Source organism: Mustela erminea, chromosome 1 (assembly GCF_009829155.1).
Source record: "Mustela erminea isolate mMusErm1 chromosome 1, mMusErm1.Pri, whole genome shotgun sequence".
Lineage (NCBI taxonomy): Eukaryota > Metazoa > Chordata > Mammalia > Carnivora > Mustelidae > Mustela > Mustela erminea.
In genome coordinates this window covers 34,231,956-34,808,671 of record NC_045614.1, presented here as the reverse complement: position 1 = coordinate 34,808,671, position 576,716 = coordinate 34,231,956, and the positions used below count along the sequence as shown (strand labels likewise).

The window sequence follows — 576,716 nt, the reverse complement described above, 5'->3', positions numbered from 1 at the left end:
CTGCTGAAAGAAAGTGAAAATATAAACTAAAGAATGAATCTGTTTTCAAATTATATATCTGTTTAGAGACTTATATCAAGAATATATAATAAAACTTTTTAAAATAAATAACTCATAACTCAAAAAATAAAAGACCCAATCAAACAGCAGGCAAAGGACTAAAATAGACATTTATTTTCAAAGACAGGCAAATGGCCAAGAAGCACGTGAAAAGATATTCAACCCCATTAGTTATTAAGGAAATGCAAAGCAATAGCAGAATAAGAAACCGCTTCTTACCAACTAGGATGGCTAAAATATATATATGAATACTAACAAGTGTCGGCAAGGATGTGGAGATACTAGGAACCCTCCTTCCTTGTGGAGTGGAAAGTGGTGCAGCCACTTTGGAGAACAGTTTGGCACTCCCTCAAAACCTAGAACCCACCAATTCTACTTTTTAGGTATACACCCAAGACAGATAAAAACATACGTCCACATGAAAACGTATACGTGAATGTTCATAGTGAGCAGCGTTATTATTTATAGTATCCCCAAAGTGGAAACAATGCTGATGTCCACCAGCTGAGGAGTAGGCAGAGAGGGTATGATGTATCTGGGCGGTAGAATCTTATTCAGCCACAAAAAGCATGAAATACTATTGCATGCTATCTCCTGAACCTCAAAACCATGCTGACTGAAACACAGCAGTCCCAAAAGATCACATATTGTAGGACTTCATTTATATGAAATGTCTAGAGTGGGCAAATCTGCAGAGACAGAAAGTATAATAGCCATTGGCTAGGTCTGAGGTGGAGGAGGAAGAGGAAGAAAAAGAAGAGAGAGATGGGTGATGGGTACGGGCTTTTGGGGGGCGGTGGAAAAAAATGTTTTTAAATGATGCTGATGGTTGTACAGTCTGCAAATCTATGGAAAAACATTGAATGGGGAAAACATCCCTAAGGAAGGATTCTGAAGGCTTCAGAAGGGCTACGTATCTTTGAATCTGTCTGCTTCCAATAGTGTTTGGATGGAAGGATGCGGAAGGAGGAGGGAAAAGGCAGTTTTCAGAAAGTTCGTGCGCTGCTGGATGGAGAAAACAACGGGTGAGTCATAACTAAATGTTCCTTCACAAAGAGCCCACTGGTAGATAAATACGATGGATGTGAATACCTTTTATTTTTTTTTTTTAAGATTTTATTTATTTTATTTGACAGATGGAGATCACAAGCAGGCAGAAGAGGCAGGCAGAGAGAGAGGAGAAAGCAGGCTCCCCGCTGAGCAGAGAGCCCCATGCGGGGCTCGATCCCAGGACTCTGAGATCATGACCTGAGCCGAAGGCAGTGACTTAACCCACTGAGCCACCCAGGCACCCCGTGAATACCTTTTATTAAGCTTATCTCTCTTGCTTTGAGTTGCCATTTGGAAGGTAGCTAGAGCTTGGTTTTCAAAAACATTATTGGATATAATAAGCAATACCTTGACTTCCAGACGAGTTTGACTCAATATTATTTTTCCTTTCTGAAGAGCTATTTTAAGCAAAGACTGTTAGTAAAGAGGCAACTGATGTTTGCTTTATTTGCCTGTCTTCTCAAAACGCAAGTACTCCCATGTGAAATGCCACCTGGAGACAGTGGCCATGGCCCATAAATTTAATTACTAACCTTTAATTCATAGCTGACAAAATCAGTTCTTGAAGCATCTAAGCTAATCAGCCTTCTCTAACAATGCCAATCAATTGTGCAGCAGTCTACCTTTGGCTTAATCATTCTTGCACTACATTACATTTTCAAAATGTCAAGAATCCTCTTCTGGAAAAGCAATAAATCATTCCTACATGGTTTAGTAGAAAGCCTGTTGTTCCCTCGCACCTGACCTTGGCTGCATGAAGTTGAAATTGATCATTTACTACAGTGGTACAACATTACCGGGAAAGGAGATTCCACAAGAACCACAGCCCACAGAAAAGAAGGAGGCTTTGCAGCACACTGTTTCTTCAGCTAAAATGAACCAGGTACTGTCAGATGCTGTTGTTAAGGGTTTGCATGTCCGCAACAGCGTTTTCTGAAGCAGATGAGCTCCCAGGCTTCTTATGCTTCTGAATTTCTGCGATCTCGGCAGCGTAAAACCACCATAGCATCAGAAATTCAACTAATCGCTTGCTGTAGATTCGGATCAAAAACAACAGTTTCTTCTCTTGATATTTTCTCCAAACTAAAAAAGATACTTTCAATTAATTCTCAGAAAAATTAGAAGAAAAGAGTAAAACAGAAGAAGGCAGCTCAATGTTAAGATTAAATAGCAGGTTAAGGGTTGGATCTGGGTTCAAATCCTGCTTGCTCCATTCACTACCTGCATGAGGCTGGGCAAGTTCATTTAACATCGGTAACCCTCGTTTTGTGCTTTGATGCCCAGGGCTTAATTACAGGTCGGTGCTTCTAGACCAGTGGTTCTAAATGTCTCAATTTTGCCCACCTACTCCTAGAGTGGGAGTTGGGAGCATTGTGTAATATCAGGAGACACTTTTTGATTGTCCCAGCCAGGGGTGAAGTGTATTAAATAGGTTGTGGTCAGGGATGATGCTGACCATTTTATAATGCTCAAGACAACCCTCTTTAAGGAATCATCTAGCCCAAAATGTCAAAAATGTAGTAGTTGAGATGCTCTGCCCTAGAGTAATTGGCACACCGCTTGATACATAGGATATATTCAGTAACTTTATATTACTGTAAAGCCGTTCTCACCACGAATACAAATTTGCTCTCCTCTCTCCTTAGCCAGTTACTACAAAATCATTAAATGCAAGAAATATTTTAACAGTAGCTAATATGGGAATTATTCTCTTAGTAAATCTAACCAAACTTTTTCTTTCTACTAGGATTAATTTCTTTAAGTGATCTCTTCTCAAAATAGTGATTACTTCTCATTTTAAAATTGTTCACCATGAATGCACATATGAATTAGATCTTAAAATCTCCCATAGAAGGGACATCTGGGTGGCTCGGTCAATTAAATGTCTGCCTTTGGCTCAGTTCTTGATCCCAGGGTCCTGGGATTAAGTCCCACATTGGGCTCCTTGCTCAGCGGAGAGAGTGCTTCTCCCGCTCCTCCCTACCTGTGCTCTCTCTCTCTCAAATAAATAAATAAAATCTATTTTTATTTAAAATAAATAAAATCTTTAAAATCAAAATCAAAATCTCCTTTAGTCTTTGCTGGTACATTTTTCTTCAACCCAGAAACTTGGAGCTAAATCACAGAATGATAAAAATCTTAGATGTCTTTGAGTTTACTCTGACACATAGAGCAGAACTCAGTTAGCTTTAAAATAATTATTCCATCATTCTAATAGACCATTAGCTCTATTCATTGACTTCTTAGCTTAGCTTAGCTTAGGTTCCAAGCTAGAGAGGCTAGGGTTTCCCTGGGTTCCCCTGTACAGTAGGCCTTACCTTGTCACTGCCAGTAACCTGGGTTACCATGCAGGTCCACATTTACCATGCTTCTTTTGCTCTGCTTTGTATTGTAGGGGCCTGTCTCTGCAAATTACATTCTTCAGGCTCTCTTGCCTACTGACCTCTGGCTCTATTAGCCCATGTCAGGCAGTGACAAGAAAGAATATAGGAGAAAGGGAGATACCAGAGTGTCTCTCTCTCTCTCTCTCTCCTTCAGAAATCACCTCCACCATGATCTAGGTTGGTCTCTGGATCCTGGAAACAAGCATCCCCTTACTTTGTCCATTATTCTTAGGGTGGCAGATGCTTCCATTCTCTAATCCCTAATCCAGGTTGTCCCCCCATCCCATTTTCAGATGTAACCTCATTTATTTTCTTGCCATTGCCTTTGTTTTGAAATAATTTGTCCATGTTAAATGTCCTTCATGGTGCTTGTATCTTTTAAGTCCATTCAACCCTACTATGGGAAAGAAAGGAAAAAAGCAAGTTAAAAAGATAGCTGAAATCAAGATCAGAAATGAATATCATATGACCTGCATCAGATATAGAAAATGCAAGTCCAGCACCGAGGTGTTGAACATAGATGGAAAGGGGTGGAAGGACCCACAACATTAAATATCCTCGAAGCACCAGTCCCACTCCATAAACATGAGCCTCTGGAAGCTCTCAGCTGCCATGATATCTTTAACTGGCCAGCCACCGGTGGCACCAGTTTTGGCAGCTTCTACCCAAAAAGCTGAAAAAGTGTTGGTTAAATTTTTAAAACCCAATCTGTGTGATCCCAAGTCAGCACCTTGTTTCAGCTAATTCTAGAACACTCTAGACTGGCTTCTCAAAACATGGCTTGCCAAGGCCTTCAGTGGGTTTCCTGGAAAGAGAGCCTAAGATGGGATTGTTTGAGGCAGTGCTCTGTAAAGAAAACATTTAAGGAAGAAAAGGAAGCAGGATAGGATAGGATGTGGTTTCAGGTGAAGTCTAGCTTCAGCCTCACCCTGCTCTGCTGAAGAGCTCTGAGGCCGAAATGATACCCAGGGTTTGTCCCACTTCTGTTTCTCCATACCTGTGAGTCACTGGGTACCAGTTGCTGAGAATGGGGATAGGTAGACAGAAGCAGTAGCCCAGGAGCTATCCTTCAGAGACCTTAACAGCAGAAGACATAACCAGTGGGGAATGGACACACGGAACCTGGTAAAAGGAATCCCAGGTGATCCCCGGGAGGGATCCTTAGTGTTGACATCATCTTTGAGCCTGTTGGAAAGACAGCTACAGGACCCATTCCAGACTTTCTAGATCAGAATCTGCATTTAACCAAGATTCCCAGTTGTTTGTACATTGAGGATTGAAAAGCTCCAGTCTAAAGAAGTTGAGAGAGAGAGTGTGTGTGTGTGTGTGTGCGCGTGTGTGAAAAAGTCTTCAATATCACAATGAACTCAAAAAACATTTGTATCAGAGAGGTTGGGTTCCTATTATTCTAGTATTTGGTAAACCAAACCTATGGTGTTTCCTTTGGTGGAAGGCAACACATGTTGCCTTAAAAACTACAAATAGGAAACCAAGAAGCAGATGACTCATTTTAATAGACCATGGCCAACCTCTGCAGTTTTCTAGAGTTGGAAAATCTCCGGGTGCTTCCTGGACCATGTCAGTAGGACCCGCCAATGCCAGCAAAGCCCAGGCTCTCTGGGGCCTGGCTCTGGCCTGGCTTTGGAGCAGCCGTGGATCAGCTTCACAAATATTTGCTCCCTGTGATATGGGGCCAACTGGAATCTACAAAATGTTCTGGAAAGAGAGATGCAATTTAGAGTAGTGGTCTGTAAAATGTTATGGACAAAGCAGGTGGCCAATATTTGGGGTCATAATATTTGTGAAGTCACGCTTGGGGATTTAGAATGCCTATACTAAAAGAAATGAATTCATAAGCCCTCAGTATTTCTTGCCAGGCCTTCATACTTTAGTAAGAGTTTAGTGGGAGGAGTAATTGGGTTATTCGTATCTCCCAGTCACCCAGGAAATCTCCATACTTCGCTTAGTAATAGTGCTTTATTTTCTGTTTCTTGAAAACCAGATATGCATGTGTGAAAGGGATTAAAAGTATTCACCCAATTCTCGTCTCCTTCCTGGGCACATGGGGGGATTGTACTTTCCAAAATCATTTGATTTAGATGAAGCTCTATAGTTAGTTCCAGCCAATGAAATGTGAGTAATACATAAATCTTCCAGGCTGAGGCATTTAAGAATTTGGGTGATAATCCAAATTCTTTTTTCACTAATGTAGTGACCTACATTAATGTGATATGGAGGTGGTTCAAGTTGAAGAGAGTCTGGTCCTCTGATTCCCTGGACTGGGGAAGTCCCCACTAAACTGCACTTGACTTCACATAAATTTTGGTTGCTGACCCCCCGAGATTTCAGAGTTGGTCTATTGTAGAATCTTGCAGTTACTTAGCCCAATTAATAGAATATAAGCAGTCAATATCATATAAGTTTGGGAGCTAAAATATTAAGATACTCCAAGAGCGCTGGATTTGGAATCAGAAGACCCAGATTCAAATCTTGGCTCCGACACTTATTAGACATGTGACATTAGGAAAATAAACATTTCTGGTCTTAAGTAATATTAGATTGTTTTACATAAACTCTAACACCCCTTTTCCCCAACATCAGCATTCTCTAATTCTTTGAAGCCTCGTATCATATTTTCTCCTTTTAGTCTAACGTTCCTCCCTGCCCCTTACCCTGCTTGCTTATAGGAAATGATAGTCATGAGAATGAAGTATATGTACTATGTAAATTCTACAAAGATAATCTTTATAAAGAGTCATGGAATTAGTTCATGCCTATAAAAATACAGTGTTTTATGAAGAAGGTTCTGTCAGTACATAAGCTCTATTTACAAGGCCATTCCTTATGCTTGCCTGATTTATTCATCGGCCTAATTCACAACAGTGTCTTTCAAAAAAGCCATCATTGTCACATTCAGTGGTCTGCCCCCAAAGAATCAGTCATATGAAACAGAACTGTTTGTGTTACCACGAAATTAATGAGTTTCCATCTGGATTTAACCACAGTCCAGTCTCCAACTAGAATACTGGAGACCAATACAGATTGTAGCTGAGAAATTTATTCTTTCTGGAATGGTGGGAGTCCCAGTGAGTTCTTTGGGTGCAGATCGCTACTTAGTAAATCATTTGCATGCTGATTTGTTTGGGGGCCTTCAGGTTTCTCCAAATCCTCCTTTTGTGTCCAAGGCATAATGCTGTTGCTGTGACATCCAGACCCCTCCCTCCATATGTGCATTCACTGCCTCTTCTTTCTTCTCTTGCCTTTGACATGTCAGATTGTATGCTACAGGCTTCGATTGCAGTAGACAACACTAGTGCTTTCTACTTTAAATCAAAAAGACACGAACTCTTCATTTGAAGGTGGAAAAACCCAGTTTCTTAGAAGTTTTTAAAACACTGAGATCGAAGATTGATCCGAGGGAAAATATCAGGAGACTCTGGGGGGGCAGAAGGGAGAAAATTGGGGTGAGAAAGGAATTACGGACATAGGAATATATACATTAATGATTTCAGGCAGTGCCTTGTTCCTGAAATAAATATATCCTCCCAACTTGAGTCGTCTTTTCAGATCTCTTCTGAAAACAGGAGGCATTTTCTGTCTCACTGCCTGTGTGTTCATGGTTGGTCCTCTCTGGGGCTGTTCCAGCAGCTGCCTCCACCCCCGCTGCTCCTAGATGTCGGCCCTACTGTGTGTTAGCTGCCATTTCAGAGGGAAAGTCCCTTTGTCGCTACTTTCTGAGACTTCACAGCTCTGATGCTTTTCAGGAGCACCAGAAAACAAAACACTTCCATCTACAAGAAAATGCAGGTGCCACCACTCTGTTGCTACAGGACAGAGAGAAAGTAGATTTTTTTCTCATTTTTTCACAGTGGGTGAAAGTCTCTGAGGACAGACTTTAAAGGGAACCTGCACAAAATATGGGTGGAGTATTTGGGTGTGTGTGTTGGGGGGGAGTTGTTGTTTGTTTGCATTTGGTCCTTTCATTTCTGTATTTCAAAGTGGGATCGGAAGCCTAGGTTCTTCTGTGTTGTTCGTTCTCAAGTGTAGATACGTAATAATTACAAGGGCTCCTGTAAAATCAAACCTCTTTCCTACTCGGACACAATGAAAGGAACATCGTTCAAGTTATTAGTTGTATGTTTTGCAGTAATTTATTCTCCCCTACCCTCTGAATTCCTAATGAAGAATTCTGAATTCTATTGAAATCTTCAGAACCAAACTTTCATCTTATTTTTGTTCTTTGGCTTCAAGCACACATTCGCCCTGATTTCTTCTTTTCCCACACTCAGCTGACTTTGACATTATTTTTCCATCTCTACTGCTTCCTTCTAGTGTTTTTCCTCTACTAGGAGTTAGCTGCCTTCCTCCTCTTTCTGTAACGACAATTCAGTTCCTCTTTCCTTTGAAATAAATGGCTTCATTCTATCCTCCTTCTTGTGTAACTTTTTACCCAATTCTTTTTTCCTTTATCTTTTTCTTCCCAATTTCTATCAGAATCCAGATTAATTCTACTTTGTTTCTGCCCCCCTGGCATTCGTCAAGAATGACAGTAGAGCATGGAATAACGAAATATTTGGCTTACTTGTTGGTTAAGAAATTAAAATGTATGTTTCCTGTGAAGATGGCATTTCTTCCCATGCCTTGGTAGCATTGGGGAAGTTTGGTGTCATTCCATGAAATAGTACTTACTGGGATTTTATTTTTGATAACATTTTGCTGATTTCACTTGATGGAAAATCAAAGATCGCCAAAAATGTTTGATAATTCTTCTGTCTAGAGGGGAGAATCTTCCTCTCCCTTGAGCTTGACTGGGCTCTGTGACTGCGTGGGCCATGAGAATTTGATGAAAGTTTGGCTCTCCCTGTCTCAGAGCCCAGTCCTGAAGAGACTGGTCGTTCTACATCCTCCCTCTTACAATACTCACCCTTGAAGCCTGAAGTCACCATGAAATAATGAGCCTTGTGGAGGAGCCATGTGGAGGAGGTCTTTGCAACAGTCCTAGCTAAGTTTAGCCTCCGAGTCGGGGCTCCAGGCACACAGAATAAGGCCATCATGAACCAACCTCCAGCCCAGCAGACATCAGCCGATGTACAACTTACCCCTTATTGCATTCGGAAGTTTCCTTTGGGTCTTGGCTGTTCTCCCCATTGTTGCTACAATCATTTTGCTACTCCTGCTCCACATATGGGAGACTCTCTGGGTACCATTCCAAGCCCTCTGCCCCTTCAATCCTTCTTGGGCTCACAGGTATTTACAGAAACTCCATGCAGTGACATCAAACACTCCCAACCTAGACACTGCATTTCTTCTCTAGGATATGTTGCTAATACAATGTCTTGGCTGGGAGAAGACATACACCTGTTCATACATCCCCCAAGCCTACCTGCCTGTCCTGCTTTCCCTCCCTAGGGCACACCCCGGACAAGAAAGTGAAGAAGTTCAGGAGACGGTCATTATTTCTTGAGATTTTATCAAACGGCACGCACTGTGCTAGGCTCTTCAGATACACAAGTGAACAAAACAAAAATCCCTTCTATCATTCTAAAAGGGCAGGCAGACAATAAATAATAGCAAAAAAAAAAGACTTAGTAAATTATATACTAAAAACATATAGTAAAATATATACTGAAAGTGCAATCAAAGAGGAACAAAACAACAGTAAGAGCAATAGGTTGGGAATGGAGGGTCTCAAGGCAAACCTACTGAGGATGTGATATTTGAGTAAGAACTTGAAGGAGGTGAGCCTCGTGGTTGTCAGGGAGAAGACTATGACCATGTACTGAAGACAGTAGTATGCCTGACATATTCAAGCAACAAGAGGAGGGCTAGTGTAAATGGAAAGAAATGTCATCAGAAGGGGACTAAGATATGTGTACAGAGTCTTGTAATCCTTGCAGAGGTCTTTCTGGCTTTGACTGGGAATAGCATGGGGAGATTTTGCAGGGCTGTGAGCTGAGAAATTGGCCTGATCAGGCATAGGTTACAATAGGAAACCCTTTGTTTGGCTGAAAGCAGATTGGCCTGGGGGAGATGAGGAGGGCAAGAGAAGCAGGTACCCCTGTTGGGAGAAGCTATCACAGTAATCTGAGCAAGACATTATGATTGCTCAGACTTAAGGTGGTAACAGTGGAGGCGATAGGACATGCCAAGACCTGCCCTTTCCAAGATTTCATTTTTTTCCCCTTCAAAGTCTTTTTCACTTTAGCACAAAATTATTTTATAGACTGCAGTTTCAAAAGTCTTGCACTTAAATGATCATGTGGTCTCCCAAATCTGCAAACTGGGCCCTGAATTCTTTCCCTTTCCCTCAAGATCCAGGTGTTTAAATCTCAAAACATGAAAGGAACCACTTTTTTTTCTCCGCCTTCCAGAGAACATGTCCTTTCCCTGCATCAGTGAGCCCCAAGTGGCCTCACTACAACTTGATAGATGAAAGAAAGCAAGGACAAAAGCAGAGCAGGAAAGGCTGGGGGGGACCATCAATTATTGTTTCAGAAATATCATCACTCCGCTCTTGTTTTGCTACATCACAAAGAGTCATTGCAAGTCATGGTTGGTGCGAGAGAACATACGTTATGAAATAAGGTCACTTTCATGGAGCCACTTGCCCCTGAGGATCTTCAGCTGACCACCGGGTAACTTATGCCAATTTCAGCAAGAGAGAGCCTACCAGTACCTGGTCAGTAAATATATGCTGGATTAGTCTTTGGATCCAGAGTTAGCAGAAAATGTAGGTTAAACCAATCTCTCCTGAATTTCTACCTTTTTTTTTTTTTTTAACCCCAAAGTCCCATTCTCTCTTCCACATCCTTCTAATGATTATTTTTTTCTAATTGAATTATAATTAACATACAGTGTTACATTAGCTTCAGATCTGCAATATAATGATTCAACAATTCTGTACGTTACTCAGTGCTCATCATGATAAGTGTATTCTTAACCCCCTTCATATGTTTCCACATGCCCCATCCACCTCCCTTCTGGAAACCTCCAGTTTGTTCTCTTGTCTTTAAGAGTCTGAGTTTTGGGGTTTTGTTTTGTGGTTGGTTTTTTGTTTGTTTGTTTGTGTTAAATTTCACAATTGAGTGAAAGGGTATGTTATTTACCATTCTCTGTTTGAATTATTTCACTTAGTGTTATACTCTCTAGTCCAACCATGTTGTTGGAGATGGCAAGATTTCATTCCTCTTTATAACTAATATTCCTGTGTGCATGCATATGTGTGTGTGTGTGTGTGTGTGTGTGTGTGTGTCTGTGTGTTTAAGTAGATGTCAAATCTTTTTTATCCATTCTTCTATGGGTAAACACTTGGCTTGCTTCCATATTGTGGCTCTTGCAAATAATGCTATGGTAAACACAGGGATGCATATATAGCTTTTTGGATTGTTGTTTTCATTTACTTTGGGTCAAATACCCAGTCGTGGAATTACTGGGTCCTCTGGTAATTCTATTTTTCATTTTTTGAGGAAACTTCATACTGTTTTCCACAGCGGCTGTACCACTTTGCCACTTTCCTACCAGCAGTGCAGTGGATTCTTAACTTCTTAAGTACTCTGTGAGCCAAAAATCCGCTCAGTACTTTTAGAGTCACCTGCCCAAGGTCACATGGACGTCAACCAGCAGATTCAGGCTTCTGGGCAGGCCTCTCTGACTCAGAGTCCGTACTTTCAGGCACTAGCAATGCTGTCTCCCATTATAACTAGCAGTTTGACTATGGAGGGCCTAAGTGTGGTTGGCTTATATTTATGTTCCTTGACATACATTCACGAAAAATGTATGTCTTTCACCAAATTTGCAAAGTGTTAGGCCATTATTTCCTCAGATTTTTTTTTTTCCTGCTTTATTCTCTTATTCCTCTCTTTCTGGGATCCCAAGTATAAACATGTTATTTCTTGAGCTATTGTCCTACAGATCCCTGAGAGTCTGCTCACTTTTTAACGTTCTTAGGTTGGATACTGTGTGTCTTCACATTGGCTGACTATTCTGTCATCTTCAGTCTGCTATTAAGACCATCCAATGGATTTTCTATTTTTTATCATTTATTTTTTTAAAGATTTTATTTATTTATTTGAGATAGAAAGAGAGAGAGAGAGAGAGAGAGGCTGATGTAGGGCTCAATCCGAGGACTCCAAGATCAGGTCCTGAGCCAAAGTCAGACGTTTAACCTACTGAGCCACCCAGGCACCCTTATTTTTAAGATAACATATTGTTTAGTTCTAGAATTTCCATTGGGTCTTTTTTTTTTTTAATGGTGTTTTGTTTTTTTTTTAATTATTTTGCTGCTGTGATTCTTACCTTTTTTCATCTTAGCGGGTTTTCCTTTATGTCCTCAAACACAGTTATAAGAGATGCTTTAAAATACTCATCCTGCTGTTCCCAGTACCTCATTCATCTCAAGTTTGGTCTTGATACTCTCTTTTCTTGAATATATGTTACATCTGCCTATTTCTTCATGTTACAAGAAAAATCTGGATTGTATCCTAGGGACTGAGGGTAATACATTAAAGCATCTCTGGATTCTGTCAGGTTCCTTTGAGAAATACTGATGATTATATTTATTTATTTATTTATTTATTTGACCGAGAGAAATCACAAGTAGATGGAGAGGCAGGCAGAGAGAGAGAGAGGGAAGCAGGCTCCCTGCTGAGCAGAGAGCCCAATGCGGGACTCGATCCCAGGACCCCGAGATCATGACCTGAGCTGAAGGCAGCGGCTTAACCCACTGAGCCACCCAGGCGCCCCCTGATTATTTTTATAAACAGGAAGTTAACGTTGCGGAACTCAAACTGCAACCTTTTTCTCCCCTCCCATCGGGAGCAGCCGCAGTCCTTGCCGCTCTCTTAGCCTTAGCTGGGCTGCTGGGAGGCTTCCTTCTTCCTGGGTGACTTGGGGGTTGACCACAGACTGGAACAGAGTTTACCTACCAAATCTGGGACACCCTCTCTGTATCTCTCTCCTTCCTTCATCTTCCTTCCCCTTTCCTCCTTCGCTCTATCTTCCCGCACTTTCCAGCTGCTGTACTAACCTGAACTCTGACATCTGATTTTTAAGCCAATCCATTGCAGGATTTTCTCTCTGAGTTGGAGTCCACCCCCACAGGGGAGATCAGACCACCCTCGGGCTAAAGCCGTCAAAAAAAATGGGCAACACCACTAGTCACTCCTTTTTTCTTTGGTCCCATTATCTCCCCGACAGTATCTGTTTTCCTCTGGTGGTTCTCCTATGCTTTTCCATGTCAGTTTTCTTTGGTTTGCTTCAAGTTGATAATATCTCTGTAACCTAGAGAGGAACCTTCCCACTCTTCTTTACTCGTCAGTTAGCCAGCTCTCCTCCATTTGTTGAAGAGCCCACGGCTGGGCTTTATTGTGTTCATTTCTATTTCGACCCCAAGGGTTTTGCTACAGAGTGTGTGATTCCTAGGCCACCAGCACTGGCTTCACCTGGAAATTTTTAGAAATGGAGAGTCTCCAAGATCCATAGAACCAGAATCTGCATGTGTTGGGTCCCCCAGTAATGGGTCCGTGATTAAAGGAGCGAGACTGATACAAAGTGAAGGTCAAGCAAAGCTTTATTTCATGCCAAGCATCAAGAATCAAACCGAGGGCGCCTGGGTGGCTCAGTGGGTTAAGCCGCTGCCTTCCGCTCAGGTCACGATCTCAGGGTCCTGGGATCAAGTCCCATATCGGGCTCTCTGCTCAGCAGGGAGCCTACTTCCCTCTCTCTCTCTCTGCCTGCCTCTCTCTCCATCTACTTGTGATCTCTCTCTGTCAAATAAATAAATAAAATCTTTAAAAAAAAAAAAAAAGAATCAAACCAACCGGCTGGGGCCATGGCTCTTACAGAGAGGGAGACCCCTCCCTGCCTCACAGACTAACTTTTATAGAGCAAAGGCCATGTGGTTGAGCCTGGCCACACACAGGTGGCCATTGAGTTGCAATACACAGAGAAAGCTGCACAGTCATGCTAGGTCACACACGGGTGGCCAATTGAACTACAATTCAGTCCATAGTAGCTATTTGCACTAGCCTATCACCTTGGTGAGAATTGGCGCCCAAAAGGCGGAGCCCACACTCCTTGGTAGCTAGGGGGACAGCATGCGCACTCTACTGATTGGATGTCTGCACCTGATGGGACTCATCCCTGCATTCGGGCTGTTATCTCCACCTGACCTGACCCACCCTTGTATTTGGGCTTTGTTACCTGGGCCTGGTTTCCCGGACTTGCTTTTAAGTAAGTTCCACTGGGGCGGGGGAGGCAGGGTCAATTTAAGTTTTACTGCATAAACAACAAAATGGCTATTCAACCGAGGTGGCACTGCTCGGGCTAAATAGGCCCTTACACATGAGAACAGAGTCCCACGTGATTCAGATGCACATTAAATCTGATAAGCGTGGCCATAGAGCACACTGAGGACCACATCATGGGCACTTGGCAAATGCTAATTAACAGAGCAGATAAATTCTTCAGCCCAACATTTACTACTAAGGGAGGGTATATTTGCACTGAGAAATCGTTTTCCCACCAGATTTTAATATTAACATCTGTTCTGTATTGTCCTCCTTAAAAAAAAAAAAAAATGCTACCTAAACTGGTGGGAGATTTGGTTGGCAAATATGAGTCTAGATGGTAAAGCAAAACACTCATCAAAAAAAAAAAAAAAAAAGGAATTATCACCAATATCAGTCACTTCATTTGTGAGAGAACGAGCATCATGTTGGTTGTAATTGAAATGTGGGATTTTATGAATCAAATTCTCTGTCTACTTCTGTAAAAAGCTTTTCCCCTGCCTCTAGGCTAGAGATGAAATCTCCTGCAAAAAAAAAACAAGAATTTACCATCCACATCCTATGCATAAATTCATCCAGATGAAAGCATTCTTCTTGATTCTTCTTTATTGGCAAGCAAAGCTGATGATAATTATGTGCTCTGGCAAAGCAAATCCTGTCCTAAAAATGTTTCTGATAAATGTTTATAGTTTAGGAAACTACAAAATAATTTCAAATGTAGAATATAGAAAAAGGTTGACACCAACCACATGAATATATCCCCTTCACATTTAAAAGTAATTCTACCTGATTAAAATTTTTTTCACTCTTCTTCAGCTAATGGTAACTCTTGATATAATTTTATATGTTGAATTCTTTAAAGAGAAGTTATAATTTAAAAGCATGCAAATGGGAAACAATGCTAGTGGAAAAAGGACCATCAGAGAGTACAAAGTTACATATAAAGCAGGAAAAAGAAAATTGTCAAGAAGAGTTTGTAATGCATACACAGAAACAACAAAAACACGTTTGTGCACCTAGTACATAATTATGTTGCCTAGAGACATGAAAATAATATCAGAAGTCTTACCCATAATGAAATTAATTAGTCTAACACCCCCCTCTTTCTGAGGGATCGGTGATTTCTCTTACCATGTAATAGACAAAAGCTGAAGTGTTTTTCTTTTGTCCATTCTGGGCCTACATTGTTATTAAATTAGTGCAGTCTGTGAAAATGACACTTCTTAATAAGAATGGAACAACACACTTAAAAATAAACCCCCTTAAAAAGAAAGAAATGTCATTTCATTTGAATGTCAAGATAAATTTCTTCTCAATGGATCCATGGAGTAGCTCAATATTTAAAATCAGCTTATAATGGGCAGCTATGAATTCTCAGTCAAGGAAAAGAAGCAACAATATAACTGCCACAGAAATGAAATAAAATAAGGGGACCTGGGAGGCCCAGTCAGTTGGGCATCAGACTCTCGATACTGGATCAAGTCATAATCTTGTGATCTTGTGATCTCTTGATCTCTGGCCTGTGTGGGTCTCTGTGCTCAGCAGGGAGCCTGCTTGGGATTCTCTCTTTCCTTCTCTCTTTACCCATCCCCGCTCATGCTCTCTCTCTAAAAATAAAATAAAAACAAATGGATGGAACTGTAGGGTATTACACTAAGTGGAGTAAGTCAGAGAAAAACAATTAATTATCATGCTTTCACTCATACGTGGAATATAAGGAATAGTGCAGAGGACAATAGGGGAAGGGAGTAAAAACTGAATGGGAGGAAATCAGAGAGGGCGACCAATCATGAAAAACTCTTGACTCTGAGAAACAAACTGAGGGTTGCGGGTAAGGAGGTCAGTCGGGGGATGGGGTAACTGGCTCATGGGATTAAGGAGGGCATGTAAATGATGAGCACTGGGTGATTCAGGCAACTAATGAATCATTGAACATTACATCAAATACTAATGATGTTAGATAGTGGAATTTGAATTTTAAAAAATTTAATTTAAAATTTAAAAAAAGAGAAATAAAAAAAAATCATCATTGTGAAAATAGACAATGTACTGTTTTTCACTGAAATGGCCCTTACGGTTGGCCAAGAATATGTTATCTAACTGTATAATTTTGGTGCGATCTTCAGGCAGATCCCAATGGACCAAGGATACCATATCCTTCCCCTCTCCGGCTTTCCAGTGGGCTCACTGCTTAATGGGGCTGTGGATTCATTTCTACAGACTCTGCTTTATTGAATGATCATGAGGAGCCTGAGTTCTAGGACCAAACAGACCTTGATTTAGATCCTAGACTACCATACATTAATGATGGGAGCTTCAGCAATTTAATTAACTGTTAAGCCTGTGTTTCTTCATCTTTAGATAAGGAGGAGTTATCTCCCTTATCTCATAGGACTGTGTAAGCAATTAATTTAGCTAATTTGTGGAATGTTCTTATTCTAGTGCTTGACAGAGAGTAAGCACCCAACAAATGATTCTTCCTCCTCCTCTTTCTTCTTCTCCCCCTTCTGCTCTTGCTATAATAGGATTTTCAGGGTAAAACCCATGGGGGTGGGGGGGTTAGTGGGCCAGCCACAACTCCGAAATAGGTGATGTCTACAGCAGCTCTGCCCAAGAGACTCCATTTAGTAATGGAAACATTGTGATCTATCTCACCCAATATGGCAGTCACTAACCTCTGGCTGAGATGCACTTGAAGTATGGTTAATGCAACTGAGAAGCCAAATTTTAAATCTTATTAATGTTAATTTAAATATAAACTTTTTATTCTTATGTGGTTAGTGGCTACTGTACTGGCCAGTGCAGATCCAGAGAAGGGTCACTAGCTTCATGCAGGGAACAGACAGGTGACCTAAATGAATGAAGTGAGTTGAGTTAATGATAGACTCAAATGGCAGTTGTCATTTCATGCCTTGCCAAAAGGAGTCAGGCAAGACGAGTCAGCCAGTGATGCTGGACTGGTGTAGAGCTAGCTTTTCTACTGATTGAGGAGAAGCCAAAAATCCAGGTTTTTTACAAAGTCTTCTTATTCTTTAAAATATCACTTAAAAATTTTTGGAACCACTACAGGCCAAACCAAATGCATATACTGATCAGACATGGGCCATAGAACATTAACATGCAAACTCTAGCTTGAAGCCCATTCTTAAAATCATGGAAAAGTCTCCAAATTAGACTATCCCAGGAAGAGCGGGGAGCAGGGAGCATCACCCTCATTACATATCAGGTCAGTTTCAAAGGCAGTGGGACTTGGGAGCCCCATTAATGATGGCCTCAGTGTCTACGTTAGACCTTGAGAATCCACCTCAGTCCTGGGTCCTCCATTTTCCATGGCTTACAAGCTAAGATAGACTAAATCTTAGAAGAATCTTGGGGCACCTGAGCGGCTCAGTCAGTTAAGCACCCAACTCTTGATTTCGCCCCAGGTCATGATCTCAGGGTCCTGAGATCAACGCCCAGAGTGACATCGGCTTCTCTCTCCCTTTGCCCCTCCCCTTACCGGCACTCTAAATAAATAAATAAAATCCTTACATTCGTGTTTCATGGTACAGCTCATCCACAAACACTTGGTATCCATTAGTGTAAGCATCTTCCCCAAAAGGGGAATAACCGGGACAGGGACCAGCTCAGTCTTCAATGTTCTCAATTCTTAAGACTGGCAAGCCCCAATGGCTGGAAAAATTAAAAAAAAAAAAAAAAAAAAAAAAAAAAAATGTCCTGCTTGAACCCAAAGCTCTCTGGAGTCTGGTAATGCTAAGACAGCACCAGTTTTCACTCAATGTATTCCCTCATTCATCCACTCAGTTATTATTAAGCAGCTCATCTCGCAATCACTGGTGACCTCCCACCCTGCCCGCCACTTCAGTGTGCCCATTAGGGAAGCGGCTTTCAGACTTGTCCTTATGTAGGAGCAAAGGCAACAGCGCACCAGGGCTGAGATGCCCTATCCTTGGCCTGGGATTCAGATTGTCAGCTTACTGTCTGTGTGGCCTTAAACAAGAGACTTGACTTCTCAATACCTTATCTGCAAAAGGGCTAGAGTAAGTGTCTTCCTTACAAATTGGTGAGAACATTAAATAAGAAAAGTATAGAAAGGGCTCAACTTCAGCACAGCAATTCTCAATAAAAAAGGACATTCACAGGTCATGGATTACCTTCCGCTCCATTACAGGGGCACACTCCAAAGTCGGAAGTGTCGCAGGCGGGTAATTTGCCCCTGCCAGGAGGAGACTTTTTTTTTTTTTTTAAGATTTTATTTATTTATTTGAGAGAGAAAGAGAGATCACAAGTAGGCAGAGAGGCAGGCGGGGGCGGGGGGCCCAGGGAAGCAGGCTCCCTGCCAAGCAGAGAGGGCTCCATCCCAGGACCCTGACTGAGACCATGACTGGAGCTGAAGGCAGAGGCTTAACCCACTGAGCCACCCAGGCGCCCCCACGAGGAGCCTTTTATCACTGACTTCATTTAGAATGGCTGGTGCAGGCTGATAATGAAAAGCACACTGACTTCTAATCAGTTTTATCATTGCTTTAAAATTTCTCTACAGAGGGTGTACTCTGTTACCGTCTGTTTCTGGAGGATCCCCAGCTATTGCCTCCAACCCTGCACTACCACTGGCTTCCTATTTATCCCTCCTGTGGTCTTGCTTTGCAAGTAGCCTCAATACTGATTTTGAGCCTCCTTGGAATCATATATCCCGGTGGATGTCAGATAGACGCCTTGTGAACCAATACGGAGCACTTAGGACAGAGGGTGACCCACTCGTCCCAGTTTATCCAGGATTTTCCCAGTTTGAGCACTACAAGTGCCGTGCCCTCTCAGTCCTGTGCAATGGGGACAGCCAGTTAACCCTGAACTGGCCACACATTGAATAAAGATGGTAGCAAAGGCAAGAAGCCAGAGTTTCCACACTAAGAATTTGAATATCATTTGAGGTCGCATCAGCAGAGAAAGAACTACCCACAAAATACAAGCACACACACACACACACACACACACACACACACACACACACACACACACTCTTCATATTTCAGAGCTGGGATAACACTGGTATGCCCAGCCCCTGCCTTTCTCATTACACAAACATCTGCCTCTACCCACTGATCATCTCCATATGCCCAGACTCATTTAACTGGAAGTAGAGCTAGCAACTACCTCTTCATGCCCTTTCTTGTTTCATGGGTTTTGATGTGCCTGCTAAGGGAATGTACAACGTGCTCTAAAGCAGGCCACACAGACGTGTAGTCGGAGCCAAACTGATCATTGCATAATTGATAATAGGCCTTTTGTATTCACATTCTATTTAGATTATTGTATGAAGCAGGTGACAGGTGTTCAGAGAGCATTACCCAAGCTGCCTGTTGCCCAGAACATCCTGAGACCAGCTGGGGCAAGGAGCCCAGAGGAAATCCCCATAGTAATTTAATAGTTCACAGGGCTTTGGGTTTGTGTGGATTACAATGAAGAATTAAAGTGATATTGACCACCCACTTAAGAAGAGCCTTTGTGCTTTTCCCTTGATATTTCTGCACTTATTTCATTCCCAAGGATATTGCTGCAGGGTGACCAAGAGGAAAACTTTTTTTTTTTTTTCTCAGAAGGGTGTATGCTACCATTTAACATGAGAAACAATTAAATAGAATACAATTAGTAGGAGAGAAGCCTGCTTTGAAACACCCAATTTCGGGTATGCCAACTTAGGGGTGGATGGGGGTTCCTAACTTCTCTTTTCGAAAGATTTACAACAGGGCACCTGGGTAGCTCATTCAGTTAAGCGTCTGCCTTTGGCTCAGGTCCTTATCCCAGGGTCCTGGGATCTAGTCCCTAATCAGTCTCCCTGCTCCACAGGGAGCCAGCTTCTCCTCCCCTTTTGCCTCTCTTTCTCTTTGTCTCTCATGAATAAATAAATAAAATCTTAAAAAAAAAAAAAAAAAAAGATTTGCACCAGTGCCAGAGGTGGGAGAAAAAACTTAGCATGCAACTTTCAGGATGACAAGTTGGTGCTGAAACAGAACTGGGGGCAGGACATGCCACTTGGTTTCCAGAACTCCTACTTCAGGCTCACAGCTACACTTTCCAAAGTTAATGAGCCACTACCTTGTTCTTTGTTATCAAATTCATTTGAAATTGCCCTAACTTTTTAAGTATTTCTCCTCTGTTTTCTCAGGTACAAATCTGGGTCAGAATTCAGAACAAAATTGGGTCAGAATTCATTTACTGGCTCATTTACTAAGTGTGCCTCCTATTTCCAACACACCATGTGGGAATTCATCCATTATTTGTCCCACAGATACCTTGAGAGTATCCTACTCAGGCACAAGCTCTACGCAAGGCAATGGAGACACATCCTGCACATGAAGCCCATGTCCCAGTGCAGCACACAGACCCATTTGGTGATCCTTGCTTTGGAAAAAAAAAAAAAAAGTACAGTTATAGGTAGGGTAAAAAGAGCTAGAGCTAGAGTAAGGAAGTGAAAGATAATATTTGAGCAAGAACTTGAAAACAGTGAGTGAATTAGAAAGACATTTGGGGGAAGAATGTTCCTGACAGGGAAAGCAAGCTGTGCAAAGGCCCTGAGGTAGAGGATGCCTGGATGGCTTGAGGCCCTTGTAAACACTTCAGCTGCACTCTAAATGAAATGGCAAGTCTTTATAGGGTTTTGAATAAAGGAGTGATGTGAGCCAAGTCAGGTTTTAACAGGATTCCTCTGACTGCTCCCTGAGAAATAGCAAAGGTCAAGAACAGACTCAGGGAGTCAGAAGACTGTTGGAATAATCCGGGGAGGAGAAGTCAATACACAGAGAGGAAGGCATAATTCTAACCCTCAACAAATACATAGCTAAATGTTTTCTGGGGGGAAACAGATCTTTGCAGCATTTTAGCAGAATGGAATAATATAAAGCAAGCTGAGGAAAGGGTAATTAATTCCAACTATTAGGGAAGGCTTCTTGGAGGAGGTGACTGCAAGAAGGACATTTTCTGTTCATTCTTAAGCCCCCCTTCATTCCTTCATTTTTCTCTTCCTTGTCCCTCTCTCCATTTTGCTGTCTGCTTCTCTCGCTTTACAGTTGTCTTTCTTTTGATGACTTTTTTTTTTTTTTTTTGCTTGAGTAATAGTTAATCGTGACCTAAAGGCTAATTTTCATAGCACTTTTATAGCACCTTACGTTTACTGCCCTCAAATCTGCTATAACTTCATTTTTCTTCCTTCAGGCAAATAGAGTTCAGAATATCAGATAGTGTTTCATAGAAGGTTTTTAAGCACTGAAAAAACAGATTTTGATGCACAAAATATGGCAGTTAATAAAACTGATTAAAATGTCACTGGATATGAAGGGGTTTGGAGTGGAAGAGGGAAGTGCTGTTGAGATTTGATTGGTAGAATCTCCTTAATGGCTGAGCTGATCCATGGGCACACAGAGGTCTAGTGTGCTATTCTCCTTCTGTGAATGCTCACAATTTTCTCTAATAAAAGGTAGAAAAATTGCATTAGATCATTCTCATGAAAAACTGCCATCTATATCCTAAGTGTTTGGTATCTTTTACAACTTATAGCTTTGAAGCTCTTTTTGTTGGGAACCAATCTCTGAACAGAATGGTTTGCAAGAATAAACATTTGAGGATTTAACTATTTTAAATATGTGAACAAGATGGGGCCGGTTTTCCTTTCTTTCTTCATTTTATGTAGTGAGATATCAACCCTTGTTTTACATTCTGAGTTCTATAATATGCTCATCCTGTCCGATAATGTATCTCTAACAGAAGCTGTTTGAAATAACTGGAGATGTTTGAAGGAGTTCTAGAATAAGACGGGGCTTCGTCAGCAGGGATCAGCCCATGGTAGGTGTGTAACGGATATTTGCGGAATTCACCTCAGAAGGGGTTTGTCTGTAAATCTCTACTTGCTCCCAGATAGCCCTCACAACCAGACTACATTTATTAATTCTTAAAGGAAGAACACTAGAGGTCAGTCTTCACATTGAGAAAGAATGGGAAGGTAGCAAGAGACCTTGTTCCTGGAAAACAGACTGACAGTCTTCTTCCAAATAGCCTTTTACATAGTGAGGAAATTATACTAGACCAACGTCAGTGTAAATTCCTTCTATTATTAATTATATTCTTCTATTACTAATACAGCTCAGGAGTATGAAAAGCATCCAGATATGCAGTATGTAAGTGTGTATGTGCTTACCTTTCCATAGAGTAGATGGTAAGGATCATATAACAAATGTGATTTTTTTTTCAGCCCTTAATCTAATAAGATATCCTTTAGCAATCTTTTTTTTTTTTTTAAGATTTTATTTATTTATTTGACAGAGAGAGACACAGGGAGAGAGGGAACACAAGCAGCGGGGGTGGGAGAGGGAGAAGCTGGCTTCCCACTGAGCAGGGAGCCCAATGTGGGGCTCCATCCCAGGATGCTGGGATTGTGACCTGAGCCAAAGACAGACGCTCAATGACTGAGCCACCCAGGTGCCCTAGCAATTTTTTTTTTTAAGATTTTATTGATTTATTCGTCAGAGAGAGAGCATAAGCAATGGGGGTGGCAAGCAGAGAGAGAAGCAGGCTCCCCACTGAGCAGGGAGCCCAATAGGAGACTGGATCCCAGGAATCTGGGATCAGGACCTGAGCCAAAGGCAGATGTTTAACCAACCGAGCCACCCAGCAGTCCCATCCTTTAGTAATCTTGAACCTAAATTAAGAAACTGGAAATTAAAATCTAAACTCAAATAGGTTAACTACACTCTCTGCAAGTCCCAAACCCACAACAGCAGTTTGGTGACTACCTTCTTTTCCTGCTTCATTAAAATCCGTTTCCCTTCCCAAGTAATGGCCATGATGAATCTGAGGACTTGGGTTGCTCAGCTTCCAGATAACCTTTCTCAGTGTTTTACCCACTATCAGATTTTTTCTCTCCCCAACCCGTGCCCAGTTTGAACATGTGCTATTCCCATGATGCATGTTCGTCTCTTTATACAACATCTACCAGTATCCCAAGTCTTGGACAGTAGCATGTTTTCCCCTGCTGATACTATCTCCATTTTGGTTGTACTAGAAGTACATTCCTTGTTGACTCTGCTAAAGCATACTAAATTCATTGAAAATAATGTCTCATTCTGTTCTAAAATTATCACCCTAATGATGGCCATTGAAGAAGAAAAAAGTTCTTTCTCTTCTATTGTTATGGATTAGAAAGTAAAGCAAAGAGCACCTTAAACAACAATAAATGTTAACACAAGAAAAAAATTAACTATAAAAGTTACTTAAAAGTTGCCTTTAAAATATAGGGCAAGTACAGATCCTTTTTCTCTTTGGTTAGGTCTATTCCTAGATATCTTATGATTAGGGGTGTAATTGTAAATGGGATCAGCTCCTTAATTTCTCTTATTATTAGTGTATAGAAATGCAACTGATTTCTGTGCATTGATTTTATATCCTGACACTTTGCTGAATTCCTGTACAAGTTCTAGCAGATTTGGGGTGGAGTCTTTTGGGTTTTCCACAGAAAGTATCGTGTCATCTGCAAAGAGCAAGGGTCTAACTTCTTCTTTGCCGATTCAGATGCCTTTTCTTTCTTTTTTTTTTTTTTTTTTTTTTTTTTTTTTGGTCTGATTGCTGAGGCTAGGACTTCTAGTACTATGTTGAATAATGGTGGTGATAGTGGACATCCCTGATATGTCCCTGACCTTTGGGGAAAAGGTCTCAGGTTTCCCCGATTGAGAATGATATTCACTGTGGGCTTTTTGTGTATGGCTTTTAAGACATGGAATATTGTTAAAATATCTATGCTACCTAGAGAAATCTACATATTCAGTGCAATCCTTATCAAAATACCATCAGCTATTTTCACAGAGCTGGAACAAATAATCCTAAAATTTGTGTGGAACCAGAAAAGACCCCGAATAGCCAAAGGACTGTTGAAAGAGAAAGCCAAACCTGGTGGCATCACAATCCTGGACTTTAAGCTCTATTACAAAGCTATAATCATCGAGGCAGTATGGTACTGGCATAAAAACAGACACATCCAATGGTCAATGGAACAGAATAGAAAACCCTTAACTCTGTGGGCAACTATCCTTCAACTGCAGAAAAGAATGTCCAATGGAAAAAAGACAGCCAAATAGACTCCAAATGGATGAAAGACCTCAATGTGAGGTAGGAATCCATCAAAATCCTAGAGAAGAACACAGGCAGCAACCTCTGTGACATTGGCCACAGCAAGCTCTTGCTAGACACATCTCCAAAGGCAAGGGAAACAAAACAAAGATTTTTTTTTTTAAATGAACTATTGGGACTTTATCAAGATAAAAGGCTTTGGCACAGCAAAAGAAATGGTCGACAAAACCAAAAGACAACCAAGAGAATGGGAGAAGTTATTTGCAAATGACATCAGATAAAGGGCTATTGTCCAAAATCTATAAATAACTTACAAAACTCAACACTCAAAGAATAATCCAAACAAGAAATGGGCAGAAGACATGAACAGACATTTCTCCAAAGAAGACATACAAACGGCCAACAGACACATGAAAAAGTGCTTGTAACACTCAGCATCAGGAAAATACAAATCAAAACCACAACGTGATACCACCTCACACCAGTTAGAATGGCTAAAAGTAACAAGTCAGGAGCCGACAAGTGTTGGCAAGGATATGGAGAAAGGGGAACCCTCCTACACTCTTGGTGGGAATGCAAGCTGGTACAGCCACTCTGGAAAACAGTATTGAGTTCCCTCAAAAAGTTGAAGATAGAGCTGCCTTACAACCCAGCTATTGTGCTACTAGGGATTTATTCCAAAGATACAAATGTGATCCAAAGGGGCATGTGCACCCCAATGTTTATAGCAGCAATGTCCACAAAAGTCAAACTCAGGAAAGAGCCCAGATGTCCATCTACAGATGAATGGATAGAGAAGGTGGGCTGTGTGTATCTATATACCACATACACACATTGGAATACTACTCAGCCATCAAAAAAATGAAATCTTGCCATTTGCAACAACATGGCTGGACCTAGAGGGTATTATGCTAACCAAAATAACTCAATGAGAGGATCTTATCTTATCATATGATCTCACTCATTATGTGGAATTTAAGAAACAAAACAGAGGATAGTAGGGGAAAGCCATAAAAAATAAAACAAGAAAAAATCAGAGAAGGAGACAAATCATAAGAGACTCTTTTTTTTTAATATTTTATTTATTTATTTGACAGACAGAGATCACAAGTAGGCAGAGAGGCAGGCAGAGAGAGAGGAAGGGAAGCAGGCTCCCTGCTGAGCAGAGAGCTCGATGTGGGGCTCGATCCCAGGACGCTGAGATAATGACCTGAGCCGAAGACGGCTTAACCCACTGAGCCACCCAGGCGCCCCAATCATAAGAGACTCTTAATCAAAGGAAATAAACTGAGGGTTGCTGGAGGGGAGAGGGTTTGGGGGATCGGGTAACTGTGTGATGGGCATTAAGGAGGGCCTGTGATAGAAGGAGCAGTGGGTATTACATAACACTGATGACTTATCTTTTATCAAGATATCTTTTATCACTGACCTCTATCTCTGAAACCAATAATAAATTATATGTTAATTAATTGAATTTTAACTTAAAAATGGTGTAAGCAAAACAAACAAACAAACAAATAAATAAATAAATATATAAGGCAAACCTTTAAAATACAAGGCAAAACCCATGGAAGGCAGGGAAAAAGACAAGGTATGGGACTGGGATGCATCTAACAAAGAACTTACATCTAGAGCACAAGAAGATATCTCAAAACTCAATGGCAAAAAATATAAAAAGCCAAAGAGAAAATGGTTAAAGACATGAACAGGCATTTTATTGAAGAGGAGATAGAGGTAGAACACAAAAAGGTGTTCAATTTACCAGCCATTGGAAACGTCCAAATTACAATCACAGTGAGAGGCAGCTACACACCTGTTGGCTAAAATGGTACAGCTGAGAATAGTATAACCATACATTAACTAACTAGAACCAAAATAAACACCTAAAAAGGACAGGATGGTATTAGTGAAAGAATAGATATACAGGTCAGTATGACAGAAGAGATTCCTCCAAAATAGGCCACACAGTAGTCAACTGATGTTTGACAAAGAGCAAATGCAGCTTAATGGAGAATGGATAGTCATGTCAACAAACGATGTTGTAGTGATTGGAGATAGTTGGATACTGAAATTCAGCTAGACACAGACTTTACACGTTACACAGAAACTTTCAATGGATCACCAACGTAAAAATAAAATGTGAAACTATAAAACTTCTTGATGAAAAACATAGCAGAAAATCTTCATGAACTTGGGTTTGCTGGTGAATTCAAAAATACAACAGTAATAACAAAAACATTGAAAAGCACAGATATTTGAAAGAAAAATTGCTAAGTTTATTTAAATTAAAAACTTTTTTTATAAAGATTTTTATTTATTTATTTGACAGAGAGAGATCACAAGTAGGCAGAGAGGCAGGCAGAGAGAGCGGAAGGGAAGCAGGCTCCCCGCTGAGCAGAGAGCCCAAGGAGGGGCTCGATCCCAGGCCCCCGGGATCATGACCTGAGCCGAAGGCAGAGGCTTAACCCACTGAGCCACCCAGGTGTCCCTAAATTAAAAACTTTTGATCTGTGAAAGACAAGCCCCCATCAGGGAATAATATTTGCCAAACACATATCTGAGAAAAGACTTATATCCAAAGTATACAAGCCCCTCTTAAAACTCAACAATAAGAAGCAAACAAGCTGGTTAAGAAATAGGCAAAAGATCTGAATGGACGCCTCGCCAAGGAAAGGATATACACGGCAAGTAAGTGTACAAAAAGATGCTTGACATCATCTGTCATTAGGAAATTGCACACTGAAACAATGAAATACCACTTCGCCCCTGTCAGAATAGCTACAACCCAAAACTGACAGTAACTTCCATCGAGGATGTGGAGCCACAGGAGCTCTTATTCATTGCTGGAGAGAATGCAAAATGGAATATCCATTTTGGAAGACATTTTGGCAATTTGTTTACAAAACTAAACATGGCCTTACCATACAATCAATCACGTTCCTAGGCATATATCCCACTGATTTAGGAACTTGGCCCACATAAAAAACCTGTATGTGAATATTTACCCAGATTTATTCATAATTACCAAAAGTTGGAAGCAACCAATAATAGGTAAATGAATAAACAATTTGTACCACCTCTACAGAATGGAATATTATACAGCAACAATAAAAATGAGCTACCAAGCCACATGGAGATATAGATGAATCTGGAGGTTCCATGGGTGGCTCGGAGTCTAGGGATTGAGCCCTGCATCCACTCAGTGGGGAACCTGCTTGTCCCTCTCCCTCTGCCCCTCCCCCAACTCATGCCCTCAAGCACTCTCTCTCAAATAAATAAAATCTTTATTTTTTTAAAAAAAGAAAGATATGGATGAATCTTAAGTGCATATTGTTAAATGAAAGAAGCCAATTTGGAAAAGCTGTGGGCTGTGTAATTCCACTCATATGAAATTCTGGAAAAAGCAAAATTATAGAGACAGTGAACAGATGAGTGATTACCAAGGGTTCAGGAGTAAAGAGAGGGGAACACTTGAAGGTATATTTAGGATGGTGAAACTTCTATTTCTTTGTTTAAACTTAAAGGGAAAAATAGTGGCTAATATAAAAAATTACAGTAACACCAAAAGCCAGTGTAGCAAAGGATCATGCATACATTGCTAGTGGAAACACACTACTCACTCTGATAAACAATTTGGCAGTTCCCTATATAACTGAACAGGCAGTTACCATGTGGCGCAGAAATTGAACTGTTAGGCATTAATCCCAGAGAAATGAAAATTTATTGTGGACTGAATGTGTGCCCCCAAAAGCCATATGTTGAAACTCTGCTCCCTAATGTGAAGGTATTAAGGGGCAGAGTCTTTGGAAAGTAATTAGGACTAGAGCCCTGGATGGGTGAGGGGGGATTAGCCTTTGCCTCTCCCTTCTTCCCATCCTATGAGGACTCATAGAGAAGACAGCACTCTGCAACCCAAGAGAGGGCCCTTCGTAAAACGTGAATACTCAGAACTCTGACTTTCAGACTCCAAAACCTTGAGATAGCTTTCTCTTGTTTGCAAACCACGCAGAGTATGATTCTTTGTAAGAGCAGCCCAACCAGACTAAGACACTTACCTTCACACACACACACGCACGCACACACACACCCCTGTACGTGCAAGTTCATGGCTGTATTCATGATAGCTCCAAACTGGAAACAGCCCAGTGTCCTTCAGCAGATGGATGGGGAAACAACCTGTAGTCCATCCATACCAGGGAATACTACTCAGGAGTGAAAAGGAACCAATTGCTGATACAGCAACAGCTTGGGTGAATCTGCAAGGAGTTACGCAAAGTGGGGGAAAAAATTCCCAAAGATTATACACAGATGTTTCCATATATGTAAAATTGCTGAAATGACGAAACTTTAAGAACTGAGAATGTGTTCATGGTGGTTGTGGAAGGAGGAGGGATTATAACCACCCAAGCAAGGTGAGTGTAGTTACAAGGGAGCAACTTCATGGTTGCTTGTGGTGCTGTACCTGTTCAGTGTCTTGATTGCCCTGGAGTCATAAACAGGTGACAAAACTGTATAGAACGAAATACATACACAGAGACACAATGAAGCCAGGTGAAACCACAGAAATCTACATATAATTGGTGGATTGTATCTATGTCGCTGTCCTGGTTGTCATATTGCACTAGATTCTTATAAAATGTTAACATTGGAGAAAATTGGATCAAGTGCACACAGAACTGGTATTTTTGTATTTCTTACAACCACATGAGAATCTTCAACTATTTCCCAATAGTTTCAATTAAGAGAATACATAAACAGTGGCTAAAGAATTCAAACAATGTAGCTAGTCAGTTCACAGAAATTTAAATATGTCTTCAGATGCTTAACCACATTTTTCTACTTGTTCAGACTTAAATTTCCTATCAGAGTATGTGCAAAGTGGTTGTTTCCGCGTCTTGAGACTGTGGCTGGTGGAAGAGTTGATCAAAATAATCTGAGATAACAGTTCCCTAAGGCAAAAACGGGAGTGGGGGGGTGGGGGGGAAGTAATTTCCAAAGTAGATTGGTATTCTGAACGATCACCACAAAAATTACAGTATCGGAGAAGGAAAATGGTAATGCTGGGAAAATACAAATCTTCCCTCGGTTATCCGGCTTTCAAAATACGTTGCCGGCTATCAACAGCAGTTGCAAACCCGACACGTGAAACGAAGTCCCTACTTGGCATGTGTGGGCATTCGTGTGGGGAGCACCAGCAACAAAGTCCTAGTTTTCCACTTCTCTCTGCTAAGCTCTTCTCTGCTTCTGCTCCCACCTTCCTTCTCACATTATCATCAGACGCAAAGAAAAGCAAAGATGTTTAACTGGGGAGAACGAAGCTGCTTCTATCACCTTTTTTTTTTTTAATTGAGGGAAGCTAGGATTCACTCTGGAGGGTGAAAAACCTCAGAGGTTCTTGCAAGGATGTCCTTTCTTGGTTGATGGTGTTGATGCCTTCCTACAAGGCAGCAGCAACCATTCTTATTCTGGGGGGGAAGGGACTGCTCTTTCCTTGTCCTGGCACAGCAGAGTAACTGCTGTTGATAGCTGGTAAGGCGCCAGCGACTCGTCAACTTTCTCATGGCTGCCGGCAGGGTCGGAGCTAATCCCAGAAACTTTTATTAGGATGATATTTTTAAAACTGTGCCCCTTGTGCTCTTGCTGGCTTTCATCAAAGGCTAAGACAAAAACCTGCCTAATCTGTCTGAAGGGCCAATCTAATATGCCCTATTAACTGTGTTTATGGAGGAAAATGCTTTGTAACATTATATATCATAAAACTCAGCACATGAAGCAGATGCAAAATGTTCCAGAAACTGCCAATATTGACCCATCTCTTTTGCTCCCAAGCAGATGAACTTGGGACCCAAGAAACACATCAACTGTCACCGAAGGAAGAATAATAGAGAAACACAGGGTCCAACTGTTTCTCCCACCCTATCTGCTTATTCTGTAATGCCCTTCAGAATACCCAAGCTGCCTAGAAACATTTTATAAATGAAGAATATTTCATTTTTTTTTTCCCCCGAGGGGCACCTGGGTGGCCCAATTGGTTAAGCTTCTGCCTTCAGCTCAGGTCAAGATCTCAGGGTTCTGGGATGGAGCCCTGCCTCAGGCTCTGTGCTCAGCAGGGAGTCTGCTTCTCGCTTCTCCCTCTCCCTCTGCAACTCCCCCCAGCTCATGATCACTCACTCTCTCTCTCTCTTTCTCATAAATAAATAAAATCTTGGGGCACCTCGGTGGCTCAGTGGGTTAAAGCCTCTGCCTTTGGTCATGGTCCCGGGGTCCTGGGATGGAGCCCCGCATCGGGCTCTCTGCTCGGCGGGGAGCCTGCTTTCCCCCCGTCTCTCTGTCTTCCTCTCTGCCTACTTATGATCTCTGTCTGTCAAATAAATAAATAAAATCTTTTTTAAATAAAAAAATTAAATCTTTAATAAATAAATACAAATAAAAAATTTTTTCCCAAAATTATATTGGTCACTTAAAATGTGCAGGTAGTCAAGTCATCATATCGGAAGGCTCAGCAACCTATATTGTTTCTTACCCTCCAACCTATTTCTGTCCTAGTAATGCCCAGACACCTGAACTATGGGGGGGGAAGGGGGACTTGTTAAAGGTGCAGGTTTGCAAGCCTTTCCCCAGACCCACTGAATCAGATCTCTGGGGCTCGGGGGCCCAGGAAATGATAGCTTTAACCAGCCATCCAGGTGGTTTTAAAACTGATGCAGTCTTACCAAATCTTTAATAATAGATTTAAAAAATTATGTTTAAAGATCATAAAACCATCTTTATATTTTAAATAGATTGATTTGTCTGCACATTTCTTTTTAAAGTGTCTTTTGGGGATTTTTTTGTCTTGTGAATTTTAGTACATAAACATGATTGAAACACAAAGAGGACTGCATAGTTATAACTATAGACGGACATAGAGATCTTCATATCTAGCTAACTTGAAAAAAATTCCCCACGATAGAAATGGTAAATATTTTTTAAATGCTAATAACAAAAACAAAATTCAGGTTTTGTGTAATCCCGATTAAGCCTAATAGGAGCATGGATTTCTGCAATATAAGGGACTGAGGGGAAAATTATTCATTTTATTTCATTTTTTAAAATTTTCATCGTGCTTGACTTAGATCACTTCTCTAATGGGTTGTGTGGCAGTTTCAAAAATATGAAATGCTGACGAGGATCAGTTTCTTCAAAATAAAATGCAAGCCACGGTGAAAGGAGAAAAAAGGCAAAAATCACCCCAAATTTTGCTCGAAATGATAGCTGGGGCCTGATGACAGCGTACTGCGCAGCCAGTGTTTTCCAGAGCGTTTTCCAAGAACACTGGCCCCATGTGATGTGCCTCTAGGGAAGGGTTCCATTTTCCCAAATATGTTTGCAAATCGCTCAAGGCTCCCTTGCCTGCACCCCGCCCCCCCATGCTTCAGAGAGCACACGTCATTCACATTAAAGGCTCTGAGGAGTCCTGTGGGAAAGAAACTCAGTTGACTTTGATCAGCAAAGCATTTTTCAAGCTTATATGTCCCCAGAGCCTTCTGTTCTCCTTCCCCTCAATCCCTTATATCACTTCTCGAGGCTTTCTTCGAAGCAGGCACACTTGGAGGTTGCTGGGAGCAATCCTGAATGTGTCTACGGAGTCAGTGCGGTGGGGTTAAATCTCTTCTCTGAACCTGTCCGTTGGATCAATCTACCCTTCACCTTTATCTTCTAAAGCCAGGCTATGGGTCATCCGTGGCAGGAAACTCTAGGACACCCCCATTCCATGGCCATAAGAAGCGCAGAGCCCCTACCCTGCTCTTCAGCAGCACAGCCTGATGCAAGCAGAGCAAGGTGTCAGAAGCGCGATTCCTGCCTGACACTACTCTTCCCTTGAGGATCCCCATGGAAGGTGGTTTCCCAGGCTCCTTCCCTAAAAGATGGCATCTCATCTGCCTCCTACCCTAGAGATTTCTGTCTGATGTGCTTGCTGTTCGATGGGATCGCCCAGGGCGATGCTTTCCAAAGCCCCCTATTTATGGGGGCTGGAATGACTGGAAAATACCACCTATTGGTAATCTTTCAACATTTCGGTGTAAAATCCTGTTCCTCCTTAAGTGATGGAAGTGCTCTGAAGTCCAACAGCAAGATCTTCCCCCACCCATGGACCTCACTGGCTGTTAGCATATCTTATTCATCACCATCGCTGATGCCTAGAACAATAGTGCAGTCCATAAGGGGACAGTGGGCACTTGGCAAACACTTGTTGGAGGGGAGACTTGGGCAGAAAGCTCAGTAAGGATCCCATGGGAAGTCTCCTCAGAGCAGAGCATCTCTGTGGCTGACACTTCAAAATCCTCTCAGTTCCCCCTCCCTTAGGCTCTCCTTCCAGGACGGGCAAGCCTCCTGAAGCATGAGGCCGTATTCCAGACACTCACTCCTGTTGCTCTAGGACAGCAGCAATGTTAAGATCTTCTCCTAAGATCCACGGAATATCTCATGAGGGCACCCAGCAGGGGCCTGTGGCCAAACGAATAAAATGAGTTCTTGGTCCATCAGTCACTGAAGGGAAGTCACTCTGAGGATTAGGGGATTTTTTTTTTAATTTTTTTTAGATTTTAATTATTTATTTGACAGAGAGAGAGCACAAGCAGGAGGTGCAGCAGGCAGAGGGATAGGGAGAAGCAGGCTCCTCGCTGAGCAGAGAGCCCTGTGTGGGACTCGATCCCAGGACTTGGGGATCATGACCTGAGCCGAAGGCAGAGGCTTAACTGACTGAGCCACCCAGGCACGTAGGAATAGGGGGTTTATCAGAAAACCAGGATAAAGCAATACAAATCCAGAGTAGAAAAGACCATGAAGCTATGAGGAGTTCCAGAGTCTTTACACAATCAGGCTCTTTCTCGAGGGTTGGTCACACTCTTGTCCATTCTTGGCATCCAAATAAGATGGGGCCTGACTGTCAAACTCACTAGGAAGCTCCCGCATTTTCTTTGAATGGGCTTTTTAGCTTCCTCCAAAAGGACTCAAAATAAAAAGGAAAGTAGCATAACAAAGGAAATAACCCAGTCATCAGAGTGGCAGGAAGACTCTGGGTCAAGCATGTGACCGTTCCTGCAGTGACATCCAAGGGGGGCCTTCTGACTGCACTTCCAAGCCTGAGGGGGCGGGGCTGGGAGTAAATATGGGAAGAGCCCGTTCCTTAAATTTGGGGTCAAATTGAGAATCCCTGCTTGGGATCTCCCCTAGATTAACAGCATCACAAACAAGAAAACGTCATTTTTCTCTCCTTACATCAGACTTTAGCACAACTTTGGTGCACAGACGGCTCAGTGCAGCTCTCGGCAGGAAATTCTGTGGCACAGGCCCCTGGGTGACTCAATTGCTTAAGCATCTGTCTTTGGTTCAAGTCATAATCTCAGGGTCCTGGGACAGAGCCCCTCCTTCTCCCTCTCCTGCTCCCCCTGCTTGTGCGCACTCTCTCTCTCTCTCTCTCTGTCAAATAAATAAATAAAATATTTTTTAAAAAATTCTGTGGCAAAACAGGGTGAGAACCTGGTTCCCTGAGGAGCGGGGCAGACTCTTCATAGGGTCTGGAGGGAAGACAAGAGCTCCCTGCTCAGCAGAGCAAAGACTAGGGCTTGGGGACAGGGACGTCTACCCTTGCATACTTGTGGGGAAGGCTTTGGGGGAAGCTGAACATACCTTATGCACAGGTGAGGGCCAGAGGTTGAGTCGTTTGTGTCAGTAAAATAGGAAGTTGACTCTAAGATGACAAGACCCCAGTAGCCCTTTAGTTTGGGCTTTTCAGGATCCTCTCGCCTGGGACATCTTGGTGTGTCCACACAGGTTGGGAAACGAGCATTTTAGAGAAAATATTCTGAGAGACGAACCAGGGGCTCTGATGATAAAATCTAAGAATTTTAGAAGATGGATTTTGAAGGTGATTTCACTCAAGCCTGTCCTTTTAGGGATGAGGAAACTGATGCCCTAAGTGATATGTGGGAAGTCACTTGGGGAGGAACAATTGTGTTTTTTTCTAAAACAATAGTTCTAAGTTGCAGTCCTCTTTCAGCAGCTCCTGTCACAGGCCTGGCACTTCCATCCCTCTGGGCTGTGAGAGAACCATCATGGAGTATGGCTTAGCCACTGCTAAAGAGTCTACCACGCGGACAAGAGTTTTATTCCTCTGGAGACATCAAAGCCCCAATTCATTGATCTCTAAAGCAAGACACCTGCTCCAGGAGCAGAAAATACACAGCCTCCAACCCCAAAGCCAGAATTCTGCCAGAAAAACTGCTTGAGACGATATTGTTGTCCAGCTGGTCCCAAGAGGCAAACCCTAAAAGTCTGGGCTTCTGCTCAGACTCAGCTACCCATCCTTGGAACTCCTTGGAACTCCATGGTTATGTGAACACCAGAATATCTTTCTCTTTCCTTTCCTGGGTGAGCTGCATCACGGTAGTGAGCTGGAACAAGCACCTATACTTGGCAGTCATCCATGGGGATTTCTTAAAAAGTAGGCATCAGCCATGCACACCTGCGGGTGAAAGCCCCCCACTCTCACCTGTGCCCAGGGAAGCCTCTGGGAATGTCCCCCACCCCCCGCCCAGCTCTCTCCTGGGAGGACTTCTCCAGCAAATCCAGAAAGAAATGGCTCATGGGGTCCTCTAAGCCTTTTCCTTCCTAAATTCCTCAAGGCTCCATTGTAAGCCACTTTAGAAATTCCAAATCCTTAGAATTTGAAGAGCAAACATGTCAACGTTCAAAGAATAGTCCCAGAAGAAGGCTTTGCTGGGGTCTAGGCTTCACATACCTTTTTCCTTTTCTACAAGTTCTCCACCTGTCCAGACTGGACCTCCATCTATCACTAGCTTTTTTCCTTCTGCCCTCACTTGGTTAAGAGTGAACACTTATGTGCTCATTTATTTATCCATTCACAATACAGTTAGGGAGTACCAGGTCCTGTGCTACTCGACATCAGGGAATGCAACCGTGGCATGGTGGAGGTCCCTGTCCTCACGGAGCCACCAATATGCTGGGGATCTTAAGTGATTACACAGGATAGTGAGAAATGGTGGAATTGCCGTCAAGACAGAACAGTAGGAGAATACAGATAGAAAGGGTACCTAACTCAGTCTCAGAGGATCAGAAAGGGCATCCTAGAGGAAGTGATGGGTTTTTTTTAATCTTAGGAATCAATCAGTTGCTTGTCAGAGCAGAAGGTCCAAGTGTAGTATAAGGAGAGGGTGAAATTCCAGATAGAAGAGTTTTTCTGCAAAAGCTCAGAGGTGAAGACACAGTTCATGCAGAAATCTTAAAGATGAGGATGATTTAGACCAATGGAAAGGACAGGAAAAAATGGGAGGCCCAGGACTGGGGCTGCACTGGTGGCACAGAGCTATATTAGCAGTGGAACCTGGTCCACCCTTCCCCAGCTATAGTACAAGCAGATTGGGCTAGAGGACAGTGGAGCTTTATGACAATAGATGGTCATAAGGCTCCTGCCCGTAACATGCCAGCACAAGGGCCATCCAAGGACTTCTGTTGGAAGGGCAAAGATGGTCACCTTGGTCTTGGTCTGTGGCTCTCCTCCAAGTTCCTGCTGTGGAACTGGGGGAGGGCACTAGGGAAGAAATGGAAACTTTCCCAGGACTTGGAGCCACTCAAGTCGCCACTGAGTCCTGGTATCAGAGGGAGACATTTGTATAGTCCTTGTTCTTTGATAGTCTGTGTCTGAAACATTTTGTAAAACCCAGTGAAGGACAAATACTAAGGTGTGATTGCATGGCATGCTGAAAGAACTTTCCATGTTTAATGAACGGAAAACAAATATTGATTGGAACTTGTTCGAGTTGTGCTACGTAGAATAAGAAACAATGTTGGCCAAGGTTTTTAGATTTCTCCTACACACAGTAGGCACTTAGTAATGATTTGGATTCAATTGAAATGAATGTATAGATATAAATAGAGATATAGGTATTTGTCCTGCTATTATATGTTGGTTACCTGGGACTTGTTACTACATGAATCCCCAAAAAACCCCTAGTTATAATGAGGTTCCCAAAGTGTTGACTTAATCTCATGGGGTATTTTCCCCCAGGTAAATTATTTTCTTCTGATTTGAAACAACATCTGTGGCAGTGGTCAAACAAATGTCAGTCGGGGTCTATCCATATCATCACATCAAAACAGGTTGTAGTCAAGGTCGTAGACCAAACACATGCTTTCTCTTTCATCTAGTATGGTCTTAGTCTTACTTAGAACAACTGTTAGGAGTACTGGCCAGCACAGCTTAAGGTCAAACAGGATGAGGACTTGCAGGAACTGATCCATAAATGGTAGATTTGATCACTGATTCCACTTTCAAAGGAAGCTGCTTCTATGATGAAATACATGTGAGATGCGTGCCCTTCACATTGATATAATCCATGGTCTTAAGCTACACACAGGAACCATCTAAAATACATTGGGAAGTAAGACTGCACTAGAAAAAACAAAGAAGTTAAGTCTGGGGACATTGTAGCTTGTTTTCAGGAGACACATGTCCAGCTGTTCAGCTAGCCTAAGGCCTGGTGCAAACCTCACCCCATCATCAGTCAGGCTGGGCTCACCCCAAACAAGAGAAGTAACCAGCAAAAGGTATTTGTGATGTGGGGAGAATTCAGGTTAAGAAAGCCAGAGAATTTTAAATAGCCAGGGTAAGAGTTGTCTCTCAAAACTCAAAGTGAAAGTACTAGGCCATATGGACTCTTTGGAACAGGCGTGTAACTGGACTGTCACCAGCTGGTTCTTCAGTTTGGGAGGGACCCATATATATCTCCAGGTGGTGTGTTCTTAACCCCTCCCTCCCACTCCCCGCGTCCTGTCTGGGAGAACACGCCCCAAATGACCACAAGGGGGAGCATTGACCTGAGGAGTCAAGCCCCCCCAATAGGTGATACCAGGTGGATGGTAGTGCACGTTAAAGGGACATGTCAGAAAGCTGACCATTTACAGCTAAACCTCCACCATTCACGTGCTCAGGCATTATCCACGCTGGGAGGTAGTCCTCCAGCACTGGCTCAGTGTGGACACAAACATCTACCAATTTTGAAACCCAAACAACCTCTCAGCCCACAAGTCAGTTCTAGGGGTCTGAAAACTTCCCAGACAAAATGTTTTCTCATACCCCCTTTCTGAACACTGGAGTGCTCTCCTAGCTTCATAAGGAAGACAGCCTTAAGTGCCTGCAAACCATCCTAGAAAGGGGAGGATCTGCCTTTCACACCTTGGAGGCAATTTCCCTTCCTAATACTGAGCAAGGGGGGCTCCCCAAGGTCTTTTCTGCTAGAGTAAGGACACTGAACAATTATTTAAACCTTTCCCAGCCATCTTCCATAATTCACTGTAGAAATCCCAAATAGAAAACTTCCTCCTTTCCCATCAATGGTGCCCCATGAGGGTAGTGCCTTGCTGCCAGAAATAAGTTCAGGGTCCAGTGTATTATTTCTGCTTGATTCTTGAAGAGGACTGGCCAAAGAAAGAGAAGGAGAAAAGAAAACAATTCTTGAAGAGCTTCTAAATAATGAATGGTTAGCATCTTCTCCACCTTGGTGCCCATTCTTACGCCCCACCCCGGAAGCTCTACGAGTGCGAATCCATACAACAGGCATGAAACGTGCTCCCACGTTGAATGCGCCAATTTTTTTGGGGGGGGGGGGCTTGCTGTATAACTGGCCACGTGTATCCTGGCATCTAAAGAGAAACTACAGCTTCTAAACGTCAATGTGGCATTTTTCTTCCAGCTTTAGAAATGTAATTGTGGGGCACCTGGGTGGCTCAGTGGGTTAGGCCACTGCCTTCGGCTCAGGTCATGATCTCAGGGTCCTGGGATCGAGTCCCGCATCGAGCTCTCTGCTCAGCGGGGGGCCTGCTTCCTTTCCTCTCTCTCTGCCTGCCTCTCTGCCTACTTGTGACCTTCTCTGTCAAATAAATAAATAAAATCTTTAAAAAAAAAAAAAAGAAAGAAAGAAATGTAATTGTGCAATGGAGTCGTGAGGTCCTTGGCGTGAAGGCCCGTGCATTTCCTGCATGTGCAGAAAGTCACACTTGAACTTCACAATGCGCTTTGACTCAGTCAGCCCAAGATGAAGGAAAAAAGAAAGCATATCAGTGTGTGTCATACCAGCTTTGGAAAATGAGGTTCCCCCCACCCCCAGCCCGATTCACCAAATTTATTCACTAGATTTATTCTATTAACTGCAATCAACTTCAGAACATGTAATTTAACCAAATAACCCAGAAGCTGAAGACATTCAACAGCCTAAGAAGGGGCTTCGTCAAAGGCAAAAGGCCCTCACTTACCTGTTGAAACCTTTCTCCCCGAAATCATCTTCTAAGGGACAGAATTGTCCCTATAGGAGTATTAGGTAATAATGATCATTTCTGTTTCTGAAACTCTTCCTAATAAATTACCTTTGCCCACATCATTGCCTTTGTTTTTCACAGCAACCCTGAAATGGGCTCAGGGACAGCTGTCATTCCTGATAGGTGAGGAACACTTACTGGTTACGCTTCAGGATACCCAGACAACGGGCAGAATCGGTATCCAAATCCAGACCTTTCCATCTGGGAGTTCAAGCCTGTTCCTCCATCTCCCTGCCATGGCTTCCCAAGTAGCAGAAAACGAGCTCATTAAATCATTAGGGCTTTCAGGAATAACCATACTTGCAAGCAAATGGCATTTTTTAAAAGAAGGCCGCCTCCTTGATTGCAAGAGGGCTTATAAAGCAGGCTTTTTCTACTCACTGTTCCTGTCATCTGTGAGACATACAACTTGAAAATGCCTTAAAGGAGTAAGTTAAAATTCTGGTGCTGGGAGTCTTTTAAATACCCCATTGTCTCTGAGGAGGAGGACAATCCCGCCTTTGTACAACTGGGACACTTTTCATCAAGCCCTGCTCCCTGGAAGGTCTCCATCCTTAGAAGGCTTGTTGTCTTTTTCCTGCCACAACATCAGTGTGACACATCTCCCACTTAAGACGGCAGCCTCCTCAGACCCCATTCATGGATTCCTCTGGAAATTAATGTCTGCTCACCACCCCCTCAACAAAACAAAACAAAAATCTCTGGCTTTGTCAAAAGAGTGATTGGAAATGGAATTTGTGAAAAAACCCTTTCTAGGCAGTGTGAACCCAGACAATATTGTGTTGTAACAGTCCCGTCTGATGTGTGCTGACGGGAATTCATCATTTTTGTTAACAGAATTGCTCTTTGTTATGTAAACTTTGTAAGGTCTGCCTCATATGACCTTTTGCAGGCAGGAATCCTGTGTTCAAAACTGTCCTCTTTCTGTGGGCAGTGGTATTCCTATGGCAACGTCGGGAACCAAATTACCACTTGACCTTAACGTTCATACCGCTGCCGGGTTGGGTGCCAAGCCAAGCAAAGACGAAAATACTGCAAAATGTGTACATACACAGGTCCCATTCCCCAAGAATTGATTAAGTGGAATAAGTATTTGTTTTCCCATTTCTCCTTTTCATTTGCGGGTAGGTGAGATAGCCAGCCTCTATCAAGAATGACCACAACCCTAAAAATACATCATTTCTAGATTAATTCACTTCTGTTCACCTTAGATATCCAGCTCTGGTCTATGTACCATTTAATCCCTGGGGGAGATAGTGGGATCTGAAATGTGTGCTTTTAGATTGGAGATTTGGCAAGCAAATAAAGCAGACCCCCACCCCCACACCAGCACTGCCTCCCTAACACCATAAGAAACAGAATTCCGTCCCCATATGGTATCCCAAGCATGACTGACATGGCTCGAGCCAGCTCGTCCAAGCTCAGCCAATAGATCTGTGGTCTATGAAATCACCCTGCTACCATTACCGCGAAGAACGGCAACCTCAGTCGTGTGAGAACCTCTTCTTCTCACTCTGCCCATGAGCATCTGAATTGGCACAACCATCACGAAGACCCGGCAGGGTTCCTTGAACTAGTTCAAAGATTTCGTCTCCTACACTGATGTCCTCCTGGAGCTGGCTATGAAGCGGTTAATTTCTGTGTTTCCCACACGTATGTACCTCATAAGCCAACAGGTAGCCAAAGGTTGTTTAGCTACAAATATTCCAAGTGACAAGGACAATGACAGTGTATTAGTACAGTGCATGAAGAAAGCAGGCAGGCACTCAACAAAAAGAAAAAATCTGAGGGCAGATCCTGCCTCACCCACTTTCATGCCACCTGCGTGAGACAGGCGGGTCATCACATGTCTCTGGGCTTACTTCCTCTCCTCCTTGGTAAGGATGATATGTAGTGGAAATTAAATACTCTAATGTGGGGTGTCTGACTCTTGATTTGGGCTCAGGGCTCAGGATCTCAGCATCGTGAGATTGAGCCCCATGTTGGGCTCCACACTGGGCATGGAGCCTGCTTCAGACTCTCTCTCTCCCTCTCCTTCTGACCCTCCCCCCCTAGCATGCATGGTCTGTTTCTTTAAAAAAATTAAACATAATCTCACAAAACAAACTGAGGGTTGCTGGGGGGAGGGGGATTTGTAGAAGGGGGGTGGGGTTATGGACATTGGGGAGGGTATGTGCTTTGGTGAGTGCTGTGAAGTGTGTAAACCTGGTGATTCACAGACCTGTACCCCTGGGGATAAAAATATATGTTTATGAAAAACAAAAAATTAAAAAAAAATTAAACATAAAAAAATGAATTTCTAACGCATACACAACGGTATGTCACGTGTAGGTATCTGACAAATAACAGCTCCCTAATGACCCCGTTAGAATTACTACACCTAATCTTAACTGTTATTGAAATAAAATCCATTTTCCACATAGTTTGTGAGTGAAAAATTAGGATATCATGGCAGGAAATAGATCTTTTTTTTTTTATTCTAGATTTTTTTTTCCAATTCTGCCCCAGATTTTCAGATAAGTAAAATCTATAATCCACTTTGGAATACCCATTGCCAGCAATAAGAACATGTTAGAATTTAATCAGATGGTTTTCCATGAAAATAGCGGTAGAAACTTCCAAAAGTAAAGCATCTAGCCCCTAATACTGCTTTTTTGGGGGGAGTGGGGAGGGGATTTAGAAAAAGCCCTTAGAATTTCACACAAACTTTATCAGCCATGTGAGTGGAGCAAGATGAAAGCACTGACCTGTATATTTAGCACCAGTAATAATACTATGAATGCAAAAGAAAAAAAAAATGGGTGGGAGGTTGACAGTGTGGAGTTTATCATGTAGGTGGTTCCCTGGTAACTTTACCTGGGTCTTCAGCGCAGTTCAGCCTTATCAGAGGCTGATAGGAAGCACACCACGCTCAGCCAGCTGCAAGGGTATACTGTGGCTCTTCCAAATAAAGGGCATGACAGGCATAGCTGTTTGAAAACTTACCTGCCAGGATATCTGCAAGCACATCAGATGATCACTGGTAAACAGGTAACCTGAACTGATGGGTTCTTACAGACAGGGGCGATTGCAGGGGGAGAGAGAGGTGTTGGTCTGATTTGGAGTGTGGATACTGGACCCGCCGGCCACTGAACACAAACGCAGAAGCTTTTATGTTGGTTATTAAAAAACTGGGCATGCGGGCAGATGGCCCCACCACGTGTCCCTGCCAGGACTTCCAAGACCACACTAAACCTGCAAGGCTTTCTCTCCCAGACTTTCCCAGAAGAGCTCCTACCTGTGAGAAGCAAACTTTCAGCAGAGATGATACTGAGTTATTTCTAACTCTGTTGACCGCAACAATGTGGCGACAGGTATATTTGAAACACACATTTGGAAAGAAAATGTATCAAAATTGATTTACTTTCACTGACTTGTATAACATTCATTCCTTTGTTTTAATACAGGGAAATGAAAAAAAAAAAAATGGTCTAAAATCTTACTACCCACCAATTCATACCTGATATATTTTTGCAACTTTTATTCTAACTGAGAACACAGGGAGAATGTACATAGGTGAGAAATTTACAGCTTGACTGGTTTTAATAGCCAACATACCTTTGTTACTGATACCAGCTCCCAGATCAAGAGAAACATTACCAGCCTCCCAAAAGTCCCCTCAGCCCCTTCCAGGCACTACTCTTCTCAAAGAGCAAGCAACATCTGGACTTTTCCCAGCACTGAGTAGCTGCTTTCTCTTTAATTAACAAAAATAATTAGGTACATAATCAGAAAAATTTGAAAGCACGGAAGCATGAACTGGAAAGCAAAATTATCCTTCCCAACCCTCTTGACCCTAAAGGTACCTTTGATGCCTAGGTTTTCATTTTGATCATTTTGGTTTTTTTTATTTCAGGGAAATGGTTGTGCCATTTGCCAGAATTATTTCTTCATTTCTTCTCCTTCTCCTCTTCCCTTTGCTCCTCCTCCTCTTCTTCCTCTTCATCCTCTTCCTCTTCTTCAGAATTTTTTAAAGATTTATTTATTTATCTATTGGGGGGAGGGGCAGAAGGAGAGGGATAGAGAGAATCTCAAGTAGACTTCCTGCTGAGCATGGAGCCCCACTCAGGGCTCGATCTCACCACCCTGAGATTGCAACCCGAGCCAAAACCAAGAGTTGGACACTTGACCGACTGAGCCACCCAGGCACCCCTTCTTCTTCAAAGTGACACACAATAGATCATACATAAACTTGTCCTATTTGCTGCTTATCTTCTTTGTACTATTTTTGCCCTGCAGGATGTTTGTACCAATTTCATACTGCTGTGTTAAAAGTATTTTGGTGGGACAGGGCAGTAGGGAGAACAGTAAAAAGGAACAGTTTATAATTTGTGACCACATAAATTGTGCTCTTGATGGCAACAAGAGAAGAGGGGGACAAAAATGCTTCTTCCTTTCTGTAACAAGGTAGATATGGTCATTCCTGCTGCTTCTCCAGGTATCTGGGTCCTTCCATAACAGAGCTCAAAAAAGAGAGCCCCTCTAGCCCAGGGGAAGGGCTCTCCATGCCTATCCCAGAGAACTCAGTCAGACCCCATTGGAAGTGCCCATGAGACATCTGGCAGAAAAGCGCATTCTTGAACTATGGTTTTGTTGGCTTCCTAGTTCATTATTATTAATATTTTCTTTGCTATCAGGTTGAAAAATGAAACCCTCCCCCCCCCCCAACAAAATGCCTAGAGCTCACGTAAATTGCCTTCAGCGAGCTGGCTTAACTTTGTTTTCCTTTGACGGGAAATTGCCATCCAGGGAGACATTTTTCCAATATTGCAGACTTTAAGCCTGCAACTTTATTTTTATTAAAATATGTTTTTCCAATAGGTGGCAGTAGCGTGTTTAGCTAGAGCTAATACAGTCGCAATGGGGAGAAATTGTACAGTTGAAAATAATCGTACTTACCACTTATCAACAAGTTTCTCTTATACTCTGAGAGGTTGTCTTGACTTCTCCGAACCTCAGACACGGTTGCAAGATATCCTATCTAGCCTCTTAGAAACCGGCCCTAGCCCCTTGATAAGGAGAAAAAGATTAGAGAAAGAGAGCGAATAGATCTGCAATGAAGATTATTCCTTCTGTCCTTTAGTTCACTTACGGCAATGTTAAAATTGGAAATTTAAAGTTTAAGGTTGAAATTTTCCTTCTTTATACAATTAAACATCCAGAAAGCTGCGAAGGTCTAATTGGTCTGCAGGTCACCTACTTGAAAGGCCATCTTGATGTCCAGAGAAAGCCACGCGCTCTGCCTGTTTCATGTTTTACATTCGTGAGTTATAAGTAATAGTGGCTTCCTTCCAGGGAATCACTGTATTTGATGCTATCTCAAGAGAAGAGGTTGCTCTCCATTCAAGGTCAATTTATAGTATGCCCTTAGGAGGACTTGAATTTTCACCACTTTTTAGCAATACTGTAACTGGAATATTAGAGCTACTCTGTGTGTATCACAGGGTCTGGGAGAGGACAGGATAATACAGTCTGGGTTCTGCAATTAAGCTGAACATGATCCCAGTTGCTTCCTTTTCCAACTCTACCCCCACGAAGACTCATCTACACTCTCTTGGTTTATGAATCCATCTGTAAAATGGAACTGAATATAACTTCTGCTCCTTTATTGCAGAAGAATAAAACCCAAACCAGGCATTTTAAAAGGACCAGGCTTGAAGGGTGGATGCAATTTTATTTTCACTCTTTTTTTTTATGCCTGAAATATTTTGTAATTAAACATCATATAATATTTTAATGACATCATCGTGTTTGGAAGGAAAAGCAATATATAACTTCAAGATGACTTTGTAGAACTTTTACTCATCATAGGAGTAAAACATGACCATTATAGAAAAATTGGAAAATTATCAGAAGTGGAAGACAGAGGGAGAAAAAAAAAATCACTGGCCACAGGGGAGATATCCACAGTTGCATGAGCCTAACATATTCGGGGGGTTGTGATCAGCATTCTTCACCCAAGGTTCCTGTAAGAGTTCAACAATTAAATAAAATTGGGCTGCATTAGATTGCTGAACCCAAGGGACAAGCCCAGCACCTTATAAATCCCAAAATTATTGAGAATGTTGCTTTAAACAGAAGATTGAATTAATTAAATTTCTAAGGTCCTTTCCAAACCTAAGATACTGTAATGTCATACATTCATTCAGCAAGTACTTATAGAATACCTGCAGCTTGGAGGACACTTGTGCTGGGTACTAAGATATATGTGGGTGAGTAGAAGCAGCAGGAAGACAGGCATTAAACAATGAAACAGATAATTCATTCCTTGATTATGAATGTATAAATGTACTCTGAGGTCGGTGTGAAAGAGCAGTTTAGAGAGCCAGGAAATAACTGTGAACACAGAAAGAGTTTTGACCTAGACAAATGGAAGAAAGCGGAAGGAAGAGGAGGAGCCTGTCCATGCAAAAGCCCTGTGGCAAGAGAGTGTTATCTCATCTGAGAAGAGAGCAAAGTACATGGTATGAGAAAGGTACAGGGATGCCACAGATGCGTTGAGAGAGGTTTCCAGGGCCTCTGGATCATGAGCGGACTCTTTAGACTAACAGCTTCATTTGTACTCAAAATAAGGTAGTATTCCATCGAGTTTTAAGCAGAGCGTAACTGTTCTTAGATTGAGCTTCCATGTTGAGGCTGAATTGGATGGAAATGGGGGTGGATATATATGGACACGAAGCATCTGCTAGAATCATTCAGATTAGAAATGATAGGCGTGACAGTGGATGTGAAGAAAGTGATTTAAAAATCATCAATGGGACTTGATGCCATAGAGTATGGTCAGAGGGGAAGGCAATAGAAAGGCTGCCTCCCACAGCAAATGCACTGAGTTAGGCTGTTGTTGACATATATATTATGTTTCAGGGAACATGACTTCCTCCAGTCAGCAAACATTCCCAAAGTACCTATGAAACTGTATTATGAAAAAATTTACTCCCACCACTCAGCAGGGAATCTGCTTCTCCTCTGACCCAGCCCACTCTCATGCTTTCCAACTCTCTCTCCTAAATAAATAAACAAAAATCTTAAAAAAAAAAAAATTTTAGACAGCAAACTGTAACCATGATCCCATCCAGCCTGCTGCCTGTTTTTATGAATAAAGTTTTATTGACACACAGCCCATCCAAACCCATCTGTTTGGAATGTCTGTGGTTGCTCTCACCCAGCAACAACAGAGTGAAGCAGTTGCAACAGAAACAGAATAACCTACAAAGCTGAAAATATTTGCAGTCTAGTGCTTGACAGGAAGTTTGCCAACCCCTAACTTAGATGATTTTTTTGTTGATCTTACCTTTCTGATTTTCTCTTACCTTGAGGAAACTAATTAACTTCTCTCAGCGTTCCCAGACACAGAGCAGCTATACTACCCATGAGGACAAATGGAGAAAACAGCAATGAGTGTTCAGATTATACAGAGTATGGGGCTGGTATAAGGTATCAAAATATATCATGGGAGTCTGCAATATTGATTTTACTCTTCCTTTGCCTGGTCCTCAATCTCCTCTTCCAACCTGACCTTGCTGCAAATTCTAAACTTTTTTTTTTTTTTTTAAAGATTTTATTTATTTATTTGACAGAGAGAGATCACAAGTAGGCAGAGAGGCAGGCAGAGAGAGAGAGGAGGAAGCAGGCTCCTTGCTGAGCAGAGACCCTGATGCGGGACTCGATCCCGGGACCCTGAGATCATGACCTGAGCCGAAGGCAGCGGCTTAACCCACTGAGCCACCCAGGTGCCCGCAAATTCTAGAACCATTTCCCACTTCAGCCAAACTGAAAACTTTCTCAAGTCCGTGACCTCATCTATACTGCTCCCCACCTTTTTTTAACTCTAAGTTTACTGAAATACTGTCTGTTCACAGTCTTTCAAGATGACATCTCCTTTATGAAATTATTCCAAATTGACTCAAGCAGGTGCCTCTCTTTTGTTCAAGTATACTTCATGCTGTGTCTGTTCCTCTCTTCATGGCTTACCCCCAATCTGTCCTGGTCTTCTACTCACTTATCTTGCTAGGATTTGTGGGATGGGAGTGAAATTACTCTTATCTACAGCCCTGTAGGACTTAGCACAATACCTAGCCCTAGCAGAATCTCAGTAACTAACTGTTGGTTTCAGTTAAATATACATCTAATAATGATGGCAAGTTTTATGGTATAATCCTAAAACTAGTTCCTCCAAGGGGAGAAGGCAATATAGAGGGTGAGTTTCCAGCAACCTAATCTAACAACAGGCTGGGAAGACTCTTCCTCTGAGTGCAGACATCACACCCAGTGACCCAGAGCTTGATTTCAGCCTATAGACCTGTTCTGTGTGGCTTGGCCTATGTGGACTCATGCAACATTATAATCACTCTAATTCAGTTGCCAGCATCTTAACATAGGAGAACATCACCAAACAACAACAACAAAATCTAGATTTCTGGCTTATTTTAGGGAAGCCTGGATGCCCACATGGCAGCAATCTACAACACTCAATAGAAACTGCTCTTTTTAGAGGAAGAATATGTATAGTCTCAAATTTGTCATAGTCCCCACTACTCCCTGTTGTGTGACTGATCTTGTAGTTCCGACACATTGGCCACTTGTCCTCTTACTTACTCCACTTATATACTCCTCTGAACAGATTTCAGAGGAATATGAAATACTACTTTTACCCAGGTTTTTAAGAAGAGTATAAAACTTTTTTTCTGGGCCCAAATTCTGATAGGCCCTCCTTACTTAAAGTTAGCTAGATTAAAAAAAAAAAAGTAACAAAGCCAATTACATCTGTATTTTACATAAACATTGAATGATTTTTAGTGTAAGTATGTCCCATGTATTTTTATTTACTTAATATACCAACTCTACTTCCACTTGGCACATGACCTTTGGCAAGTTGCCTAGCTTCTCTGTGCCTCAGTTTTCTCTTCTGTAAACTGGGGATAATAAAGAGACATTGTGATGACAACATAAATATTAGCCACTAACACTATTAGTTTTTTTTAACTTTTCCAATTAGATATACTTTACATGTAACATTTGTAAGTTGAAGGTTATGGTGTGCTGAGTTGATACATTTATATATTCCAGTATAGTTACAAATATAGCATTAGATAACACCTCTATCATGTCACATAGTTACCATTTCTTTTTTGTGGTGACAGTAATTAAGATCTAGTCTCTTAACCAGTTTGAGGTTTATAATACAATATTGTCGACTACAGTCACTATACTGTGAGTTAGAACTCCAGGACTTACTTATCTACTGGTTCCCTTCTGTACCCTTAACATCCCCCAGGTCCCCACCTACCCCCCCAAACCCTTGGTCACCACCATTCCACGCTCTATCTTTGTGAGCCGGGCTGTTTTAGATTCTACATATAGGTGATAGCATACAGAGTTTCTATCTGTCTCTGCCTGACTAATCTCACTTAGCACAATGACCTCAAGGTGTGTCCATATTACAGCAAACCTCAGGATTTGCTTCTTTCCTGAGGCTGAATAATATTTCATTGTATATATACACACACACACACACACACATATACACACACACACACACACACATATATATATACACACACACATATATATACACACACATATATATATTTTATATATATATAAAATACTCATTTTATTTTTTATATTTTTATATGTTAAATATATTTTATATATTATATATATTAAATATAAATTAAATATATTTATATATATATATATTTATCTATTGTCTTTGTCCATTTATCTGTTGACATTTAGGTTGTTTACATATCCTGGCTATTGCGAATAGTACTGTACTAAAAATGGGGGTCCAGCTATCTCTTCAATAACCTGTTTTCATTTTCTTTTTTTTTTTTTTTTAAGATTTCATTTATTTATTTGACAGAGATCACAAGTGGGTGGAGAGGCAGGCAGAGAGAGAGAGAGAGAGGAGGAAGCAGGCTCCCCAGTGAGCAGAGAGTCCAATGCGGGGCTCAATCCCAGGACCCTGGGATCATGACATGAGCTGAAGGCAGAAGCTTTAACCCACTGAGCCACCCAGGCACCCATGTTTTCATTTTCTTTGGAAATATATACCCAGAGGTGGAATGCTGGATCATACAATAGTTCTGTTTTTAATATTTTGAGGAACCTCCATACTCGTTTCCATAGTGCTGCACCAATTTGCATTGCTACTAACAGTGCACGAGGCTTCCCTTTTCTCCTAGCTGACCAACAGTTGTTATCTCTTGTCTTCTTAATGATAGACATTCTAACAAGTGTGAGGTGTTATCGCAGTGTGGTTTTGACTTGCATTTCCCTGGTGATAAGTGATGTTGAGCATCTTTCTGTATACCATCTGGAGGTGTCCTTTGGAAAAATGTCTATTTAGTTCCTCCACCATTTTTTTTTAAGATTTTATTTATTTATTTGACAGAGAAAGAGAGATCGTAAGTACGCAGAGAGGCAGGCAGTGAGAAAGGAGGAAGCAGGCCCTCCGCTGAGCAGAGAGCCTGATGTGGGTCTCGATCCCAGGACCCTGGGATCACGACCTGAGCTGAAGGCAGATGCTTAACGACTGAGCCACCCAGGCACCCCCTTCTCACCATTTTTTAATAGAATTTGATATTGTTGTTATTTTATATGAGTTATTTTTTTTTAAGATTTTATTTATTTATTTTAGAGAGCTAGAGCACGAGTAGGGGGAGGGGCAGAGGGAGAGGAAGAATCTTAAGCAGGCTCCATGCCCAGTGAGGACCCCAACTCAGGACTCAATCTCACAACTCTGAGATCATGACCTGAGCCAAAATCAGGAGTTGGTTGCTTAACCAACTGAGCCAACCACATACCCCAATTTATAGGAGTTCTTTATGTATTTTGGATATGGAACCCATATGTAATGTGTAGTTTGCAAGTATGAGATTTTTTAAGAAAAATAGGAGACAACATATTTCATTGGGAATGTTTGATAAACAAAGCGTATATGTGTTCAAATATACAATTTAAGATGCCACATTTGCGCAATAATCTGGACAACCCCTGAAAAATCTCAGTGGCTTAACAATAAAGATTTATTTCTACCTTGCATACTGCAGAATGTAGATCAGGGACTATATCCCCCTTACGATGGAAGACTTGAAACCCAAAGTCACAACAGCCAAGGAAGAGAGAAAAAGAGTTGGTGCACTAACTGTTAACAGCCCAGACCTAGAAGTGATACAGTTGCTTCCATTGTTCAGAAAGAGTCACACGTGGGGCACCTGGGTGGCTCAGTAGGTTAAGCCTCTGCCTTCGGCTCAGGTCATGGTCTCAGGGTCCTGGGATCAAGCCCCGCATCAGGATCTCTGCTCAGCGGGGAGCCTGCTTCCCCCTGTCTCTCTGCCTGCCTCTCTGCCTACTTGTGATCTCTGTCAAATAAATAAAATCTTAAAAAAAAAAAAAACACTTAAAAAAATAACAAAAAAAGAAAGAAAGAAAGAAAGAAAGAAAGAAAGAAAGAAAGAAAGAAAGAGTGAGTCACATGGTACTAAGCTAACTGTCAGGGAACACACAGACTACCTGGTGAGCAGTACCCATCATGGCCATGGGTGCCATTATACGACAAATATGACCTGCTTCACTTTTTATATTACCCATCTGACTACTGTGGATTTGGATTTGCAAGTCCAGTGTGTGTAACAGATGCAAAGTCAGAAGACCTATGTCCTAGTTATGATCTTTCTCAAGTCAGAAAGTATAGCTGGAGGATTTTCTTCTTTTCCAGGGAGATTCATCTCCTCCTACCACTGGAGAAGCAAAGGGACTTTTTTCTCTTCCTATCAGGAGCAGGAAGCTGTTCCAAGTTGAGTTGGCTATACTTTCACCTGGGAAACTTGGAAGGAGAGTATGAAGTCATCAAGCAAAAGGAAAATGAAAGGAGGAAACTATTATTCTGATTCAGGGCCCACAGGTATGAGAGGTAACAGGCCTTTTCTATTTGTATCATGGAAAGCAGGTCTCATTTTTCATTTTGGATTTGGAGATACATAAACCTTGATGTCTTCCAGCATTGGAAGAATAGTTCTCAGAAGATAGACAAATGTCTGCACAGGTTCAATCAGTGGCATGTATCCAGGTGTTTTCCTGGAATGGAATTTTACCAAAAGCAATTTGGGCTGCAGCTCTGTTTTCAGAAGAACATCATGTCGATCAGTATAGCCAGGCTTTGGAGCTCACTGACTGGTCTCAGAACCAAAGGCCAGTGCTGCCTGCCCAGCTGATAAGGTTGATGAGGCTATGTTATAATCTAATCTTATATGGGGTTTCTGAGCCATGCACAGGGAGAGAGGGAGAGAGAAGCGAGCTGGAGACAACTAGTCTGTGATGAGTGATGAGGCTTTGTCAGTGACACCTAACCTGCACAGTTCATAAATCAGAGACTATTTCCTGATCTGAAAATCTGGATTTGCAGCTTTGGTGATTATTTTTAGATAAGTTCTGTGAGGTTACAAGTAGGGACTTGAAAACACAATTAAAACCCTAGAACAGATAAGCCATCTGTGTGCACTCAAGGAAAGAAAAGTGAATTTAATCTTTATACTCTTCGAAAACGGAGGAAGGTGCTGTTGGCAGGTCCATAAAATGTGTATGATGGCCAGGGTGGCAGAGACTCAAAGTCAAGGAGAGAATCATTTACCCGATGTCATCATTGTGCCTGGATCATCTGTTAAAGTTTCCTGAGCCTCAGTCATCCTGGTGCCATAATGATCTCTGAAAAGAAAAAAAATGCTTGTCTCAAAAAGATCACAGATTTGATCCACGACTTATCATTATAAATATTGGGAGACTTTTTTTAGGTGTTTACTAAAGTCTTGGAGACTTACTGAGGTGCTAAAATCCTTGAAGGGAGGAGCCATGTTGGTCCATTTCACGTTTGCTTTTTTTTGCTTCTTCCCCAAATCCAGAAAACTCTCACAGCTCCACGAAGCTAATAAGACATTCCAAATATAACCTCTTAACACCCTCGTATGAAAATCAACCAGACCCTTACAATTCCCTTTTATTCTCCATTATACAAACAGGTAAAAAAAACACTTGGAAATCATCCTCAGTGAAGTTAACACTAGATACTCTGTGTTTAATAAACTAAGAAAGACTAATCCTTATGTTTTCAACTTTTTTCTTCTTTCAGTATTAAACATAGTTATATCCACTGAAGGAAGATTCGTTGATGAGTATCTTGCTTTCAGGTGGTCTCACTTAGCTCTAATAGTAGTTATCAGTCTTTTAAGTGATTCTGTGATGTTATCAACAACCTTATAGTAAACTTCCTTTACTGCATAAATCAGGCAGTCAGTTTCTATTGCTTGCTACCAGAATTCCTCCTTGGTGCATGATCTATCTATTCTGCCTGGTATTGGAGCTGCTTACGTCTGTGGATCTCACCAACAAGAAGCAGCATCTTTCAGGATAGGTTAGCTTAATATCTCATGTGCAACATAATGCCCAGTGTAGAGTCTCACATCCAAATAGTTAAAAACGTGGATTCTGGAGTCACATCACACTGATTAAATCCCAACTTCAGGATCCCTGGGTGGCTCAGTCGGTTAAGTGTCTGCCTTCAGCTCAGGTCATGATCCCTGGGATTGAGTCTCACATCGGGCTCCTTGCTCAGCGGGAGCCTGCTTCTTCTTCTGCCTGAAGCTCCCCCTGCTTGTGTTCTCTCTCTCTCTGACAAATAAATAAATAAAATCTTAAAAAAACATCCCAGCTTCTTCCTTTACTAAGTGCATGACCTTGGGCAAGATAGCAACCTTTCTCAGTCTTGGCTTCTTTGTGTAAACTTAAGAACACATCCCTGTTTTAATGCTTAAGGGCCCAGAGCATAGAAAGCATTTCATAAGTATTGGGTACTATAAGAAAAATAAATAATAAATATTGGGCTTTTTTAGTATAATGAGATGAATTTATATTATTTTGTTTTTTATTACTTCATGTTATATTCACATTATAAATCATATATATTATGTCTAAAATTATCATATATGTTACAATAAATTATATGTTCATATTACATATATCATGTTACGGTTATTATTTTAAGTCAATAAATGTATAGTTGAATTTAGTTTTTTCTCAAACTGTAAGCTCAGTTTTAATTGACCTTATGAGGTGGCTTGCTCATTTTTAAGAAAAGTCGTCTAACCCTTGGTTTTTAAAAAATCTATGTTAAAAGTTTTCCCTTTGAAGGAAGTAATCATTTTTAATACAAAAATTATTAAAATGCCAGCAAGGAGTTTTTCTCCATAATATGCTAAATTTTTCAACCTCTATGCAAGTAGTCTTCAGCTGGTTGAAATGTTTTTGAGTCTTTTTTTTTTTTTAAGATTTTATTTATTTATTTGACAGAGAGAGAGATTGCAAGTAGGCAGAGAGTCAGGGGGAAGCAGGCTCCCTGCTGAGCAGAGAGCCCGATGCGGGACTCGATCCCAAGACCCTGAGATCATGACCTGAGCCGAAGGCAGCGGCTTAATCCACTGAGCCACCCAGGTGCCCCTGTTGAGTCTTTTTCTTAATGTCATGAATGTTTTTCAAGAAAAATCTGTGCATTTCATCTGCCTGAACACAGAGCTTTCCAGAGCAACTCCATTTTCCACAGAGTTGTGGGCTGTAAAGTCATCTCTTTCTCCAGAACTCTTTCACTTGATCTCCGTATGGTGCCGAACTCTGAGATGCTTCTTTTCTTGCATTTCTGAAAGACTCTGTCTGCTTTCAGACCCACTGGTCAGTTTCATCCCTCCATCTGACCTCTCTAACAAATATCGGACATTTCTTCCTCCTTGGCATTGCAAATGATGCGGCTGAATTTCACTCCCTTTCTTTAGTGCTGATGTCAGAAATTTTCTTTTGTTTCGTTGAAGCATTTTCATCCCTAGATTGAAGTGCTAACGCCTGAGTTCTCAATCATGTCATCAACATGGCAATCAGGGATGGGTTTGGCTTTTATTTTCTTTGGAAACCCCTGGTCCCCAGAAGAGTGTCATCACGGAACTGCTGCAATGAACACAAAATTGATTTATCTGTTCAACCATTACTAATTGGGGATTGACAATGGGTCCGATTTGCTCAGAATGTTGGCCTGACTCCGAGATGAATGGGACACATCCGCCTGTGTTATACAAGCAAACAGTCTCAGAGGATAGAATTCTCTACTGAAGATCAATGCTTCTCTTTATTTCAAGCTCATGGCACCAGTCCTTATTTGGAATATAAATACAATAAACTCCCCCATAGACCTCCAAGGACAGAAGAATGCCAGGGCAAGACAGAGAAGGGAGAAGAAGGTCATGAGGGGAAGAGGTTGCTGCCTCCTCAGTATGCGAGAACTTTCTCATCCAGTTTCACAGTTAAGGAAACAAGAGCTCAGAGAGGTCTGATACCACTTCCGCGGTAACATAGCTGGAATGTGGCAAAGCCATCTGGTCGCCTGTGGGACCCGTGCTCTCCCCCTCCTCTCCCGCACTGCCCCACAGACGGGGAATGGTGGGGAATGGGTAACAAAACAGGGCAACACACGGTTGGGACCAGCTGAAGGGCCTCTAACCGCTCCTGAGAATCTGAGAAGATAAGCAAAGTCAAAGAAAGAACATTTGAATGATTTTGACTCTTATTAATTGTCACTAATTAGAAGGCATTTGATGTAGTCTGCTAAATTTCTAAATGTCTCCCTATCTACCCATGTGCATCTTGATGTCTGCGCTAGAGAAATGCTTGCCCATTGGTAGGAAAAAAAAAAAAAAGCATGTACGTTAACTGTAGAATTTTATGTAATGTGCAGAAACTGGAAACCACACAAAGCTTCATTAATTTTGGAATAATTAAATACATTCTGATGAATCTGTACTATTAAATACTATGCTGTTAAGCTGGATCTATATATGTAGAACTAGGAAGATCTTCTAAACACATTAAGTGGGAGAGGCAGGCTTCCAGCAATGAAATGACTATATCAGGGGGATAAAAGTACAGCATAGGCAATATGGTCAACACTATTGTGTTAGCATTGTATGGTGACAGATGTAAGCACAGCATTACATATAGACTTGTCAAATCACTGTGTTGTATACCTGAAGCCATTGGAACATTGTGTGTCAACTATACTTAATTTAAAAAAAACCACATTAAGTAAAAAGCATCAGGTAGCAGAAACATGTTTGTAAAATGATCACACATCTGTAAAAATTAACTTAAAGTTTAGTATTTCAGGGGCACCTGGGTGGTTCAGTCAGTTAAGCATCTGCCTTTGAAGGGCTCAGGTCATGATCTCAGGGTCCTGGGATCGAGCCCCACATTGGGCTCTCTGCTCAGTGGGGAATCTGCTTCTTTCTCTCCTTCTGCCCACCCCCCTGCTTGTGTACTCTCTCTCTCTCTCTCTTTCTCTCTCTCATATACGTAAACAAAATCTTTTTTTTTAATCAGTATTTCATAAAAGGGAACAATGCGTGAAGAAGAGGAAACTAATATTTCCAAATTGGGGACGCTAAGGAAGCAAGATCACAGACTGCTTCAGGTAGACGGCGGTATTTAAATGGGAATTTGGAGCGCGGTGAAATGTAAATATAGAAGAATTTACCCAGAGCCCCCTAGCTAACAGGGAGCTGAGCCAAGGCAGGTACCCAGGGCCATCTGAATCCAGAGTGGGGGCTTTTAAATAAGATCCCTTTGACTTTAAATCCCAAACAGCAAATGTAAGCTGTAGACATCACCTTACATCCGCGTAAGGTAGAGGTAGAAGATATGCATGTATCTTTATTAAGTATTTACTGTGTGTTTGGTGCTCTGCTGGAGGTGGTGTGGGGTACCCAGGTGAATTAGAGTTCCTGGCCTTAATAACTGGAGGCTGGTCGGGAGAGAAGATGCATTTATAAACCTTTTTCATTTATGAAAGTTGAATCAACTTTAAGACCCAATTATAGGGAAATTCAGAAGAAGGATGCATGAGCCAAAAGGAAAGATGCTTCCAGCTGGGGGATTAGAAGATGTATCAGGTAAAATGTGTTAAAATACAAGAAACAGTGGGTGCCTGGGTGGCTCAGTCAGTTGAGTGTCTTCCATAGGCTCAGGTCATGATCCCAGAGTCCTGGGATCGAGCCCCATGTCAGGCTCCTTGCTCAGCAGGAGTCACCGTGCTTTCTCTCACTATCTCTGTGTCTGTGTCTCTCTCAAATAAATAAATAAAATCTTATTTAAAAAATACAAGAAACAGAAAACTAACAGTGACCTAAACCATAAGTCTTACTTTCTGAACAGGAAATCTTGAAACTAGCTATTCCTAAACTATTCAGCATCTCAGCAGTGTCTTTAAGGACATAGGTTTTTCCTGTCCTCCTCAGTAAGCCTTCATCTTTGGGCTGGTCACATCAGCATCCATTGCGGCAGCCACAAGCACAAGCATGTCAACCACGTTCGAGAGCAGGGAACAGGAGGTAGCCAGGGCAGCAAAGAGAAGGGAGTGTGGCTTTTAATGAGGGACAGTCTGTTAGCATCTCTCTGAATAAACTTTTCCCCAGATGCCTCCTACATCCATTTCTTCTTATAGTTCTTTGGCCAGAATGGGTCATAACTCCTCCACCCCCAAGAAATACCATGAGAGCCCAATCCTGCCTTTTCCATTCTATCCTGGAATCCTGGCTGGGAATAAGGAGCCCTGCGGCCCCAAGGAGCACTCGAGGGTATCTGCCCCAGCAGCTTCTGTGGAGAAGGAGTTCTTGGGTTGGATCTGAAACAATGGTGAAAAGAACATTTATTGGATTGTCTCTCCGACATCCCTTTTCTAAGAATTGACCCTGCCCAGCTCCAAGTGGGAGTAGCCAAGATCATACACTATGTTCCTGCCTTCTGGGAATCGTTATAATAGATTTAAATAGATACTGCCAAATCAGTCTTCGTTTTGTCTGGTCCTCTCCAGGGGCATTTCTGACTTTCTTCTTTTTATTGAAGCTAATTGTGTAAGCGTCGTACGGCTGCTTGGCTGTCAGTCAACGTGGTTGTTAATTCTCTGTGCTCGGTTTCTGGCATCAGTCAAGATCTCAAGCATTTCATCAGGAAGAATTTAACAGAAAGGATTATTAACCAGGCATGAGGAAATCAAAAAGGCACAAGGGTATCACAGAGGTACTGAGTGCAGAAAGCTCGCTTTCTCCCTCCCCAGTGTTAAGGGAACAAAGAGGTTAGGTTATTAAAGCTTCATAGAAACCCTTAGGAGAAACGGGGGAGAAGAAGGAATGGGAAGAAGCAAAGATAAGAGGCTTGAGGGAGCTAAGCCCGGAGCTAAGTCTGTTGAGGTCCGGGTGCTTGCTGGTACGGATGTCTCTAGAAGAGTTCGATGCACCTAGTTCTGGGAATGGAAAGACCTGCAACTAGAACCAATGGGCGCCACCATGTTTACAACACAATGCTGGAGAGAGACTGCCAGAGCCATGGGCGAAAGCGGCGGGAGCCAGTCTCTCCCTCCCCCTTGCTCCCTTTCCCTAGCCTTCCCGATGCACGAACCTAACGGGAGGCTGCTGGCAAAACAGAAGTGGGGCTCACGGAGCACGGCCCCGGCATCACTAGCAGAGTATAGATTTGGAGCTTAAATGGTAGGCCTCTGTGATCATTCTTGAGTGGACGTCGTAATAGAACCTACCTCGTAGCATTATTTTGTAATATGGAAGAAGTTACTTAGGACTTGGTGGCTAGCAGCCAAGAAAGTGAACACGTAGGCCACATTTGGGGACAGTATTTGGGACACACTTAGGCTAAAAAAACTACTGTTTTCCTGAAGTTCACAGTCAGCCGGAAGTCCTGTTTTTTATCCGGCAACTCTTCACCTAGGACAGAGTAAGAAGGTTACGTTTTCTTTTGTCTGCACTGAGAAACCAATGGTAGGGTTTTCAGAGGCATGGTGGGGTAATCTATGTTTTACTAAGATCGTTCTGATTACTTTGGAGAGCAGATGGTAAAGAAGTAAGAGCATGGCCACTGCAGGGGTCCAGGGAGAGAGGATGGTGGCATTAGACCAGGTAGCAGTGGAGCCTGAGAAAAGTAGATAGTTTGAGGAGATAGAGTTTGGAGATAAAGATCTAAGGACTTATTTACAGATTATTTTCTGGGGGTGGGGGAGAGATAGACAAGAGAAAGAGGAAAATGAAGGATGCTCTTAGGATTTTGGCCTCAACAACAGGGCAGATTCTCTCCGATCTAATGATAAGAAAGACTTAAATAGTGCTTACAATGGGCCATGTTCACTTCTAAGCATTTCACATGTATGAACTCATTTAGTATTGACTCATTATGAATTAGGCACTTGAGAGTGATAGGGAGACTTAGTCCCATTTTACAGATGAGAAAATTAGGACACTAAAAGGTGAAATAATGTGTCCAGGGTCGTGCAGATGATATGCTGCAGACCCGGGTTTCTAACCCAATCAGCCTGGCTTCAAGTCCATACTCTTGAATGCCGGGCTCTGCTGTCTCTCGGGGGATTGGGCCCATGATGGGCACTTGGTAAAGAGTAGTTGAATCACTGAATGAGTGAGCGAATGAGGGGACGGGTCTGTGAATGGGGTCCTCACACTGGTCTCGTGTTTATTTTTACACAGGATGGCCCCTACATCCTTAGGCATGACAGGAAGAGGTTATCAGTGTGCTTTTCTCCATTTTCTACAAGAATTTCCATTTTCCCTTCGTCCTTCTGGACATCATCTCATATGTTGACGTTGGAAGTCATTAAAAGAATACCTGTGAGGCGTTTTTAAGGTGTCAACTATTACTAGGTGGAGTTAAGAAATACTCTTTTGCAGTGCTCCAAGCGAACTGGCACAGGTAGTCAAGTCTGAGCTCCAAACAAGCCACATAGGATCAAATTCACATTGACTCTGTCATCAGCCAAATCTGTGGTCCAGGTATCTTCCAACCTGGAGGGCATGATGTGCAGATGAGCCATCTCACTCAGAGGGACTCTACTTGCCGCAGGAGACGATCTAGTGTGGCCTTAAAGGCTGCTGCCCCGGTAGGCAAAGAGTCTTGGATTCAAACAATGGCTCTGCTCTGTGGCTTAAAATAGTTTCTCTGTGTTTAGCTTCCTTGTTTGTAAATTAGGAATAATAACAGCGCCTTTTCACTGGATGATTGTTAGCACTGAGAAGATAATGCTTTTAACTAGTATCTGACCGATTAAAATGCAGAATAAAAGTTGGCATCTGTTATTTCTATATCTAATTCGGACCTAGCAGCAAGCTAGTCCCATCAGGCCCACTAGAAGCACCCACAGCTACATACTAGGTTCTTGCCTGGAATGTGCCCCGGTTCTCACGCCCAGCTGGGAGCATAGGAAAAAGCAATGATTTTGTTCTTAGAACCATCCCTTACCACACTCCCTCTTCCCTTGGGTCCAGGAGCCCTGTCCCGGAATCCCTCCACGCTCTAACACTCTAACGGCAAGATCTCGCCCAGACCTTACAGGTCTGTTGAGGCCCCCACCTTACATCCCATCTTGGCTTCAGAGGAAGCGCACACCCAAGAACTTGGAAGCTGACTGCGACTTCCATGTTTTCCGTTCATGTCACCACATTTGTGAGTGAGTTAAAACGATAGAATATTCAGATATTAAATGTCAACCTAGGACAGGGAGTGGAGTTTATAGGGTTTTTCATCTTTTTACTGACAGATCCTTGCCTCTGAGTGGTGAAAGCCCCAAAGAAAACAACTCTGCCAGGAGACATGTCTCAGTATCTGTTTGCACCATTAGTAGGACATAAATTCATCTTTATGGCAACATCATTGAGGAAGATAACCTTGAAGAGCTTGTTACATTGGACCTACTGAGTGGCTCAGTTGGTTTAACGTCCAACTCTTGATTTCGGCTCGGTCATGATTTCAGGGTCCTGGGATGGAGCCCTGTCCATGATCACTGGGGAATCAGCTCTGGGATTCTCTCCCTCTTCCTCCGCCCCTACCCTCAGCTCACATGCACAGGCTCTTTCTCTCTAAAATAAACAAATCTTAAAAAACAAAAAAACTTTTTTTAAAAAAAGTACACATTACACCCAATAAAAAATAATTTTAGAAATAGATGAACCTACTCTTAAGAAAGCCCTGTATGCCTAAATATGAGCGCATAAAACAGATAGAAATTGGGGATGTTTATTCACTTAACAAAAAGGTTTTTATTTTTAGCTTCAATGCACACTTTTTCCTGGAATTGGTTGACGTATGAGCTATGAAACACATTTAAAATGTGATCTGATTCACATGAAATTTTCCCCTTTTACACTAACTAGCTCAATCACTTTGTCTCTCTAAACATCAAGACCTGGTTTACAAAATAAGAGGCTTAGGTTAAATAATTTCAGAGTCCCATCCAGAAGCAAAATCCTACTTTTGTGGGACTGGAGAGCAGCTTGACATATTAATTTATTTTTTTCCTCTATATATACATTTTTCCTTCACTCTTTCCCTCATTTAAGCAGATAGCAGATTCTGGGCTTCTGAGCCCCAGCACAATTTTGTGGCAAGGCAGAAAGCAGAGAGAACCTATCTTTTCCAGGCAAGAGGCAAATAGGGTAGCGTTGAGAGTGAGTTAGGAGAAACCTAAAGGCAAAAGTGCTGTGGGGCCAGAATCCCAGAGAAAATTGGCTTATTGGAGCATCGACGCATCAGTGGAGGTGAGTCCTACATCCCAAGCTTCCTGCTGAAGCAGTCACGAGCTTCAGAACTAGCCTCTGTGGATGGTTAACAGTGGTATTCCCAAGACCACCTCTGTGGTCTGACAGCCAGAAGACACCCCCCCCCCCACCCCACAGCTTGGAGTTAGGCTCTAAGAATCAAGAGAAAAGAATGCCAAAAATGACTAAGACTAAGATTTCCACCAGTATGGCAGGATAGGGGCTCAAAATGAAAATTGGATGCGCTCAGTGATAGGAACAGACCCGATGCTCCAGGAATGCTAGATCTAGGGACTGGGTCCATACTCACTGTAGGGCCACATCACAATATTGGCAGTCCTTCATTCTTTCCAAATTTTCACTGTTAAATCCACCCCCCCTCTCCATTTTTGTCCAATCCTTTCATTTCTCCTCTTTTCAAAACTATATGACTTGCATGAAAGAATGTTTCAGGGCCCGTTTTTTTTTCTCTTCTTCCAAGAACTCAAGGATTTACAGAAAAGTCTGGGACCTACAGCTGCTGTAGTATGAGGGGCACTTGGCAACTGCTGCCCCTTGGTTGGGTTCAAGGGGGCACTGCAGGAGGGGTTAGGGCTCCACTCACCACGAAGAGCCCTGTGATTGGCTGTGTGAGTAGGGCAGGAGTCCGTTTATATCTCTGAGCTTCCGTTTTTTAGAATTAAGCGGGGAGCCCGGCGGGAGTGGGCGCTATATCCAGAGCGCCCACGAATGGCGGAGCAGATTGAGCCTTCCTCAAGGATGTCCCAGCCGCGGTGGGGGTGGGGGGGGGAGGGCGAAGATAAGGGCAGCCCCACCATCCACTGCGCAGCCCTTACCCCAGGGGACAGGCTCCAAGCCTCTCAAAGATATCTGCAAACTAAGGTTGTTCCTTTCCACCACCCCACCCCGGAGGGTTAATTGAGTTCATTGATACAATTGAAATGCGACCTGAACTGAGACGTTTGCCCCAGCAAGTATGAAAAACAAGCTTTGTTCAGGTCTCTGGTCAGCAGGCCTTCAGAGAAACCGAGAGATGGCTGGAGCATTGGAGGTCCAGCCATCCTTTCTTCCGGAGCGTGTGCCCGTAGTGTGTTTCCGAAAACAGCCGCCCAGGGGCTGGGACCGTGCGGGGGCTGGGACCGGGCGTGAGCTGGGAGGAGGTACTACCGTCCCGGCCTTTTCAAGAGGCCTGGGCCCTCGCTGTGGGAAACCGTCCCGAAGTTGCAGCAACTGGGCCCAGCTGGCGTTTCTCAGAAGTCCCGCGGTCACCCATGACCGAATTGGGGCCGAGCTCTGGGTGGGGACCGCAGGCCTCGAACACCTCCTGGGGAGACCGGGCTTCAATGGTGTCTTTGTTGTCCCATCCCGTGGGCGAGTCCGTTTGCCATTGGAATGCAAATAGCACACCTGCGCGGCTGCAGACCTCCCCCCTCCCAAGCTGCGCGCCCCCTCCCAAGCTGCGCGCCCCTTCCCCGGGCGCTCTGAGGGCGCAGCGGGCCACCCGCGGACCCGAGAGGCAGGGACCGGATGAGGGAGGGCACACCGGGATTGAGAGGGGACACACGACCCTCCCCCTCCGCAGTTCGCGGGTCCCCAGCCCCAGCGCCCTGCCGGGTCCTCCCTCTTCCAGCTGCAGGAGCTCGGTGGTGCTTTTTTCCTGTTTTCCGGTTGCAGCTACAGGAGGCAGTTGAATGAGAGTCATGGTTGTAATTTAATTTCTCCGAACTCAAAGCTGTTTTCTCTCCAAATGTATAAGAGGCCAGGAAACGTTTCAAAGAACTGGGGAAACCGGTCTAAACTCAGAAAGGTTAGAGAAGAAGAGAAGTCACAGGGTGAATGTTACTACTAATATAAATAGTTCTTAATAGTCAATCAAATAAACAATACCATGTATTATAGACCTTCATATAGCACGAAATATGTATCCTTATATATAGTAACATAGATCTATTATTGTTATGATAATGTTATAGATGTTATGAAACACAATATTCATAATGTTCAAAAATAATTTTAATAATGTTTAAAAAATTCGAGGACCACTCCAAAATCAAAGTTTTAAGAGGAAGAGGAGATAGAGTGAAAATAATAATTTTACAATTAATTTAATTTAATTTACATTTAATGTTTAGTTACATATAATTTTCTGTATCATAATGAATGCTTATGTGATACTCTATGTTATAAACATAACCTCATTAATTATTCTTATCAAAGATAATATTTACTGATGGCTTAGTGGGCATTGTGCTAAACACTTTATAGGCTAATTGAACAGTAATTTGAACAATATCCTATGATGGAGATTTATGGGCTTTTTTCTCCTTTTTTAAAATCACTGTTTTATTGAGATATAATTCCCATACCACATAATTCACCCATCTAAAGTGTATAACTTAGTGGTTTTTATTATATTCAGAGTTTGCAACCAGAACCACAGTCGACTTTAGGACATTTCATGACCCCATAAGAAAACTCCATACCCATCAGCAATAATTCTTCATTACCCTCTCCCACCAACCCTAAGCAACTACTAACTACTTTCAATCTCTATGGATTTGCCTATTCTAAACATTTCATATAAATGGAATCATGCTGTATGTGGTCTTTTGTAACTGGCTTCTTAAACTGAGCCTAATGCTATTCAAGTTTAACCTATCTTGGAGTGTGTACAGATACTTCATTCCTTTCTCTGTTTAACACTGCATTTGTTTATCCAGAATAGGTCTTTGGGTTATTTCTACTTTGGAGTTATTATATGCATCACTCTGGGTATTAATGTGTAAGATTTTGTATGGTTGTGTGCTTTCTTTTCTCTTGACAGTACTGTGTTTCTACCCCATTATATAGAAGAAACTGAGGTACAGAAAGGTTAAGTAACTTGCCTAAGGTCACACAGCCTGTTAATGCTCTGAGACTCAAACCCCATTCTGTCTCATGCCTTTAGCTACTCCCTCTGTCGCTCTCAAGTTTATCAAAGGTTAACATGTGGAGGGTGGGGACTCCTGTCCCTCAGGGCCTCTGGAGAAAATCTGAGAAGAAACACAGCAGGAAGAGTTTCTCTGCAAGCTGAAGATGAACTCTTGCCTGTTAAAGCTGGTTAGTTAAGCCTGGGAATGATTGCCAAGGGAGGGGTGAATTCCCCTTTTGAGGTGAAGAAGCCTCTCTGGGGATCTTTAAGACATAGCAGGGATGGATACCTCACTCCTGGGAATGGGGTTTGGCTCAAGGCTATCCAAATGGCAGTCCTCATTCTGCATCTGGTGTCCAAATGGTGTTCACAGGGGCCAGGCTATAATTCAGGCCTCCCTCACCCCTCCTCGGCCCTGACTGCACCCCAGCCAGCCCAGCCTGCTTCCAAACCTCCGCCCTATGGAGCAGGACCTCCCAGACCTCCCTGTTCATCCCAGGCCCTGACCTACCGCTCCCTCTGGCTCCCACTTGGGTGTCCGCAGAGGGAACCGGGAAAGGCCTGCTGAATCAGGCCCTTCCTTGGGTGGAGAAGAAGGTGATGAGGTTAGGGGAGGGTGGAAATGAGGAGGGCCAGAGGAGCGGTTCTAGAATGCCCAGGGCAGGGCAGGTCTAGGTGGAAGAGGAGAGGAGCCACAAAACCTCCCCAGGGGAGGTGATGTTAAGACACCGAGACCCCTGCCCTCATGCCGCTTATAGAACCAGGGTCATTGATATATTGTTGGAGGATGTGGGTTTTCTTCTCGAAAGAGTCTACCAAAGAACAGATCCTGAATCTTGAAATAGCTACTGTGCCAATTGTAGAGAAAACAAGGCTTTTTCTGGGTAGAGAGGAATTCGAGCTATGAAATATAGTGGAAACCATTTTAGCTTTAAAGTCTGACCCGGAGTCTGTCCTTCACTAGCAATATGACCCTGAACAATTTTCTTAGCCTTTCATAGACTCCATTGTTTTTGTGTGTAAAATGAGAGTTAAGAGTAGCAAGACCTGCCTAGCTCAGTTATGGCCTAGGGTATGTTCTTAGCAACTCTACCTCTGCAGGTTATTGTAATGTGGGAACAAGAAGGGTCCACAAGCTGATGTTTTGGGGGAACTGTGGTTTACAGGCTGATGATTTGGGGGAACTATGGTTTTAAAAAAAAGCTAAGCAGGGGATGCCTGGGTGGCTCAGTTGGTTAAGCATCTGCCTTCGGCTCAGGTCATGATCCCAGCGTCTTGGGATCGAGTCCCACATCAGGCTCCTTGCTTGGCAGGGAGCCTGCTTCTCCCTCTGCCTCTGCCTGCCATTCTGTCTGCCTGTGCTCGCTCTCTCTCCCTCTCTCTCTCTGATAAATAAATAAAATCTTTAAAAAAAAAATGCTAAGCAGTTTTCACATTTGCATGACTTCTGAGAACATTTAATATACCAACCTGCATTAAGAATATCTAAGAAGGACCCCATTCTGTTGCATTTTGCAAGTTTATTTAACCACGGACATTTGGAGGTATAACATTCAGGGTAGAGGTTGCAACCTGAAGGGCCAGATCTGGCCAACAGATGTAGTTCTTTGACCAGCACAGGGCTGCTTAGAGTCTCCAAAATTTAAGTCTGGTGAGATTTCACACATACATCATGAATTTTTACATAAAAACGAGCATTTGAAATTTTCAGCTTCTCTTGAAAAAGAGTCTTCGTTTCCACACCATGATGGTGGGCCAGGAAATGGGTGATGGGAGCAGCAGCTGCTCTGTCTAGGTGGGGCGTGTGTCTCCAGTCAGTCACTGGGATCCGGGGCATTCCAGTCTGTGACCCCTGAGAGTCCAGTGCTAATCAAAGGCTGAGGTAAGAAATGCAAGATGGTGAATTTTGTCCACACACCCATTGGTTAAAAAATTGTTGAGCACATTCATCATCCTTTCATGCAAAGCTGAATGACATAAAAAATGTACATTATAAAGTGTATACAGAGAATAGTGTAACAGGATGAGATTTAAAAGAAATATAAATGTAAAGTTTCCCTCTTCATCCTACGCTCTGTGGAGGCCAGGGTGTAGCTTCTCCTCCGGAAGGTTACTCGTGGTTGTTCTCACATGGAATGGGTGGTTGATGGGATTGTGAAGATGTCCAGCTTGCTTGTTAAAGCAAAGTAGAGCATGGAACCATCAAACCTGGAGCTGACACTGAGCTCCGTGTCTTATGTACCTGAGCTCCTCAATCCTTACAAGGAGATTATGAATTACATGTCATTTTGCTTTGACTTTGTCCTTGAGGGTTATTTCTTCTTTCTTTGAACTATGCCCAATAGCATAAACCACCATCTTTGGAAGGCAGGCTGTGCCTGAAATGCTAATTTAGGTCAATGCCAATCTAAACGAAGTGAGAAATTGGTACACAACATTTTCCCCCTAAATATTGGTGAAGTGCTTGTGTTAGCCAGAAAGGACTGGCAAAAATATTACACAACTTAAAGGGACTCTTCAAGTCTTGAAGCAGCCACACTCCATTACGGTCCCCAAGGGAGCCATAGAAGAGTAAATAGTAACTACTCGTGAAGTTGTCAGAGATTTTAGATGAAAGTCTCACACAGAAACCTTTTTTAAAAATGTCCTTTATTAGGAAGATTTGGACTTAAATTTTCCATGTTTCAACCTCATCCCCTAACAAATTTTCAAAACAGCAAATAGCCATGCAACCGATAATACTGGGCTTCTCCCTAGTGAGGCAGAGGGAAGCAATTTCAACAAGCAGCCATGGACCGTATGTAAGTCAATGGGTGTGGCTGTGCGCCAACAAAATTTTGCTTACAAAAATAGGCAAAAATGGGATTTGGTCCACAGGTCACAGCTTCCTGCCCCCTGATTAAGGCTCTATTTCTCCCCAAAATGTGCAAACAACAGGCAAGAGTCCCCTTGGGAGACCCAGGTGTTTAGCACATGTTCTTCAGAAGGAATAAGGGAAAAGAGCTTGGCTTATGTGGGTAGAAGGGAAATGAGAGAAATGGAACCTCCCTCCCATTAAAAAGTCACCTAGACTCTGCAGAACAGGACAGTCTCACAGGAGAAGGGAAGAGTGCTGGTGGTATAGCGAGAGGGGAGTAGATCCAGTATTTGGTGGAGCCAAGGAGAGTGTTGTGCTCACATGGCTCCAGGATCCTGCTGTATGTTGCTATGTTTCCCAGTGCTCAAAATCCCTGAGAGCTGGAGGAGAAGCCTGCAAATGTGTATGCCAGCAATAGCCCTAAAATGCTTCCACAACCATCCCTTCAAAGTACTCTTGCTTGTGCCATATGGAAAGGGCACCAGATATTCCCAGAAGTTTGCTGAAATCCTCAAGCAAGGGACATTTGAGAAAAATACCTTCCAGCATTTTTGTGTGTCGCTCAGCACCAACCACGACATTTGATTTCTCCCACATCTCCTATCTAATGAAAGTGGCTTCTCGAATCGTCAGTTCCTCCTGATGGAGAGTGTTACTGATGGTTTTCTCTGTCTTTATATCTTTTGGGGAGGACAAAATCTCTTCTTCATCCCCCATCAAGCTCTTGACTAGAGAAAGAAACAGAACAAGCCAGGCAGTTCTTCTCTAGGGATCTCACTACCTTCAGTGTTCTTCTTTTCTACTCCATCTGCCCTGCCTCAGAGACCAGGAAAGCATCAAGAAGCCCTGGGTACCCAGTGAGTAAGAGTCCCTGGATTGGGCTCTTTTTGTCTAGAAAAGGGTAACCAAAATGAAATAAGGCTTCTCATGGTAGGGTCTCCCTCCCTCCACCCTTGGTCTTCTTTACTTTCCCCCAGGTGACCAACATCTGGCATATCTCAGGCTTGGGGCATCTCCTCATGCTCCAAAATATATTTCCATGCTAAAACACTGGGCACAGGCTGTTGGTGATTTGCTTACCTATGTAGGAGGGCTTTTATTTTCACCCTTTGACTCTTTATAAGGGTCCCTGCATTGCCCAGCTGTCAGTGGAACTGGGCTTCACCTTGAGCGAAGATGTTTATTTTCCAGCCATCAGAATTGGGAGATTTGAGGAAAAGATTCCAGGATACCACTGGAGCATGGATTCTAGTTTATTTGAGGTTGGCTCAAGCAGTAATCAAGCTGAAAATTTTCTAGACCATCATCTGCCCATCCTCTATCCAGAAAATAGCTTTGGTTCTCCAAGCAAGAATGATAATAATAGATGTAATTTCCCTTAATCAAGAGGTTCTCAAACTTGGGGGTGCATTGAATCATCCAGAATACATGAAGGAGAAGAAGGAGGAGGAGTAGAAGAAGAAGAAGAAAGGGAGAGAGAGAAAGAGGAAGAAAGGAAGAAAGAAAGTAAAGAAAGAAAGAAAGGGAGGCAGGGAAAGGGAAAAAAGAATGAAAGGGAAAGAAAAAAGAAAAGGAAGGTCTCCTGGCCCTACTTATGATTCACTAGGACTGGCACAGAACCTGAAAAGCTCTGTCTATAAAATGTACACTGCCTATCCTCTCTCCCACCTAGGTCATTCTAATGTAGAGGGGTTAGAGACCACAGCTAGACACACACTTGCTTAACCTGAGGATAAGTACTGATTCTCATACATGATGCCTCAGTCTACAGGTGGGTATTAGTGACCCATGCTGTAAAGATCATTCTCCCCAACCAACCGCTAAAAAATTCTTGAAGGAAACCAACACAGAAGAAATACAAAGACTCAGGGAAACTTGGACCTGATGCCATTTGGGGGGAAGGGGAGGCACAGGGGGTGTCTTTCTCCATCTTTCACATGCATCAAGTCCCACAGCTGACATACATTATCACAGTTATTTTTATCAGAATGTCTTGACTTAAAGTCCATGTCCCCTCAAGAATATGTGGATATATTTCAGAGCTCTGTGAACTTGAATGAGAAAAAAACTTTTTTTATTAAACTCTAACTAGAACTTATCATTTCCATCAGTTATGAGTGCAGGCAACAAACCACAGCCCCAAAGGTACCTGTGACTTTATCATGAAATGAAGTCACAGATATTTTCATATCATATCACTGCTGTGGTAGATACCTGAACATATATCATTTAGGCTCCCTATTATAGACCAACTGCTAAATCTTGTTATTTAAGGCATTACTAGAGACATTTATTTTTATATCAGTTGATCTTAATAATTCAATAATTATATTTTCATATGTTCTGTTTTGTTTGCAACCCTATGTATGTTAAGCATTTTTTTTTAAAGATTTTATTTATTTATTTGACAGACAGAGATCACAAGTAAGCAGAGAGGCAAGTAGAGAGATGGGGGGGAAGAAGGCCTCCCGTCAAGCAGAGAACCCAGTGCGGGGCTCGATCCCAGGACCCTGGGATCATGACCTGAGCTGAAGGCAGAGGCTTTAACCCACTGAGCTACCTGGGTGCCCCATGTTAGGCATTTTAAAACACAGTTCTAAAAAGGGATCTGTTGCTTCCCAGACTGCCAAAAAGATCTTTTACAAAACAAGAAAAAGGGTTAAGAATCACCCCGATCAGATTATCACAATGACTCCTTGAAGATATCAAAGTAGTTACTATTATCCTCTTTCCAAGGATGAGGAAGCTCAGGGAAGTCCAGGGAAAAGTCCGAGGTGCCAAAGCTAACAGGTAACACAGCCTGAACTCAAACGGGATGGTCAAGCTTCCTTACTGAACATAGTCAGTGAAAGAGGAGGAGGCCATGGCCGCAGTAGCCAGCCCATGAGTTAGAGCAGTGGGGAAGAAAAAACATTGAGAAATGTTTGCAACTGGGGAAGGCTTTGGAGTAATCACCAGAACAGCCCGAGGATGAGCCGCAGCAGAGAGCGGAGCCTGTCAGGCTGAGGTCCGGTGATTAATCGGTACAGGGAACACAGCCAAAAGCAGAGAAGCCACACCAGGCCTCCATCCATTTGTCCATGCCCTGGGGTCAGAGATGGAGCAAATGGAATCTTTTATAAAAGAGGAAAGGGTGGAATGTGGCCATCGGGGGAGTTCTGCAAGGAATTCACAGGTGTTTTCTTATTGTACTCAGCCCTCCCCAAGGACTTCTGGGTGTGCTGTTAGCTATAGAGGGGAGGGGCGGGGTGCAGCTTGGCTGTGTTCTGCAATCTTTCATACGTCCCACCCCCACCTCTGTATTTTTTTATGGTCTACAGTTGTTTCTATTGAAATCACAGAAGCCATGCTCAAGTCCCAGGGAGCTGGGTCACTTGGGAAATTCACTGCGTTCTTCAGCAAATGTCAACAGGTAAAAAGGGAGGGGCGTGGGGTCTCTGAAGGGGTCAGGCACTAGGGTCTTAGGGTCACCCCACCCGGACGATGAGAGTGATCTCTTTACCGTTCTGTAAATCACTGCATCTTGGTGATTCTGCAGAACCGGGTTCAAAAGAAACTTGTCAAATTCTTCTCTCTCTCTTAAGAAAAGGAAGCTCAAAAAAAAAAAAAAAAAAAAAAAGGAAAGAAAAGAAAAGGAAGCTTCAGAGGATGGGTGACCCATTTCTTCCCCTTGAAATGCTGGTGTCAGTATGTTAGTAATTGGTACTCAGAGGCACTAGTGATATGCAAGCACAGCTGCTGTGTATCAGGAGGACATTTTTCCCCTAATATTTATTTGACTTATGAAATAGTAGAAGATTTGGAAAAGATTTCTTTTTTTTTTTTTTTTTTAAATAAAACCCAGTCTCATTAGTAGGGTATTATGAACATAGAGTCCTACTGTGTTCCCTTTTGAGACATATAAAATCAGGTTCAGAAACGGAAGAATTCCTCCTTCTTTCTTTTTTCCCTCCTTTCATCTTCCTACTCATGGGAACTCAGTTGCCTCTTTTATCCTGCAAGCTTCTACCATCATACCCGTAGTAACTGGCAGAGCATGGCCATCTAACTTGGGAACCTTTGTCTGTAGTAGATTGCATTTTTCCTGCAGCGAGCAGTTTCCTGTAGGCCTCCAAGAACTAAGCTAAGGGTTTCAGATTCTTTAAGAAAAGAAAATGTAGTGGACTAACAGCCCCCTCCTCTCTGTGCCACTATCAGCCATCCCTCATGGTGTAATTTAACTTGTTTTGTGCTGAAAGACCCGCCCTTCCACCTAGAGAATAGGAAGATGGAAATAAATGACAAGGATAGAGCACATTATTTGATAAGACCTAACATATTTTTTAGCACTTAATGTGTGCCAAGTACTATTCTCATTGCTTATCATATAACTCATTGAATCTTCACATCCACCCTTTGACGGAACTACAATACAGAGAAGTCAACTGATATACAAGCCCCAGATCATACAGTTAGGAAGTAGCACAGCATGAATTCTGACCCAGGCCATCTCACCTGACAGTCCCCATCACGGCAGGTTACATTTTCCAAAGATGGCAGCACCAAGAGATATCTCATCTCACATGGCTTCTTATAGCATATGGTAATTCTCCTCCATCAAACTGTGGGGATCTATGTTGCGCTCTTTGAACCTGAGTGAATCCTTGTAACTGTCTTGACCAATGCAGTGTGCTGGAAGTGGCCCTTTGTGATTTTCAAAGCCAGATTATAAAAGGCAATACAATGTTTGCATAGCTCTTTCGCTCATGGAACATTTCCCCTTAGGAATTCAGCCACCATGTGGTAGGGAAGCCCATGGCACATGGGAAGGCCCAGTGTGATGCTCTGCCTGACAATTCCAGTGAGGACCCAGTCCAAGAGGCAGCACCATCAGCCAGAAAAGTGAGTGAATAGGCCCTTAGAAGATTCCAGCCCCAGGCTTCCAGTCTTCCCGCCGAGGTTCTAAAAACTCATGGAGCAGAGCCAAGTTGCGCTCATGGTGCCTTGTCTGAACTCCTGACTTACAAAAATTGTGAGAGACACACACACACACAAAAAAGTGATTTGCTTTGTTTGAAACCACTAACTTGAGCAGTAATTTGTGATAGAGTAACTGGTATAGTAGGGCAAAGATAAGCTCTCAGCGACTCTCCCTCCCTCCTTTGTCCTGGCCCACTCTGGTACACCAGCAGCTTGAGCTTGCCATGAAGGAAATCTTGCCTGGATTTTTCTTGGTCCAACTCCATTGGGACAATTATTTCCATTAGGCTTTCTATTATTGTTTAAGTTTTTGTGTTTTTCTCAGTTTTCATAGGTCTTTCGTTGGGGAATAAGAGCCTGAAAGCCAAATATCATTTTAAGCCAGATGTAGAGTTGGCCTCTTTTAGGAAAGATGTAGCCAGTCCTTCAACAATTGTTGATTAAAGAGTTACTCAGACCAGTCCTGGGCTTTGTCCAAGCAAGGTCATTCAGTTAAGAGATAATGTACAGTAATTTCAAAAATAAATAAATAAATAAAAATAAATAGAAAAGAAAGAAGGAAAGAAAAAGTAGAAATGCACCATGTGTGGTCACCTGGGTGGCTCAGTGGGTTAAGCCACTGCCTTCGGCTCAGGTCATGATCTCAGGGTCCTGGGATCGAGCCCCGCATCGGGCTCTCTGCTCAGCGGGGAGCCTGCTTCCTCCTCTCTCCCTGCCTGCCTCTCTGCCTACTTGTGATCTCTCTCTGTCAAATAAATAAATAAAATCTTAAAAAAGAAAGAAAGAAAGAAATGTACCATGTGTTTGAAACATTCACTATTTGATTCTCTGTGTAATGCTCTTCTCTGGAAAAAGTGAAAGAAAGAGGAGAGGGAGATCATCAAACAAACAATAAGAGAGAAATATGAAGGCCTCAGGACTAAGTCAGATAATGTACTAATGTTAAGTTTGATTGTAAGAGTCAGGATGTTTAGGGTTTATGAAGCTCTGGCGTCCAAAGTCCATACCTCAGAGCTTTCATACATGTTTTTAGAGCTTTTTCCTCAGATGGAAGCATGGCTCACTTCTTTTAGCCCTCTACTGAATATCCTGGTAAAAGGTCCGTATGTGACAATATAAAATGTTTAGTTGGGGGGAGGGAAGAATAGAGGAGGTAGCAGGTAAGAAGTCACCAGCCTCCATTACATAAGGAAAATACATGTGCCAGTTTCACATGGATTTTGATGTCCAAACACCTGTAAGTGTATATATATTTGCTTATATTACATCCATGTTTGAAGAGTTGTACTCCTCGATAAATTGCTTCTTCAAATTCTGAGTATGTCTGTATACTTATCCCTCCACTCCCTTAGTTATAGGGCGGGGAGGGGAAAATTTTAAAAAAAGGAAATGACAAAAAGAGAGGAGGGTGATAAATCAAAATTCAATATATAAGTGCCCTAACTTGAATTTTTAGAACTTAAGAATTGCTATACCATCTCAGGGTCCCCAAAAGTACAGATGGCACATGCAAAATAAGATTATTGGAAAAGATCTTATTTGCAAAGGGTCTACTTACAGTGGTGTGGTTATAGAGAACCAAAGGGAGAATGCATAAATGGAGGACTAGTAGGAGTGAAGTCCACCACCTTGGCCTTAAAGGGAGAAAGAGAATTTACCAGGAGTAAAGAAAGAGTCTCATAGAACAGCTACTTTAAGTGAAGCTATGACCTTCTGTCAACATATAGCTGAGGTAGCTCTCAAAATGGATTGCAAGGATTAATACCCTGATCTCACTCTCCTTCCTCCCTTTTTCCTCCTAGAACTTTCCATTGGCTATACCCACCCTGAAGCCAGAGGTCCAAGAGATATGGAGGTCAGCTCCTGAGCCAGACAACAGAGTAGAGAGGGTAATGGATCTAGAGGACAAATAAGAGATAACCAGCACACTTGCCACCCCACACCTATAGAAGTTTTCAAAATCAGAAAATGTTTGCTTGTAGAGGGTGCTAAATTTTATTGGTAATGCCTAAAAAGTACAAATTCAACTTTAAACCAAATACAGATTTTAGAAAGACATTTACAAGAGACCAAGATTTATCACTTACCTTCTTAGCTCAAATATAATTGAGTTCTCTGGGTTGTAGCAATAAACCTCATTCCTACTTATCTCATTGTAGCTCATCTTCACAGTGATAACAAATACACCGTAAGCTCATGAGCACTGCATCTCAATAAGTGATCCTTTTGAAGCCTAAGGCCAATAATGTCTACCCTCTGTTAACCTACCCCTTCCTCATGGCTTGGAGTAAAAGCTAAAGTCTTTGCAAGACCCTAAATAATAAGCCCCTGGTTACTTCTCTGAACTTAAATTAACACTATTCTTTTTTTGGCGCACCTGATCTCAGCCAAACTGGTTCAAATACATCAATCATAATCTGCCCCCAGGGTGTTTGCACTTGTTTTCACAGCTCTTTCCCAAGCATAAACATGACTCCCTGACTTTCATGGACATGTGTTCAAATGTCACCTTGAGAGAAGCCTGCCTGACAATTCTATATAAAATAGTAACTAAAGCAAAAGGTGTTTTCCCAAAAAGGCCACACCGGTACTTCCCATATGATCTCCCAGAAATTTGCCACTGCTCATCAACAGGGAGTCTGTTTTTTTCTCTCCTGGGATGGAACTTGTGACTGCCTCAGCAAGTAGAATGCAGGAGAAATAATGCTGGGAATTTTCAGAACTAGATCTTCAAAGGTCGTACAGCTTTCTTCTGATGCGCTCCCTTTCTTAGGATATTTGCCCTTGGAACTCAGCTACCATTTTGTAAGGAAGCAAAGGCCACTCAAATAGACGACATATAGGTATTTCATTCAACAGCTCAAGCTGAGGTCTCAGCCAACAGCCAGCATCAGTCACCAGATATGGGAGTGACTGAGCTATGAGGTGGTTTCAGCCCACAGCCTTCAAGATGCTCCAGCTGTTATCACGTAGAGTAGACAAGAGCGATTTTTGCCAAGACCTACCTGCATCACAGATTCATCAGCAAAACGGATGGTTACGTATGCCACTATTTTTTGGAGTAATTTGTTCTATAGCCTTCACCTTTTTGGTGTCAGAAATGAGATGCAGTGCAACAAAAAATCTAAAATAATGGGAATGGCTTTGGGACAAGGTAGGAGGCAGAAACTGTAAAAACCTCAAGGAGTGTATTAGTGAAACCCTAAAGGATCTTGAAGAGACCATAAAAGAATGCCTGCTCATCCTCGATGAAGCTCTCCATGAGGGTGTAAAGGAAGGTGAGAAAAATGTTTTCGGAAGCTGGGGGAAAATCCTTGTTATGTCAAGAGACAAAGTTTAGGAATCCCATTCCTGAAGTAATGTGGAGAACTGGCGATGTACTTAACTAAAGTGTCTTCTGGCTTCTTCCCATCGTCTGTGGTAAAATGGGAAAGTGAAAAGATGACCTTAAAAAAAAAAAAAAAGGAATTATTCACATTTCAAGTAATATTTGGAAGAAATATAAAGGAGCCAGGACTTGATGTGTTAAAAAAAAAAAAAAAAAGATTCCTAATTCCCAGACTCCTCAGTAGTCTCAAATTTTGAGATAGCCTCAGAGCAAATATTAAGCCCAGGATGAGATCCTAAAAGCTTTTGTTAGAACCTTAGAAATACCCAAGCCAGTGCCTCAAGAACTGCTTTGCTCAGAAAGGAGGCCCTCTGGTGATCTTACAAGAATGCTCCCTACATCCTGTTAACTAACAGAACAAAGGACCTGACGAATACTGTTCATTAGAAGTTTTACCGCAAGCCCAAGGTGCAGAAGGGCTTATTTGGCAAGATTGGTGGGTATAGTTTTGTCTAATGGAATATATTCAAAATGCATTGATTCATAAGAAACCCATGAGGTTTTTAAAATAACTATATCAGCTTAGATGGAAAGGAGGGTTTAGCCAACATTTTACATGCAGAAAGCTGACTGAGAAAACCATTCAGCTGTCACATGGACCATTTTTTGTCAAAAAAAAAAAAAAAAAAGGAAAGAAGACTTGGAGGGCACAACCAAGAGTCATGGTGCACCCTTGCCAAGTGGTAATACTGCAGTCTACTCAAATAAATGGCTACATGTACCCTACTGGATTTCAAAACTGGTATGGATTCCTTCATGCTTCTCATCTTCCCCCTTTTGGAAGAGAAGGGTCTATAGCAGTTAACTGTATACTGTCCCATCAGTATGTGTTCCTATATATGTCACAGCCCAATTCTTTCTCGAGTTCACAAGTCTCAAGATCAATGAGAATTATCCCTAGAAGCACTACATGAAGAACCAAACCCAAAGAGTCCCAGTTGCATATGAGAATGATCTAGATAGCAAAGTCTGGGACTGTGAGCCCGAAATGGAAGTCATAATGCAAGTAGTCCTTTGGGGAGAGGGTAAGCAGCTTCAAATATGAGAGGCATATAAATTACAGTAGCCAGAGGGCAGGTTGTGGCAAAGTGAATTTTTCCAAAATGGCCACAACAATGTTTCTGGTCTCACATATTCTTCCATAGCCTTGCTACTGCCTATCAAGAGGTGGGATCTATTTATCTTCCCTTTGGGAGTAACCTGAGAAATGTAACATTCATATAAAAGTAATTACAAAATGTCATTGAGATGCCTTTAAAAAAATTAAATGGGGATATGTTATGGATAGGAAGACTTGATGTCACAAAAATATTAATTATTCATAAATTAATCCACAAATGTGAAAAATCTAATTGCCATTTTAATAGGCAGGATTGTTCATGGAACTGGCCAAGCTGGTCCTGAGATTCATTTGGAAGAGGAAATAGCTATAAAAAACCAAGGCAGGGGCACCTGGGTGGCTCAGTTGGTTAAGCCACTCCCTTCAGCTCAGGTCATGGTCCCGGAGTGCTGGGATCGAGTCCCACATCAGGCTCCAGCTCCACGGGGAGTCTGCTTCTCCTTCTGACCTTCTCCCCTCTCATGTTCTCTCTCTCAAGTAAATAAATAAAATCCTTAAATTTAAAAAAAAAAAACAAAAGCCAAGGCAATCATGATTAAGAGTAAAGTAGAATGCAGAGGAAAATATCTGCACAGGAGCATGTCAACATTATAAATCTATAGCAAGGAAAGAAAAAGTTAAGGAACTGGTACACAGATGGGTAGACCAGCAAAATGACCTCGAGAATCAAGAGCTCTCTTCATGCACTTCTGAATACTTGACTTACGATAATAGTGCTTATACAGAGCAGCCGGAAAGCCATGGTCTCTTCAACAACTGGAGCTGGGACATGTGAGTATCTGTAAGGAAAAACATCAAATCAGAGCTCCTCTCTATTCTAATTCCAAGTGGATTCTAGACTTAATTGTGTAGGTAAAACTATAAAACTTTCAGAATAAATGTAGGACGATGTCTGAATGACCTCAGAGCAGGGAAAGTAATATAGATAAGATATAAATAGCACCTTAGATAATATATAAAAAGCACCAAGTGTAAAGAAAAAGATTGATAAAATTGACTACATTAAAATCCGAACCTTCCATTCAAAAACAAAGTGCAAGGAAATTCAGCCACTTGGGAGAAAGTACTCGTGATGCATATAGAACCACAAAAGATTAGCATCCAACATACATAAATAACCCTTTCCCATCATTAGTAATTTAGAAGATGCAAATTAAAACCAGAATGAAATACTTTTCACAGACCTCAGGTTGGCAAAAAAATTTTAGTCTGTCAATATTAAATGGGGGTTGGGAATGTGGGGGAAAGAAAAAATTTCACACATGCTGATGGGATTATAAATTAGTCTTTACGGAGTGATATGGCAGTCTTTTATAAAGTTGAGGCCACACATCATATATAACCCAGCATTTCCGCCTCTAGGTATATATCTTACAGGAGACTTCTGCCCATATGCACAAAGCACCATGTCCAGGAATATTTGTAAAGCCATTATGTGTTATATTAAAACACTGGAGACAACCTAAATGTTTATCAGCTAGAAAATGGAAAATCAAATTGTGCTTTATTTATACAATGGAATGTTTTAAAGCAGTTAAAAGGAGTGAACTAAATTATATATATAAACATGGATAAATCCCTAAAATACAACACTGAATTTTTTAAAAATAAGGTTGTAAAATGATGCAAGCAGAATGATCCACTTACAGAAAGTTTTAAAAACATGAGGAACAATACTCTATCGTTTATGATACTGCACGTGTGGTAAAAATATTAAAACATCCTTGGGGATGAAAACAACAAAATCCAAGAAAAAAAACAAAATCCATCTGTGATGGAGGGTAATAGGAGTAGAGATACTGGAGAGTTTCAGACACATTTGTGTTGCATTATCTCTTTGAAAGGAAAAGGGCATTGTGGCAAATTATTAAGATTTCATAAAGTTATGCTGTAAGTTGCATTTAATGGATCATTCTCTATCCTTTCCTGATGACACACTTTTTTTTGGTTTAAAGCTCTATGGGAGGGACGCCTGGGTGGCTCAGTTGGTTAAGCGGCTGCCTTCGGCTCGGGTCATGATCCCGGCGTCCTGGGATCGAGTCCCACATCGGGCTCCTTGCTCGGCAGGGAGACTGCTTCTCCCTCTGCCTCTAGCCTGCCACTCTGTCTGCCTGTGCTTGTGCTCTGTATCTGTCTCTCTCTCTATAACAAATAAATAAAAATAAAATAAAATAAAATAAAGCTCTATGGGAATCATAAGACTCAGTGAGTTCATATGGTTTGTTATTTTATTTGCAGATCTCTTGAGACATTTGGTACACAGTTTCTACAGAGAATGTTCTGACAGCAAACAAATTCTGTTTATATTGTGCTCTGAAGTCAAGTCTATACATACTCAGCAAACCTCTTCAGTTTTAAGTAAACTGATCAATCAGGTACTTCCGCCTTTCCTGGCAAAGCGTCTTCTTCACGTTTATCATCAGAAAATCCATTTCCAATGAGTCTAATCTACCAAAGAAAGTTAAGGTGTAATCAAATTATCTCCCAAGTTATCTAAAGACCAGAAAGAAAAGAAAAACTCAGCACACCCACTGCCATTTCTGAGGCTGTGCTAAACATCACATTTCAATTTTCTGGAATGAGAACGGAGAGAGATTCATCAAAGAAGATGATCAAGGTTTGAGTTAGAAACTCTTTGCTCTTTAAGTTTCTAGGAGATCATTCCATCTCCATGCCTATGTCTACGTCTGCATTTACTCCACTCTTCTAAGAAAAAGTAATGTAGGATTTGGGTTGGTTATCCAGAAATGGCAAGTAGATAGTTTGTTTTGTGTTATTTCTTAACTTACTCATTTTTTAGATGGCAAACCATATATAAACTGTTTGGTTGAATTCTCTAAAAGCAGACCCTAAGAAGAGGATTTAGGTGAAAGTTAATTTAGGAAGGAAGCCCCGGGCAGCACAGTGAGGCAGCAGAGGAATGAGACAGAGAAGAGAGGAATGGTATTAGGGCACGTGAATAAAAAGGTTGCTGTCCTGGGTAACTAGGGCTCAGTTTTCCTGGAGACTGTTTCAGGCACTGTGTAAAACCCTTGAAATCAGCCTTACAAATCATAAAAAAGCAAGAGTATCTACCACCTCCTCATTCCTAGGGAAACGAACTATTTGCACTCAGGCCCGTACCTCCTGCAAGCTAGTCTCAGATCTCCTTGGGCCACATGAAGCCCTCAGCCCAGGTTCAGAAGCCAGCTGTGCACAACAGAACTCCACAACCATTTCAGGTGTCATCCAGCTTGAGCCAGGGGGATCTGCCCACAGCATCTAACAAAGATCCCTACAACAGAACACTCTGTATCATGTTTTCCAACACATGGGATAAGTACCACCTGTGGTCCAGGAGATGATTTTAGATGATTCTGGGTCATGATATTAATGCCGAATCATGTACTGAGAAAGTTGTTTTCCCTATTGTTTCAGTCCTTCTCATGATCCAAGGAAAATATCTCATTTTGGTCCTAATTGTTATGAGCTGTATAGTGTCCCTCAAAAACTCACCATTTGAGTCCCTACCCCCACCAGTTCCTCAGTATGTGACTGAATATGAGAATAGGGTCTTTAAAGAGGAAATTAAGTTAAAATGAAGTCGTTAGAGTGGGCCCTAATCCAGTATGACTGAGGTCCTTATCACAAGATGAGGTTTGGATACACCTAGTACAGAGGGAAGACCTTGTAAGAACACAGGGAGAAGATGGCCATCAAGAAGTCGAGATAAGCCTCAGAAGGAATCATCCCCACCAACATCTTCCTTTTGGACTTCTTGCGTCCAGAATTGTGAGAAATTAATTTCTGTTATTTCAGCCACCCAGGCTTTGATACTGTATATGGCAGCCTCAGCAAACTAATATGTTAATTATGTCTTATTATGGCTTATCTCCAGCACTAGTTGGCTCCCTGATTAGCAGAGTCAGCTTCAGGCTTAGAACTTTTTAGTGACAACTCAGGGCCCCTGGCTGGCTTAGTCGGAGGAGCATGGGACTCTTGATCTCGGCGTCATGAGGTCGAGCCCCACATAGGGTGTAGAGATTATTTAAAGAAAACTTTAATAAATTTTATTTAAATAAATAAATTTTTAATAAATTTATAAAATTTTATTTATAAATTTAATAAATTTAAAATTTAAATAAAATTACTTAAATAAAAACTTTTTTAAAATTTAAACTTTAAAAAAAAAAGAACTTCTACTGACAACTATCACTGGCTAAAATGTGCTAACACTGTCCTCTTTTCGTTGTATTTATTTTTGCAGTTACCCTCAACCTTCATGGGTGGTACTATTTATTGACTTCCAGCAACAATGCAAAGTTTCTCTTTTAAATATATGTATATAATATTTTAAGCCAGCCAATTTAAATAACAACCCTAAACAAATAATATAATCCAATGAAGATGGTGTGAAATGGGAAATCTGGGAACTTCTGTGAGCCCTAGATGAGCACATTATGATGGAAAGAGTGTGACCTTGTCAAATACCCAACCCCCTTGAGCTTCAGTACCCCTAATACTGACTTCTTAGGGTAGGTTGGGAAATTCAGATGGGATGTTTGTCTAGTAACAAGCACTCTGCCTTGAAGTAAAAAACAAAAACAAAAACAAAAACAGTAAATGTTGTTCTCTCTCCTTGAAATATTTATGAGAAAATACACATCTTTTAATGGACCTTAGGAAACCTATTAATTAGGTATCAGAACACTACTAATCAGATATGATCATTTAATGTAATTCTTTCTTTTTTGTCCCATCATAAGAAACTGAGGTTCCACAATAACTGGGTTAATTTCCAATTTAACTTACCCTTTCTTATTCTAGAAAGACATAGGAAAGCATTAATTTTCATTCTCCTTCTCTACATAAAATCAATAAAGAAATAAAGTTTAGTTTTACTTTTAAAAGTGGCATTAAATACTTTTTAAAAATTATTTAATTTTTTAGTACTTTTTAACACTTTCTATTTTAACTCCAGTATAATTAACATACAGTGTTATATTAGTTTCACGTGTACAATAGAGTGATTCAGCACTTCCATACAACACCTGGTGCTTATCCTGATAAGTGTATTCTTTATGCCCTTCATCTATTTCACCCATCATCCTACCCACCTCCCCTCTGGCAGCCACCAGTTTGTTCTCTTGTATTTAAGAGTCTGTTTTGTCATTAGTCTTACTTAGACTTTTCTTTTTTCTTACTTAGTTTTCTTCCTTAAATTCCACATATGAGTGAGATCATAATGTATTTTTCTTTCTCTGACTTATTTCACTTAGCATTGTACCCTCTAGATTCTGCCATGTTATTGCAAATGGCAAGATTTCATTCTTTTTTATTGCTAAGTAATAGTCCATTGTGTGTGTCTGTGTGAGTGTGCATCCATATCTTCTTTATCCATTCATCTATCATTGGACAGTTGGGCTGCTTCCATAGTTCGATTATTGTAAATAATGCTGCAATAAACATAAGAGTGCATGTATCTTTTTGAATTACTGTTCTTTAGGGAGATACCCCAATAGTAGAGTTACTGGATTATATGGTTGTTCTTTTCTCCACATCCTGGCCAACACTTGTTGCTTCTTGTGTTTTTGATTTTAGCCATTCTGACAGGTGTGAGGTGATACCCCATTGTGGTTTTTTTTTTAATTAATATATAATGTATCATTAGCCCCAGTGGTACAGGTCAGTGAATAGTCAGGCTTACACACTTCACAGCACTCACCGTTAGCTCATACCCTCCCCAATGTCCATAACCCAATCATCTTCTCCCTACTCCCCTCCCCTGGAAATCCTCAGTTTGTTTTGTGAGATTAAGAGTCTCACATCCTTGTGAGACTGATCCCATCTTGTTTCATTTTTTCCTTCCCTACCCCCCAAACCCCCAACTTTGCCTCTCAAATTCCTCATATCAGGGAGATCACATGATAGTTGTCTTTCTCTGATTGACTTATTTCACTCAGCATAATACCCTCTGGTTCCATCCACATCATTGCAAATGGCAAGATTTCATTTCTTTTGATGGCTGCATAGCGTTCCATTATATATATATATACCACATCTTCATTATCCATTCATCTGTTGATGGACATCTAGGTTCTTTCCATAGTTTGGCTATTGTGGACATTGCTGCTATAAACATTTAGGTGAACATACCCCTTTGGATCACTACATTTGTTTCTTTAGGGTAAACACCCAGTAGTGCAATTGCTGGGTTGTAGGGTAGCTGTATTTTCAAGTTTTAAGGAACATCCATGCTGTTTTCCAGAGTGGCTGCACCAGCTTGCATTCCCACCAACAGTGTAGGAGAGTTCTCCTTTCTCTGAATCCTCACCAACACCTGACTGGTTAATTTTAGCCATTCTGACTGGTGTGAGGTGGTATCTCATTGTGGTTTGATTTGTATTTCCCTGATGCTGAGTGATGTGGGGCACTTTTTCATGTGTCTGTTGGCCATCTGGATGTCTTCTTTGCAGAAATGTCTGTTCATGTCCTCTTCCCATTTCTTGATTGGATTATTTGTTCTTTGGGTGTTGAGTTGGATAAGTTCTTTATAGATTTTGGATACTAGTCCTTTATCTGATATGTCGTTTGCAAATATTTTCTTTCATTCTGTCAGCAGTCTTTTTGTTTTGTTGACTGTTTCCTTTGCTGTGCAAAAGCTTTTGATCTTGATGAAGTCCCAATAGTTCATTTTTGCTCTTGCTTTCCTTCCTTGCCTTTGGTGTTGTTTCTAGGAAGAAGTTGCTGAGGCTGAAGTTGAAGAGGTTGTTGCCTGTGTTCTCCTCAAGGATTTTGATGGATTCCTTTCTCACATTGAGGTCTTTCATCTGTTTTGAGTCTATTTTTGTGTGTGGTGTAAGGAAATGGTCCAGTTTCATTCTACTGCATGTGGCTGTCCAATTTTCCCAACACCATTTGTTGAAGAGACTGGTTTTTTTCCATTGGACATTCTTTACTTCTTTGTCAAAGGTTAGTTGACCATAGAATTGAGTGTCTATTTCTGGGCTCTCTATTCTGTTCCATTGATCTATGTGTCTGTTTTTGTGCCAGTTGCATACTGTCTTGATGATGACAGCTTTGTAATAGAGCTTGAAATCTGGAATTGTGATGACAACAACTTTGGCTTTCTTTTTCAACATTCCTCTGGCTATTCAAGGTCTTTTCTGGTTCCATATAAATTTTAGGATTATTTGTTCCATTTCTTTGAAAAAAATTGATGGCATTTTGATAGCAATTGCATTAAACGTGTAGATTGCTTGAGGTAGCATAGACATTTTCACAATATTTATTCTTCCAATCCATGGGCACGGAGCATTTTTCCATTTCTTTGTGTCTTCCTCAATTTCTTTCATGAGTACTTTATAGTTTTTCTGAGTATAGATTCTTTGCCTCTTTGGTTAGGATTATTCCTAGGTATCTTCTGGTTTTGGGTGCAATTGTAAATGGGATTGACTCCTTAATTTCTCTTTCTTCTTTCTTCTTTTTAGTGTATAGAAATGCAACTGGTTTCTGTGCATCGATTTTACATCCTGACACTTTACTGAATTCCTGTACAAGTTCTAGCAGACTTGGAGTGGAGTCTTTTGGGTTTTCCGCATAATGTATCATATCATCTGCAAACAGTGATAGTTTGACTTCTTTTTTGCCAATTTGGATGCTTTTAACTTCTTTTTGTTGTCTGATTGCTGAGGCTAGGACTTCTAGTACTATGTTGAATAGCAGTAGTGATAATGGACATCCTTACTGTGGTCCTGACCTTAGCAGAAAAGCTCTCAGTTTTTCTTCATTGAGAATGGTATTCGCTATTGGGTTTTTCATAGATGGCTTTGATAATATTGAGGTATGTACCCTCTAGCCCTACACTTTGAAGAGAAAGGGTGCTGTACTTGGTCAAATGCTTTTTCAGCATCTATTGAGAGTTTCATATGGTTTTTGTTCTTTCTTTTATTAATGTATTGTATCACATTGATTGATTTGCGGATGTTGAACCAACCCTGCAGCCCTGGAATAAATCCCACTTGGTTGTGGTAAATAATCCTTTTAATGTACTGTTGCATCCTATTGGCTAGTATTTTTGTGAGAATTTTCGCATCTGTGTTCTTCAAGGATATTGGTCTGTAATTCTCTTTTTTGATATGGTCTTTGCTTTTGGGATCAAGATAGTGCTGGCCTCATAAAATGAGTTTGGAAGTTTTCCTTCCATTTCTATTTTTTGGAACACTTTCAAGAGAACAGGTATTAATTCTTCTTTAAATGTTTGGTAGAATTCCCCTTGGAAGCCGTCTGGCCCTGGGCTCTTGATGGTTGGGAGTTTTTTGATGACTGCTTCAATCTCCTTACTGGTTATGGGTCTGTTCAGGTTTTCTGTTTCTTAACCTGTTTCAGTTTTGGTAGTTTATACATCTCTAGGAATGCATCCATTTCTTCCAGATTGTCAAATTTGCTGGCATATAGTTGCTCATAATATGTTCTTATAATTGTTTGTATTTCTTTGGTGTTGGTTGTGATCTCTCCTGTTTCATTAATGATTATATTAATTTGCATCCTTTCTCTTTTCTTTTTGATAAGTCTGGCCAGGGGTTTATCAATCTTATTAATTATTTCAAAGAACCAGCTCCTAGTTTTGTTGATTTGTTCTACTGGTTTGTTTTTGTTTTTGTTTTTGTTTTTTTAGTTTCTATTTCATTGATTTCTGCTCTGATCTTTATTATTTCTCTTCTCCTTCTGGATTTAGGCTTTATTTGATGTTCTTTATCCAGCTCCTTTAGGTGTAGGGGTAGGTTGTATATTTGAGAACTTTCTTGTTTCTTGAGAAACTCTTGTATTGCTATATATTTTCCTCTTAGGACTGTCTTTGCTGTGTCCCAAAGATTTTGAACAGTTGTGTTTTCACTATCATTTGTTTCCATGAATTATTTCAATTCTTCTCTAATTTCCTGGTTGACCCATTCATTCTTCAGTAGGATGCTCTTTAGCCTCCATGTATTTGAGTTCTTTCCAACTTTTCTCTTCTGATTGAGTTCTAGCTTCAGAGATTTGGGGTCTGAAAATATGCAGGGAATGATCCCAATCTTTTGGTACTGGTTGAGACCTGATTTGTAAGCCAGGATGTGATCTATTCTGGAGAATGCTTTATGTGCACCAGAGAAGAATGTTTATTCTGTTGCTTTGGGATAGAATGTTCTGTATATATATGTGATGTCCATCTGGTCCAGTGTGTCATTTAATGCCTTTATTTCCTTGTTGATCATTTGCTTGGATGATCTGTCCATTTCAGTGAGGGGGGTGTTAAAGTCCCCTACTATTAGTGTATTAATGTCAATGTGTTTCTTTGATTTTGTTATTAATTGGTTTATATGGTTGGCTCCTCCCATGTTAGAGGCACAGATATTTAAAATTATTAGATCTTCTTGTTGGACAGACCATTTCAGTATGATATAGTGTCCTTCTCGTCTCTTATTATAGACTTTAGCTTAAAATCTGATTTATCTGATATAAGGATTGCCACCCCAGCTTTTTTAATGGACATAAAAATGTCCATTATTATGGTAAATTGTTTTCCACCCCCTCAGTTTAAATCTGGAGGTGTCTTTGGGTCTAAAATGAGTTTCTTGTAGACAGCATATGGATGGGTCTTTTTTTTTTTTAATCCATTCTGATACCTTCTGTCTTTTAATTTGGGCATTTAGACCCTTTACATTCAGGGTAACTATTGAAAGATATGAGTTTAGTGCCATTATATTGCCTGTAAAGTGACTGTAACTGTATATCGTGTCTGTTCCTTTCTGGTATACTTGTTTTAGGCTCTCTCTTTGTTTAAAGGACCCCTTCCAATATTTCCTGTAGGGCTGGTTTGGTGTTTACAAATTCTTTTAGTTTTTGTTTGTCCTGGAAGCTTTTTATCTCTCCTTCTATCTTCAATGATAGCCTAGCTGGATATAGTATTTTTGGCTGCATGTTTTTCTTATTTAGTGTTCTGAATGTATCATGCAGTTCTTTCTGGCCTGCCAGGTCTCTGTGGATAAGTCTGCTGCCAATCTAATATTTTTACCATTGTATGTTACAGACTTCTTGTCCCAGGCTGCTTTCAGGATTTTCTCTTTGTCAGTAGGACTTGTATGTTTTACTATTAGATGATGGGGTGTGGACCTATTTTTATTGATTTTTGAAGGGGTTCTCTGTGCTTCCTGGATTTTGATGCTTGTTCCCTTTGCCATATTAGGGAAATCTTCTGCAATAATTCACTCCAATATATCTTCCTTTCCCCTCTTTCTCTTTTCTTCTTCTGGAATCCCAATTATTCTAATATGGTTTCGTCTTATGGTATCACTTATCTCTCAAATTCTCCCCTCGTGGTCCAGTAATTGTCTCTCTTTTGCTCAGCTTCTTTATTCTCCATCATTTGGTCTTCTATATCACTAATTCTCTCTTCTGCCTCATTTATCCTAGCAATAAGAGCCTCCATTTTAATTTTACCTCATTAATAGCTTTTTTTATTTCAGCTTGGTCAGATTTTAGTTCTTTTACTTCTCCAGAAAGGGCATTTATTTCTCCAGACAGGGTTTCTCTAATATATTCCATGTCTTTTTGAGCCTAGCTAACACCTTGAGAATCATCATTCTGAACTCTAGATCTGACATATTACCAATGTCCACATTGATTAGGTCCCTAGCCTTCGGTACTCCCTCTTGTTCTTTTTTTGTGTGTGTGTGGTGAGTTTTTCTGCCTTGTCATTTTATCAAGATAAGAATATATGAATGAGAGAATAAAATACTAAAAGGGTGGCAAAGACCCTATAAAAATGTATGCTAACTAAGTCAGAGAGACCCCAAATCAGGGGGGGAGAAGAAAGGGACTAAAAAGAAGTTTAAAAAAATTATATATACATATATAATATATATATATATATATATAAAATATATGTGTGTGTATATATTAGACTGGCGAATAGAACAGAGCCACCCCCTTGATTTTGGGTGTATTTTGGTCTCTTAGAAGAAACTACCTCCCAAAATTTTAAAGAAAGAAAAACTTATATATATACAAAAATAAGGCTAAACACGATGAAGAGATGGAATATTACTGTAAAGGTGAAAATTTTATAAAATCTAAGAAAGTAATTGGTAAGTTGGTTGGAAAAAAAAAGAAAAAGAAAGTGGAGAGAATTTTCTTAGACTGGAGAATAGAACAAAGCCCTGTGCTAGATTTAGGGTATATTTTGATCTATTAGAAGAAATTATATCCCAGAATTGTTTGGAAGAAAAAACCCTATATGTATACAAAAAAATAAAGTTAGATACAATGAAGGATAAAATATTACTATAATAATGAAGGTTTAAAAAGATTTCCTTTTAGAAAGTTATTGTTAAGATAAACTAGTCAAAAAATGTTAAAAGAGGAGAGAGGAAAAGTTAAAAAAAAATAGAATAAGAAAAATATAAAATTTAAAAAATTTAATTAACTTCGCAAGACTACAGAATCATGGGGAGAAAGCCATGAATTCCATGCTTTGCTTTCCCCTCCTCTGTAATTCCGCTGTTCTCCTTGATCATTGAGCTTGGTCTTGGCTGAATGTTCTTGCTGATCTTCTGGGGGGAGGGGCCTGTTGTAGTGATTCTCAAATGTCTTTGCCTGAGGTGGAACTGCACTGCCCTTGCCGGGGGCCAGAATAAGTAATCTCCTCGGTTCTCTCTCAGAAGTTTTTGTTCCCTGAACACTTTCCATAGAGCTCCTGAGGACAGGAATGAAAATGGCGGCCTCCCAATATCTGACCCAGAGGAGCCAAGAGCTTGGGGCCCCACTCCTCAGTGTGCCCTCGGAAAAAAGCACTCAATCACTCCCGTCTCCCTGATTTTTGACTGTGCTCTGAGCACACATGGCTTGTGACCAACTGTTTCTGTCTCTGGTGCACAGCCCTGTTTGGAGTCTCCAAACCCAGCAGATTCCTGCTGCTTTGCTCTTCTGGTCGATGAAGGTAGGTCTCCCCAGATCTGCCACTTCTGGGGTTCCTGCTCAAAGAGAGTGGCCTGACTATGCCACAGATCACAGTTTAAGGTAACCCTGAGCTGAGAGCTCACTCCTCCGCTCCATCTCTGTAGTTGGCTTCCTTGCTCTGACACCTGCAAGTGCTGCTACATTCAGAAACCCCTGATCCTTCTGTGACCCCGTGGGACCTGAGACCACACTGTCCCCGCAAGGGTTCCACCCTCACTTAGCCTCTGGAGCAATGTCCCTCAGTGGAGCAGACTTTTAAAAGTTCAAGTTTTGTGCTCCATTGCTCCACCACTTGCTGGGAGCCAGCCCCTCCCCCCACAGTCTATCTTCCCGTTGCTTCAGATTCATTTCTCCGCACGTCCTACCTTTCATAAAGTGGCCAATTTCCTCTTTCTAGAATTGCTGCTCTCCTTCTCTTCCATCTCCTGTTGGGTTTATAGGTGTTCAGAATGGTTTGATAACTATCTAGCTAAACTCCTGCGACCTAATGTCATCTCAGTCGGCTATTCCTCTGCCATCTTGACTCCCCCACCTCATTTTGGTTTTAATTTGCATTTCAGGGATGACGAGTGATGCTGAGCATCTTTGCATGTGTCTGTTGGCCATCCACATGTCTTCTTTGAAGAAATGTTGTTCATTTCTTTTGCCCATTGTTAATCAGATGATTTGCTTTTTTGGTGTTCAGTGATATAAGTTCTTTATATATTTTGGATACTAACCCTTTATCAGATATGTCATTTGCTAATATCTTTCCCATTCAAGATATTATCTTTTAGTTTTGTTGATTGTTTTCTTTGCAGTACAGGAGCTTTTTATTTTGACATAGTCCCAATGGTTAGTTTTGCTTTTTGTTTCCCTTGTCTCAGGAGACATATTTAGAAAAATGTTGCTATGGCTAATGTCAGAGAAACTACTGCCTTTGCTCTTTTCTTGGACTTTTTAGGGTTTCAGTTCTCACATTTAGGTTCCTCATCCATTTTGAGTTTATTCTTGTATATAGTATAAGAAAGTGGTCCATATCTGTGTTCTTCTGAGCTGTTTGGAACTGCTCAGTCTATATCTTTTGGATTTGAGGAAGTCAAATGAGGGAACAGGTTTGGAAGTGCCTTAGAAAGTCTGCACACAAACAGAGTGGTGATGGAGTTACCATTTATGCCATGGTGTAGTTGTGGTATTTGATTTGCATTCATTAAAATGAACCACAGTGCTAAAAACTGCATTACCCCCCACCCAGGGTTTTTTCTCTTTATATGAGAAGTGTTCACAAGTTTCTTATCCAAATGCTATGGCATGAGGGGCCCTGAGAGCCCCCCTTCTGGTGCCACAGGTCTTCAGCAGAGAAAAAACTGTCATCTAGAAATTTTTGAGACCTGTATGACAGAAGGTAGTTTGATTCAATGTTCTTAAAACAGTGAAAATGCCAATTTAGAGTACAGTGGTGTGTCTCTTTCATGGGGGTAAAAGAGCAACATGGAAATCCCCAAAGTATAGGTTACTACTCGGTTTCTTTCTTGTTGTTACGGTATTTTGTTAAGGTTGTTTCCCCCCCACACACACACCAGGGTTATCCTGAAGGTCTGGCATTGTGTCCTGAAAAGCCCTTACCTGTTGGCAGGATCTTTAGGAATGTTGTTACTAGCGACTTCCAAAGCATGCAATTCCTTTTGTTAACATGCCACCAATAGAGAATAAAGGGAAGCGCAGTCCCCAGGAAAAGCAAGGGGGTAGACATCAAGGTGTGGAGAGAATATTAAGAACAGTGTTCTATCTGGCCTTTGGTTATTCTTGAAATTAATCAAGTCTGACCAAGGGGTAGACATCTGAGCAAAACAAATGAACAGTTACAATGTACAAAATAGAGAAAGTCTATACCTTCTTGCAGTTTACATTCTACTGTAGGATTTTAACCTCTTCTTGTGCCAGGGACCCCATGGCAATTTCAAAAAGTCTATGGATCTCATCTCAAAAGAGTATTTTCAACCATATAGAATAAAATACATAAAATTCAAAGAAAAAACAATTATATTGAATTTCAGTAACTTGCAACACTGTGCTTGACCCCACATTACTGCATGGTCTATCAGCAAAAAATTACTTTAAGTAACACAATTTAATAATTACCTCCACCATCCACTGTATTTAAACTTATCTGGTCTTTATTCCGAGACAGTATGCTTAGTCTTGTTACAAAAGGCCATACAGCCTTATAAAGAATTAAGAATTATCATTTGAATTGTTAAAAAGCAAAATTCAACAAATTAAAGTTTAAAGAACTTATTGGCTTTATTTAGTGATTCATGAAGCAGGCAGCATTTCATTTAGCAGATAGAAAGGAGCTCTAATGAGCCTTACAAAATGAAAAGACTTTGGGGCCCCTGGGTGGCTCAGTTGGTTGAGTGTCTGCCTTTGGCTCAGGTCATGATCCCAGAGCCCTGGGATGGAGCCCTGCATGAGGCTCCTTGCTCAGCAGGGAGTCTGCTTCTCCCTCTGCCCTTCACGCTGTTGTGTGCTCTCTCTCTCTCTCTCTCTCTCTCTCTCTCTCTCTCTCTCACTTTCTCTCTCTCTCAAGTGAATAAAGTCTTGAAAAAGAAAGAAAGAAAGACTTTAATAGGTGGAAGGGAGCAGGAACGAGGAAGTTATAGGAGGCAAAAAAGCAGGTTGATATTGCAAGGTCACTTCCTTTAGGGGATGGCAGGAGTCTCTTAGACAGGTTACCTAACTATGCTGATCAGATGGTTCTTAATGGACTGGTTTAAGATTCCATTTTTGGGAGAGGAGAAACTGCAATTCAGTTAACTCTTAGGTTGGTGGCCTGGGACTCAGCATAGAGTCCATTTGGACTCTATTATCATGTTTTTTTTAACACAACTGTCAAGTCTTATAAAATTTTAACAAACAATAGAAACAACTCCTTCTATGGATTGGTTAACATTTTAAGTAGGAAATACTAGAAAACAATGAGATGTCTGAGTTGCCAATATGAGAGGCCGTGATTTCACTATTTGGTGACTGAATGACAACCAGGAACAGTGTGTCTTTATAATTGACTGGCTACATCTTATGAGCATCTCTGGATGGAAAGTCTTCACTCACATGTCATCTCACTGTGACCCTAATAACTACCATAATTTCAAAGTGATGAACATATATGATATTTAAGATATTGTTAACAACTATAATATGATAAAGCATTTCTGGGACTTTTGTTGATAAGAAGTCACAGGCCCTGCTAAACCAAGGGATTTACTGCCTATACTCATAGTTGAAGGAAATGCAAAATTTCAGTTAGAGGGTAATAAAGATGTGAGTATTTTTATATCCAAGGATCTCCTAGACACCTAGGTTGACCCTTGGTATCAATTGCTTGTGGGAAGGCAAAGAGTCAATAAATAAATAACATGCAAAGTGATGAGAGATATTACAAAGGCTAATAACACAAAGGGAAATAAAGCCATGGAGGTAGAAGAGGAAGAGTTCTTATTTTATATCAGGAATCACACTCTAGGCTTACATTTGAACAGTGATCTGAAGGAAGTAAGAAAGTGAGCCCTATTTAAAAAAAAAGAAAGGAAGAAAGTGAGCCCTATGACTATCTGCAGAAAGAACATTGTAGGCAGAAGAAGCACCAATTTTGGTCCCACATCTTTGGACTTTTTAGATTACATCAGTCAAGGTTCAGTCAGGGAAGCAGAACCACTGTAAGGATTTTGTAACAGGGATTTTTATAGGAATTAGACTTCATACAACTGTGTGATGAGCTGGGGACGTAACAGCGTGGAAGAGGTTATTGGATGTTGGAGAAGAGTCACTAACCAGATGCGGTAAAGGTGAATAAGCTTGCAAAGGGGGATCTAGCAGCCAGGCACATCCAGCTATTGGGATGGGTCTATGAAGAGCAGGCAGAGGAGTCTATGGAAAGCTGTGGACTGTGCAGAGCCACCACCTCTGTGGGTCCATAGACAAGCATCAAAGATGGGCTTCAGAGGGTTGTTGGTGAGTAGCCAGAATGAGCTAGACATGGAGCAGAGAGAGAAAGAAACACCTAGGAGCTGCTAGGCACACCTATGTTTGTCGTTTACCATATTTGACTATAAAGACCTTCCAACAGTAATGACCACTCTTGCACTCCTGCCTTCCAAATCTCAAACAAATTCCTCTTTGGCCTATCTGACCCAGAACCATTCAGGGAAGAGGATTCTGGGGAAAGTAGTTCCAGCCTCACCAAACTGACAAAATGCGAACCAGCACATATGTCAGTATAACAGCTTTGACTTTTAATGGGGAGACAGAAAGCCACTGGATTGTTCTGAGCAGAGGAACATATGATCTACGTTGTAAGAATGACTCTAGCCCCACTATTTAGCACAGTACAAAGAACCATATTTACTCTGATTTTGCAAACTGTCCCTATTTACTTGACACATAGAGAAAGTTTCTCTTTCCTCCCTCCCTTCCTTCCTTCCTTCCTTCCTTCTTCTAACCAGGATAGCCCCAACCTGAACCGATTAACTGTGTCTACACAAAATCTCTGGAGTTCTGATTTTTCCTGTCACTGGAAGATCAGGGAGGGTTGCTTTCAGGTAAAAGACCTAGAGCTTGGGGGGGAGGGGGATTCTGTAAAAATAAATAAATAAACAATGGCGAGTCACTTTGGAGAATAATGTGGAGGTTCCTCAAAAATTTAAAAATAGTGGGCGCCTGGGTGGCTCAGTGGATTAAGCCACTGCCTTTGGCTCAGGTCATGATCCCAGCGTCCTGGGATCGAGTCCCATATCAGGCTCTCTGCTCCGTGGGGAGCCTGCTTCCCCCTCTCTCTCTACGCCTGCCTCTCTGCCTGCTTGTCATCTCTCTTTGTCAAATAAATAAATAAATTCTTTAAAAAAAAAATTTAAAAATAGAACTACCATATCAACCAGCCATATAAACTCACTATGTTGAAGAGATACCTGCACACCCATGTTCACTGCAGCTTTTTAATAGTCAAGGAATAACCTAAGTGTCCATTAATGAGTGAATGAATAGACAAATGAATAAACAAACTATGAGATATATATAGAGAGAGATAGATATAGATATATGTACGTATATATGTATTTATATAATATATACACACAGATACCTACATATAAACAGTGGAATACTATTTATCCATAAAAAAGGAAATTCTACCATTTGTGACAGTATCAATGGATCTTGAGAGCATTTATGCTAAGTGAAATAAGTCAGAAAGGGAAAGACAAGTACCATAGATCTCACTTACCTATAGAATCTTTAAGAAATAAGTAAAAAATTAAAATATTTATTTGTTTATTTAGCAGCTTTTATGTACCAGTACAAGGCCACTCTTCTAGAAATGTGGTATTTATTTTGAACAAAGCAGACAAAAATTGCTACCCTTGTGGATCTTACATTCTAGTGGGTGAGATAACATAAAAATTAGGTTACATCGTATTTTTAAATGCTTTGGGAGAATAATAGGGTACTCAGAAGTCTCAAGGAGGGTTAGGGAGACCAATCACAGGATGAAATAGGGTAGTCAGAGAGGGTCTCCTTGAGAAAATAAAATGTTAGCAGACCCTTGGAGAAGAGAAGGAGTGAGTCATGTGGGTGGGTATCCGGGGGCAGAAGGGATATCTATAGTACAGGCCCTATAGCAGGCACATGCCTGCATGCTAAGGAAACAGCAAGGAGGGAACGGAAGGAAAGTCATAGAAGATGAGATCAGAAAGCACAATGGGTCCAGAAGCTTTGAGCCTTGAAGCCCCTCTAAGGGCTATGGCTTGTACCCTGAGTGAAGTAAGGAGCCATTTCAAAATTAGAGCAGAGAACTAACAATGCATCAAACTGCTGACATGTTTTAGGAACATGTAACTTCATTATCATATATTGCATTTTAGAACTAAAATGCGGAGGTTGCCTGGTCTCACCATTGTTTCCAAAACCAGATAAGAAGACTTAAGTCTCTCCTTAAAGAATAATAAGAAAAGAAAAGAAAGAAGGGACCATGAGCTACATCTACACCATCAACTTTGATGACTGCAGAGGGCTCAGAAAATGGAGACTGGACTCATCTGAGAACATTCTACATGTTCTCCAGGAAGGATTTCAAATGGAGGAAGCAGCCTTGCTCCAAGATCCCCTGGGGTTTGGAATTAGCCCAGACTTCGTTTCTGTAGGCCCAGAAATACTAACTGGGACTTCCCAAAGTACATTTGAAGTTGATTCATGATAAAAAGGCCTCCCTGTTCTGTTCCTTTGAGTAATAGGAAAACCACCATCTCTAGGTGCTCTGATCTCCCGGTTGGAAGAATTGTCCTTTATCAAACTGGAAAAGCTCAAGGGGGAAGAGATCCAAGCTTTTGTGAGTACCTGGGTTAGATGGGTGTAAGAGCCAGCCTGGGATACTCATGCCACCAAATCTGTTCTAAGTCTAGTCACTAAATTACAGTGGATCCTTTTCCAACTGGACACAACTCTACATTCTAAATGATGGAACCAAACCAAAGGATGTCCTGAAGAAAAAAATAAACCACCCCAGAAAGTCACTCTCCAGCCCTCCAACTACACCATTCTCAACTTAGAGCTTAAAAAAATACATTTCCAACACCAACTTCTTTTATATCCAGGTGAAGCAAAACCTGCCATTGAAAGTAATTAAAAAAAAAAAAATGGCCTGGAAGTACCATTTTGGAAGGAGGTTGAAGAGAGATTGCCCAATACTTGGATTACACTTTGAGACTGAGTCCCATCCTATATACAGAAAATTGTATTCAGTCCATTCCCTGAGGCACAGTGATGAAATCCCCTGTGGAGTAAACAGAAAAGAGAATAAGCATCAAGACCCAACAGGACTGACTCGACCGGAATCAGAAGAGGACTGGCAAGCTCACAGCAAAATCATAATACTGGTCACAAAATCCTCCCTAAGGCTGCCAGTTTCCAAAAGTGTAGCCAGAGAAAATCAGCATGTTGAAAGACAACTATGAGAGACTCAAACAATGAGACTTTTTTTTTTTTTTTTGAAGGCATGGTTCATAATACAGTTCACCTACAGAAGGTGCCACAGATGGTGAGAAAAATGAACATCTTCTCCCAGGAGAGCAGGAAATCAAGAAGGTTGCAAACCCCAGGGTAATTTAAAGTAACACTCATTATCTTTCCAATTTTTAAAAGAAGCATTGAATTGGGCCCCTGTTAGCTAAAGATTTACAAAGCCGGGCCAAATTCCAACAGCCTCAACTCCTTCCAGCTCCAGGAAGCTGCTGTACAAATTTTTGGGAAAGGGGCCTAAAGAGTTGGAACCACCTGGTTTCAGGGTTACTTGGGGTCATAGAGTTTGCTTGACCTGGTTCTTTAAGGGCCATAAAATCAGAACCGGAATTTACTAACCTGGGCCTTATTGCTAGGTTATAAATTGCCTACTTTATTCCTGCCCTGGGTTAGAAAAGCTCCATTTTGCTTGTTAATTCCTGCAATGAGAATTGCCTCCTTAGTGATTTAGTCTAGAGACTGATAGAAGCACGATCTAGGCAGACGATAAGCTTTGTTCTGCTGGCAAGACTGTTTTAGGGAACTCCCCAGACCACAGTGAGGATGTGAGAACCAGGGCTCTGGACATCAGCTAAGCGGTAACACATCCAGGGTCCTGAATATCAAGCATCTCCTACACGTTACCTCCTTCATTCAAGTTGGTGGGAGAGTATCAGGGCCAAGGGAAGTCATTACTGGCAAAGTCATTGCCCTGCACTGAAGAAGAGCCCTGCAATCATCTTCAGCAGAGAAATAGTGATGGCATCTCTCTTCTTGGATTGGGTAGTCATTTGTTGGAACCTCCCTATAACTTCAGTTGAGTTGGAGAACTGAGTCTTTCCAGAAAAAATCTTGCAGATGGAAAAAGCCTACGAACAGAAGTTGCTGGTTTTGATTTGAGGCCCATGCCCAGCACACACACCCTCACAAACCAATGGAATCAACCCGGCCAAGAGTGCCTAATACAAACACACAAGAGAAAATAAAGGTTCTAGACAGAACCTGAGTATATCTCCATGCATAACTGAAATCTCTACCCCTGTTGGGAAGAGCAAGGTTCCATTCAGAGGGGCTTCACCTATCTTTCTAGTTATAACAACGGCATTGCATGGTACCCTCAATGCAATTTTAATAGGTCTCACTTGTAACAGAGCAACCTTGACCATGAGCAGAGCAAATAACACCTCTGGTATTATTGTATGAACTCTCAGCTTTTGTCTTCATATATTTTGGTTGGTTTGAAATCTGAGCACTTGACCTAAACATAAAAGTCCATGCAACCTAGTGTCAGTCTGTTTTTTTATAGAGACAAGTGGCATCCTGTTCATTTTATCAAAAACATTGTCCTTAAAACCAAGCCGAAGAGACAGAGAAAGAGCAAGAGAAGAAAGAGAAAGGATCATCCTGAACACTTCTTACTCACAATAAGCATAACTTATTCTGTCAACATATGAGTCATAGAATTTCATAAATCGTCTAATCCACCCTTCTTATTTTACATACAAGATTAAGAGCCAAAGAAGGGAAATAACTTGTCCAAGTTCACATGTTTATGAATGTAAACATAATGTCAAAATCTATGCCCAGCTACTGATTTGCTTATTGTTATTTAACATCCTGTTCATTCCTTCTAGAAGAGTTAAAAGCATCCCAATATTTGTGTTAAAGAAAAAGCTGGGTGTGTCACCGTCAAAAAGAAGGGAAAGGTAGTTGAACCAGCCGCATATCTGTCCTGGCCTGAAAAAGCTATTTCCCCCAGCCCTGGCAAACAAGGCCACCCTTGGGTAACTAGGTTGGTCTGTGAGGGGGAAGAGGGGGTGACGGTTGAAGGCCCAAGATGGTAACTTCACTTTCACCCTTCCCTCTTTGCTGGGAAAAGAAAACTCTAGAATCAGTGATCCCGCCATCTTACTAAGACATCATTTTTACCTACAGTGATTCCTTCCATCGTTTTTACCTACCTAAGATTCCTCACTTCTGTAGAAATCAGACTTTTAAAATAAAAATTTGGTTCCTGGGCTATGCATTAACAGTGTTCCAATTTCATGGGGAGAGTGGGCCCTTAGTTATCTGAAGGTGTGGTTCTCATTTTCCTTATGATTGGATTATTGGGAAATTCAGAGATGCAATAGCATGGAAGCAGTCTTCACATGTAGCATGTGGCTGCGGTTAGAGTTTATCAATATTGGGCGTAGCTAGACGAGTCCTCCCTCCCTTTTATTGAATTAGTATTTTATTTTTTGACATTTTTCTTTGGCAGAAATCCCTTCAAGTTTCTGTTCCAATTCACCAAATTTTCTGCCTGATAGAATCTCCATCACATGTATCTGGGACTTATTTAAGATAAATTTTAAGTTCTATTCTTTACATCTATCTTGAAGATAATAATTGATCTATGCCAAGGTTTCTCAATGACAGCACTATTGACATTTGGGGTTGGGTAATTCTTTGTTGAAGAGGCTGTCGCATGGATTGCAGGAGATTTAATAACATCCCTGGCCTCTACCTACTAGGTGCCAGTAACATTTCCCCTTTTTGGTTATGACAACCAAAATATCTCCACACATCCCTGGGGGACCTCAATTAACCCTGTTTGGAAACCGCTTATGCAACTTGTTTCAGAAAGATACCCCAGTGCTCGCTTCGGCAGCACATATACTAAAATTGGAAAGATACCCCAGGGGGCGCCTGGGTGGCTCAGTCGGTTAAGCATCTACCTTCAGCTCCAGTCATGATCCAGGGGTCCTGGGGGCTCCATACTCAGCAGGGAATCTTCTTATCCCTCTCCTTCTGCTCATCTCCCCAACTTGCCCTCTCTCTCTCTCTCTCTCTCTCAAATAAAGTCTTTAATTTAAAAAAAAAAAATAAGAAAGAGAGATACCTATAGAATTTAAGTTTCATAAGACCAAGAACTGTGTGGGGTTTTTTTTTATCACCGTATTATACACATAACAGGTGTTCTAAAAAAATTGTGCAGACTGAATGAAGGACGCAATTGGTGTTAAAGGGAAAGCCTTGCATATAGGCTATTCCAACATCAATTGGCTACTCCCTAGCTATGCCTTTTATCTAAATCACTTTATCTCTTTCAGTCTTCCGGGCATAATATGTATTGCAGGAAATAGTCTTCACCTTGACTCCACTCTTGTGAATTTCAAATAGACATTTGTGCAAGATGCCTGTAACCTGCAAAATGACCTTTAGATCTGAAAGATAATGGAGGACAAATGTCTGAAAGTAGACACTCAACTCCAGAGTAAAACCCAGATTGACCTAAAATAATGGTCCCTGCATATCCTATCCCCAAGAGTTCTAAGCCAGGCTCTGGCCTTGAGTGAGGCAAGGACAGAGGAAGGAAACAGAGCTGAATCAAACCGCTCCAGAAAACCAGAGGGAGGTGTCAGGCTAAGGAAGTGGGACAGGGCCTACTTGTAGTTTCTTTACACAACATAAATTGTTCTATAACAATCCAGGTACTAAAGGAAGTTAGTATGTTCCTAAAACAGAAGATTCAGGAGCAGTTAGGAAGGAAGACCTTAGATGCCTTTACACTGAAAGACTACGATTCCCCATTCTCCCTATTATGTAAGCAAATCAGTTGAAAATGATATATGTGTACGTACATGCACAAAACAAAAATTTGTCTGTATTCTCACTCTCTTCCCTAAGCTGCTAGCTTTTCTAGACACCTAAGGGCATGACCGGTCAGCATGTTGGAGAGTCCAGTACCATGTGGTAGATATTGAGGGAAGAACCACCAGGAGTCAGGTTCTATGCAGATGGAGCAAAGGTAGGGCAAAGGGAGGGGCGTCCCACCTGGATATCCTGGGTAAAAAGATCTCAGTAGTGTGTGTTCAGGAGCCTTTTGTGTCAGGTCCATTTCATGATACATCCAGTGATTCCAGAGCTATCTGCCGTTAGCTATCAATGAGCAGAAGGGTGAGGTGTCCGTGACAGCACATCATCGTTACAAAGCTCTGCAGGAACAAGAAAAGGCTGCAGAAGGAGTGTTGCCCCTCTGTGTTATGAATAACCTCTTTGTCAGGGCAGGGGGCCATTGGGCTTTTGTATGTCACAGCTTCCTCGCTCGGGAAAAAGAATAATGTTCCTTACCCTGCTTAACTTGGAGTGCCATTTTGGGGGCAAATGCAGTAAGGAACTTTAGCATTCGTTTGTTTGTTTGTTTTACACAGATTAACTAGTTGTTGTGTTATTCAGGATTCTCCAGAGAAATGGAAGCAAAAAGATGTGTGTGTGTGTCTAGTATTTATACACATACATACTTACTCTAATTTTTCTTTATTATTCAACTTAAAAAATTTTTCTGTTTAGACATGTCATGCATGTCATTGTAAAAATTCAAACATTAAGAACTGAATGTCTCACTAATTCCTACCCATAAGAGTTCACTCCTGGGAATCTGCATACATGTGCAGATTTATTTGTATGCTTGTATTACCATAAATACAAAGAACATGAATCACCATCCAGTTGCGGGTTAACAATTGTAGGATCCAGGGTCAGATTGCCCAAGAGCAGTGGCAAAGACAAGGTCGTGCAGTGGTGTCTACAGACCAGCCCTAGTCAGCAGCAGTGGCCATGCCCATATGCCTAGAGCCTGCTAGTTGGCTTCTGGCTCAGTGCGTTTCCATGTTGTCCCCTACCCTTGTAGCCAAGACCTGTCACGTTAATTACTATTCAGGCTTTCTAAATGAAACATAACACTCCTACCTAAGTCTAACACTTTCCAACTTCAAATGTTCCACAGTCTCTCTCTCTCTCCCCCACCCCTTGTCCTTGTGATTGGTATACTGAGAGTGATACCCTTGTGTGAGCAGCTGAAAGAGTCAGCCCTGGGTGGGAATAACCGGGTTAAAAAGAAAGACACAAAAAGATGCCTGTTATGAGGGCATTTTTCTTTCTTTGTGTTGCTGAGTATTTCCCAAGCTTGAGCTACTCATCTACCACCGTCACTATATTTTAGCTTTGTTTTCTCACCAATGGTAGTATTATTTCCTTCATGTTTTTTAGTCAACTTCACTTTTTTTTTTTAACTTACTTTTTAACTTAAAGTTGTCTTAGCACTTCTATCATTGGCATAAATGGAAGGCAGCATCACTTGCTATACATGGAAGGTAACCATAAAATAAATACATAACTCTTAATCGTTTAAGTCTATTCATAAAACATCTTTTCGCTAGTTTGGGAAATATTGCTTGAATTGTCCAGTTAGAGAATCTACTGTGTTAGATTATGAGTGGGATCTGGGGATTCTGGAGAGATCTGCAAGAAAAACTTTAAAGAAAACTCAGAAGTACAGGCTTTGCAAGACTCCTTGAACATTTGGAGTCACGGAGTCTTAGAACTGGGAGCAGAACTTAATCTGACCTCAGCCACGGAACCCAAGGGCCTGGAGAGGAAGCACCAGCTGTTCCCCTCCTGGGCAAAGGTAATAGAATCCAGTCAGTTCTCCTGACCTCTACCCTCTACTCTTCCCATAAACTACCTGGTGCTGTAGGTCAGCCAACCCCGTGTTTTACTTGTCCATAGTTGGTTGCATAACCAACAGCCCCAGAATTTAGCAGCTTAAAACAGCAGCCAACTTATTTCCTCACAATTTTGTGTGTGAGGAATGTGGGCAGCATTTGGCAGGATGAAGCTATTGCTCTGCACGGCATCAGGTGAGGTCATTCACTGAACTCTAAACCAGGTCAGGCTGGAAGGTCCAAGAAGTCTTCATTCACATCTGGTATGTTCTGCTTCTCCTCATGGCCTTGCCTTATATTGGTGAGCTTGGGCTTCCTCACAGTATGGAAGCCTTAGAATAATCAAACTGCTTACATGGAATCTTGCTGCGTAAGTGTGAGGGAAGAGTCCAAGACAAACACAAGGGGAGACCACAGATCTCTCTTTTAATTTTTTCTTAAAGATTTTATTTATTTACTTATTTATGTGACACAGAGAGAGAGGGAACACAAGCAGGGGGAGTGGGAGAGGGAGAAGCAGGCTCTCCACCAAGCCGGGAGCCCAACATGGGGCTTCATTCCAGGACCCCGGGATCTGGACCTGAGCTGAAGTCAGATGCTTAACGAATGTGCCACCCAGACACCCAAGACCGCAGATCTCTTAAGAACTGCCCAGTCTTGTTGATCAAAACTAGCCATAGAGCAAGTCAAGGTTGAAAGTCAAGAGAAATCAACCAAGGAATAGAGTGGCAAAGAATCTGCCGCTTTCTCGAATCTATCACATTTCGGATGACCACCTGCCAGCTATTTTGCCTTAAACAAATTGTTTAACCTCCATACCCTCATAAGAACAAATGCACATAATAATATTTACCCAAAAGATTGCTATGAGGATTCAAGAAAGAAAGCATATAGAATGATTAACAGTGTCAGGAAGATAGTAAATGTTTAACAAATTTTAGCTCTTTCTTTCCCTTTCTACCAAAGGTTGATTTTCCTCCAATGTTAGGATGTTCAGGAACCTTGGTGTTGAAAACCATGATCCTGGGATGGAATACTGAAGCATAATAGAAACACTATCTACCAAAAAGTTAAGCAAAAGGGAAATGTCCTCAGATACCAGCCTCGCAGTCCTCCCAGACTAAACCCATGTCCAAGCCAAAACAGAGGCTATGAATTGGAAGGTTTATCTTCAGAAGCTGACCTTTAAACATTCCAAAGCCCTATGTAAGAAAACAGAACCGCAGAACCCAGCCATAGCTGTTTGGAGTCTGATCTCCAAATGATAATTTCATGGATTGTTTTGTTTCTTCCAGTTCCTAAATCTGCTTTGTGTCTGAAACCCAGTGAATACTGAAGATATTCCCTCTGCTTCCATTCAAATCCCAATAATTTTATTAAGCTAGGCTGTTTATTAATAAAGCACTGGAAATTTTTGCTTGGTAAAGAAATGCCTCCTATACTATAGGACAAGAATTCTCACCTGGGCATGATTTTGCCCCACCCATCCAGGGGACTTGTGGCCCTGTCTAGAGACAATTATGGTTGTCACACCTGGGGAGGGAGGGTCATATTATTGACATCTAGAGGCTAGAGGCCAGAGCGGCTGGGAAACATCCAACAGTGTCTATGACAGCACCCCACAACAGAGGATTTAATGGCCCAAAATGTCTATAAGGCTGAGATTGAAAAGTGCTGGTCTAGGACATCACTGCATTGCAACTTGCTCTAGGAACTCACATAAGGTTTATGTAGATTTATGTGGATTTATGTGGAAAAGGCTAACTTGGAATCTACTCTAGCTTTTAGTGACTGATCTCTATTACATCGCCGGTGAAGTGGCATCCACTGCAGGGGTGCAGAAACACATGGCAGGGGGTAGAAGTCATATTGTGGGAAGCGGTTGCTTCCCCCGAAGCACATATTCCCAAGTGTTGGCTTTTCAGCACTTTTCAGGTGGTTTCTGTGATCATGATGAACAGATGTCGGAAGAAACAGTATGAACACAAATCCAGACGACAGACGGAGAAGGTAACAAAGGCTGGCATACTTTTTGCATATTTGCTGCCCCCCACCCAGCTTCCCTCTACTTCCAAAGGGACCCCACCTCAACCCCCGACTCTAAACCTTGAGTATGTTTTTGCTGGTCCCCAAGCAAAGTACCAGAATGTAACTTCCTTCTCTATCTCTATCTCCCCATCCTCCAACACCTACAAGAGCCTGGCAGGAAATGGCTGCTTTTCGGTTATTGAATAAAGGAAAAGGCAAAAGAATGAATGAACCAGCCATTTGTCTGAAAACATGAGTGAGCAACATATTAATTCCTGTCACAATAAACCAGCAGTGAGTACAGTTTGTTAAGGTGTCGAAAGCAAAGTCGTAGAACTAAGATTTAAAATTTTGAAAAAGACCTGTGTATTTTGAAAAATATCTTCAAGTCAAAATCTGAAGTTAAAAAAAAAAAAAAACAAAAAACCGGGTGCCTGGGTGGCTCAGTGGGTTAAGCCGCTGCCTTCGGCTCAGGTCATGATCTCAGGGTCCTGGGATTGAGGCCCGCATCGGGCTCTCTGCTCAGCAGGGAGCCTGCTTCTCTCTCTCTCTCTCTCTGCCTGCCTCTCCATCTACTTGTGATTTCTCTCTGTCAAATAAATAAATAAAATCTTTAAAAAAAAAAAAAAACCTACTTTCTAAAAAGTGAGGGAAGGAATGCCTTGCAGCAATGAGAATGAGTGCAGAACTGATCCAAGAAACTATGGGGATGAGTTTCACAGAAATCGCAATGAATGAGAGAAGCCAGACACAAAGGAAAACATCCCAAATGATGCTATTTGTGAAGCGGAGTTTCTTGGTTTTGGCATTATTAGTGACTTTTGAGACCAGATAACTCTATGTTAAGGGCCGTGCTGGACATTGTAGGGCTTCACCTAGGCTTCATCAGGCTCACTAGATGCCAGTGGTACCCACTCCCCCACTGTGACAACCAGCGATGTCTCCAGGCACCACCAAATGCCCTAGTAGATGAGGATCACCCCCCACAGAGCCTCTGCTACAAAGCAACCTGTGGTCAGTAGAGTGGTCTATGCCCAGGAGGGGGTCCAACAGGTTTTTTCATGGGCGCTAGTAATATTTTTTCATCTTGGTTCTGGCTAATTTTATGTTCTGGCTTTGCTAAAAATTCATCGAGCCCAACACATATGTTTTGTGCCCTTCTGTCTGTATACTCTTTGCTTGGAAAAACATCAACAAGGCTATAAGAAGAGAGAAACAAATTTTCAACAGCTGAGAGGGCAAAGGGTTTGGGCCGCTGGAAGAACCCATACAGAGGTCAACATTTTCCAACAATACAGGTTTATTTCCAACAATACAGGTTTATTTCCAACATGCGTTACTATTGCTGATGTGTAAGTAAGGTTTTCAAAATGGTAATTTGGAAAGAAAGCCATTTCCCAGCTCATCTTTAGAGGCAGAAAGCTGGTGGAAAAACAAGTATCTGACCTCCAGATATTCTGAGGCCAGCATGTCCTCTGGGCAGTCCTTGGCCCGCAGCCTCTGAGGTGGAGTTGCACACCCACTTACAGATTACATTGTTGAGATTATCAAGAAAGGGTTCCGTTTGTCAAATGTCCCTTCCTTGCTCTGATAATTGTCAGGTTCTTGGGCGGCTATTGTCCTTCTTGTTCTCACAGTGAGTCATGGCTGTAACTAAAATAAAATTCTTCTTTGAAATGTCTCTGTTGATACTCTCTGGGAACCTTTACACTTGCCAGGGCCCAGCAATCCTATTGAAATGACCTCTGAGGGCCTTGTCAGATCCTTTTCTTATGTAGGAATTTTGCTTTATCTATTACTGTTTTAAATCAATAGACCAGTGGCTAGAGCTTGGAAACATTTTTACTCTTTAGGGATTATCTTTGCCACGTGGTGATTTTAACATAACCTATCTGACGTCCAAGTCATTCTATTTTAACATCTGTACTAAGGGGAAAAGTAAAGACTGGAGAGTTGATGCTTGGATGGTTTGGAATATGCTCAGGACACTATTTTTCTATAATTCCCTAAGGAGAAATTCTCTCAACTTTCCCACTCTTTATTTTCCCCCTTGGCAAAGTGGGTTGTCGGTGCCTGACCCACAATTTCACTGAGCTCAAGGACATAAACAGGCACAGAAGTACAAAGCAAGTATTCTTGGAAGGTTAAGATTTCTAGCAAGATCGTCAAAAGCTACACAGTATGAGCTATTCCTACAGGTACAAAAACTTGATCATGCATCTTCTGAGCAAATTGTATCTGATTTTCCTCAGGTTCTTAGCTGTCTTTCTGGAGAAGGACCACATGGTCCCAGGATCCTTGTTCTGAGCCTCCAAGAAGATGGCACCAAAATCTACAGATCTCTTGTTCTCTTGTGGCACAAAGCTACCTACCTCTAAAAACACACAAGATCCAAATTAGTGGAAAAAGTGAGAAGTTGGGGGAAAGAATCATGCCCCAGAGTGTCCCATCTCAAAGACAAAACATGAAGTTTCCTGACTTAACACAAAATGATGGCCTATTAACATTGGGCAAATGATGGGAATGTGTCTTAAGACAACATTTCTTCTTTTGAATCAAAAGATGTATTGAGGGGGCAACTGGGTGGCTTAGTTGGTTAAGTGTCCAACTCTTGATTTCAGCTCAGGTGGTGAGTTCAAGGTTGTGAGATCGAGTCCTATGTTGGGAATAGTTGCTTGAGATTCTCCCCTTTCAGCCCCTTCCCCTACTCATGTGCTTTCTCTTTGTCTGTCTCAGTCTGTCTCTCACTCTCTCAAATAAGCAAACAAAATCTTCAAAAGATGTATTGAAAGCAGTTACTACTACTGGATGCCTCAATCCAACCATACTCATTCATTTATGCATTGTTTGTGGCTGCTTTTGAGATGTGACCTCACAGTTGAGTAGTTGTGGCAAAGATCAGGGGACCACAGACCCTCGAATATTTGCTATCTGCCCCTTACAGGAAAAAAAAAGTGGCTACTCTGCTATGATTAGAAAGTTTCATTTTATCTATGAATTGTATCTTTAATTGTCATAATAATATAATCATTGTCTTCATTTTTAGGTTTATTCTTAAAGAGTTAACAGTCTCCTCCCCTGTCCCTGAGATCTATCTACTTTTAAGTTTCTCCTGGAACACATCTGTGCAATTTGGTACTTTTCTCCTTGACCACTACTTCCAATCTCATTCTTGCTCCCTCACGCACTCTTGCTTCCTCTGCCTCCCCACTCATTTTGCCTTTCCTTTTCTTTCCAGCTGTCCCTCTCTATTCTACCCACCTCTCTACAGCCCTGGTAAAGAGAAAGGACGTTTGATAAGACAGAGACACAAAACAAAGACATGGGACCTTCATAATACATCAGTATATTTCTGTGAAAGATGATCCTTACTGCTCAAGGATTTATTTGTCCTGAGAGATGCTTCCATGTAAAGACGCTTAAGGACACAAATCAGAACCTCTCGGGGGCCACGGGAATCTGCAATTTTATAAACCCATGGAGTTGGAGACCACCCCAAGGTTAGACAAGGCTCCAGACCTCTTCTGGCTATGGATCACTTTCTATCTCCTCTCTCCCCTTGTGAGTTTGTGTTTGGAGGTAAAGACAATACATTCTTCCTGCCAACTGTCTTGAGTGTCCTCTGCCCTGACCATCAGGTTCTTGATGAATATAGATCTTTGACAAAGCCTGGAGCACCTTCAAATGGTTAGAACAAACCAATGGCTGTCCAGAATGTGTGGAAATGGAATACTAAGCTTAGATGCGCTTTCTGCCAAACTACGCAAGGAATAGGAAGTTCAGGCACATGGTTATCATACAGAAAGAAATTTCGGGATTGGAACCATGTGTGCAAAGGCCTCGTACCTGGAGTAAATTAAGACTATGGTGGTGCTAGAAGAATGCCGTTAAAATCCTGCAAACCACCCACCCAGTTTCATGAGGGAAAGCTCAATGCAAACAAGCTATTTCCCTAAGACCTATCATATAATTGATAGCTGTTTAAAGAGTTTATAGCCCAATGGCCTCTACTCTCACACCTGACTGTTCTCCTAGAATCCATGCTTGCTACAAACCAAATGGCCCCAGTGAACCAGAGTCCCTCATCTTATCAACTCACCAGGGAGGTTTAATAGAATTATTCTTCTCTTGTCAGTATTGATAATTATTTGGACATATTTTTCTATGGGGACTTAATAAAACTGTGTTCTAACCACATGTTTACAATCCCTGTCACTCACAAGATTGGGAGCTCCTTCAAGACAACCACTTCTTCAACCTCCTGTGTCACCTCACACCATAGCTGATATTGAATGAAGGCCGCAAGTCGTTGCTTAACCAGGGAAGAAAAGCTATGCTTTGTTTCGTGGACTGGGGATAGGGCTTATGATGAGGTGGATAAGAATAGCCAGCTAACTCGGAGAATTTTCTTGCAGTCCGGCAGTAGAGATGAAGGCCAATCTCTCAGTGGGGGGCAGTGGGGGGGACACCACACACAGCTGCTCAGAATTTTGCTTGTGTGGCATTGGTTTAGGGCCAAATTATTGCACTTTTTGCAGACTCAGCCCCATAAACGGACATTTTCTGGACCAGAGTTCTCTGCTCAGATGCCTCCCGCCACTCTGACTACATTTGTCCCAATCACGTCACTCTGTGGGTTGAAGAAATGTGAGGCCTTGGGGAAGATGAAAGGACATCTTTAGGCAAGATGGCTCATATGTTAGCCTCACAGCTGCCATGAGGGGCACAGGAAGATTGTTTTCAGTGCTTTTTCGACTCTTCCTTTCCTGCTGGGAGTACCAAAAACTCACTTCAAGTTATGTTGGTATGGTGGCAGTGATCTTGAAAGAGAATTTTATTTTCAAACGAACACGTGGGAGAGAACATTCTTTTCCTTTTGAGCCTGGCCCCTTTTCCCCAATCCAGTGGCAGCGTGACTGAGCCACACTCGTTCCCATCTGTTTTGCAGCTGCTCAAAGCAGGAGACTGGGATACTTTCTAGCACTGGGGCTGCACCAGGCCCGAGTTGCTTATACATTGCTTTTGGCACTCATTTCTCAAAGCACTCAGCGTATTTTCAAATAAACCCCTGAGATGCCTTTTTTTTTCCCCCAAAGAAAAACATTCTCGACATTCCCATCTTCTTTTGGGCACAAGGATGGGAGCATTTCCTTTGTCTCTAGCTTAATGTTTTTGTTCAATTTAACAGAAGTCTCTCAAGCACCTACACATGGCCAGACTCAGCCCTGTGTGTTGTAGGAAGTCTGACGCTGAATACAACATAATCCTTCCCTTCCAGAACCTCGTGACCTCTCAAAGTGGACACCAGTGAATAATTCATTGTAATATAATATAATAAGTGCTTATGTAAGTACCAAAGTGCTGTAGAAGATAGAATAATTAGATTCTCTCTCTCCCTCTGCTTCTCACCACCCAGCCCTGCTCTTGCATTGTCTCTCGGAGAAGAAGAAGAAGAAGAAGAAGAAGAAGAAGAAGAAGAAGAAGAAGAAGAAGAAAAAGAAGGAGGAGGAGGAGGAGGAAGAGGGGGAGGGGGGGGGAGAGGGAGGAGGGGGAGGGGAAGGAGGGGGAGGGGGGAGGGGGGAAGAGGGGGAGGGGGAGGAGGGGGAGGGGGAGGAGGGGGAGGGGGAGGGGGAGAAGAATGATATGGAGGAGAATGAGGAGGAGGAGAAGAAGAAGGAAAAGAGGAAGAAGAAAACAAGGACAACAGAATAATTAGTTCTGTTTGGGAATGACAGAGAAGACTGAACTCAAGTTGGAGTTTTAGGGGGATAAACAGAAGTTCAACAAGCAAAAACAATAATATAATAAAAGTAAATATCTATACCTTTTATTATGTGATTTATAAGAATGTATATCCCTAGCTTCTACCATTTATTGAGCACATGTGATATGGCAGACGTTCTGCTGAAGGATTTATATATATAATCTCATTTATTTCTCACAGTAATTGTTATCATAATAGCAAACATATTTCTAATACTTGCTGTGACAGACACTTTATATATAGACATAAAAGAAATGCAGTGGAATCTTTGGACTTTTTTTTCACAATTCTGTGGATTACTACTCTGAGGCTCATCAAGAAGAAAATATTAAACATATTTTCAGTGCTTCTAAACTTCTACTATGTCAAAACCATGCTTAATCTATAGAAGAGGATAAAGGAAAGAAGCATGGAAGGAAAGTTGGAGGGAGGAACAAAGAGGGAAAAAGAACAGGATGTCCTCTTCCCTGTCCTGGTAAAGATCTATAATGAACTTTCTCATCATCTTTTCCCAAGCTACATAGAATCCTGCTGGCAAGAGTCTGCTAACATCGGGTGCCTGGGTGGCTCAGTGGGTTAAAGCCTCTGCCTTTGGCTCAGGTCATGATCTCAGGGTCCTGGGATGGAGCCCTACATCGGGCTCTCTGCTCAGCAGGGAGCCTGCTTCCTCCTCTCTCTCTCTGCCTGCCTCTATGCCTACTTGTGATCTCTGTCCGTCAAATAAATAAATAAAATCTTTAAAAAAAAAAAAAAAAGAAGAAGAAGAAGAAGAAGAGTCTGCTAACATCAAGCCAAATCAGTCAACCGTCTTGGTTCCCATCTGGAATGGAGCTTTGGAGCCAGCATTGTTCTCCAGCTGATGTCCAAGATAGTCTGTAACTTGACTTTGGACTTAGTTGTCCTTGGTATATTCGTAACTTTCACCATTAATTCTAAAAGTCTGTGTTTGTATTTGTATTGACACAAATGGGGAGGATTTGTTGGAATGATGAAACGATGAGGAGTATTTTTCACACGGTTGACAGTGACTTATTTTCCATACGAAAACGATTCTTTCTAGTTTTCTCTCTTCTTCTTCTAACTCCAGAGTGTAAAATGAAGTGAAAATAGATTACCCTCTTGCTACAAAAACAGGACAATTTCATGGGATACAACAGTCATTCAGCTGACAGTTTAATGTCGTATATTTTTCACTTCATTTGTCTCAATGTGGGAAAAACCAAGTTAAAATATTCCCATGTCCAATGATCAACCCAAGACCAAATCCTGCCTACAGGACACCCTTCCAGAGAAACCCTTCATGGCATCTTCAGAAAAGACCTTCAAAATTCAGTAAACTCCTCACGGTGTGACTCAGTGAACAAATTCCTCTTCCAACCAAGGATTATTTGCTTCTAGAGCTTTCCACCCAGGCTCTTCAGAGAAGCTGCACACTATAGAATGGAAAGCTCCTAACTAATTTTCAAAAGCCTGCACAATGACATCATAAATTTCCATAGTTTCATTAGCCATAAAAATGGGCTTTGCACAGAGAGTCCAGGGTCCAGATAACCTTAACAGAGATCAAGTCAATCACAGAACTAAATCAAAATATTTAGCTGGATTGATTAAGAAATATCAATACACAGATATGCCCTCTTCTCTTTTCTTCAAAGAATCTTCCCATATCTCTACATGGGAAGTGTGCAGGCAGGATATGTTTTTCAAAAGGCAAAGCAAACATTATTTTTAAAACTTGTTTTACTTGCTTTTGGTTATCTTCCAGGCAATAACACTGTTTCTTGGCTTTGCTTCCTTCTCTTCATTTTGGTTTTCAATATTGTCCTTTATTTGCTACCATTTCCTCCCTATTTTATGGGAGTATTACATACGTCATTTAAAATCTCAGATTAATTTAGCAATCTCAAGAATTTTGAGGACGCTCAGTGCCCACAAAGCACAGTGTTGGTGAATCTGTGGCCTCACGACCGTGGTACAAACAGTCCTGTGATTCCCCAGGAAGTAAAGAGCATTGCTGAGAGAGAAGGGAGGTAGCCTTGAGAGCTAATCTAAGCATTCATTGAGGTTCTTAAATGTGAGCTCTCATTGCAGGCTCCAGATTCCCCCCGGAATGAAATTACATTGAACATTAAACATTTTTCAAAGTTCACCTTCCACTTTAGAGAAGAAGAAGAAAATTGCTTTGGCAATGCAGATGTCTATTAGTATACACATCAAGAATAATAGGGGCACGTCTTAAAGAGAGAGAGAGGGAGTTTTTTTAAAAAGTATGTAGAAAACAGGTCCCAGAGAAGTAATTTTTCAATTTCCTTGATTTGTTTAGTGGGAAATTGCTCTCCAATTTATTATAATTTGAAAAGACAATGAATTCTTCATTTGGAATTAATATAAAAATGACTGAAAGGCATCTTGCTTGTCTCACAATTTACAACCTGTTTGGATAAAGCATTTTGAGTCATGGATCACTGTTAAAACCCAAGACTTAGTGAAGGCTGGTAATGCTTTCCATATGGTTTTCCCTAAATGATAATTATAGCTCATTCTGAGCTACAAATTATATACACTAAAAATGTTAATTTAATTTAGGGTTACTGACTAGATTTTTTTTTTTCTAAAAGCAGGTGTAACAGGAATTACATTGTCTCAATATGGGCAGTAATGCTAGACATGATGAATTGATGTAACCAGATTATTCCTGAATTTGACTTGATTTTGTGGAATCTGCTTGCAAATATCCAGCCTGGTGTGCATTCTCCATGATTTGTCCTGAATGGATTAAACACTAATGAGGAGAATCAAAACAAATGCTTCTCCTGGACTCTCCAGCAAGGCCGTTAGACACGACCTATCAAAGACAGAAGAGAAGAGGATGCAGTGGAAAAGCCATCTCCATGTGACTCCTTGGTATTTCATCATCAATCAGCAGGAAGTCCAAAACATCACTAAGTATTGAAGTTGAAATTAACTGCAACCTCTGACGGAAAAGTACTTACTTAGAATCTTTCAGTTAGTTTCTGTAATGAAATATGGCAATGAATTAGCCATGATGGTCTGGAGAAAGGTGCTTAATAAGAAAAACTGATCATACTTAGAAGCCACGTTCTTCTCATGTTTATTTGAGTGACTCCTCCTCTTCCTTTCCCCCTCTGCCCCCTAAAGCTGTCTTTTCGTGAAGCCATCATGGCAGACAGCAGAGACAAATCGTCTGGAAGAGCTTTAATTAGACTTAAAATTTGCAAGGTGTCAGGAGACTTTGTAATCGTTAAAGTCCACAGGCTCTCACAAATTAGTATTCAGGGGCACCTGGGTGGCTCAGTGGGTTAAGGGTCTGCCTTTGGCTCAGGTCATGATCCTGGAGTCCCAGGATTGAGCCCCACGTTGGGATTCCTGCTCCTTCTCTCTCTACCCCTACCCTGCTCCTTCTCTGTCTCTTTCTCTCTCTCTCTCTCTTTCACTCTCTTTCTCAAATAAATAAATAAAATATTTTTTTAATCAATATTGAGAAGGGCGGCAGAGTGTACAAGGGTTAGGGACTGAGGTTCTGCAGCCACACTACTTGGGTTGAGAACTGGCTCCCCACACTTACTCCTGAGACCTTGAGGAAGTCACTTGGTATGAGCCTCAGTTTCTTCATCTGTCAAATGGGTATAATACTAATAAAACTTATGTCATGGGTAGGTATTATGACACCAAAAAAAGCTAGATTAGAATAGATTCTGATACCTAGAAATAATCTCTAAATGTTCACTGCCTTAGGGTAGGAAAAAAATAGAATGTGTTTTTAAAATGTAGGTCTCTGGATCTCCACCTTGAGGGATTCCAACTCATTAAATGCTATTCAGAGCCCGGATATCTGCATTTTGACCCCCCATCCCAGGTTGTCCTGGACCACACTTCAAGTGGCACTGTCTTGACCCAACCCCGTTATTTGGAAGATAAGAAAAATGAGTTCTAGAAGGTGAAATGCTAGTGTCAAGGTCACACAGCTAGACGGTGATCCACCCAGTAGAGATCTCAAGCCCCTCATCTTCCATTCTTACAAGGTCTCCATCAGAGCTGCCTCCATTTACTGAGCCTTTAGTAGGAAGTTCTTAACCAGAAGGCCGCATCAAACACCTAAAGAGCCTTTCCAGATACTCAACTCGAAGGCCCAGCCGAGACCTGCAGAAACTGATGACAAGTGGCAGATCTCAGACCTGAACCCAGTGCTGCCTGATAGTTTCACAGTACCAGGTGGTAACCTTGGATTAACTTTTCATACTCATTTTAGTCTAGAGCTGAGGGCACATACTTTAACTCAGATTTGAGTCATTTTTCTTTCCTAACCATACTGCTGGATCTTGGTACTATAATAGACACAAATTATTAACTGTAAATATATTTTCCCTTTCTTTTCCCTTCACTCAGTGGGAAACTGGCATTGGCCACTGCCCAGGCAAAACATTTTGCCTCTTCTCTGTCTCCTACGGCCTTTAACAGATAGACTGGGATCATCCAGTGGTTCTCAGCTGGGGATGTTTTGGCCACCCAGGGGACAGTTTGCAATGTCTGAAGACATTTTGGACTGTAACATGTGGAGGGAAATGTTTCTGGCATCTAGTAGGTGGAGGCCAGGAATGGGGCTAAATATCCTGTAATACACAGGACATCCCCTATAACAAAAAATTATATGGACCAAATGCCATTGATAACTCAAGCTAGTCAGAAGAAAGAAGGACTCAGAAAAGGCATTTGTGTCAGAAAGCCTTGAAAGCCACTTCTTTTTTTTTTTTAATATTTGTTGTGTTATGTTATTCACCATACAATACATCATTAGTTTTTGATGTGGTGTTCCAAGATTCATTGTTTACTTATAACACCCAGTGCTCCATGCAATACCTGCCCTCCTTAATACCCACCACCAGGCTTATCCATCCCCACACCCTGCCCCGTCTCTAAAACCCTCAGTTTGTTTCTCAGAGTCTTTCATATTTCATCTCCCACTCAAATTCCCCCATTCACTTTTCCTTTCCTTCTCCTAATGTCTTCCATGTTATTCCTTATGTTCCACAAGTAAGTGAGAGCATATTATTATTAACTTTCTCTGCTTGACTTACTTCACTCGGCATAATCTCCTCCAGTCCCATCCATGTTGATGCAAAAGTTGGGTATTCACCCTTTCTGATGGCTGAGTAATATTCCATTGTATATATGGACCACATCTTCTTTATCCATTCATCTGTTGAAAGACATCTCAGCTCTTTCCACAATATGGTTATTGTGGATGTTGCTGCTGTGATCATTGGGGTACAGGTGGCCCTTCTTTTCACTACATCTGTATCCTTGGGGTAAATACCCAGTAGTAAAATTAGCGGGTCATAGGGTAGCTCTATTTTTAATTTTCTGAGGAATCTCCACACTATTCTCCAAAGTGGCTGCACCAACTTGCATTCCCAAGAGCATAAGAAAGTTCCCCTTTCTCCACATCCTCTCCAATATTTGTTGTTTCCCGTCTCGTTAATCTTTGCCATTCTAACTGGTGTGAGGTAGTAACTGAGAGCCACTTCTAGAGGGAATAAGAAGTGGAAAAAGAAGGAATAAGAGAAGAGTGGGGCCTACCATTCGGAAACATTGAAGAGTGTCTAAAGAGAATACGGAGTGGCAAGGGGAAAGAGACTTCGGGTGGCTTCAAGGTGTGAGAGAGTTAGAAACTGAGAGGAAATGGTGCTTTGGGTTAAGAATTAAATCTTTTCTAATGTCCCTCAAGAGAAGCAAGTTAAGATTAGAATGTCTTTCACATTTGATATCCTTAAATTTGAGGCTGCTCCAAGATTGGGCCCACGGATGGCTACCTTATATTATGATTATAGAAGAGTCCTTAGAATTAGAACCCCTTCCTAAAGTTGATAAAACCAATCTTAAAGCATCAAAATAATTCTGTTTTTTCCTTATTGAAGACTTAGGTCAATATCCTATACAAATACATATACCATAAACAGTCCAAATGCTTTCCGGGAGGAGAAAGAGCAGGAAGGTGGCAGAAGTCAATCCAAAGACCCAGAAAACCCTAGTAACAACTTTATGCTTTGGCTTTTCCCATTGTTTGGTCATTAACTAACCACACTGACTAAAGGCCATTAACTATCTTGTTGACTCCAGAAAACCAACTAGCCATATAGTTTATCGGTAAAACCCTTAGGCTGACGGGGACAGAATTTTCTGTAAATAAAGCCTGTGGGAAAGAATACCCCCTCCATAGATGGTTATGATAATGGCCCCAAGTGAATCATGCCTCCTTGTCCATCATCTCTGAAATAGGATATTGTGATTCCTCCCTACCCCTTACAATCTGTGCTAGTCTGGGGACTTCTACGGACCAATCAAATGTGGCCGACGTGATGTACAAACTCTGAGTCTCGGCCATAAGAGACTTTGTGGATTCAGTTCCTACCATCTGAGAACCTTGAGACCTCCATGCTGTGGAGAAGCCCTATCCAGCCTGTTGGAGCATGGCGGGGGCAGTAGGGGTGGGGGCTGTAGTGAAGAGTTGAGACACCTTGCCCATAGCAGCGGCCACCAACCACCCACCATGTACACGAAGTTCTCTAGACCTTTCAGCCCCAGTCAGTCTGTCACATATCTACTGCGGCTACATGAGCAACCTCAGGCAAGACCAGTGAAAGAGCTACCTCAGTTGCCACTCCTCCCAGTTGGAAGAAATAGTCATTGCTGTTTGGGGATGATTTGTTGCTCAGAAATAAGTACCTGAAGATTCCCCCAAAGACCCCAGGATCAAACTTGCTTTAGGCAAAGGTGGCTTGCTCTAGAAGCGGAAGTAACTGTGTCCGCTGCCCTCCATTGTGTTTCTGCTTCTTCCGGGCCCACAACAGCTCAGTGTGGATCCCAGTCTCGCCCTAAGCACTTTTCACTTTCTTGTTATGTATATTCTTCCCTCTTGTAGCACCTTCTGTCCTCCCACAGACACCTCCAAGATGCCAGGGCCCCTAACAGGGTAGCTTATCCCCACCAGCCTTCTATCAGGTGGGGCTCCTCCTTTTTCCTGCCCACAGAGACGTTTCTTCCCTAAATATCCTGCTCCTGCCTCACCATTACAGGGAAAATGGTCCAGATCTATCGAGCTACTAAGGTGTGAATGACTGATGGAATGTTCTCACAATCATTACTATTAGAATGCTATATACCTCAGACATACGCCACCTCTAACTTCCCACTGACTGGATAAGGGGGATGCATGAGGAAAAAGAATGACTTTCCCAAGGTCATGGAGCTAGTAACGATAGAGCTTAATATTTTCCGATTCTAAGGACAGCGCTTCTCTAGTATTTAACATTGCTGGGTCTATAGCTGTGACCTTGGATACTTAATTTCGGAAACTGGGTCAGGAAGGAAATAGTTTGGAAAATGCCAGGCATTCGCTAGGTGTCCAGTGGGCACTCATTGTCCGTAAAACACTTTCCAAGCCATTGTGGGAGCTACATGTAAGAACCACCCAAGATTTATGAGCAAGTGGCTGCATGTTACTTGTTTTTCCCTGAAAGGTCCCTTTCCCAGTAGCACTGAAGAATAAACTAGGAGATAGAGTGAGCTGCTAGGGGGCTGTTTCTGTGTACCAGGTAAAAATAGGCAGACCTGAACTAAGGCAGGTTCGGAAGTCTAGATGTTGTATAGAGGTAAAATTCACAGAGCTGTAATGACATTATGAGGTCTGGGATTTAAAACCTCTTCTCTCCGGTGACATATAATAATAAGCCTTTGCTGTGGATTAGTGAAGTGGGGCCAGGCTTTGGAATCAGACAGAAGTAGATTTAGATTCTAGTTCTATCCTTTTTAATAGCTGTATCTGTTTGGGCAGAACACTTGACCTTCTAAATCTCAATTTCCTCATATGTAAAGTGGAGCTGTGATAACGATACCAGTTCAGAGGCTGTTGTAAGTACTGAACATGACGATGTAGGCAGAGCGCTAAGCATCATGCCTTGACTATCATAAATACCCAGTGAGTGATAGTTATTATTGTTGTTCTGCTTATATTTGAGTATTTGAATGTTTTTGCCACTTACAAGCTTTTCTTTTTTTTAAGATTTTATTTATTTATTTGAGAGAAAGAGAGAGAGAGAGCATGTGGTGGAGGAAAGGCAGAGGGAGAAGCAGACTCCCTGCTGAGCAGGGAGAACAATGTGGATCTCCTGGGATCATGACCTGAACTGAAGACAGATGCGTAACCCGCTGAGCTACCCAGGTGCCTTAAGCATTTTTTTTTTTAAAGTAAACTCTATCCTCCAAAGTGGAGCATGAATTGACACCCCAATCTCAAGAGTCACATGCTCTGGGGTGCCTGAGTGGCTCAGTTGGTTAAGCATTCCACTGTTGATTTTGGCTCAGGTCATGATCTCATGGTCATGAGATCAAGCCTGATGTTGGGTTCCATGCTGAGTGTAGAGTCTGCTTGGTGTTCTCTCCCTCTTCCTCTGCCTCTTCCCCCCACTCATCTCATGCTCTAAGGAAAAAAAAAAAAAAATAGTGGCCTGCTTTACTGACCAGGCCGGCCAGGCACCCCCCCACACTCCTTGGTAAATTTCTAGGTGTCTGTGGTCCTCTTTGTTTTGCCTCCATTTGTGTGGTGACATTGGGGTATGTTTAAATGATTGGTCAAGCCCTGTGGGGGTCTTTGGAAAAACTATAAATACCATCACGGATGTCCCTAACTTGTACCCCTTTTGTATATTAATTTGACTATTTTAAGATGTCTCATTGAGTATACAGTGGTACCCTAGTGTACAACACATATTGTGATTTAAAGAACTCAATTATCTGAGAAACTTGGAAATCGGATTCCGGATTTCATTCTGGAAATCTGCCTCGAGAAATAGCCAGTGTAACAAGGAAGGTAGCAAGCATATTCCCTCCAGCAGCAAACGTCTCTGAAATATCAAAGTTTTGCCCTGTGTTTGAATTGAGTCATATGTCAGGAAAAACACATTGCATTCCTTTGCCATAAGACAAACGCCATATGTTAAGTTTATTTTTAAGTGGTGGATAAAAACAGGGAGACCATGTTCCAGTCTGAGAAAATATTGATGGCATGGTGTCAGCAAGGCAGGTTATGGTAGAATTCATACCTGCAGATTACCAAATGAAAAATGAACCCACAGCCCCAGCCTGACATCTGTGTAAATGGGGCACAGGGACGGAGGGCTGTCTACCTTCCTTAATGTTCTTGGGATAAAGTAAATACTGAAGGGCTTGACGTCTTTCCTAAGCCTAACAAAGCTGGCACAGCTGGTGCCCAGATGCACTGCTGGGTGGGTGGAGGGTCCTAGCAGAATCGAGAAGATGTTTTAGAGTTAGGGGACTTAGGGGAAATAGTGGAAAATGCCTGCTTTTACCCAGGATTGTTCTTGAATGCAGTTGAGAAGTGGATGAGCAGTTGGAGTTTGGGGTGTCCCTTTGCAATCCCCTTTCTGGCCACCTTGCCTGCCCTTCCTTACTCCATAGCCCATCCTCTTCCATCTTGGTGGTCACAGTGTCACTTGATAAGGTCATCGAGGCAGTTTGAAAGTGTCTCCTAAACCTAAAAATGCACACACGTCACGCTCAGCTCTTCGCCTTTTCCTGCCCGTGCCGACACTTACACACATCCTCATACCAACACCTGGACAAGGGGTTTGGTAGCATGTTTGTCGTGGCAAGCAGCTAGAAGCACCTTCAGTGGCCAGGAGGAGATGACATAAAGCGTGGTGTTCTTATATTGGTTCTGAGATTTCTCCTTTGTCACATGGGACCAATATCGGCAGCTTACATCATGGAGTTCCATGAGGATTCAGTAAGAACACTTCCTGGCAAATAACCAACAGACCATAAATCGTTGCTATGATTTTGACTCCTACGTGGAAGAGTAGTCAGCTGTTAAAAAGAGGGACCTATGCTCTTCTGTAACAACTGATAGTCAAGGGAGGGAATAGCAAGTACCAAATGATGGGTCCTGTATATGCCATTTGTATTTCTATTTTTATATTCATAACACCACCAACAGCCTTCCACAAGCACGCATGGCCAACTTTCAGCCCTTGTTTGGGCAAGCACATCAGCCAGGCAGTGGAACTAGAAAAAAAAATGTGCAGAAATTGCATGTATATGTTTTTAAAAACCTCACAAAATGATGTCAACCGTTTCTTTGGCTACATATATGTGTAGAAAACAGAAAACTGGGGCGCCTGGGTGGCTCAGTTAGTTGGGCATCTGACTCTTGGTTTCAGCTCAGGTCGTGATCTCATGGGTCATGGGCTCGAGGCCCGTGTCAGGCTCCACACTCAGCAGGGAGTCTGCTTAAAGGTGAAAATTCTCTCCCTCTGCCCCTCCTCTCACTCACACTCTGTCTCCCTCTCTCTAAAATAAATAAATAAATCTTGAAAAAGAAAATAAAAACAGAAAACTGTCAGGAAATGCACAGGTCAAACTCCTAAAGGAGTAAAGTACATAAAGTCTGGAGGGTTTTGTGTTTCTTTGATCTTGAAAACAAGGAGGCAGTGTGGGTTGGGCTGGGTAGAAAGAACAATCTTGAGTCTTATCTACAAGAGCTTTCATTTTGCGTAGGAATAAATACTCACAGGTTACCCGTGCCATTAAAAATACTTCAAAGTAGAACGAGTAACGATGCCCAGGTGCTCACTTTTAACCAAGTTATGTGTACTTTTCTTGAGCAGACATGACCTGAATCTGACAACTATAGAGTAGGAGTGTGCTCAGAGACCTTCTGGAACATGACTTGTCTCCAGCTAAGGGAACCAAGGGTTTGGGGTGGGCGTGACTAGCTCAGGGTCACGTAGCAGAGGCAGGTGGGAGAGAGGAAGGGACAAGTGGCCCACATCGGGGTGGGGCTAAGTCTTTGGGAAGAAACTGGCAAAGTTGTAGATCAGGTAAGATTAAAAGGGCATGGGGCTCTGAAGAGGAAGGGATGAGTTGCAAAGGTGTTAGAAGTTTTGTAGCAGAGGTCCACAGAAATTAAAAATTGAGGGTGCAAGTTGCTTATGTTTCCCCCTTCCCATTTCTTCCCAGGAAGCTTCTGGGTGTGTCTGCTCACCCTCCAGGGCCTTCAGGTGTGTTAGTGCTGGTGATAGCAAAAGGAGAATTGAAAGATACTGTGAAAATCTAGAAATCTTTACCTGGGGGCGGTTTGGAAAGAGTGGGAGGCACAGCAAGCAGTGACAACACTCCAGAGATAAGGGCAAAGGGGGAAGAGGACTTCACAAGGTCAGCAAAGGCTGAGAATGGAATTCACTTTGCACCGTATTTCCAGAGACTTCAGTAAAATTTTAAATTGCTCTCAGTATTTTCTGGATGTCAGACTTGGTATTATGTTGAATGGCCAGTAGCCCATAGTCCAAGATCCTCAAGTTTGCACCCAAAAAATCACCATTGCTGCTGAAGACGGAGGCAGACAGCCAGCCCTCTGAAAAGTTAAGTCAATATTAGGAAGGGGACCCAGAGTCCTCAACCATCTTTAGTCCAAATCGTGCCCTTCAACCACCTGTAGGCTTTGCTCTCATCCCTTTGTTTTTCTGGCAAAGGTGACAAGGAAGTGATGGTTTTACAGAGCCCACAGATAAAACCGCTTTCTCTCCCGGTGGAATGGAAAAGGGATTTCATAATGGTACCAGCTGCCAGCTTGCCCGGCCTTCGACTCCCATCTCAATGAGCTTCTAAGACTTTCAGCAGGATTAAAAATAAAAATGTACAGAAATAACATACATGTCATATCATGACCTGAAAAATAAAATGCATGGGCACACATGTGCACAGACACATACATACAGGGGCAGGGACAAGACACACATCCTTGGTTGGTGCTGGCAAAGTACCAGGTGGGGAGTTAAGGAATTTCCTACATTTGGTGCCCTGTTAAAAGTAAGCTGAAGGTTTCCCTGTCTCATTATAAGCATCGACCATAGAATCTTGGTCTACCTGCCCTTGGTTACCTCAGCCCCAATAAATGGGCTTTATATGCGGCATTTTCCAGACCAGATGAGAATAAGCCTTGACATTCATTTGCCAGAGATTACCTGGGTGGCACCTTCTTAGAAGAATGGAAATGCTTTCCCTGAATCCCGCACACGTTGAACGAAGAATAAACAACCTTGTTGAAATCGTCCACATGACCTGGAATGCTAAAAGCCTTTGGTTTGCTTGCTGTAGCACAAAAATATGAGAAATATTTAATCTTTAAAAATACACAATGGTATCATAATTTTGCTGCAGGTTCAAAGAGAGCACAGTATAACTCAGTGTATTTAAAATGTAATGTCATTGTATATTTTCAAAATGCAAACAGCAGAGAGTTTGATGAATAGCTAAAGAGCACTAGACCGTATCTTATCCTTATAAAAGTGTCTCCCGTGAATGTTAACTGTATCTCTTAGAACATTCTTAATATGCTCCATAACTGAATGTATAGACAACAACCCTATAGAAATGTCTATCCCTACCTGGTGTGTGGTCTATGTCAATTTCATAGTGGAGGTTATATAAATTCTGGGTCCCCAGCCTTTTTCTTTTGAACAAGGAGACAAATCTGAAGGTTTACAATTTTTCAGATATCTTATATACCTTAAGCTTTTCAAAAATCTGTTTTTGACACAATATTCCTCTATCATTTTATTACCAGATTTTGTATAGTGTATCTTTACCTGTTTGAATTCGTGTCTAATGTCCAGTCGTGCATTTAAAACTCTATTAGTTTTATAATATAACATTGATAGGTGTTCTTGTAAAAAATAATTTGTACAGTGTGCATTTAATTGAGCTCCAAGTAACGAAGACATAAATATATGGGGATCTAGTCTCTCTTGCAGAGTCTAGAAGCAAGCCGTAAAGCAGCACTATGCAACCAAACTTTCTGTAATGATGGGATGTTCTGTTATCCTTGTTATCTAGCTCAGTAGCCACTAGCCTCCACATGGAGCTGTCAAACACTTGAGATAGAGCTAGTGGGGCTGAAGAACTGAAGTTTTTATTTTATGTCATTTTAATTAAATTAAAATATCCACATATGGCTCATGGCTCCCAAAGTAGTCAGCAGAGCCCTAGTAGCTTGGTATGGAGAAGACTTATGCTCTTACTGCCTATATTCTCCTGTTCATGGTCCAACATGGCTGCTGAAGCTGCACCATGAATCCATATCCCAGGCAGCAGAAAGGAACACGGGCAGAAAGGCTAGTCCCTTTCCTTTTTAGGAGCCTTGCTACCTGTCCTACATAATAACACTTTTAACTTCCAATTTGCCCAGAACATAGTCACGTGGCTACGCTGAGCCAAAAGGAGTCTAGGAAATGTTCTGCCTTGTTTTTTGACTGAGAAAGGGATTTGAGGGAAGACAATGGTCAGTCCTTGCCACAAAAATATATAAAGTCCATTATTCTCACCCATTGCTCCATCCCCAACCCAAATTCATTCGTAGTCCTTGAAGATAACTGCCTTTTTTTTTTTTAAGATTTTATTTATTTATCAGAGAGAGAGAGGGGGAGAGAGCGAGCACAGGCAGACAGAGTGGCAGGCAGAGGCAGAGGGAGAAGCAGGCTCCCTGCCGAGCAAGGAGCCCGATGTGGGACTCGATCCCAGGACGCTGGGATCATGACCTGAGCCGAAGGCAGCTGCTTAACCAACTGAGCCACCCAGGCATCCCGATAACTGCCTTTAATAACATTTTGTACAACCATCTGGCAAATTTATATATGCAAACACATAGACTTTTTTCCTAAACATTTTTCTCTTTTCATATACTCCTCTGCGAATTGGATTTTGCGTTTTTACAACATGTCTTGGATGACTTTCGTTGATAGACTCTATACAGCTACATTGTTCTACTTCATCTAATATATAGTAAATTCTATGAAAACAAGAATTAGGCCTGCTGGTTCATCTTTGTGACTTACATATAGTAGACATTGAAAAAAATTCAGCAGCATAGTGTCTCATTTTATGAGTGTATCATAATATACATAACCCATTCTTTCCTCTAGCCCCCCAAAGTAACAAACACCACCCCCCAAGAAAAAAACAACTTTGTTTTGTTTCCTGAGAAGTTTAGATCACTAATTAAAGTAGCTGCAGCCCTACCCATCCCATTTCGTAATTGTCTCCCCCAGTCAACTGCAAAAATTGATTGTCTCCACTCTTGTGATTTGAGTCAGTTGTTGTAACAACTCAGAAATATGTGTCCATGTGTCTTTTCCTCCAGCCGTGAAGCTATGTGGGAACTCAGAGCACCAGCTAAGGGAAAAGCCAGATCAGTTAAAAAGTCCCTCAGGAAGAGAATTGTGTGAGTATAGACAGACTCTACAGCTGGAGAAAAGTGGTTATGGATGCTGCTTAGAATAGAAGTGTCGTGAATGGATGGCGTGGAAGGTTCTAACCATCCCCAGCTGCTCCCATCCCTGGGGGATCTTGGTGCAGAAAGTGTAGCTGAGGAAAAAGAGACAAACAAGAAGAAAGCAACAGCTTTAGAATCAGAGAAACCAGGGTCGACCCCTTTCTAACTGTGTGACTCCAAGTAAGTTATGAAATGTCTCTGAGGCCCAGTTTCCTTGTCATTAGAAGGCCGGTCGTGTCCGTTGCTTCCTAGCATTGTAAAAATTAAATGAAGTATCACACATTGCCTGGCACTTAGCAGTACTTGCACAATCAGAGCAGTACTTTGCACATATGGAAAATAACCCTGTGTTGCCAGAAGATTGGAATGGGTCCTATAAGCCACTAGGTCAATGGACGGAGGGAGACTTCTACAAGCAGAATTGCCCATCCGTATTGAGTCACTCAGACTGTAAGGGCCTAAAATTGAGCACGTATTCATTTCTCTAAAAAGAGAACAATAGGAGCACGTGGGTGGCTCAGTGGGTTACGCGTGTGCATTCAGCTCCAGTCATGATCTCAGGGTCCTGGGATCGAGTCCCACATGGGGCTCTCTGCTCAGCGGGGAGTCTGCTTCTTCCTCTTCCCCTCCTCCTGCTCGTGCTCCCTCTCTCTCTCAAATAAATAAACGTAATAAAAAGAGAACAATAGTCCTTACTGAAATATAGTCCAGACATACTTGGGCAGCTCCCTCACTAACAGATTTGGTCATTTTTGGTATCTGGATGACATAGGGACGGGTCTAAGAAGAAGGACAAGAGCAGCCCACTCGACCAGAAGCTCAAAATCCCAGATTCTAATTTAGAAATATCTCGAAGCAAGAGTTTTACATTGACTAAATGCAGTAGAAATACTTAGGGCTGTGACTTAAAAATGCAAGTTCCTGTGGTGCCTGGCTGGCTCAGGTGGAGGAGCATGCAACCCTTGATCTCAGGGTAATACGTGTGAACCCCACGTTGGGTGTAGAGATTACTTAAAAATGAAATCTTTTAATTACAAAAATAAGTAAATAATAAAATTTTTTTAAATGCAAGTTTCTGAGACCCAACTAAACATGCAGAATCAGAATGTGTGGGTGTGGGGTCTCCCATTTTAGCAAGCTTACCAGGTGATTTCTGTGCACAAGAAAATTTTAAAATGATTGTCCAAGGGGGGCTAATTTTAAATAACAATAACTAAAATAAATAACCATATGCTTTTCAGAACCTACCATGTGGAAGTGACATCGTTGACTGACACTAGAATACAGAGATACCCCTCTTCTCAAGGGGAGGTAAACAACCACAGTGTGATGAGCCCAGAATAGAGATCAGTAGGAGGTCCAGAGAAATAGGGCTTAGGGGATGGGTCACTCTACCAGACATTGCTAGAGAAGGCTTTAAAAAAGAAGTGATAGCCACTTATGTTTATTGAGGCATGATTTGTAGTAGCGAAACTGTAAAAGCAGCCCAAGTGTCCGTTGATAGAGGAATGGATAAAGAAGCAGTGATATAGATGGATATAGATACAGATATAGATATAGATTAGGGATATATACATATATATATAATATTGGAATATAAAAAGATATTACAATACATATAATGGAATATTACTTAACCATTAAAAAGAACTCTTGCCCCTTGCAACAACATACATGGATCTAGAGTTTATAATGCTAAGTGAAATAAGTCAGTCAGAGAAAGACAAATACCCTATGATTTCACTCATATGCAGAATTTAAGAAACAAAACAAATGATCATGGAGGAAAGAGAGAGGAAGACCAAGAAACAGACAATTAACTATGGAGAATGAACTGATGGTTATCAACGGGGAGGTGAGTGGGAGATGTGTGAAGTGAATGATGAGAATTAAGGAGAATCCTTGTAGTGATGAGCACCAGGTGATGTACGGAAGTGTTAATCATTGTGTTATACACCTGAAAGTAATATAATGCTGTGTGTTAACTATACTGGAATTTTGAAAAGAGAGATGATATCCAAGCTGGGCTTTGAAGGATGATTAGAAGTTCACCAAGTTGCCAAGATAGCATAATGCAAATTCTAAAGCAGTATCTCTCAGGCTTTATTGCATATAGGGATCACTTGAGGATCCTGTTAAACTGCAAGTTCTGTTTCAGTGAGTCTAGGGTGATGCTCCCAGGTGATGCTGATGATTCACAGATCATGCTTTGTGTAGCAAAGCTCTGGAGGCATTGGGTATTACTGGGCATTAGACCAGGTTTCTGTTCTGTCTATATGGAGGAATGAACTACCTATTAGGCTGATGTTTATTGACTTCTCTTTGATGGAGAACCAGCTGACCCCCTGCTTTCTGCTCAGAAATGTATTAACCACCATTAAAAAAACAGATCCCTTAAGCATCCCACAGCACAGCCCATGTAAGAAGCAAATCAACTCAAAACACAGCACCGGCAATTCTAAGCATTTGGAAACTGATCAGTAAATTTTAGTAGTTACTGCTTTTTTTGTTTTCCTATATTTTTTATCCTTCTTTCTTTCACCTTAGCCACAGATTTACATTTTTTTTTCTTTTATTCTATCCCCAAACGAAGGAACAAGAAAACATAATCTTTCCCATACAAAGCCTTGGTACTCTTCAGGTCTTTCCTTTATGATATACCTTAGTGCAACTGCCAGAGGTTGACTCTTGTTCTCTTGTTATCTCCTAAGAAATATCTTTCTGTCATTGTAGTTGTAACCTCTTCTTTGGGACTCAAACTGTCCTTTCAACAGAAAGCAGAGTGTTGAACAGGGATCGCCAGCCCAAACTTTGGGAGTGAACAATCCGAGATTAAAACTGGGGCTCTGGCACTAACTGTGTCACTTTATACAAATGACTTAACCTCTGTGAGCCTCTCTGTCTTCACATGTAAACTGGAGATAACGAGCACCCATTTCATAGTGTTTGAAAGGCTTCAATAAGCAATCCGAAGTAAAGAACATAGTACCTGGTTCATGATATGTATTACCTCCAAAAGGTAGCTACAAAATCATCATACGCACCCACCCTACTCTAATAACCTCCGCCCCCCCCCTTCCATTTCAGTTTCAATCCCTGTGCTACCCTACACCCACCCTCGCCATTGTTTACCCTGTTTTTTGCCTGAAGCCAACTCCTGCTTGTGTATTTCTTCTAAAGGACCCAATCTTGTTTGCACAGAAAAACAAATACACCCACACAAACCACATGTTTGCTATCTCACCATGTTTCATTATAAGCCTCCAGGACAATCACAGCAGGCAAGAGGAAAGGCAGCCTAGGGAGAAAATGTACTTGGGCACACTTGCCAAGGGAAGGTGTGGCCATGACAACCCAGGTACACACAGGGTATAACTGAGATTTTTCTGTTTGGGGTTTGGCTTTCTTAATGACTGATCATATCTAATCTGCCTCCTATGTTTGAAGTAATAACTACTGTTCTCTGTCCTGTAGTACAATAGTAAAATTATGTGATACCACCTTAACCGCAGCCATTCCAACCTTCAGAAAGGCTCACCGCTTATTCCAAGATGGACAGAGGCTGCTGGAGTTCTGTCTGGAAACACTGAAGTAATTAACCAACTTGTTCTGGTATCAGTGAACTCTTTCGCCACATACCTCTGCCAGCATCCAGGATCATATCAAAAGACTTTATAGAGTGCACATATCAGAAAGAAGGGTTGTTCTTTGTCCTGTCTTATTGTCCTTTGTCCTGAAACAGACTAGGAAGGGAGGTAGTGGATGGTGAAGAGGGGAGGGACCACTGACCTCCAACTACTTCTCTTGCTCATATTGATCTAGGGGAGCTGAACTTTATTCCCAAGGCTGCTGCTTCTCAAACTTACAAAGATTTATTGATTCATTTAAAAAAAGTATTTCCTCAGTGCCTCCTATTCATGTGAATGGGATCCACTGAGGATACACTGATCCCAGGACAGCTCCCAGATTTCCCTGTGGCGAAGGTCCAGGGGCGGCATCTGGCTGGAAAGGCGGGCAGGAGAGGGAGGAGGGGCTGTGGTACCTTCCGTGGAGCTACGTTATGTACAGCAGGGGTGTGGCTTCCTCTTTAGCGACTTAGTGATTTGGGGTGGATTGGGGTGAAGGTCCTACCCCAGGGACCTCAGGAAGGCCTGAAGCTACCCTTTTGCTCTGCCGCTGAATGTTCAACGAAATAAACACGATGCCTCCCCGCAAGAGAATTATAATCTGGGGGTGGGAGAAACAAATACTAAATGAGGAAGCAAACAGAACATTTGACAAAGGGAATGGCCAGGAGTGCCATGGAGGAGATGAGTAAAATAATGTGATGGAGAATAATGAGGAACACCAGGGAAGGTGACGTTTAAGGAGATACTTGAAAATAAGGAGTCACGGGGCGCCTGGGTGGCTCAGTGGGTTGAGCCTCTGCCTTCGGCTCAGGTCATGATCTCAGGGTCCTGGGATCGAGCCCCGCATTGGGCTCTCTGCTCAGCGGCCAGCCTGCTTCCCTCTGCCTCTCTACCTACTTATGATCTTTGTCAAGTAGATAAATACAATCTTTAAAAAAAAAAAAAAAGAAAGAAAATGAGGAGTCAGACCTAGAACAAGGAAGCAGGGGTGTCAGCGGGTATGCGGGACAGCACACAGAGCTAGAGGTGGGAGCTGAAAGGCAGTGGAGGACAGCGTTCCCACCAGAGGGAGTAACCCACGATGAGATCAGGGAGGAGACAGTGGCGGGTCCCACAGACTCCGTGCTGAGGGGTTGTATTCTATATCAAATGCCGTGGAAAGCTACCAAAGGGTTTTAACAACGGAAACTCGTCCCCCCACACCCTTACTGATGGGTTGATTGATTGGTTGTAATCTTATTTGGCTTTTGTTTAAGATTTTATTTATTTATTCATCAGAGAGAGAGAGAGAGAGAGCGCGTGCACAAGCAGAGAGAGCAGCAGACTCTCCCATGAGTGGGGAGCATGATACGGGACTCAATCCCAGGACCCTAAGATCATGACCTGAGCCAAAATCAGACGCTTATCGGACAGAGCCACCCAGGCGCCCACGTTGTAATCTTATTTGGAAGATCAATATTTAAAATGATTAAAGAGGGTCTTCTTTGACTGGAGGGAGCATAACGCCCCAGAACCGGCCTGAGAAGGGTTCTCTTCTTGAGTTCCTCCTGAAGCACTGCCCTCCACCCCCCACCCCTAGCCCGGAACCTTAGCTCTGCAGGACACCGTTACCTCACCATTCTAGACCAAGAGGAGCCATGGCCCATTGATGTTGAAGGCTGGGAATGATTTCAGCTAGGAGTGAGTGAAAAGACTGGTGTTAGAGCCTGGAGCCTCGCTGCTCTGGAGAAAGTGGATATGCCACGATGCCAGTCAGGACTGTTTTGTGGATTCTATGAGCTTTCTTCGGCATCCTAGGCCAGGATTCAAGAGAACGGATGATCAGAGTTAGGCAAGATGGGTGTGATCAAAATGCTAACATATTGGCTATGGGTCCAGAGTGCTTAAGAAAATAGAAAATAACTCAGGAGAGGGCTGGAAAAATAAACTGGGTCAAGGAAATTGAGCTCACCAGGAGATCAAAGTGCACATTAGCTAGGCAAGAACATGGAAGAAATAGGAGAAGAGAGTTAGGGGGATGTTGAGTGGACATGTTCTGGGCGACAAGATCCAAAAGGCAGCCTGTTGAGTTCCTTAGGGCAAGTGATGTTCAAATTTGCTGACGCATAGAAGGACCAGGACCGGTGGGGTCAGTGACTGTTTGAGAACATGTGGGGTCATGACTGTTTGAGAACAGGGCTGCGGAAATCAGGGCTGCAGGTGATGATAGGAAGCATGGAGAGGAAAACCGAAGTCTGGGTATGGTAAGAGTTCATCAGTTATGGCATGAGAGGGCGCTCTGCCTGAGTTACGAGGTCTTAAAGAGAAAAGCTCATTTGTCTTAAAGTAATCAGTATTCAGACTCCAATACAATATGAAGAAAATATAATAAATAGCTTTGTATCTATTGCTCAGCTTAGGAAACACAGCTCTGCACTGTCACTATTGCAGGCCCCTCTGTAAACCCTCATAGATCCGTGCCCCTTCTTACTTCCACCAAAATGACGTCTGTCCTAAATATGATGCTTATCATCACCAAGAATTGCTTTGTTTTTACTACATATGTGTATATCCTTGCACAAAGCCTTGTTTTCCACGTTTTTAAATTTACATAAGTGGTATAGTTGATCTTCTGTTTTCCTACAATTTCTTTTTATGAAATGAACATTACATGGTGAAATTTATCCAAGTTGAGATATATGAGTATAAATATCAACACACACGCATGTACCTACTTCTGTTTCATTCGTGTATCACCGCTACAGAGTTTTTCACTGGAAGCCTGTACAATGTAGCCTTCTTCTTGGTGAACTTGAAGTTGTTTACAACTTTTGTCATCTCAGACATGGCTCCAGTGAACATTTTGTACATAGTTCTTGTGCATCTGGCTAACAGTTGTTCGGGACTCGCCCAGCAATGACACTGTCGGGTCACAGGGTAAGAGCTCTTCTGCTTAACTAGATACACCAACTGCTCTCCAGTGTGGTCCTCAACACGGATGCTCCATCCAGAAGTCCACGTTTCCAATACCCAATATCATTGCTTGATGTTGTCCAGCTTCTTAATTGGGTGTGAAGTGATATTTACTAAGGTCTTGGCATGTGTTTCCCTAAGTAGCAACCTAGTTCAGCATCTTCTCATTTTTGGGTGTGATATGCATGCTTCCTGATCTGTGGATTGCTTCAGATGTTTTTCCCATTTTCTTTAAATTGAATTATTTTTGTATTCATATCTAGGATTTCATTACATATTCTGGATACAATCCTGAATTGTATATGCATTTAAAGATTCTGTTCTTCCTTTTGGCTTCTGCTGTCTTTTGTTGAACCAAAGTTCTTAATTTTAATATACATAAGTTTATCAAGCTTTTCTATGCTGTATTTTTGTTTATTTATTTATTTATTTATTTATTTATTTATTTTGACAGACCGATATCACAAGCAGGCAGAGAGGCAGGCAGTGAGAGAAGGGGAAGCAGACTCCCTGCTGAGCAGAGAGCCCCATGGGGTGCTCAATGACCCCAGGACCCTGAGATCATGACCTGAGCCAAAGGCAGAGGCCCAACCCACTGAGCCACCCAGGTGCCCGTTTTAAATGCTGTATTTAAAAATCCTCAAAGAAACAGTTCTAGAGTGAATGTGACCTTGGAAGCAACCAAGAGGAGGGAGGGAAAATTTAACTCTTATTTTTTGTCCTGAGTTATACAAAGTAAGAAAGAGTGAGTGGCTTCTACTTGAAAAAAGAACTTCTATGAAGGCATGAGATTTTTCTAGAAAATAGATCAGAATAGATAGCACTATTTCGTGTCAAACAAAGAGGATCTTGCAGAGTTAAGTAGAAGGGTTTTAGTGGTGGACAGGCAGGCGAAGGAAACTGAAAGAAGAGGGAAGGATGAGCCTGGCAGCAGTGGAGAAGAAAAAGACAGGGTTGGAAAGACCTTACCGACTTAGCCATGAGCAAGGGAGGCCGAGTTGAAGAATAACCCATGTGGATCTCTCCGACCTCCAAGGCTCTTCTTAAACTTTAAGGTGCATATGAATCACCTGAGGATATTTGTTCAAAGTGATGCTGATGTTGCTGGTATGTGGAACTGCAAAATAGCACAGTATGCCTTGCAATTAAGACCTTAACAGCATTTTTCAAGATAATCTAAGTGGTCTCAGAAAGAATATTCACAAGCCGACAGATAGACGGAAATTTTATTTGACCCAGGACATATCTATGGCTCCTTCCAGAGATTGAGCCTTACCCCACTACCGCCACCATGAGCAGTTTCCCAGACCATGAGACTCAAGCCTTTGAATAAGAAGGCTCTGATGTTCAAGTGCTTAGTTGACTTCCCAGCTTACGCAATACCTTGGCCAGGAATTGAGAAGTGGGCTGATGTGTCCAGGGCCTTGGTCACCGAGGAAGCTGAGCCACTTGAGGCTGATGGAACACAGTCTCTTAAAAGGAAATATGCCCCAACTGCCTAAAAAATAACACTAGCCTCTACCAGGGAGGCTGGAAGAGCTAACCTGTCTTGCTAAGGAAGGTGGGCAAACCACAAAGCTGTGCGGGGAGTTGTCCTAGAACAGACAGTCAGACAAATAGGACCTTGCAGGTATCAGATTGAATTTGTGACTTCAGCGAATTCAAGCACCTGAATTCGTATTACATGTTGTCATGAATGGCACCATGGCGGGGAGAGAGGGCGGGGTTGGCGGGGGGGAACACATGAGAATTAATCTTTCACAGTTGATTTCCCCCAGACATACAATTATTGAACCCCTAGTTTGTTTCGAAACAATCACAGGCTCTAAAATAGGTTGTATCTGTAGAATATAATAATGTCTGAATTTAGCTGACTTTTAAGCCCTGGGTTTTAAAGAAATGAAGGAAATTCAAGTCCTCCCTGACAGTTTGTCCTTCACCCCTTTTACAACTGGGGGCAAAGCCACTTCCCTTCTCTGGATCCCAGTGTCTTCATCTATAAAATAAGGGAAATGATGTTCATACCATCGAAAGATACAGTCCATGACTTTCCTTTCATTTGGTTATTTTTAGCTCGTTTGGATGGAAATTTCTATAGAGGCACTAGGAGTCGGAGCTTCCAGATGCTCAGCAAATGCCTGGGCCCTTTAGTCTGACAATCTGGGAAACCAGAGAAAAAGGAACCATCATCTCTGGAACAAGCAGTGGAAATATTCTGGCTTCAACTAGCCTGTTGTGGATCTGCTGGTTTGTAGATACTCTGTCGCAGCCATTTTAGCTTATCTGGAGAAACACTGTAACTGACCCAGGGACTTCTAGAACCCTGGGACAGCTCCAGTGACATAGTTTTAAGACGATTTTGTTCTCCTCCGTGGAATTCATTAATTAGCCCTCTGAATGGACTCAGCCGACTGAAATGTTTTCTCGCTGTGCTGACTGAAGTGACGACTTTCATTGGTAGGATGTTTACTGGACTGTAGGCACAGCCCCCCTCTCTCAGTCCCAGCAAGATTCCAAACTTTGTCCTTGCCCAGGGGGAGAAAAAAAGAAAAATTCCCTCAACAATGACCACCGGTGGCAAGAGACTGAACTGCCATTACAGCTCAAGGAGATGTCCAGCTGGAAATATTTGAAAGGATTTTGATACCCCGTGGAGAACTCCTGAAGGGGTCCCAGGGTTAGAGGTCATGTGTGTAGCCTCGAAGGCTACGTGTGACAGAGTTGTTTTTCTATCGGCCCTTGACAGGTGAGTGGTGGACATCACATCTGACTCCTCCGGGGAGCTGACAAAATGTCAGGGCTCTACGCCCTGCTTAGTTCAGCCGTCAGTCACTTCAGGGCCTTGTACAAACAGTTACCAGTCTCCAGGCCCTTCCTTGCCATTCAGCCTTTTTAAAAGTTAAACAAAGTCACTGACCATCACAAAGAAAATATTCAAAGCATTGTATGGGAAGAAAAGGGGGTGCAAAGTGGGACTATTTACTCGGCTGTGTTTGGATTATAAACAAATATTCACACCTGTGCTGATGAAGAACCCAGCCAACTATCTGAAACAAACACATTTTCATACTTTTCATAATTCCAATTTTTTCACCACAGATTGCCAAGACTGAAAATTAAAGCACAAAAAAGACAACAAACCAAGTATTCTGCAGGAGATTAACTGAGGGGGAACATCGCTAAATTAGCTAATCCTCATAACCATATTTCATTTCTGTATTCAACAATCTTGCTGGAAATGGAATATCTTTAAAGTAGCATTTAAAGAGCTGATGGTGCTGAGAGATTGTTCTAACATGTAAAGTGAAAAAGTAGTGAATGCATTTCACTGCAGTGTTCATGTCAAGTGTTAAAATGGGAACAAAAATCAAAGTCGGGAAAACTAACATGATCAATTTAGTAAAAACTGTGGTCAGGTCAGCCTCACCAAGGGCAGCTTCTTGTTTTTGACGATGGTCAGCCCAGTAGCATAATAACTCTGTAGTACCCAAATATTGATGGGGTTTCCAACACGCCAGAGTCTACTGACAACATAGAGACAGCGCCTATCAACAAACAAAGGAGTCCTTTGCTGGTGTACTCTATGCCGTTAAGTGCGTCTTCTTAAAAGTTCTTCAGAGGTAATTACCTGCTATTTTTAGAGGCATTGAGGGCACTGTTTTCTTGCTCAATGTCCTCAGACATCTGTGTACAACTATTTGTTGAATTTTTATTTCCTGGAATTCAGGGTTGGCTTAGGGACTCAGTGAGTTTGCTCAAAGACGCCAACTGGTAGCCAGTTTCTAGAGTAGACACAGCCAATGAGGTTCCCCTGGCAATGATGGAGCTGCTTGAATGGTCCATGGCTGACTCGCTCTTAGACACCCCAGGCTGGTCCAGAAGTAACTGTAATACTTAGCGAATGTTAAAATAAGGAAGGAAGGAAGGAAGAAAGGAAGGATAGATAATTATCCATTTTCTTAGATAAAGCCTGGAGGGTTTGTGTTAAACTTCCAGACTGAAAATTCGATCCCTGGGTTTTCCTTCTCCCTTGTAGACACTAGTTATGGTTACCAGTCACAAAGCCATTTTGTGGTTCATCCCAAAGAGCATTTTAAATGAACTGTGTTTGGGCGCCTGGGTGGCTCAGTGGGTTAAGCCACTGCCTTCGGCTCAGGTCATGATCTCAGGGTCCTGGGATCGAGTCCCGCATCGGGCTCTCTGCTCAGCAGGGAGCCTGCTTCCTCCTTTCTCTCTCTCTGCCTGCCTCTCTGCCTACTTGTGATCTCTCTCTGTCAAATAAATAAATAAAATCTTTAAAAATAAATAAATAAATGAACTGTGTTTGAAATGGCTGAACATTCACGGCACAAGGACTGTATACTAGAGGAGAAATGAGTCCAGACTCAAAAATGAATGACGCAAGGATCCTGGCCTAAAATGAGTTTCCTGGCATCAGGGAGATGAAGCACGTACATGAAGATGAGTGTTAATGTGGAAAAAGCTATGAACGTTCTAAAGAGGGTGATGTCTTTTTTCTTTGAGGCCAGCAGAGAAGGAATTTGATTTAGAAGAGATGTCAGGGTAAGGCAGGGTTTCTCAGCCCTGGCATTACTGATATTTTGGACCAGATAACTTTGTTGCAGGTCCTGCCCTCTGCTTTGTAAGATGCTGAGCAGAATCCACAGTATCTACTTGCTAAATCCCTACAGCGCGCACACACACATGCACATCAGTTGTGATCATCTAAAATGTCTCCAGACATTGCCAAATGTGCCCAGAAGTGGGGGGCGGGGAATGACTCCTTGTTAAAAGTTCTAGTCTAGTCTAATCTAGTCTAGTTCTTGTCCAAAGTTGGACAAAGGGCAAATTACATCAGAATCACCTAAGTACATGTTAAAAATAGTCTCTCCAGGCCTCTTTTTGGCCCTGCTGAATCAAGGACTACCTAGTGGGACCCTAGAGTCTGCATTTTAGCAAGCTCCCCCAAGGAATTCTTGTGTCTATAAAGACAACTGCAGGCATATGTTCTCCTTATTTGATAAAGTTGTCTTTCTGATCCAAGGACAGAAAACGACTAATGCTTAAGGATGGCTCTTGAGAACTTGAAATTATGTATTTGTATAGATGACATTCAGGGCTGGCTTCCCTATCTTGAATTTTGCCTTATGTCAAGTTATGCTGGAGAAAGTTCAACTCCATCTTGACTGCACATCAGGATCACACCAAGAGCTTTAAAAATGACAGATGTGTGAGTTTCACTATCCAGAGAATCTAATTTGATGGGACTGGGATGTGGCCTGTGCGACAATATTTTAAAATCTCACTGGGTGACTCTAATCCATTTCCAAGGCTGAGAGTCACTGTCCTAAACCAGAGATTCTCAAACTTGAATAGGTTTATACAAACATATGCATGATACAGAAACTAATGAAACAAGTCCCTGCTCTAAGGAGTTGTCTACATTTATCATAAATCCCTGATCCCAGGCTTGCAGAAAATAAAAGGAGAGCACCCTTCCCCCCAAGAAAGATAGAGATGGTGGAAATATGTGAGACTTTGAACCTAATGAGATTTTTTTCTCTCATATTTTCCTCTTTGGGACAGTAAGCTAATGAGCTAAAGAAAACAGTTCATGAAACTCTCTAAAAGGCAGTGAATCTCCTTAAGGATCATTCCTCTTAGAGAGATTAATGTTAAGTGTGAGGGTCAGGAGCCCAAAATAGTTATGTCCAGTGATGCAAATGGACAGTGCCAAACCCACAGAGCAGCAAGTTCAAACACTGGCCCCTTGGGTGCTGGCTTGGCCCTGCGTGGACTCCAGCCATCCCCTGTTCTACAACTGGACAAGCCCTTCTCATGCTCACCAGAAGGTCAGTTTACTTTCTCTTTGCAAATATATTTCCCTCAGGCTGGTTACACCTGCAGTAGTAAACTCTGAGATTCCATGTCCCCAAGCACCTGCCTTCTAGTTCCCTCCCACCGTGTGGCAGCCATTGAGATCTCTCATCTCTTGTCTCAAGAAACATCTGTGACCAGACCACACCATCATGATTCCCAAGATGGCGGGGCTTAGTGGACATGGGAACAGTATTTGAATCCCAGCCCTACTGCGAAGAACTTACCTAGCCTCTCTGATCTTCTGCCTCTTACCCCCAACGAGACAGATCTTCTTTTCATTAAAGTTTCAAAATGCCAAGTTAAAGTTCAAAATGCCCTCATCAGAGAGGCTTTGCTTGAAAACCCAATCATTCCCTATTATACTATATCTTAATTTTCTGCATAGCATTGACCGTTTATGAACTTGTCGGTTATCTCCTCTTACTGGAAAGGAAGTTTTAAGCAGGGACGCAGGGTAACTCGCTTATCGCAGTATCTTCAGCAATTACAGTAATGCCTGGTACATAGTAAGCTTTTAATAAATATTAGTGGATTCCTGTAAGGTGCTCAGTAGGTGCTTAATAAATAGTAGCCATAATTATTACTTCTAGTTAAATTTCTTTGAGATGAGACAAGATTTCAATTCAGAAAGTGTCACTCTGTTCATGATGGAGATGATAAAGACTTCATGTGGGGGAAGCCATGACTGATGAGACTAGTTACTGAACAGGGTCCAAAGAGGCAACAGGGCAAAGCTTTGTTGCCATTATGTCTAATCCTACTATCAAAGTTAATGCTACCTACTCTGTTTTCTCTAGTGCTCATAAAACATGATTACTTTAAAAAAATTTTTAAATGAATTCCATCACAGACACAAGGGCAGACACAGATGCACTCTCAATTTCTCTCTCTTCATTTTTTTTTTTCCTGCTTTCACTGATCTTAGGTCACTGAATATTGGCACATGTTTCTTGCTTCTTACAGCCCTAAACTAACCTCATTACCACCATCTTGCTTCGGGACAGAGAACAGAGCCACAAATCAGAGCCTGGACCAAAAGCAAGAATGGTTTTGGGGTTTTGTTTGTTTGTTTGTTTTCCTAAAGTCAGTGTTTAAAATCATAGCATGAACAGGAGCCTCGTGTGGTCTCATAGGAAGTATGGCAGATTTGGGCAGAACTGGTTGGGTGTTAGGTGTTTTGTTTCAGGTTTGGTTTTGTTTACTGTTTGTTTGTTTGGTGTTTGGTCTGGTTTTTTATTTTTTACAACTGTGTCATAACTGGAGAAGATAAAGCAGGTAGTACGAGAGGCTTTCGTTAAAGACTGTTGCTGACCCGACTGGTTAATTTTAGCCATTCTGACTGGTGCGATAACTTTGTTGCAGGTCCTGCCCTCTGCTTTGTAAGATGCTGAGCAGAATCCACAGTATCTATTCCATGGTATGTCATTGAGGTTTTGATTTGTATTTCCCTGATGCTGAGTGATGTTGAGCATTTTTTCATGTGTCTTTTGGGCATTTGGATGTCTTCTTTGGAGAAATGTCTGTTCATGTCTTCAGCCCATTTCTTGATTGGATTATTTGTCCTTTGGGTGGTGAGTTTGATAAGTTCTTTATAGATTTTAAGATGTGGAGAAAGGGGAACCCTCCTACACCATTGGTGGGAATGAAAGCTGGTGCAACCACTTTGGAAAACAATATGGAGTTTCCTCAAAAAGTTGAAAATAGAGTTATCCTATGACCCAGCAATTGCACTATTGGATATTTACCCCAAAGATACAAATGTAGTGATCTGAAGGGGCACGTGCACCCCAATGTTTATAGTAGCAATGTCCACAATAACCAAACTATAGAAAAAGACTAGATGTCCACCAACAGACGAATGGATAAAGAAGATGTGGTACATATATACAATGCAATACTATGCAACCATCAAAAAATGAAATCTTGCCATTTGCAATGATGTAGCTAGAACTAGAGGGTATTATGCTAAGTGAAATTAGTCAAGCAGAGAAAGACAATTATCATATGATCTCACTAATATGAGTAATTTGAGTGGCAGGGCAGGGTGTCATGAGACAAGATGGGACCAATGAGGGAGACGAACTATAAGAGATTCTTTTTTTTTTTTTTTAAGATTTTATTTATTTATTTGACAGACAGAGATCACAAGTAAGCAGAGACACAGGCAGAGAGGAGGAAGCAGGCCCCCTGCCGAGCAGAGAGCCCGATGTGGGGCTCGATCCCAGGACCCTGAGATCATGACCTGACGCCGAAGGCAGAGGCTTAACCCACTGAGCCACCCAGGCGCCCCGAACTATAAGAGATTCTTAATCTCAGGAAACAAACTGAGGGTTGCTGTAGGGAATGGGGGGTAGAAGGGATGAGGTGGCTGGGTGATGGACACTGAGGAGGTTATGTGCTATTGTGAGTGCTGTGAATTATGTAAAACTGATGATTCACAGACCTGTATCCCGGAAACAAATAATACATTATACGTTATTTTTAAAAAGCCTGGTGTTGGCCTTCTAAGACAGAATCATGGCTCTCAGACTCTGACAGGCCGTAATATTTATGGAAGTCCAACAAAGAAGATCCATCTGCCCATTAACATGGTGGCTGCTGTCTCTGTGGTCTACGTGTTGTATTATAGCCATTTCACTGTGTGTCTCAAGAGGATGGTGGAGTGAACTGCATTCTAGAGTCCACCCTTTGTTTCTAAAACTCACCACTATTTACAGCCGGAGCCAGACACTTTGAAAGAAAGGAAATGTGATTCTCTTTGCATCTTCTGTGGTCCAGGCCACCCTGCTTCATACTGAGATCTTTCTCAGCAAAGAGACATGGACCAAAACAAAAGAAGCAACAAAAATCCTGTTAGCAGCTATTATTTACCCGAGCTTAATGGTCTGAGCTACAGGTGTTACATATGTGACCTCACAATCATACCTGCTCCCCCATTTCTCTAATAGAAATGTTGGGCCTAGGATTATTCAAGTTTCCGTGCCTAGAAGTATACATTGTGTATATGAATTCATACAGTGTCTATTAAGTATGCCTAACTCATATCTCCCCCAAGATGTGGTGTGAGCTGGAAAGATACACAGATTCAAAGAATACTATAAGAGGTTAAAGCTCACTGCTACATTATTTATATTAAAAAAAAAATCCTAAATGATCATCAAATAAGCAACTGGCTGGGTAAACTAGGGCATATTCATATCTGTAATACCATGCAGTTATTAAAAATCATGTACATGAATAGTGACATGAAAACACATTGAATTAAACATGAGTACACACATATGTGCACACATACACACACATACGCACACACATCCAACCCTATTTGCTATGGAAATTTGTATACCTATAGATATGGTCAGAGAAATGCATTGAAGGGTAGTCACCAAATCATCAACCCTACTCATCTCACATTGAAGAAGGATGCTAGGTGATTTTTAGCTTCTGCTTCGTGCTTTTCTATGGTTTCAAAAAGTTTTTCCAATGAGCCTATGAATGTGTATGATTTTTTAAATAAACTTTATTTTTTAGAGCAGTTTGAGGTCCACAGCAAATTAAGCTGAGGGTTCCTATATAGCACTTACTCCCACCCCCCCTCATCCCCCCACACACACACATACACATACACATACACATACACATACACATACACATACACATGCATGCTTAGTTTCCCCCGCTGGGGACATCCTGCTCCAGAGAAATACATTTGTTACAGTCAATGAACCTACAGTGACACAATATCATCGCCCAAAGTTCATAGTTTACATTGAGTTCACTCTTGGTGTTGTACATTCTATGGACATGTGCAACTTTTCAAAGCAGGAAAAGTATTTAAAGGGTGTTTTTTTTTTAATAGATTGATGAACTATTCTGAGTTATTAAAGGGAACTAGGATGTTTATAGTATCATCTCCTATCAACTTACCAATCTTTTGGGGATCTTGAAATGAGGATGAATCATAGAATGGAGAGTGTGGATTTAACCCACTATAGCATCATGTTATTTGTACATTTTCTCCCTGCCTTTGGGTTGCTTGGGAAACTGAAATAAACCAGCTACTCCCCACCTCTCCCTTTGCCCACACTCCCATGGCTCAAAAGAATGGAGTTGTGGTTCTAGGGACTGGATAAACAAGAAAGCAGTGAAGAGACACAAAAAGAGGTCCGGGTAGGCGATTCCTAGAACAAAATTTCATGTCGTAAAGGTAAATTTCTTGGTGTATGCCATGATGTTTCCAACCCTGGAAACACCTTGGGTTGTATTTCAGCCATGCTCCCCTCACTCTGCATCCCCAAAAGTGGGGAAATGGAGAGAATGGGTTCAACATGAAAGCTCACCAGATCCTAGAGAGCAAGATAAATGTCAGATTGTTCTTGTATCCCCAAGATTTCACTTAAAGCCCCGTTTGTGGTTATCATTCAACAAATCTGTGAATGAAGGAGAGAAGAAAGCAGGAGAATAAAGGGGAAAGACGAGGGGGCCAATGAACAGAAGAGACTATATCATAGACCAATTATCACCGAGTTTTTAGTGAGAGCCATTACACTTTACTAAACTCTCCATGACTTAGTATTTGTGTTCCTTTTAAAAAAAAAATTTTATTTATTTGACAGAGAGAGGGAAAGGACACACAAGCAGGGGAAGCAGCAAAGGGAGGAGGAAGAATCAGTCTTTCTGCTGAGCAGGGAGCCTGATGCGGGACATGACCTGAACCAAAAGCAGATGCTTAACCGACTGAGCCACCCAGGTGCTCCAATATTTGTGTTCTTAAAGCCGACTTTGACCACACCTCCCTGGTCATCTAGATTTGGCTTCTTGCTTTACAGTGGTTCTCCAATGAAAATCAAGTTTAATTTATTCTTTCCTCCTTTTCCACCACCACCTTCCAAATGCTTACCATTTCCATTTGAAGTAACAACAAAAATAATCACTCATTGTACATTGGTTAAAGTTGCATAGGCCAACTTGCACTTCTAGTAGGATTCTCTTAACTTCTGACTAAAGAACATCAACCCTTTCTCTAGGTATTGATCCCAGACAAGTCTTTAGTCCTCATTCTCACGCTTTCATGGGGCAGAAGAACAGCAGAATGGAAAGAACGTGGATTTCATTCTTGCGTTTGCGTCTCGAAAGCCATGTGCCTCTGCGTAAGTTCCTGGAACTGAGTGTCAGTTCCTCATTTGTAGAAGAGTGAAGAGAACTCAGTTGGATTGTGAAGTTCATATTAAATGTGTACCTGGAAATATCTGTTTAAATGATTCTCTTTCTCACAAGGCTTTATCACCAAAACAGTGAAGGAAGTTCTCATTTTTCAGTTTCTGCATTGTGTTAAGAGAAGAGCGAATGGCCAAAAGCTTCAGCCCTTCTTGGGTAGTATTTATTTTCAATTCTCAAAGATTAGGTCTGGTTTAAAAGGAAGGCCTAGGAGGTCTGGACGCTGGGGTCTGATGAACTCAGTGGGAGACACCTGGCTCCAAATTCTTATGCAGGGAGGTAACTTTCAAAACAAAGAGGCATACCACCTGCTGATTTCTTTATTGGGAAACCAAGAATTACATAACTCAGAATCATAAACAATCCACATACAAAATGAGAAGATATAGAAGGGACAAGTTTAGTCAAGTTTATGGGCACTTTGAGACCAGTAAGCACAAAGCAAGCCCAGGTGAAGAAATCGTCAGTTATCAGGCTGCTGTATGCCAAGTCAAGCCTCAGGATAAACATGAGGTGATATGAAGGTTTTATCCAGCTCTGGCATGAGTGAGCAAAAGGGCAATGCAATAGGAAGCCTAGAGTGAAAATACTTTGATCGTTCAACAATTTCGCTTGTGGAAAATTCTCTCAGATCATTAACTTAGTGGCCGTATTGCAGAAAGAGTTACAGGGAACAATAACATATTGGGGGCTGATGATGTAATGATATGAACAGTTGGCTGCCTTTCACTGATAGGGAAAGCAGGTGTATAAACATAAATGTACTAAACTGAATGTGAGGAGTGTTTTCTTTTTTTAAAGGATCTCCTTTGGCATCAGAACATCTTTCCTGTAGACCAGGGGTCAGCAGACTTTTTCTGTCCAGCCAGATCATAGGTGGTTTTGGCTCTGCAGGCCATATGGTCTCTGTCACAAGAACTCAACGCTGCTATTGCAGTATGAACACGAACAGAGGCAATTCGTGAAAACACGAAATTTATCACTGCCTTCCTATGAAACTTATTTATAAAAGCAGGGAGTGAGCCACTCTTGGTCTGTGGGCCATAATTTGCTAACCCTTCTTCAGACCAATCTACTCTAGGTTGGGTACCCTGGGCTCCCCAAATTCTTAACTATTACCTACCGACATCGTATTCTTCATGTTCAAGAAGCATTTCGTTTGGTTTTTCAATAGAATGGATTTGTGTTGTGTATTCTGAACCTGTGATTTAGTCCAGGAAATATCCCTGCCATAAAAATATCACAGTAAGATGATATCTTCCCTTCTTAACATTATCCCCCCTCCCTTGGGTGATTTTCAGGACATGGCTGTAAACTGCCTCGTTCAACTTGTATCTCTAGTTTCAATCCCATCTTTCAACAGATTCTTCAAGCACCAATAAACCTCATCCAACACACAGTAGAGAGGCCCCTGTTTCTTTCAAACACACTGGATGAGCAAAGACACGTGTTTTTAAGACTGTGTCTTATCAGTGGACACTCCCGAGTGCCTTGCTGCTCATGTGTTCAGTGACTATTAGATGAATGAAAAAGCAAGCAAGGAAGGACCAGAAGGAAGAAGGGAGAGGGGGAGACGAGCAAAGAAAAGAAAAGAAAGGGGAGAGGCAAGGGAAGGCAGGAAGGAAGGGAGTTATCGAGCATCATTGAATCAATGAATTAGTGTGTTTCCCACATCAATATTTCTGGTTCTTTCACTGGCAGATTTGTAGTAAAGGGCCTTCAGGATACATGTTTTGTGTGAAAGATTCAACAATCAGGAAAGAACCCTTCATTCCTTCACTCGACACATATTTATTAAGGAGTGTCAATGAGCCGTGATTTGGGGATACACTCAGGAACATACTAGACAAAATTCCTGCCCCCTCAGTGCTTACCTTCTGTTGGCGGGGGCAGACAATAAAAAACCAAGTCAATAAATAAGATCCATGGGTTTGGCTTCCAATTCTCTCTCTGTACCCATCAGCACTTCCCAGTTCCTGGCCCTCAGCAACTGTTTGTTAAAAGAGTATTCATGGGACGCCTGGGTGGCTCAGTTGGTTGGACAACTGCCTTCAGCTCAGGTCATGATCTCCAAGTCCCGGGATCGAGTCCCGCATAGGGCTCCCAGCTCCACGGGGAGTCTGCTTCTCTCTCTGCCCTTCTCCTCACTCATGCTCTCTCTCCCTGTCTCTCTCTCAAATAAGTAAATAAAATCTTTAAAAAATAAAAAAATTAAAAAAAAAAAAGTATTCAAAGTCTGTGAGCCAGTCCCCTCTCTTCCTCTGGGTCCATCCAGCAGGACAGATCTGCAACATGGTCGCAGGGGGATGTTGGGACCATAGACCAAAGAGAGCTGGGATGTATTCCCAGGCACTGTGAATAGATCATTTGCTCCAGCATCAGGCTCAGGGGCAAGGGGGTGGGGGGGGGGCGCGGGTGTTGTGGGAAGGCGCTTCTTTCCAGTGACTTGAACTTCCCCAGGCTAGTGGCTGGCAGAAAACTGTAAACTGTTGGTGGCAGCTTCAGGAACGAGTGCCAGAGGGCTGTCCCTGACAACAGGGAGCTCGTGCCATCGTGGGGCCATATCAATAACACCGCAAAAACACTGCGGGTGCTGTGGCAATGACATCGGGGGAAGGTCTGCTTTTTCTCTTTCAAAGCCCGGTGGTACACACCTACAGCCGAGGCTCCTGCAGGGATAAACAGAAAAGGGGATTAGCAGCCAGCACTGAGAGAAACAATCAAGGATGTTTGCTGCTAAGGCAGCCAGACGGGCCTCAGCTTGTCCAGACAAAGCCCATCTCCACCTCGAAGTCTCCAAGGAAAAGTAACCACCATCAGAAGACAAGCACAAGAGACCTAGGGAGCAGACCTCAGGAGAAGCCCCACCGCAGGGCAGGGCTGGTGCGCTGCTCACCCCAGAAAAGCCAGCCAGTTTCACAAGCTGAGAAATGTTTCAGGGATGCATCTGGAGCCTCAGATGTAATATATAACCACAAAAGAGGGCTGTCAAAGAGAAAGAGGCTAACAGAGCCATGTCCTCTCCAGAGAGCACATAGCTCAGGGGAGCGATCATGGACCACGTCTCTACCTACTAATAATCCTATCTGTGCTTTTCAGAACACTCTCAATTAAAAAAAAAAAAAGTTACTATTTGTCGAGGGTTTACTAACCTGCCAAGTGACATGCTAAGGAGTTTTTATCTGTCATCTTGCTTAATCCAGCGGACCACTCTATGAGAGAGTTATTGTGAAACCCATTCTTCAGATGAAGAAACTGAGGCTCAGGGAAGCTAAGTCAACATACTACAGGTCACAGCGATGACAGGGGATGAAGCTGGGGTTTCAGACAAGCCATCTGACTTCATCCCACGATGCTGTCTTTTATTTCTATCGCTTCATTTATTCCTCACCACGACCCTCTAAGATAAACAGATTGCAAATTATTTTCCTGATTTTGCAACCCAGAAATGTGCTGTCTAATACATAGCCACCAGCCATATGTGGCTACTTAAATTGAAATTAATTCAAATTAAATAAAATGTAAAAGTCGGTTGCTTAGTCACGCTAGCCAACTTTCAAATGTCCAGGAGCCACCTGTGAGAGCACAATACGGAACATCCCGTCTCTGCAGGATGTTCTGAGGGACAGCACTGGACCAAAACTCCGAGGTTCAGTTCAAGTTTCAGAGCTCTCTGCCAGACACTGTGCTAGAAAGTAGAGTGATGAAAAAGGCATCGTTGGGGAGGTTACAAATTCCCATAGGAAGGTTACAAACCCTAGAAGCCATACTGGATTAAACAACTTGTTGTGGATACAGACAAGGGCCAGAACTCCAGAACCCTGCTCATACCTGTGTTCTCCACCACATTGACATTTTGGCCCCTTAACCAGCAGGAAAACAGAATGACTTCCACTATCCCAGCACTGGGTCTTTCTAGGTGTGTTTGCGTTAGGCTTGTGATAAACCAGGGTGCTCTTTGAGAAAGGGTGTGTAAGAGACAGAAGTAAAAAGGAGAGAGTTTGTGTTGGGAAACGCTCGTCAGGGTGGACATGCACGGATGTCACGCCACACCTGCTGGGAAGCGTTCTCTTGCACACGTAGCAGGCATGAGAAGATACAAACCCACATCTTCTTGCATGAAGCCTTGTCTTTGTTTGGGGCAAATGCTCTGGAAACATCCATCACAAGCACCTAACCCTCCCCCAGGAAAACCCTAACAAAACCAAGGCCACCCCACAGCAATGGGAGTGTGGAAGGAGCACTGAAGAGCACAGATCCTAGTTCAAGTCCCACTGGCCCTCTCTGCAGGTGCAGCCTTAGGCAGGACACTCTCGCTTGGCGATGCCGCATATCCTGTCTCCGTAAAATGGAGATGATAATGGTTCCAGGATCTTAGATTTCTTGTGTGAATTAAATACAGCACTATGGGGGCAGCTGGGTGGCTCAGAGGGTTAAATACAGCCCTATGAGCATTCCACAGCTCCCACGTAGGTCAGGAGCATAGGAAGCAGTCTGAAAACGGAAGGTTTGGGTCACTGAAAACTTGCTTACCCCTGTGCAGCAACAGATTCAATTTTTCCAGACCACTAAGTATTAAACTGGTTTTATATTTCTATTTGACACATCACTGTCACTGTCGCACTGAGTTTGATACAAATACAGTGAGTTGTAGTCATTTGATTATTTTACTCATGTAGTTTGTTTAGGTAGCCATATAGTAAAATTTTGGCCATAGGGAGAATAAGAAATCACATAGCAGATCATGGTCCTTTGAGCAGTTCAGGGAGGCTTGGCCAGGAGAGCAAATCTATTCGCTTGTCAAACATTTACTGGGCATTCTTCCATGTGCCAGGCAAAGATGAGTAGGGCATAGCCCCAGCCTGCAAAAGTTCGAGGTCCAGGAAGAGAAAAGGCAAGAACACTCACACACAAGTCATCCAGGTACCACCAAAAAGATATAAAAATCCTGTGAGGACCTCAAAGGAAAGCCAAGTCATATTCAGTTATTAGACACAAAAAAGGTTTCAGGAAAGAGGTAAGTGACACAATGGGCTACGGCAGAGCCTCGAAATCCTGACCAAAAGCAGAGAGAGCTTTGCAGGAGGCAGAAACTGTCAGAATAAAGTCTTTGCAAGGGGAATGAGAGGAGATGCCTGGGAGGTGAGGGGAAGGAAACGAGCTGATGAGTTAGGAAGGGATGGGGAGGTTTGGACCCAAGCCGCGGGAGCTTGGACTTCATGGGAAAAGATAGGGGTAGATAGTATTTTAGGAAGATTAACTTTTAACCGTGGAGGAACTAAGGGCAAGGAGATTATGTTAAGGAACTTTTGCGGTCTTACGGCTAAGAGGTGGTGAAATGTCATGAGGAAACGAAGTGTGGTTGGAGTGGAAACCAGTTGGAAATAGTCACAATAGACCTTGATAGGATACCACTTCTGTTTGAGGCACTGATGGTACCAGTTATGAGTCTGGGCCATAACGGGGTGGGGGAGCCCTTCTGAGGAGGGAGACTGTGAGTTCAGATTGGCCCGGGGCTGGTTCCGTTACTAACAGAAAGGCCACCCACGCGTGGATGCCATGGTACTCGTCTTCCACTTCCTGCCATTCCTTAAGTTACTGTATTAGCTGTTGCTGCATCACGAATTACCCCCAAATTTAAGCAGCATCAGAAAACAACCGTTTATGTCTCCCACAAGTTCTGAGGTCCGGGCATGCAATTGTGACCTGGCAGAGAGGCTCTGTCGGAGGCAGCCCTCAAGCTGTCCCCCGGGGATACGGGCCCTTCAGGGCTCAGTTGGAACGGGAGGATCCGCTTCCCAGCTCACTCCTTCTGCTGGCGGGCCTCGGGTCCTCGCCAGCTGTTGGCTGGAGGCTTAAGTCCCCTGCCACGTGGGCCTCTCCACTGGTTGTCCCAACAGCGAGGAATCCAAGAGGAAGAGCCCAAATGCAAGGCACAGTGTTTGGCAACCCCATCTCGAGAGGGACCTACCACCGTTTCCACAGTCTGCTGTTGGTCACTGTGACCTGCCTTTGGCAGAGGGCAAGAGGAGCTGCAAAAGAGCCTGATGCACAAGAGCAGCCTCACCAGGGCCCACCTCCAAGACTGCCACGGCAGCTCCAAGCCCTGCCAGGCAGCCTCCATGTTTCTCAAAGCTTGCCCCTGTTCTCCATGTCACTTCCACGGCTCCTGGCCGGGTAGTTGGCTGCTATTTAGTCTCTAACACGCTACTTTCAGCTTCTCTGCTCACAGCTTCATCCTTGTTACCACTCACTGCAAGAATGAGGTCTCAAATCAAGATCTGCCTCTCTCCCTACACATACCTCCTACGCCCTCAGCTTGAAACCCATTGCTCAGATGAAGCAAATCAAGCTCCTTAGCATGGGAATGGGTCTTCTGTGCCTGGGCTCAGGGAGGCTCCAGCCTCATCCCCTGACACCCTCTGCCTGGGACCTTATGCTCTAGCAGGTCAGGACTCTGTGTCTCCTTCACTCTCTGCACCATTTCAGCCATCCACACCTTTGCTACACACTTCCCTCTACCCGCACACCCTTCCTCATCTCTCCCTGCCATTGCAGGATAGAGCTGTGATTCAGAGCACAGACACAGGACTCTCACCATGTCGCTCAAACCTGAGCTCTACCACTCAGAGTACAACTTGGCCCATTATAAAAATTGTATGGGCTGGACATTGGTCAAAGTGATTGTGTGCATATGTTAACTTTTCTATCCCCACATTGACCTAAAGGTAGATGATTATTACTATCACCATTGCACAAATGAGGAAACTAAGGCTCTTAGAGGAAGAGCTGTAAACCTATGTGCAATTCAGGACTAACTTCTGACACAGTCTCTACCACTAAACCTCATCCTTCTAAAAACAGGCTCTCCCCTGGATGCCTCCCATCATACCCTGGGAATAACTCTGACATGGTAGCTACCATATTGGTTTGAAATGATCTGTCTTTGAGTCTGCCCTTTTAAAACTCAGCTCTGAGGGGAGGGACTGTGTCTCTGCCAGTTAACCACCCAATGGAGTCTTGGTCAATAGGTTCCTGGAGAACATACCTAAGTTAGCAGTGCCTGCGGAATATCGGGCAGACGCCATGGCAGTTGCCCAATAAAGGAGAAGATAAAAACTGAAGAGAAGACCTTAAATAATAATAAGAAGATGAGGTAGTGAAAACACTGCTTTATTTTTAGAACATTTAACCTTTTCCTTAGTAATACTAAAGCAATGACTCTAAACCACTAGCCTGAAAAACCAGCTATGCATAGTCCAATCTAGCAGATGGAATCAGATCAAGAAGTAGCCAGAGTGGATTTCTCCCATGTTCTGTTCTCAGGGAAGACGGATTGTGCATATCTACGGGCTCAGGCACAGTGTCCCGAACAATCGTGTCTACCGTGCTCATTCCCTGAACACACCTATTTCCATATTCTCAGAAGCCACGAGTCTGTCTCATGGTGTCATGGAGGCAGGTTGGTCTGCAGAACCAGGAAAATCATCACAAACTAAGCAAATGGAGAAAATTTTTTAATTAAAAAATTTTTAAATAAGCTTTAAAGGAATTTTATGAAAGTCACAAGATTTTATTACGATATTTTTGAAGGGTTTCCTTTATGAGGGAAGGTATCAAAAAGTCTTCAGACTACTGTGAACTTTATGAAAATATCTTTGGGTTTTTTGCAAATGGTGGCTTGTGACCCAAAAGTCCTATTCAAACCTTATTCGGAAATAATAGGGGAATTACGGTAATTTGTCTTCGGCGATCTAATCTCTGACCAGGCTTGCCTCTCAGACACACCTTGTAGTTTGTTGTGTGTTGAATTAGTGTGAAAAAAGAAATTAATCCCCCAAATTAGTCCTTCCAGGTGTTTCTAAAAAAGAAAAAAAAAATCGTTTCCATATGACAGCAGCTCTTGTCAATATCCTGCTAAAGAATGAGACTAATTTTTTTTTTTTTTTTTAAGTTTATACAGTCCTGACTTTGGCTAGGAACCCCTTCAGTTTTCCCATCTTCAGTAATACCATTTTAAACATTTCCTTTCTCCAAATGACTTCTGCCTTCTGTATGACTCTACTTGTGATGCACCTTGGTCTGTTACTGTGAAAATATGAAATCATTCCACATGTGCATGTGTTTGCCTCTCCAGGTATATTTCAGAATTTACTTGAGAACTGGGATTGTAGCTTCTCATGCTCCTCTGCCCGCTCTTTCTCTCTCCCTCACCCTCTCTATCCTGCAAGCCCCTCCATAGTGTTCCCTAAGCAAGTACTCCTTCACCCTTGACGGGCTGATTTCCTCATGAAGAAATAGAAACGACTATTTATTGACCAGTATGTGCCCGGCAGGAATGAAGTGCTGTGCCTGTGTCCTTTCTTTAGTCCTCACAACAAACCTGTGAGTATTGTTACCCTCCCTTCCAACTCTGGAAACTGAGGCATAGGAAGAAAAGGCAACTTGCCTGAGTCAGACCTGAGTTGTCTGGTTCTAGAGCCCATGGCTTCCTGGGATCCCACTCATTTTCCATCCTTTTAACTAGCAACTTCTTGGAAGGCATTGCTTTGCAGATTTGAAAAGGAAAGGGCATACTTCGGGCTAGTAAATCTGACATCTCTGATAAGACACGATGGATAGACTGCTTGTTGTACAGTCTTCGTTTCTGGAAGGATCTTGTTTCCATGCCTTTAGGACAGTGCGTAATAGGCATCTGGGAGCACCCGGGCTGGCTAGCATTGACAGCCATCTGTTAACGAGTCCACCATCTTCTACCTGCTTGCTCCTGAAAGTGAGCTTCTTGGACCAGAAGAATCAGCATCACCTGAGATATTAGCAGACTTGCAGTTTGCCTCAGCCTACTGAGTCAGAATCTACATCCGAATAGTATCCCTAGTATCCCTCGGTGGGCACATTGCAGTTTGAGAACAGCCCTATTTATCAGTAGTCACATGAAGTGGGACTTTTGTCTCCTGTGGCTATTGGTAACGAAGTCAAAATGGGTCAGCACTGATTGCAGTGAATCAGAGCCACATCGACTCAGGGGATAGTGGTGGTTTTCTCCCACGTTCACACAGTCATTGGCCCTGGCTATTCTAGTCTATGTATCCATAACAGTATTTCAAGTTAGCCGAAAATTCTCTGGATGTAGAGTCATGTTAGGATTAAAATACAAAACCTTGTCTAAGGATAGCTTGAAAATTCCCTGTGCTTTCTAGAGTATGTCCCTAATGCCCATCTTTAGGATATCCAAAGTTCAGCTGCTAAACCCACGTGACATTTTAATCTAGCCCAATGTCAAAACACTATAACTTTGTTAAAGAAGAGGTGAGTTTAGGGTTACAGCCCCTTTGTAAGATCTGCCACCAGTCTCCAGCATGTGCCAGGTTGTGTTGTTGCTGTGGGCGTGGGATAGAACAGCCTCCTCATTTTTCTCTCTAACCTGCTTAGAGCCTAAGTAAGCATTTCCCTTGCACTGGTTTGAATGCACTGTTATGTTTAACATAGGACTAGTGATTATTCTGCAGGAACTTAACCGTGTTTTGCTTCACCATGGAGATCCTGCTTCTTTTCAAAGAACACACTTCAATTCATTCTGTTTTGCCACGCTCACCTTCAAGTATTTATCAAGTGATGTGGCCAGTACAGAGCAGGTCAGACATGAATGATTGTCCCCGAGGAGAGTATATTCTATAATAATGGGACCCTGTGGCGGTTGAAAGCAAGAGGTTCAGGCAGAGTGAAGACCTCGCAGGGGGTCTAGGGGAGGGAACCCATTCCCTGCAGAGGACCAGGGGGTATAGAGGGGGAAGTGTGCAGGGCCCACAGATCTGAGGGGTGGCTCTTGCTGATCCCGTGACACCTCTCCGGGGTCCAGCAGTGGGGGTTGTGCAAGGAGCACATGCCCATCCCCCACCCAACATGCAGGTGTCATGGGAACACTGCTCCCTCTTTCTGGGTTTGTTTGGCACATTGAAGCTCAAAAAGTTAATCCCTTCTTTCAACAGACTGAGGTCTTTGTGGCTGTGTGTTAGACGCTAGCATCTCAGCAATGAAGAGGAAGACAGTCTCTGTCCCCCAGACAGTTTCTTCTAGTGTATAAGCCAATGAATGAGCTAAATAAAGTTAGATAAAACAAAAATTTTAACAGGAGAGTATCTATTGGAAAAGTATACTCACAGGAAAAAGATAGGAAAGAGTGTAAACTAATCTGTACAATGAATCCACAAGGTAGTGTGGCAGGGAAACGAGAGTATGGCCATGGTCTGGGAAGGTCTTACAGCAGAGGAAGGACTTGAAGCCTGCATAGGCAAAAAGTGAAGAAGAGACTATTCCAGAAGGCACATAATCTGAGCAAAGGGGATAGGGCTAATATGAGCATGGAAACTTGGTCATTGCATTTTTGCCTGGACCTGACATATGTTGACTAATTTACTCAGGGTTCCTGTGTGTTTCTTCCTCTAAAACATTAGGTTAAAAAATGCATTTAGTTAACACTAAATGCTAGTGTTATTAACTAAGCTTCTCTAGAGCTTAAGTGATAATCTATAACTACATAATTACATATAATTGTATAGCTCATCTTATATAATTATATAATTAATAATATGTTAATTTTATAGCATAGTTCATAATTAATGGTTATACTACATAATTAACATAGTAGTGATATAATTCATAATATTAATGTATTGGTTAATATTAATATGTAATTAAGTGATATTATATATAAATATGTTATTATATGGTTATGGTTATGGTTATATATATGTAATAATCTATAATTAGCATTGTTAGGCCTCTTTATATGCATGGTTGAGTACATTTAATACTCACAGCAACCTCATGGGGGTATTTTGATCTCCATTTTATTAATAAGGAGCAAAGTCACATAGCAGACAGTAATGTTGTACATGGACGCAAATTTGGACAACGAAGCCCATACTCTTAACACTATGCCAAGCTATTCAGATATTCTACACACTGTAGAACCTTGAATATTGTATACTCAGGTACAACACAACATTAAGATATTAGAACAATAAAAAAGAATCCCTTTGAACAATTTCCGTTCTAGATGGGAAGAGAAGGTATGATGTATAAAGCTGAAACTATTGAAGCAAGATCGTGCGAGGCAATCATCTCTTCCTTAAGTCTAAAAAGTACATAAAAAGGCTTGGAGGTGTGGTTATTTGGGTAAGACTTCTTAGAATTGGTCATTGTGAGGGATCTACTATGCGAGGCCAAAGTAATGGGCCAATTAGTTTATTTAGAGGGCCTTGTGACTATATAGTGTCCAAATGTCCCTTCCCAAGATGGCTAAAAATGCCTACTCCCCAACTGAGAAGGATTTGGGTCATTTGGGAAATTATATCCATTGAATTTTTGACAAGATTTCTAGAGTGTGTGTTTGCTTACTCATTCTTTTTCTAGTTCATGGGAAGCAGATTATCAACAATGATTAAAAGAATGGACAGAGTCACACACACAAACCCGGGTTTGAGAAGTGACCCTGCCGCAGTGGCCATGAGTCTAGGTTGCTCACCTAAATGCTCAACCATTATACTTACGCTGTGGCCCAGGCCCGTCATCTCCACCAGGAACTCAGTAGAAACATAGAATCTTGGGCCCCACCCTGGACTGGCTAAATGGGAAGTTCTAGGGGCAAGGGTCCAGGAATCTGTGTTTTAACAAGCTCTCCAAGTTTGGGAATCCCTGTGCTGGGCCTTACCTTCCTCATCAACACAAGGGAGATAGTATAGTAATAGTAGCCCGTTCACAGTATCATGGTGAAGATCAACAGAAATAATGTCCATAAAGTACTTCACGTAATATCTTAAGTAAGAGTATTTGATAATTATTATCTTTAATAATTTTGTTGGTTTTTTTTTTTTTCTTATTTTTGGTTTATAGGGATAAGCAGATAACTCTGCCTTAGGGTTCAGCAGAAATCCACTCTTAGAGTTAGCGATGAAGACTTGTCTGATGTCCGCGGTATGGTACTAAGAAAATCCGAATTGTATAAACAGGTTTCTGTTGTGGTCATTCTTCAGCTCTTGTTTGAAAATGAAGGAGGTCTGTGGCCGAGTGTTTTTACGGCGGGTCCGGAGGCTATGTGGAGCAGCTCTGATGGATGTGTGAGTCAGACGGCAAGACACTCTGGACTGGAGCAGCTCAACAGGGCCGTTTAGAGAACCACCTCCGGGTTTCACATTTGGGAACACAAACACTTAGGAAGTGGAGTGCTTCTCCCCAGGGAGAAAAGGCACTGTGTCAGCTCCCTGTGAAGTGCCCATACATATCAGGGGCTGAATAAAGTCCTGTTCAGGCATGGCTTGACCCACTGTGACCTGTTCCAAACCATCTGAATCCTTTCTAACTTCTCTGCAACTTTGTTTAGTATTTATTTATATGAGTTTGGACATCAGTCTTGCTTATAGCTTCCTGGCTTCTCACTTGCTCTTTCCCTCTCAGACAAAGGTCTGTAAACTCCTCTGTAAAGGGCCAGATGGTAAATATTTCAAGCTTTGTGGGCCCTGGGTTCTCTGTGCCAGCCACTCAAGTCCTCCATTGTAACTCAGAAGCAGCCATAGACCAGGTGCAACCCATTGAGTGTGGTTGTATCCCAATAAAACTTTATTTACAAAAACTGGTGGCAGGCTAGATTTGGCCCACAAGCTTTAGCTTGTTGACCTGTGACTCAGAATCTCAAAACATCCCATACAGAGGACCCAGATGATCAGGCAGAAGAATTATTCAGTGTGTACAGGTAAAGTTCTGGCTTAGAAGGACTTCCTGGCCCCCACCAAGCCATGCCTTGGGTCATGAAAGGTAAACAGCACTAATTGTCCCTGCGGACCAGCTGAACCAAACCCACTCTAAAACTGTTTTTCTCCCCCCTGGCGGGAAAACACCTTCTCTCAGTTTAACAACTTTTAATGAAGGTATTGCCTCACAGGTTGGGACCAACCACCTCAAGTTCCACATCTGGAACAAGGAAGTTTTCCTGTAGGTGATGAGATCTAAATGTTTAGATACCAATGATGTAGGCGGCCAGGGCCCAGACTTAAACCATAATAGAGAGTGAATGCCAGTATCTAAATTTTCTGGAATAGTTCGGGGTCTACAACTCCTAGTGTTGAGGGGTAACTACACTGGCCCTCTGCAAAGAAGTAAGCCAGAAGATGTGAATGTAATGAATTACCTTCTCCTTGCCAAAGTAATAATACCAACCTCTGTATGATACCACATCAGAAGAAACCAGTTGACAAACGTTGTGACCTAGACTGTTCTTTCATTCGAAGAGTTTTTTTGTAGTGTCAGGTGTGGTTTGAGACTCAGCCTGGTATGACTTATTCATTCCAAAGCTGGAATTTGCTTGGTTCCAAGGGAGCCATTTGTAACAAATGTCGCTGGTGGCTTGTCCAACAACCACTCCAACTCCTGCTTTCTTTTTCCTTGAAGATGAGCCACTGATTTTGTTGGCGTTCTTCGTGTAACAAAGATAAATCTCACTTGGTTTAATTCAGTGAGGATCATCCCATTAACCATAGCAGTGAGTTCACGGATGTGTATGTAATCCTGTATCACCCCATGACAAATCAGGAAAAATCTGTGGGGAGGCTGCAGGAAAAGTACCTCCTTCCTTAAAAAGAAGCAGAGGGGAAAATGTGTTCTTGGGTGGGCACTATGGATACAGAGCTTGGAGCTGTGGTTTCCATCTTTGAACCCCGTAAGGGTAACAAAGCATGATAAACCTCCAGCTGCCTTGTCATGAGACCTTCTGTTATTGAGAAAGTAAGTGTTCCTCATTATGTAAACTAACTTGAATTTTCTGTCTCTCACAGCCAAAAGAATCCCAAATGATACCCATGCCTGCTTGGTCTCCCCCAGGTCAGTTCAGGTCCTGCTGCTCTGTCAGCTCTCAAGCTCTCTGCTTTCACTATCCACACCTCATCTTACCACCCAGGAGAGATTTGGGGATTGTTCTTTGTCTTATTTTGTCTTAATAGCCCTTGAGGTTGCGATCTTACCTCTTAGGATTTCACCAGGGAGCCACTGGTCAGTAAAGAGTTATAAACACAGCTACTCAACAGACCGAAGTGATCTTAGTTTGCGCTTTAGTTGTTGGTAAATACTAAGGCTGTGTTTATTTTTCATTTATTCAGTGCAATTGTCCTTCCCCAACAAAGATTGTAGGCTAGTGGATACAATCAAGTAAGCCACTACCTACAATGTAATGAGAGACCAGAGAGGGAACTGGGGGCTGTGGAAGTCCAGAGGGAGAATCCATCGTTGGCTCATCCAACAGTCAAAACCTTCCCATTTCTTCCATGCTTGCAGAGACTCCTCCCCTGTAAATGCCAGACACTCACTCCCCAGCTCCTGCGGCAGCTTAGGCATCCACATATATGAGCTCCTTCTGGCCAGCGAGACATGACAGAAAGCCTTCAAATGACTTCTAAGAAGGACTTTCCTTGAAGATTAAGGTCATCACAGAGAAGTGTTTTCTTCCCTTTCTGCTCTTGGTGGCTTCCTGGGAGGGCATAATCAGAGCTACAGCAGCCGTCTCGTGACCATGAACTAAAAGCCAAGGGCATTGCAGAAAATGATTCTAAGTATTGACATTATCACATCATAGAACCAATCCTATATCTGTGTATCTCCAGATTTCTTATTATGTGATGTTACCACTACATTTTCCTATCTGTTATATTTTGGCCATAGCATGCTAAATAGTACAAAGTGTATCTAACCTGGACTGGGGAATCTAGGAAGGCTTCCTGGAGGAAGTTAACTCATAAGCTAAAGCATGAAAGATATATACACATGATGTAATAGGAGGAGAAATAAAGGAGTGCTCAGAGACTTGGAGGAGAGAGTATGGCAAGTTTAAAAATGCAAAATCAGTGGCTATGGCTGAAGCATAAAATATTTTCTATAGAATGGCAAGAGATAAGGTCAAATAAGTAAAAGGAGGGAGGACAAATCATAAATAACCTTGTAGGTCATGTTAATAAATTTTGTTTTTTCCTTAAAAACATTACAAGCACTATTGAAATCTTTCTCATTCTCAGATCAGAGTTAATCACTTCTTTTACACACCCTGATGACACTACTGATGGTTCACTGTCATTTGCTCCTCTTAGAGCTTATAATTTGTTATTCAAGTATTTGTTTCCTCCAGTTTAATTCAGTAATGCTTATCCCATCAACCAAACCAGTTATTGGTTTACGGATGAGTATGTAACCCAGTTCTGCCTAACGGAAAATAAGGAAAAATCTGCGGGGAAGCATCTGGAAAAGTTTTCTCCCTTGAAAAGAAGCATGGGGAGAATGCATCTCCTGGAGGGCAGGCTATGTCTTATCTCATCTGTATCAACCCCCTCTAACAAATCCCCATCGAGGTTTGTTGAATCAAATTGCTTATCTCATTAGAATTTACAGAACCTGGATCTATTTTAAAGTACTTTGCCTCCCTTGATCCTTTCAATACTGCAATGAAACCTAAGGGAAGTCCAGGCTTCTCACAGCTGGTTAGAGCAGAACCATAAGGGCTGGAACAAGGTTGTATCTCTCTTCATCCGGAAATGCTTTTCACTGTATCATACAGTTTTGCCCCATAGCACGTGCTTCCATCACTAAGAGTTTGTACGTTCATTCATTTGCAATGAGGTTGCAGTTTGTTGAAACTGACAAAATTTTTTTTTTCCATGTAGTCATTGCCAGAAGCTTTGTCGTAGTAGAAACATCCAGTCACACTTTCTTTTCTTGGGGAGAATTGAGAGTGGTCCTTTGTTGTGGTTTGAGAAAGGCTAGCATTCCCCCCATATCTCCTGGTCCTTAAAGTTCACAGAATACTTCAGGCTGGAGGACACACTTGTGTAGGAACTCTCTTAGTTAGCATGACTAACTACCTACCATAACAGATGAACTTGGACATCTCAGTGGCTCAACTCAATGTTTTATGTCTCTCTCACATAGAGGTTCATTTTTAGGGGGACCACATTAGAGAGCAAGGCTATTTCTCTTTTGTGAGTCCATTCTCCCCTGTGGTCCCTGTGATCTTCTGAGTCTAGTAGACAGACAGAGGAAGAGAGAGAGGAGCTTTTCATGGACCTCCCTTCTCCCACCTTACATTGGACAGAACTCAGTCATATGGCTACACTTACAGGCATGTAAGAATGGGAAAAGTAGTCCACCTCTATGACCAAAAAGATAACCAAATTATTTTGAAAGACAAGTTGTCATCTCTGACTTACAGATCAAGGGGTATCTTGAGAAGAAAGTGGTGATAACCCTCCACCTACTGAGGTTCAACTTTATAGTACTTGTTCTTTTTCCTTAGAGAGATTGTGTGAGTTGGGGTAGAGGGTGGGAAGGGGGTGGGAGGAGCAGAGAGAGAGAAAAAAAGAGAGAATCCATCCCCAACATGGGGCTCAGTCTCACAACCCTGACATTATTTCACCCTGATTGGAGTGAAATCAAGAGTCAGATGCATAACTGACTGAGCTACCCAGGTGCCCCCAAACTTACGGTATTTCTGAAGAACTAGGATAGAGCAGGGGAGGTTGGGCTATGTGGAGGGGACTTTGCCATAAGAGAGAAGATAGACTTGCCTGTTGATTCACCTCAAAGCCAAGATCATGTTTTTCATGAGGGAAGATTAGTTCCAAACATGACATATGGATGAAGTTAGAAATCCCTCCTTATCCAAAAGGATATTTTTATCCATTTGGTGTTTACATATTGTTTATATATTAAATTATAATATTTTAATTTAAAAGATTTAAATATAAGTGTTTAATATATTGTTTACATATTAAAAAGAGCTGTGTACTGAAGAATTGCATGTATTTACTGGAGCCCATGCCCCAATATAATACCATTTAATACCATGAAATAACCCATCCATTCATTCATTTTTTTCAACAAAGCTTATTGAGTACCTACCGTGTGCTTAGCAAATTCCAGGTGGTGGGATACTGTTGTCCCTGCCCTCATACCTTCAATAATAAATAAATATGATTTCAATTATTGAAATAAACACAATGAAGAAAACAGAGTTTGGTTGCAAGGTAAAGGGATAGAACGTGACTAGGGGGGAAGGGTCTGGCACTCTTCTGAATTGGCTAAAGCAGGATATGGAGAATGTTTCCAAGGGAGAGAAAGGCTTCCTTTCCCCATTTCTAAGACCCAGTGAGACTTCGGCTGGGCCAGAAAAATATTGATAACCAAACAATTTTCTGTGTTTGGTCCAAGACTACTCCGTGTTTCTGGACCTCTTGCTTTCAAGAACCACACTAGGCAGCCATGGTGATGAAAACAATAGCATAATATGAGCTTTGGGTGTAGACTCATATTTTCCAGGATTTCTCAGTAGAGAACAGTAATTAAGAATGACCCCTTGTGCCAGTGAACACCGCTGGGATTCTCAGACTTACCTCAGGAGGTATACCTCCTTAGAAATACACCGATGAGGGATCAGGCATCAGGATTGCGCGATTTGAGCGGGATCAGGAATGGGGCCTCACAGGTGGAGGAAGGCATATCAATTCCGCCCTCATCCCACAATTATTTCTTTAACACTTTCTATGTATCAGATACCATGTTAAGGCCTCGAGATACAGGGAACAAACATGGCACAACCCTCACTTAGAGAGGACTTAGCCTCAAGGAAAAGAGAGAGCTTGACAGAAAAATCGAAGCCGTCCATGAACACATGCGTATGCTCCCACTGTGTGCGAAGCCCTTTGCCCAGTTCCCTAAATAGCAGTGTGTAGCCTCTGGGGCTGCTGCATGTGCCCCTTCATGAATAGTGAGCACATTTTTTCCTCCCTGAGGCGCTTCTCCCTGAAAGGGCACTGACTTCCTGCTCTTACTAACTCTTCTGCAGGTGCTTCCCTCCTGAGGGAATTCAGCCTCGTTCCGCTTCATGACCAGGCAGCTGTAGGGATCCCGCAGGGCAGTACTCTTACCTTATCCTGGGATCCAGCCCCAACATGTGTGTTCTCATTCTGACCCTCCCAGGTCACCCCGTGGCTGCCAGAAACCACGAGTCCCCGTTGTGCATCGGTCCTCCAAAGTCAACCTTGTCATTATGCAGATGCTCTCAGACCACGTCTGAACACTGTGCCAAAACAACTAGTCCAGAAGGAACATTCGGTCAATCTGGTTTGTCAGAAAGCCAAAAAAATAAGACATTTGTTCGATTGAATTCATGTAAGAGTTGGTTTGTTTTATTTTTAGCTGAATTTAGTCTTGTTGGCTGGCGTATCTAGGCAGAATTCTTGTCTCCTAGGGTTACAAGACCTCACGTAGTCAACAGCCACCACAACAAAAATGTGTCCGCTTTCCCCGCCAAGATCTTGGTCTTATCTCCATAACACTGTGAAAAGCAGTTGAGGGCAAGAACTGTGTCATCTTCTCCATCACTCAGGGTAGGTCTGTCTTAATATTTGTGTCAGTCAGGGTCCTGCCAGAAAAGAGATGGCCCACACAATTGGAATCACTTGGGGAAAGTGTAGCAGAAGGACAGTTTGCAAAGGTGTAGGCAGCTGGAGAGAAATGCCAGGGAATAGGGCAGTGACTCAGGCTAGTAACAGAACTCTGGCTAGGCCTGAAGGGACATGAGGGGCAGCCATCTTTGTCCAAGGAGTGCATCCATTTTATGTCTCATCCATAGCAGGAGAGCTGGGAGGAACTGAACCCCAGCCTCACTCTCCTCCCTCGCTTAGATCACCTCTCTGGGATCCCTTATAGCCAGACTCACCTGGCATGAGGGCACAGAGCCTGTGGATATAACTCATATCTGTCAGCCTCCCGGAAGACAGAAGACTCCAGAAGGGTGGAAAGTAGAGCCAGAGGAACAGACAGAAGCTGTCCAGCCCAGTGCTGTGTCAACTAATTTCCACAAGAATTTGATTCCACACCCTCCCCAGACCAGCATCTTACTTTTCAAGTTAAGCAGTCTTGTGGATTCACAGACTCTTGAGCATAGGGGGATTTGAAAGCACCAACTCCTCTGGGATGCAGAAAACTTCTCTCAAGTCCATCCTCTTTTTGAATGCCTCTGTTGATAGGAAGATCACGACATGTCAAGGCATTTGAGGGACCATTTAATGAGAAGCCTCTGCAACCCAGCCCCTTTTTCTCTGGTTTCTAATGTTCTACGTCACCAGAACAAGTCTAAATCTCTAACTCTCTTTCACAAGGAAGAATGTTAGAGCCTTAAAACTCCACATCTGGGCATGGGGTGAGGAGGAGAAGCTGCAAAGCTTGGGCTGATCTCCCACGCCAAGGCAGAATGGATCTCATCTTGTGGAGAGGGTGGGGAAACCACTTCTCTTTTTGCATCCCACCACAAACTCCTCTAAAATTCAGAGCATCCTAAAAATGAAGACACGAACTGTGAAATCCCTGAGAACCAGAGCTGGGACCCTTCCGACAGATTTAATTATATTTCAAAGCCACACACTCCCCTCTGCAAGACAGAGGAATCCAACAGCGATGGCCAATGGCAGCCAGTGTCCTTAATGAAAACCTAGCACTAAAAATACCCTCGGCCAGCTCCGAGGACCGCCCTGCTGCCAGTCTGTTCTATTTCTTCTTCTCAAAAATCCCAGCCTGCCGAAAGCACTCCACACAAGAAGGGCTGGGTTGTTTGCAGGAATCAGTGTAAAACGTAGACAGTAGTTTATTTGTTAGACTGGTAACACATGAGAAATGGAGGAGAGATTTGTTTTCTGTAGCAGGAGGCAAATCAAGCCAGCTGGCAACATGCCTGAAACAAATGACCAAGAAACAACCAGATCTGTGTGAAACTTGGTGAGAAAGTTTAGAGTCCGTCGGGCAGAGAAGGGGCCGCCAGTGGAAGATCAAATGGGCAAGCGGAGAGGACAAAGAAGATTGTCGAGTCCTCTTAGGGGTAAACTCACTGCCCTATTTCTTTTGCACCCATTTTAAGAGCTGAAATTAAATTGGGTTGGTTCCCTTTTTTGGATTTCTCTTCAACAGCTGTAAGCTTTAAATGATCAAGTGAGGACTAGCAAAAAGTCATTTGGGTTGTCATCCCACTGTTTGCTGTGGAAACTCAGATGCCACGACAACCTTGAGAGACACGTGTTGTAAGCCCATTTTTTTAACCGTACAAATATTTTTAAATTTACATTCCGTAAAATTCACTTTTTTTTTTCCCTGTACAGTTAGTTCTATATGAGTTTCGTGAAGGCATCTGGTTGTGTAATCTCCACAGTGAAGATACAAAGCAGTTCTGTCCCCTCAAAACGCCCCCTCGCGCTAGACTTTTCTCCTCACAACCTTCCCCGACTCAGCACTAACCCCTGGAAACTACTGTTCCTCTGTCCCTAGAGTTCTGTCTTTTCTAAAATGTCATATACATGAAATCACATAGCATAGAGCCTTTTGAGTCTGTCCTGGCCACATTTTACAAATAAATCAAAGGACGCTCAGAGAAGTTCAGTAACCTGCCCAGGGTCACACAGCTAGAAAAGCAGAAAATTGAATGCAAGCACACTGACTGCAGATCTTATCCTTTCTCCCCAGTGCTGAGCTGGAGCTCTGTTTCCTCATCTCCCTCATCAAGACTGTGGGGGAGGAGAGAGCGGGAAGGGGTGGGGGAGGGAGGGTAGCACAATGAAATCATGGACGCAGAAGGACTTTGGAAAATGTAAAGCCCTTTGTCCAAGGCAGCATTGCTTCTTGTTTGTAGCAGCCTTTGTCCCAGACCAAGCATTTGCAGGAGGGCACTGAGCTCTCCAGATGACCCTACTGAACTTAGTGGCATACCTTTGAACCTAGCCCTATCAGTCTGTTTAAAGAAACTCTCTCTCCCTCTCTCTGTCTCTCCCTCCTTCTGCTAATGTAAGAAGCACCTCAGGAAGCCAGAGGACCTATCTTGACTAGAAAAAAGAATCACTGCTTTCCACAAACACAGATTTATTTATGGGCTTGGGGTCGTGCAGGGGTGCTTTGGTCATCTGAAGGAATTTTTCTATTCTCAGGACATAAAAGTAACTGCTATGAAATAGAATTTGACTTGACTATTATGTCACAAGAAGTAAACATCATCTGCTGGCCTGATGGCTTGGGTGCCTCTCTCTAAACTTCTTCTGCCAAAGGCTTTGAAATGTTTGCTTTCGGGCTGGATTCAACCATCAGAATATTTAGAGAAGCACATGCCGGAGCCCCACAAAGCAGATCCTTCTCTTGGAAAAGATAAACCTGCAAAGCTGTGGTTTTCTTGAAGCCACAGAAGTATGAGTGTTGTTCCTTCCTCCACCCCTGCCCCCTCTAAATGTTATTGAAAGCAAAGGTCTTCTTCTTTGTTACTGCTGCAGATGGGGCAGTTTTAACAACAGACTCAACCAAGGTTCGTGAGACACCTGGAGGGTTCCTCGGCTCCGACTCTGCCCAGTGGAGAGATGATGCCGGCCACACGTGCAATTTCTAATTCTGTAGGACCCCATCTTCAAAAGCAGAAAGAACTAATTGAAATTCATTTTAATAATGTGTTTTAAACTCATATATCCAAAATCCATAATCAACATGCAATTATTCATGAGGTGGGTTTTTTCTCATCCGAGAAAACGACAATGATGTCTACTCACAGAGTAGGCTCAAGGATTAAAGGACTGTCCGACTGAAGAGCATGACATGTGGTAAGTGGCAGATGAATGTGAGTTGTTACTAGAAGCATCATCGGTATGACTGTTCTGACTGGTATCATGACTCTTATCATTGCTATTCAGAAGCCAAACCTCAGGGGCACCCGGGTGGCTCAGTCAGTTAAGCATCTGACTCTTGATTTCATCTGTGGTCAGGATCTCGGGGTCGTGTCCAGCTCTACACCCAGCAGGGAGTCTACTGGAGATTCTCTCCCTCCCTCTCCCTCGGCCACTCCCTCTACTCATGCTCTGTCTCTATCTCTCTCTCGCTCTAAAATAAATACAACTTGAAAAAAAAAAAAAAAGAAGAAGAAGAAGGAGAAAGAGGGGATAAGGAAGAGGAAGTGGAAGAAGACGTCGTCAAACCTCGACAGTCTGTCTTCGGATTTTGTATGGAAGTGGAAACCAGAATCAGATTCACCACCTCTGAGGTGGAGGGGATCTAGGAAAAAGGCAACCAAAAGAATGAATCATGTTTTACAGCCCTTAAGAGTTAAAAAAAAAAAAAAAAGAATTGGGGGGCACCTGAGTGGCTCAGTTGGTTAAATGTCTGCCTTTAGCTCAGGTCATGATCTCGGGGTCCTGGGATCTAGCCCTGCATCGGGCTCCCTGCTCATCAGGGAGTCTGCTTCTCCCTTATACTTCCCCTGCTTGTGCTCTCTCTCCCGCGCGCTCTCTCTCAAATAAATAAAGCCTTTATAAAAAAAGGGAGAGTTAAAAAATTCTTTCCTCCATGCTATTTCTTTGATAGTCACACTTAACCTGTAATGTAGAAACTATTCTATCCTCTTTATAGATGAGGAAAGGGAGGCTCAGAAAAGTTAGGTGAGGCACTCAGAGTCACCCAACCAGAGCAGGAGAGACAAGACTTAACTACAGGGCTTTTATCCCCAAAGGTATTTCTTTAATAAAACTCACAAAACCGGCAGAACCCTGGGCCTCTCTCTGAAGGCTGGTTCTGCTGCTCATGGTTATGCTGGGCAAGTTGCCTGAGCTTTCTGAGCTTGTCTCTCATCTGTAACACAGTTTATCTCTTCGACACAGGAGTCGGGAAGGATTGTAGACTGAGTAATAGAATACTCCACAGAAAGTCAATGTACACTCTGTTTCTTAAATCAGAACTTTTCTTAAATCAGAACTTTTCTTAAAGTCTGTTAAATCAGAACTCCTACTGGACCCTCAAGCTGGATGTTGCGTTAATTGGATGTCAGTGTACACTTTCGGTAGAAACGATCAATGTCCAGTAGTCTTAAAGTTACACTTCTTTCCATGAGAAAGCTCACTGAGGCTTAGGGCTGAGCGCGGGCACCATGCCTTTTATGTATGTCCATTGACTTCAGTGTCCCCATCTGGCTTCACGAGGTTTTGTTCCACTGTGAAGCATTCCTCATCCCCCAAGATCCCGTGAAGAGGCCTCATCTTGAAGCCATCACTGCCATCCGGCAAGCAGACACCGTGCTGAGCTCTTCAGTGAAGGCATAACGGGGGAAAAAAATTACCCCACATCAAGAGAAGTGTGGCTCGACGTCTTAGCAGGACACATATGGCTGCCTCCCATGGGACAGTTGTGGAGAATTTAATAAAAGTAAAAAGTTGCTCATAAAAGTATGGGCAGGGTTAAGAGAAACCAGCAAGGGATGGTATAGAGCCTCGTGCTTAACTGCAGAGAGGCTGTGTTGGGCCAAACTTGAATGGGCAAGACAGAAACAGACCCAGAACTTCTCCAGAGCGTCAGCTGAGCTTGAGGGCTGCCTGACAGGAAGCATGACCTTCAGGAGAAAGTCACAGCTAATCTGTAGAGGAAGGAAGAATGGAGGAACAAGGAAGAGGGACAATAAGCATGATGACCTCACTCTCAGATCTCATGCCAATGCTCCTGATTGGCTACATTCAACAGAAAGTCAGAGGGAGAAGGAGCCCATTGAGGAGTCCATGATGATCAGCCCCTCTCCCCCGCCCCGCCCCCGGATCACAGCACTTGGTCAAGAAGGGAGTGGAACTGAAGGGACAAATGGGAAATACACAGCACAAAATTATCATTTGATTTGGATCTTGGAACATTTCCTAAATGACCAATAATTCTCTGGCCTCTGGATTTGGGAGGCATTTTGGAAAAGAGCATGACCAACCTGTTACTCTTCAAGTTCTACCCTTATTGATGGACAAAGTCCTCTTCCTGCTTCCTTTCCAAATACCTTTCTTTCTGAATGGCATTCTTCCAACCTGCATACTAGACCAGCTCTATAAAAGTGTGTTCAGTATGCAACTTAAGAAACCAGTACAAGAGAGACGCCTGAGTGGCTCAGTTGGTTAAGCAGCTGCCTTCAGCTCAGGTCATGATCCCAGCATCCTGGGATCGAGTCCGACATCAGGCTCCTTGCTCAGCAGGGAGCCTGCTTCTCCCTCTGCCTCTGCTGCCACTCTGCCTGCCTGTGAGCTCTCTCTCTCTCTCTCTGGCAAATAAATAAATAAAATATTTTTAAAAAGAAAGAAAGAAAGAAAGAAAGAAAGAAAGAAAGAAAGAAAGAAAGAAAGAAAGAAAGAAAGAAAGAAAGAAAACAGTGCAAGAGAACCAAGATTGATTGAGCCCTATGATAAATCAGGCACTGCGCTAGGTAGTTAAAACAGGTTAACCCTCAGGCTGGTTCTATCATCTAATTAGAAAGGGGGAAAATATGTTTGAAGTTTACCACTTTAAAATGTAAACGTAAATGTTATAAAGATACGTTATAATGGAAAACTCAGTTGGGTTTTGCAATAGGTCAGGAAATGATTAGCACTCTTCAGAAAGAAGTGATTTACACCAAGAAAAATGATTTGACATGGTGGAAATCTGATGGAGGTGGACATGGTATTTTATGGCAAGCAAGAGGAGAGACTGTATTTCACACAAACCAAAGTATTGGCCAAAATGTCTTAGTCCCTGAACCTGATTTTTATTAAGACTCTGTCTGATTTATTTCAAGTACTTAAGGTTAGGAAGAGGTTAAATCAAAATAAGGAAGCCAGTCCCACAGAAGCAGCCCTAAGGACCTATGCATCCCTGACTGTACAGATTATGAGACTAAACCCAAAATAGCCCATACATTCAGTGGTCATAATGAGTAGGGCAGAGAAGAAACAGGAAAAGAGAGAGAATTGGTCATTTGTCATCTTATAGCCCCAACAAAGGTAGAGATGTTTTTTCACTTCTCAACTGACTCTGGACACAGAACACATTTGGCTGCCATGACAAGGATCAGTGTAGTAGAAGTTGGGGTTTGGGTAATTTCAAGTTTTAAAATGGGAACTCTCGGGACGCCTGGGTGGCTCAGTGGGTTAAAGCCTCTGCCTTCGGGTCAGGTCATGGTCCCAGGGTCCTGGGATCGAGCCCCGCATCGGGCTCTCTGCTCAGCGGGGAGCCTGCTTCCTCCTCTCTCTCTGCCTGCCTCTCTGCCTCCTTGTGATCTCTGTCTATCAAATACATAAATAAAATCTTAAAAAAAAAATGGGAACTCTCTCACCTTCGTAATTAGTGAACTGAGTCACTTACTAACTTCCATAAATTTTTTATTGGTTGTACATCTAATAGTCATGTGGGAAATTTGAAGTAATGCACACAAAGAATAAATTATGAACTGTCAGTCATCTTTTATCCCATCTCACAAAGATTTCTGCCACTAGCTTTTCAGTAAATCTTCATGTACATTTGGGTTTGGGGCCCATTTTCTTTTTCCTTTGGCACATTTGGGATTATACTATAATTACTATTTCCTCTCAGTCCCTAATTTAAAGACTAACTACAATCTTGGGGCACCCAGGTGGCTCAGTCTGTTAAGTGTCCGGCTGTTGATGTCAGTCCAGGTCATAATTTCAGGGTCATGAGATCAAGCCCTGCATCAGGCTCTGTGCTCAGTGCAGAGTCAGCTTGAAATTCTCTTCCCCCTTCTGCCCCTCCCTGCAGCTTGGCTATAGATAGATAGGTAGGTAGATAGATAGATAGATAGATAGATAGATAGGTAGATAGATAAGACTACCTATAATCTAAAACAATGCTTCTTTCTCAGAGACTTGCATTAAAATCAACTATAGATTTAATTTTTTGAATAATTTTAAAATAAAATAAAAACAAGTTTTCCCTGGAAATTAGGATTCAGTATACGTGAGGCACATGGGCCTTGGGTATCTTTAGGTTATGATTTTATCATTTTTGATTCATATCACCAGTTGTGAATTCGTGCACAGCATAGGAGTAGCGTCCCTATAATGTGAATACAAACATCCTCATTTTCAACATAGCATCATTTTTTATTGTATCTTCATTATTTATTGTATTCATTGTATTTTCCTACATCACAAAATATTTCTTTTTTTATTGTGGTGAAATATACATAACATGAAATTTACCATCTTAACCATTTTTAAGTGTACCACTAACAGCATTAAGTATGTTCACAATGTTGTCTAATCTTCACCACTATCTCTTTCCAAATCCTTTTCAACATGCCAAACCGATACTCTACACCCATTTCTCCCATACCCACAGCCCCTGGAGAAAAATAATATTTTCTAAACATCATTTCATATTGATGAAATGAAATATTTTGTAGTCATATAAAATGTTTCTTATATGGGTATGCTATAGTCTACTGAACCATCATCATAAATTTGGACAATTTTGTTGTTTCCAGTTTTTTTTCTAAGGCAGCAACAAATGCCCATATGTGTGTGTATGTTTCTATTTGGCTCTTCTTTGTATCTTCTGTTTCTCTGCAGCAATATTTTATTTTCTCATTTGTGTCAAGTGTGTTTGAAATTGCTTGTCAGAGCATTTGCACAATAGATAGTATATAATCTTTATCACATAATTTTACACATATATTTGCAAATAATTCATGTGCATAATATATGAATATATAATATATAATCCATATACATATTATTATATCCTTGAAATAAACACCTGGAAGTGAATTTACTGGATGAAATGTGCAGTATTTTAAAGCTTTAAAGTTCCTGACAAAATAGCTTCATTAAATCTTTATCGTTATTATTAAAAAAGACTTTCACCATATTCTCTCTAAAACTGTTTATCACATTTAATAGACAAATAAATAATTTCTAATAGTTCTGATTTCTCTTTAATAGCTTATTAGTGAAGAATATACTTCTTTTATGTGTTTGCTACCTATTTCTTATTTTGTAAATTATCAAGATATTTGTTCATCTGCTTGAGTTCTACTATTCATTTTATTCATTTATCTATTTTAATGTTGACAGAGAATATTTCCCTTTTGCCAGTAATATTTGTGACAAATATTATTGCCAGTTTTTTGTTGGATTATTATTGTGGTTTTTAGAGCAAAATACAAAGTGTGAAATCTCTATGTGATAACAATCTTTTTAGCCTTTGGGATTGCTGTCTTTGTTTTTACCAAAGTTCTTCCCCAAATGAAGAGTCAGTAATCACATATTTTTTACATATTTATGGTTTGTTTTTCCCCTTAATTCTTAGGTATGCCTAAAATTGATTTAGAAATTGTGTATCCAGGGCGCCTGGGTGGCTCAGTGGGTTGGGCCTCTGCCTTCAGGTCAGGTCATGATCCCAGAGTCCTGGGATCAAGCCCGGAGTCAGGCTCCCTGCTGGGTGGAGAGCCTGCTTCCTCCTCTCTCTCTCTCTACCTGCCTCTCTGCCTACTTGTGATCTCTGTCTGTCAAATAAATAAAATCTTTAGAAATTGTGTATCCAGGGTCTCCTAGGTGGCTCAGTGGGTTAAGGCCTCTGCCTTCGGCTCAGGTCACGATCCCAGGGTCAGGGGATGGAACCCATCGGGCTCTCTGCTCAGCAGGGAGCCTGCTTCCCCCATCCCTCTCTGCCTGCCTCTCTGCCTACTTGTGATCTCCGTCTCTCAAATAAATAAATAAAATCTTGTTAAAAAGAGAAAAAAAGAAAGAGAAATTTTGTATCCACTAAAAAGTCAAACTTTTTCCCCCCACAAATAAGTAACTCACTGCCATCAGATTATCTCTTTGTTAAAAAAAAAAAAAGCTTCCCCACTGATTTATGATAGCGTCTTTAACATGTTTGTCAGAATTCAATGTGCTGGCTCTTTCTCAGGCTACCTAGTCTATTTCGGTGATTACCTTTTTATTCCTATAGCAGTGCCACACTGTTAAAATCATTTCATTTTTTTTAACTTTTAACTTTTTACTAGGTAGAATTTCAGGAATATACAAAATAGATAAAATTAAATTGTGAAATGCTATGTACTCATCACCCAGGTTCAACCCTACAGTTTTTTGTTGTTGTTTGTTTGTTTTGTTTTGTTTTGTTTTTATTTATTTGATAGAGATCACAAGTAGGCAGAGAGGCATGCAGAGAGAGAAGGAGAAGCAGGCTCCCCACTGAGCAGAAAGGCAGACTCTGGGATCACGACCCTAGCCGAAGGCAGAGGCTTTAACCCACTGAGCCACACAGGTGCCCCAACATTACAGTTTTTTAAAAGGCCACGATAACAAAGCACAAGAGAAATGGCAAAGAGAAAGGAGAGAGGAGATTAATAATGTTCCCATTTCATCTTACCCAGTTATGACTTAGTCTCTACCAATAAAATAAGTATAATAGTAAGACGATGGGGGAAAACAGTTGTTCCAAGAAACTTAGCTAAGTAGAGTCAGTGTAGTTGAACAAAGGATATAGGAGGTTCTAATAATATTCCTAAAAGGCAGGACAAAGAGAAAACCTAAGTAATATAAGAAGCATGTGAGTTCATAAGAAGCGATGAACCTTTTCTTTACATGAAGTTCAAAGAGGAATGTTTTATTTAAACATTGTTGAACAAAATGGACAATGTCTTCCAAAGTAGAATTGCAAAAGATAACAAAGCAAATTTTTGATTACTTTTTCTTTTCTCAACCTTGGATAAAAACCAAAGTCTGTTTTTAATCACTGTCTTGAACACATTTCCAGCAAGAGCTAAAGTCATAGCATCCAGGTAAATAGTTTTTCAAAGACGCTTAGAGAATCTAAGACCATAAGTCACACATGTTTAATTAATGGTATCTGTGTCATGATGAAAAGACTGATAGATATTTGTTTGTTCTTTTCTTAGAAAAAAATAGGAGATTGAGCCACCTTGCTTTTGACTGGTGATTATCAAAATATGGCAAAATGCTTTTTGTGACAAGTGTTAGTGAATTTTATTTTTTAAATATTTTATTTATTTATTCAACCAAGAGCATAAGAAGGGGGAGCGGCAGAGGGAGAGGGAAAAGAAGGCTCCCCGCTAAACAGAGAGCCTGACATGGGGCTCGATCCCAGCTTGGGTGAAGGCAGATGCTTAACAGACTGAACCACCCAGGTGCCCCATTTTGTAAGACTGATTTTATTTATTTATTTTTTATGTATGTATGTATGTATATATGTATTTATTTGACAGAGAGAGAAAATTTTAAAAATGTATGTTTTTGATGCTGAATGCTCAGGGCTGGTAGACTATTCTAATTCTCTAGTCAAAAAAAAAAAAAAAAAAAAAAGTATATTTTAAGGTTTTTGTTCCAAGCAAGATGGAATAAGCATGTTCTTCACTGTGTCTCCTGTCGAACGTAATTACAAAATCTTGACAAGATGCACAGAGCAGTTATTTGAGGACTCAGAAACATAATTAGTAGCAGGTGAATTGGGGAAGATTAGAATCTGAAGTTACAACATGGTTGTGAGTTTATCATTTTTCCTCTTCCTGCATGCCCTGGCCTGAACACACAGCAGCCCAAAACCCCCAAGAGAGCACAGTGGTGCACACAATGCTCCAGGAGAAACCTTCTAGTCCTGTCTTGAAAAGAAGGGACCAGAAATTTCTAAGCCTCAGAAACTGGGGAAATCCTCTATTTGCCTTCTTATTTCCTTCTCTTGCTTCGCTCCCACTCTGTCCCTTAAGCCGTCCCACAGTGGCAGAGACAAAGGTTGTCAAGGAGCTGGCAAGACCCTTCTGGGGGTCTGGAGGGAGCGACCCCTCCATCGCACTTGATTCCTTCTCTATCCTCTTGCCTCTTGGGCTTAGGCACGGGTGCAGTCACAGATATGCATGACGGAAAATGCAACTAAAGCCCCAGCTATCAGCCACAGGGCCAAAAAGAGGAGCCCAAGGGAAATAAAAAGTATCAAGGACATCATAGAAGAGGAACTTGAGAAAGCAACTCTCCAAGTTATTTATGAATACATGGTTTCACCCTAAATGTGTATGCAGGAGTCTGATCCTAATCGGCCAACCAGAGACTGTGAGAATTGAAATAACAGATAGACTGTGGCCAGGCTCCCAAACTAACCCCTACATGACACACAAGTAGGACAGATCTTAATAACACTTGAAGACTTTGAAAATTGAAATAGCTTAGGAAACAAGGCCCATAGGTTGGAATTTGTGATCTTAACCTCACCAGTTTGATTGCCTGTCAAAATTAAAATATGAACAATTTTCATCAGGTTTAAATAAGACACAGACTTTTATACTATAATATTCAAAATGTTCAGAATACAATCCAAATTACTAAGTGTACAAAGAATGAGAAAAACCTCAAACTGCGTGGAAAAGGCAATCAGCAGACATCAACATGACAATGACATAGATATGGGAATTGTCTGACAAAAATCTAACAGCAGCTCTTATATAAATGTTCCAACAAGTAATCACAAACACACTTGAAATAAATGAAAAACAGAATGTCTCAGCAAAGAAATAGAAAATATTAAGATGAACCAAACAGAAATTTCAGAACAACAACAAAAAAAATCAGTAACCAAAATTTAAAACTCCTTGTGTGGGATCAATCGCACGTAGAAAATAATGGCAAAGAAGCCATGTGCTTGAAGATAATCAATAGAAATTGTCTCATTTGAACAACACAGAGAAAAATATTATTTAAAAAGTTTAAGCCTCAAGGACATGTGAGCCACTAACTGAAAGTCTAACATTCGTGACATTAGAGTCCAAGAAGAAGAAAAGAAGAAGGAATAAAGTGCTGAAAAAGCACTTGAAGCATCAATGGCTGAAAACTTCCCAAGTTTGGCAAAAGACATTTATCTACATATTTAAGAAGTATGGCCAGCCACAAGCTGGGTGACTCCAAAGAAATCCAAGACCAAACATAACCTAAGTTGTATATCAAAGAGAATAAATTTTCAATGAAAATTTCCTGAAAGCTGCCAGAGGAAAACATTACATTTCCTAAAGGGAAACAATGAGTCAAGCAACTACACATTTCTCACCCAAATACCAGGGATGCCTGAAGAATGTGACACAACATTCTTGAAGCACTGAAAGTAAAGAACCACTAACTCAGAATTCTATATCCAGTGGAAAAAATCCTTCAGTGATGAGGTTAAAATAAAGATATTCTCAGTAAAGACCAACTAAAAGAATCCATTGTCAGCAGAGCTGCTCTTAAAAAAAATCCCCAAAGGAAATACTTCAACAGAAGGGAGATGACACCAGAAAGACAAAATTGGAACATGGGGAATGGAGGGAAAGCAAGAGAAATGGTAAATATCTGGGTAAATATAAAGAACTCTCAGTTGAAGATTTATTTATTTATTTAACAGAGATCACAAGTAGGCAGAGAGGCAGGCAGAGAAAGAGAGGAGGAAGCAGGCTCCCTGCTGAGCAGAGAGCCCAACGCAGGGCTGATCCCAGGTGGGATCACGACCTGAGCTGAAGGCAGAGGCTTTAACCCACCCAGCCACCCAGGCGCCGCAGAACTCTCAGTTGAATTCTTAAAAATATTTGATGACTGAAAGCTAAAATTTTAACACTGTATAGGAAATTTTTAATGTATACAGATATGATGTATAAGAACTATAACATAAAGAGAGGAATGTAATGAGACCTACCTAGTAATGAGCTTTCTACATTGTATTTGAAGTGGTAAAATATTATTTTTAAATAGATTATGTGACATTAAATATGTATAAACTTTAATCATTAGGCCAATCACTTAAAATCTATGTAAAGAGGTATAGACTAAATTACAATACATAAATTAAGTGATACTTACCCTAGGGCAGGGGTCAGCAAACCATGAGCCAAATCCAGCCCAAAACCTGTTTTGTTTTGCCTGTGAAGCAAAAGTTTAACGTATTTAAAGATTCTAGGAAAAAATGAATATGAAACAGAGGGCAGAAAAAAAATCTTATTGTATATAGCCCACAAAGCCTAAAATATTTATCATCAGGCCATTTGTAGGCAATATTTGCTAACTCCTACCCAAGAAAAATGAAAACATATTCACACAAAAATCTGAATATGAATGTTTATACCTGCTCTTCTCATTATCAACAATATCTTAAAGCAACCTAGATGTCCTTCAACAGTGAATAAACTGTGACATATACATATGATGAAATATTAGTCCATAATTTTTAAAAAACTAATGAACTTTTGTTACACCCAATAACATGGATGAATCTCAAAGACTTGTGTCAGAGGAGAAGGGGGTGCTGTAGTTTCAGAAAAAGTCAGCTAAAATAGAAAGTCTAAATAAGTCCCAGAGTCTCATAACATCCACTTTTCCAGCTTTAATCAAAATATTCATCAGACCAAGAACCAGAAAAACTTCAACAATGAAAAAAGACAGTATGTCCGAAAATCAAGATAGCAGCAAGTTTAAAATTATTTGATAAAGAGTTTAAAGCAAACAAATAATCCAATTTAAAAATGGGCAGATGACATGAACAGACATTTCTCTAAAAAAAGTACGGAAGGCCAACAGACACATGAAAAGATACTTAACATCACCCATCATCAGGGAAATACAAATCAAAACTACAGTGAGATATCACCTCACACTAGTCAGAATGGCTAAAACCAAAAATGCAAGAAACAACAAGTGTTGGCAAGGATGTGGAGAAAAAGGAACACTTGTGACTGTTGGTGGATATGCAAATTGGAGCAGACACTAGTATGCAGTTTCCTCAAAAAGTTTAAAATAGGATTATCCTATGATCCAGCAATCACACTACTGGGTATTTACAAAAAAAATATGAAAACACTAATTCAAAAGGATACATACACCCCTATGCTTAATGCAGCACTATTTATAATAGCTAAATTATGGAAGCAGCTGAAGGGTTCATTATAAATGAATGGATAAAGAAGATGTGGTAGCTATATACAATGGAATATTATTCAACCATAAAAGAGAATGAAATCTTGCCATTTGTAACAATATGGATAGAGCTAGAGAATACCTCACTAAATGAAATAAGTCAGAGAAAGAAAAATACCATATGATTTCACTCATATGTGGAATTTAAGAATCAAAACAAACAAGCAAAGGGGAAAAAGAGAGACAAACCAAGAAATAGACTATTTAACTATAGAGAACAAACTGAGTGGAGGGGAGTGGGGAATGAGTGAAATTGGTGAATAGGATTAAAGAGTATACTCTTCATGAATGTATAGAATTGTTGAATCACTGTATTGTATGCCTTAAACATTATAACACTATATGTTAAACTATACTGGAATTAAAATTAAAAATTTAAAGAACAAGAATCTAAAGCCTTATCCATGAGCATTCATGAGCAGAATCAAAATAAATTAAAAATAGAAAATCTCAATAAATACATAAAAGATATAGAGAAAAACAAAATGAAAGTTTTGGAACTGAAAAATACAATAATCAAAATTTTAAAATTCAGTGAATGAGTTCAATAGCAGAATAGAGTGGACAGAGGAAAGAATCATTGAACTGAATGACAGGATAATAGTAATTACCCAATCTAAACAACAAAGAAAAAAAATGGACTGAAAAAAACATGAACAGAACCTCAGGAATCTGTGTTACTATTACATTAGTACCCTTGAAATCCTAAAAGGGAGAAAAGGGGCAAAACTAAAAAGTACCTGAATAAACCTACAGACTCAAGAACCTAAGCAAACTCCAAACAAGATAAATGCCAATCTTCAAGACACATTGTGGTCAAACTTCTGAAAACTAAACATAAAGAAATAATCATAGTACAAGCAAGAGAGAAATGACACCTCTGGGAGAAAACCCATTCGGATGACAGTGCATTTCTCATCAGGAACCTTGGAGGCAAGAAGGAAGTAGAATAACATTTTTCAAGTACTGAAAGAAAAAACTGTCAACCCAGAATTTTTTTTTTCTTTTTTAGGGAGACAGAGCACATACATGAGCAGGGGTCGGGGGAAAGAGAGGAAGAGGGAGGGAGAGAATCTTAAACAGGTTCGACACTCAACACAGAGCCCGACAACACACTCAATCTCACAACCCTGAGATCATGACCTGAGCCAAATCAAGAGTCAGACACTTAACTCACTCAGCCACCCAGGAGCCCCAACCCAGAATTTTATGGCTATTCAGTAATAAAGGGGACATGAAGACAATTCTCTAAGGAAAACAAGGAGAATTTTTCACTAAAAGAACAGCTAAAGAAAGTTTTCCAACAGAAAGAAATTGATAAATAAATAAAAACTCAAGAGTATCAGGAAAGAAGAAAAACTATAAACAAAAATATGGGTAAGTACAATAGACTTTCCTTCCCCTTTTGAGATTCCTAAGTTATGTTTGATGATGGAACCAAAAAATTACAGTGCTGTCTACTGTAATTCTCAGTGTATAAAGAGATACTTTTTTAAGATGATTATAAACAGGGAAGGCTAATTAACATAAAGGGAGATAAGGCTTCCATACTTTCCTTAAACTAATACAATGATGGCACCAGTAGACCAATGAGTATGTGTGTATATAATGTAATATCTAGAGCAACAGTTAAAATAGTTATTAAAATAAAAGTGAAATTCTAAAAAAAAATGTTAGAGTAACCTATGAAAGTAAGAAAAAGAAGACAGAGCAATGAAAAAGAGAAAAAGAAGAAAACAAATTTTAAATGGCAGACTTAAGCCCTAATATATAAATAATTATTTAAATGCAAATTATATCTATACCAATTGGAAAAATTATATTAGATATAGTATATTGTATGCAATTATATAAAAAAAAATACACATCCACATTAAAAGGCTGAGATTGGCAGAGATAAAAAAGACATGAATAATGTAGACTTCAGAGCAAAGAAAATCACCAGTCCAAGAGGAACATTATATGATGATAAAAGGGTCAAACTACCATGAAGACAGAGTAATATCAAGTTTGTATGCAGCAAACAGAGCTGCAAAATATGGAAAGCAGACACTGATAGAACTAGGGGCGCCTGGATGGCTCAGTGGGTTAAGCCTCTGCCTTTGGCTCAGGTCATGGTCTCAGGGTCCTGGGATCAAACCCCATATTGGGCTCTCTGCTCAGCAGGGAGCCTGCTTCCCTCTCTCTCTCTCTCTCTCTGCGTCTCTGCCTACTTGTGATTTCTCTCTGTCAAATGAATAAATAAGATCTTTAAAAGAAAAACTGATAGAACTAAAGGAGAAATAGACAAATAAAAATTATATTTCAAGACTTCAGCATCCCTCTCTCAATAATTTAATGGGACAAATGGAAGCCATTTGTCCATCAACCAGCAGCATCAAATCAACATTTATAAAAGACTCAACCCAATAAAAGCAGAATACACATTCTGTTCAAGCACCTACACAATTTATACCAAGAAGTGGTACATCTTGTACCATACAATGAACACCAGGAAATTTAAAAGAACTGAAATCATACAAAGCATGTCCTATGACCACAATGAAATCAAACTAGAAATCAATAAAAGAAAGTTAGCAGGAAAATCACCAAAATTTGGAAACTAAAGAACATACTTTTAAATAATCCGTAGATCAAGCAGGAATTTTAAAGAGAAATTAGAGAATACATAGGACTGAGTGAAAATGAGAGCACAACATATCAAAATTTGTTAGAAATAGCTAAGGCAGTGCTGAGAGGCAAATTTATAGTGCTAACTGTATATAAGGAGGGAAAAGCTCATATAAAGAATCTAAGTTCCCACCTCAAGAGCCTAGAAAAAGAACAAAATAAATCCAAAGGGAAAAGAAGGAAAGAAATAATAAAGACAGGAGCAGGAATCAGTAAAATTGAAAACCAGAAAACAACTTTTAGAGAAAAATCTATGAAAAAAAGAGCTGTGTTTTTGAAAGAACCAATAAAATTGACAAACCTTGAGCAATAGCAACAAAGTAAAAAGGGAGAAGACTTGGATTACCAATATCTGGAATGAAACAAGGCCAACACTACAGACTCTGCAGACCTCAAAAGAATAACAAGTAAATAGCATAAACAACTCTACACACACAAATACAGCAACTTAGATGAAGTGGACCAGTTCTTCAAAAGACAGAAACTACAAACTCACTCAGTATAAAAAGGATCATTTGAGTGGCTGTAAAAAAATTATAATTAAAATTAAAATATAAATTTAAAAAATTAAATACAATGCAAATAAAATAAAAACAAAAATACAAATTAAAAATTTGTAAAAATTGAAATTATTAAAATTAAAAAATTTTAAATTATTAATCAGATTTATTTAAAAAAACTTCCAAAAACATGACCAAGTGGGGATTATTCCCAGGATGCAAGATTGGTTCAGTTTTTAAAAATCACTCCTTGAAAAAAAAAAAAAAAAAACGAAAGCCACTCCTTATAATCCAAAATATTAAAGACTAAAGAAGAAATTTATGATCACATTAATTGATACAGAAGAAACGTTGACAAAATTCATTACCTATCATGTGAAAAACTCTCAGAGAAATAGACATGAAACTTCTTCAACTCGTTCCAAACATCTTCAAAAAGCCTACATCTGGCATTATACTTGATAGTGAAAAACTGAATACTTTCTCCCTAAAAACAGGAACAAGGGAAGGATGCTCATTCTCACCAACTTTATTTAACATTGCACTGTAAGTTCCAACAAGTACAATAAAGAAAGAAAAGAAATACAGATCAGAAAAGGAGGAAACACAACAGTCTCTCTTTGCAGATGACAAGATTGTCTCATAGAAAATCTCAACGAATCTACCAAAAAACTAGTAGAACTAGTAAATGAGTTCAACAAGGTCACAGGGTACAAAATAATTTTTTTGAAATTAATTGTATTTCTATGTACTTAACAATGAACACATGGATGCTGAATTTTAAAAGGCCATTTAAAATCCCTCGAAAAACAAAAATGTTGTATAAGATATGTACAGAATTCTGTGCACACAATGCTGATGGAAGAAATAAAAGAAGATCTGAATCAATGGAAAGACGTAGTGTGCTCATGGATTGGAGGACCAAACACAGTCAAGTTGTCATTTCTTTCTCCAATTTTGTACAGGTTTCATTCAATTTCTATAAAAATCTCAGAACATTGTTTGTAGAAACAGACAAGATTATTCTAAAATTTATATGGGAAGATAAAGCAAGTAGAATGACCAAAATGATTTTGAAAAAGAATAGGTGGGAGAAATCAGTCTATTCATTTTCAAAATATGTTATACACCTACAGTAATCAAGACGGTGTGGTATTGGCAGAAGGTCAGACACATAAATGAATCGAATCAAACATAGAGCCCAGAAATAGATCCATAAAAATATGCCCTACTGATTTTGACAAAGGTATAAAAACAATTCAGTGGAGAAGATGGTTTTTTCAACAAATGGTGCTGAAGGAAGTGGACATCCATAGCTGGAAAAAACTAAACTTCACACCTTAAACAAGAACAAACAAAAAATGCACCACAGAATTAAATGTAAAGTGTAAAACCATAAAACCATTTCAAATATAGCAGAAGATCTTTGGTACAAAGGAGTAGACAAAGAGTCCTTAGACTTAACATCAAAAGTAGGACCCATAAAAGGGGGAAAATGGTAAGTCGGACTTCGTCCAAATTAAAAACTTGTGCTCAGCAAAATATTCTGCAAGGGGATGAAAAGACAAGCAATAAACTGAAAAAAAAAATCTGCAAAGCATGTATCCAACAAAGGACTAGTATCTAGACTACAAAAGAATTCTCAGGCTCGCCAGGGAAAAAAATAAGCCAACTAGAAAATGGGCAAAAGACATAAAAAGACATTTCCCTAAAGAGGATATACTGATGGCAAGTAAACACATAACATACTCAACATCATCAACCATTAGGGAAATGCATATTGAAGCCTCACACTGATCAGAATGGCTAAAATTTAAAAAAACAAATAGGGACCACACCAAATGTTGGAGGTGATGTGAAAAAAAACTGGACCACTCATGCATTTCTGGTGAGAAAATAAAATGTTAGTCATTCTGGAAAGCAATTTGGCAGTTTTCCAAAAGGTTACATACTGAATCATTCCATTGATATAACGTTCTTGAAACGAGAAAATTAGAGAAATGGATACCAGATTACGGTTGCCTGGGGTTAAAAAGAGGGTGTGGATGGGAAATAAGTGGATATACCTATAGAAAGATAACATGGAAATCTTCTGTATCGTGATTGTGTCACAATGTGGTTGTGCTATTGCACTGTTATTACCATTGGGGGGAACTGGGTAAAGAGTACACTGGATCTCTCTTATAATTTCTTATAACTGCATGTAAATCTACAATTATCCCAAAAAGTCAGAATTTTTTTTTTTAATGTATGGTTTTTTTTCTTCTGGGGCTTCTGGGTGAATGATTTCTAATTCCGTAGATGCTTGCTTTATGCATGATTAAAGGCTACTTCCTAGTAACCTAATAAGCGAATTATTCAGAGTGTTTTAAACCTGATATTCACTCATTTGGGCTAGAAGACTCTAGCTTTCAGTTCTGAATTCTGCTAACAAAACTGTCTGTCATGGTTTCAGAGAACTATGAAGCTCTTCCTGTGTGTAGCCAACATCTGATCATTGGAATCTCTGAGCCTTGGGGGTAGACTATGTTGTAGCATGTTATCTAACTCGACCATAACCTTTAATTTTTCTTGAGAGTTTTGGGGGTTTTTAAATCCTTTTTTTTTTAAAGATTTTATTTATTTATTTGACAGACAGAGATCAAAAGTAGGCAGAGAGGCAGCCAGAGAGAGAGGGAAAAGCAGGATCCCCACTGAGCAGAGAGCCTGATGCCCAACTCAATCCCAGGACCCTGGGACCATGACCTGAGCCGAAGACAGAGGCTTTAACCCACAAAACCACCCAGGCACCCCCTAGGGTTTTTTAAATCTTAAATTATTCTTGGTTTAGCCGCCTAGTTGATGGAGTTCGTGGACTTGTTTGCTTAACTAGACAACGTGTAAAATTCCTATTTGTATAAGCAAGATGTCTAGCATATAACTTTCCACTAACTTGACTCTCACATATCTTGGTGTTGTGGTTAAGAATGAGTCATCCTCCCCTGTATTGCTAAAGCCTATATATATATAAAATCCCAACATAATTTGCTTAGAAACTGACCCTACATATTATCACTGAATTCTCTTTCCACTGGAAAGTGGAAGAGCTTGGTTGGGTGGGCCGGGAAGACTTTGGCACCACTAACGGCCTATGACCAGAGAAGTATGAAGGCCCTCATCTTAGACTATCTGGCTTAACAACTCATTTTCCTAGCTCAGTCAAATAGCAAACAGTCCAGATTGGGGTTGCCCGCAAAGGCAGATACTGTGATACTTGAACGAAACAAGACAGAGATACGTCGACCACAACGTGCATAAAAAGCAGTGATGGCCGTCGTCATGAGTGGTAATGATGCTGACTTGCATTAGGGCCCAGGTGCAGGCTCTTCCTCTTGCAGACCAAGGATGCACTGCTAAAAATACATTTTTATTTTCCACAGAACAAAGTGGGCTTTGTACACTTGCTGGTGTCATTCGTGGCAGAGAAGAATTTTCTCGAATTGCTTTGGAATGATGAAGAGTGCATCTCTCATCCAAGAACTGAAATGATACGTTCAGGTGAGTCTGGAGTCCAAATCCTCAAAGGAGGGATTTAGGAGAGATTTAGCATTTGGGAGGATCAGGTTTAAACCAAACAATCCCTTTGCGAAGAAATTCCGTTCAAGTTCTTTCTTTAAAACAGGAAATTAAACAGAGTCATTCGAAGGCAAACTCAGGAGAGTGGTGGCATGGTTTCTCCGTACTGTTGGTGGCATGAATTTCATTTGGGGTCATCTGTGAATTGAAAACTCCATTTAAATTTGATCCTGGTAACCACAGCTCCTGGAAAGTGCAACAATCAGAATTCAAGGCAAAATGTGTCATTTTAGAAACGTATGATATACCTGACGTACAACTCCTTGCATAATCATCAAGATTTAAGTCCTCCTAGAGTATTGTTTTAAGTATTTCATTAAATTCATGGGCCTATTTCCAAAAATCCTATAGCAGTGGAGAGGGCCAGATCACAGAACATGAATTCCTTCAAGACCCTGGTAGAGTTAACATACTTTATGAAAATTACTTGAGGCAAGCCAGAAAGCTGAACTGGTAAAGCAGGCATCGGTTGGCACATTTTCCAGATGTTTTTATTTTTAAGTTTCATTAAGTGAGTATCGGCAGAATAGCCAATACTGGGTAAACGCAGCAAGATCACACCCCACCCAGTAAATAACTCTTTCAATTGCTTTCAACAAAGCCTTCTCTCCGAAACTGAATTGCACATTGTTCTTTATGAACACAAGAAAGACTTCCTACACATCCTCTTAAATTCTTAGCAGGGCAGAATGTTGGTGAAAATTCCTCTTGAAACATTTAATGGTGAATGCTTAAAATTGATCTGATTTTACTGGTGTATTTTTTTCTTTGAGCAAAATTGAGGGCTTTGGGGAACAACTACTAAACTCAGTCAAGGTCTTCACCTATCTTATTGGGTGAGATGTTCACCAGCAGATCAGAGTGTTAAAGAGGGTCCGAGGGTGGGAACATGACCGCCATATTTAAGAAAGAGCAAGGGAGGCAGTGATGAGCAGAGAAGGGCAGCGAGCTCTCTCTAGGAGATGAGGTTGGGGTAACGGCCACTGTCTATACAGCCTCGTGGCCGCATGGAAACACTTTGGCTTTTTTACTCTGAACAAGAAAGGGGGACATCTGTGTCTTTCCAGCAAAGCAGTGACAAGACATGGAGCTGGGCGTGGAGTCAACATCCCTGGGACCCCAGTTCCCCAAAAGGAAATCAGGGGCTGTTGGGAAGAGCAGAGGGGAGCAGATGCTGGGGAGAGAGCCAACAATGTGTACTGCACCCTGGGTTTTCCCACAGTAAATGATAGAAAGAAAATAAAACAAAGTATGCTTTTGAAACCCGGGATCCTCACACATGTGTAACACATACACATACACAGAGAGAGGGAGAAATAGAACTTTTCTATCCCACATACCTTCGTAGCCATGAAAAAAAGTGAACAAAGTATAGAAACAAAAGAATTGAAATGACTGAAGTGCTTTGATCAAAACTAATTTTTTTTTTTTTAATTAGGGTCACTTTGAGGAGTTCAGACTTCTCAGGAGTACATCTTCTTGGTTCCATCTGTCCAATGTTTCAGGAAACAGTCTGTTTTGGCAGTTAACTGTGTCTACCATTCTTACATAAAATATGTTAAACATCTGTCCCTGATCAACTTAAATATCACTGCCTTTATTGTGTCTAATGCTGGCCCATCAAAAATATAACTTACAAGAGAGGATTTTTTTTTCCCCCAGCCCATCTTCAGAAGAAGCATAATCATATTCTCAGGGATAAAGAGGAAAATTACAATATAACAATCTCAGTATAACATTTTCTTTGTAAACAGGTATCATTAATTTGGGGACCACATGGGATGAATTTGACCCAGCCCCAATTTAAATATGGCCATCCTTGTTTGCAGCTTGTAGCTTAAAGGTATCTCTTTTTGTTAGCCAGGACAACACCAAACCCATCATCCAGGAAAGAATGAACTTTCAACCATGCGAACCTGCCAGCCGAAGTGGAATTTCTACTTTCTGATTCTGGTACTCCCAAGGGGAGTACCTTGGGAAACTTAGGTGTCCCTTAGGAAAGGTTCTCTCTACACATAACACCATGAATACTGTTTCTTGTTGAGACTCTGCTGTGTAGCAGGTACTGCGTGGAGCTCTTCACATACAATAGTCCAGCTTCACCCCTTAGAGCGTGCAGCCTTGAGTCATGAACTTAATAGCTCTGAGCTTTAGTTTCCCCATCTGTAAAATGGGGAGAACTTCACAGAGTTCTTGTGAGGATCAAGTGAGTTAATGTATGTAAATTGCTTAGAATAGTACCAGGCACTTCATAGTACCAGGTTACACACTTCATGTGTAACCTATTAGAATCTCATAATCCTCACGGCAGTTAAAAAATCACACCATTATGTTTCCCACCTTACTGATCAAAGGTAAGAGAAGATAAATAACAATAACCATGATCGCGATAGATTACTAATAGCTGGACTAAGCAAGTTATATACATTATTACTAATGTTTACCATACCCTTATTCCCATTGGGATGTCAAGAGGTTAACGTCATATGGCTGGACTGATGGAACCAGGATTCAAATCCAAGTCTTCCAACAGAAATATCTGTGCTCTCTCTGTTACACCAGGCTCCCTCTTTGGGAGTTTGGGCTGCATGGTAGGAATCAATCTAAATCTAAGTCTTCATAAATCAGCCAGTTGGTCTTGAATACCCTCTTTTCTTCCACTGACCAAATGAATAAGTTTGGCATCTTAAGGTCATGATTTAAAAAAAAAAAAAAAAAAATTTTTTTTTTAACTGTATCCTTTTTCTCCAATGCTATGCTTTTGTCTATTTCTCTCTTTGGTTGAAAAGTGAAAGTGGTTGTTAAAATGGACTTTAGAAGTGCTTCTTGATATTAAAGCCTATCTCAGGAAATGACTTGGCCATAGGAGGATGGGTGGTGCACTCATATGGATTGAACGCAGGAAGTCCCTGCGTGCCAGAGCCAATATTTTCTTACTCAAGCAACAAGTTTCAAAGCAACAGAATATTAATGTGAGCATGGGTTAGAACTATTTCCACACTGCGCGGTCCAGGGATGATCCTGTCTGGAATCATCTGGGCCGGTGCTAAGTAAGGGGCAGATTGCTGGACTGAACTGGCTGAGTCCAGAGGTTGGAGGTAAGAGCCAGCCGTCTGTATTTTCACAAGTTGCCCTTGGGATCCGTGTGCACTAGATGGGCCGGACTGCTGCTTCACACATAGGACTCTTCCTCACCCTCATCATCTTTAGCACAGGCTCCCAGAATCAGAGTGGAGAACTTACACACCAACACTCAGCTCCCAGGAAAGCTCCTATCAGCAGTCAAGGAGAAGTAGAGAGCAGAGCAGGTGGGAAATTACAACGAGGAGAGAGCACGTCACGCTGTAATCCCTGGAAGCTTCTCTTAACGTGAGAAGTCCAGCCATGAACTCAGTGGCCCAGGAAATCCTGGATGCAGTGTTTCTCCTCCCCCATTGTGCCTGCCTTCTTGGCCGCAAGCTGGACAGGCTGCTGCAGAGGACAAAGGCTGGGCCTCCTTTCAGCCTGCCTGATGCTGTTAATACACATTCACAGCTCGATGAATTAGAGGTGAGGTTCGTATATCCCGTTCCTGATTTGAGCCAAGCTCCACAATGAGATGATGGGGAGGGCGGGGGAGGTAGAAATCATACGTGGCCCAATAACTGAGGACTTGGGATGGACTCTCTCTAGCTAAACATTTTGTGTGCAATATTTCATCTGATGCTCACAACCCGAGAGATAGGTCCTCTTTTCTCCGCCTTTCGTTAGATGCCTCAGTTAGGTTTGGCCTCCAAGATCCCATACACTACTTGTCCACTGATTCATTCACTTAGATAAGTATGTGTAGAAAACAACAGAACAGGGAGTGTGTTTTTACTCACATGTCTTTGGAGTTTGAATATAGGTATAACTCTGGGTCTAAGTTGAAACTGACCAGCAGCAAGCATCTGAAGACCAAACAGATAAGAATCTGGTGAACAGGGGAGCTTGGGTGGCTCAGGGGATTAAAGCCTCTGCCTTCAGCTCAGGTCATGATCTCAGGGGTCCTGGGATCAAGCCCTGTATCAGGCTCCCTGCTTGGCAGGAGGCCTGCTTCCCCCCCTCTCTCTACCTGTCTCTCTCCTTACTTGTGATCTCTCTCTCTCTGTGTCAAATGGATAAAATTTAAAAAAAGAAAAAGAAAGAAAGAATCGGGTGAACACTGACCACATTGCAGTTTATAGGGATTCTAGACTTTTCTTTTTCCCCTAATATCAAGACAACCCCGCAAAACCACAGCCCACTCTATGTGGTGTTAAATGTAGGCGATGCTTTGGGTAACCACCATGTGCCAAACACTGGGTAGGAGCCTCCTACGTATTTCTTCATTTAACCATCAAAACAATCCCAGCAGAGAAGTGACCAAAGTGATCCCATTCTCCTGATGAGGCAAATGAGGTCTAGAGTGAATCCTTCCAAGTGAGGTCTGTATGACCCCAGAGCTGAGCTACTCTGCTGTACTGGTCAGGGTTCTCCATAGAAACAGAACCAATAAGATTATATAGATATACATGGAAGAGGAGATTTACTACAGGAATTGGGTCACATAATTATGGAGGCTGAAAAGTCCCACAATTTGCTATCTACTAGCATCTACATGAAAACCAGTATTCTCAATCAGTCGGAATGAGAACCAGAAAAGCCAGTAATGTAAGTTCCTGTCTGAGTCTCAAGGCCCAAGAACTAGGAGCATCCATGTCCAAGGGCAGCAGATGGATGTCCCAGCTGAAGGAAAAAGACAATTCATTCTTCCTCTGCTTTTGGTTCTATTCAGGCCCTCAACACTCTGATGGTGCTCGCCCACATTGGTGAGGGCAATCTTCTTTACTCCATCTATAGATTTAAATACTGATCTCATCCTGAGTTAACCATACAGACACATCCAGAAATGATGTTTGACCAGCTATCTGGGCATCACTTAGCTCACTCAAGTTGACACAGAAAAGTAACTATCACACCTCCCTTTACAGCTACATGGAGGTAGAGGTCAGTAGGAAGAAGCAGGAGATTAGAATTCTAGTCTGACTTTGTCATTTCCACACCTGACCATTCTGTGACAGTCCCATGTCCCCTATGGACTTCAGTCTCTCCCATTCATGAATTGCAGATATCGCCCTAATTATCTTACAAACCACCAATCATTCTTTCAAAACCCTAGAACTAACCATGATAGAAACCAAAAGCCTACTTTTCTTTTTTTTTTTTCCCAGAGAAACCCAATTTAGCAGGCATTCAATTGTCATAGTGGCCACATATGAACAGTTTCAAGGAACAAAACTGTAGTAGATTTACGGAAACACATTAGATGGCAACATTCAGTTTTGTCTTGTAACTGGAATAAAATACCCACAACCCATCAAGAACTCTTCTCCCCACTCCTGGGGTGAAAAATGTTCACTTAAATAATATTTATAATCTCATTGCTTCTGACACTAAAATGTGACCAACCTATGACCGTGTTTCACCGTGAAAGAGCAAAGGGGAGGCGTGGAGCTTCTATAATTTGCACGTCATGTTGCATTTACCTGTTGCAAACAAAATCTTAGCTGGTATGGACACCAAAAAGATAGCGAAAACATTGTAAGATGTTTCAAATATGCTGAGAAACAAGTGCCCTGGTGATACTTAAGGACACATATCATCAAATAAAACAGGTAATTAGCCATGATAATGGAAATATAAACATGACCTAATTAGCAGAGCTTTTCAATACTGTCTCTTGGTGTGGACAGTAAACATTTGGTCTATTGCTATCACACCCGTGTGCATAATTTCTTAGTTTGATTTTGGCGCCACTGACTCGGTAGTAGTCAAGATGTCCAAAACAGTGGAGGGTAGTCATGATGTTTTATATTCGTACAGTTGCCAGTGCAGCAAAGATAACATATGTATGCACTGGAGGTGTTCCATGTTACCAAATCAAGCCTCTTAGAAGAATTACCTTCATCTGATGTCTATGCTCCAGCACATTCTGTAATAGCATAGAAAGGGCACTTGACCCCATGCCTTCCATGACTCTAGGTCGGAGGAGAGGCTTAGCTCATCAGTCAGCTGCCAACTGCCTGCCATTATCCATCAGTCTACCAGATCTGCTCAGCATAGACTTCCCAATGACCACGCTATTGCCAAGACCAATAGATTACATTCTCCCCCATCCTTTTTGATCTCTTTAGAACTTTTTACTCTGTTTACCACCCTCTCTTTAAAAAAAAACACACTCTGTTCTGTGATGTACATCTCTTGTGGTCTTTCTCCTACCTTGGGGGTTATGTCTTCTCCAGTTACTTTGCTGCCTCTCACTCTTCTGCCCACTTTAAGTGGAACTTTACTGGTCATATGCCACTCTTCTTCTTTCATGAATAATCAATATGAAATCTCCTGCCCATAATAATTAGAACTAAGCTTTAAGCTTTCCTTTAGTTCTTACTGGCAGTGCCTTACCTCCATCTCTTGTTACTCGTCTCTTGGATCCTCTCAATACACTCCCAATTTTTCTCCTTGCTCCTGTTTTGACATCCATTCTGGACCCAGTATTTCCAAATCGTCTGTTTGATCCTGTTGTTCTGTGTTCTCTGCCCTCTGGACTTCTTTTCACAAAGTCATCTTGAGTATGAGGCAGTTAGGGTAGTTTGTGACTCCCCAGTGCTGGGTGACCTGAGGGGCTGAGGTGAAAAATGTGATGACTCCTGTGACAAACAGATTTTCCTCAGGGACAGCTACCAGACTGAGGGGAGGGTGACTTTCCCACAATCTTCCAGAAGCAGGCATTTTTGTCCCCGGAAATATGATTACCAGAATGGATTCTGATCATCAATAAACTGTTGTCAAGTTTCACTCTGGCATAAGGACAGTATGTGGACAAACACTGCAAGTAGGGAGGATCAGTAACCACCTGACTCAAGGATACCAGGAAAGCCATTGGAAGTCTTTTCGTTTCTCTGCCAGCCTGTCATAGCGCCTACTTCATTAAGATTAAGTTAAGTTGCTATAAAACCCAAGGAAATAGAAAGCTAGACTGAAGTTTAATGCTCTCTTACATAAGCAAAGGTCCAAAGGTAAGCTGCCCAGGTGTGCTGGGGTGCTCCCTGGTCACAAGATACAAGCTTCTTCCAGCTTCTTTCTCCATTATCATCCACACACTACTTTAACCTCAGGATCCAACATGACTGCTTAAGCCCCAGCTTTCAGGTCTGTGTTCCAGCCAGTAGGAATTAGCATAAAAGATCAGACCACCTCCCACCAAGGATGCTTCCTGGGAGCTGCACAGACCACTGTCTTTGCATACCATTGGCCAAAAATCAATGACCTGGTCACTGCACTTGCAAAGGAGATTGAAAAATGTAAACATGGACAGGACTGGAAGAGATTATGCTGAGTGAAATAAGTCAAGCAGAGAGAGCCAATTATCATATGGTTTCACTTATTTGTGGAGCATAACAAATAACATGGAGGACAAGGGGTGTTAGAGAGGAGAAGGTGGTTGGGGTAAATTGTAAGGGGAGGTGAATCATGAGAGACTATGGACTCTGAAAAACAATCTGAGGGGTTTGAAGTGGCGGGGGGTGGGAGGTTGGGGTACCAGGTGGTGGGTGTTATAGAGGGCACAGATTGCATGGAGCACTGGGTGTGGTGAAAAAATAATGAATACGGTTTTTCTGAAAATAAATAAATTGAAAAAAATTTAAAAAAAAGAAAAATGTAATATTTCTTTTGGGTAGTTATGGTCTCAGCTGAAGAATGGGCATCCCATTATTAAGGAAGAAGGGGCAAGTTCAGCTATGGGAAGACCATCAACTCTTGCTGCAGCACCTGCAAATCCTTTGTTGGAGACACAGACCTTTAGTCTGAAAGATTTTCAGTGATGCCCAACTCTTTATTAGGTACCCTTGTGATTCCTCAACAAGCAATGATTCATCAGTTCCCTTCCAGTATGACATCCACGATAAAGGGGATGTCAGGCCAGGAGGGAAGGTTACCACCAAGAGGCAGAGGGGTTCTAAAGCCAGAAGGAAGGAAATGTCAAATACACACAATCCACTTAATAACTTCATGGGGAAGAACAATAAAATAGAGGACTTAGAACCAATCCTCGTCCACTGTATGAACTTGGAGTAAATCTCCCTCCTATAAAACAGCAATAACTGGGTTATTGTGATGTTGAAAGAACGAGAATGTTTTAAAGCCACCAATGCCCTTCCCTGATGGGTCATGGACATTCATCAATGTTCCTATGACTAACTACAAATATTATGTTGAACAAAAGCTGCCAGAAAGAAGCCAGATTCGAAATGTAGATCTGATGTTGTCTGTTAGCCCAGCTGACGGCAATTTGCTTGTTGTTGGCTTCATGAAGGCGGGAATAGAACCAATCTTGTTCCCCAGCCCCTGGATCCTCGGTGCCCAGCACAACACTTGGCACGCGATGGGGACTCAAGAAACATTCCTTGAATTAAATGAGCGAGTGACCCAAAGGGGTCAGAAAAACTATGCCAAAAATGGTTACGGACATCGTAGTAGAGAGTGCAGGCATATTCCAAATCCAATGAAGGGGAAACGAGTGTAGGAAACAGAGATGATTTTGAGAGCAGCTGGAAGACAAGAAGAGCTGACTTGCACACTGGATGCCAGGCAGATATCCAACAGAACGGCGCTGCTTTTTTCCACAACTTTGGGACGTGGACCTTTTTGGTTGTTCTTGAATTTGGGGGTTTTAAGTCCTTATTTGATACTTTATAAATTTGGATGGGAGAAAAATGTAAACCAGAGTTGATGTAATTCATTGGGCAAATGAACACAAGCAGAGAAACCCGTTACGTGAAACGACACCCATGAAGAAGTAAAAGCCCTGGGAGCCATTGGCAGCTTCCTGGGGTCTAGATTGTTCTTCCCTTGAATTAAACAAATCTCAACGTTTGTAAAATTCTTGAGAAAATATGGTGACCACATGAATTAAGTCAGTAAGCACTTTCTCTTTATAAATTGTGACACTCTGTTAACGGGGTATTTATGGTGTCAGTATGATCATTCCAGGTTTGTCACAGGACATTTGATATCCACCTGGATGCTGTATCATGTCACAACTGGAATGTGTAAATATTTCTCACCAGCACCACCAATAGCTCCTACTGGACTAATGCTGTTTAAGTCTTCTTTTGTCTTTATAAGAAAGTCATATGTATTGGTCACCAGATGTACTTTTTCTCTCGCATACACCCTGTCCCACCTCAGTATTAGCTTGCTGTGCCTTAGTCATCTTTCAACAAACAGAGAGTCTCAGTTCAGGACTCAGGTGTGCAAGGAATATCATTTTTTCCACGCTTTGCCTTAATTACTGTCTCGAGTCCCTTTCCGACAAAGATGGAAGAAACTTAATCCCCACCAATTTAGGATCTTTACTTTACAAGGGGGCTGCTAAGTTCTAGAGATGAGTCTCATCTTCGGTCAAAGCAACGAAAAGAAGCCCATCTGCTCTGCTGTTGACTGACACCTGTCTATGTAGCAGGTGCTGCGGGTGCACCCTCCGTAACTATCTGGGCATCTCGGGGAGGGGTGTGTCCAGTCAGTGAAGGGTGGTCCCTCTAAGAAGGGTGCAAGTTCTGAGGTGTCACCAGTAAACACCTCAGCAGCCGTGAGACTAGAGCATCGGCCAGGTAAAGCCCAGCAGGCTAACCATCTGTCCAGGCTGCTGCTACATCAGCCCCGTTCCTACCATGAAGCCGCTTCAGATCTAGCGCCTGTTCTGCTCTCCCGGCGGGCACACTCCAGGATGTATGGAAATTCTTATCCTGGACCGGGATAAATGAAATAAGGTCGGTAAGACCCTGTTGGCTGAGACAATGTATGGTCATCTCTTTTTCTAGAATCCTGCTGCCGCGTAAGAACTCTTGGCTGGCAAAGAGTTCTTGATCCCAAAACCTTATCTGCAGAGAGTGCCATCCCCTCTCCAGGTCTTGGGCTGGAGAGCTACAGCTCATGCAGGGCGAATGAAAGAACCTGCACCTTAGCCCTCATGGCAAGCCTTTGAGCCTCCTCACCCAGGCCAGAGATTCTTTTCTAATTCTAGGGGCAAAAAAAAAAAAAAAACCTTGCTCTGACTGAATACATTTTCTCCCAAATCTGTTGACTACACCCATGACTCTTTTCTAGTCCTCCATTGTCTCGGTGGATGCTATTTAATAGAAATAAAATGTGCCACAATGGTGAGCCATGTACATTCATCACTTTCTAGTAACTCCATTGATTCTTTAAAAAGGAAACAAGTGAAATTAATTTTAACCATATGTTTTACTTAGCCAAATAAAATACTATCATTTCAATATACAATCCATCCTTTAAAACAAGGAATGAAGTATTTTACATGCTTTTTCTGTACTAAGTCTTTGAAATCCAGTTTGTCTTGTAAGCTGACAGCCAGAGCAATCACATTTCAGGCAGGCGGTAGCCACGTGGCTAGTGGCTACCCTATTGGTCAGCCCTGGTGTAGGACATGAGTCTCCCTTTCTATTCCTTTGTTGTCAATTTTTAAAAATGCAAATCCAGAAGAGTCTCCTTCTTATCTGCTTTTCTGCTGCTCTGTTTCCTGAGGCAATAAACCCAGAATGGACAACTTCCCAAATGAGGAACATGGTCCTGGGATAAAAACAAATTCAGGAAGAGGGATGGAGTAACAAAGATTAGTGATTCACAGATGTTACCCCACCATTGTTTATGAATAAATTATTTATGGTTTATTATAAATTTATCATTTATTATCTTCTACTATGGCCTATTTTATAATGTTAATATGAAATATTATTATATTAGTAAATATTATGTATCATATAATGCTATCCTACTATTATATATTGAGTGCCTATTCTGTGTGCATTATAAAACTTATTTCCAAGACTTACAATAATCCAACATAGAAGTTATATGTCAATTTATCAACGGAAGGCACAAGCTCATAGAGGTTAAGTAACTCACTCATGATCAGGGATTTAAACCCATATCTTTCTGGTGGCCCCCAAGTCCTTTCCCCCTTATACGGAGCCATACCAATTTCTTTCTTTTCCTGCTTAAATTACTTTTGTTTGTTTGTTCTCCCTCCATATAGTGGCTTTCGCAGAGCATATAGAAAAGACGGCCTGCTGCCCCATGTGACCTCGGTTGAATTAGCTCTCAGAGTCAACCAGCAGGGGAACCCAGCAAGGCTGTGGAGCAGCTGTTGGAATGGCTGGTTCAACCAGAGATTGCCCTGGCCTTTGCTGCCATTCAGAGTGGGGCCATCACTGCGGCCCATGGCAGGAGAAACTTCGTTTCTGATAAATGATGGCAGCTGGGATTGGAAAACTCATGCCCAGCTTTTGGCAGCGAGCTATGGGCTCGTTCCCTCAAAATGACTGCCCACACGTTCATAGGCACAATTGGATGTGAGTACTGGGATCTCAACCATCATTCGGGATGCAATAGAGCGTGACTTGGGGTTTTAATCCAGGCTTAATCTTTTCTATAATAATTTTCATTCTTTATCTGAAGACAGCTATTTCTTTCTATTCTGCTCTGTGCCACACAGATCTGATTTTCTTTTTCCTTTTTGAGAGAGGACAGTCCACCAAGTTCAAAGGGCTGCTTAAATTACCTACTTCAGTTCTGCTTAACTCTTAGGTTGGTCTTCAGTATATGGATTTTATTTTCTCCTTCTTATTAGCAATCCTAGGTTAGACCGCATTTCATTTACCTATTACTATATAAATAATTATTTACACATCTGTCTGACTCGTTTTTAGCAACTTGAGGGAAGAGATCTTGTCTTATCAATGTTGTTTTCCCATTGGTCAATGCATTCATTCCACATATATTCGTCAAGTACCTATAAGTATGCCAAGAACAGGCCTGCAAAAAAAGATACAAAGAAGGGCTCTATTTGGTCCTTACCCCCAAGGAGTATAGAGCAGTGTTTCTGATAATGGAATGTGCATCAATTCTATAGGAAAGAGATTCCTTGAAAAATGTCATGTTAAATTAAACTCAACCTCCACCCATCAACACTGCAGGACTTCTCCATGTCATTAAAATACTGATATGCACCATGAATCTCCAAGAAGAAAAATAAGATAATATAGCATTTCCTGAAGTGGTTTTTTTTTGTTGTTGTTGTTTTTAAAGATTTTATTTATTTATTTATTTGACAGACAGAGATCACAAGCAAGCAGAGAGGCAGGCAGAGAGAGAGGAGGAAACAGGCTCCCCACTGAGCAGAGAGCCCGATGTGGGGCTCGATCCCAAGACCCTGAGATCATGACCCGAGCCGAAAACAGAGGCTTTAACCCACTGAACCACCCAGGTGCCCCTCCTGAAGTGTTTTAACCAGAGAACTCTTTTATGTCATACAATCACTTGTGACAAGTGTTTTGTGGAACATGTTTTAGGGAATGGCAGATTTGAGGCTAGTAGAGGAGAGATGCATGGAGAAATAATTACAGTAATGTTGGCTAACAGTTATGGAGTTCTTACTCCATTCCAGGCTCTGTGTAGATGCTGAGAAAAGGAAAGCCTCCTAAAACCAGTAGAAAAGACATCGTCAAGGAAGGGACTCAAGCTGGCAGTTGAAGGATTAGGTAAAGACTTACATGTAGATCTTGAAGAATATTTGACAAAATGAGTAAAAAAGATATATCTGTACTTGATTTTGTAGGTACTGCCATTATACATTTTAATAGTTTTGTTTTGGTTCGATGTTGAGGATCCAATCTGTAAATATCTCAAAATTGGAATTATGGGAGGCTAATTAATGGCACCCAAGATGTCCCTGTCCTAATTCCCAAAACCTGTGAATATGTTAGATGGCAAAAAGGACTTTGTAGGTGTGATTATGTTAAGGATTTTGACATGGGGAGATTGTCCTGGATTATTGAGGTGAGCCAAGTATAACCATAAGGTTTGTTATAAGAGGGAGGTGGGAGATCAGAGAGACAACAGACAATGTAACCACAAAAGCAGTGGAAGATTTGAAGAGGCTCTACAGCCCACTTTGAAGATGGAGGGAGGATGTCAAAAGCCAAGGGCTGTAGGTAGTCTTAGGAGCTAGAAAGGAGGGGCGCCTGGGTGGCTCAGGGGGTTAAAGCCTCTGCCTTCGGCTCAGGTCGTGATCTCAGGGTCCTGGGATCGAGCCCCGCATCGGGCTCTCTGCTCAGCGGGGAGCCTGTTTCCTCCCCTCTCTCTGCCTGCCTTTCTGCCTACTTGTGATCTCTGTCCGTCAAATAAATAAAATAAAATGATGAAAAAAAAAAAAGGAGCTAGAAAAGACATAGAAACAGATTCTCCCTGAAGCCTCCAGGAGGAACCTATTTTTGACTTCTGGCCTCCAGCACATTCCATTAGTAAATCTGTGTTGTGTTGAGGCCATTAACTTTGTGGCATATTGGTACAAGAACTATGCAGCAATAGGATACTAATGCAGAATGTATTTTTTCTTTATTTTTAAAACCACACTTTTAAAAATTACTGGCAATTCCAAAGAGCTCGTATTTATATGAGTTAGGGCTACTGTTGCATGCCATATTAGAAATCCAAACGAAGAACATGGTAAGCAATTCATGTATTTAAAATGACAATAATATTTTCTATTTTCTAAAACAACAACAACAAAAGAGAGTAGCCTTATTCCATATTTTTGCTCACTTTTTTAATGGTTAGCCTAATAGAAGACAGCTGAATTCTAATAACTGCTCCTGCATTCCATCTGTCATGATATCACACATCAGGTAGCCTCTGGAAAACTCCAGTGAGTGAAAGGGCAAATACTATCTTAATATTAGCATGAAACCCATTTTGACCTCACTGACCCCCTTACAGACTTCTCAGAGTCTCCAGACCACAAGGTGAGGATTCTTAATACAGAAAAAGGACTGTAGTCCCTGGCACCCTTTGTCAGACAGGCGGTCTGACTCAATCCTCACAACAATTCGATATGGCAGACACTAATATTAACCCATTGTACAGATGAGGATGTCGAGATTTGGACAAGGTAAATAACTGCTACCAGGCTACCTACTGGCAGAGCCAAAATTCAAACCCAGTGGCATGACTCCACGTCCCATGATGTTTCTCCCACCGCTCTACTGTCCCCAGTTATCCTGATGGATTATTAGTGGGCATCATTAACCCACGTGCATAGGACTCCCTCTTTTCTGCCTTTTTTTCTTCTAGATCAGACCACCTGCCAAACACTTCAGGCCACCCATCACATTTTGTCTAGTTATCTGCTTTGCAACTTTTAAGGAGCTGTAGAATCACAAAGCTGAAAGACAATTCAAAAATCCCTTCCCCCTCTTCGGACCTTTGGAGAAACTGAGGCCCCAGGAAGAGAAGTCACTAGAACATGATAACCCAGCTAGTTATTAGCAGAGCCAGAAAAAGAGCTCAACTCTCCTGCGTGTTGAATTGTGAGTCCCCCGGATACCGTGTTACACTGAATCCCATAATTCAAATGAAGATTTTTAAATATAATAGGAAAGGGACGCCTGGGTGGCTCAGTGGGTTAAAGCCTCTGCCTTCAGCTCAGGTCATGATCCCAGGGTCCTGGGATCGAGCCCCACATCGGGCTCTCTGCTCAGTGGGGAGCCTGCTTCCTCCTCTCTCTCTGCCTGCCTCTCTGCCTCCTTGTGATTTCTGTCTGTCAAATAAATAAATAAATCTTTTTTTAAATCTGTTTAAATATAATAGGAAAATAGCAACCGTCCTCACAAAGCATTTCCTCTTTAACAGCTACCCATTGTGTCTGTTCTCCAGAAGGGGTAAGGAATAGCTGAAATTTTCCAAGGTTTGGGGTCAGCTCATGAGGAAAACATCTTGGCTTGATCCCTTGCAGGCATGATATCCAACTGCACGCTGACAGTAACCTCGGTCCCCAATACCAAGGGTTCTTAATAAATATTGACAGTTTGATGGGATGCCTGGGTGGCTCAGTGGGTTAAAGCCTCTGCCTCCGGATCAGGTCATGATCCCAGGCCCCACACTGGACTCTCTGCTCAGCAGGGAGCCTGCTTCCCTTTCTCTCTCTCTGCCTGCCTCTCTGCTTACTTGTGATCTCTGTCTGTCAAATAAATAAATAAAATCTTAAAAAAAAAAAATCACCTAAAAAAAAAATTTAGCTAACTAACTAAATAAATAAATATTGACAGGATGAAAGGGGAAGCTGGGTGGCTCAGTCGATTAGTCATCTGACCACCATGATTTTGGCTTAGATCATGATCTCACTAGTCATGAGATCAAGCCCCACGGGGGACTCTGCACTCGGCATGGAGTCTGAGATGTTCTCTCCCTCTCTCTCTGCCCCTCCCCAACCTCTCTCTCAAATAACCAATCTTCAAAAAAATTAAAAATTAATAAATAATAAAAATTAATAAAATACCTACATTAATATTGATGGGATGCATAAGTAAATGAACCGCTCCTTCCCCTCATCCCACCTCTGCGTGGTTTCTGAAAGCCTTGCTGGCAGGAACGTGGTCAGTTTTGCACTTCTACCTATGGAAGCCAGCTGGGAGTTTCTCCTAAGCAAAAAGAACCATTGAGATTCCAGACAGTAAAACAGCTTCACATTTTGCCTTTTATTTCCCTTTCAAATTCCTGCTCCTGATCAAGGCCTCCACCCTCCCTGCCAGTCAAGAAGGAGAGAAACTTGAAGAAGGAGGAGGAGGAGAAAATGAAGATAAAGTTCTTTTCTAACAGCTCCAACTTTATCTACAGCTTCCTCTTGAAGCTACCCAGCCCTTCCCTTTAGATTAGAATAACTGGACCCTTTTCTTTTCGTTTTTCTTATCAAGGGGAAAATAAGGAAAAAAAAAAAAAGGTGCCTTTTCACAGGCTCTCAGAAGTCATCAGACTGCATCTCTGGAAGGGGTGAAATGTTCAGATATTCAGGGAATCAGGCCCAAGGAAGGTCTCCCCCCGGTTAAGGCACACCTGCTTCCCAAGAAGGTTCTGGCTCCTGTGTCTGGGGACAGAAGGGGTTTACCCAGCCCGGGGGTGCAGCTGTTTGCTTTAGGAAAATAGCTTACGCTGTAAATACTCCAAGGTATTGTGCCTCGTGTACAAAAATCTTGGTTCCAGAGCAAATCCATAAATCTGAGCCTGACGGGGGAGCTTAGTGGGCCCCGTGTTCGGAAACATTCGGAGTTCTCTTTAATGAAAGCAGATTGCCTTGCCCCGTGGACTTAGGGGATCCTATTTTCTTTTTTCATTTCAAATCCACAGGCTCTCAGAAGAATTGAAAGCAAGTAGGTTACACCAGGTGCTTTGAGGACAATGAAAAACTGCCGCCGGACCTAAAAGCATTAGTCATTTGGGGAATTTCTCTTTTTCAAACAAGACCTTGTGGAATTGGATGCTCGGAGAAGTTATTACAATTTAGCTGCGCCAGGTGGTTTCTTGGGCACTGTCTGCAATGGACCCAGTTCAGTCGGTGTTGTCAAAAATCTGGTTTGTTTCATGCAAAAGGAGATAGCCAAGCAGATACCAGAGTTCTCCCCTAAAAAAAGAAAAAAAAAATCAGTTAAGTTGTTGAATTATAATAAAACCTCTCTTACAAGCTTCTCCACACTTGCACTCAAAATCTTAACGAGAGACGTGGATGAAACTAAGGATCGTTTGTCCCGAGAAATACTCCAAACCGAAAATTAGTGCTAAAATCATTCAACCCTAAACCCGGGACCCAACAAATTACTCAAACATTGGCTATTTTGACAGTTCAGTTCTTTATAGTCACCTCCCTTTGTTACTTTAATTTCTTCCCCTCAAAAAAGAATGGTTAAAATTTATGGCAAGGAGAAATAACTGATTACTGCTGGCAAGTTAACTGAAGGGGCCAATTGTTCCATACGGCAAGAATCAGAAGGCTAGGAAGCCATTCACCAGGGAAGACTGATGTGCGAAAGGGCAGAGCCATGTTCCCTCCATTGTGTGATAAAGAGTTTCGTGTTTGGTTCCAAATTCCCAAAGGCAGCCTGGTGTGCAACCAACCGGGCCATAGGGAGAGCATGCGAAAGTTGAAAGTATACGCTTCACACACAAGATGGGGTCAACTTCCAGGAGACAAAGGTTTCCTGTTCACTTTCGTTAGAGTGGTCTGCACACTCTATGCCTCTGTCAAGACAGGAGAAGCAAAATGGCCACTTGGCTGGTTTCCCATGGAAGCCGAATGGCCCCCGGCCTCATCAGACTCTAGGAATGAGGTCATTGAGACCCCTTGGGACACCCACACACACGTACAGCAGCAGAGTGTTTCTAGGCACCCCCGGGGAGGCTCACAAGCCCTTAAGCCAGCTGTAAGGGGCCGATGCTGCTCCGGGCAACCTCGCATATTGCCAAAACTTCTCTGCCATCTCCTACCAGAATCTCAGAATCTCAGCTGGCTCTCTCCCACCGTCCCAGGGGACGTGGCCATCCACGTGTGAGGACTCCCATGAGCCCAAGACAGAGCTGGGTTCCACCAGAAGTGGGAGAAGGCTCTGCCCTACATTTTGTCACACAACCCTAAGCAACACTCTATGTGCCCATAGTTCCAGAACACACCCCGCCCTTTGAAAACAGTTGTAGCTTTTCCATGGAACTCCCCTCAAGACTTACAAAGCATCCATGGGATTGGGGAACAAATCCTGCTTCGCATTGGTTATTTCCCTCTCATCCCCAGGTGCCTGCTCACAAAACTTCCTTCTCGGCAAACCATTTTTCTGTCAGACTCTAGCAGTTCATACAAATAAGACGCCAAGTAGACCCCAAAGTCCAGCCAGGCCCTGAACGCCCATGAAGATCATGTTCCACACAGTGGGTCCACGCAAAACCTCAACTGAAAAGGGTCCAATTTGTGTGGGTGGCTCTCTGTCTGACACACTTCCTTATTACCTCACCAATCATTTGACGCGTTTATTGTATGTGTTGCTAAGAATGAGAAAGTCATAGAATAAGAAAATGTTGTAAGTAAGAGCAAGCTACAAGATGATCTAGTCCAGCCAACTGCAGGAAGGAGAAACCTCAAACCTTATGTCCTCTGCATGGTCGTAATCACCACAATAGCAACCGTAATGACTAACAGGCATGGATCGCTTTAGAATTTATGAAGCATTTTACATACATTATTTCATTTAAATAATGAACTGAACCCACCCATTTGGACCCCTAGTTGTTAAATAGCAATGAAATGGAACTTTCTGTTTCTAAGTAGAGAAGCTTAAAAAAAAACTTATTAAAAATAGCTCCAAAGGCAATTTGAACATCAAAGAGCTTTTTATGAAACAGCATTTTGATGAGTTAAGTGTAAATGAATCAGAAACATATGGATTAAATTTTATTTAAAATAAACAAGGGTTTAAAAATTAAGAGGCAAAGTAGTTTGAAAACACATCCGATTTAATCCAAAGTGTCTGAGCCCAAAGGGCCGCGGGCTTTGTAAACCAGGGAGGTAAAAATTGACAGTCTTTTACCTGGAGTTCTTGTCCTGGGTTCTACACCAAATAAAACCCTACAGACGTTAACTCCTACACAAAAGGAGACCTAAAAGTCATTTTGAAATTTCCCTTTAAGTTATAAAACTATTGTATTAATACCAGATGGCTAAAATTATGAATTAAGCTAGCCACAGACTGATAATGTCATTGAGCTTCTGTTTTTCTAACATTTTAACTCTTCTGTGCGATGCTCGGTTTTCAAAGATGTTTTTGAGATTTGTATCTCTTCCTCTCTGTTTCTTTTTTTAACATCCAGATTTTTTTTTGAGCTATCTCTGTTATTTTTTTCCTTCCAACATGTAATTGGCGGCCCACGGACTATGAAATTTTTATTTCCATTTTATTCCTCAAAATTGTTGGTTGTTCCCCGAGCCAGATTTTTTAAGATGCGCAACTTTAAAATCCACCTGCCTTGGGGCGCCATAGTTGTTTTCCAGTTACAATAAGAACCCTTGGTTCTAGCCAGTTACCAAAACTGGCTAAGTTTGGGTTTGCACCAGATGAGGTCCTCTTGTCGTGAGAAATGCCTACCTTACTGACAATCTTTTATTTGCCTTTACTGAACATCACAGCTTGGCATATTCTGTACACATTCCTTATGTAAAAAGATCAATGTTCCTACCCCACTGCAAACCTGAGTTTTCACATGAGAAGATTCTCTTCTCCTGCCTTGGTGATGAAATCCCCAAAGCAGCTGTTGCTCTTCATCCAGCCCCAACAGCTATTAAATAAGTACCACTTGGTAGAGTCATTATACTTAAGAGATTTCTAGGAGACGTTTTAGACAGTGTCTGGATGTCTGCAGTAAAATTGGAGGGAGACACAGATTCGTAGTACCAATTTTCCTCTGCCCATCCGTGTCATCCCGTCCTTAACTGGGTTCCAGAAACCAGAGCAGCCTGGGGCAAATTGTCAAATTGTCCAAATTTGTCCTCGGCAAACTTCCAGCTTCTCGTATTAGTTCCACTACTTCTGTGCCCATACGCAGACCCAGCGTTCTCATTCCAAAAGTCATCCAGACCCAAGTTCAAGACCCACATCTACCACTTCCTGGTAGAGTCAGTAAGAATTTAACCCCCACCCCCAACATGGCATTTCTTTATTTTCCAAGTCACTTCCTTTCCATTTTATGTTTGAGTGTCCTGGGCATAAAGCAAGATGGGTTGTCACATTACCTCCCTTTGATGCCGTCGGGGGGGCTGTACATTCGAATGTGACATTTGTTGCATTCAGAAGATGCCGCATTCTTGGCTGACGACCTAACAAACTCCATCCCTACTTTAGTCTTTGCCCACATGCTTCCTCTGCCTGGAATTTGCTCCCCATAGCTGACTGCCTTTCTTTGTCAAGAACCTGTCCATCCTGCAGGCCTGCCTTTCCTGAGTCTCCTCCATGAAGGGCCTGGCCAGAAGTGATACCTTCGTCCTCTCAATTCCTGTGCTCCAGTGGTGCACCACCCCCCACAACACACACACACACACACACACTGAATCAACATTAACATTTGGTCTGTGACAGTCTCACTTCCCTTCCTAACCCGGCTCTGTCCAGAGTAGGTCCTACTTGCCATGGGTAGCATCTTCGTTTTAAGTACTCAAAATTAAGTAACATTTAGAATTCAGTTCCCTGGTTGCAGTAGCACCATTTCAGAAGCTTGTTAGCCACATGGGGCTAGTTACTGTCATCGGACAACACAGACTTGGCACATTTTCATCATTGCGGCAAGTCCTCTTAGACAACACAGCTCTAGACGCTATGGGACTTAGGATTGTACCTCTGTGTGCTTTCTCTTCTGCAAACTCTCCCCACCACCTACTACTCAGACAATAGTGCCTGGCAGGTTCTATCTGCTTCTGTCAATTTCCTGCCTTTCATGGGGCCAACTCAGTACCTTTTGCAGAGTGATGATGGTAAAATCTTATTGTTCCAAGTGCTTTATACCATAGTACACACTTTAAGAGGCAGGTGTTAGTAGCTTCCTTGTACAAATGAAAGAAGTAAGTGATCTGCCTGGGTGGGACACACGCGTTAGGTGAAGAAGTCAGGATTTGAACACTGCCATTTCTGACTCCGGTGCCATGGAATTATGCACCGTGTCCTGAATTAGGACTTCTCAACTCAGCCTTAGTGATGCTCCTGTTTGAGGCCAGAGAATTCCTTATGGGGGGGGGGGGGGGGGGGCTGCCCTGTGCACTCGTTTTGCAGCATTGCTGGCCTCTACCTGCTAGATGTCAGTAGTGTTACCTGCCCACACCCCCCACCCCAGTCCACACCAGAAATGTCTCCAAATATGGCCAAGTGTCCCCTTGTGGTGATGGGCGGGGGGTGGGGGGGGAGGCAGCAACCTCATCCCTGGTTGGGACCCACTGCTGTAGATGGTCCGTTCAAGTAGGTCACACGGATGAAGAAATGCTCCTCAAAATACTGGCTTCTTGCTTTTAGCAAGTGAGAAGCATGTTTACTCCTACTCTTCAGGGAAACCAAATGAGAATTCTCTTAATCTGCTGTGCAATCCACCCGGCCAACTCCCCATCTGGGAAATGTTCTGCGGCTGCTCCCTTTCATGTTCTGCAGAGATAGTGCCTGGGGTTGCTGACAGCCCAGATGTTTCTGCCTCCCCACGTGACTTACGTTAACACCCACATGCCCTGTCTCACAGGGCCCGCCGGCCAGCTCTGCCTTGAGACCACCTGGTTTAGGCAAACAGTCTCAGCAAACAGCACCTCTGGGCGGGGTGGGGCGGTGGGGCAGAGGGGGAACTCAAGACACGTGGGAAGGAAGAAGGAAGAGCTAAGATCTGGCCCCTCACTGCAGCCGGCCTGAGCTGTTTGAGAGGACCCAGAGCTTAGCGAACGGATCCCAAACCTGTGCAACACGCCTGGGAATGATGTTTCAGTCTTTTTAACAATCACAAGATGAATAAGACAAATAAATGGTCTTTTAAAAGGCCATGGGATCTTTCCAAAGCAACTCTGTCCCCACCGTAGATTCAGCCCTCCCCCACCGCCCCCCCCAACTTTCTCTGTTTTTCCTTTGTCTTGCAAGTGTGGTGATGTTTTTTTCTTTCTTTTTTAAAGCGTATCCCAAAAGCAGCATTTGCCCCCACCGGCCCTATGAGAAATGCTACAGATGAAACATGGGTCACACAAGTTGGAGAAATGCTAATAGTTCCTTCCCCTTCCTGGGGTTCCCAGGGCACACTCACATGTAGAAGCTCTGAGAGGTCTTGCAGCAAAGAAAGGCAGATCGCAAGCAAAATTACCCTTAACTGGCTAACTCACGCAAAAGGTGCCTCTACCTGCCCAAAAACTCTTTAGCAAGAAGCAAGGTCACAAAACAGCAGATATGAAAATATTCTTCAATGTTGAGAGTATAAATGCAAACATCTGGTAGACCCCAGAAAGGCTGCTTTTTGCAAGGAAGCAGGAAAACTCTAAATTATGGGACCATTGGGTTCAAAACAAACTTCACGGGCTCAGAACTTTAAAAAAAGGATTTTTCCCCAATGAGTATATAAATCTTTATTCTTATAAAAATAATCTGTTTGAAGAGTTTTATTTTAGGTTCCGAATTTCAGCTGTTCTCCATGTCTCTTTCTTGGGCGTCCAACTCCTGACTCTAATTAAGAACGTTACACTCAGCTCTTAACGAGCAATAAAACCCAGAGAATGAGGCATTATGGTCGAGGAATAATGACTGTCGTTAGGCTGAAGCACTAACTGGCAGAACCTGTCCGTGGCAGAAGCTGTTTCTTTCTCCGCCTCCCTCTTCACTCCCAAAGCCCTCCCGTCAAGGTTTCCAGGAGAGGCGCTATGGCGGGTTCGAGGCTCAGGGAGGCCCAGGTTACAGGGCTGGTATGTGGCAGAGCTGTCTGCCTGGTGTGATAGAAAATACTCACTATTACCCATACCACCTCTCAAAGTAGTGGCATGGCCACCACAACAACACCTACACTCACTTTGTGCCTGGTGTTAGTGGAAGTACTTTTTCGAGAACAGTGGTGCTGTTTGGATGTTTGGGTCCCCTCTAGAATTCGTGTGTTGAAACCTAATCCCCAGTGCGATGGTATTTGGAGGTGAAGCCTTTAGGAGAGGATGAGGTCGTGAGGTTAGAACCTTCGTGAATGGGATTAGTGTCCTTAGAGAAAAGACCCCAGAGAGATCCTACACCCTTTCCTCCACGTGTGAACGTTGCAAAGAGAGCCTTCTATGATCCAGGAACCAGGTCCTCACCAGACACCAATGTGTCGGCGCCTTTATCCCAGGATCCACGGATGTCCAAAGGCTTAGTGCTTAGAAGTCTCGGTCTACTTCGATTAATTAGATTGAATTTTTAAACTATCTGCTTAAATATTTTGATAACAACATTTCGGTATATTTGGTTTCCTTTGGAATCCTATGTTTTTTATTTTATGCTTTTAACAGTATTTTTTTTCTGAGAAGGGGTCCACACCCTACACCAGACCACCAAGGGGTTCAAAGCATGGGAAAGATTAAGAAGACCTAGGGGCACCTGGCTGGCTCCGTCAGTGGAGCACGTGACTCCAGATCCCGGGGTTGGGCATTCGCGTCCCACATTGGGTGTGGAGATAACTTGTAAAAGAAGAAGAGGTTGAAGAAGAAAGAGGAGAGGGAGGAGGAGGAAAAGGAGAAGACCTAAGGAGCACTCGTTTTACCCATTTTCACAGATTGGGAGACTGAGGCACAGAAAAACCTAAGTCATTTACCCAAGGTCAAAGGCGTATGAGGAGCAGAGCTAGGATAGGAAGCCAGGTAATCTGGCTCCAGAGTGTATGCCCTTCACCAACACCCCGTGGCTGCCTCTCTGATGCTCCGTGTCAGATTGTCTATGAGATTCCAGAAACCCCACATTCTTCCCACAAGTAAGGTAGACCCTTATCCGAGCTTCCCACAGCAGCCAGGTGTGGTCAGTGAAAGCTTTATTGGCTTCCCCTTATAACGTCCTGCTTGCTCTGGCTTTGCCTCCCTCTCCCTGGGCCCTCTCCTTTCCTTCCCTCCTCCGCTTCCCAGCCTGACCAGTCTGCTTCCTCCACCTCCCAGCCTGTGAACGGAGCCTCTCCTTTGCTGGAAGGCTCCTTCTCCCTTAACCACGTCCTTCTCATCCTATGATCTCTTTCCTGTCACCACCACAAGGAGGGCTTCCGTGATTAACATCTCAAAGTAAGTTATCTGGGTTCTCTTTTTGTAGTTTACAGGGTGATTCTTTCTCCATTCTGGGTATGGCAAATAACCTTCTTCCCATTGGGGCTATCTTTTCACCTTCTTTATAGAATCATTGAGTGAGCAAAATGCTTGGTTTTAAAGAGTCAAATGGATCTAATCCCTGAGAGTTTGTGCACTTTGGTTCTTGCTTAATAAATCATTCTCCACGTCCAAGGGCAGAGATAGAAACTTTTGTGTTTCTTCCTAAAAGTTTTAAAGCTTTGCGTCTTACATTTAAGCCCTCAGTGCATCTGGAATTGACTTTGAAGGCTGTGAAAAAGGGATTCCGAGCACAAGGTGGGGTGGGGGTATGAAATTGGAGAAGCAGGCTTCTGGCTGAGGGAGCCCGATGTGGGACTCGATCCCAGGACCCTGGGGATCATGACCCAAGCCGAAGGCAGATGCTTAACTGACTGAGCCACCGAGGCACCCTAATTTTTTTTTTTTTTTTCTGTATGGATAACAAGGTGTTCTAACATTAATTATTGAGTTGTCCGGTTTTCTCCCACTGGTCCCATGGGGACCTTTAGTTTCTACCGTCTGTTAGCCAATCCTGGGGCCCACTACCCTCACTTAATTTCATATAGTCTTAACATGTGTTGTGGCAAGTTGCCTTTACCAATTTTTTTCTTAAGGGGTCGCCAATTTTTGATTTTCTATGTAAATTTTTAAAAAACAGCCTGTCAAATTCAATTTTAAAAGCAAATAAAAAATCTGTTTGGAGATTTTCACTGGAATTATTTTATGCCTTCAACATTAATTTGAGAAGAATTTACATTTTAAACTCAAGTCTGTCCATAAATGGGAATTAACTCCGCAATTATGTAAGTCATTCAGTGATTTTTATTTGGGTTGGTCAATGAAATGCTTTTGATTTCTAATTATCTCTATTAAACCTTATGCATATTTCACTACATTTCTTTCTAAGCTAGATAATTTTGCTGTTATAAGTAGAATTTTAGTTATATTTCCTGTTTATTCCAAGTGCAGAGAAATGTCATTAATTATACTTAGCTGTATTCCACAAATTTATAAAGTCAAGTTACTCGTGGATTATTTTATGTGTCTTCTTACTATATAGACCTATATATCATCCGCAGATGGTGGGAGTTTCATTTCTTCCTTTCTAATATTTTTGCATTTATTTACCTTTCTTATTTTATTGCATAAGCTAGAACCTCCAAAACAACAGTGAATAAAATTTCTTTTCTTGATTTTGGTTTTGAAAGACATGTTTCTAACATTTCAACATTGAGTCTGATGTTCAGTTAAAGGTTTATGTGAATACTGTGGGATTTTATGTTGTTGTTGTTGTTGTTGTCTTTTAATATTTAAGTAATTTCTACCCCCAATGTGGGGCTCAAACTCATGACCCTCGAGATCAAGAGTCCCATGCTTTTCCAGCTGAGCCAGCCAGGCCCCCCATGTGTATTTTTTTAATTAAGAAAGTTGCCTTCTGGTCTTAAAATTTACCATGAGTTTTACCATCCATGTTTGCTGAAATTTGGTGCTTTTTGTTCATTTAACAGAGTTAATTGATTTCCTATGTTTGTTGATGTAGTGATTTAGTACACTTTCCAAGGTTGAACCAACCTTGCTCTCCTTCCTGGTTGTGATGCATTATCTCTCTTTATTCATTGATGGATTTCATGTCCTTAGATTTTGCTTAGAATTGTGTGTTGATGATCCTCGTGCATTTGGGCTATCACTTTTCCTCTCACACTGTTTTTGTCAAATTTGGGTGTCTGGGTTTTACAAGCCTCATAAAAATGCACTGCGGTGTAGTCTCTCTTCTGCTATTTTTTAAGATGTGCTGTATGATTGGATTTGTCCGTTCCTTGAATGTTTTAGTAGAACCTGCCAGTAAAAGCATCTGGGTCTAGTACTTTCTTCAGGAAAATATTTTTTTAACAGAATCAACACCTTTGATGTTAGCATATGATAGATTACAACAATGGCCACAATCCTTCATTCTTCTGTTGATCTACAGCCCCTCACCGAAGAGATATCGACGTCCTCACTTTCGGAATCTGGGCTAGCCATTGTGAATATTTCTCAGCCAACAGAATACAGTTCTTCCCCTGTACTGATTTCAGCCACAGGTCTGTAGAGGCTTTTCACACTTCTGATCACTCTCCCACAACCCTGCCTACCACTCGAGCAAGCCTAGCCTAACCTGTCAGAGGATAAGGGACCATGCGGAGGTCAGTCAAGGTGTCTCAACGGAGGCCACACCACACCATCCTCTAGCCAGCTGCCCTTAAGAGAGAGTTCAACCTCTATTAATGAGATGTCTAGCCAACCTGCATCCAGCCAAAGACCTATGAGTAAGCCTAGCCAAACTACAGGAACCATCCAGCTGACCCATTGACTTCTACACCGTAAGTGTCTGTTTAAATCACAGAGTGGTGGGGTAGTTTGTGGATAACTAGTGAATGGCACCATTCATACTTTTTGTTTCTTGAATCCATTTGGGTAATTTATACTCTTCTAAGAATATATGCTTCACTTGAAGTTTTAAAGTTTATTGACCTGAAATTCAGACAAATCTCATATTTTCATTTTTTTTTTCTTGCATCTATCCTCTTTTCCCCTTATCATTGTTTTGTTTGGGTTTTCTGTTTGATTCATCTTGTAAAAGGTTGTCAGTGATATCACTTTCATAAATCAACCAATATCTGCATGTGGAGATCATCTCTCTATTGTCCATTTGTGTCCTCATTCATTAGTGTTGGTCTTTTTATTTTTATGTTATTATGTTACTCCGCTTTCTCTGGTTTTTTTCTGTTTTTCATTTGTGTTGTTTGATTTAAGGTGTATGTTAACTCACTTATTTTCCACCTTTCCTATTTTGAAATATAATCATCGAAGGCTATAAAGGCATCATGTGAAGTTGTAAAGAACACTTTAGCTGCATTGCACAAGTTTCACAGATAGTATTTTCAATATCCCTACGTTTGAATGCCCGTTATAATTTCTTCTTTGACACATACACCATTGAGCAGTATGTTTTTAGTATCTAAATGAAGGAGAAGTTACACTTTCCTTATTAATAGCTAACTTTACTTCTTCTTTTTTTTTTATTTTATTTATTTATTTGACAGACAGAGATCACAAGTAGGCAGAGAGAGTGGGGAGGCAGGCTCCCTGCCAAGCAGAGAGCCCGATGCAGGGCTTGATCCCAGCACCCCGGGATCATGACCTGAGCTGAAGGCAGAGTCTCAACCCACTGAGCCACCCAGGTGCCCCAAGCTAACTTTACTTCTTATAGACAGTGCTGCTGCCAACTCTTATGGACGCACAAGGTGTGATTGTTGGAGATTCAAAAATTTTGCAGACCTATTGTTGATAAATCAATAATCTGAAATCAGCTGTGGTGGGACTATTTACAACACAGAAATCTGGAAACACTACAAAGCAGGCCTTTTTTTTCCTCAACAGAGGTAGTCTACCAGCATGCCGTTGCCTATATGATACCAACAGCCTGGAATGTATTGATACTTGCTTTATGACCCATACATGGCCAAATGTCACATATGTTGCATGCATGCACACAAAGAAAGGTTTCTTCCAGTTATTAGGAATAATACTCTGCATCTGCTCACTAGATTTGTTTTGCTAGTTAAGTCTTCTATGTACTTCTTTTTTATTTCCTTTATCTATTTTTTATTTCCTTTATCTTTATCAATTATTTTTTAAAGACTTCATTTGTTTTCCTTATTTAGAGAGAGAGAGAGCATGAATGGGGAGAGGATAAAGGGAGAGGGCGACAGAGACAATCCCAAGCAGACCTCACACAGAGTGTGTAGCCTGACAGCCGGTTCGCTCTCACAAGCCCGAGATCACAAACTGAGCCAAATCAAACTCAGGCACTTAACCAACTGAGCCGCCCAGATGTCCCTATCAATTATTGATTAAGAAGTTTTTAGTCCTGGGGCACCAGGGTGGCTTAGTTGGTTGGGCATCCAACTCTTGATTTTGGCTAAGGTCATGATATCAGGGTCATGGGATCAAGCCCCACATCAGGCCCCATACTCAGCAGGAAGTCTGCTTGAGATTCTTCCTCCCTCTGCCCCTCCCCCCACTCATGTTTTCTCTCTCTCTCTCCCTCCCCCCCAAATACATAAATAAGTCTTTAAGAAAAAAAAGACATTTTTACTTAGTATTATAGAGGACCTGTTCATTTTTTGTGCGTGTGTGGTCTCAAAGCTCTTGCTTTAAGATATTTTGAAGTTACATTATTGGAAACATAAGTTTAGAATTGTTCTTTCTCATGAATCAAAACTTTTGTCAAAATACTGTGACCCTTTCATCCCTGGAAGCACTGTTTCCACAAGTACAGGTACCCATATTTCTTCAGGTTGGTAAATACCTATTCTGTTTTGTCCATCTTTTTATTTCCAATCTTTTTGTATTGCTGGACTTTTTAAACATCACCTAATCTCTGATTTCGTTCAGAAATGTCTGGTTTATTTTCGTCTATTTGATTGTAACTACTGATGTATTTGGATTTATTTCCACAATCTCATTTTAAGCTCTCTTTGGACTGCCTTCCAAGTCAGACTCGAGGAGACTTTCCTAACTCCATTTTGTCCTCTCCACCAGCCTGGGAATTTTATGTTGTTTCTCCTCATGTTCTTGGTTAAATTGTTTCCTAATGTCTGTAGTGGTTTTGTCTGTGAATGTCTAGATATTTTCTGAGACTTGGATTGAAACCTGGTTGTGTTTCTGCATGCAGGATTAGAGGTTTTCCTTCTGCCAGCCACCTTGCAACCCCCTCTAGTTACATTTTTGGTGCAAGGTCCTCTGTTTGTTGATGCCATAGATCCAACACCAAACCTGCAACTGCCTTTACCATAGGTTTACGATAAGGAATTCTGTTATCTTTCTTTCTTTACCCAAGGTTGGAGCAGGTACTGTACACCCAGTGTCCCCTCATTAGGCTTTTATTCAGTGCACTCGCTAGGACTGTTTCCCTGTTGTCTCCTGGATTTGTGTAGAGGTTCATCCATCCAATCTTACACCCTGCTTCTTGTTCCTAACACATGGCTGAATAAAACCCAGGATTTAGGGGCGCCTGGGTGGCTCAGTCGGTTAAGCCTCTGTCTTCAGCTCAGGTTATGATCCCAGCATCCTGGGATCGAGCCCCACATCGGGCTCCCCGCTGAGCTTCTCCCTCTTCCTGCCACAATCCCTGCTTGTGTGCATGCGTGCTCTCTCTCAATCTGGGTCAAATAGATCAACAAAATCTTTAAAAAATAAAAATTAAAAAAAAAAAACAGATAAGATCTACCCCAGGGCAAGTACCAACTCCAGAATTACCTCTCCTCTGATGGTTCTTGCTTTCTGGTTGTTTCAAGCCTCTGCAGAATTCCCCTCTTCCCCTACCCAAGCAACTATGTTTCCTTTGCCTATTGTTTGTGTTTTAATGTCTTACTGTTTTTTAGCCAAAATGAGAAATCCTTCCCTGCTCTTCTTTTTCTCAGCCCCTTACCGTTATTTTTTTCATTTGTTTATTTTCTTTCTCACCGTAGCGTATCATCCATGAGGGAGGCACCCTTGTTCTCTTCCTCATCATCCTAACATCAGCACCTAGCGAGCATGACGAGGTTCTCAGTACATTTTTTATTAAATGCGAATGAATGATTGGATGAATGAATGAATAAATGAATGAATGAAAGCTCAGCACACTGGGGGACTAGTATGCAAAGGGGAGGCAGGTCCTCGGAGGACGACTTTATATTTAGTGGAAGGAGAAAGTGACCACGACACTGTGTATCCGGGGGGACACCATGCAGGAAATGACATTCAGGCAGTCTGTGGAGCTGCCCAGCAGAAGGGACCTATGGTCCTGCTCTCAGGGTGTCAGGCACCTCTGATCTCACACTGACTGAGAAGAAAGGGTTTTACAAGCTGTTGTCTAACAATATTCACTGTCTGGGGTGTCTGGGTGGCTCAATTGGTTAAGCGTCTGCCTTCAGCTCAGGTCATGATCCTGGAGACCTGGGATTGAGTCCCACATCTGGCTCCCTGCTCAGCGGGGAGTCTGCTTCTCCCTCTGCCCCTGATAGCACTCATGCTCTCTCTCTTGCTTGCTCACTCTCTCTCTCAAATAAATAAATAAAATCTCTTTAAAAAACAAAAATAAGGGACACCCGGGTGGCTCAGTTGATTAAGCCTCTCCCTTCGGCTCAGGTCATGATGCCAGGGTCCTGGGTTCAAGTCCCACATCAGGCTCCTTGATAGGTGGGGAGCTTGCTTCTCTCTCTGCCTCTGCCCGCCACTCTGCCTGCTTGTGCTCTCGCTCTCTGACAGATAAATAAATAAAATCTTTTTTTTTAATTAAATAAATAAATAAAAAATAAAAATATTCACTGTCTTTATGCCATCTACATATTACAAGTTTGATGACCCTGTTGTAAAGTGTTTTCAGCTCCTTTTGTCTTAATATACATTTTTTTTTTAAAGGCTTGGTGCACCAGTGTAGGTAAGCAAAGGGCTAGATGCCCCAAGGACATCCTGTGCACTGTGAGAACAAAGTACTAGCAATGCTGTTCACCCTTTGACCACCCTATTCCCAGTTTCTGCTCCAACAGGTTTTATTTATCTTAAGATTAAAGCAAATCAGCAGTGGACATACAGTTATTGCTTTATGGTGAAGTACAGACACATAAGCCAGAGGCATCAGTGGATTCTGTCACCTTTGAAAAATGATTTATTTATTTATTTTTTTATGGGCTTTGTTTTTCACTCATGGGTAACCTGATAACATTTCAGAGCGTGAAATCCTTCCCTAAGCTAAAATAACCTGTTGAAAGTAAGCGAGTGTAAACCAAGCCTAGGCTGGAAGAGCAGGGTTTTGTTTTGTTTTGTTTTGTTTTGTTTCTAAAAGTTCTGTGGATCTGCAAACATGTCTGGTCATACAACTGCAATATGGAAAATAAACAGTAATTAGATTTCATTGAGTCACAAATGACCCTGAAATTGACTAACTATATTTCATCAGAAAAATCTAAGGCTCATCTATACACTGATTAATCTGTCTACTGTAGGCTCTGTGCCATCCTTAGTCAATTATGGTCTTTCTCCACTCACTGGGCCTCAGAATCCTTCTTAACACAGAAAAACAGGAGAAGAAGCCCAATAGTCATTTTTGGTTCTCGCCAAATTAAAGCCTCCACACCATTTGTCATTTTGTCAGCTAAGCAAATGCTAAATTCATCTCTTTAGTTTAAGTTGTGGGTTTTATGCTGGTTAGCTTAACGCTTGGCAGTTCAAGGGTTGATTTTGGAAGTTTGCTGGTACTTGCTTTCTAGGTTTCTTTTTCACATAAATAACCTATTTTCATTTATTCTGCCTCTATTCTACCACAATTTATTTCCTTCTCTCTTTATAAGAGTTCAAAACAAAAATAATATTGTTTACAAGTGAAGGAAACTCCCAACAACAGAGAAATGTGCAATCAGATAAATGAAACTGTCTTATTTTCCATAAAATGAACTTAGTGGCTCTGGTCCCTCCTGAGCATGCTGGAAGGAGATAAGCTTTATAGGGCAGCAGTGAAAGTTCTGATAACAATCAGCAAGTGATTTCCCCCCCCCCCCAGTGAAGAGATTTTCCATCCGATTTCATTTGACCTTGAGCACTGTGTTAGCAATGAATAATTTATGGTACTTATTACAGTAATGCCCCCACTTAACTGACATTATCAGGGAATTAGATGCCCTAAATGAGTGAATTGGCCAGATAGGAAGACTTGACCCCTTTTTGCACACACATATCTTTATTGTAACCATTTCTGGTGCTTTTATTTTATTTTTTTTAATGTGTGGCAAAATTTTGTGACTTATTGACATGCTCAGAAACATAAACATTTATTCATTCAATAAAAATATCTTCCTGAAGCCTAATATGTACCAGGCAATATGCCAGGTGTGGGCAATATAACAGCAAATAAGAGACCCAGTTCCTGTCCTCTGAAACCTGTTTTGGTGGAGAAGAGAGATAAGCAAGGAATCGTGCTAGAGGGCTAGGACAGGAGCAGGAAAGACTTATGAACTACATTGAACTGAACAGCAGAACACTTGAACTCAAACTTGGCTGAGTTCTCTAGGACTGTTGGCTGCTAAATGGTGTCCAGTGGCTGTGTCTTGAGTTCTTGTGATTGCTCTTGGTAATTTATCATCTTTCTTTTTTTTTTAAATTTATTTGACAGATCACAAGTAGACAGAGAGACAGGGAGAGACAGAGGAGGAAGCAGGCTCCCACTGAGCAGAGAGCCTGATGTGGGGCTTGATCCCAAGACCCTGGGATCATGACCTGAGACAAAGGCAGAGGCTTAACCCACTGAGCCACCCAGGCGCCCCTATCATCTTTCAATTCAGCTGTGTTTCTTGCTGTTTGCTAAGTGTGTGGTGCTGCTCCTACTCTTTTTTTTTTTTTTTTTGTACTACAGTAATATACATAAAATGGTTAAAGGATGGGAAATATGTGGTTATATTATCTGTTGTTGCATAACAAATTACTCCAAAACTTACCAGCAGAAAAGAGCACCCATTTATTGTCCTTCAGTTTGTGTGGGTCAGGAATCAAGCCTGCTTAGCTGGGTCCTCTGCTTCGGGCTCTTTGACATGGCTGGGTACCCCCAAGGTGTCAGCCAGGCTGTGGTTTCATCTGAAAGCAGGGCTCCATTCTTCAAGGAATGCCGGACGGAGAGCAAGAGTTTTTTGCCAGCTATAGTCCGGAGGCCACTCTCAGTTCCTGGTTATGTGAGCCTCTTCAAAAAGGCATCTTGCTTCATGAAGCCATTGAGAGAGAGAGAGAGACTATGTTAGCAAGGTGGAAGTCATAATCTTTCAAAACCTAATCACAGAAGCGACATCCTTTCACTCTTACTGTATTTTCTTGATTCCAAGCAACTCATTAGGTCCAGCTTGCACCCAAAGGAAAGAATACCAGGAAGGGGTTTAATGGGGGCCACCACAGAGGCTACTCACCCCCATATAGTCAGAATTTTATCATCATTCTTCCCAGGGCCATAGCAAACCTCACTCGTCAATCATGGCAGCCTCAGCCACTGAGCGCTGAAATGGCATCAAAAGCATACTTAATGGAGGACACCAAGAGGCCCATTACCAATCCATCAGTCATTGAGATAAGGCCAATCTTCCTTCTCTTACTTAAAATATAACCATTCTAAGTAATTGTTGTGGGGAAAATATGTAGGTCAAGAATCTGGACAGAGATGAGGGCGCTGGTTAGAAGCAGATCTACAGCTTAACACAACAATAACCACCATTTGTCAAGTCAATGGGAAGGAAGCAAAGCCTGTGGCAAAAATTGACTGGTAGAGACTTAAATATTTCACAGTAAGGACCTTGAATTGAGAAATATGTATCATAGCAGGCAATAGTCCAAATGAGATCAGATCATATTATGGTTGGACGCATACAAGAAGCATCTGGTCCTGACCAGGACAGAGGTTATCCCCTTGGCTACACTGAATTAGATTCATCATCATTTTTCTCAATGAAAAATACCAAAGATACACATCAGACGCCATGGCCTAGCCTCCTGTCTCTTTCTTATGTCTGTCTCAGATTTGGGGGTTTCCCACTATATCTATGATAGTTACTCAACCTTCCTTCACACACCCTCTCTTTGCATAAACATAAAAATCTCATTATCCATCTGCAAAGGAATGTCTCTGCTCTCTTCTTGGGCAATCCCTCACATACATCTCCATTACAAAGTGAGGACCTCCTCAGTCTTCAAGAATCTTTTTGTTGGTCCACACCAGCTCTGGGCTCCTTAAGCTTCATCTCTGTCTATGGAGCTTCCAAAAAGAATTAGTAATTTTTCAAACAAGGGGATCACAGCTTCCCAGGAGCATAAAAAATATTTTCTTTAAGATATGAGAGAGAGAGAGCATAAGCAGGGGGAATGGCAGGCTGAGGGAGAAGCAGTCTCCCTGCTGAGCAGGGAACCTGATGTGGGGCTCCAACTAGGACCCTGGAATCATGACCTGAGCCAAAGGCAGATGCCTAACTGACTGAGCCACCCAGGTGTCCCTAAAATTTTTTTTTTTTTTTTACAGTTTCAAATATTCAGAAAATCTTCAGTAATAGTATAATGAGTAGGCAGGCATACTCTTCATTTAAACTTTTAAAATTTCTCTTATTTCCCTCTTAATATATATACTTATAATTGTTTTCCTGAACCATTTAAAAGTAACTGGCAGAGGGGCACCTGGGTGGCTCAACCGGTTAAGTGTCTGACTTTTGATTTCGGCTCAGGTCATGATCTCGGAACTGTGGAATTGAGCCCCACAATGGGGTCAAAGCTCAGTGCCAGGTCTGCCTGAAATTCTGTGTCTCCCTCTGCCCCTCCCCTAGTTCACTCTCTCTTCTCTCTCAAATAAAAATCTTTTTAAGATTTTTATTTTAATTAAAGTAACTTGCAGAGATGATATCCCATTACCCCTTAATATTCCATTGTATGTTTCCTAAAACTAAGGGTCCTTACCTATATAACCACAATGCAGCCATGAGACAATAGCTTCTAATTTGCACACTTCCCTAGCATTTCCCTGATGATCCCAGTAAGGTACTTCATAGGTCAGATCCAATCCCAGTCACGTGTGGCATTTAACTGTCAAGTCTCTTCAGGTCTCTTCCTTGCAGAATATGCATCAATTTGGGTTTATCTAAATGTTTCCCCACGATTAGATTCAGGTTTCGCTTCTGAGGCAGAACTAGCCAAGAAACGATGGTATGTTTTCCTCCGTGCCTGCTCTCAGTGGGCACCCAGATACTGTGTCTGTCCTCACATAGTGTCTGCCAGTTTCTCCACCATACAATTACTCTGTAAGTATTTTGTACTTGGGATTTAAGGAGTCATTCATTCATGCTTTGCGGGCAGACCCCTTGAGGCCCTGTAACTGCCACGTCTCACCTCCATTGATGATTCTTGTCTGAATCTATTATTACCCTAATAGCTTTGCCACAAAGAATTTCTAAGGGTGACTCTGGCACGAACGGTTTTAAAGGAACCATTTCCAGATTGTCCGCTTCTCTCTAGATGCCGCTCTCCCAGGACCGGCCTGTGGCAGGCTGCTTCTCCTTCTAGGGCCTCCAACTGCTTAACTTCAGGCCACACTTCCTGCAGGCTGCCAGGGACACAAAGGGAAGGCTGCCCCTGGGGTAGTGCCTCAGGCCCCAGCTGGTCGCTCTCTGAACTTCCCTTTCACAGCTGCGCCTTCCCCTTTTACAAAAGAAAGGCCCACCTCTTACCCATCCAGAAGCTTACTGCAGAGCAATCCCCCAGGCTAAAAACAATCCAGGACTCCAAACAAAGGAGTGATTCAGAATCTAGCTGTTAGTGTTGAGAAAGTGAAGGATTCTAATGATTGGGTTACAAATCCTTTTCAACTCTTTGCTTTCAACAAAATTGAAGAAGGATCTGATAGAGTTGTCAGTTAGTAGATCATTAAAAATAATTTTTGATGATAGATCACCCTACAATTTTTGGCAAATACCCCAGAAGAGTTTGAAGAATTGAGTGATGTTGCTATAAGAAATCTCTTTCCTTTCCCACTACTTATGTGAACAAAGTTTTGCAGTACTTACAAGTATGATTAAAAGAAAAAAAAAGAGAATAAAACGGATGCTGAACTGATACTATCTCATTTGGACAATCAGAAATATTCAGGAGTTAGTAGGAGGGAAAAGTCCCGTTCATCTCATTCAAGATACATAGTTTCAATAAAGTTTTACTTCCCATGTTTCATAACTATCTAAACGTATAATATATTGTTGTTTTGAGCAATTAAGTACAAATACAAATGATCACAATGGCAGCATAGAAGAAATTGTTTAATATTAGAGCATCAAATTCACTGAAAATACTAAAGATTTCCAAGGTCAACTTTGTACAGAAAGTTGATCCAGAAAATTGTGACAAGGGTGATCAATAAAAAGCCTTTCAAGCGTTAAAAGACATTACATTGTAGTAAATTCTGTGCAGGAACTGAAATGGAAACAGCGAAAGGAGCAAGGTGTCCAATCTTTTTACTGTTAACCTTCTCCCGTAGGAATGGAAGAGCGAATAAAACTAGAAGTTGCACAACTCTGAAACGTTATGATGAAATAGCGGAGCCCTCCATTTGAAAATGTCAGGAATAAGTAATCTTTCAAAAACATTCTGGGAGCCACATGAGCGACAGGGATGGAAAAACACTAGGGAAAGGAAGACCCTTTCCTCTGCATGTATTACCCAAGGTAGTTCTCTTGGCTTTGCCTCTTGTTCTCTGAGGCAAGCATTCTCCTTCCCATCCAGGGTCCGTCTCCACCTTGCTCAGGGAGCCCCACCCCCCCATCACACTTGCCCAACACCAGCCCCGCTGTTGCCTCACCCCCAAGTCAAAGATCAGCTCGCCCCTTGGTGTAAAAGGCTCTGGATCATCCCCATAGCTCCTCAAGTTAAAGACTGTCCTCTGAATATTGCGTTTATTTTACCTACATCCCTAGAATGCATGGCCTCCATCTGAGCATAGTCAGGCTCTCATAACCAAAGAGGGAAAACTGGTCTTTGGGGCGGAGGCCCGATGGTCACAGTTCTGAGGGAGGGGCGCCTCACTCCGGGCATGCGCCCTGTATCAGGCGGGCTGCCTTGTGAGTAAAGCGCCCTGGGCGTCCTCGGAATTCCTAAACTGCAGGGTATCCTGGGTAACCTGCAAATTCCTGGGCCTTGCTAAGAGGATAATCTAATTTGGTAAGTGTGGGAGAGGGCCCAACACACCCAGTACAAGCCCCTCCAGCTGACTTTGTTGAGTTTTGTCCTTGTACCGTACCTCGAGCATCACTGCCTCAGAGTGTGATCTTTCATCCTGATTATAGCTTCTCAAATCCGTTCTTTCACTTCCATTCAGGTACCTGAAATTCCAGAGGGTTCCAATGGAATCATAAATCTGCTGAAGGGTCAGTGAGCTGTCAATGTACGACATTTTTTTTTTTTTTTTTTTGGTAGTTTAGTCCAGCCTGATTATTTCCATCTAAGACTCTATATATTGTACTTCAAATATTCCTTTTAATTGGAAGTCTAATCAAGCACAAAGACAATATTAATAATTACATAAGTTTAATTGAATTTTTAAGTATTTAAGTGCCAGAAAAGATAGATGAATGGGGGGAAATGAATTTCCAGAAGAAGAGATATAAATGAGAAACATATTTAATTGATCCTTTCTCATTGAATATAAAAGTATTACAGGATGACCGTGTACTAATATCAGCGATGGTAAAAAGAGTATGAATGAGATTAGGACCACAATTAATTTGGCTGTACTTGTAAACAATATTTTTTTTTTGTCCTCGTGGAGCCCGTAATGCCACTTTTATAAATCTAGTGAAAGGAAATGCAAAGTTCAAGTTGAATCTATTCACTGTTGAATTGTATACTAGTTAATTATAGAATGATAGTAGCAATAAGGAGAAAACAACTGAGCTAAAGGATTGGGGGAAATCACCAGAAGAATAATGTATAGTTCTTTCCAATATAATTGTCAAAACACATTTAATGTTGACAGATAATGTTCAGGACAGAATATAAAGCAATCAAAGCGTGTTAAAGAGAAGGAAGGTAGGAGGGAGGAAGCAGGGGAAGGGAGAGAATGAATCTAAAACACATAGAAGTAAAAAAAAAAATAGACCACCACGATGGTGAGATATTCTTATTTACATTTTCTTTAGCTTTGAAATTCTTTGCAATGCATGCGTCAGTTTTAAATTCCAAAACAGGGGCGCCTGGGTGGCTCAGTGGGTTAAGTCTCTACCTTCTGCTCAGGTCATGATCTCAGGGTCCTGGGATCAAGCTCCAAATTGGGCTCTCTGCTCAGCAGGGAGCCTGCCTCCCCCACACTCTTTCTCTGTGCCTGCCTCTCTGCCTACTTTTGATCTGTCAAATAAATAAATAAAATCTTAAAAAAAAAAAAAGGAAACTCCCCCCCCAAAAAATAAATAAAATCCAAAACAGTATTGCTTTAAAACCCATATTAAGTAAGTATCCCAATTTCTAAATTGCTGGTTTTGAGGAAAACCAGATTACATGCACAGCATATTTGCACAGAGAACCATAGAACTAGTTCAGTCCCCTGTCACCAACCCCCTCACCCCCAAGTCTATGGACAGCTGCTTTACCAAGAGTTAGACCTGCAGGCTGACACCTCTCTCTCTCTCTCTCTCTCATACACACACACCCATGCACACGCGCGCGCACAATCAGACAAGGATATTCTAGCTTGTCCCTCGAGAGCCTACTTCCTTTCCTTTATTCTGAATAATTTAAATGGAATTGAAGGAAGCTATTCTTTTCCATGAGCTGATATTAAGGGGCTGAGAGAACCATGTAATGAGTTACTTACATTTATCAGTATGATCATGATTAAATGTCCTCTCTTACATTATTCATTCATTCAACAAATAGTTTTGAGAGCCTGTTAGACACTCAAACAGTCACTCTGATGGAGATCACGTGGTGTTCTTTCATTCGTCTGTTTAGTCAGTCAGTAAATCCCTTTTCCTACAGTATTTACCCAGTAGGCGACAGACGTTGCTCAAGACATTACAAAAAATAGTAAAAACTGGGTAGGCACAGTCCCTGCCCTCAAGGAGCTCACGGTCCAGGAGGAGAAAGAGACAATTCAGCACGTAAAAATCATGACAGGGCAGTGCAGTCAGTTAAGCATCCAACTCTTGCTTTCGGCTCAGGTCATGATCTCGAGGTCCTGGGATTGAGTCCCAAGTAGGGCTCTACGCACCGCTTTGGAGTCTGCTTGAGACTCTCTCTCTCTCTCTCTCCCTCTCCCTCTACCCCTCCTGCTTGTGCTATCTCTCTCTCTCTAAAATAAATAAACAAAATCTTAAAAAAAAAAAAATCATGACAGTTTGCAGTATGTGCCATGCAGGAATGCACGGTATCACAGCAGAGACCAGCAGTGGTGCTTGACCAGATTAGGTGGTCAGGGAATGGCTCTCTGAGGAGGGATCTGGAGAACGAGGAGCTGAGCCAGTCTCACTGAGGAGTGCGGAGGAACTGTAGCTTTTTAGTCCTCAGATATTCTGAGGGCCTGTGAAGTAGCCGGCATGGTGCTGGACTGTGCGGGAGAGGATGAGCCTGAATAAGGGATGATACCTGATCTCTATGACTTCAGACACTAGAGGTTGATGGATACATATATAAATCCTCACACAATCTCCTCAGTATGTGAGAGTCAGAAAAGGCTTCTCAGCAAAGGTGAGTCCAAAAATGAACATTTTTCCTTCATTATAATTGGTTCATTTAGTGTTTGAAGAGATAAGCATATTCATATGCCCCAAAATTACAAAAGTAAAAAAGGGTTTACAGGGAAAATTCTCTCTCCCAACCTCCCCCCGCTCATGCCCACCCAATGCCACTTTCCCAGAGTCAACCAATGTCACTGGTTTCTTCTGGATCCTTCCAGAGATGGTGTCTGTTGATCCAAATACACGAGTGTGTTTTTAGTTCTTTGTTTTTCCTTTTTGTTATGTGAGGATCTGAGCTGAATCTTCAAGTATAAATCTTCCAGAGAAGGGGATTTGGACAATGGAAGAAAGAATGTAGCCATGGAGGGCAAGAGAAAGCCCGTGGGCCAAAGACACAGATTAGGTGCATGGGACAAGCTCTTTTGTGTTGCGGAAATTTTAAGTGTGAGGCAGGAAGGCGGGGTACTCAGATCATGGCAAAATCTGACTGCCATGCTGCGGGGCACAGATTTAATCTGGTTGGTAGCAGGACTCCAACAAAGACTTTTAAGTACAAGAGTAACATGTGCTAATTTGTGTTCTAGTGGCTGGTAGACGATAGATGTCCAAGTGAGCCTTGTTCACCAAATGGAAAAGTTGAGCTTCTTTCCATCAGCCAGTGTGAGCCAGGAAATGTTTTTAAATAGGTGTCTGGTGGAATCAGAGGTTGTAGTAGGCAGACTGATCTATCAGCCATGTGCTGTCCTGAAATATAGCACAGCGTTAGAATAAGAAGAACTGAGAAAAAAAAAATCAAGTGAAAAAAAAATCAAGTAAGTGAGAATCTAATTAAACACCAACCCTCAGCAGAAATGCAGGCCTTTCCTCTACTTTTTAACTCTAAGGAAGAAATCTGCATTAGTTATCTATAGCTGCATAACAAATTGCCCCAAAACTTGGTGGCTTAAAACAACCCATATTCATTATCCCAGAGCATGTGCAGGTCAGGAATCTCAGCTGGGTTCTCCGTTTCAAGGTCACTCACCAGCTAGAATCAAGATGTCAGTCAGGACTAGAGGTTCATCTGAAATCTTGACTGGGGAAGGATCTGCTTCCATGTCGTTGGCAGGTTCACTGAGGACTGTTGGGTTTTAGTTCCTTAGGTCTCTCCCAATGTCAGGTACCTTGTTTCATGAAAACAAACAAGTCGGGATGGCAATAGAGAATCTGCTAGCAAGGTAGACATTAGACATGTTTGCAACCTGACCTCAGAAGTGATATCCCATCACCTTCCCATTTTTTGTTGGTTAGCAGAAAGTCACTAGCTCTAGTCCATACTCAGTAGAGGGCAGAGAATTTATATGTGGCATGAATCCAAAGAGGCAGGATTGTTGGGGCCGATTTGGGGACTGCCTACCAGGGGAGCTTAATGAGAACTGTTTCTGTGAGTATTAGGAGCGAGGACAGGGTCTGGGGGGATAAAGCCAGTATTGTTCCTCACCCATGATCTAGTCAGGAAATCATCTTGCTTCTCCCCTGGGCTGCTGATTACCACCGTCACTGCAATCACCACCATGCCACGTTCATGTTTGCCCACTGCCCCTGGTGACAATGCACCGCCCCTCTGGAAATCAGAGCATCTGGGAACATTTTACGTGTGCTGGCCTGGGCTGCGTCTCCCTGCTGGTGTCGGACACTTAGGAAAGTTTCCTTAATGCTGCTTGTTGCACATATGTATGACATCAGTCCACTAAAAGAAACACCTTTAATGGTGAAGGTCAACGCTTAATTCATCCCTGACTTTTCAAACAGAGCAGGCTGGTTAGTTTGGTAAAGTAGGGCTTTATCAACCATAAGTGGTAGACAACAGCCTTAGAGCAAGCAACTCAGGGAATGCCCAGTGGAACTTAGAGCCTGGAATGCAGTCTGTGTAAGCTGCCACTCCAAACCAAACAGACTTCAGGGAACTAGAAATTAGAACAGCCAGCACTGTTATGGTATATATGGTGTATATACATATGGTGTATATGTGCACCAGTGACTGGGCTAAGAACCTGACCCTCGTTTTCTTGTTTTAGTTCACCAACTGGGTAAGCTCAATGCTGTTATCCCCATTGGACAGAGGAGGAACCTGAGGCCCAGAGAGGCCAACTAGTTTTGCCTGCACTCTAGCTAAGAAGTAGCAATACCAGGATTCAAACAGTTAGTGTGGTCCCTGCATTCTTTTTTTTTAAACATTTTTTTTTAAGATTTTTTTATTTGTTTACTTGAGAGAGAGACAGTGAGAGAGAGCATGAGCGAGGAGAAGGTCAGAGAAAGAAGCAGACTCCCTGTGGAGCTGGGAGCCCGATGCGGGACTCGATCCCGGGACTCCGGGATCATGACCTGAGCCGAAGGCAGTCGTCCAACCAACTGAGCCACCCAGGCATCCCTGGTCCCTGCGTTCTTAAATTGGGATCCAGCAATGGTTCGTCGTCATGCTTTGTCCTGAATACAGGGTTGCCTCATCAGCTAAGGATGATTTGGGGAGGAGGAAAGGGGTAGGCATCACCTAGAATAAATCAACTTTAAATGGAAATCAAAATATAAGTATAAATAATGGAGGAAAAACTTTTATTAGAACTAGATCTTTAGGGGTGCCTGTATGGCGCAGATGGTTAAGCATCAGACTCTTGGTTTTGGCTCAGATCACGATCTCAACATCATGAGATCAAGCTCCACATCAGGCTCCGTGCTCAGTGCAGAGTCTGCTTGAGACTCTTTCTCCCTTTCCCTCTGCCCCTCCCCCCTTGAATAAATAAATCAATCTTAAAGACAAAAAGAACTAGGTCTTTAAAAAATTTTTTTTGATGAAGAAAAAAAGTTTATTTTTTTAAAGTTAGGTCAGGAATCAGCAAACTTTTTCTGTAAAGAGCCAGATAGTAAATATTTTTGGCTTTGTGGTCAATAAAATCTCTGCTGTGACTACGGAAGTCTCCAAGTGTGGTGTAGAAGCTGCCATGGACAGGAAGTACATGAATGAGCATAGGTGGTTCCAGTAGAGATTTATTTACAAAATCCATGGCTGGCTAGACGGTGGCCATTGAGCTGTAGATGGCCACCCTTAATTGGGTCAAAATTGTAAGCAATACTAATTCTTAGAAAAAGTAAGACTCATGCGGGATTTTAACATAATATTTCTGACAAAATGTGTGCTAACCCAATACAATGTCATCCCTCCCTATTTGGCGTCAGCAGTTTTATCAAAAAGAGTCAACTGTGCAAAACTAGGCTTTAAAATTTTTCTCAGGGTGTGCCACTATCCTTTGAGAGCCAAATAATTTTCTTTGGAAACTATTAGAACATCATCCTTCTAGATTTTCTCTTCTTCAGGTGTAAATTTATCCAACCCTGCTAGATCCCTGTTTCCCTGTAATTGAAATAGTTCTCCAATGTCTTTTCATCAACCCTGGGAAATCCTGTGCCATTTGTAAGATTTGCTGTTCACGTTCAAGTTGGTTTTCATGGGGATTGCTTGTTTGCAGGGTGGGTACCCGGTGGACGGCAAGACTGGGAACCAACTAAGGCTGTGACATGCTGAGCAAAACATGCTAAACAAGGAAGGATTTCAGTAAGAACTTTGAAACAGTCATGTCATTGATGGATATTTCCCACATTACCACAGTCCCGGCTTCCCTTCACAGCTGTTACCTACAAGTTCTCAAATAATGAATATGCAAGTAAAGAAAATCTTTCCCATATGATTTATCCACCATTTTTATGCTTACGCTGTTCACTTGCATTGTTTTTCTAGTACACCATCATTTCCTGAGCATCTACTTAGTAACAAGTCACTTTACTTGTACAAATGTCCATTTCTACTCAAACTCTTACTAGCTAAGCTCAGTGACATTGACACAAATTTTCCTATAAAATCTTTGTTCTAATTTAGGTGTGGAAGAGTTTCAGAAAACACTATATTCCTTACTACAGAAATTCACTCCTTCGGTCTCATAAACCAATTCATCTTTGACTAGGAAGGACTACCTTTTCTTTCGTACTGTTTCCGCTAGCAACTGTGAAAAGTGTCTTACTGTCCTCATCTTCCAGATCCTGAGATCCTAAGAGAGCAAATAATTTGCCCCAGTTTTCCTTGCCAGTCAGCAGTGAAGTGAAATTCAGAGTCAAGTGTCACTGGCTCCAGAGCCCATGATTTTTCTTTCATGTGCCTTTCAAATACAAAATTTATATTGATGAAAGCCCTATCTATTTTTCTCCCACAAAACCAAAGCTATAGATTCCTAAGTTTCTCAAATTACACTTTAATTAATAATGCTGATTTTACATCATAAGCAGTAACACTGCCATTTTTTTTTTAATCCCCCCCATAGAGGCGCTTGGGTGGTGGCTCAGTCGGTTGGGCATCAGGCTCTTGATTTCTGCTCAGGTCATGATCTCTGGGTGGTGAGATGGAGCCCTGCATCTGGCTTCACACTCAGCAGGAGGTCTGCTCCCCTTCTCCCTTTTCCTCTGTCCCTCCTCCCCGTACTCGCTCACTCTCCCTTTCTCTCTCTCTCTCTTTGTCTCTCTCAAATACATAAATCTTCAAATCCTCCCGTAAATCTGAGTGTTAAAAGAAACGCACTTATAATGCAATCCTTCTGTTTATTATCACACCGGTTCTTAAACTGGGGTCCCAGCACAGCAACATCATCATCCCCTGGAAATGGGGTAGGAATGCGGATCTCAAGCCCTACCCACAATAAACTGAATCAGAAACTACATGAATAGGGCCCATCGATCTCTATTTCAGCAAATCCTCTGGGTGATTCTAATGCACTCTCAAACTTGAGAATTACTGGTTTGTAGGATTGATGACAGTGGTCTCTGGTGATTGTTGCAATAAGAATCAGAACATACACAGGTGCCAAAAGTCACAAAAGGCTTTGTGACTGTCGTAAAACTCTGGTTAATTCTCTTGTTTCCCTTCTCATTCACTCATCTAACAAATACGTACTTGGCCCCTCTCCTGGGTTGTCAGATTCTAAGCCAGATGCTGTGACAAGGTAGGGAAGAAAACGAACAGGGCTGTAGCCTCTCTTGGGCTTACCATCTGGTGTGGGTGACAGTCCAGAGAACAGTCAATTCCAACAGGGTGTAGTCAAGGCCAGGAGAGGTCAGCTCAGCGTGCTGGGGGCAGGGGTTCACCTAATCCAGCCCTGCAAGTCAGTGAGGCTTTCCAGAACAAATGGTTAAAGGGGTAGGAGTCCTGAACTTTCCAAGAAGGTCTAGTGTCCTGGGAGGATGTTTGGTCTCTCCCCTGGGTCCAAGCCTGCTTGCAACAGCTTCAGATGAAATGGGGGAGGGGGGAGGAAACGCTCAACCTGTTGCTTCCAGCTTGTTGGAACACTTATCTCTGACATGCATTAAAAACATATGGAAGGTCACAGCTCCATGTGTTCCCTTGGTAGGGGAGCGGAAAATTGGGAAAGCAAATAAGCCTGCCTCCCAATCCCAACGATTGGACTCCTACTGGCAATTTACGTAATTTCCTCTGCTTATTTCAAAATAGCAGGGCGGGAGGCACGGAACACCATCACTAGCCCATTTAGACTAGTAGCTCTTCTGTGATTTAAAAAAAAAAAAAAAAACTAGTGGAATTTGAGCAGAAAGCATCTTTGGGGGAAAGGAATGAATAGTTTCTTAAGAGGAATCAGTGTAGATTTAACAAGCTGCCCGCAGAACAGATTCCCACTTACTCATTTCACAAAGGCGCTCTGCGTGCCTCCTGTGTGCAGACACGGAGCTGGGTGCTGGCGATAGGCCAAGTACCAGAAGGCACCTGACCTCTAGGAGATGAGAAGACAGACCTTGAACAGGACATTGAAAAGGTGATACGTAGTAAGAACATACCAGCTCAAATAAAGATGGTTAAAATGTTAAAATATTTCTGTCCTAGTTAGCAAATGGTGTAAGTTTTTTTCTGTCACCCAGAAGTGGGCAGTCCCTGAACAGGAGGACTCAGAGGGGCTTGGCAGCACACACTTGGCTCCCAAGTGGCTTGTGTCTCTGGGGCTGGGGAGCAAATGGCAAGGCAAGGGGCTTTGGCGGTGTCCCTGTTGTCAGCACCTGAGATGGGGCATCTCCAGACCCCTTAAGACACTCCGGCATCCTCCCCTGAATGTGCAGGTAGCGCTCCTAGCCCCACAGAGAGCCTTCAAGGTCCTTTACGACCACTGATATCATGGGGAAGTTGTTGGGAAAACATCAGTACAGTTTATGTCAGATCATGACCCAGAAGGGACACATATGGCTGGTGGCAGCCACATCAAAGAAGCCCCACATGAACAATCTTTAAAAATCAGGCTACGGGGGCGCCTGGGTGGCTCAGTGGGTTAAGCGTCTGCCTTCGGCTCAGGTCATGGTCTCAGGGTCCTGGGATGGAGTCCCGAGTCAGGCTCCCTTCTCACTGAGGAGCCTACTTCTCCTTCTTCCCCTGCTTATGCTCTCTCTCCCTCTGTAAAATAAGTAAAATCTTTTAAAATAAATTAATAGAATTCAGGCTACATACCATGTGATTTTATAAAACACACTACATGCTGTATGTTTCTGCCAAAACTGCTTTCTAGAAATGACAAAATTACAGAAATGGAGAACAAATCAGTGCTCACAGGGGTTGGGGACAAGACGGCGGTGGCCATGAGATGGATTGAGTCTTACTATAAAAAGGTAGCACATCGAGTCCTTTGGTGATGGAGCAATCCTGTGTCTTGATCGCAGTAGTGGTTATATGCATCTACACATGTGATGTAATTGTGTGGAGCTACACACACACACACACACACCACAGGTATAAAGTATATGTAAAACTGATGACATCTGAGTAAGGATGTTGAGTTATACCAATGACAATGTCTGGATTTTGATACCACAGGGGTATCTAGGAACTAGGTGAAGGATACCCCCCTCTGTATTATTTTTACAACTCCCTGCAAGTCTATAAATATTTCAAAATAAATAGCTTTTACAAAGCAATGGGCTGAATTGCATCCTCTTCAGATTTCACATGTTGAAGCCCTAACCCCCAATGGGAGGTATTTGGAGATAGGGGCTCTGGGAAGGAATTAGGTTTAGGTGAGGTCATGAGGATGGCCCCTGTGATAGGATTCGTGCCCTTATTAGAAGACACTAGAGCGCTTGCTCTCCCCCTTTCTCTGCCATGTGGGGACACAGTGAGAAGGTAGCCCTCTGTAAGCCAGGAACAGGACTCTCACCTGAACCCCTTCTGGCAGCCTGACCTCTGGGACTTGCAGCCTCCAGAACGGGGAGAAAATCAGTCTGTCGCTGAAGTGCACCTAGTATGTGGTTTTGTTCCTATAGCCTTAGCTAAGACAAAGGGGGATTTTTATTCATTCATCCATCCATTTGCTGGTACCGTCCATTCATGGCACCCAGCAGGGATTACATAGTTCGGCTGCCCCCCTGGTCTTTGGGGACCCGGGAGCGGGCCCTCGTACGGTTGTGAGAACCACAGAGATCTCCTTGGACAGAGCAGGACTCGGGGACAGATGAACAGACACCAGCCAGTGAGATGGACAAAAAGGGTGCGCCAGGAGGAGGTACGGAGCTTGTGGAGTGAGACAGGGCACACGGAACAACGGAGAATCCAGCACAACATAGCCGAGAGCAGAGCGGGAGGGAGAAGCTGAGGAGGTAGGCCAATGGTACGGGCCTGTTGAGCTAGTGACAGCGTGTCCTTCGGTGCCGGGGACAGCCTTGGCATCTGGCCTTTGCCCTTGGCATTCTCAAGGCCCCAGATCCACATTCAGAAATGTCCTTATCTGGAAGATAATTGAAACAGTCCCCCGGCATCTGAACCACAGTGAGGACCGCACCTTACCCTGTGGACAAGGGCTGACCCTTGTCAGGGTTTTTAGCTAGACTCTTAGCGTCTAGTCTCGTTTTGATTCTAGAAAGGCCTGGCTAGCTTCGGGATTCACACTCTTGATGAAAAGGGAAAATAAGCTGACCTGAAGGTATTTGTTTAGGGAAAAGGGAGGGGAAGGGAGGGGAAAATTGGAGTGGAGAGAAGGCTGCCAAGGGCTTCAAAACCGAACAGAATCTTTGTGGTGAACTCCAAGCCATCACCCTCCCTTGCAGTTAGGATGGCCGCACCCAGCCACAGGGGTCAGTTCCTTGTTTATTTCACACACACACATACACCCTCCCATTCCCCCTAACCCCCAGCTCTCAGCTCTCTCACTGTCCTCCTCGCCCTGCCCTCCTGCCTCCCAGACCCGCTCCTAGATAAAAATCTGGCAAACAAAGGACACAAGGACATGGTAGAAGGTAGGGGTGGGGGGCGCTGCAAACAGGGTTTCCTGGGCAAAGCTGTCCTAGAGCCCAGACAGCTCTGCCCCAGCCCTGTGCCGGAATCGTCCCCTGCAAGACAGCAAGAATCCAGTGTTACCTTTGGGGATAAATGCACCCGTGCGTAATGATCATTCTGACCAGAGATTTCCTGCAGGGTTTTAAAAAAAAAAAAAAATCAGATTTTCTCCCAATTTCTTCTGTGCGTGCTAACAGGAAGTTACAAGGGTAATTTCTCTAAGAGGGTCTTCTCTCTCTCCTTTATTCTCTTAGCTCCATCCCCACTCCCCTGGTCTTTTTACTTGCCAACCACACAACAAGCTGTTATCTAGTGGTGATTTTTTTTCTCCTCCTCTCTATGGGTGATTTTTAACTTCCCTGCACAGTCCTTGCTCTAACCAGAGCCACAGACCCTGTTCTTAAGAATTTGTTAGGGTGCACTATTCATTGTCACAGCAAGCATTGTCAAGAAGCAAGCATTACTAATTTTCCATCTTTAATTTCATTTTAAAATCAACTTTTTTTCTTTTTTTTTTTTTATGTAAAACCTAAGTGTTGCCTCTCCCTTTAAATCCAATATCCCAAATGTGGATTGGAGTTTGTATTGGCAGGATCTCGAAAAGAGAATTATTTCCTGACCTTGCTAGGGGAAAGAAAACGTTCTGGCTCTTCGTTCGTGAAGGCAATTTTGATGTAAACTGACATTTCTCAGATGCCCTTCTTGGGAATAGTCAATGCGAAATCCAAAATTTCTGGCAGCTGAAAGCCCAGCCCAACTGCCAGGCCCTGGGCAGAGATAAAAGAATGTCGGGGAGCAGCAGGCAGATGGGATTACAACAAGAAGCCTTTTCTCTGAGCCCAAAGAGATGAGCCGGGAAGGGGTCAAGGAGGAAGGGGGAGCCGCGCTTCACAGTGAGGGGATCAACAAAAAAGGCACTTTTTCGGCTTTTTATTGAGAGGGCCATTTCCCCTGTGGTCCAGCCATCCCCCTGTTTTGAGCACCATTCATTGAGAGGCGCCTTTCTTCTCAAGTCTTTTATCGCAGGATGCTCAAAGCATTCCCGTGTCCTTCCTCCAGAGAGGCCTCTCCCACACTCCGGAGGCCTCCAGCGGCCGCCCAGCATCTCACTGCCGGCTGCGTGCTGATGCTACCCACTCGGCTTTGAAAGGGACTTTATGCAGCTCCCCTCTTCCTCTTCCTCCTCCTCCTCCTCCCCCTTCCTCTCCCCTATGCCTTCTCCTTCATTCTGAAGACCAGGAATTTAAAAGTTTGAAAAGATAATCCCCCAAAGCAGGAGCGGCTCTTTGGGAAAGGATAATGGTTAGGTTGGAGATAGGGAACACCTGGTTTATTTATTTTTATTTTTTTAATTGATTTTATTTTTATTTTATTTTATTATTTTTATTTTTATTTTTTAAGGCTCCATGCAGGGCTCGAACTCACAACCATGACATCAAGACCTGAGCCAAGATCAATAGTGGGACACCTAACCTACTGAGCCGCCCGGGCACCCCAGGGAATTCAGTTCACTCTTGATTTGTTTGCTCTTCTTACACCTTCCAGGTAATCTGAGAATTGTACTTAATTATTTTTTAACACTTACTATCAGAAAGAAGGAAAGCCGTCAAACACCTTCCTTCACTACCAGATTTTCGAAATCTCAGATACCTGAGGTAGAGATTCATTTAAACTTGGGCTTGACAGACAAGCCCTGGGTGAGTAATGGAACAAGCAATGAAACTCGGTCTCCTTCCCAGCAGCCAGCTGTCTAGTTTCAAATCTCAGTCCTAACTCCTCCTAACTGTGTGACCTTGAGCAATTCACTTAAGCTCCCTGTGCATCAGTTTTATATATATATATATATATATATATATATATATTTTTTTTTAATCTATTCATTTGAGACAGAGAGATACAGAGAGAGAGAGCACGTGCACACATGAGCCAGGGGAGAGGCAAAGGAAGAAGCAGACTCCCCACTCAGCCAGGAGCCTGCACCCACCGTGGGGCTCAATCCGGGGACCTGGAGATCGTGACCTGAACCAAAGGAAGATGCTTAACCGTCTGAGCCACCAGGCGCCCCTGTACATCAGCTTTCTGTATGAATCAGATCGGGAGAAGAATAGCACACATTTTATAGAATTGTGATGATTCATTGGAAGGTGGCCTACTAGATGCTCAAGATTAACATCTATGTATACTTTATAACTATACATTTACTATTAATATACATGTACATATTAACTTAGATATTTCCTTCTGGGCAAAAACTGATTACCCTTCATTGCTCTAAAACAAAAAACTGGGTACCCTTGCTTTTAAGGCTGGTTCCCTTCTTGGTTTTGGTATTTGCTCCCGCATGTCAGGAACAGGCGCCAGAGAGAGTGGCTCATAAGACAGAATTCTAGGGTTTTGGGAGTTGGTTGCTTAAATAAATATGAATCTCTGGATTATTTTTATTTTTTCTTTCAAAGAAATTTCCAGAGTAAAAAACAAGACACGTTGGCTAGAAGGAAAGTCACAAAGCCCCTGTGTATACTTCTGTCATTGCCCTGAAGAATGGCTGGGTAGGACCTCCCCGCTGTATTACCCCTTTCCTTTAGGAACTCAAAGTCATTCAAGGTCAGGTGGGTCCCCAAGAAGCTCATGGTCCTGTGCACACAAATCCAAACACTTGTCCTGGGGGAGAATGGATTTTCCGAAGCCCTGCCTGTGGGTTTTCCAATGTCCCAATTTTATGCTTGTTGTTATGACTTATAAAAGCTTGTGGGTTTTGTTTTGAAGACAAGGGAAAAAATAACATTACGCTATTTTAAACGCCTGCAAATATTTCAAATATGACCCAAGGCAGTAAAAATGCCTTATTTCCCAAACCACAAACCCCACTCCTTGTTAAAATCCGATTGCCATCAGAATGTGGGGTGAAGGGTCGGGATGCCAAGTCCTGAGCAGCACACACTCTGCCTTTCTTTGGGTGACTGTGACGTACTCTTTTCTCCATCACTTCTGTGCCTGTGTTTCGCCAACTAACTTCAAAAAGCCGCTGAAAACCATGCTCCGCGTGGACAGCTTTTGGACCCCGTTGTTGCTTGAGGCCAGGGAACAAACAGCACATGGTAGAGAATGAAAAAGGAAAGTGGACTACCTCTGGTATCTCTTTCTCGAGATGTTACAGATGGGAAGATGCACATCCATGTAAAAGTCCCTCCCCTCTTGTTCTACCTGCTCCCCTTCGGTGCTCGGAGCACAGGGACCGTTTCTGGTTCATTCTCGGGTATGTCATGCCAAGCACGGTGTCTGACACCAAGCACTCCGTGGACGGTCATTGAATGAGGGATCTATTTAAAGAAGGAGGCCTAAACGGGAAGCAAAATTGGCATCACTTGCTTTATTTTTACTGTATTTAAGTAAGTGGGCTGTTTTATGTTAACTGTATAGTTTAAAATTTAAACACAATATTTGTGCCTACATAAATAGTTGGAAAAGGTAAAATGTCATAACACTGGGTGTTTGTTATTAAAGTTGGAGCTTGCCTTTGGATTATGACAACTTGATTTAAAACAAGGAATGGATTGTTCCTTGCTCCACTTACTCTAAGTTGCCGTGTCTTGCAACATCAGATCTTTCCTGGGGAATATAAACAGAGGGTGACAAAGGATAGGTGCCTTGTGGAGTCATTCATTGCCTCTGAACACTTGCATTGCTGGGTCGTTGAAGGTCCGGCAGAGGAAAGATGACCCTAGAGCCAGGACAGAGCAACTTTGATGGCAAACCCATCCCATCTACAGTGGTGGGAGGAAACCAGCCACTCCCCACAAAGTCCCAGAGGTGGAAGTCTAGAACTTGGCTAAGGAGTTAAAGAGGACAGACATGGGATGTTCTTTTTCCTCTTGCCTTTTTTTTTTTTCATGAAGGTAAAATTGACATACCACATTGTTTTGGTCTCACGTATACAACATAGTGATTCAGTGTTTGTGTATATATTGCAAGATGACCACCACGGTACGTCAAGTTAGCGTCCGCCATTATACGTAGTTACAGAGGTTGTTTTTTCTTGTGATGAGTACTTTTAAGGTCTGCTCTCTCAGCAATGTCCGAAAGTGCAATCCTGTTAACCAGAGTCACCAGGCTATGTGTTATATCCCTGTGATTTATATATTTTATATCTGGAACTTTGTACCTTTTAACTCCCCTTGACTTTTTAATTAAAAATCAAGGATATGGGGGTGCCTGGGTGGCTCAGTCAATTAAGCGTCCAACTCTTGATCTTGGCTCAGGTGTTGACCTCGGGGTTGTGAGTTCAGGCCTTGCATTGGCCTTGCATTCCACACTTGGCATGGAACCTCCTAGATACATCCATACATCCATACATAATAATAACTTTTTTTAAAAAAATTACAATCAAGGCTATGTGTGCAGGAGTTGTGTGACCTTTATCACAACATGAGAGGATAGCTTTCTCTCTGAGCCTCAGCACCCCCACCAACAGTGCACGTGCACATGCGCACACACACGTACACACACACAAGACCTGTCTACTTCTGGCCACTGTGATTATCATAGAGTAAAAAGCGTGGGTGTGATGCAGATTGTCTTTCACTCCAGGGGGCTTGGATTCCAAGGATGTCCTCAGTGCATTTGTGTGGACACACTCTACCATGTTGTTGGCCACTCGAGCTGCGTCTGGGCTCACTGCCTAACAACTGATGTGTCTGAGCTGTGCTACATCCTTAAAATTCTCCACGTTCTATCAAGTCAAAATAAAAAATGAGGAACCCAAAACTTCAAAGGGAAGAGCCTCTCGGAAGAGTCGATCCAAGGTCAGGTCCCAGCCTACCACTGGCTGCCTATGTGGGTTTAGGCAACTTACCTGCTCCTTTGAGCCTCCCACTGTTGCCTCATACATAAAAATAGAAATAATAAGCACACCTTCCCCATGGAATTGTTGTGAGACCCGAATGAGATAATGCGTGTAGAGCACTTAGCAAATTGCGAGGCACACAGGAAGTCCTCAACGGAGGTTTAAGACAGATAAATACATGAGTCAAGTTACATGAACAAAAAAAAAAAAAAAAAATTCAGGGTCTCCCCCAGGACTGCAGCAGTGGAATTTTCTGCAAAAGAAGCATTTCAAAGGGAGGCGCTCAACCTGTTTCCACCCAGGAGGGGTTGGTGATGTTCTGTCAACAACAAAACCACAAGGAAAAAAACACCCCATGCAACCTGTCTGGGCTTCCTCTTCCAGCTCGGTGGATTCCCAATTAACACCTTGTTAGGCTGCACACCTGGGGTGTGATGTCATCCTCTGCCAGCCAGTCTTTAACCCTGTCCTGGACGTCTCTATGAGGGGGGCGAAGCTGAGTCAGGGTTTCCTCACTGGAGAGGCAAGACAGAGGACAGGGCTAGAGTCACCAGCTGTAGAACACTTGGTGTAGAGCTCTTTGCCTTCTCTTTGACAGCGAGCTTTTGGCAATCTGGTGAAGCCCAGGGAAGCCTTCTCACAGTAAGGCTGTGAAATACACAAAACAAAATACATTGGCATATAGAAGAACACATTAGGTTAAGACACAGTGTTTAAATTCAAAAGTTGTGTTGTAACAATACGTGAGCTTCTTAGCAGTGCCTTACATAACACGATCCAGCGGCCAGTCTCATAACCACCATGATTTTGAAGAGCCGACGAGGGAACGTGCTATTCCAAGGCTCCCACCACAACTGAAATACGATCTGAAAATTGCTATGATTTCTTCCGGTGGAAGAGAAGCTGATACTACCATGCAAGTAGGATTTATTGCCCACATCGTAACAGACGGAAATGTTAAATATCAGTTAGAGGTGGTTGAAAATTAACGTGCAATTTTTTTTTCTTCCCCATCCAGGCTTACCTAAGTTGGGAAACCCTGAGCAATATATCTCCAATTTTCCTCTTTCCCCATCTTCTCTTTCAGTTTCTAGAACCAAGGCCGACTGGTTAGGTATAGTAGACACACCAAGCCTAGGGCCTCCAAGACTTTTAAGGATTTATAAAAAAAGGTTTTTGTTTTAATTTATTTTAAAATCAGTAGAAATAGCAATAACAGATATATAATCATGAATCCATCCCTGATTACATTTCTTTTTATACAAATACAGTCTTATATATAATTTTTAATACTTTCAAGGAGGAGGGGACCCATGGAGACAAAAATGACCAAGGTCCATGACACTTACAATGCAGCCCTACCTGGAACTGATGGTGTTTCCTCCGTCTGCTGTCTTTGAACCTTCAAGTCTCAAACAAACAATGCCAGGAACATCCCTTCTTCCACCTGAACTGTGACCTACTGGGAAGCTGCTCTTTCCCTGAAGGAGCTTTGTGGATCCAAGTCTCCAAAGAGGTTCATCTTTTTCTCCCTTCCTAGTAGAGTCATCAACATGTCTTGGTTTGCCTGGAATTTCCCCAGCTCATACTCAAAGTCCCATGTCTCAAGAAGCCCCCTAGTCTTGTGCAAACTAGGAACATTTGTTACCCCCCACACACACCCCTTCCAAGGTCCATTAGCCAAGATACCTGCTGTGGCATCAAAGGGATTGTCTGCCAGGGGTTCCCTTCAAGCCCCATCTTCAGAGAGAGAAAAAGTAAAGTCCGCAAAGCAATCGGGAGCATGAGATTTACCTACAGTTGCCCTCAGGAAAGTGACCTTTCTCCATAGTTTAGTACAGAAAATATAAAAGTTAAAAGGTCCATAATCCCAATGACAGATAAGCCCTGCTGATATATTTTTCCTTAACTGAAAGCCATGCTTGTACCAGTAAGCTTTTTTCATATGATACAGAAAGACATAAACGCAGAGAAAGGAAAGAACATCTCCTCAGCCCCCAATGTTCTTTGCAGAAGTAGCCAACATTAACACTTTCTTATGGATCCCTTCCCAGAAGAGATTCTGAGTTAGTCTCACATTAACCTTGACTTATCCCAAAGTCTTTGTTTCTGACCACTTAGCCCCACAGTCCACTGGTTGGTTGAGTGTGGGTAACCTCTTGGTACCCCGGTTTCTGTGTCTGTAAGACAGGGGTAATGCGTAGACCTCCCCAGTGAGAGATGGTCCATGCCAGATTCTTAGGAAAGTACTCGGCACATACCAAGTGCTCCATAAATGTTCATGATTATAGCAGCAGTACGAATAGAGTGGTCTTCATGGTTTATGTTGTGTCTTCCCTCACACCAGGTCCCTTGTGGCCCAGCCATGTGGGATGGTTCAGAGCAGGACAGTGTTTCTCCTGTCTGGCAGGAGGACCAGGGTGGGGAGTCATAGGCATTTATGGCTCATCCTTCCCCATTGAGAGCAGTGAGCCCACCATCTCTCAGTGTGTCCTTGGAGAGCCTGAGTATCCAAGACACATGTGGTTTCTTCCAGACCCACATTCTCTAATATGGTAGGTACTAGCCACATGTTGCCATTTAAATCTAAATTAGATTTAACGTAAATTTCAGTTCCTCAGTCACACCAGCCATAATCCAAGTGCTCCAAGCTCTGTGGGGCTAGTGGTTACCATATTGGACAACACAGATATAAAACACTTCCGTGATCGTAGAAGTTCAGCTGTACAATGCTGTTCACTGCCCTCCCTCATCCTAGCACTTAGATGCAGACAATGTTCTGGGTGGCCAGTGGAAGCCTTGTCCCCTTCTGCTGTAGTGCTTCAACCCTCTATATAAGAGGTCTACCCCAAGTCCATGAATGAACTTCATGAAACTTGTCAATGGAGGAGTGAGTGATACGTGGTTAGCCACACTTCATTCCCTCTTGATGCATGAGCAGACAACATACATTCCTGCTTTGCTTCTTCCAGGCTGCAGCAATCACTTCTACTTAGCACAGAGCCTACCCACAGCCTCCATGCCCAAGAAGTTTCCAGCAAGTTCCCACGCCTTTGATAACCCACTGAAGTTTTACATTTAGATTCTTTTACACACCCTCCAGTGTTTATGTGGACTTTCCCCCCTCTTCTGCTCGAGAGTCTGCTCTCAGACCAAGAGTTCCAGCTCCAGGCTCTGGTGCACAGGACAGCTCTGTGGGGAGAATTCTTGATCTTCCTCTCTCCTGTCTTCACACTGGATGTCCCATTGCTAGCCTTTTCCTTTCCTTCCTTCCCTCCTTTCCTCGTTAATCTTTAATGTGCACCTGTGCTATACCTTGTTAATTTAAAAATAAAAAGGCTTGATCTCTGCACTCAAAACATTTATAGTCTAGGAGGTAAAGGCAAAAAATATAGTGATGATTATGGCATAATGGCTTGCATTTATTGAGATTTTTTGTGCCAGACTATCTTAAACACTTTATAAATATACATATATATGTATTATATTCACTTAATGTAATTTTCACAATAACCCTATCAGGTAATATTATCCCCATTAAATAGAAGAGGAAACTGAGTCATAGATTAAATAATGTGCCTAAAGTCACACCACTGATAAATGATAGATCCAGAATTTGGACCAGGACATCCTGGCTAGAAACCCGTGCTTCAACAATTATATTCTACTGCACTTTTAACATAGACCAGTAGTTTCCATCTGTGACTGATTTTGCCCCTGAAGGAACATTGGGCAATGTCTGGAAATATTTGTGGTTGTCACAATTTGGGAGGAGAAAGGTGCTCCTGGCCTCGAGTGAGGAGAGACCAGGGATGCTGGTGACCATCCAGCAGTGCACGGGACAGCCCCCCAGCAGGGAGTACCCAGCCCCAAACGCCAATAGTCTGAAGTTGAGAGACTCAGACACAGACTAGTCATTGAGCCTAAAGGATTTGATAAAAGGCTGTATGAGTCCATCCTTCAGCAAAGAGTTCGGAAATTGATATTATTGTTGCTACCCTTTTCACTGGTTTCATTTTTATTAAACAAGAGAATGATAAAATTTTCAAATTTTTCTCTCATCCCCCAAATCTAAGAACCCAAGTGTTGTTACTTGAATGGAAGCTTTTGAGGGGTGAAGGAGCATGGGTGAGCTGCTAGTCACCCCCTCCACTCCCACCAACCAGCCCCCACTGGGAGGCGGCACACATCCCCCTGACCCGGCAATCTCTAGGTCTCCTGAGTGCCCTTCTGTGCACCGCCATAGGAAATAATTATCCCCTCTGGACTCATGCCAATTAAATTCTCCCATGGCTTCTTGTTAGCAGGAGAGTGTGGGGAGGCGGGCTTGTTGGCATCCATTTCCTGTTCATCTCATCTGGTCTCCTGCTTCATCAGCAAGTGAGCTTTTTCTCAGGGTGCCCACAGCTGCATTCCCAGCACAGTCAGCCAAACATTCCTGGCCCCACCCGCAAGCTGACTATCCCATTTATAAGGAAAAGGGGGAAAGAGGCGGTTTCTGGAGAGGCCCGTGTGAAGGTTCTGCTCCCAGGCATTGAGAGAAATCTCCTGTCCAGGGAGTTCTGTTTGGCTGTTGGCCCCGTGCCTGGGAATGGCAGCTGAGGCCACTAGATCCACCCATGAACTTGATGAATACCACTGAGGAAAAGGATCCTAGAGATTATACAGTCCAGCATTTCTCAAACCATATTCCATGGGACACTTATTCTGGGGAACCTTAATAGATCTTAAGAGTAAAAAGTTCTGTGGGCACTGAATTTGGAGAACCTTGAGTTGAAGACAGCTGGATGTGTGTCTTTGCAGCAGGACTTGTCAGAGCTTTGAATATGTTAATGTGCACTTTAAGTATCTGAAGGAGGAACAGAGCATGCAGTATTTTCTCAAACTATTTGACCATATGTTTTAGTTTGAATTCTCCCAAAAGCAGACACAAGAAGCTGGGTTCAAGTACGGCTTAATTCGGAGTTGATTCCAGTGATCAAAAATGGCAGAGTGAGCCAAACAAGACAAAGAAAGAACCAAAGGCTATAAAGATGTGTTAATGGGTTGATTAGAAATGTGAGTAACGAGCACAGTATTGCTGGAGAATGTCTGAGGAACCATAAAAAGTATGCCTCAGGATCAGCCCACTGAAGGTCAGGCTCCTTGGAATGGAGGTTGCACCTTGGGGGGTGGGGCGGGGGCGTTAGGTGCCCCGCACTTCCCAGGTTGCACCTGACCTCCACAGCTCTCGGGAAAGCTCTGAGGCAGCAAAGCAAAGAGACACGGAGGGAAACACTTGACATAGAACTTGGCAACGTGCATGGAAGTTTCCATACAGTTACACTGAAATAAGGTGGGCCAAAGGGATGTGGTATGGCACACACGTTTGCTTACCACAGAAGTCTTTATTTTTCTCCTAGAACATGTGATTTATAGTTCTCCTTGGAAGGCATAGGAAAGTTTGCTCTAAATTGAGCACCTTAGGTTACACGTGAGAGAGAGATTCAGAGGATGTGTGACTTGCTCAAGATACGCCCCAGGATTCCAAAAGAGGCTCCCTCTGTTTCTCCTTCCTCATCTGTGAAGTGGGGCTTATGGTGACCTCACCTATCACGTGCCTGGCATGCCTGGCACAGAGTAATGTCTCAATAAAATTTACTTGTTGTGATTTGCCCCCAAATGAGAATGGTGGCACACTTGGAAAGTGCTACGGTAGTGTCATGCTCCGCATCGTATTTGTGGAAAAATGAAGCCCTTCCAGTCCAGAAACTTACAGACTCAGAATGAGCAAGGTCATGATTCATTTCCTTTAACCAATAGATTTGGTGGCTGGGGCAGGCATCATGGTGAAGAAAGTAGAAGGGGTTCCTTCCTTCATGGAGCAGACAGCCCAGAGAAGAGAGGAAACTAAACAGACAATCCAGTAACTAATTAGTTACTTCAAATGCGATGATTGTTTTGAAAGAAAATGACCCACGCTGCAAGTCTACCTTCTGGACGTCCAGCAGCCAAACTCTCTCTTTTGCTCCAGCTACACACGGAAATACCAGCCCCCCACCCAGGGGCGACCAGCATGGCACACCCAGAGCTAAAAAATGAAGAGCCCGAGGCCATGTCTCTGTAACACCTACAATCCCAAGTCGATTTGATAAGAAAAAAAATTTTAAGCTTGTTACACATCTTCCTCCCTCATATACCCATAGGAGACTCATTTGTGCTTGTCTGGGTTTTTTAACACTATCTGAGGGAAAAATAACAGAAGACCCTGAGGGAGAAAAGAAAATGTTGACTCTGGCATAAAAATGTTTACCATTATCATTGTAATAGTTACCATTTGTTAAACATCAATTCAAGTGGTACTTCATATGGTACTTTGTATGTTATTTCATCGCAGTAAATATTTACTAAGTACCTACTGTCTGCCAGGCTCTGTTCTAGACAGGACATGGCCTCAGAACAAAACAGATGAATATCCATACGCTCTTGGGACTCACAGTATAGCTTCCGGGGTGGGGAGGGAGGGGAGGAATAGTTCACATAGCAACTTAGTAAATTATGTCAGTGTATCAGGTAGTTTTTGCTGCATAACAAACTGTCCCCAATTTCGGTGGCTTCAAACTGCAACCATTTCTTTAGCTCTTGATTCTGCAGATCAGTTAGGTGGGCTGAGTGGTTCTTCTCGCCTCAGCTGGGGTCACTCACAAGTCTGGGAGGCAGCTGGCTGGCTTGCTGCTGAGAGCTTGGTCATCCGAGGTCACCGGAGCAAACCAGGCCTTCCTGGCTCCCATGTCTTTCACATCCCTCCGACAGGCTGGCCCAAGCATGTTCCCATGGCAAGACAGACATGCAAAGGTGAACAGCCCCATCCTGCAAGGGGGAAAATGGCCACGCACACGTGCATTTCGACTCTCTGCTTGCATCATAGTTATTATTATCCCATCGGCCAAAGAAAGTCAAATGACAGAGCCCAGACTCAGAGCGGTAGGGGATTACAAAATTGCAGAGCAAAAGATGCAGATACAAGGAGGCCATCCATTGGAACAGTTACATAAATTGCTTTGCCATAGATAGAAATAAGCGCTACAGAAAGGAGGCAGGCCTCCTGGGATGGGGCATGCAGAGACCTCAGAATTTCTAGTGGGAGGATCGGGTAGTCTTCCCAGGAAGGGTGGCATTTGAGAAAGACTTGTCTCTTCATGTATTATTATATACTAATACTATTTCTTATCCTCACAGCAAACCACACATTGAAAATGGTTAACCCCGGGGCGCCTGGGTGGCTGAGTGGGTTAAGCCGCTGCCTTCGGCTCAGGTCATGATCTCAGGGTCCTGGGATCGAGTCCCGCATCGGGCTCTTTGCTCAGCAGGGAGCCTGCTTCCCTCTCTCTCTCTCTGCCTGCCTCTCTGACTACTTGTGATTTCTCTCTGTCAAATAAATAAATAAAATCTTAAAAAAAAAAAAAAAAAGAAAATGGTTAACCCCATTTTACAAACAGAGGAATTGAAGCTCAGAGTGGTTAAATAACCCCCAAGATCTCATAACAAGCCAGTGGTTATGATACTAAACAGGGCTTTTCCTATTATAAGCCTTGGACAACCGAACCCAAGCCTGCACCTGCCAAGAAAGATCAGAGAGGGAAAGTGAGTGGCTTCCAAAATTAAAAAGGTCATCAAAGACAGATCTGTAGAAAGACACGGGGATAGCGTAGCTCAATGGAAATGTTGAACCTCTGGCAATTCTCACCAAAGTTTAGAGATTGAGTCCAACGGAACCAGTTTTGATCCTAAGCATCCCTGACCATTCACAGTTACCAGGAGGATGTAAAGTGAAACCTGCCTTCTGCCCCACCCAGTAGGCAGGCTCTCTGACTGATAACGAAGCAATGTAGTAGGCGTTTGACGAGTATAAAATCAATGAATGAATAAACAAACAGACCTCAATAGGACTTAGTAACTTGATGTGCATGAGTAGTTTCATCTATACTAGCCTATCTTCTTCCAAAATAAGGTCTAAAACTCCTTACTTCTTTATAATAAATGATAGTAACTCTCCTAGCACTTTCCCCCACCCCCAACACACACCCACCACCTTTATGGATACCAAGCAACTTTGCAGGAATTGTGGATTTCACTCTGCAATGCACAGCTGATGGAGCACCTATGACACAGAGAAGGCACTCACTTTACCTGGAGTCACACAGCAGGCTAGTCCTACAGTCAGCAAACAGAAAAGTCTGATTTCCAAAGGCTACCAACCCATTGCCAAAACTCGATTTCTTCTTTTGTGGAGAAAAATGCAAGGGTACTGTTGAAGAGCTCTTTCAGATGAAGCAAAGACAAAATTCCCCAAAAGAAGGGCCAGGATGAAAAAATTTCACACGATCACCATAAGGAAAGGCCTCCTACAAGGGTAATGTACATCCTCAACTGCTTTTCTGAATGTCATGGCTGATAGCTTTGCAGAGCAGGTGCTTTGAGAAATCACTTTGCATTGCATCTCAACATATACAATAAAATCTGAGATCACAGTGTGACCCAAAGGGAGAAAGGTTAGCCACCTTAATTCAGTTCAACAAACATGCACTCTACTCCTACACGGTGCCTGGAGCTGGGCCATCCCATAATAAGGCAGAGATATCTACAGCTCAGGTGACCTCAAGAGTCAGCGGACATTTCTCAAACTCCATACGATGGGCACTATTCTAAGCTTTGGACATCCATCATCTCATGTAATCTCCAAAACAACCCCGTGGGTGGGTATTTTTATACGCATGATTCCAATTAGGAAACTGATACAGAGAGGTTGAGCAACTTGTCCGGGGTCACTCAGCCAGGAAGGAACAGAGCAGTGAATCAAACCCAGGCAGTCCGACTCCAGAGCATGTCCCCTCCTCCCACCTCAACAGCCCTGCTTCCTTCTGGTTCACTTCACGCAAGCCCTGAAGATGGGATGAGAGTCACATGATCCTAGACCTTCTGGCCTCAAACCACAAGTGCCACTTCTTGAGCCCCTCCCCTGGGCCAGACACCTGCATGCAGGGATATTAACACTTGGACTGCAGGGTACCTCTATGAAGTTAGAGTGATTACCCCCACTTTTCAGTTAAACTGAGATTCAGACCAATTAAATAATGTTTGAATGACTAAAGACTGGTGAGGTGATCAGAAGAAGGGAAGGACGAGCAGGACCACTCCCCACCCCCTTAGTGATTAGAGCTACCATTTATTATACATTTATTTGCCAGCCCTGCTACTAAATATATATGTTATCTCCACTATTCTTCATCAGGAAAATGAGTCCTAGTATTTTACTGACTTGCTTGAAGTTCACACCACCAGCAAGTATCAGGCCTAGAATTCAGTCCCAGGTCCAGCGGCCCCAAAGCCGGTGCTCTCAGCCAGTAAGGAGGGTAAGAAGAGATGGGGGCTTGGCCCTACAGTGGGCAATGGTTGACACGCCGTAGGACACCCGTACAATGGGACACGATTCTACAATGGAAAGGAATGAGTTACTGATACAAGAGGTTGAATTTCAAGTGTGTTGTGCCAGGTGAAAGAAGCCAGATTCTAAGGCTTGCTACTTGCTAAGGGCAGAGACCAGATCAATGCTGGAGACATTGGTGGCAGGGGAGGGGTCACCTGAGTAGCACAGGGAATTTGGGGTGTGACTATTCCGTATCTTGATTCTGGTGGTCACATGACTATTGGCATTTGTCAAAACTTGCACAGGGGGATGGATTAAGATTGATCTTACTGCTTATTATTGATACCTTTAGTTTTTAAAAAGAAAGAAGAACTGGGTGGCTCAGTGGGTTAAAGCCTCTGCCTTCGGCTCAGGTCATGATCCCAGGGTCCTGGGATCGAGCCCCACATCGGGCTCTCTGCTCAACAAGGAGTCTGCTTCCTCCTCTCTCTGACTGCCTCTCTGCCTACTTGTGATCTCTGTCAAATAAATAAATTTAAAAATCTTTAAAAAAAGAAAGAAAGAAGAAGAAAGGGAGGAAGACCATGGAAAGGAGCTCAGGGAGCACAAAGTCTTCAGAGAGGCCTGAATTCTTCCTAGAAAGTTTATCAGATGGAAACATTGGTCAATGCAGCCAGCAAAGGTTTACTGAGCACCTACTGTGTGCCAAGCACTACAGGCATACCTAGCAGTATGGTTTGGTGCCAGACCACCACAAGAAAGCAAATATTACAATAAAGCGAATATTACCATGAAGCGAATATTGCAATAAGGCGAATCAAACTAACTTTTTGATTTCCCAGTGCACATAAAAGTTATATTTACATTATGCCATTGGCTATTAAGTGTGCACTAGCATTCGGTCTAAAAGAGCAATGTAAATGCCGAGACTCAAAAATACTTGATCGCTGAAAAAGGCTAACCATCCTCTAAGCTACTCTAAGGGGAGTAGTAATCACTGATCACAGATCACCCTAACAAATAAAGTGTAATAATAACAAATAAAACAAAACATAATAAGAGTAAAAAAGTTCGAAACACTATGGGAGTTGTCAAAATGTGACACAGAGACACAAAGGGAGCAAACACTGTGGAAAAAATCCTGCTGAGAGATTGCTCGACGCAGGGTTGCCGCACACCTTCGATTTGTAAAAAATTGCAGATAAAGCAAAGCGCGATAAAAGGAGGTATGCCCGTCTATGAGGCAGAAAGAGAACCACAGTGAACAGGACAGAGGCGCTCCTGAACCTCACTGCTTATGTGCCTGGTTGAAATTTTAAAAAAATATATAAAATTAAAATTAAATAATATCCTTCCAACTAATGGTAATAAAATAAGTGAATAAACCCAGAAGGCAAGGGACGGTGAATGTACTCTAGCTCAGAGAACGCAGCCTCCGTGGGCAGCAGAGTGCAGAGCCTGGAATAACCTGAGCAAAGGTATCAGTGGGCGGTCCTGGATTCGAGGGGTTTTTAACTTGGGAAAGGTCCCAGACAAGAGCACACGCAATCAGCGCCCACTGAGGCCTGCCTGAGCTCTCCACAGGAACGTCTGACCCCAGGCAGGGTTTCTACGTGCTGCCCAACACACAGGTCACCTTTCTCCAGCCGCTCAAGGGAAGCTCATTCATTCGAATGGTAAATTGCAGAAAACATATTGAAAAAGAAATATGCTGGGGCAAGACATCACATTAGTCCTTCCCAGGATTGGAGCAATGCTTTTTGGATTATTCACACACGGCTCCTGTCTATTCTTTTTTTATTTCTTTTTCTTAAGATTTACTTATTTATTTTAGAGAGTGTATGTGTGCGCGTGCGCGTGCAAGTAGGGGCGGGGCAGAGGGAGAGGAGCAGTCTCCTCCTTGAGCACGGAGCCCAGCGTGGGGTTCCATCGCACCACAGCGAGATCACGAACTGAGCTGAAACCACGAGTCAGATGCCCAACCGACCGAGCCCCCTGGGCGCCCCACTTCTGTCAATTCTAAGAGGATTTATCCTCTATTCTTTTGCATAATATGAAAAAATTACAATTCCTTTCCAACCTGCACTCTTCGGTTAGGTTTATATTTTATGAACAAAACATTCTTCCCTTCCCCTGGACTCTTTCCTATGCTTTATGCCAGGAAAACCACACGACTTTAAATGCTTTGGAGATCCGTGGCTCCTTCCCCTTCTATCCTGAGAACCTGATGCCAGAAGTTCCCTCCCACCTTCACAAGGTATGCTCCTTGTCGGACTAGAATGCATCCTTCCTCCCTTTGCCTTTGTCCTGTGCTCACCTGGAGAAGGCTTCAAGTTCAAAACCTGTAGAGTCAAGCTAATGTTAGAGTTGAGAGTGGGAATGGCATTGGTATCTTTACAAATAGACCACATTGCCTCCAACACCTTCATTCCAACCCTGTTTCTCTCCTTAACCGTCCTCCAGATCTAACCCAGTGTGGGCTGATGCCATGGCCATTTCTGGCTTTCAGTCCAAGAAACCTGGTAATTGGTCCTGAAGCCATTCCAGGAGTAAGATGATTATGTTATGATACCCAAACTCTTGTGAAGGTTGCAAAATCTGACACACGTTGTTCCTGAATTTCCAGTGCTCAGAAAAGAAAACACCTTGTCTTTTGTCTCCGTAAGCTGTTTACTTAGGGCTTTGACCAGGCTCCCCACCTTCCATACACAGAAAAGATGACTTCCAGCCAGTTGGCGTTAGCTGTTTCAATTCGTCCGTGAGCACGTCTTTTTCTTCTTTAACTCTCTGTGAATGTCAAGAATCTTCGCTGGAAACTCAAAAAGAAGTTGAGAATTTTTGGAATCTCTGGTAGAAGAGATTATAAAGTTGCTCCCTGCCAAAGGCTGGCCTGCCCCAGCAGGTTTAGACGATGTGAAAGCCATGTCTCTAGTGAGAATTGGCTGTGCTGCCTTGTTTCTCTTACAAGCTTGGCTCTTCTGTCGGTATTATTAGCAGAGAGCAAGCACTTGCATTTTTTTGCTTGAAATGTTTGTGGGTTTGCTATTGGCCGTGTCATCTCAGTTAAATTCAGTGACACCGAGTGATCCCCAAAGCAGTTAGGGCCAAAATGATTTTGACAAAGTCATCGGGGATGTGTGTAAAGGGGAAGACCCAAGGATGTTCAAGACAACAGTATTTATGATAGGAAAGAAAGAATAGGAAGAGGGAAGATTGGGAGGGAGGAGAGAGGGAAGAAAGGAGGTAAAGAAAAGAAAAAAAAGGGGATGAGGAGCCATCGAGATGTCCAACAATATTGTATGAATAAATGTTCATATAGCCATTTGATGTTAATGACATGTAGTTGTGAAAAAATGCTGCTGTAAAAAGTTCATCATTTCATGATACCATGAAATTATTCTTTCTCTCCTGTAAGCGTCAACACACTAGAAGGGGACTCGTAATATTAGATAAAGTACTGAAATGATTTCTTAACTTGCAAACACAAGTGATTAAGAAGTATACCTACAATGGGATCTCGTTTTTATTTTTAAAATGCAAGTCGATACAGGACAGGGTTTCTCAACCTTGATACAGTCAATAGTTGGGGCCGGATGATTTTTGTGGGGGCTGCCCTGTGCATTGTAAGATGGTTAGCAGCATCCCTGAGGGACTCATGGTATTAGCACTCCCCTCCACAAGTGTCTCCAGACACAGATGTATGTTCCCTGGGAGACGAAACTGCCCCCAGATGAGAGCCACTGCTCTAGTACATAATGATAAAGTGTGAGAACTATTACAAAGGAGAGGGACTTTGTGAGAATGTGTTGAGCACATCTGGTTCAATCTGTGGGGCCAGGGAAAGCCTTCTTGCAGAAGCAATGTTGCAGTTGAGGTAACCAAGAGGCACATAAACAAGGGGGACTTCAGGGAGAGCGTCCATGGATCACAAACCAATGGCTGGAGCACTGGGGATCATTTTGCATACATTTGGAAAGCCTTGGCAGGTCAGAATCTCAACCTGTCACCCTCCAAAGGGGAAGCTGAAGAGTTATGACTTCTTCACCATGAAGAAAGCTTAAAAGATTGAGAAGTTCAGCAGGTGGGATTCAAGATCAAAGAGCCTTGCAATTTATCCTGCTGCCTCCACTTACTAGTCACATAACATTAGGCAAGAGAGGTTATGGAACCTGAGTGTTTCCCCATCTGTAAAATGGGCACAGTGATTCCAACCTCATGGGGTTTCTGTGAAGATTAATTCTGTAAAGCCACTTGCACAGTGCTGAACATGTGCCCTGTGTTGCACAAATCATGGCTGCCATTGCTGACTCTCCCTTTTGGACCCGTCATTATGTGCCCGGCATCGTGTTTAGAACAGGATACACATTATTGCACTTAATCTTCCTAACATGCCTGTTTTAATATTTTAATCTTGCTTTACCCATGTGGAAACTGAGACTTCTAGAGATTGGGTAATCTGTTCAAGATCACGCAGCCAGTAAGCAGTGGAGCCAGGACTGTATCAGAGAAGTTCAAAGAAATAGCGCATTCTCTTGATCCACACATCACTGCCTTCTGGCTGTGGATCTAACTGTCGTCTTCTGTACTATGATTCTCTGGTCGAGTAAAAAATTGCCACAAATGTAGCAGCTTCATACCACACCGGTTTATTATCTCAGTTTCTGTAGGTGAGCCATCTGGGCATGGCGACGTCTGCTCAGGGTCTCATTGGGTGGAAATCAAGATGGCAGCTGGGACTGCAATTGGCATGTGGACCAATAGCTCTTCTTGCAAGCAGGCTGGTTGTTGGCAGAATTCCCTTCCTTGCAGCTGTAGGACTGAAGTGCCTGCTTTTCTGCTAGCTGTCAGCCAGGGACCACTCTCCCATATATAGGTCCTTGTCACGTGGCTCCATAGGCATTGCACAGACACAGACCTCTGGTTTCTTCAGGTCAGCAGATACACGTCTCTGACTCCCTTCCACCTCTTCTTTTTATTTTTTTTTTCCTTCCACCTCTTCTTTCTCTCTTCTTAAAGGATTCCTGTGATCCCCCTGGATCAATACCCTATCTTAAGGTCAACTGATTGGAGACCTTCGTTACCTCTGTGAGATGCTTTCACAGCAGTGCCTAGAGCAGTGATTGATTGAATAACTGCAGGAAATGTACAAACACCACAGGAATCTTGGGCACCATCTCGGCATTCTGCCTACTCCTGTTTTTAAGGCTGCGTTTCCAGGTCGAACTCTGCTGTTTGCAGTGACATCTCCCTGAACAGGTGTCCTATCTCACTTGTCCCCAGTTCAGCTCCACACCCCGTGCAAGCATACAGGAGTTGACCACACGTTTCCTGGTGTGGATGCTTTGTGCTGTGTCTCCATCAGCTCTGAGAATTCCCCTGTGGTCCTTTCCACCTCTGTTCTCTGTTTGGAGAGCCAGGTAATTCCCACCGTAAAGAAGGGAAGTCTGCGCTTTTGCAGAAGGGACAGAGATACCATTGCCAAATGTAACCAGGACTGATTCCAGTTCAGCTGGCCAGTGCCACTTTGTGGAATCCAAAACTTTTCTCTGACTTCTCAGGCATGGCTCGCACTCCTCCACCTTTTCTCCTCCCGACTATGTTCTCTGGTTTCCCCTACAAATTCCTGTGTTCTTGCAAGCGTGCCAAGAAAACTGTACTCAAACCATCTGGACAAGTAATCCCAGCGTGAAAATTATCTGGGTACTTGGACTTCCCAAACTAAAAGGGTTTGGGTTTGAGTCATTCCTAGAGACCCACCCTAAAACAGCCTCGTGCTTCTGAAGGAAGGGAAGTGGCCCCTCAGTGGAAAGGCAGCATCTGGACCAGAAGATTTCGCCTTGCCTTAGATTTCTTCACGTCGGATCTCTGCAAAAAATTCCACTAATTTTCCAAAAAGAACAGGTGATGAATGTGAAAGACAGGATGTGGAGAATTAGCTGTACCAAGCCATGTATATTCGTTGAAAGTTGAAAGTTAAAAGCCTTCAGAAATTATCAAATAAAGTGTTATCTTTGTTCCAACCAGACCACTTGGCATCTGTTTATTTGGTTCTTATCACTTCAAGAATATTGGTATTGGTTCATTTAGGAGAACCATGGAAAAGTATAAAGCAACCCTATGCCAGGAGTATGAGTTAGTCAGATGTCCTAATAGAAAACAGAAGCTAGCACCATTTTTCAATGAATGTATCTTCTGTGATTATATCTAGTGAAGATAAAGGTCAAAGAAATGCTAGTTGTGCTCTTGAGGAGAAAATATGACAAGCAATAAATACATGGTCCTATCATGACCCCTGGGCTTGGAGGTCAAAACACCTGGAATCTTAACAGAGCCTAAATTCTGCAACTGAAATCATCAAAGCCAGCTCTCTCCACAGTTCCCACTGAGGAAGGGGAGAAAGGCCTGTGAAAGCCAGTTGAAGAAAAGCTGGGACAGAACTCTACCAACACTTGTGAGTCATTGGTTGAGGGCTGCTCTCCACTGACATCTCCCCAGGAGACCCCCTTGCCAGCCTGAGATGTTTCATTCCTCCAGGGAAGAACTGTAACAAGTTCTGCCCTGATACCCTCTTAGAACTTTTTTTTTTTTTAATGTCCAAAACAGAAAGAAACGGATTTTCAGAAAGTAAGTTACAGTGTTAAAAAACAGGATCAAGGTCAACATCCCAAATGTTCCGTCCCCTCTGGTATCCCCTCCTCTCCTCCCTCAGCCCTCTGTGTCCTCTGTGATCCTCCAAACTGCCCTTCTTCCAGGGACTTGAACCCCTGTGTTCCCCCCACTGCAGAAACCCTACATCCCTCCCACTCCAGGCTAGCTTAGGTCACCAGAGGATGCGAACCTGGCCTTATTAGGTCTACCAGTCCATAAGCTCCGTGAAGGCAAGGACCACCTCTGGCTCTTGTTCTTTCCCCCATCTGCCCGGGATCTGGCACAGAGAGGTTAGTGAATGTTGGGTCAATGAATGGATATTAAAAAAATAAACTCCAGGTATCAGCCATGCAAAGGAAATCAGTTGCAGATATTTGCAATGGCTCAGACATGTATCCTTGCTTGTTTCTTTCTTTGAATAGGTAATCGACGCACAGACAAAAACCAAAGGTATAAAATTACTTAACCTTATGGTTTAAAATATGCCCTCTCATCTGCACCTCCCTCCTCTGCTGTAACTTAGCTCTGCGGCAATCCCTTCCGAGGGTGAATTCCCTGTATAGATACATAGTAACACATGCCTGCAGCCGCCTTCTTTTTTTCTACAACTGCTAGTACGCCACAAATACTATTACTTTTTTCCCTTAACAATAAAACCGGAGATGAGTAATGGGACATAAAAAGCCTCCTCATTCTTCTTTTCCCTGGCCCTTTATGAACATTTCAAAATAAAGCAAAGAGTGAGTAGTTTGGCCATCAATACCTATGAGCACTTACCAGCTAGGTTTTACCATCCGTGAACCTCCAGTTCTTCCCTGATCAAATATCCTACCTGCCAAATATCCATGCTGCCATCTTTCTCTTCTTCCGTCGTACGGATTATCCCTGGATTCATTTCAAAGTAAATCGCAGATTTCAATACACCTTCACATCAATACTTCAGCCAGTGCATCATGACCTAGAGTTTACCATGTGTTTAGTTTTTTTCTTTCTCTGTGAAATATATAGACAGCAAAACGTGCAAATCTTAAGCGAATGTTCTGAGTTTTGACAAGTGCACAACTCTTAGGTCCGTGACGCTGATTTGGACAAATGAATACATTTGCATAACCCACACTCCTATCAAGACACAGAATATGAACATCACCCCCAGAAACTTCCCTCGTGCTCTGTATCAGAAAATTCCCACTGTTTTGTCCTCAAATGCAATTATTGTTCTCTTCCTACCATAAAATAGCTTTGCCTGTCTAGAGTTTCCTATCAAGGGAATCATTACAGTATGTACTCTTCTGGTTTTGAGCCTCACGCATGCCATTGCACGAATCAGTAATTCATTCTTTTTTATTGCGGAGTATTCACAATGTGGAGTGTCTTCCACAGCATACACGCTGTTCACTTTCCCTCCTCATTCTTCCTATAAAGTATGTTGTACCCCATTCCTGATGAACATTGCTGCTGTTTCTACCTTCTGCCGTCCCAGAGATTTACCTCTCTTTATAGCATGTCGCATGGATTACAAATATATCAATATATTGGCTGAATTCCAAGATCTGAAACCCCACCCCCACCCTTTCCCCCCACCCCAGTCATAGTTCTTGCTTTTCAACTCTCAAACCTGAGAGCAAAACTTGGTGCATCACAAATTTGGGACTGAGACACCCATCAACCGTGTTTAAAGGGCAGGTGATTTGCAAGGCATTTTAAGAGAACGAAGACTGTGAATTACCACACCAGCCTCCCCCCAGGGTCTGCGAGGGAGGGCAGTCAGGGCAAATGCTAACGCCGGCTGTATCACGGGACAGAAAGCTGAGAGGTCAAAGAGAAGAACAGATTTCTGCAAATATTGCGAGGTAGTAAAGTCCTCTGGAGTGGATATCATTCCGTGCACATTCTTCTAGTTCCCCCACTAAACCTTTTGTTTCCATCGGGCTGTATCCCTGAGACTTTATTGCAGAGGGGCTGCTGGTCTCCTCTCCCTCACGGTCCTTTGTTTGAGAACTCCCATCCCGGGAAGGCTCTGGGTTTCATTAGATAAGCTTACCCTCCACCCTTTTTTCACACCCATCATCCCAGGCCCCTGAACGTGGTGATGGGTTTTCCTTACTTTCCCCCCTTTCTCTTTTATTTCCCACTGATAAATGGCAAAAGCAGCTGCCGGGTTTGCTTTGAAGACGCTGATGGACGAGCATGATGAATCGGGCCGGATTAGAGCAGATGAATCACATAACACGGAGAGGGGGCCGGGGAGCGAGCGCGAAGCTGGCTTCCAGCTTTACGTCCTGCAAACTCGCCTTAAAAGCCTGCATTTCTTTAATCTGGTTCCAGTTTCTGCGATGACTCTGCATATGTTTAAAAGAAGGAGAGCTAGAGAAGCCTTGTGGATATAAACAGGGAATTCCATTCTTGGGGCGGACTCTAAGAGCGCATTGTCATTCAGGGAGAGTTGAAATAGCTAGGAAACCACTTCAAGGCTCCTCAGCAACAACTGGGCAGCTCCAGGAAGAGGAACAGTTGGCAAACCAAGTGACAGAATTTAAAACTGTAAATCTTTAACATGAGGATTGACTAGTAAAATACAGCTGTTGCTGTTGGTAGCCATAGCCTTGTTTGGACGGGAAGAGTATTCTTGAGCTGATTATCATAAACTCCTTGGTTACTATGAAACAGTCAGCATTAGCAGGTTGGAATCGGGTCTCATTTTGAACCCAAGAAAAATAAGAACAGTTTTGTTTTTTGTTTTTTGTTTTTTGTTTTTTGTTTTTTCACTGCCTGGTCTGTTTTCTGGTCTTAAAGGGACAAAGGAAATAAGCTGGCATTCTAGAACTGCATTCTGGGTTTCAGACTAAGAAATTGCAAGTCCCCCTTTGAAATTCAAGAGACACTTAACAGAGAAGAAAGGTCCTGGTGAATGGATGGTTCCTTTGTATTTGAACAAGAGGGGCCCTTTTCCTCCCTGGATGGAAAGCCATTCAAAGGAAATCATTAAAGGACATCCCTTTTTGCACAGCGGAGACTGAGGATGCGGGCAGGCAAAACGAAGTGCTGAGCTGATGCCTTTCCCCAAACAAGAAATAGAAAGGGGGAAACTGCGGCTTAGCTGTTGGGCTAATTGCTAGGGTCCTGCCCTTCGCCGCAACTCCCTTACGTGTGATCGGCGTGAAAGTTACTCATCGTGTTCTAATTCATATTTTAAGTAGAGGAACTATTAAATGGTGCAAAGCACTGTTGAATGGTGGGGAGGGGAATCTCGATGTGCTTTATCAAAAACCTTTGACCACGAGAGTTTTAGGATCATCGGTTACGGATTCCGAGAGCAAAAATTTGAAAGAGGCTCTCCCCGCCTGCGCTGCTGAATGCTAATAGTCCTCAGGGACGGTGTGATGGAGCGCTTGCTTGTTATGCGGCCGCCACTTGGCTAAATCCTTTCCATGGATTATCTGATTTAATCTTTGTCTCATCCCTATGGAGAGTGTGGCATTTCTTTCTCCCCGAGAGCTTTAAAATAAAGTGGGTCATTTTTTAAAAACAGTTCTGGCTGCTTTGCTCCAGGTGGATCTAAAGACATGAAGCGGTGGTTTGGAAAAGCATTTGTTCCCCAGCCCCTGTCTTTCCTTGCTCAGCTCCTTGCGCTGGATTTCCGGAGAATGTGGGTTTAAGCGGAGCTCCGAGGGGGCCCTTGTCAATTGTTAACTGGTGTCCCCCGTTCATTTCTACACCCCCTGTTGCCAAGTAGCAGACTGCTTCTTGGTCCTGATGAGTGGAAGAATAATAAAAGCAGAAAAGGAGGGAGATGATGGAATTGCTTTGTATGCGTTTTGGCTGCGCACATTTTATAAATCTGTTTACAAGGCGAGTGTACCTTCCCATCTGTTTGGGAAAGTCCCGTTAACCGTAAACGAACGTTAAATGATTCATCAGATTTTCCCTCTATGGTCATGATTTGTAAATTTAACGAGGTATCTGGACATTAACAAAACTAACCCAGAGTCTGATAAAGTGCCTGTGGTTTGTTTATAAGTCATTCCCACCTGCCTCTTCCTTCTGACCGCAGGGAGCCTGTTAAGATTAGGGGTTTCTTACGCAACAAGTATTTATTGAAAAATTGCTGTGTGCCAGGTTATCTACCTGCTCCGTTCTGAAAATTCGTTAATAAATAAGATACACATTGCTCCATTCATGTTATAGTGCAGTGGGTGGCTGACACTAAGTAGGTTAAGTATATAAGCACTCAGGTGAAAATATAGTTACTGACTGTAACAAGTGCTAGGAAAGGGATCTGAGAGAAAGAGAGGATCTAATTTTGATGAGGTGCCCCAAAAAGGCCTCTCTGTGGGGCGCCTGGGTGGCTCAGTGGGTTGGGGCCTCTGCCTTCAGCTCAGGTCATGATCTCAGGGTCCTGGGATCGAGTCCCGCATCGGGCTCTCTGCTCAGCAGAGAGCCTGCTTCCTCCTCTCTCTCTCTCTCTGCCTGCCTCTCTGCCTACTTGTGATCTCTCTCTGTCAAATAAATAAATAAAATCTTTAAAAAAAAAAAAAGGCCTCTCTGAGAAAGTGACGTAACAGCGGGGGTATAGAATAAGAGGCAGCCAATTCAAAACTAATGGCACTAATGGCAAGGATATTCCAGGCAGAGGGACTTGCAGTGGCAAAAGCTCTGAGGTAAGCTCGGAGAACTGATAGAAGCCTGGTGTGACTCGTTAGCAGGATGGGAGGGGGGCGGCAATGAGCTTCAGGGTTAAGGCCAAGACCAGGCACCTTGCACCAAATGCCAGGAAGGCACTAAATCCAACAGGCTTAGTAAATATTAAAACCTTAGAGGAACAGCGAATGGGATGCTCTTTGGTGGTTTTAGGCAGAGAAGTGAAAGGATGAGCTTGCACAGTTGAGGGACTGGAGACAGATTGAGGGGAGTAAGGGTAGTCTCAGGGAGACCAGCTAGGAGGCGACTACCATGGCCCGGGTATGAGTTGAATGTGGCTTGGATGACAGCAGTGGCGAGAGAGATAGGACTAGTTTTAGAGAGTTGAGTAATGAATATCCTTCCACATTCCCTGTACGCTGAACACAGAGACCACAGGCACAACCACTGAGCAGAAGTAAGCATAGCTTTTGGTTTTCTGCTTTGTTGACCACATAAAGTAATTCTCATCTACATAGGTGTTTTAGGGGGAAGAGTTTCCTAAATAATTCTGGTTAGCTGTTCTCATCACGCTCTTAATGTTGATGCTAGCATCCAAAAGCCATAAACTCACTCAGTGATTAGCACAGCCTTCCTTCAGCTGATTTGTTGGAAAGACTCTACGAGTACCCCATAGAAGAGGAAGAGACACTGTGTGTTTATCTGCCACACTGTAGAAAGCACTCACTAGAATTCACTGTAGTGAATCTACAGTGAATCCCTCCTAGTAGTCCTCCTAGTAGCCCTAGCAGCATGCAATTTTGATCTTTCTCAAGTGCGATGGTTTTCTTATCAACCAAAAGGCCACACCTTCATTCCTGAGTCATGAAGTCTGTCTTCTGAACACCATGACTCGTGATGAATTACGTCCCCATGCACAGTAACACTCTGTAGCCTGGTCTGTATTAATTCTTTGGGTGTCCATTATCTGGTTACACATGTTGAGCTGAGCTCTTAGGAACTTCGCTCATCCTCAGCAGGGGCAAACGACAGGCTCTGCTTTATGTGATGTTTGTCTTTGCTCCACCACAGCCCTTAGCTGGATACAATCTACAAGTTGCTCTTAGAGCTGAGTTGGCCAGGGCTCATCATTTCAGAGGTGAAGGTCTCATATTCTGTTTCCAATAAGACATGTCTGTGATGAAGCAACAACTGGGGCACCTGTCTGTGAATGGGTCATTACAACACTGTGACCCACCATAGTCACAGCAACACGGTCGTCACCACCCCTACAAGAATCAGGGACTTTCTTCATTTTAACCTGTGGTATTGCTCCAGACTTGTTTGAAATTTCACATTTTAATAGAGTTTTAATGTTTTTTTTTATCATTAATAACACTTTTATTCTATATGGGAAGGTAAACTCTTGATGGACTTCAGCAATGTCTCTCTAAAGTTATCCCAGCTGTGTCTATGCACACATTGAAATGGCTAACAATAAGGACAATTTTCTGGATAAAATGCCAAGAGCTGAGATAAGATTCTGAACCAAATCCAAAGTCCCTTTGCTTCACTCTGTCTGCTCACTTGGCGGGTGGTCTCCTTTTTTCCATTTCTTTCTTTCTTTTTTTATTGTGGTAAAACATGCATTACATAAAATTTACCATTTAACCATTTTTAAGTGTCCAGGTCAATAGCATCAAGTATGTTCACAGAGTGTGCGACCATCATCACTCTCTGTATTTCCAGAACTTTCCCATTACCCCATACAGAAACTCTGTACCTTGTTTTCATCCTCCCCCCAAGCTCCTAGTAACCTGCGTTCCACTTCCTGTCTCTGTGAGTTCCAGGTACCTCATACAGGCCTATGTCATTCTACTGTGCTCCATTTTATTTTGCTTTGTTTAATGGTATTTCACAAGATACGGTGTTTTTTACAAATTGAAGATTTGTGGCAACCCGTGGTCAAGAATCTATCCACGCCATTTTCTTCTCTTCTCTTTTCTTTTTTTAAAATTTTATCTTTAAGTCATCTCTACACCCAATGTCAGGTTTGAACGTACAACCCTGAGATCAAGAGTCACGTGCTCTACCAACTGGACCAACCAGGTACCCCAATCAGTGCCATTTTCCCACAGCATTTGCTCACTTCACTTCTGTGTGTCAGATTTTGGTAATTCTCATAATATTTCTACCTTGTTTATCATTATAATATTTGTGATGGTGATCTGCAATCAGTGATCTTTGATGTTGGGGTTTGCAGTTGGGGGCAGGGGAGCGCCATGAACTGTGCTCATATGAGACAGTGAACTTAATCAATAAATGTTTTATGTGTCTTGACTGCTCCACCGACCAACTGGCTCTTCCCCATCTCTCTCCCTCTCCTGGGCCTCCCTATTCGCTGAGACACAACACTATTGAAATTAGGCCAATTAAGAACGCTACAACAGCCTCTCAGAGTTCAGGTCAAAGGAAAAATTGCAAAAATTGTGCAAAATTTGCAATGTGCAAAATGTACAAAATGCAAAAAATGCAAATGTGCAAAAATTGCATATTTCTCGCTTTAGGCCAAAAGCTAGCAATGACTAAGCTTAGTGAGGAAGGCATCTCTAAATCTGAGATGAGCTGGCTCTTGTGCCAAACAGCTAGCCAAGCTGTGAGTGTAAAGGAAAAGCTGTTAAGGGAAATGAAAAGTGCTACTCCGGTGAACATGGGAATGATAAGAACATGACCCAGCCTTATTACCCATCTGGAGAATGCTTCAGGGGTCTGGATGGAAGATCAAACCAGCCACAACATTCCCTTGGGCCAAAGCCTAATCCTGAGCAAGGACCTAACTCTTCAATTCTCTGAAGGCCGAGGAAGGTGAGAAGTCTGTAGAAGGAAAGTTGGAAGCTCGCAGAGAGGTTGGTTCATGAGATTTAAGGAACGACGCCATGTCCGTAAACAGAAAAGTAGAAGATGAAGCAGCAGGTACTGATGGAGAAGCTGTACCTGGTGATCCTGAAAAACCTAGCGAGGAGAATTCATGAAGGTGGCAACACTCAACAGTAGATTTTCAGTGTAGATCAGGCAGCCTTCTGTTGGAAGGAAATGCCATCTAGGACTTTTCATAGCTGGGGAGAAGTCAGTGCCTGGCTTCAAAGCTTTAAAGGACAACCTGACTGTCTTGTTAGGGGCTATTATGGCTGTGACTAAGTTGAAGTCCTTATTCTCTGAGCATTCTGAAAATCCTATGGCCCTAAAGAATTATGCTAAATCTACTTTGCCTGTGCCCTATGCACAATGCAGCAACATAGCCTAGATGACCACACATCTGCTTATAAGATGGTTGACTACATATTTTAAGCCCACTGTTGAGGCCTACTGCTCAGAAAAAAAGATTCTTTTTCCAAATATGACAGTGCTCATTGACAGTGTACCTGGTTACCCAAGAGCTCTGATGGAGAAGGACCATGAGATTAATGTTGTTTTTCATGCCTGCCAACCCCACATCCATTCTGCAGCCTTGGTTCAAGTTGTAATTTTGAATTTCCAATATTATTATTTAAGAAATACATTCCATAAGGCTGTTGATCTCCTAGATAGTAATTCCTCTGTTTGTTCTGGACAAAGTACATTGAAAGTCTTCTGGAAAAGATTCACCATTCTAACTGCCATTAAGGACATTCGTGGGGCACCTGGGTGGCTCAGTCATTAAGTGTCTGCCTTCAGCTCAGGTTATGATCCCAGGGTCCTGGGATCAAGTCCCACATTGGGCTCTTTGCTCAGCAGGAAGCCTGCTTCTCCCTCTCCCGCTCCCCCTGCTTGTGTTCCCTCTATCGCTGTGTCTCTCTCTGTCAAATAAATAAATAAAATCTTAAAAAAAAAAAAAAAACATTTGTGATTCATGGGAAGAGGTCAACTTATCAACATTCATGGGATCTTGGAAGAAGTTGATTGCCACCATCATGGATGACTTTGAGGGTTTCCAAGGCTTCCCTGGTGGGAAGAAACTGGGGATGTGGTAGAAATAACAAGAGAACTAGAATTAGAAGGGAGCCCAAGGATGGGACTGAATCAGCACAATCTCATGAGAACACTTGAGTGGATGAGGAGATGCCTCTTACGGATGAGCAAAGAAAGTGGTTTCTGGAGATGAAATCTACTCCTGGGGAAGATGCTGCGAAGACTGATGACAAGAAAGAATTTAGAATATTATATCAACTTAGTTGGTAAAACAATGGCATTTTTTGAGAGGACTAACACCAATTTTGAAAGAAATTCTACAATTTTGAAAGAAATTCCAAGATGCTATCAAACAGTGTTTGCCGGCTACACAGAGAAGTTGTTCACGAAAAGAAGAGCCCGTCAATGTGGTCAATTGCACTGTTGTCTTAGTTTAAAAAATTGCCACAGCTAGGGGCACCTGGGTGGCTCAGTGGGTTGAGCCTCTGCCTTCAGCTCAGGTCATGATCTCAGGGTCCTGGGATCGAGTCCTGCATCGGGCTTTCTCCTCAGCAGGGAGCCTGCTTCCTCTTTCTCTCTCTGCCTGCCTTTCTGCCTACTTGTGATCTCTGTCAAATAAATAAATAAAATCTTAAAAAAAAAAAAAAAAGAAAAGAAAAGAAATTGCCACAGCTTCCCCAGCCTTCAGCAACCACCACCCTGATCTGTCAGCGCCATCAACACCACGGCAAGACCCTCCACCAGCAAAAAGATTATGAATTGTTGGAAGTCCAGATGACGGTTAACATTTTTTAGCAATAAAGTATTTTTTATTACTGAAGAATAGTTGACATATGGCAAGGAATTCTGTTATCTTTCTTTCTTGACCCAAAGGTTGGAGCAGGTACTATACGCCTAGTGTCCCCTGATTAGATTTGTTGTTTGTTTGTTTTTTCTTCAGTTCACTTGCTAGGACTGTTGCCCTGTTGTCCCCTGGGTTTATGTAGAGGTTCATCCATCCAATCTTAGACCCTACTTCTTGTTCCTAACACATGGCTGATTAAAAACCAGGATTTAAGGGTACCAGGGTGGCTCAGTAGGTTAAGTGTCCATGTTCGGCTCAGATCATGATCCCACGGTCCTGGGATTGAGTCCCACCTTGGGCTCTCTGCTCATCATCTCTCTGCTGCTCCCCCTGCTCATGCTTGTTCTCTCTCTCTCTCTCTCAAATAAATAAGTAAAAACACTTGCAGAAAAGCAAGGGTTACTAAACAGCATGTAGGGGGAAAGAGATAAGGACAATTCACATAAAGAGCCCCAGAGCCACAATGAGAAGCATCTCTCAAAAGAACTGCAAATCGTGGAAATATTTTGCACTGAAAACTGTGACCAGAGACATCCTCACAGCAACTCAGCAAGACTTCCAGAGGCTCTGTAATTTTTTTTTTTTTTTATTTGACAGACAGAGATCACAAGTAGGCAGAGAGGCAGGCAGAGAGTGAGAGAGAGGAGGAAGCAGGCTCCCCGCGGAGCAGAGAGCCCGATGTGGGGCTCGATCCCAGGACCCCAGGATCATGACCCGAGCCGAAGGCAGAGGCTTTAACCCACTGAGCCACCCAGGCGCCCCCAGAGGCTCTGTAATTTTAAGGGGCAGCTGTCTAGAGGGACAAAGGCTGACAGAGAAATTGTAGTGTCACCTACCAGAGCTCTGAAAAGACCCTGAGTTTCATAAACACACTCGCAGCCCCTCCACATTTCCCAACGGCACGCCAGCATCACTAGGACCTGGTACGGTGCCAGAATATGAAAAGTAGCAACCACCACTTCCGAGGGCTTACCAGCAACCATACCCTCAGCAAACCTGCCCACAGCTTACCTTTGTGACTCCTCACAACTCTATAAAGTAGACCAGTATGCAAATTAGGACAACTCAAGGCTCATATATTTGCTCATCCCATAAATATTCCCTGGGTACTTCCTACCTCGGGGACATAGGAAAACACGGGATGGAAAATGAGGCCGGGAAAGAATTGCCAAGTGAAAGAAGCCAACCTGAGAATGTTCCATATTGTATGAGTCCAACTATATGACATCTGGCAAAAGGCAAACCTGTGAAGACAGTGAAGAGGTCAGATGTCGGGTGTTGAGGGGAGGGAAGGATGGACAGGTGGAGAGACAGGGCATTTTTAAGGCAGCAAAACTGTCCTGGATTATCTTTAAATGACGGATACATGTCCTTAAACCTTTGACAAAACCCACAGAATATCTAACACCGAGACTGAATCCTAATGAAAGCTATAAACTTGAGTTTATAATGTATCAATGTTGGCTCACCAGTGGCAACAAATGTGTCATGCTAATGAAAGATGTGAATAACAGGGGAATTTCAGGAGTTGGGGCGGGGCACATGATGGAGTGTGTGGGAAGTCTCTGTACTTTCTACTTCTTTTTTCTGCAAACCCAAAGCAGCTAAAAAAAAATAATAAAATAAAATAAAGTCTATTGGGGTGGGGGTTTTTTGGTGTGTGGGGGGGGGTTAACAAGAAAGGAAGATCAGAACCCCTGCCATTATGAAGACTGGCAGAGGATGAGACCAACACCAAGCAAGGAAATGGAGACATGGAGAGCTGGTGCTCCATGCAGGGAAGGAAGGAAACAAACGAGGCGAATGACTGGGCCCATGCTGATGGGGTGGTCACGGAAGGCCTCTCTGCAGAGGTGACACTGAAGCAGAGAGCTGAAGGACCCACCATCAGAATGGAGGAAGAGTATTGCACATAGAGGGAACAGCATGTGCATAGACCCTGAGAACGCAGGGACATCTAGGAACACCAAGATCACCCAGCTGGCAGAGAGCAGAGTCAGGATTCGATTTTCCTTTTGACCCCAGTGCCTTGTCATTCATTTAAACAGTCACCGTCTTGAATATGGAGGCTCAGTCTTTCTCAAATTCCCCCTGTATTCCTTTCCCTATGGTGTGGGCTGGATAGCGTAAACATTACTTAAAATGGGAATAAATTCTTCCATCGCTGATGGCAGCGTTCCGCCCCACTCTTCAATCAGTAGAGAAAATTCCAGGGCTTTGCTTTCCCAGCTATCTTTAAAATTCAAGAGGTTTGAGGGAGGAGCATTTTGTCATTTGGAAAAAAGGTCATCTATTCATCATTTTCCAAAAACATCCAACACACACTGCTTAATTCTTATTGAGCACTTCTCTTTGCATTATGAGAGAGGTTCCTATGGTCTTTATAAATATTTATGATCCCCGACCGGCCATGTTATATATACTGTGCTTTGCTAATATTAGTCATGGCTCTAAGTCTTCCTGCGCCCAGAGCACGGTGACTGTGGATATGCAGAATGGTATCCTGGCCAAGGGAGCAAAGACCCTCATTGCCATGGTTCTGTGGGTCTGCTTAAAGAATTTGCCCATAACTGAGTCACAATACAGGTACTTCTCTTCTTGAAGAGGAAGAAAAAACAATCTGTTTCAATCCATATGAAAAAGCATTTCAAAACTGAAAACATGGCACATAAAGAAGAAAGAGGTAAGTGTGTTATTTTAAATGGGAAAAACAGCTGCTTGGGTCAGATAGAAACCAGATGGGAAAGAACCAGAAGAGTGGAGCTGAAATGCGTTCAGGAAGAGGACATCAGAGGTGAAATGTGCTCACACGCCGGAGAAGCGGTAACTCCCAGACTTTTCTTCCTGTGGTGCTGGACCATATGGCTCCCAGGAACGCTCCTTCTCCAAGAACACGGAGGAAAAACCGAGGTGGACACACCAAGTTATCCAAAGAACTGATCCAAAAAAACAACCCTGTCACACCCCAGATGGCTGGGTGTCTTCACTGGGGAGGTGCGGAACTTGGCGTGTTCTCTGAGGGAATGGCTAGAAGCCTCAGAAGGAGAAGGATGTCGGTCCTCATCCAGCCCCAGGGCTGGGGGAAATATACCAGACATGGACAACCGGGCCTTTTAAGTTTGTGTTTATAGGAGCTCTCCTTTGTCACAACCCACCTGTCTTTTAACACGATTCTCCGGGGAGTGTGTATTGAGAAACTCAGAGGCATTGCTCACATCCCAAGCTCGGCCATCTTGTCCAGCAGACGGGAGGTAGAAAGTTCTGGTGAATGGTTTCCTCCATGCTGTGTTGTGGCTTTCTCACACTGGTGAAGTGTATTATTTGAGTTGCCGCATGCTGACCACAGGCTTCCGGCTGTACCACAGGCTGGCCTCAAAGGGGAATGGCTCACGGTGGTGCTTCCCACTAAGGCTTGCTGTGGTTCAAGAGGAGGAGGCGGTGGCCTAGGCGGCTAGCACAGCCACCCACACGAAGCTGGAGACAAGCCCACCTCTGACTGCTGAGCGACCCATGCCCAGATTCATGTGGCCAGTCTAGTTATCTTAGCTCGTTAGCGTTCTCTGGGCAGCTAATGATGCGTGAACCCAACAGGTGAGGAAGAACAGTCAGCAGAAAAGACAGCTAGCTCCTTACCACACCATGAAAAGACAAAGCTGGTATCCAGGATTCTCATCCGAAACCCTTGAACAACAAGGGCTTAGCTGATCAAAAGTAAAAGCTCTAATAAAGACTAATACAGGTGGCTTTCATAAAGCTCTATGACCTCAGGCCAGTGACTTAATATCTCTGAGTTTTGGGGGCCCATTTATAAAATGGTGATCCTAATTATATCTCTCTCATCGGGTGGTTGAGAAAAATCAAGTGGGATAATTTATATTAAAAAACTTGTGTTATAAACAGGATCTTTATAGCCAAATAGGAGAACCTCAACTTAAACTAGTTTTAACAGAAAAAAATAAAACAGACTTACTGGCTTCCATAAACTGTAAAGTTCTGGAGTACATCTGCCTTCAGGCGTGGCTGGATCCAGTTACTCAGATTATTTCTTCCAGATGCTTGCTTGCCCTTGTCGTCTCTGTCTCAATCTCATAATCTCCCTCTCAGTCTGTTTCTCCTTCCTCCTCTCCTCCCGTCCCCACCTTCCTCTCAGTCTTGCTCATTATCTCATGTTGGGCTTTGCTTTCTTCAGTGTTGACTTCAGACTCAGTGTCTTTCAAATGTCATGAGAAAGATGGCCTCTTGCAGTTCCATGCTAAATGGTCTGTACGGAGGAAGCGAGGCTTCCGTACATCCCATTTCATGGAGGGACTCTGGTTGGATCTGGAAGTTGCTCCTTGCTTCTCCCGGTATCTACAGAACAGGCACGGATCCAGACTTAGTCGTGTGTCCTCTCGGAGGACATTCTCCTCTACGGAGGAATGGGGAGGGGGCGGCTTTAGGCTCTTGTGCAGATGGACCCACCAGAATCATGTAGGGTGAACAAAGAACAATTCTCTACAGAGACAACATGTGTTCACAAAAACGGTTCAGAACTCCATAAGCCGGTCCATGTAATTACTGTTTGTCTCTCTTATCTCTTCATATCCAAACCTGCTCATCCTGGACCGTGTTCCCTTTTATTTGGCTCTTACTTTAGAAAAGAACTGGATGTAGACCAGCTTCTAATCATGTGTCATGGAAAGAGCTTCTGCCAGAAGCCAGAGGTCTGCCTTCCAATCCAGGTTTTGCTGCTAAGTGGCTTAGTGACTTTCGTCCAGTTAGTCTGACCTCCTGGGATTAAGTTTCACCAGTTCTCACGTACATGAGGGCTGCTGTCAGTTATCACCCAGACCCCTTCCAGCTCAAAGGCCTGTGTTCCCGTGATTTCATCCTTGTTGCCAGATACCACTCAGGGGTATTCACATTTTAGCCGAGACTTCCTGAAATGGCAATGATTGGATACATTGAATGAAATGTGATAAGGAGGGGCGCCTGAGTGGCTCCGTGGGTTCAAGTCTCTGCCTTCAGCTCAGGTCATGATCCCAGGGTCCTGGGCTCAAGCCCCACATCGGGCTCTCTCAGCAGGGAGCCTGCTTCCTCCTCTCTCTCTGCCTGCCTCTCTGCCTACTTGTGATCTCCATCTGTCAAATAAATAAAATCTTAAAAAAAAAAAAAAAAAGAAAGAAAGAAATGTGATAAGGATATTTGGACAAGAGAAAGCAGAAACCTCTTTCCAAGCCCCCTAAGCATCATTCCAACAGGCAGGTACCTGATCATGGTACAGCAGCCTCCCTTGACCATGGCTTCAGTTTCCGTGGTTTCAGTTACCCATGGTCAGCCACAGTCTGGAAGCAGATGATTCTCCTTCTAACAGATCGTGAGGTGAGCCGCAGCCTGGCGCTACATGATGATGCCTGTCATGCCTCTCACTTCATCTCATCACAGAGACCTTCTGTCATCCCAAGAAGGGCGAGGACCGTACAATAACACATTTTGAAAGAGAAAGACCACCTCCACATACCTTGTATTACAGTATATTTTAATTTTTCTATTTTATTATTGGTTATTGTTAATCTCTTTCTGTGCCTACTTTATAAACTTTATCACAGGTGTGTTAAGTACAGGAAAATACTTAATATATATAGCGTGTGGGTCTGTCCAGGGCTTCAGGCACTCCTTGGGGGACTCAGAACTCACCTCCCACAGATAAGAGGGGTCTGTTGTATTTTGAATTTGCTCTCCAAGGCAGTGGAAAGTGCAGCTTAGTTGGCTGGTGTCAACACAATGGTGGAAAACAAGACTGAATGGAGAAGGCATATTCCAGCCTGCTTTCCTCTGACCAGATTGGTGGCCTTCCACCTCTCCTGCCAATGATGCTTGTCCTCTTGGGGGACAGTCCTTCCAAGGGCTCCCCCTGGGGTTCCATCTGGGGCTACTTCACAAAGTCCCAGCTCTCCAAATCTCTGCCAAATCCCCCACCCCCTTGTCACCCTGGCTCCCATCCCTTTAAGTCCTATCACTGTGCAGAGTAGCCGGCACTCCATTCAAGGCACAAATCACTTCTTCCTTGTTCCTGAGTGCAGAAAAGTCACCCTCCAGAACAGTGTACATGTGCTTCTCCAGGGTCTCTTGAAGACGATGTCTTAACCCAAAAGAGTGAGTCCAATAGGGGAACCCAGCATCCATGAAAGTTGAGAAAGGGGAGCTGGCATAGGACCTAGGTCTGGCGACCTCCCTCTCAGATGATTCATATTTCTTACTTTATATACACCACCTCTTCCAAACAAGTTGGAGGCCACTTATGAAGAGAAAGAAGACATGTATAAAGCGCTATAAATTAAAGAAGAAGAAGCATACAAGTCAAGTCCCTAGACTAACATATTTATTAGGAGTATAAAAATTTAGCCCAGGGATGCCTGGGTGGCTCAGTGGGTTAAGTGTCTGCCTTTAGCTCAAGGGTCTTGGGATCAAGTCCCCTTTCCGCCTCCTTGCTCAGCAGGGAGCCTGCTTCTCCCTCTGCCTGCCCTTCCCCTGTTTGTGTGCACTTTCTCTCTCTCTGCCAAATAAATAAATAAAATCTTTTAAAAAAATGAATGTCAAAATAAAATAAAATAATAAAATAAAAATTCATCCTGAATTTGTTGATAGCCAAGGCAAAAGCAAAACATGGTGGACCAAATCACTTTCAACCACCAGTTAAAAGGAAAATCATTAAATCCTAATTATAAATTAGAAGAGGGAGAGGCACCTGAGTGGCTCAGTCAGTTATGCATCAGACTCTTTTATTTATTTAATTTTTTTTTAGATTTTATTTATTTATTTGACAGACAGAGATCACAAGTAGGCAGAGAGGGAAGCAGAGAGAGAGAAGGGAGGAAGCAGGCTCCCTGCTGAGCAGAGAGCCTGATGTGGGGCTCCATCCCAGAACTCTGGGAATATGACCTGAGCCGAAGGCAGAGGCTTTAACCCACTGAGCCACCCAGGCGCCCCTGCATCTAACCCTTGATGCAGCTCAGGTCATGCTCAGGATCATGAGCTAGAGCCCCATGTTGTTTGGGCTTGGTGCTGGGCACAGAGACTGCTTAAGATTGTCTCTCCCCACCACCCCAGCTCGCTCTCTCTCTCAAGAAATAAATAAATAACAAGTAAATAAGCAGAGGGACTCAAATGAGGGACTTTAAAAATAGTATAAAGATGGGGCACCTGGAAGGCTCAGTCAGTTAAGCATCTGCCTTTGGCTCAGGTTGTGATCCCAGGGTCCTGGAATCAAGCCCCACATCCGGCTCCTCGCTCACGGAGGAGTCTGCCTCTGCTTCTCTGTCTGCCTCTCCCCCAGCTCATGTTCTCTCTCGCTCTCTCTCTCAAATAAATAAAAAATCTTTAAATAAAATAGTATAAAGAACAATGGAAAAGATGGCTCCTTACGTGGAGGCAGGTATGTTCTTCACATCAGCTTTGTGTGGGCCTTTGAGAAAAGGTGACCTCACAGAGTGAAGGGCTCCCTGGTTTTCTCATGTACCCCACCCGCATAGCATGAGCAGAGTGGAGAATTACTGGTTATCACAGGCAACACCGAAAGTGGTGACGTCTCCTGCCAGATTTGAAGCATGGAGATTTGAATTATCACCATATCCTGTAATTTATACATCCTTAGTGCTCTCAAACCAGTACACTACCCTTTCTCACCATGGTCCCCACCTCATGACCGACCACCCTCAGGTCTCCCTGGAATTGATTTGTCTCCATCCCTCCCATCCGCTCTGTGCCCGGATGAGTTAAACACAGCCTTTTCCAGATGCGACTTTGCCCGTGCTGCTTCAGGACCTTCGCACTGCTGCCGGGACATGAAGGTCCTAGCCTGGCCTTCCAGACCTTGCATGATCTGGCCTCCTGTCAGTGCTGCGGGGCTCACCTCGCAGGTGAGCGCGGGGGCCCCGTGCCTTGGTTCCCTCATCTCTAAAACAGGACTCCACTCTATCACACTTCTGCTTCTCTCTCTTCTGGAATATGTTGATCTCTTCTGGATGCTCTACAACCTTTATGACCTGGCTGGTCTTTCTCACCCGTTTGCTCCCAGCCTGGACGTCCTGTCGTGCACTTCCTCGGCCTCTCCCGACAGCCCTGTCTCTTGTGTGTCTGCTGTCTTCTCACTTCTCAAACAACCTTGGAGTCACCCATGCACCCACCAGCTGGCTCTGCGGGATTCTCAACATCATCGCTGGGGAGCACAGCCCCCAGAACCAACCCTGCTTGTCTACTTCCCAGCCATGTTGTCCTGAACAACTCATTTCAGGCCCCCGTGCCTTGGTTCCCTCATCTCTAAAACAGGACTCATGGGGCGCCTGGGTGGTTCAGTGGTTTAAGCCTCTGCCTTCGGCTCAGGTCATGATCCCAGGGTCCTGGGATCGAGCCACACATCACTTTCTCTGCTCAGCGGGGAGCCTTGCTTCTCCCTCTCCCTCTGCCTGCCGCTCTTCCTGCTTGTTATCTCTATCTTTCTGTCAAATAAATAAATAACATCTTTTTAAAAAATAATAAAAAATAAAACAGAACTCGTGACATCACCTGCTTTGTATAGTATGAGGACCCAGTGAGAAATTTCATGAAAAGCACTTATCCTTACACATAGTAAGTTTGATTAACAAGTGTTACCAGCATGAGTTGTGGTATTGTATTAGGAGAGAAATTTTATCTGGCTTATTCACTGTTTTATCCCCACACCCAGCCCAACATCTGGCACAGAGGAGAGGCTCAATGAACATTCGCCTGACGAAAACATGAATGATCGAGCGTTGAACTATCTGGTTCTATCACATACATAGTTCAGTCTGTGCATTATTTGGGTCTGCCTAGACCAAAAGAACTAATTGTGCCGGCTCCCTCCCAGTTTGTTTGTGGTGGTGTTTTTTCCATTTACTCTGTTAGGAGAAGGATTCCATTTTACAAAGAAGGGAGGAGGGGGAGCCTGGTTCCAAAGGCCTGTTTGTTCTCATTATTAATTTTCCTCTCCTCTTCCAAGTAGAGTTTGAATGATTTTGAATGTGCACTCATCTGGAACGGTACCCTCCTTCTCTTGTTTCATGCCTGGCTGCAGTTCAAGTCAAAAGCAAAATTTGAAAATACAACTTTATTATAGAGTGAAAGAATTGTTGATTCAGAGACGAGCCTGTAATCTCACAACATTACAAGAAAAAAAAGAAGAAGAAGAAGAAGAGGAAGAAGAAAAAAGGGAGAGGGGGGTAAAAAAGGAAGAAAGGAAGGAAGAAAAACGAATACCAAGCTGTCAGCTAGTGGGTTTGGTCTCACCAGCAGACTCGAAACTCCAGAATCAATAACTCAGTTAACTTCGCTGGTTGCTAACACAATTATAGGAACTGGAAAATTGCCCAAATGCTCAAAAAGGAATTAAGGTCTTACGAGAACATCCCCACCCCCTTTTCTAAGGAAGTGCTCGAGCGATAAAAGCAAAATAACTGAATGGGGTGAGGCTCGGCAGTTTCCAGTGTCAGATCAGAGAGCTGTGGAATTTGGGAGCTGGAGGAAAGCTCGGAGGTCATCCGGAGGCCATTTCACAGATGTGATCACTGAGACTCAGGGAGGAAGGAATTTACCCAAGTTTACACGGTGCGCCTGAACCTTGAAGCGTCTCTATCATGATTTCTTCCTCTGTGGGAGAAGTGTCTACTGAGAGTCTCCAGGGGGCCGGACGTGGTGCAGAGCATGGAGAGGTCGTGGATAAGTCAAGCGGACGTGTTCTCTGCCCTCACAGAGCTCACCGTCTAGGGTGGAGGCGGTCAGTCAACAGGTAGTGAGCCTGGCAAATTCAAGAAAACAAAGGGAGCAGTGTGGCTAGGGCACAGGGAGTGATCTGACGCCCCTATCCTAAAGTAGACTAGAACGGCGCTCGTCCTTCTGCTCCTCGAACCTGAGAAGCCGCAGGCCCTGGGCAGAAACCGGCCCTCACCCCCTCGCCCTGAGAGCTGGGACCCCTGGACCCACCAGCACACTCACGCCTGTTCACCTCCCCTCTGAAAATGGTTTCTGTTCACCAAGGAGAAGAGCGTCGGACCAGACTTCATAGCAGACTCAGTGCAGCCACCAAAGCAGGAGAAAACCGTGTCAAGGGGAACATGGCTGTGGTGAGAAGGGTCTAGAGCGGGGGTTGAGGCATCACAAAGTGGGAAAGAGCATGAGCCGAGGAAGGCGTCCTTACAAAGAGACTGTCTTAACCCCCATGAAGCGGGGCAAGTAGCCCAATTTCTCCGGACGGTAGTTTTCTCCTCTGTAAAATGGGTACCTCCAGAGCTTGGCACCCATCGCCACGTACTAGGATCAGATTTCTTAGGGGCACACACCAGCTGGCATTCTTCTCCCTTGACCCAGCCAGAACCCCAATTCCACAGCCCCAGGCCATTATCCCCCCTTCAGTAGTGGCCACCAGAGACCCCCTCAATGAGAAGCTAATAATCCGGGGCCCAAGGACCACTTGGCACCAGGCCCCATAGGCTGCCTGCCCACCCCCAACCCACCACCCTGTGAACCCCGCAACAGATGACCTCAGCAGAATGAATAAAATGAATAGCACTGTTTTTGTTTAAACGCCAGTGAGGTGATGTCTGGTTTTTATTAAATATCGTAAGTAAATAATTAATTCATACCAGAAACAAAAAGTATAAACACGGCTGTATTATAAACACGGATACTCACACGGTCTGCACATCACGCCAAGGGCCCCTGTTGGCCACTCTCTAGAACCGTGGGCTTCACTGGCTGAACGCCTTAGCGTCACCGGAATCCCAGCAAGCAAGTGTCCTGGAAGGTCGGAAAATAGGATGTTTCTCTGCTCTGCTCCGCCCAGCCACCCTCTGCAAAAAAAAAAGTCCTTGATCCTGTCACTCAACACTGAATAACAGTGGTGATAATTACATCAATAGTAACATTTCTGCAGCATTTCTTATGTGCTGGGTCCACACTGTCCACTAGGGCAGCCACTAGCCACATGTGGCTATTGCACACCTGAAATGTAGCCAATCAAAATTGAGATGTGCCGTAAGCTTAAATATGCACCAGGAGTGCCTGAGGGGCTCAGTCAATCCCAGGGTCCTGGGATGGAGCCCCACATTGGGCTCCCTGCTCAGCAGGGAGTCTGCTTCTCTTTCTCTCTCTCTGACAAATAAATCAATAAAATCGTTTTTAAAAAATTATACACTGGATTTCAAAGATTGAGTATGAAAAAATGTAAACTATCCCATTAATAATGTTTTATGGATTGCGTATTGAAATGGTATTATTTTATATATATTGGGTTGAATAAAACATCTTATTAAAATTAATTTCACCTGTTTTTACTTTTTTACTAGGGCTCCTAGAAAATTTTAAATTATGTACATGGTTCTCGTTTGCTCTCTCATGAAGAAGCAACCAAGTGCAAAGCATGTTACATGCATTACTTCCTTCCAGCTCCAAGTAACCTGTTCAGGAAAGGACGGTTATTACCCCCATTTTACAAATGATAATTCTAGATTGAGTAGTTCTGACTTTAATCCCTCACAGCCTGGAGACTGTTGAAGTGTTCTGTAGATACGTCTTTCCCTGACTTTCTTCACTAAATTCTACTTATGCCCAAGGCTTAGAACTATGTCTTCCTCCTCCTTGGAAGTCATCCAGGGTGACTGGACCCCTAACAGTTGTCTCCTCTCTCTCTCTCTCTCTCCTTTTTTGCTCTCTCTCTTCCAAATGCCTGACCGTAACCCTTCTGGCCTGCTCTCCACAATTAGGTGCATAAATTCCATCTGCCCCTGTCCTACCCACTTCCTGTATCATATTGGTTGCATTTCTCTTTGTAAAATAGTATGTTCTCCTGCACTGTTTTTCAGACCATGGGTTGTAATCCCATCATTGGTAGGATGTGAAATCAATTTAGTGAGCCATAACTAAAAACTTTCAAGGAATGAAATAGAAGAGCATAGAAGAGAATAGAACGGAGAAGGGGAAATCAGTGTACATGACACAGTGAAATACTGTTTCCTACTGTGTGTCCTGGGTCACGATGTAACTCATATTTCTGACTCTGCGGCTCAGTCCAGACAAGTTGGGGAAACACTGTGCTGGTGGTTAAAGGCATGGGTTCCAGAGCTGGGCTGCCGAAGTTTGAGTTCAGTTCTATCACTAGACATGCCTATCGAAGTCATTTCCTGATTTGATTCGTTTGGCATTATAAGAAGCAAGCTGGTGCTGAGTATTTTTCAATGGCTGTGTAAGCCAAGATGAGCTGTAAATCTTCATTCAGGAATGTATGTGAGGATTATGGAATGGACACAAGATTACTGGTAGGGGGAGAAAGTGGGTATGACTAATTAGATCTTCATGGTCCCACGCTCTATCCTTTTTCCTGAAATTTTTTGGGGAAAAAAAAAAAGGGAAGATCATTTCGTTGCATTCCTCCATTCTTGTTTTTTAAAGAATAAGCCCCAAGCCCTACAAATGGCTTGTATTGAAATTTCTTATTTGAATTAAATGTTGTAAAACATGGTGGGGGTGAGGGGAAGGAGGATTGTGCTCTCGCCTCATGGGACTGTTGGAAGGATGACATGAGACATGCACGGAAGGTGTCCGTAGCCCAGGGACTGACACACAAACCTATCAAATCGCTTCCCCCGAGCAAAATAATAATAGTAGTAGTAATAATAATAATGCGTGGTTAGGATTCCCTCGCTCAGAACCTCCCATGCCTCCTTATTGTGTGCTAGATAAAGCATTGGCATCTCATCCTAGAAATCAGCACCCCCACCCCAACGTAGTCTGATCCGAAACTACCTCTGTAGCTTTGTTGCCCACATACCAGGGAAGGCTCACCTTCCCCTACAGCCCCAAGGGCTGCCGGCCTGACCTGTGGGAAGCCTTGTCCTCTTTCTCCCCCTGCGAACACCACTCTTCTCCTCCACCTAAATTCTCCTCTTGTCTGAGCTCTACCAGGTCAAAGTCGCAAGCTTTCAACACCAGACAAAGCCGCCACTCTTCGGCAGTCTTCAGTGATTTCTTTCCCAACTTCTTATCTCTGTTTTAAGAGCAGGATGTTCTATATCATCCTTTTGAGACATCTCCCCACATCTCCCCAGAACTCCAGAATTTACCGAGTAGACAAGGAATTACTCCCTCTTCCACAGGACACATCAAGTCTATGGGGATGGGTTTACCACTGCCATTGCTTCTCATGAACACACGGGGGCGCTGTTGAAGACTGGTTCCACACCACCCCCGGAGGTTGGCCCTTAATAACTCGGTTGTCCTTATTGGTCCGGGCGCCTGCCTAGGTGCACTGAACCCTTGTGTTGGGCTTTACTGTTAACAGCTTTTTTTCCATGAACATGTTCACAATCAGCCATTTTGACCGAAGCTCGACCACCGTGCTAAGATGACGGGATCCAAGGGAGTTCAGTTCACCAACCAACCCCTATGCCAAAACCAGCCCACCTCAGTGGCTTTTCCAGCCTTTGGGTTGAACGCAATCATTAGTCGGCTTCTCCTCACGGTAACTCTTTTAGGGATTCCGTTGTCGGTCCCACCATTGGTAGAGGCCATCCTGAACGTCCTAGAGCTCTCTGAAAGAGACCGGGGGGGGGGGGGCGGGGCGGTGGTTATAAAATAAAAAAATAAAAGAGATTGGGAGTCATTTACACAAAACCGGCCAATTCTCTGCAGCCACAGCTTTACATAACAAAGGAGAGAAGCGGCTTTTGGTAAACCACTCAAAAGAACAAAAAGGTGTTCTTTATTCCTTTTTCCAAGACAATGGAAGTCTATTTAGGCTTTTCATTTGCACATTAAGAGGGGCTTTTAGGGCCTTTATCCTGACCCAGCTGACCTGTTCCTAACCCTAGTCGGTTTTGCTTGGTCCAGCACTCCACCCACCTTCAGTCTGCTCCTCTAACTTGAGTCTGCAGGTCAGTCCCCAGTGGATCATAACAATTTAGTGGGATTGCAACTCTGCTCTTTTTTTACTGAACGAAAGTGGAAATCAGAGGAGCATTTTGCATGTATTAAAGAAAGAACTGATGCATGGAACTTTTGCTTTTCCTTGTATACGAAGACGTGTCTATATTGGATCAAAATTTTAAGTGAATTTAAATGGGGAGCAAAGCCAAAAGATTTGAGTCCCCTTCTGTCTGCAAAAGATCTAATTTGTTACTCAGATATTTCCCCCTTTTCTGGTGTTCTCTTCATTCTTTTGCCTAAACTGTTGGAAGCCTACTTTGGTCCCCTCCTCCTCTTTAAGAGACTGGCATCCAAGCTCCCAGAAGATTCTTACCAGTGTTGTTATGCAGTTATCTAAGTAATCGGGGACCCCTCCTCCTTCACCATTCACCCTCCGTAGACCTGGAGCTCCTTGAAGGCGGATTGTGTCTTAATCCCTACTGCACCCCTAGTGTGAACACACAGCATTCGCACAATTCACATCAGCTGAATGTCCCCACCTGCCCTCCTGAGTTGTCGCCTTTGGCACCTTTCAGATACCTACGTCATAGCTGATAAAAACTCTTCCCCAGTCTTGTGGTTGGTAACTTGGTGTACATTTCTGTAGCTCATACGTTTCTCTTAGAATGTAAACCCCTTGAGGACAGAGAATGTCTCTTATTCTTTGGATCCTGAATCCTCAGAGAAAACAGGATATAAATCCCAGCCTGATGGATGGAAGGCTCTGCTGAGCAGACTACAGGAGATTAGACATGTCTCACTTTCTTTAATAATATATCAGTGTGTTCCAGAAAGTAAGGGTGTTCAACGGGATATATTAAATAAAGCACGCAGCATAAATTAGAAGCCAGTGACAACTTCTGAGAACTTTAACTGAAAGATCAATATATACGCATAAAGATTCAGCTCCATGAGTGTTTACTGAAACTTTTTTTTTTTATAAAAAGAAAAAAAAATTTAGCAACAAGGCAAGATTCAGCAACCCTACATTGGTTGAATAAATTATGGGACATCTACAAGACCAAAGATGTGCATAATGTAAGGTAGGAAGTGATGCTGCAGAGGACTGTTCTAAAATACTATATACAGTATTCATTTCATTTTGTAAAAGAAACGTGTATACCACTGGGGACTGGGGATGGAAGAAAATACACCAGAACATATGAACAGTGAATTTTACCAATTTTGTGTTTGTCTCCTGTGTTTTCTACATTTTCTAAGAATGAATCTATATTACTTTTGTAAAAGGACAGGGTAAGAAATTCTGTTCGTTTGGTTGTAGTTTTTTGTTTTGGTTTGGTTTGGGGTTTTTTGTTCTTTTTTTAATTTTTTTAAAAAGATTTTATTTATTTATTTGACAGAGATCACAAGTAGGCAGAGAGGCAGGCGGGGTGTGGGGGCGGGCAGGCTCCCTGCTGAGCAGAGAGCCCAATGTGGGGCTCCATCCCAGGCATGACCTGAGCTGAAGGCAGAGGCTTTAACCCACTGAGCCACCCAGGTGCCCCTTTGTGTTTGGTTTTTTTGGTTTGTTTTATTTTGTTTTCTTAAATTGGTAGACTAAAAGAAAGGAAAATAAGAGCAGGGAGCTAAGAATGGGGTTTCTTCCAAAAATGAATGCATAAAAGCTCAAACAAGTCACAAGTTTGGCTCTGAACTTTCGAGCAATTCGCACAGCGACATAACTCGCACTGTCCAGGGAAAAGTGTCCTCTTCCTGATTACATAGGTGTCCGTCAGTTTCTCCTTTGAAGCCCTCCGAGGATGTTGTGCAATGTAATTAATAACATCCTCTACAGATCCTATCACCCAGAATTTCCTAGAGCTGGCCCAGCAAGAGAGCAGTCTCTAAATTAGACTACCAGGTTCCATGCCCTCATTCCAAGGATGGCCTCGGGGCAAGGGATTTAATCCCCCGCTGAGCACCTCTGCTAACTAGTGGTGATTAATTATTTCATATCTAGATAACTGGTGTTATTAATAGATGCAGTGAGCAAAAATAGTTATTAATCCGTCCTAACCCCCGGCTGGCTTCTCTGAATTGATTCCCTTCCCTGCACGTTGCCAGGAGCCCCTTTCCGGGGGTGTGCTCTCAGGGCCCTCCAGTGACTCAGTGAGTCCCCTTCTCTCCTACCTTGACCTCATCCCAGGGTACAGAGGCAAGATGCCCAGAAAGACTTAATTGTTTAGTATCTCCTACCTAAAGCCCAAAGTAGCCAATAAGACCAGACTAGTGGCCTTCTTCTTCACAGCCGGAGCTCTTGGAATAGATGTGTGGAGAAAAGGAGAGAAAGGCTGCAGAAAGGGATGTATACCCCAGGGGAGTTCCCCAGTCTGGGTTTCCAAGGCCTTTATCTATGGGAGGCACTGGGGCTCGACTTTTTACAACACCCTCCCATAAAGGTGCTGAGGTTCACAAGCGAATGTGGGCAGCAGAGAGGGCTTCTGCACTGGGGACCAGATCATCTCAGTAGCATAGGTTAAAGAGGGCACAAGCAATGAGGGGAATGTAAAGATATCCTTATCCATCCCTAAGCATCAGGGAAGGCCTCCTGGTGGAGGTGATATCTGAATTGGGACTTGAAGCATCAGTATGGCTTTGCAGAACTGACAAAAAGGTCAAGAGCCTTCCAAGGAAGCCAAGGCATGCTGTCCTCTGGGAAGCTCCGATCATCTCCTATTGCCGGGGCATAAAATTCAGAATAGGATGGAGACAAGGCTAGAAGAAGCCCTGTCATGGAGGTTAGGGCTGTAATACCAAAGAAACAGGTGTGGGTTGGTATACACAAATGCCAACACCGGGCAGGTGATGTGGGTCGGTGCATTGGCCTGGAGACAAGAGAGGATGGTGGGCAGTATAGTAAGCCAGAGTGCTCTTGAGTTACCCAAAGAAGCCGGTCAGTAATCCAGCCAGCTGTTATTGTGGGAGAATGCAGAACTAGCATTGCTAAGATGTCAGAGAAAACAAATCCAGGTCCCTAGGTACGAGCCTCCCCATTTGTAAATGTTGATGACTAATTCAAAGTTAAAACACAGTGAAAACCATGGAGGGCCCCAGTACTCTATCAGTGAGCATGAGGCTAAACCCACCATGTTGCCACTTTCATCTTGGGAAGTAGAGAGCCATTCAGAGCTCTCAGGTAGGGGCAAAAGGTAGACTTGTATTCTTGCAAACCTCCGTGCAGCTGTATGAAATGCTGGTTAGAAAGGGCAAGACTGGAAGCCAGAGGCATGGTACTTACAGGATGTAATTCTAAGAATGGGTTACCTTGAAATGCTCAATAGCCAATTCTTTTCACCCCAGTGGTTTTCACTATTAATATGCAGTATCAGACCCAGTGTTGTGAGGGCAAAGAATTGAGAATGGGTACTGGAAGGACATAGGACTCTGTTGGTCCGTGACCTCCTACTGTGCACTTAAATATGTGGAGAACAGCTTCGGTTAGATATGTGAGGATAGGGGCCTGTCTTACCTCTCTTAGAATCTTAGCCTTCACCTACAACAGAATCCTATGGAATCAGTGAGGACTATAATGAATTGACTGATTTACTAAAGATGTGAACTGAGCTTCAAGTTCAGGCTTGGCCACCCATTAACCAGACAACTCTGGTCAACACACTTGGTGTTTCAGATCCTTAGTTTCTTGCTCTGTAAATGGGGGATTCTAAGACCTACCGTACGGTAGGTAGGAATGTTTGTAGGGAAGAGCTTTATAAACTTGTTAGGTTTATAAACTTGGAAGGTAGACCCGGATGATTACTATTACCTTGCCAAACCTGGCTTCCTTTTTCTTTTTCTTTTTTTTTTTAAGATTTTACTTATTCATTTGAGAGAGAGAGCATGAACAGGGTCGGGGGCAGAGGGAAAGGGAAAAGGAGACACCACTACCACCACCACCACCCCTGAGATCATGACCTGGGCCAAAGTCAGACATTTAACCAACTGAACCACCCAGGCGCCCCTAAACCTGGCTTTCATTAAGAACAATATACTTAAGTGTGTGGAACAACCCAAGGGAAAATGTATAGCGTCAGATGCCTTTCATGTAGGCCTTTCAAACCTTGACAGGTTCTCACCTTTTTGCAAGAGTTATGGAGCCCAGGGTCAAGGTTTCAACCCCGTGCCAACAAGCATCTGTAAGGCAAAGGCACCTCCCCCACAAACCATTCCATCAGCTGCTGTTCTCAACGTGTGTGCTGTGAGCTGCGCATTCTCGTTGCACAGAACCACTTGGAGCCAGACCTGCGCAGCTCTGTACAGTCTTCGCACATGCTGTTCCCTCTGCCTGGAACACTCCTTCTTTCTTAGCTTTTATGCAGCCTGAATGTCAGCTGTGTAGTATTGTTATGAAAGGAGTTTTGAGCTCACACATCACTTCAAAGATCTCAGGGACCCCAGAGCTGCTGGCTGAACTGTTTCTTAGCAATGGTTGTTTAGTTACACATCTCTCTCTCTCTCTCTCTCACTCTCTCTCAAACTTAAATGTTGGCTCAAGTAAGACCAACCACATAGACTAATTGAGCTGAACTTCCTTCGTAGATCCAAAAGCACTTTAGATGGCAATCACTCTGAAAAAATGTACTACTCATTTTTAGTTAAATAAGTAACTTAGCAGCAGTTTTCAGCAGTCCCCTTCTTTTTGCTTTTGCTTTTTCTTCCTGAAATATTTTAAAGCAAATCTGACAGCATGTCACGCACCCTTGAACACTTTTGCATGAGTTCTCTAAAATATAAGGACATTATTCCTGCAAAATGCAATGCCATTATCACACTTAATAAGTCAACAATAATTATTTAGTACCATTTACTAAGCATTCGCATGTCCCCAGCCGTCTCAAAAGTGTCTTTTGACAATTGGTTTATCCACCTGTTGCACTAGATGGTTAGGTCCTTCCATCTCCTAGTCCAGAGCAAATCCCCTTGACTTACTGCAACAACAAAACCAAATAAACAAAAATAAAACAAAGTCAGCCATCCTATTCTCCTGGGATTCACTGATTGCCTCCAAAGCCTAGAGGAGTTGAACTTGTGCCTCTCTCTTCCCCTTGGTTGGCGGGCACCAGGCAGCAGGGAGAGGGAGCGCTGATCAGCCTTTTTTCGCAAAAATATGTCATTCCTGGGATGTGTGTTTCAGACAACCTCCTCAAGAATTACCACATGCCCGGTTGTCCCAGGAAAGTACTTTTCAGTACTTTTTTTTGTTTTTTTTAAAGATTTTATTTATTTGTTTGTTTGTTTGTTTGTTTATTTAAAGTGCGAACAGGGGGAGGGGCAAAGGCGGAGGGAAAGAAAGAATCCCAAGCCAACTCCCACTGAGCGTGGAGCCCACATGGGGCTCATCCTAGGACTTCTGAGATCACGACCCCAACAGAAATCAAGAGTCCTACCCTCCACCGGCTGTGCTTCCAGGGGCATTACCTAGATACCTCATTTACTCTTCACAACAACTCGGAGAGGTGTGTTCTGTAATTAGTTCCATCCTACAGTTGAGAGGAAACTGAAGCCTGGAGGAGGTACAGGCTTTGCCCAAGTACACACGTTTAGGAAGCAGGTCTCTGACTGGAAGCCATCGACGTGCCTTACAAATGGGCAAGACAGTGGTTTCTGTTTGCCACTCTGTTGGCCACGGACTCCGTGTCTTAGGTGGGAGATGGTTCCTACCCTCTCCCCGCTCCTTACCTTCCACAGCTTTGCTGGCAACCATTCCCATGCTGGAGAGTCCACTGCCTCCTGACTTGGGGCTTTTCTATGAAGGTCTGGAGGAGAAGAATGCCTCTCTTCATTTAGCCTTAGCCAACAGATATTTTGCTCCAAAAGATAAGATATGCAGGTATGTATGTATACATCTGTCTATAAATAGACATACACATACAGTCAGTCCTTGTTATTCCTGGGTTCTGTACTTGTCATTTCACCTCCTTGCTGAAATGTATTTGTAACCCTAAATGCAATACTTTGTAGCACTTTTGCCATCATTCACAAACACAAACCCCAAGCAGTTGAAAGTTTGAGTTGGGAGCGACAGAATCTGTGTTCCCCGATGAGGTCAAGGAAACTGACACCCTGCCTTCTTCTCTCAGTGCTCATACTCCCAACAGGTGTCCTTTCCACGGTCTATTTCGCACCATGGTTTTTACATTTCTGTGCTTTTTGATGGTGATTTTGCTGTTTACAGTGACCCCCAAGTGTAGTGCTAAAGTGCTGTCTGATATTCCTAAGCAGAAGACCGTGATGTGCTTTATAGAGTAAATATGGGTGTTGGATAAGATTCCCTCAGGGGACCTAGGGGGCTCAGTCTATTGAGCAACTGGCTGTTGATTTTCGCTCAGGTCGCGATCTCAGGGTCGTGGGCTCTAGCCCTGTGTTGGGCTCTGCACTCGGAGAGGAGTCTGCTTGAGATTCTGTCTCTCCCTCTGCCCCTCCCTCTGCTGGCTCTCTTTCCCTTTCTCTAACAAATAAACAAATCTTTTTTTTTTTTTTTTAAAGACTATGTTTAAAAAAAGATAAGATTCATTAAGACATGAGTCAGTGCTGTTGGCTTCAAGTTCAATTTAATGAATCAACAATGAATCGGATGTCTTTAAACACATATAACAAAGTTTTGTGTCGATGGGTTAACAAACTGGTATGGCCAAGGCTTAGAGGAATAACCCGCTATTTCCATTTGGGGCTATGATACACTATGTGCTAATTCAGCGGGCTACAACTTTAGAGAACGTGACTACCCCAAATAGTGAGTCTTGGATCTATAAGCACTCACCTTAAGGGTACCCTTTTTTTAGTTTTACCAAATCTGATGAACTGTTTTCAAATTAAACATTTTGAAAAAAAAATTTTTTTTTTTTTTTTAGTTGCGGGGAGAGCAGGAAATGTGCAGAGCATGTGACCAGGAGTCGAAGTTTAAAAATATATGTATCAGATTTTGTTTTCTCTGCTCCAATCAATTCAGGATAAACTTTTCCACTGAAGCATGTCTTGATATTGCTGACTTTTTCAAGGCAAGCTGGCTTTGGGGAATAGGTTCAGATCTGCTCCCAATTTAATGTTACTCAGTGCTGAAGTATTTATAACTTTGTTTTGCTGAATCATTATACAGTATCTGAGTAGAAGAAAATTAATCAATTCCTGAAGTTTTTATGCCTCCAGGGTTTTGGGGGATTAAATGAACCAAACTTTATTTTTATTATAATTGGTTTTCAGCCTTCATAGGTGTCTGTAACCCTTAATGTAAGTAATTTCATATTGATCCTGGAAAGCTGGGTTCTGTTTGAGAATTTTCAATATTCTTTCATTCTTATTGCTACAGGTTGGTGAAAAAAATGAAAAGAAATGAGGTGCCATGAAAAAAAAAATCTATTTTATGATTACACACACACACACACACACACACACACATATACACACGCACACCCTGAACAAAACTACCCCAAACTTTTCGGTTTGTTTGCAAACCATTGGTAAATTCTGTCGAGCTGGCTGCCCAAGGTCATTTCAACCTCACACCATCTATTTTTAAACTTTCAGTTGTATGTAGAGGATGAGATTCAGAACTTTCAGCTAAAACACAGTACTTGGGCTAAAGGGAGTGCAAGTGTGACTTCTCTGGGTTTTAAACAACAGTTCTTCAGATCATGGTTCTCATCAAAGTCATTCTCTACATTTTTGTAAACATGTTTAATACGAAAAAATTTTAAAAAGCAAAAACAATATGAAAGATTGCTCTAAATATGGAAACATTGGGATGAATGTTATGTTTTAAAGGCTCTCACTTAGGAAAACACTAATTAAAAAGTCCACGCCGTGCCTCTTAGGGAAGGGAGATATTTCTTTACTGCTTTCTAAAAAAATTTAAAGAATTAAAAAATTAAATTTTTCACTATCCTTCAGCCGTAAGCATGCAAGAAGGTTGGTTTTCGTTTGTTCTTACTTTTGCTTGCTACAACTCTATTCTTCGTTTCTGAAAGTGATTTGAAAACAAGAAAGGGGGATGGATCTAGCTCTCTGAGTGCAGAACTTAGCCCCTTCCCTTCCTGGCTGTGCCATTTGGGCATGTCACTGGGCTTCTGTGACTGTTCCTCTGTGACTCAGAGCCCTGACACCTGCCACACAGCCTTCATCCACGTCCAGACATTAACCAGAACACCCAGCACGTGACCAGTGCTCAGTACAAGTTGGTTGCTGTCCTTAAAACTTGCACCCTCCAATAACCCTATTTATAATGGGAACGCTGCTGTCACATTGGGATAAAATGGCCAATGGTACTCTAACCAACATGTATTTGTAAAGATTCAAGGCATGTTCCTGAGGAACAAATACAGGAATTTTCCACCCAGAGTTCTTGTTTACCAAATATCTGGGGGCAAATACAGGTTTGTCTTTTTTTTTTTTTTTTTAAGATTTTATTTATTTATTTGACAGAGAGAAATCACAAGTAGACAGAGAGGCAGGCAGAGAGAGAGAGAGAGGGAAGCAGGCTCCCTGCTGAGCAGAGAGCCCGATGCGGGACTCGATCCCAGGACCCTGAGATCATGACCTGAGCCGAAGGCAGCGGCTTAACCCACTGAGCCACCCAGGCGCCCAGGTTTGTCTTTTTTTAAAAGGGAGGTGGGGCAAGATGAAAAGAGAGGAATCTCTCATAGAAAGACAGTTTGGTGTCGATTTTCTCAATAAAAAGACCGGCTGCCCTGACTCCTGACTGCTTTCCTGTGGTCACAGACCTACAGATGAGATATCACTGGAACTCCCATTCCTGTGACCTGCCCCATGAACGCTTTCTTGGATGCAAGAAGAGAGAAAATCTCCCTCTCGATTCTCCCCTCGGACTTCCAATAAGAACATTTTTTTCAGCTACAGAGAAGCAACGTGGAGAATGACTGCCAAATCCATGGCCACTTCTTCCTTGAAATAGAACTCTTCTCAGTGTGCACAGCCTTGGGAGATGACCCGTGATTGGTCTAAGCCAGCCACCGGGACTAGTCCATTTCTCTTTGCCAGTCATTTGTCTAGGGCAATGGTTCTCATCCCCATCAATTTTACCTACACACACACACACACACACACACACACCCATAGGACATTGACAGTTTCTGTAGACATTTTCGTGTTGTCACACCTGGAAATATGTCATTGGCATTTAGTGGGCAGAGGTCAGGGATGCTGACCAGTATCCTTCAATGCCCAGGAGAACCCCTCACAAAAGAGGATTATCTGACCAAACATGTTGGTAAGGCTGAGCTTCAGAAACACTGGTCTAGGAGCTGATAACATGACACAGTTCTGATGATGAAATGTGACAGGAAGGAAGTGGGGAAACTTCCAGGAAATAATTTTTGTGCATGAGGAGGAAATTCCCCCCCTCCATCTCCTTCTTTTTTTGTTGGAATGCTGGGGTGTGAAGATGTGATGCTTGGAACTGCTGCAACTATCTTGGGACTATGAGGGGAGATATCACCAACATGCTGAGAAGCTTTGAATCACTGTCCCCAGACTTCTTGTCATATGAGAAAATGAAATTACCTTTACTTTTAAAACTATTAGTTGGTATTTTTGTTCCTTGTAATCAAAAGCATCATAGTTATTACATCTACGGTGGCATATAATTTTTCCCTCAAAGGCCCACATCAGGTTAACAAGAAAATGGCAGAACTTTTCTAAGATTCAGGTACTGCTCAGTGATTTTGGGCTTAGTCACTAAGTGTCTTACTTCTTGCACAGAGCTCCTAATAGCAAGTGAATTTCACTGCATGCTTCTGAAGGATGACACATGACTTTATACTGTGTTTCTGCAGAGTGACTCCTGGACGCTGAAAATTGTGAAACCGTCCTGTTGTACTTCAAATTCAAGCTTTGCCACCTGGCAGGTGTCTGATCCTGGGTAAGTTTACTTCTCTGTTTCTTTGTCTGTAAGATGGAGATAATAGCCCTCAGAGGTTAAACAAGTTACCCCATGAAAAAAATTGCTTAGGATAGTGTCTGATACATATCAAGCACTGTGTTCATCTCATCATTATTATTAAATATTACATCTGAGAGTACTAAGGGTCTGCTAAACCATTTTCGCGTCTGTAGCTTACCTGATCACGTGACCATCCTTCAAAGTTGAAATGGACAGCCGAGGGGTCCTTTTGTGGGGGCTGCTGATAGAGAAATGGACAAGCAATACTCTATCCAGTCTTCCCAAATTCCACTACTGGGTAAGGGCGCAGTCAGGTGGCCTGTGCAAACTCTTCCCAGGACAACCGAACATGATGCTAGAGGACCCACCGCAGGTGTGTCCCTTGCTGGCCAGGAAACACGTCTCCTTGTCTTCCAGGATGAATGACTCCCTCACTCTTCTAGGTGTGGGCACAGGTGGTTGGTCTAGTATTGTACACTGTTATCTGTTCACATTCATTCTTAATTCGGTTAAACCAGTACCGGGACAGACACCTTTCAGTTCTGTTTCCACATACTCCTGGCTTGAGTAGCCTTCCTCAGAGTCTCGCTGTCCTCTTCTCTGTCTTCAAAACCCTACCTGTTGTCGGAACAGCTGCATCATGGGACTTTGGCGTGGGGCATGCTGGGATTTGCCTTGAGCTCTACAGCTCAGTTGCCATGTGATGTCAGGCAAGTTACTTTACCTCACTGTAGTTCCTCATCCTTAAGACGGGACTAATGAGGGGCGCCTGGGTGGCTCAGTGGGTTAGGGCCTCTGCCTTCGGCTTGGGTCATAATCCCAGGGTCCTGGAATCGAGCTGCTCGGCGGGGAGCCTCCTCCTCCTCTCTCTCTCTCTCTGCCTGCCTCTCTGCCTACTTGTGGTCTCTGTCTGTCAAATGAATAAATAAAATCTTTAAAAAGAAAAAAAAAAAAGACAGGGCTAATGAGACCACCTTTTATACAGTTGCTGTGCATAAGCTAACAGTAAAAGTCTCTACCTCTGCTCATGGGATAAGGTAGGCACTTGAGAAATGCTTGCTACTGGTGTGATTCTGTTTGGTTCTCTCCAACCCCTGCTCAGTTCTTTAATAACAAAATCAGTCTCGTAGCCTGTTTGAGGGCTTGGTGCAAACTGAGGACCCTGAACTCCGCTGCACTCCAGCCACATTTGATGCTCTCTTTTCATAAATACTTGCATAGTACTTTAACCCAAGAAGGCAAAGAAAAAGCAGTAGGATCCAGGAGGAGTCCGCCAAGAATCCACATGAATTGTGTACTCGAAGTGGCGCTCTTACAGTCCTGGAGAATAAATCTTCAACCCTGCAGCTCTGTTCTTTTTTGTCGACTCCGAGCCCTACAGCCTGACAACCTCTTTAATGGGTTGCCAGGTCTCCCTAGGCGAAAGTCGGCCTGTGCACAATGAGGTTTCCTGTCTTGTGTACATGTTCCAGAGCTTGGCACCAATCTGTCTCTTCTCAGCCTCCCTGACCCTTTCTTCATCTGCCCCCTCTGTCCCCCAGACCCCAGGTTACATACTCACCCCAGGCTCAAGACCCAAGTGTCCGCAAGGGACATGATCCTGAAATTATTCCTTTACCTCCTTGGGTCCTCCTTCCAGTAAGTGTTTGTAGCCTTGGGGAACCCTCAGGGTGACTGTGGATGGTGCACAAAGACCATCTTTCTGGACTGGGGCCATGCTCAGCTTCTCTGTACCGTTCCAGGTTTAATATATGTACTGCTGAAGCAACCAAATAATCTTTTAGATATGGGGTTTCTTTTACGTGAAAGTTTGATTATTAAAAGTGAAAAATTAGGGGCGCCTGGGTGGCTCAGTGGTTTGGGCTGCTGCCTTCGGCTCGGGTCATGATCTCAGGGTCCTGGGATCAAGCCCCGCATCGGGCTCCCTGCTCCGCAGGAAGCCTGCTTCCCTCTCTCTCTCTCTGCCTGCCTCTCTGCCTACTTGTGATCTCTGTCTGTCAAATAAATAAATAAATAAATAAATAAATAAATAAAGTGAAAAATTAATCGAAGTAATGCAAATGGATTTTTCCGTGGTGAGTTTATTTTAGGATAATATAACTTTGAGAACCTTTCTTAGTAGCTAACACTGATGGAAGATTAGATACATCCCAGGTAGAGCATGCTGGGTTCTGCAGGCCTCATGCCTGCTGCTATTTTGGGCAGTAGACACTATTTTTCAGTTTACTCAAGAGAAAAGTGCTGCTCAGAGAGGCTCTCTGATTCATCAGTTATTGCATGGGAGCTGTCTGAACCTCCATGCTCTTCTGCCCCATTGACAGAGCCACTGTAAGCTGTTGACCATGGAAATGAGGCTCCAAAGCAACAGAATGAGGGACTCGGTGGTTCTGGCACTGGCCCAGGAATCTGTAGATTTATCCCAGCAGATGCTGATGCAGCTTTCTGGAAGCTACCTCGTAGATCCTCAAAGTTGGATGGTGCCTACAACCCCTTCTGGCTGGAAAAGGTAGCAACAGATATCATCTATTGAGCGAAACATGTGCTGGACACTAAACTAGGCATGGCTATCTGTAACTTTATCTAACCCCCTCTCCCAGTAGTGTTATTTTCTCCATTGCGACGCTGGGGAAACCTAGGCTGATTTGTGCACAAGGTCCTGGCTCTTATGTAGCGGAGTCAGGATGCAAACCCAGTTACGTTTATCTCCAGAGCCTATGCTGTTAATTTCCATAATGTAATCCTTTGAAAATATGGCTAATAGTTCCTGTTCTTCTTATAGCTAAAGGTCATTATGAAGATCAAATATAATAATGTATGTTAAAGTCATGTGTAGTATGTGAAGTGCCATATTTAATCATTCAATCAGTATCTAGTCTGATCATATAGTTCCTCTACCTAAAACCTTCTAGTGGCTTTTGTCTCACTCAGAGTTAAAATCAAAGTCCTCACAGTGAATGATCCAGCAGCCCCATCACCTGAGTAAAAAGAACTCACTTTTTACTCCCCTCCTTGTACTCACTCTTCAGCAACCACTCCAGCCTCCTTGACATCTTCAAACACACAAGGCATGCTCCTGCCTCAGGACCTTTGCACTTGCTTTTCCCATGCCTAGAAGACTTTTCCCTCACATATCTCCATGGTTTACCCTCTCATCATCTTTGAGTCTTTGCTGAAACTTTCAGTAAGTCTTTCCTCAACCTTCCCAGGTAAAACTGCAACAGTTCTCTACCCTCCAACCCACTATTCTTTTTCTCTGATTTATTTTTTCCCAAAGAACTTACCAGAATGGAACATACTATATATCCAATGACCTGGTTATCTCCCTGCAGTTAGACTATAAACTCCTTGAGGTAAGTGACTTTTAGTTGTCTCAATTACTTAAGAATGGTACCTAACCTAAAGTAAGTACTCAATAAATACATGTCGAATGAATGAATCAATGAATCAATGAAGTTAGTGAGTATTCTTATGTGCCAGGCCTGGTGCCAGGTGCTGGAGATTCAAAGATAAAGCTGCTATATGCAGTAGTGGCCTTCCTGTAGCTTTGTAAAGGGTTCATTTTTGGTTCCCCTTTGACATTTGGGTTTTTTCTGGATTCTTAAATGCAAGAGCACAAATTGTAAATAAATGTGACCTGAATAAATCTCTCAGCCTCAGCTTTCCCACACTGACAAAAAGCTTGAGAGTGTAGCTCCCAAAACATCTACAACTCTAGTCCTTCCCTGTCCTTACCTCAGTCATAGAACCTCCCCTTATTCCTTCCAGGAAAAGCCCCAGAGCCTCTTGGCTTTCACCCAGATTTCCTTCCCCAGGGAAACCAGGATTCAGCTGGATTTCAGCAGCGGTGAACACTTGACTTTTTCCCCGGGGATATGGCGTCTTAGTCACCCTATAAACCTTTAATTTTATTTAGCCATATTTTATAAGCTGGCACATTATCAGAGCTGTCTCTCTCTATGCCCTCAAGTGCCTTTGAAGGTACCCATAATGCCTCTTAATTTTATGTCACTCTTTGCATCTAGTAAAATGCGGAAATACACAAGAGAAACTAGGACAGACAGACTTGCTGCATTAGCCAAGAGTGCCTGTGGAAGCCCCTTGGAGGAATAAATAGGTGCTATTTCAAGGGCAGTGCCTTTCTCGAAGGGGAGGTCATGTAATGACCTGCACAGGTACTGCCTGGGGACTCCCAAGCCAACCCTCTCCCAGGCAAGACAGCGACTCTATAAGGCTGCGGGCGAGCTCTGCAATTAACCTGTCAGCTTTTCACTGAGACAGTAAAGGACAGAAAAGCAGAAATGATGTCCGGCTCGGTGAAAATTCACATACTCGTGCAACCAGGAATATGGCCACCACCCCAGAGGTGCGGGTACCCCCTTTAGTCACTGCCTCTCTCCAACAGTTGTCCTGATGTTACCGTGGCTTATGACCCAGAGATTAGCTTCGGCCAGTTTCTGCATCTACCTAAATGGAGACATACACTACATGCTCTGAGGTGTCCGGCTTCCTTTGCTCAATATTCTGCTTGTGAGATCACCCACACTCTTGCATGCAGTTGCATTTCATTTGTTTTCATTGCTGTGCAGGTTCGCATGTTTTATATTTATTCTGATACTGATGATAGACAATTGGATGGACTCCTGTATGCAGCTCTTATGAACTGAGCTGCTATGAACATTCCAGTTCATGTTTTTTGATGGATGGATATACACATTTCTGTGGGATAGGTACCTTGGAGAGAAATGAGAAGGCAAATCAGCATGTTTAACAAGCAGCTCAGGCAATGCTGACTCCTGCTGAAATTGAAGAGCCTTATTGGGATGCCTGGGTGGCCCAGTAGGTTCAGCCTCTGCCTTCAGCTCAGGTCATGATCCCAGAGTCCTGGAACCGAATCCTGCATCAAGCTCCTTGCTCAGCGGGGAGCCTGCTTCTCCCTCTGCCTGCTGGTCCTCCAGTTTGTGCTCTCTGCCTCTCTCTCCCTCTCTCCCTCTCTCTGACAAATAAATATATTAAAAATATTTTTTAAAAAAGGAAGAAGAAATTTAATAGCTATATGAACAGACTAACTAGCGAGTACCATTTACCAAGATGATTCATCAGTTTGGATTATACTCTGGTACAAAAGATGTAAACTGGATGTGAACTGCCCACAAGAACATTACAGTCATATTAAGGAGGGTTTAAAAACAAATACCGAAAATACCATAGACGAGCACATAGTGGAGAAAAACACTGAAGAGAAAATAACTCGGAGATCCAATCCAAATGTCTGTTCTAGTTTAAAACAATAGACACATTTATAGAGAAGAGTTGCAAATTGGCTTTCTCTAAATAAGGCCCTGGGTTGTATCTGGCATAGTCAGGGTTTCAAAAATTAAGAAATGTCATAGAAAGTCCTTATTTCTGATTTCTCTTTGAAGATTAAAGTCCAAGAGCACTGGGTCCTCATTCCTACATAGCTGCAATTAGCTGGAGGTGAACAATGACTGTCCCTTCAGATGAAACCTGTGGTCCCCAGGGGCAGTAGTCCCCACCAGCTCTATTGCCTCCTTCTGGCCTCCCCTCATTCCCATCAGCTGCCTGACTCCTGTAGGTATTAGGCTTCCTGATAACTGATATGGAGAATTACAACAAACATTTTCCCATGCAATGTCGGCCTTAATCCACACAAGAACTTTACAAGCCATCAAGGGCTTGATAAGCTCATACCTATCTTACAGGGGGAGCTGAGCAACTTGAGGTTCCGAGAGCGATTTCACACAATTGCACGACCAGCAAGTGGTAGCCTTCGGTTTCCTAACCCAGGGGGCTGTTTTGAGTAGTAGTTACACATTGTATTTTTTATGTTAAGTAGTTACCGTTAAGTAGCTTTTTTATGTTAAGTAGTTACAGGTAAATCAAGATATGTATAATAAGAGGCTTATAATAAAGTTCAGAGAAGTCGTTTTAAAGGCATCAGCAGAGGGAAAGGGTTTTGTGGAATGAAGGGGTCACAGACACGTTTCTCCCAAGGACATGGCTTCTCCTCTGAGCCTTGACTGCTGACTGAGGAAAGGGGAAGTGAGGGCCTTCTGAGCCAGGGCTTAGGGGAGCAGAGCCAGGGAGTCTGAAACAAGCAGATGGGGTAAGGTGGGAATGGACAAGAGAGAGGCCCGGAGGTGTATTGGGAAGTGAGCCTCCTTACCCAGCTAGCTGTGGCTAGCTTGCCTTGGGCCAAAGTCTTCACCTTGCCGCATCTCTGCTCTCTTTCACATTCTCTAGCTCATTAGACTTGAGAGGGCAAAAAGAAATTCTGTATGCTGTTCGTTGAGATTGACTCATTCTCATGAGGATGAATATCACAGCACGGACACTGGAAACCACAAGAAAGACTAGGGATGTGGCTAGCTAGCCTGCTGGAGCGGAGAACTGAGGGACCCCCAGGGGACCTGAGGTATCATCGAGCTAGATCTCAACGCTCACGCCGTGCCCGCTTCAGCCCAACCGCACGCCCTCTCCCTTCTCCTCACCGCAGAAGCTCATTCGATGTGAACTCTGTCGTCTTCCACCTTCCTTTTTACTTCATTCTTGAAGTCACTGCCAAGAAGCATCATCCACTTGGCAAAAAGCATTAGGATGTGGTCTTCCCTTAGAGGCGCCCAACTTCAGATTGGCCTTGTGGTCCGCGCGGCACGCTCTGATGCCGAAGAAGGGAGGCCGTGTGGAGTGGTAGAACGAGCATGAGCTCTGGTATCTGATCTGGATTTGACTCTGTGGACATCATACTGGGCGGCCTTGGGCAAGCCAGCCAGCCGCTCCCGGTTTCCATTTCCATGGTCTGCCAAATGGGAAAAATAATACCAACCCCTGGGGGTGATTGTGAAGGTTCGAGATAAATATATAAAGTGACTGGCACACAGTAGGTGCTCTCTCACTGTCATTACTGTTGTTCCAGTGCAAGGTCATTATCAGAAGAGCCCATGAATTAACTCACGTTTAATGTTAAGGGGCAGGTGCAGAGCGCAACATCATGAACACGTTAGAGGGCCATCATGTCTGCTGACGTTCTAATCTCTTTCTGGGGGTGATGGACATCACCTCCACCGAACACAGAGTTGAGCACCTGATTCTTATGTCACCTGCCTGACTGATGACTGGCCCATGAAGTGGGAGTGTCATTCAATTAGGCCAATCAGGGTTCTTCCCTAGGATTTTTATAACAAAAGCAAAAAGAGTGAGACAGACAGACACTGTTGGTTCATTAAGCTAACATTTTATAAAGCCAAAAAGGTCTTTGGCCATGCTCTGTGCCTTGAGGAGAAAACCTTTCTGCTCTATGAGATACATAGAGAGATTATGTTCAGAGAGAAGAGCTGAGGGGTGGTGGGGGTGGGGGGCAGGGAGCAGTCAGATCAACATCTCTGAGGGCAGCACCTGAGGCTCCAGTCTTAGCCCTTCCTAACTCATCTCCTCTCCTACTCTTCCAAGTAATGGGCCCAGCACCCTCCTTCTGTGCTTAAGTTACACTGAGTGGGTTTGTTGCTGTGACTCAAAGAAATCATACTCTGTCACGATCACGTTAAAAAAAAAAAAAAGTATCTGAAATCATGAGTAACTAAGGATCCCACCCCGGGGACATCCTTGCATTCGAAAGTCTTTTCTTTGCCCTACTGACTCTTTCCCCCATCATACCCTCCAAACACAGGATTGAGAGCACTCAGTCTTGACCCTTCTGAAAGAATGGGTCTTGGCTTTGAAAGCTAGGTGGCTTTGAAAGCTAAATGTTCCACTCTGGGGTTCGGCTTCCTAGAATCACTACAGAATGCTGAGAGAGACAGCTGCTGGTTGTAACCTGTCTGTTAGTATCCAACCTGGTAAAGAGAATGTGCCAAAAATATGTTGTTGAGGCTGGCAGACAAGGGAGTCTGGGCAACAGTGCCAATGTGTTCTCTGTGGGTCCTGAGCTTGGGGGCAGGAGAGAGGCTGTGTGGCACGTAGGATGCTCTTTTTTAAGACTTCTCTTCAAAGCAAAGAATTATCCACCAGGAAGGGCTGGTGATGGGTTCAAGGCCATGTAGAGGGGTATATCCATTAGGCTGGGTTCTGATACCAGTAACAGAAAAAGGACTAAGAGTACATTTTAAAACAGAGTTATCTCACCAGTAAGAAGTCAGGAGTATCAGGGAAGTTTCAGGTTGTTTCCAAGGTTCAGCAGGTGCTGAGGATGTAGGTGCCTTTCCCATCTTGTCCCTGCCATCTCCTTTGTGATAAGGATTCAAAACCACTGCAGTTCCCATCACCACTTCTTCCCCTAAGAATGCCCAGGGACCCAGAGGAAGGGCAGTATCTCCTCCTGCATTATTTTTATCAGGGATAAAAGTCATTTTCTACTGGCTCTCTCCTTTTTTTTTTTTTTTTAAGATTTTATTTATTTATTTGACAGACGGAGATCACAAGTAGGCAGAGAGGCAGGCAGAGAAAGAGAGAGAGAGGGGCAGAAGTAGGCTCCTCACTGAGCAGAGAGCCTGATGGGGGGCTCGATCCCAGGACCCTGAGATCATGACCTGAGCTGAAGGTAGAGGCTCAACCCACTGAGCCACCCAGGTGCCCCAGCTCTCTCCTTTTTAAAATCATTTTTATTTAGGTGTAATTGACATACCACCCTATATTAGGGTCAAATATATGGTATTGGATTCGGTGTTCACATATATTGCAAAATGATCACCATAGTAAGTCTAGTTAATATCTCCATTATACATAGTAGCAGAATATCTTTCTTGTAATGGCAACTCTTAAGATAGACTCTCTTAGCCACTTTCAAATAAGCAGTGTAGTCTTATAAACTATAGTCTCCATGCTGTACGTGATATGCCCATACTCTTTTTTCTCAAAACTGAAACTTTGTACGTTTTGACTCCCTTTACCCATTTTGCCCCCACTCCCCACCACCTGCTTCTGGCAAATACCAGTCTGTTCTCTGTATCTATGAACATGGTTGGGATTTTTTTTTTTTTTTTAGATTCCACATATAGGTGAGATCATTGGTATTTGTCTTTCTCTGTTTGAGTTGTTTCATTTAACTTAACACCCTCACGGTCCATCCATGTTGTTGCAAATTGCAAGATTTCATTCTTTTTTATGCCTGAATAATATTCTGTTCTATTTGTGGCCAAATAGTATGCTAATATTCTAATGTATATATTCTAACTTTATGGACATTGTGAACACATTGTTTAGACATGTATCACATTTTCTTTATCCCTTCATTCATCAGTGGACAGTAGGCTGTTTCCATGTCTTGGCTATTGTAAATAATGCTGAGTGAACATAGGAGTGCAGCTAGCTCTCTGAGTTACTGTTTTCGTTTTGTTCAAATAAATACTCAGAAGTGGAATGGCTGAATCATCAAGCTTCCTCTTACGCTCACAATTTTATCACCTTGGGAAGGAAATGGAATTACTATGATTCACTTAGACCAAGATTTCTCCATCGTGGCACTATTGGCATTTTGGAGAAGATACGTCTTTGTCAAGGAGGCTGTCTTACACAGTGTATGAACTTTAGACACATCTCTGGCCCCTCCCATTAGACGCCAGTAGCAGCTCCCTTGTTATGTTAACAATGTCTTTGGCTGTTGCCACAGGTCCCTTACAGGGCAAAATGCCTCCAGGTCAAAAACCAATGAACTATACTAATCAGTGCTCAGTCCTTCTTGGAGATGGGAAAGGATCACCTTCCCCAAAACACATGGCAAAGCCAATATCTGACGTCACCAGGTTTCTGTCAGCCAAGAATGAAGCAGGGGGCTTGAGAGGGGGCAGAGAAGGTCCCCCTTGGGTCTGACATGGGCAGGGAATTGGTAGAAAAGCTAGATGCATGCACTCTGGAAGTTAGAAGCCCTCAGAAGCATGACTGGGAGCTGTCCCAGTGTTGGTGACATTGAATGTAGACAGGCTGGAGGGTACAATGAGCATTACAGAGGACCTCCAGTTTCCAGTCCTTTGGGAGCCTCTGCGTGGACTTTGATTTTAATATTATTAGGGCTGCAGTGAAGATACTAAACTTGGGCCATTTAACCCCAAGAGGGTTACAGCAGGATCTGTGGTGTAGACCCTACGGGAGACAGACTAACTTTTTCTTGTCCCATGGACCCGTTTAGCGGTCTGGAGAAGGCTAATGGATCCCTTGTCAGGATAATGTTTTAAAGTGCATGAAACAGAGTATCAATACTTGTAGTTGTTTGGGGACTGTGAAAGGATGCCATTGAGTTCCTTCTCTCCGAGGACGGAGACAGGGGAAGTGGTTAAAGGGATTCTAGGGGCAATTTCTGGTGCACATGAGTTTGGGCTTTTAAAAGCCTGCTCCGATTGATTCTTTTTTAATTCTTATTTTTCTCATTATAAAATGAATGCATACTGACTAGGAAAAAAAAAGAGATCATAGAAAAGTATATAGAAAAATATTGTTCATATTCCTATCACCCAGAAATAATTACCATTAACATTTTTATTGGCCCTTCAGACTTTTGTATTTATATATCTATATACATGTGGACAAAGACATATATTTTTTTCAGCAAAACGGGACCCTGCACAATTATTTATCCAAAAAAGTTGGGCACCTGGGTAGCTCAAGCTCAGTGGGTTAAACCTCTGCCTTTGGCTCAGGTCATGGTCTCAGGATCCTGGGATCGAGCCCCACATAGCACAGGGCTGCCTGCTCAGCAGGGAGCCTGTTTCCCTCTCTCTCTCTCTCTCTGCCTACTTGTGATCTCTGTCAAATAAATAAATTAAATCTTTTAAAAAAATATTTATTTTTTTCCCTTAGCAGTTTAGGGACATTTTTGTCTGTTAGAAAATAGCTCTCTAGGCTGGGAACAGCAAACTGTGTTTCACAAGCCAGATCAGGCCCTCTGCCTGTTTGAGTAAATAGTTTTACTGGAGCACAACCACGCCTCCTCATTTACATATTGCCTTCTCACTGCCGTGGCAGAATTGAGTAAAGCTGACCCTTGAACAACATGAGTTTGAACTGTACAGTCCACTTATATGTGAACTTTTTTTTTGTAAAAACAGTATAATACTATAAACGTATTTTTCTTCCTTATGATTTTCTTCATAAACTTTTCTTTTCTCTCACTTACTCTATTTTAAGATCACAGAATATGATACATATAACATACAAAATAGGTGTTAAGCAACTGTTTTGAGGAAGGTGTCTAGTCAACAGCTATTACTAGTTAAGTTTTAGGCCAATCAGAAGTTATATGCAGAGGGCACCTGGCTGGCTCAGTTAGTAGAACGTGCGACTCTTGATCTCAGGGTTGTGAGTTTGAGTCCCATGTTGGGTGCAGAGATTACCTAAAAATAAAATCTTCAAGAAAAGTTATACACAGATTTTTTTTTACTTCAGAGGGGTTCAGCATCCCTGCTCCCCACATTGTCTAAGGGTCCACTGTAGTTGTGACCAAAAAAGTATGACTCATGTGCCCACAATATTTCTTTTTTTTTTAATTTTATTCATTTATTTGACAGACAGAGATCACAAGTAGGCAGAGAGGCAGGCAGAGAGAGAGAGAGGGAAGCAGGCTCCCCGCTCAGCAGAGAGCCTGATGCAGGGCTCGATCCCAGGACTCTGGGATCACGACCTGAGCTGAAGGCAGAGGCTTAACCCACTGAGCCACCCAGGTGTCCCCCACAATATTTCTTATCTGAACCTTTATAGAAAATGTCTGGGAACCCATCAGCTAGACCATGGATTTTAAACATCAGGGCTTATGAGTCTGGTTGGAGAATAAGCTTATATCTTTATTTTTACTGATAGTAACTGACATTTGACATTTCCTCCAATTATTGATGTAGGCAACAAATCACAGTCATGTTAGCAGCACCTGTGAATCAGTCTCAAGCACCTGTGAATCAGTCTCAAGCTCGTCACACATATCTTGATGTACTTATGTTTTCCACTACTTTAAAATTATAACTATCAGACTTATAAGATCTTCGTTTGTGCCTATAAAAGGAAGAATCACATTTATTAATATGTTACAGTTTTTTAAATGGCTGATAACGTTATTTCCATGTAATTTTTTTTCCTTTGCAATCCTGTGTATTGTGTTTTATACAGCTAAAAACATTATTTGAGAAAGGATCCATTAGGTTTCTCCAGGCTGCCAAAGGGAGTGAACAAGAAAAGTTTAGGAATTCCTGATGTAGGTAATTCTTTTTTTTTTTTTTTTTTTTTTTTTTTTAAAGTGGGAGCCATGCCCAACATGGGGCTTGAATCACAACCCCAAGATTAAGAGTTGGCATGCTCTACCAGCTGAGCCAGCCAGGCTCCCCTGATGTAGGTAATTCCTGATGAGGCTGCATACTATTCCATTCCTATTTAACCAACATGCAGCCTTGTTTCAGAATTTTCACTCCTTTTCTTAAAAAATACTTTTAATCCATGGGGCACCTGGGTGGCTCAGTGGGTTAAAGCCTCTGACTTCTGCTCAGGTCATGATCCCAGAGTCCTGGGATTGAGCCCCGCATCGGGCTCTCTGCTCAGCAGGGAGCCTGCTTCCTCCTCTCTCTCTGCCTGCCTCTCTGCCTACTTGTGATCTCTGTCAAATAAACAAATAAAATCTTTAAAAATAATACTTTTAATCCCATGTTGTACACAAATATTTATGTCCAGTAGTTCACTTAGAATACATTTCTTAAAGTGAATTGTTGGATCAATCGTGATACACTTTTTTTGCAAGTCCCCGATACCTGTTGCCAAATATTTAACAATAACAAGGGTGATAGGGGTGGTTGTGGTGATATGAACATAGGGCTTGCTTCAGGCCAGACACTACACTAAGCATCTTCCACTGAACAGCTCATTTAATCCTCTGAGGCCACCATCACTGTCCCCTTGTTCAGAAGAACAAACGGAAACAGAGAAGGAAACTCTCCCAAAGACACACGGCTGCCAGGTAAGAGAGCTTGGATTTATATATATTTGTAAAGATTTTATTTATTTGGCAGAGAGAGAGAAAGAGAGCACAAGCAGGGGGATCAGCAGGCAGAGGGAGCAGGAGAAACAGACTTCTGGAGGAGCAGGGAGCCTGATGTGGGGCTCCATCTCGGGACCCTGAGATCATGACTTGAGCCGAAGGCAGAGGCTTAACCCACTGAACCACCCAGGCGCCCCCAAAGCTTGGATTTAAACTCAGGCAGGGTGGCTTTGCAGTTTTCAGTTCCCAGAAGATGGTAAGCCGGCTGCAAAGGATGCTGAGATATCATGACAGCTAGTAGTCAGCCCAGATAAGACCAGGAGAGGAGAGCATCACAGGAAGAAGGAGGAAGGGAACAAGCAGGAGGGACAGTGGAGGGACGCTGTGGCCAGAGCAGAGAGTGGATGGAGATGGGGCCAGAGGGAAGGGGAAAACCCCAATACACATAGATATAGATATACGTATGTTACAGACTTTCCAGTTACTGTGTGTGTGTGTGTGTGTGTGTGTGTGTGCGCGCGCATACACACATATGCATGTGTAAGTCTGTAAAGACTCAGATAGGTGAGTGGTTGCCTGGGGCCGGCTGATGGGGGAATTGAGGTGTGCCACCTAAAAGGGGGAAAAATGTTCTAAAACTGATTGTGGTGACGGTTGCACAACTCTGTGAATATACTAACACTTGGAATTGTACACTTTAAATGGATAAATGCTATGGTTTGTGAATTGTATCTCAATAATGCTTTTCTCCCAAAAGAAAGCGTGTTTACCTAACCATCTAAGGTAAGAATGTGAGTCAAGAAGACCCTCATGCCTGAGGACGGAAAGAGTATATAGGACAGGAAAGTCAGAAACCCTCCCCCACAGCCACGTGACCGTCTGGTCCCTCATCTATGAACAGTGCCTGCACTACCAGCTTAACCCCCTGGTTCGTTGAGATGGTGACATGACAACTTACTCTTTCATGTCACAGTTTCCTATCACTTACTATGTGCTAGGGATAGTTCTAGATACTGGGATATAGTAGCACAGAAATAGATGCAGTCTGCTCGCGAAGCCCTTCTCGTGGTAGAAACAGATAGCTAGCTAAACAAATAAATATAGTGGATGGTGCTAAAAAAGAAAAATAAAGCCAGGAAATGCGTTAGAGAACAAGGGCCCTATTACCCATCCCCAAGAGCACACGATATGTGGGGATGCTGATCAGAGAAGGCCTCAGTGATGAGGTAGCATTGGAGCGATCTGAGAAATAGTATGAATGAGCAAGTTCTATGAACTGCAAAGTATTATGGAATATTTATTATCATTACTGATGACAAAACTACACGTATGCACTCTGCACAACATAACTATAAATTTGAGATTTCTCTTTTTAACCACAATTACATCCGTTATGGACTGAACTGTGCCTCCCCAAAATTCATATATAGAAGCTCTAACCCCCAGTGTGACAGTATTTGGAAACGAGGCCCTTAGAGAGGTGATTAAGGTTAAATGAGGTCATGAGGGTGGGGCCCTAATCTAATAGGACTGGTGTCATGGTAGGAAGAGAATGAGACGGCAGGAGTGTGGCGCACTGAGAAAAGGCCAGGGGAGGACAGGGTAGGGAGCTAGCTTTCTATACGCCACGGAGCGAGGCCTCAGGAGAGACCAACAGTGCTGACACCTTGACCTTGGACTCCCCGACCCCACAACTGTGAGAAAATAACCTTCCATTGTTGAAGCCATTGAGTTAAAAGTATTTTGTTATGAAAGCCATGGCATATCTTACTCTGGAAAAATGTGTGTATTGAACAGTAATTTAACACAAGCAGGTGACTCAGTCGGTTAAGCGTCCAACTCCTGATTTCAGCTCAGGTGGTGATCTCAGGGTCGTGAGATCAAACCCAACATCGGGCTCGTTGGTGGGCATGAAGCCAGCTTGCGATTCTCTCCCTCTCCTTCAGTCCCCCCCACCCAGCCTCAACACACATGTGCACATGCTCTCTCTCTCTCAAAACAAAACATACGAATTATCTATTTCTTTGATGTTGAAAACTTTGTTTGGCCACCGAGTTTACGTTAGAGGTAATTTTCTGATAAATAGTTCAATTTTCTTCCATGACTATTTAGTGATTTTATATTCTCTCAGAAAAGCATTCACTTCTTTGAAAGCCTCAAACATGTTAATAGAAAGGACATCTCTTTTTCCTTTGCTCTTTTTCGTTTGAAATTTTATTTATTGTACTTTCTCTTTTTTTCTAGGTAACAATTCCCCAATTTGTCTATTATGCCTTTTCTTTTTTAGTTCTTAGAATTATTTATCAATTGTATGGCTGTTCTTTTTCCACATCCACTAATTTTTGCAATAATATTTATCACTATTTTCTTGTTTTCAATATGGATGTTTTATCATTTTGATAAGTTTTTGTGTCGAGCACTCACCTCATGTATTTTTATTCTTTCTTATTTAATAATGAACACATGAAAGCCAACAATTTTGCTAATGTTTTGGGTTTGCTGGTTTTCTGAAGATATTCTCTTTCCATTAATTTCCAAATTGTCAGTAGGTATACTTTTTGTTTTCTTATTTACTTTAGTGTTTTGGGGAAAAGTATTTTTATTTATTACTTTTTTTTAAAGATTTAATTTATTTATTTGACAGAGAGAGAGACAGAGAGAGGGAACACAAGCAGGGGGAGTGGGAGAGAGAGAAGCAGGCTTCCCACTGAGCAGAGAGCCCGATGCAGGGCTCTATCCCAGGACCCTGAGATCATGACTTGAGCTGAAGGCAGACACTTATCGCCTGAGCCACCCCTTTTTATTTATTTCTAAGATTTATAACATACTTTTATTATTTATGTCTAATTTTGCACTATGATCAAAATACTTACTTTGTGTATTTCCATTTGGGGAAGTTATTTTCTCAATGTGCTCACACATAGTCAATTTTTATAAACGTTAATGGGTACTCAAGACCCTCTTGAGATAGTTTCTATATACAAAATACGTATTAAATCTTATTAAGTTTATGGTTCAAATTCCCTCATCTATTGATTTATATTTTCTAAATACCACATCTGTGAAAGTCTATGGAAAATGTTTTTACATCTCCCACAACTGCTTCCTACCCATCTCTCCTTCTTTCTGGATCTGTGATAAATGGCGTGTTTAAGTTGTCGACTCTTCTATCTTTGCTATGGATTCTAACTGTCGTCAGTGTAAAATTACCTCTTTTGTCCCATTAATGCTCTTTGTCCAAGAATTTAAATTGTCAGAAAATAATTTTGCCACCTCTGTACGTTTTCGTTTGCTGGACAAATTTTCCTCGCCCTTTAAGTTCTAAACTTTTCTAACTTCTTGTGGGTGTGTATTTTCTTTTGGCTCTTTTAACCTCTGTCAATTCATTGTGAGCACAGTGTTTTTTCCTTTCTTTGGAGGAAGGAGGCGGCCCTGTTTCATGAGAATCGTGACTTGTTTTCCTAATACTGCACCGTTGGATTTATCACTGTAGAAAATCCCTCTGATGTTCTGCACCTGATCGTCTATCAGGACCGGTTTCTATCTTTTTGTTAGTTTTTATAAGCGTTGGAGGGGAAGGTGGCACATTCCATGTTCGGGCCTCCAGGCAAATGCCGTTTTAAATTTGACTCTGTACAGCCTAATGTTCCTTCTTCCTAACAGCTTCATAACTGAACCTCGTTAACTTAACACAAGAATCCTGCCCCTGCTGGAGAGTGGACTGCAATCATATACTCGCCTTTGTGTCACTCACTCAAGATTCGAATCACCCCCCAAGCAAGCCTGAGAGAAAACTATGATTAATTTTAAGAATTAAGAAGTTGTCATTGGCCTGCCACACAGCGGGCCAGCTTTCATTTATATATTCCCTTAACAAAAAAGTTATCGGGCACTCACTTTGTGCTGGGGACTATTTTGGACCCTGGAGATACAGTGAGGAACGAGAGAGAATGTTTGTATCCTCATGGAGCATACATTTTCGGAGGACAAGAATAAACAACCAAGAACTTTAACAATAAATACATAAGGCTAGAGAGTGATGGTCACATATAGAAAAATGGACTTAGAGAAGGCAGATGAGATCATTATTTTAGGGGAGGTGGTCAGGGAGGTGACATTTGAGCAGAGACCTGATGGTCAACGAGGGCAAAGGGGACGGCTGGGACCAGCACAATCCAGGCGGAGGGAGCCGATTAGCACCACAGCCCTAAGACACAACAGACTGCCTTGAAGGAACATGAAGATTCCTCTTGTGACACTCAACCGAGACTCAAAGCGCAGTGGCTACTCTGGGCTCACACGCTCTCATTCTGGCATCCAGAGGGAGGAAAGCAGGTCACTCTGTCATCTCCCTCTGACTTCTGTTGTAGGCGGTGGAACGCATGCCATTGGCAGTTCCCCAAATTAGAGACGAGAGAGCTGCTGAACAATTAAGCGTCTACTACAGTTCACTCCTTTCGCTGTCCAACATGCCTTTTCATACTTATATTTTTCAAAAATATTTCCAGCTCACATTAGGCTACCGGATTCCAGACAGCCCCAAGCATATTGACCCTCCTACCAGGCGAAGGCGGCAGAAAGTCTCTTCATTTCCTGCATCCCCAAAGCCAAGCCTGGCAGGGTGTGCGTGAGGGTGATTCCTCTAGGTCTTTTGGATCATATTATGCAACGTCTGTGCCCAATTACAAAGTTAACAGGCATAACACATCATATATAAAAATGGTACAGGAAAGAAAGACAAGGGAAATTAATAAGCATGAGCCTATGTAAATATCCACACATGTAATTACAAAAAGATATTAAAGTAAATATAAAATATTGAAATATTTATAAATGGTTTCTAGTCCAACTTTTTTTTTAAAGTACAAATCAGAATGAACAAATACTAACATTTTAAATCAAATTTATTAAAATAAAGCTGAATTTTAAAATTAACTACTCATGGGGCGCCTGGGTGGCTCAGTGGGTTAAAGCCTCTGCCTTCGGCTCAGGTCATGATCCCGGGGTCCTGGGATCGAGCCCAGCATCGGGCTTTCTGCTCGGCGGGGAGCTTGCTTTCTCCTCTCTCTCTATGCCTGCCCCTCTGCCTGCCTCTCTGCCTACTTGTGACCTCTGTCAAATAAATAAATAAAATATTTAAAAAATAAATCAATCAAATCAAATCAAATGAACTACTTGTAGTTTGGAGGTATGAATTGATGCTTGTGATAAATAAGATTAACAGGGGCGCCTGGGTGTCTCAGTGGGTTCAGCATCTGCCTTCAGCTCAGGTCATGATCCCAGGGTCCTGGGATCGAGCCCTGAGTTGGGCTTCCTGCTCAGTGGAGAGCCTACTTCTCCTTCTCCCTCTGCCTCTCCCCCCCAGCTCATGCTCTCTCTTGCTCTCTCTCTCTTGCTCACTCGCTCTCGCTCTATCTTAAATAAATAAAATATTTTTTAAAAGATTTTATTTATTTTATTTGACAGACAGAGATTACAAGTAGGCAGAGAGGCAGGCAGAGAGAGAGAGGGGAGGAAGCAGGCTCCCTGCTGAGCAAAGAGCCCGATGCGGGGCTCGATCCCAAGACCCTGGGATCATGACCCGAGCCGAAGGCAGAGGCTTTAACCCACTGAGCCACCCAGGCGCCCCAATAAAATATTTTTTAAATAAATAAGATTTCCAGAAGTTGCAACAGCAACAAAAAATCTAATATCAGTTATCTCACTTTAAAGAATTTAACTTTTTTGGGCGCCTGGGTGGCTCAGTGGGTTAAGCCACTGCCTTCGGCTCAGGTCATGATCTCAGAGTCCTGGGATCGAGTCCCGCATCGGGCTCTCTGCTGAGCAGAGAGCCTGCTTCCCTCTCTCCCTCTCTCTGCCTGCCTCTCCATCTACTTGTGATTTCTTTCTGTCAAATAAATAAATAAAAATATTTAAAAAAAAAAAAAAATAAAGAATTTAACTTTTTTAATTTTTTAATCTTATTTTATTTATTATATTTAATTTCAATATAGTTGACAAAATGTTATATTTTATATATAAATATATAATATAATATAATATAATATAATATAATATAATATATAGTTAACAGAATGTTATATTAGTTTCAGGTGTACAAAGTGGTGACTCAACAGTTCTGTACATTCCTCAGTGTCCATCACGATGAGTGGACTCTTAATCCCCTCCACCTGTTTCACCCATCCCTCCACTTCCCTCCTCTCTGGTAACCACCAGTTTGTTCTCTGTTGTTATAAGTTTTGTTTTTTGGTTTGTCTCTTTTCTCTTTGTTCCCTTGTTTTGTTTCTTAAACTCCACATATGAGTAAAATCAAATGGTATTTGTCTTTCTCTGACTGACTTATTTCCCTTAGCCTTGTACTCTCCATCTATGCTGTTGCAAGTGGCAAGATTTTCTGAGTAATATTCCATTTACATAGACACCGCATATCCTTTATCCATTCATCTATCGATGGACCCTTGGGCTGCTTCCATAATTTGGCTATTGGAAATTAAAGGATTTTAAATGTTTTTGCTTAAAAATTTGTTTTACATCAAAAAAAAACCAATATGTCAGGGTGCTTGGGTGGCTCAGTCAGTTGAGTGACAGACTCTAGCTTCCAGCTCAGGTGGTGATCTCGGGGTCAAGCGATCGAGCCCTGCATCACGCTCTGTGTGGGCATGGACCTGCTTGGCATTCTCTTTCTCCTTCTCCCTCTGCCCCTCCCCCACACCCATAAAAATTAGATTAAAAAAACAAAAGACACAGCATGTGAAATTTACCACCAAAATGGCACTTCAATATATAAGGAAATTACAACAAAGGACAAAAATTTTTGCATGACAGAAACTGTTCTCCAAAGTGATTGAACCATTTTACATTCACACCTGCAATGTATCCAAGTTTCTCCACGTTCTTGGCAACTTATCATTGTCTGTATCTTTTTTTTAATTACAGCCATTCTACTGAGTGTGAATTAGCATCCCATTATGGTTTTAGTTTGCATTTTCCTAATGTCTAATGATATTAACACCTTTCATGTACTTACTGGTCGTCAGTGTGTTTACTTCAGTGAGATGTCTGTGGATCTTTTGGTCATTATTTAACTGGGTTATTATTGTCTTGTAAGAATACAAGTCCTGGGACACCAGGGCCTGAGATTGAGTCCTGCATCTGGTCTCCCTGCTCAGCAGGGAGCCTGCTTCTCCCTCTGCCTCTGCCTGCCACTCTGTCTGCCTGTGCTCACTCTCTCTGACAAATAAATAAATAAATAAAATCTTTAAAAAAAAAAAACAGAAGAAAACACATATAAAGTGGTGGGATTCAAAAAAATACGTAATAGATACATTTTTTCTTCCCCCATCACCAATTTTGAATAAACCTCATATTACGGTGGCAGCACTCTCCTAACCTAGCATCTGCTTTGCAAAGTAGAAAATAGTCCCTGGGGAAAGCATGTTGTCACCAGTGCGCACCAAGCCTGCAGGTTACTATTGGGTGAGTTTTGGCCTGTGTATCAACTCATTGTCTGCCTGTACCTTCTATCTGATTTTCATGGAGAGCTTTGAACCATTGGCTTAGTTCGGCACCACCCAGGGAGATGCTCCTTTTTTTTTTTTTAAGATTTTATTTATTTCTTTGTCAGAGAGAGAGAGAGTGAGAGCAAGCACAGGCAGACAGAGTGGAAGGCAGAGGCAGAGGGAGAAACAGGCTCCCTGCGGAGCAAGGAGCCCGATGTGGGACTCGATCCCAGGACGCTGGGATCATGACCTGAGCCGAAGGCAGCTGCTTAACCAACTGAGCCACCCAGGCGTCCCGAGATGCTCCTTTTGAAAGCAAAGATCAAGCTTTCCATGCTCAGCTCCACTGAACCTGCAAGAAGACATTGGAAAATGAGAGTCGTCTTTAAGAGCCCATCTGGAGAGCCACACAGGGCTTGAGTTACTGCCGTGCAACTTCTGAGCAATGAGAACTTGAGTAAGTTCTTCAGTGTCTCTGAACCACAGACGGTCATTTAATAAGACAGTAACAGGTATAGTTAGGCTAGGCTTGCCCGTGCCTACGAAGCCCTCCATAAATGTCCACCATCATTGTTTTCTTAATTTTTTAAAAAAGATTTTATTGATTTATTTGACAGAGAGAGCAAGAGAGCACAAGCAAGCAGAGCAGCAGAGGGAGAGGGAGAAGCAGGCTCCCCACTAAGCAGGGAGCCCCATGTGGGACTCAGGACCCTGGGATCATGACCTGAGCCCAAGGCAGTCACTTAACGGACTGAGCCACCCCAGTACCCCTGTTTTCTTAATTATTATTGCTATCATTAGTTATTTAACAAGAAGCAGCAAGAAAGAACCACAGAGTGTCAGCTTTCAGAAACTTCTTTGGAACCTAGGTTTTAACCATACTTAGGGAATCAGAGCAAGAAGCAGCAAGAAAGAACCACAGAGTGTCAGCTTTCAGAAACTTCTTTGGAACCTAGGTTTTAACCATACTTAGGGAATCAGAGCTATTCCTTGCTACTCAGTGTGGCCCCTGGGCCAGCAGCATCAACATCACCGAGCAGCTTATTAGACATGCGGGATCTCAGGCTCTACCCAGATCAGCTGAACCAGAGTCTGTCTGCATTTTTGCAAGGGATTCAGGTGATTTGTGGGTACTTGACAGTTTGGGAGGCCCTAGAATCTTCCTAGCTTGTGGGCGAAGAGTGAATACCCTGATGGTCTCCTCCTCATCTTGGACTCTACCCACCCATTGGCTGCTAAACTATCCTCCCTTCGTGGAACAGGTGCTCCTGGGAGATGACAGTTTGGCTGTGGGTCGTTTTTTGTTGTTGTTGTTTTTAACCTGAGCAAAGAAGTTAGGGAAGGGTCCTGTCTTATCTTCCAGGTGCCATTACAGCTAATCAGGATTTGGCGGGGGTACTGTACCCTTTCAAAGAAAAAGATAACAGACAATTAGCATAGACAAGATATGGCCAGATAAGTAGAAGTAGTACATTGGTTTTCCACTCCTCAGGAGCGAATTAACAGGCTGATGAAATCAGCTATCAAAACTCTCAGTTAATCTTTTAAAGAGTCATCAGCTGCCTAAACTATTTAAATGTGAAGTGTGGCCTTTCAGATGGATATTTGTGGACTGGAGCTCTTTCCAAAATCACAGGCTCTTTACAAGAACAAGTCATCTTTTCCAGTAAAAATGAATAGAAAAGATAAGACTTGGACCTCACTGCCAGACTCGTCTGTCCCCAAATCCTTAAAAAGCAGTGCTTCCACCAGGAAAACAGATTCCCTTCTCTCATTTTTTTTTTTTAAATTAAAGAAGCCCCAGAGAAAATTGTGAGAAAAATCACACCAGAAAAATCATGCATTGGGGTTTGTGTTTTGCTGAAACCAAAACCAGGATTTGCCCAGAAATTTCTCAGGTCAAGGTTGGCAAGGAAGAGAACGGGAGGGAGAGAGTTAAACGGTGAATTCCACAAGCAGGGTCTCCGAAAGGTTTCTTTTTCTTAACCGTCTTCCCCAAGTAAACCAGTAATTAAAACACAGCAGGATGAGCTGTAGTGAGTAAAGGCAAGGGAAGTGAAGGCTTTGGGGGCAACTCTGCGTCTAATCTGAATCTTGCAGGACAAGTAGGAGTTAGATAGAAGGAGAGGAAAAGTGGCCCAGTGGGCAATTTTTAAAAATTGAATTTTTAATTAAACAATTAAACAAATTAATTAATTAAACAAAATAAAGCAAAACATCAGACTCTTTTTTTTTTTTTTTAAGATTTTATTTATTTATTTGACAGGCAGAGACCACAAGTAGGCAGAGAGGCAGGCAGAGAGAGAGGAAGAAGCAGGCTCCCTGCTGAGCAGAGAGCCCGACGCGGGGCTCGATCCCAAGACCCTGGGATCATGACCTGAGCCGAAGGCAACGGCTTTAACCCACTGAGCCACCCAGGCGCCCCAAAACATCAGACTCTTAATACATCAGACTCTTAATACAGAGAACAAAGGGGTAGCTGGGGGAGGGGAGGGGGGATGGGCAAAAGAGGTAAAAGGATTTAAGAGGTACAAACTGCCAGTTATAAAACAAGGAAGTCCCAGAGACGAAGAGCCCAGCATAGGGAACATAGTCCATCATATCACAATAATATTGTCTGGTGACAGGTGGTGACTACCCTTGTCGAGGTGAGCCCTGACTAATGGATAGAATTGTGGGAATCAGCGTGGTGTACCCCTGAAGCCAATCTAATATTGTGTGTTGATTATACTTCAATCAAAAAAAATGAAGTAGAGCTAAAAAAAAAAAAAAAAAAAATTGAGCTGTAATTCACGTACCACGAAAGGAGCCCTTTCAAGATATACAGTTTTTGGGCGCCTGGGTGGCTCAGTGGGTTAAGCCGCTGCCTTCGGCTCAGGTCATGATCTCAGGGTCCTGGGATCGAGTCCCGCATCGGGTTCTCTGCTCCGCGGGGAGCCTGCTTCCTCCTCTCTCTCTCTGCCTGCCTCTCTGCCTACTTGTGATCTCTCTGTGTCAAATGAATAAATAAAATCTTTAAAAAAAAAAAAAAGATATACAGTTTTTTAGTATATTTACAAAGTGGAGCAACCATCATTACTGTCTCATTCCATGACATTCATCACCCCAAAAAGAATCCCAGTAGGGGCGCTAGAGAGGCTCAGTTGGTTAAGCATCTGCCTTTGGTTTAGGCCCTGATCCTGGTACCCTGGGACCCAGCTGGGGCATCAGGCCAGTCCATGGGATTATGAACTAAAAGTTCTTCAGGGTCGCCTGGGTGGCGCAGATGGTTAAGCATCTGCCTTCAGCTCAGGTCGTGATCTCAGGGTCCTGGGATTGAGCCCCATGTGGTTGGGTTCCTAGTTCAACAAGGAGTCTGCTTCTCCCTCTCCCTCTGCCTCTGCCTCTCCCTCTACTTGTACTCTCTCTGGCTCTCTATCAAATAAATAAATACATGTATTAATTAATTAATTAGTTAATTCTTCCAAACTGGTAAGAGTAGACCAAAGGAATCCTTTCACTGTGTTGTAGAGTGTCCTGCAATTTTGTTTTTTTTCCAATATGGTAAGGCAACAGATCTGGAGACCAGTGTTGCTGAAAAAATAGTTTGTAACTCAGGGTTGCCTAGGGGAGGAGGCCTGCCACAGCAGGCAGAGCTCCGGGGATAAGCACTAGGGTGGGCAGGAGGCAGAGAATGAGGAGAAAGCGTGGGCCAGAGCCTTTACTGTAGTTGTCTTGGAAAGGAAATGGGCAAGTCAGGGAGGATAAGCTGATCGGGTTTAGGATTGGTTAGTTTAATTACAGTGGGTTCCGGACTCTAAGGTGGTCTAGTTGTCTGGTACTTTGCCTGGAGAGACTTAGGACTAGGCAGGACCATCTGCGACTGCAGGAGAGTAATAAAAGGAGATGAATGGGGGTTTTGGATTCAGGATGAATTGGTTTGCATATCAAAGGTGTGCATTCAGGGAAGTTGTTTGCTATCCCTAGGAACTCGCTATCCCGAGTAGTGGTAGTGGCCGGGGAGGGCAGGAGCAGTCCCTCCCTGGCTCCACAAGGCCCCAGCCTGTCAAAGCATCACAACATAGAGCAAATAACATGACTGATGCACTTCAGTCCAGCTCATCAGCTGGGAGACACATCTTAGGAAATCAGACCGGGGTTGTTGTAAAATACATTTTAGTTTCTTCTTTCTAAACTTATATATGTTTCGCCTTGTTTTAAGCAACAGCATCAAATGGTGGATTTCATAGGCTTAGTACATTTTCCAGGCAAATATTGAAGTGCACACATAACAAAACTCCCTCAGCCAGGCCGCATACCCCTGGTGTTTTGTGGGTGCCGGCGTGGGAAGTACTGGTCTGGCTCACCTTCATGTTACAGAGGAGAAATTTGACGGTCACAAAGGGCATGTGACTCGCCCAAGATCATCTAACTTTGTTAAATTTGTTGCAAAGTAAGAGTTGGAACTCATCCCAGTGTATTTCCTTCTCTGCGTGTTGGTGCTAACAGAAAGCAAGGCAACCGCTTGACCCCTGGTGTTATTCTGACGATTTCCGGGCCCAGTTATCTGCGTAGAACTACTAAGGTCATGAGCCTGGAAACAAAAGCACTTCTCCTGGTGTATATCCGTATTCTATATTGTCTTCCTCAGGTCACAATGGGATGGGGAGAAGGTCTTCCAATGACGAACACATCCCTTGCTTTAAAGCTGGGGCCAGAAGCACTTAGCGTAATCCTGTCCTCAAAAAAGTCTGATCAAAGATCAGAAATTACAGAAGGCCATGACGTGAAAGCCAAACACTCTAGAGAATCCCAAAAAGGTAATTCAGAGCCTGGATGCAGGATTTGAGATTTTATGTAAAAATGCCCTAGTATTTTAAAGAGTAAGCAGGGAATCTGATTAACACGATGCACGGCAAGAAACACTCTGGGCCCTTTGGCAGGTTTTTCCTTGAGGTGTCTCTGCTTTGGTTAACAGTAGTGAGAGCTGACCTGGAGTCCTTACTTCCCAGCAGGCATCAGTCTAAACCCAAAGAACGTGAAGAAGGCACTCTAATTCTCATTTTACGGAAGAGGCTGGAGTTGAGAGAGCGTGAGCGCCTTGCCTGCTGTCAGACCCACAGTAGCTGGCAGAGCTGGGACGAGGCCCAGGGATGTCTGATCGCAGCACCCACGACCTTAGCCATGCTGATCCATGGCCCCGCACCCCTGCCAGCCACATACTGTCTCATTTTCTAGAAATTCATGGGCTTTGTGCCAAGATACCCACCTCAAATTACACTGCCTTGAAAATATTGAAATGTTCAGATTTAGAACAATCTTCCTGGCACAGCTCCTCAACACAGAACAGCTCCTGGGTCATCAAATAGAGGGCAACTCAGGGGAGCCTGTTGTCAATACTCATCAGTTGCTGATTTGCTTGTTGCCAGGTCTCCCCCCGCACCCCCGTTTGGGTTTTTCATTGTTGTTGTTACTGTCGTTTGTTGTTTGTGGGTTTTTTGCTCTTGTTTTTTTTTTTTCCTAATTTTCATCTTTTAAAAAAAAAGATTTTATTTATTTATTTATTTATTTGACAGACAGAGATCACAAGTTGGCAGAGAGAAAGGGGGAAACAGGCTCCTTGCTGAGCAGAGACCCCGATGTGGGACTCAATCCCAGGACCCTGAGATTATGATCTGAACTGATGGCAGAGGCTTAACCCACTGAGCCACCCAGGCACCCCTTCTTTCTTAATCAATAGGAAGGTCATTAGGAATTCTTAGGAGGTAGGAGGTCCTTGGCCTATGCTCCCTCCCCTCCCTCGAGTTTTGTGTCATTTCCTAATGAAATGGTTACAAGTATAATAATATATTAATACATTAAGGTTTGATTCCTGTTGTTTGATCCAACAGTGCAGGCCAGCGGATGAGGGGAGAGGTTTTGTTTTTGTTTTTGTTTTAAGGCTTAGAAGCCTTTTTTTCCCCTTCACCTTCTTTCCACCTTCTTAGCTGCAACTAATTCAGGCTAATTTTAGGAACTCTTCAGTTCCTAAAACTGTTTAATTTCAGTACTAGGAAGAACACTACCAACATCTACATTAGCATTCCCACTACAATTAGTAGTGTGTCACTAATAGTAGTGACTCATTGCTGATAATTGTATGTGATGTAGGTCTCATCATGTTTTATAATAATAAAATTCTGTGCCTCCTTTATAAAATTAGAACACAAATACACACATTTTAAAGCCCTGCATCTAAGCTTAATAAATCGGAATACATACAAAGTTATCCCCATCAAGACATCCCTTATATTCTGAGATGACGTCTAGATGGGGAGAGGAAAGAACGCTGTCGCTAGAACGGTGTAATTTCCCCAAAGCTGGATTATACCCATTGAGGCTCTGCACGTGGGAGTGTTCTCTATCAGGCATGTCATCGTGAAACATACAATATTTGGAGCCACCGTTCTCATTTAATCCCCTCGTGTAACAGACGAGGAGACTAAACCTCGGGGAAGTGAGATAACTTGATCGAGGTCCCGCTGGGAACAGAGACCATTCTGAGACAAAAAGTCTGTGTTTCCTGTAGCAAGAAAATAGAACCACAGCCTAAAGGGAGAGGAAGCTTATGAGAACCCTGTTAACTCCTAATTTCCGATGCCCCTTGCAGTGGTGCTCCAAAATATCGCTCACTTGTAGAAATCTGTGCTCATTTTCTCTTCTTGCCATAGCAAATCGTCAGAAAGTTAGACGCTTCAACGGCACAAGTTCATTTGTCTCGCTGTTCTGAAGGTCAGAAGTCTGACGCAGGTCTCACCAGGCTAGAATCGCAGCGTCGGCAGGGCTCTGTTCCTTTCTGTAGGTTCAAAAGGAGGATTCATTTGCTCACTTTTCTGGGTTGTTGGCAAACTTGAGTTCTTTGCAGGTGTAGGACTAATGTTCCAGGTGGGTTTTTGATGCTGACTGTAAGCTGAGGGCCCTTCCCAGCCTTTTAGGATGATTGCATTCCTTGGCTCCTAGACCCCTTCCTCTAACTTCAGAACAATGGCAGCTCCGGTCCTGGTCACGTCCATGACTCTGACTCTTCTTCCATGTTCACAGCGCTCTCTGACCACACCTGGGAAATGATCTCCATTATAAGGATGTGTGGGATTACAATGGGCCCATCTGGATAAATACAGAATGATCTTTCCATCTCAGAGTCCTTACTGTTCATCACATCTGCAAAGTCCCCATTGCTGCAGAAACTAGCATATGCACAGGTCCCTGGGATTCGGACCTGAAAATTAGCCCCCTTTCTGGGGGCTAATCTTCTGCCAGCCAGGCCAGTTCTTCCCACTCCTACCCAGGAGAGAAGTCAGGATAAATCTCCAGCTCCCCAATTACAGGACCTTCATAACTGACTCATTCCTTCTTTTAACTACCACCTTCAATCCCACTGGTTTAATTTCTTCTAAGGCACACGATGAGCATCCCTTCCCCGTCATAATAGTGTTTGGCTTCTCTTTGTCTACCTGTCACCCCGGCGTTCAAGGCCTTCAGTGCTTTGTTACTTCCTTCCAGCTTCTGTTGGGTTCCTCTCTGTCCTGCAACCTCTTTTTCTTTGCCAAAATGGACGCCTCCATCTTCCCCACACGCATCAGTTCCTCTCTTTCTTCTGAGCCTTTACCTGCATTATTTTCTCTGCACGGACTCTCTTTACTCCACCGTGTCTGAATCTCCTAGTCCTGAAGTTTTCCAAACTCAACTCCAAGTGACCACTTCCTGGAAACCTTCCCTGTTTCTTTCCACTGTCATTCAGGCTGGATATAAAGTTTTCTTCGGATTTCTTATGGCTGTCACGTACCCCTTTTTATTGACAGTAACCAGGTTCAAGTCATCTACTGCTGCAGGACAAAGTATGCCAACGCTTAGTGGCTTAAATCTACCCCCTATTATTGCTATTACATTTCATGATTCTCTGGGTCAAGTTTGGTCAGGGCATAGCCGATGACCTATCTTCATTCCGTGATTTCTGGGAAGCGGCTGTGTTGACTTGGATGTTTCTCTTGCTCATTCTCTATGCAGTTTTTCTTTTTCTTTATCTTTAGATTTTGTCCATTTATTTGAGACACAGAGAGAGAGCAAGCAGGAAGAAGGATCAGAGGGAGAAGCAGACTCCCCACTGAGCAGGCAGCCTGACATGGGACTCGATCCCAGAACCCTAAGATCATGACCTGAGCCGAAGGCAGATGCTTAACCGACTGAGCCACCCGGGCGTCCCTCCACAGAGTTTTTCCAGATGCTTAGCTCGGGCTTCTTCACAGCGTGGAGGCCTCAGGGTATTTGGAATGTTTTCAAGGCAGCTCAGGGCTCCAGTAGACCAAAATGGAACCTGCCGGTCCATGCAAAGGCAGGCCTGGAGGACCTGGCATAGCATCACTTTGCCTTACTTCATTGCCCAAAGCCACCAAACACCAGATTCAAGGGAAGGAGAAGAGGACCCCCACTATCCAATGGGAAGAGTATCAAAGAATTTGGCAACATCTTTTAAATAACCTAAGTCATTTTCTAGGTGCTTTGATACATGCCTGATCTTTTGTCTAAGACTATGAGTTCTGGGGCATGCCTGGGTGGCTCAGATGGTTAAGCGTTTGCCTTCAGCTCAGGTCATGATCCTGGAGTCCTGGGATCGAGCCCCACATCAGGCTCTCTGCTCAGTGGGGAGCCTGCTTCTCCCTCTTCCTCTGCCTGCTGCTCCCCTTGCTTGTGTTCTCGCTCTGTCTGTCAAATAAATAAATAATCTTTAAAAAATAAAATAAAATAATTAAAAATTAAAAAAAAATAAGTCTATGAGTTCTGAGTGTAATTCACTTAGTAGCTGCCATCATGCCTAGCACAGTGCTTAGCCCATAACAGGAACTCAGTAAATTCTGTCACATTAATGAATAAATGTGTTTAGCAGGTTCTTGCTGAAGGTAACTACAACTAACTTTACATCCTATAGAGTGAAAAAAGTTGGGGGGGGGGGCCTACAGTTCTTTTTTTAAAGGCCACCCAGAAGATTTTGAAAATGTACATATATGAAATAGATGATCGTGTTCTTTAGAGGGGAGATTGTGGGTGTGATTGTATAGTATGTGTGACGTGAATTATGAGTAATCAATGTGGGATTGTATGAACCAATCTTTCTAATTGGATTCCAATGAAGCACCTGCTTTCTGTCAAACCCGAGCTCATGAGGGGGCAAGTCTCATAGAAACCCATTGCATATCGATTTTCAATGCTGCTTAATAGTTTGTTTTGCTGATTCAATCAAAATTTAAATCTATAATAACCATAAAGTGCACGCCATAAAAATGTTTTTATCAGTTCTCTGCTCCAAGACTGCATGATATCAGCTTCTAGAAAGTAAAAACCTTTGTCTAAATATACAATTTGGGGGACACCTGTCTGGCTCAGTGTGACTCTTGATCTTGGAGTCATGAATTTGAGCCCTAGGTTTGTTGTAGAGATTACTTAAAAATTTAGAAAATAATAATAATAAAACCTTAAATATTTAATTTTCCCTCCAAAATTCACTTAGCAGCATCCCTCCCATTTTTTTATTTATTATTACCCTTCCAATTTTAACCACCATTGTATCACAAAAAAACTTCTACCCTCTTCTTTCTCTAAGAAGAGCACTGAAAATGTTTTCTAGAAAATGTTTTAAAAATTTAATAATAGTAATAAGGTAATCACTTTTATAAGGAAAGAATTATAAGTTGGGTAATGGGATTTAAATTTAAAAAAAAAAATTTAAGATGAAAAAAAAGAAGGGGACAACATAAAGAATAAGAAAGTACAGGCTTGGAAAAAAAGCACTCCAATTGCCTGTTTCTCAGAGCTGTTTTCTTCTCATCCACAAACCAGAGCTGATAATCTCTAACTCACGAGATTGTTGAAAGATTTTGGTGGAAAATGTATATTTCTGATACCTCCTGGACCATCCTTTCTTGTCTCCCCATTTCAATATGACACTGAGCTGTTAGTTCATAGAGGATAAAGGCATAAAGTGTCATGCCTCTGAGGGGACATTTGCAATTTACTAAGAGACCTAAATTTCCTGGCAAAGGAATGAATCTCTAATGGTAAAATCTCAGCTCTCAGAAGTAAGACTGGAGTCAGGGAAGAAGATGCTTCAGAAAGAATCCTTCCAACCACAGTGAGTAAAGACCTTCATCCTCACCTAAGGGTTACATCAGCCCAGGAAGGCATTATCAGAAGGGGCTAGTGGTCTTCTTAGTGGATATTTGGACTTCAGACAGATCCACATTTGATCCCCAGCTTAGCCATTTACCAGCTGTGTGAACTAGCATGTTTTCTTTCACATCTCTGAAACTAGATATTTCTTTCACATCTCTGATCCTCGGTTGCCTTGTCTATAAAACGGGGCAAAAAGAGAACCTACTATGAGAATCAAATGAGGTAAGACACATATCACGTACTGGAAAAGGGATAGCATTTGATAGCCAGCAGGAGTAGCTTAGTTGATTTTTTTTCTCCAGTGATGATGAAACTTAAGTTTCAAAGTCCCCAATTCTAAGTGTTGAAATTGGGAATACATTGTCCAACCCATGGAGGGAACGCCAACATGGTAACGCTTGCTGTGTTCATCTTTGTCTTCAATTCTCACCCCCTCCCTCCCCATGTCCACCAGCCTATTGCCTCATATGCATTCCACGCTTAGTAGAGGCTCAAGGAAAGCTCCGGGCCGTGAGGAACATGAAAGTGATCTTCGAGTCATTGTAATGACTTAAAATTAATGGGATGAGCGAAACATACTTAATGCTTTGAGGAATGTAGGGCTTGCTGCCCAAGAGGCAGCAGAGCTTAACTGTGGCAGCTGGCATTTAGATACTGCTGCTTTCTCCCTCATGCCCACAAGGACCCTTTGGGACTTGGTCATCTGAGATAGACTCACAGAGGACACAGCGTCCATCGCTCTACCCCTGGCAACACGCCTCAAGGGTAGAGCCATGGCTGTCATTTTTCCTTACAACCTCACTGTAGCCTGGGAAGTCAATGTAGCAAAATCCGCTGCATGGGTCTAGCCCCACCTGGGTTTGGAGCCCACTCAGGGAATCCATCCCGGGTTTGGTGTCAGCAGAGCTGCACACCCTGAAATGCCAGAATCTGCCCTTATTGAAACTTCCATCTGCGACGCAGGGGGACAGAAGCCTCTCCTGGAGGTACCTCAGCGGTGATGGAAAACAACTGCTTGCTTTGGCGTGGCTGAGGGAAGGCTTCCATCGAGGAGATGAGCATCAGGGTTTGCCCCATCCACACTGCTTGGCTGACCCTGAGGTTCTCAAGAGAAACTTCTCCTGGGACCATGGGGCCAGATGCCGCTGCTCACTGCTCTTATTTATTTATATAAGAGAAAACAATGAGCCTTCGTTGCTTAAGCTTTTCTTCAGGAAGTAGAAACCCTTCGCTTAGCCCAAGATGAAATTTTTGCTCTTGGAATAACAAGCACGCTAGCTCCAAGGTTATGTGCATCATTCACTGGGAGCCATCCTACTTCATAGCCTGTCCACGTGCTTGGTGTTTAGGAAACTCTGTTCTATTCTAGAGAAGAGAAATCAGGTTGTCGTTGGCCTGGATTTCTTCTATGACTTTACACTCCTAGGACTGCAGCTGGGTAATATTTCATCTGTGTAGCCTTTGAGCTATATAACGAGAAGTTTGCAAGACACTAAGGAAACATAAGGTATAGTGCTGGAGAGTTTTGTCTTGTCGCTCACTCAGGTACTTACCCTGTGATGGGCCAGTTACTGTTTAGATACTGAAGATACAGCCAAGAACTCAGACAAGTTCTCCCTGTTCTCCTAGAACTTGTCTAACTTCAGCAGAGGAACACCTGTCCCACAGGTGTAAACTAACAAAGGAACCAGAAAATCTTTAAATAGTGATAAGCGTGACTGTGTAATTTTAAGAGGTGTTGGGAGAGAACGGAACAGGAGGAAGGAGGAACATCAGCTACAGGCCTCAGGAAAGGCCTCTCTGGGAAGCCAAGAGCTGAGGAGGCCTGGGGCACAGGAAAGCATGCACCATTAGGAGACCAAAGGCAGAGGGTGGTTAGTAATGGTCCAGCCCAGATTTCCAGCTGACACCAGTTTTGGGTGTGGCCCGCAGGTTGAAATGGGGTTTTACATTTCTGGGTTTTTTTTTTTTTTTTCCCCCTTTAAGATCTTATTTATTTATTTATTTCACAAACAGAGATCACAAGTAGACAGAAAGTCAGGCAGAGAGAGAGGAGGAAGCAGACTCCCCGCTGAGCAGAGAGCCCGATGCGGGGCTCGATCCCAGGACCCTGAGACCAGACCTGAGGCTTTAACCCACTGAGCCACCCAGGCGCCCCACATTTCCGGATTTTTTTTTGTTTGTTTGTTTTGTTTTTAAGATTTATTTAACTTAGAGTGAGAAAGAGCACGAGCAGGAGGGGCAGAGGGAGAGAGAAAATCTCAAGCAGACTCTCACTAAGTGCAGAGCCCCGTGTGGGGCTCGATCTCACAACCTCGAGATCATGGCTTGAGTAGAAACCAAGAGACAGACATTTAACCAACTGTGGGGCCCTGGGTTTTACATTTTTCAATGGCTGAAAATAAATCTAAAGTAGCGTATATTTTGTGACACATAAAAATGTTGTGAAATTCAGGGGTGCCTGGGTGGCTCAGTCCTTTAAGCATCTGATTCTTAATCTCAGCTCAGATATTGATCTCCAGATTGTGAGTTCAGGCCCTGCAATTAGGCTCCATGCTGGGCGGGGAGCCTACTTAAAAGGAAAAAAAAAAAATCATAGAAAATGCAAATTTCAGGATTCATCAGGGTTTATTGGAACAAACCCAGGCTCGTTTGTTTACATGCTGTCTTTGGCCAAGTTGGTGGTACAGTGACAGAGCTGAATAGTTAGTTGTAAGAGATCTCATGGTCCCCAAAGCCTGAAATACTATATAAACTGTTCAGGAGAAAGTCTGCTGACCCTGATCTAGGAGAGGAGCATTCACACAGAGGGAGCCACACACACTAAGTCCCAGCACAAAGACCTGGAGGACAGCAGAGAGGCTGGAATTCGGGGTGGACATGATGTCTAGTAGACACACAGAGACCAGGACCGGGGGACACGGGCCATCTGTGTCATCTAATCATAAACAACCTCTTACGGGCAATAGTCTAGTCTAGTCTCTACCCCAAACAGTCTCAGCTTACTGAAAGCAAGGCCATAGTTTTATGGTGATAATGGCCAAAATCCTATCATCCTCCTGAACCAGTGTGACCTGGGAACTCATAAAACTTCCTCCTGCCTCCCTTTGGCTCTGAGGTGTGGTTTCCCAACTACAGCAGATGATCAGGCTCCCAGCTCTGTGGCTTACTGGCTGGGTGACCTTGAACCAATGACTTGGCTTGTCTTGACTTGCCTCAGCTCCCGAGTCCTCTTTTGCAACGTGAAGCTACTACTACCTAATTTAATGAGTTCTGTGATGGCTAAATGAGATAATGTGCACGAGGCACCTAGTAAATGCTGTGATTAGCAGTTGCTATTATTATTATTATTATTATTATTATTATTATTATTATTATTATGGAGCAAAAATGTCACTGGCAAATGTGGTTACCTGGCCCCACCCCCAGGGCTCCCGATTCAGTGAGTGTAGGGCAGGGCCCAGGAATCTGTCACAGGGAGTGTGAACCACACATTGAGAAATACTGCCCCAGGAAGACAGGTGTGCGGCCATCTGGCCTGGCAATGTGACCTGGCCTAAGGCATTGATAAACAGGAACTATGTATCATTGAATGGGTAGAGAGTTTGGGGGCGGGATTTTTTTTTCCCCCTCTACAAGCCCAAGCCTGAGTTTAGACAAAGAAGTGGACGTGGAGGTAAAGACGAAGAGGGGTTGGGCCTCACACCAACCCCACTCTGTGTGAATCGTATTAAGCACCGTCCCATTGCAGGCAGGGACCTGTGCAGCTTCAGTGGTGTACAGAACAAGTGCTCCCTGCCTTGCTTTGTGAACCCAGGAATCTCTGTGTGCTTATTTCCATTCTTAGCCTGTGGATGAAAGTTAGAGTCCTTGTTGCACTTCCTGGGGGGGGTGGGCATTACAGAGGGAGACAGGTTTCCTCTGGCTCCCCTCCCCTGTTAGTTAGGTCGGGCTGGGGAGAGGGGCGGGAAGGTAAATGAGGGAGGCAGAAGCGGTGTGAGGCAATAGAGAATGGCGGGGACTGTGGTTAGCCGGAGAGGGCCTGCTGCACCTAAGGGACTAACTCCTCCCTCTCCTCCAGCCAGCTGTGGTCACACAGGAATGCAGACTGAGAATGGCCAGAAATTCCTGATTTTCCAAAAGAAGCCAACTATCCAGATTTTTATGCAATATATTCCCATTAATAAACATTGGCAAGTAATTAAAAAAAAATGTTTTAAACCCCATATGGGCCAAACAAAACAAATCCTCTGGCTAGATCCAGCCTGTGGGTGGGCCTCCGATTTGCAAACTCTGGTCTAGACTGAATAATTCAAGCTCTGGGACCTGCATCCCCACTTCCACCCCACCCAGTGGCCTGGTGTAGGGTTAGGAGCTGTCCCAGGGCAGTGGCTCTCAACCTTAGTGACACATTAAAAGTTCCTGGGCAGAGAAGAACCATATACTGATGCTCCAGCTCCATATCCAAAGGGTCTGATTTTATTGGTCCGGGGGTAGGGGGCTGTGGGGAGGAGTTCCCCAGGGAACACGCGGTCAGAGTGGAGCTCTGCTGTACAAGACCGAAGGGTCATGTTTAGAGAAGGAACTCCTGGGGACGGGGTTTAAAAAACAAAGCCAGGCTAGAAACCCCTGTCCAAGGGTTAACTTTCTCTGCTTCCCCACTGGTCTATGGGTAACAGTCACACAGACAGTGGTGAAGAGTTGGACATTCTTTTTTTTTTTAAAGATTTTATTTATTTATTTGTTTGTTTGACACAGAGAGAGAGAGATCACAAGTAGGCAGAGAGGCAGGCAGAGAGAGAGGAGGAAGCAGGCTGCCCCCTGAGCAGAGAGCCTGATGTGGGGCTCGACCCCAGGACCCTGGGATCATGACCTGAGCCGAAGTCAGAGGCTTAACCCACTGAGCCACCCAGGCACCCCAAGAGTTGAACATTCTTAAACGGTTCATCTTGCCGTTTGCATCCGACAGCAGCAGGTGTTTCTGAAATCCTCCTAGCCCAGCACAGACAGTCTTATGAGGTGACGGTGGTGGTGTGGGTGGTTATGGGTTTGGTCCAGGAAAGAAAGGACAAGGTCAAGGTATGTTGTTGCTCCTGTTCCCCTCTGCTAAATGCCCATGCAGAGAAGCAGCGGAAGCCTGGGAGCTCCAGGTAACTGCCAGCAGCCCAGAGCAAAGATTTCTCTCTGCAGAGGAGCTGGGTCTGGCTGCCTCCCTGCTGAGACCAGGCAGACCACCCCTTCTCCCAACATTCCGAAAGAAAATGACCCTTAAAGTTGGGGTGGGAGTTGGGGTTTGAATGAAGAATTCTTTTGCAGCTTTTGATACCTAGTCCCCGTTTGGCCCAAGGTATGCGTTGAAGGACTGGAGAGCGAGAATGAAGGAGTCAGGGGCCGTCTTTACTGCCTTTTTGCTTTTTGAGGCAATTCATAGTCTTCTTACTCCTTCCCTATGAGCGAACGAGGGGGGAGGGGTCTGTATGGGAATCGAGTCCACTAAACTTTGTTTTCCATTAGCTGCTGGGCTTTCCAGCAAGTTCACAAGTTGCCAGGGTGGTTTCATACAAAGGCTTCACTCACGTATATTAATTGGCCCTTAACACACAGGAAGACACCAGTGAGTTTTTATAGTGTGTGGAGGGTTTTTGAACCGAGGAACCAGATTCCTTGCTTTCCCTGCACCCACTATTTTCCCTTTGAAGTCCATGGGAGCCTTGCTCAGGGTGTCTAGAGAGAAACGAGGATCTGGTCTAAGTGAATTGTTAGGAAAATGTATTAAAGTGCTAAAGTAAGATTAAGTTACCCCGAGAAAATACACTTTGGCCAGAAGAAACTGCAATCAGAACCGTCTGAAGGGGGTCCTGTGGTCAGAGAAAAGAAGAAAACGTATTTTAAAAATTCAATTAATGGGCTTGGTTGCCTCAGAGGAAATAAAGACTCATTGTCTTTTACATGTTTAAAATATGAATTGCCAATTAATGAAGTGATTGGCAAATTGCTCTACAATTAAAAACAGAAATGTTGTTTGAGGCAATTAGAATAATTGTCATATGTTAATTACGGGTTGATGGATTTTGCATGCTGCCAGCAATTACCTTTTGAGTCTGAGCTTTTCTGAACAGAATCCAAATCCATAAAGACATTGATAAAATAAGAACTATCTTCCCTGTTGGCATGCCTGCCGTATTTTTAGTGTCTTTTAAGGTATGTAATTATTTTTAATTAGGTCTCCAGAAGAAATTTTCTTAATATATGTTTTACTAGGTCATCGTTAAAGAACCTTGCAACCAATAAGAAAGGAGAGGGGATAGAAAGAATACAGACTTGAAAAGTCAAGGAAACTTTGGTTTAGATATTTACTAGCTGGGTACTTAGGACAAATTGCTTAGGCTTTCTTAACCTCAAAATGAAATGGGGAAAATATAAACCATCACTAGGAGGTTTATATGAGGTAATATTTATATATACCCAAGTACTGTGAATGATGCATAGCAAATGGTCAATAAAAGTATTGCTTTTCTAGAAATGGTAGGATATACTCTCAAACTGGGTCAGCCCCTCAGCTAAAAAAGTAAAGTCCTTGCAGTTACCTTACAGCTAGGATTGTCATCCGTAGCCATCCAGATTATGGTCTGTACCACTTCTAGGAGAGTCACTGATTTTGAAGTCTATGTGAATAGTGCCCTTTGAGGTTGTGCAGTTACAACTTTCACAACTATACGTAGCTGCTCTGCTTAAGACCAGTATCGTAAACTTACGTCCTTTTAAATCTTTGGTCCTCAGATAAACATGTCTCATTTTTGTTCATTAGACCTTTTCTTAGTTGGTCTTCTTTCAGCAGCACTCATCAGAGGTTAGCATATGTTTACCTGGAGACCTAATATGGCCTACAGACTGCTTTTGCAAATAAATTATTTTGGAATGCAGTTACACCTGTTCATTTACATATTATCTTCAGCTACTTTTGAGCTACAGGGGCAGAGTGGAATAGTTGCAACAATGACTCTGTGGCCTGCAAAACTGTGGCCCTTTATCAAGAAAGTCTGTTGACCCCTGGTATTAATGACTATCTCGCCAAATATCTGTTTATATTAATTCCAGGCAAAGTTAATGGCTGATGGCTATGGTGGTTGTTTCCCTTCTCTTGTACCTCTTATATTAGGAGCCAGGAGGTTTTTCCCAATTCCTCATGGCCACTTCTAGACCCTTCTCCTTTCTCCTTCCCCAAACTCCTACAACCCCAATATGCATGATTTTAGATTTTCTCATCCACCACGCCCTCCTTGGGGCAGTCATCTACTGATTCCTAAAACTTTTAGCTCCTGGATCACTGCCACTCTCTCAATAATCTTCCCATCATAATTCTTAGTACTTTTCATAGCCATTTGCATAAATGATCTTTCAGATTATGCTGGCCTCTGAGGTCTTGAATCAGATTATCTCCCCTGATTTCGCTTTCATCCCACAGTCTGATAACAATTTATTAAGTGCCAGAGCTCTGTCTTGCACACTCTCTCAGCTTCTTACTCCCATGGTCAAACCCAACCTAGCCTTTGCCAACTAGAGCAACCCCTGCCCCGTCAAGCCTCCCAGCTCACTTCCAGTACCCGCCTGCAGTCACTTCCAGTTCCCTTGGAATGGATTCTCTTGATCCTGCTACCTTTTCATGCCCCCGCGCCAGCCTTGTGTTATATTTACTCCCAGTATAAAACTTCAAGCCCTCTCGCCCCTTCATGGCTTCATCGTGCTCTTCTGGCAAAACTTCAGTCCTGGTTATGTCCAGTCTTGGACCATAGCTGCACCTGAGCACAAGCCCTTGACTGAAGAGAAGCATACAACCCAACTGACGGGTTTCAGTATGAGTCATGCCCTCTCCCCTCCAGTGGATATGTATGGCCCCTGATAATCTTGCTCCATTTCTCTTACTCCCAACTCTCATAGTTGATTATTTCATACCTTTTCATGTCTCATTAAAACTCTAACACGTTCACCCTTACTCTCTTTCTCAATGACTTTGCCTCCTTTGTCACTCAGGAAAAGAAGCAATTAGAAGAGAACATCCCAAACCCCCTACCACCATAGCCACCTGGTTCTTTGCCATATACTCTGCCTTCCAACTCTAAGGTTCTGTGCTTCTACCTAAGACCAACCTCTCCACCTGTCCGCTAGACTCTGTCCCCTCTTGCCTATTCAAGAATATCACTCCCACATTTCTCCCCTTCCCTTCGTGCATTACTGGTTCTTCCATTTTATGTAAGAGTATCTCCATCATTACAAACATGATATTCCTTCTCCCATCTCAAAATAAAATGAAACAAATTCTCTGACTCCATCTCCATCTCCAGCTAACAACCATTTCTCTGTTCCCCTTTAGAGCACAACTCCTCAGAAGTGCTCTCTGTCTTCATTGTGCCCAGTATTTGTCTTCTGTTCTCTCTTTAACACTCTAATCATGCTTTTGTTCCCTGTAGTCCACAGAAAGTGCTCTTGTCAAGGTCAAAAAATCTTTTTTGTGAACTGCAATAGTCAGTTTTCAGTTCTCAACTTGACCTTCCAAAAGTACCTGATAGGCCCACCTGGGTGGCTCAGTTAATTAAGCGTCTGGCTTCAGCTCAGGTCACGATCCCAGGGTCTTGGGATTAAGCCCTACGTTGGGCTCCCTGCTCAGCAGGGAGGCTGCTCCTCCCTCTCCCTCTGCCTGGGGCTCCACCTGCTTGTGCGCTCTCTCGCTCTCTGTCAGATGAATAGATAAAATCTAAAGAAAAAAAAAAGCACTTGATACAGTTGACTTTTCCTTCCACTTAGCTTCCAGAACACGACGTTCTCCTCAAAGCAGGGGGTGGGGTAGGGGAAGGGTAGTCTAACTCATGGGAAAAAACCATCTAGAAGACCCCTGGGATTCATTTGGATCGATTATATTGAACATAGGACTCCTTTTGTGGAAGCCTCACCCTTATAAAACAGACCCTTTATCTGACACAAGATGGCCCTCTTGTTCCCATGATGCCTAGAGACACCCAGGGGCTAAGGAGGTGGTAGGGTGGACGGATGGAGGTAGGCAAGAGTTAGCCTGGGTTGAACCCTGTTCTCCCACTCATGAGCATATGAGGTTGGCCGGGTTACCGATACCCATGGAGACTCAGGCTTTTCATTTACAAGGTGTAGATGAGAATGCCTATAGCATAGGTTTATTGTAAAGCATAAATGAATTAGTATTCGAGAAAGCCTAGGATTATAGCTGAAAACTCAAATGCCTCCCAGGGCAGGCAGGCAGAAACTATAAATGAGGACAGTAAGCAGATGCTTACCTCCTAAAGGTAGGTCAACTTCAAATGAACACACTAGGCCAAATAAATCCCACCTGAAAGCCAAGTTTGGCCTACTTTTTCACCTGGATGGGGCCAAAACATGGCAGCTATTTGGCTAACACAGGGTCCCCTTTCTTTTGAAAACCCATCTCAATCAGTCATCTGGTCAGCCTGCTACTCCGGGGCCCACAACACTCGGCCGACACCTCTGTCCTCAGCCCACTCCATGCCAGGGGCTGCATAAGGCAGGGTGGTGACCCCTTCCCTCAAGTTCCCTTAATTCCATTAGAGACACTGGGGTACCAAAAGGCTGACAGATTGTGGAAACAGCTGCCAACTGTGGAAGGTGTTCCCAAAAAAGGTAGAAGAGGAGCTGGGAATCCAGTACAATAAATACAAAGTAAAAAGAGTGATGGTTCAGAGTTCATGTTGGGGAGTCATTTCCTGACTGAGTGACCTTAGGCACATTCCAGTGTCCCCCACCGCCCGCCCTTATCCGTGGTTTTGAGTACCACTCCTGCCCCCCTGCCAGTCAGCCATGGTCTGGATTCCCCCTTCCAATGCATCGTCAGAAGGTCCATCGTAGCCTAGTGCTACGTCACAATGCCTACGTCATTCCCTCATGGCAGCTCCTCATGTAGGCATTTTCTCATCTCACATCATCACATGAAGAAGGGTGAGGACAGCACAATAAGATATTTTGGGAGAGAGAGGGAGAAACCATGGAACTTTTGTTATGGTATATTGTTACAATGTTTCTGTTTTATTACTGTTTGTTGTTAATCTCTTACGGTACCTAATTTATAAATCAGATCTTATCATAAGGTTGTATATGTGAGAAGAAACAGTATATAGAGGGTTCCTAGTGTCCTGTGGAGGTCCTGGAAGGTATTTCCCATGGATAAGGGGGACTACTGTACTTATCCTTTCTGTGCCTCCATGTTCCATTCTTTAAAATAAGGATTATGAGAGTCTCTGCCTTATAGGACTATTGAGAGGATTAAGTGAAGACATTGAAAGCACCCATGTTGTTCCCTGGCACCTAGTTGGTTCTTATCTAGGTTAGCCATATGGCAGGCAGAGGGTTCCAGATGTGAATTCAGAAGCTACGGTTCTCATTAAGGTAACCAACTTGTTCTGATTTGCCAGGAACTCACTCTGCATTAGCATGGGAAGTTGTGTGACCTGAAAACCCCCATGATTAATGGTTGGTCAGGCTGGTTCAACCTCCAGCTACTAATTAGTCACGTTACTCTAAGACCATCTTATCATTCCTCTGGATCTGTAAAATGGGTTGTTCTCAAACTTCATCGTGCATGAAAATCTCCCACTGAAAAACATGGACTGCTGGATCCCCCCACCCCCCGACCCTGGAGTTTCTGACCCAGCAGGGTTGGGATGGTCCTGGCCCACTGTCCTAGATGATCACAAAAGTCCCTTGTCTTCTACTCACCTGTGGTTCTGTGGCTGCTTCCTTTAACTTACTTATAGTCTTTATGGGAAAATGAGGTTCACATACAGAAAAGCGTTCATTCATTTCATCATTTATTCATTCAACAGTATTCATTGATGAGGCAGTGTTCTAGATACTGGAGATCTAGCAGTCAACAGAATCGTACGATTGTAAACTCCTTGATGGCAAGGCCTCAACGAACTTAACTTTGTGCCTGCACTGCCTTGTCCCCTCCCCATGCCATGCACAGTGAAGGCTCTTGACAAATGAGAGCTGGAAAAGAGTGCAAGATAATACAGAGGAGAGCAGTAAGCTATGCCTTGCAGACCCTAAAGGCAAGCTGTTGAGTAAACCAACAGTCTGTGTCCAAGAGCTACACCCCTTACCGCCCTCACCCACCACCAGTCACGCCGTTCCCCAAATCCATATTTCAATGTCTGTTTTATGGCCGGGCTTTCGTTATTTGAGATTCATCCTTGCGTCTTTTATGAAAAAGAAGGCAAACCTTAAACCTTAAACCTCATCTGATATTTTTAGGAAGAATGTAACAGGGCTTCAATTATTTCATCCATTCAACCATTAGTCTGAACGCATCCATTCAATCCATTCTTTACTTTGCTGGCAGCTATACGTGGGAGAACGGACCTTTTTTTTCAAATAAGCAGATGCTGTGTGTTTCTCTCATACCTGTTTCCAGGGGAGGAGGAAGGGAGCTCATTTTGTAGCCTGCTGAAGAACCAGATACATACTATCCACGTAGCTTTGTTTAAGGGCATCTGCTGGTAGAGGTGCAGCCCTCAATCAAGGACACTGACACATGTGTCAGGAAGGTCAACTGATAACACTAATTTTTGTGACACTCCTAATGACAGGTTTATGTGATTAGACTTTATTCCCCTAAAAAAATTTACTTGTGTTTTATTGCATGTCCATTTAGCCCCACCTGTTGCCTCAGGTCTCTGTGGCTGTGTAACAAATCACCCCAGAACTGAGTGACTTACACCACGGTCCATTTTGGTTGGTCTCCATTTTGTAGGTCTGGAATTTGGGTGAGGCTCGGCGGCAGGGGGGATGGCTTGTCTCTGCTTTGGTGGTGCCAGCTAGATTCATCCTTGTAGTTGCGTTTAGCAGAAGGCTGCCCTGAGCTGACAGCTCCAAGATGGCCTCACTCCGGTTTCTGGGGTAATGGTGCTGGTTCTTGGCTGAGCTGCCCAGTTTTGTTTTCTCCCTCATGGCCTCCCACTCCTCATGGCCTCTTATCCTCCAGGGCTTTTATGTTTCAGAAGCACAGCCTGGGTTTCTTTCCGTGGTAGCTTAGGGTAGGAAGAGCACAGGAGTGGAAGCTGCTAGATTCAGAACAGGCAGCGATACTTCTACCACATTCTGTTGGTCGAAACAAGTCATAAGCCCTCCTGGATTCAAGGGGAGAAGGGATATATACTCTGCCTCTGGACAGAAGAAATTATTGGTGACCATCTCTGGAGATGATTAATCCACATGCTTGTATCCTCTGCATCTTCGTGCACTTCAAGGAAGAAAGAATAGTGGTTTTTTAGGTGGGGTTGGGAAGGGCAGGGGTGTCTAGTGACGAGACCAAGACATTTCTTTGATTTATAGCATCTAAATTCAAGAAGAGCGTCAGAACTCCCTCAGGAAAATAAGGATACTTAAATGATTACGTAAACAAGGTAACTGAAGGATAAAAATGACAGGGAAAAGCACATAATATGTATCAGTCTCTTTGTTTATGATAAATTTGAAATGTGTCAAAAACCCGACTGGCCTTTTGGAAACCAATATAACAGCCCATAGAATTCTCTAATGCTTCTCATTAGTCTGAACGCATCTCAAAGAACAAGAGAGTTGGACGGCACGAGAGGACTTTACCAAAGTCTCAAGGGCAGCAGATGTTTCAAAATGCTCTCGGTGAAGGGCAATAATGCCAACCACATGCTTGCGATATTTTTGAAATTATTTTATTAAGGGCTTGTGAAAATGTGGAAAACGTAAACGTGTACACAGGGACAGAGAAATACATAAAGTGCAAAGGGCCCCTGCTTGCAGCAGCATTGGGGGAGAAAGTCAAGAGGAGAGGTGTATGCGGGGTACCTGCGTCTTAAGTTTTAAGTGTGCAATTGAATCACCCAGAAGCCTTGTTAAAAGGCAGATCCTGGACCAGTGGGTCCGGGACAGGGGCGGAGAATCACAGTGACGTTGCTGCTGCTAGTGCACATGTTTGAAGATGGGCTTGTTGAAGAGGTGTGTGTGTTGGGGCAGGGGGACCTGATTAGGTGTCCTTCCTTGCCAAGCAGGCAGCATTCCTTGTAAATGCTGTGTCTGTGCTTCCCATGAGCCTGATATGCTAGACAACAGGAATACCAAGACAGGGCAGACTCAGGCTCTAAACTTCAGGAGCTGCTGGTCTAGAGTAGGAAAAAACGCCCAAAATAATTCAAATAGAGAATGGTAAGGAAGCAGCTGGGTGACAGACATAGGCTTTGGGGTCTTGATTCAACCCCTAACTAGGATGTGGCTTGGGTAATTGGATTGATCGGAGTCTCAGTATCTCTGTTATGAATTGATCTTTATGGTGACTACCTCATAGTCCCTCCTGGGATTTTACTGGAGTTAAGTCATCATGTGGAATAATGTCCAGGGTATAGTAAGTGCTCAGTAAATATTAACCATTATAACTATACAGGTATCGCCGCCTTGGTGGGGGAGAGGCCAATATATTTATTGTTAAAATTTTTAGGTTCTTCATTAAAGAGGAAATCCTGGAAAGCTATTAGCAAGTACAGAAAAGGAAAGAAATTATACCCATCTTCACAAAATCCTTGAGAAGCAAACATTATGATGTGTCTCTTAAGATGTGTTTTGAGTATCAAGCATGTGTGGTGATGGACGAGATGGGACTTTGATTTTAAAAAGGTTCTGTAGGGCACCTGGGTGGCTCAGCTGGTTCAACTTCTGCCTTTGGCTCAGGTCATGATCTCAAGGTCCTGGGATCGGGTCCCACATTGGGCTCCTTGCTCAGTGGGGAACCCGCTTCTCCCTCTGCCTGCCACTCCCCCTTCCTGTGCCCTCTCTCTCTCTCTCTGAACAATAAATAAATAAAATCTTCTAAAGGAAAAATAAAAGGTTCTTTTTTAGGGGTACTTGAGTGGCTCATTCGATGAAGCATCTGACTTTTTGTTTTGGCTCAGGTCATAATCTCAGGGTCCTGAGATGGAGCCCTGTGCTCAGCAGAGTCTGCTTTTCCTTCTCCCTCTGCCCCTCCTGCCACGTGCTCGCTCTCTCTCTCTCTTTGGAATAAATAAATACAATCTTAAAAAAAAAAAAAAGAAGTTTCTATTTATTCTTGATCCTGTGTGACCTTGACACAATCATTTAACCTCAGCTTTTTCATCTATAAGGTGGGAACAATAACAACTGTCATTTTCAAAATGTATGAGGCTCAAATGGCATAATGGATCTTCGGTGTCCACAGAGCCAGCCTGGAATCTTGGCCTTACCACTTATGGGCTTGTGTGGCCTTGAGCACTTTTCTCAACATCAACCCCAGTGAAAAAAGTATATGAAACACTCAGCCAACTGACAGGCATAATAAGTGCTCAGTAAATGGTGGCTGTTGTTATGATGTGAATTGCTTTGAAAAATATAAGGTATATGACTTCATGAAGATTATTATTGTAAGTTATGATAAATGTGCTGTTCTTTGTATACATGAGAGTGTTGCTGCTGAGTTTCTGGCAATAACATATAAACTATGATTTTCCACCCCCTCCCCTTTGACGTACTGACCCAAGTGACAGTTGGACAGGCAGCTGAGGGAGGGTGAGAGGTGGTCCTCGACGATGATGTAATTAGCACTCCTCTTCATCACCAAAGCTAAGAGACTGCTTCTTTTAGGGACCTTCATTGCAGACTCTCAGAATTTTGAAATGCTGACAAACTTTCATAAAATTTTTCTTTTTCTTTTTTTTTTTAAAAGATTTTATTTATTTATTTGACAGAGATCACAAGTAGGCAAAGAGGCAGGCGGGGGGGGGCGGGGGGGGGGGAAGTAGGCCCCCCGCTGAGCAGAGAGCCTGATGTGGGGCTCGATCCCAGGACCCCGGGATCATGACCCAAGCCGAAGGCTTTAAAGTGGCTTTAACCCACTGAGCCACCAGGTGCCCCACAAAATTTTTCTTTATCCTCTCAGTGGACCAGTTCCTGTTGCCAAAGCACAAGGCAAGGACAGGTGTGCAGGTTTGTTTATGGCAGAAGGTGGGCTCTACTGGTTTGGGACCCCAGTGGATGCTGCTCTGTAGAAGGCGGCAGGGTTGTAGCTGAGCATTTTTTCGATGGAAATGAAGCGACAGCAGCTTGGCACCGTTTGGGCATTAACCAATATTCCAACAGCCAGAGGTTGCTTCACCAAACACACCTCATTCCTGCTCCACCCAAGGAGAATGCTGGAATCGGGGACCGGGAAGTCTCAAAATGGGCTCTTCTTTCCATCCCCAGACTCTTTGGCTTCCTCTCTTACCTTCTCCACCAATCCATCTCCTTGACACGATTATTGCGAGGAAGGAGTTAATGAGTACACAGCTTTATTTTCCTTGCAAGAGAGATACAAAACAGGCTCAGAGCAGGGCTGTCATCACCCTGCAAGTCTTTAGGGGTTTTATAGGTAATTATTAACCCCTTGTGGCATTCCTGAGGAAAAAAACCTTGATGCTGAAAGCACCTACTGAAATTTTCCATCTATAGTATGTATACGGACTCTCAATTTTTTTTTCCAGTCTCACGATTCAAAACCACTTTAAAAATCAGCCTTGGGGTGCCTGGGTGGCTCAGTGGGTGAAAGCCTCTGCCTTCGGCTCAGTTCATGATCCCAGGGTCTGGGGATCGAGCCCTATATTGGGCTCTCCACTCAGCAGGGAGCCTGCTTCCCTTCCTCTCTCTCTGCCTGCCTCTCTGCCTGCTTGTGATCTCTGTCTGTCAAATAAATAAATAAAATCTTAAAAAAAAAAAAAAAGAAATCAGTCTTACATGTAGGTAGCCCTAAACGGTTTATATTGCCCCTAGTGCCCTATATCAAAATGGATTCTTCCCTAACTGTCTTAGCACTGAGGTCGGAAGTACCATTATCTTTGTTTTCCATTTGAGAAAACTGAGGCTTAAGGAAAGGTTTCATGGGTAATGAGGCCTGGCTAGCGTCCAGGTCTTTTGACTGCTGCCCTGATGCTCTTCTAAAGTAGGGAACAGGATAGAAAGTCTCTTCTCACAGTGAGAAAGCACTTCTGAATCTCGGTGTTCTATAAAACCAACAATTACCACCACCTAGAACTGTAGTAGATTACCATAATTTGGTCCTATGGAATTTGTGTTAAATTCCCACAATCAACCTGCTTTCTCGTTATTTTTATCATTTGCTTCTCTCCACACTTGGTGATTTCGGGCTATCTAAATGTTGAGGTTCCTCTTTTTCAATGGGTTCAGGTGCCTAACTGCTGGGGCTTCTGTATTTAAGAAAGACTTATAGTGGTTCTCACTGGGGATTTGACTCCATGCTAACCCCAGAGTTTAGATTGTGGTAGATTAAAAGTTTAATCACAGATAGATTAAAATGAACCGGAAATCTTAAAATCCCTGGGTGACCCCTTCAAGGAATAAAAAAACTTTAAAATTGTGAAAATGGCTGCAGAGGAAAATGAGGGCCCAGAGTCCCCAAATCCACTGTTGCCGGTGCTGAGTGCGCCAAGACTTGCTCTTTGATAAGCGGGGACACGGACTCCCTTAGAAATTTGCCATTGCTGTCATTGTTCAGGTTTCCTTGATCTTAGGTTGTGGCCACAGATAATGGATTCTCTCCTGAGCCCGACATCACTGCTCTCCAAGCCCACACTCTCCTTTCAATCACAAGCAGGTTGCTAGTATGTGGGCAAACTTCCATACATGGTATGGGGAGCAGACATGACTTCATGCTCTGCTGTAGACAAGAGGAACTGCCAAGGCTCAGGCGCCCAGTCCCCCCAAGTGTTCCTTGGTTTTGGAATTCTTCTCTCTGGCTGTGTGGTAACTAGACCACAGGGGATGCTTTAAATTTGTAGGCACACCCCTACCTTGCAGATTCGCAAACCCAAACTCCAGAACTTCAGGGTCCCCAAAGAGCATCGCACAGGTACACCCACAAGCATTTGGGAAACATCTGACAATAAATACCCATTTTACAATACTTCTAATGGAACAGACCTGAAACATCATTTTAGGTCAGCAGCTTAAGAGGTTCAAGGAGTTCAATTTCTTTTTGCCACATATGTTGTTTCATTTGGGGGTGGGGGTGAGGCCAGGAGGATCTCACAGTTTCTTTTAAGGAAGTGTTCATGAGTAGTTTACATTAAATTACTGTTTTGTGTTCCTTGCTCTTGCAAATCTTAAGAAACACTGACATAGAGGACCTCATAAACTTGGGGGTCCTTCAAATTCCATTCCTTGGCTTATTCTTATTTTGTCCAAAGACATTACAACAAAGAGAAACATTTCTTCTTGTCCAGATGGAAGGTGTATGTTTATGTGGATTAGAAATGAAACGTAAAAGCTGGTTAAAGCCCTGGGTAGAATGGGGTCAGGTGCAACATTTTTCTGATAATATTTCTTGGGAACCACATTTGGATTGATTTATACATATATTTGAGCATTGCTCTGGGCATCACTGATGAGCTCATGGGAAAAAAGAGAGAGTGAGAGAGAAATGAGGCATCATTATTTGATAGCATACCTAATCAAAAAAGGTGTGTGGGGGGGAAGGGGTAAGAGGAAATAAGAAGAAATGAAACCAGTAACCACTAGACAACCAAGCCCAAACCCAATTTCAGTTAAAGAAAAGAGACGCTCTTCTGGGCTGAGGGAAAGTTTAAGATCTCAATTAAGGCAATCCCCTTAGAAGACATCAAATATGGAACAAAACCCTTTATTTTTTTTTTTAAAGATTTTATTTATTTATTTGACAGAGAGAGATCACAAGTAGGCAGAGAGGCAGGCAGAGAGAGAGGAGGAAGCAGGCTCCCCGCCGAGCAGAGAGCCCGACGCGGGACTCGATCCCAGGACCCTGAGATCATGACCTGAGCCGAAGGCAGCGGCTTAACCCACTGAGCCACCCAGGTGCCCAAGGAACAAAACCCTTTAAAAATGTTTTTGCTTATTCCTTCCGAGAAATATCTCTCCTCCGTTTCCATGATACACAAGTCAGATTTCATTTGCTGGAGCAAATATTTTTCGACAGGCTGGACTTGCTTTATTGCCCTGACAATGTGTGCAGTTTTGCTAGCAACTTGCATCGCTTGGAAAGGAGCATGAGACACCAGCAAACCAAAACGCCCAGAGGGGCAGCTATATATTACTGGGCTAATCTTTTCCCTTTCTCGGTGTGTGCGTGTGCGTGTGCGTGTGCGTGTGTGTGTGTGTGTGTGTGTGTGCGCGCGCGCGCGCGCTCGCTCCCGCTCCTGCACGCTCCCGCTCCCGCGGGGCCTTAACGGTTTGGACGCAGTCATAACACATGGCTACTATGTTCCAACTTGTAAGGGCTCAAGTTAGAAGATTTGTAACAATCACTATTTTTCTTTCTGCTCTGTCTCTTGAAAACTGGCTTGAAAAGACTCTGATTTAAACAAGGGAGCAAACAAAGCAACTCTTCATGGAAGGCTGGAACATTTTTCAGACGTACTCTTTATTTAACTAACTAGGGTGGGAGTGGGGTGGGAGTGTGTGCACCTTTGAGACTTGGTTTCTGCAGTACACACTCCTTTTGGTAATCGAGGACATATTGCTGGATTTAAGAGGTCAAGACCAAGTCAGGAGCAAAAAGGAGCTCCAACTTGTGCGAAGAGGAAGGCAGCCACCCCTAATGAGATAACTAAAGATAACCCCAACTGGTAGGAAATTTGCGAAGTTTTAAAATCTGTGTCTTTGCTCCTGGAGGGCTCCTGGAAAGTGGGTACAGATTTGCTGTATATTCCGTCGCTATTTACAGCCAGGGGAGAAGAGAAGTAACCTTGTGCCCAGACAACTGCAAAGCGGAGGCATTACCCTCTTAATCAACTTTCTCTCCTCCCCTAGACCCAGAGGGCACGTCTCGCCTTCTCTCCCCAGTCGGCATCCTGCTTCTCCGCTAACAGACAGCACGTCCCCTTTAAGAGTCAGAGGCCGCCTCTCCCTTTCTCCTCCCAGTTCCCCCGCCCTTCACACCTTGGGTGGGAAAAGGGAGTGGGGCGGGGTGGCCGGAGAGGCGGGAGGGCGGGATCACGGCGAGCGCCCCAATGGCTCTCCGGGCCGGTCGCCCTGGTCTCCGGCAGCCAATGAGCAGCAGGCAGGAGGCGTGGCGCGGCGCTGTTGCAAAGCATCCAACGTGGGCCGGCAGGAGGCCGCGGGGCGCGGAGCCCAGGGGGTGTGTGAGGGCGAGCGGCCGGGGGCGGGGCCTCGGGGACCCGCCGGGGCTGGGCGGCCCGGAGGCCAGCGGCGAGCGGCTGATTGTTCCGCCGCGAGGTCGGCGGGGTTCTCGCCGCGCTGAGCAGCGGAGCACAGCCCGGAACTACGCGCGCGCGCTCTGCCTGCGGCGCTGGGACAGTGAGGCGCACGGGGCCCTCCGAGGAGTGCGGGGGTGACCGCGCCGTCCAGCCCCGGGTCTGCTGCTGGGCGCTCCGAGCCAAGAGAAAGATGCATTTGGGCGCACAGTTCAGGCTGCGGGGCTGAGCGCTTTCCGTGCAGCAGCGGCGACAGCACTGCCCTGGGCGGACGGCGGCGACACTTGGCGTGCGCGGGGGCTCCGGAGCCGGCCAGGAGCGCGGCGGGAGGACAAGGAGCGTCGGCGGAGCAGCTCTTGCCCGGATCCGTGGGCTTCGCAGCGAGTCCAGCGGGGTTGGCCCGGATGGGCGCGGGGCTCGCGGCCCCAGCCGGGCGCTGCGGAGCGGCCCGGGCACCGGGGGCCCGCTGAGCGCCAGAGCCGCGGCAGCGGGGGAAACTTGTGCCGGCGGCCATGCCCCGGCGCGGAGCCTAGTGCCGAGCGGAGTCCCCGCGGACCGGCCCGCCTCTGCGGTCGTCCGGGACCTCGCAGTCCCCGCGCCCGGAGTTCGCCGCGCGCTCCAGACAAGATGGCGCGGCCGGTCCGGGTAGCGTTCGGGGCCCAGCGCCGCTCGCCCTGTCCTCTCCTTTGGCTGCTGCTGCTGCTTCGGCTGGGGCCGGCGACGGCGGCAGCCGACCCTCGACCGGCCTGCGCTGCTGCCTGCACTTGCACGGGGGACTCGCTGGACTGCGGCGGGCGCGGTTTAGCGGCGCTGCCCCGGGACCTGCCCGCCTGGACGCGGAGCCTGTGAGTGCCGCCCTCCCCCGGAGCCCCGGGCGCTGTCACTGGGAGACGGGGCGGCGGGGGTGCTTACCCGGGATGGGGGTGCGGACTGAGGGGTGTGCGCGTGTGTAAAGTTGTATGGGCTGAGGACTGTGAGCGTGGGTTCGTAGTGGTGAGGTCGTACATGGGGCTCCAGAGGAGAAAAGAGTGTGCCTCGTGGGGTGGTGCGGAGGTGAGTGAGCAAAGGTTTTGGGGTGTGAGGGTGAGCGGGAGTGGGTCGTGGGGGTGTGAAGGTGAATGGGCCCTGAGGCTTGAGAGGATCGGAGGGTAGTGAGTAGGGAGTGTGGAGGTGAGGGAATGTGAGCGAAGAGTGGAGGCGAGTGTGTTTGTGTGTCTGTGTGTGGGTGGAGAGGGGGAAACATCTGGAAGGGAGAGTGTGAGGAAGTCTGTCTGGGGTCTGAGGGTATGTGTTTCTCTTTTTCCTCTCCTGTAACCCAACTCTTTGGTGTCTGAGCTCCTTGGCCTTCCAGTGCGTAAGGAAGGAAGGTGACTCTTGGCTCCAGGCTTGCATTTACATTATTTATTAGCGAGAGTACGTGTGTAGCAGCCTCCTCATCCCCCAGGACCTTGGTGCCCTGACTTGGCTCTGGCCGGGGTCGAAGACAGCCTTCCATGGAGGACCCCCAGGTTTGGGGCTTTGAAAGTTCTTGGATCTGTGACCGCGGAGGCTGTGGCAGTCCCTTTCCACCTGATGGGCACTGGGGAACTGTGTTCCAGACCCTTCCTGTCTATGCCTTAGGGCCCCTGTTGGGCTCGATGATCCCGTGGGCTGGAGCCCACACTTGAGCATTTCTCCTCTGTAAATGTGCAAATTGGTTTTGGAGTGGTGCTACTTCAGGAGAGGGTGCCAGGGACCTGGTTGATTTAAGCTGTTTGTTTCACCTGAAAGAGGCTCTTTTCTGTGCTGTCAGGATTTTGGCCTATCAGGACTTAGTGGGACCCTACTTACAGGAGGTTTGGCCTGGGCGGGGGGTGGGGGGTGGGGGGGTAGGTGGTGGTGGGGGGGGGTGGTGGTTGGGGAGAGGGAAGAAACTGCTTTAGACTTCTATAAACATTGGTAGGATGTAATATCCTTTCTTCTACCTCTAAGAAATCTGGTTCCTGAGTCAAAAATCCTCTCCAGTTATCAGTAATTAGCATCTCTGCAGAACTGTTAGTACCTTCCAGAAAAGACCTAGCTTGAATCGTCTTCTTTTCAGTTGAGTGATTGGACATCTTTCCCAGAACATAGGTGGGGGGCAGGAGAATAACCTCAGGCATGACATTCACCGTTTAAAAATGAGGAAACTGGTGACACAAGTTTTAACCAACACCTGTGGCTTCATCTAAGAAAATATGGTCTGGGTATCTGGCTGCTGAAAGGAGAAAGAAGAGAAGTTGATTCCTTTCTCATGTGAAGATCGGGTACTTCTGAAAATAGGGCACACATCTGTCACTTGGACCCCACTACACGTTGTCTGTTGATCAGGTACTGCAGAGTTTGGAAGCTGGACTTCTGTTGGGGTTAGCTTTTCTCGGCACTTCTCTGCTGCTGCTTTGGGATTCACAGACTTAGTGAAAACCAGTGGTCTGGGCGTTGGTGGGGGGGTGGGAGCAGTTAACACAGGCAGTGGCTGTTCTGTACTGGGAGACAGAGCCCAGTATTGCCAGTAGCAAGTGTTTTATTTACTTGGGGGCAGTCTGGGGTATTGTGGTTTTCCCTTTACATATTCCTAAGGTGGTTTTTAAAATAGAAAATCATGTGGGCAGAATGAGAATAACTTCTGAAGTGTTCACCTGTGGGAAGAATGATTATCAGTGCCGTATGTCAGTGGTATGGTGGGGGAGACACTTAGTTCAGAAATGGTGACTTCGCCGAGAGAACAGGGTGTCCCCTTATTTGTTCTTCCCTATGGTCACAAGATCCACTTTTCCTTGGCCTTTAATTTTTGGAGCAAAACTACTGGCCATTTTTTGGGCTTCCTGTTGCCTAGGAGTGACATTTCACATAACATAAATACCTTTAAAATTGCAGTCTTTTCCCTTTTACTCACACATTTGATGACCAATAAATACCAAACTGGGTATTTTGAGCTTCAGTAGATTTGGTCATACTGATTATGGTGTTAACCGATTAGATTTTGGGATGTGAATGGTGATTTCAGATTAGCATGTGGCAATACCATGTTCACTACAAAATGGGCCTTTTGAAAAATATTTGTGAAATCATTTTTTCTGATTAAAGAAAAATGAAGTGGGGTGTGTGTGTGTGTGTGTGTGTGTGTGTATTTTCTAGACCAGATTTCTCCATTTAAGTCATAATAGTTTTATTCTGAGTTTTCCATTGGGATATTTATACCGTTTATATTCCTGGCTGTGATTCAGCAAGACTTTAGGGGAGAAAGTCTCTGTATATAATAAAATAAAATATCTTGTAGTTTCACCAAGTTTACACCCTCCGAGTCCATTGTGTCTAGAAAATGCTTTGAGCCCGTTTATAACCCCATGAACTAGATTTACTGCCGCTAGTTCAAACAATTTCAGGCCGTGGGTTTGGGATAGAAGGGGACCTGTGGCTTTATGGAAATTTTTTTTTTTTCCCTTTGTAAACAGTGCATCTAATTTTGGAGTTGCTCCTAGTCCTAGCATACGGAAAGTAAAACTTTGTAATAGTGAATGTAAATGCAGTTTGAATAGAAAAAAAAAAAAAGGAATGGCAGTGGTAGAAGGGAAAATACATTCATTCCTGGGGCCTGAGGAGAACTTCTTCAGCACAATAACTTATGGTTGTAGTAGTTGAGCCATAACTGAGTCTGCCATCCCATTACGTAGGTGAGATTGGCATCGTCCAACCAGCACATTCATAAAAGCACCAAGCACTGCCAAGCCTTATTCCAACTTCCCAGAACCTTAGAAGAAGTTGAACTTCTTAGAACTTAGATGTTTGCTTTCTTTGAAATTATTTTTGAGAGCAGGGCTTGAGAAGCTGTTGAAGCAGCATTAAATAGAATTTACCTTAGACGTTTCCCTGTGGCATAAAGTTGAGCACAGTATGTTGCTAGTGTAACTGTCCTGGGGCTGAATGGTAGCTCCTGTGACTGTGATAGAAAGGAAGGAGGGCAGGCCCTGGAGGAACAAATCCGGGTTCTCAGTCATTCTTACTGGGGTGGGGGTGGGGGGTAAGCGGGGAAGGGCGAGAGACTAGCTTTTGAAAGCACGGACTTCCACTCAAGGATGCCCAAGTTGGGTTATCCTGAGCCACATTAAGATGAGTGTATTGATTTGGGTCTCTTTGTATTAGGTGCCCTTATGTATTTTCTGTACCAAACCCAGGTGCTTAAATCTAACCTTGTTTTTGGCATGAAGAGTGGTGCTCAGAGATCCCATTAGAAATTAAACACCAGCCAGAGGTTGCCATTGTAGTGGTGAAGCAAAGAGGGCCTTTGTCTTTCAAATTTTACAGCTGTGCTGGAAGGGCCAGGTGTGCAGGGTGTTGTGAATTAAGGATTTGGAAAATACTTCCCATCCTGTTTATGCAAATTAGATTTAAAGTGATGATGACCAAATTCTTCCAGAAACTCAGCTGAGATTCTTTTGTGTGTGTGTGTGTGTGTGTGCATGTGTGTTGTGCGTGTGTGTGTGTATGTGTGTGTAAGAAGTTGATTATTGTCAGGATGGCCCCGAGGTCTTCCCTTCTGCCCATTTTCCTCTTTGTGTCCCTATATGACTTACGAAGAACTCAGCAGACCTTGAACATCTTTCGATTTATGAGGACGGACAAAGGGTTATTTGGATTAGGGAACCTTTTTAAACATGGGTTAATGGCAGAAAATTTGAAAGGTACAAGTGCCTTCAGAGTTTTAGGGACATTTAGCTTGGGCTCAGTGTGCTTTCCTTTGCAACAGGCGTCAGAAGCGTGGTTCTCCCTTCCCTTCCAAGACGGAGCACTTGTCAGTTACTCGTTCTCTGATACCTGCTTTGAGTAAGGGAAGTCTGGTGAATAAAATTAGTTGCCCTGAGAGAAAGACACACTATTTGAGTCCTTCTGATATGAAATTATAGCTATCAAATCCAAGTTTTTGAATATTGTGAAATTAGGAAGTGTATGGAGTCTCCCAAGTTCCCACATAAGTCTCTCTTGCCTTTAGGATGTGTCAGAACTGTTCGTGCCCCCTTTCCCAGGGATTATTTAAAAAAGAAAATACCTCTTTCCATAATTACATTGGTCAGTAGATTTCACAGACTTTGGACTTTGGAATGTATTGTCCGGAATAATTTATCATCTCCAAAAATATGAAGATGATTCAGTGTAGTGTATTAAGAGCTGATTGCCACTGGATGTCCGGACGTCCCGGCACTCTCACTCTGCTCCTCTGGCTGAAGGTTTCTCTCCCTGCGGTGCTCATGTCTTTGCCTGGGTTCCCTACGCAGCCTGCCCTGCGCAAGTTGGGATGGCCTCTGGCTGACCTTTCTCCCTCAGACACTGGGCTCACAATAAAAGGGCCTCTCCCCCATTCGCAGAAGTGTCTCCTTGGTGCAAAGGGCTGTTCAGCATCTTCCCTTTCAGGGTGGACAGGAATGCGAGAGAGCCACTAGGGTTTTGTGTCACTTAACAATGCACCTGGCCCAGTTCTGTGCACCTGCTGAAACCCTGAAGGCCTGTTAGCCAGGGAAGGGGAGGTAGTTTAACATAGCCTATGATTATTTTAAAGATGACATCCACAGGAGAGAGAAGTCTGGAAAAGGGATTCATTGAATTCATAGTCTCTGTAAGTAATAATGGATGTTGGTTGTACTGTGGTCTTTTCTTTTTTTTTCGCCATTTGTTTAAAACTCAAAGGGATTCTTCTGATTTACCCCATAGGTTGAAGGACTTTAAGTTTCCCCGAGCAAGCCTAATTTTCAGCTCCTTTTGAAAGAGCTTGGTGACATTTACTCACTGGGGACCTTCCCCCTCCTCAGCAACTGCAATTTGAAACCCTGGGGGTCTTTTAAAAGCCAACGGGACTCCGGGCTGTGTTAATATTCAGAGCTGTTTACAATGGATGCAGTTTCAAAGGCTGGAGGCATTGTCTTGAGACCGGAGGAAGGAGGGGAGGAGGAAAAATTCCCAGGCAGAGAGGGGGAAATATCTAAAAATCCCCAATGTTCTTTGGCCTGTGGGAAATTCAGGGACTGTTAGTGGTGTTTTTCTATGATTAAGCATGACCTTGAGCCTATGCGGTCCCTTCCATCTGCCTCATGGCTGCAGTTCATGTTGTGTGTCAGTAACGTGATTGTCTAAGGCTTTTGTAGGAAAAAGTCTGAGAATCAGTAAGAAGCTCAGATCTGTTCATATCGCCCCGTGCGAAGAAGTAGGGCTTTGAAGACCAGAGGTTAACATTTTCACAGTAGTTTACTGTCTTGGAACCTGCACTTATTTTTTATGGAACTGTAGAGTTGAGTAGTACAGACTCACCAGTTTCACCGGCCAATTCCATTGAGAAAGTTTCAACTGAAAAACTTCATACATGACCATTATTGGCATGAGGCAAAAGGAGTAGATCAATCAAGATTGTCAAAAAAATGAAAGTTGTGGTTTGTCTGTGGTCTAATTGGAAGTTGCCAATTTGTATCCTTGTTTTTGTTTTTGGAGGGGGTATGCTTATGAACTTTTCGTATCAAAAGGCTTTTTGCTTTATGTTTCTTTATCATTACATTTTATATAATCTGATACTTTATATGTGGCTTCTGAATAGATTTTGCATATTTACAAAAGTCACTCAATTTCTTGAAAAGCTGTTCCCCCCTCTTGCTGGGTTTCATGGTCTTTGTGTCCTCTGTTCTGTTGTTGTCTTTGTCCTCAAAATGAGCGTCCCCTGTCCTGGGTATTGGCTTGGGTTATTGATGGGGAGAAGAGTGGTTGAGGGGGAAGCTTTCTTCACTGCTCCTGTTACGCATGGGGATGCCCTCCTCCGCAGTGATCACGCCCAGCACACACCCTTCACCAGGAAATAGTGATGAAGAGGATGAAGCTGATTTCTAGCGGCCATCCCTGGCTCCACCACCCCACAGCTCCCATGTGCTGTGGGGCGAACCTCCATCCTTCCTCTCTAAAAAAGGGAATCATAATATTCTGTGCGGCAGCGGCTGAGAGCACAGAGTTAGATACACGTGTGTTTGGCCCACTTGCTCCCTGTGAGTCTGTCTGCTCGCTGATGGTTCCGAAGCCCAGGTCAGAGGTGAATGAAAGCCCCAGTAACTCAAAATGTTGCATCTTGTCATGGCCAGTCCCTTCACATCAGATTTCCTGGTGACAAGGGCTCCTTCGGAAGAGCTGACTTCTCTGAAACGAAGGCCTGTTTTGAGATGCGCAGGTGGCAGGGCTCACGTCCCACACAGCCTTCTCTCCTGAAGGTTTTGGCCATCACTTATGAAGTCAAACAAGTAGCACTTTATGTGCCCTTGGGAATCTCAGACCAACCTGGTGGGCAGGCTGGGAAGCTGTGAACAGTTGCAGCAAATTATACAAATTATACAATTAGCAAAAATTATTGAGGTGGTTTATAAACATATTCCAGTTGTGCAAATACTTCTGTCTATTTAGAATTGTCCTTTGGGAGCGGGGTGTGGGAAGGAGGCTGAGAAGTGAGAGGCCCTTAAACTAATAATTTTATCCTATTATTTCCCTGGTTTCATTGAAATTGAACCCCACTGAGATGCAAGTCGTGCCTCTTGGTCAATAGCTCGGAAAAATGCAGGTGCGCTCTTCCAGACAAGGGTTAGGTTACAGACGCTGAGGCCCTCTGAATGCTGCGCTGTACCCATTTCTTTCTGGAAATATTTGAGGGTGGAGGAGGGGTGGGGCCAGTCGATTGTTGGGCTGGATACGGAGAGCTGGAGAGCCGTGACATTTGTCATTTTTTTGGTTTATTTGCAGTTGAATTGTGTGGGACGCGGGCGGTGAGCACGGGGTCATCGGAGGCGTCTGGCAGGGATGCCACCTGAAAAGCCATTTGCTCTCGTTCCTTCTGCACCTGGACCAGCATCCCTGCCCCAGTGAATGGCCATGATTCACAGGCTTGCCCACAGGAACGGCCACGATTGTTGGCGTCTTTATTACTATTTAATCTGGCATAACCGGTAAAGCCCATTGTGTGAACAACTGATCCGTTCATCTCTGCAGGTCCTAATACACCTTGGTTTCCTTGTGAACCAGGATGCAGGCTCCAATCACTGCTTGTTCGGTTTGTCTTGGCAGAAGGTGGCCTTCAGAGAGTTTAAGGAAAGCATGGCCTGTCTCTTTGAAGCACTTTGCATTGATTATTCTTTAAACTTCTGGGGTGCGACGGTCTCTAATCTTCTAAGATCTCTAGGGTTTTCTTTCTTTTTTTTTTTTCCTCAAGGTGTCATTATTAGGAAGGCAGTGAATGAAATGAGTATGGGTCTGTCCAACAAGCAGAATTATCTAGTTGTTGAGAAACAGGGTGGAAATAATGAAAGATTTTTTAAAAGATGGTTAAAAAATCCCATCATCATCTTCTAAGACCCCTTTAACGCAGCATTTAGCAAGTGGCCCCCCACCCCCAATTCCTGTCCTTCACTTCTTCCACCAGTGTATAATCTGTCATTCAGATCCTTTGTCACTTATTTTAGAGCGTACGTTGCCCTGATAAATTCCCTCTCTCTCTGGATTACCTACTTGATGATACCTGTCACATACAGTGAGAAGGAAAGAGCACTTCTGAACTGGGGGTCAGATAATCCTGCTTTCGTTCCAGACCTTCTAGTTGCAGGGCTCTCTGTTTGAAAGCGTTTGTGTCTCAGGCATTGGCACTTTGGGCTGAACAGAGAGAACGTGGCAGGCCTGGGCTCTGCCTGCTGGGGGAAGGTTACTAGCTGACCGAGGAATACACTGTTGCACATAACAATTTCTTTTTCTTGTGAGAAGATCTGAAGAGTCTGATTTTTTAAAAATCTGAATGTGCAGCCAGTTGCTTTAAAAACAACAACAAACATGTCTGTTGGCTTAGGGTGTTTTTTCTTTCCTCTTTATTAAGGAGCTAGCATACCTCTCTACAAGTGTGTGGGATCCGTAGTGAGCTCTCTGTCCCGTCCACCAGCTTGTCCAGTCAACCCACGGCTCCCCGGTTATCGATGCCCCAACACACTTCTCCCCTTTCATGATCCATGTGTGAACATATCGGGTATTTTTCTTGTTATGAACAGCTTTATCCAGATGTAATTCACATACTATATAGTTCACGAAGGGGTGGTTTTAAGAAATGTGAATTTGAACAACTTTTGAAAAAAAAGTCACCATGTAAGTGTGTTTTCCCAAAAGGAATTTTGGTTAAGCTGTATATTTGCAGAATGTTTATTGAGCACATACCGTGTGTGTTCTGAATTTATATGTTCTTAGAATAGGTCTTCCCTCCACCATTCTTACGGGAGGTGCTTTGAAAGTTCTTTGGTCCTACAGTCCTTTTGCAAAAGTGTGCAGTTCTGAATAACTATCCCCTCTCCCTTGTTGCTCTGCATCCGGATGTTTCTATGATGCTATTAATTGCTGATTAGAAGCCATTAGTGAACAAACATAACTTTGATTGGGTCATTTAAAAAGTGGTATTTTAGATATTGTTGGCTAATAGAGGGGTAGTTTGCTGCTGGGTGTAGTCAGGGCTTGAGTCTGAACTGAGTTAACTGTTGTTTACTTTGCAAGGCCTGACCCTCCAGCTGTGGCTCCTTGAGGCAGCTTTAAATAGAGTGAAAGGCACCCTGTAAGAAAATCCTCCAAAAGCAAAGAACTAGGTTCCTGGAACCCTCTGTGCTTGATTTAAACTTCACAGTCTTGAAAATGCTTTTCTTCAAGTAGCTGCAGAATGATTTTGTTTTGTTTTGTTCCATGTAGAAGTCCATGGTTTAGTTCCTCTGCAGTCTGCACTGATGGCATTCTTGGGGAGAGACCCTTGGCGATTTTACACGGACTGCCACTTCATTAGGAATCTGAATGGGAGTTCCGCTGTTGCCCAAGTTCCCTTCGCTCATCCTGGTTTGTGGAATGATTTCCATATTCTGTTTGTGAAAATCGAATTCCATTTCGATTATGGGGTGTTCAGTGGTTTGAAAAGCTGCCCACAGCGGTCAGGTGAAACTCATGGACATAGTAAGCTTAATTAAATGTATATATTTGATTAGATACCATCTTACATGGATTCTACCTTTGGAAAAGTGGAAGGCCATGCCGGAGGGTTTAAGGAAAGTATATGGGGAGAAAAACGTAGAATCAAGAAATTTTGGCTGTGAATTTAATTTCTGTTCTGCAAATTGGGAGAACTCTGAGTCTTCATCCGATTTCAGTAGCGTGTACCCTGGTCCGTCCCTGTGTCTCTTGCCTACGTTGTAGTTTGCATTTTACTTATTATTATTATTATTATTATTATTTTATTTATTTACTTATTTTTGGTCAGTGATTTCCTCCCTCCACCTGGGCTGGTCTGAGTTTCTGGCACACAGGCTCCCAGCGCTTGCCAAACTTATAAACAGCCAGAAGAGCTCCTTGCTTCCAGGAAGCTGGTTGATACAGTGAGGCGATGGATGCATGCGGAAGCCGCTGCTTGCAGGGGCCGGGGTTTCCTTCCGTCTCCGAGGAGAGGAGATCCAGAGAGCACACTGAAGTGTTGTGGAGCTGGTCAGGCCTGCCTCGTCCCAGATTCCTTTGAATGTTTTCTCAGATTCGGTGTCTGGGTAGGACTCTTGGCCATGGGTGATTTGACCTCATCGAGGGCTGTGCTCTGCCCAAGAGAAAAATCAAGAACTCTTCTTAGGAGATTTTTGAGTTCTTTCACAAGTTCATTTGAAACAGTGCTTAGAAATGATTAAATTATATTGAATTCCAGACTGTCCTAAAATAAAGACTGGCTGACTTCAAGTGTTATTTGTTGGGGTGGGGGTGGTCTAGGGAAATTTATTATATCGTAAATCTTGGCATTCAGTACGTCTCTCTGGACAGAAAGGAGGCTACATTTTCGTGAAGCTCCGTAAAGAGGTTCATGACCAAAGAGGGATAAAAACTAGTGAACGAAAAGGAAAAATTAATTTTCTTAAAGCTCTGAAGGCAGACATGTGGTAGAATGAAAAAAAGCCCATGGCTGGCTATCAGGAGACCTTGGGGTTTTGTCCCAGCTCTGCCCCTGATCGGCAGGGTGACCTTGGGCTAATGAATTAATTTCCTTTCTGGAGAAGGATGTATGACTTCTAAGACTCTTTATTTTCAGGTTTATGATTTTATCCTAATTGAAGCAAAGAGGGAATAAGGTTACTATTTCTTGGATAGTAGAAATTAGAAAACTGATCTGGGTGTCTAGGATACTTCTTTAAGAGTGATCTTTGCATGTTTGGCAGTTCTGAGGGAAATCCTCAGATGGACACCCTGGGTAAAAAGGGAAATAGGGTGTGCATGGGGACTTGTAGGTGTTATTGAAGCAGAGCGAATATTCCATGGTATTTCTTTCTTTGACCTTTGCCTCTTTTTTTTTGCCTTTGGAAAACTCAAAGAAAACTTTGGAAGCTAGAGTAGACATACTTTAGATCTTTAATTTAACTTTTTAAAGATTTAGGTCAAAAAAAGCAAATGAATTAACGGCATGTTTTTCCAAAGAGTTGCTTATCTCTGCTTTTCTTGGGGCCACTGCGGGCAGCTTGTCTTTCAAGCAGGCTGTCCGTGTGTACTTGAGATGAGTAACCTTGTGAGTGATGCTGGTCAACTGACTTAGGTTTCTGGAGGGGCCATCTGTGATGGATCTCAGTAGTACCTTCCAGAGAAGGGCGGCTACACATCACCTGGTCTTGTCCTTTCTGAGCTGGTTCTCCAGGGTGCGAACATGGTGGATATCAGAGGAGCTTTAACCCTTTTACCAGGAGATGTTCTGTGTGTATCTTTTAAGGTAGAAACTCAACAACCTGATATGTACAGTCCAGTGGTGTGGTTTCTCTACTTTCAAAGTCTGTCTCTTGCCTTTTTTTTTTTTTTTTTTTTTTTAGATTTTGTTTATTTATTTGACAGACAGAGCTCACAGGTAGGCAGAGAAGCAGGCAGAGAGAGAGAGGAGGAAGCAGGCTCCCTGCTGAGCAGAGAGCCCAAGGCAGGGCTCAATCCGGGGACCCTGAGATCATGACCTGAGCCTAAGGCAGAGGCTTTAACCCACTGAGCCACCCATCTTGCTCTTTTTTTGGTCAGGTTAATACCAAAGCTACCCATCTGCCTGTTTTTTTATTAGTTTGCTCTTGGTCAGATGCTGTTCTTAAAAAATTGTGATCCTGTCATCACCAGGCCCTCAAGGTCTTTATTTATCATGCAAAATCTATACAGTTCTATTTTCTGTGTTCCGAGTATCGAGTATCTCCCTTTCTTCCCCATGGAGTCTGTTAGTGCCTTCAGTGACAATTCTTGGATTTTTCTCTTCTTTCCACTCATTCTTTGTCATGGAAATTGTCATAAGGTGGAATCTTTGGATTTTTTAAATTTTTTTTTCTCTAGAACAAATGCTTGGAATTTGGAACCCTGTTTGGGGATACAGCTAAAAGGCAGTGAATTTGGAGGCACAATTAGTGGTTTGGAACTTGTTGACAGGAAGTTTAACAGGAATTAGGGACTACTTTAGGACTAAAGGAAATAGTCCAAAGAACTAGAATTTTTTTTTTTTAAGCATTCCCCTTTTAAGACCTAAAGATGGCTTTTATTTCATGTGCTTTCCGAGATCAAAATAGACCAAACACTCTTTCCATCCTTCTGTGAGCCTCTCTTGTCCATGTCAGACATTCTCTCTGTTTTTCACTTGACTTTGTTCACTCCTTATTTTTATCTAGTCCCTCTCAGGCTTCTTCCTCCACTTTGATTGGAAAGCAGAAGGGGTTGTTGGATTCACGTACCTAGGAGTCTCCTGGCCATTGCATATTTTTTGCCCTGTGACTTTTCCTTCTTGGGGCTAGGGACATCTTTTCTGGGCAGAAAGGATCCCATGTTTCCATTGTTTCTCAGAGGGTTCCTGAGGTTTACCCCCTAAAGTGTGATTACTGCTAATCGACCTGTGTGGAGGACTTAACAGAGGTGTTTTGGGAATTTAGATATAAAGAGTAAAAGGCCATTTTCTTGGTGCTGCGGCTCTGTTTTCCCATCTGGCATTCGTGCTGAGTAAAGGAGTAGATTCAGAGGTGAGTGCTCCTTGCGGTATGGATCTAGAGTGAGAAGTCATACCTTGTGGTTTGTCTGATTTTCTATGTCAGGGCGAACGTTTGAAGAGACCCTCTGACCTAAAACAAAAGTTATGGATGGTCCTCCCTTCGTTTCCCTTTTCTCCTTATTTTCTCCTTTCTGACTGAGAACCACTTCAAAGAATCAGATGTGTTGGTGCCAGACGCCATGCAGTTATTGTTAAAAGAATTTGGAAATATAATTGAAAACAAACTTTGTTGAGCAGAGCAGATCCAGGCGAGTTCTTATTTTGAGGGAGAAGGGAATTCCAAGTTTTTCCTCTATTTGGAGCCGATGTCTCCGAACACTTGTTCTACAAGATGAATCATCTGTGAATTCTACATCTGGGAGTTATATATTGGGAAATGGCATTCTTTTTAAATGCAGAAGAAACACAAAAGCTTAAAGTTACAGTGTAGTTGGAAAAATCTAGTCAGAGTTTTTAAAAAAACGAGCATTGAGGTGAAATTGGCAGCATCATTGGACATTGGGATTATGATACTTAAAATAGACTTGCCCATATATGGAAAGCAGCCTGACAGCCACACTTATTTATGGGGACCCCTCCCCTTTGTTTCAAGACACATGACCTTTTAAAGTTTTTTGTAAACATCAACTCATAAGAGTCACTAATTAAGGCAAATGTGACATGGGTCTGAACTTAAACTTAAGCATTTGTCTTGAACACTTCAGATAAGTTCAAGCCATGTTCACCAGTGAAGAGCCCAGAACGGTGCAGGGTTTTGGGGGCTGCTAGAAAAGATAACACTGTGTCCTTATCCTCCACAGAGGGCCCCCCCCACCCCCATTCCACACATGAGGCAATGGAGATAAAGCAGCCATGTTGGTAGGTGACACAATGGTCACAGTGGTGTCTCTGGTGTCATGGCTGCCTGCGTGATCTTGGGCAGTTGACTCAGCTTCCTCTTACCTCAGTCGAGGGTAATCAGGAGGTAAACCTCACTACTTGTTAGGAGGACAAAATGGAAATAATCTGTAATTTTTAGAGGAGGGCCTAACACACAGCAGAAGCTTGAGGAAAGTTAGCTACTCTTGCTATAACTCAGGTAGTGAGAGCAGTTTACATTTTTGCACTCGGAATCCTGTCCTTTAATGTAATTATCATCTTACCTCCATGAAGTGTAATACCTCTGCATTATCCACGAGACCCAGAGCGGCTGGCTGACTTGCCCGGGGTCTCGCCATTGCCACAGTTAGGGCTCAGACTTGACCCTCCATGCTGGTATGGAGAATGACCATAGTGAAAACTAGTACCGTTTGTTTTCTTGTGTTTCTCTTGCTTCCTTTTCAAGTCTGTGTGTTCCTTGAGGCCCAGGATTGGTCCTTCAACTCTTGGGGGCCTAACGCACCGAGCACAGTTCCTGCTGAGCCTCCTGTGTTCCATAAATGGTGTCTCGAATGTGATCTTGAAGAGCGTGCGTCTTCATTGGTAGACTCGTGTGTCAGAATCCATTTTTGGTGTGCCCCTTTGGTGAAGGGGGTGGTAGCAGGCACATATGTCTCACCATCTGTTGTTTATTGTTTCTCTTAGGTTGTGGTTTGTGTTCCCATTCCATGTTTCTTTGGTTTCTGGAGCAACTGCGAATATTATATGCTCGGGGATCAAAAAAGTAAACTATTTATAAACAGTAAAGTATCCTTGGGTTTGGAAAGTGTTTTTCTCAAATGCGTGTATATTTGGTGGCTTTACCATAATCTCACTGATGGATCATTAGACAATTTGTAGACTGAGGCACATTTAAAAGATGGGCGAGTCATAGACTGGCCTTGTGTAGCTAGCTTACAAACAGCCTTGGTGATAAGGCCCTGGTGTTAACGGTGACCTGAGTGGTGTATTTTTAACTCAAGAACATATAAACAGTTTAGCCTGCCGATGGAGTTTATATTCCGCCTGAAATCCTTGGCATGCCTTGAGTTCTGCAGCCCCGGGAGATATATGTGGTCCTGGGAGACTGCGATGGTCACCAGTGACCCACCGGCCCCCACTCTTCATGTTAAAAACAAAAACAAAAACAACAACAACAACAACAACAAAACCCAGCAGGAGCAGATGGAAGGAAGAAAGGGAGAATTCCTCAGTGGTTTTGTAGGATACATTTTATATTCAGCTCTTCTTCTGTTCTATTTGTTTGAGGAATGCAGACTTTAGGGGACATGGGGAGATTTTCCTTCTCTGTTTTGCTCCCCCGCCAGCCACAGGGTCCCTGCAGAGTCACACACTGGAATATGGAATTCCCACTGCCTAAAGCTCTGGCTCTGCACCCACCTCTCCAGCTTTCATTGTTCCTTCCTACGGGTCCTGGCCACCAGGTGGGACTTTCCCCGCCCTTGGAAGGCCGCCTGTGTCCCGTCCCCTCGCATCCTCTTCCCTCAGCCTGGAGAAATGTGCTTCCCTCCTTGCATTGCCAACTCCTCCTCATCCTACCTTAGCTGTCTCTTCTCTTGGAAACCCTCTCTGACCTTCCCGCTGGGTTAGAATTCTGCCTCGAGAACTCTCTAGTGCTTTATTAGAGAAGCGTTGAGTTGACTGCCCTCTGACTCCCCACTCATCTGTAAGCTCCTCACAGCAGGGGCTGGTTTTGGGTCTGACCCACCATTGTATTTCTAGAATCTGGCCCACCTCGTATGTTGAATACAGATAGTGATGTAGACAGAGCCCCTGGTGTTCGTTCTATGCTGGTGTTCCTTCTATGTGGTCCTATAAATCCTATAGAGATATGTTTTCCAAGCACTTAGGATAATTTAATCCTCCCAGAGGCTCACCTGTCTGTACATTTTCTAAATATACCTTGTCTGTTTGATAGTATCCTCTATTCCCCACCAAATATTAGTGTTGAGAGACTTGGAAGAATGGAAAGTCGAAGTTAAAAGATAGGCAACTTCTGAACCCCAGTAAGGGTCAACTGTTTTTTGCCCCTCTATTGTGGGAAGGTGACTTTTAAATCCCAAATCCAAGTGTTGTTACCAAAACTCCTGTTCAGCTTGGGCACCGCATGTGGCCTCTCTCCCACATGGGGTCCCCGGGCCTTGCTTCCCTTCTGGATTTCTGGTGGCCATCCTTAGCAGGTGGGCCAAACCCGGCTGCTGTCCTCCATATTTTGTTTGGCGAGGGAGCCCACAGGCATTTCCCAACGGTCAACGTGGTCTCTCCTCTGCTCTTTTGCTAGAGCTGATGTTTAGAGTCTATTTTTTGAGAATTGACACTGAGGGTAGGGTTGTTTCTTACCTAGACTGAGGCTGTCTAGACACCCTTCCCCTTGTGGTTATTTTGCTTAGTTTATGCTGAGCCCCGGCCAGGCAGCTGGTCTGGTTGCTTGGCTCTTCTTGACTTTCCAAAGACCTCTACTTTGACAAAAAGGATGGTCAGGCCAAGGTCGTTTTTCTCCCTCTTTGCTGGCAGAGGAAACGGCTGCTCTCCTTGACGGGAGTGAGTTGTGAGAACACGAAGGGCAGGTTACCATGCCCTTAGTGGTTCAATCCAAACTAGCAGCTTGGGTTTACAGAAGCTTCCATGGCAGGAGACTTGGGGCAGATAGAGTTCTAAATCTGGCGCCTTACTGCATGGACCTCAGGTGTAGGCAGTCTTCTGGAGATGCTAACAAGAGGTAGTGGAGAAAGCTGTGTTTGGCACAGTGAGCTCTGCCTCCAATGTTTGTCTAATGGTATCGAGATCTTGTAGGAAGGCCCTTGTATACCCAGTAAGCTGTGGTAGTCAAGGGCCATGGTTTCATGTTAACAGGGTTTTCTACTATTGACCTATAGTCTGGTTACCATGCTTTTATTTTAATTACTTTAGATTTTCTGGTGACACGTGGTAGACAGGTTCATTGAATAAAGAGGAAACTACAACAGAAAAAAATAATTGGAGGGAGACAAACCATAAGAGACTTTTCATCTCAGGAAACACACTGAGGGTTGCTGGGGGGCCGGTGGGGGAAGGGATAGGGTGGCTAGTCGTGGACAGTGGGGAGGGTATGTGCTATGGAGAGTGCTGTGAATTATGTAAAACTGATGATTCACAGACCTGTACCCCTGGGCCAAATAATACATTATATGTTAATAAATTTAAAAGAAATAATTGATTTTATTATCGAATGATAAACATGATCACTCTGGTACATGAATATGTCTGTGGTTGAATATCTGTTTTTGAGTTCTATTTTTTAATGCAAAATTAAGATTTCTATACATTTGTAATTCTGCTTTTTGTTTTTTAAAGATTCAGTGTCACAAATATTTTCTCTAATATTAAACATTTTTTTAAGAATACAGTTTAATGGAGCTCCTGGGTGGTTCAGTGGGGTAAGCCTCTGCCTTCAGCTCAGGTCATGATCTCGGGGTCCTGGGATCGAGCCCCACATCGGGCTCTCTGCTCAGCAGGGAGCCTGCTTCCCCCTCTCTCATTGCCAGTCTCTGTCTACTTGTGATCTCTGTCAAATAAATAAATAAAATCCTTTAAAAAAATACAGTTGGAAGTCATAGTTCAGCTTTCCCTGATATTAGACATCTACGTTTTTTCCTAAACTGAGGTAAACATCCATATACACATATGCTTATATGTTTCATATTTCCTTAGATTGAGTTACTAAATTCATATTGCTCTGGATATACAACTTCTTAAAATTTTTGGTACTGTCATCAATTTACATATGAAGTTGTGCCTGTTTCCCCCACACCCTCACGAACATTAGATGCTGCTTTATTTTTCCTGTATCTGTACACCAGTTTAATACAGGAAAATTGCATTGGATTATTTTAATGTACATTTTTTTGGATGATAAGGCTGAAGATCTGTACACATGTTACTCATAGACGTTTCCTTTCTTAATTTCCTTCTTTTTCTGATACTCATTTAGCTAAATAAATGAACTTGGTGCCCTCAGCTGTGAACTCTGGGCTTGAACACTATTCCAGATCCTTAATTCTGGAGATGATGTGTTTCTGAGAGACTGAAAAGCCTCTCTCGCCCAGGTGTCACCACAGAGAAAGCCGTGCTCTGTGTGGGCATATCATAGATTTTGGATTCTGACCTAGGAAATGTTTTGGTATTCTTCTTCAATGAAACGTGTTCTGGAGGTGAGTGACGGGGAGGCTTTGCAGAGAGCCACAAGTCGCCCCAGACCGCTCTAGCCCTGCAGAGCCTGCCTGTCCGTGCTCGAGCTGCCCCGTCTGTGGCTGGCGTGCCCCGTGCCTGCAGCTGGTAGGAATCAGAGCAGAGTAGCGTGGCGGAGAACCCTTCAGGAACAGCTTCCAGCAAATGGAAATTATTTTAAAACAAATTGATGTGGTTTTTCTGTCAAACCTACTTGGAGCATAAACAAGGTTGCTGCTTCCCTCCTACAAACAAGGCCGTATTTAGAATGTGGCTTTCAGCAAAGTAAACATGGTCTTGAAAGTGAGTTGTCATTGTGTGTGTGTGTCTGATTTGAAAAGTAAAAGTAGCGCCCTAACCCGATTCTCAGAGCCGGCCTGACGGCGCGGAGGACGTCCCTTCTCCCTGGTTTGTCTTGGCGCCCCAGCTGTCACTCCCTCCTGGAAGGGTTTGCAAGGTAAGAAGCAATTTGGTGTTGAAAGGATTAAAAGGAACTGAAGTGCCAGGTCAATTTCTGTGGTGAGATAAGCGTTTTAATCTTATCCCTTTGCCATGTAGGAATACCAGAAACATCTTGTGAAATACTGCACTCTGTGTGCCTGTGAGCAGAGACGCCTGTGCGTGCCCTCCGGTTGGGGTGTCTTTTGGGTTCTCTGCCTGTGGCGAGGTGGTTCCCGCATCCTGGGGACAATGTCAGCTTTATTAAAGTGGCCACAGACTCCCTAGAAGGTGAAACAATGCTTTTAATGTTCTGATTATATATTAATGAACAACCAGGCCAAGGGGCACTTGCCAAAAAAGCTACAAAGTGAGAAAGCCACCAATATCAGAGTGAACTTTGCACTCTGAAAGTGTGAATGATGTTGGGTGAAAGAAGTTTATTGCACAATGAGGGCAACGGGAATCTCTTTGATGTTGGTTAGAATCCAGGCTGCATTCGACTTTCGGACTTCCCAGTTAACTGCATCTTTGCTGGCGAGGACAGCACTTTGAGGTCTAGGGAAAGTGCTCCTGGCCAGGAACGACCAGCATACCTGTGGGAAGGTGGGGTGTGGGGGTCCTTGGGCATTTGTAACAGCTTCCAGTGATCTTCAACTAATTTTAATCTAAAATTGAAACGTATGGTTTCCAACCTTTCTACTGGAGAGACTTTTCCAGAAATAGCGTGCTGTGATTCTAAAACTGGCCTGGGGTTAGACCTTCATCAGTTAGATGTTCATCTTAATCTAACAATTTACTTCTCCCCTTTGGGGGACATTTTTCCAGCCTTCTGGCTTGTTCTTAATTTTTGAATGGCTGGCCATTGGGAGCTCTGCTCTCCATGGCCTTATTAAATAATTACTCAGAAGAACAAAAAAATGCTCTTTCGAAATCCTGAGACTTTGTTTTCAGCGGGAGCATACACTCCAACTGAGGTTTTCCACTTGTGAGGAATTCGTGAGCAGAGCTAGGGGAGTGCGTCTAGTACAGTTTAGGAAGCAGACAGGATTGACGAGGGGGAGGGATTTTTGAAGGTGGCATCCTGGCTTTACCATTCAGAATGGGGGTGTTTTGCCTGCTCTCCACTCCATCTATCTACCAGCACTTGGAAAATTACTTTTGCATTTTTGCGGTATAGAAGTGGCTAGTTGGCATTTTCAGATTAGAATTTTGAGAGCCTGATAAGGCAGCAAGCCTTTATTGAGCTATAATTCAAATTCCATGAAAATCATCTTTTGAAATGACAGGATCCAGGGTGTTTTGTTATAAATAGGCTCCATGCCCGGTGCAGGGGCTTGAACTTACCCCACTGAGATCAAGACCTGAGCTGAGATAGGACCAGGGTTTTTAGTGTATTCCTAGAGTTGTACAACCATTCCTACAAATTCCAGAACATTTTCATCACCCCAAAGTGAAATTGTATATCCGCTAGCTGTTCCTCTCTACTCTTCTTCCTTCCTCCCCTCCCCTGGCAACGCCTACTTTCTATCTGTATGGATTTGCCTATTCTGGACATTTCATATAAATGGGATTGCGCAATACCAGCCTTCTGGGTCTGGTTTCTTTCCCTTAGCAGAATATTTTCAGAGTTCTTCCATTTTATAGCATGTGTTAGCAATTTTTTTCCTTCTTATGGCTGCATAATATTCCATGGTGTAGCTATACCACATTTTGTTTATCTGTTTATCACTTAATGGACCGTGGGTTGTTTCTACTTTTTGGCTCTTTTGCATGATGCGGCTCTGATGTTGGTGTGCTGGGTTTTGTGTGAATGTGTCTTTTCATTTGCCTTGGCGTATAGGTATACCTTAGGTGGAATTGCTGGGTCATAGGGTAAATGTGTTCAGCTTTTTGAGGAACTGCTAGGTTTTCCAGGGACTCTGCCCTTTACCAGCAGTGTGTAAAGTTTCCTCTTATCCCCAGTCTCACCAGTAGTTGTGGTCTTTTTAATGATCGTCATTCCTAGTGCATGTGAAGAGCTATCTCCTCGTGGTTTTGATTTGCATTTTACTTATGACGGGTGATGCAGAGCATCTTCTGCATTTGTCTGTCTTTTTGGCCATTTGTTTATCTTTCTTTTTGGAGCAAGTCCAGATTCCTTGCCCACTTTTTAATTGGGTCATTTTAAAAAGAGAGAGGTTGTACCATTTTGAAAGGTTTGGGGTTTTGCGCAGGCAGACATGCTTTTCTCTGTGTTACTTTCCTTAGGTGAGATAAATTGCATTTTTAATACTTTTTTTAAAGACTGAAGATCTTTGGATAGAAATATAATGGGCAATACTTTCCTGGCCTTCTTGGTTTACTTGCCCCCTGGTTTGTATCCCAGGCAGAGGAGAAAATGTAAAAGAACAGAACCGTGGTACATTCTTACGTTGCTTCCAGATTTGGGGGGGTCTCTGTGGGAACCTCATCACACACAGGGTTCTGTACCCTGAAAACAGGAGAATTTGTCCACCTGTAACTTAAGGAAACTTGCTGTGCCTATACATTATAGCCAAGTCTATTTTCTGTGCATTTCCTCTGCTCCAGGGCAAGCCTGCCTTTGCCGACAGGACTTTGCAGCTATAAATTAGACAGAAATGCAGTATTGAGGCTGTCCAAAGGCAGGCAGGGTAATTGCTCTGGACGGGTTTACAATAGGGAGGTGTGAAGTGCTTGGTGGCAACCGGAAGCTGGGGGAGGGAAGACAAATTGAACTTGGACGGCTTTGGGGCGGTGGGCTGACACAGCTAATTGAAAACGCTGGCCCTGGTGGCTTTTAATGGGAAAGGAAGCTGAGGCCTTGGGAGGGTTTCCTTTACAAGAAACCAGAGGGAGGGGGCTCATGGAGTTATTTGGGAGTTAGTACTGAATCTCTGTAAGCATTTAGAGCCTTTGGCTTGGATGTCGAGGATCAGATTTTCTGTTTTTTGTTTTTAATTTCCTACTCTTTCGTTCCCTTCTGGATGAGCCAAGCGGAGGGAGGCAGGGATTCCAGGTGGTGGGGGAACCCTGAGCGAAGGCCTCCGGGTACAGCTTGGAAAATGTGACCGCACCGCTGTTGGCGAGCCTCCGATTTTAGGTAGAGTGACCAGTCGGCTCTCTCTAAGCAGGTGAAGTAGGGGTTACGTGACGGTGCCCTGTTCGGTGTCTAGATCGCTCTTCCGTGTTCTCTCACTCCTCCACTGACCTTGGAGTCTGAATTTGTGGTGTGGGGCCTGGGAGTCAGCATTTGAAACCTGAGAGGGACTTGGTTTTGGAGTGTGAGAGTGGCTGCGGTGGACGGGAGGGGGGGTGCTCCCTGAGGCGCAGCCTCAAGCCTGTGTGACTCCGAGCCCCTGTTCCCTTTCCTCCTACCTTCCTCCGTGCTTGCTTGGGACTGGGGGCTTTCTGGAGTTCCTGCCCAGACAGGACTGGGTAGTTGCTTCCCCAACAGAACCTTTTCCTTCCTCAAGGCTTTTGCCTGTGGTCTCATCCTGTCCTCCGTGACTCATCTCTATCTTCCGGTCTGAGGTTAAACGTTTCCTCAGAGGGCTTTCCTAGAACGCCCAGACAAGGGCTGCCTCATGGTGGGGGGGGGGGGCCTTCAGAGCACATCTCTAGTTACCTCCTCCAGATTGTAAACTCTTTGTGGGGAGAGGCCAGAGTATACAGCATGGTCCTAGAGCCCAGCGCCATTCCCAGCACCCAGCAGGTGCCCAGTGAGCATTTGTGTGTTTTTTAAACTTCCACACCCAGGTGAGTGACCCCCCCCCCCCCCGAGTGAATTACCCCAGGCACCGTTTCCCTGTGTCCTTGAAACATCTGCGCACATGCACTTGTAGAAATAACCACAGGTTGGCCAACCTACACATCTTTTCAGTGGGGTGTTATTTTCTCCCTCCTGGGGAATCATTTGGTGCCTTTGAAGGATCAGTGGCACGTGCTGAAAGTAGCCGTTTCTTAAAAACCAAAAAATGGACTCGTCTGCATTTATTTTAAACTCTGTGGCACCATGTCCAGGAAGTCCTTTCAAAGGCAGGGTGTGAAAGGTGTGGAGATGGTGGAGGTGATAGAATCTCGCTTGAGATGCGTGGTGGTTAATGTGTAACCTCTTTAACGAGGCTCCTGAACGGGCACTCGGCCTTGGAGCTCTCAGGGGTTGGTAAGCCGATTGGTGGTAATTTACCGGTAAGTCGGTCACCTGTTTGTAGTAGGTCCACGGCTGTGCGCAGACCTCTGAGGTTTCCTTTCCTGGGGTTGAAAACCTACCACAACCGACGACTGGGAACCCTTCTGTTCTGCAGCAGGGTGCAGACACTCAGAAAGAGGCTGGCAAAGACTTCCTCAGGTTCCCTCAGGTTCCCTCTCCCTTCCCCCCCATACTCAGCACATGATTTTAGAGAGGGTGAAGCTGAGTGAGATCAAGAACAGAGGTGGAATGTGTGTCAACTCTACTCAAAAAACTAGTATCCTAGGAAGGAAAAAAATCAGTAGTATTAAGTATCACAGTATGCTCATAATGTAATACCAATAGTATACTATTAATGTCTTAGTATCATTGGCGTTCTCATAATTTATAAACAAAAAGCACTACTGTTTTCCCTGTCAAAATTTGTTACACACTCTAAGAATGTCTCCTTATTACCACATAAATAACATGTATTATTTCATGACATCTCAGACTGTTCAATTACGTTTAAAAACTGTATTTTCTGAGATCAGGAAACCGTGTGCCCACATTTAAGTTTCTCTGTTTGTAAAATCAATTTCAGTTGGTACTTCCATGCCTGTAAGAATAACCTGATAATTTCACATGTGCCCACCCACACCAGAAAACAGAGGAAAGAACGAGAGATGGGGAACATGAAGTCTTTGGGCAGAGGGAACCGGGCCTTCCTCTTGGGGGAGGTGCGTCCTCCTCATGGAGAGAAGGCTGTCTGGTCTGAGATCCAGGTGGACGCTAGGATGAGTGCAGCCCCAGCCATACTGAGTGCCCCTTCTGTGATGGGCGGCTTCGGGGAGAGTCTAACAGGAGGGGATTAGAAATGGGAGAGCGTTGATTACAATCAAGTACCGAACTAGGGCGATTTTGTCCCTTATCTTTGCCTTACGAGCATTGTCCAACTGTTCCATCTGAGAGGGAAATAATCGCTGGAGTTTGGATAAGGTGAAACTCGGAAGCTCGGCGTCCCGGGTAGCATGCATCTACTGTCAGAAGTAACATTTTGAGGTACTGCCTGCTCCCGTGGGCACCAGAAGCCCTCAGTTAAATAAACCCGCTGTTAAGTAAAAGCCAGAACACAAGTGTTTGCACAAACCACCTTTACATTTTCTGATCCTTGATGAATGTCAGTTGGTTTGTGAATTATTAACTTTGGGGTGCGTGAGGAGATACCGGCCGCTCAAGTACCCTGTATATTTTTGTGTAGGAAAAAAATAAAACCGACCACACCCTCAGCTGCCTCCATTTGGGGCTCCGTGTGCTGGCCCGCTGTCACTGAGCAGGCATATTTAAAGCAGAGGTAGGAATGTTGGCCCCTCGCAGACCACACATGCATCAGATATCAGAGCTCATCACTTGCCTTCGTAATTTTGCTTCGGAGGGAGCCGAAGTGATTTGCAACCTGTTGGCAGATCGCTCCGTGATTGTGTTTATCAGACTGTGTGGAGTAACCAGAATCCGAGTGAGGGGGTTGGTAGGGATACCTGTCTTGTTGGGAAGAATTGTGTATGTTGGGTCAGAAAAGTAGATTCAGTGAATCATGGGTAGCTGGCCTCAGATGTCTGTCACTTCCCGGTAACTTTGCAAGAGGGCTTTGAGGCAGGTTCTTTAATTTGTCCCTGGAGAGGGAGCCATCCTTGTCTCAGGGCCTGGGTTTCCTTGGCATGAAAGCCTGAAGTCAGCACCGCAGGGTGTCTCCTCGGAAGAAGCCAGCCCAGCCCATGGAGGGAGCTGCAGTTAGCATCCCTTGCAGAGAAGGGATTTAATTAAGGACTCCAAAGGGGAGAGATTGGAGGAGTCCATCTGTGAACCTGGTTTCTGCAATGCACAGCTATTTTCAGAGGTCTGAAGGTTCTATAAATAGACTAGTTACCCCTCTGCCTTTTACCTAGGAAGGGGAATGGTGTATAGGCCTTTACATGGAGGTTCAGGTATGTAGACTCTGTAAAGGGTGAAGAGAAGGAAGATCGGAGCCCACCAGACAAGGGCTGTCGAACAAGTAGCAGATGTCTTCCTTTGGGCATTGCATGCCTTTGGGAGTTGGTTGCTGGATAATCCTGCACTGCGAGTAAGTCACCCTCAGAAATGCCCGGGCGTGGTTCTAGGAGTTCGATTACTTTACTGCAAGGTCTAGGCTTTGCTCATTTGCAGTGCAGAAAACATGCATGCCTTGGGAAGGGAGAGAGCTGGTGCTTTGTTTCCCTTTTCCCTCTCTTTATTGTCCTCAGGTGCAATGACATTTGATACTGGAATACACTGAGCGCCTTATTCTCAAACTGCCAGGATTATTGCTGACCTAGACCGCGGGCCCCGCGGCCAGCCTCCCGTATGGAAATGGAAGAAAAGAAATTCAAGCTGTAAATGCAGCTCTGTTTAGGGGCTTTGTAGTGGTAAATTACGTGAATGAGTAAATTGAAAAAGTGCCTGGTTTATACCATCATGAATACCTGGGTTTTAGATAAATATTGACACCAGCAGTGTGGCAGGCCTGCTATTGGTCCCATGGCCCGAGGAATAAAAGATCTTTTCGGAGGCGCTTGTGACCTTATAAACCACCCTGACGGGTTTGTGCAGGTGCTTTCTGCCGTAGCTCTCTGGGTCTGAAAGTGGGTGGTTTTTCTCTTCGTGCTCGTGCAAGCTTAAACCTAACTGAACCCAGTCCCTCTCTGGTTTATCAGTCACCGTGGAGTGTGTGTCAGGTCAAGGAGGCGGGTGCTCTTTTGCAGAGTCACGCTTGTGTGGCTTGTCTGCTTGTCTGATCCAGGCCTGGGACCGGAGGGTCTTTGATTTGCTTTGACCTTATTTGAGAACAGAGTGTGGGGGGAGGTGAGGAGAAGGGAAAGTTAGCATGGGGAGTCTTAGCTAGAGGAAGACCATGTGAAGCCAACTACGCCACACCCCGAACCATACCTGGTTCGATCCTGTATCTTGTGCCCTCTAGCCTAAGAGGGCTTAGCGGTGCCAGTTTTGTTAATGTCAAGTATGCAGGAGCATCAACCTTTCCTTGTGAGTTTCTACACCCCCCCCCCCCCCCACATAAGATAATGAGCTTTTTAGAAGGAAGCCTTGATAGGAGTTAACCTGGCTAGGGCAAAATGAACAGAGATGTTAACCAAGCCGTGTTTGATGACATCATCTTTAAAAAGGAGTAATGTTGAAAGAATGGCTTACTTCTCGCTAGCACACAGAGAGGCTGTGGGGCATCTGAAGGGACACGTGGTGCCCCGGAGGTTTCTCCAGCCTGTAGCTGGTGCCTGCAAAGGGGGATCCATTAACCATCGATTATCGATTATAGGTAGGGCTTTCATCACCGTTGGTCATGATTCACTTGAAAAACAGACTCCCTTCCCACAGGGGCCAGTATTCGTTATATGACTGAAGGAGAGTTTAGCAAGTGGCCTTTATTGCGAGGACCCACCCTTGAAGACACACCTTTGGGAGTCCAGGACCGGGAACTGCAGAGGCTGGAATGGAGGGGGGAGGTGTGGGGAGACGGATGTCAGGGCCTCGCTGTGTGTTACGGTGCCCTGGGCCCTGCTGAGTGTAGACGGACCGTGTGGAAGAGGCGAGGCGTCTTTTTAGAGGCCTTGGTGAAGGAGTCAAAAAAAAAAAGCAGCAGCAGAAATGAAAAGTACGACGGTTCTGTCATTTCCACAGCCAGTTTCCCATGTGACAGAGTAAAATGTTAGTGTGTTCAAAGATGGACGTCACAGGCATCTGATTCTCTGTGCTTGGAAATCTCAGTGAAAAGGAAGTACCATGTTTTAAGAGCAGAAAGCAGTCCGTGTGGGACCGAGCACGCTGCCCGACTAGGTGGTTGGTGCACCTTGACCTGGGGTTTCTCAGCTGTTCAGCCACCGGGACTGGAGAAGTCCTCAAGGCCCCGGGAAAGCTATGTAGACGGCCTTTTAAGTTTACACATTTCATGACATCTTCGTATCGTAGAGAGAGAAAAAAAAAAAAAAAACTTGCCTTTTGGCTTCAGCCAGGCACTTCGTGACACATAAACTTGAAAAAGCCCAACGGAAAAATTGACAGAACGAGATCCCAAGTCGATAAGCTAGCTAATAAAGTCAGCGACTTAACTGTTAGCCAGGCGGCTGACCTTTTAAAACTGCGTTTTCTTCTAAATACTTAGTGAGAGACACTCTCGTGCCTCCCTGTAATACAACAGGATGTATCCTTGAAAAGTTGCGGGTAAATTCAGTTTTTTTACTTTGGCTGCCTTAATACCAGGGATCTGTTCTCTGTGTCTGAGAGATCTTCATTTTTAAGTTTGAGGTAGCCAGAAAAGGAAGAGAAGGTTAAACCAGAAGATAATATTTGGATATTTTGAAATCCAGAAGACGATGTTGAAAACCGACAAAAGAATATTATATTGGTAATATTTGAAGGAACCTTGGACTTAATCACTCTGTAATGTAGGGTATTGTGGTTAAGTGCAGGTACACCTAGAATTTTCATTTGCCTTATCAATTCTGGGTGCGTGGGCTTCAGAGAGGCACAAAGATGTCAGAGACATTAGTGAGGAGTGGGTGTGATTTCAGTTGGAAAATGAAAGATGGACGCATGTTCCAGTGGAAGCTGGTGGAGGACTCCAGCGCACACCCTTGGGAAGTTCTGGCTTCCCAGAAGGATTTTCCTTATGAGCAGCTCTAGCCTGGGAAGGTAGTTACACCCACTTATGTCATTTGTCCCTTAAATTTTGTGTGTGTGTGAGTGTGTGCGAGTGGGGGAGGAAAGAGATGCTGATAACACTAAGGTAAGCTGTTGTTTGCACAGATGTATTTGCTTAAAAAAGAAAGCTTTCATTTCCTTCTTTCTCCCTTTTAAGGGAGACAGTTGGGCAATTTACTATATATTGCTGTTTTGTAACCAAAAAGTATATTTGCCTAAAATCACCCTTCTAAATACGGTTGACCTTCAACAGTGGAGGAGGTGGTTAAGGGTGCTGACCCCCTGCATGGTCGAAAATCTGTGTCTAATTTTTGACTCCCTGAAAAACTTAGCTACTAATAGCCTACTGTTGGCCAGAGCCCTACCAATGACATAAGCAGTCACTTAAGGCATATTTTGTGTGTTATGTGTATTATATACTGTGTTCTTACAAGAAAGTAAGCTGGAGAAAAGAAAATGTTGAGAAAATCAGAACGAAGGGGAACCACATGGAAAGCCCTGCTCTGTAAGTGGACCCACACAGTTCAAATCCATGTTGTTCAAGGGTCAACTGTACTTGTAGCAACAGCAAACCCCGATCGTTACCTGTCCAGAGGGTAGTTACTGCAAAGTTTTTTCTTTCTTTCTTTCTTTTTTTTAAATCTCTGGGTGTAAGTTTCTCTAACAAGAGGTTTGTGTACTGTCCGAATTTTCGTTGACCAGTCTCATGTTAGAAAGCCTACCAGATGCCTTTACCCTTTTCCTGCTTTTGGGAAACTCCTAGACAAGAGGGTTTGAGGAGGGTGTGTAATGACTCTGAGAGAGGGAAGGAGAGATTTCTGTTGATTTGTTTTGTATATTTGAACGTGTCTTCCGTGCTTGAGAAGTAGTATGTTACTGGAGTATTGGAGGTTTCAGTTCTGAAGAATCCAGAGTCAGTGGTATAGAATTCCCTTATCCCTTTATCCCAGTGAAATGCTCAGCTGTACCTTCTGGCAGAAAGCAGGCTTGGAATTTGACCACCCTGTTCTTGTGACCAGGAGTACTTTTGGATGGCTTACGTGTTTTTTATGTGTTAAAACGTTTACTTTCCTCTCTGCGAGGCCCTCGGTGAGGGCACGACGTGTGTGAAACCCGTCGGGGTTAAGTGGAGAATCGTTTCAGTGTGCGGGGAGGGGACATTGATCACAGTGTCACGCAGAGTTGATGGTTGTGCCAATGTTTACATAATTTTGTCGCGTGATGCATTGACTCAAAAGAAACAGTTATGGGCTGTTGCTAGTTGACATTTCCGTACGTGACACCAAAGTGAATGAGTTCTAAGGCTGCGTCATGGTATTAACACGCACTCTTAATCTGCAGTCATGGTTCTACGAGAAGCTCAGCCTCCTGCAGATGTTGGTGGGGGCCGAGGGGTCCAGGTGAGGTGTTAGGATAGGAAAACAGTGATCTGTGACCAGAGGAGGACTTCACAGAGCACGGATTCCGAAAGTATCCACCAGATTAATATGTCCCTCACTTCCTGTGCCTCTTGCCCGACCTGTTTGTAACTACTGTGGAGGCAGAAGTCTCTGTATCCTGCCTTCGTGGAGCGTGGTTTCGTAGGAGAATGCCCTCCATCCTTTCACTGAAGGAACTCCAGCCCCTACGTGTGACGCCAGAGGTGAGCACGCCTTCTCGCTACACTTCTGTCTCCTCTCGGTCATGATTGATGAACCTCCTGCTCCCACCGGAGCGCCTGCTGCCTCGGGGCAGGAGGGCCGCGTTGGACAAGAGATTGATGAAGCAGGCGAGCCTGCCTGGGAGGCAGCAACCACCCTCTGTTCCCCAGCAGGGCTGGGCTGCTGTGCTGGATGATGCCTGGCAAGGGAGATCCTGTCCTGTTGTGGGCGTGATGAGTTTGGAAAGTCCTCTAGAGCTTGAGGACTCTCTGAAAGGGCGAATTTGTGATCCCTTTTCAGAGATTGGATCAAGCAGAGAGTAGGTGATCAGAGTAGGTGACCAGACTCCTGACCCCTCTCTTCCCCTCCCCATTTCCAAGTCTCTGCAAAGCCACTTCTGTAATAGCAAAACCAGATGGTGGCTGTAGGCCCCTCTCCCCTGCTGGGGTGGTCATGGGTGGTGCTCCCTGTAGGACAGGTTTGTGGGAGGGGCAGCCTGTGGCCAGCAGCTCTTTCCTGCTCAGATTCCCTTTGTGAAATACCCACCAACTGCAGAGCTGGTGAGGCCAGAGTGCCTCCTTTCCATTCATTAATCTTTAGGGGTTAATGATGCATGTACCATATTTACCGAGAGAGTGTTATGGGATATTTATGGACTTCCCTCCGGGACCACCCCCACAACCAGGCATGAGAGGACATTCAGTTGTTTTGTCTCTTCAGCCAAACTAAGATTTGGGTAGGAAAAACAGGTTTTTGAGTCTTCCACGTTACGGGATGTTAGAGAAAGCAGATGCTGATTACTGTCCGTGGAGGTGGGGCTGTTGGTTCTTTTGGTCAGAACTCTAAGTAGATGAACAAGGAGCTGTTCTCTTCCTCTGGAAATCAGCTTTAAATGGCCCCATAGATTAACTGTCAGGAGGGACCTGGCACTGGGGTTTGTTTAGGTTTATGTAACCCTTAACTTAACCGGCCAGTGGGTTGTGATCTGATAACACAGACGACTCTTCTTGACTTTGCCCTAAAACTCTTCACGTCTTGCCCTTTTCCTTTCTACGAGGTCTTGACTTCTTGGCTTTTTGTCTAGTTTCATAGTTTTCACACCTTATTTTACTTTTCTGGCTTTATTTTCTGGCATTCTTCCTTAAAAACCACGCTCCTTTTCTCTTTTTTAGGGTGCACTAAGGTCTTTCTTTCTGATTAACCTTTCTCATCACAGCTAATCTTCCCCGCTCTACCCGCCGTCTGGATGCAGTGGTATCCATGCAAGGATGACAAATACAGGGAGTGCACGTGAGTAGTGAGGGTCATGGTCAGCTGCAGTCCTGGCCAAGTAAGTGTAGCTGGTGGTTGGAATCAGGAATGCTGGCCCAACAGTTGTTCCGAAGAGGAGCTGCAACTTTTATGTTTTTGGTGAAAACTTTTTCTCCAGACACTCTTCAGTCTCACAAACAAATAAATTTCCCTTCAGTTCAGCCTTGGCCCAAGAACCACGAACGTACAGTGTACCTCCTGGTCTACCATTCAGAAGATGCTTGCTGTTATCAGAGCCTTTGACTGTAATTCTTTGGTTCAGAGTCTTTTCTGACCAATAGGTTACAGACTAGATCTTACCCTCATTTGTGTTAGAATTTATCACAGTGCAGTAAACGTTGTAGACAGTGAATATTTGAACTTGACATCTGTCTGTTACTAAAGGACAAAGACTTAGACCTGTATTGAAATTATCTGTGGGGTGGGGGTACGAGGTGCGAGCCATTAAGATAGGGAGGCACATATGAGACTTCTGGGATTCTGGAAGCAGGCAGGGGTAACTTCTGTCAGGTAATGTGTTAAGCATTAGAGTTCAGAGGCCCATGCTGATTTCTATAGCCAATTTTAAGGAGTAAATGCAGGCACTTACTGTGAAGTCCTTGTATGGCTAGAGCATATTATCTCTTCTTTTTTGTGTTGCTTGCAGGCCTGGTGTGCACAGAGATTTATCAATTGTAACAATTTCAAAAATGGAAGTAACTGTGATTCATTCCTTACTTTCTTAAATCTGACCGAATGACAAAATGAGCTGTATGTAGTAAGTTGATAGCTGAGTGACTTTACCTTTAACAGTTTGCAGAATGTGTTTCTTTTTCTAAGCCTCAGTTTAGGGACTATGGGGCTTCTTAACTTCCTGAGGAAAGATAGCAGCAAGTACAAAATCCATCTCCCGAGTGGGAATTCGTGGGTGAGGATGCCAGAGGCATGATTCCCATTTAAGAAGCAGTTTTATTATTATTCTCCATCTAAGCCTTTAATGCATATTATCAGCCTTTCAGTCGTGGATTTTGGTCAAGGAGGGGAAGCATCACAACAGAGAAAAAAAGATAAGAGCATTCAATATTGTAGATTTAAAAAGAAATCCCTTATTCTCATAAAACCTGTAATGTGGGTCTAGGGAGCCTAATGTGGTGATTTTATTGGAACTCGATGTGCACCACATGTAACTTCTCAGAAGGTAAGAATGCAGCAGAAATGGCCTTAAAAGATTAAGGGATTAAATAACTTTAACAAGTTGTATGTTCTTCTTCACTCACACCCCTTGAACTTTGAAAGGACCAATCGCTTTTTCCTGGGGAGTCCTAAGCAGGTGAGTCCTTTTTCAGTGGGTGGCAAGCACAATTTTTGAGGTCAGAATGGGACCCCAGTTTTCCAAGAAATAAGGGGTTTCCAGGCTAGCCCTGGGTGTTCCAGTAGCGCTCACCAGATGGGTCATTGGATGGCTTCGCACTTCTCTTTTTGGCTGTATTACTCAGTTTAGCAAATATCAAAGGCTTAAAATATGCAAATACTATGATGTTCAGGGGTCCAGACGGAGTTGAGTAAGGGGAAACAGGCTGGCCTGGAAACCAAACTGAGTTAAAAAAAACCTCCCTCCCCAGGGAAAGCTTGTCATGGAGTTAGGACCCCTTTCTTCCACCGTGAATTAGGATTCCTGGTCATGTTGAAAAAGACAGCCCGGCATTTCACGGCTCTCCCGAGCAGGAGGTTTGTCTGTGTTGGTCAGTGGTCTGTGAGCAAGGCTTGCATTTGAAGAGGAAATACTCATTACATCGGTCTAACGATGCTGGGGTTACTTCCTCACCACAGCTTACTCAATAGCAAACGGAACTTTTTATCCCTCAGCTTCCAGGGAGTCAATGAATTATTGTTTGCCAGCTTTGAATAATGTTTGCCAAGTTTGTAATATGCGGTTCTGGTTGTAATCCAGGAAGATGCTGGTCCGATTATGTAAATACTGATTAAGCCTATAGAGTTACACTCAGAGGGCATTTTTTATGGAGTATCTTCCTAGTGCATTGAATTTTCAAATGCCCTCTCCTCTGTTGGGATGGTTGAGATTTTGTGCGGCTAAAGGATATGTATTAAGGTCAGTGTCCATCTCCCACCACATTTTTAACAAAGCTCTTGAATTATTAGGAAATTCGGTTTTATGTTTGAGATCCAAGTTTCTTCCATAAGTGCCAGTTCACTCAAAATATGTATTAATTCCTGAACAATTTCCGTACAGGACAGTTTAGTAGAAATTTCAGCCATGATGGCAAAGTCCTCTGTCTGCATTGGGCCTTACCATAGCCGTGAGCTTCCCGTGTCGGTTGCAAGCTTGGAATAGAGCTAGCATGACCAAGGAACTGAATTCTTAATTTTGTGTAATTTTTTTTTTTTAAGATCTTATTTATTTATTTGACAGAGATCACAAGTAGGCAGAGAGGCAGGCAGAGAGAGAGGGGGAAGCAGGCTCCCTGCTGAGCAGAGAGCCTGATGCGGGGCTCGATCCCAGGACACTGAGATCATGACCTGAGCTGAAGGCAGAGGCTTTAACCCACTGAGCCACCCAGGTGCCCCAATTTTGTGTAATCTTAATTACTTTCAGTGTGACAGTGAGTAGCTGCATGGCCAGCCACGGGCTACCGGGTTGGATGGCACGGGTTTCCGTAACGGTGGTGACTGCTCGGCTATTCACGGACTTAGCTCTTCCGACACAGTGGGGTCAGGATTGGGGGTCTTTGTCAGGAAAAACACTCAGCAAGCAGATTGTTGTCGCACACTGTTGAACAGTTTACTTCTCAGACACAGATAAAACTGGGATAAAACTTGAGCCATTCTCCGCAGAGGTCCCTCCTGTGTGTTCTCCCAATGGTGGGCCGGACAGTCATCTTTCAGCGGATTAGCTGAAAGAATGTCTACGACTGGGCCCGATTGTTCCAAGCTCTGCACACCCTTTGTACGAGGAACAGGGAAAATTTGTGTTATGACAATGGCTGACAAAATGTTTAGTGAAAGCTGCAATTCGCGGTAACTGAATTCCCAGAGGTTTCTTTCCAGCCCTCGCTGCTACTGAAAGGTGCAGAAATGCTTCTGACAGCATCTGTCCTGTTGACAGATGAATTGTTTTGACAGGAGAATCTGAAACCTTCAGCCAAAGACACATTCAGATGTCGGGCCTGGGAAGGGGCAATCGTGTTTGGAGAAATACGTGAGATACTTTAAATTTGTGTGCGTGTCAGCTGCCACCTGAAAGAGAGACCTCGTGAAAGATTTTTGGGTTTTTTTTGGTGGGTTTTTTTTTAAAAACTAATTAACCCTTCGATTGTTCTTCTGACCCAACATGAGAATTCACAACCCTCCCTGCACAATTCTTGGACTGAACAGACGTATTTCCTTAACTGCTGAGAAATGAGTCGTAGCCATAAGCAGAGCAGTCAAAGAGTTAAAAAAAACTAAGAATTATGCTGAGGTATCCTATCATGATGTTGGGGACCTGTCAGTTATGTCTCAATAGAAAATTGTGCTGGGAGAAAAAAAAAAAAAACAGTGCTGATGATAGTGTACTTGATCATCGCGGAAAGGTGGAAATAACTCACAGGTCCATTAGCTGCTGCGTGGATAAACAAAATACGGGGTATGTGTGTGTGCAGGCACACAAAATGGAATGTTATTCGGCCCTAAAAAGGAAGGAAATTGTGACACAGGCTAGAACACGGACGGACCTTGAGGACATGTTGCTGAGTGAAGTAAGCCAGACGGAAAAGGACGGATACATGAGGTCTGCAGAAGAGCCTGATCCACAGGGACAGAAAGCAGAGTGGAGGCTGCGGGGGGTTGAGGGGAGGACGGGCCGTTCCTCCGGGCTACGGAGTCTCGGCCGATGGTGACAGAGTGGGGGAGCTGGGTGGTCGCAGTGGTTGCACGCCAGCGTGACCACGCTTCATGCTGCCGAGCTGCACACTTCAGCGTGGTGAAGATGGTAACTTCTTACGTTTTGTATAAACCACACCAGAGAAACATGCGGCGCGTTCGTCTCGCTGGGATGAGCAAACCAGAAAATGTCTCTGAGGACTTCCTTTCAGATTATATTTGTCAAGGAGACGGCAGTAAATATTTCCCCCATTTCCTGATACAGCAGTTGAAGGTCAGCAGCTTGTCCCCAGGTTTCAGGACTGGTCGCTGCTCAGACCTCACAGCTGGGCATCTCTGTGGCCAAAAGTCAAAGCTGTTGCAGGGGACCTGAGCTCTGGCCTGTGTCCTCTGTCCATAATTGCTGATAGGCCGCTCTGGGAGGATGACCCTTCAGACCTGTCTCTGACACTCATCTGTTGATAAGATGGCTTTTTGAGTTCATTCGATGTCAAAAAGGGGCCCCCTCCAGGCAGGCCCAGGGAGGGTGTTGATATCCACGTGCAGTTGCCCTCATCTTGGTTGCTGTTTGCTGGAATCTCAGCGTGAGGGCCTCGTACTGTCCCTCTTCCGCATAAGACTAGCTTGCAGAAGACCCTTTTCCAAGGAGCCTCACCTAACGAGCAGAAATTATACAACGTTTTTGAAATTTAAGTAAATTTTGTCTGCTCTTTACAAGGACGACGGACCAAAGGGGTGTCACGATTTAAAAAATGGTTTTATTCTAATACCACTCCTGGAGTGGGGAATAAGGGGAGTAATGTCATTCCAGAGACTGCGCCCATCCCTGGCTACATCTATAAGCCAGAAATAAGACTTGCATTTTGAACTTAATGCCTGAAGAGTTGGTGGCCCAGAACGTGAGGTTAAAAACTGGTGGTCCTCAGTCTGATGTGGCCTGTTTGACCCATCCAGATTTACTTTATTTTTGTTTGTTTGTTTTGTTTTTTTTTTAAGAATTGAAAGGATTTCACCTAAGAATTCAGAGTTTGAGCTTCTCTTCCAAATGAAGACTGGTCTGCATTGGCCTAGTTTCTAGAGACAGGAGCAAATTCCCCCATTTGATGGGCCAGCAAGCGCTTCTGTGTCGGCCTCTCTGCATACCTGGCAGGGGGACCGTCCACACTGCCTGCTTGCCCTCCAGGGCTCTTGCCTTTGTGACCTCTGAGTCTTCGCTGGATGTTTCCTCCAGCTCAGTAGCTCTCATAACCAATGATGATGCAAACCTTGGAGATACTGTAAACTCACGTTATCTCTAGACCCAGGAACAGTATTTCCAGCCCTCTTATTTATGGTAACCCTCTCAAAATAGAATAAAATTTCGTTCTGTCCAGTCTTTTTTCTGATGTGAAAGAATTCTCTTCATTTGTGGATTTACTTTTTCAAGTCTAACCTGTTGATTTCTGTGTACCTGATCATAAATACCCCCAGGCACAGACAAGCTCGCACTTGACTTCAGTATGTGGTTTAAAAAATTACCACCTTCAATTTTTATAGTAACATAATCTCTGGACAAATTGCTTTTAATTCAGGCTGTGCCCTGAACACAGATGTACCATTAATTTCAAGTGCAGTCTGACTTTTATTTAGATGACTGCCTTGAGTCGACAGTGAAATGGTATCAGCTGTAGGTTAGTATTGATTGGAATGTCTCTGGAGGAAGTTTAAAAGCTAGTTGCCACTTAGTGCTGCTTAATGATAGACTTGAAACTCACGATTCGCAGTTCCGTTACTTGGCATTAATGCCAAGGGGATTAATAGCTGAGATGAATAGTGCTGACCTCTTCGGCATACGTGGGACGGGGTGTGTTTTGGTGGCAGGGAGCAAGGCACAGTGTGCACCAAGGTTCCACTTGGACCACGTCTCTGGATTTCTGTTCCTGAAAGATCAAACTGGCCTAGCCTGAGGGCTGATCCGAGATGCTTGGCTGACTGAACACAGGTCAGCTTGCTAGCTCCTTGTCTAAGGGTCTAGCTCGGGGAGGAGAGGAGAGAGAGGTCATTCTGAATGATCGCGGCAGGTGCCATCTTCTTGAGAAGGTTGTTTGCGTGGGAGGCTTTCACTGCCTTTGGCTAAGACCAGCCATGAGTTCCCCATAACCGCAGCTCTTCTCTCTCTTGTGTGACTGTCACTCCCAGTATTTATTCATTGATGGGTGCATCATGTTCGTGGATAACCTTATAATTAGGGTCTCATAAGGTCTCAACTTTCTAAGCAGTTCCTTCAACTTGGAGTGTGCATCTTAGCGATTGTCGTCATCAGATCTTGCTCAGACCAGGGTTTCTCAAGCCCTGAATATTATTAGCATTGGCACTCAGGGCGGGTGATTGTTGTGAAGGGCTGTCCTGTGCCATTGTGGGATGTTGAGCCACATATCTGGCCTACACACACAAGATGTGTGTAGCAACCCTACGCCCCACCCCACCTTTCTTTGCAATTGTAACAACTAAAAATGTCTCTAGATATTGCCAACGCCATCCCCGGTTGAGAACCACTGATTTGTAGACAGTAAAGGGTCGGCTCCTGACCCCTCCTTTTCTGGACTACTGAGCAATATTTGATGTTTTACTAAAATACTGATTTTTAAAATGCTATTCAGAATAGCCTGGGATCTGATTCGGTGCAAAATGTTTGGATCAGCACACTCTAACGTAGATAGAGGACTGACTTACCATTAGAAGTCGCTAAGTGGTGAGGTTACATCGACTGAAATCCATTTGGGTTTCGCTACTTTCGGTGATTTGAGATTTTCACAGTGACTTGTTTGTGGATATATGTGGGGAGGAGCTCTGTCTGTAAATCTCAGTGTTACTAAGGTTACTTCAAATAACGTATGGGATGATGGGGCGGTTACGAGGGAGACGGCCTGGTTGGGGGGTCAGAGTAGAAGAGTTCTGGATTTGGGGTTTAATGTTTCATGTTGCTTTAATTAATTAATCACTAATTGTTTTTTGCTCTTCCTTTACCAGAAACCTGAGCTATAATAAACTTTCTGAGATTGACCCTGCTGGTTTTGAGGACTTGCCGAATCTACAGGAAGTGTGAGTGCTTTCTCCTCAACTTCCATTTGGGGGTGGGGGACTAAGAGCTCCTGGGGAAACCCTCTCATCCAGCCTGGATCAGCAGAATAAGCTTGCCAGCTTTCTGTGCTCCTTCCCTGGAGCCCCTCCCTTCCCATGGGCACACTAGAATCCCAGGGAAATAACGGGGACATGGGGGGGGGCGGATAGGAGGGTCCCCTCCCTTATGGAAACCTTGTGGACCCTCTGTGTTGGCACACCACCTGCTTCTGCCCCTGCGGTTGCTGGGGAAGTAGTCCCCTGAGCCCAAGCATATTTGCCATATGTGCCAGTCCACTACCTCCACTTCCCCAGGAAACACAGGTGCAGGAAAATGGAAGACAGGGCTGGCTTGTCCCCTCCCATCAGCAGTCTCAACCAGTCCCCTGCCTTGTGCAGGGTCCTGGAAATCAGGCCTCCCTCTTTCCTTCTTTTTGACTGTGAAGAACTCTGCCCCCCCTTTTGTAAAAAGATTTTATTTATTTATTTATTTATTTGACAGAGAGAGAGATCACAAGTAGGCAGAGAGGCAGACAGAGAGAGTGGGGAAGCAGGCTCCCTGCTGAGCAGAGAGCCCGACTTGGGGCTCGATCCCAGGAACCTGAGGTCATGACCTGAGCCAAAGGCAGAGGCTTAACCCATTGAACCACCCAGGCACCCCAAGAACTCTGCTTTTAACATAGAAGTTGGGGTTATCAGGATTTTAGTTCACAGGGACTTTAAAGAAATTCTCTGTAAGTCGTACATAACCACAGCAGGAAATTAAGAGAGTCTAGAAATAAGTAAAGACTAATTCAAATCACCAGATGTAATAACCATTATGAATGCTTTGTGAAAATAAATACTTCTACACATAGAATTTGGAGATCAAACTGTTTATATATTGTACAGTTTTCTATCAGTTTTTGTACTTAACCTTCACATTTTTGAATACTTTGTCATGGAAGTTAAAACTTTTTAGATGTCCCACTTAAATTTTTATTTTGTGTATTTATTTTTATTTATTTATTTATTTGAGAGAGACAGTGAGAGAGAGCACATGGTAGGGGAGGGTCAGAGAGGAAGAAGCAGGCTCCCCTCTGAGCAGGGAGCCCGATGTGGGGCTCAATCTGGGACTCCAGGGTCATGACCTCAGCCTAAGGCAGTCACTTAACCAAGTGAGCCACCCAGGCACCACTTAAAGTTTTATGTAAAACCTACTACACATGGATAGTCTATAAATTATTCACCCTGTTGTGCTTCTATTTTCAGTGATTTTTATTAGATACTATTAGGTAAGTGGTTTACACATTTTGGTCCTTATATGTAACCGATAGAAGTCCTTGTTTGTTATTCTTTGATTTCATTGTTGGATGATTTATCTAAACAAAACTTAGTTTTATCCCTTGGTGCAATTGGCAAAATACCAGCATCCCCTAGCCCCATCTCCAGATTCTCCAGATTGAGGTTATGATTTCCATGTGTCTTTAAAAAAGGTTTAAACTTCCAAAGTTAAAAGAGCTTCATAGTTGGAAGGAGCCCTTGGGAATATTCTGTCCAGGACCCTAGTCAGCAGCCAGTGGAGGGAGCAGGAAAGCGGGAGGTGGGTCACTGTGCAAATTTGACCTAATAAAATAGACCCTTTTGTCTCCATCTTGAATTTTCTCCTCTTCGGAACTCCTGCTGCATTTGAGGCCCCTGCCCGCATCCCGAGCTCCTTGTTTTGTGTGTGACGACTGCTCTCCTTCATCTTCTGATATTGCACTCGTGAAGGTTGACCTTAGCTAGCCATTGTCCTTAGCACAGCTGTCCTCCTCATTGTGGCTGCCACCTTCTCCAGACAGGCGAGGGAACCAAGGCATGGACCAGGCGTGGCCGGGATTGCATGCTAGCAAGTGGTTGAATAGGCCTACCCCCTGCCCCAGTCTATTCTTGCCACGCTTTCTGTGCCAACACTCCCTTCCTAGTGTGGGAGGCCTGAAGACAGAGATTGCGTCTTTTGGATACTGTGGTGTAGTGGAAATCATACAAATTTTAGTAGTAGACAGACCTGGATTTGAGTTGTGGTTTTGTTCTTTGCCGGTCTGTGTCGTTGGACAAGTTACTTAGTGCCTCAGTGCTGCTTTTCCCTGTCTGCAACGTGGATGTATGAACACATGACCAGTGGTACCTAGAATTATTAAATTGGAGGTGATGTCCACCGCTTTGCACATGGTGAGGCTACTGAGTGTTATTTCCTTCTGCAACATTTGGAAGCACGTAGCCCCCAAAGCTGGGCTTTACTTATTTATTAAGAAACAAATCCTTGGGGGCCTCTTACCATTATGACCGCTTACAGTCCCTGCTGTCACACTAGGATGGTCAAGATGAGTTCCCTGGAGCCCAGAGCAATGGAACTTCTCACTGATGTAGATCTGGGCCTTTCCCGGAGGGAATTCTGATCCATAGTGGAGGCAGACGGGAAAGAGGAGTAAGGGGTGGGGAGGTGGGAAAGGATATTGAAGAAAAGAAAAAAAAAAGTCATAGTTGACATACAGATGCTTCTAAATTAAGTGGGTTCAAGGCCTTCCCGGGAGCTGTCAGCTCTCTTAAACCCGGCACAGCCCTCCCTCTGATCTGGAAACCTCAGTGAGAGGAGAACCACAGGCTGGCAAAGCAGCAGGCGGTGGTTTAGCAGTGGTTTGATTTTGGAGGTCTGGAACCACAGTCCATCGTGGCCCATTGGCGAGAGAAAGCAAGGCTGTTGGAGGCCCCTGGAGGCCATGAGGACGCTTGAGCAGCTGCTGCCAAGCCACACGGTCTGTGCCGCCCACAGCTCTGAGGAAAGCCCACCAGGGAGGGCCTCCAGCCAGGGGTCCTGGACGGCCAGGCTCCTCTATTAATAAGAGGGGCTATTTATACCGTCCTCTTTAAGAGCTGCACACAGGTCACGTGCTTGCTGCCTGGCCCGAGAATGCTCACTGTGGGCGCTGCTGTGTGCTTTCCAGGGCCGTTGACCTAAAATGTTCCTCATGGCGGCCGGGAAGCCTGAGTGTGCCCTGCCTCTGGGTATTTATGGCTCACTCTCTGGTGTCTCAGGACCATACTCCCCGCCCGCTACAACCGTGTGTGTGTGTGTGTGTGTGTGTGTGTGTGTTTAAGGGAGGGCTGCAAGAACCAGGGGTATCTTTTTGAGGCACTGTTCTTTGGCTGTGAATTACCACCACCTGTTAAGCATTTACTCTATTTCTGGCTTGATCCTAAGCCGCTAGGTTTAATTATTTCAGCCGGGTCCTGCCACAGCCCTATGAAGTTGATCCTGATGTTGTTTACATTTTTTTTTTTTTTTTTTTTTTTTTGCAAAGGAAACTAAGGCACAGTAAGGTTAAGTGACCCGCTGATGGCCCTCCAGTTGCTAGAGTCAGATTGGGGTTGAATGAACCCAGAGCTATCCCATGTGCAGATCCGAGCTGTAAACGTCCCTTCCTAATAACCCCCACTCCACAACTCTCTCACAGTGCCTCACTTTCTTCTTTTAAGGTGGAGGGAACTTAAGTGCCTTCCTCAAAGGGCTGGCGTGTGACCCAGTGAGATGGCGCATGTCAGCATTGAGCTGAGGGCCTCCTGCACAAACTCCATCCTTAGTATTCTTGTTTGCAGTTGCGCACTTAATGTAACTATCCCCTCCATCCCTGTCCTGAACCAAGCCCCTCTGGCCTTCTGGTACAGAAACGATGTAGCATTATGTATCATTATCAGTATGCCTTAGTCTTAAGGAGCTAAAAGCCTGACTCCGGAACCTTGGCTCTTACCTGCTATGGATGACTTTGTCCCTTGGAAAAAGCAAAGCTAACTGAAGTTTCAAATTTCTCCTCCACTGTGTTATGAAGGGCAGCTCTCTCCTTGCCTGTGGCAACACCCAAAATGCCTCCCCATAGCGGATTGGCTCAATAAGTGATAGTTCATTCCTGCCCGCTGAGGAAGTACTCTGCAGCTGGTCAGAAGAATGGGGGGAGATCTACAAGACGTATTACTGAGGGAAGCTGCGCTGCAGAACAGTCTGTATAATTCACAAGCATCTGTGTAAAAGAGAAACACGCATACATCTCTCGGAGCTGGCAGCCCACACGCTTCCTCTTGGAGGCCGACCAGGGGACTGTAGTGCAAGGAAGCTGCAGGTTTCATTGTACATTCCTGCTTATTCTCTTTTGAAACAGTTGGAAAATGTTACTGTGCGCTTAGCTCAGCTATTCAATAAATAATATGGCAATTAAACAAACAAACAAAAAAGCCGTAATATGGCAATTAAACAAACAAACAAAAAAGCCGTAAAGCCCCGTAACCCAAAATCACTCCTTGGGTTTGTTTTCATTGTCTGTGGGAGCCTCACTTGATGGAGATACTAATTAAACTACTCTGAAACGCCCTTCCTAACATTTTGCATCTTACAAAATACAAGTACTTCCTTTCGGCAAGCTGAGTAATGGGACGTTTCAGAGCGTCCAGACGGCCCATGCTCACCTTACGATGGGTGAGCCGGAAAGGCCCCCCCTCGGGTCTGCCCTGCGGTCAGCCAGTCCTTGGGGCCCCCAGTTCCCTTATTGACTCCTCTTCCAGCTCCAGGGCTGGGCCGTGGTTCGTGGTCTGATGCACCCGAGAGAGGCACTTCGTGGTCCCGAATCATCAGGAAAAATCAGTTCAAGAAGCAAGACATTTTAGAGGGGCTTTTAGGACTTCCAATGGGAGCAAATGTGGGGGGAGTGTGAAAGGTAGAAGACTGCACATGCCTTGATATTCAGAAAGTTTCATCAAACCCTGTCCTAAATCCCTCGTTTCCTGATGGAGACTGCACTCAGCTTTCCCTCTGAGCTCTGGTCGTGCTATTTTTGACCAGTCTCTATTTCGGGCTGGTAAGTTGGTCGTGTCTCAGAGCGAGTGTGGTATCTTCTCGCATCTACAGGGGACAGGGCACACACAGAATGCCAGGAGTGGCGGCGTCAACCGATTTACATTTAACCAGCGGGGCTTTTTATGTAGGAATGATCGAGAGGTGGGTGGGCCACGCAGCTCTCCTCCTTTGGACGCCGCCTGTCCTCTGTGTAGATCGAGCTGTCCTGCTGGGGTCAGGGCCTGTGCTTTCTACCTGTATCTGTGGACTGCCAGTCTAGAGAGAAAATGCCCCGTTGATCTGTAGCACTGTGGCACCTGTATGCTCCTCTTCCAGCAGTTTGGGCAGCATTTGATATCTTACTGTGCCACCCCTTTTCCTTGTTCATTGATTTCTGTGAAATCAGGGGGAACAGTTTGTTGTATGTGTGGTGGGGCCAGCCTGAGATCAAGGTCGTTCAGAAGTTCCCCCGCAGAGAAGTCCGAGCTGCCGGTTTCAGGTTTAGCATCAAGTCAGATCCTAAGCAGCCCGAGGCACAGCCACCATATTCCCTGAGGGTTTAGGAGCCTTCCGGCTTGCTGGCTTTGCCACTTGTGGCTCGCTTCTGATTGGCAGCCATTCTTGGGTTCTGCTTTTGTCTGCGCCGCTATCTCGTTGTGCGGCCTTAGTCACGTGATTGCAGCTGAATGTTGACCTAGAGCCCTTAGCTGCAGGGTAGGGACCAGCACAAGGACTTGGTACCTGAGTCTGAGTGGTAATGATGCAGTTGCATCATGCATGTGGAGTTGCTGCTGTAATTATAAAGAAATAGAGGGTAGTGAGTGGTTTGGAAGGTAGACTTGGAGGCTACACTTCCCGGGCCACTGCCACTTACTACAGCGACTGTCAAATTAGTCCACACCTCAGTGTTTCCATTTCCTCCTTGGTACAATGGGAATCTCCATGGGACTTTTTACCCTGTAGGGGTCTAAAGTGAGTTAATGCACTGGAAGGCCCTTAGAACCATGACTGGCACCTAGCAGCCCCTCCATCGGTTGGCTGCTGCCAGCATTCTTACTAGCACCATCATCATGTTCTAGAACAGATCTCTAGGCACTGAAGACTTCCTACACAAGCTGCCTTATTGGCAGCTGGCCCTGACATTAGTTTTCCTTGCTCTGCAAAGATCTGAGGGTCTCCTCGAGTACTAAGTGCCTTGATGGTACCGTGAAAGTGTATTAGCGGAGATGAAAGCCGCTGGAGAGTGTTCATCATCCCTACACCAAGATGGGAAATGGATCACCGCAGCGTTGGAGGAGCAAAGAGGGGAAGCAGAAACAGGCTGACTCCGGGGGCCGTCAGATAAGAGACTGTTCCAGTAATTAATTGTCTACTTCAGCACACAGACAAGGGCCCTTTAAGTGAAGAAGGGATTTGCCACAGGATACGGATCTGCTTTCTCTCTGCCAGATGCTTCAGTCATGAAGCTATTGAAACAGACGTTCTGTGTCCCACGGCCCAGTAATTGCCAAGCCTCATCTCTAACTGGCTTTGGCACTGAAGAAAGCAAATGGGATAATTCAAGGCCTTTTCCTTTTTTTTTTCTCCTCCTGTTCACATCTATAGAAGATGGCAGACAACCAGATGATTCTATTCAAGCCAATACTAGCTGTATACTTGTATGAATGCAGCTGTCACTTCAGCGGCCTTGTCTTTAAACAGTAACAAGATGGTCCATGTAAGCACACAGTCTCTTAAGGAGGAAAAAAAAAAAAAAAGAGTAAGATAACCTAGTGTTACTCCTTTGATTCTGCATCTCAGATACAGTTTCTTTCCAGCTTGTCACCCAGCTGAAAGCTAGATCCCTGTGCTCTGGCTTTCTTAAGGATTTTTGGGCTCACTTTGCAAGTCTGATTTTGGATTCTCTTCCCAGATTTGGAAATACATGTCCATGTAAGGAGGCTGGATTGCAGAGCCTCTGGGGGCAGACCCAGCAAATTGTGTTTTGGTTTGCGGGCTTTCCCTTTCATGAAGATTTGGACGGCTGGAGGGGCTTGGAGAGCTTGTCTGGTCTGGGGAGGGTTTTCAGAATGTCTTTGTGCAAAAGTGTGTGTCTGAATGTACGCATGCCTGGAAAACGTGCTTGGAGGCTTCATCCGAGTTCAGGGAAGCTAGAATCCCAAGTAGATGGGACTGCGCAAGTCCAGCTTCCTTGTTACTTGTTGCACAGCTGAGGCACTGGAATAACGGGTTCACATATCCCAAGCTCCTGGGAACTCTGAGCATGGGGGAGGCTCTGGCCCTGGATACGAGGGCACTGTCCTTTGGTGATGGCAGAGCTGTGATTTGTAGAACCGCGTGTCTCAGATGTGGAAGAGCAACCAGGAAGGGATGGTCTTTCTCCCCAAATCCTTTCTGACTCTTCCAGCCCACCAGGAACATCCTTGTCAATAATTTCGGGTGCTTTTTGTTCTGCACCACATACCTTGACCTTTCATTACTGCTCCCTGTTTGTGAGTGTTGAATTCGGAACTAGGTGTGAATCTGGAAGACAGGTAGCACCCCTTGAGAGTGTGTTTCTAAACCATAGTTGTGACAGATGGTTTGTTTTTGTGAGCTCATGTGACTTAACTATCTTTAAAAGGTCTCTTTTAAAATTCTTTATCTTTTGGGTCACGTTGGTGGCTCAGTTGGTTAAGCGTCTATCTTCAGCTCAGGTCTTGATCCCTGGGTCCTGGGATTGATCCCTCCATCGGGCTCCCTGCTTGGTGGGGAGTCTGCTTCTCCCTCTGCTTCTGCCCTTCTCCTTGTTCATGCTTTCTCTCTCTCTCTGTCAAATAAATAAAATCTTAAAATTCTTTATCTGTTAGTGAACATTGCAGTATCATCTTCCCATGGCCAACTCAGCAGTATTTTTTGTTTTTTGTTTTTAAGATTTTATTTATTTATTTTATAGACAGAGATCACAAGTAGAGAGGCAGAGAGAGAGAGGGGAGGAAGCTGGCTCCCGACTGAGCAGAGAGCCCATTGCGGGGCTCGATCCCAGGACCCTGGGATCATGACCTGAGCTGAAGGCAGAGGCCTTAACCCACTGAGCCACCCAGGAGCCCCTCAGCAGTGTTTTATGATTTACTTTATATATGTGAAATTTTTCAAACAGCTGACTTAAGTGAGAAATGTCTTCTTGTTGTTACAGGTACCTCAATAACAATGAGCTGACAGCCGTGCCGTCCCTGGGTGCTGCTTCATCTCACATCGTCTCTCTCTTCTTGTAAGTGGTGCCCCTTGGGGAACCCTGGGCTGGGTCTTGAGGCCATGGTATTGTCTTGCTGACATTTGGTGGCAGGCAAACTTGTGTCCCTGTGCTCGCTGGTGCAGAACAGCCTTTCTCCACAGAGCCCCAATGCTCACGACAAGTACCTTGCTTGCTATTATGTTAAAACCTGGAAGACTCGCCTCACCTCACCTGATTTTGGGGGAAATTGGTCTTAATTGATACATAGACTTACTAAGTATCTTGGTCCTACTGGGTAAATTGCAACTTGGAGTGAATGAACTGGAGTTAAAGGAAGCCATGTGAATTATAAGACAGCAACCTCATGTTTGTGGCCCTGCCACAAACCTCATCATGGGACCCAGTACACTTTTACAGCTTAAAAAAAAAAAAACCCAGGCCTCTGAACTCAAGCTAAAAGTAAGGAATCTGTTGATGTGATCAAGTGTTCAACAGCACGCTGGAAACGAAAAAGGCTATAAAGGGACTTAAATGAAAAAGGAAGGGAGGATAAAGGGAAGACGTGTTCTCCTCGGAACCGCTCAGAGCTTTTGCTCAGGAGTGATGCCCACTTCAGCCCTCAGTGGGGGACGGGGGCGTCACTTGTTTGAACCCAGCACAGAGGTCTTTCTGGATGCACCCGCTGTGGGTCCCACCAGTTTTCTCAACCACATTTCTGTGGACAGCCTCAGCAGAACACCTTTCTCTTCACACTAAATTTCCTTTTTTCCACCCCAGCCCTATTTTTATTTGATTTTGATTCTGCTGGTGTTAGAGCTCCTTTGCTCCCCTGCACGTATCTTTTCTCGACACTGATGCTTGGCAGGCCGAGCAGAGGGACCTGGTGGGAAGACGTCATCCATGTGATGGCTCTTGTAGCTTGCAGGTGTTGGGTTTTTGCTGGCAACAGGCCCTGTGCTGGGGAAGTGCTCCGTCCTTATGAGTTGGGGTGTCAAGCTTAACCCTTTTTAAGGCATTGCAGTATTGTAATAGCAAAGGGTTAGTTAGAATAATGGCCCCAGCTCCATGTCCTGGACAAACAGCTTTCTCTCTCCAAACCTCATTGTCCTCATTTACAGAGTTTCTTTAGTCCTTCACACATGGGAAAGGTGAACCAGAGGTCCGAGAGAAGTGCATTGTAGTATAGGAAACGCCTGGCAGCATGCAAGACACCTGGGAGGTGTTTGACAGATGGTGGCTGCTGCTTCTGGCTTGTGGCCGCCCGTCACATGGCCCCTGCGGCCCTAGTATGATCTTACCCGTAGGGCCACGGGATCTGGAAGGCAGTCCTTGTTTCTGTGGAATGCTGGAATGAAGGTTGTGGCCTTTTGTCCCAAGATGGGCAGGCAGGGGTCCGACTGTGTCTTTATACCCATCTGCCTGTGCATCCAGCATCTGGAAAGTGTTGAACTGCTGCTAAATTAAATGAGTTACCCATACCAGAGGCTAATTAAGGATGTGATGCTCCCTTGTATGTTCATAGAGGAAAGCACTAGAAGATGCTTTTAACTTCTTGTTACTAAAAGTATAGTTCCTGGGTTAACAGTGTTTTCTACCCGCACTGGACTCGTTGGAAATGCAGAATCTCGGGCCTCAGCTCAGCCACGCTGGATCAGAAGCTGCTTTAGGAAGGTCCCTTGGCCCTCTGCGCACTCGTTCAAGGGTGAGAAGCTCTGCCTTCCCTCAGGGAGGAAACCAGGGACACAGAGAACATCTTTGTGTCACTAACAGCAAACCGAGCATCCCTGAGTTCCTGTAAGTTGCCAAGTGGAGAGGTGGGACTGAGACTGGACCCAGATGCCGGTGTCTGTGCTCTTTTCCTTTATGTGCCCCCATGCACTGGGTGCTCGAGCACGGCAGGTGACTCCCAGCCGGCCGCGCCAGAGATGGGCAGGGCCCCCAGCTTGGCCTGGGGGCCTGTCGTACTTGAATCACGCCTTGCTCTGCTGACTAAAAATACATTTCTGTTCCTTGGGCCAAGAGCCTGGAGCCGTGGGGCCGGTTGGCCTGGTTCCTGCTATTCCAATTAGACAGCGTTAAACTATGTAAAGCAGGGAGGAGAAATAAAGGCTCCCTCCTGGTTTTGAGTGAGTTTGGAAAATGCCGGTTAGTGTCGGCAGGCACCTCTCCGGCCTGATGCCGGTCCCCATCGGACTTGGTCAGTGATTTCTCCGAAACCACAGGAACTGAAGGGTGTTGATCTTCCTTGGCTCTGAGAGGCCTGACTCCCTGGCTGCAGCCCTGCAGATTAGGTTAGCAGCGTGACATGTGGGCAGCAGGATTGTGGGTAGTTCTCTCCTCCTTCCTGCCTTTCTGTATTTTCCCAAGGGGACTGTGCAAAGGATGGGGACGAAAGTAGCAGTGGGCAGCGGGATGGCCTGTCCTTCCAGGCCGGCCCGGGAAGTGCTCAGCGTCTCGGTTCCCAGGGTAATTCCCGTCCGTCAGGCTTCGAAGAGCTTGTTCTGCTGGTGTGTCTGTGGCTTTTCAGAGCCACTGAATTCAGAAATGTCCTATGTTCAACAAATGTGGAGTAGGTCCCTTCTGTGCCTATGAGGTTGGGGCCCAGGGGCCCTCCGAGAGTGTCCTCACCGGGCTTCAGTGCTGTCACATCTGGGAAGCCCCTAGCACAGCATGTGAAGCCACAGTAGGTCGGCGAGCTCCGTACATGTCCCGTGTCATACCCTAATCCCCAGATTCGTGTTTGCGTCTCACTCTCCCATTGTGGGCAGCCGGAGGATCAGGAGAACAAGTGAAATGTGTCAAGGGTCTAGCTGGCTGAGGCCCGCTGAGGTAGAGGAGCCAGCACAACTTTCTGGGGACCCATTTCCAGGTGGGGGCTTCGAGGGAGGGGCCGACCAGGCAAGCATCCTGCTCTGATGTCGTGACCTGGGACAGGGAGCTTCTGTGTCATCAGCTGAGCGAGGGGCTGAGACAGTTTCATGTTCCTTCTGTGATCCGGACATTGAGCACAGGGACAGTGAGGGCACCAGAGAAGTGACGGACCCTGCTGTGCTGTGAGCACCCGTGGGGCACACTGGCTTCAACTGAGGTAGTGGCTCTGTGGTCCGAAGCTCCGACACCTGTCGGCACTGGCGTGTGCCTCTGCAGATCAGCTCATCGTCTCCGTGCGTGGTTCCCAGTGTCCTACGGCCCCATCCATCACCTGGCTTCTTGCTCACACAAGGGTGCTCTGAGGCCCCAGACGTCAGGGCATCAGAGCCCTCCTCCTCAGGGGTCACAGTTGGGAGGGCCCACGTGGCGGGCTTTCTGTCTGGCTTTACTGTCAGGACTTGAGAACAGACTTTCTCGCAGAGTTTTGGGACCTGAAGTCATTCAGTAAAATTTCAATTGGTTAATCCTTTCTGATTAAAGGAATCTAATTCAATTAAAGAATTCGTCAGGGAGCAGATTTTCGTCCCGAGGATAATGCCAAAGCCGTTTGTCCTTACTAACAAAAAAGCATGAAATGTAAGGAAAGCTCTTAATAGAACCGGGGTGGGGAATGGGGAAACTAATTTGATAGAACAGTTCTCAGGAAAAACAAGAAACAAAAAACAAGAGTTTTGTTAAATGGGAGCGAAATCTGCCGGTAGATTTTTATGTTTCCGTTTTGTGTGTGCTTTTTAATTTGAAGTCCAGGAAACTCATGTTACAATTCCCACGGCAACAGTAATTTTGTCTGATGCCTAAGTGACATTTCTGGTGAAGAAAAATTTCCGCTTTTCCTGGGGTGTTCCTGCACTTGTATCATGGAGAAGATCTGTTACAGTGGAAACGGTTGGATTTTGTTCAGTCCTAGGAGTAAAACGCTTGCTGTGAAATCGACGTTTGCTTTTGTCTCATGCGTGTCAGCTGTAACAAGTTTCCCATCCGGCCCTGGGCTCGGTCCAGGTAACTTCTTTTCCAGTTCAGGGGTGGGTGGGTGGGGTGTGTGTGTGTGTGTGTGTGTGTGTGTGTGTGTGTTTGTGTTTTAAAGTAACCTCTGTCCTCAGGGGCTCCAGCTCACGACCCTGAGACTGAGAGTCCCATACCCCGCCAACCGAGCCAGCCAGGTGCACCACAGCTGGTGTGTGTTTTAAACCTCGTTGCTTCCCCATCCCTTGTCTTTTGAGTGAAAGACCTCATTTCTTGTCTTTTGAGTGAAAGACCACTGCCTTTGGCCTAGATCAGGTGGGAGAGCTTGGCAGAGATGCCTTGCACACAATTACTTGTGAAATCCCTCAGGTTGGGGCGCCTGGGTGGCTCAGTGGGTTAAGCCGCTGCCTTCGGCTCAGGTCATGATCTCAGGGTCCTGGGATCGAGTCCCGCATCAGGCTCCCTGCTCAGCAGGGGGCCTGCTTCCCTCTCTCTCTGCCTGCCTCTCCATCTACTTGTGATCTCTGTCTGTCAAATAAATAAATAAATAAATCTTAAAAAAAAAAAAATCCCTCGGGTTTCTGTCTTGTTTGAAAACACGTTGAAACATCTTTTACTTTGAGTCATGAAAAAAAAACTTTTTTGAAAATTGTTTGTTCTAAAGATCTTATTTTAAGTCATCTTTATACCAGTGTGGGGCTCGAACTCACAACCCCAAGATCAGGAGTCATGTGCTCCGCCGACAGAGCCCACCGGGTGCCACTTGAAAAGTAATTTTTTAATTGAGATAAAAATCAGCATAATGAAACTCGCTGTTCGAAGCATTTTAGAGTAGACAGTTCGCGGGTTTTAGCCCATTCGCGTTGTGCAGCCGTGGTCAGTTTTTAATTCCAGAACATTATCGCTGCCTCAAAAAACAAACCAATCAACCCCGTCCCCCATCCTCTTCCCCACACACTCCCGGCAACCACTAATCTGAAAATTTTTTTTGAAGAAAATTATTTTTCTCTCATGTTAATAAAAAGGTATTTGGAAGACTTAAGACTAATTTAAGTAAAAATACCGGAGGTGGTTGTCCGTGTCCGCAGTTACCTGTTTCGCTATGACCTCTCGGCTAAAGAGAAATGGATTCAGTAAAAGGGATGGTGTATTTAACATTTCTTTATTGTAACTTCCGGAGAATAAAAACCTGGAAGGAAAGCAACCGAGTGTCCTGTGTGTGACCCCACTCAGAGCCAGTTAATTGGAAGGAGCCCTGGGTGGGGTTGAGGGAGCCCAAGGCTATGAAGGATGGAGCCCTCTTCTTGGCTGTATCTTCTGGGGACGCAGAATCAATAGCAGTCCTTTACTTTCCCTTTGCCTGCCGGTGAGCCCTCTAGAAAAGCCCTGGCCCAATCAATCTTCTTTATAGGCTCATTAAAGCATAGATCGGTTCACATTAAGGTGTAATTAAAGAGCAGACCTCAGAGGGGAGTCAGGGAGGATTTGGCCACGGCCCCTAAGGGCTGAGGGGAGGAGCTTATCTCTAAGAGGGCCCAGAAGTCACTGAGAAGGGGACCCGGAACTCAAGCTGACTTATCTGGGGGACCGGAGGTAGGATGTTAATGAGCAGGAGAAAGTACACAGAGTCATAAATAGCTCGCTGGGGTTACTAAAAGCGTGTGTGTGTGTGTGTGTGTGTGTGTGTGTGTGTGTGTGTGTATGTATGTATGTGTGTGAGTGTCCCTACTGAGTTGGGGTAAGGCATCTTGCCTTTCTCTTAGCTGCCTTTCAAGTTTGCTCCCTATTTCCTCACCTGGAGGAAGGTCATCATCTGCAGACATAATTCAGAATTGATGGTAAAACCTGTGTTGGTTTTTGTTTTGTTTTGAACACACCGTGTTTATCCCCGGAAGTATGAAATAATACTTCATCTGGGAACCTTGAGCCGTCAACCGGGGCGGTGAAGCTCCTTGTGTATTGAACGCAGCTGGGCAGGGGTGAGGAGGGGGGTGCTGTAGGTGTGTGTTGGGGGGGGAGAGGCAGCTCTTCCAGAGGTAAAAGGATCATCTGTCCTTCCGTCCTTCCTGTAGAGGAATTCGCTAGCCCATCCACACATCAGGAGGCTAAGAGTAGACTTAATCCAGTCTCTTAGAAAACGTGGACTCCGGTAGCCCTTGGCGCGTTCTGCTTCAGAGACGCGTCCTGCCCCAGAGAAGCCCGTGCAGCCATCCATGCTGGTGAAGGAAGGCCAGTCTGCTTTGGCGTTGGTGTGCAGGGAAACCCTATCTGGGCCGATGGCAGCATTTTACGGCCTTCTTCTCAGGAGTGTGGAATTAACAGTGACTGAGACACTTTAGGCAGAAACTGAACAAAGTTGTATTTAAAAAGCCCTAAGTCGAATTTCAGTGAATGGCCGTGTTGTCGAGCAGTCTGTGGCCGGTTTGTTTCCCACATGCTAAGCAGAAGGTACAACCCTGGTCAGAAAACAGCACATTGTGGATAAAAAGGAGGCCGAGGTTCTTCTCCTGTGTCTTCAGAGCCGTGCCCACGTTCTGCCTTGTCTGCCCAAAGTGGTGTTGGTGTGAACTGAATGTTTGCCCTAGATGAAGCAGCCCACCCACTCCCTTGAGAGATGTTGCTCTCCCATCACCTCTGTGATTCTCAAACTGAGCCACTGGTCAGCGTCACCTGCAAGGCTTGCTGAGACCCAGATGGCCAGGCCCTGGCCCGTTTCTGATCCAGCAGGTCTGGAGTGCTGCTGAAGAATTTACCTTGCTCCGAAGTTGTTGGGTGCCACTGCTGGTCTGGAAACCCACCTTTGAGAACCACTGCCTGGGCTTACATGGGGTTGGGGGCCGGGCTCTCCAAGACTCAGGTGTGGAGTCCCTGCGAAGCCGCTTAGCTTTTGGAGGGCAGCAAATTACTTAAGATGAATTCCTGATGTTGCCATTTTGGCAATAGGCGTTTGGGACAGCGGGGCTCAAAAGCCTGGTGGGGTTATTTACTTCTGAGGAAGGTGCTGGGGGTAGGGGGAAGCAGAACTGGCTGTGGCTTTGAGGCTCATGGCTGTTACCAGTTTGTCTCTGCTTCGTTTGCTGCGTCTTGGTGGTCACGCAGGTCTCCCCAGCAGAACTTCCGCAGTCACTGCAGAGGCAGGGAGCGCCCAGCGAACAGCCTGGCCTGGCAGGACACCTGTTACGGCATCCGTCCATGTGTGGGTATGAGCGGCTGTGCGTGCGGCCCGGCCTCCCTGAGCAGGAAGAGCCCGTGCGGGGACGTGCCTTCTACCACCACTCACCTTCCTGCTGCTGAGCAGCCATCTGCGATCAGATACATCTTTGCCCTTGTCGAAAACAGGAATGGTGCTGCTTTGTCCCAGGTGCCGGTGAAAGGAAGCGTCTGAAATGTGGGCAGTCATCCCCTGCGCTAACGGAATCAAAACTCAGGGCCCTCCCCTGCCCGCCCACCCGCTTACTCACCCGCTGGTGTCCTTGCCCTCTGCCGCTGGGAGGCTGTGGTCCTGGCGATCGCGAGTAAGGGATGGACGGACGGGGAGGCGGCTGCGGTGGGTGCAGGGTGGAGACCAGGGGCTCCTGTGCAGGGCTGCCACGGCTTGCCATGAGGTGAAGCCACCAGACATGCCCCGTGGACTGGGGTCTCTGCCCCCAAGGAACTCGTAGGCTAGCTGTAGAGAAAGATGGGGAAACAGACCATCATAGTCATCATAATGCGGGCGAGGGTGGGGGGCAGTCTGCAGGATCCCTCACTGCTGGCGCTGATAGGGTGTAAGAGGGGGTGACGTTTTAGCCGAGCACCCCCCTTCCAGCCCCGATCTCTTTTCTCTCCCCCTACATGTGAGTGGGTTACAGGCGTCACAGGGAGCACCATGCTTGACCATGGACCAACATTTTGCGTACTTGGAGACATACTCACAGGACATGGCCCGTCCCCTTTTTTTGCTTTGTCAGCAGGCGGACTGCTGTGAAGAGCCAGCAAGCTTCTTTCGGAAGGCAGAGCAGGACCCCTGGTTCCTAGAACAGCAGCTACATCAGCCGCTGGATACCACCAGTGAGCCTCAAAATAGAAAATGAAACACCCAGTTTACAAGGACAGCAGCTCACTGTCCCAGAAACGTCCCAGGGGTTCTGTCGTGCACACTGCTTCTTGCCCGGACTCTCAGGGAGCCTTCTGCTGGGAAAGGAGCTACAGGGGCCCCCACGGCAAGCCTGCCAGATCACATAGTCCTGACTTGTCATTTTCCTTTTTTTCTCTCTTTGTGAGTGGGGGTGGTGAGGCAGCCAGATGAGCGGTCCATCTGCAAGTCATTTGCTGAGAAAGTGAAGCGAACACCAGCTGTGGGTCTGGGGAGCCTAGCAAGGGGACGCCGGGAAATAGGAGCGTGCTCACGGAGGTCACTGTCTGTTCTGGGAACTCGGTAGCTTAGGTTCTGCGGTTCAGAGTTGGCTTTTGTTGTGTGTGTGGCTCTCCCCTCCTCTCTTTCTCATTTCTTCCGGTGACCATGTAAGCTTGAAATAGAGTCCGAGACCCAGGGAGCACAGGGGTGCTGGTGGAGGGTGGCCGTTCTGGGAGGGAAGTGCCTCTCCTTGCAGCCGTGGGTGCTGAAAGCCCTCCAGGGCTCTGGGAGCCCCAGCCTGGAGGTGGAGTGTCTTGTGGGCTGCTCAGTCTCCGTGTAAAAGGAGCTGGGCCGGAATCAACAGTCTCCTTCCAAGCAGGACCACTTCCTCCCCCTCCTCCCCCTCGGCCACTTCCTGCAGGTGGCTTCCGTAATCCCCTTACCACTGGGGAAGCCTCGGGAGCGTGTGCACCTAATCCGAAAATGGCTGGCTCGACTTTGACCCGTGAGATGACCTTGCAAAGAAGGCAGGGCCCATTGTGTCTGCTCACACCTGGGAGCCATTTCCCGCTTTTATAGCCCAAGTGGAAGAAATGTGTTTGCATTTATGCTGGGCCTTCCTTTGATAAGGTCTGTCGTTGTTGGGTGTTAGGGAATATGAGAGTCACCCTGCTTATTCAAAGGCAGGGGTTCTTCAAGATAGAAGAGTTTACTCATATCAAGTCACATAAAATGTCTTTTTCTTTGTAGTTCAGAAGTGATCAAAACATCAGCTGTCTCGGGGTGCCTGGGTGGCTCCTCAGTTGTGATCCCTCTCTTGGTTTCGGCTCAGATCATGATCTCAGGGTTGTGGGATCGGGCTCCGTGTTAGGCTCCCTGCTCGCAGCAAGTCTCCATGAGACTCTTCCTCTCCTCCAGCTCGCCTAAGCTCGCTCTCTCCAGAATTAAATCAGTCTCCCTCCTTCGGAGATGAAACGTGGCAGGGGTTAGTGTCCGTGGTTCCCTGACGTTGGAAGGCATTGCCCTACATGCCTTCATGGGCCTCATTCCATTGTAGTGCCTCTGTGGTCCCAGGAGAGGGCATAGGGTCTGTTTTAAGTCCCTTTTGCAGATGAGGCACCTGAGGCACAGAGAGGGCCAGAGACCTGAGGTCACACAGGAAGCGGCAGAGGTGGGTCTTGATTTCTTTGCTGTCCACCTTTGGGGTTTATATTCATTGTATAAAAAGAAGTATGTGGCCTGGGAGGGTGTTGTCATCTCAAGTGCTGACAGACCAAAGTGTGTTAGGTGGGGGAAGCCTGGGGCCGGGGCCGGAGGGCTCTGACAGCTCCGGCACGCAGGTGAGTGCTTTCTCCCGCCGCAGAGCCGAGGGCATGTGTGCCTCGTGCCTCAGCAGTACTGCCTTCACGTGAACCTTCTTCGGGCAGCCCCAGGGTGATGGTCGTCAGCTGACGCAGGGTACTCCGAATCCTCCCCTCAGCCCCTGACCACACCCACAGGCGAGTCATTTTGAGCTGAGGGCTGGGTTCGAGGGAAACTCAGTTCATCTCCAGGTTTCTGCAGAGCCAGACACGGGGCGCATTCATGCCAGTGGCTTCTCGGAGAGTGGCGACCTGCCCTTGAAGACATCCCTCGAGCAGAATTCCTGCGCCGTTTCCTCATTTCCTGGATGCCTTTCAAACCCAAACAGCCGAGAGAAAGGTGCCAGATTGTGGTTCGTTCTGTCCAGCTCCTTCAACCAGGATGTAGAAAAGTGTGCGTGAAGGCTGGCAGCAGGCAGCCGCATGGCACCCATGGGGTGGCTGCCCTTGAGGCCTGTGGTCCCTGCTCAGCTGGTTGGATGGAGAGTGTCTGGGGCTAAGAACCATTTTATGATTGGGGAGGGACCTGAGAGGGCTGCTGGGCGATGAGCTCGTACAGACCCAGGCTCCCTCCCCAGGCAGCTGGAGGAAAAGGTCATTGCAGAAGGATCTTTCCAGCTTACATCCCTGCCCTGTCGAGCTTTCACAGGGAGGGCTCGCTCTGCAGAGCGCTTAAGGAGAGGGCTCGGGATCGGCAGGATCTCCGTGCAGGCCTGCCTTCATCCTCGCCCGTCCTGTGCTCTCTGGGCCTCACTTGCTGGGTCCTACAGAGGGCCTTGCTGATACGGCAGGTTATGCGGATTCACTGAACACCACGGGGGCTCGGTTCAGTGCATGCTCCGTAGTGAGTGTGCGCCAAGTGGGAGCCGCTCCTTTAAGACTGAGTGGCGTCTGGTATGGACAGAGCTGGCCTGGTTCTGCTGCTGTGTTCCGAGGGGGCTTTGGTGGCTGACTGGGGCACAGGCTTTTTGTATCCCCTGAAAACAGACCTCGCTTGGAGATACCCATTATGGGTCAGTCACTCGCTGGTGACCTCTTGAAGTTCTCCACCCCGTATTTGTGTGTGTGTCTAGGCCCTTAGCTCTCTCTTAGGCGAATTCCTGGTGCAGGAGCTCTGGAGTGCAGCAATAGCCTTGACTTCTCTCCTCTCCTCGCTCGCTTCTTTGTCTGGGGTGGGTGTAGCAAGCCCCCCAAACACTAAGCAAATACTGAAGCAGGGCTTTCATTTTTGGCTGCATGGCAGAATGAACTGGGGAAAAAAAAAACACACACACACACAAAAAAGCAAAAACACCTAGAGGCTCAGGCCCCATGCCAGGCCAAATAAATCAAATATCTGGGCCGGGGGTTGGGGTGGCCCTGGGCACAGGCACTGGGTTTTTAAAGCTCCCCAGGTCATTTCGATATGCAGCCCAAGTTTTCATGATCCCATGCTGGGTGATTGTTTTCCCTCTCTCCTTCCCTCTCATCCCTGTCCCTGAAGATACCCAGGCCCCCTGGTGTCCTGCCTTGTGCCCCCCCTTTTGCTTTGCTTTGCTTTTCCTGCTCCAGGTGGAGGGGAGATAGTGCTAAGGCTGACCTTCCGCTTAGCGCTTAGGATTCGGGGGTCCCCGTTAGAGGCTTTCCGTTGGATTTCATTGGAAGACACTGTGAAGTTAACCACATCATGACTAGGAAACCGCGCTGCCTTTGGGGTGCGTGGGGGCGGGACTCGGGTTTGCTTGGATGTACCCATCTCATCTGGTGATCGAGGAATTTGTAGATTTGCACCTAATTTGGGTCATCAGTTTGCCCCGAAAGGCTGCGTGTACTGGATTGTCTCTCACCTGTGTTCCACCTGTCAGAGAAGTCCCGTTCTGTTGGGGGTGGGGGACCCTCTTCACAGTAAAATGATAGGCAAAACTTACTTCAGTCTCTTCAAAACCTTGTTCTTCCTAATTCCCGAGGTAATACTTTGCTCTTCTTTTAAAAAAGAAACTCTGTTGGGGCGCCTGGGTGGCTCAGTGGGTTGGGCCGCTGCCTTCGGCTCAGGTCATGATCTCAGGGTCCTGGGATCGAGCCCCACATGGGGCTCTCTGCTCAGCAGGGAGCCTGCTTCCCCCTCCCCACCGCCTGCCTCTCTTCCTACTTGTGACCTCTCTGTCAAATAAATAAAATCTTAAAAAAAAAAAGAAACTCTGTAAATAGCTGTGGAAAGGGAGGGTTCCCCTCTGATCCCACCAAAAGCTGTAAGGGTCCAGCAGGATTCTAGCGCTGACGTTGAGTATCGGTGATGACGGCATTTGTGAGGCTGTGTTTGGAACTGGCGCTTCCGTAAGTCAGAAAGAGTAACTAGAATTTTGGAAATGAGGGGGAAAGATTCCTCGACACTGTTTAGAGTGTGGTGTTTGTTCCAAACTAGCTGTGTTCTTTTTTTTTTTTTTTTTATATAAGGAGCAAAACAGTGTTTATCAGCACACACAGTGAAGTTTTTCAGCCTCATAATTTTATTTGGTTCTGGGAGTCCCAGGGGCCCCCTTCCCGCCCTCGCCAGCAGTCGGGATCCAGCCTTTCCCACCCCCGAGCGCCCCTCCCAGGGCCAGGCTGGCTCTGCTCCTCTCCGGCGTCCTCCGGTGTGTGTTAACAGGACTTCTCCAGCAGTTCTGTGGTTCTGCTTTAGAGTCCAGGACCTGTCTTCACTTTACCCCGTCCCCGGAGAAAGCACTCTAGCTCCTGAGAGATTGAGTACGTTGTCTGGGGAGATGGATTCGGAAAGCAGAGTACCGTGCGTTGTGGACATAATGAGATGGGTTTCCTGTGTGAGGTCAAGGTTCATCTTCTCTCTGCCTTGGTGGCCTCCTGGGTCTCCTCTGGAAGAGGAAGGTTCATGAGGATCCCGCATCTCCTTTGTGGGCGTTTTTGCAGACAACCTTGGGCCATTCTTTGACCACCTCCAGCTGGATGTTGTGGTTTGGGGTGACTCGTCTGCTGGCAGGAGAGGCCGCTGCCTCTTGACCAGACATCACCCAACCGAGCACATCGTACCTCCTGACCCCAGAATGCACGCCATTCTGCCTTGTGATGGGTACTGGCCCCTGGCGTTGAGGGATGGGGAGGAAGCATCCTTTCTTCGGGTGCACATGGCCTCCCCCTCATCAGCACCAGTACCCTTCAGAGAGGAACCAGTGTCCAGCCACTTGGCTTCCAGCCCTGACTCTGCCTGAGACCCTGTTGCAGGGTCTTCCACACATCCCCTCTCTTCTTTTGGGCTGCTCTTCCCTCATCTGTAAGGAAAGGGCTGATGCTCTATTCGCCACATTGAGCCAGCATCCGGAATGCACAGGGCCGCTTCCTCTCCTGTCTGCCTGTGGGACCCTGGGTGCCTGGCAGAGGCTCAGATGGTGCTGAGCTCAGTTCAGTGGATCTGCTGAACACTGTGTGGCAAAGTCGGCTTACATGACGGGAGGGTTAGCACCCTCGCCAACTCCTCGTGTCCACTGCCAAAGCCCGGACCTGTAGCCTGTCTCTCCGGGGGCTCCTCATGGCCTTGGCTCCAGAGGTGCCCACACTCAGCCCTTCTCTTCCCTTCTCCATTCCCTCCCCTCGGGACCCACAGGGAGCTCCAGCCTCACCAGTCCCCGCTCCACACCGACCACCCAGGGACCCACCTGCCTTACGGGTTGGCCTGCAGTCAGTGTTTGGTGAGGAAATGAGGAAGGGATCCCTTGGTGGCTTCCCCATCACCTCGGAGATTGAGTCTTGGCTCTTGCACATTTGTCCTGCCGTCCATTTCTTCCTCCCTCTTGCCACTTCCTGCCTTGACCTTTGCACAAAGCTGCACCGGGAGCGGGAGGGGTCAGGTGGGGGCCCACCTAGACCACATCTCTGGATCCTGTCTTGGCACCGGGGTCTAAAATGGCTGCTCCTGGCCTAGCGGCCTCCCCCACACCATTGTGTCTCCTCTGTCCGTGCACCCATCACATCTGTGGTTTTTTTCCCTCAATTCCAGTGTGTGTGTTTCTGGTATGAGGGTTGGGGAGAGGGGGACAATGATACTTCAGTCAAATCATACTTTTTTTTTTAGCAGCTGTACACGATAAGCATCCCGCACACATTTGACTGAATAAATAAATGCATTAAATAGGTCCGTCCAAGAATAACGGATTGTGGGCCCTGGGGAAGATACTGGGTAGCTCGAGACATTGATCGTCAAGATGAAGGGGCCAACTTGGGACAAGTAATAACAGAAGTAGTCTGTTGGGGGCTCCTCAGGGGCATGGCTCTTTCCGGCCAGGAGGTGGGACTTGGTTTTCCTGATTTGTTGACGAGCCAGGCCGAGTGTTAACAGAGGAGAAGATGGAGAGGAAACTTCTGCTTGGCAGGCAGTGTGCCTTAGGGGGAGGAGGGTGTGTCCTGTGGGTCCTTCTCTAGGTTGGAATCCTTATCTTGCTGCTTTCTAGATATGAAATTGTCTCCACCCTGGTGTGTGTGTGCGCGCGTGTCTGCTCACCTGTGAGGGGCCAGCAGGTGTTCTGAGGGAAAGGCTTTCTCCTCAAAGTGAAGCTGGAGAATCATGGCCGGTCCATCCAGCCCACCCTGACTACTTGTCTGAGTCAGAAAGTTCCGAAATCGCAGAGTTATAGATAATAAGCAGCTTTCTGTGCTACAGGACATGTCAGAGCCTTTAATAATAAGGGGGTGGGGCACGGTCCAGTGAACCACCTTCAGCATGTGTTGTGTGGGATGAGTTCCATCATGTAAATTTAGCAAATGCAGAGTCGCGCGGAATGAAAGGTAGGCTAATTGGAATTCTTGTCGATACCTTTCCTTGGCTGGCCTGCTTCAGGAGTCTGCACGGGGGAGGACGTGTGCGGATGTTCCAGAAGCGTTTCATGGAAGTCCTCCGAAGCTAGTGTTTCAGGGATGATGCTTCGGGAATCTCCTGTGTGTGGTGCACATTTGCCCTGGGTCTAGGTGTGGATGCCCAGCAAGCCCTGCTGCTTAGCCAGGCAGCCCTGGGGCTTGGCTGCAGTGGAGACACTGGATGGAGTAGGCACTCCCGATGCACCGGGCAGGGGCCACACTGGTTTTCTAGCAGGCTTTATCAACATCCCCCTTCTCACTGGGAGTCCATACCCCTTTGTCCTTTCTTCAACAGTGGAAAATAATAAGCAGTTCATGCTTATCCCTGGATTTCAGAAACCCCACAGTGCCCAGCTGCGTTTGGTGCGTGGCTTTCACAACGGAGGCCTACCAGGTACTTTCTGCTGGTTTGGAGGAACCGCTGGAGACGAAAAGAGGTAGCAGATCGGCTGGTAACACCATGAATTCTGCCGGGGCCCCTACCTGATTCCATAAGGAATGTAGTGACTGTTTTTTACAACATGCAGTTGTTAAAAAAAAAAAATAATAATAATAATATAGGAAGATTCTCTTATACCCTTAACCCAGTTCCCCTAGTAGTAACATTTTATAAAACTTTTGCAACTAGGATACTGACATTGATACAATCAAGGTATAGAACCCTCCCTCTCCAGAGAGAGCCCTCATTTTGCCTTTTCCAAGCCTCCCTGTTTGCCTTCTACCCCCATACCCTGGGCAATGTCTCATTTGCTGTTCATACCTATAAATGCCATTTAAAGAATGTGAAGTGAGTGGATTCACACAGCATGTAACCTTCTGGGACTGCCTAATTCCCTGGAGAGCCATCTAGGTTGGTGGATCTGTCAGTAGCTGCCTTGTGTTTGTTGCCGAGTAGTGATAGTACGCTGTGATACCGGTGTACTGCACCTTGTCGAGCCATTCCCCTGTTGAAGCACGTCTGGGTTGTTTCCTCATTGGGCTGTTAAAAATAAAGCTGGCATGAGCATTCAAATGCAGGTTTTGAGTGAACGTGTGCCGTAGAGTTGCTGCCTTGTGTGGTAATGGTGCATTCAGTGCTCCGAGAAACTGCCATCCTTTTCTAGGTGACTGTACCATCTTGTGTTCACACCAGCAGCCTGTGAATCATTGGGTTCTCTGCCTGCAGCCAGCGTTTGGCAGTGTCCTGTCTCGTGCCCATTTCCTTATTGGAAACTTTGGCTTTTATTGTTGAGTTTTCAGAGTTTTAAAAAAAATATATTCTAGGGGCACCTGGGTGGCTCAGTGGGTTGGGGCCTCTGCCTTCAGCTCAGGTCATGATCTCAGGGTCCTGGGATTGAGCCACGCATCAGGCTCTCTGCTCAGCAGGGAGCCTGCTTCCTACTCTTTCTCTGCCTCTGCCTGCCTCTCTGCCTACTTGTGATCTCTGTCTCTCAAATAAATAAAATCTTTTAAAAAAAAATGTGTGTGTGTGTGTGTGTGTGTGTGTGTGTGTGTGTATAAATATTCTAGATAGGGGATCTTTGTTGTATGTGTGGCTTGAAAGTATTTTCTCCTGGCCTGTAGCTTGTCTTTTGTCATAGCAGGACCTTTCCCGAAGCAAATGTTTCTAATTTTGATGAAGTCCAGGGTATTAATTTGTCCTTTTTTTGGTTTCGGCTTTTAGTGTCAAGTCGAAGAACTCTGCCTAGCTTTAGATCCCAGAGTTTTCTGCGTTGTCTCTAAGTTTGTAGTTTACATCTTACATCTGGATCTGTGATGGTAGTTTTTTGTTTTTGTTTTTGTTTTTAATCTGAAGCAAAGGAGGACATTGAAGCCTTGGTCTCAAGGAAGAAACCGAGCTCCTGCAGGAAGCTACGGCAGGCAGGGCAAGGGGATGGTGTGGTCGTGGGTACAGAGCAGGGGTCCTGGAGGCCGTCCCAGAACAGTGCCTGGAGGTCATTTGGACGTTACAGCAGGTCTTACCATCTTCGGGGGAGATAAGAAAGACCGTCAGAAGACCGGCTCCTTAATCCTACTGCACATATCCTTAACCCTCCCCAAGTGCAGTCAGATCTATATTGGAGGCTTGGGAAACTATGCTAAGAGAGATCCTGAATCATTTGACCGGGAGAGCAGAAGTCTTCTAGGTGGGGCAGGAAGCGGGCCTGGCCCTGTTTTTAAAGGCACACCAGTGGTGTCGCTCCCAGAGCAGGGAGAGTCTTGTCTTGGAGACTGCGGCCCAGCACAGAGGTAGCCTCCTCTCCTCGAACTGCAGAGCTGCTGGCAAGCCGGCTTGGGAAGCACTGGGGATGTTTTTACCGCCGGCAGAGGGAGGGTTCCTTCTGTGGCCCTTGTGGTGATTTCAGGGACTCCCACAGACCCATCTCTGTCCTCGTAACCACAGGCTGTATGATAAAGCCTCTCCGGCGTTTTCCCTTCAGAGAACAGCTTGGCCTGGAGTCCGAGGAAAGCAGGGCTTTCACGCCGGTTGGGCGGGTGACCTCAGACCAGGACCTTACTTCTCGGAGTCTGGCCTAACAGGGGCTTTCTGGTGTTGTAGAGAGCGGTGGGTGAACAGGTGCCTGCTTCCCGGAGAATGCAGGGTTTTGGCTTGTCCTCCTTAACTGCCTGAGGAGCTAAGTTACTCTCACCCCTTCAGGGGCCACTCCGGTGGAAACAGGGGCCGGCCGGCTGGGCCCTGCAGGCGCTGTGGGCTGATAGTCTGGGAGGTCCCTGTGTGCTTGTGGAGGGGCGGGGGCATGCACAGTGGCCCACCGCGGACTGGTACCCCCGCCCTCCCCGAGTGTGCGGAGTCAGGTCCACCCCTGATGGAAGCACTGGCGTGGCATGTAGTCTGGGTGCGTGCTGAGAGGAGGCGGGTGGCCCAGGGCACTGTCTGGAGCAGTCCCGTTCCCCAGGAATCCTCCTGCCTCCTTCCTTTCCCAGGTCCTAGCTGCCCTGCTTCTGCTGCACTGACCTCCTGATGCCTCAGCATCCGGATCTGCAGAAGAGGGGACAGCATCCGTCCCTCGGGTGTTCCCCGGCTGGGCTCCTGGGACCGTTTGAGACCCCTCTTCCTGCTGCTGTGGCCCCTGCTGCTCCTGCCCCCGTGGACTGAGGAGGAAATGCGGTGTGCCTGCGGGTGAAGGCACCGGGAGAGTGGAGGCCCTGGTGGCCAGCAGGGAATTGGAACCAGTACCAACTGCAGAGGCCCCAGGGCACTGTCCTGGCTCTAGTTAGGAAGGTTCTTTGACGTCTTCACCACTTGGAGCCGGCTGTGTGCCCTGAGACTGAAGATTTGGGGGTCCGTGAGGAGACCCTGGAACCCTGCACCATCCCTGCCTGGAGGAGAAGGTATGCCCAGTGAATGGCAGTCCAGGGCCCCACCCTACCAGCACCTCAGGAGGAAAGGCCACCACCGCTTAGGCTGGCCTCTTGGCACCGTTCACCCCAGGACACCCTCTGCCTCGGAGCTTTTGGCACAGGCCTGGCCTTTCTACACTGAAGCATCCAGTCCTAGGGTTCAGTGTCTGAGTTGCATTAACAGCTTTGTAAAATAACAATTTAGTTACATAATAAGCACATGAAAATCACGTGCAAATGAGGAGAGCAGAAATTCCTACTGCATCCAGGGCAAATGTACTGTAGGATTTCCTACCTTTTTTCTGCAGGCATCTTTGGAAGAGTGGCAGTCCTGGGAATCGGTCGGCAGGACTCCCTGCCTTTCGCTCTGGACTGGGGTGTGGACAGGGTCCTGAGTGCAAAGTACTGCTCAGTGCCCAAGGCTGAAATGGGAGGGCAGCCACCAGAACATTCACTTTAGTTCGGGAATTGTAAGGTTCCACTTGCAGGTGTCCCGGGGTGTCTGAAAGAGGAGTGTTCTAGGAGACCTTTTGTTAAGCCAGAATGGTGTACAGCAAAGAAGCAATGACTGATTTATTTGAGCACAAATCAGTCTTGGGGTTTCTGTGGCTTAGCAGGAGCAGGTGCTGCTGCAGGTATAATGGCATAACCCAGACTTCGGGACAGCCGGGAAAACCTGTGTTCAAGTCCCGGATGGTGAGGTCTCCCAGGGGCACAAACCACTGGCTGGTGACGAAGCCTGCCAGGGTCGTAGGTTCGCAGGCGAGCTCCCCCCCGCTGCTGACCAGCATGTACTGCGGAGAAGGGGTGCTCACTGTGTGCAGTGCCGTAGCTGTTCCCTGTCATGTGGCAGGGCAAGGAGGACGTGGGCACCTTGCCCTCCTGGTGTCGAGATGACAGTTTGAGGGGAACTGCCCATTGTGGCTTCTTCACACCCTCTCAGAGGAGCTGAGTAGATGCCTTTTGTTGCAGGTTTCCGGGACTGGGGCCTGGTCGGGACCCTCCCCACTGCCCTCTCTCCTCGCCCACCTTGCTTTGCCAGCCCCTCGACTCTGGGAGGACCTGCACCACTAGATGTATTGATGGATGTAGGGGAGGATAAAGCCGAGAGAGAAAATGGAGTAGCCATGTTGGCCTTGACCAGTAAAGAGATAGTTTTGGCTTTCCTGACCTGGGGGGTGGTGGCGGGGTTGGGGGGGGAGGACTGTGTAGGTGGGAATTTCGAGTGGAGGGAGGGGTTCATTATTCCGGCTTTCCATATCTTGGCTCAGCTTGGTGCCACTGTGTGCTGCGCAGATGCCAGAACAGGTTCCCTCCCATGCTCAGCGGACCGACTCTCCATGCCTTGACCGTCCCCTGGAGTCCCCACCTGTGTTAAAACTGCACAGCCTTTCTCCCTGGGGGGTGCAGTCCAGCTGCGGCTTGGCGGTCTTCCTGAGGTCACTGGTGTCCTAGGAGCTCCCCGAGTTGAATTCCTCCTCACCCTTTCTGCCTGTGGCCAAGGGACAACAGGGAACTTGGGGAGGGCTGCCCCTCACTGCTGCCAGGTGCGGGAAGGACGGACTGTTGGTTGCTGAACGCTAACCTGGTTAATTGGCCAGTGTCTGCTTTTGGTCTTAAATTGGAGAAAATGCACAGTTAACGTAAAAGTCCATTTCATTCAGCATTTTCTTTTCAATATGACAGCTTTTCTGCCTAATGATTTCCAGGCTAAACCTTTAATTTTATTTAAAGCTTTTATTTATTTGACAGAGGCACAGCAAGAGAGGGAACACAAGCAGAGGGAATGGGAGAGGGAGAAGCAGGCTCCCCGCCGAGTAGGGAACCTGATATAGGGCTCAATCCTAGGACCCTGGGATCATGACCTGAGCCCAAGGCAGACACTTAATGATCGAGCCACCCAGAAGCCCCTAGACCTTCAGTTGCTTTACAAATAATTTTTAATTGGATGTTTGGTCTTGCCTCAGTATTTTTTTTTTTTTTCTGAATAATGTTCTTTTGTCCAGGTTAGTGGTAATGAATGTGGGAGACTGAACTAAAGTTGTAATTCATTTGTTTACTCAACAAATATTTATCGAGCCCCATTTATGTTCCAGGCATGGTTCTGGGTGCGAAGGATATAGCAGTAAAGCAGATTGGCTCAAAATTCTAATTACATTCTAATGATGTAATGACCTCGGGACTACTTAATACCTTAGGAGGTTTTGTTTTGATCTGTTTGTAATTAATAGACTATTTGAGCACTGTTAGGTTTACAGAAAAATTGAGACAAGAGTACAGAGACTTCCCGTATACTGCCTCCTCCAATTTCCACTATTAACATTTTGTGCTAGTGCAGTACATTGGTTAGAATGGAGGTACCGATACTGATACATTATTAACTAACTCTGTAGTTGATGTTGGGGTTCCCTATTGTGCATTCCTTGGGCTTCTGCAAATGTTCAGTGACATGTTTCCACTGTTACAGTAACATTAAGAAGAGTTTCACTGCCCTAAAAATCCTCTGTGCCCCCACCTGTTCAACCCTCTCTCCCCGTAACCCTCAGCAACTGCTGATCCTCTCCCTGGTCCCGTTTTGCCTTTTCCAGAATATCCTCTGTTGGACTCATAGAGCAGGTAGCCTTTTCTGATGAGCTTCTTTGACTCAGCTGGGAACGTCTTCTTAGGAGGTTTCCTTTTTGTTTGTTTGTTTGTACATCTTGGAATGGAATGCAGAGCCTGGTAGTTTGGATGGGGATTCTGAGAATTTACAGTCCTTCATCAGCTGGGTCACTCTAGACATCGCCGAACGGTGGTGGCTGACAGGACCATGCGTAGCTTTCCCCATTCCCGATCTTAGGCTTCCGGCTTGCTGTGTGTAAGGGTGGGGGAACCCCGTGGGCTCTGCTGCATCAAGCTGCCCGGGGCCACCCACTCCCAGGGGGATGGGACGTCATATCTCTTTGCAAGGAGTTAATCAAAACCATTCATCGAAGACCCCAAGGGGCGGGTGACCCTAAAGGAAGTGAAGGGGTCAGGAGGTTGGTTGACACAGCCCCGTCCTGCCTTCGGAGGGGCTGACCCCGCCTGCTGGAGGCTGTTTATCCCGCCACTGGGCTGCTCTTGTTTTTTTATCCAATCTCCACCTGAATAAACAGATCGGGAACGTCATCTGCAGCCAGGCTGAGAATCTGCCAGAATTCCCCAGGGAACTGATGATTCACCAGCAGCGGTGGGGAGGGGTGGGCAGGGGTGGGCGGTGAGGAGGAGGAGGAGAACGAGGAGGAGAGGAGAGAAAGAAACCTGCGTGTTCTGATTCTCATTTCCTGCCCAGCAAACAGCCTCAGCTGGACCGTTTCTGAGGCGTCCCTGGTTTCTTAGAGCAAATTGTCAGTTTGTGCAGTAGAACAGATGGTTTTGGTTTTCATTCTTAAGAAGGTGAATGACTGTAAAGCAGGCTTGGGGGTGGTGGATGTTTTGGACTGTCACCCTGGGAGGCGGGACGTTTCTTCACATTGGCGCAGGAACGCTCTTCTGGACTCTGTTTTTGCAACCTCCTTATCTTTGTATTTCCAGTTGCTCATGGTGTCGATTCTGGTACACGCGGTGCATTATTTCTTGCCAATTTGGGACTAGGAATTATTATTAATTTTTTATCCTTTCCTTTTTTGGTGCTCATTAGGCTCCCACTTAAAATAATTCTGTTGGACACCTGAACAAGATTAGATTGAGCCTGGCCATGCTCTCCGGCCCCAGGCTGTTCCTGATGCTTTTTGTCGGGGGACAAGTGCAGGCAGAGAGATGGGGAAGGCTGGCGGTCTCTGGCAGTGTGGTTGAGTGAACCATTGGATCCAAAGGCTTTTTCAGATACATTTCAACTCAGGAGAATTTGGTTTAAAAGAAAATGAGCAGTGATGGCTGAGGCTGAACAGATGTGCCTGGACGTAGACGCCTGCCCCAGGGGCGTGTACACATGCGCCCCACGACACACCCCCGAGATGTGTTCATCGCTGCGATTGTTGCAGTAACCCGAACTGGAGATGACGCAATGCCCATCAACAGTAGGATGAGAAATCAGTCGCTGGCCACTCCCTAGAAATACTATACGGCGATGAAAAAGAATTCACGCCCGCTCGTGCGACAGCACAGATGAGTCCCACGAGCCGAGTGCCGCGGGACCGTGGCCGCATACTGAAGCCAGCGCCCGTCTGGAGCGAGAATGTGTGTAGAAAGCGCAAGAGTAGGCAGGATTCGTCAGGGTGGTAGGGTGGTAGAGCGGAGCCGTCTTCTTTGGGAAGAAGAACCGCCAGGAGAGGGACGGGAAGGAGGCAGCACGTGTCTGAATCGCGAATTGAGCCGTTGGTAGGTATGGGGGTGAGCACACGTGGTACCCAGGCACTGAGCTCTGCACTCGGAATGATGCACTTCTCCGGAGGCCTGTGGTAGTGCCATGAAAACCTTTGCGAATGAATACAGCAGCTGCCACCACTGGACCGTATGGCCCCTTTGGTAGTGCTGTCTTTTTCAACAAAGGAAAAATGATTCTCTTCACCTGTATTCTTGGAACGATTAGCATCGTGTTTGGTGCTTGCTATAGTACATAGCCAACCCCCTCGGGTAGGCATCAGAGCCTCTCTGCCCTACACGGAGTTTTCCACTAAATCAGTAATCACAGGGTTACCTTCTGTGTGGGTTCCATGTATGGGCTGTACAATTACCCTGTAGCCCCAGGCAGCCCTGAAGGCTATGTGCACGTGTCTGTCCGTTCTGGTCCAACCTTGGAGCGCCCGCTGTGGGGCTGCAGGGGCTGCGGTGCAGAGCTGTAGAATGGATTTTGGGGCAGCATGGGATGGGCCGGGTGCGGGGTGCTTCTGGTGCTGGGAGCCAGCAGCGTGTGAGCGGGAGGATGCTCGCCAGGATCACTGCGGGGAGTACAGTGATGAGTACTGACGGGGGCGGTGGTGGCAGGTCGAGGACTTTTTTCTTTCTCTCTCCATTTCAGGGTTAGACCATGGGACATGGTTTCTTAGAGGTTCAGACAGAACAAGGTCTGGAATTTGAATTTTGCTGGTTTTGTTAGACCTTTTGAAAGTTGGATGTTGAGATAATGTGGAAGACATGCTGTTACGAGTGAGAATTGACACTCTGGGAGTTGACAGTGGATTTCTGGAATCCTCTGCAATTCTCTGGAAGAGCCGCGGAGCGTGCCTGCTTAGACATAGAACTGTGCGCTGGCCGGCTTCTGTGTGTCTGCCTCACTGCGGGAGTGGGGAGGAGTGAGGGTACACAGGATCTCCAGGCTCTGTAAGATCACCCCGCTTGCCTGTCTGTCTCCCCCAGTTCTGGTCAGAGTCCCGGGTTGTCTTTTGAGGGATGGAATAATGATGGAGACTTAGATCCCACTTCCCCGAAGCGGTAGAGAAGACGTCAGTGGGAAAGGGTCTGATTGGTGGCGTGGACGTGGCACATGTCACGGGTCTGATCAGTGGCGCGGACGTGGCACATGTCATGGGTCTGATCCGTGGCGCGGACGTGGCACATGTCATGGGTCTGATCAGTGGCGCTGGCATGGGTGGGAGGGTTCTCTGCTCTAGAGATGCCCTGAGCGCCGTTTTGCAGGTTGTTAAACCAGATGCAGAAGGTGACTTACAGACAGTCCCAAGGCTGCATGAGAGCTAGAATTCGAATCTGGGTGACGCCCCCACCAACCCAGACTAGTTGCTATAGTGTAGACCAGGGGTCAGTGAACTATGGGTCCGATGTGGCCCACAGCTTGTTTTTTTAAATAAAGTTTTAGTGGAACTCATTCATTTATGTGTTGTCATTTACACGCCATCATCAGAGTCGAGTACTTGTGACAGAATGCGTGATGCACAAAGTCTAAATTACTTGCTACCAGGCCTGTTATCGAAGACGTTGGCTGACTCCTGGTGTAGACAGTAGGTGCATAATGTCAGGAACCAGCTGTAATCCATCTGACCCACCTTGACCCTGCTTCCTTTGATCTCCTTTCCCTTTCTTCCTGGCTGTTGTCCGTGACATGAGATCTTTTTTTACCACCAACAGGACTACCTTGTAAATGAGGCTTTCACAGACCCATAGTGGAACAATCACTTATGATAAAAAGTTTTAAATGTTGGTTTTAAATGCCTCTGTCTGTTTTACTGTCCAATTTAACATCAGGTCTGAAAATGTAGCCAAGTGGAGAGAGCTTATCTTGCCTGCCCTCTGCCTTTGAAGACTGATTTTATTTTTGAAGCCTCTAACAGGTGTTGGTTTAATAGACTTGTGCTGTATTAAGTTCTCCTTGCCCCAGAGGGCAGGCTAGGGGGTAAACTGACACTGGGTGGAGGCGAGTACCGTGATCCCTGCACCTTCCCCAGCCCCCCAGCCACAGAACCATTCTGGTTTGGTTCAGTGGCAGAGAGAGGCTGTGCATCCCTCCGCAGCTCTGTAGTCCCTAAGAATAAAGGTAGCAGTTCCAACTTCAAATACAGGTCCTTAAAAGACACGATCTCAGAGGAACTAGTTCTTTTTCATTCGGAATATCCATGAGTGAGACCTTGAGCTTCCTCTGCCTTGTTGCTGAGATAGGCAGCACGAGGCCCTCTGCACATTGGCTGCGCATGCAGGCTTCCAGGAAGCTGGGACAAAAGCGAGGCCTCGCGGAGGCCAGTTACGCAGACCGCTCTGAGATGACCAGGAGACAGCCAGCTAGCATTCAGACCTAGCCAGGCTATGCTGAAGGTTTATGGATCGAATCCAGGACAGTGTCCTTAAAATTCTGCTGGGAGAGCCTCTCAGTTTATGCCAGATAGTCCTGCTCCCCTGAATTTGCATTCTGGTTCCTCTTGCTTCTCAGCTGTGTGACTTCGGAAGAATCCCAGCAGGTCTCCGAGCCTCAGTGTCTTCAACTATAAAGTACAGAGAATAGTGGTCCGTAGCTCCTTAGGTGGCTGTGTGATCTCCCAGAGGCTTCATCTGGAGTTACTGGTCAGCTGTCGCTAGCAAGAACTTGAACAAGGATCTGGAACTTACCAGGATACGCGTGGACCTTCTTGGGAGTGGGACAGTTAGTTACATTAAAGGAGAGACCTGATGACCACCTCCATGTTGCACATGGCATTAAAAGCAGGGTCTTGAAAGTGGACCGACGGTCTGATGGAATCAGGGCAGCAAACACATTTTCACAGCTGTCTCCTCTTAAGGGGGTGGGAGGGCTTCCCCTGAATACTGGCTCTCTAGCCTCTAGCTTTATGGGTGGGTGTGTGGAGCCGGTCTCTTGGACAGACCGACTTCCCCGGATGGGGTAGGGTAGAGTGTGGTGGGCTGGGGCCGGACGGGGGTGGGGATGCACATAAGCTCCGCTCGCTGCAGGAGTGAGGGGGGGATGTCGTGCGGCTGGCTGGGGGTCCAGCAGGTCTCTAGCCGCCGAGTCCTGCAGAAGCTTTCGTCTGGGTTTTGCTTTGAAGCGCAGCTGCCCACGACAGCCCGGTCTCCCCGTGGCTGGGTGTGATACTCTCCAGCTGGAGCACACTTACTTCCTGCTCAAAGGGAAGGCTGAGAGCTCTGAGTCAATGCTTTGTTCCCGAGAGAGGAGTCAGGCCTGTCCGCTTGCCCTGAAATGTGGCAGAGGAATGGACAGGAACCAGTCATTCATTAATTTGGTTCATTTATTCTTTTGCCAGAGCATTTCCCACAAGCCAGATCCTGAGCCTGGCTCTGAGGATACAAATATGACCAATAAAAACAACGGGTTTTATTGAGCAAGTTCTTAGTGATGGGTCCCATCACCTGTGGGGCAGAGGCACTTCCCACCTCACTGTAGAGACGAGGCTCCTCTTGAGGGTCCTACCTGCCCGTTGCCTCACTGGGATTTGAACACTGGCAAGCTGGGCAGTACTCCTGGCATGTTCTTCTGTGCTGTGACAAGTGTCAGCCCAGCAAGAGCTCCTCGCCTTGGATGGAGTGGCCACGGTCCACAGAGATGTCTAACACAGTGTGGTTCCTGTGGTGTTTGGGCTGGGGGGCTAGAATCTGTGGGAGCACAGAACCGAGCGGTCAGTGTTCCAGAGCATGGGAGCTGAGGAGGGATTTGATCCGGGCTTTGGGCTAGAGTGTAGAGCAGGGATATCCGTCCAGGGGAAAAGGCCAGTATACCCTTGGCAGCTGGGACCAGCAGCTTGGAGCCCCGAGGAACCCGGAGAGTCACTGCGGGCTCTGTCCCCTGTGTTGTCTGGGCAGCTGGGCTGCCTCAGGGCCATTGACGCGCTTTCCTTCCCTCAGGTTCCCGGACTGAACACCTCTGCTTGCGTGATTCTCTTCTGCTTAAATGCTGGCAAGCCCCAAATCTGTTAGATCCAGAAATTTAACTGGTACTCATTTTTTGTGAATCACCAGCACATATTTACTGAGCACCCCTTCCTTGATCCTCACAATTCCAGGGTGGGAGACCCGTTAGTGGGCGGAGCAGACTGGCATCTCCACCGCCCCAAGCCACAGCCTGGTGGGAGAGAAGGTGTTAGATTGGAAATAAGCACATTATTGGATAGATGCGGTGATAATTAGAGCTTTTGAGAAAAATAAAGCAAGCGAAGAAGTGAAAGTGTGCCTGTGTGCATGCGTGTGCATGTGTGTGAGAGAGAGAGAGAGAGAGATACACACACACACAGGGAGGAGGAGCCTATGGGTTCAGAGAACCTGGCCAGGTGTGTTCTGTTTCAGACCTGCTTTCTGTTCTTGGGGATATACAGCCAGAAGTGGCAAAGCTGGGTCGTGCGATACTTAATTTTTTGAGGAACTGCTGGACCATTTTCTTCAGCATGGCGCCGGGGTTCCCATTTCTCCACATCCACGTCCACACTTACTTGTGTTTTTTCAACAGTAGCCATTGCACAAGTGTGAGGTTAGTGATGGTGAATATCTTCTCATTGCACACTGGCCATTTGTATGTCTTCTTTGCCGAAATGTCTGTTCCAATCCTTTGCCCATTTTTAAAAATTGGGTTCTTTGGGTTTTGTTGTTGTTGTTGTTGTTGTTGAGCTTTAGGAGTTCTTTATATATTCTAGATACTAATCCCTTATCTGATAGGTGATTCACAAATGGCTCCCCCATTCCTTGGGATGTCTTAGCAGGATCTCTCTGGACACTGTGTTGGGAGTGGACCATGAGCAGACAAGGATGCAAGGTGTAGCTACTAACCTGCTAACCCGGTTACCTTAGTATCTGCAGACTAGAACCTTGAGCATCACTGTTTAATGCAGGCCCCGGCTGTGCTCTCCAGATCCCATGGGCCCCTCTCTTACTCTTCTCTTGTGTCTGTCCCCGTGTTGCTGCCCCCGCTGTCCTGGACCGTGGTGACATGGAGTCCCTACCCCCCAAGGTGGCCAGGGAGGCCTTGCCAGTGCACTCTGGTTTGTGTCTTCCCCGTGTCCACCTCCTGCCTCTGGCACCGGTCCCACAAACTGCTCAAGGCATGGAATTCAGTGCTTCTGGCACGATTCGTCCCCTGTGCCTCTGTTCTCCTCACTCCCATGCTTGGTTGTGTCTCTTCCCCGAGGCTGCCTCTTTGGCCAACGGGGGACGTCTGTGCACATGGAAGAGCCCCGTGTCATCTCCGCGTCCTTCCTCCAGAGCGGGCCTGGGGCACCCTGGGGCCCAGAACACGTTGAGTCCATGAATAAACAAGGGAGACCAAGAAAGGTAGAAAATGAAAAGCAGAGACAGAGGAGAGAGGCGAGGCGCCGTGGGAGAAGTGTGTGTGGAGGGGGACCTTGCAGCTGTCCTGTGGCCCCTTCCTATGTGTCTGGGCCCGTTTAGTGTGACTTGGGGCCACCGGTGCTGCGTGCCTGCTTTTCTCAGCCCCTCTTTTCCTGGCTCCCCAGTCCTGCATTCACAGTTGCTGGATGAGGTTCAGTGCTGCTGCCTTTATTTCATGTTCTTTTCCCATACTTAACATAATAAAGGTTTTCTCTTCTTTTTTCCCTTTTTCTTTTGGAGTCCCCAAACTGAAGAGACCATCTTTATTAAGAACATAATAAAGAACTAAAAGGAAGTCACTTTGTGGGGGTGGGGAGCGGCGGCGGCGGCGGCGAAGGGACGCCAAGGGAAAAGTGGCCTTTCATGCTGGGGAGACTTCCCCGTGTGCGGAGCTGTGCCCTTGTAAATGGATTTTTGGGTTCAGGGCCTGGGAGAGTTGTGAAAAAAACAAAGGAGTGGACAGGCTGCCCCAGAGCTTCTGGGAAAGAGAGCCTTGTTTATGCCTTTTGGAACCGATTTGGTCAAGTGTTTGTTTAAAAGAGATGCCACTTGGTAAGCGACGCCTGGCTTTCTTGCGTTGTGTTCAAGAATGCTTTGATTGGCGAGGGAGCCTGACACTGTTGACTCAGAAACTGGCCCGTGTGAGCGCCTGGGACCCGAGGCCCAGCTCTACCACCCGGCAGATCCTGAAGTATCTGAGTATTGGGATTAGGGCCGCTGCGGTTTGAATCTGTCTGGCAGAGCCAAACCCACAGTGGGGGAGCCTCCAGCCCTGGTTAGCACTTGTTGTCTTTCTCCTGGTTAATAAACACCCGTCGGTGGGTTAGACTGGGGGCTTTCCAGAAAGAGGGCTACAGGTGTAATTAAGTCATAGTGGTAAAATGCCTTTCTCAGACAGGGGTTAAGCACTCGGAACACTGGGGTTAAAGTCAGCTTTCGTGCAGTTTTGTTTGGGCGATCCACGTCCCTGAAGGGGTTGTGACCCCATCTTCCATACGAGGAGCCCAAGCTTGATAGCAGAGCTATCAAGGCGGTAGAGTCAGGATGGTCTGAGGGTTCGACTCAAGGTAGAACAAGCACCAGGTTCATGTCCCCCCCTTAGGTTGTCAGAAGCGTGTCATTTAAAAAAAAAAAAATCCCTTGTGCCTGTCTTCACGCCTGGCAAAGCACGAGGTGTGTCATGAAGCACTGAGTTGGATTAGACCTGAACTCTGGGCTCTGGTGCCTGCAGTCCCATACGTGATGGGGCTGGGCTCTGCTCTGAAGGTTCTAGATGGGAACCGCCCCTGGAGCTGGCAGATTTCACCAGGCACATTCTTCATGGGAACATGCACTGGTGAGTTCTGAATTCGGGTCTCGGTGTTCTCCACATGACATTCATGACCCCTGTGTTCTCGTCCTTGGGGAGAGCAGCCTAGGCTTTGAACTTGGGCAGACAAACTAGTGGCTGCCAGAAAATTCAGTTCTTTGTAGCACCCAGCCAGCAGGTGATGACTTTGCGGGAAACAGAAAGGGAGGCATCATTTGAAGAACACCATGACTTTGAGAATTTTCTGAATCTGCTAGAGAAGGAGATGTCTGGAAGAAACAATGGGGAAAATGTTGTTTCTTTGCAAAGAGACATGTTTGAGTCCCCTCCTTTGTGTGTTTCAGGCAGCACAATAAGATCCGCGGCGTGGACGGGAGTCGGCTGCAGTCTTACCTCTCCTTGGAGGTGCTGGACTTGAGCTTCAACAACATCACGGAGATCGGGAACACCTGCTTTCCGCATGGGCTGCCCCTCAAGGAACTGTAAGTGCCCTGCTCTGCTGTCGGCCCCCTGGGGGTGGACGCAGAGTGCATGCCGAGTCTCGGGGGCTGGGCGGGGGACCCCGGTCCGCTGTCTCCTGTTGGCACATCTGCAGAGCATCTCCTCACAGAGCAGCGTTAGTCAGCCGGCACCGGTGGCAGCCGAGGCGGGGAGAGGCGAAGAGTCTCCCAGACCCACCGCTTGGGAGAGCGGTGAGCCCCCAAGGACTGGTGCCACGCTCGTCCTCACTTCCTGGGCTGCTCCCAGGAGAGCCAGGAGAGAAGAAGGTTCAGGGGTGCTTAGCAAATGGCCCTGCAGGGAGGCCTCCCTGCTGAGGCTGATCGTCGAGGCACCACCCTCCTGAAGCCTGGCACAGGGGCTCTTCCAGGAGGCACGTATGCCCTCGTGTGGTTCCCAGGACCTCTTAGGTCTCTGTGGGCCTACATCCCCTTCACCCGTCCTCACCCGCCTTCTCACACCCAGCGGATGGGAGCCGGGAGGAAGCACCATTCACGCCTGTGGAGCTTACTGCTTGTTGGTAGGGAAGTGTTGCTCTGGGGAAGAAACTAAAAACCCAGGCTCCAGAGGTGTCTTCTGATGACATGTGAGCTTTCACTCGCTGTGTCAGTGACCGATCCTGAGTCATTTGGGGGCTCATTCATGAGGCTGGTTTAGGGGTTGTTTTGACCCCTCTGTTCAGGGAGGCCAAGGCTGGCACATGGCTTGTCCAAGACTCCAAGGAGGGGGAGTGATTTCTTTTCTTAGGCTGCATCAAGACTGCAGAATTGGAAACGGGAGGCGCCCTGGCCTTTGTGAGGCTGGGGGACAGTGCTGCGCCCCCCACCTGGGGACCTTCAGAGGTGCCCACTTGCCACTTGGGACTCCCTGGCTTGGGACAAAGAAACCAGCAGCCGCTGAACTGAATGGCACTGACCTCCTTCTGCACGGAAGCAGGGGGGACTTGCTGTCTTGGCAGCTCCTGGCCTATGTGTCTCCATGACACAGACTGTTCTCTCCTGTGGAGTGTCAGGAGCGAAGAGTGCAGCCCCGCTGGCCTGGGGTCCCCGTGTGCCCGGCGCTGGGCCATGGTCTAAGGGAGAGGTGAAAAGTGCCTCATCCCCTCCTGGCGCTCTGGAAGCAGATGCGCTCTGGTCTTTTTCCTTTTTTGTTTCAGCCACAAAAAGCAGCCTTTGTCCAGGGAAGGCAGAAGGAAAGGTTGTAGTGGCAACTTCTGAGAGGAATAACATATTGGTCTTCCCTTTTCTCTCTGTTTCTCCTCCTTTCTGTGTGTTGGTGGAATGTGTGCACAGGTGGGACCTGTACATTGCCGTGCGTTCTGAGGGGAGGCGCTGTGTACGTGCACAGTCCTCTGAGTGGACATCCCGTTACAGAATTGCCTGTTGTCCAGAGGGACCCCGTGCAGGTCTCCTCAACTAGTGTTTCTTTGATACACTGGAAATGATTGAAATGAATTGGCTTATACAGATTTATAAGAGTATGTGTCGGTATACATGAAGTTGTATAGTGAGAACCGCCATAAAATTTAAGGCTGATGGGGCCCCTGGGTGGCTCAGTTGAACATCCGACTCCTGATTTCAGCTCAGGTCATGATCTTGGAGTCATGGAACTGAGCCCTGAGTTGGGCTCCCTGCTCAGCAAGGAGTCTGCTGGAGATTCTCTCCCTCTGCCCCTCTCCCCACATAGGCACTCTATCTAAAATAAAAAAATATTTGAATAAGTAAATAAAATTTAGGGCTGTTTCCTTACATTAATAAATCTGTTCTGACCTTGCCTGGAGGTTTGCTTTCTGATTCTAGGGTTTTTCTCATCAGCTTTGAACCCTCACTCTTGGTTAGTGGATATTGGGGGAATCCCGCAAGGTAGCTCTGGAGACCGACCCTGTGCACAGCCCGGCTGGACTGTGAGGGTGCTGGGACGAAGGTCAAGGACACCGACCCCTCCCCCACAATGGAAGGCAGCCCCAGTGAAACGTCCATCGAGGCCCAAAGTGGCCAGATTTCCTGGCTCCCCTGTCCAAGAGTAAAGATTTTAAGTGTGTCATCGGAAACCCGTCCCTCTGGGTGTGTGCTGGCTTTTGTCCCCAGCCCCACCAGTGTCTGTGACAGAATGAGGAAGGCCCCCACTGACCCCTGTGTTCTCTGTCCTGCTCCGGTCCAGCAACCTGGCAAGCAACCGGATTGGCACTCTGGAGTCGGGAGCGTTCGATGGCCTGTCACGGTCGCTGGTAATGCTTCGCCTGAGCAAAAACAGGATCACCCACCTTCCCATGAAAGCATTCAAGTTACCCAGGCTGACACAACTGTGAGTATCAGAACCCACGCTTTCATTAAGGTGAGCCAGACCCGATGGAGGCCAGATGTCCCCACGGACCGTGTTCCCAATGCAGCCCCTTCCTCACCCCGCCTCCGTCAGGCTCTGCGTAAACTATCCTTAATGGCCCTGTGGCGACACCTAATAAAAGCAAATTAGACGCTGGGTCTGGTGCCTGTGGCCTGCCTCAGGTTGTGGAGAAACCAAGATCCACTGAGGATAAATATGCTTGTCCTCACTGGCACATTCCAAAATGAAATGGCGGAATCCTGCTGGTCAGCTGATCCTGGCTAATGCTCAGGCTCCCAGTTGGGGCATTTGTCTTAGGGGTTTTGTGTGTGTGTGTGTGTGCGTGTGCGTGTGTGTAAAAGTTCCCATAAAATCTGTACTGTGGACGTTATGGTGTCCACCAGCAGTCTGAGAGGAAGAAGAGGTCGGCCATCATCTTGCTGATAAATATTACAAGGTAGTCAGTTTGATTTTTTGTTAAGAAAGGATTTATTTGTTTTGTTTTTTGATATCCAAAGCTGAGTGCCCTCCTAGGAATGCACAGGGTTTGGATTCAAGAAAACCTATTTCTTGGAACCCAGTGGATCCTTTGCTCCCTGGTTTTTTGTTTTCCTGTGTTCTCTTTGTATGAGAAGAGTGTCTCTCGGAAAGAAGCCGGCACCAGAGACTGGGTTTACACAGAACACAGCAGTTGTTCAGGGCCAGGTTTGGCAGCAAGACAGGGTCCCCTGCCCACCAGTGCTCTCACGTCTGTGCTTCTCTCTCTCTCTCTCTGTCTCTGTCTCACACACACACTTGCTGTCACGCATACACACACTCTCACAATACGCTCATTCGCACTCCAGCACACACTCCTACACACTCACTCTCACACACACATCTGTGCGGGAGAGTGCTGGTCTCTTCAGCCACAGAGAAGGTCTGTGATGCTCAGGATGTCATGTGTGGGGCATCATTGTGAGACACTCCAGAAGTATTTGGGGAAAACCAAGGGCTTTCTGGTCAACCCTGTGTTCTTCCCTTCCCCTACCCCCAGTGTTACTAATGGACCCAGCCCACCCAGATTCCTGAAATCTTTTGGTGCACTGAGGTTTTATCACACCGGGGTTGGAAGCCGGCTGTGTGAGCTTCCTGGTGTGTCAGTCCCCTCCTCCCCCACATGCACTCACTCCTCTCCAGCGGTAGAGACCCCATTAACGCCTCCAGTGGAAACCACCATTGCTGTCTGCTGTCCAGTGGTTAGGTGTTTTCCGGATCAGGGCATCTGGTACGGATTTCTGTTGCTGAGCTAAGAGATACCTCACCGAAGACGTCCCCATCCTGAGTCACACCCACCTCCTCACTGCAGAGTCATGGATCAGTCACAGGGAGGCATGGTGGGGCTGGCTTCTGTGGAACCCCGTGCCCTCTTCCCTTCATGCGTCGTGGCCCGGTCCCTGTCCCTGGCTGCATGGTGGGCGGGAGCAGCTGGAGGACACTTGGTGGTGGGCCCCCGCGGTCTGTCTGGGCTTTGCTGGGACATCCTCACCATGTTTCTCCCTGCTGGCCAGGAACCCGGCTGGGCCTGCATGGGAACAGGTGTAAGCAGGGAACATGTGATGCGTGACCTCTGAGCCCAAGGCCTTCCTCTCTTTTAGGGACCTGAATAGGAATCGCATTCGGGTCATCGAGGGCCTGACGTTCCAGGGACTTGACAGTCTGGAGGTGCTCAGGCTCCAGCGAAACAACATCAGCAAGCTCACGGACGGGGCCTTCTGGGGACTGTCCAGGATCCACGTGCTGTAAGTGCGGGGCTGGGCTCCCTCAGCCCCTGCCTCGAAGCGTCGCCGAGGACTTCTGCCGGGCCTGGCCCCCTGCCCTCTGGGTCTTGGGAGGCTGGGCCCCACTCAGTAGCTTTGGTGGCTTTGCCCAATCTAAGAGTCTTTTTCTCAGAGGTGAGGAAAGTCTCGGGGGAGTTCCCGTGGGTCTGGTCGGGGAAGCAGGCTGCTGAAGGCGGAAGACAGAGCCGGTTAGCTTGGGCTTCTCTCCCGCAGCGCATCCTTGGTGGGCAGTGGGCCACAGAGTGGGCCCCTCTCACCAGCAGCAGGAAGGTCCCTGTCTCCCTGTTTGGGACTTGACCGTCTGTCTGGATGTGCAGGTGGGCCTCCAGTGTCGAGTTCCTCCCGGGAGATTTATTTATGTTTTGTGAGCTTAGCAGGCCCTGGGGTGCCGATGTTCCACTTTTTACGAGGGAGCCCTCCCTCCCGCCGGACGTGTGGGCCACAGAGCACGCCTGCAGGCCGAGTCCTGAAAAGCAGCGGCAGGAAGGTGTGAGGAGAAGGGCAGAAAAGGCCGTTACCGGTCTTCCATTTTTAAACATCTGAATGAGTTTGTCAGCGGTCAGCAGCACACACTCGTGACTGAGTCCGGTCAGAGAGACGGAAATGGGGCCTTGGCCCCTCTCCCCCCAGCCCCCCCCCCCTTTACTCCACTTCTGCTCCCAAAGGACAGTCTTTGGTCGTCCTTTCCTGGGTGGGTTTTCTTTTTCTTTTTTCATGATTTTATTTTTAAGTAATCTGTACACCCAGCGTGGCTCTCAGACTCACAGCCCTGAGATCAAGAGACGCCTGAGCCAGCCAGGCGCCCCTCCTTGTTGGTTTCCACCCATCTTGGTGGGTCCGCTGGAGACCATGTTACGGCCAGTGATGCAGCTTGCTCAGGAACCCCACATGTGCGTGTATACGTGCACACGCCCGCGCACACACACCCTCTCCCCTCCAGGGTCTGTAAGTTCCATCGCTGTGTTCATGTCCTCTGTGATAGTTGCAGTGGAAACAGGAAACAAAAACCTGCATCCCATCTCGTCAGCTCTGTGCCCTGCTCCGTATCAGAAGCCTCTCTGATGACCCCCCTCCGGCCCACCCCCAGACCCACGCACTAGTGAGATGAGGGCATCTGCTAGCTCTGCGGTCTTCATTCCCCCTCCCTTCCTGGCCCTGGGGGTTCGCCGCACGTCTCTATCAATTCAAAAGCGCTTTTACTTGACCGCCTTAAATCTGTTGTTTTGAACATCGAGATCCAGGTGGTTCTGTGCTGAGAGTCAGAGAGCTCCCAGAAGAAAATGGAGTCAGTACGTGCCCTTTGGTTTTTATGTCGAGCACATTCATGCACGTCGAGGGTTATTTATAAATGTGCTCGCATTTTGAGCAGAGGCAGAAAGTGAGACTGACGAGCAAAACCTCGCTGCCCAAAGGCCTTATAATAGGAACATGGGGCAGCCCTGGAATTAGAGGCCAGTGTGCTGGGGCTGCCCTGGGCTCCAGCATGCAGGGTGGGGAACCAGTGTAAGGATGTCCTCCCTTGGGCACCTCGGTGGGAGCAAAGCCCTCCGCACTGTGCTGAAATCCGGGCCTTTTCCTGTTCGCTTTTTGTAACAGCCTTGTGAAGTTGCTGCCCTCAGGTCTCTCCATCTTACCCATGTTTTAGCCCCATTAGGCCAGTAAAGTGGCAGAACTGGGATTTAAATCCAAGTAGTCTGACCCCGGAGCTCAGGTGTGTCTCCAGGTACCACGGTCCCGAGCGCCAACTTGGAGGCCAGGCCTGGGTTTGAACGCCAGCCCCTCACCGCCTGCACAGCTGTGCAGGGATTTTTGGACACAGTATCTAACTTCTCCCAGCCTCCATTTCCTTATCTCTAAGAGGGGGAGACAAGGTACCCCTTACCTTCTCTGCTCTCACTTCCTTTTAGGGGCTCAGCTGTTGCTGGGCCTTGTGCTCGGAGCCCCTGTACCCAGTTGGGTGCCTGGTTCGCTTGTCCTTGGCTAACCAGGTCCCTGCAAGGAAGTCTCCCCCTGCCCTTTGAGCTCCCAGCTCGGCCCTGCCCCTCAGGGCCATCTGCCGGTTGGGTTGGCGGGTCCTCCCCCACGTCCGTCCCAGATGCCCCTCCAACCACCCCGCCCCGCCAGCCTCTCACGCAGCGCACCACCACCGTCGTTAGCTCCTCAGGACCCTCCCCCCTGGGCTGTCGTTGCAGGCACCTGGAGTACAACAGCCTGGTGGAGGTGAACCGAGGCTGGCTGTACGGCCTCTCGGCCCTGCACCAGCTGCATCTGAGCGGCAACTCCATCGCCCGCATTAACCGTGAAGGCTGGAGCTTCTGCCCGAAGCTGCACGAGTTGTAAGTGTCCCGCCTTCACCCTGCATGGAGAGACTCTGCCCGTGGTGACCCTTCAGAGCGCGGTGGCGCTGATGGGGTCCGGGGCCTGGCGGCCTCGACCAGCTCCGACGGGGCAGGGCACTCAGGGGCGGGCACCCTGCAGCCCGTGTCGGGGGAGGACGGCCCCAGCCAGCCAGGCCCAGGGAGGAACTCGGCGCTTCGAGCTGGACACCCTCCTGAGCAACTCTCTGCACCCCTGCTTTCAGATGAGCTGGGGCTGTGGGGATCCCTGCAGGCAGCCTGCGTCCCTAGGGCCTTCTAGGCCTTGGAGAGGGTTCCAGAAGAGACGCCTACGTGGGTGTTCTCCTTGCAGATGCCTGGAGGGCTCTCGTCCTTTGGCATCTCCACCCAGGGACGTGTGTGTCTCTAGTGACAAGGCTTATTGGGGCTCACACAGAAGGGACCGGAGCGACATCGGCACCCTGACAGTGGGGGAACTGCATGGTCGGGGCGCCCACCTTCCTTCCCTTAGACACGTCATCCCAGCCCTTGACCCCTTCCCTGTCCCCGCTCTGTACCCCTGCGGCAGGGGGCGAGCTGCCTGTGCTCCTCCCTGCACGATGTGTGGTCCCTCCCCGCTTCCGGACACCCCCAGACTGGGCTGTGGGCCGGGCCTAGGGCCTAGGTCACTGATGGTGACCTACCCGGTCATGGCAGGAGGGCCTGGCCGTGGTGCGGTGTCCATGCGTCGCTGGTGGCCCCTGGAGGGCACATTCGTGCCTGTTTGTTTCTGACCCCCTGCAGAAGATGGGTGCTGTTGGAGGAAAAGAGTAGCTTCTTGCCGTATGGGCTCCTCCCCTGTGATGCCCTCCGGGTTTATCCGTTCCAGCGTAGTCCATTGTGTTTGTGTTTATAAGAGGGTCTGGGTGGGTGTTCTTTTTTTGTAGACTTCACTGTCGAAGATTCACCCACTGAAATGAACGGCTCTTAAAAGTGCCAGGCCTCTGTCTTGTCTCCCTCTTGACCCCACCAGGCCAGCAAGGCGATGTTTAAACTCAGTGTCGAGTCTTGTGGTGGTGTTTTTCTCTCTCTCTCTGTACCTGTGGCACACTGGCTTGGATTTCGAATTTCACTGAGCCCGTGATTATCTCCTGTAAAAATCTGTAGTCCCGCCTCTTTCCTCTGATGTACCCTCCTCGGGTGCGTGTTTGTTAACCTGGCGGCGCACTTGGCTTCCTGGCCCTTTGTGGCAGTGCGGCTGCCTGTTTTTCTTACATGGTATGGATGGCTTCTGGCCACCTCTTGGCTCAGGCTGTGGCCCCCAGAAAACCCCCCAGTCTCCTACTTGGTTGCTGTCCAGGCCTGGGAACCGTGAAGGAGCGAGAGAGGCCTGCTCCGTCCCCCATGCCCGAGCCAGGCCCGTCGCGGAGTGAAGAGTAGTGCTCGGTCCGGCCGGAGGCCCGCGCACCGCTGGTTTTGAGGCGGTGGTGAAGGCGTGTCCCCTGTCTGGCAGGTAGGGCAATGTAAGCTGTCATCTGTCCCCGTTACCAGGGGCAGAGGAGGTCACGGAAGTGTCTCAACCGCCTAGCAGTTTGCCAGGCGTCCAGGAACCTCAGAGGCAGGTTAGCATAGCTTCCCAGCGTTTCCGGCCCCTCCTCTCAGCTAAGTTCTGTAATTGCAGGTGAGGATGTAGTTTTGATCACTTGCCAGGTCCTTCCAACTGACAGACACCATGACTTATTTCCCTAGGAGGGAAAGAATGTTAACTCCCTGCCGCCTTTAAAAACCCATTAATCTTTTCCGATTTTTTTTTTTTTTTTCTTCTTCCCGCCCCAGCCCAAATTTCCCATTTTTCAATCATGGAGGACAAATAGGACAAGTGGTCAACCCAGGGCTGTGTGGTGGCAGAGGCGCAGGAGGGCGTGCTGGGAGGAAGGTTTGGTTCTGGTGCCGCGATTTGGGATCCCCACTGTGGGATTTGGGTCTGTGTTCCCTGTCCTGTACGAGGGGGGCATCCTGCTTGGAGGCCGGCTGCGGCAGGGGGCATGGAGACAGGAGATTTACCTGGGAAGGCAGCAAGTTGTGAGAGGCGGGCTGGGTCCACGCAGCAGCTAGTGGTGCCCTCTGCTGGCCGACGTCGGCGGTGTGACTGGGCTCCCTTGCTCCTGACACTGGGGCGACCCCGTCCTGAGAGGTTTCTGATAGCCTGAGTCCAGGACCGCCCCCCCCCCCCCCCCCCCCCGGCCATGGACGCCGGCATGAGGGATTGGAGCCTTCCGGGTTCTCGTGTTGTATAACCTTGTGTCACCTTCACAGCTTCACAGGCTTTCCGGTCTCCGGGACCTACACAAACGTTCCAGGAGCGGGGGGTGGGGCGCTGGGGGGTTTCTAGCTGCACGACCCCTCTGGCCCTTGGACGTGTGGTGAGCCTGCCAGTGTCCTCTTGTCCCACCGAGACCCTGCTGACCGTGGCTCCCTGTTCAGGAGCGGGCAGGGGCAGAGCGTGCCCGGGGGACGCGACAGTGACGATGACAGTGACAATGTGTGCTTCCCTCCCTCCCCCAGGGTCTTGTCCTTCAACAACCTCACGCGGCTGGACGAGGAGAGCCTGGCCGACCTGAGCAGCCTGAGCGTCCTGCGCCTCAGCCACAACTCCATCAGCCACATCGCGGAAGGCGCCTTCAGGGGCCTCCGAAACCTGCGTGTTCTGTACGTTGTTCACCGGGGCGGGGCGGGGGGGGCGGGCGGGGGCGGGGATGGAATGAAGGGGTCCCCTGGCGGGGAAGGCACCACGGAGCCAGCCAGCTGCCTTGTTGAATTCCCTTCTCCTTGCTCTCGAGTCAGAACTGGGTCCAGAACTGACCCACTGCGTGTGGAGAATATCACATTTTCATAGAATTAGCTGAAAAACTGGTTGAGCAGAAAAATGTCTCCGTCCCCCCAGGGTGGCGCTGACAGGGTGACAGTGGCCCAGAACCTTGCCCTTACCTGCCGCGCCCCTGGGGGGGATGCTTGGGTCCTGCTGCCGGGAGCAACACCGCTTCCGTGTGTTCCGTCTGTCTCTGGAATCTTCCCCACTTGCCATCAGCACGCTCTGGGTCCAGGAAGCCCCATTTCAGGAGAGGCATTTAGGACATCTTGTGTCTTTCCCTGAGTTATGGTAGGGTCACTTAACAAAGCAGAGGCAACGACGTCCTTTAAGTTCCTTACTAGGTGGGGCTCCCAGAAGTGGCTTCAGGATGCTCTTCTAGGAGTTAAAACTTTTCCTTTGTTGGCTCCAGAGAACTTCCAGGCAGCTCTGGGCATTCAGCCCCCAGAGAGGGGTGGACGGTTTCCGCCGGACAGTCACGGTGGGATTCGTAAGCCTCCTTCCCGGCATGCCCCACTGCACAGGGGGCCTGCTCTGGTGTGACAGGGAGGGAGGCCTTGTGCCCTTGCACCTGGCCCAGACGCAGCGTCGGCTTCAGTGCTGGGCCATTGTAGGGAGTGTGAAAGAGCCCGGATGCCAGGCCATCAAAGTCGAGGTCAGCCAGCCTCTGAGTGCTTGCAAGGCCCGAATAACAAGGCCGGGAACATTCAGGCTGAGCCAGAAAGAAGAGAAAAGCTTTGGCATCCGGAGCGAGGATCAAGGAGACAGGCACACACAATGGCAGCTCTGGGTCCCCGGCTTTTAGTCTGAGCATAATAAGGAGAGACCCACCGGCAGGAGGGGTCCCTTCCAACAGCAGAATCTTGGCGCTCCGAGCTTTCTGCTCTAAAATCAAGGTCAGAAGGAGCACTGCACTTCTCAGGCAGAGCTCCTCTCCCTCCTGGCAGTGCTGATTCCTCACGAAGGCTCTCACGGGACCAGGAGCAGCGTCCCTTTCTGCATTGGAAAGGGTTTGGGAGAGGAAGGCGTAGGAACCCAGAACCATGGGTGCCGTTGGAGGGGCTGCGGGCGGGGGGGTGGGTGTGGGGCTGGTCACCAGGTGGGAGCTTTGCCTGGCACTGGGATCTGCCCTGGAAGCTGGGGGAAGGAAGCTGAGTCATCTGCCTTGTGATCTGCATTGTTGGAGGAGACTGGGCTGAACAGTTGGCCTCATCCACCAGCCCTGGCAAGCGGGTCACAAGTCTGACTCAGCGCCCAGATGTCGTCCCTGGCTGCAAGTCAGCGCCTCTGCAGGCCCCGCGAGGAGGGACGGTTCCAGCCTCCAAACCTACTTGCCGGCCTGGAGTGGTCCTAGGGAGGACCCTGTGCAGGGGACTTCTTCACTGGCCCTTTCCTCTGTGTGCCTTGGGCCATTTCTCAGTCATGTCTGGGAAAGGGACTCTGGTTAGTGTGAGAGCAGACAGGAACCTTAGAGAACCTTTCAGGCTCATTGTTTGTATCCATGGTCAGATGCCTGCATCTGGGGGTGGGTGGGTTCCCATGTGCTGTCTGCACCCTCTTCCTGCCCTGGGCCCTGGCCCTACCCACATGGGAGTAGCCCGTGGAGCTGGGGGCGCTCCATCTTTGAGGCGTGCATCTGGAAGACTGGGAACCCCAGGCCACGCCATGCCACGAGGTGTGTGGAATGGGCTTTCTGTGGCTCAGTGCTTACTCTTGTGCCGACCCTACGTTGTAGCTGGGCATCTAGAATCCACCCAGATATTTTCAGCTTCCAGGTGGCCGAGTAGGTGTCTGTCTGTTTTCCCACTTGTCATTAAAGAGAGTTGAGAACTCAGGCTGGATGGTGAGCTTTCTTTCTGTCTCCTCCCCAGGGATCTGGACCATAACGAGATTTCCGGCACGATAGAGGACACCAGTGGCGCTTTCACGGGGCTGGACAATCTCAGCAAGCTGTGAGTGTCTCTGAGCTGTAGCTTCTGTGGGGCGGGTCCCAGCGGTTCTGAGGCTCCCCATGCCTCCTTTGTTCTGGGCCCAGCTGGAGCAGGGCTGGCTCGAATATATCTTCTTTTGTTTGGGAAGAAAAGTCTGAATAAGGGAACCAAGGCATCCCAGCCTTTCTCTGGCCAGTGGTGTCCTCACTGCCCTGGGTGGTTTCCCTGGGGCTGAAGACTAACTAGTTCTTCAGAGGCCTGTTAGATTTTCTTTCCTGCTGAATTTGTGACTGACAGGAAAACAGCTGAATTTTTGGTCTTGCTTTTGCACAAAGTCTTGCCCTCCTAATTCCTAGAAATTGTGTGAAATTCTAAAGCCAAGAACTGTTGGTGGTTTGGAGTCTCTGGTCAGTACTTTTGTTGTCAATCGTAACATTAAACAGAAACCATCATGACTGTGAGTTAATATAACAGCCATTTTTTGAGGTTTCTCGTGTTTTTATTTGAAGCTCCTAGAGTTTGTTACTTACTCAGCAGGGCATGTACATACATGTTGTATCTTACAACCTCCTGAGTGCATGCTGTGTAAGGCCACCGTTCTGTGGTCGAGGAGGCACAGGTGCAGGGATGCTGCCCCAGACCACACAGCAGGGAGGGTCAGGACAGGCTCTAGAGCTCACACGGTTGAGCTCATCCCGCCTGCTTGCCCTCCGTGTGTCACCAGCCCTCCCTGCATGTGTCCCGCAGGGACCCTCCAGGAGTGGGGATGGGAGTGGCCATGACCACTGACTGGAAGCTCAGAGGGAGGGCTTCAGCGGGCAGGGAGAGGCAGTCACCGCTCCATCTCCGCAAGCCTTCTTGGGTGACAGGGGGAGCAGAGTGTGAGTGTCAAGCAAACAGCCCAAGAGCCGCAGCGGAGCGTGGGATTCCAGGAGAGCCCGTAGCAGTGGGGGGAGTCTGTAGAGTTAGAGCTTCACACTGGTTTTGAAAAGTGTGGTTTTTACACACCTTGTAGACTCTGAGCTCTGAGTGAGAATCTGCCCTCTTGGCTCTCTCACAATTCTCTCTCTCCTTGAGCATCCTGTATTCTGACATTCTGTCAGCATGTCAAAAAGTCTGTCAGTCTCTTTTTCCTTCCCTAAAAACGTGCTCTGTCTCACGCCCTCCTGGCCCCCGTACGTAGCAGGCCGGGGAAGAGGCAGGACAGCACCGTGGTGGAGCTGCTGGGGCCGGGCACACCCGCGTCCTGCAGGGGCCTCCCTCTCTGACGCGGGCCTCCGCCCGAACTCATGGATGTGAGGGGCAGGGGCAGCGCGGCAGGCGGCACCACCAGGGCCTCTGGGGGGTGGGTCCCTCCATTGGAACCGGGAGCCACTTCTTAGGTAGCACGACATCCACGAGGTTCTGGTGTGTGAGCACAGGTGGTCCAGGGTCGTGCCGAGCGCAGCCTGTGTGTGGAGCCCGGTGCTGCCTGCCTTATCGCCGCACACTGTTCCCTGGTGTTTCTCTCCTCCCCGCTGGACTAGGTTCAGCACTTCTGCATTAAGTCCGAAGTCCGTGTGCCTCACTCACCCCGTGCTGTCGGACGCAGGCTCACGGAAGGCAGCGGCTTCCACACTGACCTGGTCCTCAGACCCGGGACCTTGTTGGAGTACGCCGTCTCCGGCCTCCTCCCACCCAGCCTCGCTGCGCAGAGTCTCGGGGCTGGGGGCTGTTCGTGTGTCAGAATGAAGGCAAGAAGCAGACAACTGAGGCAGATGGGGACAGGAATTGTTTAACATGACTAAATACATGCACCTATTTAGATAGGATGGTCTCGTGGTTCTGTTGAAGAAGGAAAAATAGAACCCTTTTCTTGGATGAAGAAATGAAATGGCGTCATGCCTGTGACCTGGGTCCCCGTTCAGCCCGTGGGCTGGGCCAGGGGCGCGGCAGCGGGGAAGTGAGGCCCGCGCCGTCGGGGCTGCGCGCAGCCGTGTGAGGGCTCCCTGTGGGCTTCGTGACACTGCGCCGCCTGCCCGTGGTGGTGTGTGAAATCTTCTACATTAAAGCAGAAAATAAGAAAGCCCGCACTTCGCTGCGGTCCTGGCACCCGGCACTGGTTAGAAGCCACTCTGCCTGGTGTGTGGAAGGCGTCAGGGAAACGCTCCGAGCACCTGCGAGGAAGGAGCCCGCCCGGCCTGGCCGTCCTCTCAACTCGGTCTCCTGCCTGAGACGCTCGGCTGCGTGCCCATGGCAGGGAGACGTGTCCCCGACCCCGTGAGTCCCCGTCCGAGTGGCTGGTAGGCAGCACGCTAGGATCTGTCAGAAGCCGGGAGTGTGTTCTCACAGAGAAGGGCTGCGGTCATGTCTCTGTGGGGCCGCGCTCGCCGCTGGGTCCCTCTGACCGGGTGCGGGCTTGCCTTTCGAGCGCGTGCGGGTAGGTGTTCGGGGACCTGCCCGGGAATGCGCAGGGAGAACTTCCTGCCTCCGCTCAGTCAGTCACGGACCTGGGGTCTTGCCACGCAGGAGGTCAGACCTAAATGAAAACCTGGACCGAGAAAGGAATAGGGGAGCAGCAGAGCCGTAAAAGGCCTCCCTCTAGGCAGATGTGGTGGCTGCCGCCCTGCTCTGAGTTTCCCACCTGCCCAGTACGGCCGTACCGGATGGCTCTTCTGCTGGAGCGTCCCGGCAGGGCCCACAGACGGTCGCCGGCTCTAGCGCGGTCCCTGCCGTCCTGTTGATGCAGCCCTTGCCGGAGCTCTGCACCGTGTCCTGGTACGTGAGGAGGCAGGGAGGCTTTCTGGAGCACGAGTTAGTAGCACCGGGGAGCAGGCAGTTGTGTGTGTGTGGAGCGGCTGCTCCGCAGTTCCAGCGCTCTCCATGGCCTTCCCCAGGTAGGGCCACAGTGTGTGCGACGGGAATGTTGGGGGGACGGGAAGAACTGGACCGTGACACCAGCCTCTTGATCCTGGGGGGGTGGGCTGGGCCTGGGTGGGTCCTGCCCTGCGTGTCGCAGGGCCCACTGGTGCTGTTCATTGTCACGGGTCGGGGCGGGGGAATCAACAGGTCACGGCTCTTGGGGTCAGTACAAGGACCCATCTTAGCAGTCCGCCGGCGTCTGCGAGGCTGTGCTAGCAAGACCTGAAAGGCCTCCGGGGACACTTAGCCATGCTAAGAGGTTGTATAGCTGACTTTTGGGGTCACTCTCTGCTCTGAGGCGGGGGCATGGGGCAGATCAGGCCTGCAGTCCCTTTTCTGGGAGCCCGGGATCAGGTGTAGCCAAGCGTCAGCCACCGCTCTCCTGGGGACAGAAGGAGCCTCCCCCCGGGCCGTGGTCCCGGCTTTCCCCTCTCCCCACAGCCACCCTTTCGTGGAGCCGGCCCAGCCTGCCAGCTTGAGCCCCCTCCCCCAGATGTGCGCCTGGAGAATGTAAGGGGCTATTTTAATCCACCAGCGGGGTGGTTAACCCCCACATAATTGAGAATTTGTTTTATTGCTATTGTTACCATTAGAAATAAGGGGCTGCCCTCCCCGTAAAAGAGGTCAGCGTGACTAATGTGTAATGAAGGCAATAAAGGCCAGCTTTCTCCTGGATCGGGTTTACGGGAGATTTCACTAAATAGTGAATACATTTTACTGGGACCTGGAGCACAGTGACCCAGCCCGGGGGACCCGAGGAAGCAAGAGGCTGGCAGGCGCTCGCGGACGTCTGTGCTCGGGGCCCCGCGTGCCGCTCCTTGCCGGGCGGGCGCCGGGGTTCGGGCAGGCAGGCAGGCAGTGTGGCCGGCGGGTTGCTGCGTGCTGGGGTTACTGGTTTTGGAATGAAAGCTTGCGATGCAGACAGCGTGTGGAAACCCTTTCAGGAGGAGGCTGTTCTCACATTCACCCAGGCTGCCTCCGGGAGAAAGAAAAGTCAAAGGGGTCTCTTGGCCTTTGTGACCCTCCATCCTCCCAGCGGCCGGCCATGTCTGAAGCCAAACTTGGAGCCACTGGTTGGCTGCTTGGGGGAGGCCCCGCGGGGAGGAGTCTGTTCCTCATGAAATAGGGGGACCCAGCAGCTCCCGTGCTCGCCCTGCAGGTGTCCGTTGGGTTTTCAGTGCCCCCCATCCCCGAGAGTAGGGGGGAAGCTCCTCCTCCCGTGGCTCGCGTTGCTGGCTGGGCCTGTCCGTGTGTGGTCCCATCTCCGGATGGTGGCCCGGGGAGTCTGGCACGGTTGCTGGAGGCTCAGGGCCCAGGCGGCAGGTCCCACCTGGCTGGGACCTCTTCGAGGCTCCTGGACACTTTCTTTGCTCTTTCAGGGCAGGGATGGTGGCTCATGTCTTCCCCCACAGTCTTCATGCAGGTTTGAAGGTAGAGCTGGCCCCCAGTGGAGATGTCTCTCGAGTTCTCGGGGGGATCCCAGACAACAGCTGTGCTCTTCCCCGGCTGCCTACCGTGTCCACCTTAGGAAGCCCTCCCTCCCTGAGCTGGGGACTCAGACTTCGCAGCAGCCCCCATTCTCGACAGGCCCTTTAGGTGCTCCTGCTGGTTATCAGGTGGGAGAGCCCACGCATCTGTCAGCACGACTGGCTAGGAGGGTGCTCGCTGGGAGGGGGTTTCCTCTGGCTGCAGGAGGTACAGGGCATGCCCAGCTGAGCTGTCGTCAGAGTGTCACATAGTGAGGAGGGCAAACTGGAATCTTAGTTCTTTTCATTCCCAGTGTCCAGCCCGTGTCCCCCACCCCCACAGCAGACTGACCTTTGGATTACACAGCCCAGCAGAAGCAGCCTTCATTCACTCCAGGTGTACTGCAAGGGGCCGGATTTTGGTTTCTGGGAAAACTCTGGGTAGTTACTCTGGAGGTTGTGATCTGAATTGCTTGGAAATAGGAGCCCCTTCTCAAGAGTAGGCAGTCCAGGGGTACAGGGATTCGAAAACCTTGGAATTGACCTTTGAGGACCTGTTTGGGATTTAATGAACCTAGGGCATCTTTCAAATTATGGCTCAACAACAAGAAGAAATCTGGGCCCTTGCTTAAGGGGCCTGCCCTGCACACCCCGAGGGGCCTTCCCAGAGGCAGGGGTGCAGCTAACGGTGGCTGCCTCCTGGCTAGTAGGGTGCGTGTCAGCTGCAAAGAGCTGGGGAGCCATCAGGATGGATGCCTGTTTTCCTGCCCTTTTCTTGCTTCCTTTGGGAATCTTTATCCCCGGTTTGCAGAAGTGGGTGGTAGATCTTAGTTCCAGAGACTGCATTCCCTCCCCTGACTCTGCCTCCCCTCACTAGCACAGTGACCAGTCCCCTCTTGCCGGTGAGGCTCTTGGGTGGTCGCCAGAGACAGCCTGGGTCGGACAAGGGGATTCCCACTGAACAGCCCAAGGAGCCTCCTCAGGCGAGACGGCGCATGCCCCTGCGACCTGTCGTCACTGTTACATTCTAATAAAGATGAAAGTATTTCATTTCAGAAAGAGGGAAGGCCTGCATACCTCAGGCCCGTAATCTGAGTGCGGGTCGGATTTCCACCTGCCCCTCACGGGACAGACTTATCAGACGGCACTGCTCTAATTGTGTGTTCTCTCCCTCCCATTCCTCCCTTGTGTCTTTTGTTTGTTTGTTTTCTTCCCCGTCTCTGGATGTTTGGAAATGGTAGAACTCTGTTCGGAAACAAGATCAAGTCCGTGGCTAGGAGAGCCTTCTCGGGACTGGAAGGCTTGGAGCACCTGTGAGTATCTCGCCAGACCTTCCCTGACCTACAGGCCTGCCAAATGCGGCTGCCGGGGAAGTCTGCTAGCAATTTAATCACGTCTTTGTAAACTGAGAAACAGCCTATTTGGAAACGCCAGCTGCTTCCTTCTCATTATAAGTCAGCTTCAACTTTGGCCTTTATTTTGCCCACGCCAGGAACAGTCACAGAACATATGGCCAGTCAGTGAGCGCCTAATTAACGGGGCTGCTGTTTGGATAAATACTGCCCCCCACCCCGCCCCTGCCCTGCTTCCCCATGGCACGGTCCCCTCCACACCTCAGTGCGGGTGCGGTGTCCCAGCCCCGGCTGACCGCACCACGACAGTGGCCTGACAGTGCCGAGCACACCGTGGGCTTAGCTGGGAGGCTTTCTGCTGCCCTGGTTGCCTCTGGGAGGCTGGGAGGGAAGAAGACGGAGCCAGCCCGGAGATACTTGATTCTTGGTCTGTTTTGTCTGGGAATCAAGCTTCACCTGAATTCTGTTGGGAAAGGTTTTGCCTGTTGACGTGCTGAGCGGGCCTCAACCCAGCTTTGATGCTGCCCTTAGGCTCATGTCAGTTCCCCGGGCGGGGATGGCCACGTAGAGTGGACTTGGGACACAGGTCTGGCTAGTACCTGGTGAAAGCAGGACCGTCCTACAAAGTCCCTGAGCCTCTTGGCTCAAGCACGTAGCTGACTCGGCAGAGGGTGCCCAGCGTCGGTTTGGATAAGGAAAGACTGTTCTTTTGCAGGAACCTTGGAGAGAACGCAATCAGATCTGTCCAGTCTGATGCCTTTGTGAGGATGAAGAACCTCAAAGAGCTGTAAGTACCTGGGATTGCCTGGTTAGCACGGGCAGAGAATTCAGAGTGAGAAATGCCTTAATTCTGTGATGCCTCGCTTTATATACCAGATGGGGCCGTTCATATGTGTGTAGGTCCCTGGGGGTGGCTTCTGGATTAGGGTCAGCACACCTGGCCTTAAAGGGTCACATAGTATTGTAAGCTTTGTGGGCCAGAGGGCTCTGTCACAGCTGCTGTACCGTCATCATCATAGACAGCAGCCATCAGTAATACACCATTGTATGGGCGTGGCTGTGTGCCCGTAAATTCTTACTTACAAAAAATTGGGCCTGCAGCCTGTAGCTTCCTGACCGCAGCTCTAGAGGACGTGCAATGAATTATCTTCTAGAAAATGGATAATCATTCCTTTAATGATGTCAAGGGCAATTCTCATGCTCCTTTTTTAAAATAGAGCAGCTCTATTGACAGGGGCTTCCTGAAAGAGCGTGTTGGCGGGGGAGCGAGGCCGAGATCACAGGTGGGACGGTCCCAGGAAGCTGCGATCAGTGAAACGGTGCCCCTCACATCTGCTCCGGGGCCGGGGCAGTGATTCGTGGGTCGAGGTGCTGCCGCCGTAGACCCTGACCACGGGCCCCCGGGTGACAAGGGTTGGAAGAGCTGGCTGGCGCCCTCGTCTGTGGCCGAGGGGCTTGTCTGGGTATTTAGGAGGCAACGTCCATGCTTCCTTTTTTCCTCCTTACATTAACCCAGTTCTGCAGACAGTCTAGCTGCAATTTTGATTTCTGAAAGATTTGGCTTTTGGTCCTGGACGTGCTGACAGAAGGGTAGAAGCGCAGGGCTAGCCGTGTTTGCGTCCTGACCTCATCCTTGTTCCCGAGGCTGCTCCTGCCGGGCCCCAGGGAGAAGTGGGGAAGTCGGAAGGCGTAGTCCCCGTACTTTAAAAGGAAAGCAGGCCCCTGATGACACGCCTCTGGATAAGTGAGGGGAGGGGAGGCATTTCAGGCACCTGCCTTATGGCATTTATGTAGCTGTGAGATTCAGGCCTGTTGAGTAGATGTTCTTTCTTAGAAGGGTCATGATCTTAAACTGGTGAATGTTCACTGTGCATTTCTTTCAACTTTTCTTTGAAACTTTTAATAACCTGATTAAATGGGAAGAGGGTATTCTGGGAGAAAGAGGGAAGAGCAGAGAGATTTTCCTTCTGGCCTCTGTAAAGATGGAGGTTTCCTGAAATACTTTTCTAGTTGGGAAGAACTGGCCCCTTCCAGGTGCTTGGGATCCCCCTCCCCCAGATAGGCCTCAGCGTGGTTCTGGAGGCTCAGCCTTGGCCGCCGCCTGGGTTTCCTGCCACTCGCTACATGGACCCAGTGTGGCTGGCCCTGGGCCCAGTCCTCTGATGGGAGAAACGGTTAATTCCACTTGGTCGTTTTCGTCCCCCATCTGATCAAGGCAGGTTGTACCGTGTACTTAGTCATGCTCAGGGTAAATTTCCATAAGCGATGATTAGAAACACATTTTGACCTGGAATCGTGAAAATGCACTGTAAGCCAGCAGAGTGACGGGACGGCTGGAGGCGGGAGTTGCGGAAAGCGGTGTCTGTTAGCAGCTGACAAGAAGGAAGAGGAGCCGAAATCTGCAAAGCCTTGGGGTTGCTGGCTGTGCCCAGTCCCATCTTCCAGCCTCGCTTCTGTCTTTAAAGGGGTGTGTGTGTGGTCAGGGGTCAGTGTCCTATCTGGCCGGACTTGCTCTCCATCTGTCTTGTTGGTCCTTTTTTTCTTTAGAAAGAGCACTCACGCATGCACGTGGGAACTGTGGGGAGGGGACGAGGCAGGAGGAGAGCCTCAGGCAGGTTCCACGCTCAGCGCAGAGCCCGACACTGGCCATGAGATCATGCCCCGAGCTGAAGTCATTCGGACCCGTTAATTAACCAGCGGAGCCACCCAGGCACCCCCGGTCTTGCCGGTCCTGACTCATTCTTCAGGAAAGTCTTCTTTCTTCCCCGAGGACCCTCTCCGTGCCGAGGTGTAGTCTCCTCTAGTGAGGTGGGCTTCACTGGAGAAGGCAGGAAATCCGGAAGCAGGCTAGGCGGGTGCTAGGTGGCGTGAGGCATAACTCTTCCCACACACGTTTCTGATCGGCAGTGTGTGTCAGGTTTGCTTTTCTCACTTTGTTCCTGTGGCTCACATGAAATCCGTCCCTGTTGTCCACCCAAGTGCACCAGGTCTCACCGCAGCAGCCCCGTGTCTTCCTAGACTTCACTCAGGCTTTCTGATGGCGGGAGAGTTCCTCTCTGTGCGTCACGGACGCAGCGTTTTTGGTGTGTGGTGACAGCCTCTCCGGCCACCACCCACAGCCCCCCTGCAGCAGCTGCCGGTGTCCTGGGTGGGAGTCAGCCACTTCCTCAGTCGTGGCCATGGGGGCCCTCCTGCCACCGGACTAGCTCCGCAGGTTGATACCTCGAAGAGCAGAGCCACCTGCCCATCAGATACAAATGCACAAATCTTTAAAATAAATAAACAAACAAACAAATAAATAAATAAAATCCAATGCTGATTTAAAGGTCAGATGTGGGCAGACACCCCAGTTAGAATGGCTTTGAGGTCGGTTGTATCAGTCTTTGAAAAAGCACCTTCTAAAAGTATTTTAATACGAGATAGTTAATCTGGGAATCACGAGGAACAGGACCAAAGAGTCGATTTTTCTGAATTTAGCTAGCAGTGGGTTCTCTGGCTTGCATGTCACTCTTCCCTACTGTTTACTAATTTGACAGTTCTCTCCTTAGAAAGCCCGTGTGAAATAGAGGAAAACCAGAAGGTGGCCCATTTGATGTCGTGGTTGACATGTGGGGAAAATGGTGTGTGGAGGAGCTTACTGCTCTCATAGTGGCCCACGTGATGCTTGTGCACTTTCTCAGTATACTTGTGCCCCCTCTTGTCACCATGTACTAGAGGCAGCTGATGACAGGAGGGCCCGTGTGTTTTCTCCCTCGGCCCTGTGGGGTGTGGGCTGGCCTCCATCACTGAGCCCACGGCCTTGAGGTCTTCCAGGAACAGGGCAGCTAGACTCTTCGGTTGACTTATCTTCAAGTGACTCCTCAGGAAGGAATGTCCGCTGAGATGGTGATTCCGATTTCTGCTTGAAAAACTTATCCTCAGTTGCTGAGAAATGAAAAAGAAAATATTCTCTGTTTTGGTTGGAGCCTCACAAAACCAAAATTGTGCATTCTCATGCTCCCTGGGCAGTGGCAATTAACTAACAAGCACTGTTTAGGGAGCGGAGTCCAGTTCTGCCGGCCTCCTGGGTCACGCTGGTGCAGAGACAAAGACACAAACAAAAGGGAACCACGCTGGTGAGGCTTACGTTTTGGAAGTAAGAAAACAGGCAGCCATGCCAAATAAAAAATCAACAGCAATGTAGAGAAAGAACACTTCTCGGAACTTGTTTCAGATTTAGATCAAAGTCTCAGACTGGGTTTGGAAGCTCCCATGGCTTATCAGGAGAGTGGGAAAAAGCCGGGGGGACGGGGCTCCTCGTCTCTGTCGGATGGTCAGAGGCTAGAAGAGGTTAGATGGTGCCCGTGGGGTCACTCGAGAGCAGTGAGTGCCCGTCTCTGCGTACACGTGCACTCGGGGTTGTGCTAGCCGTGGGGTCAGTAAGGCCCACAGCGTCCGCATCACCCGGGGGCTTGTTAGAAAGGACAGATCTCGGCTTCTACCCCAACGTCCTGAGCCCGACCTGCATTTTGTGAAAATCTCCAGGTAGATGGGATGTCCTGCTCTAGGTCACTGGAGAAGAACGGAGAAAAATCTTTTCCCTTCCTAGATTGCTGGTGTTAACAGCGGAAGCTGACCAGAGGTGACAGAGGGGAAGAATCTGTCCACCAACGGGTGTCCCTGTCTTGAGGTCACACCTCCGACACCCCTTTTGTTTCTCTTTCAGCCACATCAGCAGTGACAGCTTCTTGTGTGACTGCCAGCTCCAGTGGCTGCCCGCGTGGCTAGTGGCCAGGATGCTGCAGGCCTTGGTGACAGCCACCTGTGCCCACCCAGAAGCGCTGAAGGGCCGGAGCATCTTCTCCGTGCCACCGGAGACTTTCGTGTGCGGTAAGACGGGCCTTTGTGACTTTTTTCTCATGAGGGGCCGGGAGGCCAAGGAGGAACCCCTCCGTATGGGAGTGACTCCTGTGATCAGAGGAAACCCCGGTTCCTGCTTACCAGTCAGCCATTGGGTGCAACCGATTTCCCACGGAAACCACACATAGTATTTGCTGCAGGGACGCCTCATTCTGTGGTCCTGGGAAGACGTGCCTTTAATCAGAAGGGACAGAAGGGAGCCTGTCCTGCCTCAGTTACAAGTCAGAATAATCAGTTATTGGAAGAAAGTTGTGTTGTCTGAAGACGGCTCTGGTGCCCAGGTTTAGCTGTGAATTTACTCAGTGTAGGAGGCTGGGGTTTTAATGTGTGTTTCTTTCCAGCCCCAGGAATGAAAGGTTAAACACAGGAAGAACAAGTCTCATGAGAATAGTTACTGTAGTAAAAATAATTCCTTGTTGTTGACTTGCACTCTGGCTGTTTCTCCAAACCACTGAAGTCTGCCCTTGTAACCTTATACTCTTTCTTCCTTCTGATTGTTGGAACATGGGTCTCGCCATCTTTTCTTGACCAAGGGTGCTCGGAGTCCCGTGTTTGGTTGCACAGAGCATAGAGAGGCTGGCCGGCTGGAGACAGGGCTCCTGGTCTCTAAGCAGGAGCGAGGGTGGATTCCCAGGCGAGATGGGAGCTCGGGAGCAGGCGTGAGTCCCTCCTGCCTTTTGTCCTCCTGTCTGCCCCCTGCCTTGGGTGTGATGATCCCAACCGGGAGCCACCCTAGCAGTGTGGGGACCCCCGCAGTCCACTTCACCCTACTTCTTGGGCAGAGCACCAGCCAGTGTGCCTGCTGCAGTCCGAACACAGGTGCCCTCCTTCCACGCCTCCGCCCGCCACCACCATCACCACCGCTTCTGAAAGTGGGCTTACCCTCCCTCGTGCTGGTCCAGTCCAGCACGCAGCCCTGAAAACATGGAGTGCGGGACAGGCCTCCAGAATGAGCTTTCCTCCGGGCTCAGTGTGCGGCATGTCTGTGCAGAATGTGAAAGTGCATCCGGCTCCCATTCCCAGGGACAGAGCGTGCAGTCTGCTGTCCACCAGGGACCTGGGCCTTGACCATTCAGTTGTTAATCAGCCTTTCTAAAATGGAGCTTTCTGCGCCTTCCTCCCTTTCCCTGTCCCAGGGCATGATCTTCCCCTTTGGATGAGCCACTGTGGGACGTGGGCCCTGGCGTGCTCCTGGGGTGTTCTGAGGTGCAGCAGCTCTCTGTGCCACACTGTAGCTCAGGCTCGTGAGTCTTCCCCCTCTTTATAAAATGGAAAAACCAACCGCTTCCCACCCATGAGCATTGCATCAGAAAGTCAGCAAGTGTTGGTGAGGATGGCGAGATGTCCGAACCCTCCTGCGCTGCAGGTGGAAATGGAAACCGGCGCGGCCCCTTTGGAACATAGTTTGGGAGTGTCCCCGACAATTAAACATAGGACAACCTCCTAGTTATATATCCAGGAAAAACAAATATATTTACATAAAACCTGGACACAAATGCTCGTGGCAGCATTCTTCGTAATAGCCAAAGAGTAGAGATAATCCAGACGCTCATCACTGGGACAGACGAAACAGCACGGCCATGCTCTAGAGTGTTACTGGGCCATGGAAAGGGATCGTTCGTACCACAGATGAACCTTGAAATATTTGAAGTGAAGGAAGCCGGTTGCAAAAGACCAAACCCTTGGATTCCATCTACATGACAAGTCCAGAAGGAGTGAATGTCATGTCCAGAATAGGTCCCCCTTTCGGGGCCGCTGCAGGGGTGGTAGAGAGGTCGGTGATGACTGGTGGCTTAGGGAGGAGGGAGAAGGGATGATGGTTGGAAGGTAGGGAGTTTCTCTTGGAGGGCAAGAAAGTGTTGTTGTATTTACCATGAAGATTATTGTGTCATGATTCTGTAAGTCACTGTGTCAGGTCAGCAATCAGTCGTCTTCAGAATACTGAAGAGTTGTGTAACCCCACTACCATCTACCTGATCATTCTCATCACCTGTAAGGGAAACTGTGTTCACAGCAGTCACACCCTCTGCGCCTCTGTCCCCAGGCCCTGGCAGCCATGACTCTACATTGTATTTCTAGGATTTATCTGTTCTGGATGTTTCATATAAATGGACTCCTATAATATATGGTCTTTAGTGACTAGCTTTTATAACAGCGTAATTTTTTTACTATATATCAGTACTTTTTTTAGAAGAGAGAGAGACCGCGAGCAAGTCATGAGTCCAGGCGGGGGAGGGGCAGAGGCAGAAGCGGGGAGAGAATCTGAAGCAGGCTCCATGCCCAGCATGGAGCCCAACACCGGGCTCGATCTCATGACCCTGAGACCATAACTGGAGCCGAAATCAAGAGTTTTACTTCTTCCTTTCCAATCTTGATAGCTTTTATTTTTTCTTGCTTGATGGCCCAGGGTAGAGCTTCCAGTGCAGTGCTGAACAGAAGTGGTGAGGGCAGACATCTTTGTCTCTCGAGGCAGGGAGAAGTATTCAGTCTTTCACCATGAGATGTGGTGTTGTGTGTTTTTCATAGATGACCTTTTTTTGGTTGAGGAATGCCCTTCAATTTGTAATTTGTTGAGTATTTTTATCATAAGGGGTGTTGGATATTGTCAAATATTTTTTCCACATTTGCTGAGGTGATCAATGGGATTTTTTCCCTTTACTGATACGGTGTATTACATTGATTTTTGGACATTAAACCAAACTTGCATTCCTGGGATAAATCCAGCTTCATCATGGTCTATAATCCTTTCTGTATGTTGTAGGATTTTGTTTGCCAGTATTTTTATATTGTTGAAGATTTTTGCATCTGTACTCATAAAGGTCTATAGTTTTGTTTTTGTCTAATTTTATCATCTGGGGATACTTGACTCATACAGTGGAGTCTAAAAATGTTCACTTCTCACCTTCTTTTTGGAAGATTAGGTGATGGATTAGTGGTAATTACTCTTTAATTTTGGGTAAAATTTACCCAAAATTTGAGTAGTAGTCATTTGAGTCTGGACTTTTCTTTGTGGGAAGTTTTAAAATTATTTATTCTGTTTCTTTACTTGTTACTGTCAATTCAGATTTTGATTATTCTTGAGTCAGTGTTGGTAGTATATTTTTCTGAGTTTGTACGTCTATGACGTTTTCTCATTTGTTGGCACACAGAGGAGTCATAGTATTCTCGCTGATGTCTGTAGGCTTAGTTGTAATATGCCTTGTTTTTTCCCCTAATTTTAGTGTTTGAAGTCTTCTCCCCACTTCTCCACTCTACAAGTCTACAGTTTCTTCAATTTTGTTCGTATTTTCAAAGAATTAACATTTGTTTTCATTGATTCTTCCCCCTTCTATTTTTCTCTTATTTATTTCTGTTCTAATCACTATTTCCTTCTCTTTCGTTTGGATATAGCTTTGTTTTTCTGATTTCTTAAAAATGATAATGTTACTAATTTGAGATCTTTCTTAATGTAGGCATTTACAGCTCTAAATCTGCCTGGAAGCACTGTTAGGCTGCAGCATTTAAGTTTTGGTATTTGTTTTCACTTTCATTCATCTCAAAATACTTTCTAATTTCTCTTACGATTTCTTCTTTTACTTAAGAAGTATCGTGTAGTTTCCAAAAATTAGACTCTCAGTATTCCTTGATACTGATTTTTTACTTCATTTTATTGCCATTAAAGACACTTTGTATGATTTCTGTCTTTTTTAAATGTATTGAGATTTGTTTGTAGCCTTATATATGGTTTCTGTTGGAGAACGTTCCATGTGCAACTGAAGATGTTTATTCTGCTGCTGTAGGGTGGAATGTTCTGTAGATATCTGCCTGATAGGTCTGTTTGGCTTATTGAGTCATTCAGGTTTTCTCTTGCCTTGCTGGTCTTCTGCCTCATGGTTTTATCCGATCATTGAATGTGGAGTATTAAGTTCTACAAACTACTGTTGCGTATATGTTTCATGTTTAGGTCTTGGGATGGACTGTTTTATATTATAAAAAATGACTCTTTGTCCCTAGTAACCGTTTCTATCCTAAAGGCTATTTTATCTGATATTGGTGTAGACATTGTAGCTTTCTTTTTGGCAACTATTTCCCTTTTTGTGACCTTGACTCAAAAGTGTATCTCTCAACAAGAAAGCATGTAGCTGGGTCACGGATTTTTTTAATCCATTTTGGAATCTTGCATTTTGACAAGAGGGTTTAACTGATTGGTTTAATGTAACTACTGATAAGACAGAATTCACTCGGGATGCCTGGGTGGCTCAGTGGGTTAAGCCGCTGCCTTCGGCTCAGGTCATGATCTCAGGGTCCTGGGATCGAGTCCCGCGTCGGGCTCTCTGCTCGGCAGGGAGCCTGCTTCCCTCTCTCTCTCTCTCTGCCTGCCTCTCCATCTACTTGTGATTTCTCTGTGTCAAATGAATAAATAAAATCTTTAAAAAAAAAAAAAAAAGACAGAATTCACTCCTTGCTATGTGCTTCCCGGGCATCTTTTTGTTGTTGTTCATGTGTTTCTTCATTAGTGACTAGTTTCGTATTAGGTATCTTCTGATATACCATTTTAATTCCCTTCTGTTTATGTTAGTATTTTTTGAGTTATTTTCTTAACAACTGTGTAAGGACTATAATTAACATCTTAAAACAATCTACTTCAGATTAAAAATAAAATTAACTTCAGTAGTATGCAAAATTTTGCTTCTACTAAGCTCCATTTGTGGAGACCCTCCTTTGTGGTGTGGTTATCATATAAATTACATCTTTATTTATCATAGGCCTGTCAACACAGTTTTGTGATTATTGCTGTATAGTTGCCTTTTACATCAGATAGAAGAGCATTACAAAAATATACTGTACTTGCATACTTACATATGTAGTTACTTTCATGCTGCTTATTTCTTTGTGTGGATTTTGGTTACTATGTGTCCTTTCATTTTAGCCTGAAGGATTCCCTTTAGTATTTCTCGTAGGGTAGGTCTGGTAGCATTGAATGCGTCAGGTTTTTTGTTTTTAAATCTGAGAGTGATTTAGTTTCTTCTTCACTTTTGAAGGACGGTTTTGCTGGATACAGATTTCGTAGCCGACCAGTCTCTTTCAGTGCTTTGAAAATACCTCCTTCCTCACCTCCATGGTTTCTGATGAGAAATCAGCTGTTCACGTCACCGAGGATCCCTTCTGTGTTGGGTTGCAGCTCTCCTGTTCAAGATTCTTTGGCTTCTGACAGTTTGACTATTAAGTTTCTGGGTGGGGATCTTTGACTTTATCTTTTTTGGGTTTGTTGAACTTCTTGGATGGGTAGGTCCCTGTTTTTCACCAAATTTGGGGCGTTTGGGGTCATTATTTCTACAAATACTGTTTCTGTCTCCTTCTTCTTGGACTCGCATTATTTGTATGCTGTGATGCTTCGATGTCCCACAGGTCTCTGGGACTGTTCTCAGCTAACTCCACGGCTTTCTGTTTCTTAGACTGGATAGTTTCGATTTCACCAGCCCTTCTGCCTGCTCAGTGGGGCTACTGAGACCTTCTAGTGAATTTTTAATTTCAGTTATTATACTTTTAAACTCCCAAAGTTATATTTGGTTTACTTCTACAATTTTTAGTTCTTTATTGGTGGTGTGTGTTTGGTGGGAAAGTGTTCTGACACTTTTCCTTTCATTTTCTTAGACATGATTTCTTTTAGTTCTTTGAAGATATTTTATAAAGCCAATGTAAACTTTTTATTTAAGTCCAAGATCTAGGCTTCCTCAAGAACAGTTTCCATTGACTGCTCCTCCCCACCCATTTCTTTGTATGTTTTATAGTTTATTGGAAACTGAGCCTTTAAAATCATGTGGCAACTCCAGAAATCAGATTCTCCTTCCGTCTTGCTCCTGGTTTGCTGTCGTTCTGTTTATTATTACGATTTGTTGAGTGACTTTCCTGGACAAAAACTGTAATCTCTTCATGTGGCCGCTGAAGTGCCCCCTGGTTTGCTGATGACTAGACAGACTCCTTCAGTCACCTCAGAAGGTCTCCTGTCCTTTGCCCAGCATCTCTGGTGTGCTGAGGACATATGGCCACTTCTGTTGGCACTGATTTGTAATCACAGGTGGGAAATGAGGCTCCTCCCAGGGCTTTCTTGGGAAAGGCAGATAGCCCTGTGCCTGCACGTGGCCTTCTAGAGCTTTAGGAGCATGTGGGACCTTTTCATTGACTGCTTTCTTTTCCTTTTTGGTTTCTGGGCCAGCCTCCTGTGGGCTCCAGTGGATACTGCCTCACCTCTAGGGGCTGCTCATTTCTGTCATGTGTCCTAGGACCAGGGCTTCCTTGCTGAGCCCACCACATCAGGTCAAATAATGCCAAAGGATGGGGTCCGTGTGGGGCCCCCACAGCCATTCTGCCCCTCTCGGTGGTCACTAGGCTGCCAGGTTTTAAGGCTACCACAAAGCTGGGCAGAGAGGCATGGAACTTAAGCTGAATTAGATGCCACAAAGCTCATGTTCCTTCTTGAGATTCAGGCATTTTCTTGAGTCAACCTTCCACGAGTTGTTACAGCCTTTGCTTGTTACAGCCTTCCAGAATTCTGAAAAAGTTGATTACAACCATTTTGTCAGTATTATTGTGGCTTTAATGGAGGTACAGATTTTTGGAAGAGTTTGTCTCGCGTTCTGGAAGTGCTTCTCACTCCCCGCCTCTTGGCGTGATGTTGGTGGGTAAGGTCTGTGCATTCCCGACTGACGGTTCCTCACTGTCTGTTAGTGTGTTTTGTAAGATGAGCAAGTGAAGCAAATTCTCCCGGAAACTCTTGAAATGTCTGCTTTGGTACAGGAGCGCTGGCGGATGGGTTTGTAGTCCGGAGGTGTGGTCACAGAGGTGATCCCTGCTCAGGGGTTTCTCATCAGAGAAGGCCAGAGATCCCCTGTTCGATTCGCTCACAGTGTCTGGTGGAGCTGAGGACGAGCAGATACCCTGCAAGACGCGGTCCCTCTGTGTCCGGAGAGCCTGGGCGGGAGGCTCTTCAGTGTGGCTCTCCTCTCCGCAGATGACTTACCGAAGCCCCAGATCATCACCCAGCCGGAGCCCACCATGGCCGTCGTGGGCAAGGACATCCGGTTCACGTGCTCAGCGGCCAGCAGCAGCAGCTCCCCCATGACATTTGCCTGGAAGAAGGACAACGAGGTCTTGGCCAACGCCGACATGGAGAACTTCGCCCACGTACGCGCGCAGGACGGGAAGGTGATGGAGTACACCACCATCCTGCACCTGCGCCGCGTCACCTTCGGGCACGAGGGCCGCTACCAGTGCGTCATCACCAACCACTTCGGCTCCACGTACTCGCACAAGGCCAGGCTCGTCGTGAACGGTAAGGCAGCTCTCTTCACGTGGGCGCGAGTCCTCTAACGCCGCGCGCAGCTCTCCATGACTGTGTCAGAAGGATGCGGCCCCGAGACGCACGAGCCTCATGGGACACTGGCGTCATGGTTGTCACTGGTGTCATTGGTGCCGGGGGCCCCAGAGCAAGTTCTGGAGGTTGCAGGGTTGTTATCAGCAATTTACCTATTTCTAGTGACTTTTTAAAATCCAGTTATTATGTTAAATGCAATGATGGGCCCAAGCCTCATATTTTTATCCATTTATTATTCTCCACAAACCATGATTCCAGCGTCCAGATTCCCAGCATACCTGACTGTGGGGAAACTCCTGCCCTCTGAGCTTTGGAGCCTCTCCAGGCGGCTTTTCTCAGGGCTGCCAGCCGTCACCGTTTAGGGCGGAAGAGGAGCCGACAGCTGGAGCGGTTGAGCAGCCCCCCACCGTAACCTGGTTTTTAAGCCTCCAGTTATTAAGTGCTAGAACCGGGGTCCCGAAGCCCTTAAAGGCCACCGGAAAACCCATTCTCTACCCCACACGTGGCCTGTGGTCTTGGCTTATTCTGATGGAGTCATCTGTATCAGAAGCTCCGTGACCTGTGAGACTTGTTGCCGAAGCCCAACGGGAACCGCAGTGGTACCCTGGTGGGTGCTGGCCACTGGCTCGGGGAGCGTAGCAGAAGTAAGCTGGCTGACCGCCCCAGCTGGCGAGCCTCCAGTGATGGGGCCTGACACCGCCTCTCTGCCTCTGTTTCCCCAAGAGGGAGGGGCCCTCCTGTTGCCCTGCCCAGGGCAAGGGCATGTCCTCCTTCCCCCTGTCATTATGTCCTGTTGGAGCAGATCCCTGTGTCTCCCGGGCTCTGTTCTGGTGGTTAACGAAGGCAGGCAGGCATCCGTGCCCGGTATTTATGGGCTGTCCCCCATGGACCGATGGCCATGGGAGGGGGCACTAGGCAGCCTCAGGTTCACAAGAGCGAGCCATGGATGGGAGAGGCTGGCTGTTTGGGGGAGCCAACTGCTCCTCTCCCAGGCGGTGGGAGCAGGTCAAGGCAGATGCCGGCACAGACGGCGGAGAGGGGACAGACACCCACCAAGCAGGGGGGCTCTTCGCCAGAGGACTGTCCCGGCTTTTGGTCTAGCTCTTCCTTCCCGCAAGCCTGATGGTCTGTATTTTGCAGTGCTGCCATCCTTCACCAAAATACCGCACGATATTGCCATCCGGACTGGCACCACGGCCCGCCTCGAGTGTGCCGCCAGCGGCCACCCTAACCCACAGATCGCTTGGCAGAAGGACGGAGGCACGGACTTCCCCGCTGCGCGTGAACGACGCATGCACGTCATGCCCGACGACGACGTGTTTTTCATCACGAATGTGAAGCTGGAGGACATGGGCGTGTACAGCTGCACTGCCCAGAACTCGGCCGGCATCGTTTCCGCCAACGCCACCCTGACAGTCTTCGGTCCGAGCACTCACACCCTGAGTCTAGGAGGCCATGCATGCGTGGAGGGGGCAAGGGGTCACCCCTTCTGGGCACCTGGCTGTGGCCGAGTGGACTGTGCTGCTTACCTTTACACAAAATGTTCAGGAAAATGTTAGAAAGCAGCACAACAAGTGGTTCTTTTTTTAAGGGAATATTTTCTGTAGGGCTTTCATGGAACATTCTGACTGCCCTTTGACTTGGGCTGGACGGGGGCTGGGTGGGTGGGGTCTCCGGCCGGAGAGACACATAAGCCAGGCACAGGACAGGTCGGGGAGAGAAGGGGCTTCTCTGTGGCTCAGGAGTTCCTCCTCCTCGTCAGAGCTACCCCCAGAACGGTCAGGATATGGTCAGTTTCAGGTCTCCCAAAAAGCTCTGATCCAAGATCTGTCCAGAAGGCAGGGCAGACCCCCAGAATAACCATCTCCTCTGACTTACTGCAGAAACCCCATCGTTGGTGGTGCCCCTGGAAGACCGTGTGGTGTCCACAGGAGAAACGGTGGCGCTCCAGTGCAAAGCGACCGGGAACCCTACGCCCCGCATCACCTGGTTAAAGGGGGGCCGCCCCCTGAGCCTCACCGAGCGGCACCACTTCACGCCCGGCAACCAGCTGCTCATTGTTCAGAACGTGGTGGTGGAGGACGCGGGCCAGTACACGTGCGAGATCTCCAACACCCTGGGCACGGAGCGCGCGCACAGCCAGCTGAGCGTCGTGCCCGCCCCCGGCTGCAGGAGGGACGGCGGCACCGTGGGCATCTTCACCATCGCCGTGGTGTGCAGCATCGTCCTGACGTCGCTGGTCTGGGTGTGCATCATCTACCAGACCCGGAAGAAGAGCGAGGAGTACAGCGTCACCAACACAGGTCAGCCACTGCTGGCGAGGAGGCAGGGTGCCTCGGGCCTGTGCACGGCGGCCGCGTGCTGGCTTGTCACCACAGTGACCTCCTGGGGTCATGCCTCTGCTTGTGCTGGCTCCCTCACCATCCCTGTGTGCTCGCTCACACTCTCTCGGACTCAGACCTCCAACGGCTGTGTCTTTTACACCCAGGTGGAAAGTGAGGCTTAGCTGGGCCCCCTGGACCATCTCTCCGCACTGCTTGGGTGGCTGCCGTTGGGAGAAGCTTGTGTCTGGGCCTGATCGCACATAGGTGTTCTCACGTCTTGTTCCCACGGAGGACGGGGACACCTGCTATCTGACTGTCCTGTCTCCTTGCAGATGAAACCATCGTGCCACCGGATGTTCCAAGCTACCTCTCGTCTCAGGGAACTCTTTCTGACCGGCAGGAAACTGTGACTAGGACTGAGGGTGGCCATCAGGCCAACGGGCACATCGAGAGCAACGGTAAGGCCTCGGAGCCCGATGCGACCCTGTCCTCAGGAGTCCCCCCACCCCTGCCCAGGGCAGATGCATGGTCTCATGCTGAGCGCATCTGACATTGAAGGCTGGCAGACTCGAGCCTTCTGTTGGGGTTTTTTTGGCCCTACCCTGTGCATGTTGTTAAAAAATCCAGCTCCAGAAAGTTGATCTGTTGGGCTTAGCATCTCCTGGTCAGGATAAGGTAGGATTGAATAAGCTGCAAAGGACATTACAGGCCCTGAAACCAGTCCATCTGTTGAGTAACGGCTGGGCCCAGGCCTGCTCTGTGGTCCATCTCTGCTACCAGAAAGCTCTCCCAGGGTGAGCTACCGCTACAGGGGAGATTGCGTGCTTATGGGGGGCACGTCTGTCCTCACAGGCACCGCTCCCTGGCACAGCCTGAACACTGAAAGGCCTGCCTACGGGGGTAGCTTGTGTTACCAATGCTCCTGCTGGTCAGCAGGCACCCACTTTAAAGACCATTGTCAAGAGGACTGTTCCAGTAGTTCCTGCTGCTTGTTCTCATCAAGCTTCCTCTGACCAGCTGAGCCCATCGTTTCTAACTGTGGGAATTTACTGCAGGTACTTGTCCAAGGGACGCCAGCCTCTTCTCAGAGGCGGACGCTCACGGCATCATGTGCAGGCAGCCGAAGCTATGCGTGGGCTCGAACAAGGAGCCCTGGACCGTGATGGAGAAAGCGCCGCAGAGGCCGGGGCCACAGAAGACGGGTAAGAGCTGCTCTCTCCTCGGCAAGAGTTTTCCGTTCTCAAAATCAAAATTCAGGTAGACCTGTTCATGAAATGAAAGCAAGAGATGCGTTATGGGTCTAGGTCTGTCTCAGAATCTGGTATTAGGTGTATGAACAGAAAGCTGGGGCCTGGCTCTCCTGATTCCGAGGTAGCAGGTCTCTTACATCAATCTGTGGGGTGGTAAGCCTGGCCTTGAACTTTCCAGATTTGTAAAGGAAAAGGCCAACCTGAAGCACCTTTTCACCAGGCCTATTTTTGAGGCTGTATTTCTAATTACTCTGAAGACTCCTGACAGCACATGGTGTGTCATGCGGTGGGAATTTTTTTCTGTGATGGAAGAGTAGGACCACTTTCTCTCATGAAACAATTCTCTGAACTGTTGAGACACGGAGGGCCCATTCTTCCTTAATGGCTTGGTATCTACCCAGTCCTCTTCCTGTGACCATGCCTGGGAGAGAGGGGAGGTTTGAGAGAGTTGGTCGAAGCAGGGCTGTGGCCTCCCAGCCTCCCTGTGCAGCTCCCTCTTCTTGGCGGGGATGCACAGCTCCGGGCTGTGGCTGTGATCCTTCTCTGCTCGGTCCTGCAGAGCACAGCAGCCCGGTGGCCTGCGGGGACGGCAACACTGGTGTGGACGGTTACTCGAAGGAGCAAGCTTTCTGTCCTCCGCCTGTGACCAGAGAGAGTACACAGCCAGGCACACTCAGTAGCCAGGAGTCCAGTCAGACACACCGAGAACATTCTCTGCCACCTCTAACCAGTGGGACTGCTGACGGGTCCCGCGCCGACTGCAGGGGGTCCCTCTACCCCAGTAACCACGACAGAATGCCGACGTCCTTGAAGAAAAAGCCACTGGCGCCTCCAGATGGGAAAGGTAGACGTTCACGGCCTTCCAGGGTGGCACCCGCAGTGGGGTGGGGGCGGGGAAGAGGCCAGCCTGGAGCTCTGACGCGCCCCTTCCTTTCTCACAGGCGCCTCTCCGTGGACTTTGGCAAGGTTGTGTGAGCCGGACTCGAGAGACCTCCAGCCTCCCTCGACATTAACTCCAGGTAGTCCCGAGCTCTCCGAAGCCACCTCGGGCTTTCCTGACGTCCCCAGTGAAAGCCAGCACTTGCTTCTTTCCAACGGACACCTCCCCCAGGTGTGCGACGCCAGCCCCGAGTCCCCAGTGCTGACAGGACAGCCTCCAGGGAAACGGGGCGTGCCCCTGCTCTTTCCCCCGAAGATCTAGGCTTGGTCTACCTCAGCTCTTGTGTCCGTCTCTACAGGAAGGAGAGGTAGTAGGAGAGGCTGTAAGGAAGCTTGAGTTCAAGCGTCACTGATGTGTACAGAGTTTTTAAACTTCCAAGTGGAGTGTCCGTGGTTTAAAGGACTTGCAGCTGAAGCCCAGAACTGCAAGAGGCTGTTGTGTACAAAAGCAGAAAAGTATTTGATACCCTTGTACATAAGAGTTTTCAGAGATTTCCTATATATTATATATCTTTTGCAGAGGCTATTTTAATCTTTAGTGCATGGTTAACAGAAAAAAAAAAACCGTACAATTTTGACAATATTATTTTTCGTATCAGGTTGCTGTTTAATTTTGGAATGGGGGGTGGGGAGGAGTTCTGGTGCCTTAATGCATGGATGGAATTTGTAGAAGCTAAAAACAACATTTGCTCCCAGGAGTTTCTGGAGGGCGGGGCGGAAGGGAAGTCCTGGGGTTTGCCTTGCACTTCCCGGGACAGCCCCCCAGGATGCGGCGCAGCCCGGGCCCTCCTTCGGGTGCACGGGCTTCCACGTCCCATCATCACTCACGTGGGGGTGCTCCCGCAGCTCGCCTCCCTGCGGCGTCCTGAGATGCCCGTGTCGCCCTGGACCTCTGCCCTCCAGGCCTTTGTAAGTTGGAGTTCCTTGCCAAGCAGAAGGGGGGGTTGTTGATCCACCGCAAGCCTTCGTTCCAGACAACAAAGCACTGCCTGCCTGCCTTCCCTGAGAAAAGCAGATGTGGTCGTCGGTCTCACTCGATTGTCCTTTGAGGCTTATTTTACTAAGATAGAGGCTGCTGGTGTTGGTACCTGTGGATTTTTCAGTAGTGGTGTTTTAGTTCAGCCAATAGAGTTCACGTGACGTTGACCATGGGGGAGAAAAAGGGTCGAGTCCCTCCTTTTCAGGGCTAGCTTCTCTCTGCTGCGGATCCGGAGCATGTCTGTCCACGTCCTTCCCTCACACAGACAGACCCGGGCTGGGGCTGTAACAAGTCAAGGCCCCTGGCCGGGGTGTATTTGCACTTTCGAGACCTGTAGCTAACCATCTTGTAAGTGCCAATGTGTATTTCAGGAAAAATTACATTGAAACAAGGTCCTTAAAATATCTCAGAAAGCAAGTTCCTTTAGCCCCAAAGCTGAAGGTACAGACTGACAAAATGGTTGGTAAAATTTTACTCTCCAGTGTCATCACTGTTCTAAAAGGTAAGCACATTTAGAATTGTGTTCTCAACAGTCAGCTGATTGTTACTTCCACAAAATATGTGAATTTGCTGCTTCTGAGAGGCAATGTGAAAGAGGAAGTATTACTTTTATGTACAAAGTTATTTATTTATAGAAATTTTGGTACAATGTACATTGAAAAACATGTAAAATACTGAAGTGTCTAACAAACAGCATTGAAGTGTCTAAAATAAAGGTTCATTTATAAATGTTGACTGTGTGGCTGGGGGCATTCTTCTACCCACCGTTTTTCCCCCTTCCCTTCCAGAAACTCCCTTAAAATAAAATGCAGTTATGCTGCCTTTGATTATGTTGTCCCAAAAAGGGGAAAATTTCTTCTCAGCAAAGCAACATCCTATACTTCTTTGCTGCAGGGAAGATACACCGCCCCTAGATTCCTGAGATTTCTGTCTGAATTTTTCTTCCACCTGGGGCGTATTAGTCAAGCTCCGCAACAGTGACCTCCACATTTCGTTTCCAGTACTGCACAACAACCCTTCCCGACGGGCACGAGGAGCCGCGCTCACTCTCCCAGCCAGCCCCGGCCCCTCCTCTGGGTCTCACGTGGAGGAGCGTGGAGTGGGGCTCAGGTCCTCAGTGGGCCCACCGCGCCCTCCTGCGCCGAAGCCAGCCAGTCCCACCGAGGCCCTGCGCAGCAACTGCTTGCTTTCTCGCACACACCATGTGGGCTGCCGGACGCTTCTCTGTAAGATAATACAATCGCGTTTTTTAGGGGAAATCTGGGGGTAATTAAGAGCAGCAGCACGGCTGCCCATAAGGCCTGCCTGCACCTGCAGGTCACTGTTTCTCAACAAAGCCCTAAGCTTCACCAGGGGGAGACACCCAGCCCCGGGCCCCACTTTACCTCTGAGTCCCCTTCCTTCCTGCTCCCGGTCCAGCCCCACCATCTCTGCCTCCTGCGCTCGGTCCGCTAGTGGGGGGCAGGAAGTGCGAGATCGGCTACAGATCAAATGAAGGCTCCAAGCAGCCTGGACTCAGCATCAACACATGGCTTTATTCAGGGGACTGAGGACAGGGTTGAGAGTACCGCTGTGGCCTGCGTTCCCTGTGAGCGTGCCAGCCAGACGACAGCGGGGAAGACACATTCTCAAGGTCCCCAAGGTCCCCGTCTTCACACACTGGAGCCTGGGGCGGAGGACCACACGGCTGCTCCCATGGCACCCTTTTTCTTGAGAGCCGAGCAGGCGGCACCGTCCCTGCTTCAGGGCCTCTCTCTGCCAACTTCCAACAGCAAGCTGCGGGTTTGCTCATAAGCACCAAGAAAGATGAAACCTCCCAGACTGATGGCTGCCATTCGAGGGAAGACACCTGCAAATAATCTGGGGAAGGAAAAAGGCAGGAGGAAAGATTCCTTTTAAATCGGTGTGTGTAAAAAAGGTTAAATTCCAACACCCACAGCCTGCTCCGCTCAGCACACCGCGCTCATTAAGCCCCGCACAGCACTTAGAGCACGTGCTCTTTCCTCCCAGAACGGCACTAAATTACATTCCCAAGTAGACCTGTTGAAGTTTGGGCCCAGCTGTTTGTTGGCTAACATGGCTAAATACCAAACAGCTTACTTGTGAGCCTTGCAATTAAGTCCAGTAATTAGTCAAGAAAGACTAACTCTGTCCCCACAACAAGACTGCTGAAAACGTCCAAGTCCAGTAATTAGTCAAGAAAGACTAACTCTGTCCCCACAACAAGACTGCTGAAAACGTCCAAGTCCAGTAATTAGTCAAGAAAGACTAACTGTCCCCACAACAAGGCTGCTGAAAACGTCCAGACCGCTTCTGTCTGTGGGAGACGGTAAGGCAGTCCAGGGTCTGACTCCGGGGCATGCATGGCCGCCGCCCCCCACCCACCGCCGCCCCTGGCCAAGAAGGGAAGGTAGGCTCCGGAGCCGGAGCAGCTTTTCCCCGACAGCTCTGCCGCTCCTCCCAGGACTTGGTTGCATTTTGTCCTTAGAGGCCCACAAATGTGATGCCACAACAGGAAAGTGAATCTCCATGCATTCCCTGTTTGTCTTCTCCCCTGAGGAAGGACCAGAAAGGCCAACAGTCTGGGGACAGCACCTCCTCGAAGGTTCAGGCCCCACGCACCCCACAAGGCCGGTTGGAGGAGCGACTTCAGAAGAATCAAAGGCAAAGAAAACAGTGTTACTGGGGACGCAGACCGGAGGTTCCCTCGAAAAGCCAACCTGTGGCTGTGCACGGGTGTCTGTTCAAGAGATGGTCCTCGAGGCACTGCCGGTACCAGCGCAACCGCACAGAACCACCTCGTGGGCAGCCCATGGGGGCCGAGACACACACCTGCGCGGTGGGTTCTGCCACAACTCCCCGAGCTGTACCTGTGAGCACGGCAAGGTGGTGAGCATCTATTCCAACACCTCAACCTTCTCTAGAGGGCAAGTCTAGAAACATCCCCTGCCTTTCTAGGATAACTGAGCCTTTTTACCAAGAGTATTCTATAAAGCAGTAAAAATCAGGACCAGTGGGTTAGCAGTGAGGACACTTTGGACCCAGTCTAGGGAAGAAAAGTTAAAATGGCCAGGTTATGTGAAAAGGACATAACCTCTAAGACAGAGGAGAAACAGCACAGTAAGCTCAACAGGGACTGGCCAAGGAAGCGGACAGGAGGGACCACCCCCCCCCCCCCCCCCCCCCCCGCCCGCCCCCTCATGTCTGCATGGCTGCTGGGATAGGTCAGGCACCTCCCCTGTGAGTAGCACTCAGCACTTCTGAGGAAGACAGACTTAGCATTAGCGGGCCCTTTTGTTAGGGAAGTAGGGATTTAAATCATTAAAATACTTCAGATAAGATGAGAACCTCTTGTTCTTGTCCAGAGGTAACCATGAAAGCTATACAAGGAGAAAAGTTGTTTAGCTCGGCGCCATGCACCTTGTTTTTTGCGGGAGGTGGTAGGTGAGGACAGAGACTCACCCATTACCGCTCAGAGGCCCCTGGGACCTTCCGGCCTGACACGCAGCTGACCCTTCTTGGCCCTGCCTGCACAGAGAAGGGTGCCAGGAGGGAGGTCAACGGAAGACCACCTGTGCCATGGAAGCCAGCCTCCCTCCCTCCCTTCCAAGCAGACATTTCTGAAACCTGGGCCTTGGTTCAGCTTTTGCTGCCGATGAACTCCGCTGCTCCTGGCACAGGGCAGATGGAAGCAGTTTACGGTTTCACTAGATGACAATTGGATCTATTAACGTAATTACAGCCTTACGGCGGAGTCATTTGTGCAGAGGGGGCTGTGCTCTCCGGACCGCGGAGCACGCGAGGGAACAAATGAACAAACGAGGGGCCCGGGGCCCGGCGGGGGTGCGCACAGGCCCCGCGGTCCCTCCATGAAGGGCATGGTCAAGGAACACACAAAGCCAGCTGAGGAACAGGACAAGGAGGAAAGCGCAATGCAGGAGGCGCAGGCTTCCCCATCTGCTTCCGGCTGCTGGGCTGGAAGGGCATGTGGTGGTTCTGTTTTGGGGAAACCAGTTGGTCTGAGAGCACATATTCCAAGTAGGTGCCAGAACGTGGTCTTCCCCCACGAGAACCAACATGCAGAGACCGCAGGGTCCCCACTCGCCCCCGAGAGGCCAGCGCCGTTTTCCTGCAGGGTGGGAAGTTGCAAGTGCGAGGCCACAAACACTCCAGAGATGCACAAGGGGGCTCCAAGGCGGTGGAAGGGCCTGTGGGGGCTGTGTGGGAACCAGACAGGAGGCAGGCCGGGGTGCCCAGGAACGGTTTCACAACAGCAGCCCATGTTTGCAGGGACTATTTTGTTTTGTTTTGTTTGCGTTGAGTTACAATTCTGTTGTCAAATTATTTGGTGTCTCTTATCCCCCTGTTAGTAGGAAGCTAGTGAAAACTAGCATTTCTCAATGACCAGTGTGGCCGCTTGGATGCTCTGCTGAGGACCACACTGTGCATACTCGGGACAGCCCAGACTCGAGATGATAAGCCAAATTCCCAGTCACCTTTTCAGGGCTGACAGTGCAGACAGAGGAGCTCTGGGCATGTTTAGGTCGCCTGTCCTCTGCCTCTAACTCTGGTGTCGCCCAGTCACACGACACCAAGCACACAGCACAGTGGGGATGGGGAGGGTTTGGTCTCCATCCTGTCCTCACAGGAATTCCTTTTCCACAAGCTCTCGGAGGACAGGCCCATCCTGCTGTACCCGCATCTGGCCATCATCTCAAGCAAGGCCGATGCACTGCAGCCCACACCGACCCCACAGAGCTAAGAGTGGCGGTCTGATCGGTGGTTGCCATAAAACCTACTAGGAGCCGCAATGAAACAAAGAGGGCCGTAAAATTCAGCATTGTGACTTCTCATCTAAAAAGGCTACTACACGCAACATCTCTGTGCGGCTCAAAACTATCTGAAACACCGAGAATCTTTTACCTGCTACTAAAAAGTGGCTTTAGAGCCTCTTTCTCTCACACCATTTCATTGTTCAAGGTGAAATCTGTGTCAAAACCAGTGTGTGTGAGGCACAAGCAAGCAGACTCTCACGCAGTGTTGACTCTAAGTGGCCCAGGGACCCCGCTCTGCCACTCCCTGCCTCGCTCCTGCTCAAGCGCTCCTTCCTGTTACACCCACTTCTTGTCTCGAAATCCTTAAGCCCCGCATCAGCCGGCATCAGCCCATCAGAGCTGGCCCATTCAACAAAACCACCCCACCCGGACCCACTTTTCAATCAATCTACCAGCTGGAAATTCCGGAGAATGGGGCCATTCTCCTGTGAAAACCTCACCTGGGTCCTCACCAAGAGGCCTCAAGTCGCCCTGCTATCGAGTGGCCGAAAGAAAGACCTGTCAAATACACACAGCCCACCAGTCAGTCATCGCCACAGCCCCGGGGACAGGTGGTGGCACTGCCTCGCACAGCTGTCCCCGCCAGCCACCACCCTGCCACGACACTACCCTCAGTCGCCCCCCTCCAGGAGGCGACCACAGCTCTGCTCTCCCAGGAGAACGCCTGCTAGGTCATTCCGAAGCACACACTGTTGTGTCGCGACCCGTCCAGACCCCAACACGGAGACGTGTACAGATGGTAAAAGCAATGTGAAAGCACGTTTGGCCAAGAGAGGCATTTTCGGACACGGCGTTTGGAGTCTGGGGCACAGAGCACAGTAGAGAGCGGGCTGCAAGCGAGGCGCCACACACAGGGGTGTGGCGAAAGTAACTGCTGCTGATCATAGTGAGAAGTCTCCCCAACAAGTGCTCTCCTCTAAACGTCACCCTCGCTCGCCTGCATTCCTGCATTCCATAACTGGAATCCTGTTTGCTCAGAGCTGCTGCCCGGAACGTGATGGGGGGGGCGATGGTGGACAGGCACATGGGTGTCCTCCAACATCCAGACGGACAAGGCTGGTGATCACGTGGCTAGACGCTGCATCAACTTGGCCATGCACTAGCACCTCACACAGGCAATGTCAAATATGTTGGTGCAATGTAAATAAAGAGACCCAACCAGGACGATTGGAAGAAAGGAAAGGGTTTCATCCCGTTCAGGCTAAAGGCAGAAGAGCCCGTGGAGAGGTGGAAAGGGGGTTTTCACCTTCCTGCATGTGCTTACCCTGACAGCCCATGCGTCCGCCAGACCCCGTGCAGCGCAGACAGTACGTTCCCACTAGCGGTGCTGGAACCAGCCTGTGTGACAGACAACAGACAAAGCCATTACCTTATGAAATTCCCCAGCTCATCCTCAGGGGGCAGCTCCCAACCGCCCTCTGCTCAGACAGTCTGAAACAGAATGGGAGCTTCTCAGGAATCAGGACTCCTGGATCGCACCAGACCAGAAGCCCTTCTACTCCCACCCACTGGTGAGCCCTGACGGACAGGAAGCTGCTCTCCTAGGTTCTCGCATCAAACTCGACGCAGAGCTCGCCTAGGTAATTCACCAGCTGCTGTCTCACGGGACAAAGACTGAAAGCAGAGTGACCGTGTGGAAAACAGGCACTGATCAGTCTATACGGTCCCAACTTGCCAAAGTAGCTAATCGACATGTTTAATAAAGAGCACGACATTCCATTTAAAACAGGAGCGATTCCCTTGGGTTTGGCCCTGTCCACCCACAGAATCCCGCACTCACTGTCCCGCTTTTCCCTAAGGCTAGGACGTTTTCTTGTCTATGGTTGTGCCCCAGATGTTATGCACATGGCATTCCGTGACATCTTGGTCTAGCTTTTTCCGTAACAATTTTTCTTTTTAATGAAAAATGTTTTTAAACTGTGACAACTGTCCTGATGGACCCAGTGAAGGCCAAACATGGTGTGAGTTCAGTGCCTCTAGCCCACCCGCTGCACAGCAGGAAGCGCAACTCTCTGAGCCTCCTGTCTGTCGGCCGTGAACACAGAGCAACCTGGAGCATGGCCTCACGGCCGAGGCCCTGCAGCAGCCCTGCCGGCTTACGCAACGCCAGTGAGCATGATTTCGGGAAGGCGGGGTGCCACGCGGATGCCGCTCACAGGGACGACGGCAGCACCCCTCAGCAACGGCCGTGTCCGGCTGGGCGCAGCAGGCTCACACCGCAGTCGCGGGCTCGCGATACACATGAGCCCTGCGGGGAGCACGGACAAGCTGTGTCCGTGTGATCTAAGTGTTAGATTTACACTTACCTTAGCCAACATGATTCTTGTTTTTGCCACATCCAGAGGCGTGGTGACCGCAGCTGCAAATCCACCTGCACACAGAAGAAGACCCGACATGTAAAGGAGGGACTGTTTACCGTATTACACAGTCTTTTATTTTCTCATTCCTCCTTAGTCTGCTGAGATCACTCCCTTATCATTACATCCACTAGCCTGACTCAAGGAGAGGGCGGGCGCACATGTGCGAAACCCACACGCCCTGTGGCTCTCACAGTGATGGTGAAAGAGATGACAGGATAATGCTTTACACACTCAAGTGGGGGAAAAGGCCCCATAATTCATCTTGCTCTTTTGTGGAGCAACAGGCCTGTGTGTGTGCACGTGGCTGTGCGTCTGTGTTCAGACACACACTGTCCGTAGGAGAGGCTCACTGCTCCCGGAGACTCTCAGAAGCCCGTGGCTTCCAGGGACACTGTTTTTGACCCAGACTCAAAATGCTGCTCTTTTTTCTGGTCTGAGATAAAATGGGCACACAGAAATATGCATACTGCTGCAGGGACTTTCAGTATTAACAGCTAAATTCTTTTAAAAGGACAAAGTTTTCTGTCTTTGCAGGCTTCAGAGAACAGGCCAGGCCGAGTAATGACATTTCTAGGCCCCCCTCTGCATCCTGATTCCACAGGCACTTTGCCCACAGCTTCCTTCCCACCTTCTCTTCCACCGAATACTATGACTGCCAAACTGATATTTAGAAAATCCACACATTGTAATATCCATACCTGTGGACAGAGGAATTTGAGGACCTTTTTTTTTTTTTTTAAATAGAAACCACAGTGTATGTTGTCGACATTTTATTTAATGTGATACAAAGATGTATTTTAAACCCCAAGAGGCCCTGAGGAGATAGAAATAATAAACCCAAAAGGGCTTTCTCAAGACTCGGCTTCCATGAGCTGGGCTGCAGTTTCACAGGGGGCTGAACACAACACTTGTACGAAGGATGCTCCAGAAATAGCACGTCTCCCCCTGAAGTTTGTAGTGTGTGAAGGTCATCTGCTCTCTGCCAACTACCTTTCTAAACGTGTTGCTGAAATAAGATCCTCACGCTGAACTCTGGCAGCAGGCAAGAGTGACTTTTGAAAGATGTACCCATTTAACGCTTTTATGTCCCATTTCTGGTGACTCACAAAGGACACACCTCTTAGGGCTACAGATTATCAATTACATGAGCGCCCTTTGCTTTAGCCACTTTTGTCCTAAGAAAATGTGAAACATTTTTCTCCAGATTCAAAAGCTGCCTGAAATTTAGGTACTTACTCAACTTTAGGCAATGAATCTGTACTATCCCACCCCAAATCTGATAGTGTTCGGCTTTGTGTCCTTCAATAGCTGCAAGGATTTGCAGGGCCCAGCCAGAAGAACTCTGGAAGAGTCAGAAAGATCAAGCCTTAAATCCCATACTTAAATACAGTACTTATTCTCTAGGTAAAGCACCCTACGAGACACGTACTTCTGTAACTGCTACCCCATGCAACCGGTGGGGGAAACTGAGCCTCAGTGAGGTTACAGAACTCACAGACGGTTTTAGCGCAGAGCTGAGACGTGAACTTCCCTGACTCCATACCATTAGCACATGGTCATTGAGGCCTCAGGTTTTTTCATCTGTAAAAAGCAGGTAAAAGTATGACACAGGCACTAAGTAAGTCTGTGCCAAGTGTCTAGGCTCTTTCCTGCAAGGGCAGAGATAAAGTGTGATTTTCCTTCATGGCTCTAGCCCAGTGCACAAAGCAGACACTCAAAAATGCTTGCCAGGAGCCCGGGACAAGCACCTGTAGTTTTTACAAACCCGTGGTTTTAACTTGTCCTCTAAAAGAGAGGAGAAAGGGGAAGCTCGGAGTGGATATTTGGGCTTACTGTGTACCCGGCAGGTGGGACTGTACCAAGCACCATGGTATTCTGTGTGCTTACGGCACACGAGAATTATGGCATCTTGTGTGCATGGGATTATTCCATGTGGCAGACAACTTGCTTAGGGCCAACAGTATGGAACTGCGACTCAACATCACAAGCATCTTAGCTCCAAAAGTAGTGCTCCTTGACCACGTGATAACTAGTATGTGATAAAACATAAAATGTGCCTGATTGTTAAAAACTCAGAAGTGCATACACCATTATCCTATTTGAAAATGTTCACAAGCTGGGGGGTCTTGGTGGATCAGTTGATTAAGTGTCTACTTTCCGCTCAGGTCATGATCTCAGAATCCTGGGATCAAGCGGGGAACCTGCATCTGCCTCTCCCTCTGCCCCTCCCCCCAACTTCTCTCTCTCAAATAAAAACCTTTAAGAAAAAAGGAAAAGAAAATGCTCATAAACTTTCCTAAACCAACTCTGAAGACTTAAAAGTTGGTGAAGACATCACTGGTCTCCTGATTACTCAGGCTTTCCTCACTTACCTACGTTGAAAAGTATGTGTCTTCTCATAAACATGGGTACAGTGCACCCGATGTGTCTTGGTCCCTAGCAATAGTGCACCTGTCCCTTACTGTGGCTGCCTGCCAATGTGCTCTTACAGACTGCCGCTTCTTATGAGTAATATGAAGAAAAGTCCAAGAGAAAAACAAATACACTTAAATAGGACCCACTTTTACTATGACAGTAGCTGCATTTTATGAAAGTTATCAATAAATCAATTTTAATGTCTTCAAATGTCAAGAACTGCTTTACTACCCAGCCCTCACCATGCTTTTTATGAGGCTGCAAAGAAGGGCCTATGAAGATCATGTAATATGGGTTACAGTGGGGAGGGGGCTGGGGACCTGCGCTTTTGCTTAAAATGCAGTGATTTTTTTTACTTAGGGAAACTGTAAACTCCTGGTAATAAATACGAGGAACATGCTAACCTATTAGACAGGATATAATTATTCGGTGCAGCAACTGTAGGCTGCCTATGTGCTTGCGTGGTGTCACACCTGAAGCAATTTTCTACGGGTTCCATAGATGGAGGCTCTCATGGAATGTCAGGCCAACTGCATTCAGGGCCCAGGTTCAGGGGAAACTGGGAGCTTACAATAAAATGACATATCACATGTCCTTAGGGAACAAATGCAGGTTCGTGACCACCCCAGACAAAGGGGCCACCTTCCTCCAACAAGTCTGGAGCTGTCGCGCCCCAGCATGTGCCTCGGGGGCGTACCAGTGGACACACACACGGGGCTGCAACAACAGGGTTTTTGTGTGTGTTTCAAGGTTGTGCCAGGCCTTCTCATTTGCTACCCAGATAAATCCTTCACCCTATTCTGAAATTTTTTTTTCTCCTTTTTATTAAAAAAAAAAAAAACAAAAACCAAAAACTCATTTTTTGAGTGTGAGGGCGCATGTGCCCAAGTGCGGACGGTGGTGGGGAGCAGGAGAGGGAGAAAATCTTTAAGCAGACTCCCCACAGAGCACGGAGCCTGATGAGGGGCTCTATCTCATGACTCATGAGATCATGACCTGAGTTGAAACCAAGAGTCGGATGTTTAACCGACCGAGCCACCCAGGTGCCCCATATTCTGGAATTTCAAGCCATGAAAATTATCTTTTTCTGTCCCTCCCACTCTGTCTTTCAGTCCTGCTCCCTCTTAGAAAATGTAAGCAGATGTTAATTATGAGAAACTGACCAAAGAACACCAGAATATTCTGCACATATCACTATAGTAGCAAATGTCATAATTACTTAGGTTGAATTGTAGATTTATATTTAAAAATTAACTTGTAGTGAGAAAGTTGGCAAAGTCGTTTCCCCCCCTTGTTTAACCTCTGACCAGAAGCCAAGGGAATTTCTGAGCATGACAAGCCATCAACACCTCCAATCTCAGGGGACATTTTTGGATATTTGTGCCAAGTAGTTTATAAAACAAGCATGGGCACAGAAAAGTGCCAAAGATAGCACAGAAAATGGTTCATCCATGATGATTTAACTATTTTAAAACTGGAAAAGTGCACAAGGATGAACAATCTGATTTCTGATATGAGGGCGAGTCTTGTCACTGCCTTTGTGGCTAAGTGAGGCTGGAGAAGCCGTGCGGAGGGGGGAGGCCCTGACAGGCCTGGGAGGGCGGCCGGGGGCAGGAGCCGTTCCTCCACGGGGTGGAAGGCGCAGCGGCACCACAGACTCCCACCGGCTACCACTTATTCACAAGTTGGGGATATTTTTAAATGATATTTTAAAGGTTTTAGAATAGTTTTAAATCAACGAAGGTTTTCAAATCATAACTGTATGCCTCATGATCAACATACCAACTGAAATTTTAAAACAAAAGGGATATAAACAAAAATATACTTGTTTTCTCGCATGCTAAGTACACATGGATCTACATGCAATGGATTTTCACAGACGCTGACGAACTGCTTCACTGACCAGAACCTCAACTGATCCAAATATGGTAGCGCGCACGGAGGCGTTTCTAACTTTCCATGCTACCGGAGATCATTATGTACGGGCACTCTATCAATAGGTTACTCTCTCTGTGCAACTGTGAATAGGAATCAGTGCGATGACAGCTTTTCGTTTTCTGGGCACTGGTTGTTACTGCAGCAGAAATCATACCTCTCATCGAGCAGTTCGATGTCACGGAGTAAAAGGATGAATACACACGCCACCCCACTGATGCCCGCCGTAGTCCCCGCTCCGGCAGGGAGGGGCGCGTCTATGTTACAGGTAAGGAAACCAGTGCTCAGGAAGGCCTCCAAGTCTCATTCCTTAGCTGGGGGCACAGCCAAGATGGGACAACTCTGTGAGTCCAGCAGGCAGGCCCCCACCGGGTCCGTGGCTCTGGGCCAGTCCCTGCCCGCGCCACCCTGCGGCCACCAGCGGTCCCTGGAGCAAGCGCATGCCGGCTGCACACCCCGGACCAGGCCCCTGGAGCCTACCGCACAGTGGATGGCCGGTGGAAGTCTCTCTTCCCCTGCTTCTAATCTAAGTGCTTATTTACAAAGCATTATTCAGAAAAAGACATTGTAGCGAATGCACATTTCCTTCATAGAAACAATGCTTGTAAGCAAATCTTTGAATTAGCTACACTTCAGCAAGGGACCAGAGAATAAATACTTCTTGCTTCATTCCCAGGGAAGTTTTATGGTATTGGTAAATTTAAAGTGCCCTTCCTTATCCAGAGTGACTAAATTTCCATAATGCTCACTTTGTCCCCTGGAGGGAGTTAAAAAAAAAAAAAATCAAACATTTCTCTTAAGGACTGGGGAGTAAAGACTCTTGACCTCTGGAAAGTGAATCAAGACCACCTACTCGCTGAACACAGCTAATAACAAAGTGTCATGTGGAAACAATTACTCATCATAATCAGTCTGAGCTGGCTTCATGTCTAGAGGCAAGATGCTTTTCAATTATCAATTCTACAAGTCAAATGGGTCCAATTATTAATAAAGAATCCTATAAAATACATGTTTTCTGTTTTCTTCATCACTACAGCCAAAAAATCCAATCCAACAACCATGAGACAAACTGGAAAAGAATTATTTTCTAATAAAGTTGACATCCTAAAACTACCTATTTACTGGTGGCTACACATCGAAATTAGCAGTTCATGGTTTCTGGCAAATCTCCATTTCAATTTATTTCAACTATAATTCTAACTTACCTTTATTTGCAACTGCAAAATGCACTTCTCTCTTTGACTGCTAAAACTAGCACTTACCTAACTTTTTAAAGCACCTGAGTTCTTTTTACAACCTCACTGGAAACTGCACACGACTTAGTGATGAGTAACACAGTATTGCATATTGTCATTTTGCTCTTGGTTCAATGTCTAGAAAATGCCCAGATGCTTCAGTCTCCACATTTTATCCCCAGACCCTGTTTAGCCGTTGGTAAGGCTGCTGCGCAGCCTCGCTCTCCCGACAGCAGTTAATCGGCGGCGCTGTCAAACGCGTCACACAAACTGTGAATCATTGCCTTCTACAAAAATCACTGAAACCCCCAAAGCAGGGCTCCAGGCAGACAGCTGCACAGCAAGCCCCGCACCCACGGCAGGTCTCTGCCCACAGAGGGCTTTACAAATCATCTTTAAGATAATCCAAGCGCCTGAGTGAAGGCTTTAATAAAGATAAAAAGAAAAAGAAAAATTTGTCAAAAACAAATTGGTTGTCTTTCAAACAGACACCTTTTAAGCATTCGCGGATTTTCCCCCATAAGACACACTCTCGTCTCAAACAACTAGTGGAACTCTCTTCATCTAAACAATCTGGAATTTCTAAAGAATGTTGTTTTTGCATAGTTAATATTTTCACATTTTTCTCCCCCCTTTGGTCTTTCCCAGTATAATATAATCCTTTGCACCTGCAAAAGCTCCACAGACCGCTGACTGCCAACAATCCACCACATGATCCTGCCTCCAGGACCACAGGGCCTGCGTTTAAGGAGAAAGAAAAATACAAGTTATTAAATATTTGAATTTATCGGAACCTCCTGTGGGTTAGCTCTGGGGATGGGAACTTAAGTGAGAAGCTATTTTGGTGACATTCCTCACTGATGACATAAGTGATTTTCCCAAGGACTTGACTGCATTCTAAAATAAGTCAAAGAAACAAGAGTGACAGCTATATTCAAGGGCTCGAAGGAAACAATTTTCAGGAAATACGTAGGATATACACACACTTGTGGCTATGTGTACAAATTAAGATACAACTCTAAGACAATGTAACATTTTAAATATTTCCCATATATTTCTGAACATATAAGTAACCCAATTCACAAGTTAGTCCAAAGCAGTGTCCGCCACATTCCTCAGTCCTTTTTTTTTCTTTTTTAATATTTACCCATATTACACATATTTGAAAGATGCAGATTCTATTACATAAGTCTGGGTTTAAAATTTGTCAAAACACTTTTTTGCCCTGTTTACAACATAAGTTGAGGATTATACAAATAGATACCCATCAAGTTGCAAGCTGAGCAAAAAGATGGCAGAGACATGATGCCTTGCTCACCAAGAGCAAATGAACCAGCAGAAGACAAGACGCAGTGACACCAGATGGTGAACCGAGCTCCGAGTCAGGCAGTGGTCTAGTCTCTAAACACGTGTTATAATACCCAATCCTCACAACAACCCTAAAAGTTGGGCCCTGTTATTACCCACCATTTACCCAGGCTTTCTGACAGCAGAGCTCGCCCTCCAGTTTTTTTGGTTTTAGTTTATTGAGGTGTAAGTATGTGTCCAACTGTGTCCAATGAGCTGTACATATTTAAAGTAGGCAGCTTGTTAAGTCTGGACACATACGGCCATGATTAACACAGCGAACCCATCCGTCAGCCCAAGCATCCTTCTCTGAACTTCCTCTTTCCTGCCCTTCCTCATCGCACCCTAACTCATCTGATCTGTCGCTCGAGTTTGATTTTTCCAGAATTATATGTAAAGGCAAGTGGACATTATATTTTTAAACCTGGGTTCTTTCCTTCAGAATTCTCCTAAGATTCCATGTCGCCATCTACACTGATACTTCATCCCTGTTTAACAGCCAAGCAGTACTCCATTGTACGGAGAGATCATCATGTGTTTAGGTCTCTGCCTATTGAAACGCATTTGGGAATTTCTCCAGTTGCTGGCTATGACCAAAAAAGCTATTACGACCATCTACATATATGTCTTTATAGGGACACACGCCTTCATTTCTCTGGGGGAAATCCCTAGGAGTGAAACAGCTGGATCTCATGGTAAGAACATGTTTAACTTGTTAAGAAACTACAAAAGCATTTTCCAAATTGGTTCTACCATTTCACATTCTGACCAGTTCCAGTTTCTCCACATCCTTCCCAATAGTATTATTGGGATTTTAAAATTTTAACCATTCTAACAGGTGTGTAGTAATATGTCACTGCGGTTTTTTTTTTTAAGATTTTATTTATTTGTGGGGCGCCTGGGTGGCTCAGTGGGTTAAAGCCTCTGCTTTCGGCTCGGGTCATGATCCCGGGGTCTTGGGATCGAGCCCCACATCCGCTCTCTGCTCAGCAGGGAGCCTGCTTCCTCCTCTCTCTCTGCCTGCCTCTCTGCCTACTTGTGATCTCTGTCAAATAAATAAATAAAATCTTAAAAAAAAATAAATTAAAAAAAAAAGATTTTATTTATTTGATAAACAGAGATCACAAGTAGGCAGAGAGGCAGGCAGAGAGAGCAGGGTAAGCAGGCTCCCTGCTGAGCAGAGAGCCCAATGTGGGGCTCAATCCCAGGACCCCAGAATCATGGCCTGAGCTGAAGGCAGAGGCTTCAACCCACTGAGCCACCCAGGCGCCCTGATGTCACTGAGGTTTTAATTCATGTTTTCTTAAAGACTGATGTTGACCTTATTTTAATGTACATTTATGCCATCCCTGTATCTTTTTTTTTTTTTTTAAATTAGGGTTCACACCCAGAGTGGAGCCCAATGTGGGCCTTGACCCTGAGGGTCAAGACCTGAGCTCAGATCAAGAGTCAGATGCTTAACCAACCAGGTGCTGCTCCCTAGATGGCCTTTAGTCAAGTGTCCGTTCAAATGTTTTGAACAATTTTTAAATTTTTTTCAGTTACTGAGTTTGAGAGTTCTTTATATATTCTGGATACAAATCATTCGCAAATATTTTCTCCTAAACCATGCCTTCTCATTCTCTTAACTGTGTCTATAAACGGACAGAAATATTTTATTTTGATGAAGTTCAAATTATCCTTTTATGGATCTCACTTTGGTGACTCATCTAAGAAATCTTTGTCTAACTCAGGCCTTAATGCACCTGTGTTTCCTTCTAGAAATGTTTGGTTTTTAGGTTTTACATTTAGATCTACCACTCATTATGAGACTGGCCTTTCTGCATTTTATAACTTGGCTCCTTTGTCATGAATTAATGAACTGTATAACTTCTAAACTCTCCTTTCTGTTCCACTGATCTATGTGTCTGTTTTAATGCCAATACCCTCTTGTTTTAACTACTACAGCTTTGTAATTTAGTCTGAAATCAGAGAACAACTTTTTTTTAAGTCCGACACCTAACTAAGCAAATCAGACATATCACAATGCGTGTTCTCTAAGGTCTCCCAATACCTCCTTCCACCTAACTGATGAGAATGATTACTCAAAAAGTATATTTATTAAATTCACTAGACTAAGAGTGCCGCTGCCAAATAGATTTTTGTGAACATCTCAGGAATGGAGAGATGCTAAAAAAATTACACATAGCCTTCTGAAGACAGTCTTCTTTTTTTTTTTTTAATATTTTATTTATTTATTTCTCAGAGAGAGAGAGAGAGAGAGAGAGCGAGCACATGCAGACAGAGTGGCTGGAAGAGAGAGAGAGAGAAGCAGGCTCCCTGCTGAGCAAGGAGCCCAATGTGGGACTCGATCCCAGGACGCTGGGATTAAGACCTGAGCTGAAAGCAGCCGCTTAACCAACTGAGCCATCCAGGGGTCCCAAGACAGTCTTACCATGAGTGTCATACTACTGGTATCCTCTCAGTGAACGCTTAAATGTTTGCAAACATCTCTGTGCTTTTGCAGAAAGCATCACTGTCTGCGTAGCTTATACAAGCACTGGTGACAGCATAAGAAACCAAACAGGAGACCATCATCTTTTTACTTTTGAGATGGAAAAATGTATATTCTATCGGGCTATACAGCCAGTTCTATAACACCATTACTCACTTCAATGACTTTTTAGAAAAGGAATGTGAAGCCTCAACTGGACTTTCAGTAATCACTGAAGGCCATCTTCTGTTAATCTATGGATATCTTTGAGCGCTCCGAAGAGCAGAGGTTTACTTGAAACAAACTTAAATACTAATGACTATGCTCAGTTTATAAGCAATAATAGAGAACAACTAACATGTCAATTACACATCATACAGGAGGGAGGAAAATCAAAGATGTTATGCAATTCATCAATTCAACATTTACTGAGTACCTACTGGGTATCAGGCACTTTTCTCTTTTCTTTTTCTTTTTCTTCTTCTTTTTTATTTTTTTTTTAAGGTTTAAGTAGACTTTATTGTTACTGGAGGGCCCTACTGAGCAGGGCCTCATAAACCAATATAAGTGGTCCCAGGATGTCACCATCAAGAAATGGAAAGGTCAGGATTGAGGAAGAGGTCACTGTAATTGAAGGACATGATCCGGCCAAGAATAAAGCGGACATGATCAGGAGAGGCCACGGGTGGTCAGGTCACAGGGTGAAGGACAGGACTGCTCCCTTCACTCCCGCTTCTTGTAGTTCTCCAGATGCGACAGGACCCAACCCAGCGGCAGGAGGCAACACAGGAAGCAGACGGTGAGCCCAACAGTGACACCCATGGTCCCGAGCTTCTCCCGTGGTGGCCTGGAATGCATCTGGGCATGCTGCACTGGGAGCCTCCGGGTAAGACCCATCAGGCCCCTCAGCAGCTGCACCACGGGCAAAGACAGAGCTGCATGGAATGACCTCAGGCACTTTTTTCAAGGGGAAAAAGAACAGCTGTCCCTAGGTCTAGTATTTGACAGGGGTACAGAGTGGGCAGAAAAGGGTGTAACAGAGGGAGGGGAGGTGATGGAGAAGGTTTCACGTAAGTGCCTGCTCTAATCTAGGAGGGAAAAAAATTGGTTGGGGGGGCACCTAATCAAAATGCTCAGATGGCTGAAGACACAGTTTAAAAACAGAATCTCCATAGACAAGCGTAACTTTCCACTATCAACCTGGCCAGAATAATTTCGTCTAAAAATATATAAAGAGATCATTTCATATTTGGAAAGAAATCTCTAGAGCCAAAAGGTTTGGAATCAAGTGAGAAACTTCAGGAGCAAACACAGTATCAGAGAACGTGACAGCAAGCACAATAAACACTTCTCTATAACCTATGTGGATTCTAGGCACTAAACAATGCACACACATTAACTCACGCAACCCCACCTACAATCTTCTGAGTACGTGCCGTTTTACCTTCATTTTATAGTCACAGGTTACAGTTGTGGCACAGCAAAGAGAGTGGCGTTTGTAAGACACCTTACTTCCACATACACACCAGAATTTCTTCTGGAATGATAGTAAGATATCCAAGTGAACGAACAAACTGGGTCACTGCCCCAAAACCACCTGCTTTAAATAACAGGAGTGTAATTTTTTTTTTTTTTAACAAGGAATTATCTAAATAGAAAAACTGGAAAGTTAAGAAGCCAAGCTTAACAAAAAAAAGATTATTTACAAATTATTTCACTTGGGAGCTACTTTAAAATTCCTTAAACACCACCATGGATAACAGTAAGAACCTAATTGGTAAAAAGTACTGTATGTGAATTATGAAAGTACTGTGAAATGACGATTTTCTTATATGTGTGTAGGGACCAGAGGATTGAGATCAACTGAAAAAAAAAAATGGTTGGAAAGACAGGAAAGGTTACTCAAGAAAGAGTAAATGTTATTGTTTGTGACTTTTCAATAATCTAAGAGTAGTATTTTTTTAAGATAAATTCAACAAAATGGAAAAAAAATATAGTGCAGGCAACAGTATGAGTGATTACTAGTATTATCACTTGCTGAGTACCTAGCATGTTCCAGGCAGTATGTTAAAGATTTTACATTTCCCATTTAATTTCAGAAAATGTGTATTATCCACAAAGAAAGGAGTGGGGGCAGTGCTAAACAATGTTAAGTGACTTGTCTAAGCTCACAGAGACAGTAAGTGGGCAAGCTGAAGCTGGTTGGTGCCCCGCCCACAAAGCCAAGGGTCTTGTAGACAGAATAATATATGAGCAACATTGTAAGAATTCCTCATTACTGTACACAGCTTGACTTCAGTAAGCTACATTACAATATATAAGTGATTAAAGAAAATATTTGGATGTCCGTAAAAGTTGTTTAAATCATGTGGGTTTGTAATGAACAATATTTTTAAGGACCTACCTGAACACCAAAACATCTTAAATTGCTATAATTTCTCAATCTAAGTAAGTATTTCCACTTCTGCTCGAACTATGGTTTCTGAGCAGGCAGAGGCAGAGGACTAGGGAGTGTGGGGACAAGGGACAGAAAAGGCGAACGTGAAGAACCACAGTGCTGGGAGCCTGAACTCTGCTGACGGAGATTGTGCACCAAAGTAAGTAAGAATAAAAAAAGGCGGATCTCTATACCTCACCTAGTATTGATTTATTTGCCCCAGTTCAGGGTCCTAATTCCTTTCTTTTTCAGATAAAAAATGAAAATTTCAGATGAATCCCTACATACTTGCTAATATCTCAGGTCAATGAGAAATTTCAAGTAGAAGTAATCAGACAGGCAGATATGTTCCTAATTCTGCTTCTGCATCTTCTTGTCTTTTGATTAGGAATGTCAGTAATCGACAACATTCACAGTAAAGCTGAAAGATTCTAGACGTGAACAAAAGCGAACCATCTACTATGCTCACCATCTTATCCTCACAGCTGCCTGGGGTCTGGTGCACAGCTTACTTTCTACAACTTTTCTTAAGTTACCATACCATAGCTTGATTAGAAAATATTTCTAAGAGCCTCACAGAAAAGTCACAGAAATAATAGAGCTTCCATATACCCTTTATCCAGCTTCCCCTAATGTTGACATCTTATGTGACCATAGTACCAAGATCAGTACAGCAGACTAAAATAGAAAATATTACTAAAATAAGCCCGATAGGATTTCATCATTTACACTGTCTAGAGGTACCCAATTTTTAACAACGGCTTTTTTAAAATTAACATTATTTCTATCATTCAGTAGGATATTATAGGGAATCCAGAATACCTAGTGGTATCACTACAAAACAGTATCTTCATTTCCCATCAGTCCTCACTCAGTGCTCAAGGCTGACTGAAGAAGAACAGCATGATGTAATCTGGTTCCCGCCCCCCCACTCCATACTTAACCCCCAGGATAATAGCCACTAGGCCTGAGGATCCATTCAAAGGATAGAAAGCAAACACTAGGCCCAATACTATGAAATGGCTGCAAGTCCACGCTTGGGTCAGGTGTTTTCTATTAAAGTATAGCATGAATTGGAAGCGGAGGTGAACCATGAGAGACTATGGACTCTGAAAAACAATCTGAGGGTTTTGAAGGGACGGGGGGTGGGAGGTTGGGGTACCAGGTGGTGGGTATTATAGAGGGCACGGATTGCATGGAGCACGGGGTGTGGTGCAAAAATAATGAATACTGTTATGCTGGAAATAAAAAAAAATAAATTAATTTAAAAAAAAAAAAAAAAAGAAAATATTTACTATGAAAAAAAAAAAAATAAAAAAAATAAAGTATAGCATGAAGACAAGGCTTTGTTTTTCACTTCAAAAGATCCACCCAAATGTACAGTATTGTCCTCTGAATGAGTAACAAATTGAAAATAAGTGTTTTGGCTTTAGTGTAGGAAAACTCAGTTTGGGACTTCAGCTGTTGTATTCAAAAGTAGTTATGCTGCTTCCAATTTTGCAAGATTATGAAACTTTACCAAATGCTTTCTGTGGTACAAGGACAGGAATGTGAACAGAATCATCTGCTCGATTCCAAATTGATAATGGGAGACGGTAATTTACTTAACACATGAGAAGAGATAATCCTCTGTGTAGGCCTTAATGCTGTCAATCCACCACCGGAACTTTCTAACGCAGGAGAGACACTCAACTGCTCTCCAGACAGTAGTTGACGGAGCTGCTGTGTAGTTTTTGCACATGCACTTGAAAAAACGAAGCACCGGCTGCTTAAAGTGTTGTTTTTCAATTAAATGAATTATCTCTCTGTGCAGTACTCATATACTAACATGTCTTAAAGAGAGATTTCCAAAGCGAAGTTTTGAACCAAAAAAATGGACAGAACGAAGACCTCAGTTAAGCTTTCCCTTTTGCCAGACCATGGCTCTAGTGATATCAGCAAGTGGCTAAGAGGCTAGAATGGGTTTCTCCTACAGAACTAGTTTTCATAACGGCAGGTGGCTTTCCCTACCTGACAATCAGCGATCATTTACATACACAGGCTAATGGTAGTTATAACGGCAGCTGGATTGAAAGCATTCTGAGATGTGTCAAAAGCACCAACTTTGTGTGGGTTGATATGTTGTGTGCCTAAGCTGTGGTTGGTTGAGATATTAAGGTACTTGCCTTCTTGATGAGTCAGGTGGTGAAGATATCAAGGATTTATAAGAAAGGGGCGCCAGGGTGGCTCAGTCGGTCACACATCTTCCTGCAGCTCAGGTCATGATCTCAGGACCCTGGGACTGAACCCCACGTCGGGCTCCGTGCTCAGCAGGAGTCTTCTTCTCCCTTTTCCTCTGCCCCTCCCCCAGCCTGTGCACACCCTCTCTCGCTTTCTCGCTCTCAAATATATAAACTCTTTAAGAATTTGTTAAAAAAAAAAAAAAGGGGGGGGGGCATCTGGGTGGCCTGGTTGTTAAGCATCTGCCTTGAGCTCAGGTCATGATCCCAGGGTCCTGGGATCGAGCTCCACATCAGGCTCCCTGCTCAGTGGGGAGCCTGCATCTCCCTCTCCAGCTCCCCCTGCTTATCTTCCCTCTCTCTGTCTCTATCAGAAAAATAAATAAAATCTTTAAAAAAAAAAAAAAAGAATTTGTAAGAAAGTCTTTAATAAATGTGCTGATAGTTAAAGGGAAAGAAATTTCATTTATTATTTTCTAAAGATTTATTTATTTAGGAGAGAGAGACAAGAGCATGGCAGGAGGGGGAGAGGGAAAGAGAGAATCTCAAGCAGACACCAAGCTGGTGCAGAGCCTAACGTGGGGCTGGATCTCACAATCCTGAGGTCACGACCCCAGCCAAAACCTACAGTAGGACCAAGTGATTGAACCATCTAGGCGCCCCTCATTTATGATTCTTGATCAAAAGCAAGATGGGCTCAAATGCGAAGTTGTTTAGTAATATTTAGAATTTATAGCTAAAAAGTATTATTTTGGGGGTAATATGGCTAAATTTTACTAGAGGAATTTTTATTCTGATTGGGCATTCTTTGAGCTTTCTGGATCTGTGGTTGGATGCCTTTTATTAGCTTTGGTTAGGGACAAAAAGTCCCATTTTGCTAACATATCTAAATGTATCACTAACAGTTAAAACAAATTACTGCAACTCATGCTCATGATATAGATTAGGAGTCAACAAAAAAAGGTAAAAGGTATGCTTATTTTTAATAATTCTGCTGGCAAAGGCATATTTGGATGGCTATATTTAAGTACAGAACAACTGTTTTAAAAGATTTTTATGGTTAAAATGAAAGAATTGAAGGACTGCACTGATAAGCGCCATTTATCTGGGAACAAATCCCCTGGCAAGCCTCTATCCTTACCACCACCAGAAAAATATAAATCACAATGAGTCACTGCTTTCATTAACTTTCAAAAGTTGTCTCATCTCAGAACCAATTCTCTAGGATAGGAAGCTCACCACCTTCATCTCCAGAATCCCAGAGGGCCATGCACAATTCCTTATACAAAGAAGGTGGGCAAGTATTTGGTACCCCACTGAGTACCTACAATGGTAAGCAGTGTCTGATAACTTCACCGCGTATAAGGAAGAGGGGAAGATGAGAACTGGGCAAACATAACCCCAAATTCTCATTCTTGGCTCAGCAGAAAACAATTTAAACCAGGAATGGCAAGTAGGTTGTACCTCCATAACTCAAAGTGAGGTGGACAGGCTTTCTGGCAAGTGCTAAGTGGTTCCAAGGTTCTGTTTAGGTTCAGCGGGATGGAGGCTCTGATCAACCGAGGACGTCTGCCGAGACGGAGCGGCTGGAGCAGCGGCCACGCCAGCCCAGGACAGCGTCAACCTAGACAGACTAAACAAGCACCAAAAATGCTCACAAATAACCAGAAAGCAAGGCTTAAAAAACAAACAAACAAAAAAAAAAAACCAAAAACAAAGCTAACTCCTTTTTTCCCATTTTTCAGAGGAGGTTACATGTGAATCTAGAGATGGGTCCTTTGAAGTCAAATACTGCCAAAGTCTTCTATCTCGAAAGGAACTGGAATCATTATAGGCATTTTTTAAAGTGCTTCTGAATATATATATCTATGTCTGAAAATTTGATTACACTAAAGTCTGGCCAACTCCCCTCTCTTCTCACACTGTCTCAGCCAAAAAAAGTCAATATGACTCATCACGGTCATCTTCTATCTGATCCTATTTATCTCACAAACTTGCCTAGGTAGGAGATAAATGTAATAAAAGCAAGAAAACAAAAGAGGAATCCTGGTATGCTTTTTATTGTTTTTGACAGAGGGTCCTGACCCCTCCCCTCTAAGCCGTGGCACTGGTGAGGCAGGGTTAAACCTGACCTTCAGTAACAGAACCTGCATGGAATGTGCTGGGCCTTGTCATCACTGCAGCTTCTCAACTGCAGGTACCAAGGATGATGGGCACCTGAGTGCACAAGCTGAACGAGGGCTGGGGGAGGAACCCAGAGCTCCAGAAGCCGCACCCTTTCCGCCACCCTCTCAGGACCCTGGCTACAGAGGACGCTTGTCCTCCTTAAGTTTTCCATGATGTCACTACCTGCCTTGGTCAAACTACACAAAACAAGAACTTTCTAAACATTTTGCTTAAGACTGAATCCCACTTCAAAGGAGAAGGAATGTTTTATTTTCCCAGCTCCCCTAGTATGAAATCTCTCTCCCTCTACCTCAGTAACTTTAGAAACAAGAAGATGTCACTGATTACTTTACAAACTGAATCAAATAACACTGTAACATTCTAATATTTCTTTTTGCACAAAGTGTCCCATATCTTCCAGGATGCAAATTAAGAACTCAAATGCTCATATAGTTTTGAACTGTTCAAAGATGTCTGTTTCATTGCATGACTTTGCTAAAATCCTTAGCAAAAATCCTTATCACGTTAGACTCCAACTCGACTAGTGACCTGTACAGAAGAGAATTACCTTGCTCTTATTTTCAGGTGTTTTGTTCCCTTAAATATGCATTTTCTTCCCTTAAATATGTGTTAATATTTAATTTAGGGTACAAGCTTAGTGCAGCAAAAATCACATACATACTCACTTTCACGCTTCTCATTCCCTTCTCCGTCTTCAGGATGCCTTTCTTAGGAATCTCTTTTCTGACCAAACATGTCTGTGCAGACACCAGAAATCAGTGTACACAGAGACAATGAGCACTGAGCCTCCACTACACTATTACACAGACTGCTGAACAGCATGGGAGAATTTTGTAGTGGGTAGGGGTGGTGATGGACATTTTAACTATTATCAAATTAAGAATCGAAAACAATAAACAAGTTACTTACTCTTCAACTTGAATAAAAACTGCTTTATAAAGTACTTTTAAAAATATTTGCCTAGGGACGCCTGGGTGGCTCAGTTGGTTAAGCGGCTGCCTTCGGCTCAGGTCATGATCCCAGCGTCCTGGGATCGAGTCCCACATCGGGCTCCTTGCTCGGCGGGGAGCCTGCTTCTCCCTCTGCCTCTGCCTACCACTCTGTCTGCCTGTGCTCCTGCTCTCTCTCTCTCTCTAACAAATAAATAAATAAAATCTTTAAAAAAAAATATTTGCCTAAAAATACAAAGTACACATGAAAAATCTAAGTCAGTGCTTTATACATTGTACTATGACTGAAAGAATAATCCACTGGCCTCTGATTTCTAAAAGTGAAATATGTGTACTATGACTGAAAGAATAATCCACTGGCCTCTGATTTCAAAGTTATGATTTCATCTTAAAAAATCATCCACATGGTGTCATCGTCTTACATAATCAAGATGATTTTTTTCATTTTGCTTCAACAGCTGCATCTGAACTCAAAGCCCACATTTCTCCTGGTTACTGCTGGGCAACTACTTAGACCTGCCAGCATTCTTAACAATCCTCTAGAGTGCACTGCACGCTTCTGTTCAATATTCATATGATACAAAAACTGTACCACTCTTACAGGGAATTTTATCGTTTCCTTCCAAAATATGCCTATTGCCTCCCTAAAGTTCAGTAAGAGTAAACCCACATATTATAGCTGTGAACATCCTTCTAAAAGAAACTAATTATAAATCACCCAGTTAACGTATATGATTATCCAACTTTGCACTGAACTTGAAAAAGAAGGCATGCTAACCTTCAAACAATTAGTGAATTGTTATAAACACCTGCTGAGTAAAAGACCAGTAAAACATAGAAACGTAAATATGAATAACCAGAAGACAAAGTGCCTCCCCCAGTGAGCAAGGAGCCGCAAGAAATGAAACACAGACACGTGGGACAACGTGGTCTGGCCGCACGCACCACGGGCTCCCCGTGCTCACCCTCGGTGGGTCACAGAGCTGACTCCTGGAGCGAATGCTATGCAATCCCTGCCCAAGGACAGAGCCACAGACACTGGGAGAGTCAGTCTTAAAAATACGGCAGCCAGGGTTTTTAAGCTTTACGCTATCAAGTTAAGGAATCAACACAACTTGCAGAAATGCCTAAATAAGCAGATCCGATGTAACAGGACCTCAACTTTTTACCAGCCATTCAGTTCACGAAACAGCAAACACGTTACTGAGGACATCATGTGTTATGTGCACGGCTACATGTAAAATGGCTCAGAGCATCAACTCAGCATTCAGACTGCCTGGGTTCAAAACCCTGGCTGTCTCCTCTAGTATTGAAAACACCTGTGGCCTTGGGCAAGATGCTCCAACTCTTCCTCAGTTTCCACACCTACAAAATGCAGACAGTAACAGCACCTGTCTCAGAACCATCATGAAGATGAAGAGGAAATAATCTGTGGGAAGTGGTCGGCATGGCACCCGGCATCCTGTATCTCTTAGCAGTTCAGTCCTATGGTTGCTTTTATTACTAGAGTTACGATCACTAACAATGTTACATGGTGAAAGGGTGCTGGACAGGAAGCCAAGACTCGGACGGCCAGATGAAAGACAACCTCTCCAAACCCCCTCTTTGTTCAGTGTGGGTGACCCCAGGGCCTCCCACCCTGGGCTGTGCATGATGTGGGTGAGACGGCTGGTGGACGGTATCCACTCAGCACCAACAGGGGTCTTTTCGAAGGCTTCAGGTGATACAAGGGCACAACTAAAGACACTGTTAAAATGCCAGGGAGGGAATAAACAGGTGCTATAATTACTCAGGAGGGAGGGAGAGAAGAGACCTTCGAAGAGGGGTGGAAAGGGCATGTTCCTCTGCAGTGACACGTGGTCTAAGGCCTCGGGAAGGAGGAGCTGGCCATGAGCTAGAATGAAAGCTAACAAGAAAAGGCATTTTCATCACTCCTCTTCACCTCTCTATCCCCAGACCCTAGAAAATGCCCGGCACGCAGCAGGCACATGACTGAGTAGTGCTCAGTGTGACAGTGTTAGAGGGAATGAATCCTGAGTATTCCTGGCAGAGGGCACAACTGACGTGAGGGTCCTGGTTAGGCAAGCACCACCCTCGTGTGTCCGCAGAGAACCAAAGGGAGGCAGCAGGGCTGTGCGAGGAGGCGGTATGGGCTGGAGCGCACTGGGTGCGCGGTAGGGGATAAGATGGGTGAGAGAGAGGGGACCAGGGGACAGAGGACTGTAGCAGCCACAGTTTAAATGCTAGGTCTTTTTCTTTTTTCAAACAGATGCCACCAAAGGGTTTTGCAGGCAGTGGTACTATCTGATTTATTTCATTAAAAGAGTACCCTGGCTGCTGTCAAGAGAAGATATTTTAGGGAAGAAAGAATGGAAGCAGGGAGACCTTGTGAGCAGCCAAAGCCAATGTACCAACTGACACAGGAGGTGCATCAGAGGCTTCTATGCCAGCAGCGGACTTGCATACAGGCTGGGTCATGCTGAGGGGCAAAGGAGAACCGTGGAGTAACCGTAGCTTTCTACTTTAGCAAGCAACAGATACCTGCGCTAGTTACGGAGACGGCGACCACAAGGAAGGAACAGGCTGGGGAGGAGAATAAAAGCCAAGAGTTCTGTCCGAACTGGATGGCCTGAGACACCATGAGCAAGAATGTCAACTAGGAAGCTAGTCGCACAAGGCTGTGACTTGGAGGAGGTGGTCTGTGACAGAGCCATAAATGTGCAAGTCACCTGCAGGAAGACAGTATCCAAAGCCAAGGGGACAAGATGAAATAATAAGTGATGGGTCTTTGTCGGGTAAAAACAATGTAATTGATCATGCTTCTCTTCTGGTTGGGCTGCCAGAAAGTTCAAACACAACATAATTTTCAGAGGGAAATTATCGTCTTATTAGAGATTCTGGATATGATAATCTACCCCTTTTACTTTTCTTTTTCTTTATGGTGTCTAGTCTTCTTTTGTGCAAACTCTCAGTCTACGTACTGTGAGAAAGGAGAACCAGAAGAAATGAGGCAGTACAGTGACGTGACTGGGGGAGTCGGGGAGACTGGCTCCCATATTATCTTGAGAAGTCTCCAATTACAGACCCAAGACCTTAACGTTATCTAGCACTCTGTGCCTCTCTCAAAGACTCCAAGCTCCTCAAAAGCATGAACCCTGTTACTCATCTTGCATTGCTGTGAAGGGACCAATGTCCAGCTCAAGAGTACGCAGGCACTACATGGGGTGTTCCCAACGTCTGTCACAGATCTGTAAATGCAGGGGCTGAGGCCTTGCTCCAGTCCTCGAAAGCTGAGGTCTAAATTGTTTTAAAGATAGCACAGTTGCGATTAAACACCAATAAGCAATGCACACAAATGTGAGGTAAGATAGGGTAAAGCTTCAGGGCGTGGATTGGAAGACTTCAAGGAAGGAAAAAAAACCAAACCCAAAACTGCACTGGCTTTGGAAGACGCACAGTGTTTGCCCATGTGGAAGCACACCTCAGAAAGCGGCCAAGGAACAGAGGCAGTGAGAAACCCATTCTGGCTGGAGGAAAAGAATTTTGAAAAAGTATGGAGAGGGGGAAGGGAGCTGGAAAAAACAGTGAAGGATGCAGTGTGGACATGCCCCTTCAGGAAGTTATACATTTCCGAGATCTTCAAAGAGATGTTTACGGAAGAGCACACAAATTCAATGTGTAGAATGGATAGGAAAGTAGAGAAACTGTCAGGACTTAGTCTAGGCTCAAGTTAATAAGAATCTGATAAAAAGGAGGCCACAGGGGGCGCCTGGGTGGCTCAGTGGGGTAAGCCGCTGCCTTCGGCTCAGGTCATGATCTCAGGGTCCTGGGATCGAGTCCCACATCGGGCTCGCCGCTCAGCAGGGAGCCTGCTTCCCTCTCTCTCTCTCTGCATGCCTCTCTGTCTACTTGTGATCTCTCTCTGTCAAATAAATAAATAAAATCTTTAAAAAAAAAAAAAAAAAAAAAGGAGGCCACAGGTTCCAAAAAGTCAGAGTCCACCAAAACTTGGTGAGTGGTGTGATATGTACAGAGAGAAAGAGATCATGAGATGATTATTCAGGACTTGAGACCCACTGGGTCAGATTAGTAGTGTAATTAACAGAAAAAGTGGCAGCAGGAGGAAGCAATTTCAGAAAAAGATAATACCTTTAATGGTAGGCAGAGTAAGTTTCAGAGGACAGTGGCCATTCTCTGTATCCAGGTTCCTCCTTCCCCTTGTAGCATAATGTGTACGCAACCTGCTCAAGCTTTTTTGGAGAAAAATCGTCCGAAGTAGCATTCTCACATAAACATAACAGAGAAGTTCTTCCACATGCTACAATCTATGGCTGCAAAAGCCAACTTGAATGGATAAAATCATAAACAAAAATAAAAGAGGTGGTCACAATGGTCTACTTCTACAAAGCATCGTGAGTTCACATTTAGATGTTTAAACAAAAAACCACTATGTGAAAAGATGCTCAGCCTTGCTGAGCTGTAAGATAACTGCAAATTAAGACCACAGTGAGATACCAGAACACAATTATTAGAATGGCTAACAACGTTTCTTTAATCTAATGACCTAACAAACGATGACATGGCAGCAGAGCGCCTGGAACACACTGCTGCAGAAGTGGACAACCACTTCGGAAAACAGCCTGACAACTAAATTTACTAACTTGCTAATTAAACTTATACTTTCCCTATGACCTCACTCCCAGGTACCTACCCAAGAGAAACAAACACACGTCCCCATACAAATACCTATATACAAATATATAGCAGCTTTATTCATAATCATCAAAAACTGGAAACTCAAACGTGTATCAAGTAGTGAAGGGATAAATTAACTGTAGTACTTCCATATAATGGGATACTACTCGGTGACAAAAAGGAACAAACTACTGCTGCAGGCAAAAGTATGAATGAATCTCATAAGCATATTAAGTGAAATAAGCCAGGCACAAAATGCTATATGGCATACAATTCTATTTACATGATATTCTGAAAAAGAGAAAACTGTAAATAGTCTGTATTTTGGTAATGGTGGTGGTCAAAACTCATAAAAATGTACAATCACAAAGGGTGAACGTTCCTGTATCAAAATTACTCAATATACCTGACTTAAAAACAAAAAACAAAAAACTACAGCATGCTGCTGCCACTGTTTCTGTTAATCACACTATACTAATCTGACCCGGTGGGTTTCAAGTCTTGAATGATCAAAAAACAAAAAAATGACAGCATTTTAGCATGCTCAAAGCCGACTGTTAAAATGTAATATTATCTATGATTGCTCTGAAAAGTTCTAGGTATTTCTTAACTAGCTAGAATGCTTCAAATGTCCTTAATGATGAAAAGAAGCAAACCTCATGCTTTTCCCTCTTCGGGCCTCAAAACATTCCTGTGCAAAGATAGAGCGTAAAGATGTTAGCGAGTGTGCAGAAGCTGCGTGAATGCTGGTTATTGAGACGCTAATAAAGCAAGTCTTGTTTGCTGGACAGCTGTTGGCTCCATTGTTCTTTGGTCACACACAGAAAAGGAAAGCTGTTATGCTCATGGAATGTGACCTTCTCATTGGAGAGCTGTTACATCATGCTCAGAAACACTGCCCAAGACATCCATCTTCACCATGCACCACCAAGAAAATGGTGAAAACAAAAACAATGAAAGACCCAAGAAACTATATGTAAAGTCTATTGATAAAATAAGCTGTGCTACTTAATATTTAAAGTCAGATCACTTGTGAGAAATATTTATTGATATAGAATATTCCAGAGTTTCTTTTTTATGAATAATGTTTTGTCTCATCTTATTATCCTTAGCATATAAACTCCTAGTGCAAATATTTTTTTTAACTTTTCAAAAGACATTTTGTATGACCAGGATTTGATTACTAATTCCATACAATTATGAAAGTAATTACCTTTTGTATTATCAAATGCCTACCTAGGCACTTTGCTATTTTGCAGTTTGGTCATTTATAAACCATTTCCACTAGGACAGGGTTTTCAGCTCTTTTGACCAGTATGCACAGCGACCCACACATGTTACATCACAACCCCGTGCAGAGATGCATGTGCACATGTGCGAGCAATGCTGAGGTTTTACAAAATAAGACTTATCCTGACCACGTAAGATGTTCTCTCTTATTTTCATTCATACTGGTCTTTAAAATGCGGCCAAATAACCACACAATCCATATCATGACCCACCATTTTCAAAACCATTGCCGCAGAGGATTTAAAAAAAGAAAAACATTTCATCATGTTTTAAACACAGGCTTTTAAAAATTAATTTAATCATCTGTTTTGAAACAAATGAGTGACCTTCCCTGAGGCTGACTCACAGTCATCACACTCTGTTCCCCCTGGGGAATCCCATGCTTGGCTGGCGTGAGCAGCAGACATGGAAGGGGCAGACAGAGCCTCCGCCCCGCAGCTCCGCAGCAGCCAGCCACTACAGGTGGGTGGGGGAGCCCTGGGCAAGTACAGGCCTACAAACACTGGGGGGCCTTGCTTTCTTTCCATTCGCACACATTGCTATTCCTTAACCTCTATACCCCGGTGCACACACACACAGAATGAAATACAATTCAACCAGGAAGAAAAAGAGTTGCAGGAGAGAAGAAAGTAGGCTTTTCCTTAACATCCGTGGACTTCAATCATGCCTGCTGTGCTTCGTTTCCAGTACCCTCGGTATCAGAACAAATTTAAAAGACTGAACTGGCATGTAAATCACAAGCAGAAAGTATTTTTAACTATCAACAATTTTGAGTTTTTAAACTGTTAGTCAATATTATATTCTGCTAATCCACACTGAAAATGGTGGGCATTTATAATAATCAGAGAGAAATTTTACATGAAGACTGAAACTTACTTTTAAGGACTCCCACAAGGGAAACTGGACCAATGAGAAAGGAATCTGAAAGGAAAAGAAAAAAGAAATCAAATAAATTAGGTAGGAAAGACCAGAGTTTGCCTACGACTACTATCATGAACCTATAATTACTATTTAGAAACCTTAGTTCAATGTGACTTTATGTATGTAATAAAGCTAACATTAAATTTATAGGTACGGTAGACATAGTTTTCAAAAAGAAAAAAAGCGGCAACTGCATGTAGACGTCTATGAACTCTGTGAGCCCAAGAGACATAAAATGATGGTGCAAATCCCTTTGAAACAAAAAGAGAAGCACGATACAGAGATCTGGCTACCGAAATGACAAAATAAATATTTCCTATCACAAGCCATAAAGACTTTAAAGACTTGACATTTTTCTGCTGATGAGCTAGAGCTGTCTGCTCCTTAGGAGGCCAAGTGTTAGAGTTTGAAACGGAAACAGGGAGACGGAGGAGACGGAGGGGGAGAGGGAAGCAGAAGGATCAGGGTGAGGGAGGAGGAGACAGTGGAGGGAACGGAAGGGGGAGAGAAGGAGCGGGAGGGAAGGAGAGAGGAGAAGGGAGAGCAGGGGAGCGACAAGGGAGAAAGAAGGGGGAGAGAGGGGGGGAAGGGGATGGAGAGGAGAGGGAAAGGGAAGGAGTGGGGGAGGGAGCGGTAGAAGAGTAAGGAAGACTTAGAAAGGGGAGGCCCGGGGAGGCCCGGGGAGGGAGGGAGCAGGCAGGAAAGAGAACGGAGGAGACACCTAGAAGAGGAGGCTGAGAAACGGGGACAGAGGTACCGAAGAGCCGGTGCAGCGTGAGGAGTGCAAGAGCGCAAGCGGGCCAGTGGGGTCCCCAGGGTAAGCTGGGAGAGGAGTCAGTCGTCTGTAGTGGCAAAGGGGATGCTAAGGACCCTGAGCACACTGGGGCAGAGTATCTGCAGGCAGCTGGTTAACAGAAGAGCGAGAACTACCAAACCATTCTCATGCATCGGGCCCTGTGCTAATGAGCACTTCCGGAGCTTTATTCCATGCCTCTCCAGCGCCCTGTAGGACAGTAAGGTATGATCACTATCCCCACGTTACAGATGAAGCCAAGGTGCGGGGACAGGGTGTAAAAGACACCCTATGAAGCCCGGACAACCGGACTCCAGGGCCTGTCTACTACTCTACGGAGAAGACACCTAAGTGCATTTATCTGTACATAAATTCACCCCCAGTAGACTCTATTGGCTTTCTGGGACATCTTCTAAAATTTGAAGACAGAACCGCAACCGCACCTCCCTATTTCCCAAGACAAAATACCCGAACTCTAGTCAATGTCACCCACTCGCCTCTGTGACAGCCAGTCCTTGGCCAAAAGGGCCGTGCGGGTCATGCTGCTCTGAGCAGGCCCTGGCCCCGGCCCTGTTCTCTGTGTTCAGCTCAGCTGCTGGGGAGAGTAAAACCCGGACTCTGAATGTTATCGACGTGCACACGGTGTGTGAGTGCTTGAAGTGTGTGTGCGCTAGAGACCACAATTTGGAAGGCATTAATGGACATTCACACAAACCAAGGGCATTAAATTACTTCCGAAGCATCTATACTGAATCACAAATTAGAAGTCTAGCACCATCTGTCTTACTCTGCTGGAGCGAATGATGGTCCTGAGCTTCAGAGGGGACACAGAAAAAAAAAATCTGTCTTCCCTTCAGGCAGGAAATGGCAGGAAGAGAAAAAAAATCAATGGCAATAGTCTAGTCTAGGCTGACAAAGGAGAGTCTCAGAGAAGTCTACGGTTTGCTGTCTTCACAGTAGGCAGCGCCCTACCCTATATGCAAAATTCCACAAGAAGAGTGAAATTTAGTGTTTTTGTCACCAAAATGTGAAAGCTTCTGACAGAGTCCATTCTGAAACTAAAGTTCAATTAAATTAACTATCTATACCCCCCAAACTGACAGTATAATAGTTTTCTAAACTTCAAAAAAAATGCATATATATATGTGTGTGTGTGTGTGTATATATATATATATATATATATGGTATATAATAACACATCCAAGAGGACTAACAGGTACTAGGATTATAGATGACTTTGATTTTCTTTGTACTCTCCCATCCTAGATGTAAATTCATCACATTTTAACAAGAACATAAATATTTCATATTTATAAGATGAAAAAAGGCCTTATACCTTATTGTAATGGTCTGTGGTAGCTTTCCTTACTTCGTGATTAAAATAACCAGAGGCGCCTGAGTGGCTCAGTCAGTTAAGCATCCCTCTTGGTTTCAGCTCTGGTCACGATTTCAGGGTCCTAGGATCCAGCCCCACATCAGGGTCCTCACTCAGCAGGGAGTCTACTTGAGATTTTTCTCTCTCTCTCTCCCTCTGCCCCACCGCACCCACCCCTGGTGGCATGCACTCTGTCTGTCTGTCTCAAATAAATAAATCTTTAAATATAAATAAATATAATAAATATAAATAACCTGTAAAATATTATCTGCACCTTTTTAGTACTTAATGATATTGGATTTTGAATCCCGTAGATGATCACTTTGCCCATTTTCCTCTATTAAAAGCTATTCATTAAACTGTTCCTTCAAATTTAAAGAAGTGATTTAAAAATCACACAGTTGGAATGGCCAAACTATTCCATAGGGTATTTATCTTAAAAAGTGAGCCGACAATAAATCCCAGCTTTACTCTCTAAAACAAGATTAACTGACAGTCTAAGGTAATTAAATGCACTGTAAATGCTCGAAATAATTAAATTTATTTCTGGTTTCTGGTAGTGAAATATCCCTCGTAAGATAAACTCCTGACGTGTAAAATTTTTCAAATATTCCTCAAGTCAAAATCCTATTGAATGCTTTCTGTCATTTACAAGACGAAGAAACAATAATGAAAATGTGTTCCACACATGTGGAAGGAGCACTGCCAGCAAGTATGGCTCCACAGCTTAAACAAACACTTCTCCCAGCTTCCACAGAGCATGGGCCTGTCAAAGAGCTAGCTCCCGCCCCGTGTCTGGTTTGGAGTTACATAACAGTGATGTTTCTTCAAAACGCGGAATTTTAAACCCCAAACAGATGTAAGCTGTTATTCTAAAATGTTTTATAGATGAAGAAAATGAACAGCAGCACTCAGAGGTCTTATATTCCAAAACACAACACACTCCTTTTATTGCACCCAAAGTTACAAGATGGCTCACTGCTGTGACCTTTTTAATGCCTCCATTTAAGATGTTTTGTTTGAATAAGGTTGTTACGACCCAGGGCACTAATAAGTGAGCAGCAGTAAACCCAGCTACCATCAAAGAGGCAGATGCAGAAGGGGAAAAACCTGCTAAAATTCAACATGGATTCCACTTAGTGATAAACACAGCAATAATGCTGTACAAGGGTGCATGTGAGGATTCCATGCACACTAGATAAAATTAATATAGGTGTGGTGAAAAAGGGAATGACGTGCTGGGCATTACTAATGAAATAAAGAATTTACAAAATTACATTATGAACATGCTTTACCTCTCTAACTACTGGACCCGACTCATCACTGAAGCCAATCAATGCTTTTAACCCAGTGATCTTAAAACAAGTGCCCGTAACCTTACGGTTCTTAAAAAATAATGAAGTGATTTATAACAAACAAAGGGGATATAAAGATATGATTTCTAAGGCATTACTTATCTGTAAAATTCTATTTTTCAATGGAAAAATCACTTTAGAATACCAACACTTTAAAAATAAGACTTGATTAGAAGCCGCAATGAACACACTGCCATGAATGCTCTAGAAAGCATAAGAACAAGAAAATGTATTTTAAAAGCTGTGAAATCTATTGTACCTTGGCAGAAATAACCCCAAATTCCCTAGCAATAAGACCAAAACACAAACAAACAAAACAGAAACTTTTTGCTAAGACCTCAAATAAGAAAGGGTTTAAAGTACAGCATGGGATTGGTAGGCCTGCCATGGCCCAAGAACTGGCCTGTTCCAATTTTCAAGGGATCCTGTAAGTGACCCACGGAGATGTCCCCTTTTTGTTGCATTACACAGCGTCAAAACTCCTGTGATTCATTTAGGGTTTTCCACTTCAGTGCTGCATCAGTAACAAAGCTGTTCTCCTCTTAAACATGCTGTGCCTTTTCCCATCCAATCCCAGGGTTAACAAAGGACAAAACAAGTTGAAGACCTAAAAACCTGGTGCTCCTAAGTGACTATTGTTCCAAAACTCCAAATTTAACAAAACAAGTGAGAGCCATTCAAATCTGATCTGCTAGCATTTGACAGGACAGAAAAGAATTCCAACAGTCAATATATACTGATTTTTCAATCGAACAACCACAATCCATTTATACACACTGTATTTGGAGAACAGAACGTCTATCTAATAAAGGAAATTAACATAAAAGTAGGGAAAATGTGCAGTGAATTATTCCTTATGTTTATAAGAGATATTAAAAAATCCTAAAATATCTTTAAAAAAAAAAAGCACAAAATAGACAAAAGAGTATCAAAATCTAATACAGAAAAGGAGATGTGTGTAAGTGTTTTGACTCTTAAGCAAATCTTTTAGAACGCAGCCAGAAGCTCTAAGGATATCACCAATCACTAATTCGATGTGCTAGGCACAGCAAGTCCTCAATAAATGTTAGCATTGAAGGTAATGATTTGATTTTCTCTCTCTGCATTCTATAGAATCATCAGAGGAATTGTGTCTGGGTGGAAGGCACTCCCTGGACATCAATGTACATATGAGTGAGCCAGTCACACAGCACCATGATACAGTGAAGATAAGAGCAATGTCAAAGTAATCCATGGTCCACTATACATCTAAAGTTCTAAAAACAAGTTTCACTGTTTTTACAAAGTGAAAAGCATATATATTTGATGCTACTCCTGAAAAAAAATCTCATGAAGATAAGAACACAAGGGAACTTCCTCGATCTGATAAAGGACTCCTGAAAAATCCATAGCTAATACTATTCTTCAGGGTGAAAGACTGAATGTTTTCCTCTTAAGATCATTAACACCTCAAAGATGCTCACTTCCATTCAACACTATACTGGAGTGCAATCAGTGCAATCAAACAAACAAAAAGGACAAAAAGCATAAAAACTGGAAAGAAGTCGTCCTTATTCACAAATGACAATTATTAGCCATGCTGAAAATTCTAAAGAATCTTAAGGAATCAATATATGAAAAATATCAATAAAATTCCTAATTACTAGCAGCAAATTAGTGAAAAACAAATGCTTTAAAAAAATCTGCTTAAAGGTGAATTAAAATTCAATTTAGGAAAAAATTTAACCAAAGATTTATAGGAATAATGTACTAAAAGTGACCAAACAGGGGCACCTGGGTGGCTCAGTGGGTTAAGCACCTGACTCTTGATTCTGGCTCAGGTCATGATCTCTGGGTTATGAGATCGAGTCCCACTTCAGGGTCCACATTCAGCAGGAGTTTGCTTGAGATTCTCTCTCTCCCTCTGCCCCCACCCCCTGCCCATACCGCCCCTCTCTCTAAATAATAAAATCTTAAAAAAAAAAAAAAAAGGTTCAGAATATTTTTTTAAAAACTCCTATAGCTCAACATCAACAAAAACCTATTTTTTTTAATGGGCAAAGGACCTGACTAGACATTTCTGATGAAAAGATATATAAATAGCCCACAACCATAGGAAAAGATGTTCAGTATTACTAATCATTAGAAATGCAAATCAAAACCGCAATGAAGTATCACTTCATATCCAGTAGGAGATTTAAAAAGAAAGAAAGAAACACGTACAGACACGGATATGGAGAAAATTGAAACCTTTGCACACTGTTGTGGGAATGTACAATGATGCAGCCATTTGGAAAACAACAGAGAGTTCCTCAATAATTAAAAAACAGAATTATCATATATGATCCAGCAATTCCACTTCTGGGTATATACCCAAAATGACTGAAAGTGAGGTCTGAGAGAGGGATTTGTACATTCCAGTTCACAGCAGCAATGAAGCAAACTAAGCATCCATCAATGGATAAATAAAGAAAATGTGGTGTGTGTGTGTGCATGTGTATTTTTAAGCCTTAAAAAGAAGGAAATTCTGACAAACGCTACAGAATGGATGAGCCTTGGGGACCTTGTGAAATAAGCCAGTCACAAAATGACAAATACTAGCTGATTCCACTTAGGTGAAGAAGCTAGAGTAGTGAAATTCACAGAAACAGAAAGCAGGACGGTGGTTGCCTAGAGACAGGGAGAATAAGGAGATGGAGAGGTCTTGTTTAGGAAGTACACAGTTTCAGTTCTGCAAGATGAAAAGTTTTGGAGACCAGTGGCAAAACAGTGTGAAAATACTTCACACAACTGAACTATATACCTACAAATGTTTAAGATGATAAATGTTACATGTATTTTACCAAATTAAACTTTTTAAAAACTTTTTAAAGGTACTACTATTAATGAAAGGCAAGTCATGTGAAAGAAAATATTCACAAAATATATCTGACAAAGGACTTCTATTCACAATATAGAACTTTCAAACCTTATTAACTAAAGAAAGTGGGGGAAAGAATCCAATTTTAAAAATGCACAGAAGACTTGCACAAGCTCTTCACACAGAAATATATACACAAATTTCTAACATAAGCAAATGAAAAGATATTCAACATCATTCGTCATCAGGGGAATGTTAATTAAAACACATTGAGAAAAAAGGCTGATGATTCCCCCAAAAGCTAAACACAGAATTACCATATGATGCAGCATTCCGTTCCTAGGTATAGAAGCAAAATAACTCAACTCTGGAACTCGAACAGATACCTGCATACCAATCTTCACTGCAGCATCATTCACAATAATCAAACAATCCAAGTGTCCACCAAGAAATAAACCGAAAAATAAAATGGGTGCTACCCATACAATGGGGTATTACTGTGCCATAAAAAGGACTAAAGTTCTGACACAGGCTACAACACGGGTGAACCATGAAAAGATCATAGTAGGTGAAATAAGCCAGACACAAAAGGACAAATAATGTATCATCCCACTTCTATGAAATATCTAAAATAGGCAAATTCATAGAGACAGAAACTAAATTAGGGGTTACCAGGGTCTGGGGGGAGAGGGCAGCGGGGAGTTCTTACTCAATGAGTACAGAGTTTCTGTCTGGGGTGATGAAAACATCTTGGGACCAGGCAACGGGCAGAGTTGCACTAGCGTGTGAATGATACTGAAGTGCACACGTAATGTGATTAAAGTGACAAGTGTTCTGTTTGGCCTACTTTATTTTTTAAGATTTTATTTATTCATTCGACAGAGAGTGAGAGAGGGAACACAAGCAGGGGGAGTGGGAGAGGGGGAAGCAGGCTTCCCTTCAAGCAGGGAGCCTAATGCAGGGCTTGATCCCAGGACCCCGGGGATCACGACCTGAGCCGAAGGCAGACACTTAACGACCGAGCCACCCAGGCGCCCTGTTTTGTCTACTTTAGGACAATTTAAAAACTATTTTTCAAAATGCACACAACGACAAGCCACTGTACAATCAGTAAGTTGAAATCAGAAAGACTGACAAAACCAAATAAGGGTAAGGATGTATAGCAATCACAACACTGTGTTGCTGGTAGGAACTTAAAATAGGACAATCACTTCCAAAGGGATTTGCTACATTGTTGTTTGATCCAGAAATTCCACCCCTAGGTATCTATCCTAGAGCAATGACAGTATAGGCCCACAATTAAAGTGCCATGAATGTCAGCACAGCTTTAATCACAACAGTTACTGTCCGTCAACAAAAGAAAGGCTATATGTAGTGTGGTACAGTCATAGAGTAGAATACTGGCAATAAAGGGGAAAGAACAACTGACACTTGCTATGATGTTAATGTCCCTCACACCTGGTCTGCTCAGCAAAAAAAGTCAGACATAAAGAGTTCATACTGTATGGTTGTTTTTAGATAAAGTTCTAAGAAAAGGCAAGACTATCCCAGGTGGGCAGACTGACTGGGATGGAATACTAGAGAACATTCTAGGGTAGCATAATAGTGATGTGGGTTACATGAGTATATCCACCCCTCCAAGTATACAATGATCATTTGTGCATTTCAATGGATACAAATTTAATCTAAAAGTATATTATAAAAAATAAAACAGTAATCCAAGTAGAGAGAGTGGTGATACACCTGAGCAAAAATGGCAGAATACAGATTCCTGCTGAAACTTGAAGATGGGCACTTAGGCTTCCTTATACTATTCCATTCACCTTGTTTATATTTTAATTTCCCCATAACAAAAAACGTGTACAGATAAAGCATGATTACATTCTCATTCTTTTTTTTTTTTTTAAAGATTTATTTATTTATTTATTTATTTATTTATTTATTTGAGAGAGAGAGAGAGCATGAGAAGAGGGAGGGTCAGAGGGAGAAGCAGACTCCCTGCCAAGCAGGGAGCCCGATGCGGGACTCGATCCCGGGATTCCAGGATCACGACCTGAGCTGAAGGCAGTCGCCCAACCAACTGAGCCACCCAGGCGCCCTACATTCTCATTCTTAAAATTCATACATAGAAGCCTAAAACACAAGGTCAAAGTGAGCTCCTTAACCTCCATTTAACCAAACCTAACTGGCATTTGAGATGTATCTTCTCATTTATCCCAACATACTTCATTTTTGGTTTGGGTTTTTTCATTGAACATTAGTATACAGAGTTCTAAAATTTGATTTTTCTTCTAAAAAAATATCAAAGAGATATTATCATATTTGTTAATATAGATCTATCATTTCTGACCAATGCATAGTATTTCATAATATTCGTCTCCTTGTGATTTATTTTCTAATTTTTCTCATAAAACACTACTTTTGTTTATTTAACATTTAAGATACACAGCAGATTCTAGACATATCGCACAGACTGAACAAACCTATGACAACAGTGGGATTACGAGATGAAGGCTCAACATTAACCCTTCATTAGCACAATCGTCCTTGAAAACACCCAGGGTTAACATTCAGGTCTCTCAGGACATAAAGAAATCATCTTTTAGGTATCAAGTTTAATTTACCAAATCAATCAAAATGAAAAAATCATAAAATTACACTGGCTTTTATACTGCAAGAAGTGATTCTAACACACTATTCCACACTCCCAGGCAAATGTTCAATACCTGCATTAAGGTTGAATCCTGCCTCCAGAGGTCTGTAAACATTGCTTCCACGGTGGGATTATGGTACCAAGAATTACCATGCCTAAGTAGAATGTAATTCTGAGGTCACAGGTAGATGTAAGTTGTGCCCTATCTAAAAAAAGAGGAACTATTTTTGTCAATTGGAATTCTTAAGAAATAAAGTTAGAAATGCTTTTAAAAGTTTTCCATTTAGGGGCACCTGGGCGGCTCAGTGGGTTAAGCCTCTGCCTTCGGCTCAGGTCATGATCCCAGAGTCCTGGGATCGAGCCCCACATCGGGCTCCACATAGGGCTCTCTGCTCAGCAGGGAGCCTGCTTCCTCCTCTCTCTGCCTGCCTCTCTGCCTACTTGGTGATCTCTGTCTGTCAAATAAATAAATAAAATCTTAAAAAAAAAAAAATTTTCCATTTAGTGCAAGAAAGTTAAAAAAAACCTTTTTTTTTTTTTAAGATTTTATTTATTTATTTGACAGACAGAGACCACCAAGTAGCCAGAGAGGCAGGCAGAGAGAGAGGAGGAAGCAGGCTCCCTGTTGAGCAGAGAGCCCGACGTGGGGCTCAATCCCAGGACCCTGGGATCATGACCTGGGCCAAAGGCAGAGGCTTAACCCACTGAGCTGCTCAGGTGCCCCCACAAAAAACTATCTTTACATAAACACACACACATATACATACAGATACATATATACTGACTGATTCCTTCACTGATGCAATTTATTTTCACTGGCTTCTTTAATGAACTGTGAGGATCACCCCACAATTCCTACCAGGATCACTTAGCATTAGTGTGATTCTTACTAATGAAACCTGAACTTCTCTGTTGTTAGAAGCAAAGGAAGAAGTTCCTTTTCGGTTCTTCAGAGTCATTTCCAATATGTTAAGCTGTGTTGATTTAAGCCTTCTAAGAAAACAGCCGAGAGTAGTTGAGGGATGTGCTTAAGACTCAGAAATTTCACAACCAGAATTCCTGTCAAGATGTTAGAACTCTGGCACAGGGTCAGGAAACAGATGTTTTTGGTTGGAATTTGCATGCAACTTTAATCCCTTACAAAACATAATCAGGTTGTTCTTCAGATTTTTTTCTGTGGCTGAGAACAGCGTTCGCATGTATAGTCGCTCGGCTTTCCCGCCTGTGACTCCGTCCCTCCCTTTCAGCCAGCCTGGCTTAGCTCTTAGCTCAGAAAGCAAAAAAGGAAAAAGTTGTAAGCAACCCCTCAAGCACTCCTACAAGAGAAGGCAGATTATTTTATTATTCTACCAGCTGTCCTCGTTAACTGAGGCACATGCTTATTTATCCGGGTCTTCCTCATATCCAAAGCAATCTGTTTTTTAGCAATAAAGATGTTCTAATTGATGATTTCCCAAACTCTAAAAAATACAAATAAAATAAATAGATAAAATGTAAAAGACCAGCCAAGAGCAATAAACATCTCACCTAATATTTTAGTCATCTGTTCAGCTATATCCTTTGGGCATCTATGCAGAATTACAACTGGAAAGAATGATAACGAAATAAAAATAGGTTTGCATTGTGGTTAGGCCGCGTGGGTGGCTCCCTCACTCCCTTGATCCCTCTCCCACCTACCTACCTTCCTCTCTTGGGGACCCCCCCTCAGCCTCCCCAGAATAATGCAGTAGGAGTAAACGCATATTTGAAAGCAGCCCCATGAACATAAAATGACAACAAGGAGGCTGAGCAGCAGTGTGGCACTGACTAGTTTACAAAATGGTCCGAAGAGAGGAGGAGGGGCTGCGGAGCCAAAGAGAAGAGGAAGGTAGCTTGCTAAGGGCGGGAAGGGAGAGGTGTGTCTACCTTTCTCCTCACCGCATCCCTGTGCTTGGCAGAACAGGGGGGTCAGTAACTATTTATCACATGAGTGACTGGAGGAAAAGCAAAGGAATGGAAGAGAAGGTAGGCAGAAAGGCTGGCAGCAGAATTAGAGTAAAATCCAGCTCAATAAATGGTTCAATAAATACTCTTTCCTTTTATCACTACTGATTTACAAATATTTGTTCGAACAATGTGCTAAGAGCAGATAAGGGGGAAAAAAGTGGTATCAATCAGATGTGAAAGACATAAAATACAAAAGCAGATCCCATTAGTTTCATCTGTTAGTTAAATCAAAAGTCAGACAAACGCATATATACACATCCTGGGAAATAAAAAGCTTCGCATAGCCACTCTACAAATGTACCTCCAGTGAACTCTTACTGACTTCCAACAGAAAACAGCATTCGAGCCCAAGTAGTAAGAACTAGAAATCATCTACTTTGTACAATTAAAGAGAAGCCATGCTTCCAGAAGAGTAATTCTGGGTGGAGTTTAAGGCATCATAATAAACTGTGACAAGGCACTGCCCCCAGTTTTCTGGTTTCCTTATTCTCAGTTCTGTTACATGTGCAGTGTCCTGTAACTGTGAACACTCCCCACAGGTAGTTTGTGTCTGACCACAACCACAATACCATTTTATGCATGTGAGCCAATTAAGAGAATAATTAGGAGAGACAGGAAATAAACCACACGGTCTAATACAGACTTTTTAAAATGATGGATAAAAATAAATATTCCCTAATGAAAGGAGAAACAAGAAACTTGGCCAGATTTTACCCACTAACTGTGATGCATTACCAAAACGACCCTCACACCCCAGTGGCATACATCAAACTTGTTTCTTCCATTCACATCACTTGACAGCTACAGGTTGGCTATGGCTGCCTTGAGGCTGTGGCTTTTGCTCCATGTGCCTTTTGATTCTAAGACCTGATCAGAAGGAACCACAACTCAGACATGCCACTCTCAAGGCAAAAGGTAGAAACTGAGAGGAAGTTGTTATACCTCTGATTCAGAGCTAGAATACATCACTTCCACATCAGCTCCACTGATTTAAACAAATCATAGTACCAAGCCTGACTATGGGACAGGGAGACACTGCAAATCACTCAACCCTCTTACAAGGAAAACAGCAAAAATGGAGAACTATAATTTATCCACATTACCTTCCAACTTCCATGTCTAATGCTTTTCTCTTTACTGTTGGTTAAGTCCAGGCCAAAGCATACATCCAAAGCCATTAAGTGAATGATAGAATAAAAATAAAGGCCAAAAAAGATTCCAGGAAGATGATGACATGAACATAATACCCCTAAATGCCCATGTGTAACACACACTACCATTTTCAATCCCTTTGCTGCAATAGATATAGGCCTGATAAGATTGCTGGAGATTGCTAAATGGAATTGAAGACTTAGGAGGAAACTGGAATGTGTGACTTTAATTTTTCTAGGAGCTGGGTGAGTACCCAGAGTCAAGCCTCTTGGAACCTTGAAATGACAACTGTAAACTAATGGTTCTAGAAAAAGCCGGGTCTGTGGAGATCTGATGACCCCTGGGTGGGGGACAGATCTCCTGAATCATCTGAGACCAAGACCAGAACCGGGCCTTTAGGAGTTGACAAGGAAAACAGGACAAACCTAACAAGGTTGAGCATCTGGAAAGACCATTACCAGCCAGGACAAAGGGAGCAAACCCACAACTAAAAAGAGCTGTTTGAAGAGTAAGAGGCCAATAATGGTCAGAAAAAATAATAAGCTAACTGATGGAGACTTAACTGCAACAGAGAGAAGCCTTCCTCCATCTAAAAGCACAATTTTCCAAATAAACCATACAGCAGATTAAAGGAAAGAAAGAATGGATCATGGCAAAAGTCCAAATCTGTGATCTGAAAGATCAAATGGAAAAAATAGCTCAAAGCAACAAAAGAGAAATCATGATAGAAGAGATAAGAGACTTGGAGGACAGAACTAATGAGATGAACAGCAGTTCCAGCAGAAAAAGATGAACAGATAGTAGTGAGGCAATAATAAAATACATAACAGAAGAGATTTTGCTTGGCCCAAAGAAAGACCTCAATCTGCAGATTAAAAGAGCTCATTTTATTCTAGACACAAGCCAAGGCATAACTTAGTAAATGCCTGAACTCTGTAAGAAAAAAATTTATAAGCCTGCAGGTGGAAAGAACATATTCCTTACAGAAGGAAAAGCTCAGACAGCTACCAGAATTTCCCACCTGCAAAATCAGAAGCTAGAGCAATGATTCTAAAAACTACTGAGAGAAAAATGGATACCAAACCCTATACCTGGCACCTGTCAGGAAATAGTGCAGATACTCAAAAATGTGCAGGGAAAAAGTAAAAGAAAAGGTAACCCTTAATGGAATAGAAACGTACAGTAGAAATTCCAAAGAAAGGAAAAAAAAAAAAAAAAAGAAGAAAGGAATAAAAGAAACCCAAAATAACTGGAAAAAAAAAAACAGCAAAAATAAGAAAAGGGTAAGGAACAGCAAGTTAAAATACATAATAAATGAAACAAGTCAAAAGAAAAACTGTTTATACAACAGGTGAAGAAAGTAAATTATGCCATTAAAAGAAAGACATAGCTATATTCTGGTAAAAGAAATACTCTGTTTAAAATAAAACACGATGATACAGAAATGTTTAAAATAACAGGACAGACATAAAAACTAGGTTTAAAGATTAAAATGAAGAAATGGGATTTTTTTTTTAAACAACAAGTAAAGGGCACTTGGTTGACTCAGAGGGTTGAGTGTCCGACTCTTGGTTTTGGCTCTGGTCATGATTTCAGGGTCATGAGACCAAGCCCCATGTGGGGTTCCAGGCTTAGCAGGGAGTCTTCTTGAGGTTCTCACTCTCCCTCTCATTTTGCCCCTCCCTGGATCTCTCTCTAAAATAAAAATAAATAAATAAATCTTCTTTAAAAATGCCCAGAAATAAAGTTGACAAGAGGGGCATATGACCTATAATATATAAAGAAAACTAAAAAATTCCATCAGAAGACATCAAACAAGATCTGAAAAAAAATGCAGAAACTACACTGCATTCTTGACAGTTCTCCCAAGCTTAATATATACTTTAATTCTTTCTATTATAAAGCTGTCTTTTTAAAAGCTGTATATTGACCTTAACAATTATACAGAAGGATAAATGCCCATGCATAGCCAAAATTTTTTTTTGCCATGAATATTTTTAAAAACAAGAGCAATAACTTTCAATATGTGTCAGAATTTAACTTATGAAAAGATGGGGAACGTTGCTAGCATAATATACTACAGACAAGTAGAAGAAAACAGAACCCTGTCTTACTCCAAGCACAAAAAGTAAATACCACACAGATTAAATGTTAAATAATCTGTCTTGTTAATAACCTGCCAGGGGAGGTAGGTAGGGGGATGGAGTAACTGGTGATGGGCATTCAGAAGGCACTTGATGGAATGAGCACTGGGTATTGTAGGCAACTGATGAAATCACTAAATTCTACCCCTGAAACTAATAATATACTATATGTTAACTAAATTGAACTTGAATTAAAAAATAATAAGCTGCCAGAAAATCTAAGAGAACATATGTACATTATACAACAGAGATCCTAAGCCCAGAAGCTATAAATGAGAAGACACATTTACTACATGAAAAAACTAAACATTTCTAAAGCAAATAATGCAAAAAGGAAAAGAAGAGACAATAAATTTGGAGAAAATATTTCCAATATACAAGACAGAGGTTTAACAGTTACAAGTACAAAGACCTCTTATTAACGGACAAGATGAGTATCTGGGGATGAGGGGGAGGCAAAGGACAGAAAGGGGGCAAATTTACAGAAAAGCAATTCCCAGTAGCCACTGTTGTCAACAAATAAGTCACACCCAAACTCTGTCAACGCAAAGTGAACTACAAAGAAGTACTAGTTAACATCAGTAAGAACAGCAAAACAGATACGACCTGTTCTATTGTAGACAGGAATGCAAGGAAAAGGGTCCTCTCAGACACTGCTGGTGGACGGGTGAATTGCTAGCTTTTAAAGAATGTTATAATCTAGAAACACCTATTTTAAAAACATAACAGATACAGCAAACCCACTCTAAGAAATTTATTGTACAGAAATAAAGCATTTCTGTATAGGGAGGTTTACTACAAAACTATTCATATCGGCTGACATTTAGAGCAAAGTATATATACATTAATAGGGAAAGAGTTAGGTACATTAAAACAATCCTCTACCACAGAATAGTAAATGCAGTCACTTAAAAGAATGAATTAGAATGAATTAGAACTGTAACAGCTGACATGAAGAGACTTCTCTAGATATTAAAACAGAAGAACGAAACATGGAATAATACGGATCACATAAGCCACCTTTTACAAAGCACAAAACAAAGACTGTATTTGGATACAATTATGATAGTGTGGGAACAAAAGTATACACACACACGTCTGAGATGTCAGAAAAATAGTATGTAACATCATTAGCCATCAGGGAAATTCAAACCAAAACCACATTGCAATACCACCTTACACCAGTTAGAATGGCCAAAATTAACAAGACAGGAAACAAGTGTTGGAGAGGATGTGGAGAAAGGGGAACTCTCTTACAATGTTGGTGGGAATGCAAGTTGGTGCAGCCACTTTGGAAAACAGTGTGGAGATTCCTTAAGAAATTAAAAATAGAGCTTCCCACAACCCAGCAAATGTACTACTGGGTATTTACCCCGAAGATACAGATGTAGTGAAAAGAAGGGCCATCTGTACCCCAATGTTCATAACAGCAATGACCACAAATCGCCAAACTGTGGAAAGAGTCAGGGTGCCCTTCAACAGACAAATGGATAAAGAAGATATGGTCCATATATACAATGGAGCCTCTATCAGAAAGGATGAATACCCAACTTTTGTATCAACACGGACAGGACTGGGGGAGGTTATGCTGAGTGAAATAAGTCAAGCAAAGAGAGTCAATTATCATATGGTTTCACCTATTTGTGGAGCATAAGGAATAACACGAAGAGCATAGGGAGAAGGAAAGGAAAAGTGAATTGGGGTAAATCAGAGTGGGAGACGAAGCATGGGAGACTGTGGACTCTGAAGGCGGGGTGGAGGCGGATGGGTGAGCCTCATGTATTAAGGAGGGCACGTATTACATGGAACATTGGGTGTGGTACATAAACAATGAATCTTGGAACACTGAAAAAATAAAATTTAATTTTAAAAGGTGAAGCACAGTTTAAAAAAAAAGAAAAATAGTATGTTAATTGAATATAATAATAAAAAACAGAGAGAGAGAGAGAGAGGCATTCACAACCAGAGGAGATGACCAGAACTCTCAAAACTGTCAAGGTCAGCAAAAACAAAAAAATGTCTGAAAAAGTATCAACCTAGAAGAGCCTACAGACACATGACAACTAAATGTAATGTGATATCCTGGATGGGATCCTGGAAGAGAGAAAAGACATTAGGTAAAAACTAAAGAAACCTGAATAAACTATAGATTTTAGTTCATTACAAGGTATCAATACTGGTTCCTTAATTGTGACAAACATATCATACTGAGTATGATATTAATAACAGGGAGAGTACGGTACAGAGAATATGGTAACTCTGTATTATTTTGTATTATAATTCTATAAATCTAAAACTATTCTAAAAAATACAGTTTAGGGGTGCCTGGGTGGCTTAATCAGTCCCAACTCTAGATCTAGGCTCAGGTCATCATCTCAGGGTGTGAAATAGAATCCTGCATCAGCAACACTCAGCAGGGATCCTGCTTTTCTCTCTCTCTCTCTCTCCCAGACCCCATCTCTCCCTCTGGCCCTCCTGCTCATGCTCTCACATGCTTTCATTTTCTCTCTCAAATAAATAAATAAATGCTTTAAATAAAGTTTATTAAAAAATAAATAGTACTAAACTAAGCTTTTATAAAAATAAGACAAATTATCCCTACAGTGCCATAAGTGGACATCATTTGGGGGTGATAAGAATTCAATTATGTTGTAAATTACAACTCCATAATTACACTAAAAATCACTGCTTTGTACACTTAAAAGGAAGAATTATAATGGTATATAAGCTATACCTTGACAAAGCTACTAATAAAAAAAATCCTTGTATAAAAGAAATTAAAGAGTATGAAGATATAAAGGTTATTAAAATTTTACTTGCATTTTAGAGCATAATAGTAACCACAGAGGAAAAAAAAATCTGTATTTTTTTTCTTCTCAAAGAATAAAGATGAACCCTCTCAAACACATGTTAAAGCCCATATGCCTAGAATCAGACTTTTACTGCCCCTGTGGAAAACATCCTTCAATGATAAAGTATATTATTTGATAATTCTATTTCACATTGTAATTATAACATTTTTAAAAATATTTATTTATTTGAAAGCGAGAACAAAAGTGGGGGGAGGGGCAGAGATAGAGGGAGACAGAGAATCTCAGGCAGACTCCCCGCTGATTGCAGAGCCCAATGTGGGGCTCAGTCTCATGACTCTGAAATCATGACCTGAGCTGAAATCAAGAGTTAGATCCTTACTAAATGTGCCATCCAGGTGTCCCCATGGTAACTTTTTTTTAAATTAACATATAATGTATTATTTGTTTCAGGGGTACAGGTCTGTTAATCATCAGGCTTACACATTTCACAGCACTCACCACAGCACATACCCTCCCCCAATGTCCATAACCCAGCCACCCTATCCCAACCCCTCCACCCCCCAGCAAGTTTTTGCACAGCAAAGAAAAGAGTCAACAAACCAAAAGACAACTGACAGAATGGGAGAAGATATTCACAAATGATATATCAAATAAAGGGCTAGTATCCAGAACCTATAAAGAACTTATCAAACTCAACACCCAAAGAACAAATAATCCAATCAAGAAATGGGCAGAGGTCATGAACAGACATTTCTGCAAAGAAGACATCCAAATGGCCAACAGACACATGAAAAAATGCTCCACATCACTTGGCATCAGGGAAATATAAATCAAAACCACAGTGAGATACCACCTCATACCAGTCAGAATGGCTAAAATTAACAAGTTAGGAAAGGACAGATGTTGGCAAGGATGCAGAGAAAGGGGAACCCTCCTACACTGTTGGTGGGAATGCAAGCTGGTGCAGCCACTCTGGAAAACAGTATGGAGATTCCTTGAAAAGTTGAAAATAGAGCTACTCTATGACCAATCACACTACTGGGCATTTACCCTAAAGATACAAAAGTAGGGATCCAAAGGGGCATATGCACCAGAATGTTTATAGCAGCAACATCCACAATAGCCAAACTATGGAAAGAACCTAGATGTCCATCAATAGATGAATGGATAAAGAAAATGAGGTATATATACACAATGGAATACTATGCAGCTATCAAAGAGGGGAAATCTTGCCATTTGCAATGACGTGGATGGAACTAGAGGGTATTATGCTTAGAGAAATAAGTCAATTAGAGAAAGACAAGAATCATATGATCTCTCTGGTATGAGGAATTTGAGAGAGGGGGTGGAGGACTGTGGGGTGTAGGTAGGGAAAAAATGAAACAAGATGGGATTGGGAAGGAGACAAACCATAAGAGACTCTTAATCCCCCATGAAAATTTTAATTAAGGGGTTTCTAATATAAAATCTGGGACATATGCTAAACCTACACAGCTATGAGCGAAATAAGTCAATCAGAGAAAGACAATTATCATATGATCTCCCAGATACGAGAAAGTTGAGAAGCAATGTTGGGGGGTGTGGGGGGGTTGGAAAGGAATAAATGAAAACAGATGGGATCGGGAGGGAAACAAACCATAAGAGATTCTTAATCTCACAAAAGAAACTGAGGGTTGCCAGGGGGAGGTGGGTAGGGAGAGGGTAGTTGAATTATAAGAAATTATAAGAAAAATTTTAAGAAAAAAAATTATAAGAAAATTATAAGAAAAATATTATAAGAAAATTATAAGAAATTATAAGAAAATTATAAGAAAAATTACCTACACAGCTATAATAGGAGTCAATAAAGTGACTAAGAGTTAAACATTTAGTTAAATAATTAAAGCTATTTTTAATAGTGCTCAAAATGAAAACCCTTATGAGACTGAAGTTACAGAATAATAAAATACCACTGAATTATATATAAATATAAAAACTCAATAATAAACATTTTATTATTTTTTTAAGATTTATGTATTTTAGAGAGGGGAAGGGGCAGAGGGAGAAGGTGGGACGGAATCTCAAGCAGACCCCACGCTGAGCACAGAGCCTGATGTGGGGCTCAATCTCATGAGTCTGAAATCATGACCTGAGCCGAAATCGAGTTGGCCACTCAAACAAGAGAGTCACCCAGGCACCCCAGTAATGAGCATTTTAACAAGAGACTTTCCCCTTAAAATGTTCAATATATTGAAATTATAAATTATAATAAACTTAACTAAAAAAAACCTAAACTAACTAAAAAAAAAAACTAAAAAATTAACCAAGTGGGGCACCTGGGTGGCTCAGTCAGTTGAGCATCTGCCTTTGGCTCAGGTCATGATTTGGGGGTCCTGGAATCAAGCCCCAAATTGGGCTCTGCTCAGCCAGGAGTCTGTTTTCCCGTCTCCTCTCCCTCAACCCCTCCCCCGCTTTCTTGTGCTCACTGAGAATTAACTGAGATACAAACACTCTCACAAAAATGCACAAAATTTGACTGCTCTTCTTTCTTCACAAACCACACCCTGTCTTTCAAACCAACTCACCAAAAACTCCTAAAGTCAGGAGTCCACAGGAAGACTGGGAGCTGGGTGGGCAGGGTGGGGTAGAGTGTCTTAATGAATCAAAGCTCCTAGAACAACATTTGGCATATAAGGGGTTCTCAGTAAATGTTTAAGCAAATGAATAGATCTCAGAAAAGGCATAGGAAAACAGAAGGATAAAATGCTTTACTCTGGAAGCTACCAGTTCTAGAAGCTGACTCATCTCCATCTCAGTCAATATTAAAATAAAGTGGAGAAAAATAAAGATGAACAATCTGCCACAAAATATTAAAATAGATTGGCTTCTAGTGGTTTTCTTCTTCCATTTTACTTAATTTCAAAATGTAATAAATATTCAATTCCTCTATAACAAAAAAATCCTTCAAAAGCCTTAACGGAAAATCATCCTAATTTTGTCTAACTAACATTCTAACATTCACTCATGGGAGCGGGGGGAAATGAGAAGAAGGGAGAGGGATTTTTTTTTTAAAGCAAATTTACTACAAAATTTGTCATTATTAGAATGGCATATGACATGGCTTGTTCCCAGGAGAAACAATCCTTTGCTTTCAAATTCAGTACCACTTAGATGAATTTAATTTGAATGCTTTCTAAACTGTTTGATTAACAGAAGTATGCAGAATTTTAAGAAAATGAAGAGTTTTTAAAAACTATAGAAAAACCCCAAAAGGAGGAAATGTGTAAAAACAAATTATGATATACATGCTAAGTAAATAACAAAAATTGGCAATCTTTGATAGAGAACTTCAGTGACCATACAGAATTTCAATGTAAAATCAAAAAAGGCACTTCACTTACATTCTTCCCATCTTTAAAATCAAGATAAGAATAATAATGACAAATTCTTAGTGCTCACTAAGTGCCAGGCATTGTTTGAAGCATTTTACATACTTTACAAACAGATTACAATATGTAACTAATCCTAATGCAGCTCAACAATAATTGGTATATATTTTGGCTTTCAACAGAGGTTAGCCAAGAGAAGATAATAATACTGTACATCACCTGCTCACAGGGTAATTTTTCCTTAAAGATAGTCTTTTCTCATAATCCAATAAGGAAATGTTAATGTTTTATTAAAACATTTTAAATGGTGCCATTTAGACAACAAATGGAAAATTAAGGATACAAAAGTAAATGCAAACCATTATAAAAGAATAACTTGGAAAGAGAAATATAAAGAAAACACAACTGTGTGTGTTCTAATGACACAATTTTTATTGGTTAAATAATGTATAATACTCTTAATATAATACACCTAAGCTATTTATTGAACACTGATCTTTCTTTAACGTAAAACTTTTGTAATACAGTAGATGACTTTCAGAACTCTACATGAATGGAGGGATTGTTGAACAGGAAACACAAGTGACCTATTTTTGAGAATTCCATTGTTATAGAACACAAGATAACAACTGTGGAGGCCAAGAAAAATTAAGGCCATCCCACCTCAGGTTTAGCCTTAGCATAAGTACAGCCATCTCAGACCCCTGTGCCCAAGGGCTGAACTTTCCCCTACTTTACTTTAGTTCCAGGAAGCCCCACCCTGCTTTAGTTCCAAAGACCCCCCACCCTGCTTTAGTAACAGGAACCCATAAATACCCCTGCCTTAACTAAGCCCGGGGTCCAAGTCCCTACTGTGCTGTGTCGGGTATACTTGGGTCCAAGCTTAAGCTTGTCAAATAAACCCTCATGTGATTGCATCGGTGCTTGGCTCCTTGGTGGTCTCTCAAACACAAAAACTCGGGTACAATACAACAAACCATCTGAAAATATTTGAGCTGTTCAGAAATATACATAAGCCAGCGCTGATCTACTTCCTGGTAGGTAAGGCCTTAGACGATAGGCACAGAGTTTAAGATCACTGAGGGCCTAACACTGATTCACACCGTGAGTGCTTCACAGAGTGGTGTTTCATACCAAATAATATTTCAGAGGAAAAAGGGTTGAACTCCAACCAAAAAGAAGTACCTTTTTTTTTTTTTTTTTATGAAGTAAGCCAGTCTTTGAATTTGCATCTTAATAGGGCTTCTCATTCTATTCTATTAATAATGGTGTGGAAAGAATGCAAAAGCATCACAATACTAAGAGAGATCAGCATAATTAAAAGAATCTGTGAAATTAGATGTCTTAGTCTAATCCAGTCTCCTTTAACATCAATAACACTACTGAAGGCCCATTAAAATGTGTCCAGAGGGAAGACAGACCCTGGGAATACAAGGATGACTAATAAAAGGTCTCTGGCTTCAAGGAGCCTACAAAATAACATTCTTCCCTTCCCCCCATCTTATTTAATTTATTTATTTAGTATTTTTTATTATTAACATGTAATGTATTATCTGTTTCAGGGGTACAGGTCTGTGATTCATCAGTCTTGCACAACAGACAGCGCTAACATTCTTAAAAAATATTTATTTATTTGACAAACAGAGATCACAAGTAGGTAGAGAGGCAGGCAGAGGGGGTGGGAGAAGCAGGCTCCCTGCTCAGCACAGAGCCCAATGTGGGGCTCGATCCCGGCACCCTGGGATCATAACCTGAGCTGAAGGCAGAGGCTTTAACCCACTGAGCCACTCAGGTACCCCAGCGCTAACATTCTTAAAAGTGTTTCAAGAACTAACCCTAACCAATGCTTCTCTACTGAATAAAAGTGACCGGCTCCATATCCCACAATGATCAGAGGGCCTAGTCGCTACAGCAGCTGAACGGAACCTTGCCTGAAGTACAACAGCGTACAGGTGGGGGTGGCTGCCTTTCCTTCTTCAAAAGGCTGAGAACACCGGAGGATACTGGTTCTGTGGAGGCCCCGCCCCCCTCCCTATAGGACACACAGCTACAGAAGCAGCTCCTTATTTCCAGAAGGTTCCTCTCTGAGTACCAGTTCTGCAGTGCCCCTTGATAAGAAGAGCCAGATTCTGGATCTAGGGAGGATAATCAGCCTATTTTAGCTACTAGTTTAGTAACAAAGAGGAGAACTGGTTTTGCCTACGTGTTTGCAATTCTAACTCCAGTTCAACTCTGACCCCCCAAATAAGAAAGTTCTCAAACAACTAATATTGCAAAAAAACCTTACAGGAACTCAGGGAAAGGGTACAGGTGGGGATGGGAGATACATATTAGTTGGTGTACAAGCATACAGACCAAAGGCGTAAGTATTCATTTGAGAATAAGTGTCAATTAACAAAAATTCAAAACCCTTTAAGACATATTGCTGTGATATACACTGGATGAAATATCCATTTTCTATTTGTATAAACTATAAAGCTGAGCTGACTATGTAGAACTAACCAAGAATTTGACTCTTTTTTTTTTTTTTTTTTTTTTTTTTTTTTTTTTTTTTTTTTTTTTTAAAGATTTTTATTTATTTGCTAGAGAGAGAGAGAGAGATACAGAGCGCAAGCACAGGCAGACAGAGTGGCAGGCTAGAGGCAGAGGGAGAAGCAGGCTCCCTGCTGAGCAAGGAGCCCGATGCGGGACTCGATCCCAGGACGCCGGGATCATGACCTGAGCCGAAGGCAGCCGCTTAACCAACTGAGCCACCCAGGCGTCCCAAGAATTTGACTCTTAATATACAAATAATACTGTAAAGCAGCTTTGTTTGCCTTGGTGGGGGGGGGTGTCTCATTTTATTTCATTATTAAGCCTCTTCAACCTTACTATACACTCAAAGATATTTGCTGGTTTTAATTCAACAAGTTTCTAAGCGTAGAATGGGCTAACATAGGGCCTAGCAAACACTAGGTACTGGATTTAAATCCTTGGTTTGCTATATCAAAACCATATATGTGCCATTGTTCAGAAAGCTGTAGAAAACATCACTGTCAACTGCTGCCTCTCTTCTGGTTGGTGTTTCTTGATGCAGACCCCCTAAAGAGCCATGACTCTCATGCCTTTGGCACCTTCTCAGTGAAGTTCCATTTTACGTGGGGTTAGGCTCTATGGGTCTGTGGGTATGTTAAAAGACCACATCATGTTACTCTAGACTCTACTCCAGTCTAGTCTAGGCAGACTTCTTACCAGAAACCAAGGCAACTCAAGACGGAAAAGAAGAAGCCAAGTCTGCGTTCTTGGTTAGGAACCAAGGGCAACTACAGCACCTGTGTTATGGGCCAAATGGATGCGTGGGCACTGTGAAGAAACAACAGAGTTTGCTCCTTCCCGTTGTTCTTACCACGATACTCCATAAGGAGTCAGTGCTAGCATGTCCAAGAGCGAGAAAAGGAGAACAAGACATTCCCACAAAGAATGTCTTTACAGGTTTAGGGGTAAAGGCACAGAAACCACTGAAAACAAAAAACAAAAAACAACAAAAAAACGGGGTATTGGTGTTGGGGATAGAGACCCCGGGGGAGGCTAACCTATTTACAGAGTCTAAGCCAGTGTGGGAACGCAGTCCCATGTTAGTAAGTACTAGAGATGGTGATCCCATCTTTGGAGAACCCTAGCCTCCCTGTGATATCTGGAGATTTTCTAAGCACTCCAACCATTCTCTAAGTATTAACAGCCAACCCTTTCCCTGTGGCATAGATTTTCTCAACAGTCCTCTGTAATCATACCATTTCACTCATGAAGCCTAGTACACATGATGTGAACACAAGAACAGCTTTTTTCTTTTTTAAGATTATATTTTTTTGACAGAGAAAGAGAGTACAAGCAGGGAGAGCAGCAGACAGAGAGGGAGGGAGAAGAGGCTCCCCACTGACCAGGGAGCCCGATGCAGCATTAGCGGAAAGCAGACGCTTAACTGGCTGAACCACCCAGGTGCCCAAGAATAGCTTTCTTCTTACAGGAGGTCAGTAGAAGACTCGAACAGCCTTGTAGGTCCCAAATACATTAAGAATCAGATTTCCAGATTTCCACATAAGAGAGGAATTTAGAGACAACAGACTATTATTCTCCCACATCCTTAAACAAAGAATAAACCATTTCAGTGGGGGAGTTTATATATTATATAAAAATATAATATCAATTAAATAACATACAGAAAAAGTCTCCTCTATACCAGGACATTTAAATAAAACCACAACAGAATTTTGGCGGACAACACCCTCTCTATCCCACCCTAAAGAACTTACATGAGCTAATATAAAGTTGTTAAAGGAACGTACTGACTTTGAAACAGAATATGGCTTTTCCTATTTTAAGAATACTTAGATATGCTAAGGGTACTAAGGCCTGACCTACTGTTACATTCCACAGTGCTGGTTTTTATCACTCAATTATACAAAACAGTATTTCTTAGAGTGGATGCTACAGTTTGAAGATGAACTTAAAACAGAATTTTCACGGGGCGCCTGGGTGGCTCAATGGGTTAAGCCGCTGCCTTCGGCTCAGGTCATGATCTCAGGGTCCTGGGATCGAGTCCCACATCGGGCTCTCTGCTCAGCAGGGAGCCTGCTTCCTTCTCTCTCTCTCTGCCTGCCTCTCAGTGTACTTGTAATTTCTCTCTGTCAAATAAATAAATAAAATCTTTAAAAAAAAAACAAAAAACAAAAAACAAAAAAAAACCAGAATTTTCACTAGAAATACGTGGAACAAAACAATCTCTCCAACAAGAGAAGAATAATAAATAAATGACTTTTTTGGGAGTTATAAACTAGTTGAACCCACTGGCTAAGAGTTCAACATATCAATTAAGTTAAATACACATCTTACCCTGTGACACAGCAATTCTACCCCTACGTATATACACAAGAGAAATGAGTACTTAAACTCACAAAAAATCACATTCCAGAATGTTCATTTTAGCTTTATTCATAATACCACAAACTGCCAACAACTCAAATACCTACCAATAGAAGAAGCAATATGTAAACTGCAGAATATTGATATAAAGGGATAATAGAAAACAAATTTAAAAAGAATTATACATAAAATGTGGCTGAATCTCAGTGGAGAGAGGGTGATAAAAAGAACACATGGTGCGGCACCTGGGTGGCTCAGTCAGTTAAGCGTCTGCCTTCGGCTCAGGTCATGATCTCAGGGTCCTGGGATCAAGCCTGCATCAGGCTCCCGGCTTGACAGGGAATCCTTTTCTCCCTCTCCCTCTCCCTGCTGCTCCCCCTACTTGTGCTCACTCTTTCTCTATCAAATAAATAAATAACATCTAAAAAAAAAAAAAAAGAAGAAGAAGAAGATACGATGTGTGATTCTATTCACATGAAGGCCAGGAACAGATAAAATATCGATGATGAGGAAAGTCACAACAGTGGTTACTTAACTCTAAGGGAGAGAGGATTCAAACACGAAATAGGATGGGCCCAGAGCTTCTGAGTGATGAAGAAGTTTTTTATCATGAACTGGGTAGTGGTCACAGGGATATGTAGGTTAAGCGCAACACAGTGAGCTGTACACCGAACACCTGTGCGCTGGAGAATATATAAATTATCCCTCAGGAAATAAATGGATACAGGCTTTTTCATAAAAGCAAAGGAAGAAATAACGATGGAGGGGGAAATGATATACTTATCTACGTAAAAATATAAAACCTCCACATGGAACATGAAGGTCTTGGAGAAAAGTAAAAGGCGACTGACAGAACTGGGCATATATTCACAATGAGCAGGACAAAAGACTGATATCCCCAATGTGCACCTCACCACTAACATACATCCACATTCACACAAGAGTAAGTACATCTCAGACATAAAATTAACAAAGGATGTCAACCAGAAATTCTCCAAAGAAGCACTACACTCCGACCTGAATCTGGAGCAGTCACCTCAAGCTCACCGGTGCCCCACCAAGTACGTCCTGCAACGAGGCCCCAAAGCAGCCGACCAGAGGCTGCCGGCTGTGCCACATGGAATTGGTCATTTCCTAGCAATGAGCTGCAGAAATCCAACACGTCAGCTTTCTTTTCCAGCAACTCCCCACGTGGCAGATGGCATTTTCCTAGTATAATTAAAAAACTGAGCAAGGACTTCTACCTCCATTAGCGGCAGCCAACCTTGGCCTGGGATATGGGTGAGTTTTGTGCCTGTTCTGATCAACACCTGTTCTGATCCGCTCACAAAAGTTCCAGAGCACAGATGGGCTTTTCTGGGCATTCCTGCTCCACTCTCAAATCCTGGGCCTCAGAGGGACTCTCTCAGGTCTTGTGCCCTATCCCCCAATCCTACTTTTAAGTGGCTGGGCTAGTAACATAAGAAATGAGCTGAATGGGTCAGGGTCCTGGGATCGAGCCCCACGTCAGGCTCTCTGCTCAGCGGGGAGTCGGCTTCTTCGTCTCTCTCTGCCTGCCTCTCTGCCTACTTGTGATCTCTGTCAAATAAATAAATAAAATCTTTAAATAAATAAATAAATAGAGAGAGAGAGAGAGAGAGAGAGAGACTATGTCCTAACACATTTTATGAGGCCTGAATTACCCTGACACCAAAACCAAAGATATTCTGACAAAAATCTACAGATCAATATCCTTCATGAAGAGAGACGTAAGAATTCTTAACAAAATATAAGTAAGGCGAGTCCAGAAATAAATGAAAATGATAATAAAACATGATGAGAAAGTGATCTCTATTCCAGGAATACAAGGTTGTTTGATCATTCTAAAATCCATGTAATTCGTCACATTAACAGAATAAAGTCATGATCATCTCAAGAGAGTCACAAAAAACTTTTGAAAAAATTAAACAACCATTATAACACAAAAAGTAGCAAAAGTAAGTAACTTTTCCCACCTGTGTAAGGACACCTATAGGAAGCACACAGCTGATACCATACTTATTGGCAAAAGACTTCATCCTTTCCCCTGCCTGAGGCTAGGGAGACAACAACGAGGTCCACTGCTGCCACTTCTATTTAACATTTTACTGCAGGGTCTAGCAGATATAGTAAGGCAAGGAAACAAAAAGAATGCATATTGGAACAGATAAGTACAAAAGTAAGAAGACTGACAATACTAAGTGTTCGCAAGGATACAGAGTAACTATTAACTCTCAATCATAGCCGGTAGAAATATAATACAGTATAATCACTTTGGAAAACAGTTGGGCAGTTTCTTAAAAAGTTAAACACTTGGGGCGCCTGGGTGCCTCAGTGGGTTAAAGCCTCTGCCTTCAGCTCAGGTCATGATCCCAGGGTCCTGGGATCGAGCCCCACATCGGGCTCTCTGCTCATGGGAAGCCTGATTCCTCCTCTTTCTCTCTCTGCCTGCCTCTCTGCCTGCTTGTGATCTCTGTCTTGTCAAATAAATAAAATCTTTTTAAAAAAACCAAAAAGTTAAACACTTGGCCCCTCTTCCTTACTTCCAGGTATCCGCCCAAAACAGTTAAAACGAACACCCACACAAAGACATGCTTAAGAATGCTCATAGTTGCTAATTTTTTAATAGCCAAACCCTGACAAAACACATGTCTAGCTATAAGAGACTGGATAAACAAACTGTGATATATTTATACAACTGGATACCCCTCAACAACAAAAAAGAACGAACTCTGAAACATGCAACATGGATGAACTTCAAAAGAAGTGTTCTAAGCAAGTGAAGCCAGATGCCACAGAGTACATATTGCATGACTTCATTTAAGTTCTTTAAAACACATGCAGGCTCAGGGCGTCTGGGTGTTGCAGATGGTTAAGCAACCCAACTCCTGGTTTTGGCTCAGGTCATGATCTCAGGGTCAGGAGATGGAGCCCCGTGTCCAGCTCCATGCACAGCGTCAAGTCTACTTGAGATTCTCTCCCTTTCCCTCTGCCCTCCTACTCACGCTCATTCTCTCTCTCTCTCTCATAAATAAATAAATCTTTGAAACACACATACACACAGGCTCTAAAGTGCCAGGTGGCTGATTAGCAGTTACACAGGGCTGAGGCTGAGGATGGAGATCTAACTTGAAAGAACACAAAGGAACTTTTCTGGGGATGATGAAAATGTTCTATATCAGGGACTGGCTAACTGTGGCAGGTAGGCTGGCTGCCTGTGTTTGGTAAATCAAGTTTTACTACATCACAGCCATACCTATTAATTATGTGTTGTCTATAACTGCTTTTTCACTATAAGGGCAGAGTAGAGCAGTTACAACACCGATTTTATAGCTGACAAAGTCTAAAATATTTATTATGTGAAACTTTATACAAAAAGTTTGCTGATACATGTTCTTTATCTCTATCTTACTTGGGATGATAGGTTACAAGGTTGTATGAAAATGTCAAAACACATTGAACGGCATGCTTAAAACAGACATATTATAGGTAAATGACAGCTCTATGAAACTGACCTAAAAGTAACAAGTGCTTTGAAGAGACTAAATCATAATGTTAAAAAAAAAAATATTAGTCCCAGAATTTAGCAAATAAAGGGGGGGGGTGCAAAATTTAAGCAAAAGAAACAAAACTGAGCTATAAACAAACTTTAACAACCGAAAATATGTTTTTAAATATATTGCATTACTTTAAATATAACGCATTACTTTATTTTTAGACCAAAATATCACTTTCATTACAGTAAAGCTGACTGGAACACAGGGTTGTAGATTAGCCAAAACCTGTTAAAGGCAAGATACACAATTCCATGTGCCTTCAATTAATTCTCTTTGTCTCATCGTCCCTTCTGTCCTCCCTCACCCCCCAGGTCATGGCCCACCTGAGGGAACAGACACGTTCACACACACTCCACCTCCCGTCATTCCACCGCAGAGAGGGAAGAAAGCAGCGATGTCCACTTATGCCTAATCCTGAAGCTTAAAGCAGCTACTACAATAAAGGCCTACTTGGAAAGCCTCATTTTCAGCAGAATCTTTTGCAAAGAAGTGAGTTTAGAATATTAAATTATTTCTGAAATGGTCATTTTTATGCAGTATAAACCACAATAATCAAAACCCAAGAAGGTAAGAAAGAGCTCAGGAGGAAATTTGTTCCCTTCCACTTAACCATAAAACTTGAGTAGAAATATACTATGAAAAACTTGCAGAAAATTGCTTACCAAAAATGTGCAATTTTCAATCATCAACAGACACACCAAATGGCTGGTGCATGGAAGGAAAAATTCCAAATAGTAACTGATAAATTACTTCACACTAAATGCTAAGCTACAAACTGACTTAGAAGTCAAAGTCATGGTATATGTTTAAACTTCTAATTCCAATACAACATTCATTTACCCGTGCTTATTTGTTATTGAAACCACATGTTGGCACTGAACCATTTTATGGTTCATTTGACACAAACATGCAGAAAATTGTGGGAAACAAACAGAGCCCTAGGAGTCTGTCAAAGACTAGACACAACTCCAATGCAACTTCAGTTTGGAGGCTTTATGAAGCCTAAGCTAAAAAGCCCGTCCATGAGTGAGGAGAGATTTGTCTCACCAAGAAGCATCTACTGCAGCTGTGAAGTACAACCCCTGACCACGTTTTCATTTTAAATCCAGAAATTGCAAAACATAGATCCCATTATTTAATGAGAGAATGTGTGCCCAAACTTTACCATTATCTTCAACTAGTCATGTATTTAAACATTGCAGGGTAAAAATGTCCCTTAAAAAAATCTAAAGCATGTTATCAAACTAGTAAAATAATACTGATATAAATAACTTCCTTGAAAGACACTTGGCTGTACACTAAAGATGAAAACAGAATCATCTCAGCATCCGCCTTCTGTTTTCAAAATTCATTTCAGACAGCCATGTGTATTTTAAAGCAAGTTCCTCCTGCTAATTCCGAATTCTAAACAGCCTACCATTGTCAAAACAAGGCAAAATGCAAAGCAGTGGACAGGAAGCTAAGTAACAAGAAAAGTGTCATAAAATCCCACAAGGAAAAATTTTTCAAAACTTAAATCCATGTTTTGACATGATTTCCACTACCCCCTAAGTCAAATAACAAATGGCTTCCCTTCTCTTTCCCTGTAATTACTCTACATACCTGTTTCCAACCCACTGCACGCACTATTCAAACGATGGAACCTTTAAAGCAGCTCTGTAACTTGCTAGGCATCCTGACAGATAAACAATTAAAAAATGCAAATCCCTGGGTGAAGGACCTCTCACACTGGAGGAGACACTGAACAAACTCTCAGCACTCCCCAGCAGAGCACTCTGGGAGCCCAGAGCCAGAGGGGGTTGGGGGCAGAAGGAAAGCCTTCCTAGAAGATGCATAGACTCTTCCTATGCTCTCAAGGACCAGGGAAGTACTCTAAATGGGCAGAATGGTCTACGCTCTAGCATGCATCATAATCATCTGGAGGGCTGATTAAAACACAGACTCTGAGCCCTAGTCCCAGGTTTCTGATTTAGGCAGGGCCTCAGAATTTGCATTTATACCCAGTTCCCAAATGATGCTGATGCTGTTGGCCAATCGACCACACTCTGAGAACCACTGGAATAAGCAGATGTGTGTGGCCTGTTTACAGATGCCCAGCTAGTTTCCTGTGGTTGGAATACAGTTAGCATTAATTTGTAATAAATTCCTTTTTTTCCACAAAGAATGTGTCCATTTCATTAGTTTCCTTTTTTTTTTTCCTTTTTAGGGAGGCTATAAACACTTTAAAGATCATGACAACTGGGATAAAATAGACCCATGTTAATACATAAAAGAACTAGAGGGTATGTTAACAAATCTTTTTATTAAGTAAAATATTTTAAATTATAATTTTTTTTAAATGGTTGAATTCTGGGTATTTTTAAACAAAGCTTAAAGCTTTCATAAACAAATTATCTTCGATTTACTTCTAAACATCTAAGTGGCTTAAACCACCTCATACCTACCAGGATGGCTATAATCAAAAATGACAAAACACTTAAGTGTTGGAGAGAAACAAAAGCTCTCATGCACTGCTGGTAGGAATGTATATTGGTGCAGCCATTGTGGAAAGTAGGCAGCTGCTCAGAAAGCTGAACACAGACCCAGTAATTCCACTCCTCGGTATATACCCCAAAGAATGGGAAGCAGGGACTCAGAAACTTGTACACCAGCGTTCACTGCACGCTGCAGTGCCCTCAAAACTCTCAGGCTGGAATCCTAACGATGGTGTGAGTGGGGCCTTTGGAAGGCGATGAGGTCATGAGAATTGTACCTCATGAATGGGATGTGCGCTCTTTTAAAAGAGAGTCAGTCCACAGTACTCCCCCCCGCTTCCTCCAGGTGAGGTAACTGCAAGACGTTTGCTACCCAGAAGAAAGCTCTCACCCGCCCAGCCTGGTACCCTGATCCTGGATTTCCAGCCTCCAGGCCTATGAGCAATACATTTCTCTTGTTTATGGACTCCCAGTCTATGATATTTTGTTAGGACAGCGCTAACGGACAAAGACACTGCAGTATGATTCATAACAGCCAAAAGATGGAAGCAACAGGGGAATGGATACACAAAATATGCTACATACATAAAATGGAATATTATTTGGCCTCAAAAAGAAATGAAGTTTTGATATATAAACCATATCATGGATAAAGCTCAAAAACACTCAAGTGAAGTAAGACAAGCACAGATAACAAATATTTTATCGTGCACTTATGTGAAATATCTAGAAGAGGCAAATTCTTAGACACAGAGAGTAGACCAGAGCTTACTAGGGACTGGGGGAGGGGAGAATGAGGAGTTATTGCTTAATAGTTAAAGAGTTCATATTTGGGGTGATGACAAAGTTTTGGAAATATGGGTAATGGTTGCACAATACTATGAAAGTCATTTATGCTACTGACTTGTACACTTAAAAATGGTTACAATGGCAAAGTCTGTTATACATATCTCACCATTAGCAAAAAAGGTTCAGGGACTCCTGGCTGGCTCAGTCAGTTGAGCATCTGCCTTCGGCTCAAGTCATGACCCCAGGGTTCTGGGACTGAGTCCCACACCAGGCTCCCTGCTCAGTGGGGAGCTGGCTTCTCCCTCTGCCTCTGTTGCTCCCCCCTGCTTGTGTTCTCTTGCTCTCTTTTCCAAATAAATAAATAAAATTTTTAAATAAATAAATAAATAAAATTTCAAACAGTATAATCTCAATTATTTGTCCTAAAAGCCCACTGGAGATTAAAATGCTGATACCAGGGACGCCTGGGTGGCTCAGTTGGTTAAGCGGCTGCCTTCGGCTCAGGTCATGATCCCAGCATCCTGGGATCGAGTCCCACATCGGGCTCCTTGCTTGGCGGGGAGCCTGTTTCTCCCTCTGCCTCTGCTGACACTCTGCCTGCCTGTGCTCGCTCGCTCGCTCTCTCTCTCTCTCTGGCAAATAAATAAATAAAATAAAATAAAAAATGCTGATACCAGTACTTTGATGTCAGTTTAGCTGAGCACATAAGTTATAAAGACATGTCATCAGTGGTTCCACTTTGTTCACAGTACTTATATGTTAAGAAAATCTGCTTATGGGAAAATAAACAATAGTTTTAATAAAATTTATGTCAAATAAGCTGTGAAAGACAGCAATAGTTCATAAGAACTAGCTTGCTAAACAGATGCCAGGAAGGTACAAGAATGCTGGTGGAGTCTTGTTTCACATAAAAATGATCTAATTTAATTGTACCAAAATCATATGAAAAATGAACTGCCTAATGAAAGCATATAAAGTATTGTGATAAACATACCAGCTAGATGCACCATACATCAGAATGCTATCTTTGACCCTAATTTTTATTTGTTTAGCCATAATAAGAATTTCCAGTTACATACGGTCTCGCTTGCTTCTGGCACCTCTCACTTGCTTTCAATACTATGAGTACTTTAAAAAAAACAAACAAACAAACAAAAACACTGGGTGTGGTGAAAAAATAATGAATACTGTTTTTCTGAAAATAAATAAATTAATTTAATTTAAAAAAAAAAAAGAAGAGAAAGAATTGCATTAGATGCAAATGATGTGATGTGGTTTCTGCTATTGAGGAAATTTGTGATAAGCTGTGAACCTAATATATGCTCCTACCTCACTAACTTCGATTCTACAACTTCTCACCGGTCTTAAATGATCCTGGCTCTTGATTTCCTACCTCAAAACTGTGAGTTCCTTGAGGGTGGCTATGACTCTGCCTTCTTCTTCTCACAGACTCTGGCATATAGGTATCAGTACTATATGAAAGTTTATAAATATAGTGGCAGTCACCATGGGTGGGGGAGGGTAATTGAGTCTAAAAATCCTTCTAAGCTTAATACATAAACTTAGTGTCTGTTAACAACATCTTAGAATCCTAACCAGTAAATAAATAAATAAATAATAAATAAAAGTTTTATAATAAGAATCTTTACCAGGAGTCTTAGTTTTTATACCACTGGCTAAATTTTTCAATCATGTTACTCTCAGAGAACCATCTTAGAAGAAAAATACCCCGATCCACTTAAGAAAAAAGGCATGTTCTTGGGTGTCTGGGTGGTTCAGGAGGTTAAGCATCCCTCTAACTTGATTCTGGCTCAGGTCACTTGTCAGACTTCCTGATCAGTGGGGAGTCTGCTTGTCTCCCTCTCCCTTTCCCTTCTGCTGGCTCTCCCTCTGCCCTTCCCCTGGCTCGTGCACACACTCTCTCTCTCTAAAATAAATAGATGTTTAAAAAAAATGTGTTCTCATCTGTCTGTAAATTTATAGTAATACATTTAATAATGGAAAAGAACTCCATCCTCTTTATCTGGATACTGCTTCTCTAAACATCTCTCGTCCATGAGAGCCCAAGAAACTAAAGAAGCTTATGAATTATTATTCTGGGGAAGGGGGATGAAGATCATTTGGAAATAACTTTGGCTTTTGACAGCTGCGAGTGTAAAATTTAGCTCCTAAAAAAATTATTAGTTGCTTAATAAAAAATCCCAGGACTCTAACAATTGATACCACTGTTATTAAAAAAAAAAAACAAAAAAAAACTGGGTGTGGTGCATAAACAATTAATCTTGGAACACTGAAAAAATAAAATCAAATTTAAAAAAATAAAAATAAAAACCAAGATGTACTTTTTAGTGACAAAACCTCTCAAGTTTCTTAACATTATGGGATAAAATGTAGGTAAGTCTGTCAGGTCTTTTTAGCTCTAAACAATCGTAACCCGTATCGTGATCATCTTCTTGATCCTAATATATCAATACAGCCCCAAGGAAAGAAACTTGCCCATGGCCATATAACCTTGGGAGAGCGCCCCAGGCTTCAGATGGGATCACAGCCCTGGCTGACCCCTTGACTGCTACCTCGTGGGATCCTAAGCAGAGAATCCAGCCTCACTGCCCAGGCTAGTCTAAGGAACTATGGGATAATACATAATGCATTGTTTTAAGCCAATAAGTTTGTGCTAATTCACGATATAGCTATAGAAAACTAGCACAGTCATCTAAAGCATCTCCAATGTTTCCTGAAGTGATTCTGATGTTCATGAACCCCTTTTTGAAGTCCTTCATTTTAACAGGGTGAAAACTGTGGGATATTCTCGTTTAAAGATCTTGACTATTAACGTTTGACCTTAGACAAGGGGAAAGCCAAAGTAGTGTGAGAGTGTGTGTGTCTGTGTGTGTGTGTGTCTGTGTGTGCGCGCGCATGTATACACACACACATATACAGTTAAGGTGTCAGAAATCTTACAGTACTTTCCGTCTTGCAGCCTAAATTTTATCTAGAAAGCATCTTAATCATTATCTGATACAACCACCTCATTTACAGACCTGGCACAGAGGGGGCCCTGCATGGCCCAGGCTCCCCGAGCTCCCGAGCAGTGGGAATACATTCAGCACACTGGGGCAGTCCCTCAGAAGTCTGTCAAGCAGCCTGCTGTTAAAGACATTAGTAGTTGGGCTTGACTGTAGCACGGGGAGAGAGAAAGAACATCTCCTCTCTCTGCTACTGCATTAAAAGGCCAGCAAAATAAACACTGCACGTTTTAGAAAAGTCTATTTGAAAGCAGATGCTCGAAGATTCAAAGGCTAAAAGCAGCACCAAAGATATCAATGGTAACTAGAAAACAGTAACTACTGTATTATAATAATGTCTTCAGTATCTTTAAAGCAGTGGTTCTCAGCCAGAAACAATCCCCCCCCCCCCCAACCAGGGGACATCTGGCTGTTACTATTGGGGGACGAACTGTGTGCTTCGCTGCGTGCTTCTGGCATTTAGCGAGCAGAGGGCACGGAAGCCGCTGAAGCTCTACTGCGCAGCACAGCCCCCACAGCCCGTCCTTTATCAGGCCCCGAATGTCACCCATGCACAGGCTGACAAGGCCTGCCTTCGGACATCACAGCTGTCCCTCTTTCTTCCTGTTGATCCCTTCACACTGTGACTTACCTCAACTGTGCTCCCCTGCATGTTCAAACTCTTTCACATCCCAACTTTCCATGGCTTGGGCTTCAATCACTTGTGCTTTGGCTTCAGAATAAACACAGGCTGTATTTCTGCTCTCTCATTTTCAGAAAGTCGTACCCTGTTCTAATAGCACAGACCCACCTGCACAGCACAATGACAGGCAAAACCGAACTATTATATATACTTAATTTTAACAGATTCATGTTTTATAGAGCAATCAAAATTTGGTAACCTATCAGTGAAGAGTCTGTGGAAATGTGAGTGTGCCTGTCACTGCCTCGCCTAAACTGCTGGCAACAAATAAGTATCATATGGCCCAAACTAATGGTGTGAATGGTCAGAGGGAGGAAGGTGTCAGAGACAACAGGGAGTAGTAGAGACGCTGGTGATCTGGAGGGCAGGGCCTCTGTCTAAGGAGGCAGCTCTTACTCAGCTCGAGCCCCCTGATGCCACACAGGAATGTAGACTAGATACTGCCAGATACTCTGATTTTTCCAAGAAAAGCTGGATATCTAGAATTGTGTTGAAAACCACTCAAGTTTAAGATGTTGGCTTACAGTTTGAAAAAAAAAAACTTCACGGCTCCAGGACTTTGGCCCCCTCTTCGACATTTATGGTCTGGAGATTATAATGAGGGCAAATGAAGAGGCTCCAAAAAGATCAAATTCAGGGTATACTCAGTACATCAGGTGGAGTACCAGGGACACTCGGGATGAGCCTAAATGATAATGTCCTTGGAAGAGGCCAGCAAGTTTCAGGACTTGTGGGCCCCAATAATAAGGACAATATCATGATGAAAAACAACAACAAAAAATCAGAACAAGCAATTTCTATAGGGCTGTATTTAAGACACTCTCCTAAGGCAGTTTATATGTACAAACATGTCATCTCAACAACCTTATGAGCAGGTACTACTATTCACCTCACCTCACAGATGAAGAAAATGAGATCAGTGAGATTAAATACTTTGCCTAAGGATGCAGGACTAGTAAGTACTAGAGCTGAGATCTGAACCCAGTCAAGCTACCTCCAGAGGCCATGCTCTCACCCATCTCCTTTATCCCGATTCCCAGGTTTATGTCTGTAGGTATTAAACGCGGTGTCTCTCACCATCTGTACCTATAGGTAAACCATGTTTCATCAATCTAAGTTCTTAATGGCAACACTTAGGTAAGAGCTAACATGATCCTCAGTGTAATGCCTAAACATGTGCAAAAGTAGAAGCACTTTTGCCAAAATGAAAACGTTAACCCCTACTCTCTAGAAATTATGTAGGTCTAACAAGACTAAGTGCTTGTTAGTTGGAAGTCTTACCTTCCTAATCATAGTTTGGGCTTCTGTTTACTTAAGAATACTGACAAACGGATGAAGATGTCACATTCTCTGCTGTTTAAGTCAAAAGGCATACAAAAACTGGCCCTGCCCTCTGACCCGATTGGGAACTACAGCAAACAATTCTACAGCCCACCAAAGATTTATGGAGTAAACTTGTCCTACACATGGCAATTCCCAGACGATATACGTGGTACCATCATTACCAAAATTCCTTTAACTGTAAGTACTGGAAATCCCTAACAACTTAGCAAGCAAAATTATATTTCGAAATACCTAGGATGTAAATTAACTTCACATTTCATTTCATTATAAAACAAGAGCACTTGCTATAACAAATTCTGTGAAGCTGGTAATTCTGAGATGAATTTTAAAAAGAAAATTCTATTTTCCTCTTTAACAGGGAGCGCTGCATTTGCTCTTGTTGAAGAGCCCTATTTCCCATTGCAGAATCAAGAACCCCGAAGAATGAGTTCTGTCATTTTATTCTTACAGATCAAAAATTGGTCCAATATTATAAAAATTTACAGACTATTCAGAGATGAAAAGGAACTTGAAGCATTTTCAATGTTATTACTCCCAAATCTGCTCAGAAACCCAAACAAAATCTAATTTAAAAATAGAAATTTAACCGGAATGGGCTCTGCACATTCAGATAGTGTAAATACAGAGTAACAAATGAATTTAACAAGAGGCTAAAATACAGTGTTCACATGCTAGCCATCATTTTGGAGAAGGTACTAAAAAAATGAGCCCATCTCACTCTAATATATGTTGCAGTCCAAAACACTCGTATTTCCTACTTTCTCTCTAATTAATAATGCTGTTACAACTTTTCTGATGAAGCAAAAAGAAAAAAAAAAGTCTCTCAGAACACCAGGCAAATATGCATAAATCACGGTGGTACTCCCAGGAGGACGTCTGAAACAAACAAAAAATAAGCACCAGTGACAATAAAACAGAAGGATTCTCTAAGAAGTAGTTCTTAGATTTTAACTGTTTGAACTGTTAAAGATGAACAGGAAAGGATATATGTAAAGCAAGAAAAAATTTTACTTGACACTAACTCAGTATTTCCTCTAGAAAAGCATAAGCTCAGATCGTATCACCAATGTTAACAGAACAAAATTCTGGGCCTTACAAAAGGTCCCCCAAACCATAATCAACGGCCCACTGCAAGTGCTCCTTGTCACGGAGAGCCATAGTGTAACAAACAAACAAAACATTTAACCTAAGCTGAAGTCTACTGGAGTTCACTGCAACAGGATTTGAGCTATAATTAAATTTGATTAGTTTGGTTCAAACCTCAAGTTCAAAAGAATTATCAGCATGAATGGATGAAAAGCCCTTTTACACGGGCATTCTGAAAATATGAAAAGGACTGACACAGCAAGCATCAAAGACTTTAAAAGCAATTGACCCTTCCCCGAGCAAAGGAGAAATGCTAACAGCTGAAACTCAGATGCTGCGTGCAAAGAAAATAAAGTTCCAGATGGTTTAAAAAGCCGGGGATTCTATTAAATATTAAATGCTATTATTCTAAACTGGATTTTGCCCAGGGACAGCCAAATGTGTCATCTATAAAATGTGAAAAAGAAGTCCGATTCCACCTTCTTGAAAAACCGAAGCAAATAAATACTCCCCTTATCAAAAACTGTTAGCCTCTTAGGAGGAAGGTGCTCAAGAAGTTACAAGACATTCAAACAGCTGTGATGTTTAATAAAATAACAAAACCCAAAAGCACCTATAGCCTAAAAATCCAAACCTGTTTTTACAAAAAAAGAACGCTTTGCAGAATTCATCATATTTACTACTTGAAGACAGTTAACTCTCACTCTGTTATAAAGGACTGTTGAATACACACATACACACACACCCATACAAACACACTCCCCCCACTACTTTGTATTTTTGGTACATTTCAAAAGGAAAGTAAAATCAACCACAATAGTAAATACAGCCTGTAGAAGTGTGCCAGTGTCCAAGGGTTAACAGATTTTAGAAGCGCTTAAAAAACAGTATTAGAGGGGTACCTGGGTGGCTCAGTGGGTCAAGCTGCTGATCTCAGGGTCCTGGGATCAAGTGCTGCATCGGGCTCTCTGCTCGGCAGGGAGCCTGCTTCCCTCTCTCTCTCTCTGCCTGCCTCTCTGCCTACTTGTGATCTCCCTCTGTCAAATAAATAAATAAAATCTTTAAAAAAAAATCTTAAAAAAAAATTTATAGACTGCACCTTAAGTGAGTTTTTACATTAAAAGTTTTCTCTTCTACCATGCTCTGTGTACTTCAGGATTGGGGGTGGGGGGAAGCTGTTTCTCATGAGATAGAACCTTCTGTGCCAAATGAAGCAGGTGTGAGATATCTCAAAGATGAAAGCAATTCTCCAAATAACAGCGTCATCTTGTAATGCTTTCTTGACATGTGCAATTTTGCTACTCCTCTCTTTGAGATTTAATACAAAGCACTGTGTTTGTGATCTTCCCTAATGTAAATGAGTAGTCTGATTGGTGCTCATTTCCAGTGTTTTATTGCGGTGAGAAAAAAGTCAGTTCAATGTTGATTTCACTTAAAATGGTTAAGAAGGCAGCCACAGCAGACAGGCTACTATATCCCCTAAATGCCCTTTTCTTAAAGCATTTACTTTACAAGCAGAACAACTGCTGATGGATTTCTTTCATTCTGATAACCACTTCAAATCATTAGTTTTTAAAATACCTCAAGGTCCCACCTAAGGAAAAAAAATTCCATGAAGAAATCGATCATATTGTTTACTTTTTAAATTTGTTTTTAAAAAAAATCATGCTGAAAGTGACATAGACCTATTTTTAAGAAGTTTGTCATTATATTAAAATTTATACATAGGGCACCTGGGTGGCTCAGGGGATGAGTGTCCAACTCTTGATTCTGACTCAGGTCATGGGCCTGGGTCCTGGGGTCAAGCCTGAAGGCAGACTTAATAGAAAGTCTGCTTGAGATTCTCTCCCTCTGCCTCTACCCCTTCGCCAGCTCAGGCATGTGCCCACAACACTCTCACTCTCTAACAAACAACATCTTTTTTAAAATTTATACACAATTTTTGACAAAAGGTTTTACTGGAGAAAAAAGATAAAATACTAGCCACTGGCTTTTGTAGTATAATCCAACATTTCATTTTTCTCCTAATTTATTGAATAGTTATAGAATTTAAGTTTTTCTTTACTTCAAAACAGAACAAGAAAATCTTTTAAGTGAACTTGGTCACCCAGTCCAGTGTTTCTCACACTTGAGTGAGCACCAAAAATCACCTGGAGACCTTATAAAACAGGATCTGTGCCCTACCCCCACAGCTTCAATCCTTAGAATTTGTAATCTCCCAGGTATTGCTGCTGCTACTGCTACAGGGACCATACCCTGAGAACCAATGATCTAGACAATATTTTCTGTTTCTTGATAATCAGCTAAGTGGGTAAAAGGGAAAATGAACACTGAAACATGGTATATGGTATACTGTCTTTAATAGAAACAGACTCTTAATCTTAGAATTAAAAAGAAGTTGGCATAAAGAAAATTTAAGCCAGGCAGATTACACATGATCTCATTCAAGATTTTGTAGAGAGCCAGATAATTGCCATTTTAGGCTTTGTGGGCCATACAATCTCTGTCACAACTACTCAACCCTACTGCTGTAGTGTGAAAGCATCAGAGATGAGACGGATATGAATGAGAATGGCTGTGTGCCAATAAAACTTTATTATAAAAATAGGCAGTGGTCCAGATTTGGCCTGCAACTTTGCCAACCATTTTAAAAATGGGAAAAAAAAACCAAAACCGAAAAAAAAAAAAAAAAAACCAGTGCCCAGGGAGGTTAAACAACTTCAAAAGGCACAAGATGATAAGTGGCATATTTACAACTAGAACTTGGGTATCTTAATGCTTGACATAATAAAGAAGTTACTGTTATAGTATCATTTTGATAAAAGCCACAAATGAAATGTCTTGTAAAACCTTAAGTTATTTAGTAACCAAAAAAGCAAAAATGACTTTACTAAAGAATATATGTCATACTCTCTAATTAATGTAAGACATTATTATTTAGTATTTCTAATATTATTTCTAAACAAGAGGCTTTACACCCTAGGGGACATTCCCTGCACTTGTCACATGGCGTTCTTTTATCTGACACTGTGCTGGAGGCAAGGCCCAAGAGCCAGGCTTCTGATCAGGGACTGTGAAAAATGGGACTCCAGGGTCTCTCTCTCAAGTCTTACCATCTTAGTCTTTCATGTTTTTCATTCTATCTTCCAGTCACTGAATGCCATTCCACACAAAAATTATTCCCAATGATATTAAAGTTTTGTCAGATGATAGCCAAAAGAAATAGTAAATTATGAAACCTAAGTTAAAAACAATGTTTCGTGCAGACTAGCAGGCTTGCTCTCAATTCAAGTTATTAGTTATTAAAGTTAACAGGATATTTAGCTAATAAAAATAAAGCAGACAGGTTTATCTTCACCATGGATAGCTAAACATATGTAATCACGCATATATACATGCACGCATACACACATAAGCAGTATCTGTGTCTATGAATGCATAGTCACACACACTCTTCATGCCTGTATGTATAACTGCCTAGGCTTTTACTCTGAAAACCGACATCTGAATAAGTGAATCTATTTTAGCAATAAAGTTAATTTTATGCATTGCCTTATCACTGTTTATGCCAGTTTATAAAAAAATAATAAAGCCTGCACACACATACTATGAAAAATGAAACAGTCCAGCTTTACCTATCGAACACAAACCCAAAAAAAGCTTTTCTAAAGTTGTGTATAACCAATTCAGGATAAGAATGATGAGTTCTAAATCTGAGACAAAGTTTCAGACATGTTTGATGTATCCTGATCCATGCGTGAAAAAGCATCTGTTATTTACAGATCAAAGCAACCCTGAGTATCCTAAAACAACTAGAGTGAAAAATGCCCAAATCTAATTTCATCCCTGTCCACATGCTTCTTTGAACTAATAATTCAGAGAACTGGTCAGTATGTTGAACTAATTAGCATGCTTAATGCTTGCCAATTTTGATGGCTACAATTTTTTATTTTAAGAACCAAATGTAAAAACTACTTTCTGAAATGCACACATAAGCAAATCTGGGAAAATGTGAAGGCTAGCCCAAGCTAACAAAGTCACATAGGTTGAACAATGCCTCAAAAAGTCCCCAAAATGAGTGCCACCTACTAAATACTTTCCAAGGTATGAAATGGGATGTAAATGGTTTTGGAGTTTCGATTTGTAAGAAATGCATTCCACATTTTTTTTTTAATCCAGTCATTTTTTTAACATATTCAGCATATATCTAACTTTATTTCAACATAAGGAATAAAAGTGTTCCTGATGAGAGATTAACATTTTATTTTTTTTAACGACAATGAGAGTAAGTTCATTCAAGATTTTTCAAGTGAAATCCCACCCATTAAGAGCCAAGAGCAAAGCCTACGCCTTTACTGTTCGCATAGCTGAGCCTCATGGACACATTTGTTACCCAGATTTTCCTAACATTTATTTCAAGCAATCAATGAAACACCCACCGTAAACAGGTTACTGAGAATTAAATGGAGATTAGCCATTAGATAATACCTCCAAGATATTTTTCCCCCCTCTGGCCTACTACCAGGTTGATTTTTTAAAAATTCTTCTATTTAATAGTGTTGACACTCTAAGTAGACCCATTCCTTTAATTTACATGAGAACATTACATAGAGCCTTCCCAGCAAATCCCAACTTGGCGTGTAATTCTACTTTCCCCTTCTAACTTGAGGAAAAGCTCAGCTCTTAAGGGGAAAAAAAAAAAAAAAAGTAATGAACAAAGATCCCAACCCCAAAAGGGGTCCACCACATGTGATTACAAGCCCAAACTCAGTGTTTTATTACCACTTGAAGTACAAGGTAAAAAATATTCTTTACAAGGCAATCGGCACCCTTTTTATTAAATGCTTCCCCATATCAACACCTCAATTCCATGACTCTCCTCTTCCTTTTTCCAAGTTTTATAAAAGGATTACCCGAAACTGAATTCATCCAGAGACAGGGATTCACTCCCTGACTTTTCACTTCTCTCTCTCCTCCTGGGAGTACTTCAGCATTTTCACTAGTATTTCCAACCACTGATGAGCTGCTTCACAAACACATACAAACACTTGTGCACACAAGTGAAAGGAGATCTCAGAGCACGGACTCTCTGATGTCTTCTGTCTTAGCCACACTAAGGGCTCAGTCCACAGCTCTGCTCCGTCCATAGCTCTGCCCCCCGTACTCAGTCTGTACATGTTTTCAGAGATGCAAACCCACTGGGCAGCCACCCCAGTCACAGTATTTTTCTCACAGCCACAGTGAACTTCTTCTGAGCTACAGGGTACAAAGAAAATTTCTGGGACTTTCACCTTAAAAGCTTCACATGAACTCTGAGGTTTGCACACCTGCCGATTTAGAAGGCCATGCTAGACTAGGAGTCATGGAGTCTGGTTCTAGGTTTATCTTCACCAAAATGAGCACAGTGATCTTAGTAAGCCCTATGAGTGCTTGTATTCTATAGGACATTGTAAAAAAAACAACTCTCAAAGAAAGATGCTTCATGCTCAGAAAAATAAAATACACAGCACCTTTGCCTTCTTTGAGTAATAAATGTCAAGATTATTTATACTCTATGGTAATATAACAGCAATTAAAAAAGAAAAAACCAAAATAGTGGCCCAATCCATGCAAGGAAGTGATACTAACTGGATGTTAAATCAAAGTTGGAAGGAAAGTAAGCTTCCATCACACTGATGCATATATATTAAAGGTAGATTTAGAGAAAATAGATTGTTCTTAGAAAAATGGAAGAAAAAAGGTAAAAGATACTTAAGTTTGGAATGTTCTTAAGTCATTTTTTCCTAAGTTTTTTGGGGGTGTGTGTGTGTGTTTTAAGACAATGTCTTGGGGAGGGAAAAAAAAAACAATGGAAGATGTGTAGGTTTCAGGGGTTTTCTTAGACAGCTCTTCCTCTCAGTTAAAGAAAGAAACAAAGGAAAGTGTCTTTGAAAATCAAAACACCATCTTTCAAGACTGGGATGGTCAAAAATATGAACACAAATACCTAAGTAAGAAAAGAAAAAGAAAGACTTTGCTGACACATAGCAAGGAACCAACAGAAATTTGTTCTAGATACAGACCCACACAAATACAGCTCATTTTTTACAAAGGTACAAAAGCATTCCAATGGAGAAAAGACAGTACTTCAACAAATGCTGTTGGAAGAGGACACCCATATGCAAAACAACAGTGACCTAAACCTCACCCCTTAAATAAAAATCATTTCAAAATGGATCATAGATGTCAATGTCAAACATAAAACTCTCAAACTTGTATAACAAAATGGGGGGGAGGGGGTGCCTGAATGGCTCAGTTAAGAATCTGTCTTCTTTATTTTTTTTTTAAAGATTTTATTTATTTATTTGACAGAGATCACAAGTAGGCAGAGAGGCAGGCAGAGAGAGAGGGAAGCAGGCTCCCTGCCGAGCAGAGAGCCCGATGTGGGACTCGATCCCAGGACCCTGAGATCATGACCTGAGCCGAAGGCAGAGGCTTGATCCACTGAGCCACCCAGGCGCCCAAGAATCTGTCTTCTTTAAAAAAAAAAAAAGGGCACCTGGGTGGCTCAGTCGGCTAAGCCACTGCCTTTGGCTCAGGTCATGATCCTGGAGTCCCGGGATCGAGTCCCATGTTGGGCTCCCAGCTCCATGGGGAGTCTGCTTCTCCCTCTGACCTTCTCCCCTCTCACGCTCTCTCTCTTTCTCTCTCCCTTTCTCACTCTCAAATAAATAAATAAAATCTTAAAAAAAAAAAAATCTGCTTTCTGCTTGGGTCATGATCTCAGGGTCCTGGGGTGGAGTCCCATGTGGGACTCCCTGCTCAGCAGCAAGTCTGCTTCTCCCTCTACTTCTGCCCTTCCCCCTGCTCATGCTCTCCCTCTCTCAAATAATAAAATCTTTAAAAAAGTAAAGAACACATAGGAGAAAACCTTCATGACTTGGAGTTGGGGAGAGTTCTAAGAAATGACACCCAAAGCACAATTCATAAGAGAAAAAATTAGTAAATTGGATTTTGCCAAAACTTAAAAGCTTCTGTTTTGTGAATAATGCTGTTCAGGGAATGAAAATACAAGCTAAAAATTATCAGAAAATGTCTGCAAATAATCTAAGTTACAACAGATGAGTGTCCCAAACATAAAGTACTTTCAAAACATTATAGTAAGAAACATCCCAACTAAAAAAAAGGGGAAAAAAGAAACTTGAAAAGATACTTCACCAAAGAATACCTAAGGATGGCAAATATGCACATGAAAAGATGTTCAATGTCATCAGCCAGTGGGAAATGAAAACTAAAACCATTATGCGATATCAGGAGGCACCTATGAGAATGGCTAAAATCCTGCCAAAAGTAAGTACTGATGACTTAGAGCACATATTACTAGTGGGAATGCAAAATTGTACAGCCACTACATAAACTTCTTATAAAGTTACGAAAAACTTACTATCAATACTATTTCTGATTTACCAGCAATCCCATTCATGATTATCTACCCAAGAAAAATGAAACTTATGTTCAAACAAAAACCTACAAGAATATTGATAACAATTCTTTTCATAATGGCCCAAATTGGAAAGAATTCAAGTGTCCTTAGATGGGTCAATGGTAAACTAATTGTGGTGTATCCAAACAATGGAATAATTAAAGAGAACAAACTGCAGATACATGCAATGATTGGGTTTGACTCTCAAAGGCATTATGCTGGGTGACAGAAACTAGTCTTAAAGGTTGAATATTGTATGATTCCATTTAAATAACATTCTCACCAAGAACAAACTACAGTGATGGAAAACACATCAGTCACTGCCAGGGGTTACCAGTAAGGACATGGATAGGGCTACAAAAAACAGGACAAGGGAGTTTTAGGGATGATGGAAATGTTTTGTACCCTAACTGTACTGGTGGTTATATGAATGGATACATGTTACAACATAAGTAAGTTCTTCAAGATCAACGAGGGTGGGGGGAATGTCCTGAGAAGAGCAGTAGGCCTGAAGAGGCTCCCACTAGCCAAATTTGGGACAGTCTGAGCATCAGAAAAGAATAATGCTAATGGCTTATAGTTATTGAATAAAAAAGAATCTATGACTAATTGTGATGGTTTCACATATCTATGAATAAAATAGAATGCAAAGAATTATCACTTTTTTTAAAAAAAGACTTTATTTATTTATTTGACAGAGATCACAAGTAGGCAGAGAGGCAGGCAGAAAGAGGAGGCAGAAAGAGGAGCAGAGAGCCCGATGCGATGCGGGGCTGGATCCCAGGCCTGTAGGACTATGACCTGAGCCAAAGGCAGAGGCTTTAACCCACTGAGCCACCCCAGCGCCCAAGAATTATCACTTTAAATGAGTGATTTGTATGGTACATGCTAGATCTCAATGAAGCAGTTAAAAAAAAAAGAACGCACGAGTCCATATGGCCACCTTTAAAAAGAGCTGAATCTGGGGCGAGGAGCAAAAGAGGAGTAGAAGAGGAAAGCTGCATTACATAAGACTGCAAGCCAGCAAATTCAGAGAAAAATGACAGTGTTAGGAAAATCATCATTTTGCAATCACCAACGTAATAAACACTTCAGGCAAGAAGCATCCACAGATGTTATAAGTATTGGGTGAAAGATTATTGGGGAACAGGATAATCACATAGTCTCAAAACATTACCCCACAGATTACTTCCTAGGAAAAAAAGAGAACTGAAACTTCAGAGTGCAAAAAACTAGAGCACACCAACTTAACGAAATGGCTAAACTTGGCTTCACCAAGCCGGGGACAGCATGTGTCTTGTCATACAATGCAAGCTGAAGCCCTGATGCCATCCACGCAGTATTCAAGCACACACACAAATTTTTCAACCAGAGCCTCATCACGAGGAAATGAGACAACCCAGCTTATGGGCTGTTCATAGAACTCTGCACTCACGTCAACATCAAGCGGGGAGGAAAAAAAGTTTGGGGAAACCTAACAACCAAATACAGTGTGCCATCCTTTATCAGATACTAGAGAAAAAAAGTTATAAACTTTTTATTATTGGGACAACAGTGAATACTATAAAACTCACTCACTATACATTAGGTAATTAATTAATTAGATAATTAACATACTAATGTTAAATTTCTTGGGTATAATGGTATGATAGTTAAAAGAAGCATAACAAGGAACACCTGGGTGGCTCATTGAACTCTCGATTTTGGCTTCAGGTCATGATCTGAGAGTTGTGGAGATCAATCCCAGCATTGGGCTCAGTGGGAAGTCTGCTTGAGATTCTCTCTCTCTCCCCCTACCCCTCACCCAACTCAAATACATAAATTTTTTTAAAAAAGAGAAGCATATCTCTATTGTTTTTTTTTTTTTTTTTTTAATAGGGGCAGAGGGGGAGGGAGAGGGAATCTTAGAGGGCTCCACACTCAGTATGGAACACAACATGGGCTCGTTCTCACAACCCTGAGATCAATCATGACTCCATTTTTAGGAGACATATAAGAAATATTTAATGATGAAGTATCAGCTATCTGCTACCCACTTAAAATGTTTCAGGAAAAAAATAGAAAAAGAAGGCTACAGCAGATAAGGCAAAGTGTTCATCACTGAAGCCTGGAGAAAGAAGATCTACTTTTTTTTTTTTTTAAACATTTAATTTATTTATTTGACAGAGAACACAAGTAGGCAGAGAGGCAGGCAGAGAGAGAGGAGGAAGCAAGCTCCCTGCTGAGCAGAGAGCCCAATGTGGGACTCGATCCCAGGACCCTGAGATCATGACCTGAGCTGAAGGCAGAGGCTTAACCCACTGAGCCACCCAGGCGCCCCGAAAGAAGATCTACTTTAACCTTTCTCTAAATTGTAATTTTTCAAAAGAAAAAGTGGGAGAAGAAGAAAAGAAAAAGGTGCTACCACTCACTTTAAAACCTACTCATTCGTACTCCCAACAAAGAAAAGGAAATATATACATTAAGAAAAAAGTCTAAGTGTTTAAAGAATTCAGCCCAACTCTGCCATCTAAGAACTGTGTTATTTAATATAGACCAGGTTACTTACACCACTGAGTATCTGTTTTCCCAGTGGTATTAAATAGGCAAATATCTGTTAGTTCATAAAATGGCTTATGAGATACTAACAACTCACTACTTACCAAGAGGTTACTATACTTGTACCAGGCCCTTTGTTTTCATGTTCTCATTTGGTCAAAACTAGTCCAAAATTTAGTAGTTGAGATGTATTATCTACACAACATATAATTTTTTTTTCAAATTCATATTCAATGTCTGTAGGGATGAAGAAAAGAACCTTTGTAAACAACTGTGTGAACCAACAGATAATTGGCAAAGAGTGTAACTTTCATAAGATCTTGGTTGCTCAACAGAAGACATATCACAACTCTAAGCACAGACATTACCGATATCTTCTAACAGGCCAAAGACATACTTAATTTACCCTATAAAGAGTAATAAACTTCATTCCAAAGTGATTTTTTTAAAAGACTTATTTATCTGAGGGAGTGTGTGATAGAGCATGTGTACACCTAAGTGGGGAGGGGGCGGAGGGAGAAAATCGTCAAGCAGACTCCCCGCTGAACCCAGAGCCCCATGTGGACCTGGATTCCATGACCCATGAGATCACAACCTGAGCCAAAACCACGAGTTGGACAATTAATCAACTGACTGACCCTGGAGCCCCTCCAAAGTGATTTTTAACTTGGTTAGTATTCCATTCTCCCAAACAGAAATATGGAATAATTCACATGTTGGGGAAGATCCCCAACATGTGGATCAAGGCAAAGCGAGCTTTATTAGAATACTTGGTATCGGATAAAAATACATTATATGTTTATAAAAAAATTTTTTTTAAATAAATAAAAATAAGCAACTTAAAAAAAAAAATACTTGGTATCAATTTAAAAGGCTCCTACACCAAACATAATCACTTACTTCCGAAATATAATTAGGATACATACTAAACTGATGAGATCAAAATACTTCTCTAAGAATCCTAGTTCAATGACATAATTCCTTTCTACTTAAAAAAAATAATAATAATCCAGGAAATACACCTGACACCAAAGAATCATTATGAATGGTTATCACCAAATGTTGTTAGTAAATACCTTTGTAAATTTTATTAGGCACTAATAAATAGTTACTAAAAGGTAGTTATATGACAAAAAAAATTCAGGATAAAATAAAGGCCTTAAACAAATGAACTATATCCCGGATTCATTATGCTTTTCATTAAATGAGGACAGTTAAGGCACTAGAGATGTAAGCTTGTCAGAGGGAGAGCTGTGGTAGAACCCAAGCAGGCTGGCTGCAAAGCCCAAACCCAGAACCACTATGCTCTAACCCCCTGAGGGAGCAGCAAATCCAACCCAGGAAGGCAGTGCAAAGTCCAGACACCGTGAGTGACTACACCAGGTGAGCGCAGAATGATAGAAGATTCCAAGCTTCCAAAGGGAAAAAGTCAGTACAAGAAACAAAATGATTTTGAGGTTGTCCCACTTCAATATTTGAAAAAGGTAAAAAAAAAAATGCATACCCCCACCAAAAAAATAAAAATTAGAAACCTTAAAGAGAAAAACCAAAAGTCCATGCCCCAAAATGTTCAGCAAATTAAAATAGGAGATAAACTTTAGCAACTGGGGCACCTGGTTTGTTCAGTCATTAAGCCTCTGCCTTCAGCTCAGGTCATGGTCCCAGGGCTCTGGGATCGAGCCTCGAATCGGGCTCCCTGCTCAGTGGGAAGCCTGCTTCTCCCTCTCCAGCTCTACCTGCTTGTGTTCCCTCACTCACTCTGTCTCTGTCAAAAAAAAAAAAAAAAAAAAAAAAACATTAAAAAAAAAAAAAAAACTTTAGCAACTGATGGAGTGCAAGAAGTCAAGTCTATTTGAAATGTCTTTCCGAGTGACACAAAACCAATACTAAAGGAAATGCAGGCACGCCTGGGTGGCTCAGTTGGTTAAGTGTCTGCCTTTGGCTCAGATCATGATCCTAGGGTCCTGGGCTCAAGCCCTGTATCGGGCTCCCTGCTCAAGGGGGAGTCTACTTCTCCCTTTGGCTCTCCCCTCCTCCTCCTCCTCCTCCTCCTCCCTCTCCCCTGCTTGCTCTCACTCAAATAAATAAAATTTTTTAAAAAATTAAAAAAAAAAAAAAAAGGAAATGCCGTTGACCCTTCAACAACACAGGTTTAAACTGCACGGGTCCCACTTACATGCAATTTTTTAAAATATACATAAATACAGTAAAGTACTTTATAAGTACTTTCTCTACCTTCCGATTTTCTTAACACTTGCTCTTCTCTAGCTTACTTCCTTAAAAAGTGTAATATATAAAACATGTAATAAATAAGATATGTGTTATCAGTAAGGCTCCTGGCCAACAGCAGGCTATCAGTAGTTGAGTTTTGGGAGAGTCTAAAGTTATATATACAATTTCCACTGCACAGGGCAACAGCACTCTTAATACCCACACTCGTCTGAAGGTCAACTATACAAATCCAGCACACTACTTGGCCAGGTGATCTTTCCTGAAGTCTCAAATAATACTAAGCATTCCCCATGTTCAACTCTTAAACAATCAATCCAGAAAAAAATCATGGAAGAAGTGACTGTGGATGAAGGACAAGGTGAAACGGCCAGGCAACTTGACCAACTGGAGTAAAGTGCAGCGGGAGGGTCATTCCAGAAAGTGGAATTTGAAAGTCGAAAAGGGTTAGGAGGTAAAAAGAAGTAACAGCCTCAACTCAAACACAAAGTTACAAGACGCTGAAAGTTTATCGGATAAAAAACACAGACACAAATATGTGACTTAAAGTTTCTAAAATAACCAAAGTAATGAAATTTATGGAACCGGAATGCTACAAGGAGGTATGTTTGGGAGGAGCATAAAGCCAGCTAAACCACATATTTCATTCCAAAGAGTCAATAGATTGTATCTAAGGCTGACAAATTAAGAAACAAATGTGTAAACAGATTATTCAGAAATATGGATATAATAAGATGAACTAAGCACAGAAACAGTTTAACACAGAATAGAGGTTATCTCTAGAGAATGAGACTGAAATGGAGATGGAAAGATAGGAGACTTTTTGCTTCTTAGACTATGTTCCATACTGTTGCACTTGTTAACCAATTCCATGTAGTATTACTTGGATAAAAATAAAAAATGAAAACAGAAGTTTTAAGTTTAACTTGTCCTTATTTTAGAAGATCACTTAAAAAATAAAGTATTTCATTCAATGCCTTCTAGCGTTCTTTGTTTTTCAGCTTTCTATCTTTTTAAATAACTTCCAGACATCCATACAAGTCACTAACATAGTACAAGGAGTTCACATATACCCTGCAGCCAGCTTCCTTCCCCTGATGTTAACAACTTAAATAACCAGAATATGATCACTGAAACCAGCTACTAATATTTCAGCTACACTAGTAGCTAAACTCTACACTTTTCCTGAATTCCACCGGTTTTCCTTCCTTCTACTGTTTCTGTTCCGGAGTCCAGTCCAGCATCCCACACTGCACTCATCTGTGTCTCCTGCTACATTTGAAAGTTCCTTCATCTTTATTTTTCAAGATCTTGACAATTTTGTACAAGTCTCTCCATTTCAGCTTGTCTGGTGTTTTCTCAGGATCAGGTTTAGATGATGCATTCTGGGAGGCAGAAGATCACAGCAGAGTTTTGTGCTCTTCTGGGTGCATCATATCGGGGGTGTCGGATGTCAACAGACCTTGTTAGTAATGCTGTTAACTTGGTCACTTGAATGAGGGAGCATCTGTCAAGTTTTTCAACTGTAAATCTGGATACATAATGAGGTATTTTTTAATAAAATGAGGTAATGTGCAGTATTTGCTTCAAAATAATGTACGGAGAGAGGCGGGGTCTGAGTATAGATGAAACAATATTGGCCAAGAGCGGATGCTTGCTGTAGCCTAGTGACGGGCCCACAGAGGTTCATCTTACTCATCAACTTTTGTATATCTTTACATTTTTCCATGACAAAAGTTTTAAAACTTCAAACCCAAATTAAAATCTGTACATACATTTATGCAAAGATAAAACAAATCTATTTATTTAGAAACCTTGGATTTGAAAACACTATTTATGCTTGGATTTTCATTTCTTAATTTGAACTGTTTTTAAAGGTACCAAAGCAATCACCTCAGGAGGAGCTTCCCCAGTTCACGTAAACTGTCTGCCGCCAACATTTAAAACACAGGCGTTGTGTACCCTCTAGTGGTTATTCTGAATACAACTTCTGTATCGTCAAACTCAATTTAAAAAGCCAACTGCTGTCTCACAAAGGAAAAGAAACAGCTCCACTTTCTCCTTCTCCACTCGTCAATAAATTATCTGTTAGTTACTTAGGTAAATACCAAAATCATTTCGATGCCAAAGATGATCAACTCTTTCCCACTACTGTGTTGTTTTCTCAGAACACATGCTGAAGTCCGTGGAAGAAAAGAGGACAGAGTATGAAATCAGTCTAAGCATTTTTAAGCCATCTTCACAAAGACTAGATGAGGGATGTTGAAACCATATTAATTCTAATTTAGAAGCATCTGGTTGTGTTCTACTTATATATATGGTTCCATTTCTATGTTTCAGAATCGTAACCCTCAGAAATTGTGCTCTACTTCAAGACAATAGATTTGTTTCAAATCACTTTATTTTCCTGGTTTACTGAAAAATTCCAAGAGGAATGAACAGTGAATTTATCTGAAAAACATGAGCAGGAAACAGAGTGTAACCAACCCATCAGGCTTTGGATAACGCAGGCATGGCCTCTGCTTCCAGGCCTGCCACATACTCCCTGGCTCAGCTTACTTATCTATAAAACAGACGAGCACCCTAGAGTTTTAGCTGCAGCTTAGGAAAATATATGTGACGTACATGATCAGAATTCAAGTTGTAACTATTAACATCATATAATCCTAAGGTAATGTGCAACCAGGAAGTCAAACACACAATTATTTTTAATATGTTTTCAATCATTTTTATCCTTTAAATGGCTCCCTTTAACCACAATACTTGAAATATATATTAAGATTCCAGATTTTTCTTTCAAACTTAGTTTTCGTAATGTTGTTCCCTAATTTTCCTTATAAGATAATGTTTGCTCAGACATTAAGATATTATACACTACTCAGAATCTCAAGAGTAATTTCTGACCCACAGTGTTCAGTGTATGTAATTTGCCTATGTCTGATGAAGGATTTTCTTCATAAGTACTATCTTTGCTATTTCCTACATCATTTGAAAAAAGTGTTTTAAATACATGAAATATTCAGACAACAACCCTTAATAAGAAATGACAACATCAGAATAAAAGCTTTTATGGAAGGCACAATATACCAGGAAATATGGTAAAAGACAAGAAGAAAATGAACCTCATTTGAAGTGCAGAAAGTTTACATGGCAAAAAACCACTACCTTGCCTGGGAATTAAGTGAGGATTCCACAATTCTTGCCAAATCCAACTTAGTCTGAGCGTCTGCTAGAGATTTTAAATATCTAAGTACTTTAAAACCAGTCTGCTTCTAAGAAGTAAGTATGATTAAGTCACTGATCTGTCCATTAAGTATTTTCTGATGCGCTACATAGCAAGCAGTCTTCTAGGTGCTGAGTTAACAGAAAGTAACCAAACAAACAACAGGCATTTGCCCTCACAATGCATATATTTTTGTTGGGGAGGGAGGCAGATACTAAGTTTATAAATAAGAAAAGATTATTTCAGATAAGGATGCAAAGGTAGGGTACCAAGTGAGGGCTTGGGGTTGGGGCTGGTGCATTTCAGCTAGAGACGTCACAGCAGTCCCCTCAGAAAAGGGACAGGCAAACTACTGCCTGACAGTTAAGAGCTAATCATGCAGACATACAGGATAATACGCACTTATGAGCTACAATCCTTTTGGAGCATCTCAATCAAAGCAGATTCTCTAGGCTTAGTTCTCTAACTTTTCTTTTAAAGTCAGGTAGGCTCCTGGTGCTGAGAACCTATTTTCCCCAAACTCCTAGCACTAGTGTCTACTTAAACGTATAAGAATCAAAGAAACATACTACTAATTTGAAATACTTTCCTCCCTGGAAAAATTTATTTGCATATAAAATGCAAAATGCATAGCTGACCACAGGGATTCAGATCATGGGCTCTGGAGTGCTCAGCTCCCTTCCTTACTTACTGGATCTAAGACTCTGAGTGAACCACAACCTTAACAAACCTCAGTTTTCACAAAATAGGGATGTTTTGGATTATTGGGAGGATTATGTGAAATACTGCATGTGGGGGCATGTGGGTGGCTCAGTTGGTTAAGCATCTGCCTTCAGCTAGGGTCAGGATCACAGAGTCCTGGGATCAAGCCCTGCATCATGCTCCCTAATCAGCACAGAGCCTGCTTCTCCTTCTACCACTCCGCCTACTTATGCACTTGCTCTCTCTCCAATAAATAAAATCTTTTGAAAGAAAGAATGGAAGGAAGAAAGAAAGAAAAACTGTATGTGAAGAACTTAGCACCGCAAATGGAACAGGTTAAGTACTTAGGAAGCTGATTTATATATATTTTTAAGGGAAGTGTCTACCTACACATATCAACAGAAGTATTCTGAGATCTTAACTTTAAAATCAAAACTGTATAAAAAATAAGTAACTTTGAAGTAAACTCTCATTTTCAGAATAATTACAATTCAGAATTACAAAAGGACAACTATGTTTTTTTAAATTAAGAGCTTCCACAATGGTGCCCAAAAAACAAAGGCAGCAAAGAGTAAGAGCAGACATTACAGTTTACAGAACAGAATTAAATGTCCAAAAATTGTGGTCCAGATAAGTGCTCTGGACGTCCTTTAGAGGGAACCCAAGTACAGGATGAAATGGGAGGTATATGATATGGTTTCCTTTCTGAAGACATGGAACTTGAGCTCGGAAAACATGAGTAGCCAGAATATAGCAGACACTGTAGGGTGACTCAGGAACAGCAGTCCCAACCCCGTTTGCCTGGTTTCACCTCCTACACTGAAAAGCTCCCTACACGTAACTTTCCACTCCCCATTCAACTCAGGAAGGCATTAAGACACCTGGCCCAAGAAAGCTCTGTTTTCCAAGTACATAGAATGACAGGCTAGTCCTGCCCTCAGCCCTTCCCCAACCTTCATGCTTGGAAGGGGGCCGTGATGCCTAAAATGGAGCAGCCATTTTATGACCATGAGTAAATGAGCCACAGTATTAAGGTCAACCAAGAAGAATGAAAGAGGCTGTTCCTGTATGCCCTCATCTAACCAGTATACCCAGCCTCAGACTCAGTGACTCCAGATTTCTTATTATAGAGGTAGGGGGAAAAGTCCTTATCTGCACCAGCCAATGTAGTCAGATTTTCTGTTATTTGCAGCTTAAATGCAATCTACACTGACATACAAAGATGAAGAGGATATTTCATACAGGATGAAAAACACAAACAACAACGAGAGAGAGGTCCTACAACGTAATGGCTCATGATGTTACCCCTTAAAAGGAAAAATTAAGAGATCATTACCACCTCTAACCAGCTTTCTTATGTGCATATATGAAGAGTCAGTATACTGCATTTACATCCCAGTAAACCCTATACACAGAGATAACTGGTGTCCCTTCAGGATAGCATGGCCATCGTACAACAATGGAAACAGGCAGCATTTTCCAAACTGCACAGAGCAAAGGAAATGTGTCCAAAGAATGAGCAAAGTAAATAGCAGCTGGTTTCTTGTAAACAAAACATGAGAAAATATGCACTGAAGGGCTGGAGTAATTTTTCTATATTAAGATAATTTTACTAAATTGTTCTTTCTGAAAATGTTTGTTTATTTAAGAGATGATGAAAAACTGCAGGCTGAAATCCTTATTTGAGAAGTAATAATTTTAGGTTCTCATAGACTGAACCATCACTCATTCTTCATAGAATATCTCCACAGTATAGTTATAATAATGTAAATGCAACCAAGGGACTCATTTTATAATCCTCTGTGATTAAAGGGGGTATTTCATTTTCATTTGTTTAATATTCCCATTAAAAATAATGTCCCATTACACATCTACTGAAAGCCTGGACAATAAAACAATGGAAAAATTCCAAAACCAAACCGATTTTTTTTTCTTTTCCCATGAAGCTAACATTATGGAATTTTAACAGATGTTCTGTTTGGTCATAGTTAATAAAATGAATTATGTAGGATTAAAACAGGGTTCAATATGTTTGCTTTGGAGTTTAAGCGAAAAACAATTTCACATTCAAAGTTTGGAAAGATTTATAATCACCTTTTTCCTTTTCAGTGGAATTACTCAGATGTGGAAAATAAGTAAATTATTACAACAATTAATACTTTTCTGATGAAATCAGGCTTATAACAACAATTTTTTTCAAGGTTTAAGAATAATGAAATCTTGGAAAACCATATACTCTTTGTCATTTCATCAGCTATCTAAAGCAAAGGTCTCATATGCAGTGGATCAAAAGGCTGAGCCACCACCCTGCCTAATTCCTGGCCCCTCAGAACAGCCTCAGCACTCTGAAGGGGTCAAGATGTCCAGCAGCATCTGACTAAAAATTAATCAGACTTAAAGAATGGAAAAACCAACAAATTTTTTTTTAAGATTTTATTTGAGAGACAGAGATCACAAGTAGGCAGAGAGGCAGGCAGAGAGAGAGGAGGAAGCAGGCTCCCCGCTGAGCAGAGAGCCCGATGCGGGGCTCAATCCCAGGACCCTGGGATCATGACCTGAGCTGAAGGCAGAGGCTTTAACCCACTGAGCCACCCAGGCGCCCCCCAACAAATATTTCTTGAGTGCTAATTTCGTGGAAGGCATTATGCTACAGCCTGTGCATGCTACAGAGAGGCAAAAATCCAATAGCTCTTTCCGAGGCAAATTCATAGGCATAACTGTATGTAGCCCAAAAGAACTGAAAGGTAAGGACAAACCACAAGAGAAAGAAGGGAATCAAAGAAAACAATTTTACATAAACATACACAGGTACACAGCAGCGACACCAGGAGAAAAAAAGCCTTTCTTATCAGCTAGCACTGTTTTTCTCTTTTTACAGTAATGAAAGCAGACAAAGGCCAAAGGACCTTAAATAAGTAACAGAAGTTCTAGCTATAGTTGCTTCAAAACGTCTTTCCATGGAAAACATTCAACTGTTGCAATCTCAGCGAGAAAGCCTTCCTCTACCTGGGAAATAAATTCCAGTAAATTACCAATGTGACCCAAAAGAGAATAATCAAAAAACTGTTCCTACATATTTATGTTAGTAATTCTGACCAACTCAAACACCAATTAGGGCAACTTTACATTATCACAACCAGTTTGTTGTTTTTCCTACAGAAGTAGCCAGTGAATATGAAATCAGCCACAGGTTACAATTTGTTGACTGAATACAAAATTCCTCTCTACAAGACATTTGGATAAAACGCTCTCCAATCGCAGCCGAGGAGATTTACAAGTAATACCAACAGCTGGCCTCTAACTAAAACACGATTGTTACTCATCACGAAATGGCATTCGGATGTGTGAATACAGACACATCAAGGTGTGTGGCTGGTCAGGGACCTCACAACCTAGAATCGGGTTTCTTCGTCCGAGTCCCCTGGCAGACCCTATTGCTGTTAACACCTCTTTCCTAAGACTGCTGGGAGATTTCACTGAGAACAGTCTATGTGAGGTTTCTAGCGCAGATGGGCAAATGTGGGCTCAGAGAAGTTAAGCAACTTGCCGAGAGCAGAGAGCTGGCTTGGGGCAGAGGTGCCTTTCACACTTAGGTGTTATTTCCTGTCGAAAGCCCTTCAGGTTACTAAGCATACAGAATGCACCCCGTGTGACGGGCTCTGGAAAAAGCCCTTCACATGGATCTCTCCATCTCGTTCACAAAGGGACTTAAACATAATCTAAACAATTGGTTCACAGTAAAGGAGATAAAGCAGATCTTGGATATATGCTCATACGCTCAGGCTCAGATTTACAGCTACGGTGAGATTAGCTTTCCGCTCTCAGATTGCTGGTACCGTTGGTAAGGCAGAGCGGAGGAGCTCCCGCACTCCCGGCCCAAGTGTCCACTGCTGTTTCCGTGCAGCACAATGCGGCCACAGGCATCAAAATTATGAATGCCACACACTGACACCAAGCTCTGTGAGACTGAGCCAAGCTCAATCTCGCTCTGTGTGTTTAACCCAACATCCGCGGCCATGTGTGGAATGACACAAGAACGAGAACACGCTCTGCAGCACGTGCGCAGTGTCGAGCAGCGAGGAGCCGGCTCAGTGACCAGCGGCTCGAGTGCACCGTGGATCTTTATTGAGTGACCAAAAAATCACCTCCAAAATATGCTGGCTAAAGAAACAAACAAGCGGCGAAACACCTAAGACAGGGTATCTCTGCTAAGACACAGTTGAGATTACAGAACATCAAGAGTTTGAGGGGCAAACAACAGAGCTGGGGTAGACGCTGAAGGGCAGTCCTGAGGCTTGATTCCTAAAGGTCCCCATTTCCAGCCACTGCATTAGGGGGAACGCTACTGTCTCAGACAGACAAGAAGTAACCACATGAGAAAAGCTGCCTTTCCCACCTGAGAGTGAGCTTTGCCATCAGTGGTGATGTGCGCGGGGGACTAAAGGGACGGATCTAGGGCTTCGATGAACTTACAGAACAGGCTGAGTGATGCGTTTGGCCTGCCTGATTCTGACTGCGTGTGTCACAGTTTGTAGGGAGACCTGTTTTCACTGAAAGCTGGGCGCACAACTGTGGGGAGAGGGGAGGTCATCCTCACCCGTCTCAGCGCTCTATAGTGGCCACTGTCACCTACCAAAGAGCACCCGGGAGTCATTCACGATCACGATGGCAATATGCTGCCTCTGAGGCAGCTCCAACCACCATCTTACCGTCAGATTTATGCACACAAGAGTCAAATGCCAGTAATTACTTCCCAGATTCTGGGGGACACGTGCCAGGCTCTTCCAAGGCCCTCTCCCATATGCGGGACTCCAGTACCCCGGTAGGCATCCAGCTCTGGGGAGAGGCCCAACCCCTCCTCCAAACGAACACCGCACCTGGCTGAGTGCCTCCCTGCAGCATCCTCACTTGGAGAGAGGGAGAGGGAAATCACTCTTGCCTCTTCTGTGGGCATGAAAATGCCACTGCTAGGGAGCTCGGCGAGGTACGCAGGTGCTTTCACACCCTTGTGCTCTTGCTCGTGACGTTACCACTGCCTGCCTCCTAGACTGTTTCTGACCGCCACTCCAAGAATCAGGTCAACAATTCATCTGCATTAATGCAACAAATACCAACTGAGTATATTCAAGCACTGCTTCCTCTATCATCTCAGCCACGTTTGGTCCTACAGATCACTGTGGCACCGTGACTTGTCTACTCCTAGTCGCTTCCCCTCAAGAATGTGAATCTTTGAGGAAAGAATCATTCTGCATGGTACCCAACACACAGGAGGCACCCTTAAAATGACTGCTAAGTAGAATCTGTGGATAAAGCGCTATTTGCCAAGCTTCACTTATTCTTACTTCTTTTGAAACAACTTGCACTTCTCAGCTTTCCTTCTCTTTAGAAGTCCTTCTAATTCACATACAAGATCGTGAGGCTGCTCTCCACAGAACGTTCAGGACAACGGATGCTCTGAAATCCGTCCAGCTAGGAAAGCAGCTGTGGTTTTGCTCCCCATTTCTATCCTACTCCAGTAACACCACTCCAGCTCGGGGGCTGGCCGCATCTAATTTGGCCAAGATCATGAGACAAAGGAATACTGAAAGGGTGAGGTACAGAGTATAATCCGTTGACCTTGCTTACACTCCGTCCACAATCCACAGCAGCTACAATAATTGAAGTGAACATAAGGGGTAAGCACACGATCTCCACAAACATCAAATGCAGTAAAAAAAAAAAAAAAAAAAAAAAGTGTTGGCATTCACAAAATCTAAAGAACACACACAATCTATCTTATAATGCACAGATTCAAACTTCAATCTCATTCTAATGGGTTACCGCTAGGGAGATAAAGCTTGTTTTAAAGAAAAAATTGTACACAGAATAACCATATAAGTTTCCTGGTGATTCCCACTATGGCTTCAATGTATTTTCTTACTGAAACAATCAAAGAAGCTCTTGGCAAAAAAAATTGGTATTGGTGTCAGAATAATGTAAGAATTGAAACTATTTATAATGTAAAAATTCTGTTTAAAGCAGATGTATCACTTCTTATTTTTCTCATTTTGAAAAGAAGCTATGTTTCATTCAGTGATAATTCTTCTCTCGTTCTATCAGAGAATCTGTACAAAAGCAATACTTCAGCTAAAATCAGTTCTGAAGGATCTTTTATGAATACGTATAATGCAAAAGACCCCAATTAAATTTCCAACGAAGCAATGCCATTTTCAGTAAACAAAGTCATCTCAGTAGGGTCACACTATTTGCAAAAACTGTAGCCTAGAAATTAATTACTAGTATGACATATGTCAAAACAAATTTTTAAAAGACCAGAATGCAGTTGTAACCATGTGTTTTATCTGTTTGTATGCAAAACCAGTATTGCCTGGCATGTAAATATATTCATTTATTCAGCATCTCTCAGAAAAATAAAAAAGGTTCAGTGCCCCCCTGGTTTGCTGTTCCCCAGTGAAATCTGAGTAAATCACACGTTTAGTGAGTCAGAAAATAACTACAGAATGAAGATACAGTGTGGGTGATATTTTTGAGAGACAGAAGTCACCATCACACAAATAAACTAATTTTGAAACATTCAGTTTTCCTTCAAAGGAAGTTTTTCTAAGATCCACATCAACCACACCAGCCTACACTAAAGGCTGTTACCTTGTGGAAATCAAAACTTTAAATAACATGTAACAGTGCTGGTATTTCACAAAAAAGATTGCCATCTATAGTAAAAAAACAAACACACAAGAACTACCTGGGAATAAAATTAGGGATTTCAGACAATTTCAGTGTTCTGCTAATTACAGCAATATTCATTTAAATTAAAAACATTTTTATAAATGCAAATATTTTAGCACCCAGGAATCCAAGTAGAAAAAAGAATACAGAGCAAGGGTATGCAGATTCCCCTTTGTATTTTCTTTAATAGGAAATTAAGTCCTAATCCTTTTCACAACGTATACATAAAGACACATACACACACACACACACACACACACACACACACACACACACATATAAACCCATTCTACCCATTCATTAGATATGTGCGTGTGTGTGTGTGTGTATCAAATCAAATCACATTGTACACTTTAAATACCTTACAAGTTTAGTTGTCAATTATATCTCAATAAAGCTGAAAAAAAATCCTAGGATTTAAACTCTTAAAAAAAAAAATTATATCCCAAACCAGACAAAGACTGTCATAAATCTTGCATAAACCAACTTTTAAACTTCAAAATATTGTCCTCTATGTGAGGCAAAAATTAAGACGTACTTCCTATAGGAAGATCCTGGTATCACTTTGATTTTTCCACTAACAGCAGAAGAAATATCCTGAGTCCCAGACTTTCCTAGTAATCACAAGAAGTGAAGTGGCTGCTGGGGACACACAGAGCGGCGAGCCACCCGCAGGGCCAGCACCCAGTCCCAACGGAATGCTCCAGCTCATCACGCCTTGTTATTGGGAAGACAAGAGTTGACCACACGACACAGACTTTACAGACACTTGTCTCCTCAAGCGCTTCTTTTCATCACTAAGTGTTCGTTAATTCAGTGTATTCTGGTAACTAACTTGGTATCTTACCCTTAGCAGTTGTTTCTTACTATTTCAGCCAAACCAGACATTAGGCCACCCCAGCAACAACCACGCCACAGGCTGGGTGCCGTTCGGACCGGAGAGACTGCTCTTTCAGCAAACCCATTCTGCCCATTCGTTAGATCTAAGAACCAGGATAAAACTAAACAGTATTTCAAAAAGTGATCATAATTTCTCTTAATTTTTTAAAGCAGTTTCTCTGAATAAATTTATTCAACAAAATATGTCATTCTTTTGCACTTCAATACTGGAAACTGAGTGAGTTACCTCTCTTAAAACTGTGCTTTTGTAGCCTCGATATAATCCTTGGACGCCCTGAAACAAACAAAAGGCCAAGAGCTCAGAAAGCTAGAGCAGCAGAGAGTTCTGAATGACATTCTCTAGTCAGAATTTTACCTTTGTAACTTCTCTGAAGTCAGAGTTTTAAAACATTCACAATGACCACAGTTCTGTAAGAGGTTAACGATTATAAATTAAAGCATACAAGGCTCAGGTCAGCTCCCTTTAAAATAGGAATATCTCTAAAATAATCAAATGCACTACCTCAGTTGTTTTCAACATTTCTGCTTGAAAAATAATACTGAGATGTTTTAAATAAATACATTTCCAAAAGCAAAGGCATACATAATGCCAATCATCCCTTCACATAAAAACATAATTATATTTCATAGTTTCAATCAGAAGACATCAGAAATTCACTAATAATCCCTCCACATCACTGTGGACAAGTCTCTGGACAAGCCGTGACTTACTTAACTGTCCACATGATTCACAGCAGGGTCCCTCGACTCGACTGTACTGATTTCATGATCCTATGATGATTAAATACTCAGTACCTCCTCACCAAAGTGACAAAGGGACCATTAAGAAGAATAACTTTTCTAAAACCTAGACTCACTGAAAATTTCCATGTGACTGAGAACTATTTGTTTGTTTTTTTAAAAAGGCTTCTGTAAAAATTACAAGAAAAGCAGCTCAATGGTCCCTTCCAACAGGGCCAGCAAGACTGACTTCTAGCCCATAATGTAACATTAACAAGGAAAAAAATAACTTTAATATAAATTTTATGATGCTAGTCCCTATGTCCATTACTACACTTCTCTTCCATAGGTCCTCAAGTTCTGTAGTAACATTTTAATATATCTTTATTCACTTCACATTTTTATGATTTATTTCATGTCTGATTCTGAAACTACTACAGGACAATTACAATGTAGGACACATACACAGTAGTGATACTTGGTATGTGTTATTCAGAAATTTGGGGGGAAATTTAAAATTAAAATTTGAAAACAAAGAAAAGGCAAAGAGAATCTTAGCATAAAAAAATACTGTGATCCAGCATTAAATTTAGCTTTACGGCCTCTTCTAAGACTCCTGGGATAAAAATCACAATGTTCCTAATAGCTACTATAAAATCTTTCTCAAAAAGGAAAAAAGTTTAAAAACACATCTCACCTCTGTATATAAGATGTTAGAGAAAATGTGAAACGTTCTTGAAGAAGCAGATACCTGTGCCCTCTGCTTAACAACTTCAGAAGGAACTCGTATCAGGCAGGCAACCTAAAATACATAATTTAATTACATCCTAAAAAAGAAGAAATTTCTATGAAAATTTTAAAAACTAGGGTTAAAAGGGGATAATGTACAGGTTTAGTGCAAGATGTCAAGGGTATTTTTTCAGCCTAAAAACCGTAGACCCTTAATGGACATGCATTGTTTTGTCAGCCCAGAACCTCCCCTCCCTTGTTCTATATCAATCCTCACACCTCCTGCCATGTTGTTTCAAGCTCTCTATAACCCTCTCAAGGGCAAGAAACACATTTACGTGCTCTGAACCCCCAATTCCTAGAACAGCATCAAGTACTCACATGAAAATAGAAAGAATAAACCAAAAGGGGTTTTGCTCTATTGTCAGTAAGGCACACATCAATAGGGGCAAAGCTGCTCATCAGCTGGGTATATCTCATCTTCCATCTCCCCACTCACCCCAGCCTCAACTAGCTCCCCACCTCGGCAACCTGACCCTCACCCGCCACCCCACTGACTACTGCACACAACAACTGAGGAGAAACTCCAGGTGCTCCTGGGCCCTGCTCTAGGATTCCAACTGACTAGAATCCTGGCTGGTCCATACTCAACACCTGACTGGTCATCAGCCCATATTCTACAATTTTTTTTTTAAAGGTTTATTGATTTACTTGGGGGGGTGTTGGGAGTGGCAGAGGGAGAGAGAGAATCCCAAGAAGATTTTGTGCTGAACGCAAAGCCCGACACAGGGCTCAATCCCACATGACCCAAGCTGAAAGCAGACCTGAGCTGAAATCAAGAGTCTACTGCTTAACCAACTGAGCCGCACAAGCTCTCCTCCAGAATTTTAAAAATATTTTTATCTTTGTACTGAACATTAGATTACCTACATATATAGTTACATAGACTTGAAAAAACAAACTGAGATTACAGGTAACATTTCTCCAACTTTTCCACCTCCCGGCATTTCTTAAATTCTCTAAAACCAATAGGTATTACAACTTGGTAACTTTCTTTAACATAATATCAAAAGGTAAATATATCTACTCTGGATCAAAGATCTTTTTTTTTTTAAAGATTTTATTTATTTATTTGACAGACAGAGATCACAAGTAGGCAGAGAAGCAGGCAGAGAGAGAGGAGGAAGCAGGCTCCCTGCTGAGCAGAGAGCCCAATGCAGGGCTCGATCCCAGGACCCTGGGATCATGACTGAACCGAAGGCAGAGGCTTTAACCCACTGAGCCACCCAGGCACCCCGGACCAAAGATCTTAACTGAGGGAGAAAATAAAATGAAAGGGTTAATTTAAAATATTTTGGGGGGTGTGCCTGGGTGGCTCAGTCAGTTGAGCATCTACCTTCATGAAGCTCAGGTCATGATCTTGGGGCCCTGGGATGGAGCCCCAAACGGAGCTCCCCACTTCTCCCTCTTCCTCTGACCCTCCTCCAAATCATGTTTTCTCTAATAAATAAAATCTTCCAAAAATCATAAAATAAAATGTGCTTTTCAATGCAATTCTACTTATTAGTCTTGACAAATATTTATTTTTAATTTAGAGATAACTGCATGTGCACGTGCGTGCGAACACACACACACACACACATACACTACACACCTTACCACTAAGGCCTGAAACTGGGTATAAATCATGTTACTCTTGTAAGTGTATAAACTTTTAAATCCATACTTATAAACCAGAACAGAAAATAAAGTTTATTAAAACTTACATGAATCTAAAAGGATAGCTCCCAACATCTAACACTCATTAAAGAAATGAAAATAAACAAATAAAAAAGGAAAGAGTAAAAGAAAGAAAAAGGTTCACTAACTCCTTGTATTTTTCAATTCAAGAGGTCAAGAGTAAAGAATGACCCCAATATGTCAAGAAAATAGGAAATGTCTACTCGTGTGGCTTGGCATAAATATTTATGGAACTTCATGCTTCATAACCCCTCATGTTCTTACATTATGGTTTTATCTCTTAAAAATACAGAAGCAAAACAAAAACTTCGCAAAGGTTCTGGGATGAAAAGCAATCTCGCTAACTGAAGAGATACAAAGCAGCCAGCACGGTCTCCTGACTTGCGCAGCATGGCGATTTCGAGAGAACAGAGGCCACTCTCTACTTCCTCCAGTAACTCTGTTGCCTTCGATTTGGTTTTCTATTAACTCTGATCTTTCTTGGATTTGAATGTGAGCCACAATAGGGTATTTCACTGCACAAGAACAAAAACATGTTACGGGACTATGATTCCAGGAAAGGAAATAATGTCATCTGCGGGTCTCTCAGTAAATCCATTCTTCAGAGCATTCTTTCCTCACAAATCTAGGGTTCAATACTGAATCCATGACACAGGAACGGTGGCATTTTCATTAAACCCAAGAGTCTTTTGTATGTCAAAGGTCTATCCATAGACAAAATGACTAAGGTTTTACATAAAGAAAATACATGTTCCCATATATTATCAACATTAAAATGCAATACTGGCTTCATTAGAATTAAACATACCAAAAACATGATACTTAGATTAAAAATCAGAATGAAGCTGCTATCAAGATTTTTCTTTCTCTGATATAAATAAAAACTTACCTGACATGTTTATTCATTTATTTTTATAATGGAGAGCTGAATGTCTCCTTTTAGTATTTATTAAACACCAAGATCCAGAACTATCGGTCATAAGACTAAGTGTGTGAAAAGAAGAAAAACTACTGCGAACTTCAGCTTCCCATTTGGTAATGACAGCAGAGGAGAAAGAGAGAGAGATGCTGCTCAGTCTCTGGACCTTTCACTGCCATAGCCACCTTCCATACCACACAGCTCACTGCCAGCTTGTCACACTATCACTTCTGACTTTTTTAAGATTTTATTTATTCATTCGAAAGAGGAAACACACACATAGCAGGGGAGAAGCAGACACCCCATTGAGCCGGGAACCCAACATGGGGCTCAATCCTGGGACCCTGAGATCATGACGTGAGCTGAAGGCAGATGCTTAACCAATCGAGCCACCCAGGCACCCCTGTCCTCTCACTCGTGAAATGCTCTTCAAGGTCACTGGGCATCACCGATAGTGCTTTCCATTAACATTATATCCTTTCCCCAAATATGCCAGCACAGCTCACAATAACTGACCTGATTCTTATTTTTCTCTGGGAAATCTAGTCAACAGCCTATTAATATGCCTCTGATAATTAGAAGCCAATTGTCAGCCTGTTTAAATACATACCAGTCTGAGACAGAAGTTATTGAAGATCAGAGTACTACTTGGCTTAGGAGGCAAGGGTGAAAGCCATATCTTTTGATTATCATCTCCAGAATTATTTCTCATCAAAGAGCTATCATATTTATATATACCTAATAAACTTAAAGTTGAAAAGCTTAGTATTGGCAAATTCTTCAAGTTCTGACATGCAAATCTATAGTAAGTGCAACAGAGAAACCTAAATAAGGTGAATACAGCCAAAATTTAATCACAAAGCAAAAGCTGCTTTTGACTTCGCAGAGTAAACTCCAATGTGGCAAATTAATATGAGGGAGAGAAACCTCATGACACCCTGAAAATTTTTCAAATGCATAATTTACTTACTTGTTTTTTATTCCACATTCTTTGTGTAATTCTCAAAACCGTGGGAAGCAGGTTTCCAAATTAATATATACAGTGTATCTATTCAATCATTTAAAACCAAAACCCCGGAACTGAACAGTTCATCTGTGTGTCAATTCTGCCATCTCCTGGTTACAAATGGAATCACAGCAGGTGATAAAATACCCTAACAGCAATTTCTAACTCCTAATTTACCATCTTTAGGGTTTAAATTTTATCCATGGATAGGGGAACATAATAAGTTCATCATACCTTTCTTACTTATAAGACTCTTCCCACTTACATAAATAGTCAGTAGGTATTAGGGAAAAAAAATTAATTTTTGTAGCTATTAGTCTTCTCTTGTCTGATAAAACTACTGTCCTTGATTATCTCCATTCTGGACAGAAAGTTAATAGTCTTCTCAACAAAAATAATGACATCATCTTTTGAGGTTTTGTTTCTGAAGGCTGTTCATACAATTTTACACAAGACTTAAGCCTGAAATGGCTTTTTCAATTTTGTTCCTTTTCATAACAGAAATTAGCCATGATTTCACAGGAGGTGACAAAGGCCTCACAGACAGATGCACAGACTGTGACCCACATAAAATCTCACAGTGGAGGAAACTGGCATTTAATGCTAATAGTATTAGTTTCCTGTTGCTGTTCTGACGAATTACCACACATTCAGAGACTTAACACAAATTTACTCTTAGAGTTGTGGAGGTCAGAATTCCAAAACAGGTCTTACTGAGCTAAAATTCAACCGCCAGCCAGGTGCTGTCCTTTCTAGAGGCTCCAAAGGAGCATCTATTTCCTCGTTTTTAGGGGCTACCTGCATTCTGTGGTTTGTGGTCCCTTTCTCCCTTTTCAAAACCTCTCTCCCCGACACTTTCGGCATTCCTCTTATAAGGACATTTATAATTACATTGGGCTCACCTAGATAACCCAGGAACATCTTCCCAACCCAAGATCCTGAACTTTATCTGATCTGTGAAGTTCTTCTCACCATGCTTAGGTAGCATGTTCACAGGTTTTAGGGTCTAGGACATCTTTAGGGGACCATTATTTTGTCTACCACAGTAATCAACGGCACACCTTAGAACTCTGACCTTTTCTTATTTTAAGAAACTCACAATGGGGCAGCTGGCTAGCTCGGTCCATGCAGCACACAACTCTTGATCTTGGGGGTATCAGTTTGAGCCACGTGTTGGGTGTAAAGATTACTTTAAAAAATCTTTTAAAAATAGGGGCACCTGGGTGGCTCAGTGGGTTAAAGCCTCTGCCTTCAGCTCTGGTCATGGTCCCAGGGCCCTGGGATCGAGTCCCGCACTGGGCTCTCTACTCTGCAGGGAGCCTGCTTCCCACCCCCCACCCCCGCCTGCCTCTCTGCCTACTTGTGATCTGTGTCAAATAATAAATAAAAATCTTTAAAAAAAAAAAAAAAAACTTTTAAAAATAGAAAAAAAACCCTATAGTGATCAGAGTTCACAATATTACCAGAGTAATACACATCTCGTCTCTAGTTTTGCACCACTTCTGCCATTTTAAAAATACTCCATTGAAAGTAAAAGATGAAGGTGCTCCTGGAAGTACACAGAGAAGCACCTCTCTAATTCCTCATTCTACAGTGATGTTTTACTGTCCACAGCAACTGGGAAACCTTCAATGAGTCACTGAAATACTTTGAATTTTAATTTCTTCATCTTCTGAACTGATTTCCTCCCAAAACTATAAAACTTTCCAACTGTGCCAAATATTGTACTTTCCTTGGCATGGACTGGAACCAACGTTTACTGGACACTTTACAGATCAGATGCTAGGCCGCGTACTTTGTAAGTGATGTGTCACTTCATTCTTAGAAGAACTGTGCGTGGGGTAGTATTAGCCATTTTTTTTTTTTTAAGATAAGGAAAAGAGCAGTTCAGTGAGGTTAAGGAAATGGCCTACTGACACACAGTAAATAGGCTATGTGACAAATCAGAGTTTCGACCCTGATCTGTATTACTTGCCACCTATGAGCCATATACTGCCTCCTTACAGAAGTCCTCAATATATTCTCTAGTTATATAATAAATGTACCCAATTTCCAGTGATAGACACAGAAAACACATTCAAATATTGAAGAGTACACAATTACAAAGCAGAGCCATTTTGTAATAGTGGCACATAATTCCTTATGTCACCAAGAATCCTAATCTTAACAAAACAATAACTGAGAAAGTAAAGGTTTGTCACTGACAAAGTGCAGGCTTGCGCAGAAGTGGCTAATCATATCTTCACTAGTTTGGTCCCTTGAAGAGAAGTATTTGGTTTTTCCATTTACAATGTGATGGCAATAATTGACCGAATAACACTCCTGTGGCTTGAAACGATTTCAACTTCATCATCTTACATGAAAATCTTGTTCACTATTTCTATAAAACTGAGCTTAATTTAATTGTGTTCCCCAAATTGATACTGCTCTTAAATAAAAAGCCAACACAGAACCTCCCTTCCCTCTTGACCACTAACTAAACAAGACAGTCAATGAAATAAACTCTCCTAGATCACCAATCAATACCATCTAAACCAAAGCTGCATAGCAAACCAGGGAAAGAAAACCTATAAAACAGGAAACAATCTGAAGTGTTTAAAAAGGAGGTCATCAAGAAATTGGGGCAATGGGGGTACCTGGGTGGCAGTCAGTTAAGTGGCCAACTCTTGTTTTCAGTTCATATCAAGATCTCGAGGTTTTTGGGATGGAGCGTCACATCAAGCTCTGCTGGGAGTCTGCTTGAGATTCTCTCTTTCCCTGTCCCTTTGTATGCCCCCCCACCACTGCTCACCCTCTCTTACACTCTTTCTCTCTTTAAAAATATGTAAATAAATAAAATTTAAAAAAAAACAAAAACAAAACAAAACACTGGAGGGATGGCAGTACAGACTCTTCTTTATAAAAGCCTCCCTAAAAAATTTCTGTATACATTCATGCTTCTCCTTTAAGCAGGGTCATCATCAGACATGGGTCATGCCATGCCTGGACTGACTTCCAAGCCCTGCCTTCCTTCCCATTCTTCTTCCCCCCCTGCACATTCCTCAGGCTCAGATGGCTGGGACAGCTGGAAAGCACTAGCAGACTTAGCTCACATGGATCCCTCTGAGAGTTTAAGCATGTGTACCACACATACACACACACACACACACAGAGAGAGAGAGAGAGAGAGAACATAGTAACAAAGGCATCCATGAAGAAATATGCACTAGAGGAATGCTTTTGGAAGGGCTTTTGAACGAATTGCCAGCTTTATGCCAATTCTACCTTTTAGCCCTCAAATTCACCTTCTCTCTGTGTACACCATGTCTTAGTTGAGGCTCTGCTCATCTCTCGCTCTCTCCTAGGGCTTCTGTAGTAGTTTCCTCCCCTCCATTCCAACACCACGTCCACCTCCACACAGTTACTAGGAGAGGTCCTTAAAGTCCCAACCAATGTGGCCCTTTTGCACAGCCCTTCAAAGGGTAATGGCCAAAATCCTTCCACAGCAGCCCAGGCCATCCAGCCCCCATGCCCTCCTCACTTCACGATGGCGCAGTCACACCCGCACTCCATTTAGAACTTGAAAGTGTCTCATAAGGACTTCTCAGTACCCCTGAGTACCCCTCCCTGCACCCACCCACCTAACAATCATACCCTAAAAGGCAGCTTGAGGATTAGCTGTTCTTTTAGGCCTTTCCTGAATCAACACCCATCCAGACAAAACCAACCATTCCTTCTCTTCTCGGGCTCTCATTGTACCTTGTACTCACTTTTCTTAAAATACCTGGAACCCCTGAGTGTACTTACACCTTGCACATCCTTCTCCACCTGCAGACGGCTGGCCTCTCAAAGGCAGTATCACATCTTGTCGTTTTATCCTCAATGCCTAGAGCACAATAAGGACTTTTTCTCTAAATCCACACTTCTAATTAAGGGCAACAGGCATGGCAGGGGAAACAGGGGAGCTGAAGGAAACCGGCCTACATAACAGGAATCAAAGAGGTCCAAGTGAGGAACAGACAGGAAAGGGACAGGCTTTAAAGGAGGACAGTGAAAAGTGACTTACTTTTTAGATTCTTGAGATAATTTTTTGTTTGTAGTTCTTACAGTTTATTGTTCTTAGGAAGCTGTTAAAATGTCTGTGTGCCTCAGAGACTTTAGGGCCTGAAGCAAAAAAAGAAAAGGGAAAAAAAAAGGTTCCAGGGGAGCCTGACTGGCTCAGGCGGTGGACACATGACTCCTAATCCCAGGGTTGTGAATTCAAGCCCCATGTTGGGTGCAGAGATTACTTAAAAAAATAAAATCTTGTAAGGAAAAAAAAAGAGAAAGAAAGGAAAAAAACGTTCCTAGAAACACTAAGAAATAAGCAGAGCAGGGCAAAAGGCTGCCTTAGCATAACCCCATGATGCGTGTGCTTAAATACATCAGAAGTGCGTGTTTTGCACGTGGTTAACTAGCTGATAGTGTGGTCTCAGCTTGTAACTGTAAAGCAAGTCTCCTAGCGATACCTGTACATTTCTGCCTCCTTCACCTTTACATACATAAGCAACTCCAACTGCAGCACCACTGCAGGCTCCCTCCTCAGTGAAGAAGCCTCCTTCCTTCCCTTCCAGGGCAGCTGTCCTCTTCTACTCACCCTATCTCCGTGGACGGGTCATGCAACTGCACACATTTTAAAAATTTATTTATCTGAGAGACAGTGTGTGCAAGAAGGGGATGGGGCAGAGGGAGAGACTCTCAAGCAAACTCCCTGCTGAGCACGGAGCCTGCCGTAGGACTACATTTAATGACCCTGAGATCATGGCCTGAGCCAAAACCAAGAATCGGAGGCTTAACCGACTGAAACACCCAGGCCCCTCTTAAATTTTTTTTTTTTTTTTTTTTAAAGAAATCTCTACAGCTAGTATGGGCCTGAACTCACATCCCTGAGATCAAGAGTTGCACCAACTCAGTTCACCAACTGAGCCAGAGGGGGTGTCCCTATAAATACATTTTAAAACATATTAACAACACAATCAAAAATGGCTTAAATCCCCACCTGGAGAAACCCAATGGTAACTAACATATACACTATGCTTTATTGGTCACAAGCACTCCTGACCATCAAGGAATGAACTTCCAAGTAGCCAATTCAATGTGTAAGTTGGGGGGACGGGGGGGGGGGGGAGGGGAAGAGGTGCTAATGATGTGCTTAATCCATACACTGATAACCAATGAGCCCTGAATGGACTACAGCACACGGGAGGTCCAATGACCTTGTCAGATGGTAGATAAGCTAAACAACATCAACTGCCTTCGCTTTCAAGGGTCTTGGATGGCATGGGCCCCCAAGAAAATGTCAGGCCTGGGTGCAACCCTCAATTTATTCTCAAAATCCAAATCAATATGTCCGAGTGTGCTGCCAGTTACTAAACTAGGCCCTTCAGGAGCTCCGCACGGATCTAACTCAGAGGAAGACACAAGGAACTGCACTTCTGAGCAGCATGTGGCTGGAGCTCCTTGTGCCACTACGCCCAGGAGCTAAAAGATTCCTGAGCATGGGCCTGCTGAACCAACCCAGTCACGATATGTAGTAGTGGGATACATATATACTTAAATGTTTGATAACCTAAATCCGTGGTGCTTAAATATCACTGAGCGCCAAAACCACCTAGGAATCTTGTTTAAAATGCAGGATTCCTGGTGCCGTCTCCAAAAATCATCATTTGTAACTTACTGCCCAGGCCACGGAGTCTAACCTAGGTGCTCTCTGGGTTACACTTGGAGAGTTACTGGCAGAGGCTGTTGGCAAAGCATCTACAAAACATGATACAATTTATTTACTAGCTTTCTCAGTTGCAAATGAGAATGCCGCCAGAAAGGATAATCAACCAGCATTTGTGTGTATCAGGACATCTACATAGGTCACCCAGACACACATTAAATTCAGACTGGCTGCATTAGGCTGCAAAGAAATTTCAATATTCTTTTATTTCTGCAAACAACATGAACTTAGGCAAAAGGTAGGATAAGACCTGGGAAAAATCAAATCTTAAAGACTTAAAAAAAAAAAATCACTATTGCTGTCATGTTATAACATCCGCTGCATTAGAGTAAACCTGCCCCCAACCCTCCTGATCTAATTACAGATTCTACTTCTCGCAGGGCGTCTCCTGTGTCTGATGAAAGCTGAGCTGTGAAATAATTGAGGTAGGGATTTAGAGATTTGGTGCAGCAAACTTCCTCATAAAAATGGCACAGAACGCCTCTCTTACTGTTGTTATGTATTAAATCTTATGTGATCGATTTCACTGTATTCCAAATTACAAACATAAGGTAGAGGGTTGTAATTATAGCTTTATTGATTCATCATTAAGTTTTAATCAAGGTGCTGCTATAGAGAACAGTTACTAGTGCAGTGTGCTCTTGTTTCTCTCATATACTTAAGGGTTGCTAAAACAAAGTCATTGTGGACACAGTAGATACCAACAAAATGTGTTGGTTCTAAGGAATCTATTTGCAGTGCAACAATCTTCTATCAAAGTAAATGTTACAGAACAACCACCCAACCAAACTACCTATTTTCTCTATGTCTCTATACCTTTCCAACCACTGACAGCAATGAATGTTTCTGTTTTCCACTCCTTTTTATTCTACCCATGAAAATTTGTTTCTCCTAAACTCACCCATTTCTGGGGCGCCTGGGTGGTTCAGTTGGTTAAGCAACTACATTCAGCTCAGTTCATGATCCTGGAGTCCGAGTATCGAATCCCGCATCAGGCTCCCTGCTCAGCAGGGAGTCTGCTTCTCCCTCTGACTTCTCCCCTCTCATGCTCTCTCTTTTTTGAACAAATAAATAAAATCTTTTAAAAAAATTTAAAACAATTCATCCATTTTTTTCTCTTATTTTTAGCAACAACACCTGTATGAATCTGAAACCAAAAGTTTATGCTCCATGAAACTGAAACAAGTCACTAAAATCAGAAGGCAGTACATACATTTCTCAAGCATTTATTAAGAAAACAGAGAATATAGATACTGAATGGTTTGGACGTTTTTTTTTAAGAAAGTGCAAAGATAGGATCGCCTGGATGGGTCAGTCGGTTAAGCATCTACCTTCAGCTGAGGCCATGCTCCCAGGGTCGCGGGATCAAGCCCTGCTTCAGGCTCCCTGCTCAGTAGGGAGTCTGCTTCTCCCTCTCCCTCTGCCTGCCCCGGGCTATACTCTCACTTGTTCTCAAATAAATAAAATCTTAAAAAAAAGAAAAGAAAGAAAGGAAGAAAGAAGTACAGTAAGATAACTGGAGCATCAGAATCAACATTTCCACAAAAACTCTAAAAATCTTTTCAACACATGACCCTGTAACTAAATTTAAATTCAAACAAATCTCAACATCAAGATATGTTTCTCCTATGAAGTCATTCTATATATCCACTACTGATCACTTCTCTTTTGAAAATTCTCCAAGCATCACAGGAAATATAAAAAGGCCTCTGATATTAGGCCTCATCACCTAAGGGACCATAGAGATCCTAAGAGACATAATAAAAATATGACTGTCCCAGAACTGTTTATCTCCGGTGTTACAGACACTTGTTTCCTAGCTCACATCCACCTACACCACCTCCTGCACCCAAGAGTTCACACACACGATACAACAATAAAGGCTTCAGTATTTTTTAAATGTCAATTACAGATAGTATTAGAATAGACAGTATGCTCTAGATATGAAAATATGTATCATTACATAATCTAATAATCATTATTTACCCCAATTACATATCACTTTTTATATTCTTTTTTTTTAAAGATTTTATTTATTTATTTATTCGACAGATAGATCACAAGTAGGCAGAGAAGCAGGCAGAGAGAGAGAGAGGAGGAAGCAGGCCTCCTGCTGAGCAGAGACCCTGATGTGGGGCTCGATCTCAAGACCCTGGGATCACGACCTGAGCTGAAGGCAGAGGTTTTAACCCACTGAGACACCCAGGTGCCCACTTTTTATATTCTTCTTAAGTCTAAGAGACAAAGCTTTCAAAGTGAAGAAAGCCTGTCCTTCAAGGTAAATCAGCTTTCAGGCAAGATGGCCCTATGTGAAAGGAAGTAAGAGGCCAAGTCCTTTTTGCTGCCTGTTCTGAGTAATATACTATAAAATATAAACCAAATATTGAATTTATGAGAAATTTAAACTTAAAGCAATATGCAATCCTAAAATAATGAGAGGCAAGAGATGTCACAAGGGAAAACTTTCACAACCTAAGACATTGAAACTCTTACAACTTCTTTTATATATATATATATCCAAAAAGTACTGCACATAATGAGGTTCTAAAGCCAAAACATAATCACACACAAAAAAATCTAAACCTAAGCTAATAGGTTAAAGGATTGTTTTTAAATTAAGTATAAACTGATTTTAAATTGCAGTTTAAGCTAATTTTCCAGTGCAATTCAAGCACAGAAGTTCTTACTTTGCGTAAGAGTAGAGGGAATAAAAATGTCCAGAAATTCTATGCAAAATGCCCATGCGTTCAGTTTCCTGGAGAGAGAGCCATATAGGTTTCTTTAGACTCCAAGAGGGGTCCATAGCTCATGAAGGAATTACCAATTGCCACTCAAAAATTAATACACTGTTAGTCCCATCACTTTTTTAACTTTAGTAAATCATGAAGGCAATAAAATATATATATATATATATATATATATATATATATATATATATATATCCAGAGTTAACTTGGGTTCTGAAAAATCCTTTTTAAAACAATGTCAAAGGAAGTTTTATAAAAAACCACTTTAGTGAATTTAATGTCTCTTAGGCTAATTTCAACACTCTTCAAGGAACCCTACAACAGATTTCTTAGATTAAGAATTCATTGTACAGTGGAATCTTGCCATTTCCAACAACCTGGATGAATCCTAAAGAGTATATGATTTCCTGTCTATGTGGAATTTAAGAAACAAAGTAAGAAAAGAGAGAGACAAACCAAGAAACAGACTTTTAACTGTAGAGAGAAAATGGATGGTTACCAGAGGGGAGGTGGATGGGGGAATGGGTAAAATAGGTGATGGGAATTAAGAGTACACTTATCACAATGAACACTGAGTAATGTATAGAATTGTCAAATCACTGTATTATACACCTGAAACTAATATGACACTGTATGTTAACTATACTAGAATTAAAATTCTTTAAAAAAGAAATTTATTTTACAATAATGGAAAAGCAGAGGGTTTTATATATTCCAGATACAAAAAATAAATTTTTAATTTACAAAAATGCCAAAGAACAGAGATCATCTTTTGTCTTTTATCAATCACAACCTCACCAATTCATATTTTTTCACCACACCCAGTGCTCCATGCAATCCGTGCCCTCTATAATACCCACCACCTGGTATCCCAACCTCCCACTCCCCCGCCACTTCAAACCTCTCAGATTGTTTTTCAGAGAGACTATGGACTCTGAAAAACAATCACCTTTTTTTTTTTTAATTTATTTTTTATTTTCAGCATAACAGTATTTTTTTTATAAATTAATTTATTTATTTTCAGAAAAACAGTATTCATTATTTTTTCACCACACCCAGTGCTCCATGCAATCCGTGCCCTCTATAATACCCACCACCTGGTACCCCAGCCTCCCACCCCCCACCACTTCAAACCCCTCAGATTGTTTTTCAGAGTCCATAGTCTCTCATGAGTCATATTTTCATAGAGAGTGACACTGCTTTTTGAATATTTCCACCATAATTCCTTTTCTCCTGGATTTCCCAGAAATAATCTGATATGCTTTCATTGACTATAATGATATAATTAATCTAACTACATTTCTTTAAAATAACTTTACTTTAAAATATCTTAACACTTCCCAACTCCTGCTATGAAACCAATTTAACCTTGATATCAAAACCAGCAAGACACAAAAAAAATTAACTATAGACTTACATCTCTTAAGAATAAATTATAAATCCTCAATAAAATACTAGTGAACAAAACCTAGCACTAAGTAAAAAGTGTTATATACCATGATCAAGTGAGATTTATCCCAGTAACATATAAGTGGTTTAATATTTGAAAATCAATTAATGTAATACACCATATTATCAAAATAAAAAACTAGTCTTAGAATTATCTCAATAGATGAACACAAACATGAACAAAATTCAACCTTCACAGTGTTTTTACAAAAAAAAAATTCACCCAACAAGCTACGAAAAGAAGGCAACTTCCTCAATTTGATAAAGGACATCTATGTAAACCTCACAGCTAACATTATACTTAATAGTGGAATACTAAATGCCTTCTCCCTGAGATCAGAAAAAAGGTAAGGATGCACACTACCACCACTCCTATTCTACACTGTACTAGAGCTTTTAGCCAAGTCAATCAGGCAAGAAAAATGAAATAGAAGGCATAGAGAATGAAAAGAAAGAAGTATAACTACTTCTATTTGCAGAGGATATGATCTCATGTGTAGAGAATCCTAAAGAATCCACCAAACAGCTTTAGAACTGATTAATGAGTTCTGCAAAGTTGCAGGATACAAGATCAATATAAGAAAACGAACTTATTTCTATAAGTAGCAATGAACTAACTGAAAATGAAATTTTAAAAAACTTAATTTAGAACATCATCAAAAAGAAAAATAAGAAATAATTAGCAAGACAAGTGTAAAACTTATACTCTGAAACTACAAAACACTGGTGAAAAAATTCAATAATACTAAATAAATGGAAAATCATAAATTTATAGATCAGAAAATTCAGTATTTTTAAGATAGCAAGAGTCCCCTAATTGATTTGCAGATTAAATGTGATCCATATCAAAATCTAAGTGGCCTTTTTTACATAAGTTGACAAACTGATTCCAAAATTCACAAGAAAATTCAAGAAATCCAGAAGAGGCAAAACAATCTTGACAGAAAAGAACAAAGCTGGAAGACTCGCACTTACTGATTTCAAAACTTAACACAAAGCTGAAATAATCAAGACTGTGGTACCAGCATAAGGACAGACATGGAGAGCAACAGAAGAGAACTGAGAGACGGACTGTCTCATCATTGCTTTCCAATTTTCCTCCATCATAATCAGACACCAAATGATCTGTGCGACATCATCTCTACACAACACTAAGTTGAAATTCACTTTGTTGTACTACTGGTTCATACGTTTTTATTAATGAGCCAGGTATACTAGAAAAAAAATGAATAATCTTTAGCTGTTAGGAGCAGAGCTCCATATATATTCAATACCCCAATCTTGCCATTTTCTTGTTCACATCTTCTATGGTCTCAATAAATGTTTCTGCCTGCTTGGTCTTAGGATATGTGTTAAGATATAAGTTAGTATCTCCAACAAAGATTATAGCTTTGGTGGGTGGAACGATAGGCGATGGGGATTAAAGGATATGCTTATCATGAGGAAAGAAAAATTAAAATTTAAAAAATTACATTTCTATTCATTTCTCTTTGTACTTCCAGCAATCTCTCCTTTAAAATTTGAGGCGCTATTATTTAGTCCAGGTTCAGGTTTATTACATGTCCCCAAAGCACTGTTCCTTGTATCACTTTACAACAGTCTCTTTGTTTTTTGCCTTTCAGTGTATTTTTTGTCTGATACTGACATAACCCTATAAGCTCTTTTTGGTTCGTATTTCTCTATCAGTTTGGGTTTATCAGACAAGTGGAACCACTATAAGAGATAAGAATAAAGAGTACTATAGATGTGAACAGTAATTATGGGAGCTAATTAAGCAAGTTTGGTAGAACAGTTGATCCTGCCTCTAGGGTTAGGACAGAAATCAGAGGGCAGGCAATGGGCAAGGATGAAATGATATGAAATGGGGAAGTGCAAGGACAAACTGGTCCATCTGTTTCTCATCAACCTCAATAATGTGGTTACGCGTAGTATAAGCTAGCATTCTTTACTGCAGAGCCCACATATCTAACCAAGAATTCAGAGAAGCTGAAAGACATGATCCAGTAGGAACTGGAGAGGCTGTAGACCAGGTGTATCAACTGCACCAGTGCCTGACTCCAACACCAAACCTGTAAGCATCAAGCCAGCTACTGCTTCGCTTCCACCTTACAAATGTTGTGCTGGTTTCTCTTGTAGCCTGCACAACCGGGAACCATCCTGGAAAGGGAGTCCTAGGAAATGGAGTTCCAGCTCAGTTACGCTGACACAATACAAAGCCACCGCAACGTGCATGGATATCTACTTCCATCTCCATAATTTTATTCTTTCTGTAAAATAATGTTTTAAGTATGTCTCTTGAAAATAGCACATTGCTGGATTTTTCTTTCATCATCTAGACTCTATCATTTAACAATCATGTTTAATCCACTTACATTTATTGGGGTTTATGACTTCCATAACTTAAAAGATCTATCTTTTAAAAATGAAATAAAGTATCATCTGTACCAGAGATATAGGCATGATTTGCACTCCTTAAGTATTTTATATGCATGACTTGTTACTTACCACTTCTCCAGCAGAGGCAGCCAACATATGCTTCACAGGCATTAAATATGAAGACGAATCAGTGTGCAAAAACCATTTCACATATTCATAGGTGATAAAAAAAGCAGCAGCTGAAATTTAAAACAAACCAGTCTTTCACAAAGTTTAAATATATATTCAAACTGTTTAGAAATGTTTCTCAAAAACAATTACAACTCGAATTATTAAATTATGAGGTAAGAGAAAAGATAATAGTTGAAACATATACTCTTCCCCCCTGCCCCACTCTTGTAGAATTTACAGTGTCCATGTTATATGCCCAAACCTGGACTTACTAAAAATGCCGAAGACATGATCCCAGCCCTGAGGGAGCCTAACAGCTAAGCTTACATTCACCATTTTGTATTAATAAGTCACTTGACATTTTTTAGTAATTACTCTAGAATAAGATAACAAATTTCTGTGATCCTAACTATCTTTACATACAATAAAACAAGCCACTATGCTGATTTATAGACAGGTTAAGACTGAAAACATATACTTTAACTAAAACATCTATTTGATAATGTTTTATTGCTATTTACTCAAAATAGCTATGGCCACTTTTTACCATATCATGTCACCTTTACATCAAGGAAAGAATCAACTATTTAATTACAACTGGAAATCAAAATCTCAAAAAAGCTACCCCTATCACCATGAACTAATCTTAACAGCACAAGAGGGCTTTTAAAACCTGCCATGTACTGTTAATCAAAAGATGTTTATCACTTCCAAAAAGATAAGGCATGAAAGATAAATGAATGACAAATTCATCTTTTGAAGGACATTTGGGAAAAATCACATTAAAGTCTAAAACTCAGAAAAAGAGCTTCATAGTAAAATTAGTTTTCAACAGTTAAAGTCAACGAGCTTTTAAACTCTCCTCAGGCTGCTAACAAATAAAAACACCGGGCCAAATGAGGACTCTTGTAACTGAAGGAGTAATGACCAATGCAAACAGTTTTACATAATTAACACAGATCCCTATTCCCACAGTGGTTCTCAGTAAGGCTTTCCCTACTTCTGCACACTCACCAAATGTACACCAAATAACCAAATTCAGTTAAGCAGTAAGTTCCACCTGCTACACATTCCACCCTCTCACCCCATCCCCAGGGAAGGAAGATAGTGCTACCAGTTTCTTGGTTTTCCTGGTTAATCACCTCAACCTGTTTAGACTATATTGCAAATTTGTGATAGACAAAATCTTTTAGAAATGTAAATCCCAGAGGCACCTGGGTGCATCCAACTCTTGATCTCAGCTCAGGTCATGATCTCAAGGTCAAGAGTTCAAGCCTTACTTCGGGCTCCACACTGGGTGTGGAGCCTACTTTAAAAAAAAAAAAAAAAAAGAAATGTAAATCCCCAAATTCTCCAAGGTGACAACCAAGAAAACACCACTAATTGGAAATGATGTCACAAGGTTCCAAGTGAGGCTCTGGACAAGTTACAATAAAGAAAAGGAATTGGGCTGATATCTACAGTCTCTTCTCTTTTTTTTTTTTTTTTTCAGATTTTATTTATTTATTTGACAAAGAGAGAGATGGCAGGAGTGAGTGAGCACAAGAAGATGGAGCTGCAGGCAGAGGGAGAGAAGTAGGCTCCCCATTGAGCAGAGAGCCCAATGTGGAGCTCGATCCCAGGACCCTGGGATCATGATCTGAGCTGAAGACAGACACTTAACTGACTGAGCCACCTAGATACCCCTCTTCTAGCTCTTTAAAAACAAAAACCTAGTTTTTCTACACTTCCTTCAAATAAAAGTAAAGATTCTGAATAGGGTCTGCTGTTTCCTCTTTCAACCCTCAATCCCTTCTCCCCCAACTCTTCACCCGTGCAGAATACTGCAGTCCCCCCTTATCCCCAGGGTATTTTTTCAAGAGCCCCAGTACATGACTGAAATGATGCACAGTACCAGACCCTGCATATCCTGCATTTTTCCCTATACATACATATCCGTGCTACAGTTTAATTTATCAATTAGCCACAGTAAGACATTAACGAAACAGAACAATGCACTGTAATAAAAGTTAGGTGAATGCGGTCATTCTCTCTCAAATATACCTATACTGTACTCACCCTTTTTCTTGTGATGGTGGGAGATGATAAAATGCCTGCATGGTGAGATACAGTAAGATGAACGAGGTAGACATATGATGTGGCATTAGGCTACTACTGACCTCCTGATGATGCATCAGAAGTAGGATCATCTGCTTCTGGAGCATGACTCACCATGGGTAGCAAAACCACGGATAAGGGGGGACCACCATATGGTCTAAGAAAAGTCTACAGTCACTGAACGTTACACTAGTGTATTGTAGGCAGACTAGAGCCTTAACGAACAGTAAAAGAAAAAAAAAAGGGGGGCCACAGAGTAAACTTAACATTCACCAAAAATTTACAGAAAAATAAAAAGGCCATTTCTGAAACACAGGCACTTCGACGGACTACCCAGCACCACCCATCCACTGATGTTCTATGGATGGCACAAAAACAGAGTTAAGTAGGGCAAGAAAAACATTTTCTCACACATGCAAAAGCTGAAAACCACATGTACGTGAAGTCCTATGGGCAAGAATCTATAACAGTCCTGTGAGCCTGACAGCCCCATGTACTCCACAGACTATTGCTAATACTACCATCTACCAACATGAATTCCTCTCTGCAATTTGTAAGAGAAAGAGAATTTTTAGAACGATAAAGGAAATACCATAAGAGGTTTTTTTTGTTTGTTTGTTTTGTTTTTTTAAATCCAATGCCCAGGCCACACTTCAGATCAAGGAAATCACATCTTTGAAAGTGGGACACAAGCATCGGTACTTTCTTAACCTCTCAGGTGATGGCACTGTGGTCAAATTTAGGAAAGGCTACATCTCTCCCACATAGAGAACTACATGTGACAGGGAGCAGGTGCTCCAGAAGAGCTTCCCTACAGTCAACTCCTTACTATAGAAAGACAAATGAAAATTGAAGGGTAACCTCAAAGACAGTTTGCTGTTCTAAGGGCTGCTGGGAGAGGGAGAAGAAGAGAGAGACCAAAGGACCAAAACACTATTTTCTCACTGCACTATCTATCTTTATGTGAATATTATGCTCCAGGTGAACACAGATGAACACCTAAATGTCAGGTGAACATGAAAGAATTCCTCATGAATTATCCTGAGAAAAGCTCGAGTTTAAGAATCTCCTAGAGCAGAGGTTAGTCTATAATTGAGTGTGTGTGTGTGTGTCACTGTTTTGTTCACTTGCTTTGCTAGTGAGTACCACTGAAAGCGTCAGTAAACAAAATAAGTATCTGAAAAAGTACACTGAAAAGTAGATTTAAAAAAACAATTATACTGGGTGCCTGGGTGGCTCAGTGGGTTAAGCTTCTGCCTCTGACTCAGGTCATGATCCCAGGGTCCTGGGATTGAGCCGCACATCAGGCTCCCTGCTCAGCAAGGAGCCTGCTTCCCCCTCTCTCTCTGCCTGCCTCTCTGCCTACTTGTGATCTCTGTCTGTCAAATAAATTTTAAAAATCTTAAAAAAAAAAAAAATTATACTGATTACAAAGTAAGAGGACCATAAATCACATAATGTGACTCCAAACCTACAACAAAACAAGACATTCAAAGGAGAGTATACAGGAGGAGGATAGTGGGAGTTGGCTGTATCATCTAAGAGCAATTTAGTTAAGACAGAAAAGGTTTAAGGCCTCTCAGGTTCATGTGCTCCCAAAGAATCTCCAAGGCAGTAGTTATTAAACTCAGCCTCACGGTGGAATCACCTAGGAAGCAACTAAACCCCCTGATACCCAGGCAAAGCCCAGACCAATTAAACTTACGGAGGTGACATGGGCATCAGTATTTTTTAAAGCTTCCCAAGAGATTCCATGGGCGGGCAAGGGTGACAACTATGGCTCCGAGGTATGACAAGCAATATTAGAGTAACATTTTCAAGATTCTAACTGGGAATTTTAACAAGAAAAACCATTTTAGAAAGATTGCTTATATTCTATTACAAATACAGTGGAATGGATCTCTAGCACTAGCTGATTCAAAGCAGTGGGTTAATGAATTGAAAACAAATTCAAGAGATAAGCACAACACATGAGCAATTTCACACGGGGTAACATCACATAGCATCCTGAAAGTAAATCTCATTATCTTGGTTTCCTAGCAGTGAGAATATCAATATAATTTTTACCATTAGGAAAGGATCCAATAGCAGCAGAAGGAACGCCAGCATAGATTCCATGAAAACCACCAGCCTTATTAAATCCTTGTGGACTCTGAAGCCTGGTTTTAATGGTATCCAGAGGAAATAATATCAAGTCAACAGCGACACCTGCTACCCCACCAGCCTTTAAAAAAAAAAGAAGAAGAAGGAAAGAAGGTTAGAATCAAATAAGCTCTCTGCCATATGGGAGTAGGGATAAGAAAAAAGTAATCTTTAAACATATTTCTCATACCTATCAGTCCACAGCTTATTTGGCATAGTCAAAGGAACTTCTACCTAAATTTATGGATTTTCCACAGGGAAATAACTACTGTTGTGCTATATTCTTAAATTGTAATTTTTTTAATAAATTTTTATTTTAAAAATGTATTCTTAAATTCATTTTTAATGCCTCTGCATGGTTCAAAAGTCAACAAGCAACCTCAGAAAGGTTAAGAGTCTCTTTCCATAGTCTAACAACTCAGGTAACTGCTTTCTGCTGGCTGCTTACTATATCCTTCTGAAGTTACTCTAGGCATATACAAGCAAATATGAAAACGTACTTTATTTCCCTTTTTGGAAAAAAAATGTATATACAATATGCACTGTGCTGCTCCCTGCTTTTATCACTTAATATATCTTGCTGATCTTTCCATATCAGACGAAATGTGTTTTTGTCTTTTTACCAAATGAGTAGTAAAACTGAAGTCAGACCATTTGGGGAGAGACTTCCGTTTTGAAATGGGTACTTGTTCTTGGAAAACTAGATCTGTATTTTAAGATTCATACATCTAAGAATTCCTGTAGTATTCACACTCCATTGTGTATATTTAAAAATTCCTTGATAATTTTTAAATTAAGTAAAAAAAAAAAAGGTGGGGAAAAAACCAAGTTCCCAGAGCATACTAAAACGTGGCCCCTTGGGCTGCCTGGGTGGCTCAGTGGGTTGGGCCTCTGCCATGACCTCTGGGTCATGGTCTTAGGGTCCTGGGTCGAGCCCTGCATTGGGCTTTCTGCTCAGCGGGGAGTCTGCTTCCCCCTCTCTGTCTGCTTGCTTCTCTGCCTACTTGTCATATCTCTCTGTCAAATACATAAATAAAATCTTTAAAAAAAAAAAAAACCTGGCCCCAAGTAGTCATCTCCCAAAAGACATCACATTGCTTTGAAGAAGTTACATTTTAAAAACTACAGTAGAGTCTATATAGAATATTTTTAAACTGCTTATCACTTAGGCAAAGTGAAAAATTTCAGGAAAAAAATTTCAGAAAAATATGAACTTAAAAACTGTGTCATAAAAAGCTCAATACACAAAGTCTAAAAGGCATCATTTAAAAATGTGAATCAAAACCAGTTTGCCATGAGCAGAAAGAATTACAAAGAGAAAAAGACTCTCAATATGGCTCCTACATAGTAATTTTTAAAATGAACTCATTAGCTTTTCTCATCTTTTGAATTTTGAACATGAATATATTTTCTATCCAAAAGGTAGAAATATATATATTAAAACTATATATTCAAAACTAAGGTATAGGGGCATCTGGGTGGCTCAGTGAATTAAAGCCTCTGCCTTCGGCTCAGGTCATGATCCCAGGGTCCTGGGACCGAGCCCCGCATCAGGTTCTCTGCTCACCAGAAGCCTGCTTCCCCCTCTCTCTCTGCCTGCCTCTCTGGCTACTTGTGATCTCTGTCTGTCAAATAAATAAATAAAATCTTTAAAAAACAAAACAAAACAAAAAACTAAGGTATAGAAAAAGAGAAATCAGCATTATTCAAACATACAGACAAAGTTCAAAATGATGAGTTGTTTCCATCCTTTGGTTACACAAAATGCTTGGGTGGTACAAAGCTTAGTACATAGCAAACACACTCTGCTCTACTTACCACTCACCATAAAACCATTGTAAGAGTTCACTGCAAAAATGAAATTACCCCAGTGAGAAATCCAGTAATGAACTAGGGGAGGTAAATCATTAAAAATTCTTTTAATAGAAACAGGAAAGTACATTACCATAAATATTAATGCTGTACTGTATGATCAGCCTGAGAGACATGACAGAGCCCCAAAAACCACGAAGATCTACTCTGCAAATGACCTAAAGAGATGTCACCAAAACAACTCAGAGATGTCCCAGAAGAAAACCACAAGAGGCAATAAAAGAATGACAAGAAATTGGGATTTCTTCCTGGAAATAAAGGTGGCCTTTTCTATATCACAGGAGTATGTTCCTAAGAAATGTAGGAAAGTTAAAAAAAAGAGCCAACCTTTTCCAACATTGTTCTCAATTATTTTTAAAGGGTTTTTGTTAAATTGAGTACATAAATAAATATTGCACCTGCCTCTTTATTTTCTCAAAACACAAGGAAAACAAAAATCCTGCTGGGAATGTCTAATACGACTAGATTCTTTACAAACATGCTGCATTTCATTGTAATTTTCTCTTTAATCTTAGGAAAGGACTCAGAGATACTTGCTATCTACTGCTAAATTTTAATCAATAAGTTAATTAGTCTTTTAATCTATTTCGCTTCTTTGCATGCATTGATTCTCTAGCCCTTCTTTCATCAGAATTCTTACTTCAGAGAATAAAATAACCAGACTCAATCTGTTTATCTAGTAAAACACGAATCAGAAGTTACTAATTGCTTTTGCAGATTTCAAACTTCTATAACTCAAATGTCATTTAAATTCATGAGACCGGGAAAAAAAAAAAGCCAGAAGAATAGGAAAAAGAAAAAAAAAATTGATATATTTAGCCACACAGCAACATATTTAAGATTTAAACAAAAACTTTTAGGAGTGCTTATAATTTTATATTAATACTGTTTTGTCCATAATTATGTTCAAAATGCCCAACCCTTATATCAGTTGGATATAAGGAACTCCATCAAATTCCTTTATTCTTTAGTCTAAGAAATTTGTTTTACTTACGACCATTTATCAAAAAGGTCATCAGGCAGGTATGCCTGAGTGGATCGGGTAAGTGTCTGGCTCTCAGTTTCGGCTCAGGTTATGATCTCATGGGTCATCGGTCAAGACTCATCACATCAGGCTGTGGGATGAACTCGGAATCTGCTTCAGATTCTTTCTCCCTCTCTTCCCTCCCTGCTCGTATGCACATGCACACTTTCTCTCACCAAAATAAGTTTCAAGATTTGTGGTAGCTTACACTGAAAACTGTAGTTAAGAACTAGACAAAATCCAAATATACATAACATAACCTCCATAACCAGCAAGCCTCACTACAACATAACAATTTACTGAGCCCTTGATATAAAATATGTCTCTAGCTTAAGAAATGTAAAATGCCGGCAGGCTGTAGAGCGGAAATATCTAATGAGTGCTTTGAAATTACTCTGGGAGTTGAAAAAATTCAAGATTGCATATTATAAGACCTTTATTTTTCAAAAGGAGGCTGGCACAAGAACAGGGAAAAAAAAAATCGCTGCTGCTTGACTACAGACCCAAACCAAACCACCTGTGTAATTTAACTAAGCAAAATCACAGGACACTGGCCTGAACAACAGCTAAGAACCAGTCAAACCCTTGACATGGCTTCCTTGAGGAACCTCCCTCCTTGGCCTTCTCCACAAGGCAGCCGCTAGTGACTCTGCCTCAGAGACAAGTGCTGCCTCTGCTTCCTGGCATACTTGTCTTTCTTCCCCAGCAAGATTCACAAACTTTCCAGTGTTCCTGGCCCCCCTACACTAATAGCAGCATCAGCTTCATGAAATGCAAATGTCAATTTCATCTTGTCACTCTCCAGCCTGTAAATCACCCAAACTTTCCAAGAGCCCTTAGAATAAAGAACAAAATCATAGTACAGACCACAAGGTTCTGCAGTTCAGGACCCCATCAACCACTCATCTCCACCGCCACTGCCTTTTGCTTGGCACCTTCTTGCCACCTTGCTCTTTTCCTCCAAGTCATCTGATCTTCCTCATTTCTAGGACTGTGTACAGATGCTCCCTAATCTCCCAGTCTAGGTTTAGATCCTCTTGTTTGCTTGCGCTGATCACAATTTTAATTTCACAGTTGAGCATCTGACCATTTCTTCAATGTCTGTGCCTCCCATCAGACTGTAAGATCCATACCTGTTTTGTTAATCAGTATGTTACCAGCACTAGTATATAGTAGGCACTCAATAACTACTTAAAGAATGAATCAATGACCCTAATGAAAAGCTACTATCTCTATGTTAGAAGTTCCTACAAATCAACCTTAAACAGGTACACCGAATTAAAAACAAATGGCAAAAACAGGACCATACAATTCACAGAAGAAAAATAAAAATAGTCAACAAAATTATGAATATATTGCTTCCCCATCATTAATGATCAACAAAACTAAAACTTTTCCCCAATAAATCAGAAAAGGTTAAAAATAAGAGGAGTGGGACGCCTGGGTGGCTCAGTTGGTTAAGCAGCTGCCTTTGGCTCGGGTCATGATCCCAGCGTCCTGGGATCGAGTCCCACATCGGGCTCCTTGCTCCGCAGGGAGCCTGCTTCTCCCTCTCCCTCTGACTCTGCCTTCCACTCTGTCTGCCTGTGCTCGCTCTCGCCCTCTCTCTGACAAATAAATAAATAAAATCTTAAAAAAAAAAAAAATAAGAGGAGTTATAGGCACTATTAAGGGAAACAAATTAGGGGCACCTCAGTGGCTCAGTCATTAAGCGTCTGCCTTCGGCTCAGGTCATAATCCCAGAGTCCTGGGATGGAGTCATATATCCAGCTCCCTGCTCTATGGGAAGCCTGCTTCTCCTATTCCCACTCTCCTACTCCCTCTACTTGTGTTCCCTCTTTCGCTGTCTCTCTCCCTGTCAAGTAAATAAATACTTATAAGCTCCTGAAGGACAATTTGGCAAAATGAAAATTTTAAATTATAAAGACTTGATCCTGTGATTTTATTTGTAAACAATTTCTTCCACAGTAGTAGTGCATAAATATACAAGATGGTTTACTACAGCATTACCTGTAACAGTAAAAACACTGGAAACAGGGATGCCTGGGTGGCTCAGTTGGTTCAGTGTCTGCCTTTGGCTCCGGTCATGACCTCCGGGTCCTGGAATCAAGTCCCACATCGGGCTTTGTGTTCAGTAGGGAACCTGCTTCTCCCTCTACCTCCCACTCCCCCTGCTTGTGCATTCTCTCTCTGACAAATAAGTAAATAAAATCTTTTAGAAAATGGAAATAACCTGGGGCTCCTGAGTGGCTCAGTGGGTTAAAGCCTCTGCCTTCAGCTCAGGTCATGATCCCGGGGTCCTGGGATCAAGCCCCAAATCAGGTTCCCTGCTCAGCAGGGAGCCTGCTTCCCCTCTCTCTCTGCCTGCCTCTCTGCCTACTTGTGATTTCTGACTGTCAAATAAATAAGTAAAATATTTTTAAAAAATGGAAATAACCTAATGGTCCACCCTTGGAAACTTATTAGATAAATTATGTTACCTCTGAGTAATGGATTGCTACACAGCCCTTAAAAGAATGAGGTCAATCTGAACACACTGGCACAGAAAATGTTATCTTTTTAAATCAATCAAATAAGCTATAAAATATATGCTGTATCATCTCACCTTTCAAAGAACTGTGTACTACGTGCTGATTTGTATATATGCGTAACTAGGAGTCTGGAAGCATACACACTGAATTACTACAACTCATTACCTCTATGGCATGAAATTCTGGATGAATAGTATTTTTACTATCTTGCTAATTTTTGGTAATGTTCCAGTTTTGTAATGACTATTATAAACATAGAAAAGTAAAGTTTTTCCAAATGAATACCTCTCTTAAAAAAAAAAAAATCTTAATTCCCTAGCTACGTGTGGTATATAGTAGGCACTTAATAAGACGTAACTAAGAACCTTGACCCATGGACCCTAAACTACCTATCTAGCTTCATTCTGTATCCTCTTACAGACCATGAGCCTCACCCAACCTGACTGTTTCCCAAACATGTCCTAGATCTTCTCATTTCTGCCCTCCTGCTTAGAGTGGAATGTCCTTCCTCTGCCCTTTGTCTCCTGTCCACAGCAGACCTACTCTCCTGCCACCACACCTGCGTACATACATGCACACACATACACACCTGCCAAAATCCTGTTCACTGTTAAGGCTATGACCAAATGCCACATCGCCCAAGCTCCCAGTCAGAATTACATGCTACTTGGGATGCCTGGGTGGCTCAGTCAGTTAAGCGGCTGCCCTTGGCATGGGTCATGATCCCAGGGTCCTGGGATCAAGTCCCGCCTTGGGCTCCCTGCCCACCGGGAAGTCTACTGCTCTGTCTGCTGCTCCCCCTGCTTGTGCTCTCTCTCTCTCTGACAAATATATAAAGTCTTTTAAAAAAGGAAAAAAGAAAAAGAATAAGGCTTTAAGAAAGCTTGCCATTTTGGGGCACCTGGGTGGCTCAGCTGGTTGGGCTACTGCCTTCAGCTCAGGTTGTGATCCTGGAGTCCCAGGATCGAGACCCACAGCAAGCTCCCAGCTCAGCGGGGAGGCTACTTCTCCTGCTGACCTTTCTCCTCTCATGCTCTCTCTCTCTCACTCTCTCTCTCTCAAATAAATAAATCTTTAAAAAAAAAAAAAAAAGAATTACACGCTACTTCCTTGACTCCCTCATATAACTCCGTTTATATTTCACTTTCGTTACTAACCGCTGTGTCTGAGCGGACATGGAGATCCTTCAGAACAGAACCCGTGTCAGTCACCTTTGTTCTCCTAAATATCTAACCCGGAACCTCCTAAGCAGCAGGGCTTCTGCACCTGTTTGCTCCTTTGAATCAAATGGAAATGTGAGATGACAAGAAAACCCTTCATAATAAGATTAAAACGGGCCATCACTCTTTAATTGTCCCTGTTGTGGTTTGCCAGAGCATTTGCGACCACGGCAAGCCAGTGCTGTCTGCTACTTACCATTCCACACTGACACTGACAGCTTGGTGGTCTGTGTACCCGCATCTCCTGATGGAAAAGGCTGTGTCAGCTCACTATTTTTAGTAAGGCTTTTCTCGAGAACACAGTAATGGTTCTAGAATTTGACTTGAGTATCCTTTCCATTTCTCCAGAAATTCTCTCAGATTAACTGCTAAGAACACAGCTTTGACATCAGACAGACAGACGTGGCTTCAGCCAGTCTCAACTGAGTCTCCTTAGGAAAGCTCTTTCACCCTAAGTCTAGACTTCTTCATGCCTCAAATGGGAAAATAAAAGTACCTATACTTCGTAGAGTTTTTCACAACTGAGATTATGTGAAATTAAGAGTGAGCCTGTTATATGCTTACTGTTTGTAATAAAAAGCTGGAAATGTCTGTAAACACTGCAAAATGCCAGCCTTCATCATTTATCAATAAACATGAGTTATTATTTTTAATATGTTACTATAAATATCATTCAATGTTTCCTGATGCAGTATTTCTGACATGACAATATTAAAACCCATCAAAAAGGATTAATAGAGGGTGCCTGGGTGGCTCAGTCCATTGGGCGTCTGCCTCCGACTCAGGTCATGATCCTGCAGTCCTGGGATCAAGTCCCACATCAGGCTCGCTGCTCAGCTGAGAGTCGCTCCTCCCTTTCTCTCTCGCTCTGCCTCTCCCATGCTTGTGCTTGCTCTATCTCTCAAATAAATAAAATCTTCAAAGAAAAAAAAGGCTTAACAGAGACTGAAGATTATGTTCATATATTAAATCTCATACATATATATAGAACACATAAATTCAAGTCTTTCATTAGTAATAATGAATTGCAATGTCTCCTCCAACTCTGCTCTCTGAACAAGAATCGCGCATGGACACACTCCACACAAAGTGAAATCATGCAATGCATGGCAGGAACAAGTCAGCACCAACTTTAAAATCTGAGGAATATTTATGTTCAACTTTGTGACCATTAGGTTTGAATTTATGAGTTTATTTTTTAGGAGCAGAATACAAAATTGTAACTACATGACTTGGGCTATGAAAAACCTGCAGAGGCACATGTTAAAAAGCTCAGGAAATGGTTACTTTTTAACCATTCCTTGCCACTGCATAGCTAATTTGTGTTTCTTTTTTTTTTTTAAGATTTTATTTATTTATTTGACAGAGAGAGACACAACGAAAGAGGGAACACAAGCAGGGGGAGTGGGAGAGGAAGAAGCAGGCTCCCCACTGAGCAGGCAGCCCGAAGTGGGGCTCGATCCCAGAACCCTGGGATCATGACCTGAGCCAAAGGCAGACCCTTAACGACTGAACCACTCAGGTGCCCCTCATTTTCTTTTTAATGTCTGCCTCCTATTTGACTGTAAATCCATGAAGGCCGGGACCATATCTTTGAGGCACTCTTCCCAAGTACCAGAGCAAAGGCTGACAAATGTGTCTCGTTGAACAGATAAAAATACCTAATTTGTAGAGGTGGGAAAACTATGGGTACAAATTTTATCTCTCCTCTATGACATTTCATTAATGTTATTCAAATGCTGGATCATAGATATTCTCAATATTAAATGTTTATTTTGACATGTAGCATTTGTTTGGGAAGTGGTAACAAAAGCACATTAACAAGTCCTTTACAGTTATCAAATACTAAAACTTTCCCAGCAACCCCTCTTACAGAGAAAGATAAATGAGAAAGGAAAAGTAGTCTTATCTTCTGGTACTTGAGACACAGAAAAAAGGCTTCCATCACAGCACTGGTTCTCAGCAGTGGTGCTAGATGACTGGTGGGTCTCTGAGGGTGCCTTGATGCTTCACTGACTGATCAAAAGTTACAATATACTTGTGTCCAGGTGACTGTCTGCTCAACCTAAAAACAAGCAAAAAAAGACCTGCTCCCTCTGACTTAAATGCCATAAAGAAAAAAGTCACACAAAGCAACCTAGCAAATGTGGGAGCATAATTCCTTACAGATCTGGAGATAATGCTTCATCATCAGATACTAACTTCCCATTATACCAGATTGAAGACTAGGAAGGAACTTTCCAGAAAAGAAAGATATGTGGCAAAGAATGTCGAAAACTTCCCTCAAAGTATGTCCAATACTGTGGTGCCTGGGTGGCTCCGTGGGTTAGGCCACTGCCTTCAGCTCAGGTCATGATCTCAGGGTCCTGGGATCGAGTCCCGCATCAGGCTCTCTGCTTAGCGGGGAGCCTGCTTCCCTTCCTCCCTCTCTGCCTGCCTCTCTGCCTACTTGTGGTCTCTCTCTTTCAAATAAATAAATAAAATCTTTAAAAAAAAAAAAAGTATGTCCAATACTTGATTCTTCTCTTTTCTTCTGGTTTTTGTTTTTTGTTTTTTGTTTTTCACCCCACTTAAGAAGCCCTGGCAACATTACCTGTGCCATTCCTCTCAGGCCACATTCGGCCAATGGTTCTCAGCAGAAGGTCAGGCCCAGGGAGAGGACACTACTACATGAAGAGTATAAAAAAGCTTTTCCAGTACCACCTCACTAAGAAAACAACTTAAAAAGAATAGTCAAGCAGCCAGTCCTTGCTTTACACAGTAAAAACATGCATGAACTTTAATTCCCACAAGTAACACAAGTTATCCAACATCATGGTTCAAATTACAGTTAACACAGCGACATTTTCCAAAAACAGATAATCATAAGAGGAAACTGGCCAACAAAGATGAAAGTGCAGCAAATAAATGAAAAGTGCTAACACTGAAAGTGAAGGTCAAATCTAATATAAAGTTACAGAAGACACAGTCAGCCATGGGAATATGGACACTGCTCTCCGAGAGACTCCAGTCACATGTCAGAGGAAATTTGTGAAGGCCAACTTATCAACATAAGTGAGGAAAGTGGCTATGACCAAAAGGATGAAGATGTCCCAGAGGAAGGGATGCCAGCAAAAGTCCTCCCATTAAAGAACTCTTGGAGAGATTTCATAAGGTTGAAAGCACACAGGATAAAATGCTGGAAGTTGATCCAACCTTTGAAAGCAGTAGGACACTTTGCCAAAGCATCAAAAAGATGCTTGTCTGTATTTTAAGCTATCTGACTAGAAGACCAGCACTGGTCAAATTACTTTTGACACATTTTCCACAAAGAAATAGATTATTGGTTTCTGATGTTTTAAATTACAATGTTCTCAATATTAGCTTTACTGTTTTTTTCACTTCCCTACATATTTCTGATCAACAGTAAGAGTCTGTCATTTAACACTGACAAGAATTTTTAGAGGTCATTAAAGAATCATATCCTCTCTCATCAGTTATTCAGACCACTCTACATGGTTTCTGCTTGCACGTTTTGACAACTCAGACTACCAGCAAGACCGCCTGCACTTTACACTGCACGACACCCACACTTGCCAAGATTTTTTCCCCTACAACCTAGGACAGGTTAGAGGTAACTACCACGGGATGTTTTTGGTTTCATCCAAGTAACAAGCCAGATGAATTCATGAACTACAAGGACAATGAAACAGTTAAGTACTGAAGGGGAGAGAAGAGTCAGGTAGGAAGGAAAAGAGATGTAATACAGGGTGTGGTTATTTTCAAAAATATAAAGTACTTCTTTATATTTAAAAAAAAACTAGAAGGCAAAAAGTAATGCTACTATCAACATTATTTTGTATTATCTTGGGAAATTGCAATAGTCCTTTTTTAGTGAAGGGAATAGTCTTTTTACAGTTTTAATTAAGCATGAAGATGTACCTATGGGCGGTGTTAGATTTTTTTTCTTTTTTAAGTATTTTCCATGTTATAGCGCATTCTCTTCACAAGCACTGTTGTTTATGGCCCCTGAAGAGTTGATGAAATGTATCTTTTAAGGTTAACCTAACCATTCCTGTGTTTCATGTTTAAGTGGCTTTCCAGTATCTTCACTGACTTAAATGTTATGAACATCTTTAAGTTACTAATACTTAGTTTCGAACTGCTTTCCTAAAAGTATGCACCAGTCTCTGTACTCTGAGGTCTTTTTTGGAAAGTCTACTCATGCTAAATGAACACTAACATCCCGGAGGCTCTTCCCATACTTTACTCTACAACCCTTCCATCCACCTCCTGAAGCTTTAGGGAGTGTGCTCCCAGGCTCTGTACTGCATGTTTGACATTATCTCATTTAATATTTGGAATCAGAATTTTAAAACCAGCAGTCATTTAGATCTACCTTTCATTCATTCATTCAGTAAGTAAATAAATAAGTAAAGCTGAGTAACCATATAATGCCAGGCACTAGTAAAAGAGTAAGCAAGCAAAACAAAACCCTTCCAGGAGCACTCAGCCTGCCTCAAAGACGCTCCAAACCTGGGGGGTAAAAAAAAGCTCCACTCCACTGTTGAAGTACTTTGTTAACAAAACTTTCTAATGGCTTCCATTTGCTTCAAATAAAATCCAAAATCCTTTCCATGGCCCACAAAGACTCACTTCAGCTCACTTTCTCTACCTCTACAATACACCCCTGCCACACTACCCTTACCCACTAGGCCCCAACCACCACTTTAACATTCTCAATTCTTTCCACCTGAGGTTTTCCTTCATGCTGCTCAACAAAATGTCTCTCGATTTCTTATCCTTATGTCTTAATTTAATGTCACCTCCCCAGAGGCTTTCGTGGCCACTCCATCTCAGGCAGGTTCTCTAATATTATTCTAACTCTATCCCACTGCAGTTCATTTCTTTTTTTAAATAATTTTTAAAAAGATTTTGAGAGAGAGAGAGAGAGAGAAAACACAAGAGGGGGGAGGGGCAGAGGGAGAGGGACAAGCAGACTCCCCGCTGAGCAGAGAGCATGACAGGGGGTCCATCCCACTACGCCGAGATCATGACATGAGCCGAAGTCAGACACTTAACCAACTGAGCCAATTGAGCGCCCCTCAGTTCATTTCTTAAATAGTATATGAGTTTGGTTTGTTCACCACCATACCTCCAAGGGCTATCAGAGTGTTCGATGGGCAAAATACATGGCAGATAAACTGTGTACATAATAAAGGAAATCATTCTTTAGCGTGAATGAAATCTAACTTCATCAAAACTTCTCCTTTTGATCCTAGTTTTAACTTGTGTAACTATAATAAAAAAAAGTATTATTTTTCAGCATTTGTACCGTACTTTAATAAATTCTAAAACTACTGTTCATTTGTTAACTCTGGCACTGACCTGTTTTTAGCAATAGCTACGGCAGCTGACCTCAGAAACGTATCCAGAAGTGTTTATGGGCATGGAATCCCACATTACACCACCTGGATTCGAATCTGAGCTAAAACACGTAGATAATGTGAAACAGATGTCACCTGTGCGACTTTGGAGGCGTTACCTAACCTCTCTGTACCTCAGTTCCTCATCTGGAAAACCAGGATAGTACTTAATTGTTTGTCAGAACTGATGTACACAAAGAGCTTACCCCAGTTCCTGGCAGGATAATGTTAACTGTCAAAACTACAACCATTGTCTCTCTAGCTACAGAGGAAAACCTCAAAGTGGTAACATATTTCTTTGGATCTTTAACACCTAGTTTACACAGGTCTCAGCAAACCTAAATTTATAACCATCACCCCACAAGTGTGGCTAAGGCACTCCTCTGCACACCTTTCTGTAATACCCTGAAACTAGCCCTCATGTCATTTATACTAACAGTCACTTTACTATTCTAGCTCCACCCCCTGACCCATGTGAGCATTTCTAGCTTGTTGACCATGTTATCTCCAACACCTGCAACAACAAACCTTCAATAATTAAATGAAGAAATTCCACCAAACTTCCATTATTCCATGGGAGCGTTTTTTTTTTTTTTCAAGCTGTCTTAAAAAAAAAAACAAAAAACTGTTTTGGGGGGTGCCTGGGTGGCTCAGTGGGTTAAGCCCCTGTCTTCAGCTCAGGTCATGATCCCAAAGTCCTGGGAGCGCTCCCGGCATCCAGCTCTCTGCTCAGCGGGGAGCCTGCCTCCTCCTCTCTCTCTGCCTGCCTCTCTGCCTACTTGTGATCTGTCAAATAAATACATTAAATTAAAAATAAAGTAAAAAATACTGGTTTTGCCTACTCTTCCACAATGACGAATCCGTATTCACTGCTGTATCCACTATCCCTACTGGACCTGCCATGGCAGTGGCTTCAAAATATTATAGAAATTTTTGTTCCTAGATTTTGTTTTTGATAGGAAAACATATTGATTCTTGTAGTTTTTTCTTTAAAAAAAAATTAAACACTACTGCTTGACAAAAACGCTTGAAAGAAAATAAGCAGATTTCTTATATATTGGATGAACAGATAGGTCCTTTTCCCAGAGTGAAAACAGATAAAGCTAAATGAAAACCACAGTCCTGGACAAGAAGGAGTCTGTGCGATGTAAGCGCTTTTTCGTTTTGTGACATATATTCCCCCAGTTCTCCAGAGTGTGGTTACAGCATGTAACTGACGCTCTTCTTTTTTTCTTTAGGTAGGCCATCCTGCGGAAGGCTGTCCGGCAGCCTGCCCCGCGTCTCCTTCTGTCGTCCGGGTAGGAGTGACACAACCGTGACACAAGGCCTGGCGGTGGCCCAGAAACCCCGCGATCCCTGCCAGACCTGCCTAATGACCAATGACCCCCAGGACGGTCTAACGCGCAAAACCGGAAGAGAGTGGTAGGGCACAGAAGCCACAACGGGCTCCACTGCGAGACTCTGGCACCCCAGCGCCCACCCTGCCGCCCAGCACTCACCACCAGCGAAGCCGTGAACCCCGGTCGGTCCATGGCCCCGCAGACACCTCCACGGCAATCAGTCCAGGCTCTCAGTCGAGGTTCAGCAGGTCGCCACCCCATTCAGTGGGCGCCGCCATCTTGAAGGCGGACCTGTAGCGCGCGCACATCCGCGGCCACGTGAGGTTGAACCACAACAACTACACGTGCAACCGAGGACGCAGGGCCCTAAAGAGCGTGGAGAGGGAGGGGCGGAGTCCGCGGAGGGATGAGGTCCAGCCAAGTCTCGCGAGTCTTCTCTGTCACCCATTCCTGCAGCTGCTTTGCGATTCGAGGAGAAGAAGAACTCTCGCGAGCTAAGGAGCCGGGGCGGGATCCTGGAAAGAGGACCCCGGCTGAAGGTTGGCTGAGGCTAAAGGTCAAGCCCAAAGAGGCGGGGCTTAGTGAAGGGCGGGGCCGGAGGGGCGGGACGAAGTTCTGGAGTCCAGGCTTGTGGTTTAGTTTCCCTCTTGGTTTTAGGTGTGTGGGGTTTGTTTGTTTTGTTTTTTTGTTTGTTTGTTTCTTTATTTATTTTCAGCATAACAGTATCATTATTTTCTCCCCACACCCAGTGCACCATGCAATCCGTGCCCTCTATAATACCCACAACCTGGTACCCCGACCTCCCACCCCCCCACCCCCCCCCCACTTCAAACCCCTCAGATTGTTTTTCAGAGTCCATAGTCTCTCATGATTCACCTCCCCTTCCAATTTACCCCAACCCCCTTCTCTCTAACTCCCCATGTCCTCCATGCTTTTTGTTATGCTCCGCAAATAAGTGAAACCATATGATAATTGACTCTCTCTGTTTGATTTATTTCACTGTGTGTGGGTTTTGTCTGCATCTCTATAAAACAAAATCAACATCAGAAGATTATTAAATAGGGGCTCCTGGCTGGATCAGTAGGTGAAGCCTCTGCCTTCTACACAGGTCATGATCAGGGGTGCCGGGGCTCCCTGCTCAGCGGGCAGCCTGCTTCTCCCTCTCTTCTGCAGCTCCCCCTGCTTGGGCTTAATCTGTGAAACAAATAAATACGTAAAAAGAATTTTTAAATTATCAGATAAAGATATAGTAAAAGACTTTAAAAGTTTCTTTACTCCAACTAAAAATTAGCATCCTCTATTCTTACTGGCCGTTAAATTGTGCTTAATATTATTTACTTTTAAAATTACTTATTTGCTTATCTTGTTCACTGCGGTACTAGTGTGCAGATCTAGAAACCCTCTTTATTAAGTACTTAGTGAAAGTCTCTTGGAGTGGACCTGCCTTTATATTTATTAAATAAAGTCCTGTGTTTCCTTTATTCTTATCTAGATGTGTGTGATCTAGAAATGATCAGCAAGCATATCTTTAAGGGTTTTGGGTTCTGAGCTTCACCTACTAGGTTTGGGTATAACTTCTCCAGGATTGAGTTTCCTCCCTTGTGAACTGGGGATAATGATAGTAACTTCTTCATTTGGTACTATTACAGATTCCATGGGGGTAGTGCATAGACGTTCTCAACTTCATTCCTGGTTCACAGGAAGCACTGTCTAAAGATAATGGTAATGTCACCTTCCTGCTTTAAATTACTCTCTTGCTGCACACAGGAGATACTCCAGCTCCTTAACATGATACATACTTCCCAGATGGTGTCTTCTGTCACACTTCCCACTGGCTAGGCTACTCACAGACAGACTATACAATTTCAAGCCTCCACATTTTACCCATGTTGTTCCCTCTACCAACAACACCTTTCCTGATGCTGCCTGCAGAACACTGGCCCTCTCCTGTTTACCACATGTTACAATCAATAGGCCATCTCAAAATATATTGGTTCACTTCCCCCAGGCCAGCAGGAGAACTTCTTACAATGTTGTTTGTCTCTTTCAAGGGTTTATATGGCTACGTCAGGCCCCCCAGGATAATCTCCCTTTTGATTAATTCAATGATTAGGGACTGTAATTACATCTGCAAAATCGTTTTTTGCCATATAATGCAACATGATCATAGAAGTTGTGTTTCATCATGCTAACAAGTTCTGCTCACACTCAAGGGAAGTAATTGTACAAAACATATGAATTACAGGGCAGGAATCTTCAGTGCCATCTTGGAATTATGCCAAACATATTCACCCATAAGCCCTTGCCGGTAGGTTCCACAAAGGCCATCAAGGTTCTGTCAGTAGGCTTGCACTAATGCTTTCCTTAACATCCCATTTCTCTACTGTCTGGTGACAGAGTCACCCCTATGGCTTAAATGTTTGTTACAGTAGCACCTCATTTTCAAGGCTCAAAATCTGTACTGGTTACCTCTTGTTAGGTAACAAACTACCCCAAAACTTAGAACAACAATAAACTTGTATTACCTCACACAGTTTCTGTAGTAGAGGAATCCAGGAATGGCTCAGTCCCAGAGTGTCTCTCACAAGTCCGCCGTCGGGTTATCAGCGAGGGCTGTATCTGAAGACTTGACTGGGACTGGAAGATCTGCTCACAAAATGGCTCGCTCCCATCACTGGCAAATTAGTATCACTTGCACACGGCCTCAGTTTTTGCGAAACAGACTTCTCCAGAGTGGTTTTCCCCAGAGTGAATGGTCTCAGGGAAAATAAAACAGAAACTATTACAGTTTTCAATGACAGAGCCTCAGAAGTCATTCAGTTGTCATTCCTGCAATAGCCCATCTGCGACACAGGTCATCCCTACTTTTGATGGGATTGGACTAACCAATGCGTAAATACCAGGAGATGTCACTGGGTGTCACCATGGAAACTGGATACCACATCAGAGATATGCAAGTGAAAGCTGTGATGAGATACGAGAAACACCCTAGAACAGCTACAATTTAAAAAAGACCCAAGAGGACAAGTGTTACTAGCAAGGTTGAAGAGCACCTGGAACTGGTATGACCACTGCAGAAACCAGTGCCCCTCTTATTTTTTTATGTATGTTTTTAATTAGGCTTTAATTCACTCTATTTTTCTTTTTTTTTAAGATTTTATTTATTTTTTTTGACAGAGATCACAAGTCGGCAGAGAGGCAGGCAGAGAGAGAGGAGGAAGCAGGCTCCCTGCAGAGCAGAGAGCCAGATACGGGGCTCGATCCCAGGACCCTGAGATCATGACCTGAGCCGAAGGCAGAGGCTTTAACCCACTGAGCTACCCAGGCTCCCCTTCACTCTATTTGTCTTGTATAAAACTATGTGGTGGCCATAGCAGGAGCCAGGATCCTCTGCGCAGAGAGTCTGACGTGGGTCTTTGTAAGATGGTCAGTGAATTCCTGATAGGGGGACTTGGTGAACACAGACTCCAGAGGTCAGGGATGAGATACCTGTAGATCTTAGAAAATGGCATCAAAGGTGGCCTTGGCAACGTTGCCCAGAGTGGCAGTGCAGGCCCTGACCAAGGTGTGGGGTTATTAATCCCAGCCAGAGGGGCCACAGCCCCACCCCAGGCTCCATGCTGAGTGTAGAGACTGCTTGCCTGCTTAAGATTCTCTCTCTCCCTTTCCCTCTGCCCCTCTCCCACTCATATGTGTGTATGCACTCCCTCTGTGTCCAAAAAAAAAGAAAAGAAAGAAAGAAAAGAGAAAATAAAAGAAATGCTAGCAGAAAAATCTCTTACCACTTTTGCCTGTCTTTTAAATGGACCATTTCAGTGTATCAACATTTTTACCACATTGCAGCATAAAATGTCTTCTAATCTTTAACTTTAGAAGATACAGGATGGGTGCCTGGGTGACTAAGTATGTTAAACATCTGATTCTTGATCTCAGCTCAAGTCTTGATCTCAGAGTCTTAAGTTCAAGCTCTGCATTGGGCTCCACACTGGGTGTGGAGACTACCAAAGAAATATAAATAGGTAAGTAAATCAATCAATCAATAAAATTAAGTAAGCACTGATTTACATTAAATGTTAGAAATTGTATGATAACACTGTCTTCTTCAGTTAAATCTATCACTATAAGCCAAGTTAACTTTTTATCAAGTTCTAAAATCTTAGTACTTAGAAAAATTTGCAGTAAGTCAAAAACATACATCAAAAACCAGATTAGGGGCGCCTGGGTGGCTCAGTGGGTTAAGCCGCTGCCTTCGGCTCAGGTCATGATCTCGGGGTCCTGGGATCGAGTCCCACATCGGGCTCTCTGCTCAGCAGGGAGCCTGCTTCCCTCTCTCTCTCTCTCTCTCTCTGCCTGCCTCTCCATCTACTTGTGATTTCTCTCTGTCAATAAAAAAAAAAAAAAGAAAGAAAAAAAATATTAAAAAAAAAAAAACAGATTAGGTCTAGCTTAGGGGAAGTAAAGGGACAAAATCTTCAGGACAAAGCTCCAGGCTCTGTCTTTCTATTTCAAATAAATGAAGAAAACAAAGATGGTCCTTTCAATAAATGGTTTTGGGACAGTCAGGTAGTCAGTTAGAAGGATATAATGTTTTATCTCTATCTCATACTTAATCACCAAACACTGTTTCAAATGGATTAAAAATTTTATTTGACATAATTAAGCTATTAAAATAAAATTAAAAGGTAAACATTTTCATATTCTTTAGTTAAAGAAACAGATTCTATGCAAGACTTTTTTTAAACTAAGAAGAATATTTACAGTGTAGATGACAATGAATTTTACCATTAAATACCCCCTATAAATCAATGAGAAAGATAAATACCAATAAAAAATGGGCAAAGTTCACAAAGGAAGAAATACGAGTAGTTAATGAACATGTAAAATATATTTTAAATTCATTAGTGACACCAAAATAAAAATTATAACAACATTAAAGCATATTTTTGAAAAGATTTTTTTTAAGTAATCTTTATACCCAATATGGGGCTCAAAGTTATGAACCCAAGATTAAGAATCACATGCTCTACAGAGCCAGCCAGGCACTCCAATAAAGTATTTATTTTTTATTTTTTTAGAGAAAGAGAGCATGGGGGCGGGGGAGCATAGGGAGAGAGAGAATTTCAAGCGGATTCCCTGCTGAGAGCAGAGCCTGCCATGGGGCTTGATCTCTGGCCCCTGAGATCAGGATCTGACCAGAAACCAAGAGTCTGATGCTCACTTGACTGAGCCACCCAGGTGCACCATAAAAGTATATTTTTTAATCTTACCAAATAAGCAAAACAAATTTTTGTCTAAAGAGAGAGGGTAGTTATTTTTCTAGTAAGCAATATGGCAAGTTATATCAATACCCTGAAAAATGTTCTTTGTCCTTAATTATCTCTACTTCTTGCATTATGCTCGAAGGAACTATTTTTTTTAATCCATACAAATAGGACTATAAGGATATTCATCTTACTGTTTATCATAGGAAAAGGAGAACTTTTTTATACATCCAAAATGTTCATCAGTATGTGACTGAGATAATTTGTAGCAGTGCCCATATGTAGCTATTTAAAACCACAATGTCAAAGAATCTTTAATGATACAGAAAGATGATAAACATAAAAATAATTGCACAAGAGCATATGCATATGCTGGTTTTTCTCTTCATGCCTTAGCAGATCTATTCTCTGCTTTCTCTGCCTTGTTCTCTGTCTTAGGGAGCTGACCCCTAGAAACTTCTCTGGTTTCCGGCTGGTCTTGGCCAATGACAGTCATGGGCAAATCTGAAAATGGCAGAAGAAAGAGACCAGAGTATTTCTTCCTTGCTCCCTATCTTCACCCAATTCTGACCGCTGGTGTGCCCCTTGACATATCTGCTCCTATAAGACAGTTTCCCTCTGTGGCTCCCCTGTTTTTGTAACATCTTTTCCTTCCCTTCCTTCTTCTGGGCTACAGGTGATAATGTCTTTTCATTGTTGTAAGCCCCAGACGCCTTTCATACCTAACTGATTTTCTTAACACTGCCCGTAGCTCTCCTCAAAAATCCCAGTTGAGTGCCCTCTATTTTCTGATAAAACTCTGACTGATAAAAGATAATATATTATCCAATTTTGTAAACATATACATATTAATTATCTATTGCTGCATAACAAACTACCCCACATGGCAGCTTAAAAGAACAAACATTTACTGTATCAGAGTTTCTTTGGGTCCACGCTCTGGATATTGCCTAGCTACATATAGGCTACTTCAAAGTCTCCCAGGAGACTGCATTAATGCTGCCAGCCATGGCTGCCCTACTTGAGCCATCAGATGGGCTGCCGTCCCATCTGATGGCTCAAGTAGGGAAGGATCCACTTCTAAGCTCACTCACATGGGTGTTGGCAGGACTCATTTCCTTACAGCATGTTGGACTGAATGACTCCAGTCTTCCCTTTCTATTCCCTGGAGGCCTTTCTCAGTTCCTTGCCACATGGGAGTGTCGGTGCCCGAGCGGCTTGTAGCGCATGCGCGGTGATGCTTTTGGGCTCCGCCGTGCCCGCTCGTTGCCTCGGCCGCCACTGCCTCAAGCCGTCGCCGCGGCCGCCAGGTGGCGACGATGCGGAGCTGCTCCGGCTGGGCCCGTGGGGGCCTCGGGCGCCGCATGACTTTTTCGGTGCCCGAAAGTAAACACGCCATTAAGATGGCGGCTGGATGCGAGCCAGTAGGCGGAACTTAAGATTTTGTATCTATGTGGCTGCGAGTGATTGGTTGTGCAACCTTGGTATATATAGACATGCACGGGCGGGGGGGAGAGAGAGATCCCAACAGCTACCCAGAAATAAAGCTTGCTTCGCTGAGGTCTCCTGGTCGTTCTTGCTGGCGAGAGCGACATGGGAGCCTTTCCATATGGGAGCTTGCAACATGGCCCCTGGCTTTCATCAGAGGGAGCAAGCAAGAAAGAGTGAAAGAGAACACCCAGGATAGAAGCCACTAATTTGGTAATTTAATCTCTGAGATGACATCCAATCAAATTTGCCAGGCCACACCCAGGGAGTGGGGATTACACAAGGAAATGGATATAGGCAGTAGGAATCATTGGGGGCAATCTTAAAGGCAAAATAGAATTTGCAAAGGCACACACACACAAATTCTATATGAAGACTGGCTATCTTTGAGTACATTAATGATGATCTGCTTTCTCTTTGCATTACTGGCAATTTCTAATGAATAATTGCTACTGCTGTGACTACTATCATCATTGCAATCTTTTGTTGCTAACCTATATCTAGTTGACAGCCACTCACATGACATTGCTTAATTTTTTACTTTTTTCCATGAACACATTGATATAAACCTGTCTAGACTTTAAGAAGAGTGAATCAGTCATCTGTCATAATTGGGTTCTGCTCAATATTTGACCCAATATGAAGCTTTGTCTAAGTTTTCAAGACATGTATAAAAATAATCAGGATGAAATTTGTTCAGCTAATTTTTGCATTCTCTGACAAAGATCTCCACTCTATTGGACATGGAAGTTATCTTAAAACCGTGTGCCTTGTACATTTTCTCCCCATCGGTTTGGCAAGCCTGTCACACTGAAACAGAACACAGAAGTGCCCTTGCTGTAATTGCTCCCCTCTGTTGAAGTGGCAACAAATAATTACAGGTCACCCTTGGGACACAGATGAGGACAGCAGATGATTTTTCTCAGTCACTCACTATTGTTGTATTCAAGGGCAAATGGAGCTGATTTTTTTTCTTTGCAATATAGGAATTAATGGGAAAACATTAATGGGGTTCATGATCTTCCCATTATAGGAAAATTAAAGAAAAATGTTCACCATTAAACCACAGTTCCAACTAAGCACCACAACAACTTCTATTATTCCTCAAATTAATTCCATCAGCAAGTACTAAATAAGCACTTCTTGTGTGTCCATGTTGTCCTTTTTTTCCATAGAAATATCTTACCCTACCAAGTTCCTTTTTTTCATGGCTCCG

At 43.8% G+C, this 576,716-nt stretch overlaps 2 protein-coding genes across 4 annotated transcripts; one reads left to right on the top strand and one right to left on the bottom strand.

The window, feature by feature from the left end:
- Positions 1–330,469: 330,469 nt before the first annotated feature.
- LRIG1 (leucine rich repeats and immunoglobulin like domains 1) lies at positions 330,470–440,821 on the top strand. The gene is made up of 19 exons (XM_032324569.1): positions 330,470–331,379; positions 367,898–367,969; positions 376,009–376,083; positions 405,214–405,351; positions 407,528–407,671; positions 409,327–409,470; positions 411,702–411,845; positions 414,390–414,533; positions 416,565–416,645; positions 422,233–422,304; positions 423,059–423,130; positions 427,049–427,212; positions 434,234–434,554; positions 435,737–436,018; positions 436,480–436,899; positions 437,253–437,378; positions 437,976–438,122; positions 438,730–439,014; positions 439,112–440,821. Exons 1-19 carry the CDS (start codon positions 331,162–331,164, stop codon positions 439,369–439,371), a joined length of 3,309 nt encoding a protein of 1,102 aa, XP_032180460.1. The 5' UTR covers positions 330,470–331,161; the 3' UTR covers positions 439,372–440,821.
- Positions 440,822–441,603: 782 nt separating this feature from the next.
- SLC25A26 (solute carrier family 25 member 26) lies at positions 441,604–569,170 on the bottom strand. Of its 3 annotated transcripts, XM_032324581.1 has the most exons (10): positions 568,911–569,169; positions 555,285–555,441; positions 551,079–551,188; positions 534,938–535,042; positions 533,747–533,794; positions 471,343–471,387; positions 453,537–453,606; positions 447,230–447,294; positions 446,188–446,261; positions 441,604–441,948 (listed from the first exon to the last, which is right to left on the bottom strand). In XM_032324581.1, the coding sequence occupies exons 1-10, from the start codon at positions 569,010–569,012 to the stop codon at positions 441,831–441,833; spliced, it is 894 nt and encodes a 297-aa protein (XP_032180472.1). In that variant the 5' UTR covers positions 569,013–569,169; the 3' UTR covers positions 441,604–441,830. The 3 variants fall into 3 exon arrangements, with proteins under 3 accessions (XP_032180472.1, XP_032180480.1, XP_032180488.1); XM_032324589.1 differs by lacking the exon at positions 533,747–533,794 and having other exon boundaries at positions 568,911–569,170; XM_032324597.1 differs by lacking the exons at positions 533,747–533,794; positions 534,938–535,042 and having other exon boundaries at positions 568,911–569,170.
- Positions 569,171–576,716: the final 7,546 nt, after the last annotated feature.

Coding starts and splice junctions, on each gene's coding strand:
- SLC25A26 (XM_032324581.1), bottom strand. CDS start 569,012: ATGGGGTGGCGACCTGCTGAACCTCGACTGAGAGCCTGGACTGATTGC. Junction 555,442..568,910: donor GGTTCACGGCTTCGCTGGTG/GTGAGTGCTGGG, acceptor TTTTTTTTAAAG/GCTGGTGGGGTAGCAGGTGT. Junction 441,949..446,187: donor CGGACGCATGGGCTGTCAGG/GTAAGCACATGC, acceptor TTCCTTCCCCAG/ATTATTTGCAGGTGTCTTCC.
- LRIG1 (XM_032324569.1), top strand. CDS start 331,162: ATGGCGCGGCCGGTCCGGGTAGCGTTCGGGGCCCAGCGCCGCTCGCCC. Junction 331,380..367,897: donor CCCGCCTGGACGCGGAGCCT/GTGAGTGCCGCC, acceptor TTCCTTTACCAG/AAACCTGAGCTATAATAAAC. Junction 367,970..376,008: donor TTGCCGAATCTACAGGAAGT/GTGAGTGCTTTC, acceptor TTGTTGTTACAG/GTACCTCAATAACAATGAGC.